The sequence below is a fragment of the Aedes albopictus genome, chromosome 3 (genome assembly GCF_035046485.1).
Source record: "Aedes albopictus strain Foshan chromosome 3, AalbF5, whole genome shotgun sequence".
Classification (NCBI taxonomy): Eukaryota; Metazoa; Arthropoda; class Insecta; order Diptera; family Culicidae; genus Aedes; species Aedes albopictus.
In genome coordinates this window covers 327,290,630-327,867,345 of record NC_085138.1, presented here as the reverse complement: position 1 = coordinate 327,867,345, position 576,716 = coordinate 327,290,630, and the positions used below count along the sequence as shown (strand labels likewise).

General features: G+C 40.8%; 8 protein-coding genes and 1 long non-coding RNA gene across 13 annotated transcripts; 5 read left to right on the top strand and 4 right to left on the bottom strand.

Annotated features, from left to right (window-relative positions):
- Nucleotides 1-18,374: 18,374 nt before the first annotated feature.
- Nucleotides 18,375-24,587, bottom strand: LOC134290832 (uncharacterized). The gene has a single exon (XM_062858041.1). The coding sequence runs from the start codon at nt 24,585-24,587 to the stop codon at nt 18,375-18,377; it is 6,213 nt and encodes a 2,070-aa protein (XP_062714025.1).
- A 2,071-nt stretch (nt 24,588-26,658) lies between these two features.
- LOC134291541 (uncharacterized) lies at nt 26,659-28,380 on the top strand. The gene is made up of 3 exons (XR_009999156.1): nt 26,659-27,307; nt 27,370-27,436; nt 27,500-28,380. It is a non-coding gene; the product is annotated as an uncharacterized LOC134291541 (long non-coding RNA).
- A 65,741-nt stretch (nt 28,381-94,121) lies between these two features.
- LOC109623345 (protein CBFA2T2) lies at nt 94,122-502,419 on the top strand. 3 transcript variants are annotated; one of them, XR_003895409.2, is made up of 10 exons: nt 94,122-94,947; nt 329,622-329,700; nt 456,714-457,180; nt 468,417-468,563; nt 487,850-488,016; nt 488,109-488,283; nt 497,759-498,154; nt 498,213-498,380; nt 498,445-498,569; nt 500,777-500,914. XR_003895409.2 is itself a non-coding variant. In XM_029865293.2 (10 exons), the coding sequence occupies exons 2-10, from the start codon at nt 329,622-329,624 to the stop codon at nt 500,918-500,920; spliced, it is 1,851 nt and encodes a 616-aa protein (XP_029721153.2). In that variant the 5' UTR covers nt 94,122-94,947; the 3' UTR covers nt 500,921-502,419. The 3 variants fall into 3 exon arrangements, 2 of the variants coding, with proteins under 2 accessions (XP_029721153.2, XP_029721151.2); XM_029865293.2 differs by having other exon boundaries at nt 498,462-498,569; nt 500,777-502,419; XM_029865291.2 differs by having other exon boundaries at nt 498,213-498,392; nt 498,462-498,569; nt 500,777-502,419.
- Nucleotides 116,708-119,152, top strand: LOC134284224 (uncharacterized). The gene is made up of 2 exons (XM_062842880.1): nt 116,708-118,366; nt 118,446-119,152. Exon 1 carries the CDS (start codon nt 117,378-117,380, stop codon nt 118,341-118,343), a length of 966 nt encoding a protein of 321 aa, XP_062698864.1. The 5' UTR covers nt 116,708-117,377; the 3' UTR covers nt 118,344-118,366; nt 118,446-119,152.
- On the bottom strand, nt 145,288-151,254 carry LOC115260537 (uncharacterized). The gene is made up of 2 exons (XM_062858039.1): nt 149,299-151,254; nt 145,288-145,686 (listed from the first exon to the last, which is right to left on the bottom strand). Exons 1-2 carry the CDS (start codon nt 151,252-151,254, stop codon nt 145,288-145,290), a joined length of 2,355 nt encoding a protein of 784 aa, XP_062714023.1.
- LOC109397738 (uncharacterized) lies at nt 151,382-154,546 on the bottom strand. The gene has a single exon (XM_062858038.1). It carries the CDS (start codon nt 154,544-154,546, stop codon nt 151,382-151,384), a length of 3,165 nt encoding a protein of 1,054 aa, XP_062714022.1.
- Nucleotides 308,854-316,220, top strand: LOC115271091 (uncharacterized). Of its 2 annotated transcripts, XR_009995705.1 has the most exons (7): nt 308,854-309,113; nt 309,169-309,235; nt 309,290-309,356; nt 309,412-315,845; nt 315,901-315,967; nt 316,022-316,088; nt 316,144-316,220. XR_009995705.1 is itself a non-coding variant. In XM_062842877.1 (4 exons), exon 4 carries the CDS (start codon nt 309,521-309,523, stop codon nt 315,740-315,742), a length of 6,222 nt encoding a protein of 2,073 aa, XP_062698861.1. In that variant the 5' UTR covers nt 308,854-309,113; nt 309,169-309,235; nt 309,290-309,356; nt 309,412-309,520; the 3' UTR covers nt 315,743-316,135. The 2 variants fall into 2 exon arrangements, 1 of the variants encoding a protein (XP_062698861.1); XM_062842877.1 differs by lacking the exon at nt 316,144-316,220 and having other exon boundaries at nt 309,412-316,135.
- A 12,187-nt stretch (nt 502,420-514,606) lies between the features above and the next one.
- On the top strand, nt 514,607-515,758 carry LOC109623344 (6-phosphogluconolactonase). Its single transcript, XM_020077886.3, has 2 exons — nt 514,607-514,916; nt 514,971-515,758. The coding sequence occupies exons 1-2, from the start codon at nt 514,793-514,795 to the stop codon at nt 515,600-515,602; spliced, it is 756 nt and encodes a 251-aa protein (XP_019933445.3). The 5' UTR covers nt 514,607-514,792; the 3' UTR covers nt 515,603-515,758.
- LOC109426939 (sodium-dependent nutrient amino acid transporter 1) lies at nt 515,687-571,124 on the bottom strand. 2 transcript variants are annotated; one of them, XM_029865294.2, is made up of 8 exons: nt 570,598-571,124; nt 526,722-526,916; nt 526,356-526,665; nt 525,996-526,245; nt 517,168-517,283; nt 516,203-517,105; nt 516,049-516,143; nt 515,687-515,988 (listed from the first exon to the last, which is right to left on the bottom strand). In XM_029865294.2, the coding sequence occupies exons 2-8, from the start codon at nt 526,863-526,865 to the stop codon at nt 515,896-515,898; spliced, it is 1,911 nt and encodes a 636-aa protein (XP_029721154.2). In that variant the 5' UTR covers nt 526,866-526,916; nt 570,598-571,124; the 3' UTR covers nt 515,687-515,895. The 2 variants fall into 2 exon arrangements, with proteins under 2 accessions (XP_029721154.2, XP_029721155.2); XM_029865295.2 differs by lacking the exon at nt 525,996-526,245 and adding an exon at nt 525,616-525,853 and having other exon boundaries at nt 570,598-571,119.
- Nucleotides 571,125-576,716: the final 5,592 nt, after the last annotated feature.

The window sequence follows — 576,716 nt, the reverse complement described above, 5'->3', positions numbered from 1 at the left end:
GTTGCTCATCCAGATTCTCAATGATTCCACCAGGAATTCCTCTTTGAATTTATCCCAGATTTCCTTTGAGATTATCTTATAAAATTCTTGATGGGATTCATACCACCATCCTCTATGGATTTATCCAGAAATTACCCCACACATTTTTTTTTTCAGGGAAAAATCTCAGGAACTCACTAGAGATTCTTCCAAAAATTTTCTTCGTGTTCAAACTGGAACTTCTGTTCAGAATCCTTTGATAATTTCTGCTGAAATTGCTCCTCAAACACTTCTGGGATTCTTCAAGCAATTTAGGTTGGAAAACTTCCAGGCATTCCTGGAGTATTCTAAGAGCAATAACTGCAGAAATACCATCTGGAAATGCTTTATCAACAAGAATGCTTGAAGAAATCTTGGTAGGAGTTTCTGAAGGAGGAGTTTCTGAAACTCAGCAAAAATGTCTGGGAGTATTCCAAGAGAAATTTCAAGAGGAATCCTTGAAGAACCCCCTAAAGGAAGCAAAGTAATTTCTTGAGGAATCCTTGGAGAAATCCCTGTTGGAATTCCAGCAGAATTTTCTACAAGAATACCATCAAGTAAGGAATTCCAAGAGGATTTCTCGAAAGATTTTTCCAACAATTCCTCTAGGAATTCTTCTAGGGGTGCCTACTGAGATTCCTCCGAAAACCCTTTAAGGACTTCCTTTTTCAATACGACCAGTAATGCCAGATGGTTTTTTTTTTAAATCTGTATCACTTTTTCCAAAAATCTGTATCTATATCTATATCTATCTATCTATCTATCTATCTATCTATCTATCTATCTATATCTATATCTTTATATCTATATATCTATATCTATATCTATATCTATCTATATATCTATCTATCTACAGGGGATAGACAAAATGATCGGGACAGACAAAATTTTCACTTCGCGAAAAAAATTCAAATAGCTGTAACTTTTCAAAAGGTACATCAAATAATCTCAAATTTTTACTGTAAGATGATCAACTAATTGTGTATCAGTGGTCCAATTTTGGAAAAGATCGAGCTATTCTGCACGAAGTTATAATGATTCTAGAAAAAGGTGTATTTATCCGATAGCCAACTTTGAGCTGTTATATCTCCGGATTCAATGAACCGAATGCAATGAAATTTTGACCAATTATGACTTATATAATGAGCTACAGAAAACCTTTAACTGAACATAAAATTCTCAACGTGGAAGAAAATTATAACGATTAGATTATTTTTTTAATAAAACACCAAATTATTCAAAATTTCAACATTGTTTCAAAATTCAAGATGCTTATTATAGTTCATTTAAATTCCCTCAAATTGAGTTGAATATAAATATGTTTTGAAGGAAAGTCACAACATAGCTGGCAATAAATTTAAAAAGTAATGGGATGCATATTAAAAATAGACCAATTTACTAAAAAATCATAAAATAAACTAAATCGCTATAACTTTTTTGCTTGTTGAAATTTCCGAATTGAGTCAAATGTTTTTCAGAGCTCATTATATAAGTCGTAAATGGTCAAAATTTCATTATATTTGGTTCATTGAATCCGGAGATATAACAGCTCAAAGTTGGCTATCGGAAAATTATACCTTTTTCTAGAAGCTTTATAACTTCATGCAGAATAGTTCGATCTTTTCCAAAATTGGACCACCAATGCACAACTAGTTGATCATTTTACACTGAAAATTTGAGAATATTTTATGCACTTTTCGAAAAGTTAAAGCTATTTGAAAATTTTTTGAAAAGTGATAATTTTGCCTGTCCCGATCATTTTGCCTATCCCCTGTATATATATAAAAATGAGTTTGTAGTCCCTTTGAGGCAACAAAACTCACGAACGGCCGAACCGATCAGCATAACCCTTGCACGTTTCGATTCGTATTCATGGTGGCTGTGTTTATATGTATAAAAAGTTACGAAAATCATTTAAAAAAGTATAAAAATTGTGAAAATACTGTTTTTTTTATGAGCCGGGAAGAAATTCACCGTGATCGAAATGAAATCAATCTAGAGTGCGTTGCTGCGATGACCTCAACAATTGTCAAACCACCACAGCTTGGCAAGACGAAGTTTGCCAGGACAGCTAGTTTCATATAAAATCTGGATTAGACATCTGTATCCCATACAAAAAAAAATAATCTCATAAATCTGTATTTCATATAAAACGTAATCTGTACTGATGCTTAATAATCTGTATAGTACAGATCAATATGTATAATTTGGGATCCCTGCCGGGACACTATTTTTATGATCAAGTCTTCAGGCTGCGAGATCCCATCTTGGATGGAGAATTAGGGACTTTTATGGTGAAGTGTCCCTGAGATGTCCAAAAAATGTCTACGTAGTTTAGTTTTTGTTTCTGCAGTGTTGTAAACGAGGTTGTTACTGAAATACTTTCACATTTTTTAGGGCCTGGATTACATGCTGGTCTGCGGTTGTATTATTAGGATTTTCCGGAAACTGATGTGAGGAGACCGTTTACGGTTGAACTAGCAGACGAATAGTCAAATTCTCGGAAACAAGCCCATCGGAACTAAGCTCTCATAATTTACGATGCACGTCACAATGCACGTCCGGTGATGGATTTGAGTTCCATCATATTGGTCAATCCGTTTCTCGGTTACCATCAGATTGCTGCTGCAGTCGCAGCCACAGAGATAGAGAGAGAGACAGAAGACCGGTCAAGCCTCGAGATCTGCCCGAATGTGTGATAAGCATCATTGATGGAACATAAAAACACATGTTTTATCACAATGACAGATGTTTGAATAAATCTGTTTTGCCTGTGCTGCAGAGGCCGAGTCTGCAGGATTTCATGATAGCGGGTGGGTGGTGGCGGGCGGCGAAGCTGTGTGCTCTTTTGCAATATTTCAGCACGATGGAACACATCGGTTACTGTTTGTTGCAGTTGGAATCATCTTCCTGCTGCTAAACGAACTGGTTATAGGCCAGGCATGCCTGACGGGGGATCGACATTAGATAGTGATAGCAGTAGTTCAGACTGCAGAAACCCGTAGCATGTACTTTCGGAGCTCGGCAAATGAAACGATAGCGCGTAGCGGGTTGTCATATTGGCATCAGTTTTATTACAAATTAATCTCGACATGATAACAGCATCCGATGTGGCATTTTATGTCATTCTGATGTTGGGTTTGCTGAGCACTTTCGATATCGCGTGCTGTGCAGCAGAACTGGGGTGTTTCCTGGAAGAATCTGCATTATTCGGCATTTGATAAACAAAAAAAACTACTACTTACTCACTATTTTGAAATCTGTGCTCCAATAATCAGATCAGAATGTCCACCGACTTCATTTATTTATTTTTATTGAGGCTGCATCGCCGAGAGTCTTTGGAACTGGCTCTATTACTACATCCTGTCGGACATGACTGTCTTTTGCTTTTGATTTATAATGCCATTAACTATGGAGCTCAGCGTTGGCTCCGTTCATGCTTTTTGTCCCGGCTAAATGAGTGATTCACTTCCTTCTTAGGAACTGAATAACGCAGACGGGCCACGGCTTTGGCTCCTCGTATTTTCGCTCGCTCTATCGTGGCTTTGGCCCTTTCTTCGCTCCTCTCATTTTTCAGGTATAATTTGTGATGTAGTTTTCCATGGGTGCATAGCACATACAAATTATTCTCGCCAGCGGCGATGTAAGCACTTTATTAAAACACGGACACCGTCTTCAGCCAGATGCTGTACAGACTGAACGAAACTTAACACTACTTAACGGATAAAATACATATTACGAACACCAGTCGATAAGGGGAAGAAACATTTCTTGCGAAAAGTTTCGTCACTCGGAGCAGGAATCCAACCCTCACCCCACGGTGTGATGACGTTTCATGGCGGTCTATTAACCTTCTTCGCTATCAGCTTCAGGAACATCTGCAGCATTGGTCTTCAGCTCTTTATCGAAGGAATTTTTCACCACTTCAAACACTTCAAACACTTCACTATCATAAGATACATGATTATAGAAATACATTGAGATTGTATTATAAATAAAGTATTTGGCTGTTCCCAACTGTTCCTTAGAACCACCCCAGCGCAATCCTCTCATGGGCAATTGCATCTCATTTTCCAACATCAGCCACACAATCTGGCTCTCGACTCCTGGCAGGCAAGCAAGCGGACAGGCACCGAGCTGGTACATTTCAAATGTTTGACTTTCGGGCGAGAATATCTATAACGCCCGTCGGAACATATTTCAACAAATATATCCGGTTGTTCTATGGTAGCGAGCCATGCTGCCCAACCGGATGACTGCTCTGGGTGCGATAATAATCATTTTGGAAAATGTTGCTAAAACTGTTTGTCTAAGCCGTCCGGCATGTGAGGATGTGCATGTTTGCACAAATCGTTGAACCGATCCGCATTTGAATATTATGTCCATTTGTATATGCAACCGAATACCGAAAACTGCAGGCAAATATTGTTTCTCGGTGCAGAAATGCGGGGGAAGGCTTACGTGGGAGCTCCGAATGATGACAGTTTTGACCGAAAGGTAGCATTTTTGTGTAAATCAAATTTTCTAAATTTCGACAACCAGTCCAGGCACAGGCTCCCGTCCGTCAATCAATCTTTGCGCGTTGCGAAGGATGCTGAATATATTATTTTATTTTCAGGCTGAAAAAACTAGATATGTACTAACAGACGTCCGGCTGGGTTGATTTTGTAATCGGATGTAATATAGAAAAACCGGAAACTACACGGTAGGCTTTTACGACATGCCACTGGCAGCCAGCTCTTTCCCAGTAAAGTAATGTAAAAATGTGTCAGAAGCAAGCTCCATCCATTTTGGGAAAATTTAATTTTCCGTCCATCAAGTGGTACGCCAGAAGAATCATCGAGTCAAATAGGCAACCGGGAAAGCTTCATCAGGAACATAATCGTTGATCCGAAAATTTGGGTTATCGAATACACTGATGTCTTTGAAGAATGTGGCTGATGATGTCGAGGGAAAAGCTTTAAATATTTATCTGTTGCGTTGTGAGAGAGGGAATTCAAAAAGCGAATATGAATAATAATGTATCACGCAAAACAAGAAAAGCTACCAAAAATTGCGATATGCCTTTTCTACCAATTTATGTATTAAAAACGTACAGAAAATGTGATAAATCATAATCCATTCGTTGTATTAAGATGCGCTACACGGTTCCATAGCTTCCATACCACTACACACAAACACCTCCATTCAAACCCGAGAAGTTGAACCGGGTTGCGTCTAAAAATAACTTTCGCTTCGCTGCTGAGCTTCGCGTCCTATGAGCCTCTGCACGAATTTGCCCTGTCCTGCTCACTCCCACAGAAAATTTGAAAACAGCGCGCACAGTAAAAGTCAAATTTGACTTTTACTGTGCGCGCTGTTTTCAAGTTTTCTGTGGGAGTGAGCAGTAGGCCAGATTCGTGCAGAGGCTCATTGTCTACATGGAATTTTCCACTTGCAAACAGCAACCTGCTGGATGCGGGCTTTTCAGTGCACAATGGGTCTAGAGTCGTATTTACGAAGACAAAAATGTTTCTGCCAAGTTCTGTCATTTCTTTTTTTTCCATTATTGTGAAATGATTACGGTCAATCAAGTGTGGCTTATCCAAAAATCTGCTGATTAGTTATTCTCTATGCAATATCAGAATGTTTTACAAAGTCATAGCAAATTTACAAAAATAAAACATTCGATTGATTTGATTGATTTGTCTTTATTAAAGAGACTTTCATCCCTTGGATAAAGCATTCGAATCATTAGAACTTTTCGAAAAGTTTTCAATAAATTGCAACTTTTTTGCCTTTGGTCATATTTTAGTCGAGTCCAACGATACATGAAGACCAATACATTAGTCACAAACTTTCAAAATGTAATTTAATTCGGTTCGCTTAGTCCTAAGGTACAGTAATTTGATAAACGGAAGTCAAAAACTAGGGCTCTAATTTCGTGTAAAGTTGAATAATCAATCAAGCCCAAATTTGCACCAATTAAATCAAACTCGTTGAGGAACAAGTAATCAAAATTTGAATAGTTTTGGTGGACTTTATAAAAGGATACAATTTGCTAAAAATGTTTTAGGCAATTTTTAAAACTTAGCATGCTTTTGTATATACCACTAGGCGGTGCTAGAGGTCAAGCAAATTTTAAATTTAATATGTCTCAGAATTCTGGTCACTTACAAAGTTGGTGTCTTTGACAATGTTGTTTGGTAGGTCAAGGGCTTACAGTAAATGGTCCACTTGTTTCGAAATTTTGCCACAAGGAAGCACAAGTTACACATTTGCAAAATTATGGAAATGAATGTTTTTTTTCGTAAAGCAATCAAAAAGCTGTAATTTCGTTTTCTTTGAACATATTTAAGTCAAGTCAAAGGTTTTTCAAAGAGCTATATATTAGTCATAAATGTGCAAAATTTCATTTCATTTGGTAATCCAGAGATATGGCAGTTTAACGAAGAACACTCAAATATGAAACATTTTACTAGAGTCGCTCGAACTTCATGTAAAATTATCCAATCGAGCTCAAATTTGTACCATTTATAGCTAATTAGTTGTGCAACTAGCAGATAAAATTTGAGAATATTCCCTACACATTATAGAAAGTTACGAATTGCTGAATATATTCGAGATAATAAGTAAAAGATACTATGGCACGGTAAAGGCTGGGTATGCTGCGCAATTCAGATCCCATTGTGATCCACTAGCCTCTGCCCAGCAACTCCTATCCCTACCTCCACGCGGTACCGGCCGAAAACTATGAGCAACCTTAGGGAAGATCGGGTAACCAACCCCGGTGGGAACTTTGGTCGTAGGCTGACAGGGAAGGGGGGAGGTTTGCTTCGGCAAACCTGAGCGTCTGTTCTCCAGGAGGAGCGGCTCACAACAGCGTCTGATCCCCATGTTAGGGGCGGCTGATCTACGTCCGAGTGCCAGGGAAGGACTCTAAGCTCAACTGTGCACTATGGTCCTCCGGAAAGTAGGGGGTTGGTGTCAGGACCTACGAGCCAGCCGTAAAAAACCATTGTAACGGAAAATCAGCAACAGAATAATACGAACCGAGACCAACGGCAACGACCCCAGCGAACAAAAAGGACTTGCGATTGGAAACTCGGTACGTGGAACTGCCGATCTCTCAACTTCATTGGGAGCACCCGCATACTCGCCGATCTACTGAAGGACCGCGGGTTCGGCATCGTAGCGCTGCAGGAGGTGTGTTGGACAGGATCCATGGTGCGAACGTTTAGAGGTAATCATACCATCTACCAGAGCTGCGGCAACACACGCGAGCTGGGAACAGCTTTCATCGTGATGGGTGATATGCAGAGGCGCGTGATCGGTTGGTGGCCGATCGATGAAAGAATGTGCAGGTTGAGGATCAAGGGCCGATTCTTCAACTTCAGCATAATAAACGTGCACAGCCCACACTCCGGAAGTACTGATGATGACAAGGACGCATTTTACGCGCAGCTCGAACGCGAGTACGATCGCTGCCCAAGCCACGACGTCAAGATCATCATAGGTGATTTGAACGCTCAGGTAGGCCAGGAGGAGGAATTCAGACCGACGATTGGTAAGTTCAGCGCCCACCAGCAGGCGAACGAAAACGGCCTACGACTCATTGATTTCGCCGCCTCCAAAAATATGGCCATACGTAGCACCTTTTTCCAACACAGCCTCCCTTATCGTTACACCTGGAGATCACCACAGCAGACGGAATCTCAAATCGACCACGTTCTGATTGACGGACGGCACTTTAAAAAAAAGACACGGACACGTTCAATGCTTCCAGTGAGCTTTTCGCTCTTTAAAGGAAGCACGACACTAGACAACGGACTAGCATGCAACGCCCAGTGGCACAGCCGAAAACTTCTCCTGACAGCTGCGGCGGGAATCGAACCCGCGCTCCTCAGCACGATGCGACTAAGAGCTTGGTGACCCTAGCCGCACGACCACGGAGCCGCACTTCTCCGACATTATCGACGTCAGGACCTATCGTGGCGCCAACATCGACTCCGACCACTATCTGGTGATGGTCAAACTGCGCCCAAAACTCTCCGTCATCAACAATGTACGGTACCGGAGACCGCCACGGTACAACCTAGAGCGACTGAAGCAACCAGATGTCGCCTCAGCATACGCGCAGAATCTCGAAGCCGCGTTGCCAGACGAGGGCGAGCTCGATGAGGCCCCTCTAGAGGACTGCTGGAGTACAGTGAAAGCAGCCATCAACGACGCAGCCGAGAGCACCATCGGGTACGTGGAACGGAATCGACGGAACGAATGGTTCGACGAAGAGTGCAGAACAGTTTTGGAGGAGAAGAACGCAGCGAGGGCGGTAATGCTGCAGCAAGGGACTCGACAGAACGTGGAACGTTACAAACAGAAGCGGAAACAGCAGACCCGCCTCTTTCGGGAGAAAAAGCGCCGCCTGGAAGAAGCGGAGTGTGAAGAAATTGAACTGCTGTGCCGTTCCCAAGAAACACGGAAGTTCTATCAGAAGCTCAACGCATTCCGCAACGGCTTCGTGCCGCGAGCCGAAATATGCAGGGATAAAGACGGAGGCCTCTTGACGGACGGACGTGAGGTGGTCGAAAGGTGGAAGCAGCACTTCGATCAGCACCTGAACGGCGTGGAGAACGTAGGCACGGGAGCCCACGGCAACGGAAGAAACGACGACGCCAGTGCAGCGGAGGACGGAAATGAACCAACTCCCACGCTGAGGGAAGTTAAGGATGCCATTCACCAGCTCAAAACCAACAAAGCAGCTGGTAAGGATGGTATCGCAGCTGAACTCATCAAGATGGGCCCAGAAAAGTTGGCCACCTGTCTGCATCGGCTAATAGTCAGGATCTGGGAAACCGAACAGCTACCGGAGGAGTGGAAGGAAGGGGTAATCTGCCCCATTCACAAGAAAGGCGACCATTTGGAATGTGAGAACTTCAGGGCGATCACAATTTTGAATGCTGCCTACAAAGTGCTATCCCAGATCATCTTCCGTCGTCTGTCACCTAAAACTAATGAGTTCGTGGGAAGTTATCAAGCCGGCTTCATCGACGGCCGGTCGACAACGGACCAGATCTTTACCGTACGGCAAATCCTCCAGAAATGCCGTGAATACCAGGTCCCAACGCATCACCTGTTCATCGACTTCAAAGCGGCATACGACAGTATCGACCGCGCAGAGCTATGGAGAATCATGGACGAAAACGGCTTTCCTGGGAAGCTGACTAGACTGATTAAAGCAACGATGGACGGTGTGCAAAACTGCGTAAGGGTTTCGGGTGAACTATCCAGCTCATTCGAATCTCGCCGGGGACTGCGACAAGGTGACGGACTCTCATGTCTACTCTTCAACATCGCTCTGGAAGGTGTGATGCGACGAGCCGGGCTCAACAGCCGGGGAACGATTTTCACAAAATCCGGTCAATTTGTGTGCTTTGCGGACGACATGGACATTATAGCTAGAACATTTGGAACGGTGGCAGAACTGTACACCCGCCTGAAACGCGAAGCAGCAAAGGTCGGACTGGTGGTGAATGCCTCAAAAACAAAGTACATGCTGGTAGGCGGAACCGAACACGACCGGATCCGTCTGGGTAGTAATGTTACAATAGACGCACACTTAAAACAGATTCGCGGGCTCGGCAAAATCGCGCACAGCCGTCTGCTCAGCAAAATCTTTATCTGGTATCTCAGCAAAAAGTGACGATTGTTAGCTGATTCTCAGCAAAACGATTGCCGACTATCAGCAATGAACTGTCAAAATTGCTGAGATCCCGGCAAAATGATTGTTTGCTGATTGCTCGGCTGTGCGAATCTCGGCAAAAGTTTGAAAAAATGCTGATATCCCGGCAATCTGAATTAAGTGTGCGGGGATACTTTCGAGGTGGTGGAGGAATTCGTCTACCTCGGATCCTTACTGACGGCTGACAACAACGTGAGCCGTGAAATTCGGAGGCGCATCATCAGCGGAAGTCGGGCCTACTACGGGCTCCAGAAGAAACTGCGGTCGAAAAAGATTCACCCACGCACCAAATGCACCATGTACAAAACGCTAATAAGACCGGTGATCCTCTACGGGCACGAGACATGGACCATGCTCGAGGAGGACCTACAAGCACTCGGAGTTTTCGAGCGATGCGTGCTAAGAACGATCTTCGGCGGTGTGCAGGAGAACGGTGTGTGGCGGAGAAGGATGAACCACGAGCTCGCTGCACTTTACGGCGAACCCAGCATCCAGAATGTGGCCAAAGCCGGAAGGATACGGTGGGCAGGGCATGTTGCAAGTATGCCGGACAACAACCCTGCAAAGCTGGTGTTTGCAACTGATCCGGTTGGCACAAGAAGGCGTGGAGCGCAGAGAGCACGATGGGTGGACCAGGTGGAGCGTGACTTGGCGAGCATTGGGCGCGACCGAGGATGGAGAGCGGCAGCCACGAACCGAGTATTGTGGCGTACTATTGTTGATTATGTCTTGTCTTAATGATGTTGAACAAATAAATGTATGTATGTAAGTAAAAGATACATGCTTCTCCTAATTTGCAACTAGCGCCGTCTACTGGCAGAATCCTGAACCAATCAGCTAATCAACTGAAACGCCTTAATAAACCAAACAACATTGCCGAAGAAACCAACTTTCTAAGTAATCAGAGTTATGAGATATATGGAATATAATAATTAATTTATCGTCAGCGCTACCTAGTGGTGGAATTTTAAATCAAACGGCCAATCACCAGTAAAACCTTGGCTGGCCTAACAACTTTGCCAAGTATACCGAATATTTAAGTAATCATGGTGCTAAGATGTACGGTGTGGAAATTTCGCCAGTGCTACGTCTTGCTGTCTGTGATATCTGTCATACCAGAGACAAACAGACGTAACACTGATGAAATCCTCTCCTCTTCTTGGCGTAACGTCCTCACTGGGACAAAGCCTGCTTCTCAGCTTAGTGTTCTATGAGCACTTCCACAGTTATTAACTGAGAGCTTCCTCTGCCAATGACCATTTTGCATGTGTATATCGTGTGGCAGGCACGAAGATACTCTATGCCCAAGGAAGTCAAGGAAATTTCCTTTACGAAAACATCCTGGACCGACCGGGAATCGAACCCGTCACCCTCAGCATGGTCATGCTGAATACCCGTGCGTTTACCGCCTCGGCTATATGGGCCCTCAACACTGATGAAATGTTTATACCAAATATCTCATCATCCTGATTACTTAGAGAGTTGGTGTCTTCGGCAATATTATTTGGCTGGTCAAGAACTAACAAATGATGAGCTGTTTGATTCAAAATTCCACCACAAGGCAGCGCTAGTGAGCAAACAAATATTATATTCCATATATCTCAGGACTCAGACCACTTAGAAAGTTGATGTCTTCGGCGATGTTGTAAGGTTGGTAACGGCCGCTCAGTTGATTAGCTGATTGGTTCAAGGTTCTGTCAGTAGGCGGCGCTAGTTACGAATTAATTGAAGCATGCAACTTTAATTTATTATTTCAAATATATTCAGCATGCTGTAACTTTTTCAATAATGCACCAAATATTCTCAAATTTTTCCTGCCAGTTGCACAACTAGTAAGCTATAAACGGTACACATTTGGGCTCGATTGGATAACTTTACATAAAATTGGAGCAACTCTAATAAAGTAGTTCATATTTGAGTGTTCTTCGTTTAATTGCTATATCTCTGGATCAAGGGGACCGAATGAAATGCGACATTGCACAATTATGACTAATACATAGCTCTTTGAAAAACCTTTGACTTGATTTATACACGTTCAAAGAAAACAAACTTACAGCTTGTTGATTACTTCACGAAAAAATATCAATCATTTGAATGATTTTGCAAATGTGTAACTAGCGCCGCCTAGTGGACCATTCACTGTAAGCCCTTGACTCACTTAACAACGTTGTCGAAGACACCAACTTTCTAAGTGGTGAGAGTCCTGAGATATACGAAATTTAAAATTTGCCGTTTATTGGTGGAATTTCTAATTAAACGATCCATCACCATCCATCATGGCATCGCAAATAAAATTATTAGAAAGCAGATTTTTGAATCAGTTTAACCAGACGAACCACCCTAACATAACAATAATAGGGAATAGGGTCAACAATTGAAAATAAACTTTCTAAAATACAATATGTGTCTAAAAACTTAAAGCTGAAGCTTAAACAGTTTTGTCTTCGCAAATACGGCTCTGGACCCATTGTGCAGTGTGGCGGCTGTATCACTTCCATCACCAAGCCACGTTTGTGTTGATCATGATGGCTTTCAGCCTCTTGTCTATTTATGTGCAGTTATAGCCGTGCTGGTTAGAGCGCAGGATACCGTGTATCACCATGATAGTGTCTCGGTTCAATTCCCGCCGCCGCCCGTATTTCTTTTTAAACATGTATTGGTATTTGATGCCGCCGCTGCTGCCACGATCAGTCTAAAAATAGAACAAATAATGAGAAACCAGTGCGACAGAGCACACGCATACATGCGAAATTTTCCTTTTCCAGGTTCTAGGAAGCCAATACAATTTTTGGTATACTGCCACCTACCAATTTTTGTATTTGCAAGGCCCTAATACAATATTTGTATATGTTTCATACCCAAATGTATTAGAATCTGCCAATCTCAGGTTGCGTGTAGCAGTCAAATAATCAGTGATGGGAATACTTGCCATTGAACGAAAGCGGGAGCCACAATGGTGAAACTTCTAGAGGATTTTTTGAAGGTACATTCAAAGTTTATTGAAAAAAAAAACAAAAGAAACCCCAAATGGACTTTTGAAAGGCATTACATTCTGGAAAAAAAAATCCCAATAGACACCACTAATAATTATTTTAGAAACTTTTGAAGGAATTTCTATAGCATTTCGTGGAAAATTGTTTATAAGGAAATCTCAAAAGAACTTCTAGAGGAATTTTCGAAGTAACTCCTGATGGAGTACCTAAAGGAACTTCTGGAGGAATTTCTGAAGAAACACATGTAAGAATTCCCAAAGAAACACCTGAAAGAATTCCCGAAGGAACTACTAGACGAATTCCCGAAGAAACATTTGGAGAAATTTTCAAAGGAACTCCTTTGAAAATTTCTCCAAATCCCTGAAGGAGTCTCGAAGGAACTCTGGATGAATTCCCGAAGGATCTCGTAGTGGAATATTCGAAACAACTTCTGGAGGACTTCTCGAAAAAGCTTGTGGAGGAATTCTTGAAAATACACTTAAAACTTCCAAATAAACTTCCAAATATCGAGAAAAAAAATCAACGGATATCCTGAGTTTACCTCAGGTAGATTTTATCAAAGAAAAGAATTGTCCAAGGGATCCCTGCAACAATTCCCGAAAAACCACCCGAAGAAATTCCTCTAGAAATACCTTAAGAAAACCCCAAAGGAAATCCTAGAGCAATTGTCAAAGAAACACCATCACATATTTTCTGGATGATTTCCTTAAGGAACTCCTGGAAGGGAGGGAATTTCCGAAGGAATCCCCAAAGGAAAGCCTTGTAACGGATATCTTGCAGCTAGTTCAGTCGATCGCGTGAATATCCCCAATATGGATAAGCACGTTTACGAAGGGCTGAGTAACCACGTGGATGATCGGTTGATTGATTGATTGATTTGTCTTTATTTAAGAGACTTTCAGCCCTTGGCTGGTTCGTCTCTTGTCCCTTGGATGATCGGCATTCTCTAGACCCGACAACGTATCTAGAGTTGTACCGAAAGAGTGTGGGATTAAAACGAGTACTATAATTTGTGCCCTCAATAGGGATTGAGATACGCAGGTTTTTATTTGTATTTATGATAAACTGGTCAATAAAGAATTAAATATGGATTTTTATCGTTACAGCCTGAAGGTTTTTCTGGAGTAATTCTTGAAGGTGCACTTGAAGGAATTCAATGAAAAAAAATCAAAAATAATTCTAAGGGAGCTTCAAGAAGCTTTCCCCAAGTATGTTCTGAAAGAATTTACCAATGGGCTCTTTGTATAATAGTGTCTTTGTATGTATTGCAAAGGCAGTCAGGAGGTGTTTAGAGCAAAGAGATGTTATAGGGAGTTTCAGGGGTCCCAAGGGGTGGTACCCCACTAGGCGATCTCAGGAAGTTTTTTCTGGAGTCCGAAGGGGTTTTCGAAAGCATTGCAGAGAGTTTCTGAGGATTTTCGACGGGTTTTGAAGGCGTTACAAGTACATTTTTGGGGGTTTCCGAAGGTCTCACATGCGTTACATGTGGTCCGAGTGGGTCTTAAGGGGGTTTCAGAGGCCTTATTAGAGCGTTTGGGCTGGTTTCAAAGGCATTGCGGAGACGTTTCTGGGGGTTTTGGAGGGTCTCAGGTGCGTTATATGGGGTCCGAGGGGATTCGAGAGGGATTTTGGAGGCATTTCAGGGAGTTTCAGATCATTTTTGGCGGGATTCAGAGGCGTTTATACCTTACCGATCAGGCCTCTGCTGTATCTCCAGCTCCGCACTCTGCGTTGGGTCCGGAGATCGTCCTCCACTTGGTCAACCCACCTAGCTCGCAGTTTATCCGGGAATCCGTATTCGTGCAAAATCTGCCATAGCTGTTCACGATCGATTGTATCACACGCCGATTTGAAATCGATGAACAAGTGATGTGTGGGCACGTTGTATTCGCGGCATTTCTGCAATACCTGGCGGATGGCGAACATCTGGTCCGTTGTAGCGCGTTCACCCATGAATCCAGCTTGATATTGCCCCACGAACTCTTTTGCAATCGGCATGAAATTTGAGAGAGTATCTTGTAGGCAGCGTTCAGTAGTGTGATCGTGCGGTAGTTCCCGTAATCCAACTTGTCCCTCTTTTTGTAGATGGGATACACGATACCTTCCATCCATTCCTCCGGTAATACTTCCTCCTCCCAAATCTTGGTAATGACCCATTGTAGTGCTCTCACCAGTGTTTCTCCACCGTATTTTAGAAGCTCGCTTGGTAGTTGATCTGCTCCAACGGCTTTGTTGTTTTTCGACCGGCCAACCTCCTTCTCAATCTCTTGGAGGTCAGGGGCCGGAAGTCTTTCGTCCTGTGCACATACTCCTAGATCTGTTACCACGCCACCTTCGGTACTTGTAACGTCGCCATTCAGGTGATCATCGTAATGCTGCCGCCACCTCTCAACCACCTCACGCTGGCTCGTGAGAATATTCACGTGATTATCTCGGCACATGTCGGCTTGTGACACAAAGCCTCTGCGCGAATGGTTCAGCTTCTCGTAGAACTTTCGTGTGTTCCTAGCGCGGTACAACTCTTCCATCGCCTTACGGAGATTTTTCAAGAGTTGCGGAGCATTTCAGGTGCGTTACATGGGGTCCGAGGGGATTTAAGGGTGATTTGGGAGGCATTTCATGGAGTTTTAGAGCATTTCCGGCGGGATTCAAAGGCGTTACGGAAGCGTTACAGAGGAGTTTTCGGGGATTTCGGAGCGCCTCAGGTGCGTTGCATGGGGTCCGAGATGGTTTCAGGGGGATCTTGGAGGCATTTCAGGAAGTTTCAGAGGTTTTCAGAGACCCCACCCAAGCAGTGTATTAGCACGGAAGGCGAATAATAGTGCCTAATGGTTACTTGGGCGTCACAATATGTTTTGAAGTGACCCTGAAATGCCCATTGATTTAAAGGTGTTTTTGAAACCTCCTGATACGAATGTGACCTGAAATGCCTCAAAACGCCTTTGAAACCTCCGTAATCCTATAAAAATGCCCTTGAAATCATCAAAATCAATTGGAAATGCCTCTTAAACCCCTTTTGGACGCCTTTGAAAAGCTCTCTAATCCCTATGAATCACACCTGAAAACCCATTGATACGCGCATGAAATGCTATCATACGCCCCTACATCCTCTAGGAACGCCCTTAAACTGTTCCTGAAACACCCCGAAACACTCTGAAATGACTCTGAAAAACCTCAAACTTCTAGCTACGCCTTTTAAAAGCTCCTGAGATCCCCTGAATTGCCCTTGGAACATCTCTGAAACTTCCTTAATACTATTCAAATGCCCCTGAATTCCCTGTAATTCCATTAAAACGCTTACAAAACCTGACAGAACTCCCTTGAAATGCACCTCAAATCCCCTAAAACAACTCCCTGAAACGGCCCCGAAGCCCCTTGAAAGCCTCTTTTTGGGGCTCTGGGAACTTCCTGAAAACCGCCTTAGCCCCCTCAAATTCTCAGGAGCGAGAGCTTTTCTCACGAGCTAGATTCCCTCATTAATATGCACCAAAGATCGTTTTAGTGAAAAAATCAATTTTGTTTCTTTGTTTATTGTTCAGCTACACTGTTAAAACGGTTTGTTCGTTTTATGCCACAAAAACAGGTATGGAAATCGTGCTTTACTTCTCTCCTATGGAAAGTGCGATAAGTCTGATGACCTTGCTTGCAGTTAGGGTACCTAATAGTAAGCTTAGCTGAACGATTAAAGTTAGATAAACTTATCGACTAAGTAATGTAAAAAATCGTTATTATATTCGACAGCCACTATGGGGTAACTTGCAACAGTTGAAATCAATAAAACTTTCTATAAATTTATTTTCATTTTACGATATATTGGATAGAGATAGTCGAAATGAATCTTTTATTACTTAATTACATACGTGACGTCCTCATTTTCAAATATCAATTCAATTTAACAATTTTTCGCACGTGCATTGTTAAATACTTCCATATTTTGAAACTTCATTCATGTTTTATTTTGATGAAAGTTTAATTCAGTTTATGAACGTTTTAAAACAATCACCAACATCTATTGTGAACCTAGACGGAGTAAATTATTTCAATAGAATGCCCAAATTTGCCCAACTTTGTAAATAGTTGAATGGGTGCTTAAATTATGTTATTTTAGCTGAAGTAGCCAAACACCACTTCATACTGAAAATTACCTTAAGATGACTCACTTTGCCTTTCCAACAAATTACACAAAGCATTGTTGACACTTTGTAACTAGTACTGAGTCATGAGATCCATAAATATTTTATATTTGAGGGACGTAACACCTGCTGTGAAATAATATACTCTCGCTTATAATAGATATCAACCCTTTAATGAAAAATCATATTCCAATTGATTAGGGTACATCTTTTCAATGCATTTTTCATGCATTACGTCAAAATCTTATAATATGACCAAGAACTAGAATGTTAGTGCAGTTTAATGGTAGCTTACTTAGCTTGATGTCATGTGTTGCAAGTTACCCCACAGATGGGGTAACTTGCAACAAGCATGTATTTCACACCTCCTGTTTAGGTGGCAACGTATGTTGGTAAATGAAGTTCTGCATAGTATTCTACTCGTGGTAATTAGTGTACACGATGCTTTACTGTATGTTTGAAACGTTTAGATTTTCAGTAATATTGCTTCAAAGTCGAAAAGTGTTGCAAGTTACCCCATTTGACGGTATTACATTATTTGCTCAATTTTAAGGGTACCGTCGTTGGGGGTGAGAATGGGTCAAAAAAGGATACTCAAAGATTGTTTGTTACATAACAAATACAATTGAAGTCGGAATAACTTTTAATTTGGTATATATACTCGTCTATGTGGCAATGATAGTTTAGCAAGAAAGTATTAAATTATATGAATTGTTTACTAACCTACAAATGTTTTAAAATTGACACAATCTCACCCCTTAGAGGGGTGAGAATGGGTCAAAGTATTCAAAGTCGCCTATCTAAGAATATATGTAAATTTGATTGATCATATATAGTAAATCTACTTAAAATACAATGAAACCATGACGACTAAATCTTAGGTAATTTGAAAAGCTGATTAATCCACCTACAAGGGGCGTAACAACCGAAAAAATGGTTGAAGTTTGACAAAACAAGATTTGTATGTTGTATTGCCATTTTTAGACACCATAATGATCCTTTTTTAAAGTTTCAACGTCCATGAGAGGAGGGGGATTAAAATGAGGGCGGGGCGCATTGAAAGATTGATTAAAAAATACATTATATTTTAGTATACTGCATAAGAAATGTTTAACCAAACCCTCCGTTACAAACTCTTATGGAAATAAATAATTATTGACCTCTATATTGCCAAAGCAAACTACTCGATCTCAAGATAGAGGGTCTGTTGGAACGTTTCGGATGGATTTTGGAGTTCTCTGTAGCACGCTATGTTTGTGGTTATGCGAGCTCAAAGCTGTTGTATTGAAATTCATTTTAGTTTTAACATAAATACAATAATGTTTTCAGACTTACATTTGGTCTCCTCGTTTTAATTCGGTGTTAATACTGCAGGATGACGGTTTCTGACTAAAATACTGATTGAATTACAATTCACTGGATATTTCTAACTATGACTCTGCCTTCTTGTCTAGTTTGCAAGGATGGTTTGAGGAAAAATTGATCGGAAGTTGCGTCAGCTGCTGTTTGTCAGTGTTTGACAGCTGATCTGATTGTAAGTGTCGGTGACAAGTTACAGGGCTGCGCGCTATTAGGGGACAGTGGCGTAGGGTTGCCCCCAACATCCCCCGACCCGTAATGCAGGTCCATCACTTCCGGTGGCACTGCGTTACCGCTACCTCCATCATCCGCTGCCTTGACGTCCAGGATAGCAACCTTCGTAACAGGCCGCCGCAGCACTCCTCCACTGGTTTTCACTAAAACTTGTCTGCACCGTCCGTCTCGTCCTGTAATAGCGGAAAGAATCCGCCCACGCAGCCATCCGTTCCGAACCGATGGATCAACGACGACAGCTAGATCTCCGACTTTCGGCTCCTTGGCCTCTCCGTACCATTTAGTACGTCCAGCGATAGTCGGAAGGTACTCCCGCACCCAACGATGCCAGAATTGATTCACCAGGTTCGTCGTCAATCGCCAGTTCGTCCTTAAGGACTCTGGATGATCTGGAATAGCCATCGGAGGTTGAGAAACTCCCTGCGAACTTAGCAGCAAAAAGTGGTTTGGAGTAAGGGCTGCCTGAGATTCTGACTCCAGCGGTACGAACGTCAGTGGTCTGGAATTGACTATTCCTTCCGCTTCGATCATCAACGTGAGAAGAGTCTCGTCATCGGGATTTCTGGTGGTCGAGAGGCTGGAAAAGGCTATTTTGATTGACCTGACAAGCCTCTCCCATGATCCACCCATGTGCGGGGCTGACGGCGGGTTGAACACCCACTTGGTAACTACGTTGGTGAAGACGGCTGACAGTTCCTGATTCATCTCTCTGATCTGCTGCTGTAACTCGTGGCTGGCACCCAGGAAATTGGTACCGTTATCGCTTCTGATTTCTAGGGGCGCGCCTCGTCGCACGACGAACCGCCGAATCGCCATCTTACAAGCCTCGGTGGACAGGGAATGCACCACTTCCAGGTGAACGGCCCGGATGGTGAGGCACGTAAAAAGCGCCACCCACCGTTTGACCAAGGAGCGTCCGATCCTGACCTGAATGGGGCCGAAGTAGTCCAGCCCAACGTAGCTGAAAGGGCGGGTGTACGGACTAAGGCGGGCCTTCGGTAGTGGGGCCTCACGCGGACACAACGGTTTGGCCTTGGAGATCTTACACTGCATACAAGTCTTCGTCAGATTCCGCACCAGTGCACGCAGGCAGGGAACATGGAAGCGCTGTCGTACTTCATTGATGACCGTCTCATTGTTTGCGTGCAAGTAGAGCCGATGGTACCACTCGACGACCAGCTTGGTCAGGCGGTGTCCTTTCGGAAGAATTATTGGGTATTTGGTGTCAAACGGTACGAAAATCGCTCCAACGATTCGGGTGTCCATTCGGACTACGTCACACTCGTCGATGAACGGAGACAACTTGTAGATCCGGCTGGTTCGGTTCAGTTTCGGCTTCTGTCCTTCCTTCGCTTTCTGTAGCTCAACCATCTCTTCAGGGTACGCGTCTTGCTGCGCTAGCCGCCACAGTGCGTTTTCAGCTTTGTTGAGTTCCTCGTTGGTGATATGCGAGCTCTGTAACGGCAGCTTCGTCGCCTTCCGCCGGCAGTTGTCTGCGAAGCGATAGATGTAGGCAACAGTCCGTTTTAGCCTTTCGAATTTAGAGAAGCGGCTCCATTCGACGACTTCGTAATGCTCCACCGTAAGGTGAACGTTGCACGGCCTGATCTCGACGGTTGTTGCTTCGGGTTCAGTCTGACGTGGCCACAGCTCCTCAGACTTCCACAGGAAATCCGGTCCTCTAAACCAACGGCTGTCGGTTTTCAGATTCGGTCCACTGGCCCACTTCGTGCCATCGTCTGCAACATTGGCCTTCGATGGAACGTATCGCCACTCTACGGCATTGGACTTGGAGAGAATCTCTCCTATTCTGCAGGCAACAAACTGTCGGTAGCGGCGGTGGTCGGAATGGATCCAGGCGAGCACGGTCTTCGAGTCGGTCCAAAACACTCGCTGCGATATCGGCAGGCTATGACTGTTGCAAAGAGTTTTCATAAGCCTGCAGCCTATCAATGCGGCCTGGAGTTCCAACCTCGGAATCGAGAGAGCTTTTATCGGTGCAACTTTCGCTTTTCCTCCGACGAGTGCGCAATGATACTTTCCTTGAATAGTGGCCCTAAAATAGGCGGCGCACGCATAGGCAGTCTCACTGCCATCGACGAAAACGTGGAGCTGCAGATCTTCAATGTCGGACGCTGTCACGCCCGGGAAATAGGCGCGTGGTATTCGCACCTCTTCCAGCTCCTTGAACTTAGCGGTCCATGAACGCCATCGCAGCAGGATCTGCTCATCCACCGCGTCGTCCCATCCAGCTTTCGTACGCCAGATATCCTGGATAATAACGCGACCATGGATGAGGAAGTGGGAAAGAAGCCCCAGCGGATCGAACTGGCTCATCACGCACCGCAGGATGCTTCGCTTGGTCGGAATGACTGTCTCCACGTCGATTTCGCTGGAGAACACGAGTACGTCCTCAATTGCCTTCCACTGCATGCCCAGTACACGTTCTATCTGAGAGTTTTCGCTGACGATCTTCATTGAAGCGGCCTCGGTTTCCCCGACCCGTCTGAGAACTGTCGACGAGTTCGAGAGCCAGTTGCGAATGGTGAATCCGCCACGCCGATGTACTAATTTGACCTCTTCTACAACCTGACACGCTTCTTCCTCGCTGTCGAAGCTCTGCAGATAATCGTCAACGTAATGTCGGCGCACAATCGCCTGCACTGCTCTCGGGTATTCCTCTGCGTGTTCGATTGCGTTAACGTTTTTCACGTATTGCGCCGAGCATGGGGAGCTGGTGGAGCCGAATGTCGCTACGTCGATTACGAATGTCTTTGGAGAATTCCCGGGATCACCGGGCCAGAGAAAAAGCTGACTGTATCGGTCTTCTAGGCGGATCTTCAGTTGATGGAACATTTCCATAATATCTCCCACCACTGCTACTTTCCGTTCCCGAAATCCGCAGAGAACATCCGGCAATGGTTGAACCAGATCTGGTCCTTTCAGCAACATGCTGTTCAGGGAAACACCATCCACCGTTGCCGCTGCGTCCCACACGATCCGAATCTTGTTTGGCTTCTTCGGGTTCCGCACTATTCCGACAGGAAGGTACCACAACCGTCTTGGGTCGGCCGTCGCCAGCTCCTCCTCCGTCGCCTCGTGGATGTAGCCCTTCTGCTGATACTGCGCTATCTGACGCTGGACGTTCTCGAATAAGGTTGGATCGGCAATGAACCGCTTTTCCAAGCAGCGTAATCGTCGTGCAGCCATGGCGTAGTTATCGGGAAACTCTACGTGTTCGTAGCGCCACAGAAGCCCGGTCTCGAATCCGCCTTCGACTCGCCTCGTTGTTTTCTCCAGTAGAGTCCTTGCCCGCTTGTCTTCGTCTGATTCAGGACTTCGATCCATCGAAACGCCTACATTCTCCACCGTGAAGTACTGCTTCACTAGCTCGTGCAGACTGTTATCAGAATCGCAGCCACAAATGTGCAGATTGCAACTCGCGAAATTTGTCCCGTTTGGCATTGATCCGTAGATAGCCCATCCGAGGCGGGTCTTCGCCGCGATCGGTTCTCCTACGCGACCTTCTCGTATTTGTTGAGTGGCTGTGAGGTGCGTGTTCTTCGCTCCAATGAGTATTCCTGGAGCCGTAGATTCGAAGTCCGTGACCGGCAGCTTTCGTAGGTGTTCGAACCGGTCGGCGAGCTCGTTGTATCGCAGCGTCTGTACCGGCAATGCCAAGGATTCTACGGTTCTGACATCCTTCAGCGGATACCGTTTGCCTCCTCCTATTCCGGAAATCTCTACTTCCACTTGGCGCGAACCTTCCTCTTCTCGGCTGATATTGCTCGTCCAGGTTAGGCAAAGACGCATTTCCGTTCCTTCAGCCTGCAAAGCGTCCGCTATGCCCTTCTCCAGAAGCGTGACGGACGACCCTTCATCGATAAAAGCTAGTGTTTCGATGCTCTTGCCCTTGCTGAACAGTCGAACCGGCAACATGCGGAACAGCGTGGAGCTCTGGGTGTGATGAGCGTTTACGCCTTCGGTAGGGATGCTGCGTGGCACCGTCTCGCTCCCTTGTGGTGTCGGCTTGGCCGGGGTCGACGGACTTGCCGAGTAACTGTGTAGAAGCGGATGATGGCGCATTTGACAGCCCTGCACGTCACATCGGGCTGCGGATCGACATGGCTTTCTACCATGCTTCCCGAGGCAGATCCGGCACAGGAAATGGTCTCGAACAGTTTTCCAACGGTCGTCAGGATCCATCTTCTTGAAGACTTTACACTCCTTCACTCGATGATCCGGATCTCCACAGACCAGACAGGTGATCGACGATACTGCCTTCGTAGACTCCACTGTTGGCTTCACGGACATCGCTGCACCGGGTGGTGTAGCGTGAGCGTTGACGAAACCTTTCTGCTTTTCTTCCCTTTTCGGTTTTGATCCTCTCGGGTCCAGGGTGAGTGTGACTTCAGCGGCCGCAGACACCAGATTGGCCATGTATCGGCTGAATACACGAAGGTCAGCCACCGCAAACTGCCGCTTGAATGTTACCCACTCTAACTTGAGATTCGCTGGAAGCTTATCCACGAGCTCCTGGAGTAGAACCGGGTTCGAAAAATGTAGCACTTGTCCCGCTGCCTCCAGATGCTCGCAGAAGTTCTGCACTGCCATCCCAAAGGCCACTACAGTACACAAATTATCGGCTTTCGGTACCGGAACCTCTCGTACCTTCTGAAGCAGTGCGTAGATTATTTGCTCCGGGCGCCCGTACAGCAACTGCAAAGTCTGCATCACTTGTGGCACCGATGTAGGCAGCAGCAAACGGCTGCGAACTGCCTCCAAGGCCCCACCTTTCAGGCACCGCTGGAGCCGGCCGAGATTCTCCACGTTGCTGTAACCACACGCTTCCGTGGAGGTGTTGAAAGCACTGAAGAACATAGGCCACTCTTCCGAATTGCCACTAAACACTGGAAGCTCTTTCGGCATAACGTGTCGCGCCGCGAGTTGACGAGATGTCGGTGCTGAATTATCGATATTCGCGACAGGAATCACTTGGGCACCAAATGGTGCTTGCGAAATATGTGGGTGCGGTTGAGGAAGGCTTGTTGGGAGGGGGAAGGGAGCGTAGGACGTGTGTGCATTTATTGTGCTCATTTGGGGATAAATTGGCCCTACGCTACAATTTGCATACTGCGAATAAGCTACCTGACCTACTGGAGCAAAATTGCTTAAGCTACTTGTTACCTGGTATGGTTGGCTTACGTGCCCGGATTGTCCCGGATAGCTGACAAACTGACCAACTGAGCTGATCGATGGTGGCAGACACTGGGTGGAGCTGGTGAGACCCGTCACTGGATTGATCCAATTTGCTGTGGTGATCGGCGTCGATGATCCCGGACGGTTTGCTCCTCCTCCAGGCTGGAATTCGTGCGTAAAGCTTGTAGTTTGTCCCATCGGATGCACGCTTGCAGGTAGGTGGCTTTGTTGCAGGTTCACTTGTGTTGAGATCGCAGTAGAAATCGGCTGGGAAACTGGACCTAATTCGCCCCCGAAGAGCGATGCGACGGCCGGTAATGATGAAGTGGCTTGCGGGGTGGATTTCATCCCTCCAGTGGCGGAATGTTGCAGTCTTGTTCCGGACATCGTAGTCGCAACCGTCTCTGTACTCGCCGGTGCCAAAACTAGCTGGTTCTGGCGGACAGCAACCTGGTCCAATCGATTCATCCAGTCTCCAAGACCGCCGATGTTTCCTTCACCGCTGGTTGATTCACTCCTTGCATTCACGATATCGTACCGCGCCTTCCACACCTCCTTTTCCAACTGCAATTTTCGTTGTTCGAGCTGCGCCGCCTGCTGTAGTTCGATCTCCCTAAGCAGGACGGCTTTTCGCTCCTCCAGCAGTTTGAGGTTAAGTCGTGCGAGTCCCCCAATAGCTTCTGTTCCCCGAGAGGAATCGTCGGTCTGTCGGTGCCCGCTGCTGACCTGAGCACTGCAGTCTCCATCGGAGCCGCCGAAAGTGGTTTTCGCGGCACATTCCTGGCACTTCCAGTGGTCCTCTTTCTTGCCGTCGTCGAAGCCCACACATCCAAAGTGGAACCACTTACCGCAGCCTTCGCACTGGACCATGTCGTCGATATTGTTGGCCAGATCGCACAGCTGGCAGTCGAAGCGGTCGGTCTCCGGCATCCTGAATCCCCGTTCCGACGTGGTTCGCAACAAATCTTTGAGTTTTATGTTGGAACGTTTCGGATGGATTTTGGAGTTCTCTGTAGCACGCTATGTTTGTGGTTATGCGAGCTCAAAGCTGTTGTATTGAAATTCATTTTAGTTTTAACATAAATACAATAATGTTTTCAGACTTACATTTGGTCTCCTCGTTTTAATTCGGTGTTAATACTGCAGGATGACGGTTTCTGACTAAAATACTGATTGAATTACAATTCACTGGATATTTCTAACTATGACTCTGCCTTCTTGTCTAGTTTGCAAGGATGGTTTGAGGAAAAATTGATCGGAAGTTGCGTCAGCTGCTGTTTGTCAGTGTTTGACAGCTGATCTGATTGTAAGTGTCGGTGACAAGTTACAGGGCTGCGCGCTATTAGGGGACAGTGGCGTAGGGTTGCCCCCAACAGGGTCGTTCAAATATTATGTTTCACAACATTTTATATTTTAAGACCCTCTCCCGCAATAACATTCAAACGTTTTTTTTAAATTTTGTATGAGCCCTAGCACAACGCTAGATCTCTCCTTCCTCATTTAGTATTTTTTATGTATTCTATGAATGATCCCTATATGAGAGTCTTAAGGGAAATGAAGTTAAATGCTTAAGGGACTGTCCATAAACCACGTGGTTATTTTTTTGGGTCTTTTCAACCACCCCCCCGCGTGGTCATTAGTCCATACAAAATTTTTTATTTGTCCATACAAAATGGTCATTGGCCGAAACTCCTCCCTCCTCATGACCACGTGGATTATGGACAGCCCCTAATAAGTAATCTCTTAGAGATGGTCGGGTTTCAGATTTTACAGACCCGAACCCGACCCGTACCCGAACAATTTTCAATTTCAAAACCCGGACCCGACCCGAACCCGAGAATGTTTTGTTCCGTCAAACCCGGACCCGACCCGAACCCGAGAATGTTTCGATGATCAAACCCGAACCCGACCCGAACCCGAGAAAATATTTGTCAATAAACCCGACCAAAACCCGAGTTCAAAAGTAATTGTGAAATGTATCGGTTATAACAAATAAAGCACATTTTCAAATACTGATTTATTTACACTGGTACCAAACCCGACTTCAACCCGACGTTATTCAAACCCGGACCCGACCCGTACCCGAAAATTTTTAAATTGTTTAAACCCGGACCCGACCCGAACCCGAGTTTTTAAAAATTTCCAAGCCCGAACCCGACCCGTACCCGTCGGGTTCGGGTTCGGGTCGGGTTTCGGGTTTGAAAACCCGAAACCCGACCATCTCTAAATCTCATATGCCGTAATTCAACGTTTGTTCGCTTTTCTACATTGTGCTATGTTACCGGTTTGATAGCCCCGGTATTTCTTGGATCCCACTATAGTTTCACGATATTTACTTAAAATTCCAAAAATGAGGAGAGAAGAAGAAGGCTATTCAGCCTATTTTGTGAGCTTAAGATACTGCAGTGGACTAAAGTTCAGCTGATGATTAGAGAAGCTGTCCAAACGCATGGGTTTATTGTCATAAATGATTTTAGGCACTAAACGTACGAAAACACTCACTTCACACTTTTTCGACTTATTTTCGAAAAAAAACCTCGCTTTTATGAAGATACAGTAAACATGGTGCCACTCTAACTTCAAATGGGGTCTGGATAACAAATTGAATTTTTAGTTATAATTATGTGCACTCGATTTTTGCTTGACCCAATCTCACCCCCATTCTTGATAATTAGACAAAGAGTCGATAATAATGAATTTTTAAATAAAAATTGAATTGACTACCAGCTTTTTTTGTTGCATCAACCAGGTAATACCTATAGCTAACCACTTACAAGAAAATTTATGGTAAGGTACTTGTGTGAAACATTGCGGAGGAGAAATTTTTCCAGAGTGATTTACTAGTAATTCCATCATATAAGTTTAGCCACAAATTTGACAAAAACTATTATTGTTAAAAATCTTATTCTGCACCATGACGTGTAAAAATATCTTCTCCTTTGAATAATATAAAGTTTTCAATATAAATTAACGATAGTTTATGAGATTGTAACAGTCATGAAATCGAACGTTTACTTTGTATACCTCATATCACCGTCCAAATTGAATTTCTAAATGAATTTTTAGTACAAAAGCTCACAAGTGCTCGGATAACCGAGTGAACTCGAGTGAACGAGCAAAATCTTATAATATTTGCAAAGGAGATTGTAGGCGTGAAGACTCCACCAGAAACAACTACCTGCAATAGCGTAACTTTACTAAGCGCCGGTGTATTAGAGATCGCGTGATAACGATGATAAAGAAATGACACATCAAAAACGAGACAGACAATCAGATGTAGGTTTGAGGTTTCATTGGAGGAAAGAGGACAGATCCTGGGGATGAAACCCAAAGCGATTAACTTCCGCCAAAGATCGCGTAGGTATTAGTTACTTATAAGGCCAAATGGGCCCATCTTATTCTCCTCGCTTGAACAACTCGGTCACTTCTAAAGTTCGCTCAGAACCATCCAGACGTAGTCTACCAGGCGTTTTTAAGTAGTGAAGCCAAAGAAAAGGCAAAAGGCAAGTTTTAGCGTGACCGGCTTAGAGCTGTAGTGAGAGCGACTGACTGGTGATTAACTAGAGATTACCTAGTGCAGTTAGGAGAAACAAGATTATCGAGAGTGTTACAAGGTGAATTCTGAGGTGTTCAGAACACCTTGAACGTAGGTAAATCGATGGTTCTGTGTATAGTCAAGATGGTACTAAACCTTAGATTAATCTTTGCATAGATACTGTGACATCCCGAAACCATAGCAGACAAGATCTTGGATTTCCGAAGATCGACACAGAGAAAAGGTAAAGATTTGTTATGTCAGTAGAAAACGGTGTGTTTTAATATGGTGTGTGTGGGTGTCTCAGCCACACCACGTGGCTTTTTTGTGTCTTCGTTGGTTTTTTCCGTGCTAGATAACCTGCGGGCCCTCTCCACGTGCCATGGAGGGACGATTAGATCCAGAGGTCGTTTCAAGCTGGTTTGGATCGTCTACGAAGTGCGCGGAGGCAAAAGTTTAGGGGATTCGCAACGTGGATGATCAGAAGAACATCTCCCCCTTCCGATTCGGCAGAGGCCGTAGGTCGATCGAGCAACGATCGCGGAAGATCCCCCGTGCACCCGGACATAAGCCTCGTGAACTGAATCTACAGCGCGTATCCGAAAGGAAGATCCGTAGACCCATCGTGGAGACCACGTGCGCTTCACCCACGCGACACGTGTGAACAATCCAAGGCGTCGAGAAAACCGGGGTCTAGCGAAGACCCTCAAGCTAGGAGCGCAGCATCGAGAAGAGCACAGGAGCATCATCATCGGCCGCAACGGAAAACAGGTACCTGTAGTGATAAGCCACGAACAAACACACCGAACGATATAGGGATAGCTAGGTTTAGGTAGATTGTGAGTACCAATAAACGTGATACTAAATTGATCCCTAGCGTCGATTGCGAAATATTAGTGGTGGTTCGTTTTATTTTGAGCGAGGAGAGTTTTGATTAGATTTTTTAATTATTGCGTTCGTACTGAGGTTTGAGAGTTAAGGTCGGTATTTCGTTGGCGAGAGCTAAGTGTGAGTAGATTGAGGACTCGGGAAATCGAATCGGGAATCCGGTAAATTGAGAACCTGCCCTGAGTGTCTCTCTCGGGTTTGTCGGGCTCAGACACACAGTATTGGCATCCTTGTAGTCTGCAAGGTTGGCGCTTAAGCTGGTACTGGAATTGATGTTCAGTTAAAAACACCCTCACTTTACAAGATATTTCAAATTTTATGTTTCTCCGTTTTGACCCAATCTCACCCCCCAGACCCATTGTCACCCCCATCGACGGTAGTGTCATTTTTTGTGGATGATTTTGTTCGATTAACGCTCCAAGTGAAGCCTTTATCTCAACAAAAAAAAAATCCGGGTGGAACCTTTGGTGAAATCCCTGGAAAAATCCCTGGATGAATCAAGAGACATTCTTAGAGGTAAGCTAAGATGCCTACAGAAATTATTGCTGGAATACCTCATGCAGTTACATATAGCGGAGATACCTACAAAACATCCTCCAGAAATTTTTCCTCCAGAAATTTTTCTTAGAACTAACCTTGTAATTCCTGCTGAAAGTCCACTTGAAGTTCCTTCAGGAATTCTTCCTGGGATTTTTCTATGAATGTTGCTGGGATTTATCCAGAAATTACAAGACGGATTTGTACAGGAATATTGGAGAAATTTCTGGAGCAATCTCAGCAAGATTTCCTAGAGAAATCGCATGTGGCATTTGTGGAGGATTTCCAAGATTCTTTCAAACATTTCTCCATGAATTCTTCTTGATATTTCTCAGCGGATTTCTCGAAGAGTTCCTTTTAAAATTGCTCTAGTAATGTCCACTGTTCAAGATTTTTCAAAAAAGGTTCATCCACAAATTCCTCAAGCGGTTTCCTCAAGAATCCCTGCTAGTTTTCCTCCAGCAATTATGTGGTTCATCCAGAAATGTTCTCAAGGATTCGTTCAGAAATTTCTCTATAATTTTTTCATAATCTTGATGAGATTAATCCCGCCATGCTCTTCTCTATGGATTCATCAAGAAATTCACCCATACATATTGTTTTAGAGAGGAATCCCATAAATCGCTAGAGATTCTTCCAGGAAATTCTTTCATGTACTCTTACTGAAACTTCTCTTAATATTCTTATTGCTGAAATTGCTCCTGAAATGTTACTGCGATTCCTCAAGCAATTTAGGTTGGAAATCTTCCAGGTATTCCTGGAGTACTCCTAAGAGCAATAACTGCGAAAAAAAATATCTGGAAATGCAGAAATATCAGCGAAAATGTTTATACAGAAATTCAGAAATATCAGCTAAAATGTTTATAGAAATCCTGAAGGGGAGTGTTCCGAGAGCAATTCCAAGAGGAACTCTTGAAGAACCCCCCTCTTCTTCTTCTTCTTCTTCTTCTTTATGGCTCGACGTTTGCATTAGAACTTGGCCTGCCTCTTTTCAACTTAGTGTACTTAGAGCACTTCCACAGTTATTAATTGAAGGGTTTTTTGCCTGCCATTGCATGAATTTGTACATTGTGTGCTGAGGGAGTCGAGAAAATTTTCCCGACCGGAACGGGAATTGAACCCACTGTCTCCGAATTGGCGATCCATAGCCTTAACCACTAGGCTAACTGGAGACCCTAAAGGAAGCAAAGCAATTTCTGGAGGAATCCTTGTAACTCGCCGGAACAATCCGTTCCCAGCAATCTTAGCAAACTACAGTAGAATCACTTGGCAGGATACGGGACCTCGCGATGCAGGCGATTTGCTTCGCCAAAGCTCCACTCCACAATGAGGTAACATCAAACTGCCAACGTCGTCATGATGCTTGTTATGTCACCGACGCTTGCTAGGGGAAGGACACCGAAGGGGAATGCCACTAATCATTGTTCACACCTCACAGTAGCGACCGTGGCTCGTTGGACTGTCTCGGTGTTCCTCACAGAACGCTGTTGTGAGATACTGTTAGACGAAAACTTCTACTCAATCGCTTTGAAGGGACGAAGGCAAGGTCCCCGAGCAGGAGAAAATAGCTGAAGAATATCAAACTCAGTTATGGAAAACCGAATACCTACAACCTGAATGAGGTATTAAGAAGCCCTGCATAAGAGGTAAAATACCTAAAATAATAACTGGTCTACATTCTGTGCATAACACGTGAATAATAACCTCAGGTATGACAATACCTAAATAATAATAGGCGATTTTGCCATACAAATAGCATTTTTTCCATAATTGAATAATACCTCAACCCGAGCAGGAGAAAATAGCTGAAGAATAACTAACTCAGGTATGGAAAACCGAATACCTACAACCTGAATGAGGTATTCAGAAGCCCTGCATAAGAGGTAAAATACCTAAAATAATAACTGGTGTGTATTCTGTGCATAACGCGTGAATAATGATATCAGGTATGACAATACCTAAATAATAATCGGCGATATTTCCATACAAATAGCGATTTTTCCATAATTCAATAATACCTCAAGCAGTCCTCAACACCAAACCAATAACTCGTTGAGGTATTGTATCAATACCTACAAAATACCAAAATAAGTTATTTTCAAAACCTGGACAACCGTCCAATACCTTGTCTTGGTATGATACCTGACTTTGGTATGCTCTAGTTATGTGGCAGTTATTCATTCCTGCTCCCCAAGTAACACACTTGTCACCGAAAAGTCACGGCGGCGCAGGTTTTTGTTGCGCAGAAGTCACCGTGACTTACTTCTAACAAATAAACACTTACTTGCTAGAAGGAAGTCACAGTGACTTTTGCGCAACATAAACCTGCGCCGCCGTGACTCTTCGGTGACAAGTGTGTTACTTGGGTCGGGAAGCAGTCCTGAACACCAAACTAATAACTCGTTATGGTATTTTATCAATACCTATAAAATACCAAAATAAGTTATTTACAATACCTGGGTAACCGACTAATACCTGGTTTTGGTATGATACCTGACTTTGGTATGCTGCAGTTATGTGTCAGTTATTCATTCCTGCTCGGGTCGTCATTCGCCGTACAGGTTTGACATACATACGTTCCGAAATAGATATGGAATTGTTAACCCCTGCACACGAAAAGTCAACATACTGATCGCAGCGATCGCACTGGACGAGATTGCCAGTTCAATCCGGGCTAATACACAAGCTGCAGTGTCGCGACGTCTCATTCTTTGCAGAATGTTGCGGCTGGATCGACTAAGGCAACAAGAAAAACGCTGATCAGAGAAAAGAATTGTCAGACAAAAAAGCACAAAACAAGCAACATAAAAGGCGTGGCGTTTGCACCATATTTTGATGCGACACCGTAACAATCATCGAACAGCTTTGAAGACATTATTTCAATCAAGCAAACCGTTTTTGAGTTATTATTTTTTGAAGAAGATAATTAGTAGGGTAGCGAAACACTTGGGCAGCGGCCGGTATTTTTGGCACTCTTCGCTATAACTCAGTCAATTCCAAACCAATTGACTTGAAATTTTGTGCACGGCTAGTTACTATACGTATCTCATCGCATTCCAAAAAATATGTCAATTGGATCAGAATTGGCTATATAGTAGAAAAGTGCCCAAAATAGAATCCCTGTCGAGATGGTTTCACTTCCCTACTTATAAAACTTTTAAAAAGTTAGGTGAAAAATATTGCTAGACAAATAACATGAAGAGCATTGTCAGATAAAAGCTTATTGATCAAATTTTCATTTGAATTAAAAAAGTTTGTTGTTTGTTTGTTTATTTATTTAATCTTTACCGCCTGAGGCGGCCTTCGATTTTAGATAAACTTAAAACTTACATTATTTATCTGCCAATTGCTCCTTCTTTTGATATTCGTCCATTTATTTGCACTTGTTCACATGCTTCTTTTTTATATTAGTCACTATTTCCTTCTGCTTCATACACAGTTCGTTGTTTTCTTTGTCCTTACTTTTTTGGAACTCGTTATACTTTCTTTCAACATTTCCTTTTTTCTTTCTTCTTTCTTCGCTATTTGATCTTCCGTTTCAAATCTTCTTCCTTCTTTCCTCCTCCTACTTCTTTCCTCCTTCACCTTTTTTCCTCCTTCCTACTTCTCCTCCTCCTTTCCTTCTTTCTCCTTCTTCTTCTTTCCTTCTTCCTGTTTTTCCGCTTTTACTATCTCGATGGTTTCCGTTGTTAACTTCTCATTCTTGTCTCTTCTGAATTCGTCCTGTATGCTTTTGATCAGCGAGACGTGTAGGTACCGATTAGGAAGAGGCGAGGAACTTGACGACCTCCTCCGCATAGCCACCCTCATGTCGCAAAAATCGTATACCAGCGAGACGTGTACCAATAAGGGCGTAGCGACGGCCATGACATCTACGCCCGCAAGGCCACCCTCGTAGTGTTGGTTGATCATTTTTTGGTTTCCGTATAGCCTCTTTCTTCTTTTTTAATCACTGTTCCCTAATTGCTTCCAGATAACTTCACATTTCGCTGCATTGATAACTGCTTCTTTCTCGTTGGACTAAAAAATGAAACAGATTATGAAGAAGCAAGAAAAGAAGAAGGAGACTAACACATTGTTAAAGAAGAAGTGATAAAGAAGATTCATGAAAGAAGAATGAAGAAAGAAGATGAGAATTAAAAAAGGTCGCGTCTAAATGCTTGATTCGTGCATTGAGCTAGAAATGCTCATAAGCCTATCGGGAATCTCTTCATGCCTCGGTTTAGTTGGAACATCGACTCCACATGTCTCCACGAAAAACTCCACACATCAGCACGGAACATAACCACTGGCAGCCAAAACGGATCGCGATTAAACGCACTTGCTCCTTACCCAGAGTGGTGTCATGACTTCTGATAAATTAAAGGGATACCCCATCCTGCAGCCATTACCAGTAGGTACAGTGGGTTTGGGTGGAAGGAGAGAGAATGTTGCAAGGGGAACTCGCGAAATGGCTTTGATCCACGCGATGACAATATCTTGGAAACGCCTCGCCGCCACTACACTACTGGCTGGGAAGGTGATGGGAGCAGCCACATTTGTGCGAACATGGCAAAGGGTTCTATTAGAGCTGGATGCACCCTGGTCGAACTGTCGTCGACCGCTTTGTATTCGCGCTCGTCCTGAAGGGACTCGCGAGGATGACGCAAACATATCGTCGTCCATTCGGTTTCCCCCCTTGGGGATGCGCACCACCTTTCGGCACTGTGTCCTAAATCACGACTTGTGAGCCCACTTGTGGCGACCGAACCAAGGCAAGGCGTGTGTTGGCATACAGACAAACGCACACATACACCCGGAGCAACAGTAGTGGCCCAGCGCGGTGTTTGTCAGTGAGATGGGAATATAACATGTGTTCAGAATTATACATTTAATATGAATAAACGACGACGTGGTTAGTGTGGAAAATGTATAATTATCGGAATAAATTAACGAGCAAATATGTTGATTTTCGCACAGATTTGCTTTGTGTTGCTCCAGCGGATAATGTGGATAGTGGATGTACGTGTGGGATCTATGGTAACGCAAATAACCCCCAAAGTTGCTGTTGTAGGCTTTCCGATGGAGATTAAACGGTTGACGTTGGACAGTTTAGACAGCAGCGGCGGGAAATGATGGCTACTAAAGATACATGGACCATGTGCTATCTCGACGGGGTTAAGATAATCTTACCAAATAAAGCAAAACATTTACGCATGGCAGTTGCTTTATTTATTTTTATTGGATTTTTAATTGTTCAAATAAAGCACTCATGCTCTTTTAGTTTGCATAGACCTTAGAACCACTTTCATGCGATAAGCTTGAACCAAATTCTAATGAAAGTAATGTAAGAATGTTTGAAGAAAACTATGATTGAACGACCATTTTTGGGATTTTTTCTGGGATTTCAGTCCGATTGTAAGAACAAAAACAACATTATGTTCTGTCATTCCAACGTTTCGATCTGTGGCAGTTTTTTTTTTCAAGGATTCGACTTATAGATTTATTTTTTGTTATTTAGATTCTTCAATCTTTCAACCATCATTTGATTTTATTGAAATCATTGGCATTAGAATTAGCATACTTGGGAACAATAATTTTTGCAAGATTTTCAAATATCCCGAACATAGATGAAATGAGTACATTCCTTCAAAAAATACACTTGTGGTTTCTCCAATATTTTGATCTGCTATCTTTAACATTTTTTGCTGGAATTTCTACCAGGAATTTAGTCAGAATATTCTACTAGAGATTATTCAAAAATTAATCTAGAGATTCATATGAACTTTTTTTCAAAAATCCTTTAGAAGTTATTTTAAGGATTTCTTCAATAATTCGTCCATAAATTATTGCAGACATTGATTATTTCAGATTTTTTTCCATAGACTCCCACAGAAACTCTTTCTGAAATATGTTTAGAAATCACTTGGGGATTCATTCTGGTATTTTTGCTGGAAAGCTCTAGAGATTATTATAAAAATTCATTCATTGATTCCTCCAAGAATTCTTTTAGAAAATTTTCCAGAAATTCATCTATAAAATCATCTAGGAATTGTTTATAGATTCCCTTACAAATTCCTCTTGGAATTGCTTCCGAGATTCCTCCTGGAATTTCTTCAGGTTTTTGTTCCTGACATTCCTCCAGAAATTCCTTCATCAATTGCTACAGGGATTGATCCAGGATTTCACCCACGAACTCATCTCATCATTATTTAAGATTTTTTCAAGAATTCCTTCTTGAAAAAATCTTAAATCTGCTGGGATTTCTTCAGGAATTCCTCCTGGGATTTCATCCGTAATTATTCCTCACGTTCCTCCTGGAATTCTTCTCTCACGGATTCCTCCAAAAATTCTTGCAGAGATTCCTCCAAGAATTTCTCCAGGGATTGCTACGGGAATTCCTCCAGGCATTACTCCAAGAAATTTTCCAGGGATTCCTCCTGAAATTGCTTTAGTGATTCTTCATAGAACTCCTTCAGGAAGTCCTCCAGGAATTCCTCAATGAATACCTCCAAGTTTTCTTCCAGGTAATCTTCAAGGCATTCCTCCAGAACTTCCTCCATGATTTTTTCAAGGAATTTCTCCAAGCATTCTTTTAGGGGTTCTTCCTGGCATTCCTTAGGGCATTTCTCCAGAACTTCCTCTTGGGATTCCTTCTATTCCTTCAGCGATTCCTCTCAGGGTTCCTCCAGGGTTTTCTCTTGAGATTCTTTCTTGGATGACTCCAAGAATTTCTAACGGGTGGCCACTAAATAACGGGAATGCTTTGAATGTGCTCTTAAAAATATATGATCTTTAAAAATGGCAATCTGAATTTAACTATCATAAAGGTTTAACAATGTACGTCCATGGAAAATATAAAATTTAAGAAAGTTGAACGTAGTAATTTGTACAGTATTTTTTTGCAGTGATGTTGGAGCAACTGCTTTGTACGACTTTTCAGAGTTTACTTTCACGCATTTTCTGCGTCTGTGAAATCGTTGGTCAAAATAAATGGTTTCTCAGCTACCTTTAGCATCTACACACTCAAACAGTAATAAGAAAAAATGGGGATACTGACTTGTTTTTTTTTTTGCTTTGGTTGTAGCCTTTTCCCGTAAATGACATTTATAGAAATTTCAAAAAAAATTATTTTTCTGTTTCACCAAAACGTGTCGATGTAATTTGTGCACTGCGGTTCATTGTTGAACTTTTTTTGTGCTATTTTTTTTATAACGAACCATTTACATGTTGTTCAATGTGTAAATGTGATTTGATGTAAATATTTGTTATTTAACAAGGCATTCTATTGATTTATCCAGCCCATGTCACAAAAGAAGATTTTATTACCGTCGATGGGGGTGACAATGGGTCTGGGGGGTGAGATTGGGTCAAAACGGAGAAACATAAAGTTTGAAATAGCTCATCAACTATGGCTAAAAAAGTGGGCTGTCAATGAACTTTTTATATAAAAATTCAATATTTTCGACCCTATGTCTAAATATTAAAAATGGGGGTGAGATTGGGTCAAGCAAGTTATCGAGTGCGCATATCCTTAACTAAAAATTCAATTTGTTATCCATTCCCCATTTGATGTTAGAGTGGTGCCATGTTTACCGTATCTTCAAAAAAGTGCGTTTTTTTTCGAAAATATGTCGCAGAAGTGTCTAGCGAGTGTGTTCATACGTTTAGTGCCTAAAATCATTTATAACAATACACATGGACATGGACAACTCCTCTAATCATCATCTAACGTTTAGTGTATTGCAATATCGTAAGCTCTCAAAACATACTTAAAAACGTTCTTCTTCTTCACTCATTTTTGAAATTTTTAGGAAATATCCTGAAACTACCAGATAGTAGTGGGATTTAGGAAATACAGGGACTATAAAACCGGTGACATAGTACAATGTCGGAAAGTGAATGAACGTCGAATTTTGGTTTGGTGCCTCTCTCATTGTAATCCCCCCCCCCTCCTCTCATGGAGGTTGAAACTTTAAATGAGGATGATTATGGTGGCTAAAAATGGCGATACGTTATTCTATCAAATTTCAACAATTTTTTCGGTTATATTAGCCCTTTTAGGTGGATTAATCATCTTTTAAAATTACAAAAGTTTTTTTAGTCATGATTATATTGTTTTTTAAGTAGGCTTACTATATATGATCAATAAAACTAACTTATATTCATAGATAGGCGATTTCGAATACCCCCCTCTAAGGGGTGAGATTGGGTCAATTTTCAAACATTTGTAGTTTAGTAAGCAATTCATATAATGTAATACTTTCTTGCTAAACTATCAATACCACATAGAAGAGTATACATACCAAATAAAAAGTTATTCCGACTTCAACTGCATTTGCTATTTAACAAACAATCTTTAAGTATCCCATTTTAACCCATTCTCACCCCCAACGACGATATGTGAAATGATATCATGCTTATTGGTTTTGCTAGTTTTCCTCTATTTCCTTCAGGATCTGTTTCTTGGGATGCCGAAATGTGGAATTCATTCAAAACCGGGCGGGTTCTAGTTTTATAATGGTTTACTATTAACTTTTTTTACGGTTGTTTTGAGCAATCAGTAGAGCCGTCCAAGGCGTTTTGGTAGTGCTTCCTGTTTCAATGTCGTTTTCTGCAGAACAGAATAAGTTGACACAAAATAAAAAATACGCTGACTTTGTGGATAGATAGACGATGGTTTTGTCTTAAAAATGTTTACTCTATGGACGCTTCTATTGTTTTTAATCAGCTGCTAAAAGCATTCCCGTTATTTAGTAGCCACCCGTTACAGGGATATCTCCTATATTTGCTCTAGTGATTCTTCAAGGAATGCTTCCAAAGAGTTCTCCAGGAATTCCTCCAGGTTTTCCTCCAAGGAATTCTTCCAGGGATTTTTTCAAAACTTCCTCCAGGCATTCTTCATAGAATTCTTCCAAGCATAAACTGTATTCATCAACCGTTGGAAAGTGGCTGGAGCGTTTTTCAAACCAAATGGCATTTTCACATATTCATAATGTCCATATTGGGTAGAAAACGCAGTTTTAGCCGAATCCTGTGGATCTATTTTTATTTGGTGGAATCCACTGGTTAGATCAAGGTGTGAAAAATATCTAGCTTTCCCCAATTGATAAAAAATATCTGTTATTAAAGGTAGTGGATATGCATCAGTAACAGTAACATCATTGAGCTTCCGAAAATCAACAACTACGCGCCATGTTTTCTGGCCATCTGTAGAAGATTTCTTTGGAACCACCAGCAAAGGAGAATTCCATGGGGAATTACTTTCTTTGATATGTAGTACCATTTTGGAGCATTCTATCAATTTACTTGTTGACAATATACTTCTGAAATTGGGTAATCTGTATTGTCGGGTACAGATAGGGGTTTCTCTATTCACAGTTATTTTGTGTGTTGTTGCATCTGTACTGTCAAGAATATCTCTATCCAAAAAAAAAATAAGTTTTTATATGTTTCGATTACATCAATAATCGATAATTTTTCCTCGCAATTCAAATGTTCAAGATCAATGCAGGATAATATTTTTTGCAATCTAGAATATTTTGCAGCTTCCAACGACAGGACATCAAAATTATCTAATTGTTCCCACTGAAGATCATTTAAATCAATTTCCACCTCTTCGTGTGTTGCATTAATAATAGGAACTTAAGCAATATAATTTACTGGTCTGATTAAACAACCACCTACATAAATTGGTTTACCATAGAATTTTTTGGGGAAACATATCAAATCATTATTGGAATATACAAATACCTCTTTTACCAACTCTGTACGTGGAGGTATTTTTACAACATTTTTTGCTTTCATAGCATTAATATATTTGCAGTTACCAGTTTGGAAAATGTTGAAGCAGTTATCCCTATAATCAATAGTACAAGGATAACACAGCGTACCAAAAATTAACTTTTGGTCTGTCTCAAGAGCAAACTTATGTGTCTCTGACAGATTTTGGGCCGCTTAATCCGAATCCGGGCTCAGATTTGCTCCAGCACGTCACGATTTTGACCTATACCTCAATTAATAGGCCAAAATATGTGTTTTTGGGCTTTTTTTGACTGCCGACCATTAAGCATGGACATATTTTTTTAGGCAATCGAAAGGTAAATTGGTCAAATAACATCTAAATTAACGATTGATTCAAAATATTTCGTTTCACCAAATCGAATTTGATAGTTTTAAGTGATTTATGTCAGGTACGATATTTCCCATACAAGTCACCCTCTAAAAGTTGCATGTAAGTTTACGTACTAACATAAAATGCTTAAATCTATCAAATTTGATTTGGAAAAACGAAATATATTGAATCAATCGTTAATTTAGATATTATTTGACCAATTTACCTTTGATTGCTTTAAAAATAAAATCTGCCAGAGACACATAAGTTTGCTCTTAAGACAAAAAAATATTTCGCTGTGTAATTATTGAAGGAATCACATCCAAGAATACCATTACAAGGAAGGCAGCCAATTAAACGTCCCATAATAAATTTAAAAGTTTCTATAGATAATTCGAAAATTGCCAATAAATAAATAGGGGTGGAAGCAATAATAAACCACAAAAGTTCCATAAATAATTCAAAAAGTGCATAAATAAATAAAAAGTTTCCATAAATAATTGATTTTTGAGCAATAAAAAATGTAAGAATTTCCACAAATAAATCAACAGTTGCAATAAAAAACTATGTTTTTTCCACCAAAAAAATTCGAACACACTGCATCATAGAACTTTGATATAAAAGCCAAATAGACGGGAAGAACTATGGGTGCAATTTAACAGGCAATCGCTTGCTGTCCGAACTCGCTAACGCTCGTCGGACTTAAAAAAGGCATAACATCTCTGTTCGCATTATACCGGGCAAATTCTTGGATCTGTGGATTGCCTAGAACCGAATTGACGCAGATACGGCGCATCGGATTTCGGAAACTTCGGCGGCCTTCTGCCGCCTTAGTTCCTCAATCCTGTATGCGGCTTCGCCGCATGGCTCACCCTATACTTTTAGCTACAACTGCATTCAAGTTAATTGCCCGTTATTTCGTATTTATTGCTAAATTTTATATAGCTTTTTTGATGTTTCAATTGGGAATTTTTGAATTTATTATGGAAAAATCAAATTTATTTATGGAAAATTTTAACTTTCTTGGTGGAAGAAATGAAGTTATTTATTGCAATTATTGATTTATTTGTGGAAATTCCGACATTTTTTATTGCTCAAAAATCAATTATTTATGGGAACTTTTGATTTATTTATGCACTTTTTGAATTGTTTATGGAACTTTTGTAGTTTTTTATTGCTCCCACCCCTACTTTTTTATTGGTAGTTACTGATTTTGTTATGGAAAATGATCACTTTTTTATGAGTCGTTTATGTTTTAGTCTTACAAGGAATAGGGAAGTCTTTTCCTACAACGTTTATACCAAATTCTCGGACAAAATTCTTGAAATCTAAAGTGATGTTAGATTTCCCAAGGGTTCCAACGAATTCTGAAGTGACGCCTGGTATTTCAATACAATCTTGACGAATACGTCTTTTCATAAAATCGCTGAGCTTAATTTCACTAACTTCAGCTCCAGGTTCCTATAAAAAAGATAACGGTTCTTGTGTTTGGTATATTTTGAGAAAAACGATGGCTCTATTTGTATTGGTAACGTGAGTAAAGCGAATTGTTAAATTTGTAGTGCTCTCATTAATTGTATTGCTTCCCGGTCTGGTTGCTTTATTTTTGGGCCTTGCCGATTTTTTGATTCAAGTACATTCATACGAGACCTTGTTTAAAATAACAATCTTGTTGTGAATGTCCGTTTCTAGCGCAAAAATTACATTTTACTGGTCTTGCTCTGAAGTTATTAACAGGTTTTGTTTTCATTTCACGTTTTATTTGATTTTTATTTTGATGGTCACCTAGTCGTTGATAATTTCTCTTTCCAGTACGATCAACAAAATTCCCAAAGGACTCTAAGGACTGTTCATTTTATAAAGAGGACACCTTATTTGTGTGATATCTTTTTTATTTTTCAATAAAATCATTATCGGTTTTTTGCATAAATTTCCATAGCTGTTCTACAGTATAGTAAAAATATAACATTATACAAATTGTCCTTAGCTATGGAACAGGAGCGATTTTCGTTAAAACTCAATAAAACCCCATTTCTCAAAATTCTACACAACTTTCCACATACATAACTTTAAAATTTTCAAGAACTTTTCAATGTGTTGGGATCTCATACTATTCTTCTAAAGGTAGAGTGTAATAGTTGGTCAGTAATAATGCACCAAGCATTATACAGCTTGATATAGTGAGTTGCCTTGTTATCAATGAAAATGATAAAAAATACTTATTTAAGTCCAGTGATGCAATAACACTACGGAATCAGTTCAAAATTTGTCCAGTATAGAAGAGAATCGCATTCTCAATGATACCGAAGAAAAATATGCGTTAAAGTACATTCTTCATCATAAATTTAATACTTAAAGATGGCCATAATGAAAAATTGCATACTTTTTGCTCCATGAATGCAAGTTTTTGATTCTAGAGATGCTTATTAATATTTATTTTCAGCAAGGTCTGACCCTATGTGATTATATACCTTATTTGAAAATAACTACATGTCAATTTTTATTTTCGACATCATTGTTAAGTTGTATTTGCAATAGAGTACATTGTAATTTAGAAGAACCTTCAAAGAACGAAGCGGTTTTATCTCCGGTAACTGCCATGAAGCACAGTAACCAAGCCAACAATGCTATCAAGAAGCGGTTTTCTGCATTTGAAATTGCATTATTAGTACTTTCGACTAGATCCATTGAAAACATTCAAAATTTAATATTTTTATACATTTTTGTTTAACAAATAAATTTTATTCTGAAAATCGAGTCCAACTTGTAACTTTAATATCTCAACAACCATTTTTCCGAATAGGTTTATATTTTGCCAGAATATGTATCACTCAAACTGCTGCAGCATGGCAAACACTTTTATTCAATTAAAAACGATACACCGATGTTTTACAGAAATTTTGTGTTTATCTTTAGTTTTTGGGAATTGAAAAATTGATCTCTCGAAACACTTTGCCACATTTCTATGAAGTTTAATAATTTTAACCCAATTTATTTATGGTTATTATCTACTAATATAATGTACTGAACAACTAACCAAGGCTGCTCAAATTTGAACTACGCGTTTTCTTTTTATAGCCTTGCAAAGTTGTCCTCTTTATAAAATGAACAGTCCTTAAGCTCAACTGTGCACTATGGTCCTCCGGAAAGTAGGGGGTTGGTGTCAGGCCCTACGAGCCAGCCGTAAAAAACCATTGTAACGGAAAATCAGCAACAGAATAATACGAACCGAGACCAACGGCAACGACCCCAGCGAACAAAAAGGACTTGCGATTGGAAACTCGGTACGTGGAACTGCCGATCTCTCAACTTCATTTGGAGCACCCGAATACTCGCCGATCTACTGAAGGACCGCGGGTTCGGCATCGTAGCGCTGCAGGAGGTGTGTTGGACAGGATCCATGGTGCGAACGTTTAGAGGTAATCATACCATCTACCAGAGCTGCGGCAACACACGCGAGCTGGGAACAGCTTTCATTGTAATGGGTGATATGCAGAGGCGCGTGATCGGCTGGTGGCCGATCGAAGCAAGAATGTGCAGGTTGAGGATCAAGGGCCGATTCTTTAACTTCAGCATAATAAACGTGCACAGCCCACACTCCGGAAGTACTGATGATGACAAGGACGCATTTTACGCGCAGCTCGAACGCAAGTACGACCGCTGCCCAAGCCACGATGTCAAGATCATTATAGGAGATTTGAACGCTCAGGTAGGCCAGGAGGAGGAATTCAGACCGACGATTGGTAAGTTTAGCGCCCACCAGCAAACGAACGAAAACGGCCTACGACTCATTGATTTCGCCGCCTCCAAAAATATGGCCATACGTAGCACCTTTTTCCAACACAGCCTCCCTTATCGTTACACCTGGAGAACACCACAGCAGACGGAATCTCAAATCGACCACGTTCTGATTGACGGACGGCACTTCTCCGACATTATCGACGTCAGGACCTATCGTGGCGCCAACATCGACTCCGACCACTATCTGGTGATGGTCAAACTGCGCCCAAAACTCTCCGTCATCAACAATGTACGGTACCGGCGACCGCCACGGTACAACCTAGAGCGACTGAAGCAACCGGATGTCGCCTCAGCATACGCGCAGAATATCGAAGCCGCGTTGCCAGACGAGGGCGAGCTCGATGAGGCCCCTCTAGAGGACTGCTGGAGTACAGTGAAAGCAGCCATCAACGACGCAGCCGAGAGCACCATCGGGTACGTGGAACGGAATCGACGGAACGAATGGTTCGACGAAGAGTGCAGAACGGTTTTGGAGGAGAAGAACGCAGCGAGGGCGGTAATGCTGCAGCAAGGGACTCGACAGAACGTGGAACGTTACAAACAGAAGCGGAAACAGCAGACCCGCCTCTTTCGGGAGAAAAAGCGCCGCCTGGAAGAAGCGGAGTGTGAAGAAATGGAACTGCTGTGCCGTTCCCAAGAAACACGTGAGTTCTATCAGAAGCTCAACGCATCCCGCAACGGCTTCGTGCCGCGAGCCGAAATATGCAGGGATAAAGACGGAGGCCTCTTGACGGACGGACGTGAGGTGATCGAAAGGTGGAAGCAGCACTTCGATCAGCACCTGAACGGCGTGGAGAACGTAGGCACGGGAGCCCACGGCAACGGAAGGAACGACGACGCCAGTGCAGCGGAGGACGGAAATGAACCAACTCCCACGCTGAGGAAAGTTAAGGATGCCATTCATCAGCTCAAAGCCAACAAAGCAGCTGGTAAGGATGGTATCGCAGCTGAACTCATTAAGATGGGCCCAGAAAAGTTGGCCACCTGTCTGCATCGGCTGATAGTCAGGATCTGGGAAACTGAACAGCTACCGGAGGAGTGGAAGGAAGAGGTAATCTGCCCCATTCACAAGAAGGGCGACCATTTGGAATGTGAGAACTTCAGGGCGATCACTATTTTGAATGCTGCCTACAAAGTGCTATCCCAGATCATCTTCCGTCGTCTGTCACCTAAAACAAATGAGTTCGTGGGAAGTTATCAAGCCGGCTTCATCGACGGCCGGTCGACAACGGACCAGATCTTTACCGTACGGCAAATCCTCCAGAAATGCCGTGAATACCAGGTCCCAACGCACCACCTGTTCATCGACTTCAAAGCGGCATACGATAGTATCGACCGAGCAGAGCTATGGAGAATCATGGACAAAAACGGCTTTCCTGGGAAGCTGACTAAACTGATTAAAGCAACGATGGACGGTGTGCAAAACTGCGTAAGGGTTTCGGGTGAACTATCCAGTTCATTCGTATCTCGCCGGGGACTGCGACAAGGTGACGGACTCTCATGTCTACTCTTCAACATCGCGCTGGAAGGTGTGATGCGACGAGCCGGGCTTAACAGCCGGGGAACGATTTTCACAAAATCCGGTCAATTTGTGTGCTTTGCGGACGACGTGGACATTATCGCTAGAACATTTGGAACGGTGGCAGAACTATACACCCGCCTGAAACGCGAAGCAGCAAAGGTCGGACTGGTGGTGAATGCCTCAAAAACAAAGTACATGCTAGTAGGCGGAACCGAACACGACCGGATCCGTCTGGGTAGTAATATTACGATAGACGGGGATACTTTCGAGGTGGTGGAGGAATTCGTCTACCTCGGATCCTTACTGACGGCTGACAACAACGTGAGCCGTGAAATTCGGAGGCGCATCATCAGCGGAAGTCCGGCCTACTACGGGCTCCAGAAGAAACTGCGGTCGAAAAAGATTCACCCACGCACCAAATGCACCATGTACAAAACGCTAATAAGACCGGTGATCCTCTACGGGCACGAGACATGAACCATGCTCGAGGAGGACCTACAAGCACTCGGAGTTTTCGAGCGACGCGTGCTAAGAACGATCTTCGGCGGTGTGCAGGAGAACGGTGTGTGGCAGAGAAGGATGAACCACGAGCTCGCTGCACTTTACGGCGAACCCAGCATCCAGAAGGTGGCCAAAGCTGGAAGGACACGGTGGGCAGGGCATGTTGCAAGAATGCCGGACAACAACCCTGCAAAGCTGGTGTTTGCAACTGATCCGGTTGGCACAAGAAGGCGTGGAGCGCAGAGAGCACGATGGGCGGACCAGGTGGAGCGTGACTTGGCGAGCATTGGGCGCAACCGAGGATGGAGAGCGGCAGCCACAAACCGAGTATTGTGGCGTACTATTGTTGATTATGTCTTGTCTTAATGATGTTGAACAAATAAATGTATGTATGTTGAATAATTTTGACTAAAATTTCTATTTCCGGCATTTCCTTTATTTTTTCCCCGATAATTATTATTATATGCATTTGATATTCCTCTAGGGATTCCTCAAGGCATTTCTTCAGAAATCGCTCCAGGAATTACTCTAGGGATTCCTCCAGGGATTCTTCTAGGGGTTCCTCCAGGAATTTTTCCCAGCATTCCTCAGGGCATTCCTTCAGAAGTTCTTCCGAGAATTTTTCCAAGAGTTTATTCTCTAGGGACCCCTTTTTCAATTCCTTCAGTTATTCCTCTATTGATTCTTTCATGGATTCCACAAGACTTCTTTTAGGCATTCCTACAGCTGTTACCCCGAGAATTCCTCCGACATTCCTCCAGGATTTTACCCAAGCATTCCTCCAAAACTACTGCAGGCACTCCTCCAGGAATTCCTCCATTATTTTTTTTACAGGAATTTATCTAGGAGTTTCTTCACCAGAGATTTCTCTAGGGATTCCTCCAGGAATTCCTCCAGGAATTTTTGCTAGTAATCACTACGTGAATTTCTCCTCTCGGGATTCGTCTAGGTCTACGAATTTACCCTGGGATTCGTCCAGAAACTCCTCTAGGCATTTTCCCAGAAGTTCCTTCTAGCCACTGAATCAAAATTCAACAATAGCTCAACAATAATGGCAATGTCACAACTTCAATTCGCTGCAACAATCCACCAAATGCGACATAAGTTTGTCTCAACTTGAACAGAATAGGATAAAGAGTGTACATCTCGAGTTTAGCGATTGTTATGCCTCGCATTGCATTGAGCGGTAACTTTGAGTCGACAAGCTGCAGCAACGCTGTTGAAGATCTACTGTCAAACAATTTCGGTTTTTGGTTAGTAATAATTGATTATTCGCGAGTTGAAAATTACCCAACAAATTCAGCTTCCGTTTAGTCCGCAACAGAAATTTTCGAGATCATGTCATTATCTGTTACCAGTTGGGATAAAGAGTAATAGCCACGCATTCTTTTTTGCTTGTTTTGTATCTCTTTAATCTGAGAAATCTCTTCTCTGCTTCTGACATTTTTCCAGAAAATCGTTCAGGCATTCTTACAGGAATATTACCAGGAATCGATCCGGGAAATTCTCCAGGGATTGCTCTAGGAATTCGTCTTGTGAAATCTCCAGAAATTCTTATCCGGATCCCTTCAAAAGTTCATTCAACGATTCATTCAGAAAATTCAGAAATTCGTCCATCATCTTCTCCAGGGATGCACTCAAAAATTCTCCAAGGATAATCTATCTCAGAATAGTTAGGAGAATATTACCAGTGATTGTTTTTTTTTAATTCTTCTGGGTAATTTTACAGGGATGCATGCAGGAGCTAGGAATTTCTCCACGAAGTCATCCAGAATTCTTATACAGTTTTCTCCAAGATATCCTTTGGGAGTTCATCCGAGGATTTGTCCTGGAATCCGTTCATGAATTTCTTCAATAATATCTCCTGCATCTTCGCAAAGAAATTTCTTCAGAAGTCCATCCTGCGATTCTTTCAGAAATATATCCTGAGATTCTTTTTTTTTTTCCTTCAAGATAAGATCCTTTAACAAGATATCCAATCAATGGATTTCTTCAGGAACTCCTCTACAGACTCCTTATGGGGTTTTCCAGGGATGTTTTGAGGGTGTTCCTTTGGAAATTCCATTTTTTTTTCAAGGGATTTTTTCAGAAATTCCTCCGGGAATGCCTTGAGGGTTTCCTCCAATAATGGTTGTTTTAGGACTTATCATAAGTTTCCACCAAGAACCTCACCAGGAATTGTCTTCCCAAATTTGTGTTGGGATTTCTCCAGAAATTTCAAGATGCACAGTGGAACACATCATACATCAAAATTGAACAAAATTATTTTGATTATTTTGAACGAAACCCAAATTAGTAATGAAATCATAGTTTTCAATGAATTTTGTAGCAATAAATACACCTAGCAGCGATAAACTACCAATCTAACCGACTTCATCAAGATTTTTTTTAAATAATACAACCATTCCATAGAAAATCAACTTACTGTGTCTCCGAACATGGCGGTTTTGTATTTAATCGAAAATAATTAGACTCGTATTTTTTTTTATTTCGTCATTAGGGTGACCAGTTCTATGATTGTAAAAATCAAAATTTTTCAAAACAAAAATTTTTTAAAAAAACACAGCCTTTGAACAAGTACACCAATTTTAAACCTCCTTTTTCTCTTGAAAGCTGTTGAATTCTAGTTTCCAGCAAAAATACGTTGAGAAGGCCAAATAGTGTTTCTAGGCAAATATTATCATTTAATATAATTATCACGTTGGTTTGCAAAGTGATGAAACTTTTGAAACCGGAAACATCCTGAAGGTTTTCTTTCTGCATTTGAAAGAGGAAAAACAGTTTTATCATACACTTGAAAAAAGATTTCCCGGAAACAGCCGGAAAACCAACTTATTTCATTTTGAATGTACGGTAAAGAATTCCATCTAAAACTTAACTTAATTTTATTAGGTTTCAAAAAAACAGAATAGGGGAATTCACTTAACACGTTAGGGACTGTTCATTAACCACGTAGACCAAAATTTGACCATCTCAGAACCCCCCTCCCCCCCTCGTAAACTTTTGTCCATACAAAAATTTTGAAATTTGTGTGCAGCGTAGACTTTGGCCAGACCTTCCCTCCCCCCAAAAAGTCTACGTGGTTTATGAACGGCCCCCTTAACTAATTAAGGTGATTAAACGTCGTGATCACCAAGGTAATCTTTGATTATTTCATTCGCAAAATCATGAAACATTTCAAATAAGCAGAAAGTCATGGCTTACGCAGCAATTTAATCTGTTTAGTGAGTACCCCTAATAACAACATTAACCTTCTTTAACAAACTGCATCGTTGAATTGATTGAAAAACAATTTTATTCACTTTGTACGGTTAAAACTTGCACGCGCTCTGAGTTGTATCAAAGAAAACGTTAAAAACTCAGCTTCACTAAACCTCTTCTGATAAACGTAAACAAAACATTTGGACACTGCTTAGCTGTCAAACGATTACATGAAAACTACACTTGGTTAAACACAACGATAAACCCAATTGATTCATTTTGAGTTTTTCAACTTATAATCAGGTTTCGATATGATTTACTCCAATGTGAGACGTTGCCAAACAAATTTTCATAGATTCCTTCGGGAATCTCTCCAGAACTTTCTTCAGAAGTTTTTTACTCGGGAATTCTTAGAAAAATTGCTTCAGGGATTCTTTCAGGACTTTTTCTAGGAGATTTGTCTGAAATTCATCCAGGAAAGACTCTTTCGGACTTTCCCCAGGTTTTCTTTCCGGAGTTTTTCAAAGCATTGAACCAGGAATTCCTCCAGAACTTTTGAATATACTCTAGCGATTGTTCCAAGATTTCCTTCAGGTAAATTCAAGGAATCTCAAAGGATTCCATTTGCAGTATAATGACAGCACAGCACTGAACGATTACATGCATTATCAGGAATAATTCAGTTCATAATTAGTAAAGACTTTTACTGTCTACTCTAGAGCAATAAAAGTAAATGTGCTGTTCTACTTGAGCTCATTCATAATTGAGGGATTATATTTATCACACCAATATAAATATCATCATATCAATCATATGACCTTATCAAAGTGGTGTGCAGTTCTTTAGCATTTAGGGTAATTCGCCAATTGTTGAACGGTTAGTACTGGCATTTTGGTTTTCGTTCGTTTTACTGTGCATAATTCCACTTTAGTTGAAAAATATCCAGTGAACGTCTAGATCTACTCATCCCTTATACTGCCCATTGAATTTGTTTTCCTTTAAATTCCATTTTCTAAGAGAAAATAGAACATTTGTATGGGAAGTCTGTAACCCAAATGTTGAACGCTTCCTTAAGCTAGCTCATCCTAATGTTGGACGGTTCTCGCCAATTGTTGAACGGTTGAAGCTTTGTTCGTAATTGATGACGTATAAACCGACATCAACCTATCATTCATTTGTTTTTATTTTGACCTCCAAACCCAACATAGACCCAACAGTTAAGCGATGTGAGTTCAACAGTGGTCTAACATTTGATAACATTTGACCCGACTTTGACCCGAAATCCGATATTTTCTCACTCTGGCGGATTTTTTCCGGGTTTTTCGTGTTTTGTGCCCAGCTAGTCCGAGCTAGTGACAATTCATTTAAATGACAAGGAATCACTCATTTGAAGAGAGCTCTAGTGGACTGAAATCGTTTTAAACATGACTAGATGCAAAAATGGCTGAAAAGATTTGATTAGAAGCGAAAACGACATAAGGAAAGTATGCCTTTAAAAGCCCCTGAAACACTTCTGGAAACGCATGGGATCCACTCAACCCCCTAAAACACTCGTGGAACTACCCTGAAATCCCTTGAAAACCCGTGGGTTGCTCCTGAACCTCTTGGAACGCCTTGAAATACTCCTGGGACCCCCTTAATACTCTGAATTCCTCTTGAACAACTCTGGAATGCCCTTGAAACCCATTGAAAACCACTGGAATCTTTCTGAAGCCCACTGGAACACCCTTAGAACATCCCTGGAACGCCCTTGAAACCCCATGAAATGCACGGTTAGGTAAAGTAAAAAAAAAAGTTCTAGAAGTCATGCTAACATCGTAGGTTATGCCAGTGTTCAACAATTGAATCATGGATGCATAATGATAGTTTGATAAGGCAAATATTTTTTCAAATTAAATTACAAAAAAAAAAATGTGATTTTAAACAATGTTAAACTGTTAAGGACATCCTTCCAGTTCTTGTAACTATGGTGTGCCTTTGATATTTGTGGTTGATTTGCCCACAAAGCTTATTTCGTAACAGCAATTTCTTAACATTATTCTTAAGAATTGTGTAGTTTTCGTGTCATCAGCGGTACTAAATTTTCAATCATTTTTTTGACATAAAATATGTATAATTTTGGCATTATCGTGACCCACATGTATATGCATCTACATCATATGTTTACGTTGGATGAAAATTACTTAAGAAAGATTTATAATAAAATATTCAGAAACTGTTCAACATTTGGGTAGTGTTCAACAATTAGCGAATTACCCTAAGTGTTCCTCAAGAACTGTAGTGCTGCTATATTTGTGTAGGAGATTTTAGGCTAGTTCATCTCGGGAACCACGTTTCACTTCCCTTCCAAAGGAAGAACTCACAATTTGTGAGTTTTTTCGGGAGTGGGATTCGATCCCAGGTCCTTGGCGTGATAATCAGGTGCTTTAACCATCACACCAGGTCCGCTCCACTTGTGTTGGAGATATCATTTTCATAATTCAAATATTTCATTCGTACGATCATATTGTACCAACAAACAATTTCAGTCTCAGATGTTAACACCTGGATTTCCCACGCTTTCTTTCTTATTGAAGAATTGCGCCAAACTCATATGCAAGTTGAACACTCACTCTCTGAATTTTGTCTCTCGTTATATACTACCTTCCGTATGACAATATACAGTCGGACTTCTTTACACCCGGTGTTACCTATTTTACTCTCAATTCTTTTCCATTAATTCAACTGATTTTTAGATGACAATTAGCTCATCCTGGACTCCAGTCATACGCAAAATATCAGTTTAATTGCACGTAAAACAAACGTGAATTTGCGATGGGCGGTAAAGTGGGTGGCACCGTTTATGAGGAGTTCTAACTTGCCGTCATAAACCATCCACATTTTTTATATGTGTATTCTGAACTTCTTTGCTACACTCACTCTCACAACATAGAATCCATATTCGTATCCACACTCAAAGTTCATCTTGTCCTCGTCCATGCTTCGAGAGCAGGCGAATCACCCATATCGGATGATTATGAAAAACATAGATATGTAGTGTAGTGCTTGCATGCTCCTATGCTCTCTCACGCGCTCTCCGATCGGCGCGGCGCAGATGAGCCACAACATGAATTTATAAAAATGCACATGTCTTTCCTCCTTCTTCTATCTCTAATTCATCGCAGCTGTTTCCGAATGTTTTCCGTTCCTCCGTTGCCTGGTCCCATGTCCCCTAATTATCCCACCGGACTGCTGCTGCTGATGCTGCTGTGACCGGTCGCACCGCATTTTCGTCATTCTGTACGGTTGACTGTTGTTGTTGTTTTATATTGTGTGTTGTTTGATTGGGAGGGATGATGCTGAATGATGATGATGGTTTGCGCTTAGCTAGGAATATTGGAATATGGAAGGGATCAGCAAAATAAAATTGTTTGTGTCACTGCTGTTCGTCCAGATCATTAGAGATCATCTAATCAGAAGAAAAATTTGAGAATTCTCCGGAGAAGCAGGGGGATGTATCTCCCGATCTATCAACTTCATCGGGAGCACCCGCATACTCGCTGATCTACTAAACGACCGATGATTTGGTATCGTAGCCCTTTAGGAAGTTTGATAAGCAGGATCCCTGGTATTAGGGGTATTAATCATACCATCCACTAGATCTACAGCAACACATGCGAGCTAGGAAAAGCTTCGTGTAATTCTTTACAGAATTTCGGTAAAGCCCCAGTAACAAACGCAGTTGAGATTTAGGTTAAAAATACCGAAAGCAACTATTATTATTATTATTATTATTATTATTTATCTTTATTCAAGAGATTTTCAGCCGGCGGCTGGTTCATCTCTGAAAAGCAACTAACTGAAACAAATAAATGTAGAACTGTTTAATCAATGTTGTTCTTGAATGCAACAATTTGAGCAATACGCATGGAAGAATTTGTTTAAAATGCTACTACTTTCAGTATCCACTAAACTCCCACAATTCACTTACACCCAAGCTAGAACCGCCCATGGTCGTCATTGTGAATGAACCATCAGTCGGAGGACCGTTCGATGACGGCGGCGACTGATGATGACGGAGCGCGATGGCAGCGGATGGTGGTGGTTTTCCGAAGCCGCGCCGCGCGCGGTTACCGATGAGAGGCAAGAGCGAAATGTGTTTTGTGTACAACTCTCCTCGGTACCGCCGTCCTTGCCAACCAGCCGCCACCCTTCCATCCAGTTCCACACCATCCCACCGCCGCATCACCGACCATCATTCAGAAGGCAACGCAACGAGGGAACACTCTCTCCTCATACCCACCAGAAAGCAGTCAGCGAACGAGGCGCAGAGGCAAGTGTTGCTGCCGCTCTGACGCTGCTGTTACCGCTGCTGCTGCTGCTGCTGCTGGGTGCCCTCTATGGGTTTGCGCTTTTCCGACTTCTGCTTCATGTCGCATTTCGCTTCGATATTTAATACGAACAGATGTAACGCAGATGTTACTTTTGCTAAAAATATTTTAATAAAACTGATCGGGGAGCAACTGTTTGTGTGCGATGGCTGGCCGACTGCTGCTGCTGATGTTTCTGCTATTGCTGTTCGCCGACTGCATTGACGAAAGTTTTTTTGTTTATTTTTTTTTTCGGGGGGAATTTGAATGTACCACCTATTACGGAAAGTACACAGACGTCTGTTGGAGATAGATTCAAGTGTAATTTGTTTGTTGGGTAACAATTTTACCATCACGGACGGCTGCTGGGAGGAACGATTAGTTTGGGGTATTGTTAAACGTTGATCAACAACGGAAATGTGCATGAAATACGAGCAACTGCTGATATCACAATCGGACTGAAAAGCCAAGAAATACTCCAAAGAATACGAGCACATATTCAAGAAGAGACGTACTTGAATTCAAAACTCTAGTTACTCTTTGAATTGACTTATTTAGTCAGTTTCGTTATTATGAAACAACAAATTGTCTATTCCTAGAAGAGTAATCGTGTTAACTAGGATGTGGGGCCATTTGAGTAGATGCTACTATTTTGGACCCAGGCACCCATTGATTTCCATCCTCGCATTTTCCCTCCATCGCCAGACCTGTGTCCTGCCCCCTTCATTGAGTTTCTTGCTGATGTTGTGCCACCATGAGCCTTTGGGCCTGCCTCTGCTACGGTGTTCTGCGAGGCCCAGTCTATCAGGTATCAGAAGGCCGGCTCCAGAAGCACGTTATCCTCCATTTGGGAGAGTTGTGCCATCGCCATACATATAAGCCTATTTCATCATTTACCTGAGGGAGAATGGGACAAGGGATGGGATTTAGGAAAGGGAAAGGTGATGAAATAGGAAGGGGTGCCCTAGAAGAGGGAATGAACGCATAAGCGCAACGAGAACTCATAGCCCATACAACAACGGATTTAATCATTGCCCTCAAAAGGACACTGTAAAACGCACAAGCGTAAAAAGAGCCTATAGCTCATTGGAGGTAGCTTGTGACGTCATGCGACTTTCAATAATAAATTGAAAGGCACGTCATCGAAAGCATCTTCAATATTCAAGAAATCACCCAAGCAAAAACTACGTTTGAGCGAGTGCTTTCTTGAAAACGTATACAACTTTGTTTAAAAAGCTACTGTGGACATCCCAAATTGGGAGGCATGTGAGTTCACATGAATAGGCGTGTTAGTCAGACGAACATCACAGATGTGATAATCAACAATGCGTTTCATGCATTTAAGAAAGAATGAGGTAACCAGATAAATCTGGAACTCATTCCTTCTTTATACAACGCACGCACCCTTTCGGGATAAAACTATGGAGTAATTTCACGCCATGAAAATACCCAATAGAAAACTACAAGAGTTCAAAACATGTTTTAAATACTCAAATGCTTCTGGACTCTCAAATCGACCACGCTCTGATTGACGGACGGCCCTTCTCCGACATTATCGACGTCAGGATCTATCGTGGCGCCAACATCGACTCCGACCACTATTTGGTGATGGTCAAACTGCGCCCAAAACTCTCCGTCATTAACAATGTACGGTACCGACGACCGCCACGGTACAACCTAGAGCGACTGAAACAACCGGATCTCGCCTCAGCATACGCGCAGAATCTCGAGGCCGCGTTGCCAGACGAGGGCGAGCTCGATGAGGCCCCTCTAGAAGGACTGCTGGAGCACAGTGAAAGCAGCCATCAACGACGCAGCCGAGAGCACCATCGGGTACGTGGAACGGAATCGACGGAACGAATGGTTCGACGAAGAGTGCAAAACGGTTTTGGAGGAGAAGAACGCAGCGAGGGCGGAAATGCTGCAGCAAGGGACTCGACAGAACGTGGAATGTTACAAACAGCAGACCCGCTTCTATCGGGAGAAAAAGCGCCGCCTGGAAGAAGCGGAGTGTGAAGAAATGGAACTGCTGTGCCGTTCCCTAGAAACACGGAAGTTCTATCAGAAGCTCAACGCATCCCGCAACGGCTTCGTGCCGCGAGCCGAAATATGCAGGGATAAAGACGGAGGCCTCTTGACGGACGGACGTGAGGTGATCGAAAGGTGGAAGCAGCACTTCGACGAGCACCTGAACGGCGTGGAGAACGTAGGCACGGGAGCCCACGGCAACGGAAGAAACGACGACGCCAGTGCAGCGGAGGACGGAAATGAACCAACTCCCACGCTGAGGGAAGTTAAGGATGCCATTCACCAGCTCAAAACCAACAAAGCAGCTGGTAAGGATGGTATTACAGCTGAACTCATCAAGATGGGCCCAGAAAAGTTGGCCACCTGTCTGCATCGGCTCATAGTCAGGATCTGGGAAACCGAACAGCTACCGGAGGAGTGGAAGGAAGGGGTAATCTGCCCCATTCACAAGAAAGGCGACCATTTGGAATGTGAGAACTTCAGGGCGATCACTATTTTGAATGCTGCCTACAAAGTGCTATCCCAGATCATCTTCCGTCGTCTGTCACCTAAAGCAAATGAGTTCGTGGGAAGTTATCAAGCCGGCTTCATCGACGGCCGGTCGACAACGGACCAGATCTTTACCGTACGGCAAATCCTCCAGAAATGCCGTGAATACCAGGTCCCAACGCAACACCTGTTCATCGACTTCAAAGCGGCATACGACAGTATCGACCGCGCAGAGCTATGGAGAATCATGGACGAAAACGGCTTTCCTGGGAAGCTGACTAGACTGATTAAAGCAACGATGGACGGTGTGCAAAACTGCGTAAGGGTTTCGGGTGAACTATCCAGTTCATTCGTATCTCGCCGGGGACTGCGACAAGGTGACGGACTCTCATGTCTACTCTTCAACATCGCTCTGGAAGGTGTGATGCGACGAGCCGGGCTCAACAGCCGGGGAACGATTTTCACAAAATTCGGTCATTTTGTGTGCTTTGCGGACGACATGGACATTATCGCTAGAACATTTGGAACGGTGGTAGAACTGTACACCCGCCTGAAACGCGAAGCAGCAAAGGTCGGACTGGTGGTGAATGCCTCAAAAACAAAGTACATGCTGGTAGGCGGAACCGAACACGACCGGATCCGTCTGGGTAGTAATGTTACGATAGACGGGGATACTTTCGAGGTGGTGGAGGAATTCGTCTACCTCGGATCCTTACTGACGGCTGACAACAACGTGAGCCGTGAAATTCGGAGGCGCATCATCAGCGGAAGTCGGGCCTACTACGGGCTCCAGAAGAAACTGCGGTCGAAAAAGATTCACCCACGCACCAAATGCACCATGTACAAAACGCTAATAAGACCGGTGATCCTCTACGGGCACGAGACATGGACCATGCTCGAGGAGGACCTACAAGCACTCGGAGTTTTCGAGCGACGCGTGCTAAGAACGATCTTCGGCGGTGTGCAGGAGAACGGCGTGTGGCGGAGAAGGATGAACCACGAGCTCGCTGCACTTTACGGCGAACCCAGCATCCAGAAGGTGGCCAAAGCCGGAAGGTTACGGTGGGCAGGGCATGTTGCAAGAATGCCGGACAACAACCCTGCAAAGCTGGTGTTTGCAACGGATCCGGTTGGCACAAGAAGGCGTGGAGCGCAGAGAGCACGATGGGCGGACCAGGTGGAACGTGACTTGGCGAGCATTGGGCGCGACCGAGGATGGAGAGCGGCAGCGACGAACCGTGTATTATGGAGAAATATTGTTGATTCAGTTTTATCTTGAATTTGATGTAATACTAAATAAATGAATGAATAACAGCTCTCCATTTTCGTCCAAAATCCATGGATTTACATGTAAATCCATTTTTCAGGAAAATATGCTAACTGAAAACATTTGTTAAATATATTAACCAAAAATGATAAGCAACTTTCTGGAAGTTTTTTGATGAGAATATAGAAAATTCCGTCATCACCCGGAGCTTTCATATTCTTAAACTTCTTTATAATAGATCTCACTTCGTCCAAATCAGTGCTCAATGAATTGTCGAAAATATTCTCATGATTGAGAATGTTTTCGAATTCGCGGGCAACCTGATGTTCTATTGGACTAGTGAGACCTATACTGAAATTATGCGCACTTTTAAACTGTTTGGCAAGTTGTTGTGCTTTTCCAGAATTAGTTAATAATATTTTGTTATCGTCTTTCAGCGCAGGTATAGGCTTCTGAGGCTTTTTCAAAATTTTTGTCAATTTCCAAAACGGCTTAGAGCCGGGGTTTAATTGAGAAACTTTATTTGCAAAATTTTTGTTTCTCAATTCGGTGAAACGTTTTTTTTAATTTCCTTCTGATGATCCTGCCAGATTACTTTCAAAGCAGGATCTCGAGTTCGTTGGAATTGTCTTCTTCTCACGTTTTTAAGACGGATCAGAAGTTTCAGATCGTCGTCAATAATAACTGAGTCGAATTTGACTTCACACTTTGGTATTGATGCGCTTCTAGCTTCGGCTATAGTACTAGTCAAAGTTTCGAGGGCATTGTCAATATCAAGATGTGTTTCCAATGAAACATTAACATCTAAATGGCTATCGATGTATGTTTTATATGTATCCCAGTCAGCTTTGTGATAATTGAAAGTAAAGCTGATGGGATTAAAAATCGCTTCATGGGAAATTTGGAATGTTACAGGAAGATGGTCAGAATCAAAGTCAGCATGAGTAATCAATTGGCTACAATGCTGACTTGAGTCAGGTAAGACCAAATCAATTGTTGAGGGATTTCTAGCATAAGAAAAACAAGTGAGACTATCGGGATATTGAATAGCAAAATATCCTGAAGAGCACTCATCAAATAAAATCCTGCCGTTTGAATTGGACTAAAGATTATTCCACGAACGGTGTTTCGCATTAAAATCACCAATTATGAAAAATTTGGTCCTGTTGCGAGTTAATTTTCGCAAATCAGATTTAAGAAAATCTATTTGCTGGCCAGTGCATTGAAAAGGCAAGTAGGCCGCAATGAAAGTATGTTTTTGCAATTTTTCATCGTAATAGGCTATTTTACCTCACGCAAATCTGACAGGAAATGCCCTACTTTCCCACACCAAATTAACAGTGCTGTAATTTGCGTTGCGTAATGAACCATTACAGCACTGTTTTCAGTTTTGGTCAACTTCTTGATGCTTTCTGGACGCAGTTATGAAAAATTGTGATAACTGCACAGTATAACCTGTTATGTTCAGATTTTCTTAAACATGGCTATGAACATCAGTGTGCAGTTTGATGAAAAAGTTTTGTTAAAAACTATCCTCAAGGGTAATTTATGAAATTGCAAAAAACGTTGTACGCAACTCGGTGCAGAACTCGATTTTTTCAGCACTCGTCGTAATTATCCAACTCGGCAAGCCTCGTTGGATAAATTTACGACTCGTGCTGTAAAAATCGTCATTCTGCACCTTGTTGCGTAAACTACTATTTTGCAATTTCTCATCGTAATAGGCTGGTTTACCTCACGCATATCTGACAGGAACACGCCTATTTTCCCACACCAAATTAACAGTGCTGTAATGGTTCATTACAGCACTGATTTGCGTTGCGTAATGAACCATTACAGCACTGTTTTCAGTTTTGATCAACTTCTTGATGCTTTCTGGATGCAGTTTTGAAAAATTGTGATAACTACACAGTATAACCTGCTATGATCAGATTTTCTTAAACATGTCTATGAGCATCAGTATGCAGTTTGATGAAAAAGTTTTGTTTGAAACTTCCCTCAAGCGGTAGTTTATGAACTTGCAAAAAACGTTGTACGCAACTCGGTGCAGAACTCGATTTTCACAGCACTCGTCGTAATTATCCAACTCGGCAAGCCTCGTTGGATAAATGTACGACTGTGCTGTAAAAATCGTCATTCTGCACCTTGTTGCGTAAACTACTATTACCTAAGTTTGTTTGAACAGAAACACCCAAAGTTTCAAAAACTTTGGTTTCAAATGATGAAAAAATTTGGTGCTTGATACGCCTGTCAATGATGATAGCAACTCCACCACATGCTTCTAGACGATCATTTCTATAAATAAAATAGTTAGGGTTTCGTTTAAATAAGTTTCAGTAATAACTGCAATATGCACATTATTGACTGTTAGAAAATGGAATAGCTCATCCTCTTTGCCATTTAGAGAACGAGCATTCCAATTTAATATGTTAAAAATTTATTTGGATCCATTATCAAACCGTTATCCAATTACTTGTAAATTTAACAATTTATTTGTAAATTTAACTCCAACTTGGACTGCTTCAGCCATAGTTTGAGTTTTGAACATTGCATCAATCATTTGTTGCAATTGTTCAGATAAGAAGTCAAAATCGGAAGTAGACATGCCTGAATCACGTGCAGTTTCCGAATTTGATGTTTGGTGGTAGGAATTATTTGAATTTTGCTTACCCGCAGCCACATGGGCATAGGTAGCTCGATTCGTTTGAACAAAATTAGAAATATTACTCACTCCACTGCTGGAGTGTAGATTATTCGCTCGAAGGTTTGTTTGGTGGTTAACTACCTCCGGCGAATAGGTACGAGCGGTATGAAAATTATTCAACCGATCGTTGATGGAAGAATTTGTGTTGTTAGAAATTCTACCTGCAGAGTTCCGGGTACGACTAGCGTTCCCATTCATCTGCCGGGCACGTGATTCAACAACTTTTTTGCGGATAGGGCAATCCCAAAAGTTTGACTTATGGTTGCCACCGCAATTCGTACATTTAAACTTTCTGGTATCTTTCCTTACCGGACAATCGTCCTTGGCGTGAGAAGAACCTCCACAAATTATGCATTTAGCATCCATGTGGCAATGTTTCGTTCCGTGCCCCCAACCTTGGCACTGGCGGCACTGAGTTGGGTTCTGGAAATTTCCACCAGGCTTACGAAAATGTTCCCATGTCACATGGACAAGAAACATTTTCTTCGCCTTTTCCAATTATTTCAAGTTATTTAGATCACTTTTATTGAAGTAAACTAAATAAAATTCTTGAGAGATACCCTGCCGAGGATTTTCAGAGCGGGTTCGCTTTTTCATTTTTATTACTTGGACTGGAGCGAATCCAAGTAATAAGTTGAGTTCAGTTTTGATCTCATCAAGTGATTTGTCATCACTAGAGAGACCTTTTAATACGACTTTGAACAGGCGTGCAGACCTGTCGTCGTATGTAAAAAAATATGCTTCTTCTCAGTAAGGTACTTGAGAAGAAGATCCCGATCTTTCAGAGTTTCCAGCAGTACGCGGCAGTCTCCTTTCCTGGCAATTTGGAAGGAAACCTTGATTCCCCTTATGGAGTTCAAGATCTCCTGCCTAAAACCAGCAAATTTACAGACGCTGACCACGATTGGTACCCGTTGTTTTTTAGCAGAAATTGAAGTACCTGGGCTAGAGGCATGTTCAATTTGCTGTTCCGAAAAATTGTTCAGTGTTTCATAGGGATTACTCATTTCAAAGAAATTTTCATCCGAAATTGTTTTAGTAGAAGGAAGCGGAGAAGCTGAAAGTTCTCCTTTCCTTCTAACTTTTGAAACCGACTTTTTTGGAAGGAAGCGGTGAATTCAAGGATTCACCCTTCCTTTTGTTCGATGATGCAACCATGATTTAATTAGAAGCGACCTTCCAGGAGGTTTTTTCCCTAATCGGTGTCCAAGTAGACCTGTGCGCCGACTATATTTTGCTCGGCGGCGGCGTGAGAGTCATTTTTGGCCGGCGGCGGCGGCGCCATCGGCGTCACGCCGGTAGCAGCTTTCGGCGGCGGCGGCGGCGGCATGAATCGGCGTGACCAAAATTTGACCATATTTTCAACATTGGCAAAACAAACAAGTTGTCATTACGCCCTAGAGTTTGTAGTCTGGGCTTTTTCATGACCGTTGATGACATAAACGATGTCATTACGTTAGAATGAATAACTTTTCTACTTCCGTTCGGGTCCGTCACGGCCATCAGTGATTAGACCTATTGAGTATTTTTACCTATTCGTTTATTCGGAAGGCTCGGGTGCCAAATCCCACGAAACAGAACTAGTTGAATAACAGCTTCTTAAGAGTGCTTAAGAGTGGTTTGTTATTGTTTACATTTTTCAAATTTTTAACTGCCTTAATACTGTACTAGATTGGGGAGCCGAAGTACTCGCGGCTGTTTCGAGGTTAGGGATAACAAATATTTATAATTGGAAAGGAATATTGAGACATTACCGGAATCCTTCGTATAATGAATGTTGCAAATGTAGGGCAATAAAATACTGATTTCGCTATAGTTCTTTGTTTTTCTCTCTCAGAATTTTCAAAAGCTATCAGACTTGATAATAAGGTCAAACTATTTTCACTAAGGAATCTCCGAATGATTTCAGGGAGGAATCTCATAAGGAATCCTAGGAGGAACCTGAATAAAACTCCTGAAGGAATCCATGCAGAAAGTTCTGAACTAATCTCTGCCGGAGCTGGTGTAGGAGAAACTTCTGCAGGAATCTCTGGCGGTTCAAGAATCTCTTTTAGAGATCCCTGCAGAAAATTTTGAAGACATCCCTGATTGAAGCTTTTGAGCAATTTCAGAAGGAAATCCAGAACGAATCATCGGAAGCAATTCCAGGAGGATTCCCCAAATAAATTCAAGCAGGAATCTCAAGGGAATTTCTAAAGAAATTCGAGAAGGAATCCCCATAGGATTTCTGGCAGGAAACAACGAAAAATATCGAGAAGGAATTCTAGGAGAAATCCATGAGAGAATACTAGGAGGCATTGCCGAAAGAATTCCATGAGCAATCCTTGAAGGAATTCCAGGAGAAATACCATAATGTATTCCAGCAGGAAACGCCGAGGAAATTCTAGAAAGAATCCCCGGAGGAATTCTAAGAGGAATCTCCGAAATTACTCTAGGAGGAATCCCCGAAGGAATTCCAAGATAAATTTCCGGAGAGATTCTAAGAATCACCGAGAAATTCCAGGAAGAAACCCTGCAATTCTAGGAGGTCTCCCGAAGGAATCCCAGGAGGAATCTCCGAAGAAATTTGAAGAGAAATCACCAAAGGAATTTCATGAGGAAATCCCAAGGAATTCCAGGGGTAATCTCCGACAAAATGTCAGGAGGAATCTCCGAATGAATTTTTAGAGAAATCCTCGAAGGAAGTCTAGAGGAGGAATCTCCGAAGAAATTCAAAAAGGAACCCTCGAATTAACTCAAGGAAGTATCTTCGAATACCAGGAGAAATTTCCGAAGAAATTCCGGGAGAAATCACCGAAGAAATTCAAGAAGGAAATCCCGAAGGAATTCCAGGATGAATCCTGGAGTAATTCCATGTGGAATTTTTGAAAAAAAAAATCAGGAAGAATCACCGAAGGAAAACTAAGAGGAATAACCTAAGGAATTCCAGGAGGAATCCACGACGGAATATCAAGAGGAGTCCCCGAAAAAATCCCAGTAGGATTTGATGAAGGAAGTCCAGGAGGAATCCCCAAAGAAATTCCAGATTTTTTTAAGGAATTCGCGGAAATCTTCAATGTATTTCTAGGAGGAACCATCGAAAAATATCCAGAAGGAATCCTCGTAGGGATTCCATGAGAAACCCCTGAAATAATTCTTGGAAGAGTTCCCGCAGGAATTACAAGAGGAAAACCCGAAAGAACTCCAGAAGAAATCTCCGAAGAAATTCTAAGAGATATTCCTGTAGAAATTTCAGGAGGAATCCCCGATGGAGTATCAGAAGGACTCCCCGAAGAAATTTCAAAAGGAATCCTCGGAGGAAGTTCAGGAGGGATCCCCGAAAGAATTCCAGGAGAAATCTCTGAAAGAACTCTAGAAGAAATCCCCGAAAATATTAAAGGAGGAATCTTCGAATTAATTCCAGAAGGAATTTCTAAATGAATTCCCGAGGTCCAGGAGAAATCCCTGAAGGAAGTCCAGCAGGAATACCCCACGGAATTCCTGGAAGAATTTCTGAAATTCCCGAAGGAATATCAGGAGAAATCCCTGCAGGAATCCCAGGGGGAACCCCCGAAAAAATTCTGCGAGGAATCTCCGAAGGATTTCCAAGCGGAATACTCTAAGGATTTTCAAGAGGAATCCTAACAGTCCAGGAAAAATCTCCGAAGGAATTCCAGGAGAAATTCCTGAAGGAACTTAAAGATAAATCCCCGAACGAATCCCAAGAAAAATCCCCTGAGCAACTCTAGGAGAATTTATTGAAGCAATTCCAGAAGGAAACCCCAAAGGAATTTCGGAAAGACTCCTGAAGGAACTCCATGAGGAATCCATGAAACAAATAGAGGAGGAATCTCCGAAGAAATTCTAAGATTAATCATCAAAGAAATTTCAGGAGGAAACCCCGAAGAAATTTCAGAAGAAACCCACGTTAGAATATCAGGAGAAAGCCTCGAAACAATTTTAGAAGGAACCCATGAAGGATGTTCAGGAGGAATACTCGAACGAAGGAATTCCAGTAGATATTCCAGAATGAAATCAAGGAGGAGTCCCCGAAGGACTTCCAAGAGGAATCACCAATGAAATTCGACGGAATATTACAAGGAATCCCGAAAGAATTTCAGGAGGAATTCTCGAACGAAGTCCAAGAGGAAACCTCGAAAGAAAATCTAGGAAAAATCTCAAGAGGAATTCCAAGAGCAATCCCCGAAAGAATTCCAGGAAAAAGCCAGGAGGAATCCTCGAAGGAAGTCCATTGGAACCTTTGAAGGAAGTCTAGGAGGAATTACCGAAGAAATTACCGAAGGAATACCGGTAGGAATATTCAAAGGATTTCCAGGCGGAGTCCTCAGCGGATCTTTCCGGGTAGGGGGAAGGATTTGCAGGAGGTATTCTCTAAAGAACTCCTGGAGGAATTCCAGAAGGAAATCCTTGAGGAATTCTTGTAGACACTCCATGAAAGATCCCCCAAGAATATCCTGGAGATATAATGATTATAATCCTAAGAGAATTATTGAAGGAATTCCTACAAGATTCCCTGAAGGAACTCCTGTAGGAATTCCTGAATGAGCTTCTGGAGAAATCTCTGATAACACTCCTGGAGGCATCAATGAGTATCGACAATCTGAAAGAACCCCAGGAGCGATCCCTGGAAGAACTTCTGGAGGAATTCCTAAGGGAACTTCTCGAGCAACCCCCTAAGGATATCCTAAAGGAATCTTGGAAGGAACTCTTACATAGGAATTCCTGAATAAACTTCCCTTAATCCCTTAATTCTCCTGTAGGTATCCTTGGATCTTCGTATAAGATTCTCTGAAGGAACTTCTGTAAAGTTTGCTGAAGGATCTTGTTTAGGAATCCCTGAAGAAATCAAGGAGGAATCTCAGAAGAAACATCTGCAAGAATCCTCTTATGAACTCCTGGAAAGATTCTTCTTGAAGAATCTTCTCATGGGATTCTTGATGGATTTCCAGGTGGCATTTATAAATCCTCCTGAAAGAATCTTTAAAGGGACTTCTGGAAGGATACCTGAACGAACTCCCTTCGAAATAGTCTACCAGGGAACTTCTGAAGGAATTCCTAATGAACACATGGAGGCATCCCAGAATCCTGCTGAAGATTTCAGGGAGATCTCTGAGCGTACTCCTGGAAAGATCACCGAAGAAACTTCTGGAGCAATCCTTGAAAGAATCTCTGAAAATTGTTCTTGATGCATCCCGAGGTAATTCCAAGAGAAATCCTCGAAGAAATTTCAGGAGGGATTCTTGAACAAATTCCTGGAGGAATCTCTGAGGACACCCCTGGATTAATTCCTAAAGAAATTCCTGAATTAGTTCCTAAAACACTCCTGTAGGAATTCCTGAAGGAACTTCTGTAGGAATTTACGAAGGAACTCTGAGATTAATCTCTGAAAGACCTCCTATGAGAATCCCTGAAGGATCTCTGATGTTTCTCTAGGGTGCATCCCTGAATTCTCCTGAAAAAATATTTGAGAGATATTCCTGAGAGATCTTCTGAAGAAAAAAATCAGTACTGTTGAATTACTTTAGGTAGTAAAACTTCCTGCAGCAGAGAGAGCTTACGTCCGCACAGCACAAGAGTACGATGCGAACTGAGTTTTCTTACTTTTTTTTCTTATATGATTGCTTCGGGCATTTATCCCGGGGTTTCGTTGGTAATTTCTCCAGAATTTCGTCAAGGTTTCTCCAGGGGTTCCTCCCTGGATTGCTTCAGAAATTCGTCTCAGGATTTCTTTTTTGGGTTCTATAGGATTGTATTAAGATTTTCTTCGAGAAATTTTTCCGGAATTACGTTAGCACATTCATCTAGTATTCCTGCATTGATTACTTTCGGGATTCTCACGGTATTCTTTCAGAGAATGCTTCCAGGAATCTTTCCGGGATTCTTTCACGGACTATTCCCGAGACTTCATCAATGATCCATCTTGGGTTTTCTCCCGGGATTCCTTCAGGTTTTTTTTTCCAGGGTTCCCTAATTGATTCATCCCTGGATTGTTTTATTGAATTCTCCCAAGTTTCCTCTGAAGATCCGTACTATAAATCACTCAAGGATTCTTTCAAGGATTTTCCTTAAAAGATTCCTCCCAGAATATCTTTTGAGATTCCTTCATTGATTTCTCCTAAAATATCTGTTGCTTTTTTTCAGGCATACTTTAGGGATTACATTGGAGGCTCCTTCCGAGATTCCTTCAAGGATTCCTTCCAAGATTTCTTCGGAGATTCTTGCAGGGATTCTTACATGGATTTTTTATATTACCTTTCTTGAGGGATTTCTTGTGGGAGTCCTTCAGGGAGTTCTTTCATTATTTTTACATATCTCTTCAAGGGTTTTTTTTTCAGGAATTCGTGTAGGAAGGATTTCTTTTGAGATTCTTTCAAGGATTACTTTATTTTCGGATTTCTTACGGAAATTCGACCGCAATTTCTCCAGGGATTTCTTGCGGGCTCAGTTCATGGATTACTTCCGGAATTTATTCATGAACTCTTCCAAGGATTCTTTCACTGATTTTTCTCAGCCTTCCTTTCCTTAGGGATTCTTTCTTTAGCTAACTAAGCCAGGATTTTTCCGGATTTCCTTTAAGGATTTCTTACCATCATCGTCAACAAGACCAAATCGTTGGATGTAAACACGGTCAACCCTTCCAGCTTTACGGTAGCTAAGCAATAAGTGGAGAATGTTGAAAGCTTCCATTATCTTGGTAGCTAAATGGCGGCCGATGGCGGCACCAAGATCGACATAGGTGTACGGATCAAGAAGGCGAGAGCTACTTTTGCGAGTTTAAGAAACTTATGGAAAAAACAATCAGATTAGTCGACGCACCAAAATCCGAATTTTCAACTCGAACGTGGAATCTGTGCTGCTATACGCCAGTGAAACCTGGTGTGCATCAGTGGAGAACACTCAACGGCTGCAGGTCTTCATCAATAGATGCCTGCGGTATATAATTCGTGCATGGTGGCCTATCACTATTGGGTCTCCAACGTGGAACTCCATCATCGATGTCATTAAAAGCCGATAGCGACAAAAATCGGGAGCGAAAGTGGAGGTGGGTCGGCCACACTCTACGCTGGGGCGGAAACGAAATCTGCAAGCATGCGTTAGATTGGAACCCAGAGGCTCATGGTGGCGCAGCCTCAACAACTAAATCAAGCAAGTCGACAGAAATTTGACCTGGCCGCAGGTCAAGGCGATGGCTGGCAATCGCCCAGGATGAAAATCGTTCAATTCGGCCTTTTGCACCACCGTGGGTGCCCAGGAGTGACAGTAAGGAAAGTAGTATACCTTTCGGCATCATTTCATGTATTCATTCCAATTTTTAGTTAGACGGATTTTTTGGAACTTTACGAATTTCGTTCAGGGATTTCTCTCGAAGTTTTTACAGAGAATCCTTGTGTGATTTTTTTTTATATTTTGGATTTCTCCAGCAATGATTTCGGGATACCTTCACGGATTCTTCTCTGGATTATTTCCTGAGTCTTTCCGGATTGATAATCCGGATTCACTCCGGGATTCTACTAGGTATTGCTCCATAATCCTCACAGACACTCCTCCTGAGATTCCTTTAGGGATTACACCAGCATTCTTACGAGGATTGCTCCCGGGATTCTTTTAGGGATATCTGCTGGGATTCCTACTGGACATTTTCAGGGATTTCCGGAATCTCTGAGGGATTTTTATTGATTGCGGGAGGGGGTGTTACTGTATTGGTGGAAGATGAAATGTACCATGTATCAAATATGAAAAAAAAAAATGTTAAAAGAAGCAGGAAAACCGCAACCAGAACTCAGACACTCTTAAGGACAGACTTATTAGAATCCCAAAATGGTCGCTACAATGGCTGACTTTGGCATCTACTCACGATTTCGAGGGCACAAATCTAGCGTACCTGATCTTCTTATTTTAAGCTCATTACAAGTGCGCAAGAACGGAATAATAAAATGCTTTGTTGTGTTAAGCTTGTTTCTTGAGATTTGTGCGTTTGAAGTTTTGATACACTATTGAAGGGGGATGTCAAGGCGTTTGTCCTTAACATGGCCTTACTGAATAAAAAATAAATTTGATCAAATTAGAGAAGAAGCGTAAGAGAAAAACAAGAGAAATTTTGGAGGAATATCCTTTTGTATTATGCCGTAATGTAACCAGATAGTCCATGCAACGATGGTAAAAAAGTTCTGATGACCTTCAGAACATTATCAAGTGTTGAGGGCACAGAACATGTAACAATTCAGCGGAATAGAATTGAAGCCAAATCGTGTACACTCCTTTTTCACAAACCCATCTCTCTTTCAGCTTAGATGCCAATCCACAGCACCACTCGCGTTTGTGCCCACTAACTACAAATGAGAGCGAATTGTTTTTATCGAGCCGAGACTTACTCTCGCACTCCACATACCCAACCACCAAGCAGTTTGTTTGCTGGTGTCTAATTCAGTACGCGTCGAGTTGGGGACCTATGTTGAAGAATATTTTTTTAACTACGCCATTTGTTTAGTGAAAACATGTTTATTTTATTGGAACGGTTGACGGTTGATTTCTCGTAGCGAGCCCGTTTTCTGAAACTGGCTACACTTATCCTTTCGATGTTAGGTTCCCACGTCATAAACGTTAAGCAGGAAACCAATTCCACAGTGACGAGGAGGGGCTTGTTCGTTTCGTAGACCAGAGTATAGCAGCATTTGAACCGATGCCGGCCAACGAACTTCGTTCAGTTGTAACAATTCAAGCATTGTTGACCTAAGGCTCTCTATCCACCGTGCGGAGCTTCCTGTCCAGGAGCATTTCATATCTAGTCGCTGGATGTCGGAACAGACGCTGTTTGAGCCACACTTCCTTTGTAGACAGACGCTCGGGACGTACCTCCTCAATCTAGGAGGTGAAGTCAGAATGACAACAGTGCTTGGGCACCATCGACGGACCCGTGGAAGCATGAGGTAGGCACTTGTGAGGTCCAGAGCAATGTTGAACATTTCTTTCAGGTTGTTTTACTGCCAATTAATTATCGGACGACTTTTCAAAATAATTGCATACAAATTTGTAGATTTTCATTGTTCTCAAATCTAAACATTCGATTTTCCAATTTCCAAGCTACTTTTTCGCATAGCGAGAGCTAGGGCTCCAAGAACAAACAAACTGCTGTGTTTCTTTGAAATTTTCCGATAAGAACGATGAAGCAAACCATAAATGCTCAAAATCACAATCTCCCATCAGCCACGGCATGACAGTACAGCACAGTGATGTGCCACATTTTTTTCCCCATTCTTTGTTTTCTCCACTTAGTAGAGGATCCCACCAAATGTGACTCGAAACTTCTGACGTATCATAATAAATATATACAAACATGCAGGCAAGCAACATGACAGTATTCACATTAGACTGGTACATGTGAAATCTTAGAAAATGTCATAGGGAGTTTTACTACTGGGCAACATCTATTTTCATCTACTGTATCACGATCTACCTGGTCCAACCATCTTGCCAACTGTGCTCCTCGCCATTTTTTTTACCTACCGGATTACTAGCGAACACCAACTTTTCGGAATTGTTGTCCGGAATTCCTGCAACCTGTACTGTCCACTGTATCCTAACGGTTTTGACCACCTTCTAGATGCTGGTTTCGCCGTAGAGTGAAGCGAGCTCGTCAATTCACAAATTGACTGTATTTTGTTATAATTGTACTCCGCCTATTTGCTTATCACACCCTCATTATTTCCACTTTTTGCATCAGCCTATTGGAAAACCATACCGTAATTGGGTGGGGGTGTGCTTGGGAAAAAATGTTGCCGAAGCAGCAGGTCCTTTTCAGCCCGGCTACGACAACGACGACGACGACGACGACAACGGAAACGACGGTGGCGGCCGCCAAGCGTGTGTGAACGATTATGACAAGTGAGTGGAGGTGGTGGATGAAGCAGACAGGCTGGATCACAATCCCACGGCATCGGCTGTGGACTGTGGGTGTTATGACGACGTCCGTAGATAACTGTGGCGGACGCATGCCTTGCCATACCGGAGGGTGGACCAAGAGGGAAGTGGAATCAGATCAGCCAGTGGGAAACCGCACAACTTTTTGGATATGTTAAATCCACAAACGTTCGCTTATTGAAATGAGTTCTAGGGTGGTGGCGACTAGGGCCAAATAATCCGTGGAATGGGGTGAATTGTGTCTGGCGGAGGGTCGATAGCACCGCTGGATGTGGTGGCATTTTTTTCTCATAAGGATTGTCATCTGCCAGCTGGTGCACCGGATCGCGTCATCTGGCATTGGATTCCGCTACAGTAACTCGAAATTAAATTTTCCTATTTTTACGATCTTTAATTCTACCGCAGAATAAAAAACAAGTCCTGGACAAAAACTTCATCCAATCATTTTCCGAGCAAGTTTTTCCCTTAAAGGCATCAAATTCACTGCGGTCCGGTGCGGTGTCCGGTCCCTTCCCCCTTTTGGGTGAAAGTTTGGGACGCTGGACGCCGGCCGGATCAGCTGCACAAATAAATCATCGCCACGATAAATTATTCACACCGTTTACCGATTACCACCAATTTCAACCCCATTTGTATTAGCCTTTAAAACAATTTTCGCCATAATCCCTTCGCCCGTTCGCAACTGGTGCACTTTTTCACACAACTGCGACTCCGTGTACGATTGTATGTAGCTGTAGGTACGTCGTCGTTCATACAGCTACAGCGACAAGGATGGTAGGGGGTGGAAGCAATGCTAGACGGCGGCACAGTGCTGCCGAGGGCAAGGATATGCTCGAATGGAAGTGAGTCTGAGCGAGGAGAGAAGGGTTCTCGACGACGACAGTTACAAACACATAATAATCCCTCACTGCTGTTCGCAGTGAAGCGTTGGAAACCAAAGTTGGAATGCTGTACTTAGAAGCCTATCGATGGTCCTGGGAATTCGATTTTACTTATTAACGTGAAAAGATTATACCATTTACAAAGTCATTGCATATATATTGTCATGACCACTAGTTTTGGTTATTCATCTCGTGCGGCTAGTATCATCAAGACCAAGTTTTTAGTCGCATCGTGCTGAGGATCGCGGGTTCGATTCCCGCTACAGCTATGAAGGAAAAGTTTTCGGCTGTTGCACTGGGTCCACTGTGCGTTGCATGCAAGTCCGTTGTCTAATGTCGTGCTTCCTTCAAAGAGCGAAAAATCTCACTGGAAGGCTGGAAGCATTGAACGTATCCGAGCTTTTTTTTATCTGCCGGGAATAGACTGCTGAGGTACGTGATAATATTGCAAAGAAAAAAATAACTGCTAGCATAGCTGCGTAAAGATTTTGGAAAAAAAAAAATTCTATTTCTTTTGAATTGGTTTTATCGAAAACTATCGCAGGTCAATGTTTTTTCCTGCGTTTTAACATTACGCTAGAATAGGTTAAAACATTCTGAAGAGGGGGTAATCCGTACTACGGAACGAATGGTTCGAAGAAGAGTGCAGAACGGTTTTAGAGGAGAAGAACGCAGCGCGGGCGGTAATGCTGCAGCAAGGGATCCGACAGGCCGACTGAACGTAGAACGTTACAAACAGAAGCGGAAACAGCAGACCCGCATGCGCGTAGCTATAGCGAATTTGGCCCCTCAGCTCAAATGTCATGCACGCTGGCTGTAGTGCATAACAAGCAAGCACGACATTGGAGCTAAGGGGCCAAATTTGGTGTAGTTACGCGCATGCAGACCCGCCTTTTTAGAGAGAAGAAGCGCCACCTGGAAGAAGCGGAATGCGAAGCAATGGAACTGCTGTGCCGTACCCAAGAAACATGAAAGTTCTACCAGTAGCTCAACGTATCCAGCAACGGCTTCGTGCTGCGAGCCGAAATGTGCAGGGATAAAGACGGAGTCCTCTTGACGGACGGACGTGAGGTGATCGAAAGGTGGAAGCAGCACTTCAATCAGCACCTGAATGGCGTGGAGAACGTAGGCACGGGAGACCACGGCAACGGAGGAAACGACGACACCAGTGTAGCGGAGGACGGAAATGTACCAACTCCCACGCTTAGGGAAGTTAAAAATGTCATTCATCAGCTCAAAGCTAACACAGCAGCTGGTAAGGATGGTATCGCTGCTGAACTCATCAAGATGGGCCCAGAAAAGTTGGCCACCTGTCTGCACCGGCTGATAGTCAGGGTCTGGGAAACCGAACAGCTACCGGAGAAATGGAATGGAAAGATGGGATAATTTGCCCTATTCAGAAGAAACGCTACCATTTGGAATGTGAGAACATCAGAGGGATCACCAGTTTGAATGCTGCCTACAAAGAGCTATTCCAGATCATGTTCCATCGTCTGTCACCTAAAACGAATGAGTTCGTGGGAAGTTTCCATGCCGGCTTCATTGACGGCCAGTCGACAACGGACCAGATCTTCATCGTACGGCAAATCCTCCAGAAATGCCGTGAATACCAAGAATTGCCGTGTTGCAAGAATGCCGGATGACAACCCTGCAAAGTTCGTGTTCGCTACTGATCCGGTTTGCACGAGAAGGCGTGGAGCGCGAGAGCACGACAGCCGCCCATTTGGTCGGAGCGTGACTTTGCGAGCATTATTGGTCGTCATCGAGTATTGTTGTGTACTATTGTTGGTTTTGTCCTATCTTATGGACAAACGTCTTGAAATCCCGCTTCAACATTGCATCAAAACTTCAGACGCACAAGTCTCAAGAAGCAAACTTCAAACAAGAATGTATTTTATTATTCTGTTCTTATTCACTTTTAATTAGCTTAAAATAAAATGCTCAGGTGCGCTGGTTTTGTTTACAAAGACATTTGTGCCCTCGAAATCGTGAGTAGATACCAAAGTCGGCCATTGTGGCGGCCATTTTGGGATTCTAACAAGTCTTTCCTTAAATGTGAAGTTGAGCAAATAAATGTTATGTAATATAGGGGTGTGTCAGGGGTGTTCCAGAAAGTTTCAGGGTATCATACGGGCCTTCAAGGGGCGTTCGAGGGGAGTCCACGGGGCTTAAGGTGGTTTCATGGGTTTTCTATAGGGTTTCATGGCGACTTAGAGGGCTTCAGAGGCGTTCAAGATTTTTTTCATGGGGTTTCAAGAGCTGTCCAGGGATCTTCAAAGAGTTTCCACAGCGTTCCATTGGGGTTTCATGAGGTTTCAGGGAGTTTTTGGAGGCGTCGCATGCGCTTCAGAGGTTTCAGAAGCGTTCCAGGGTGTAACAGAAGTGTTCCAGGGGTTTCAGAGGACATTCCATGGGATTTCTTGGGCGTTCTATGAGGTTTTACAAAATTCTAGAGTCGTTGCAGAGGTGTTCCATGGAGTTTAAGTGGAGCCTTAGGGGCGTTCTATGATGTTCCTAAGAGTTCCAAGGATGCTTCAGGGGATTTCAGAGTGTGTTACGGATTACGGATATAAATATTTGTTACATTATTGCGGCGCTCATAATAAATCCACATTTGGCGGCGGCGATATGCCCGCGAGGAGATTCCCGCGATACAGACGCAATGTCAAAATCGAACAGATACTGTCACCTACCCAGCAGCATCGCAGCAGCCTTCAGGCCGTTCATATCAAAACAAAAGTTAACACAATGGCAACTCAGGTGGCCAGAAATCGTAATAATATTTATCGCGACATTGATTCACTTATATGCATACACATCACCTCGTCAGCTTTGTGTTTAATAATCGGGATGTTATTTAGTGATGCTGTAGGGGGATACGGCTTCATCTTTCCCATTTCCACATTGCGTCTGTATCGCGTGCATCTCCTCGCGGCCATATCGCCGCAGCCTCATGTGGATTTGATATAAGCGCCGCATGTAGAATTTCTGACCATCAGGTCGCTCATAGTGGTGCGGTCATATTTTTGCAGCTTGATGGAAAAGAAGAAGACTAACGCGTTTCGCGGATTTATCTTGCAAGGCACAATAATAAGACAGATTAATTGTTCAATGTGTTACAAGTTTTATATTCGTGCATTCTTTGCGTTATGTTCTATTTTAACTTGCAAATATTTTAATGCACATTTGTAGGATTCTGGCAAAATATAGGCTCATGCAATGTAATCCTGTTTTGATTGCTAACTTCCAGACCATTTTGGGCAGCGGTCAAGTTCTAGAGATGTAAACCTTTCCTGACAAGGACTTCAAGTTACAGAGTTATAAAACCCGAATCGGGGTGCCCGATTAGGATTTGTTTTCCTAGACAAAATCAATCTATAAATGCAGCAACAGATACTGTAAACTATAAGGCGAGTTGCCATACAAAGCACAATTCCAGGATGACTGATGCAGCTAGAACAATTATGAAACCTCGTAATCCTTTGTGATCGGAAGATCCCAAGTAACCAGTAAGCATTTAAAATAGCATTCCAGCAGCATTATAGTTGCCCTTATGACAAGGCATTTAATGCTAATTGGCCGTATATACGCCTATAGTGCTATCCAACAGCAAATTTTGGCAAAATAACGGGCTGTCTGAGTGCAACACCTTCAGGAACGTCCTATCAAAATGTCAAAGAAGCGTAACGCCTCGTCGCGAAACAAAACAAAAATAGATTTACGCCTGCTTCCTCCACACTCCAGCTGATTTAGGTGGTACTTTTTTTTTTGCTTGTTTTGGTGTTATCGGGATTTGAACTTATGATCCGGTGATTATTCAATCATGCTTTCTCTTCAGGCTGCTGCTCCACGCTCCAGGAGACGCTACGGTTGGTCCGATGATGTGCGCTAATTTTATTGCCAATATAAAGAATGGTCGGAAAACAGATTCAGTTCCGACACCCAAAACATGTGTTCAAAAAACATTTTCCTCTTCCATCAATAACATATGATTCCGTCTTTCGATAATCTTTATCTTATGATCCGCCGAAAATACACCTATTAGGTACACATTTTTCGACAGCTTTAGGTGTGGCAATGTTCCCAATTCAAACCAGCTGCAGCAATGTTTACTTCGGAGCTTTTGGATCAATAAGAGAAAAACGGATAAGTAAATAAATCAGATGTTGTTCGCAACCATTGCGAAGAGTTAGCATTTCTACATAAATCATAGATTTCGACACATTAAATAGACGTAATTATCTGCCTCTTTCCATGCACTAATAGCTTATCAAGTTTAATCAATGAATCATCACAGTAGACTGTCGCCCTGTATAAACGAACCAAAAGAGAATACGCAACCTAACAACTGATAAGGTTAGGACCCTACTGCACCACGCAGTCGTAGGCTGATCACGTGATTCAGAAAGAAAGCATGATAAGGTGTCGATGTGTGATTCCTTTAGGTTTAGAATTAGTATATAAGCACTACTTGAACCAACGAAATACATGATCTTTTGTCAGTCGAAATAGTGCGTTTCACTGTGAAAGAACTCATCCTCGAGAAGTGACTCCTCTACCAAGGTGGATTTCAATCCTCTAAGAAAGCCAGGACTTCTAATGCAAGTAACCAGCTCTTAGGTTTTGAATTTTCATCTCAGAAGTTTCACTTCACCTCTTCGACAATATTTTATCTGAGCCACTTCAGTAACCTTACGCTCTCAAACCATTAGAGCAATCGGCCTGAAGTTTCGCAAGGATACAATATTTCGAAAGGTTCGAGATTATTCCGCCAAACTGCAAACGTAGCAGTGTGTCCGTCTCAATCAGCCGATTGAGACGATTTCATCGGCCATTCATCAAGGCCACTCATCGAGGCCACCTTCAGCCGAAGGTTCCGCCAGTTTCCACCAATGGTCAAGTATCGACCATTTTTTGGTCCTTCGAGCCGGATATCTGATCCACAACCGTGTGAGCGGAGACACCCATCCGCTAAAGGTTGCTGCTAGCCACAGGGGTTAGTCCAGTCCAACCACATTCCAGGAGGAATACAAGGATTCCTCTGCACAGCTACATCTATAGTTAGGACATAAATCCACAATTGTAGGTGGATGATCGGTCCACTCCGTTCCCAGACCGTTGCTTCCGGAAACAAGTTGGTGACAATCAGCCGATTGTACCATCAAACCTCTAAACCGTGATAACACCCAAGAAAGGAAAGCATCGTCGTAAAGAAGTACATTATCAGTGAAAGGAAATCAAAGAAATTTCGTGGTAATCTCTGTGTCCAGCTACAAAGCTGTAGCAAATGAACAATATTAGGGAAAGACGTGTCCCCAGAAAACAGTAAAAGTGACCCATTACAAAGTGCAAGAACTATAACCTAACGATCGGAACAAACTTTCTACATTAAGTACATTAAAATCTGAAGTAAAAAAAGTGTTTTACCAATGCCGATTGAACATACTCCAGTGAAAGAAGTAAATACCGCACAGAAGATGTCGGATATGAAAACCTCAGTTCATCTACGTGGCCAAGTCAAGGCCAAAATAACGCGCATTCGTAAAGCGATTGAGGAGGCTAACGCGACAAATGCTCAATATGACTCCGCGCAATTGAAAATGTTTTCCCACAATCTGGAAAATCATTACAAAGAGTTCTTGAACATCCATCATCATGTGGTGGCAGTGTGCCCTCCCGAGAGAATTGATGAGCAAGATCAAGTATACCTGGTGTTCGAAACACAATTCAATGAAACCTATGTGTTGCTGGAACGAGCAATACAGGCAAGCCGTGACCGTTCCGTGGTCCAACCGCAAGTGCAAACCAACGAAAGCCCTCGCATCATTGTTCAGCAGCAGCCATTAAAGGCTCCAATTCCAACTTTCGATGGCAAACCAGAAAATTGGCCTCGCTTTAAAACCATGTTTTCGGATGTGATGCAATCCTCCACCGACTCAGATTGCATCAAGCTGTACCATCTCGAACGCTCTCTAGTAGGAGCAGCTGCTGGCATTATAGACGCACGCACTCTCAATAACAACAATTACGCCCACGCTTGGGAAATTCTCGAAGACCGTTTCGAGAACAAACGGGTAATCGTTGATATCCATATCCAAGGTTTATTAAGTCTCCGTCGTCTGAACCGGGAAAATCAAAAAGAGCTACGAGAACTCATCGATGAAGTGACTCGGCACGTCGATGGGTTAGCACTTATCGACAACGAGTTGGATGGAGTCGGAGAGAGATTTGTAGTTAATCTTGTGTCTGGAGCATTAGATAAGGATACCAGGAAAGAATGGGAAGCATCCATCCCGCATAAGGAAATTCCATCCTACGAAGACACCATTGAATTTCTAAAGAAACGGTGTGCCATCCTCGAACGCTGTGAAGGTTCATCGAAAATTCCATCAATCATGAAGCCATATATCCCTGTAAAGAATGCTGCCAACCAAATGAAGAACGCACAAGCCAAATCATGTGCTATTACCAGAAGTTCCGAGACAATTTGTGATATATGTTCTGGTATGCATTCCAATTTCAAATGTGAGGTTTTCCGTGCCATGTCCATTCCTCAACGCCAAGCAAAGGTTCGAGAGCTGCGAATGTGCTACAATTGTCTACAAAAAGGTCATCCAGTCAGTTCCTGTAGTTCATCCAGAACCTGCCAGAAATGCCAAGGTCAACATAACACACTTTTACATGTTGAGAAAACATCCTTTGTGAATACGAAACCTGTGCCATTCAAACAAGAGCTTGGACAAATCCCAAAAGTTCCTGAAGAAAAACCTATTACAACATCTTGTTCAATAAATAAGGCTCCTCTTGATAATAGCCTTTTGATGACGGTTGTTGTTAATATTCTGGATAGTAATGGCAAATTTCATCCATGCCGAGCATTTTTGGATTGTGGATCGCAGGCTCACTTGATATCGGCAAGACTTCTGCAAATGCTAAAGCTTCCACACATTCCTGCCAAGGTTGAGATTATTGGGGCCAATGGAAAAAAGACAACTCTCAACAATATGGCCAAAACTGAAATACGTTCCATACATTCCGATTATCATGCACAAATAGAGTGCCTCGTTACAGATCGGATCACAGGTGTGATGCCATCTCGAAAAATCAACACGCAATTCTGGTCAATTCCTCCCGGATTACCACTTGCAGATCCAACGTTCCACATTCCAGGGGAAATAGATCTCTTGATAGGAATCAAGCTATTTTTCCAACTACTGATGCCAAATCAGCTGAAGATTTCCAACGATCTTCCTATACTTCAAGAAACTCGTCTAGGATGGGTTGTCGCTGGAGCTATGGACGACGAAAACGTGGATTTAATCTACAACCGACAACAGTGCCATGCTGTCATTCTTGAACCACTGAATAAAACCATGGAAAAGTTTTGGTTTCTGGAATCCGTCGGATCATCTCCATTGCTATCTAACGAAGAGCAGCAATGCGAATCCAAATACTGTTCAACAACTACTCGTGATATCAACGGTCGCTACATCGTCCAGCTACCTTTGAAGGACACAGCATCTAACCTAAAGAGCAATCGATCCCTTGCTCTCCGTCGATTTTTTATGCTAGAACAGAGACTTAAGAAAAAATACGAGATGAAGGAGTTATACGGCAAATTTATTGATGAATACAAACAACTTGGTCATTGCCAGCGAGTGAATGAGCTTGACGACACTCCAGGAAAGATAACTTATTATCTACCACATCACGCAGTCCTCAAACCATCAAGTTCCACAACAAAGCTTAGAGTTGTGTTTGATGCCTCAGCGAAATCCTCGGGTGTTTCCCTCAACGAGACATTGATGATTGGTCCAACAGTCCAAGATGACCTCTTTTCAATTCTTTTAAGATTTCGTAGGCATCGCTATGCCTTTACTGCAGACATTTCCAAAATGTATCGCCAAATCCGCATCGACCCAAGCCAGACATCCTTGCAACGAATTTTCTGGCGAAAAGAACCAACCGATCCGCTGGAAGTTCTAGAAATGACAACCGTCACCTACGGGACATCCAGTGCACCATTTCTAGCCACGCGAACTTTGAAGCAATTGGCCATCGATGAAACAAAACGCTATCCCGTAGCGGCGAAAATTGTGGAAGAGGATTTCTACGTTGATGATGTCCTTTCTGGTGCCGATACCGTCGAAGATGCTATTCAATCCCGATTGGAGCTGACCCATCTTTTGCATTCCGGAGGTTTTCCCATACACAAATGGTGTGCTAACGACGAAGCCATCATTGAAACAGTTCCAGAAGGGGAAAGAGAAAAATTTCTTACCTTTGAAGATGCTGATATAAACGAATCCATAAAAACGCTAGGATTACTATGGGATCCAAAAAAGGACATTTTCCTCTTTGTTCCTGATTGTTTTTCATCAAACCAAGAACCTCCGACCAAACGTCGTGTTCTTTCCGAAATTGCAAGGCTTTTCGATCCCCTTGGTTTGGTGTCTCCCGTAATAGTGAACGCCAAGGCTATAATGCAGCAGGTATGGTTAAGCAAGTTAGATTGGGACGATATACTTGAAGGTGATTTACTTACGGAATGGCAAATATTTCGTGATTCACTTCATCAAATCCAACAAATCAGAATTCCAAGATATATGGCACTACATGCAGCTATTCATTACGAAATTCATGGGTTCGCCGACGCGTCCAACCTGGCATACGGTGCGTGTATTTATATTCGTGCAGTATCAAATCAAATCGTGAAAACTACGTTGATATGCAGTAAATCCAAAATAGCGCCAATAAATGGTCTAACCATGCCAAGAATGGAGCTCTGTGCTGCGCTATTGCTATCTCGATTAGCCTCAAAGGTTGTTCCTGCCCTCAAGATGAATTTCAACCAAATCACATATTATTCTGATAGCCAAATCTTCCTTGGGTGGCTAAGAAAGTCTCCCATTCAACTAGAATTATTCGTTCGCAACCGTATCATGGAGATTAACAATCAGACACAAAACGCCCAATGGAGGTATGTACGAACAGATGATAATCCAGCTGATGTGGTATCCCGCGGCCAACTACCACAACAGCTTGCCGTGAACTATTTGTGGTGGAATGGACCATCATTCCTCCGCAACCATGTGATCCAGAATGAAGAACCTGAACCTATTCCAGATTGCGAGTTACCAGAATGGAAGCCCACTGTGATTGTTACGCCTGTCGTTCGACTCGAGACTCTTCCATTTATGACCAAATTTAGTTCCTTCCGACGACTCCAAAGAATTGTCGGATATATTTTGCGATTTATAAGGAACACTAAATTGCCTAGGTCCCTAAGAAATATTTCAAAATTTCTCACCATTCCTGAGATGAGACAATCATTGGAAGTCATCGTCAGATATATCCAACAAACCGAACTATTTGAAGATATCCATTCCCTGAAATCTGGTCAACCTACTCGTCGACTTGCAAACCTTTGTCCCATCATAGATAACGATCTTCTGCGTGTTGGAGGTCGGTTGCAAAATTCACGATTATCATACAATGCTAAACACCAACTAATTCTTCCAAACAAAAATCCTATAACGGAGTCCCTTGTGAGAGCATTACATGAGGAGAATTTACACGTTGGTCCGTCCGGCTTAATATCCCTCATTAGACAACGGTTTTGGCTCCTCAACGCCAGAAACACAGTACGTAAGGTAACGAGATCCTGTATTATTTGTTTCCGATCCAACCCAAAACTGCTTCAACCACCAATGGGTAACTTGCCCGAAGCCAGAGTGGTTCCTTCCGCTCCATTTTCCAGAACAGGAGTTGATTTTGCAGGGCCGATTTTTATTCGTCGAGGAGGAAGAAAATCAGTACCGGTCAAGGCCTATATCTCGCTATTCATCTGTTTGTCTACAAAGGCAATACATTTCGAAGTCGTATCGGATCTGACTGCAGCAGCATTCATAGCAGCACTCCATCGATTTGTGGCCCGACGCGGTCTTGTCGAAGAAATACATTCAGACAATGGAACTAATTTCGCCGGTGCTAGAACTGAACTACACGATTTATATCTGTTGTTTCAAAAGGATCAAATGCAAGGAAAGTTGAATGATTTCTGTCAACCACGGGAGATAATATGGAGATTCATTCCACCTCGCGCTCCAAACTTTGGTGGACTATGGGAAGCCGGAGTGAAGAGCACAAAAACACACTTGAAGAAAATATTACGCAATGCTTCCCTAACATTCGAAGAATACTACACTGTGTTGACCCAGATTGAGGCTATCCTCAATTCACGCCCTCTCTTTTCCCACTCCACTGATCCTACTGAACTCGAGGTGATTACACCAGCTCATTTCCTCATAGGTCGTCAATTAACTGCTATTCCTGAACCTACCTTGGAAGATGTCCCAGAAAATCGGTTGACCCGTTGGCAACATCTACAGAAATTACGGGACCACTTTTGGAAACGCTGGTCAAATGAATATTTGAACACATTGCAAACTCGTCAAAAATGGACCAAACATTCAAAAAACATTACTCCAGGAGTTGTAGTTTTGTTAAAGGAAGAAAATACGCCGCCCCAGTCGTGGAAATTAGGCAAAATTGTGACAGTGTATCCAGGTGCTGACTGCACTATTCGTGTTGCTGATGTCCAGACTGCCGCTGGTCTGTATCGCCGACCAGTATCCAAGTTGGCCCCACTTCCCTTTGAGTCTAATGTCCCACAATCCAATAACGCTTTAGATTTAAGCGCGGGGGGTGAATGTTCGCAACCATTGCGAAGAGTTAGCATTTCTACATAAATCATAGATTTCGACACATTAAATAGACGTAATTATCTGCCTCTTTCCATGCACTAATAGCTTATCAAGTTTAATCAATGAATCATCACAGTAGACTGTCGCCCTGTATAAACGAACCAAAAGAGAATACGCAACCTAACAACTGATAAGGTTAGGACCCTACTGCACCACGCAGTCGTAGGCTGATCACGTGATTCAGAAAGAAAGCATGATAAGGTGTCGATGTGTGATTCCTTTAGGTTTAGAATTAGTATATAAGCACTACTTGAACCAACGAAATACATGATCTTTTGTCAGTCGAAATAGTGCGTTTCACTGTGAAAGAACTCATCCTCGAGAAGTGACTCCTCTACCAAGGTGGATTTCAATCCTCTAAGAAAGCCAGGACTTCTAATGCAAGTAACCAGCTCTTAGGTTTTGAATTTTCATCTCAGAAGTTTCACTTCACCTCTTCGACAATATTTTATCTGAGCCACTTCAGTAACCTTACGCTCTCAAACCATTAGAGCAATCGGCCTGAAGTTTCGCAAGGATACAATATTTCGAAAGGTTCGAGATTATTCCGCCAAACTGCAAACGTAGCAGTGTGTCCGTCTCAATCAGCCGATTGAGACGATTTCATCGGCCATTCATCAAGGCCACTCATCGAGGCCACCTTCAGCCGAAGGTTCCGCCAGTTTCCACCAATGGTCAAGTATCGACCAGATGTTCAAATTTGTCAACAGAGGCATAGAAGGCGAATCCGCAGGTAGTAGCGCAGGACGCCAAGCCAAGGCGTAGGAGGGCAGGTGCCAAGCGCGAGAAAGGCGACGCTATCGTCATCAAGACGGAACAGTCCAAGTACTCGGACGTCTTGAAGATAATGCGAAGCGACGCCAAGCTTGAGGGTCTTGGAGCCGACGTACGCAGTATTAGACGTACTCGTACGGGCGAGATGATCCTGGAGCTGAAGCGCCAGAAGGAGCACAAGGGCGCCGCCTATAAGAGGCTGGCAGAAGAGGTCCTTGGTGAGGGTGTGCAGGTGAGGGCTCTGACACATGAGGCGACTCTGAAGGTCAAAGACATCGATGAGATCACCGAAGTGGAAGAGCTCGTCACGGCACTGCGGCAACAGTGCGATGTGCAGGTGGCCGCCGCAGCCGTTAAGCTACGGAAAGGGCCAGCAGGGACACAGATAGCTTTGGTTCAGCTACCTGTGGCGGACGTCAAAAAGTCCGTTAAAGTAGGGAGCATAAAGGTGGGTTGGTGTGTATGTCACCTGACATTCCACGAGCCACCAGAGGTTTGCTTCAGGTGTCTGGAACCAGGACACAAGTCGTGGGACTGCAAAGGCCCCGACAGGCGCAAACTGTGCAGGCGATGCGGCGCTGAAGGTCATAAGGCCCAAAGCTGCACGAGTCCGCCCATCTGCATGATCTGTACCGGGAAATCCTCGAACAACAGACATCCGATGGGTGGTCCAAGGTGCCCGGCCTTCAAGAAAGCCGCAGTGAACAACAAATCACAGTGCAGGTAACGCAGCTGAACCTGAACCACTGTGATGCGGCTCAGCAACTGCTTTGTCAGGCAGTTTCTGAGTGGGAGACGGATATCGCCATCATATCGGACCCATACCGAGTACCCGCCGGCAACGGCAACTGGGTCGCGGATGGGACCAGAAAAATGGCGGCGATATGGACGACGGGTAAATACCCCGTTCAGGAGTTGGTGTCTACTACCTATGAGGGCTTCGTGGTCGCCAAAGTAAACGGGGTCTTCTTCTGTAGCTGTTATGCGCCTCCGCGGTGGCCGATCGAGCAGTTCACGCAAATGCTGGACCGCTTAACGACCGTGCTAACAGGACCAAGGCCGGTGGTAATAGCGGGCGACTTTAATGCCTGGGCCGTGGAATGGGGAAGCCGTTTCACGAACCAGCGGGGTCAGATCCTGCTAGAAACACTGGCCATCTTAGATGTCGGCTTGGCTAATGTCGGTACCAAGAGTACCTTTAGTCGAAACGGAGCGGAGTCAATTATTGACGTGACCCTTTGTAGTCCTGGCCTAACAAGTAGTTCGAACTGGAGAGTAGATGATGGCTACACTCACAGCGACCACCTGGCGGTTCGCTACAGTATCGACTACAATAACAGCAGACAGCGGATAGAAGAAGAGGCGGCTAGGCCAAGGCCAAGCCCTCGCAGGTGGAAGACATCATACTTCGACGAAGGGGTATTTAGGGAGGCGCTCCGCCGTGAGCGAAACTTAATCGGTTTAGACGGCGACGAGCTGGTATCGGTGCTCTCACGTGCGTGTGATGCGACCATGCCTAGGCGAGTCCACCCTAGAAATGGGAGGCCACCGGCTTACTGGTGGACCGACGCGATTGCGGACCTGCGCCGCGCCTGCCTACGGGCTAGGCGGCGGATGCAGCGAGCACGATCAGAGGAAGAGCGAAACGAACGGCGGGTGGTGTTCGCCGCTGCAAAAGCCGCGCTTAAGACCGAGATAAGAGCAAGCAAAAAGGCCTGCTTTGAGGGTCTCTGTCAGAGTGCCAATACGAACCCGTGGGGTGACGCCTACAGGATTGTTATGGCCAAGACGAGAGGTGTGATGGCTCCTACAGAGCAATCTCCAGAGATGTTGGAGGGGATCATTGGAGGACTTTTTCCGCGTCATGATCCTAGTCCTTGGCCTCCTTTCGTAGGACAGCCGGGGACTGGGGCTGGCGATGAGGAGAGGGTCACCGATGTGGAACTTGCGGGGATAGCTAAGTCCCTTAGCGTAGGTAAGGCCCCAGGTCCGGACGGAGTTCCGAACCTGGCCTTAAAAGTAGCTATTGCAGAGGCTCCCGAGATGTTCAGGTCTGCTATGCAGAAATGCCTGGACGAGGGAGTTTTCCCAGAAGCTTGGAAGAGGCAGAGCCTGGTACTATTGCCAAAGGCGGGGAAACCACCCGGAGACCCGTCGGCATATAGACCAATATGCTTGATTGACACGGCGGGGAAGGTGCTCGAAAAGATCATCCTCAATAGAATGTTGCGGTTCACCGAGGGCGAAAATGGTCTTTCGAGTAACCAGTACGGCTTCCGGAAGGGGAGGTCCACCGTAGACGCTATCTTGTCGGTTACAAAAACCGCCGAGAAAGCACTCGAGCCTAAGAGGAGGGGAATTCGCTTTTGCGCGGTAGTGACTCTGGATGTAAGGAATGCGTTTAATAGCGCCAGCTGGTCTGCTATTGCCGATGCGTTCTTGCGTCTGGGGATACCGGAGTACCTGTACAAGATTCTCGGAAGTTACTTTCAGAATCGTGTACTAGTCTACGACACGGAGGTGGGTCGGAAGTGCTTTCACATAACCTCAGGAGTCCCGCAAGGTTCCATCCTGGGTCCGGTGTTATGGAATGTCATGTACGACGAGGTGTTGAGGTTAGAGTATCCAGTGGGAGTGGTGATTGTCGGATTTGCCGACGACATTACGCTCGAAGTCTACGGTGAAACGATCGAGGAGGTAAAGTTGACTACCAACCACTTGATCAAAGTTGTGGAGGCGTGGATGCGGTTCAGGAAACTGGAGCTGGCTCACCACAAGACAGAGGTGACGGTTGTTAACAACCTGAAGTCGGAGCAGCAGACGGAGATCAGTGTAGGAGACTGTACTATCCTGTCAAAGCGCTCCGTCAAACACTTGGGCGTGATGATCGACGATAAGCTTACCTTCGGTAGCCACGTCGATTATGCCTGTAAAAGAGCCTCCACAGCTATTGCGGCACTGTCCCGGATGATGTCCAATAGCTCTGCGGTGTACGCCAGTAAGCGCAAGCTTCTGGCTAGTGTTGCTACATCCATACTTAGGTATGGCGGCCCGGCGTGGGGCACCGCGCTAAGTACTAAATGCTTTCGACGGAAGCTGGAAAGTACTTACAGGATTATGTGCCTGAGGGTTGCGAGCGCGTACCGTACCGTGTCACACGACGCTCTCTGCGTCATTACTGGTATGGTGCCTATCAGCATTCTTATCAGTGAGGACAAGGAGTGCTTCGAAATGCGCGGCACAAGAGGCATACGCAGGACTGTCAGGATGGCCTCTATGGTCAAATGGCAGCGCGCGTGGGACAGTTCCACCAAAGGAAGGTGGACCTATAGGTTGATACCGAGGGTAGATAGTTGGATTAATAGGCGCCATGGGGAAGTCACATTCCACCTGACACAGGTCCTTACAGGTCATGGTTGCTTCCGACAGTATCTACACCGTTTCGGGCATGCGGATTCTCCAGAATGCCCAGTGTGCAATGGTTTAGAGGAAACGGCGGAACACGTTTTGTTCGTGTGCCCGCGTTTTCGCACAATGCGTGACCGCATGCTTGCTACATGCGGGGAGGACACAACTCCGGACAACTTGGTCCAGAGGATGGGTAGGGATGAGTTTGGTTGGAACGTCGTTTCAACGGCTATTACCCACATCGTCTGGGAGCTACAGAGGAGGTGGCGCGTGGACTCGGAGAATGGCTAGTCCAGATGCAGTACAAGAGGTGGTCCAGGGGTTCGGAGTCGGCTTCGTTGGTCATACCGGTGCCCTGCGGTCGAGATCGACCCTTACAACGATTAAGTGGCCGCGGAGAGGAAGTCCCGGTAGCGGTGCTGTCGTGGCGTCGGTCTACTGGGTTGGATCCGAGCCCGCGGTTGGAAAGGGGTCCCCGGCAAGGGTCGGGGTAGGTGAGATCCTGCTGTCTGCAACCTACGGGTGCATCTGATAGGGCCTGAAGGGTAGTGATACCCTTCCTTACGGGCAGGTCAGATCGGGTTGCACGTGGGCATCAGTTCTTGATGTCCGCTCAGCAGTAGGGCGCGGGCGGGGTTGACCCTGCCCGCCTTCCGAGGACAAAGGGAGTGGCGAGGACCACTCGGGAAACTGGCTAAGCGCCAGCATGCTACCGTGATGGACTCTCCAAAGCGAGTCATCGATGTTCGTTGCTGCAGGCTACGCAGCTAACCTTGTGGGTGCGATGTGCACTAGCCCCTCTCTGAAGCAATACCTCCTTGGTGGTTCCGGAGAGACGTAGGGTTTGGCGACCATAGGAATGGTTTAGTGGGTACGAGGAGAGAGTAGTCCTGGATTTTACTTTTGTTGTAGAAGACGGCCTGTCAGACCTACACTACCCTAACCTTCTGTTAGGGTGTCTGTTGAGCAGATTATCCCCCTATGGTTTAGAAGGAAAAAAAAAAGGCATAGATTCTGTAAGAGAGAGGCAGCATCAGCTATCAAATGCATAACATATCTTCCATACTCTTTGCTCTTAGCATATGTAGAGCAGTTGTAAATCATTCTGATTGCTTCCTCGCGAAAACACCTCAAGCAGTTGAAATGCCAATTAACAGCTGAAAGCTTTTGAATAGCACAGCTTATGCTGATTCAAGGCAGCTATGCATTCGAACTGCTTATGTAGGGCAGCAAGCAGTTCAAATGCTTAATACGGTCTGCTATACGGCTTATTCAAATGCTTAGTGGTTACCTGGGATGCTATCCATCTGGATAGCAGGGCACATTTATGTTTTGTGTTGTGCTGTGTTAATTGGTAATGTCTCTTATTTGTGAATTTGTAAGGGTCTATGTGTCGTGATCTGTTGATACTTTGCAATAATTATTTTTTTTCAAATGTTTGTAACAAATGCTTTAGGGGTGTTCCATGGCGTTTCAAGAACGTTCTAGTGGGTTTCAAGGGGTTTAAGGGTCGTTCCAAAGAGCTTCATGATTATTACAAAGTGGTCAAGGGGTCTCCAGTTAGCCTAGTGGTTAACGTTGAACCATTCGTCATTGAAACCATCGTCATCATTAAGCATTTGAAAGCAGTCTTTTCGTTCAAATCATACATTTTTGCAACGAAAATGGATTCACTGTGTTCCACATGAGGAATAGAATACAGTGAATTCATTTTCCTAGTCGTTGTTTTGATTTACAGCGAAAAAACTGCTTTTCTATTTCCGAAAAATGATGACGGATGCTTGAGCCTCAAGGCTATGGATCGCCAATCCGGAGACGGCGGGTTCGATTCCCGTTCCTGTCGAGAAAATTTCTTTCGACTCCCTGGGCATAGTGTATCATTGTACTTGCCACACAATGTACAAATTCATGCAATGGCAGGTAAAGAAAGCCCTTAAATTAATAACTGTGGAAGTACTCAAAGAACACTAAGTTGAAGCGAGGCAGGCCAATTCCCAGTGGGGACGTCGAGCCATTTAGAAGAAGAAGAAGACAAAGTGGTCTTGGGGGAGTTCCATGGGGTTCAAAGGACGTTCTTGGGTGTTCCAGCAGGTTTCATGAACGTTCCAAAGGTTTTAAGCGGTTTCAGGAGTGTTCATGGGGATTTTACACGTGTTTCAGAGGATTTCAGGAAACCTTGAGCGTTTCAAGACGTTCCAATGACTTTCCATTGTGTTTCAGGGACGTTCTATCGGGGTTTCACGAGGTTTCAAGAGTTTTGAGAGCGTTTCAAGGGTTTAAAGGGATTTCAGGAGCGTTCCAGGGGTTTTCAAGGGGTTTCCAAAATCTTTCAGGAGTCCCAGGGTCGGTCCAAAGGGTTTCGAGGTGTTCCAGCAGTATGCAGAGTGTTTCAGGAGCGTTCCACAGCAGGGAGTGTAGAATTAGCATAAGTTAAAATACACATAAATACAAACAAAAAAAAAAAAGCAGGGATGAAAATGTCATTTCGACATATCTAAATTCAACCACCAACAGCTCATTTTAGAAGCTGAGAATATGGTATATGAAAAAACTTGTGCGGCTAGACCCGTTCTACAAGCAAGTCACGCAAAAGCCGGTCTCTTTTAAATATCAAAGATATACACGAAGTGACCTGAGTAATTCTTATTTCAACAGATAGGCGGCGCTAGTGAGTATGTAAGATTTCTATCTCAGATAATTAAGGATCCTGAATAATTAGAAAAATGGTGTCTTTGACAACGTTGTTTGGTAGGTCATAGATTTACTGATTAAAATACGTATGGTTTGGAGCTTCACATCTAGGTGGTGCTAGTGAGCATTCGAATTATATTGCTAAATAGCTGTCCCGGCAAACTTTGTCTTGCCCAGTTTGACAACTGTTGGAGTTATTGCAGCACCGCACTCTAGATTGGTTTTATTTCGATCGTGTTGAATTTCTTCCCAGCTGGTAAAAAATCAGTAATTTCACAATTTTCCTACTTTCCTAGATGGTTTTTGTAACTTTTTATACATATAAACACAGCCACCATGAATACGAATCGAGCCGTGCAAGGGTCATGCTGATCGGTTCATCCATTCATGAGTTTTGTTGCCTCAAAGGGACTTCAAACTCATTTTTATATAGATATAGATATAGATATAGATATAGATATAGATATAGATATAGATATATCGCAGGATTCTGATTACTTAGAAAATTTGTGTCTTCGGAAAAGTTGTTTGGTTGGTCAAAAACATTTAGATGATTGGCCGTTTCATTCGGAATTTCACAACTATGTGGCTCTAGTGAGAACGTAAATTTTATATGTCCAACGTCATAGGATCCTGATTATTTTGGAAAATTGTGTATCTAGCAAAGTTGTTTGGTAGGTCAAAGACTAAATGGTGGAGAGCCGTATGAATTGGACCTCCACATCGAGGGGATGATTAAAATTTTACAACTCATATATCTCAGTGTCCTAATTACTTAGAAATATGGTGTCTTCGACAAAGTTGTTTAGTAGGTCAAAGACATACTGATATAGAGACATATGGTTTGGAACTCCATATATAGATGGCGCTAGTGAGCTTTAAAATTTTATAACTAATGTGTCTCAGGATCCTGATTACTTGGAAAAATGTTGTCTTCGGCATAGTTATGTGGTAGATGATGGGCTTACAGTTTATGTGCTGTTTCATGCAAGATAACACTATAAAAAATACAACTTGCGAATGGATGAAATTGCACAGAATGTTTTCAACAAGCTGTGTTAATTTTTTATTTCTTTCGATCATATTTCAATCAAATTAAATATATTTCAAAGACTACTACATTAGTTGCAAATGTGTAAAATTTTATGTTATGGTTCGTTTAGTCCTTATGCTTTATTATTTTATATAACGACAGACAAATATTGAATTTTTAGTAGAAGTGTTTGCCCTTTATTTAAAGTTCACCTTCAAACCCAAATTCAAAATTAGAAAACTTTCGGAACAAGAAATCAGAAGCGCAAATCCAACAGTCATTCATTGAAAGCTCTGGATTGACCAACCAACCTTGCCAAAGATTCCATCTTCCCGAGTAATTAGGACTCGGAGATATATAATATATAAAATTTGCATACTCACTGCGACCATTCAACTGAAAGCACTTGAGCTACTAAACAGCTTTGCCGGAGGTACCATCTCTAAGTAACCAGGTCCCTGAGATTTATTATGGACATGCTCACTAGCGCTGCCTTGTGTTGAAATTTCAAATCAAACGACCAATCATCTAAATGCCTTTGACCTACCAAACAACTTTGTCGAAGACACCAGCTTTCTAAGCAATCAGGATCCTAAGATACTTAAGATGCTCACTAGCGCCACCTGGTTGCGGAATTTCGTACTAAATGAACATCTGTAAGCTCTTCAACTACTAAACAACTTCACCGACGATGATACCATATTTCTAAGTATAAAGTATTCTGAGATACATTTGATATAAAATTCAGCGCCACCTAGTGATATAATTTTAAATCAAACGAGTGATCATCTGTTAGTTCTTGATTTACCAAACAACTTTGCCGAAGACAGCATCTTTCTAAGTCATCAGGATCCTGAGATACAAAAGATATAAAATTTACAGTGCCACCTAGTGGTGGAATTTCAAATCAAACGGCCAATCATCTGTAAGTTCATGACCTACCAAACAACTTTGCCTAAGACACCATCTCTCTAAATAATCAGGATCCTGAGACACGTAAGATATAAAATTTAAAACCGCCACGTAGTTGTGGAATTCAAATTAAATGTCCAATCATCTATAAGCCCTTGATCAACTAAATAACTTTGCCGCAAACAGCATCTTTGTAAGTCATCAAGATCCTGAGATATTGGATATAAAACTTACATGTACACTAGCGCTGCCTAGTAAACGCATTGCGAATCAATTTTATCAGTACCAAGTAGCTCATGACATTTACAACAACTTTGCGAAGACAGTTTTGCTCTAAACAATCAGGTCAGGATCCTATGATATTGCAGAACGCGAGTTCTGAAAGGTTAAGGTGAAGATATGACGAAGCCAGACCTAGAATTTTCAAGAGCACAAATCTGAAGAACCGAATGTCGGTTTGCGCTGAAAAGTTGATCGATTGGTCACCATCAGCGGGTAACCAATCGATCAACTTTTCAGCGCAAATTGACATTCGGTTCTTCAGATTTGAGCTCTTGAAAATTCCAGGTGTGGCTTCGTCATATATTCACCTTAAAGGGGTTTCAGAGGGTCTTAGTGACGTCCATGGGGTTTCAGGGACGGTCTCGGCTGTTCCAGCGGCACTCCAATGGTTTCAGAACCGTTCCAGGGGCTAAGGGGTTTTAGAAGAGTTTTAGTATTTTCAAGAGGTTTCAGGGGTATTCCAGGGAGTTTCAGAGTTGTTCCTCCAGGGGGTGTTCAGGGGGTCTCGGGGCGTTCTAGCAATGTTTCAGGGAGGGGATTCCAGTGGGTTCTAGGGACGTTTCACAGGGACGTTCTAGGGTGTTCCGACGGGTTTTAGAGGGTTTCAGGATCGCTCCACATTTGTTTAACCCTGTTGTAACCCCCTGAAAATCCTTTGAACACATCTGAAACATCCCTGAAGCTCCCTTGGAAGCCCTAAGTAGCACTTGGGACCCTGGAGAACCACTCTGAAACCTTTCTGGAACTCCTATGATACTTGAAAATTAAAATTTGATAAATTTGTAATAGATAATTTAAAATTTCGACTACCAAAGTGAACCGTTCATTAATAATAGGAAACTGGCCAACATTAGGATGAGCCAGCTTATAGATGCGTTCAATATTTGGATTCCAGACATCCGATACAAATGTTATATTTTCCCTTAGAAAATGTAATTTGAGGAATTTGAATTTAATGAAAAGTATGAGCGATGACTTGGGATCTTCAGATAGCCTAGTGGTTAAGGCTATGGATTTGCCAATTCGGAGACGGCGCGTTCGATTCCGATTCCGGTTGGAAATGTTTTTTTCGACTCCCTGGGCATAGAGTATCATTGTACTTACAACACAATGTACAACTTCATGCAATGGCAGGCCCTTCAATTAATAACTGTGAAGGTGCTCCAAGAGCACTAAGTTGAAGAGAGGCAGGCCAAGTTCCAATGCAAACGTCGAGCCATAAAGAAGAAGAAGAAGAATAAGAGTGATGACTCGATGTTCGAAGGGGATGCATTTTTTACCAGAGGAATTCCACGGAGTCATGTCAGTCGATCCTGAGCGACCATTTCAAAAATATCTGAAACTTTGCACAGTTTTTCAATTTCATATAAATCGCCATTTTTCGATATTAAAGCTTCATATTCACTCACGACTAACTTTTCAAAAGGGTGTATGCGAAAATGGTTCAAAAATATTCTAAAAGCTGTACAGCAAAAACGGATTGTTCGATTGTTATGAATTTTTCAGCAAAGTTAGATAACTAAATTATGATTCCTCAGAAAATATACACTGTAACAAAATTCTTTTTTTACTTTAAAAAAATATGATCTTTGTCACAAAAACTCAAATATCTCAAAACCCTATCTTTTTACCAACGTCATTTTTTAGGGGAAATGGCCCATTATATCAGCTATCTACCATAAAATTTTGGTGATGGTAAACTGATAAATAAAAATGTTATGACATTTCAAACATTTCTCAATTTTTACATTTAGTAACAAAAAAAATTTTTTCTGTGTAAATTATTTCGAGAATTATATTTTGATGCTGATTTTATTGTAAAGGCTACCGCCTGAATTAAACAAGTTGTTTTCATTATATTTGAGTTGATTATTCATAATTACTTTAGTATCTATTTGAAACTTAGACGCGATCCAGTGTTGTGATCAAAAATATTGAGAGTGTCATACTTTTTATTGTACGTGACTGGTGAAAAAATCCCTTGATAGTGTTGAAAAACTGTTGATTATAAGAAAAATGGAATTAAACTTTTTTTAAGACAAAAGCTGTATAAAAAAAGTTTTATATACGCGTAAACGTCTAGTTTATCTGCAAAAAAAATACCTCTTAGAGAACAGACTTTATGATCGGAAGAATGCGAGTAACATCAACAACAAATGCATGAGAGGTACATACCACAGACAAACAGACGAAACGCCTAGAACAATTTTAGTGAAAATCCATCGCCCAGTTCACACTACCACCACCTGGTGGAAATGTTTCACGAAACACTGCGTTGTGCAATATCGTCATCAGAAGGCGCTAGTGTGAAACGTCAAACGCAAAGAAAAACGATGGGCGCTCTTCTGGTTATGAAAGCTACAACCAAGATTCAAAATGATCGTTAAAGGCGTGGTCAATGAAAATTTCGTCAGTGTTACGTATGTTTGTCTGTATACATACCATGACAATGCTCACGAAAAAGCAAAAAAATACTACCGCTATGGATATTAAAAATTGTATAGTGAATTTTTTCTTCAGCCACCCACCAACACCAAACTAGTCAGTTAAAACTAATAAGTGATTTTGTTTATTATAATCTAACGAACAACATGAACAATCGCTTTCTCAAAGGTCTTCAACTCAACGCTCTCTTGTAGACCGTTTGATGAAAAAAAAATGTTCAAAAGAGTTACGAAATCTCACCGAAAGCACCATAGATAAACCCAAATGTCCACGCATTTGCACGTCCAGCCGTCTAGAATTTGACAAACGAGCCATCTGTATATCATCGGTAAAGCAGGGCGCAGGAAGTTCAAAAACGACAACAACTGAGAAATTGCCAGAAGTGCTACGTGCAGAGAGTCATGCCACCGTACCATCAGCGACATCTGTTTAAACAATTTAATTACGCCCCTTTTCAAAAATGCTTTGAAATATTCTTCAACATCTATACCCATTTCAATATTTTTAACGTTGCAAAACATGATTTCAACATTCATCTTGAAGAAGAGGGAAAACACTTGTCCTCAAATGTAACAGCAAATTAATGAATAAACGACCAATGCGCGGAGAGCGTGATAAAATCGGAACATTACTGTGCATAGTATATTATATGTATACTAGCTGTACCCGGCAAACTTTGTCTTGCCTACTGCGTTTTTTTGACGTTTCAAGTTTCTATCCAAGACCAAGTCCCCCCGGTCACAAAGTATGGATGTTCAATTTTCAAAAACTCTCATTTTTTCCATGCTTTTCACCTCATAAACCTTCCTTGGGTGAAAACTAACAGAACAAAACTAAGACGATCAAAATCGGACCTTCCGTTTGCAAGCTATGCGCGGTCCCACGTATGCCACTGCATTTTTATATATATATAGATATAGATAGATATAATATATAATAAAAACAACTTGTTTTACTCACGCAAGGCCATTAACAATAAAATCAGCATCAAACTGCGATTTCCGGTCGAAATAATTTACACTAAAAAAAATTATTACTAAATGTGAAAATTGTGAAATGTTTGAATTGTCATAACTTTTTTGTTAATAAGTTTATCATCACCAAATTTTTATGGTAGATTGCTAATACAATGGACCGTTTTCCCTAAAAAATTCAAGTTGGTAAAAAGATAGGGTTTTGAGATATTTGAGTTTTTGTGACAAAAATGATATTTTTTAATGTTAAAAAAGATTTTTTTTCACAGTGTATATTTTCTTAGGAATCACCATATAGTTGTCTAACTTTGTTGAACAATAAAATCAGCATCAAATCGCGATTTCCGGCCGAAATAATTTACACAGAAAATTTATTTTTTTACTAAATGTAAAAATTGTGAAATTTTTGAAATGTTATAACTTTTTTGTTTTTTAGTTTACCATCACCAAATTTTTATGGTAGATTGCTAATACAATGGACCGTTTTCCCTAAAAAATTCAAGTTGGTAAAAAGATAGGGTTTTGAGATATTTGAGTTTTTGTGACAAAAATGATATTTTTCAATGTTAAAAAAGATTTTTTTTCACAGTGTATATTTTCTTAGAAATCACCATTTAGTTATCTAACTTTGCTGAAAAATTCATAACAATCGAACAATCCGTTTTTGCTGTGCATATTTTTGAATATTTTTGAACCATTTTCACATACACCCTTTTGAAAAGTTAGTCGTGGCTCTAAATAAAAATTTGATATCGAAAAATGGCGATTTAGATGGAACTGAAAAACTGTGCAAAGTTTCAGTTCAATAGAAAATCATGAATTAAAAATTTCCTTAATTTTGATGCTGTTGCTTGGAATCGCTCACCACTAAAAATGATCATCAGCTCACAGAGTCAAAAAATGCTGTAACCTAGTGTAATCTAATATTATTGATATTGATCTATAAGGATCAATTGTTTTGATCAAGGATTTTGACAATACGTACTCTTAGAGAACAACCACTAGCATCGTTATGCTGCATACACTACTTTCCCCACATCTCGAACAATACACACAACAAACAACCAATCATATTTTCCCATTCAAACAAGCTGCCCAATCTTCTCCACCTAGCGCCGATAAAACATTCTACAATAAGATTGTTTTCCTAATTCCTTCCGATCAATGAAAGTTTCCGTTCGGTCGGTTGTTCTGCGAGGTGCCACCTGTGCGACAATCCCACGCTGCTGCTGCTATCCCTTTGCAATTTTTCGCATTCGCATATCCCGCACAGTCAGTCCATGTGCGCCGCCTTCTCTCTATGTACCGGAATCGAATGAACCGTGGCAACTGTGGCAACTCACTCTCAACCGCGCGGAGAGACTGAGTACCATTTCTGCGCGTGGAGTGAACCTCCCTCGGAAGCATGTGTGAGCGAGTGCATGGCATCGAGCGAGACCAGACGACCAGACCAGCAGAGCTCGACGGACAACAAAACAAAACGCTGCCTGATTGCAACCGATCTTGGCATTCCAATCGCGTTCGTTGTCCGTGCCGGTTCAGCTTCTCTGGGGTTCTCTCCCGATTTCCGCCTGATAACAGCATTTAGGGTTCCATCCTCAGTATCATCATCAGTATACATAGGAAGAAGAGTGAGGTGTTCCTGGTGGCAGCTGTTGTTTTGTGTGGCTCACTGGTGCGCTGCTGGAGTGTTTGCTGGTTTGCTGGCAGATGATGATGATGTTGGGAAGAAGCTGCTCTTTGGAGTGATGGTGGTTTGATTTGGAAGTGCCAGCACATGTGTGTAATGTAATACCCGCGCTCTTCCTCTGTGTCTGTTCTTGCGGGTGGACCCTGGTCAGCAGCATCAGCAGGCAAGCAGATTACATTCGGTCAAGTGTGGGCCGTTTCTTTTCGAAGGCCGGGTTCTGGAAAATAGTGGTTTTTGAAATAGCAACTGTTGGTTAGGTGATTCATTGTGGTGAATGAAGATAGCAGCATAGAGTGTTGTGATACGAAGTTTGCCAGGTGCATTGATCGGAAGAGATCAAAGTGAGATTAGGAGAATTCTGAAGTGAATTGATACGCAGAGATGGTGTGGTACTGATTGTGGCAAGTGTTGCCCATTAAAAAGTAGTAAAAACGGTTTGTGACAGTTTTTTAACGACTTCGACCCAGTGCGGATTAGCTCTCTGTGTTGGTGGGTGTGCTCGCTCGTGAAGCTTCCAAAGATCATCATAAAAGCGTTCGGCTGATTGAAGGCGTCTAAATCCGTATCTTCATCGTTGACTGGATATAAATAAACTCGAAAGGTAAGCCCCATACGCGACTTGCATTCGGGGAATGTGTACGCATTTGTTATGGTCCATTTTGACCGAGAGGGGAGTAAATATCTCCGATTCGGCTCAGTCTGTGGATTAAACGAAAACACACATTAGTGGCAGAAATCCCGGGAGCAATAGGTGTAATAAATCAAACCTCTGAAATTGCTTCTGGCAGTAGTCGAGCGTGGCCGGGTGCCACCTCGTCAACGACCAGCTTTACCACCGCCGCGCGCCGTGCCGAATTGTACATATTCATACACACTGTGATTGCGCGCTCCTGGCTGGTAGTTAGCTGCCAGGGTTAGTGTGCACTGTGCACTACCCGACAAACTAAACTAAACTGTGGGATGCGCGAGGTGGGGTAGAACAGCAGGAGAATAGCACTATCTCTTTACTAAGAAGGAGCAGCATGCAAGATGGACCAACCAGTGGTCTTAGCCAGTCGTCAAGACAAGTTCAAAGAAAAAAAAAAAAAAAAAGGAGCAGCACGATAATAATTTGCCATGAACACATCAATTCCCATGCTGCTCTCCGATGATTGCTCCGAAGCACGCAACCCAAAATAAACATCGTGAGAAGCAAAGCTTGCCGGTAGGATGTTTGTTCTGGTTTGTAAGTCCTAGAATGCAGAAGAACAGTGGTTCTCACTCTCTTTTTGAATTCAGATAATGTTTGTTCAACCAATATTTGAAAATTGATCGAAAAGTCGATTCGCCCAACCATAATCATAATTCTACCGTTTCTTCATGAAAATTACTTTTTGAGAGTGCTTTTAAAAATCTAGAAGAGTCAATCTTACCGCAAAACATAAATTTCCTCGCTGATTTCCTACATTAACAGTAAAAATACTACTTTAAGTGTGTTGAGCTATTTCCCCGATCTCACGATTTGTCCAAACATCATCATTTATCCTTAACATTTTCCACCTGAAAAAAAAATCCCTTCCTCTAAATGTGTTTGTTTTGAAAATATTGCTCCGTTATTTAATGAAAATCTGTTTTGCAATAAAAAATCTTGATACATAAATTATGTCACGCAAAAATCCACCCCCCCCTCCCCCTATGTCAACACTTTTTCAGGGTGTCTACTACCTGGAAACCGGGAATCCTCAGGGAATTTTATTTAACAGGGAAAAACCTAGAATACTCAGGGAATATCTTGAGTAGTCAGGGAAATTTTACTCCGATAAAAAAAAAAAAAAACACTGGGTCGTATGAATAAAAACCTGATAGTAAAAGACTATAAGAATTTCTGTCGGGATAAATCGTGGATTTTTTTTATCTGCATTAATGAGATTTTTAGCCCTAGGCTAGTTCATCTCGGGACCCACGCTTTACTTCCCTTCCGAAGGAAGAACCCACATTTTGTGAGTTTGTCGGGAGTGGGATTCGATCCCAGGTCCTCGGCGTGACAGTCAAGTGTTCTAACCATCACACCAGGTCCGCTCCACATCGTGGATTTTCTTTCGGGATTCCTCATAGAGATTTAACGCGATTCCTTCCGGTGTTCCTCTTGGGACTTCACCAGAAGATCTTCCCAGAATTTCTTTCAGAGTTGCTAAAGGAGTTATTCCTGAGAATACTACTAAAGTTCCTCCAAGGGTTTCTGAAGCAGTTTCCACGAATTTTCTGCAAGAGTTCCTCAAGAGATTTCTTTCATTTTTTCTCCTGTGATATCTGTGATATGAAACAATTATTTGTGGGCTTTCTTCGAGATGTCCTTCCTGGTCACCTTACAGGAATTTCATCTGAGATTTCTCTCGGAATATCTCATGAATCTTCTCACAGAAGATTTCTTGCGATGCTGGTCATGAGATGTCTCCCAGAGTTTTTCTGAATTTACCCTGGGCTTCCTTCTAAGATTTTTTCCAGAGTGCCTTCTGGAATTTCCACAGGAGTTATTGCTGATATTTCTCATTGAATGCTTCTTTTGAATTTTTTCAGAGCCTGGCTGTTTCTTCTAGTTGTACCGGATTTCTTGCAGTGATCCACCTGAGATTTTTTACAGATATTCTCTGCGTTATTCCCCGGAATCTTTGCCAGAAATTGTCCCGAGATTTTGGATACTCCTTTAGGGATTTCTCCCAAAGTTAATGAATGGATTCTTCTACGGGTTTTCCTCAGAATGTCTCTTGAGATAACTTACGAAATACCTTTTAACCTTCCGTAACTCGCGCAGTTAACTACCTGCTTCAGCACCACGCTAATGCTGAGTACAAAAAGCGAGATTTTTTCAACGTGTTGTACAAAATACAACAGCGCGATCGTTCGAGGGTTAAGAATTTCCTGGGGAAATATTCGAGAGAATTAAAATAAAATTTTGACAGGAACTTCAGGAAAAACCTGAGAAAAAAAATGAGACATCTCGAAAATAGTTCTAGGTAATAGTAATCCCGAGAAAGACATTCCAGGAGGAATTCTGAAAACCTCATGGAATCCCGAAAGCAGCTACGGACGAAATTCCGCGATGAAAACAAGAAAAATATCGGTAAACTATCGGTAAAAATCCCGACATAAACTATTGGACAGCTATCCCGAAAAACCATTAACCCTTCAGGACGCACGCCGTTGTAAAAAGTACAACACTCCCAAAAAAAACTTTCTCCTCGTATGCAGCGCGATTGCATATCCAACAGGCGCGCGTCCTGAAAGGTTAAGAAAGACACGGACACTGTCTTCAGCCCGCGGCTGTGCCGATAGAACGAAACTTAAGACGGAGTGGTTACGGATAAGAAGCTATTCTCGCGAAAAAATTTCATTGTTCGGAGCGGGAATCGAACCCTCACCCATATAACCGTATGGCTACAAGGCTCGATCAATGACATTCTTGAAGAATCTTTGAATAGTTTTGGATGGATCTTCAGGAGGAATCCAGTGAGAATCTCTGGAAGTATATAGGAAAACCTTTGCAAAAATATCGGGACGTACTCATATCTCGTGAAAGAATCCTGCGGAAATCCAGGAAGAAACACTGGAAGAAATTCCAGGAACCACGCTCAGAAATCTTGAAAGAATGTTTGAAGAGTACGGGAACTTACGTATTTTCGGCAGTTTTGTTCTCTTCGTCATGGAGGGTGTTATGAAACCTGAACTCAGAGTTGGCAACAAATCCTTCCTAAACATGCTGAATATGATCAAGTTTCAGGCAATTTGGCCAACATAAACCCCTCATGACGAGGAGATCAAATCTGCCGATGATACCCTAAGTCCCCTTTTATAGTTTTTAGAAAATTTGATCTTGTACCGACTTTTCGAACCCTCTAAGCAGAATACCCTCTTCGAATGAGTGTAATCAGTTTCGTACCTTTTAATTCCGCCCTATGTTGCTTATTCTTTGACAGATACGCGTATTTGGACTACCACTTGTAATCTTCCTCAGTGTCAGTTATGCACTATCCGGAGTGGATAACTGACACTAAGGAAGATTACAAGTGGTAGTCGAAATACGCATATCTGGCAAAGGATAAGCAACATAGGGCGGAATTAAAAGGTACGAAACTGATTACACTCATTCGAAGAAAATTTGAGTTATTTTTGAATTTTAAACTTTTGAAATTTCATCTGGAAAAACCTGGAAAACACAGGGAATTTTACTTTGAGTTATGAGTAGACACCCTGTTTTTGTATGGGACCTCATTATTTATTGTATGGGTCGTCACGTTCTCCCTCCCCCCTAAAAGCGTTACGTAATTTGTGCATGACCCCAAACGCAAAAAAAAATTGAGAAGTTCGCTGAATCGACTTAAAAAATCTCACGATGTTCTTGTAGACATTGATGTTCATTTTTATGATTTATGAAAATTCGAAGCATTTGTTTGTGGAGCCTCGTAGCCGTGCGGTTAGGGTCACCAAGCTTCTAATCGCACCATGCTATGGGGTGAGGGTTCGATTCCCGCTCCGGGCGATGAAACTTTTCGTGAGAATAGTTTCTTCTCCGTATCCACTGGTGCATGCTCCGTGTGTCCCTTGTCTAATGTTTAGTTTCATTCAGTCTGTACAGCCTCTGGCTGAAGACGGTGTCCGCGTCTTTTAATAAAATAAAATATATAACATATTTAAAAATATAGTACACCTCGTCCTCTTTTTACGTCTACCATTAGCTGCGCAAAAAAAAACATCTAAAACCAAGACAATTGATTGATTGATTTACAGTATCGGACAATAAAAATGCACCAAAGCCGTTTTCCCATACAAAATAGTCAACTTTAGATTGCCATATCTTAGTCATTGCTCAACCGATTGTTTTCACTTTTCTATCACGAACTACAAAACACTTCAATATTCGAAAACTATTGAAAAAGTTCTACTACTATTGATACAAAAGTTACAGATAGGTTGAATTTTGACAATAAATATGCACCAGGACATAAAATTTTATAGAAAAAAATTGTTACGTCATATCATTATGGTGTCCTCGACAAATATATTTCTTGTGTGACAACGATTAACTTCACTGAAAAGACCAACATGATTTGACTTCTGCATTTTTTGCTATAAGACTTTTTGTCTTGGTGCATTTTTATTGTCAAAATACAATCGTCTGTAACTATTGCGTCATTTTTAATCGTCGAACTTTTTCAATAGTTTTTAAAAATTGAAATGTTTTGTAGTTCGTCACAGAAAAATGAAAACAATCGGTTGAGAATTAACTGAGATATGGCAATCTAAAGTTGACTATTTTGTATTGGAAAACGACTTTGGTGCATTTTTATTGTCCGATACTGTATATTTTCTATAGAGACTTTCAGCCCTTGGCTGGTTCGTCTCTCGCCAAACAAGATAGTAAATTTTGAAACATCTTCACAATTGGTAGAACAAAATTATTAAAAAAGACACGGACAACGTCTTCAGCTTTCGGCTGTACAGACTTTTTTTTTTTTTTAAACTTAACATTAGACAACGGACAACGGAGCATGCACCAGTGGAAACGGGGAAGAAACTATTCTCACGAAAAGTTTCACCGCCCCAAGCGAAAATCGAACCCTCACCCCATAGCATGGTGCGATTATAAGCTTGATGACCCTAACCGCACGGCTACGAGGCTCCACAAAATGTTATGTTTGTTCATATTTTTTTTGATAGGATCTTTTCTCGCTCAGCTAACAGTAGACGTAAAACGTGTCTTGAAACAAAGAATTTGAGAAATCAATTTTGTTTTATTTTTCAGAACGTTCGAGAAGAACAACTTCAAAAAAAAATGTTATCGGAGATAGCAGATGTAGATTTTCTTCTATATGTGCAAATGAGATGTGTGAAAAAAACGCCATTTGTATAGAAAAGTTACTTATGACACTTCTGAGAGAAACATAAGTTCCACAAGGAACACATTTTTGAGACTTGGTTATACTGTTGATAACTATTTAAAATATATTTCTTCCAGTTTTCAAGAACTGCGTCCGATTCCTCTCCTTGATGTTCAAAATTCCTTCGTCTTGACAAATCCGCATCGAAATAACGACTCGATTATGGATACTTTTCCGGACGAGCTTTTAGTTTTAAGTTTATATTATACCGATTTTTCGAAAAGATAAAAAGGTTTTGCGCCTTTTTGAGAAAGATATCGTAGATGAGGAAATCACTAAAAGGGGCTTTTCCCTAATTCAAAATTTTTAGTTAAAAATAAATAACAATAACAATAACTATTGGACATTTAACGACCCTGTCTTGTGACTTTAATCGAACTTGTGTGCGGAATTCAACTGAGCCATTGAATTCGGTTCGAGTCTAAATGGGTGAAAAAGGGGCAATATTTTTCAAAAAATTATTTTACCATCCTATTGGGAATAGCTTGCTTACGTAGTATACTGTTCGGAATAAATATGACGCCTAACGCAAAAGAAGGTTGAAATAAAATTTACAGTAGGTCGTTTTATTTAAACAGTTTTTAATGCCCTGGAACAACAATATTCTAAACTTTTGCCAGGAGTCAACTTCAATTCCTCCAGAACTTTTTTGTTAATTATAAAAACAGGTTTTCTACAGAAACTGTTGCAAAAATGTATGTTACTTGATCATTTTAAACCCTGTCCACGTTGATTTCGGACCCTAATTTGTTGGTATTATAAACAACTCAGTTGTAAAACATGAAAATATCGTCGATGATGATTGTGAAGTATTTGTTTTGAGAAACATTAAAGAACGAAAAACATGGTCTGTGGAAACTGTGAGAGTAATCTTGTGAATATGGAAAATAGCACTGTAGCGAAGGAGGCAGGAGGGAAACTTTCACCGAGCTGTTGGCATCACTATCATGATGTTCGTTTGTGCAGCTTTAAGGCTCAATTGATAATGGCAAATGTTCCAGAACTAAAAAAGCACTTTTTTCCCAAAATGATTCACAAATCGAAGAAAATGAGAATGTGCGGTTGTGTATTAAGATAATTACGACAAGGTTGAATTCTCACTTGCTCTTCTTTCAATTAACAATTTCGCTCCAGGAATGTATCGAATCAAGTTCAACTTGCTTAAAAACCTTCCTGACGTTGCCAAAAGGCGCTTGTTGAACTTGTTTAATCACTTGCTGGAGAACAATATTGTTCCGGATTATTGGAGACAAGTGAGGGTGATAGCTGTTCAAAAACCCGGGAAACCCGCATCGGATCATAATTCGTACCGTCCAATCGCGATGTTGTCTTGCCTACGAAAGTTGTTGGAGAAGATGATTCTCTTTCGACTGGATAAATGGGTTGAATCGAATGGCATGGTGTCAGATACACCATTTGGTTTCCGCAGAGGCAAAGGAACGAACGAATGTCTTGCGTTACTTTCTTCAGAAATTCAACTTGGCTTTGCGCAAAAGCAGCAAATGGGCTCAGTGTTTTTGGATATCAAGGGGGCTCGATGTTCTTTCCGGCAAACTCCACGAAAGTGGCCTTTCACCAATTTTGAACAACTTTTTTGGCTCTCAAGCTGGGTCGAATTCTCTTCGGAGAAAACTGAGATGGTTGTCTTTTCTAAAAACATAAATCGCCTAAGTTTCCGCTCGTTTTGAAGGGTAAGACAATCACTCATAGCATGTCTTTACAATATCTCGGCGTCTGGTTCGACTCCAAATGCACCTGGGGGAAGCACATTGTGTATCTGATACAGAAGTGCCAAAAGCGAATCAACTTTATGCGAACTACTACAGGAACATGGTGGGGAGCGTATCCGGAAGATCTGATCAGGCTGTACCGAACAACCTTTCTGTCGGTTTTAGAATACGGTAGTTTTTGTTTTCAATCCACGGCGAAAACACACATGCTGAAGCTTCAACGGATTCAATACCGTTGCCTTCGGATCGCGTTAGGTTGCATGTAGAGTAAGTGTACCAGTTATGGCTATAGTGGTTCCCTATTTGGCCATACTGGAAAATTAGAAAGTTTTCAAGCTTTGATCTATTATGAAAGTTTTAATAGCAAGCATTCAAATGTATCTTGCCATCAAAACTCTAGAAATGATGCAAAATATGCAATTATCTCAAATAACCACTATGGCCAAATAGGGAACCACTATGGCGATAACTGGTACACTCAGCCTACTCGACTCACACAATGAGTTTGAAGGTACTTGTTGGAGTACAGCCTCTGACAGAGCGCTTTGCAGAGTTGTACTGGTACATGACGCTGGAGGTAAGCCCATCCCCGGTTAAGGCCAATCGTGACAACTTCTCAGACTTCGACTGCTCATCTGTGGATTTTTATCTCTCTATGATGGATGAGATCACCGGTATACCAGAATCTTTTCGTTCCGTAGGTATTCCACAAATTTTTGCAAGTAAGTCCGGACATTTTAACGGGGACAGACAGTTCTTCGCAGATTGTTCAAAAAACGATTATTAGGCTGGACTCGGTGTCTACAACGAATTTCATAGCGCCACCTTCATGCTTCAAAAGCCCTGTTCTGTATACGTATGTATCTGAGCTAGCGGCTATATACTACACCTTAGAGTACATTAGCACTTTCCACCTGAGCACTATTTCATTTTTACCGACAGTCTCAAGTTCTCTGGAGGCTGTTCGGTCAATAAAACTGATGAAGCACTCAGCGTACTTCCTGAATGGTATACGCCAAGTCTTGTGTGACTTGTCCAAATGCTCATACACCATCACCATAGCTTGAGATCCTTTACATTGCTCGATTCCGGGCAATGAGAAAGCGGACTCTCTGGCTAAACTGGGCGCTAGCGAAGGCGATATTTACGAGCGTCAAATCGCCTTCAACGACTTTTTTTGCATTGGCCCGTCAGGAGACCTTGATTAGCTGGCAACACAAATGGAGAGTGGAGAGATGGGTCGATGGTTGCACTCCATCTTTCCATAGGTGTTGAAGAAGCCATGGTTAAAAGGGCTGGATTTAAGCCGAGATTTCATTCGTGTGATGTGTCGGCTGATGTCCAACCACTATTTGTTAAACGCACATCTCTTCCGTATTGGGCTCTCAGAAAGCAATCTCTGTATCTGCGGCAAGGCTTACAAGACATCGAACATGTCGTGTGGGGATGCGATGAGCATCGTGAGGTCAGATCTGAGCTGCATGAAATTCACCGGGTCCAAGGAAAACAACAGACACCCGTTAGATAAGTGTTAGAGGGCCTTGATTTCGAGTACATGAATCTCATATATCAGTTTTTAAAACGTGTTGATGTTAGAGTTTGATGTTGTACGTTCCATGTTTTCGTTGTCCGCCATTTGGGTTTGCTGTCATCCCTGTCTGTCGCCACCGCTCCCGTTTGTCTTCTTCTTGTCGTTGTCTACCGATAAAGCCCTTTCTTTTTGTTCCGTTTCAGATCCGGACATTTTGTCCCATCAATGTTTGGGGTGATACACAAATTATGTCACGCAAAAATCGACCTTTTTCAACCCCCCCTCCCCCCTATGTCACACTTTTTGTATGGGACCTCAATATTTTTTGTCGTCACGTTCTGAAAACCCCCCCTCCCCTCTAAAAGCGTGACATAATTTGTGTACGACCCCTTTTTAGTATTAGTTAGCAAATAATATAGTTTGAGACCACTAAATCCCTTCTTCTCATTTTTTTTATCACTAACCTCGAAACAGCCGCGAGTACTTCGGCTTCCCAAACTAAAAGTAAATATTGTAAAATGTAAAACTTTTTGAATACACACCTACGGTCAAATCATAATTTTTGACCATCATATATAGTGTCACGTAGAAGGTGTTCCGGGAAATGAATGGAAATAGATGTCGACTAGACGGAAACAGAATTCAAGGGACAACTATTCAATCAAACGTCTTGACATCCAGCTTCAACAATGCATCAAAACTTCAAATGCACAAATCTCAAGAAGCATGCTTCACACAACAAAGTATTTTATTATTCTGTTCTTGCTCACTTGTAATAAGCTTAGAATAAGAAGATCAGGTGCGCTGGCTTTGTTTACGAAGAGATTTGTGCCCTCGAAATCGTGAGTAGGTTCCAAAGTCGGCCATTGTGGCGGCCATTTTGGGATTCTAACAAGTCTGTCCTTGAAGTAAATAGTAGTTCTTTCACAATCCTTTTTTACATGATATGGAAGCTAATTTATAAATTAGTAATTGATAACAAATTGGCCATGAGGAAGCGTTAGGCGAGGTGCAGGAATGAAATCGATTATTATTGGTGGGTGCTTACACAGACGGCAATTAGAGTTAACCCCTATCCTACATAATGAGCCATTGCACTACACCGATTGAGAACCACTCTCGGAAAGGAAAAAGATTCTCTTTCGTAGCCATAAGCGCCTGCGAGCAACGACTACGAACTGTGGCGTTCTGTTGCACGTGTTCCGTGCTACACGAGGTCGTGATTTTCTAATCTTTTATTCAACAAAGTTCGTCTTCGATTGGTTGGTTTCCTGTCTATGCCCGGCGCTGGCTGGCACACACAGGCAATCCTTCCATCCACCTATTGCGCGAAGTTCCCATCAGCTGCATTAATTTTGCGGAAGGATCTTCGTCCTATCCATCTCCCTCAGTGGCATTTCTCTTCCACATACCGACCAAGTGCTGCGTAAGCGTAACGTTGAGCACATAGTGGCTGAGGTGCGATGCAAAGAGAAAAGAGATCGGATAAGCGTCGAAGCACACTCTGTGGAAACTATATGCAAAACGCATGAACCGTACATAGTAGATGAGTTGCGATGAGTGCGGAGATGCGATGGAGCTGCTTCGACGCATGTGAACGCAAGAGAACGCAAGAGAATGCTTGTCGGGTATGGATTTTATGATTGCGCTCGTTGTGTATGTAAAGCAATGCGGATTTAATGGGTTGGGAATGTTAGTAGGTAATATAAAATGCGTTAATAAGTTGTTGTTTGTAAACATAACTCAATGCTTTTTCACATGACTTGCATTTTGATGGACCAGACGTAATAAAAATTTATCATCCTGTCTATCGATCGCCATGTAAAATAACATATTTAATTCCATATAAAATAGTATTCCATCAAATAGTTTAAGTTTTTACACAATAATTTTGTTATTATACGTGTATAAGAAAACATTTTATTTTCTCTATTCGGGATTTAAATCAAGTGATCAATGTTTGATATGGTCGTTTGTTCAGTGCATGTTATTCATGTGCAAGTTAGAAAGTTTAAGGTTTTATGGTATTCAACTTATTTGCTAAAAGGATTCTGATTGAATGGTTCTTCTTTTTTCTTTGTCAGGCAAAACTAGATCGCTTAACGAAAAGAATGTGACATCGATTTCGATTGATACTCTTTTACCTATAATATATGATGAATATTGTGTACTTATTAGAGACATCTTTTCTCGTAGATATCGCCGAAAATTTTGTAATAAAAAAACCTATACCCTTGAATAATACATACCGTAAACTGTGGTGAAGTTGATCTGTGGGGTGAACCTGATCACTCAATTACCCGCGGATATCGTTTTTCCCGGATACAACTATTATATTTTAAGGTGAATATATAACAAAGCCACACTTCGAATTTTCAAAACCACAAATGTGCAGAACCGAGGGTTGGTTTGCACTGAAAAGTTGATCGATTAGTCACCACCAGCGGGCCACCAATCGATCTACTTTTCAGCGCTGTCCGTCTCTTGGTTCCTCAGATTTGTGCTCTTAAAAATTCGAGGTGTGGCTTCGATATATATTCACCTTAAGCATTCGCAATACAATGACGTAACATTAAAAAGGAATGGTAACTTCTTTGAAAGTCAATATCCGTGGGTATTTGTTTACGGTACTTGCCGAATTTTTGTTTCTTTTTGCCGAGGTCAGCACAATCAAGTAATGTTTTAATGCCGAATATCAGTATAACACCCTGGCCAAGATCACAGGGTTCGACGGTATTAAAGTGAAGGATGTTAATTGTAATCCTTGTAATGAAAATATCACCTTTAACACTTTAATGCGCCTCCAACGGTTCATTGCGAACCGGCTGCTACAGATGGAGTATGGCTGATTTATCAGAAATGCTCGATACACAGGAGGGACCTGCTGGGGCCTAGTAGTTTCTATACCCAGAAAACAGTTCCGGTCGATTGAGTCTGGGAAGGTTTCGAGAGTCGTTGTGAATCATAATGCAAATTTTTGTGTTTTGTGACGAGTCTCGGAATATTTTTTGAATCAGCAGACTTTGAACTGTTTCCTGGGCTTCCCTCTATTCGGTTAATTTTAACAAATACACTATACAAATACAAATTTAATCCAAATATATAATATTTAGTAGTATCTCGCGTATTCAATTTGATAATGCATAGGTCTCAACATTTGATGTGCTTTCGTGATTCAATTTTCTTTATAATTTTCAATATCAATTAAAAATAACTAAGAAACTAATAGTGGGAAGTGCAGCATTTAACAGTGCTTGCTTATAGATTCGAAGCTAACGTGTGATCAAGACGAAATCGACAAAAACTGACTACTTCGACTTTGACTAACGTAGACTATTTATGACAAATTAGATATCTTTACATTTTTCGACTGAGTGTATGAAAGGTTTTCTTTAATATGGACTTATTTGGACCGATGCTGATAGTGCTAGGGATGTGGACGAAATACAACTTTCAAAGATAATAAAAACAAAACTAAAATGAGGATCAACGAAAATGGACATAACAAACACATCGACTATCTAACAGATCATAGGCACACCAAAGATTCCTGATTTATAGGGCACAGCATAAATATAAACTATAACATTCTTTAAACCTTCACATGACAAAAAAAACAAATACAAAATCGACCATATGACAAAACCGAAACTTTCACACCTTCTACCGTAACCTTCTGAGTCAGTACGCAACAGTGTCTTACTGGACTACATGTTCCGTGCACGGCTGGTGAACTGCTTCTGAAGGATTACGTTCTCTACCCTATCCAAAGGCCTAGTGAACTGTCGTTGTCCGCGCAAACGCGAGACGCTTGTGCACACAGTGATGGAAGAGGTTTCTACGTCCGTCGGCGTGCCGCAAGGAACCTTTGCAAAAAAAATGCCGAAAATCAGTGTAACAGTCTCATATTGATTTAAATTGAAATCAACAATCAGATAGCCCAGTCCGAAAAGTAAAAATATGTGTATACATAAAGACATCGGTCACGCGAATATAATTACATTTTATACATTCTTTTCTCAAATAAATAATTCAATAATCTCAATCTTGTACAGTTACACCAGATATTTTTTTTTGAACTGGTCGGTTTTTGCTATTGCAACAGGATCAAAACTGATAAAGTTATAGCAAAAAAAAAACGGCCCGTGCAAAACAAAAAGAGGATGCATTTTATCTTTCCGCTCTTATAGATGAAACGATCATTTCACTACCCACATCCAAAGAAGCGCTTCAACATACAAGCGACTTCATCGATCAAATCACGCGAGTCGTTGATGCGCACGAAATAGGCGAAAAAGGATGTGAAAACAACATGCGCACCCTCATTGAAAACCTCATGCACTATGGCCTATCAAACATCCCTCTTCTCATCTCATAACTTATCGCATCCGATCGCATTTCACCTTACCCACTATGGTCACAGCCTAAGGCATTGCTACCTACCTGTGTCGGTCGTATGTGTTTTTCCTCATAGCAGCATCAGCTCAGCGGCTTGGCCGTTCGCTCTTACACCGGCAAATGATCGAGTTGAAAAACCATTTATTTACACCTGTCTCACGGAATCAGTCTAAATTTATGAGATCATATGTTGACGACGACAGGGAAACAGCAGCAGCAGCTTGTGAGTTGGAACCTGGGAGAGTAATATGTATGCTGCTTCTGGCTGCTGCTGACTGCGTTGTCGTCGTCGTCGTCATCGTCGTCGTCATTGGGTGTGTTTTCTTCCCGGTTTTTGTTTGAAGATTATGTGCCATACCTTCGTGTCGTCCGCATAGCATCGAGTTATGGACCCCAGTCAAGGACCGGTGCGGTGGTGGTGATGCGGTGTGATGTTGTGCCGACGGGACAACCATGCGACTACGATGACGATGATGATGATGATGATGGCCCTTTCGTCGTCCGGTAGGAAGGTTGCAGTCTAACGATGAGTGGGAAGGAGAAACGGATGGAACGTCAAATGTCTGCTTCAGCTGTTTTCTTGCACAAGTGTGGTTCCTACGTGCTGTCGTAAATACAGATTGCACGAAACAGAGAACAGCGTGGAATGACGATTAGGGAGTGAGAGAGGAAAAATAGTGGGATAAACGCTGATGAATGAGGGGTTGTTAATCGTTCGATGTGTTTGGCAAATGAATGATTCGTTTAAGAACCATAAGCCGGTTTTGAAAAGTGAAGATTTTTTTTTTAACATTCCGTGTTTATCAGAACTGGACTCCTGGCTTTTGTTTTGTTAATTTTTTTTCGGTATATTGCGCGATACTGATTTTAATCGTCTTTCAAAATTGCATTATTACTATTACCCTGTCGAACATACCTTTCCGTGTTTTGCCAGAAGCCAGAAAATTTTTCACGGATTCCTGTCAGAAAATCTTCCAGGATTCTTTCACAAAGTTCTTCAGGGATTATTTTAGAAAATCATCCATTGATCGCTTAAGGAGCTCCTCTTTCGATTTCTTCAGTAATTGCCCCAGAGTTTCCTTCTGAATTTCCTTTAGAGGATCCTCCAGAAATGCATCCAAGATTATCTCTGGAGGAAACCTCCCTTGGATTTTCCCAGACATTATTCGATATTATTTTTTTTTAGAAAATCCTTCCTTGAGGTTCGCCTTTAGAAATTCTTCAGAGATTCTAGCAAAGTTTTCTTAAGGAATTCCTTCAGGGATTCGCACCCGTTTTTCTTCAAGAACGCTTCCTCAGGTTTCTTCAGGAATTTCTCCAAAGTTTCAATGTTTCCGCAGAAACATCTCCAAAAATTCTTACAGAGATTCGTTCAGGAATTTCTCTGTATATACATTCATATATTTCTCCAGAACGACCTCGATAATCGACTCCTAGTATACGCTCACGGATTTTCTTTCCGAAAGTCATTTAATTTTTTTTACGGCAAGATTTCCTAGGGTTTTTTTATAAACTTTTCAAAAGAATTTTCTGGAAATTCTTGCAGAAATAATATTCATAAACGGATTTTTTCGAAAGGTCTTCCAGGAATAACACAAAAATTACTGCAGAAATTCATCCAGGAATCCCAGATGGAATTTCCAAAGGAAGTCATAAAGAATTTTCTGACGGAATTCTTAAAATACTTCTTGAGATTTCTTGAAGAAAATTAAAAAAAATCTGTGGGAATCCTGCACAAAATTCACAAAATTACTTTAATCAATTTCTGAAGTAATATGTACAGTGTATCAAACAATTGTCCGTACAGCAATTTTTTGGTGAAAATAATTTTTCATTCAAATGTTCATAACTTTTTTATACGTCAATCAAAAACGCTGAAATTTTGGCCAATCATAAACCAAATATTGAAGCTCTATTGGTAAAATTTTGAGTGAGATCGAATAAGTTTTCTGAAAGTTATAGAACTTTTAGTAAAACTTAGATTTTTGAACACATTTTAAAACATTAAAACTCGATGAAACTTTTTCTTTTTTTTGTGTTATACCTAAGGCTTTCCATATGCAGCTTCGTTTGAGGTTTTATATTCACTATATAAAATATGAAAAAATCTGTATATGTTCAGAGTATTATTTGGAAATTTATCATATTTTGACCAATAAAAGTGCCAAGTGTTTTCAACTTTTTTAAACTCACTTGATGTAATATTTTTATACAGGACCTACTAAACTACATATGAAGAGTAGGTCCTATGCATTTTTCGTTCAGTTAATGCACTTTTATTGGTGGAAAACGTTTGGCAGATTTTATGTGCAAATTATGGTATTTTTTCAAATATCATAAGCACATTTTTCATATTTTTTGTAGTGAATATGAAACCTGAAACGTAGCTGCATGTCAAAGCCTTAGGGAGCATCCATTTAGTACGTCACGCTAAAATTGGGAATTTTCTACCCCCTCCCCCCTTCGTACGGGTTTTTCTCATACTTAATACACTGCTTATCACACTTTCGCCAACCCCCCTCCCCCCTCTAAGCGTGACGTACTTTATGGATGCCCCCTTAGGTACAAGCGGTAATACAAAAAAATGGAAAAGTTTCATCGAGTACATATTGAGGTTTTAAAAATGTGTTCAAAAATCTAATAAGTTTTACTAAAAGTTCTATTACTTTCAGAAAACTTATTCGATCTTGCTCAAAATTTCACCAATGAAGCATTAATATATGATTTATGATTGGTCGAAATTTCAGCGTTTTTGATTGACGTATAAAAAAGTTATAAACATTTGGATGAAAAACTGTTTTGACCAAAGATTTGCTGTACGGACAATTGTTTGATACACTTTAGAAGAATCCGTGGAGGAGTCTTTGAAAGAATATCTGATCTTCAGATACCTCAGCCGGAATTACTTGAAAATTTTCATGAAGAACTTCTGGATTAACTGTGGAAGCAATTTTAAGAAAAATCCGTGGTAGAATTTCCGGAGAAATTCGTAGGGAAATTCATGGAGTAAATTCTGAAGGATTTTTAGAGGAGTTTCTTAAAATAATTCCTTGAATGGATTTTTCAATAACACCTTGGAGAAATTTCTAAATATTACTTTGAGAAAAAAAACCTACAAGAATTCATGCAGACAACTATTGGAGCAATTCTTGAAGAAATCCGTGAAAGATGTTCTGAAATAATCCCTAGAAGAACTCTTTGAGCCATTTGAGAAATGCTTAGAAGAATTTCGAGTACTATTTCTGAAAAATTTAGCTGACAAAAAGCCCTAGAGTATTTTCTGAAGTAATATCTGGAAGAGTTTTCAAAGGAAACCTCCCAAGTAACAATGAATGCTGAACAGTGAGAGTTTTAGCTGAATCATAGCTGGTTAATGATGTCAATGGCTGAACACAAATACAGCTGAATATTGGTTCTGAAGTATGGCTTGTTCAACCTTTTTAAGCAGCAAGCTGAATTTCGAGTTGAATAGAATCATCTGTGTAACCAGCTTTAAAGCATACACGAACCCAACATGCATAATTAATCAGCTGTTGTTAAACCTTTAATCAAATAATTTTTGACAGCTGACCAAAGCATGTTTTCGTGAAGTTCACATCGCTTCTTCAGCCTCAATACAGACTTAGTTCAACTTATGTTCTCGACTATTCAGACACAACAAGTAATGATCTTGTTCTCGAGGATATGTATACAATTGTGTGTGGTTTATGTGCTAAAGTGTGAGACTATTAATCAAGAGGTCCGAGTTCAATTCCCAGTTATCGCACAGATTAATTTATAAATCCCTAAACATCTCTTCTGGAAATAGAAGCAGCGCATGGTAAAAATAAGCTCAAGAAAGTCTTTTCAATTTTATTATTACACAAATAATAAGATTAATTGATTACTGATTAAGCGCATACTAATCCTTAAAATAGCTTTTCAATGAGCCTCAAATCAGCTAACGGTTGAATAAAATCACCAAAATTAGATGTTAAGCAGCTGAATAAAGGATTATACCTCATGTGTTAAGCTTTTGTTCAAATGAAGGCTGATTTAAAATAAATAAAGAAACGTTTGTACAGCATCAAATTGTTACCTGGGCTTGCAGAAATTTTTGATGGAGTAGATTTTTTTGAAGGAACCTCTGAGTTGAAACTTGAAATAAATGGAGGATTCTCAGCAGGTATTCCTATAAGAATTTGTTGAAAAATTCCAAGGGAACAACGAGCAATTTTGAAGGAATTCCTAACATAATCTCTGGAGAAACTCCTGAAGAATCACCGGAAAATAATCCGACAGAATCTATGGAGAAAGGTCTGTAAAAACCTTTAATTTAAGACCTTAAGAGGGGTATTTATGAACCAATCCCTTGAGCAATTTGAGTGTTTTCTAGTAAAAGTTGAGGAGAAATGCTCATGAAGGGATATTTGGAGCAATAACAAAGAAACTCCCAAATATAGGTACGAATTCCAACAATAACTTTTGGAAGATAATCATCGGAGATAATCATCTCCTGCAACATTTCCGCAACGGGATCCACATTCAATGAGTTACACTTTACTCTGAAGCCGCCCAAGTACTCAAAACAATTATTAAACGCAGACGAGTGCACTTCGTCATCACAAAGATTAGTAAACTCGTTCAAAATCGACTTTCCGGCAGAAAATCTTCACAGCAATCACTGTTAACAGCAACTTCACGCAATAAAGTATCTGATTTAGATGGAAGAAGTGGACGAAAGCGGTCGTTTCGTCGTTAATTTAGGTAATACACAATTTTGTTTACCCCTGTAGTGCCGGGAATGGGGTCAAAACCCAACCGGGATTTCTCTATTTTTTTTTCCTGGAAATATGTACTAGCTTTCTCTCACGAATCCTCTAGGCAGGGACTCCTACAAGAAAGTCTTCCATAGTTACTCCAGGGTTTCCACTTGGTATTCCACCAGGGATTTTTCTGGATTTACGCTTTCCAAGACTCCTTTAGGGGCTCTGCCTGGAGCTCTTTTCCATTTTTCCTAGGATCCCTCAAAGGGCACTTTTTTAGAATTCCTCCTAGAATTACTTTGAGGCTATCAATATTTAAAATTATTTCAGAGTTTGAAATTCAAAATAATTTAAATATTGTTTTAACGACTTACAAAGGGAAGCATTATGCAATTTTGACTCAAAAACTCTCTTTCTGACGGTAGGTAAATTCACTGAGTTTTCAAAAACTCAATTTTATATGTAGAATTTCGTAAACAATCCTTCACGCTTTCATATAAAAATTCAATGTTTTATATTCCACACGGCTTCTCCCATCACGATCATACTCCTAAGATTTCAATATGCGATAATTGTTTGAGATTTGATGAATTTTACGCGGCACTATTAACCCTAAAAGGGATACCTGGGGTCCATTGGAACCCAGGCGCCTTTCAGAGCTCGTCTTTGATGGAACACACTCAGCGAGGTGACGAAACTGAGGCCATGAAGGTATCACTTTTAGGGTTTAAGTTACTCCAAAATGAAACATATTTAAAATTATGTGATCTCGTACTTGTACTTGTTTCAAAAATAAGAAACTATTTAATGAAAATAATGTTACATTAAAAATGTTAAGGAAACTTGCTGAAAAGCTATCAAAATTACCCTGTTTTACGGTACTTTGAAAGCCGTTATGCTTCAAAATTCATTGTTTTTTCCTGCAATTGTCTTCCAATGTTCTTCATAATTAGAAAAGCGTAGAACTAAAAACGTTTCATGCAAAAAGATTAGAACCTTTGCCACCGCCTTTTGGCAAACTAATGTTTTCCTTCCACAGTCATAGGTTCCTCCTCTACATCTTCCAAAAGCAACGGAATCAAATTGGGCCTTCTACCGCACAATTCCGGTTCGCTATCTCCGCATACGAAAACAGTGCAAGTGAAACCTCTCATACCCAAACTATACAACACAGCCAGAGCCCAGAACTTGGTCTGCTGCGGCGCGGCGGAAACGAGAAAAGCCTGCGTGCTCTCGTACCGAAATCTACATCTGCGGCTTTCCCTTGCGATGCGAAGCCGCTCGAAGCAGTTTTCCGGAAACACTGCAGGTGGCATCCAAACTGCCCACTTCTCCTCCTACACGGTATCCACGGTATCGTTTTCCTTACGGCTGGGGAAGCTTGCAAAGGCAAACGACAGTACCTACCTCCTAGTAGTGCATCGTTTACGACGACGACGACGACGGCGGTGGTGGATCAAAAACAAAGAGATTTTTGAAAATGCGTTGCACGTCTAGTGCAGCAAATTCGGTTCGTTGTTCGGCCAGTAGTCGATGAAAGGAGAAAAATGTCACCAACGACCAAACGGACTGGTTGGGTGGTCAAAGCAAACAACATGAGGCAATTGCAGATGATACCTACTGGATGGGGGTCTCCTTTTTTCCGGAAAAAGAGTACCCGTCGTCGTAGAAGGTTTATCAGTAATCACATTCAACGGTGCGTTCTTTTCCGAAAACCAAGCTCATCATTCCCCCTGCTGGCTGGAGGTCGGTCGTGCCCTTTGCAGTCCTGTCCAATAGAGTCTCGGAAGGGAAATAGCTAGATGAATTTGCTGATAGGTATTTGGGTTTCTTTCTCACGCTCGAAAGTTCATCATCGTAGCCTTCTCGTCTCTTGTATTCTGATGAGGGTACCTACGTATGGTGCTACTGCTGCTGATGATGACTACCTACATACGACGAAGAAATGAAACAACCTCAACCAGTATGGGGGCTCGGTGCTGATGGTATGATTCAAATATACACTGCCCATCAAATGTTTCGAACACCCAAGCTGACATTACGTCGTATACTTCAACCCTTAGGAGCCGGAGGGGTCATATAGGCCCCCAGCATTGAAACGTTCACACATTCAATAAAACAGAATACTGTCTTCGACAAAGTTGTTTATATTGAGTTCTCTGTTGAGGAAAAATTGAAATATTTATATATGATACTTTAATGGCAACCTAGAACATCCTGAACACCATGAAGTTTGAAGAAACGAAATAATTGACATACCAGCTGTTCTAAAAGCTGAGATTGGGTATGGGTTACGTTCATTTGTATTCATTATTCCTTTGACAAGAACATCATAAGGTGTTGTATATTCTGAGATATTCTAGGTGTTCCGCACTGTCCTGTAGTAAAGTCCTTCAAATCTACAAGAACAATTTTACGTGTTTTCACCACAAATAATAGCATTGAATAATCTACTGGGATCCGTGAAGCTTTTGAAATCTGGCCGGCCGATCAGGCTAAGGCCGGGGTGACCTCTGCTGTACATAGTAGCCGCCTTCATTCCACTCGGTCCATGGCTGTTTGTCTCCAGTTCCGCACTCTGCGTAGGGTCCGCAGATCGTCCTCCACATCTACAATGCCATTTTTTGACAGAATTGAAATCTACAACGCCATTTTTAGACACAATAAGGATTTTCCAGGTCAGCCAAAGTACCTTGGGAATCAGAACTTCAGGTCTACACTCGTAACAGCAGCCATATCTATTATACTGAGCAACGTTGGATAACACCGTTCAACACTAAATTTTGTTATGGGATGAGAAAAAAAATAACAGGGGTTTGGGACCCTAGAAGTGTCATAGTGAAAGAATTTTTGAAAAATATTGGACCGGGCCTTCACAGTTCAAAACCGAAGTTTGTATGGAGAACTTGGGGTGTTCAATTGATATGTGCATTAGAACGCGCTGTGCATATATTTAGGCGTTGGACAATAACGAAACTAACCCAAATACCGAAAACGCCTAAAAATATGCACGGCACGTTACAATGCGCAAATCAATTGAACACCCCAAGTTCTCCATACAAACTTCGGTTTTAAACTGTGAAGGTCCGGTCCAATATTTTTCAAAAACTCTTTCACTATGACACTTCTAGGGTCCCAAACCCCTGCTATTTTTTTCTCATCCCATAACACCAACTTTTGTAAAATTTTGACGAGCAGTGTAATCAGCCGCGGTTACTGGGCCAATCTAAAGATTACTTGATATTATTATAAACCTTTGGGATATTCAGGGTCGTCCAAACTGTCCTATAATGAAGTCCTTTAAATCTACAAGAATAACTTTGTGCGTTTTCGCTATAAATAATAACATTACATAATCTGCTGGGATCCACAAAGCTCTTGAAATCTCAAATGTCATTAAGAGACGCCATAGGGATATCTCTGGTCAGCCAAACTACCTTGGAGTTTCAGAACTTGATGGCGCCTTTCTCTTGCCTTCTTGGATATTCTGGGCGCCATTTTTGGACTCCAGACTTCTTTTCCATACCAAATATACCTATATTGCATGGTTTTAGAGCCTAAAGCTCCATTAAATAACCACCATCTTGAATTTGAAGTCGCTATCTTGTATTTTAGACTACCATCTTGAACTACGGACCGGACATACTCTACATATTAAATAAATCCATATCACATGATTTTAGGGCGTAAACCTCCATTAAATAGTCGCCATCTTGGGTTTAAGACCACCATTTTGCATATTCTGGTCATCTTTTTTCGACTCCGGACATCATTCCCATACTAAATATACTCATATTGCATGGTGTTAGGGGCGAAAATTTCAATAAACAGCAGCCATCTTGAATTTGGATTCGCCAGAACATCTTCTCTATATAAAATATACCCATATTTCATGCTTTAAGGGCCCAAATTCCATTAAACAACCACCATTTTGAATTTGGAGTCGCCATCTTGGATTTTAAGCCGCCATCTTGGATACTCTGATCGCCATTTTTGGACTCTAGACATCTTCCCCATACCAAATATACGTATATTGCATGGTTTTAGAGCCCAAGCACGGACAGAAATATCGTCTGATTGATATAACTTTTTTGATAGTTCGCCCAAACATTGATGATATTCTTGGCATAATTATTTCAAATGGTTGTTTCACAACGATTTGATGACTATAGTAAGCATAAGTTTTGTTTGAATCAACAATTTTGAATACCAACCATAATACAATTAAACCAAGCATATATGTCATTACTTTGGATGCTATATACTCAGCCACAAGGATTCATCATGGCGGCGTCAATTGAAAGTATCGACAACGATGTTCTCCAAGGTTGTGCTAATTGTGTAAACGTTTCTCTAATATGGAATTTTAGTGCAATATGTATATTTTATTATGTGAATTAGGAAACGCCAGCATTGTAGAAACGGTAGGTGAGATGGTGAGATAAAGTTAAAGTTAATCGTTTACATCGAATTTTAATTTTTCATTCCCAAAATGAATTCAAGTTTTGCCCCAATTTGTTTTCAAATACCTATCGGATCCAAGCACAACTAGAAGAAAACTTACTTTCATCAAACAGTTGACATTCAGGCTTCATACACATCAGTCGAGTGTGAGCCTAGTGAAAGCATTTTCATTTTTAAAGCTGATCGGATTCGTCCGAAAAGCTTAAAACAGATTGTTTCGTGAATACGACGAGTATCTGCCTGCCGATATGTCCGGGTTTCGCAAAAACTCCTTCGTAATTGACCTTAGCGTCATGCCAGTCAGACCGAAGCTGAGCGTAGTGCAGGATTTTGTGTTCTCCAAAATGACGCTTGACATGAATCTGGTCAAAAATCTGCAAACAAGCATCTCCAAATCACAGGTCATAATAGAAGTGGACTCCGCAGCATCGGCGGAACAAATCATAGCCCAGCACAACCTAAAACACTCGCTCGAACACGACAACCAGATGTACCCAATTCCTGTTCACTCAGTCGATAACGCTATTGAGGTTAAGGTGTATGATCTTCCCCCTCATATGCCCAACAATCTCATAGCGTCGCACTTCTCGCATTTCGGGAAGATCATTTCTGTTAGAAATGATGTATGGAAGGACTACTTTCCGGGAGTCCCAAATGGAGTGAGGATAATTCGCATGGAGGTACTAAAACCGATTCCGTCATACGTTCCCGTGGCCGGTGAGCTGTCGTACGTCCTGTACAGCAATCAGACAAAAACATGCAGGCATTGCGCTCAAAAGATCCATATCGGAAAATCCTGTTCGGCTGCCCGGAAAGAAGCTACCACAAATGCTGATGAGTTTCCAACCTTAGCGCAAATTGTCAGCGGTGTCGCTGACGATTCTGCAAACGAGAGCGAACATGTTGTTGAACTGATGGATGACAGCGAATCTTGTGATGGATCAATAATCAGCGAGGAAATAATCGAAGAAACGCCCATGATGGAGGTCCAGAAAGAAAAACGAAAACCCAAATCGAAATCAGAAGCTGCCGGAAACTCCACCCCTGAGCAAGCAATTTCTCCTAAGCCCTCAACGTCAAAGAAAACCGCTGATACCGAATCAGAATTCGACCCGCAGGGAGGTCGAAAACGTCCACTTTCCCCCAAACTATCTGAACCCGAAAATCATCAACCACCACGCAGTTCCAAAACGCAACGTCAACTTTCCAAGTAATGTTCATCAAACTTTTCTCTATGGTAAGCATATACAACAGTGTATGCCCTGCCGAAGCAATGTCCGATACTGCCCGCCTAATGATTGTGCCACCTTTATTAGGAAAAATCGCCCAAAACTTCTATCAGCCGTACATCCAATTGATTCTCCAAACGAACACCATTCCAACGCTGGAGCAACGCTTTCCTCCAAAGGTAAAAGCATTTAGTATATGTTTAGCCGAAGCCTCGCTCGATACTGCCACCCTGAAACAGATGTCATTCTCAACAGAATTCAAACCACCAAAAAGGACATTACGTTACCGGGGACAACTCATCGCAATCGCACTTCCTTCCAAGCCATCCGAAGTCATCGCTGGAGCCCAATCTGCTTGCGAAGGTAAAAAGCATAGTATATGCCTAGTCGAAGCGCCCACCGATACTGCCGTATCTGTCAAGAAATTTTCACCACCCACAGGCCCACTGTGCTCATCACCAACATCATCGTGCACAATCAGTATCATCCAACGTCATCTCCTGAACGTCATCATAACTACGCTTTCTTTGGTATCGTCAATTGGTACACTTCGGTGGATCACTATGAATAGACACAACGATATTTTTGTTTTTGTCAAGACTCAGGTGAGCGTATCGTTAAACAAACAATCGGGTATTGTGGGCTCGGCACGTCAGTGTGACATACACTGTCATCCAGCTTATTGCAAGAACTCAGAGACAGAGAACGCGAGTAGGATATTTGCTCTGTTTCGACCAGGCGAGCTAAGGTATAGTGCAAATTAGTGTCCCTGATGGCAAACATGGATTTGATAAGCTATAATTTAGCGACCATTAACATAAACAACATATCAAATCAAACTAAGATAGACGCATTGAGCTCATTTCTTCGGTTGAACGACATAGACATAGCTTTTCTTCAGGAAGTTGAAAATGATTCAATTCAACTTGCTGGATACGAACTGATTTGTAACATAGATTCGCGTCAGATAGGCGTTGCTTTTGCGGTTAAACCCAATGTCGAGTACAGTGCGGTGCAAAAATCTCTGGATGGTAGGCTGATCACATTAAAACTAAAGAACAATGTCACTCTGTGCAACATCTACGCACCTACAGGTGCTCAAAGTACAACTGCTCGAGAAGATTTTTTCAACACGTCTTGCGCGTATTACTTGAGGAGTTGCAATGGCCCCATTATTATGGGTGGCGATTTTAACTCCATAGTAAATCCAAAAGACGCAACAGGTGCTACACCTCGAAGCAACATGACATCCAGGCTTATGACTTCACTGGATTTGGTCGACGTGTGGCGGTGTTTGAGGAGAAATGATACCGACTTCACTTTCTTGCGTGCTGGATCGTGCTCACGATTAGACAGATTTCTACTTTCAAGAGGCTCAACTGATTGGTTGCGCACAATTAATCACTCAGTTAACTGTTTTAGTGACCATAAGGCTGTTATCATGAGAATGGTGCTCCCGAAAACAGGTCCTCTTATCGGGCGTGGTTTTTGGCGCTTGAACACACATGTTTTGGATGATGAGGAAACAATACGACTAGTTCAGAATAGGTGGCAATATCTAGTTAGGCAACGACCAAACTATCGCTCTTGGTGTTCTTGGTGGCTAGATTATGCCAAACCCAAAATTGCTTCTTTCCTTCGTTGGAGAACATCCTTACAATTCCAGGACTCGCGAAATACAATGAACTTGTTATATGCCGAGCTTTCACGGGCTTACCAATTGTACGTAAATGACTCTGCGCAACTTTCTCGAATCAACCGTATCAAAAGTATAATGCTTTTGAAACAAAGGGAATCTACTAGAAATTGGCAAAACACCAACGAATCTTTCATTCAAGGAGAACCAACATCTCTTTTTCATCTATCTGAGAAGCAATACAAACGTTCGAGAACACTGATTCGTGAGTTGGAGATTGATGGAAACGTAACCAATGACGGGAGTGAAATCGAACAAAATATAGTCTCGTTTTTTGAAAATCTTTTTCAAGATGTTGACCAAAATGCAGCAACAAACGATTTCCTACCATCGCGTCGAATCCCTGACAACAACAGTTTTAACGACAAGCTTATGGATCCAATCACATCGGACGAAATCTACCTCTGTATCAAGAATAGCTGTCCAAGGAAATCACCAGGAGAAGACGGGCTACCCAGGGAATTCTACACGAAGTGTTGGAACACAATACACCGCGAATTCACTCTGGTTTTGAACGAGTTCATACAGTCCCCTAACGTGAACCAAAAATTCATGAATGGCGTTGTAGTTCTGGTAAAAAAGAAAGGGTGTTGTAAAACTGTGCATGGTTATCGTCCGATCACCCTATTGAATTTCGATTTCAAAACTTTCACCAGGGTCCTAAAACACAGAATGACACCACTGATGGAGTTAGTACTGTCAAAACATCAAAAATGCTCAAATGCACAGAATAATATCTTTCAGGCTACACTGAAAATTTTAGACAAAATTGCTTCCTTAAAACACCACCGACAATCATCTATGCTGGTGTCTTTTGACCTTGATCATGCGTTTGATAGAGTCAAGCACAGCTTTTTACTAGAGACTATGCAACACATGAACTTCAACGCACAAGCAGTAGAACTACTTCGAAATATAATGGAAAACTCTTTCTCCAGAGTACTCATAAATGGCAAGTTAACTCGACCCTTTCGAATATGTAGGTCGGTGAGACAAGGAGACCATACTTAAGGGGTCTTGTTCGTGTTATACATGCAGCCATTAATTGACAAGATTGTTGCTGCCGGTTGTGCCGGGGGCGCACTCAACGTGTATGCGGATCACATTAGTATCTTTGTTCCTGATTATCGGACGCTTCAGCAGGTTGTGAGAATCATACATGATTTCCGGAATGTTTCAGGGGCAATTCTCAATCTTCAGAAAACGTTGGCTCTTAAAATTGGTGAAATGCCATCACAGGATTCGATGCAGTGGCTAAACTTCGTAAGCTCGATTAAAATATTAGGAATATACTTCACTGAAAAAGTGAAAGACACTATGGAGAAAACCTGGACAAATGTTATCAAAAACTTGAAATGGCGTCTTTGGATGGGGAGAGCGCGGTCGTTAAATCTGCTTCAAAAAATCACATTGATAAACACCTTTGTATCATCAAAACTATGGTACACAGCCTCTACACTTCCATTGCCGAAAAAGTTCGAAACCCAAATTCTTAAAGAATACCGAAACTTCCTTTGGATCGGTGGGAAAAACCACATTCGCTTGGAAACACTCTTTCTCCCGAGGATTCGAGGCGGTTTGAACCTACACTCTCCAGGATTGAAATCGGTGTCATTACTCGTGAATAGAACTCTTCTAAACTTGCATAACCTTCCTTTCTTGAGGAGTTTTTTGAACACGGACGATGTTCTCCGAATTCCTGCTGCCTTGCCCCAGGTCAAGGCCTTTGCGTTAGAAGTAGCTACACTATCTCAAAGGACTCTACTGCAACACAGCTCTTCCAACATCTACAGCGAACTAATATCAGAAGAGAGCGATCCGCCGTTGCTGCATGCTAATCGTCGTTGGAACCTCGTCTTCAAAAATGTCCTGGATCGCCGGATATCGTCTGCTCATCGTTCTGTTTGGAATGCAGCTATTCATGGGAAGATAACAACGAACGAGTTACTTTTCAAGCAAAATCGCCGAATTTCTCCAAACTGCCACCATTGCCCGGGAATTGTGGACACAGTTGAGCATAAACTCTTCGAATGTCGAATATCCAACCCTATATGGATCTTCGTAAAAACACAAATATCCCATATCATGCCATCACTTCGTTGTAAAAGTCCTGTTTATTTCTTGTTTCCTGAACTACGAGGTGTACCATCCAGAGAAGCGCTAGAAGTAAGGATTATTTTTGCCAAATTCTTAAATTTCGTGTGCAATACCCCTGAAGCAAATATTAATGTAAATAATTTTAGGTTTGAATTATTATAATTGTAGATATAAGGTTGTACTTCAATAAAGACAAGTTTGAACAAAAAAAATCTCAAGAAATGGCTTGCTTCATCCTCTGAGGAGCATATTTCGATAAGAAAAAGTGAGAAAAGTGGTCTTTGCAACGGTGAAAGGGCCTTTTTGGCGAAGTCATTCTTTCAACAAGATTCTCTTATTTTCCTGCTACCTGTTGTTGAAGTGAGCGTAAGCTTTCATTAAATAGACTTGTTAGAACATATTTCACACACATACTACTATTATGGAAGCGTTTATGCAAAAATTTGAAGATTTTCATCATTTTTTGAATGAAACAACAGCGATTTTCTATGTATGCTTGAAGCACCTTAAATCAATCATTCGGTATAGTTAGTTCAAGCCTCAAGTTAAGGGTCAAGTTAAACATAAACATGCTTGAATCTACCATGACAATAAGTGAACTGTCAAATCATCAACCATAAATATTGTTGATGTAAGTATATTATGATTGAATCAACCATACTTATTGTTCTAAAGAGATCATCAATTCTGCTTAATTAAAGCTTCCATTATTCTTCGACCTATTCTATTATGCGCAATACAATCTCGAAATAGGATTATATAAAAGTCTGTGCACAAATATGCTTGTTTGGGACCGCAATATGATTGACTTGACTTTATTTTTTTCTTCGTGAGGGTCTGTTCCAATGGGAGAATTAAAATTATATTTCACTTAAACTTGACAGTGCAATAATTATTGCCTTAGGAGAACTGTCATGTTTAGGTGTCGAACTGTCAAAGTTAAGTAATAATTAGTTTTAATTCGCCAATTGGAACAGACCCTCAACACAATTAAACAGTCGCCATCTTGAATTTTGAGCCGCCATATAGGATTTCAGGTCACCATCTTATATATTTTGTTCGCTATTTTTTGGACTGTAGGCTGTAGACCAAATATATCCATTTTGAATAGTTTTAGAGCCAAAACTTCATTAAACAGTCGCCATCTTGAATTTGGAGCCGCCATATTGGATTTTAGGCCGCCCTCTTAGATATTCTGGTCACCATTTTTGGGCTCCAGACATCTTCTCCATCCCACACATACCTATATTGCATTGTTAGGGTCTGGAACACTATTAAACAGCCGGCATATTGGATTTTAAACCGCCTCCTCTCTCCTCTTCTTGGCTTAACGTCCTCACTGGGACAAAGCCTGCTTCTCAGCTTAGTGTTCTATGAGCACTTCCACAGTTATTAACTGAGAGCTTCCTATGCCAATGACCATTTTGCATGTGTATATCGTGTGGCAGGCACGAAGATACTCTATGCCCAAGGAAGTCAAGGAAATTTCCTTTACGAAAAGTTCCTGGACCGACCGGGAATCGAACCCGTCACCCTCCGCATGGTCATGCTGAATACCCGTGCGTTTACCGCCTCGGCTATAGGGGCTCTATTTTAAACCACCATCTAGGATATTTGGGTCGTCATTTTTGGACTTCAGACATCTTTCCCGTACCAAATAAACCCATATTGCATGGGTTTAGAGCATAAAACACCAGTAAACAACCACCATATTGAATTTGGAGCCGCCATCTTGGATATTCTGGTCATCATTTTAAGACTCCAGACATCTACCCCATACCAAATATACCCCATATTGCATGGCTACAAAAATCGCCGCAGTTTGATGTGTCGCATGATGGGGCTTGGTTCAGTTTTATATGCGGCTAGTAATACCGGTGCTGGTCCGATTCACTGAAATGGCTATAACGCCTTGACCGATCCGGACTATTTTCAATAGCAAACAATGCGGTAAAATTCGAGGTAAAATTCCGGTTCGATTCGAGCTTTAATTTGAAAATTCGAGTGAAAAGTGAGTGAACTTATTTTGCTCACAGACATACATACATACTCACATACATACACACATACAGACATCATCTCAAATCGTCGAACTGAGTTGATTGGTATATGTGACTTGACCATCCGAGTCTTCTATCGAAAATTCGTTTTTTTTAGTAAACATATTTCTTTGGTGTACGAGAAAGACGAAAATCATTGCAAAATCATTGCAAAATCATTGCATGATCAACCGCGGTTACTGGGCCAATTTGAAGTCTACTATATATTATTGTGAACCTTTGGAACATTAACGATCGTCCAAACAATCCTGAAGTTTAGCTCTTGACAGTTAGAGTACTTATTCTCACAATTAACTGTAACATTACGCATCACACTGTAATTTGTAATCCCCCTGACATTAGGGTGGGGCTTATTTCAAAAAATCTCTCCGATATATGATTTCCCAAGTGGAAAGTGATCTACTAGTCGAAATAAGTGAGCTGTACAAAAATGGGCGATTTCGGTTGATATTTAGGGGTGGCGCATAGGGTTCAAGTGAAATTTTTGCTAGAACAAACTTTCAAAGAACATTTCAAATTTAATTTTCAAACTTAATTTTTCTAGACTAAATCGGTGATTCTAGAACCCATTTGGACCAAATTTTTGCTCAAAATTGCGATATCTCCACTGGTTTCCGTGATATTTGAGAAAAATGTCATATTTTGGTATCCAACTCGAAAAATACTGAAAACCGACATTTTTTTCAAATATCTCAGAAACTAGCAGAGATATTGCAATTGTGAGCACAAATTTGGCCTAAATGGGTTCTAGAATCACCGATTTAGTCTAGAAAAATTAAGTTTGAAAATTAAATTTGAAATGTTTTTTGAAAGTTTGTTATAGCTAAAATTTCACTTGAACCCTTTGCGCCACCCCTAAATATCATCCGACATCGCTCATTTTTATACAGCTCACTTATTTCGACTAATAGATCACTTTCCACTTGGGAAATTATATATCGGAGAGATTAGCCCCACCCTACCCTACCCTAGATTCTTTTGAGATATTCCAGATCAACCAAACTATTCCGGAGATCATTGCTTCAGGTCTACACTTGTGATACTAGCTTTTTCCACTAAGGTAAGCTGTGTTACGTATTCAACTATATTTACCAAAGAATTTTTTTTTCTGTATTAACGAGATTATTATAACCCTAGGCTAGTTCATCTCGGGACCAACGCTTTACTTCCCTACCGAAGGAAGAACTCACACTTTGCGGGTTTGTCGGGAGTGGAATTCGATCCCAGGTCCTCGGCGTGATGGTCAAGTGTTCTAACCATCACACCAGGTCCGCTCCCATTTACCAAAGTAATTCGAGGAACTATAATCATTGTTATATATTTTTGGGATATTATGCGTTATTCTTACTGTTATGAATTTTAGTTGACAAAAACAACCACTGCAACATGAGGTGATTTCGTTTTCAATTGCAACGCTACACAACCAAATAGGATCCACTTACCTCTTAACTCTCAAGGGTCACTCCATGATAGTTTAATCTGATAGCTGATCCATGATAGCTGATTTTATACTGTCTATTGATCTTCCAGAAGACTTACTGATCATGACAGATTACAAATCGTAGCTTTGTTCGATGAACGAAGTTACTGTTCCATCCGTAGACTTTAGGATCTAAACTCAAGAACAGTTTGGATGACCTAGGATGTCCCAACTGATCTGATACTGTCTATTGAACTTTCAGAACGCTTACTGGACATGATAGAATACTAATCGTAGCTTTGATTAATGAAAAAATTTACCGTTCCACCTGTAGACTTTAGGATTTAAACTCAAGAACAGCTTGGGTGACCTAGGATATCCTGACTGATCTGATACTGTCTATTGAATCTTCCGAAGGCTTTCTGGACATGATAGAATACAATTCGTAGCTTTGTATAATGAAAGAATTTTCCTCGAAGAAACTGCAAAGCATGAACTTGAAACTCGAATAAGAGATATGTGCTCGTTAGCTCAGTGAAACGTGGTGTGTATCAGTGGATAACACTCAACGACTGGATGAGCCCATATAGCTGAAGCAATAAACGCGCCTATTGTCAACCAGGGAATGAAATTATCGATCACGATCGCGATAGTTGAAAACTCTCCCACACGCATTATCGGCGAAAAAAGACGTGCGATAAATTCAGACCCGGGTTTCTCCCGAGAATGTGTTTTCGCTCGTTCCGCAGCGCCGAAAATCGATTATCATCAGCAATGAAAAGTTGACTGGTTTGCTTTCTTCTCTTTGTTCGCCTTTCCGTAGTCCCGTCGTTACCGGCTGTAGCTTTTATGTATAAAATTCCTATCCTCTTTCGAGCAGCTTGTGTGGTCGAGTGGTTATGGTGCGCGCTCATACACATTTTTGTGGAGGGTCTAGGTTCGAATCCCGTTAGTGGCAAATTTTTGTTATTTGCCTTCTGATAATTATCGCGATAACTTTGCAGGCGATAAAGTTGGATAGCGAAAATGAAAAGAGCGATTTCCAGTTTTCGGGTATCTTTGATCGGGGACAAACAGCAACGACCGATAAACATTTCTCACAGGAAAAGTAAAAACAGAAAAAATCGGTTGCTCGAAAAACGCCGTTTTTCGTCTCAATTTGCTGATAATTTCATTCCCTGTTGTCAACGCATACTGAGGGTGACTTGTTCTATTCCCAGTCGGCTTACTCATTTTTTTGAGGAAATTTTCCTTATTCTTTGAGTCTAGAGCAGACATGAGCAAAACACCAAACCGTGCCGCACCAGTGGCGTGTTTGCCCGTAAACACACCACCGTGTGTGTTCATATCACCACCTTCGTTCAGATTCTACTGATGAACACGCAGTGCGACTGGCGAAACACTCGTGTCGGTGTTATAACTCGAGCCACAGTTTCGGCTCCGTGTTTCAGTTTTGGTTGGGCACGAAGGCCGAGTGTTTCCGATTGTATGAAACACCAAAGCAGTGAGCTCGGCCACAGTGCGTGGTAGCTTGGCTGCATCAGAGCCACTGAGTCAGAAGGGACGAGAAAGACACAAAAGGAGCCGCCAAGTACTTCACTCTCGTCATCGACCAACAGCATTTGCAACTGGTGCTGGACAATGAACGGTACCGAGCGCTTGAACTCGCACGAGTGTTTTGCATAATCGGAAACACTCGGGCTCCGTGTTACCCGAAGCGTCAAACACCGTGCCCAGTGCCTGAGCACCGCCGCCGACACCGGTGTTGAGCCAGACACGGTGCGTGTTCGTTCTGAAACACGGAGAGCTAGGTGGTGGCTTGGCACCCACGGTGGTGTGTTTGAGCATCGACTCCTCGTGCAGTGCAGTGTTTGGACATGTCTGGTCTAGAGTATCTTTTTTTTATCTGTATTAACGAGATTTTTAGCCCTAGGCTAGCTCATCTCGGGGCCCACGCTTTACTTCTCTTCCGAATGAAGAACCCATATTTAGTGAGTTTGTCGGGAGGGGATTTGATCCCAGGTCCTCGGCGTGATAGTCAAGTGTGCTAACCATCACACCAGGTCCGCTCCACATAGTAAAATTCTTATGAAGGTGGTTTTTTAAACCCCTGATTTCTTTATGTTCAAACCTTTCGGGCGAAAACTGCTACAACAAATGTACATAAATAAATGCTCTTTGGCCAACAACTGATTTTTACTAACTATCAACAACATTTCAATCGGTAGTGTATGCACGTTTACCATTACCGCACCATCTAACAGTAGTGGGTCGGACGCAAGAGATATGCGCCGGTAGATGAAGGCCAAACCCGGTCGCCTTCGCAACGACGGTATATCATTCTTTGATTTACTCCCGCATTTTGCAGTAGGTACAAAACGACGACCACGATGACGAGACGATGCACCACCGTTGACGAAGTTTGATGCTCTCAAAACGACGTCGTCGTCGTCGTCATAGACGTTTGCTGTTGTTTTTGAGTTGGCCTGGCTGGGATCCTACACCCAGCCAGGCTGCTCACATATGGGGCCCACTTTCGCCAAAAGAGATAGGGAGGAAACACGTTTTCCCGCCCCAGAGACCGAAAGAGCAAACGGTAACTGCACAGCCAGCACACACGACGACGACGATGGATGCGATATTATTTCATGGCAAGAAAAACACATGTGTTGGCAGCATGCAGTTTTTCGGGTTGTTGGCGGGTGGTTTTTCGGTGTTTGCTTTATCTATCCACCCGCCCGGCCGCCTCTTGGTTCGGTTCCGAAACTGCGTGCGTCTTCTCTTTGGCTTTGGATGCGTCGTCGTCGTCGTCAGGTTTCAGCAGGAGCAAGGATGTGCCTGCTTGCTTGCCTGCCTGCTGCATGCCTGCATACGATTTCTGCATAATGCATTTTTCCGAGATCTTTCCACTCGGTTGTGCAAACAGGTTTTTGTGATTGCACATTTTGGAACTCTGGAAGGAAATTTGGCCCGGGCAGTTTGTGCGTCTTTGCGGTTGAAAGGTTTTAGTTTGGGATGCAGAGCCATTTGGATGCGTTTGTGGCTTTGGAGGGCAAACCATTCTCGCAAGAAGTTTTTATTTCTATTAAAACTGTTTAAAACGGATTAAAGCATAAGTAATCCTTAATAGAAAAAAAAAATAATACGAACTATTGAATTCTTTCCGCCTAGGGATGCAATAAGTCAATATATATAGTCAATGAGAAATTTGCATCATCAATAACGTTCAAACACGAAGCAACGCTCCTGTTTCTCAAATGCATTGGATATTGTTTGCCATTCAATCCACATTAGAATCTCCAGAAGCGTTTAATACGTTTCTGGAAAAATCAGAAAGTTTCAGAGGCTTTACTAGGACACTTTAGGAGGCATTTCGGTAGGTCTCTGGTGCGTGCGAGAGTCCGAGGCGGTTTCAGACCCAAGCAACATATATATAAGTTACGCAAGTTTGGCTTGTACAGAAGTTTATTTGACGTTATTTTGGCATTATGTTTGAATTAAGTCTAATAAACTTCTATACAACCAAAACTTGCGCTGTCGTAACTTTTATATAACATGTGTGTTGATTGGGGAGGGTTTTCGGAGGAATTTCAGGAAGTTCCAAATAACATAGTGATGACCAACTGGACTTGTAGTAGTTTATACAACCGTCATAAAACCTAATACCTTTTATTTTGGTGTTATAATGGTTCTAAAAGCCTTTTCTAGCCTATTTGACTAAACAAATACTTGGAAGGTGGCTTTGAGGGGGCTTCATGGTGCCTAAAAATTTCAATAATATACGTTAGCTCACAGCTTTAAGGTGATTTTAAACGCCTCAACTTCAGAGGCGTTTCATAGCGTTTTAGGCGGTTTCAGAAGGGATTCAAGACGTTTCAGACTAATAACGCTTGTAAATCGATCGACCTATACACAAGGGCGTTCTTAGAGATCCTCAAGCAAACAATGAACTCACCACTCGACAGCACATTGATGCATGAGGCAGACAAGTATTAAAGCTATGCATGTAGATTCGGTGGTATATACTGAAGAAAGCTTTTGGAGAAACTTGAACAGTCCCAACCCACTGTACACTCCTAGAACTCCCCGTAACTTCATACCCTACTTATTTCGCGTACACCAACCTTCTCCATGATCTTAAGAACTCCAACTGTTATGATCACAATTCCATCTAGGTTATGTTATCTGAACGAAGGTACCTGAGTCAATTTGTCTAAATTGATTCTACATAAATGGAGGTTCCAGTGTATCAGCTTTATCTTGACGTAGATGCTCCAAAACGGACAATCTTTGACCTCCAAGAATTCTTAACTTGAAATGGCTTCCAATTCTCAAAAGCAAATTCATTTCCAAACTTCAGAAACCCAAAGAAAAATCTACGGACGTACCCTCGGAAACTTCTGGAAGAATCTACGGTATAATTGCAATAAGAATCCTTAAAAAAATCTCCTGGAAGAATTCCAATGGAAATCACTGAAGTCGGGATCCTGGATGAATCCGAGAAAAAAAATATGTATAGAAAATATTCCCTGAGAAACTTCAGTAGCAACCTCAGGAAACAACTCTTGGAGAAATCCTTAGAAGAACTTCTGAGGAAATGTTCTTTAGAAGAAATTTATCCACAGACTTCAACCCGAGGAAGACTTCGACGACAAATTTCTGTTGGGGCTTTAGGAGGAACTCTGGATAAATCCTGGGAAAACTTCAAATGGAATCCATGGTTGAACTCTCAAAGAAGCCCGCGAAGAATTCCAGTAGCAATCCTTAAAACTACTTCAGAAGTCAATAAAACAGGGGTTTAAGGAAAGTTCTGAGCCCAGAAAGAATCCTTGGAGAAACGGTATGAAAATTTACTTGAGGAAAGCTTGAAGGAAATCCTGGAAGTACTCTAGAAGGAATCCGATAAGAAACTCTGGGAGGCATCTGATGTTGAATTCTTCTAGGCATCCGTGAAGTATTCTAATAGGAATCTTTAAAGCAACCTCGAAGAAAATCTTCAGAAGAAGTTAAGACAGACGGAATAGTTGATAAAACCCCAGAAAGAATACTTGGAGGGACTTCAGGAAGAACCTCTGCATGAATCATAGGAGGAATATCCTAGAAAAGCTTCCTAGAGGATCTCTTTAGGAACGTCGCGATAAGTTCTTGGTCAGCTTATCCACATCTGCACACTAACACCCTTGAAAACCCTCCTTAAATTCTCTGGAACATCTCTGAGAGTCCCTGAAACCCCCTAAGACCCCGCGCAATATCCCTGAAACTCCTATGGAACCCCTCGAAACGCCCCTGTGGCCTCTTGAAACCCGCAACAGTTGTGGAAACTCCATGTATCCTCTAGAAAACCCCTGAAGACCCCGTAACGCCCTTAAAAATGCCACCCGAGATCCCCTGAAACGACCATGAAAATCCACAGAAACTGTTTTGAAAACCTCTAAAATGCCTCGACAACTCACTGAACCGCCTCTGGAATCCCATAAAGGCTCCTGAAACGCTACTGGGGGTTGGGTCTCCCCTCGAGACTGCTCAAAACTTTGGAGCCGGTGGAGTCAATATGACCCCGGCGATGAAACCGAGCATAAAAAACATATTCGAGGCCAGAGAGGTTGCGGCAGCAGTGGCGAAATGATCCAGCTCTAAAGGGTTAAAACGCCCATGTAACTCCTTGAAATGTTCATAAGACTATGTCCATCTCTCGTTTGTTGAATGAAGATCACTGCGTTCACATTTTAGAACTATTGTGATTTACCCTTTTGCTGTGAGATACGCAAGTTATATCAGTAACACATTTGTCACTGAGATACCTTAGTATCGACTGAACTCAAGATCTGATCCTGAGTTACAGTATATGATTCCTCCATTCTGGCGAGACTAGCTTTATAAAGCCAACCACGTCCTTGGGGGATAAGATCCACATGTCAGCAGGCCCTAAGAAGGGCTTGCTGAGAACTTAGAACCTACGTTGGGTGAGTGCACTGCAATATCAGAGAATGTTTTCTGATGTTTCTTTCTCCTCGTCACAAGCGACAATTTGAGGTTTGGTTTGCTCCGATTTTTTGTAAATGGCCTCTGCAGAGGCAGTGTCCAGTTATTAGACCGGTGTCGATGTTGAGATTCCTCTTGTTGAGAGCTAATAGTTGTTGGGTTTTCTTGGGGTTTATCGTCATAAGACTAACTGAAACCCCGCTGAGGCCCCTGAAATGTCTCTGAGACACCTCTAGAAACCCTTTAAAGATGGCGCCTAAAAACTCTGGAAACCTCTAAGACCACCTGTCTCCAAAACTCCATGAGGCTTCCTGGAACGTATCTTACACACTAAAACGCCAGTGAAAACCCCATGAAATACCTTAAAACTAAACACAGATCGAAAAACCCAAATTAATCCACCTAGTGGTGATAGTGCCTTTCTCGTTGAATATGTTCTCACGATCTTTCCGCCGACGTAAGCCAAAGTGTTCTGAATCCTGATACTTTATAAGAAAAGCAAGCATTTTATCAAAGCCATCATTGAATTGACTCAAAAATTATTGATGGGACATAGTCCGACGTTATGTTCAACGTATGAGCAGAGCTGAAATATATCAGCATTTTCGGTTGACTTCTTGAGCACCTTCACTAACACTGGAGGCCAAACAATATCAAGACGATACTTACAAGCTAAGATATAACTTTTTACACAATCACAGATCACTTTGCGGTTTTTTCAGCAGGGGATTTTTTTACCGACCAGATTTGGGCCGAAGGGTCTCCGATTTCAATGAAAATTTCACCAGTGCTAGAGATCGCGTATATATGATCATATATAGAATTCAAAAAAAAATCATAGTGAACTATTTTCCGGGAAACACTAAATAAAATTTCACGATTTTTCAAAATTTTGAAATACGCCCCAAACTTCCAAAAATGATATCTCAAAAACTATGCATCGTAAAACAAACTTTTTTTAATGAAATCGGCGCCTAATTATCTCAGCAATCCAATAAAATACACTGTGAAAAAAATTCTTAACCATAGAGAGAAAACGTCTAAAAATACTGATAAAAGTACCGTCTGTATCATAGATTATTTTTAACAAAAATTTTCTAAGCGCAAAAACTAATGTTCTTCCTTTTGTTTTTTGACGCCTAAACGGAATCTCTTACCGTTTAAGAGATTTCGCCGAAAACCAACGGCCAGTCGCTATATTTTATATCCGAAAGCCGTTTGGCCGAATGCCGTTTGGCTGAATTATTATAAAAAGGATTTGGAGGCGTGGGCAAACTCTGGATAACATTCTAGCTGCCAATATGATCATCAGAAATATTTCCTTCTTATTTAATCATATGTAATTCTTTCAAGTTTTACCATCAAGGGATTAGCTGACGTTGAAACTGGGATTTTTTGTCAGAGATTTTTCTTTCTTTGAATCAATGGCTGTTCTTTCGAGTTATACTGATATAGGAAACAGTGGCAAGATCACTTAGGTTCATCAGAATCACCGCGTTCGGCCAAATGGCATTCGACCAAATGGCGTTCAGCCAAATGACCTGCAACCATCTATAACAGCGGCCGTTCACTTGTTGCAACATATTTGCAGGCACACTTAAGGCTATATTTTATTATCATATCATAGGTTACAATATTCATGTAAAATTTGACAAAAAATGCAAGCATGTGGAATTTCCTATACAAACTTCAGCCACATTACAGTGCGCGAGGGCGCAACCAATTGCATTAAAATTTTATCAAGTAATTTTAGACACAAAAGGGAATTGGAAAACCTTTGTTAGGGGTTGATGCGATTAATTTTAAATTTTACCAAACCTGCAACGTTGACTCATCCTACTGTATATTGACACCTCAGGAATCTGAAATTGTGTGATTTGGTGAGATCTCTTCACGGCTAGCTAGACGGTGGTAGTGACCAAACGTTAAACAGGAGCAAAAACGCGGCGTGCGCCGTGAGCGTTCATTTTACGTACCATACTAGCCTATTTTTTAGCTAACCGTTCCTCAGGTTATTAAAAAAGCCGTGGTTTGATGTGTCACATGGTACATTTGATCACTTTCGGTGGGGTACCCCGAACTGGTTCCGGAGCACTACCGGGTCTTCCAAATAAAGTCTGAGACTATATTTCATTACTAATGTTCATTAGGTTACCTAAACACCACGATTTGATGTATCGCCTGCATGGGAATGCATGGACACCCAGAGCCAGTTCCGGGATTGTACCGATTTTTCCTGATGTGGTCTTAGACTAGCTCCATGCAAAGTGTTAATAAGTTCTCCTAAAAAATCGCGAATTGATGTACCGCATGCATAAGTGTGGTTCATTTTTGCAATTCGCCAGTTCCGGCGAGATACTCGAAACTTGTTCCGGAATACTACCGGTAGTCTTAAATATGGTCTGAGACTATTTTCTTGCGCTGACCGTTCTTCGCGTTAATATGCTGCGTGCATACGTTTGGTTCCATTCTACATTTGACCACTTCCGGTGAGTCACCTGGAACCGGTTTCGGCACACTATTGGTTTTCCAAAGTATGAACTATGATTTTTTCTTGTTAACCGTTCATCAGGTTACCTAAAAAGTAATTTAATGTGTCACATTCATGGGTTGGTTCTCCTTTACGTTTGACCATTTTCAATGTAACATCCGTAATCGGTTGCGGTAGTTGCTATGAACACTACCGGTAGTCCTAAATATGATCGGAAACTATCTTTTGCTAAATCAAGATACCTAAAAAGCCGCGATTTGATGTATCGCATGCATGGGTTTGGTTCACTTTTATATTTGCTTACTTTCGGCGGGGCATCCGGAATAGATTCCGGAACAGTACCGGTAGTTTCTGATGTTGTCTGATCCTATTTTCTTACTAACCGATCATCAGGTTATCGAGAAAAAAAAACAGATTTGATGTGTCGCTTTCACGGCCATTACTGGCAGGACACCCGGAACCGGTTCCGGATTACTACAGGTTCAGATATGTTTTGAGAATATTTTCCTGCTTACTGTTCATAAGGTTATCGAAAAAGCCGCGCTTTGATATGTCGCATGCATGGGTTTAGTTCACTTTTATATTTAGCTACTTCTGGCGGGATACCTGGAACCGGTTCCAGATCACTACCGGTTTAAATATGTTATGAGAATATTTTCCTGGTTACTGTTCATCAGGATATCAAAAAGCCACCATTTGATATATCGCATGCATGGGTTTGGTTAAATTTTATACTTGGTCACCTCCAGCGGGACATCTGGAACCGGTTCTGGAACACTAACCGTTCCGATATGATCTGAGATCTGTTTTCCTGCTTACTGTTAATCAGGTTATCAAAAAAACCGCGGTTTGATATGTTGCAAGCATAGGTTAGTTCATTTTTATGTTTGGCCACTTCCAGCGGAACACCCGGAACCGGTTCCGGGATATTACCGGTTCAGATATGGTCTGAGACCATTTTCATGGTTACCATTCATCAAGTTATCGAAAATGCCGTAGTTTGATGTGTCGCATGGATGGGTTTGTAGCGTTTTCATATCTGGCCCCTTCCTGGGGTACCGGTCCGGAACACCTAAATGGCCATAACTCGGGAACCGCTGGACCGATCGGAACCATTTTCAATAGGAAACAATGGGACCAGATTCCGCGTCGAATGAACCGTTGGTCATTGAAATCGGTTGAGGTTTACTGCCAAAAAGTGATGTGAGTTTATTTGTACACACACATACACACACACATACATACACACACACATACATCACCTCAATTCGTCGAGCTGAGTCGATTGGTATATAACACTTGACCCTTCCGGGGGCTCTATCAAATTTTGGTTTTTGGAGTGAACATATAGCCTTTCGGTACACCTTGGTGTACGAGAAAGGCAAAAAGAATGTAAAACTGTATGACATATGATGCACATGATTGGAGCGTGGGATATCACAGAAGTTTATATGACATATCATGTAAATGTTAAAAAATATCATGTAAACTTACATTATATGTCATGTAAATCAGCATGACTCTGAGTGTTTACATGACATATAACGCAAATTTACATGCTATATCATGTAAACCAGTAACAGTAAGTTTACATGACGAAAATGAAGTTTACATGACGTGTAAATCTCATTATTTTTATCTGTGTTCTTAAGGCCGCCAGAAACGCCCCTAAATCTTCTGAGACATCCTGAAACGCCTGTTAGTTGCTTTAAATTTCCTCTGACAATACCTGGAACCCTTTAATACTACACAGAAAAAAATATTCATGTAAAATTCAGCGAAAAATCATGCACATGAAGGGAATGCTAGAGTTAGTGCATATTTACATGAGATATCATGTAAAATTACGTTACGTTCGTGTTAATTCCGCTAATAGTCGCGTAACCGGTTGGTGTTCAGTTCATGATGGTTTACGCGATGGTTGGCGGAAATTTACACGATGGTAATGTAATTTTACATTATATCTCATGTAAAAGTGCACTAACTCTAGCATTCCCTTTATGTGCATGATTTCTCGCTGAATTTTAATTGCATATTTTTTCTGTGTACTAAAACTCTCACTAAACCCACTGAAACCTCCAGAATGACCCTTAAACCCTCTGAAAGCTCACGAAAACCCTCCGGAATTCTTGACACCCTTGGAGATCATTGATTTTCCCCGAAACTCCTTAGAATCCCCGAAATCCATTTGAAGGGTTGTCCATGTTGAAATTCAACGATTTGGTCTTGTTGACGTTGATGGTAAGACCTGCCGCGGAGGAGCGATCGACAAGATCATCGAGCTTGCTCTGCATATCAGAGCGACAACCAAGCGTATCAATTCAAATCTGCTGTAGAGAACTCTGTTAAACGATGAACAAATACCGATGTGCAATTACATAATTGAAGCGGATAAAACTTATCTCCTGCGAATATAGTGTATGCTGCCGAGTGATGGACAAGAACGAAGCTGGAGAATTGCAGCCGCGCCTTGGACTTGTTGATAATAGTAAACTGTTTTTTATATTTAGCTCGTAGAAGTGTCGTTTGCTAAGCCCATTCCTTTTCCAAATCGAAGTCTGCCCTCTATCGATAGCATAATATACTGTTATCGATTCCAAGGTCGAACGCTCAGTATATTGCTGTGTGCATTCAAAATGCAAATATCAAATGCGGGAGCACCAAATGCGGTAAGATTTTCTAACAAGTAACCCGATGTCAGTTTGAGCTTTCGAATCCTACGTTGGCGGTGATATTGGCTATGGTTGCTACGTTGCCTTTGGTAACATGTGTTACCGCATTTGAAGCGCATTTGGGCACCGTTTGCATCTTGAATGCACACAGCAATACTTTATATCGGAACCAAACTGCCGAACACCCCTTGGTCTGGGGATGCACGTTGGTGAAACATGGCCCAGACGATTAATCATCACCCATATTTCGCACACGTGTGCGACTGGAAACCACGCTGCTGCTGCTGCTGCGTCTGCTAGTGTACTGCTGATGCTGCTGTTGCCATTGCCACCGTTACCGCCAACGCCATCGCCGGGATGGGATTGTGGCAATATATTAATAGCTATTTGGCCGCGCCGGCCGGTTGGTTGCTGTAACATCCGCGGGGGAGAAAGAGCACAGTTCTCGCACATTTTGCCTGTTGTGGTCGATCAGCCTCATTATGTTCAGCAGATGCAGTTCGGTTTTCGGTCAGCCTGCCGCTACGATCCCGTCCATCCCCCTGCTTCGATTGAAGCCATCATCATCATCATCGATGAAGGTTCTAGGCTCACGATGCTGGGCAAAAGGTCTTTGCGATGGTGATACCGATCGAGTTTTAATTTTTCCGTATGTACTTATCCCACTATAATGGGCACCCTGATGTCGATTCAAGACATCCTCAATTTTGGCATTCCTTGATGTCCAATTTTATCATTCCGGGAGAAAATTTTAATTTATTTAGTTTTGACATATCAATAAAGTTTTACTATTTTAGGGTTTTTGAGAGCTTTAAAATGACAAAATATGAGCCCACGTTATAAGCTACTCCCACCCATTCGAGGGTCCCATGCGTGTGCGGTTTGGTTTGGACGATTCCGGAAACGGTTACTAATCGTTTCCACGGACCGCACCACGTGCGCGCACCACTGATGATGCTGTCCGGTTCCGGAATGATGGTAGTTTATTATGCCCGGCGTGCCACTATGGGGGAGTGAGAAATGGTGCGGTTGTTGCTGTTGATGGAAATATACGCGAACACGACCCTTGATGCCCAGATCCACCCGCGCGACGACGACCTCTCACAACCAACCAGCAGAAACTCAGTTTCTTCTTCGCAAGAGAGTGACCTTATGCCCGTCTTGTAGATGTTGCCGCAGCCAGCATTATTCTCTCAATTTGGGTCGCACACACATTGGAGTACCCAACTGTGTGTTATCAATCGGTTCGGTTCGTATAGCTGCTGCTGTTTGTAGACGGATCGAAGAAAAAGCGAAACCCGTAGAAAGTTGACGCAGCGAGAGTGCACTTTGTAGCGCCGTTGATTGCGACGAAAATCAGCTGGCGTTCGAATCGATGGAGAACACATGGTGGTTTGAAATGCGTTTGGGAAACGAGTCGTTTAATGCAATGCTGGTTCGGGTTGCATTTTGAAACCAGCAGATCACGAGTGTGGGTACTTGTGGTGTGTAGTATGACATCTGAAACAATTCAGTGATCAAAATTTAAACTGGTTTGCGTCATGTTTTACGTTGAAAAACTTCGAAAGGAAGACCCTACATTAATCCATCTTTCGGTGGTGATATATTCCTCGCGAAGCGTGATGTCAGCTTACAGTTAAAGCTAACGATAACAATCTAAGGCTCTGTGATGGATAAATACGATTATACTTGTAATATTGTATCTGATCAGCTGTAGGTTAGACCCTTTCTATGTCATCATTTGAGTTATCTTAGAATTAAATCTTTACAATATTCATTATATATATTTTATAATAAGATGCGACTTATCATGTGTTAGCATATAAAGACTGGACTCGAAAAAAATGAGACACACAAAATAATGTATAACTTTTGATTACGTTCACAAAAATAGCTGATTTTTGAGCACCCATTTTAAAAATTGTTGAAACTATAACTTTGTTATTAGCATATCAGAACGTCTGAAAATTTGATAGTAAGTTCTCCAAGTAAGGCATAATAAGTGATGATAATTTCATCTTAATCGGTTGAGTACTTTTTTATAACAATTCAAACAAAAAAACGGGGTTTGTCAAATTTTGGGCACTTTCATATTTTAAAATCAGTGTGCACTATTTTGACTGTATAATTGGCAACACTGTCCCGATTTTTATGAAACATTGACAGTGTAAAATTGTTGGGTTAAAATGTTTTCAGTGAAAATTTCAGCCATTTTGGTTGAACATTTTAAAAGTTAGAGCAGTTTGAATGTCACTGTACCAAAAACCACATCTGCTGATTGCGACATAGTGCTACATATATGGCTATAACTTTTAAACGGTTAGATCAAATTGAATGAAATTATGACACAATACTTCTACATACATACTATATGTACAAAAAAATTCCATTGAAATCGGTTCAGTATTTTTGACTCTACAGTTTTAGGTAAAAATGTGGTATTTTTTAAAGTGTTTGTTCGCCCCAGGTTTGACTCTACAGTTTTAGGTAAAAAAGTGGTATTTTTTAAAGTGTTTGTTCGCCCAAGGTTCTCAAATGGTGAATCTCTTGTTTCGACGATATCTCCGCCAACACTTAACCGATTTTGATGAAATTTTTATGGTATTAGCTACACATAATGTACTATTCCTGGTCAAAAAATCAGTGATTTTTGTGCACGCAATCAAAAGTTATACATTATTCATTGTGTCTCATTTTTTTTCGAGTCCAGTCCTTAGTACAGTGATGATAAAATCAAGGCTGATTACTCAAGGTTGCAAAATTTCAGTGCCTCCTACACTGGTATGTCCTTGCCTCTGAAGAGTGTCCTTTGGAAAACTCTTCAATAATTTCCTCAGAAACTATTCCAAAAAACACCTTAAAAAATATCCAGAAATTTCATCCGAAGTACTTGCAAAAGCTATTCCTTGGAGTTATTTCCAAAGTTCCTCAAAAAGTTTCTTCATTTTTTTTAGGTTACTTAAGAAACTGTTCCAGGCATTGTACTCCAGGAATCCTTCTAGATTTTTTTTAAGAACTTCTCCTATGAATCTCCACAGGTATCTTCTGGAGTTCTCTCAGGAATTCTTTCAGAAAATCCCTGAGAGATTCCTTCAGAATTTCAAAAAAAAAAACTGTTTTTTTTTGGCCAATTTATGGAAACTGCCTTAAAAAAACTCTGGAGAAATGTTTGAAATTTCAAAAAGAACTCAACTTAAAAGAATATCTCAAAGAGTTCCTGGAGCAACTCTTGGAGGAATTTCTGCAAAATTTTTAAAGAGGAATTTTATAAAAATAAACCCATGGAAGAACGATTGAAAGAGTTCTTGAAAATATGTCAGAAGCAATCCTTGAAGAAATTTCAGAAAAAAACATGGAGGAAAATAATCCATGTAGGAGTTTTTGAAGAAATCTTAAGTATAATTTCTGTAAAATCCCTGAAAGTATTTTTGAAAGAATCTCAGGGAAATTCCTGAAGGAATTTCTGGAGAAATTTCTGAAGACATTTCTGGAGGAATACAAGGGTAAACTTCTTGGGAAACGCTTGGTGGAGCTCCAAGAGAATTCATTGAGAAACCGCAGAAAAAAAAAACCCTCAATATAGAACTAGGAAGATTTTCTTATAATAAGTGGAAAAATTCGATCAACATTTTGCGACATGTCCATTGGAATTGCTGTAGAAATTCTTGCAAAATATTTTTGAAAAAAAGAAATCTGAATCAGTTGAAAAAAAGTTCCAAAGGTATCCTTGGAAGAAAAGCTGGAGGAATATCTGGGGAAATTTACGGAGTGATATAACTCAAACTGCTGCATCTCTGTATAAATTTCTGGAAGAATTTCTGCTAGAAACACGGAAGGTAACGATACGCAACTCATTGGAGAAGTTGTTGCTGGATTTTCTGGTTGAACCTCTGGAGAAATTGCTGGAGACATTCCTGTGGATATTTCTAGAGGAATTCGCGGAGAAATCTCTAGAAGAGTGCGTGAAGAAATACATGCATGAATACCTAAAGGGACCACTGGAATATTTCCCTCAAATAAATAAATAAAATCGCTGACTGAGAGAATTTCAGAAAAAAACTTTAAATGAACTTCTGAATGTGGATATGAACTTCTCCTTCCTTCAGAAGGAGTTTTCAAAGGACATTCTAGGAAAATTTCTCAACTAATCCCAGGCAAACTTCTTAAACGAATTCTTAGTGGTGTTTCTGATGAAATTCTTAAAAGCACATTTAACCCTCGAGCAGTCGCGTCTTCGACTACCTGCAACGGCACTACGTTCACACTGTGTATCACAAACGTGCATTTTTCATGGTGCGTGTACTCAGTACACGACGCGACTGCTCCCGTAGAAATTTGCTTAATACTCCCTGGAATATTTTTTGCAAGGATTTATTAACAATTTTCTGGAGTTATTTCTGAAGATATCCACTGTGTAGCTTTGGAAGAAATTCATTGAAGATTTTCCGGAGAAAACGCTGTAGAATTCTGTAAACTAATCTCTGAAGTTTTTTTTAGAAAACTGTGGCGAAATTTTTGTATGGATCCCTGGAAGATTATCTTAAGGAATCCTTGAAAGAATATGTGAAGAAAATTTTGGAAGATGCTCAAAAGAAATCCATTACGATTTTTTGAAGGAATTCAGAACTTTTGAATTTTCTAAGGAAACTGCTGAAAAAAATTTCTGAAAGAATCTAAGGAGATATTTCTGAAAAAAAAATCCATGGAGCGATTTCTGAGGAAACTCATTGAACTCTGAGGAATATCTGTAAAAATGATGAGTGATTTTATGAAAGAATCACTAGAGAACTATCTGAAGGAATCCGTGGAATATTCCTATAGCAGATTTATTTAGAGGAATCAATGAAATGGATTTTTAAAAACATTCTTAGTTTCGTGATAAATTGTTTAATAAATCAGAAAATAATTTTTAAAGTTATTCTCAGTTATTCTATAAAGTTATTCTATAAAGAAATCTCAAAAGGACTTCCTGGAAGAAATTCTTCAAGATTTCGTGGTAGACTTTTTATGGAATCACCGGAGGAATTTCTGAAGAAATCCTTAAAGACTTTTTCTCTGTGCGATTATTAAAAATAAATCCGTGAATGGTGTTCTTAACGTATCCTTCGTGAAATTTCTGACGGAATCTATCGAAAAGTTCTCAAAGGAATTCCTCTACGATTGTTGCTGCCAACACTGTCCAATTTGGCATCGGTGATGACATGAATCTGCCAACAGCCAAACGATGCCATGCAGAAAAGAGAAGTATGAAATAGGAAGTCGTTGTCATGGCCTGAGAGCCAAAATACGTGGAAGTGGAAGGAATACCAAAAGTTATTCGTTATTAAACGTAAAGCTTATATTAATTATTCTATATCTACAAAGGAACTTGAATCTACAGTTGTAACTTATAATTAGAAACATTCCTACACGATCAAACTTGTGTAGGCTTGACGGCAGCCTCATGGAAACTGCAGCAGCGCAGTGGCAGAACCCTCGAAGACAAAGGTTACGATGTCTACCCAGACGGAGGCCTTCGCTTTTGCAGAAAGCTCAAGAGGTGTGGTGGATCCGACTGCCTTTGATAAGCACTCGCAGAAGCGGGTGAGGCAGCCGTCAGGTGAGGAGCTACCAGGCAGTTCCCGCATGGCTAGGAGATTATTAATCCCGAAAGCCGGCAGTAATATCGGTGAGTCGGACCCCCGTTTTTCCTGGACGTCCGGCTGGGCTTGAAAAGAGAACAGGGTGTTGCGACCATTATGGTTAGGCCCTCAGCAATCACAAAGTACGGCGGATCATGGGGAGGACCTCCCTTGGACCATAGTGAGCGGAAGAGGAAGAAAGAGAAGCCGCTAGATGTGTAGGAGCGTAGGGACACCAAACCTAGAGGGCGCTGTAGGGTAGGTGCCAAGCGCGAGAAGTCCAAGTACTCGGACATCTTGAAGCCGATGCGGAGTCAAACATGTGGATCTGGGAGCCGGGTGATTCTCGAGCTCAAGCGGGTGAAGATCTTCGAGCTTAAGCGCGGCAAGGAGCGGAAGGGCGCCGGCTACAAAAATCTGGCGGAAAAGGTTCTTGCCGAGGGTGTCGAGGTGAGGGCTCTCACGGTGGAGGCGACTCTGAAGATGAAGACCTTGATATGATCACTGATGCGAAGGAGCTCGTCACGATATTACGGAAGGGCCCGGCAGGATTACAGGTAGCCTTAAGGTACATACAGCTACATGTGGCGGAAAACAAGTCCGTTAAAGAGGCACCGGAAGTTTGATTCAGATGCCTGGAACCAGGACACAAGTAATGGGACTATAAAGGCCCTAGCAGGTGCAAGCAGTGCAGGCGATGTGGCGGCGAAGGCCATACGGTACAAGCTACACGAGTCCACCCACGTGATTGATTTGTTCCGGGAAATTCGCGAACAACAAACACCCAACGGGAGATCCAAGGTGCCCGGTCTTCTGAAGAGCCGTAGCTGACAAATCACAGTGCAGGTAAAGCAGCCTAACCTTAATCACTGTGAAGCAGCTCAGCAACTGCTTTATCAGGCAGTTTATAAGTGGGGGACAGATATCGCCATCATATCGGACCTATACAGGACCGTGGAATGAGTAAGCTGTTTAACGAACCAGCGGGTCAGATCCTGCGAGAGATACTGGCAAGAGATGTTTGTCTGGCTGATGTTGGTACCAAAAGTGCCTTCAGCCGGGCCGGGGCAGAATGAATCATTGTTGTTACTTTTGTGTAATTCTTGCCTGAAAAGTAGTTCGAGCTGGAGGCTAAATGATGCCTGCAGTAATGTCGGGAGTGGGATTCGATCCCAGGTCCTCGGCGTGATAATCAAGTGTTCTAACCATCACACCAGGTCCGCTCCACAATGCCTGCACTTTTTCCGATCACTAAGCGGCTCATAACGGGTAGTACTACGCAGGCAGCGGGCTAGTGAAGGGGTGACCAGGCCAAGGCCGTACTCTCGTGAGTGGAAGACATCGATCGTTCTTCAATGGCGAAGTATTCAGGGAGTCGTAAAATTTCGCCGTGAGCGAAATTTACTCTGTCCAAGTGATGACCGGGTATACCCGGTAGGGGGCTGTCCATTAATTACGTAAGGGAATTTTAGCGATTTTCTGACACCCCCTCCCCCCCTTGTAAGATTTTTTGTATGAGAACCCAAAAATTTTTGTATGGCGCGTAAGATTTCTCAAACCCCCCCTCCCTCCATAAACCCTTACGTAATTAATGGACAGCCCCTAGGGTTGTCGCGTGCATGGATGCCATTATGTCTACATAGAGATGTCCACCGTAGGAATGGGAGACCACCGGCGTACTGGTTGACTCGAGCTATTGTAAACTTGTGTCGCGCCTGTCTACAGGCTAGGCGGCGAATGTAGCGTACTGTTGAGGGCGCTCAAGGCCGAGATGAGGGCTAGCATAAAAACATGCTACGAAGGCTTCTGCCTTTAAGAACCCGTGAGGTAATGCCTGCAAAATCGAGAAATCTCCAGAGATGCTTCGAGACAATCTAAGGGTCTTCCCGCGTCATGATCTGAGTCTTCGGCCTCCTTTCGTAGTACCGCTGGGAACTGGGGCTGATTGTGAGAAGAGGGTCACCGATGAAGAACTTGCGGAGATTGCAAAATCCTTTCGCGAGTTCCCAAGTCCGGGCGGAGCTCCGAACTTGACCTTGAAAGAACCCATGGTAGAGGCTCCTGATATGTTCAAATCAGCTATGCAGAAATGTATGAACGATAGAGCCCAGAAGTTTGGAGCCTCCCACTCAGGTGTCAGATGAGTAGATTATTCCCCTATTACAAAGTGAAGAAAGAAATATCATACAGGGATATAAACGTGTTGAATCGACCTGAATTATTGAAATAATAAAATTGTTGGTAAACAAGCTTTCTTCAATTAAAGAGTGAGTGAGTTAAATAAGTCCCCTGTTCCAAGTGACTCTACCGTCAGTAGGATAGTGCGGGCTGACCAACTGGAGTAGCAGTAGAAGGCATCAGCTTGACGCACGCCCCGTAAAAGATGATGGCTGATGGATGTGAGCACAACAACAGGAGCAATCCGGCACCGCATGCCCGCAGCAGCTGAGCTCAAATCGTCCTGCTTGGTTGGTAGAAAATGGGTGGTGGGAGATGCTACCACCATCTTTCTGGTAACAACTTCAGTGGAGCAGACTAGAACAACACACTACCTACTATTACGACTGTGTGTGCTCTTCTTTTGGGTTCGTTTTTCCGATCCATACTACGTTCTATCGCAGCTTGCTTTTTCGCTTTCTACAAGGCTTTTTTCGGAGCCGTGCAAAGAAGGATAACAAAATGAAAACATATTATTATTGTTACACAATACAAACAATACAATACGCATTATGGTATTTAATAGGTTTATCCATTTTTTGAATCTTCAATAGGAAAGTGTCAATTAGAAAGTATGCTGTGTGCACTGGCGTAGTCTAGAGCCATGAACCTTTGACAGTTGCTAAGAACCTCCGCATATCATTCCGATCCATGCTTTCCTGCAGTTCAGTAATCATACTCGCTTCGTGCTGAGGTGAATTCGTTGCATTTCTGCTCTCACCACCCTGCGCCACTCTTTGTTGAGCCGGCTATTGGCTACTAGTTCGTATTCCCCAGTTATAGTATCTAGCCCTGTTCGGGACACGAATTCTGTTAGAGCTGCTCCGAAGAAAAGCCGACATTCGTTCAGTTCGGGTAACGGGTGTTGCTGACTGTCGTCGTCGTCGTCGTCGTCGTCGTCGTCATCGTCATCGAACAACCGAACGTCCCGAGCTCGACCAAGGAAGGAGCAAAAGACATCGTCGTCACCGGCGTCGGTCGTATCGGAGACGAGGACGACGGATGGGTAGGTAGCTCGAAGCAGGAGAATCAGCAGCACAGATGCATTGTATGTTCCGGACACCTGTGACCACTAAAAAATTGTTAATGGAATTGGAGATTTTTGTTTTCCTTCCCGGGAGAGTCCAGTCTCTACATAGCAGCCAGCGATGTGCAGTGCCAGTAGTGGCGGGGGAGGAAGTGATTCTAAATGGGGACCGCGTGTGAGTGCTGTGCTGGAAGTTTCGGAACCAGGATGGGGTAAGCGATTGTTGGAAATTGAGTTGCCTCCTTCAAACGGCTGCCGCTGTCACGCTCAGCACTGCAAAGATGAGCGGGGGAGAGACGTCATTTTACGGCTCCTTTTGTACGGGAGGTGATGCTGTAGTAGAGATGATCTGGGCAATGTGCGCCTGAATATTTTCTGAATGCAAGTTTTCTGAATCCCGGCAAAAATGTAATTTTGTAAATTAATTCAGAAGTTCATGCGAGTGATGAACAGTGATGAATAATTTTCATCATTTAGATCTGAAGGGATTTTAGAGGACTAAGGCGCAATCCATACCACTCCCCCATTTAGTACGTTGGCCTCCCCAGCCAGCCAGCAGCCAGAACATCCCAACCAGCCGGAGGGGCATTATCGGCACAAAACTTCTGCGTCGTCGTCGAGTGTGAGTGAGTAGTAGCAGCAGCAAGCAGGTTGCTCAACCACCCGAATGCCCGCCCGCCCGACGAGCGGTACCTACAAGAAACGAGTGTTCCTGACAGGTGCACAAGCCTTATGGCTCCCCATCAGATTGCTGTGTTTTAGTTCGCTTTCTGGGCTGCTGGCAATGAAAGATAGTTATTAGAACTTTTAAGACCTGGGTTCACATTTGCTGGTACGGTACACGTTCCCGGCGGTTCCTCTCCACTACTGTGTCGGGGGAAGATTGGAGGGCTTCCGCTGCAGAAGTGGTTCGGTTCTCTAGGGAAGGTAGGCAACGACCGCCGAACGAACTTGTACATCGAAATCGCTGTTATGATGCGGTACACGTTGCTGCTGTTGGGTAAAATGTACCTGCTGGATTCAGATGTCAGTGCTGATAAATTTGTGATGAGATGAATATATCCTCAAACTATTGCACATAAGGCGTTGTCCACGTGGAACTCCGAAACGATTTAATTTTCACTTGAGTACAAACGGTACTCTGAACGATGAAAAGTGTTGAATTGTGAAAAGTTCAGAGACATACGCTTTGCTCTGGCAGCCCAACTAACATTATTGCTGTACAACAGGTGGATGCACCGCTCATAAGCTTGATTTTGGAAATTTTAATTGAATAAACTGTTAGCTATCATTGTTAGTTGGGAGCGATTTGATTCTGCTGTGATTACTTACCTCAAGCAGAAGAAATGTACTTACGACAAAAAATCTTCACGTTGATGAAATTTATGAAAATTGGATACATTTCATCGAACTGGAAATATAAGGAGAATGGAATTTGGTTATTTGGAAAAATCTTTTTTAGGGGTCGCAGTACATATCGACCACTTTTGGTGAGTACCGGTATTTGGGTTCTGAAGCTCACAGTACCGGTAGTACCGGTAAAATACCGGTACTATGAATTTTTCACTAAAATGAAGAGATATATTTTGTACAATAAAATCTACCATTTACCAGACATTTGTGAATTCAGGTTTTCAGGAATATCATAAAATCAGACTCTGGAGTTCAAAATTGAACAAAATATATAGACATATAAAAATATAGATATAAATTAGTTGTACGAAACAGTTTTAGAGCTATTGTTCAGCTTCTGAGAAGTAGAGGCCAGTCTAAAAAAAACAGGAACAAACTTATATGTAGCAAAATTAAATAGATAGCTGCTAGTTGAAGACAGAAGAATATGAACTGATTTTTTTCTTTGAGGTCTTCAAAAACTGAAGAAAAATAAGAAACCCTAATCTAACCAATTTTATTCAAAGCTAGTAAATCCATTTCCAACATTCAACGTTTTATAAATTAATCATTGCTATGATATCCTGGATTTGCAGAAAGGTTTCATATATGAAACGTTTATTTGCCATATTAGTACTTGGCTTTAAATGTTTTTGATTATTTCCATTATCTACTAATGACCGGATTTCAACACAGATTTTCCAGTATCGAAAGTACCGGTACCAAGGCTCTATCAGTACCGGTATTTCGGTATCAAAAATTGGTCGGTAATACCGGGATTTTCGGTACCGGTACTACATCCCTAATCTTTTAAAATTTTCCTTGATTTAATGTATTGCTTTTTTTCAAACGAAGCTCACTCTTATGAAACGTAGCCTGTAGAAATCATTCTTCTTACTTATTTCTATATAATGCAGGCCATTCAGGCGGGAAAGGGATCATTATGTTTTTTTCGTTTAAGAGAACGAGCAATGGCGCTTAAGCCTAGGCTTTCGAGTCAGAACATAAGGAGCAAATACCTATGTCCCATCTCCGAAAGAGGAGCTCCAACGGAGTGGCATTGACTTTCTTAGCAACGTCACTCCCAAAGCTTTTGCTTCACATTTGGAACACATACAATAAGGAGTGGCTGACGAGATGTCACCGTTTCTTAGTTTTGTTCAATTGTATTCAAGTAGGCCTTCAGAAGGCCGGCTCCAGAGGCACGTTATCCTCCATTTGGGACATTTGTGCCATTTTTTTTGAAGTCGCCCTAAATCGATCATAAATTGGTGCAAGTTTATTACACTCACTCACTACACTTATTCCGGAGATATTCCGGATAGTACTGGGGTCAGGGGGTTGGGGGGTGTTCTGTTTTGCCGAATGGCTAAAAGTGATTATTCCGTGTGTTATTGTGTTTGAGAGCCCCCGCGGAGCCTGTTCTAGGTGTTCCAGAGTGGCCATATCAGTTGATACATTCTTCAGTCATTTTTTACTGCCCCATTCTCTCGAAATTATGATGATTTATACGTCGCACGACATGTTTAGGTTGAAACCCAGAAGTGTCCCCAACGAGGCCCCGTGGAACCTGTCACGGGGATTTGGATGGGTCAACTTATTCAAATCTGGTTATCGCATTTGTGTTTCACTGTTCGCAACAGAAATTTCGCTGAAAATTGATGGTTCAAACACAATAACACACGAAATAATCACTTTTAGCCTTATCGGGCACCCCAGTACAATCCGGAATATCCCCGGAATGGTTCCGGATATTGCATGGACACTTGAGTGTAATAAACTAGCACCAACTTATGATTGATTGAGGGCGATTTCAAAAAAATCGGATGAAAATTGACGAAATACCAGCATTTCGAAAGTGATGGTGCCCGGAGTACGACGAACGGCGTGTTAAACTCGGAAAAAAACCCGGCGGACGTTTCCCCAATCCGATTCGGAACGAGATTGAAAAAACACGTGTATACGGCTCAACGAACTCAATATAACTAACTTTATTAGTATAAAAGAATAGGAAATGTGTAGTTTAACAATACTCGTGTGTGTCAGAGAGTGAGTGGTTAAGGAGAAATTGAACTAATTGGTGCTCATCTGGCTAGATGGGGATCGTCCATGAATTCCACGCCTACATAAGCCGCCCACCAAATTGCGATCAGCAATTTCAGGTTCACGTCTTCCTGGTACGAACTCGTCCGCATCAAGAGGAATGATTCGAATCTTCCGGATATCTCGCCGAGTAACGCCTGAAGAAGTCATGATCGACAGTACTCGAACTAGTCCATCCTTTCCTGGGAATGTTTCCAGGACTCGTCCCAATGGCCATTGCTTCCCTTTATAGCCTGGATCCAACAGTAGCACAAAGTCGCCAACAGAAACGTTCGGTGAAGACTGCTGCCACTTGGTCAGTCGCTGAAGGGTTCGAACGTATTCGGTTTGCCATCTTGTCCTGAAGTTTTGCGAAAGCCTTTGAATGAACTGCCAACGAGACATCGAGTTGATTTGTCGCTCCAGCAGATTCACCTCCGGAACAGTACAGAGCGGCCTCCCAATTAGAAAATGGGCAGGTGTGAGAGGCTGATGATCGCTTGGGTCGGAAGGAATAGGAGTAATCGGCCTCGAATTCATCGTGGCCGCTACTTGAGCTAGAAATGTTGACAATTCTTCAAAAGTGAGCGTTTGGTTCTTCGTGAGGTTTCCAAGGATCTGTTTAGCAACTTTGATTGCGGATTCCCACAAGCCGCCGTGATGAGGCGATCTTGCCGGAATAAAACTCCACTCTACTCCTTTGTCCGTCAGAAAATCGGTGACGGTGTTGTTATGGGCAGACGAATTGATCAACGTGTAGACACTGCGGAGTTGCTGTGCCGCAGATCGGAAATTTGACGCATTGTCGGAAAACATTTTAGCAGGCAGCCCATACCTGCTAGAGAAGCGAGTGAATGCTGCCAGAAAAGCCTCTGTGCTCAGGTCCGAAACCGCTTCCAAATGAGCCGCTTTCGTTGAGAAGCAAATGAACAGCGCTATGTATCCCTTGCTTGCAATCACTCCACGCGCTCGACGTCCGACGATGCTGATAGGCCCTGCGTAATCCACACCTGTAATAGTGAATGGAGGATGCGGCTGGACTCGTTCAGGAGGCAATTGTCCCATCTTTTGTGAAACAGGAGCTGGTTTGGCCTTTGCGCAGCTAACACACTGGCGGAAGATCTTTCTGGCTGTGCTGGCCCCACGGATTATCCAAAATCGCCTTCTGGACGCTGCTAGCAGTGCCTGTGGACCGCAATGGTGATGTGTGACGTGATAGTGCTGCAGTACCAAGGAAGTGAATATCGATTGCCGCGGCAATACTATTGGATGCATACTGTCATAGCTAAGGCTCGAGTTCTGAAGTCTGCCGCCCACCCTGATCAAACCATGTTCATCTAGCACCGGGTTGAGCTGATGGAGCGAGCTATGTCGAGATACTTCCGCTTTCTGTTCCAGGCGCGCTAGCTCGCTTTCGAAGTAAAGGTGCTGCACATGCTTCACGTAAATCCTCATTGCACGGTCGATTTCATACGGCAGCAAACGTGAAGTTTCCCTGGAATCGGTAAAACGAAACCGAAGAACACGAGCGGTGACTCGAAGCAACATTTGCAGATCCGGATAAAATCTGGCCATCAAGCTGTCGAGCAGATGATTCTCGTAAACTGCGACGAGAGAAACGGCAGTTGTCTTCTGTTCTCGATCGATTTGCTGCACCTGTTGTTGAGTAAGAGACGATCCGTTGGATTGCGGGGGTGGATGGTGACCAGTATTTGGGCTCCAGGTAGGCCCATTCCACCAGAGAGAGTTGTCTCGGAGTTTCTCAGGAAGCGCCCCACGTGATATCAGATCAGCGGGGTTTTGATGAGTGTCCACGTGGTCCCAATTGATGGCTGGAAGATGGGTGGTAATTTCGGCCACACGATTGGCGACGAAGGTTTTCCACCTGGATGCGCCACCGTTGAGCCACGCTAGAACGACTTGCGAGTCGGTCCAAGCATGCACTTCGAAGATTGGTTCATTGATGGCAGCCTTGACGTTGGAGATGAGACGGGCCAGCAACACAGAAGCGCAAAGCTCCAAGCGAGGAAGCGTGGTGCGATTGTTTCCGATGGGTGCAATTTTGGATTTGGAGCAAAGCAGCCGAGACGAAATATTCCCGGCATCGTCGACGGTCCGGACGTACACGCAGGCGCCCATTGCCCTCTCGGAAGCGTCACTCTAGCCGTGCAGGTAAGTTCGTTGAGGCTTGCACACGCCAATCACTCGTCGGGGTACCTGAAAATGATTGAGAACCGACAGATGCTGCACTAAAGAAAGCCAATGGTTAGGGATTTGCATCCCAGTCCACCCTCAGCTCCCACAATTTTTGCATCACCAACTTCGCCATGACTATGGTGGGCGCCAGCAGTCCTAAGGGATCGTAGAGGCTGGCGATTTGGGACAGTATGACGCGTTTTGTGGGCTGAAAGATCTGGGGTTGATGGTACACGAACTTGAACTCGTCGCTGCACGGCTGCCAGTGGATTCCGAGGGTTTTGATCGTAGTGGAGTCGTCCAGTTCGATTGCTGCTTTCACTTCGATGTCCTCTTCCGGTACACTGGCCAAAGCCGCTGTGCTGTTGGAAGCCCATTTGCGCAAATGGAAACCGCCTGATGCGAAGATTTCCGACAGTTGGGTTCTGAGTTCCTTGGCCTCCTCTACAGTATCTGCACCGGTGATGACGTCATCGATGTATGTCCCCTTGATTGCCTTCTCAACGGTCGTGGGGAAACAATCTTGATGCGACAATAGCAGTTGTTGTACGCACTTGGTGGCGAGGTACGATGCACTTCTGGTGCCGTAGGTGACCGTGTTAAGCCGATATTCTTCAACGGGTTCAGTAGTCGACCACCGCCATAGTATTCGCTGATAGTCCCGATCGTCTTCGGAGAGCTGGATCATACGATACATCTGCTGAATATCGCCTGTTATCACGACAGCAGGGAAGCGAAAACGCAGCAAGATGTTTATCAGCGAGTCTTGCAGAATTGGTCCCAACATCAGGATGTCATTTAGAGATTTACCGTTACTGGTTTTGCTGGATCCATCGAAAACCACCCTACATTTAGTTGTAGAGCTTGACTCTTTCACGACACAGTGGTGTGGAAGAAAGATGCAGCCTTTGGAGCTAGGAGAAGAAGCAAGTGACATATGGCCCAAGTCGGTATACTCACGTAGAAATCCATGATACTGCTCCTTCAGTAGTGGGTTTTTCTCCAATTTACGCTCGATGTGACACAGACGCTTGGCGGCAATTTCACGCGATTCTCCCAGGCTAGAAGGATGTTCGCGGAACGGCAAGCGAACAGTAAACCGACCAACACTATCACGAGTTGTATGAACTACAAAATGCTCTTCACAATTCTTTTCTTCTTCACTCAACTGCGGCGAACGGTTCACGTACTCCTCCAACTGCCAGAACTGTTGTAGCTGGTTGGAAAGTGTGTCGTTGCCGACCGCCAAGAAGCAGGAACTAGATTGAGGAGCGGACGGTTGAGAGGCTTCCTTGTACGCCCCCGAGAACACCCAGCCAAGCTTAGTGTTTTGCAGAACTGGGAGACTGCTATCGGTGCTGAGATTGATGGTACCAGGCTCGAGTAGCTGGAAGAATAACTTGTTTCCCAGCAGCATACTAATTTTCCCTGGATGATTGAACTGGGGATCAGCCAGGTGAATTGAATCGGGAATCGGCCAATCTGTCACATCAACACACTTTAATGGCAATTCCGATGTAATTTTGTCCAAAATCACGCACGGTACAACGTCACGATACGCGGAACAACGCGACGAAAAGGGAACGAGCACTCCTTTGCTTGCATAGCCACTTGAACCAGCGATACCACCAAATTCGAAATCGATGTCAGCCATTGGTAACCCTAACGCAGCACACAAGTCTTTGGTGATGTAACTCGCATGAGACGCACAATCAAGCACCGCGCGGCATGTGCGTGGTCTGCCGTATTGGTCCAGCACGTTGATAGTAACGGTCAAGAGGAGAACGTTCGTGTCGATTATATTCGTCGCGAGAGCAGAGATCAGCGACTGACAGGGCGGTGAGCGGCTGGGCGCAGCCGTTGTCGACGTCGTGTCGGTGGGGCACGAGCTCGTGGGCACTTGCACTGTGTGTGGAACGAAAGCATCATGCAGCAGTGTGTGGTGAGATTGACGACACTTTCTGCAATTACCGGATTGGCATGGTTCATTCCAATGTTGCTTGAGGCAATTGAAGCATAGCTTTTGCTTCCGAGCGAAATCCAAGCGTTCAGTAGCACTGGAGTGGTTGTATCTGCCACACTGGTACAACTGGTGAGGCGATTTTGAGCAGTACGAACAGTTTACCTTAGAAGTCTGTTCGGTGAGTGACACCAGAGTAGAGACTGGTCTAGGGTGTGACTTTGCAGCAAATTTAGCGGTTGTCGTGGGACGTTGGCGACTCTGCTTCATGGCACTCAATGCAGAACTCTGAGCGTCGACGAACTTGAGAAACCGCTCGAGAGTGATTTCTCCATCCTGCAACTCAGCTCTCTTCTGACACCATAATTGTTTCGTCTCGGGGTCCAATTTCTCCACCAGAATGTAGAGGAGCCAAATATCCCGATCCTCTCTGCCCATGGCCTTGAGCGCTCGAACAACTTCATCGGACACATCGTGGAGCGAGCGTAAGCCACTTTCACTAGGCAAGGTCATCGCAGGCTGGCTCAGAAAACGCTGGATGTGTTGAGCAGCAATGTTGAGCGGCTTGTTGTACCTCTCCTTCAATTTCGCAAGCGCTGGTGCGTAATTGGCATCTTCGATCTTCAGATGAGATACGAGAGACGCTGCCTCGCCGGCCAGGTTGGTTTTTAAGAAATACAACCGCTGGCTATCCTGCAGCGAGGGGTTGCTATGAACGGCACTTTCAAAGAGGTCATAGAACGAGGGCCAGTCTAGAATATTCCCGCTGAAAACGGGAAGGTTCATGCGGGGTAGCTTGAGGTCAGGATGGGGCAGCGTGGTTGAAGCTGCAGCTGTAGGAGTAGAACCAATACTCGTAGAAGCAGCGGATGTGTTGAAATGAGTGGACATCATACGGAAAAAATCAGCTTGCTGTTCGGCTAATTGTTTAATGGCATCGCCGCCATCTTGCGTTGTGGCTTCACGGCGAGTAGAACAAAAGTCTAACCTTTTCAATTGTTTGCGCAAGCTGTTTTTCAGGGCCACGATGCTTCGATCGAAGGTTTCGAACTGCGACAGGATTTCGTCTTCCTCTTCATCTTCACAAAGCTCCAGCATCTGCTTGTGAACGATGAGGTAAGCTGCCCAGATCTGGTCTACGCTGTCCAGTTCGGTGAGGAGCTCCACGTCCTCCACAGCCTCACTACGCTCACCACGTGTTAGGTCTGTTACATCCTCGACAACGCGTTTCAGTCGAGCCTCGAGGGTTTTTCTTTCACGGATTAACTTTTTCATGGCGATCGCGAACACTTTGACGGACGCGACGGTTAGACTCCGGTTCACAACGACGGCGCGGGAGTGGGGAAAGTATGGTTAGACGCACACTTGACCAATTGTCCCGGATCCGGTTCGAAGGAGCACTATGGTGCCCGGAGTACGACGAACGGCGTGTTAAACTCGGAAAAAAACCCGGCGGACGTTTCCCCAATCCGATTCGGAACGAGATTGAAAAAACGCGTGTATACGGCTCAACGAACTCAATATAACTAACTTTATTAGTATAAAAGAATAGGAAATGTGTAGTTTAACAATACTCGTGTGTGTCAGAGAGTGAGTGGTTAAGGAGAAATTGAACTAATTGGTGCTCATCTGGCTAGATGGGGATCGTCCATGAATTCCACGCCTACAAGTGAGTAGTCGGGGGTCGGGACGTGAAGGTTAATCAATACCTTCAGTCTCGGATTCTTCCAAGTCCAATTTTAGTTTTTTCTCCAAGAGGTTCTTCTGGGAATGCTTCGGGAATTAATTTTGGTAGTCTTCCATGAATTCCTTCTGGGAATCCCTCATAAGAAGTTCGATATTGTAATTCTTCAAGATTTCTCCATGGGGATCCTCCAAAAAATATTTTGACGGAGTTGCTTCTGGGAGTCCTGCTGCAATTTCGTCTGTGAATCTTACAGAATTTCTTTTTGAAAATCTTCTAGAGAATTCCTTCTGATGTTCTGTCTGGAAATTTTCCAGGAGTTTTTTTTTATTGGGATTCCTCCAAAATTTCTATCTGAAATCCCCAGAATCCTTCCGAAGGAAATACGATACACTCTTAGAAAAAATCATGTAAATTTAAGTTCACTTGGATGCACATAAAAGGAGCGGCCCGTTTGACACAAATTTACGTCTTATATCACAAATAAAATCGAGCTAGCAATCGCTAGAGCCGAAGCGAGAGATAAAACATATGTAAATAAAATAATGAACTGGATTCGAACTCTGGTCCGCCGATTGAGAAGCACGGACTACACCTCTCGGCTATATCACCGAGTTGTAAGACAAACGATAAATGTAAAACTGTTTCTATCTATCTGATCAGCTAGGTTTGTTGACATCTTGTGCAACCAACTCTAACTTGCATGATGGATGTAGATATGAATCACATTTGCCATTCAGTCATGAAATGTTTACGTATGTTGATGGTTTACGTCACGTGTAAATTCCTAATTTTTTAAGAGTGTAGGAATGCTCCAGGAGTTTCTCGTGAAAATCCTCCAAGATTTTCTCATGGGAAAAGAAAAGCTCTGGAAATTTCCCAGGAGTTTCTCGTTGAAATCTTCCAAGAGTTCCTTGTAGGAATCCTCCAAGTTTCTTCTGGGAATTTTCCAAAAGTTCTAGGAGAAATTTATTGATCAAATTTCTGAATTTTTCTCCACATCCAATTCTCGGAGGAATCTCAGAGACTAAACTCCTCTTGGAATCTCTTAAAACACTTCTGAAGGAATTCTTAAACAATCTTGAACCATTTGTTCGGACCCTTTACGTAGCGAATTTCGGACACCAATCAATCTTCCGTAGAGAGTTCTCCTGACGTTGTTTTATAACACTTTAGGCGTTCTTCTCAGTTTAAGAAATACGGTACATGCCTTGGGCTGAAAGTCTCGATAATGAAGACATAAAAAAACACGGTACACAACTTGGGGTTTGAGGAAAACTAACGACCGATCGTTTTGATGGTTGGCGGTGGCGAATAGAGGCTGCAAAATAGTGATCTATCCAATACAAAGTAATTGTCTATCTACATCGACATACAATTATAGCAAGAGAGAAAATCTCTTTCCTAGAAAAAATATCGTTTGGTAAGCTAAGGATTCTCATGCGCAATTTAACTAATTGAGAAGTACAGGGGATACCACGGGGGTGCTATGGTGATCTGATTTTGTTGCCGCTTATCATGCGCAACAAGAGCTCACTAATACCAACATTTACTCAATACAGCAGCGGGAGAAAATAAGGAAAAACGCACTTTGGCGAACAATGTTTGCGAAAAGAGGTGTAGTGTGTCTTTTCACAAACAATCTCTGTAGGAAACTTTACCTAAACATTAACACTCTCAAATTGAAAATTATCAAATATGCCGCTTTTTTATGATCAACACTTTTATGCGATATAATGTGATAGAAGCGTTTTGCACCAATATCCCTCGTAAAAAGGTAAACATTCAAATTTCATCGGTGAATATTTTGGCTGGAGCATAAATTTATACTCCACGTAAGGAGGCACAATTCAACCTGTCAAACTCCATAGTGATAAAATATGTTGCCGTTCCCTTGGGGGATACTCAAAATAACAGGGACAGGTAAAATTTTCACTTTTCAAAAAATGTTCGACTAGCTGTATCTTTTTGAAAAGGGCATCAAATATTCTCAAATTTTTACTGTTAGTTCATCAACTAGTTCTACACGAAGTAAGAAAGATTTTAGAAAAAAGGTATAATTATGCGATAGCCAACTTTGAGCTGTTATATCGCCGGATTAAACAAGCCGAATGCAATGAAATTTTGATCATTTATGACTAATATAATGAGCTAGTTGAACATTTTTTTAAAAGTGAAAATTTTGCCTGTCCCAGTTATTTTGAGTATCACCAGTATAGTCCTCAACATGCCACCTACATTCTAATCGGAATTTACTAATTCAAAAGCTAAATCTTAGAATCTAATCTAACAAAATCAATGTTACGCTGCTTCAGACTGGATGCGTCTCATCCTTCTTCAAAGTGCTTTCGAATGGTAGCATACATACTCACTCATGATGCTGACCGCTTGTAGATAGATCCGCTAGGCATCCGTACCTTCACCACCCTAACCACTCCGTCCGGGCCTGAATGGACTTTAATAATGTGGGCAAGGGGCCACACGATGGCTGGATTCCCGTCTCTTTAGGAGTACACGCAAAACAAAAAAAGCTACCAAAAATTGAGATATGCCTTTTCTACCAATTTATGTATTAAAAACGTACAGAAAATGTGATAAATCATAATCCATTCGTTGTATTAAGATGCGCTACACGGTTCCATAGCTTCCATACCACTACACCGTTAAAGTAGGGAGCATAAAGGTGGGTTGGTGTGTATGTCACCTGACATTCCACGAGCCACCAGAGGTTTGCTTCAGGTGTCTGGAACCAGGACACAAGTCGTGGGACTGCAAAGGCCCCGACAGGCGCAAACTGTGCAGGCGATGCGGCGCTGAAGGTCATAAGGCCCAAAGCTGCACGAGTCCGCCCATCTGCATGATCTGTACCGGGAAATCCTCGAACAACAGACATCCGATGGGTGGTCCAAGGTGCCCGGCCTTCAAGAAAGCCGCAGTGAACAACAAATCACAGTGCAGGTAACGCAGCTGAACCTAAACCACTGTGATGCGGCTCAGCAACTGCTTTGTCAGGCAGTTTCTGAGTGGGAGACGGATATCGCCATCATATCGGACCCATACCGAGTACCCGCCGGCAACGGCAACTGGGTCGCGGATGGGACCAGAAAAATGGCGGCGATATGGACGACGGGTAAATACCCCGTTCAGGAGTTGGTGTCTACTACCTATGAGGGCTTCGTGGTCGCCAAAGTAAACGGGGTCTTCTTCTGTAGCTGTTATGCGCCTCCGCGGTGGCCGATCGAGCAGTTCACGCAAATGCTGGACCGCTTAACGACCGTGCTAACAGGGCGAAGGCCGGTGGTAATAGCGGGCGACTTTAATGCCTGGGCCGTGGAATGGGGAAGCCGTTTCACGAACCAGCGGGGTCAGATCCTGCTAGAAACACTGGCCATCTTAGATGTCGACTTGGCTAATGTCGGTACCAAGAGTACCTTTAGTCGAAACGGAGCGGAGTCAATTATTGACGTGACCTTTTGTAGTCCTGGCCTAACAAGTAGTTCGAACTGGAGAGTAGATGATGGCTACACTCACAGCGACCACCTGGCGGTTCGCTACAGTATCGACTACAATAACAGCAGACAGCGGATAGAAGAAGAGGCGGCTAGGCCAAGGCCAAGCCCTCGCAGGTGGAAGACATCATACTTCGACGAAGGGGTATTTAGGGAGGCGCTCCGCCGTGAGCGAAACTTAATCGGTTTAGACGGCGACGAGCTGGTAGCGGTGCTCTCACGTGCGTGTGATGCGACCATGCCTAGGCGAGTCCACCCTAGAAATGGGAGGCCACCGGCTTACTGGTGGACCGACGCGATTGCGGACCTGCGCCGCGCCTGCCTACGGGCTAGGCGGCGGATGCAGCGAGCACGATCAGAGGAAGAGCGAAACGAACGGCGGGTGGTGTTCGCCGCTGCAAAAGCCGCGCTTAAGACCGAGATAAGAGCAAGCAAAAAGGCCTGCTTTGAGGGTCTCTGTCAGAGTGCCAATACGAACCCGTGGGGTGACGCCTACAGGATCGTTATGGCCAAGACGAGAGGTGTGATGGCTCCTACAGAGCAATCTCCAGAGATGTTGGAGGGGATCATTGGAGGACTTTTTCCGCGTCATGATCCTAGTCCTTGGCCTCCTTTCGTAGGACAGCCGGGGACTGGGGCTGGCGATGAGGAGAGGGTCACCGATGTGGAACTTGCGGGGATAGCTAAGTCCCTTAGCGTAGGTAAGGCCCCAGGTCCGGACGGAGTTCCGAACCTGGCCTTAAAAGTAGCTATTGCAGAGGCTCCCGAGATGTTCAGGTCTGCTATGCAGAAATGCCTGGACGAGGGAGTTTTCCCAGAAGCTTGGAAGAGGCAGAGCCTGGTACTATTGCCAAAGGCGGGGAAACCACCCGGAGACCCGTCGGCATATAGACCAATATGCTTGATTGACACGGCGGGGAAGGTGCTCGAAAAGATCATCCTCAATAGAATGTTGCGGTTCACCGAGGGCGAAAATGGTCTTTCGAGTAACCAGTACGGCTTCCGGAAGGGGAGGTCCACCGTAGACGCTATCTTGTCGGTTACAAAAACCGCCGAGAAAGCACTCGAGCCTAAGAGGAGGGGAATTCGCTTTTGCGCGGTAGTGACTCTGGATGTAAGGAATGCGTTTAATAGCGCCAGCTGGTCTGCTATTGCCGATGCGCTCTTGCGTCTGGGGATACCGGAGTACCTGTACAAGATTCTCGGAAGTTACTTTCAGAATCGTGTACTAGTTTACGACACGGAGGTGGGTCGGAAGTGCTTTCACATAACCTCAGGAGTCCCGCAAGGTTCCATCCTGGGTCCGGTGTTATGGAATGTCATGTACGACGAGGTGTTGAGGTTAGAGTATCCAGTGGGAGTGGTGATTGTCGGATTTGCCGACGACATTACGCTCGAAGTCTACGGTGAAACGATCGAGGAGGTAAAGTTGACTACCAACCACTCGATCAAAGTTGTGGAGGCGTGGATGCGGTCCAGGAAACTGGAGCTGGCTCACCACAAGACAGAGGTGACGGTTGTTAACAACCTGAAGTCGGAGCAGCAGACGGAGATCAGTGTAGGAGACTGTACTATCCTGTCAAAGCGCTCCGTCAAACACTTGGGCGTGATGATCGACGATAAGCTTACCTTCGGTAGCCACGTCGATTATGCCTGTAAAAGAGCCTCCACAGCTATTGCGGCACTGTCCCGGATGATGTCCAATAGCTCTGCGGTGTACGCCAGTAAGCGCAAGCTTCTGGCTAGTGTTGCTACATCCATACTTAGGTATGGCGGCCCGGCGTGGGGCACCGCGCTAAGTACTAAATGCTACCGACGGAAGCTGGAAAGTACTTACAGGCTTATGTGCCTGAGGGTTGCGAGCGCGTACCGTACCGTGTCACACGACGCTCTCTGCGTCATTACTGGTATGGTGCCTATCAGCATTCTTATCAGTGAGGACATGGAGTGCTTCGAAATGCGCGGCACAAGAGGCATACGCAGGACTGTCAGGATGGCCTCTATGGTCAAATGGCAGCGCGCGTGGGACAGTTCCACCAAAGGAAGGTGGACCTATAGGTTGATACCGAGGGTAGATAGTTGGATTAATAGGCGCCATGGGGAAGTCACATTCCACCTGACACAGGTCCTTACAGGTCATGGTTGCTTCCGACAGTATCTACACCGTTTCGGGCATGCGGATTCTCCCGAATGCCCAGTGTGCAATGGTTTAGAGGAAACGGCGGAACACGTTTTGTTCGTGTGCCCGCGTTTTCGCACAATGCGTGACCGCATGCTTGCCACATGCGGGGAGGACACAACTCCGGACAACTTGGTCCAGAGGATGTGTAGGGATGAGTTTGGCTGGAACGCCGTTTCAACGGCTATTACCCACATCGTCTGGGAGCTACAGAGGAGGTGGCGCGTGGACTCGGAGAATGGCTAGTCCAGATGCAGTACAAGAGGTGGTCCAGGGGTTCGGAGTCGGCTTCGTAGGTCATACCGGTGCCCTGCGGTCGAGATCGACCCTTACAACGATTAAGTGGCCGCGGAGAGGAAGTCCCGGTAGCGGTGCTGTCGTGGCGTCGGTCTACTGGGTTGGATCCTAGCCCGCGGTTGGAAAGGGGTCCCCGGCAAGGGTCGGGGTAGGTGAGATCCTGCTGTCTGCAACCTACGGGTGCATCTGATAGGGCCTGAAGGGTAGTGATACCCTTCCTTACGGGCAGGTCAGATCGGGTTGCACGTGGGCATCAGTTCTTGATGTCCGCTCAGCAGTAGGGCGCGGGCGGGGTTGACCCTGCCCGCCTTCCGAGGACAAAGGGAGTGGCGAGGACCACTCGGGAAACTGGCTAAGCGCCAGCATGCTACCGTGATGGACTCTCCAAAGCGAGTCATCGATGTTCGTTGCTGCAGGCTACGCAGCTAACCTTGTGGGTGCGATGTGCACTAGCCCCTCTCTGAAGCAATACCTTCTTGGTGGTTCCGGAGAGACGTAGGGTTTGGCGACCATAGGAATGGTTTAGTGGGTACGAGGAGAGAGTAGTCCTGGATTTTACTTTTGTTGTAGAAGACGGCCTGTCAGACCTACACTACCCTAACCTTCTGTTAGGGTGTCTGTTGAGCAGATTATCCCCCTATGGTTTAGAAGGAAAAAAAAAAAAAAAAAAATACCACTACACACAAGCACCTCCATTGAAACCCGAGAAGTTGAACCGGGTTGCGTCTAAAAATAACTTTCGCTTCGCTGCTGAGCTTCGCGTCCTATTGTCTACATGGAATTTTCCACTTGCAAACAGCAACCTGCTGGATGCGGGCTTTTCAGTGCACAATGGGTCTAGAGTCGTATTTACGAAGACAAAAATGTTTCTGCCAGGTTTTGTCATTTCTTTTTTTTTTCATTATTGTGAAATGATTACGGTCAATCAAGTGTGGCTTATCCAAAAATCTGCTGATTAATTATTCTCTATACAATATCAGAATGTTTTACAAAGTTATAGCAAATTTTCAAAAATAAAACATTCGATTGATTTGATTGATTTGTCTTTATTCAAGAGACTTTCAGCCCTTGGATAAAACATTCGAATCATTAGAACTTTTCGAAAAGTTTTCAATAAATTGCAACTTTTTTGCCTTTGGTCATATTTTAGTCGAGTCCAACGATACATGAAGACCAATACATTAGTCACAAACTTTCAAAATTTAATTTAATTCGGTTCGCTTAGTCCTAAGGTACAGTAATTTGATAAACGAAAGTCAAAAACTAGTTCTTCGTTTAATTGCTATATCTCTGGATCAAGTGAACCGAATGAAATGCGACACTGCACAATTATGACTAATACATAGCTCTTTGAAAAACCTTTGACTTGACTTAGACACGTTCAAAGAAAACAAACTTACAGCTTGTTGATTACTTCACGAAAAAATATCAATCATTTGAATGATTTTGCAAATGTGTAACTAGCGCCGCCTAGTGGACCATTAACTGTAAGCCCTTGACTCACTTAACAACGTTGTCGAAGACACCAACTTTCTAAGTGGTGAGAGTCCTGAGATATATGAAATTTAGAATTTGCCGTTTATTGGTGGAATTTCTAATTAAACGATCCATCACCATCCATCATCGCAAATAAAATTATTAGAAAGCAGATTTTTGAATCAGTTTAACCAGACGAACCACCCTAACATAACAATAATAGGGAATAGGGTCAACAATTGGAAATAAACTTTCTAAAACACAATATGTGTCTAAAAACTTAAGGCTGACGCATAAACAGTTTTGTCTTCGCAAATACGGCTCTGGACCCATTGTGCAGTGTGGCGGCTGTATCACTTCCATCACCAAGCCACGTTTGTGTTGATCATGATGGCTTTCAGCCTCTTGTCTATTCATGTGCAGTTATAGCCGTGCTGGTTAGAGCGCAGGATACTGTGTATCAGCATGATAGTGTCTCGGTTCGATTCCCGCCGCCGCCCGTATTTCTTTTTAAACATGTATTGGTATTTGATGCCGCCGCTGCTGCCATGATCAGTCTAAAAATAGAACAAATAATGAGAAACCAGTGCGACAGAGCACACGCACACATGCGAAATTTTCCTTTTCCAGATTCTAGGAAGCCAATACAATTTTTGGTATACAGGCCGGACTCGATTATCCGGAGTCGGGTTCACATACTTCTCAATCATATATCTGGGTAACGGAACGCTCTATAAATCTGAAATTTTGACAGTTTGTCAAGCCAACTTTGATAAGTGATCAGTCAAAATTTCAGCTTCTTACAGCATTCCGTTTGTGAGATTTTATTATGGGAAGCGCCAGAACCCGACTCCGGATAATCGAGTCCGACCTGTACTGCCACCTACCAATTTCTGTATTTGCAAGGCCCTAATACAATATTTGTATATGTTTCATACCCAATTGTATTAGAATCTGCCAATCTCAGGTTGCGTGTACCATTTGGCCTGCCTAAAGTACAGTTGCTTCTGGAAATCTTTGGTTCTGGTTGTGAAGTTGCGAGATGTATTCCCGTCTCCACCGTGCCCCATGAATGTTGTTGAATGATCTGCTGTAGTCCTTGGTAGTGTTGTAGCAGATCCGGAGGGATCTCACTGTAGTCCGGATTGGGGAGGACCGACAATAAGGAGCCAGTCAAAAAATGCCCTGGTGTGAGCACATCTAATTCATCTAGGTCAGGGGTTCCCAACCTTTTTGAAGTGGCAACCCCCTTTAAGAGTTATCAAAACATCTGCGGCCCACTGCAAATTTTTAGAAAAAAAGTATGAATTTAATTTACGAAACCGAGTTTTTGGGTACAGTGACGTAACCAGAAATTTACTGTGGGAGAGATTTTCGACGATCAATGATACGTTTTTTTTATTCGACACTCAAATTTCGTATACAATGATGTCATGTACATTCAATTTGTGTTGTAGCTGAAAAATAGCGGCGCAGCCTAAATTTTTTTCCTCTGAAGGCGTTTTATACTGTAAATTTCTTCCTCAAATTGTGGTTTTTTTGGGGGTGGGTATGCAAAATTAAAAATTGGTATTATTTTCACAAAATAGAATAATTTTTTTTTTGGGTCTCAAGTTAGCCTAGTGGTTAAGGCTATGGATTGCCAATCCGGAGACGGCGGGTTCGATTCCCGTTCCGGTCGGGAAAATTTTCTCGATTCCCTGGGCATAGTGTATCATTGTGCTTGCCTCACAAGGTACAAAATTCATGCAACGGCAGGCAAAGAAAGCCCTCCAAGTGGAAGTGCTTCAAAGAACACTAAGTTGGAGAGAGGCAGGCCAAGTTCCAGTGAGAACGTAGAGCCAGACGGAAGGAAGAAGAAGAATAAAATTTTAACAATTATTTTGGTAACATCGCGGCCCCCCTGGACTGGCTTCACGGCCCCCCAGGGGGCCGCGGACCACCGGTTGGGAACCCGTGATCTAGGTCCTCCGACAGGGGAGTTAGTGGCTGCGAATTCCGCTGCTTCAATCTGAGGGAGGATGGTTGTCATGTCCTCGAATGACAATTTACGGTGTCCCCAGAAGGTGTTTCTTGAGGGATTGCCCTTACACAAAAAGCTTAAAGGAATCGAAACAAATAAAATGTTTTAAGATTTTTTTTAGATTCTCATAAGCATTTTTAAAATTTTACTTTCCATTATTTAAACTTTTGTTTTTCTTTTCTATTTTCAGGTATGCATTACGATGAACGTGTCAGCTTATCAGAAAATCATCATCTGGTTTGAATCTTTTCACTACGCTTGGATCAAATTCAAATTGTAAGAATCACAGGACATCGTCAATCACTGTAAAGTGCAGAATATCATATCGGAAATGAAGATGAATTTGATTTTCATCACCTGAATAAGATACCAAAAGCTGAAGTTTCATGCATCTGTCACTTCTCAGAACTCACGAGCTTTTGTTTTGGCCGGGGGCATATTTTCTTTTATTTAGCCTTGCGAGTGTCACTGCGGCTGTATACCTTGCGGGTGTACCACAGCCGCCAGACTATAATAAAAGATAAGCGCGACAATAGCAAAACGGTGAGTCGATAAGGAGAGCGTCCAATATAGCTCTGGTCCTCACAAGTTCCTACCTCATGCTTCCACGGGTCAAGCGATGACAAAGACCGCCAGCTAAGAGTTGTGTGCTTAGCTGGTAGTGCAGCCTGGGCACTGTTGTCCTTTTGACTTCAGCTAGATTGAGGAGGTACGATCTGAGTGTCTGTTCACCAAGGAGGTGCGGCTCAAACAGCGTCTGTTCTGGCATCCAGTAGCTGAGTAAGAAACGCTGCACCACGCCCAGCTAGATCCAAGGTGGTAGCCCCATCAGCGTGGTCGTCCCAGTGTTGGTTGGGACGTTAAACAGAACTGGCACGACGGCCCTCCGTTGAGACAGGAGTGTTGGCGTAGGCCCAATAAGCCACCCGTAAAAATCCCCATTGCGAATAACATAGGAGAAAATACGACACGATACAATCGGCAAAGACCCACGCGACGAAATAAGGACTACGATTGGAAACTTGGAACATGGAATTGCAAGTCACTAGGTTTCGCAGGATGTGACAGGATAATCTACGACGAACTACATCCCCGCAACTTCGACATCGTGGCGTTGCAGGAACTTTGTTGGACTGGACAGAAAGTGTGGAAAAGCGGGCATCGAGCGGCTACCTTCTACCAAAGCTGTGGCACCACCAATGAACTGGGGACAGGATTCATAGTGTTGGGCAAGATGCGACAACGTGTGATCGGGTGGCAGCCGATCAATGCAAGGATGTGCAGTGCATGTTGAGAGTTAAGGGCCGTTTCTTCAACTACAGCATCATTAACGTCCACTGCCCACACGAAGGGAGACCCGATGACGAGAAAGAAGCGTTCTACGCGCAGTTAGAGCAAACATACGATGGTTGCTCGCCGCGTGACGTGAAAATCGTTGTCGGCGACATGAATGCGCAGGTAGGAAGGGAGGAAATGTACAGACCGGTAATCGGGCGAAACAGCCTGCACGCCGTTTCGAATGATAACGGCCAGCGATGCGTAAACTTTGCAGCCTCCCGTGGTATGGTAGTCCGAAGCACCTTCTTCCCCCGCAAAGATATCCACAAAGCCACCTGGAGATCACCCGACCATCAAACAGAAAACCAAATCGACCACGTTCTAATCGACGGTAAATTCTTCTCAGATATACTGCCGTGAATCGCAAGTCAGTCCCATATGCATTTTGGGCAAAAATGAGTTAATGGCCGTTTCCGAGCTTTCTTCGGATGATCTTTCAGCTGCGTGAAAAAAAATATATAGTTTGTTCAGTAAAATTGAAAAACAACATCAAGTCAGATTGTCCCATAATGAAATGTAATCGCAAGTCAGTCCCATTACGAACTTGTGCACCCTCCAGTACAAAACTTAACACTATTTTAGCCAGTTTTATATTTTTCGCTGTTACGTTTCCACGTTTGAAACAATATGTGAAAGTTTCATGATGATCGCAGAAGTTTTCAATTTATGGCGATTTTTTAGAGTTTCGCATAGAAATCGAATTTGAAAACTTCAGAGGCCATTTTCTCAATGCCTACTTTTTACATATGGGACTGACTTGCGATTCACGGCAGTATAATCAACGTCCGCACATACCGCAGTGCGAATATAGATTCGGATCACTACTTAGTCGCTGTATGCATGCGCTCAAAACTTTCGACAGTTATCACCACGCGTCGAAGTCGAACGCCGCGGCTCAACATCGAGCAACTTCGTAACGTAGAAGTGGCTCAAGACTACGCGCAGCAGTTAGCAGTGGCCCTACCAACGGAAGAGCAGCTTGGCGCAGCTACACTTGAAGATGGCTGGAGGGACATCCGATCCGCCATAGGTAGTACCTCGGCTACAGCACTAGGCTTCGCGACTCCGAATCACAGAAACGACTGGTACGACGGCGAATGTGAACAGTTGAAAATCGAGAAGAATGCAGCATGGGCGAGAATGCTGCAACACCGTACGAGAGCGAATGAGGCACGTTACAAACAGGCGCGGAACAGGCAGAACTCAGTCTTCCGGATGAAGAAGCGCCAGCAGGAAGAACGAAATCACGAAGCGATGGAAGAGCTGTACCGCGCTAAGGACACACGAAAGTTCTACGAGAAGCTGAATCGCTCGCGCCGAGGCTTTGTGCCACAAGCCGACATGTGCCGAGATAATCATGGGAATATTCTCACGAGCGAGCGTGAGGTGGTCAAGAGGTGGCGGCAGCATTACGATGAGCACCTCAATGGCGACGTTGCAAGTACCGAAGGTGGCGTGGTAACAGATCTAGGAGTATGTGCACATGACGAAAGACTTCCGGCCCCTGACCTTCAAGAGATTCAGGAGGAGGTTGGCCGGTTGAAAAACAACAAAGCCGCTGGAGCAGATCAACTACCAAGCGAGCTTCTAAAATACGGTGGAGAAGCACTGGTGAGAGCACTACACTGGGTCATTACCAAGATTTGGGAGGGGGAAGTATTACCGGAGGAATGGATGGAAGGTATCGTGTGTCCCATCTACAAAAAGGGCGACAAGTTGGATTGCGGGAACTACCGTGCGATCACACTACTGAGCGCTGCCTACAAGATACTCTCTCAAATTTTATGCCGCCGTCTATCACCGATTGCAAGAGAGTTCGTGGGGCAATATCAGGCTGGATTTATGGGTGAACGCGCTACAACGGACCAGATGTTCGCCATCCGCCAGGTGTTGCAGAAATGCCGCGAATACAACGTGCCCACACATCACTTGTTCATCGATTTCAAATCGGCGTATGATACAATCGATCGAGAACAGCTATGGCAGATTATGCACGAATACGGATTCCCGGATAAACTGATACGGTTGATCAAGGCGACGATGGATCGAGTGATGTGCGTAGTTCGAGTATCAGGGACACTCTCGAGTCCCTTCGAATCTCACAGAAGGTTACGGCAAGGTGATGGTCTTTCGTGCTTGCTGTTCAACATTGCTTTGGAGGGTGTAATAAGAAGAGCGGGGATAAACACGAGAGGGACGATTTTCACGAAGTCCGTTCAGCTGCTTGGTTTCGCCGATGATATTGATATTATTGCTCGTAAATTTGAGACGATGGCGGAAACGTACATCCGACTAAAGAGTGAAGCCAGGCGAATCGGATTAGTCATTAATGTGTCGAAGACAAAGTACATGATGGCAAAGGGCTCCAGGAGGAATCACCGCGTCCGCCACCCCGAATTCACATCGACGGTGATGAAATCGAGGCGGTTGAAGAATTCGTGTACTTGGGCTCACTGGTGACCGCCGACAACGACACCAGCAGAGAAATTCAGAGGCACATAGTGGCAGGAAATCATTCTTACTTTGGACTCCGCAGAACTCTACGATCGAATAAAGTTCACCGTAACACGAAGTTAACCATCTACAAAACGCTGATTAGACCGGTCGTCCTCTATGGGCACGAAACATGAACCCTACGTGCAGAGGACCAACGCGCCCTTGGAGTTTTCGAACGGAAGGTGTTGCGTACCATCTACGGCGGAGTGCAGATGGAAGACGGGACTTGGAGAAGGCGAATGAACCACGAACTGCATCAGCTGCTGAGAGAACCAACCATCGTCCATACCGCGAAAATCGGGAGGCTACGGCGGGCGGGTCACGTCATCAGGATGTCGGATAGCAACCCGACTAAAATGGTTCTCGAGAGTCATCCGACCGGTACAAGAAGACGTGGAGCGCAGCGAGCTAGGTGGGTCGACCAAGTGGAGGATGATCTGCGGACCCTACGCAGAGTGCGGAACTGGAGACAAACATCCATGGACCGAGTGGAATGGAGGCGGCTACTATGTACAGCAGAGGCCACCCCGGCCTTAGCCTGACCGGTAAGGTAAGTAAGCGACAATAGCATTCAAATGAAGGAACCTTTGGTCAGCAATGAGCATTCTAGTATGTTCCTTGTATACCAGCCAGTAATTTAAGAGTTAGTACATGCATGGATCCCTAACCCAATTTGATTTCCTTTCTCCAGTTGGGTTCGCTCTACACCTGCAAGGCTGATGATAGTGTGATATTTGTGATGAACGGCGAGAGTGACTCAGTGAGATGAGTGTGATTACTGTCAATACCCATATACGTTAGTGACCCGATTTTGTCAGCCCCTTTTCATAACACATTATTTGATCTCCTCGGATGCCTGAACAGTTTTTTTAAACTTTTTATCCCTCTATGTTTTGCATTTTAGCTGAAGTTTGATGATAAACATGAATTAATTGATTAAAAATTGACCGTAAACTAACGCGAGTGAAAAGTTTGTCGCGAAATGGGGCTGACAAAACGGGTCCTTATTGTAATACTACTGCAATCTGATGACGCTGTTATGATTAGTAACTGTCGCACTTATACCAGCAGCAGCCGGAGGCAGATAATCGGCATATTCTGATTTTTCTTGAGAGGCATATTATTGCTGCTGAAGTTGAAACTCGGGTTCGCTCGATAGGGTGCGTTAACCAACTCCGCGAACGTGGGGTGAGGTGGGCGATGGATTTAGGTTGTCTTTCTACTTCACAGAATCGTTACCTGTTCTGTGGCGGAGTTGGTGACCGCGCCCTGTCTAGCGAACTTTGAAAAAAAAAAAATCCGAAAAACTACAACATTCGTGTTGGAAGCAAATAGTTATTTCACTATGTCATTCTTGCAGAGCTCCGACAGGTTCGTGTGAAAAAAAAAAACAATTGTGAAAATCAGCTTAGAAAGCAGAAAAAACGAAAAAAAATGAAATTCCATTTTGCGGGACAACATTGAGCAGGAAGATAATTTAGAATAAGTTATCAAGAACTTACTTAGAATAAATAAAACATGCAGAATGTGATGTATTTCTTTATTCGAGCCAAGTGCGCGAAACAGCGTAATACGCATCTGTCATAGGATGCAAACACATAGCTGGAATCAAATGGAACAGAGTTCAGATCAATTTTCTTATACTAACCGGTATTCCACTAACACACCTAGGTTTATCAGGGATCTCCAGCCAATCCGGAGACAGCAGGTTCGATTTCAGTTCGGGTCGGGAACTTTTCTCGGCTTTCCAGGGCATGGTTTATCATTTTACTTGCCTCACAATATTGTATATTCATACAATGGCAGGCAAAGGAAGCCCTTCAATTAATAACTGTGGAAGTTCTCAAAGAAGACTAAATTGAAGAGAGGCAAGTTCCAGTGGGAACGTAGTGCCACAAAAAAAAAAGAAGCCCAGGTTTAACATCGGAGTTCTCTTTTTTTTTTCGAAAATGTGAACCGATATTTGTTGAAGCCATCACATTAATCAACAATCAATGAAAATTTACTACATAATATGATGCACCGGTTATTCAAAACATGTGTGATCAATCCACTTGAACTTCTTGCCCTGTCAGCTCAAGATGACCTAAGTTTGGATTTCACCGCCAGTCAGTGTTTACAGTCATCATCAGCGCCAATCGGTCCGTTCGTACATCCAATTGAACCAAACAGAGCATCTGCTTAGCCACAAATTTTGGCTCTTCGGTCAAATCATTCAATTATCGGGCCTCGAATTTAGACACATTGATCGACCGACCGACGGGCAATTCGCAGCTACTGACCACGATGCCGCATCAATCACCGCTCTCTGTTTTCTTACCATCAATTTCGTGGTGGTGGCCGGTCATTCAGCACTTGCCAAGCTGCTGACCAATTGTCCCCATATGGTCGATTCCAAGCACCAGCAACGCACCTAATCATGTAAATGCTCATCATCGTGCTCTTGTAAATCTCGACACGAGAATGAGGTCGGCATGCGTTTGGGAGATATTTTTTTTTCCATTCGCACCACGTCGTCGAAGTGCACCAGGTGGACAACGGAACGAGCCTACAGAAGTGCCAATACCACATAACATAACCCGGTAGCTCTCGGCACATGAATGGGTCGAAAACAGAAACCACTGGCAATGAATGAATGCCATCGATAGGGAAGGGGTTTACTTAGAACTAGAAAATTGAATTTTGTTTCTCAGCAGCGCATGTGGTGCACACATCAGGTGTTGTGCGTGAAATTGTTGTTGCTCGTTGGAATTTGAAATAATTATGAATCGGATTAACCAAACGTAAAATCTACGATTGATAGTTTGGAAGTGACATTAAAGAATGATAAATGATTTCTCACTTCGTTAACAGTAGTTTCCAGAATTCCGCCATCTGGACGGCTCAGAAAGAGCAGTTCAGCCAACGCAACCAACGACACGGAACATCGAACCAATATTTGTTCGCAATTGATTGGATTTTGATTTATTTAGGCACATTCAAAGCATACAAACCGTAGACACACATTTGCGAACGTCTGACAGTGGTAACCAGACCGTTATAGTCGGCCTGTGAGCAGCCAGTGTGGTTCCATTGAAGTAGCTAGGGATGGGAATTGCCAATTTGTTGTTTGCAAATTTATCTGAGCCTAGTAAAAATGTTTATCGACGACTCCAGTAAGTTTCCATAAATAATCACCATTTTAATTGAGAGATGTAAATGGGCTGAAATTTACATCAAAAATGATGAAAATTGAAAAATGTCATGACATTTTTTCACAAAATTCTGTGACATTTCCCATCTTTCGACGTAGTTAAGATTGTTTCATAAAGGTGGCAAGCTCAAGTTGTTTTGGAAACCAAATAGCAATTTATAGTCAATACAGCAAATATTGAACAGAGGATTCGAAAGGTTGGGTACGCGTAATACCCCAAGTAACAATTTAAATTCCATTTAGATTTGTTTATTTTTATGGAAGCTTTATCGTAGCATGACCAATTCATGGAACATTTGTGATTGTTTTTATCAAGAGAAAACAATCTTCGTTCGTTTGCGGTTTTTAGGTTTTCTTCAAGTTAATTTTGAAAATTGCGCATAAAACGACTGGATCTACTAGAGTATTTCATCTTATCATCAGTTTTAAGTCGTATTTGAAGTTATTTTCAACACATAACACCAAAATATTTTAATAGAAGTTTATGCTTCGTTTATTGAAGTGCATTTCATCTGAGTTATCCTTCTTTAAAAACTGCTTGAAACCTTCTATTCTTGAGCTAGAGCCACTACTCTGGAACAAGAACTAAGCGAAATCATAAAAAAATGAACTATCTTATCAACCCAAACGATAAATTATGCAACAAATTGGTAGTTAAACTGCGTTCTCATGCACATGTAAACATTTAATCTTTTTGCTCACTGATAATTTATCCATTTTGATGCTCAAAAGTAATCATATCGACGAATTGATTATTTTATAGCCAATCAAAAATGCGAGTAGCTTGCTGCTGTCGCCCTACCTTTAGCTAGTTACTCATACAGGCCACAGCTATACGAACCGAAAATGATATGGGTACTTACTGTGATTCTTCTTATGTTCATGCTAAATAAAGTAATTTTAGTAAGTTGCACTTCATTATTGCAAAAACACACGAAAATATCATCGAATTGGCACATCTTGACGCGAAATGTACGAAGACAATTTTCTAGCTCCAAAAACGTAAACAAACAACTGTCAAAAGCTGTTACTCTTGAATAAAGCGCACAAGTTTCATTTAAGACGAACAAATCTGCCTTAAGATCACTACTAGAAAAAACAATCTTCAATAAATGCTGTAGCTTTCATGCAAGCCAACTTAGTTCCATCATTGCTTTGAAGTGGGTTGGATTAAAGGTAATAACAATTGATGGCGGCTGCACGAGTTTTGTTCGCCAGGAACGGCAGCCATGTCTAGAAGGAATTGAAAAAGTGGCGTAGCACTTTGTTTTTATATGAAATTTTTGTCCTCGTATATTAATGAATGATATTATTCTTGAGGCGCTGTGTTATTTTCGTATGTTTTAGATGGCATATTAACGAAGTAGTGGGTATGGCACGGAAAATTTTGATTCCTTGTCACCAACGATCTCTCAGGCAATTTAAATGCTTTAGCCATTTCAATTTGATGGAAATTAATTCGCAGTTCAATTAACATTTTATCCATGAAAAAAAAACTTGTTCGCATCTGCATAATGCTAACAGATTTCATTTATTGTGCACTACTAGCACTTTTGGGAAAGACAGCTAAAAGATCAACATGCCTCAAGCTATTCTTGTTAAAGTTTTATGAAGTTCTTATAATCAATCATCAGTGCAAGTACATAAATACAACTAGTTTCAAAGCAGTCTTCAAAAGCAGCCTTGGAGATCTCCTGAAGAGTGGGCCAGATTCGTCTTATAGATATTTTATGCCTATTTTATCTCGGATTTGCAGAACAAAGAGCTTTATTGCTAAGTTTTATTATTCTATCTTAGAAATTACTTCAGGATTGTCACAAAAGTATAATTGTTACTTGGGACAGAACCTATTGCAATGTTGGTAATTCTCACTCACAAAGAGTCATACACACTTCCTGGTACCTCAGTTCATGCTGAGCATGCTTTCAAAAAACCGTGTTTGAGGGACGTTTACATTATTATGTAGTTGTGGAGCGGACCTGGTGTGATGGTTATAATACTTGACTCTCACGCCGAGGACCTGGGATCGAATCCCACTCCCGACAAACTCGCAAAATGTGAGTTCTTCCTTCGGAAGCGAAGTAAAGTGTGGGTCCCGAGATTAACTATCCTAGGGATAAAAATCTCGTTAATACAGATAAAAAAAATATATGTAGTTTTATCTAAAATTCCGCCGAATAAAAGTGAAGGTCGCACACGCATACCTAAGTCGTGAAAGAGCTGTGAAGGCGACTCACCGCGGCATGAGTGTACTTCATACTCACCTCAGCACGCTCAGCTCTCTTACGACACGATATTGGTATGCGTGTTCGATCTTCAATTTATTTGACAAAATTTTAGATAAAACTACAATATAAATGTCCTTCACACGTCGTTTTTTGATAGCATGCTTCTGAACTGAGATAGATCCAAGCAGGACAGCTAAGTATCCGTCTCAGTGCTTATTTTTCAGCCAATATTAAATGACTACGGCGGTCGTTTTCAGTTCCTCGTTTTAAGTCCGCGAGCTCCATTCGTGAGCGACCCGTCCAAATATCATACCCAATCATCCACATACTGCTCGTGCTGACTGAAGACTCTCAAGACATGCAATTCATTTTAAGCTATGGCTTGTGAGAGTGAGAACCCCGGGGTGAAAATATGTACTCCCATATACAGAAAATTTAACGCTGTCAGATCCCACTTTCAGAACGCTGTGTGCGAGCATGAGTATCTTATTAATTTCTCTCCAATGTTGGTAGCAAGTGAGTATACACGGTGTGTTGTGTAGAACAACTTTATAATAAAAAAATAAGTAAGTCTGAAATTTTGCCCAATGATACTTTGGGCCATTCCCTTCAATTTGCTGGGTCGGTGGAAATCATCCATCGTGGGGTCTACAACAAAAATTTTTTTTGAAGGTTTTTTATGCAAAAACTGTTAAAAGCGCATATTGTAAATTTTTGCATCTCCTACAAATAGTCACAACTTTTTTGTCTTTGAAGATAGAACCATAAAAATTTCAGGCGTTTTGAAGTAGTATGCGTAGATGACTGTGTGAAAATTTCATTGAAATATGTTGAATGGTTTTCAAATAATACCAAAACTATCAAACGCATTCTAAAATACTAAGCTTAGTAGCAAAAGTCCAACGAAATATCTATATATTTTGTATATAATAATACAATAAAAATATTTAATTCTAAGCATTTTGAGTCATTATGATGGCAGTACTGTGAAAACTTGTTTTTCGAATGATGAACAGATACATGTTCAAATACATGAAAAGAAAACACACACACACTGCCATTATGTAGCTTTTCAAAAAGTATTAATTATTTATTTCAAGAACGTGGTTTTGCGTATACATGTTCACAAGTACAAGTATGCCTGTATTACGAATCGTATAATAAACTCAATTATTATGATTGCTGAGCATGTCGGCCTTCCCCGAAAAAATATTTAAATGTTTATTGGTAAGCCAAGAACAGCACTCGAGGATTGGGAAACATCTCTGTTTTGAGGAAAAAGTACAGAAACTAAATTATTTTGAAACTAATGTTTACAAGCCTAAAATTAGTCTTACAATAAGTCAAACAATAAAAACAAGTTAACTCTGTTAAAGACCTCATAATAGCATTGAAGTTGTGGGTATGAGTCTACATTAAAACACTCTCTTGATTGAAGAACACAATAAAGAGAACTGAATTCAAAACAGAATTCAGTTGGGTAATATTTGATCAAGGGCAACTTTACGATACTAAACATAGTTTCCGGATTATTCCACGATATTTGACATAGCTGTTAGACCTAAACTTAAGTTTGTCTTTGAATTTAATAGCAATATGTTGCTTATTGCTTATGCCACCATTTATTAACAAATAACTGATAATAAGTACGGAAAGAATAGTTGAAAGAACGGAGTACTTATTGAAAATGTTTCTACATTAAGCATGAAAATTGGCTGTTCAGCATAAAGCCTGGGAAAAACAATTTGATAACAATGACTTAAATATTCTTATCGATTTGTATATGATGTTTATAAAATATTTTCTGTGTAATTTAAAACTTCCAAGCATGAGGAAGAGTGATTGATCATTGTTATGGCGTTGTTTACTAGTAGAATATTTTCTACATAAAACTATGTTTCGAAAAAATAACAAACATTTTTTTTAATCTAAATTATTGGGCCACGCTTCTCTAAAGCCTTTCGCTTGCAATTTGATATTTAGATAAGACCTGATTCATTAAAAAATGGAAAAAATAAACAAGTATACGCAAAACCACGTTCTTGAAATAAATAATTAATACTTTAGTGAAAAGCTACATAATGGCAGTGTGGATGTTTTCCTTTCATGTATTTGACTATGTATCTGTTCATCATTCGAAAAACAAGTTTTCACAGTATTGCCATCATAATGGCTCAAGGTGGTTAGAATTAAATATTTTTCTTGTATTATTATATAAAAAATATATAGATATTTTGTTGGACTTTTGCTACTATGCTTAGTATTTTAGAATGCGTTTGAAAGTTTTGGTATTATTTGAAAACCATCCAACATATATCAATGAAATTTTCACACAGTCATCTACGCATACTACTTCGAAACGCCTGAAATTTTTATGGTTCTATCTTTAAAGACAAAAAAGTTGTGACTATTTGTAGGAGATACAAAAATTCACAATATGCGCTATTAACAGTTTTTGCATAAAAAACCTTAAAAAAAAATGTTTGTTCTAGACCCCCCGATGGATGATTTCCACCGACCCAGCAAATTGAAGGGAATGGCCCAAAGTATCATTGGGCAAAATTTCAGACTTACTTATTTTTTTGTTTTAAAGTTGCTCTATAAACACACCGTGTATAATCTTTGCATGTGAGTATTCCCAACACTGCCCCATTGTGATCATTAACCAATAACTTTAAGGTTGAAAGATTCGTTACTGACATAATCGTTATCAGCTTTGAAAGCAGTTTTCTCGTTCAAAACTTTGTTCACTTCAAAAATGACACATTTCACGCACTTCTACACCGCGGTTTTTGAACTTCATGGAACGATATTTCCGGGCTCTTGCTGTCGATTTTGATTCTTTTTGCGCCAAAATGAAGATATTGACTTATATTCTTTGAATAATACCTGAAATTTGAAAACTGCTTCTAGAAAGTAGCAAATTTCTTGGCGTGCGGTCAAAATTCGTCATTTTTTGCGATGGTGTCCCGTTACGCTGTATTTCTTGATTTCTTTCGAATAACAAAGGTCCAACTCCCAATCAGAAAGCATTAAATGAATCTTCTATTCAAATCGGATCGTTTGATATGCTGGTTAGCATGTATTCAGCAATATAACAATTTTTGGAAGCAAATATTTGATTTTCGCGCAAAACGTAACGCGTGGAATGTGTCAAATGTGTTCACTGTACTCCATTCTCCACTCGCAATACAGCGAATACATTTTCACAGAGGAAATTTAAGTTTTGAACGAGAAAACTGCTTTTTAATTTTCAATGATAACGGTTATGTCAATCACGAATCCTTCAATCTTAATACCTTCCTCCCCGTATTCCTACTCGGCTTGTGTACAAACTTCGAGTAACCAAATCCGGTAGGAACTTTGTTGGTATGTTGACAGAGAAGGGGGGGGGATTATCAAATTCCGAGTGCCAGTGAAATGCCTAACGGAAAGACTCGAGTCAAGTAAGAGACACCGAAGATGATCTTATAATAGAGGTCGAAATATGTACATATCTGTCAAAGCAAGTGTTCGTAACTGATCTGGTTAGCACAAAAAAGGCATGAAGCGCAGAGAGCAAGATAGGCGGATCTTCATGGGTTGCCTTGTGAATTCTTTCTAAAATTCCACGAAGAATGATTCCAGCATTTAACTCAAGAATTTAGCTGAACATTTTCTCGGCCTTTTCTACAGGAGCTTTCTAAACGATTTCTCCAGAAATCTCCGGAGATTCGTCCAAAACTTACTCAAGAAATTCCATTATCGAATCACTCACTATTTTTGTCAGAGATTTGTTTAATAATTCCTTCAACATTTTTTTCAGATTTTTCAAAACTCTATACAAGATTCTTTTTTGGAAATTCCATATGGTTTTTTTATTTCCACATTTTTTTCTGAAGAACTTACTTTTCCCTAAGTTCCCACACAAAAACTTTCAAACAATTATCTAGAAACTTTTCAATATTTTTCTGGAAAATTTCGACTTGCAGTCTAACAATTTGCGTTTGTTAATTACTGATCATCGCCGACGTTTCGGTCCAGCTATTGGGCCATCTTCAGGGCTCGATACACAAATCAACAACAGCCGGACCGAGTCGTCGACGATTATCAGTGACTAATCAAAGCAAATTGTTATACTGCAAGCCGAAATTTTCCAGAAAAATCAACAACCATTCAGTCGAAACCCATAAACTTTTTAAGAGTTCAATCATGATTTTTTTCTGGAATCTCAGAATCTTTCACGTAGGATTCCTCCAGGAATTCTTTCAAAGATTCCTCCAGGAATTTCCTAAGGAATTTGCTGGAGAATTTTTCTACGAATTCCCTCAAAAACTCCCCTGGGAACTTCTACAGGTATTGCTCCGGGCACTCCCTAAAATGCTTCTTTAAGAATTACATCATGAATTTACTCATAAATTCCTTCCGGTCATTGAGTCATTTTCGCAAGTATTTTTCAGGAATTTCTTCAGATATTCTTCCCAGAACTTCTTCAGGGATTGCTTCCCTTAATTTATGCCACTCCATTGTAAGTACTCAAACCCGATCATTGCTGCCCGATGAGAAGCGACGAGTCAGTCGTAGTGGAGAGGTTCGTACGGTAGGATGTGTGTTGTCATCGACGTAATGGGTGATATCTTGTCAGTGATTGCTCCAGAGTTGCACACGTATAGGATTGTTGCAAGGATTCCTCTATGCATTTTCTTCGGTGTTTCATTCGGATATCATCAAGGAATTTTCTTCGGAATTCCTCCAGGATTTTTTTTCGTTAAGCTGGCAAAACTTCCATCAAGAATTGCTCAAAAATTTCGTACAAAGCTTTTGCAGGAATTCAGTAAGAATTTCGTCCAGAAATTCCGTAGAAAGATCTTGTAAGAATTCCTTCCGAAATTTGTCCGTGAATTTTTTCCACTATGCTAGTAGGACTTTCTTCCAGAGTTTAGCGTTAGCGTTAGCGTAGTTACGGTTTACTTCGCAGATTGGATATTAACAACATTCATGTACCTTTTACCAGGACTCTCTTCCAGAGTTTGTCCAGAAACTCCGTCCAGGGCTGGTTCAAGAATTCCTTCCGGAATTACTCCAGGAACTCTGTCCAGAGTTCCTTCAGAAATGCCATCAGGAGTTTCTGCAAGAGTTCCGCCTAGAGATTCTTCAGAAATTCTACCCAGAGCTCCTCCAGGAATTTCACCCGGAATCCTTCCAGGATTTTTTTCCAGAGTATGTACTTCCAAAACTTTCTTCTGAGGTTCGTCAGGAATAATGCATAGAATTCCTTTAGGAATTCCGTCCGGAGTTCCTTCAGGGATTTCTTCATGTGCTGTCTAAACTGCCATCCAGAGTTCCTTCAGGAATTCTGTCCAGAGTTCCTCTAAGAATTCTTTCCGAAGGGCCACTAGGAGTTCAATCCGGAGTTTCTCCCGGAACTATCCCGAGATTTCAGGTGTTTTTTCAGAAATTTTCATCGGAGTTCCTCCAGTATTTTTTTCGAGAAGCTTGCAAAATTTCCTTACATAATTTCGTGCGAAGTTCCTACATAAATTCAGTACGGAATTCGTCCAGAAATTCCGTCCAAAGATCTTTTAGGAATTGCTTCCAAAATTTATCAGTTAATTTCTTACAGGCTTCCATTTCAGAGTATGTCAAGGAATTCCGTCCGGAGCTGCTTCAAGAATTCCATCTGGAGTTCCTCCAGGAATTATGTGCAGAGTTCCTGCAGAAATGCCATCTGGAGTTCCTCCAAGAGTTCCGCCTAGGGTTTCTTAAGAAATTCTACCCGGAATCCCTCCAGGATTTTTTCCGAAGTGCTTCCAAAACTTCCTTCCTGAGGTTCTTTAGGAATAATGTATAAAATTCCTTTAGAAATTCCGTCCGCAGTTCTTTTAGGAATTTCTTCATGTGTTATACAAACTTCCTTCCAGAGTTCCTTAATGAATTCTTTCAGAAATTTTCATACAGATTTTTTTTCCGAAAAGCTTGCAACACTTCCTTCCAGAATTTCGTGCGAAGTTCCTACAGGAATTCAGTACGGAGTTCGTCCAGGAATTCCGGCCAAAGATCGTGTAGGAATTCCTTTCGGAATTCATCAGTGAATTTCTTCCAGAGTTTGTCCAGGAATTCCGTCCGGAGCTCCTTCAAGAATTCCGCCTGGAGCTTCTCATGAATTCTGTCCAGAATTCCTTCAGGAATACCATATTGAGTTCCTCCAGGAGTTCCGCCTGGAGTTTCTTTAGAAATTCTTCCCGGAGTTCCTCCGGGAATATTGCCTGGAATTACTCCAGGAATTTGTTCCGAAGTGCTTTCAAAATTCCCTTCCTGGCGTGTTTTAGGTATAATGTTCAGAGTTACTTCAAAAATTCCTTCCGGAGTTCCTTCTGGAATTCCGTCTGCATTTCCTCCAGGAATTTAGTTTCGAGTTCCTCCAGGAATTTGTTCCGGAGTGCTTCTAAAATCTTCCTTCCAGAGCTTCTTCGGGAATTTCGTCCGGAGTTCCTTAAGAAAATCCATCCGGAGTTCTTTTAAGAATTCCATCCGGAGTTCCTTTGGAAAATCCGTCCGGAGTTTCTTCACGAATCTCTCCGGAGCTCTTCCAGGAATTATGTCCGAAGTTCCTCTAGAAATTGCGTCCGGAGTTTCCCTAGAAATTGCGTTCGGAGTGCCACTCTAACGAAAACTCCTGGAGGAACTCCAGATGGAAGTCTCCGGCGACTACACAAAGAAGTCCTGGAGGATACAGACCGGGAAAATCCTGCAAGTATTTTGGAAGACACTTTTGGAGAAAGCCTGAAAGGAATCCTCGGAAAAATAGTTTGAAGGAAGTCCAAAGAATTACCGCAGGAATTTCTCGGAGGAACCTCAGATAAATTTCCGGAGAAATTCTGGAAATTGTGAAATAACCCTCGGAGAGATTTTTTGATGAATCTTCACAGAAATTCCTGATAGAATTTCTGGATGATTCCTTGCAGGAGCGATTTAAGCAATCTTCGGATGAATCTATGCAAAAACATTTCAGGAGCTTTTCTGTCGGATTGATACCTGAAAGAATTTCTTGAAGTAACCTACACAGATCGAAAAAAGAGTGTAAAATTCTGTGACATATGATGCACATGATTAGAGCGTGGGAGTTCACAGAAGTTTACATGACATATCATGTAAAAGTCATGATTGTGCGATATTTGCCAGAAAACCATTCGCCAGAATGCCATTGGCCAGAAAGACATTTGCCAGAAAATACCATTTCCCAGAAAACCGTTTGCCAGAAAGAACCATTTCCCAGAAAACCATTTGCCAGAATGTACCATTCCCCAGAAAGTACCATTTCCCAGAAATTTTCCATAGTTCTCAATCCAGAAGTGTTCCCAATCTAATGATAATTTAAAAAATTCTTATTGAAACATAAATCGTGTTTATTATTTGTTTGGGATCGATTAGCCCACAATAACGATTGTAAAAATGTAGAATTTAATTTTTGTTCAAATTTATTATATGCGAAAGGTTAATAAATTACTGGAACTGATGTAAAGAGCAAACAAGAAATGATTTTAGAGTAACTTTTAAAGAAAAGCCTATAGTTTGAAGAAGGGCAAATCACTGTGAAACAAAAAAATGATGTGAACTTAAACCTTTCAAACTTCACTTAAATCATCGATGTTATTCAAATATTTCATTGCGCACAGCAGCTTATTTTTTCAATTAGAACATTTCCGCAAATTTGTCTTGTGGACAAGTTGATCATGATGTGGATCCAATTGATCAAATATTATTTTGACGGAATTTGATCAATACTCATTAAAGATTTTCCTTTCTTCAACACATAGGATGTTCTTCCCAGCTTTTACTGATATGAAATTTTTGGTTTTACTTATATTTTTCAAAGATTCCCTGCATTCAATTGAAAGTAATTTTTCAAGCTTATTTTTGACAATAACAATAACAAGATCTCTTTAAATCATAAGTTTTGTGCCAAACAGCAAAATAACCCGGAATTGTTGATCACACACTTAAATCAACCGAATACCATAAACAAAAACCTATTGGAAACAACGAGTAAAATACACAGAAATAATAACTCAAGTGACGGTTTTACCTATACCATTTGCCTAACTGTCACTGCCCGAAAGCCATTACCATTAGGACGAATATCATTTGATCAAATGCTATAAAAAGTTTAATCTTGAGGAAATTAATTCTAATAATTCCAGCAGAGTTTTTTCCTTCTTTTAATCATCTGTTGTTCTTTCTGGATGAACTTCTTAGTTTATTTGCGCCATTTCTAACAATTATATTTCCTTATCACGGTAATTGTAACATGCGAGCTTGGCTAATGGCGCTTCGGTTACTGTTGTAGAATCTTAATATCAATGGTGTTAGGGCATTCGACTGAAGGCCGTTGGGTCGAATGTCATTTGGTCAAAAAGTGCCGAATGGCCATATTTTTTTTTCGTTTTCCCCTTTTAAGCTGTTAAAATAACTGTTGAAGTTGGAGCTACTGTATTTTCACCATGAATCTTTCCTTTTTTAAATATAGGAACAATATACGGGTTTAAGATCTGTTATTTTTTTTCAATAATTAAACTATTAGTCCCGCAATACCAATATTGCTTTATGGTTCTAACATAATCAACAATTTATGCCAAAAACTAGTCTTACAATGAAACTAGAAAGAACAGCCTGTGTTTAGAAGAAGGAAAAATTCACTATTTGACTAGTTCAATAGTAACCACGGTGCTGAAGCCTTGTTACATGCAGATATACGGTGTATTTATATATTTATAACAATCATTACTTTACATGAACATTTAAGGTTGATTTAAAGTGGAAACGGCAATTATGCGACTGAACTAAGATTATACCAGTGTAATATTAATTTGATTCTATAATTGACCATATCCACTTCAAATCAACCTTAAAGTTGCTTGTAAAGTAATGATTGCTCTAAATACATCGTATATCTGCACGCAAAAAGGCCATGGTTACTTGGGGAGAGAATAGTTTAGTTGTAGAAAAATAGTTTTTGCTTCGAAGCCGTTGATGTTCAACTAGTGAATTTTGCCTTCTTTTAAACATAGGCTGTTCTTCTTAGTTAGTAAGACTAGATTTTGACATTAATTGTTGATTGCGGTAAAACAATACGGAATTAATATTGAAGAAGTATCAGCTAGTTATTGGAAAACCGAACAAATTTAAGAAACCGTCCCGATTTCTGTTCCATAATCACTGAATAGCGATTCGTGATCACCATTCTATCCATTGACCAATCGGCCTAATGTACTTCGGTCAGCTGTATTTTCACCATACCAGATGTTTGTAGACCTATGCACTTCTATATCTAGTCTATTTTACGGAACGACAACAGTGTTGATATTGATATTCACACTCACGGGCTTGGACGCGACCTCCTATCAAATTTTCATTCATGAAATGAGTGATCAGCTGATCCAAAACGACTCGTAAAATGGCTCATAGCCTAGTTACATCGAAGTCTCGCGCTTAGTATTATACAGGCGTATCTGTAATGATCGATTTCTCTTTGCTTAATAACTATCGGTGAATCATTTCCAGTTGTTTTCGTTGTTCTAGCCCTAGTCGTCCTTTATCGAAACAAACCAAGAGATCATCCTAGCAGTGAACATATCAAATTATGTATTGTAAAAGATTGAAACTGACGACACTTTTTATGTTAATGGACTGAAATTAATTCTTAGAAAATGGAGAAAATTTCTATTTGCCCGAAAGTACCATTTGCCAGAATGTACCAATCCCCAGAATTTAATATTTAATATTAAATTCTGGGGATTGGTACATTCTGGCAAATGGTACTTTCGGGCAAATAGTATTCTGGCAAATGGTACATTCTGGCAAATGGTTTTCTGGCGTTTGTCATTCTGGCGAATGGTTTTCTGGCGAACGGTTTTCTGGCAAATATCGCACAATCAAAAGTCATAAAATATCGTGTAAACTTCCATTATATGTCATGTAATTCAACATGACTCTGAGTATTTACAGAACAAATAACACAAATTTACATGATATGTCATGTAAACCATCATAACATTAAGTTTACATGACTAAAATTAAGTTTACATTACGTGTAAATATCATTATTTTTATCTGTGTAATGAAAATCCTGAAGAAACTCCTTTTTCAACTTCTGGTTAAACTACTGAAATAAGTATGGAAAAATTGACAATGCAATCCCTGAAAATCAAATGATCAATTCCAGGAATCTGCTTGAAGTTTAAAAAATCGAGTCTAACACTAGATTTGAATTTAACACTCCGTGATTCTTACATCCATAAGAATGTCTATGTGGTACCGATGTCCATTAAGGTGAAGATATGACGAAGCCACTCCACAAATTTTCAAAAGCACAAATCTGAAGAACCGGATGTTGGCTTGAGCTGAAAAGTTGATCGATTGGTTGCCCGATGGTGGTGACCAATCGATCAAGTTTTCAGCGCAATCTGACAACCGGTTCTTTAGATTTGTGCACTTGAAAATTTTATGTGAGGCTTCGTCATATCTTCACCAATGCTGAAAATTTCATTTCGTCATATCAACATTCAACCACCTACAGCTCGTTTTAGAAGCTGAACCTGAGAACATGGTATATAAAAAACTTGTACGGCTAGACCAGTTCTGCAAGAAAGTCACGGAAAAACCGCTATTTTTCGAATATTTTAGGTAAATGTCACTGACTTCCTTTGAATGATAATCACCGTGAATATCATTGGCATTTTTCGAAGAAAGTCCGTATCATTTACCTTCAATATTCTAAAAATAGAGATTTTTCCGTGACTTTCTTGCAGAACTGATCTAGCCGCAAATGTTTTCCATATACCATATTCTCATATGATCTTCATCTTAAGTTATTGGAAAATTCTTCACCACAGAGCAGTAAGTTTTCTATCTAATTTCCGTCTATCGCCTCATGGTCAATTTGATATCAATTACTAATTTATAAAATAACTTCTATACCATGTGAGAGATGTTTTAAAAGAACTAACATTTCTTTAAAATAATAAGATTGGATGATTCTCCTTCGAATTCCGTTTCCGTCTAGTTCACGTCTATTTTGAGCACAACCTAAATTTAATTCCCGGCACACCATGTGACACTATGGTACAAAGGATGGTCAAAAAATATGATTGGACCGTAGGTGTTCATTTGAAAAGTCGGTCAAATTCTTCGCAATCCAGATCAAATCATGCGTTCAAAGTACAATTGAGCAGAAAGTTTTGAATTGAGATGGATGTAGCTTTACAATAACGCCATCACAGCGCAGCAAAGAAATCTCTCTCTGTGGTTATGACACACGATGCTTCGCATGCATAGAAAATCCACGCACACATTTGCTTGCATCCTCCCCAGGACGAAGACAACTTGTTTGTTTACATTTTACCAACGGAAAAAAAGGATTTATTTAATTATTTGCTGTATTTGCTGCACTCGGCAGCAGTGAAACCCAACTTTGAAGTGCCACTGAGCTTGTGTGGGTTGTGAATTGGAAGTTGGTTCAACAAGTGAATCTGTCGAAATGGAAATTGAACGATGATGAAGAACAATTTGACTGCTTTGGTTGCCTTCGTCGTACGCAAAACGAGAAAAAATGTCAACTCTTAGTGAAGTGAAATTGAAACGTGAAATTTAGGGTAATTATTTGATTTCCAGTGCTAAAGAGGCTGGATATCGATAGTGTACATCTTTTTGTTTCCATCTGATGAGGCATTGGCAAAGGTAATTCAGAATATCTGTAATGACTGGCTATTTTCCGTCTGATGTGACGGAAATTAGCGCATGTAAAGAAGTAAACAATGGTTGCTGAAGCATAGGAAAACGTTGATCGGAATGATATGCGGAGGTCTTCGTCAAGTAGTCCTGGCACATTAAACTTTCTTGACTACGCCAATGGTCACCGTACTAAATGAAAGCATCAAATCGTGACTTCGTTGGTGCTGTGATTGATCTTCATACGTTGGGTCGGCTTATTTTTCAAATCCGTCCACAGAAGAAAAAACTGTCATAGAACGTTGCTACGTGCTTGAAGCGTGTACAAAGAGGACCGTTATGGCGTTATGGGAACATCCAGCAGGGGTGGCACGATGAGCAAGTGTCCACCTGGGCCATCGCTCCACCGCTAAAAACCTCAACGATAATCGCCGCTCTCGCTCGGTGAGTAATCGAGTATAATAGCGATTTTATTTATTCATGAAAATCGGGTACACACAAGTATTCTGTTTTTCCAAGGGACAGCTGATGCCGGCGTACGCGCGTCCACAGTGTGGTGACATCGCAAATGGCTATGATGTTCTGGGGACCAACGATACCCAGTTAGACGCTGAACACAGCTGTTGTGGTGTGGACATATTTTTCAAAAAAAAAAAAGTACCCATCATAGGAAAAATATTGCGGAGTGGTAAACCCAGGCCCCTGGCATCAATGAAATTTATCGTAGCCAACATCTAACTGCCTTATACTCATATTCGTGCAAATTGAAACAAGCGTGTTATCAACAAACGCAGCTTTTGTTTGATGTTGTGAGCCACACACGAAATCACATTCACAATGCGTGTTTGTTGGGTTGCTTTATTCAACTAATCGCATACTCCTCTTACCGTACATTAATATTAAAGCGAGTTTGAAGTGATTTGTGATCATAAGCGGTGGAAAAAATGATTCCAAAAACTGATCAACAAACCAAAATAAACGTTAAACAAAAAATTGTTGATGTTTTCGCATTTGACAGTGGGCGCTATTTATTAGCGCCCAGGACATCCTGTCTACCATGATTCCAATGCATTGATATAGGCCGTGTCAGGGGCCTGGGTAAACCTTACTCCTGAACGGTTGCCAAACAAAATTGAAACCGCGCCGTTGTTGTTGTTGTTGTCGCCGTGAATGACCCAAACGCGTGACGACGACGACGACGACCGGTTGGCACCGATTAATTTGATTTATTGACGATCCGCAAATCCCACCGATAAAGGGAGCACTGCGACAGGGCACTCGTGAATTTACCGGGTCGTCGGAAATTGGGCTGGAATTGTATGAGAAAAATGGGACCAGATGGGTTCTGGGCTCATTTGAAAGGCCGTTCTTAACCATTAATGCTCTTCAATATTCTTCTGTGGTATCTCTTTCGCTAAAGATAGGCCACGTTGAAGTAAATTTCAATTACTTTTTACGGTCCAGGATCATGGGATGATTTCTGGACTTTTCTTAAGTAAAAATACCCAAAAGGTGACGATTCATACTAGAAAGACGGATAACATTTTTCATACGACATTTTTGGCTGAAGACGTAGCTGAACTATCATCGTTTTGATAATGCAAAATGGTATACGCATACTATGCTCAAAGTCCTTTAGCCCAGGAACCTTGCTTTGATAAGGGACTTTCTATCCAGATAACCAAACCATGTGAAGGCATTTTTTTTTTCATAAAAATAGAATGGTAAACGCACGTGTGATACCTCGAGAATGTGTGCTTGTCAATAAAGCAATCACCACTACAATCGTTTCTACACTAATAAAAGCTAATTGTAAAACGTACATTTCCTGTACTGTCGCAATAAAAGTATTGTTTGTGTGTTATTTAGATTGATTTGTAGTGTAAAACATTGGCATTGTATCATAAGTGTTTTTAATGTAACATGTGTTCTGAAATCAAAAGATTCGCACATCAGATCCTTCTTTACAGTACATACAACGTTATCCTTCATTTTGTAGGAGACGACAAGCGTGAGAAATTCTCCCACTCCGAAGCAAGTGGAAACCCCCCTTCCTCTTGGTAGCCAACAGAGCAGCATCAGATCCAAGAAAAGATTGGAGCATCTTCATCCTTCCTTCGTCTCGGTACAAAAGCAATAAAATAATAATAATATTCCACCCGCGCGCCACGTGCCGGTTTAGGAGGGCTGTTGGTAGTAGCCTACAACTCCCCCTGTTTAGTCGAATACCGCACCGGTGCGGTGCTGGCGGAGGCTGAGGTTGCGAAAGGATAATAAACCTAATCAATAATGTTTTGTTGTTTTCTCTGACGATGACAACCGGAGGGCGGACGGGGTAACTCCGAAGGGGGCGGTTCCCTAGTGAACCGAAGCAACAACAACAACAACAACTGAGACAGCAACGATGGATTCTGTAGAAGAATAATAAAATGTTAAGGCTCGATAAACGTTTCTTAAACCATGGTTGCCTTTGGAAGAGCGTTTATCTAACCTAATGCGGAGAACAGACGTTGGGTATAAATGTATGTACGGTGCCAATGGGATGCTCCATTAGATGTTCAAACATTTTCGTTCCGAGCGAGATTATGTGCTGTGAATGTTATCAGTGAAAACAACGTGATACATACGATAAAAGTGCAGTTGATTTTACATTTTCAGCGTGTATGGAAGATGGAGCAGCAAGTGATTTTAACTTAAAGAAGTTGAAGTTGATTAACTTTTGACGATAATTTATGTTTCATTGAAATATTAAACGGAATGTTTGCCAGTTGACTATCTTTCGAAATGCACTTTTCGGCAACTATTTTCAAATTTCTGATATATCATGGCACTTTCCTCTCCTCTTCTTGGCGTAACGTCCTCACTGGGACAAAGCCTGCTTCTCAGCTTAGTGTTCTATGAGCACTTCCACAGTTATTAACTGAGAGCTTCCTCTGCCAATGACCATTTTGCATGTGTATATCGTGTGGCAGGCACGAAGATACTCTATGCCCAAGGAAGTCAAGGAAATTTTCTTAACGAAAAGATCCTGGACCGACCGGGAATCGAACCCGTCACCCTCAGCATGGTCATGCTGAATACCCGTGCGTTTACCGCCTCGGCTATATGGGCCCTTTGGCCCCTTACATGGCACTTTGTTTAACGTAAATGACTGCATGAAAAAAAGTAGAATAACTATCAAAACTATCTGTCTTCAACAGTGTATGGTACTGACGCTGCACCACTTGAACGTCAAAATCAACAAGTGATTCAGTGAGTTTGTTTGCTTCGCGAACATTGTGGTAAGGTGTTATCCAAGATCCTCTCAGAATTTAAAAATACATTGTAGGTTTCGTTACAAATCCTTCATTGAACTGGTCCATATCTCGATTCAAATCACATTTTAACAACACATTTTGTTGCACATGATCCAGCTGACCAGCCCGAAGCAGTCCGGTAGCGTGTTGATCCATTTTTCTGGGACAAGCCATGAGACGTACAAGAAGCCTTTCCATTTTCCATTTTATCCCCACACCAGGACGGGGCCAATCGGTTTTGCCGGTCGGTTCGGTTCGAGCTTGTTCCAGTCTGGCACTTGTACTCACATGTTAAAATGTTTGCCTACACATGTTCAAATATGTCTCCTCGGCTCCACCCCCACCGCCCGCGCCCTTGTTCCAGGGAGAATCGCCAGGCAGGACACATGTGTGTGCATTCTCGTACATCTTTCTCTATGCTCTTTCTCCCGACGACACAACACGAGCCGGTAGGTACCAAATGTATCTTCCCAGCTTTTATTTATGTTTTATTAAATCAAAGGCTTATTATTTTCTGGAAATTGTTTCTTTGTTTCTGTTTCGTTCTTTCGTACCCACAACCACCACAGTTTCCCAGGCTTCACTCGTTGCTGTAAATCGGAAACAAGTGGGACATTCTCTCACCACACTGACACTGGCTGGTCCGGGCGCATTGTTGTTCGGTCGCTTCTTTTTTCATCGTCCCAGATCGGTATCATCGTCGTTGTTGTCGTCGTCATTGCAATCAACATCATCATCAACAAAAACATCCTTCCAGGCTCGTTGATTGGTGGCACCCAACCAGGAGGGCAGCCATGCAGGGACGAGATTTATATCGGTGTGTAGGGGATGGCAAGGTGAAATTCTTCAATCAAGAAAGGCTCAGTTCTGCAAATGTAAGAAAAGCGTTTTACCTCTGCATCTCCACATAGGTCACAGGAAGAAAATTGCGTTTTTTGGGAATGTTCAACCTTATTTTTCTAAACCATATAGGGTTAAAATCTGCTCAACTGACACCCTAACAGGAAGGTTGGGGTAGTGTAGGATTGAGGCCGTCTTCTACAACAAAAGTAAAAGCCAGGACTACTTTCTCCTCGACCCACTAAACACATTCCTATGGTCGCCAAACCCTTCATCTCTCCGAAACCACCAAGAAGGCATTGCTTCAGAGAGGGGCTAGTGCACATCGCACCCTCAGGGTTAGCTGCGTAGACTGCAGCAACGAACATCGATGACTCGCTTTGGAGAGTCCATCACGGTAGCATGCTGGCGCGTAGCCAGTTTCCCGAGTGGTCCTTACCACTCCCTTTGTCCTCGGAAGGCGGGCAGGGTCAACCCCGCCCGCGCCCAACTGCTTAGCAGACATCAAGAACTGATGCCCAGGTGCAACCCGATCTGACCTGCCCGCAAAGGAAAGGTATCACCACCCTTCAGGCCTTATCAGATGCACCAGACTCTTAAGGTTGCAGACAGCAGGGTCTCCACCTGCCCCGACCCTTGCCGGGGACCCCTTTCCAACCACGGGCTCGGATCCAACCCAGTAGACCGACGCCACGACAGCACCGCTACCGGGAGTTCCTCTCCGCGGCCACTTAATCGCTGTAAGGGTCGATCTCGAAGGCAGGGCACCGGTATGACCTACGAAGCCGACTCCGAACCCCTGGACCACCTCTTGTACCGCATCTGAACTAGCCATTCTCCGAGTTCACGCGCCACCTCCTCTGTAGCTCCCAGACGATATGGGTGATAGCCGTTGAAACGGCGTTCCAGTCAAACTCATCCCTACACATCCTCTGGACCAAGTTGTCCGGGTTTGTGTCCTCCCCGCATGTGGCAAGCATGCGGTCACGCATTGTGCGAAAACGTGGGCACACGAACAAAACGTGTTCCGCCGTTTCCTCTAAACCATTGCACACTGGGCAATCGGGAAAATCCGCATGCCCGAAACGGTGTAGATACTGTCGGAAGCAACCATGGCCTGAAAGGACCTGTGTCAGGTGGAATGTAACTTCCCCATGGCGCCTATTGTTCCAACTTTCTACCCTCGGTATCAACTTATGGGTCCACCTTCCTTTGGTGGAACTGTCCCACGCGCACTGCCATTTGACCATAGAGGCCATCCTGGCAGTCCTGCGTATGCCTCTTGTGCCGCGCATTTCGAAGCACTCCATGTCCTCACTGATAAGGATGCCGATAAGCACCATACCAGTGATGACGCAGAGAGCGTCGTGTGAAATGGTACGGTACGCGCTCGCAACCCTCAGGCACATAAGCCTGTAAGTACTTTCCAGCTTCCGTCGGTAGCATTCAGTACTTAGCGCGGTGCCCCACGCCGGGCCGCCATACCTAAGTATGGACGTAGCAACACTAGCTAGAAGCTTGCGCTTACTGGCGTACACCGCTGAGCTATTGGACATCATCCGGGACAGTGCCGCAATAGCTGTGGAGGCTCTTTTACAGGCATAATCGACGTGGCTACCGAAGGTAAGCTTATCGTCGATCATCACGCCCAAGTGTTTGACAGAGCGCTTTGACAGGATAGTGTACTCTCCTACACTGATCTCCGTCTGCTGCGCCGACTGCATGTTGTTAACAACCGTCACCTCTGTCTTGTGGTGAGCCAGCTCCAGTTTTCTGGACCGCATCCACGCTTCCACAACCTTAATCGAGTGGTTGGTAGTCAACTTTACCTCCTCGATCGTTTCGTAGACTTCGAGCGTAATATCGTCGGCAAATCCGACAATCACCACTCCCACTGGGTACTCTAACCTCAACACCTAGTCGTACATGACATTCCATAACACCGGACCCAGGATGGAACCTTGCGGGACTCCTGAGGCTATGTGAAAGCACTTCCGATCCACCTCCGTGTCGTAAACTAGTACTCGATTTTGAAAGTAACTTTCGAGAATCTTGTACATGGCCTAGACGCAAGAGCACATTGGCAATAGCAGACCAGCTGGCGCTATTAAACGCATTCCTTACATTCAGAATCAATACCGCACAAACACGAATCCCCCTCCTCTTAGGCTCGAGTGCTTTTTCGGCGGTTTTTGTAACCGACAAGATAGCGTCTATGGTGGACCTCCCCTTCCGGAAGCCGTACTGGTTACTCGAAAGACCATTTTCGCCCTCGGTGAACCTCAACATTCTATTGAGGATGATCTTTTCGAGCACCTTCCCCGTCGTGTCTATCAAGCATATTTGTCTATATGCCGACGGGTCTCCGGGTGGTTTTCCCGCCTTTGGCAATAGTACCAGGCTCTGCCTCTTCCAAGCTTCTGGGAAAACTCCCTCGTCCAGGCATTTCTGCATAGCAGAACTGAACATCTCGAGACCCTCTGCAATAGCTACATTTAAGGCCAGCTACGGAACTCCATCCGGATCTGGGGCCTTACCTACACTAAGGGACTTTGCTATCTCCGCAAGTTCCAAATCGATGACCGCCTCATCGCCAGCCTCAGTCCCCGGCTGTCCTACGAAAGGAGGCCAAGAACTAGGATCATGACGCGGAAAAAGCCCCTCGATAATCCCCTCCAACATCTCTGGAGATTTCTCTGTAGGAGTCATTACACCTCTCGTCTTGGCTATAACGATCCTGTAGGCGTCACCCCACGGATATGCATTGGCACTCTGACAAAGACCCTCAAAGCAGGCCTTCTTGCTTGCTCTTATCTCGATCTTCAGAGCGGCTTTTGCCGCGGCGAACACCACCCGCCGTTCATTTCGCTCTTCCTCTGATCGTGCTCGTTGCATCCGCTGCCTAGCCCGTCACCGTCTGAACCAAGTAAGTTTCGCTTACGGCGGAGCGCCTCCCTAAATACCCCTTCGTCGAAGTATGATGTCTTTCACCTGCGAGAGCTTGGCATTGGCCTAGCCGCCTCTTCTTCTACTCGCTGCCTGCTGTTGTTGTAGTCGATACTGCAGCGAACCGCCAGGTGGTCGCTGTGAGTGTAGTTATCGTCAACTCTCCAGTTCTAACTACTTGTTAAGCCAGGACTACAAAAGGTTACGTCAATAATTGACTCCACTCCGTTTCGACTATAGGTACACTTGGTACCGACATTAGCCAAGTCGACATCCAAGATGGCCAGTGTTTCTAGCAGGATCTGACCCCGCTGGTTCGTGAAACGGCTTCCCCATTCCACGGCCCAGGCATTAAAGTCAAGGCCGGGCACCTTGGACCACCCGTTGGATGTCTGTAGTTCGCGGATTTCGCGGTACAGATCATACAGATGGGTGGACCCGTGCAGCTTTGGGCCTTATGAACTTCAGTGCCGCATCTCCTACACAGTTTGCGCCTGTCAGAGCCTTTGCAGTCCCACGACTTGTGTCTTGGTTCCAGACACCTAATGCAAATCTCAGGTGGCTCGTGGAATGTCAGGTGACATACGCACCAGCCCACCTTTATACTATCTACTTTATCGGACTTTTTAACGTCCGCCACAGGTAGCTGAACCAAAGCCATATGTGTCCCTGCTGGCTCCTTCCGTAGCCTAACGGCTGTGGCGGCAACCTGCACATCGCACTGTTGCCGCAGCTCTTCTACTTCGGTGATCTCGTCAATGTCTTTGACCTTCAGAGTCGCCTTATGTGTGAGAGCCCTGACCTCTACACCCTCACCAATGACCTCTTCTCCAACCTCTTGTAGGCGGCGCCCTTGTGATCCTTCTCGCGGTTCAGTTCCAGGATCATTTCACTCGTACGAGTACGTCTATTACTGCGTACGTCGGCTCCCAGACCCTCAAAATTGGCGTCGCTTCTCATCGCCTTCAAGACGTCCGAGTACTTGGACTGTTCCGTCTTGATGACGAGCGCATCGCCTTTCTCACCCTTGGCACGTACCCTCCTGCGCATTGGCTTGGCGTCCTTCACTACTACCGGCGGAATCGTCTTCCTCTTCTTCCGCTCAACCTTAGTCCAAGGAGGGTCCTCCCCTTGGTTCGCCCTACTCTGCGGTTGCTGAGGGCCCACCAACGGTCGCAACACCTTGTTCCCATCGTTCCGAGACGGGCCAACCTTTTCAGGCCCACCCTGGTTGGGATCCGACTTTCCGGCATTGTTGCCGACCTTCGGGGTAATTATGCGCCTGGCTTTGCGGGCTCCGCCAGACAGCTCGTCACCTGATGGCTGCCTCGCCCGCTTCTGCGAGTGCTTTTCCGGAATGCGCAGACTGCGACGAGACCGCGGAACATGTGTTCTTTGAATGTCCATGCTACGTGGAGCAAAGCAGAAGATATGCGGTAGAGATATCACCCGGGACAACATTGTTGAACGGGTGTGTACGGCGGCGAACAAGTGGGACTCCGTTACTTCCGCGGGCTCCCGAGTCGTACTTGAGAAGATGGCGGACCGACCAATAGCAAGTTGAGTTGTCCCCACCACTGCCCATCCAAGAACTTGAACCCAACGCGTAGTCAAAGCCAAAACCCAAGCTTCCAGGGGAGAGAGGACAACTTAAGGCGGTAGCTGGTGGAACGCTAACCAAAAGAGTGTGTTCATGTACACCACCCCCCCCCCCCCCCCCCCTTCCGAAGGTGGGTTTGCGGATATCATAGCATGCAAAGTAAGCTCTCCATACCGATGACCCGTTTAGCCCCAACTCCCCCTCCGAACCCAGAACAGAGCAGTAGTAGCTCTTTATGTTGCGGTGGCATGCGACTGCACACACATGTGTGTACGTGTGTCACTGTAGTCGCCGGCCGGCGCATACAATTTACAGTGGAGCAGGTTGGAAAGGAAGCAACCACACGCACCCTTACCACCAGCAATTTCCCGCCGCCGCCCGCCCGAGGCCTGTGTGAACCGGCGCAGCCTGTCAATAAATTGTCAATTTGGCCCCCCATTAAAGTTTAATAATATTGTGTGCGCGGCCACAACAACCTTTCCGGCCCCGCCGATGATGAAAAGATTGTTTTCCTTTTCAAATTGTGCCATTTAGCGTGTCTGCCGGTGGCGTTCGGTGGCGGTGGTAGAGTTTGTTCGGTAGGGGACGAGCACCATTTTCCAAGCCTGCAGGGCATTGTTTACTTCAAGTTTTGTATGGAATTGGTTCTGCTGATTACGGAGAGTGACAGGAAGGAAATTATCGGTGGGTTCTTCATAGGAATTACTCGATCGAAGGTTGTTCTGATATAATGAGTAAGTGCATTATTTATCTGTTGATGGGATGAGATACATTAGTAGTAGTAAGGTAAGATACAACTTCTTGTTTAATCTCAATCTGTTCTATTAGGAGTTCACTAGGTCTACTAAGATAACTACCCTGGAAGACATGCGACATTCAAAATGAGTAGTCTGCCGCAAACTGACACTGTACCCTAGATTGATTTAGTTGGAAATGCTTGTAAGCAGAATAATAGCTGTCATCGGTTACATTGTAGTTCAATCATTCTGAATTTGACAGATATCGATTATTCTGTATCAGGTTGCGACAGACAGGAGTTGGTTTTTGTTGATGAGGAACGAATAAAATGTTCTTCGAACAAAGTAGTTCAAATAGTATTAAAATCGTCCCGTTCTATTTGGTTATCACATCCTTTGTGGAACCCTATATAGCTACGATTCCCGGTCGGTCCACGAAATGGAAATGTTTTTGACTTCCTTGGGCATAGAATATCTTCGTGCCTATCACACGATTTACACATGTATTAAAAGCTAATGGTAGGCTGGAAAGTACTTATTGGCTAATTTGCCTGAGGGTTGCGAATGTGTACCGTACCGTGTCACACGATGAGCTCTGCGTCATCACTGGTATAGTGCCTAGCGGTATTCTTATCGGGGAAGACATAGAGTGCTTCGAATTTCGCGGCACAAGAGACGCAGGACTGCCAGGTTAGCATCAATGCTTAAATGGAAGCGCGCGTGGGATAGTTCCACCAAATGAAGTTAGACCCACAGGTTGATCCCGAGGGTAGATAGCTGGGTTAAGGACAGACTTGTTAGAATCCCAAAATGGCCCCCACAATGGCCAACTTTGGCACCTACTCACGATTTCGAGGGCACAAATCTCATCGTTAACAAAACTAGTAAACCTGATCTTCTTAGATTTGTGTGTCTGAAGTTCTAATGCACTGTTGAAGCGGGACAGGAGTCATGGGAAGGAACCATTCCACATGACTCAGGTGCGTTCGGGCGGTGCTTGCTTCCGACAGTATCTACACCGTTTCAGTCATGCGGGTTCTTCCGAATGCCCGGTTTGTGCTGGTGTAGATGCAACGGCGGAACACGTTTTGTTCGTGTGCCCGCGTTTTTGCACAATGCGTAACTGCATGCTTGCCACATGCGACGATGACACAACTCCGGACAATCTTGTCCAGAGGATGTGTAGGGATGAGTTTAGCTGGAATGCCGTTTCATCGGATATTACCCAAATCGTCTTGGATCTGTAGAGGAGATGGCGCGTAGACTCGAAGAATGGCTAGTTCATACACTATACAAGAGGGGTCTTTGAGCTGCTACATGTATTCGAAAGTTAATCTGCAACTTAAGCAAGATGCTGTTCCAAAGTTTGTGAAGCCAAGGAAAATTCCGAATTCGTTCCAGCTTAAAGCTGAAGAAGAACTGAAAAAACCGGTATAATTTCGAATGCTGGGAATGTTGATTGAAGAACGCCTTTGGTTCCGGTATTGAAGAAGGATAATTCGATCCGGTTGTGTGCTGATTACCGTATAACAGTGACTCCGTTTCTGGAAGATAAACGCTACCCTATGCCTGTGGCCGAAGACATTTTTGCCAAACTCAACGGAGGAAAGTTCTTTCCGGAACTCGAAATCAGCATACAATCAAGTTTTGCTAGGCGAAGAATTGAAGAAGATGTTGGCTTGCAGTACGCATAAAGGAATCTACCATGTGAACAGATTGTCGTTTGGGTCGAAGTCTGCTTGTGCTATCCTGGAGAAGCTGTTGCAAGATTGCCCTGGATGTGCTAACTTACTGGATGATGTGCTGGTGACCGGGGTAACTATCGAGGACCACCTTAACAACCTGTCGAAAGTATTAGAGAAGCTTTGGGTTGCTGGATTCCGGCTCAACAAAGAGAAGTATGAATTTTTCAAGCAACGACTTCACTTTTTGAGACACATCGTGGATCGAGACGGTCTGCACAAGGATCCGGAGAAAGTTCGAGCGATTATGGATGTGGTGAGACCAGCAAACGTGAAACTACTTCGAGAATTTCGTGAAATTGTTACGTACTACTCGAAGTTCATTCCGAACGTAATAGCTACACTTAGCCCATTGCATCGGATGTTGAAGAAGGATGTGAACTATGAATGGACTTCCGACTGTGGGCTGCGTTCCAGGATATCAAGCTGAAGATTTGCTCGGACAACTTGTTGATTCCATACAATTCTGATTGGCCGGAAGTATTACTTACGGATGCTTCTGGCAAACGCATTGGTGCTGCGCTGTTTGAAGTGTGTCCAGATGGAAAACAGAGGCAAGTGGCTTTTATTTCAAGACGACTGAAAACCACGAAAAGGGATTTTCTCCGCTGGATATGGAAGCTTTGGCTATGTATTATGTTGGTTGGAGACTGAGCGGATATCTACTTGGACGCAATTTCACAATCAGGACAGATCATCAACCATTAGTACCGTAATCCGGGTAACATTGATGAAAATTTTCGATCTTTCTTGAATAATTCTCTTGTTAAAGCAATCGTTACATGTTTTATGTTTTTAAAACAAGTACTGGTCTTCTGAGTATGTGTTGAGCTACTCGAAAAAGTATTGTGAAACTTTGAAACATTTTGAAATAAGTTTTTTAATCTAATTTTTGATTTTGTTGATTTGGGGTAACATTGATCACCTAGGTGATCAATATTCGTTTGTGTTGAAAATTCCCTTACTTATTAAAATTGGGGTCTCTGATTTCAAATATGTTGACCAAATTCTTACAAGCTATTTACTTTTTGAATTATTTAAGGATTAAAATCATCTAAACCGCGAATAACGCCTAAAGGTAGGCAATTTCTTTAGGAATTGATAGCCTACTTTGAATAAATCGTATATTTTACTGAAAAAGAGCACTTTCATAAAGGTTTCGTTTATTAAATCCAACTCTAGGATATTTAATTGAAGTTATACAGTTATTTAAAAAAAAAGACAATAACACCGTCTTCGACCTTGCGGCCTCTACAGACTGAACATTACAAACATACGACAACGGACAACACATATAACACCCAGTGGCCCAGTGGAGAATTTTCCGTTCGACGAAAAGTTTTCCCCGACTGGAGCGGGAATCGAACCCACACTCCGAGGCTTACGAGACACCTAAACGACTGCCGCCGCTAACCGCTCGGCCACGAAGCCCACAATTTTTTCAAGCATATCTTATATTGTATCTAGTATTCATACCAAGCTTGAATGTTTGAGAATGTATCTCATTGCGTTACGAAACACAGTTAAGGAAAAATCGGTTTATTTCAAGGTTAATGAAATTCAATTTTCATAAATTCCATGACGTTTAACAGCTAAATAATAGTAGATTACGAAATACTATTCGGGAGCAGAAACTGATTCAACTAAAAATGTTTGTGTAAACATTTCATGAGGTCGGTCAAGCCGATCAATGTTAATACCCCGCTGATCAATGATTCCCCGTTTTACGGTATCACTTTTTGGACGAAAAGGTATTCCGGATATGGTGTTCGTCAAGCTGCAGAGCTGGGCCGTGTTCCTGGCCAATTATGATTACGAGATCAAATATATCAAAGGAGTCAGCAACAAGGTGGCCGATTTTCTATCATGATCTCCGGTATTGTGCTGTGAAGGCGACGATATCAACTGTGAATTTCTGTCTGGAAGTTTCCGCCGATTGCTGTTACTCACCGAGAAGCCGGTTGCGTGCGACACGTGTTGTTCGTCCGGTAGCTGCGATGCGAAAGAGGGCGGTCGTCGGTCACGAGGTCTGCGATGTTCCCGCAGTTCATAGAATTTGAAACGAGATCATTGGTAGAACGGAAGCAGGCAAGGAAGAAACTCGACGAGGTCCTGCCCTGAGTCGTGTTGTGAACTACGTCAAGACTGGATGGCCAATCAATGTACAAGACCCAGAGTTGAAGAAATTCTTCGTCCGCAGAACAGAGCTAATCGTGGAAGAGGAAGTACTGGTGTGGGGTTGCCGTATCGTGGCACCTGCGAAACTTCGGACATTTCTGCTTCAAGAATTGCACTCAACGCATATGGGGATCGTCAAGATGAAGTCGTTGGCAAGGAATTATTTCTGGTGGCCTAGCATCGACAAGTATACTGAAGATATGGGTAAGCAATGAGAACAATGTATCCAGTTCCGGCCGGAATCGGGGAATGTTCGCGGCCATTCGAGTGAGTTCACATATATAATCTGTTTTTGAAGAATAAGAACTTTTTGATCATAACTGATAGCTACTCCAAATGGGTTCTTATAGTCTTATGCAAAGTGATACTTACCTTACCGGTCAGACTTAGGGCAGAGGGGCCTCTGCTGTATATAGTAGCCGTCTCCATTCTTCTCGGTCTATGGCTTTGTGCCTCCAGTTCCGCACTCTGCGTAGGGCTCGCAGATCGTCCTCCACCTGATCGACCCATCTAGCTCGCACCACGTCTTCTTGTACCGGTCGCATGACTCTCGAGAACCATTTTAGTCGGGTTGCTATCCGACATCCTGATGACGTGACCCGCCTACCGTAGCCTCCCGATTCTCTCAGCAGCTGATGCAGCTCGTGGTTCATTCGCCTTCTTCAAGTCCCGTCACTCCGCCGTACATGGTACGCAACATCTTCCGTTCGAAAACTCCAAGGGCGTGTTGGAGTCCAAAGTAAGCACGATTTCCTGCCACAATGCGCCTCTGAATTTCTCTGTTGGTGTCGTTGACGGCGGTCACCAGTGAGCCTAAGTACACGAATTCTTCAACCGCCTCGATTTCATCACCGTCGATATAAATTCGGGGTGGCGGGCGCGGTGATTCCTCCCTGGAGCCCTTTGCCATCATGTACTTTGTCTTCGACACATTAATGACTAATCCGATTCGCCTGGCTTCACTCTTTAGTCGGATGTACGTTTCCGCCATCGTCTCAAATTTACGAGCAATAATATCGATATCATCAGCGAAACCAAGCAGCTGAACGGACTTCGTGAAAATCGTTCCACTCGTGTTTATACAAAGGGGTCCTTAACCGGAGGCAGGAGTCGATTGACGCAACTCTCCGGCGGCAGCAGGCAGGATTCCATGCCGGACGATCCTGTGTGGACCATATTGTCTATATCATCTAAGAGCAAATCAATAAATTCCTAGACTCTCTCTACTTGGTGTTCATTGATTACAAAAAAGCTTTTGACCGTCTCAATCATGAAAATATGTGAGGAGCCCTTAGGCACAAGGGTGTCCCTGAGAAAATTATCGGCCTCATTGAAGCACAATACAGGGCATTTTCGTGCCGAGTACAACGGTGTCTTGTTCGATCCCATCCGGGTCGTTGCTGGAGTGAGGCAAGGATGTACCCGAGCAGAAAAGAATAGCAACTGAATAACATATCAAGGTATTCATCTCGAATACTATCATACCTCGATATGCCTTTCGTTAGGTGGACATAAGAGGCAAAATAACAAAAACGAATACCATAATTTTGTTCAAATACCTCCAATTGATATTGTGATGTTCTCATAACATTTTGTAGAATAATATAATAATAACAATTTTTGCTATTAGAGCACAGGTTGTTCTTTGCATGATATTTGTAAGCTATTCCCTTCTGCTCGGGTATCCTATCACCGCTACTGTTCCTCATCTTAATCGACGAGATCCTGGTAGGTGCGATTGATCATGAACCAAATCCTGGATAGCTGTGGTAGCTCATTACCATGGAGCACCTAAATGACTTCGAACTGGCTGATGACGTTGTTTTATTAGCTCAATGGCGCTCTAATATGCAGAGTAAGTTCGATGATCTTGCCGATCGCTCCTCTGCGGCAGGTCTCACCATCAACGGTAACAAGACCAAATCGTTGGATGTAAACACGGTCAATCCTTCCAGCTTTGCGGTAGCTGGGCAAGCAGTGGAGAATGTTGAAAGCTTGGTGTTGGGTCGGCCACACTCTACGCAGGGGTGGGAACGAAATCTGCAAACAAGCGTTAGATTGTAACCCAGCAGGACATCGCAGCAGAAGCAGACCCAGAAGCTCATGACGGCGTAGCTTCAATAAGGAAATAAAGGAAATCGACAGAGATTTTACCTAGCCACAGGTCAATTCGGCCCTCTGCATCACCATGGGTGCTCAGGACAGTAATTTCAACAACCTCTTATAGGGTAGGCTCTATCGAGCTTCCTAGAGCTTAATCACGGGTGTTGAAAACCGGCAATCTTCCAACACTGATTGTAGTGGAGTGAATTCCGAGCGCTCCCCTGAAAGTATCCGTCATCGCGACAATGGAAATAAGTCAACACCTGAGCTACAATAACGTAAAGCGAATCATTGTTGAAGTTCTGCACTGCATTGCCGTATAATTTGCCAAAGTAGGCCGTAAAAATCATTAAATCTGCTCTTGCACGTAGCTCCACTCCGGCGGTTTGGATAAAACAAGAGTTCGTTGATTGAGCTGCACGGTAAGCTTCATCTTAGCCTGATTATATGTCGATCCTTTCACCGATATTTACTGCAGCGATCCACTTGCATTCATAGGCTGTGAAGTTTGCGCCTATCTTCAGCAGCTGAAATTTGCCGACGAAGCCGGACGGAGAAAACGTGCTAAGTGCAGTGAAGACACGTATAGTTGAACCGTGAGTTTATTCCTTACTAAAATTTGATAACCTAAATTAAAAAACTAACTCTTTAAAACCTATCTATATTTGAAGATCCTAGTTTAGATTTAGCTAAAAGTTATATACATGAATTTGTTCCTAAACATACATGCATTTGATAGGTTAAGGTGAAATCAACCTGAATTGTTGGAAATCGAGGTTTTGAATCACTGAATGTAAGTTTGTCATTCTATAGAACTTTGAATTGGAACCAAACTAATGTTACCTTAAATAAATTACAGCTTTGAGCTGCGTCTGTAAAGAACTGCTAAAGGAAGTGTTTTGCCTGCCCTGAAACTCTCCGATCCACAACAACGGGTTTATTAGAGCTGTTTGGATTACTAAGCTTTAGAGTGAGTTTGACCGGTTTGATTGAAACAAAAGCTTTAAGGTTATAAGAAATCTAAATGTCAACACCTATGTAGTTGATTTGCCTAGTTTTTTTGCGGGAGTTTCTTCTTCCATTGATTCATTTTAAGATCAAATGCCTCCACTTCTAAATTCTGGTGTTATATTTAGTTATTCTTTTCGAACGATTGCAATATCTTGCAGACAAAGTTCTAGAAAGTAATTATAGATTTTTTGCAGCTTACCCCAGTGATGCCTAGGATAGAAGAACAATATTCTAATGGTCACATTAGACATGACAAATATTTGGCCAAACAAGCCCCACACATGTCCAACACAACGTGAATCATGGCAACCTTGGATGAAAGTCGGACTACAATGGCAAATATTTGTCATTATGACAAACAGTCTAATGGCACCTTAAGGCACAAGGCTTCGCAATCGCATAAGCCAATCATGTCTTACCCAGCAATGCGTTTCCGCTTCTCCGTTACAAATATTTCCTAAAAAGCAGCGAGCAGCATTCACCGTGGAGCCACTGGAAGTTGGGTAACAAGTGTTTAACATTAGTTCGAGTTTTTATTTATTTTAGCAAACCCCGGCAGCAGAAATCGACTCCTCATCGTTGCCTCCAATTTCTGCTCAAAGAGGTATTTGTGAGTTTCATTCCTTCAGCAGCAACAGCCGGTGTCCGCCGATGACGACAACGCTGCTATACCGGACCGCCACCCGGCGACAGCATATCAAACCGTGAGAAAAGCTTCTGTATTGAAATCCGTTCAGTGTGGCACATTTGGAACTTCCGTTTTCCTCGCTGCTTCCGTTCTTGCTTTTTTTTTCTGTTTATTCAAATTGAACCAATTTCCAACGGCTGACAGGCAGGCAGCTAACCAGCGCCAGCGGCGCGCACCAAGTGTGCCTCAAGACAGTTGCAATTTATGTCTGCTGCTTAGGCACGCGATGCGGCTCGGCGCGTCGAGGTCGTGTTGGGCTGTTGTACAATTTATTGGAATTGATAAGTTTTAATTTAAAATTTCAATTAACTCGACTCGGGGTCTCGGAGTGACAAAAAGGGCCATGCGAAAGGGTGGGGCGGAAAATCGAGGCTTTTTCTTCGATGAATGGAGAAGTGTGATTTGGAGGGACGACTGGGATTGTATTGGAAACGAAAGAAATTGTAGGTGTATAAACTTGTTGGCTGACACCGGGTTCGTTTTGATGGTAAAATATGGGTAATTGTTAGTTGCGGACTTTTGATCAGCTGGTTCGTTTGTGAATTTTACAACAGGCACCCACCACAGTTGCTGTTATCCTGCGCTTTTCCAAACTTAGAAAATATCTTGTGCCGAGTCCCTATTGTACTGTCCCTGTTTGCGATACACACATATCAAAGTGTCTCCTATGACGCATGGTACCATTCCTCCTATACGGTGTGTTGTGTAGAACAACTTTATAATAAAAAAATAAGTAAGTCTGAAATTTTGCCCAATGATAATTTGGGCCATTCCCTTCAATTTGCTGGATCGGTGGAAAACATCCATCGGGGGGTCCAGAACAAACATTTTTTTTAAGGTTTTTCATGCAAAAACTGTTAAAATCGCATGTTGTAAATTCTTGCATCTCCTACAAATAGTCACAACTTTTTTGTCTTTGAAGATAGAACCATAAAATTTTCAGGCGTTTCGAAGTAGTATGCATAGATGACTGTGTGAAAATTTCATTGAAATATGTTTAATGGTTTCCAAATAAAAGCAACACTATCAAACGCATTCTAAAACACTAAGCTAAGTAGCAAAAGTCCAACAATCTATATTTTTTATATAAAACATACAAGAAAGATATATAATTCTTAGCACCTTGAGTCATTATGATGGCGATAGTGTGGAAACTTGTTTTTAAATGATGAACAGATACATAGTTAAATACATGAAAGGAAAACACACACACTGCCATTATGTAGCTTTTCACTAAAGTATTAATAATTTATTTCGAGAACGTGGTTTTGCGTATACATGTTCAATTTTTTCCATTTTTTTAAATGATTAATGTCTTATCTAAGTTTCAAATGGCAAGCGAAAGGCTTTAGGGGAGCGTGGCGCAATAATTTGGATTACAAAAAAAAATTGTTATTTTTTCGAAAGATTAAGTTTTATGTTGAAAATATTCTACTAGTAAACGACGCTCTAACAATGATCAATCACTCTTCCTCATGCTTGGAGGTTTCAAATTGCACAGACAATATTTTTTGAGACATCATATGCAAATCGATAAGACTATTTAAATCATTGTTATCAAATGGTTTATCCTAGGTTTTAGGCTAATTTTTATGCTTAATGTAGAAACATTTTCTATAAGTACTCCGTTCTTTCAACTATTCTTTCAGTACTTATTATCAGTTATTTTTTAATAAATGGTGGCATTAGCAATAAGCACCATATTGCTATTAAATTCAAAGACAAACTTAAGTTTAGGTCCAACAGCTATGTCAAATATCGTGGAATATTTTGGAAACTATTTTTAGTACCGTAAAGTTGCCCTTTGATCGAATATTGCCCAACTTAATTCTGTTTTGAATTCAGTTCTCGTTATTGTGTCCTTTAAGACAGTGGTTCAATGTAGACTCATACCCACAACTTCAATGTCGTTATGAGGTCTTTAACAGAGTTGTTTTTGTTGTTTTCATTCTTTGATTAAGGTGAAATACTATTTAATTTTGAGCTTGTAAACATTAATTCCAAAATAATTTAGTTTCTGTACTTTTTCCTCGAAACAGAGATGTTTCCCAATCCTCGAGTGCTTTTCTTGGCTTACCAAACAACATTCAAATATTTTTTTAGGGAAGGCCGACATGCTCAGCAATCATGATATTTTTTTTTTATTATAAGATTCGTAATAGAGGCATATTTGTACTTGTATACGCAAAACCACGTTCTTGAAATAAATTATGAATACTTTAGTGAAAGCTACATAATGGCGGTGTGTGTGTGTTTTCCTTCAATGTATTTGACTATGTATCTGTTCATCATTTGAAAAACAAGTTTTCACAGTACCGCCATTATAATGACTAAAGGTGCTTAGAATTAAATATTTTTCATGTACTATTATATAAAAAATATAGATATTTTGTTGGACTTTTGCTACTTAGCTTAGTATTTTAGAATGCGTTTGATAGTTTTGCTTTGAAAATCATTGAACATATTTCAATGAAATTTCCACACAGTCATCTACGCATACTACTTCGAAACGCCTGAAAATTTTATGGTTCTACCTTCAAAGACAAAAAAGTTGTGACTAATTGTAGGAGATACAATAATTTACAATATGCACTTTAAACAGTTTTTGCATGAAAAAACTTCAAAAAAAAATTTGTTCTGGACCCCCCGATGGATGTTTTCCACCGACCCAGCAAATTGAAGGGAATGGCCCAAATTATCATTGGGAAAAATTTCAGACATACTTAATTTTTTGTTTTAAAGTTGCTCTATAAACACACCGTGACTAACAAACTCTCCATTATGTTGTCTTTGTGGAAAGTGGTGTCATCGTGGTTTCTTCAGAAAATCTTCAAGCCAGTTTTAAAGGAAATCTGCGAATTCGGAAATCTCCGGAAGCAGGAATTCTTTCATTATTTCCTAAAAAAAAATCTTTATTTTATTTAGAATTTTCTCCAAAGTTTTGTAGAGATTGCCCAGAACTTTTAGGAACTTTTGTATAAACGCTTCCTGGACTCCTTTCGATATTGCTCCACGAATTTCTTTAGAAAATTCTCCAAGAATTTCTTTCGGATAGTCTTCCTAGGATTTCTTTTGATTGTTATTAAGAAAATCTTCCATGCATTATTGTTTCTCAATTTCCTCTAATTTTTTTTTTCGGAATTTTCGTTAGATGATCCTGCAGCAATTTCAACAAAACTTCTTTTGGAAAAGCTTCCATGGGTTTTTGTTATAAATATCCTCCATAGGTATTTTCAAGAATCCGTTTGATTATTCTCTCAGCGAACCTTGCACGGATTCCTTTAGAAATTCATTCAGCGATTATTTAAGAAAACTAAAGATTCCTCCAGAAATTTTTTGAAAGCTTTTTAGCAAATGTTCCACAGAAATCCTTACAAAGATTTTTTCCAGAAATTCTTTCAGGACTTTTTCCTTAATTTCCATTTCTTAATTCTCAAAAATACCTGATGAGATTCCTCTATAAATTTGTCCAAGGATTCCAAGTCCAAGGGAATCTTATGGGGATTTCTCCCAAACCTAATCTATGGATTCCATCAGAATATAATCCAGGACTTCGGTCTTAGAATCTACTAAGGTATAGAAACTCCTTCGATTATATTTTTTTCAGACATTCTTAAAATTATTCTTGATTCAGCTACTTCTTCTCCAGGACTTTTTTAGGTAGATTTCCCATTGATGACCAATTTGCTTTCAAGAGGTTTTGAGAACTTGCATAAAACTGCGATGATTTTATTTAGGATTTCCTAGTTCTTATAGGCTGCTCGAAGCAACCTTTCTTCAAAATGTTACTTAGATTCTATGAGTTCCTTCTGAAAATTCAGAGGGAATTAGTTTAGTTATTTTTCTAAGGATTCGTTTATAGAACTTATCGGAAATTTCTCCAGGGATTTCTTTAGGGATTCGATTAGAAATTCTTTTAGAAATATCTTAATAAATTCATCCAATAGTTAATACAATTTTCCAGATACATATTACTTCAGGTGTTTCTTCGAGGATTCCACCAGAGATTGCTGCAGGGGTTCATATAGAGGTTCCTTCAGTAACTCTAATAATTTCTCCACGAATTCATTAAGAAACTTGTTTAAAGATATTAGAATAGATTTAAAAATATCTCTTTTTTCTAGGGTTCCATGTAGACGAAAACTCCAGGTATACTAGTTTCTTTTCTCATAAATTCGTCCTCAGATTTCTCTAAGACTACTTTCAAAAAAAAATCCAAGAAATTTATTGAAGGATTTCTCCTGGAATTTTCCTATGCATCCATAATTTTTTTTCTAGGAATTCCACCAAAGATTTCATGTGAAGATTCTCCACGATGTTCTTAAGAATTAACACCTGAGATTCCTTCAAGAATTTCCCTGGGATTTTTTTTTGATTCCTTCATAAATTTAATCAAAACTAGGGTAATTTTCCAATTGTTGCACAGCTAAAAACTGTTGCACAATGCATGTTGCATGTTGCACACCTCATAGTGCAACAATCGGCGAATTTTTAGCCATGCAACAATTGGAAAATTACCCTACGTCCTAAGATTTCTACAGCGATTTGGGGCTGTCCATAAACCACGTGGTCATTTTTTTGGGACTTCTCAACCCCCCCCCCCCCCGCGTGGTCATTTGTCCATACAAAATTTTTTTTTCGTCCATACAAAATGCTCATAGGCCGAACCCCCCCCCCCCCCCTCATGACCACGTGGTTTATGGACAGCCCCTTTCACTGAAAGTTTCTTCACTACCAAAAATCTGTGCACCTAAATGTGGAGTTTCGCTGGAGTGCACATTTTCAAATAAGAGGTACAAGCAAACAGTACAGGCGAAAGTCCACTTTCCTGATCATGGAGATCCTCAGGCTTTTTTTTTATAAATTCTTGCTGGGATTTCTTTTAGGGAAACATTTTTGTCTTCAGAAACAGAACAACAGAGATTTCTTAAGGTGAATATATGACGAAGCCACACCTCGACTTTTCAAGAGCACTAATGTGAGGAACCAAATGTACAACGAGTTTTTCAGAAATTCTTCTCAATTTTTTTTTCACAAATCCAGGCAGTGCATCGAAAATTGTTCCCAGGGCTTCTCCAAGAATTCTTTCAAGAATTCCCTCAGTGATTTCTGCACAAATTCCGACAAGCATTGTTTTCGAAAATTTCCATCAGAAATATCTCCCCGGATGTCTTAAGAGGTCCCTGCATAATTTGTTTAGAGGGGCTATCCGAAGTTTTTCCAGAAATTGCACAAACATAATAGAAGAAACAATAAAAAAAGTTTTTTAAGGAATCACTGAAGGAATTTCCAAGAAATTCCTAGAAGATTGTCTCAAGAAATCCCTAAAAAAACTCTCGAGATACAAATCTATAGATACAATTTGGCCAAATCTATAGAGACAATTATGAATGAATCTCCTAAGAATGACTACAGAAATCGCAGACAAAGGTCTTGGTGAAATTAAGTTAAGAGCTTACAGTTTGATGATGCAAAATTTCATCTCTAGGCGGCGCTAGTTGCAAATTTAGTTACAAATAGGTTATAAATAGGTTACACCCCGAGCAGAAGAGAATAACAACAGCATAACAAAATGCGTTATTTTGGCAAAATAACTGCATAATGGAATTAGTAATTTTCATGTTATTAACATAACATATTGAGCTATAAACTTGTCTGTCATAAGCGGCAAAATAACAAGTCACATAACAAAAATTTGTTCCTGAAAAATCAATTTAATAACATGTTTTGTTAGTGGCAATAACAACTTAATAACAGTGAATTTGGGAAATATTTCAACAACAAATTTTGATATTAAAGAGTTATTGATAACATTCCGAAAGCAAAATTAGGGTAAAAACTAACTTTTTACTCATTTTTTGGGTAATTATTTTAAGTGTGTTATTCTATTTTTAGAAAATTATAGGTCACATAAAAAAAATTCGAATTCATTATAAAACTTACAAACATGGACGGAATTTGAACCTCCAATCCTGCTATCGTAAATTTTCAGTCGCCTTTACCAATGATGCTATCACAGCCCTTGCAGTGAGGGACGATAGAAGCTTTACTGGTTCCACGTATTGCCAGTTTCCCTATTCCCCCATTTCATGTTTGCCAGTCGCAGGACAAAAATAGACAGAGATTTGAATGCAAGATCAAACAATGAACCTCTCTCTCTTACCAACAGCGCTATCGCGGTGCGCAGACATGTGCACTGTAACACTAATAACAGTGGTGGCGTTCGCATGGCCCGTCGTCGGCTGTTTCGGAACAAAGAGAACGACGAAAAAGTTGCTAGTCGACTATTTATGATTGAGCTTCGTCATGGGGTGCATTTTGGCGGTGACAAAGATTCTTTCCAGACGGAGATGATTTTTTTATTTTTTGTTTTTTTCGCGTTGTGAGAACGGCGATTATACACGTACCCACGTGAGCGAAGGTAAAAGGTAATTATATCATATGCCGATATGATTACTTCTGCAGATGCTGTTTAGTTTTATTCTGTTTTAGATTATTTTTAGTAATGAAAAAAGATATTTATGACATAATGTCAAACAATATATGATCGAATAATAATAGATCGAAAGAAAAAAGTTATAATAGACAAATGCAATCATCAATTGAGCAGAATTGTCTGTATAGTTGACATTTTTATTGATAAGAATTATTTAGTAGGTACCATACTTGCTATCTCCACTCTCACTAACATTCATTACTTCGTAATACATAGTCTGTTCGGTACTTTTTGACGTTATAATTAGAGGTTAGAATAGCAGTACTGTTAAAATGACATATAAATTCAACTAAGTTTACTCAATTTTAAGATAAAAAAAAACTCATTTGCAGATGTATCACTTTTTGAAGCTAAAATTTTACTTAACCTATAAGAATTGAGAATCGTAGAAAAGTGATAGGAATTTGGCACCGTAACGGGACTGGGATATTGGAAGAAGGAAATTAATACAAAGATAAACATATCAATAGCTATGATGCTATATTTACCCAAAACTCAAATTATAGCAATGAATGAAATAAAAAATACGGAAGAGTGTGATGAAATTTCTAGAAGTTGCAATGCCTTTATTTTTTACTTCATAATATGAAACAGCAGACAATAAAATAAAGAAGGTAAACTATGTAATGGTTATATCTGCGATAAATTTTCTCCGATTTTGACAATATTGATCTCATTTGATCCAGATTTATTTTTTCCATCAAAAACAAATCCGACTGAACCGATCTGGTCATCGTGAGTTAAGAAAAAACCCGAATTGCCATACACGTGGAATTTTCCATAGACCAGCTGCAATTGGCTTCTTTAGTGGTGTTGAGATAATTCCATATTCACAATCTACATGCTAAACTGAGCCGAAATCCAAATTTTCATAAACTTTGGTGCCCGGGAACCTATTTAAAAATCAATTTAAAGTTTGTATGGGAGCGATTTGTCGAATCACCCCTCGTCGCATTTCGTACTGGGCGGAGCTGTCAAGCAGTTGCCCAGCTGTCAAAAGGTGATTTCAAAAAATCTTTTTGTAATTGAATTTAGGTATCAAAATAAAGTTTTAAAAATCTGAAAAAAATCATACTGGCTTAAAAAAAGGTGATCTTTCGAATAAAATCAAAAAATCAATATATTATTCTTAATTTAAAAACCCAATTGGTGATTGGTACAAATTAAGTACCTTACCAAGAAAAAAAATGTTAAATTTAAATTTATACGTTCAATATGTAGTCCGTCCAAAGTCTTACACCGTACATCAAACCGTTTTTAATTAGATTTTGTTTTAGATTGTATAGGCATTTTGAAATCTTCTCCTGTGTGGTAGGGATAGGATTTTTCAAAACACCATCGTTCTTCTACTTCTTCATGCACCATACCAATAGCATATCTGCCCAGCCTAGGCCCAAAGCATTGACTTCAAAGTAATCATTACGAAGCATAAATGTCAATTTCTTGATTTTGCTTTGGCTGACCAAGCCAAGGTTGACCGTAGCATTTTCATAATTCAAATCTCAATTTGTTCATCGAGCACATGTTCTGTTGTGCTGCACGTGGATGTCAAAGCGTTTTCAACAGTGTAATTACGAAGCATGTTTCACGAGAGACCATATCTTTTCAATACGCTAACTCCAACAACGCCGATATTAGAATAGAGGAGCTTAGAAGCAAAGGGATGTAAGTTACAAAAACCCACTTTCAAGTAAATGAGCTTTGAAGTTTTTCACCAGTTTTTCATCCCATTCAAAATGTATGGAGTTTCAATATCAACCCAATTTTCTCTGATTTACTGTAATTTTTCTAATCATCATAAAAATAATCTTTAAAAAGTTCCTGTGAGCTTGAAATCTGAAGATTTTTTGATATGTTCAGCTCAAACTCGACAAAACGGTCACTTACACCTCTTTGCATCTGGGCCCCTCAATAGCATAAGGATATGTTCCAGAAAATTTGGACTTTTGGGAATACCGCGTAACCCAATCGTTCTATTCGCATAACCAATCAATAAAAAAAAAACAAGCAATGAAAAAAACGAATACTTAATCAAATTTCTCATTTTTTGTAATATAGCTAAAAATTAAAATTATTTCATATTCTGATATAATTATGTTATTTTTGCAACTGATTATTTTGTTCAGTTGCAAAAATAACAAAGTTATAACAGAGTTTATTCTGATTTATTTGTAACAAAACTAGTTACAAAAGATTATAATATATTTTGTTATAATTTAGTTTGAAAAAGTTTGAAACAGTCCATGTCATAACAAAATGATAACATAATTTGTTAGTTATATCACATTAAGATATAATTATGATATATTCTTGTTATGTTCATCTAGTCGGGTATGGCCTCCACTTTAGCAGCTGTCTGTATTAGCTTCGTTCAAACAAGTTCACTCCATAAGTTTGACATTTTTATCATTGAAATTCACATGTCAAAGGCGGAATCTGGAACGTCCCTTTGAAAACCTTAAAAACCTTCAATATCGTCTGCTATGTTCTCGTTTAAATGTATGCAGGGTACTGCGCAACTTGGGCAGTGGCTGGTATTTTGGGTACTTTTCAGCTACAACTCAGTCAATTTCAGAAATTTAGCAAAACCTCGCGCCGCCCAACAGGGACTTTGTTTTGTACACTTGTAACCTTGCGCACTTTTCAAAAAATCGTTCAACAGTTTTTCTGGTGCATTATGCAAACTTTTTCCCACGGAATACTAGCTAGTGATATGGGGCATGCACTTTGTCTCAGTTTGGATGTAATGATAAATGGAAGAGGAAGACAAATTTATGAGTGAATATGCAGTTGCTTTCCCTCAAATGCTGGAAATAACGTTGTAGAATGACGTAGGTTTTGTTTTAAAATTTGTTTTAGTTTAGATAGCAATACCATAAAGTATTTGTGCACTCTCAATAATACAATAATAACCAAATTTGTTCCACAACAGAATGTAATATTGAAATGATATTTAAGGGCTGCATACCAATTGCTTGGTCATAACAAAATAAGATTGTCCAACAAAACATGTTATGGAAACGTAATGCCTTGATAATTCAATAATAACAAAACAAGATATAAAAACAGGTTTTGTGATTTCGTAGTTATTAATTTGATATTCCCTTCTGCTCGGGACATGATTAGAATGTTGAAAAGTGTATTCAATAAACTGAAACTTTTTTTTTCAACTAATTTGAGTCAAGTCAAATGGTAAGCAGAGACCAATTTATTAGTCATTCATTTTCAAAATTTCATTAAATTTAGTTAACTTAACCCTAAGATATAGTAGTATACTGAACTGCAGTGAAATTAGAAGAATTTTTCTAGAAACACTTCAACTTCACGTAGAGTTGACCAATCAAACCCAAATTTGTATCAATTATCAACTAGCTGGAGATCTTGCAGTCAAAATTTGGTGCACTTAATAAGAAGTAATAGCTTGTTTAAAATTTTCTGGCTGATAATTAAAATTTCTATGTTTTTGTAAATTTGCTGCTAGAGCCACCTAATGACAGAAACTCGAACCAAATAACCTTGATCTTCTTAACAGCTCTGCCGAAGATACCATATTTATAAATAATCATGATCCTGAGATTTGTAAAATTTAAAATTTGTTTTCACTCTAGCTTCGCCTAGTGGTAGAATTTCCAATCTATTACGACTAGAGCGCTGCTCTCATTCTTGCTCAAACAGTATGGCACACCATCGAGTATGTTTTACGATGCCATCCGCACGGCCACAAGTTTGCCATGTCACGGTGTGTCTGGTAGAACAAAATTAATTTAAAAAAATCGGTATCGCTAAAACACCCACCAAACGAAAGTTGAAGGTCCCCTCTTTCATTAGAGACTAAAAGGAGAAAATTCTATCGGCGGGTCTAGAACAATTTTTTTTTTCAAATATTACTATCTTTGAGACATGTGTTTTTTTCTCTTTTCAACCTTGAGTGTAGCCAAATGGGCTTGTATGAGGTCGCTCATTAGTAACGTGTCCTTTTAAAAGAGTAAACGTCTCAAATCAAAAATTAAAAATTTCCCTTACAAAATATTGCTTAGACATAAAGTGCAAAAAAAATATTTAAGGCAGTTGAAATAGAATTTCAGCTGTATTTGGGCGTATGTACAAATAAACTTCGCCTTTTATACATGTGGAAGTAGTTATTGCGGCTGCAATTTTCTTATTTTTTATTGACAGTGTCTCATGATTTGACAGTTTTACGATCGAAGTAGGTCAAGTAATGTCAACAAAAATAGAGCATACATCAAAGTAGCTCGGATAACGGGGCACAACATGTGGAAGGTAATCCATTTCGGAAAACTGAAAGTTTTTTGATGATGCAATTTAAATCGTTCAAAAGCATGAATAAAACGATCTAGAACTCCACACCGATTTTATCAACGTGAAGGTCTGTCTTATATCCTTGAATGCCGTGGCTCGGATAGAATTATCACATGCCAGTATTTGTTCAATTTGTGCACCTTTATGGTACCAAAGACTTAAACATTTTTAGTTAATTTAGACTATTGCAGTTAGGTATAGCTCCTTATTTTTAAAGAAAAAACTACGACAAGAACCCCCTAAGTGCCGAGGAAAGCCAAACCAAAGAGTATGTTTTGTGTTTGAAGTAGTGTTTTTCCGCTACAATTATCATCGAAAGCAGTTAATATTCACTGTTTTAGATTTGTTTAGTAAAATTGTCTAATAACGAGTAATTAGTCATAAAAAAATATTAGTAACCGTATACCTTTGTTAACAGGTAACCTTACTCAACTGACAAAAATAGAATAATTAGTGCTACATGTCTAACGGTTGCACAATATATATGTATTAAGAACAATGTGGTATTCTGTCGGTTATCAATAGTTTGATCTTCTGCTGGCATCATGGCATTATAGACGAGTTAGCAAGTTTTCATTCACTTCTTCAGCTTTATGGACATATACACATGTTTTACATTAAAGTACATAAGTCTGAGCACATACATATTAATCAGAACGGATTGAAAATGTCTCAATTTGTTCTTGTTTCTACTTGCGGGTTGTTGATATTATGACAACTTTTTTCTGAAAGATATCAGAGATAGAAGTTAGTACTACCCCACAAAAAAGTTCAAACTTGCTCATTTATGTCATTCAATGGTGGCGAATATACCTATTAGATTTTCTCTCTATGAGCTTACATATTATTTACAACCTTCTACATGGAGCTGCGGCCTATGAACTGTTTGTGAAATACAGGGGATACTCAAAATAACTAGGACAGGTAAAATTTTCACATTTCGAAAATTGTTCAACTCGCTGTAACTTTTTGAAAAGGGCATCAAATATTCTCAAATTTTTACTGTAAGTTCATCAACTAGTTGTGTATCAGTGGACAAAATTTGGTAAAGATCGGGCCATTCTTCACGAAGTTATGAAGATTATAGAAAAAGGTATAATTATCCGATAGCCAACTTTGAGCTGTTGTATCTCCGGATTCAATGAACCGAATGCAATGAAATTTTGATCATTTATGACTTATATAATGAACTTTGAAAAACAGTTTACCTAATTTGAAATTATTAATAAGAAAAAAAGTTATGGCGATTTCATTTGTTCTATGTTTTTTTAGTAAATTTATCTGTTTTTCATGTGCATCCCATTACATTTTCAATTTAATGCCGGCTATTTCGTTACTTTCCTTTAAAATATAAATATATTCAAGTCAATTAGAGGGAATTTTAATTAACTATTATTGCTATCTCGAATTTTGAAACGATGATGAAGTTCTGAAATAATTGGTGTTATATTAGAAAAATAATCCAATCGCAATAATTTTCTTTCGTGTAAAGAATTTCAAGTTTTGTCAAAGGTTTTTAATAGTTCATTATATAAGTCATAAATGATCAAAATTTCATTGCATTCGGTTCATTGAATCCGGAGATATAACAGCTCAAAGTTGACTATAGGATAATTATACCTTTTTCTAGAACCTTTATAACTTCGTGTAGAATGGCTCGATCTTTTCCAAATTTTGTCCACTGATACACAACTAGTTGATGAACTTACAGTAAAAATTTGAGAATATTTGATGCCCTTTTCGAAAAGTTACAGTGAGTTGAACATTTTTCGAAAAGTGAAAATTTTACCTGTCCCAGTTATTTTGAGTATCCCCTGTATGTAGTGCTGCAAGAACTAAATGAGCATGCAGTATTTTCGTGCAAGTCACACGCTATACACATGCAAAATAGTAATTGGCAAAAGAAGTTTTTAGTGAAAAACTGTGAAAGTGCTTGTAGGAGATAAAATAAGAAAATTTCAAACAAATCGAACAGTTTCATTTATTCTTATTATATCTCCTACAGTGCTCATAGAACAAGCTAAGAAGCAGGCTTTGTCCCTGTAGGGACGTTACGCCAAGAAGAAGAAGAAGACGAAATAAAATATCTGTCTTGAGTACCAGACGCGCATTGAAATTGAGAAGCTGTTTGAGGAGAATATATGACGAAGTCGCACCCAGAAATTTTAAGAGCACAAATCTGAAGAACCAAATGACGGTATGTGCTGTAAAGTTGGTCGATTGATGACCTGCTGGTGCCAGTCAAGACCCTAAAGACGTATACGCATTAGACCGGCCCAAATACAAAAATGTTTAAAAATTCCACGGGGCACCCTCTAGAATCGTGCTTTTGGATAAGAAGAACAATCTGTGAAAGATTCAGCTCAATCGGTTGAAAACTGAGCTGGCGCAAATTAGTTGAAGGTTTGTATGGGATTCTCAGTCCAAATATATGGGAAATTGGATGTGCTCCAGTCTCTCATACAGCACGCCGGTTTGGCGAGTTCGATTTGACCCAGATTTGAAAGAATAGCAGTTGATACCCTAATGAACAACTTTGTGGAAGACCATATCATGATAAAACTTAATTTAGTTGCGGTTTTAGCCAAAGAAACCAGGATGAGGACATCTTCCCCCGTTTACTCTCGGTTGTTATATGCGGCACGTGTTGGTCGACCGTAGCTTGCGCGCTACATCATAGGTAGCTGTGTAATTCTTCATTGTTTCGATATCCGCCCACATGCGTGAGCAATTGAAATGAAGGACAACATAGCCGCCTATGATGTAGTGAGCAAGTTTCGAACGGCAAACACGTGCTGCATGTAACAGCCGAGAGTAAACGGGTGAAGATGTCCTAATCCTGATTTCGTTGGCTAAAACCGCAACTAAATTAAGTTTTATCATGATATGGTCTTCTACAATGTTGTTCATTAGGGTATCAACTGCTATTCTTTCAATTCTGAGTTAAATCGAACTCGCCAAACCGGCGTGCTGTATGAGAGACTGGAGGGCATCCAATTTCCCATATATTTGGACTGAGAATCCCATACAAACCTTCAACTCATTTGCGCCAGCTCAGTTTTCAACCGATTGAGCTGAATCTTTCACAGATTGTTCTTCTTATCCAAAGGCACGATTCTAGAGGGTGCCCCGTGAATTTTGAAAACTTTTTTTTCGCTTCATACAAATGTGGGCCGGTCTAATACGCATCTGTCATAGGTTGCAAACACATTATTGGAATCTTGATTGGAATTCAAAGGAACAGCATATAAGTCGATTTTATTCTCACTATTCTAGTACTTTCACCACACTGTCCATAAACACAAAACTGTGATCTGCTGGATTTCCCATTCACATGGGACTATTGTGCTTTTATTGGTAGAATAATAAATATAATATTAAAAATATATCGTCATTCTTGCAATGGAAAAACAGTGTTTGTCATAAATGTGTTCTTCGAAAAAAATTAAAAAATATCAATTTTTTTCAAAAAAAAAAATTGTTCTAGACCCGCCGATAGAACTTTCTCATTTAAGCCTCAAATGAAAGGGGAGACCCTTAGCTTTCGTTTGGTGGGTGTCTTAGCGATACCGATTTTTTTAAATTAATGTTGTCCATCAGACACACCGTGATGTAAGTATAACAAACATATATCCACACATAAACTGTACTCATTGTCACTATGATGTACAGCGTGAGCCACGACGCAAAAAGTAACTTTGTTCAACAAAGTGGGTAAACCTGAAAGTTATGGCAATGAATCCTGAGATAAATGAGATATTCAATTTGTATGCCCGGTATCGCCATCTACATGTGGAGTTTCGAATTATACGGTCGATTAACAGTGAGCCGTTGATCTACCCAACAACTTTGTCGAAGACTCCATCTTTCTTTGAGCTCAGAATCCTGAAATATATGATATATACAATTTGCATGCTAACCAATGCCATCTACGTATGGTGAATTTAGAAATTTAACGGCCCATGGTCAGTAAGTAATTGACCTATGCAACAACTTTTCCGAAGACTCCATCTTTTTAGGTGATCAGAATCCCGCGATATATGAGATATATGAAATATGCGTGCTCAGTAACGCCGCCTATACGTGGAGTTCCAAATCAAACGCTACATCACCTGTAAGTCCTTGACGTACCCAACAACTATGCCGGAGATATCATCTTTCTAGGTGCTCAAGATCCTGATATATGAAAAATAAAATTTGCTCGATTAGTTGCGGCATCTATGTGTGAAATTTTCAAATAAACGGTCTATAATTAGCAAACACTTGATCCTATAAACTACTTTGCCAAAGACACCAAATTTCTATGTGGTGATGATTTTGATATAAATGTGATCATATACCTAATACTTACATGCTCACTAGCGCCACCTATGTGTGAAGTTCAGAATCAAACAGACCAGCATCTGTCAGTCCTTGAGCAACTCAACAACTTTGCCGAAGATACCATCATTCTAGGTGATCAGGATCCTGAGATATATATTTATAAAATTTGCATGCTCAGTAGCGCCATCTATGTGTGAAACTTTCAAACAAACGGTCCATCATTAGTAAACACTTAACCTAATAAACATCTTTGCTGAAGACACCAATATTCTATGTGGTCAGGATCTTGATATACAGGGTGTTAGGCTCCTGAGTGTAAACTTTTTAAAGGGCGATAGAGGACCATAAATGGTGAAAAAAATAGTTCTACGCATATGGTAAAATCTCAACCGTTACGTAGTTATTGAACTCCCCATGTTTTTGACTCTTATTGCCTTAACTGGCTAAAACTTTAAAATAATCAAACTTATCGCAATTTGTTTACCCTTATTCCCCCCGTTTCCGGAGCCCGAGCGGTAAGCCGCACCCCGCTCCAAACAAGCGATGGAACAGACCCCTGCGACCAACCCGACCGACAAGACGAGGCACGAAAGGAGCCGCAGGCCCCTGGACCCCGGACCCGAAAATTTAAAACGAAAAAAAAGAAGAAGAAGAAAAATGAAATGTAGAAATTGACAGCCATTGACAGATATGGTATATTGTATTTTCCCGGGTTAGCCCTTCTGGTTTACCTCTTGTTTAGGATAGAGACGAACCAGCCAAGGGCTGAAAGTCTCTTTAATAAAGACAAATCAATCAATTACCCTTATTCGAAAGATTATTGAGTTTTCTATCAAATGGCATCTTTTAACCGATTGGATCAGTTAAATAACTAAGTTTTCTAGAGCAAATAGCTCAAAAGTAGTGTGTTTTAGTTTGATTTTGTCAATTATCTATGAAAAATGCCATTTGATAGAAAATTCAATATTCTTTCGAATAAGTATAAAAAAACTGCGATAAGTTTGACCATTTTCAAGTTATAGCCAGTTAAGGCAATAAGAGTAAAAAACGTGGGGAGTTCAATAACTACGTAACGGTTGAGATTTGACCATATGCGTAGAACATTTTTTTTCACCATTTATGGTCCTCTATCACCCTTTAAAAAGTTTGCACTCATGAACCTAATACCCTGTATACAGCGGATAGACAAAATGATCGGGATAGGCAAAATGTTGAGTTCTCAAAAAATATTCAAATAGCTGTAACTTTTCGAAAAGTGCATCAAATATTCTCAAATTTTTACTGGAAGTAGATCAAATAGTTGTGTATCAGTGGACAACATTTGAAAAAGATCGGGCTTTTCTGCACGAAGTTATAAAGATTCTAGAAAAAGGTATCTTTATCCGATAGCCAACTTTGAGCTGTTATATCTCCGGATTCAATGAATCGAATGCAATGAAATTTTGATCATGTACGACTTATATAATGAGCTCTGAAAAACGTTTGACTCAACTTGAAATTATTCACAGAGAAAAAGTTATAGCGATTTTATTTATTTTATGATTTTTTAGTAAATTGGTCCATTTTTAATATGCATCCCATTACTTTTTCAATGAATTGCCGGCTATGTTGTTACTTTCTTTCAAAACATATATATATATATATATATATATATATATATATATATATATATATATATATATATATATATATATATATATATATATATATATATATATATATATATATATATATATATATATATATATATATATATATATATATATATATATATATATATATATATATATATATATTCAAGACAATTAGAGGGAATATAAATGAACTAGAATTAGCATCTTGAATTTTGAAACGATGTTGAAATTTAAGAAAATTTCGTTATAATTTTCTTCCGTGTTAAGAATTTTAAGCTAAGTCAAAAGTTTTTTAAAGCTCATTATATAAGTCATATATGGTCAAAATTTCATTGCATTCACTTCATTCAATCCGGAGATATAACAGCTCAAAGTTGGCTATCGGATAAATATACCTTTTTCTAGAATCTTTATAACTTCGTGCAGAACAGCCCGATATTTTCCAAATCTTGTCCACTGATACACAACTAGTTGATCCACTTTCAGTAAAAATTTGAGAATATTTGATGCACTTTTCGAAAAGTTACAGCTATTTGAATATTTTTTGAGAAGGGAAAATTTTGCTTGTCCCGATGATTTTGTCTATCCCCTGTATGTGCTCAAATACTGAATACTTACATGCTCACTAGCGCCACCTATATATGAAATTCCAAATTAAACGGTCGTCCAGCATCTGTAAGTCCTTGATCTACCCAACAACTTTACTGAATACACCGATATTCTAATAAATCAGGATCATGCGATACAGAAGAACGAATTTGGGGTCCAAATGGACCCCAGGTTTCCGAAATGGACCATCATTTAAGGTTTCCTGTAGAGGGTTAAGGAATTTCAGGAGGAATTTCGGACGAAATTTCTGAGGAAATCCGAGGACCAGTTTCAAGATTAATCTTTAGAAAAATTTCTTGAGAAATTCCCGAAGAAGTGCTGAGAAAAAATCCTGGGGGAAATCCTCAAAGAATCTCTGGAGCAGCCCTTGGAGAAATTTTCAAAGAAACTCATGAATAGGGATGCATTTTGAAGAAATACTAAGAGAAACCTTTAGAGGAGTTATTGCATTTTAGGAAATCCTCCGAGAACCTTCTTTGGATAAACATTCCAGAAAATGTTCGATAAATCTTCAAAGAATGCCCAAAACAATTTCTGGCGGTGTCTCTAAATGTAACCCTGGAGAATTTTTTAGAATTTTTTAGAAGAATTCTTGCATAATTGATTCTTGAAACGTGCTACTTACAAAAAAAAAAAAAAATTCCCGAAATAATTCTTAATTAGGCGTGATAGTGAAGTCATTTCCTTGGGGACGTACTAGTACATATGTGGGGCGTCAAAATTTGGATACATCGAGTAACCAGCTCTGACTTTACCATGACACCCCTGGATACTCAGAGGTAAACACGGTCTTCAAATAAGAAAGATAACTGACTAAACATTTCTTCACTTTTTTCAAACTGACTACAAGATCTAGACTGACTGGACAACCTTGTCGTACCGTACTACCTATTCCCAAACATTCGCAATAATCCAGCACGTGTTCTATAGACGATTGCACTATCATTGGTTGAAGCTGGAGTCAGAATTGCTGCCGTCTCGATCTGTGCGCAGGTGGCATGCATCTTGCCATTTTTCCTCGGTGGAAATTTCGGCGGAAAATGTTTTCCAACTACGGTTAGCTCGGCGGAGGAAGTGAGTTCTCCTCGCCTCCCCGACCGGCCGGCAGCTGTCGTCAGAATTTAGATTGAAAAGAAAATATTTGGACCCGCTCGCTGATGTATTACCACAGTTGGGAAAACAAATTTATGTCGGAGCAAAAGCGCTCTGCGAGTGACCTCGCAAAAATGATCAAATTGCTTTCGTTTTCCCCCCGCCCTGCTCTGCTGCCTGGCTAATGGCTTAGTGGCACCGCCGCGCCGGAGGAACCAAGTTGGACAAAGAAAGCCAAACGATCGAACACACCTGTTCAAAGTTCCTACAATTAGGTTTCCAAGCATGTTCGCTAGCCAGCTGAGCGTACAACAGCTGCCGCCGCCGCCGAGGAATGGATGGAAGGCGTTAGAGAGGGAACGCTATGTGTATCATCTCCTCCAGCTACAATGGGAATGGAAATATGAACAACTATCGAATGCTCACTTGGGTAAATACTTTGCTCAAGCTGTATCAGCTACTTCTTGCGGCATTATTGGTAAGCTTTGTTATTGCGTGGTAGAAACAAGTGTGCCCTGCCAGGTGATGAGTCATTGCGCCATTATTGCTACAACAACCCGATGGAACAGTTCCAAATTGCACATCGACCACATCGTTTTGTTCTGAACCCGGGTCGCGGGTTTCAAATACCGAGCTTCGAAATCCCATTCGAGTACCCACAAAGTAAATGAAACTTTTAATTTATCACCATCACCCATATTTACGACGGATACAGCCTTTCGGCTTTTCGCCCCTCCAACAAGCCAAATGGTCCCAACAACCTTCCGTGTCACATTTTCCATAAACATTGTCGTACCGCTACGTGAATCTGACCTCTGAAAAATCAATCTGTGTTCTACAAAAAATGATAAATTTTGGATCGTCCATAAACGGGACGGATGGCGGTCGATGCAACATTTTTCAATCAGAACAACCAGCAAAGTCGTATAATGGCGATGGGAAGCTTCTCGCTAACACTCTGGCCACCCAAAAAGACCGTTTAATATTTTGTTGTTATTCTTTATGACGGTTGTCGTCATATTGAGCATTATGTTGGACGTCTCTTGGCGGAGGATCGTCGTGTCGTCATGTATGGGGCTGCAACGACTTCTAAAATTGGCGAATGTCCCCAGCACATAGGCCCGCACCGGTTCGGGGTGATAGATGGCCTCTCCGTTTTAACCCGCATGATGTGAGCGTCGTTTCGACATCTGTGCTGTCCATTCTAAGATTAAGGCTTATTTGGAACATTATGATGGTTTAAAATTGTTGCGATACTCTGCATGGATGAAAACTATCTTAATTAGAGGTCAAAGTCAAGCGTACAAATTGTCCGACCAAACTCTAGTTATCAGTGAAGAGAATTGTCAGACAAAAGTGGCACAAAACAAGCAACAAAGAAGGCGCGACGATTACTCTTTATCCCTACTGGTGACAGATAATGACATGATCTCGATTTTTTTTTGTTGCAGACAAAACGGAAGCTGAATTTGTTGCGTACTTTTCAACTCGTGAATAATCAATTATTACTAACCCAAAGTCAAAACTGGTTGATGATAGATCTTCAGCAGAGTTGCAGTGTTTACCGACTCGAAGTTACCGTTCGAAAATCGCAATGCAAGGCTTAAAAATCCCCAAACTCGTGGTGTACGATGTTTATCCTATTATTTTCAAGTTGGGACAAACTTATGTCGCATTGGGTGGATTGTCTCAACAAATACAGGTTGCGACATTGTCACTATTGTTGCGCGATGGCTGAATTTTGATTCACTGCTAGTTATACATATTATTGCCCACATGACAGGGAAACTACTTTAAATATAACATATGTATGTAGAGGTGGTATCGGTCTTAAGTAGCAACACAGGTCATATTTACACTCCTTCCCTTTCCCGATGACCGTAAGGACGTGGCCGGCGCCGTTATTGTCTTTAAAATGTTGAACTCTCGAATTGTGCACATTGAGAATGGTTTGCTAGTCCCAAACTTTCACATTAATTGGTTCTCTGTGCAACTGTGATTGTTCCGGTCAATCACGGAAGAGCAACTACGATGTGTACGGTTATTTTTACTTTGCTTGCTAGTATCACTGACATATAAACAATTATTTTTGCACTGAACGATTCCTTTTTATGCATATCATCGTTCAGTGCTGATACTATTGTATACTAGCTACGGTATAAAATGATTTCAAAAAATTCAGAAATTCATTTGTTTTTTTTTTTTAGCCTTTCTCGTACACTAAGTGTACTGGAAAGGCTATACGTTCACTCCAAAAATGACTTTGATAGAAGGCCCGGAGGGTCAAGTCACATTTATCAATCAACTCAGCTCGACGAATTGAGGTGATGTCTGTGTGTGTCTGTTTTTTGCCTTTCTCGTTTACCTAAGTGAACTGAATGGCTATATGTTCACTCAAAAAACGAATTTTGTGAAACCTTAAGATGGTTGACGAAAATTCCACGATGTTGGCCCAAAATTCAAGATGGCAGCCTAATATTCAAGATGGCGGCTCCAAATTCCAAGATGGCGGCTGTGTAATAGAATTTTAGGCTCTAAAACTATGCAATATGGGTGTATTTGGCGGTCTAAAACCCAAGATGGCGGGTTCAAATTCAAGATGGTGGCTGTTTAATGGAGTTTTAGGCCCTAAAATCATGTAATATGGGTTTATTTGGTATGATGACGATGTCTGGAGTCCAGAAATGGAGTCCAAGATGGTGGCCTGGAATCCAAGATGGCGACTTTAAATTCAGTATAGTAGCTGTTTAGAGTTTTAGACCCTAAAATCATGCAATATGGGTATATTTAATATGGGGAAGATGTCTGGAGTCCTAAAATGACGACCCAAAATATCCAAGATGACGGCTCCAAATTCAAGATGGCTATTTGATGGACTTTTAGGCTCTAAATCCATGCAATATGGGTATATTTTGTATGTGGAAGATGTCCTCCTCTCCTCTTCTTGGCGTAACGTCCTCACTGGGACAAAGCCTGCTTCTCAGCTTAGTGTTCTATGAGCACTTCCACAGTTATTAACTGAGAGCTTCCTCTGCCAATGACCATTTTGCATGTGTATATCGTGTGGCAGGCACGAAGATACTCTATGCCCAAGGAAGTCAAGGAAATTTCCTTTACGAAAAGATCCTGGACCGACCGGGAATCGAACCCGTCACCGTCAGCATGGTCATGCTGAATACCCGTGCGTTTACCGCCTCGGCTATATGGGCCCCATGTGGAAGATGTCTGGAGTCCAAAAATGGCGACCAGAATATTCAAGATTGCGGACTTAAACCCAAAGTGGCGGCTCAAGTTTCAATATAGTGACTTTTCTTGAAGGGTTTGGGGCTCAAACATCAAAAGCCAGATAAACGAGTAATTGTAGAATTAGCCTAGGTTAAAATAAACAGAATAAAAATTAAAAAAAAAACGGCGGTCCACGAACAAGTGCTAATTTTTCCAGGTTTAATTTTTTGTATTTTATGATTTGCATGAAACCTTGCATACAAGTTTTTGGGGAAGAAAAACGCCGTTTTGCATACTTGGTTCGCCATTTTGAATCTAGCCTTGCTTATGAGAAAGGCCTATGAAAAATGCACATGATATCTTCAAAAAATTGTATCTCGAAAACGATTTGTCCGATCGGTTTGGTGTCTCCGGCGAAGTTTTAGACAATTGTTGGTGCTATATGGAAAAAATATGCACGGTAAAAAAAAGTTTGGTTTTTCTGTTTTGAACTAAAATATAGTTTTTCCCTTAAAAGTTACATGTCAATAATTTTTTAACTATCCTTAGTATATAGATGACTGAAAATGCTATCGAGTGCATAGTGGGTTGTCCTGGAGAAAAATAGGTAACAATTTATTTTTTTTAATTACGATTTTCAAAAAAGCTATTAAGAAAAGCCAAAATTGCAAGCAACCGAAGTACTTGGTAACATTTTTCTAAGATGCACCGTTTAGAAGATATTACTGATTTAATATTGATTTTTTTGATAACTTAATAAGTTTTGACCCTTTTCGAATGTACTCCGTGTTTCTCCAGTTTCAAAGGTTTTTTTTTTGAAAGATTGGAAAATTTTGAGTTAAAATGACACTGACAGCTTAAAGATTCGAGTGAAATTCTCTGCCTTAAAAGTATTTTGAAAAACAAGTTATAAAATCCCTCTATCAGGAACAATGATTTCTTCCAGTGATTTTTGGTGTATTGTGTTGGAAATGTGCATTAAACTCTTGCATATCGCCTAGCAGCTTTAATCCATTTAAACTGGATGTGTTAAAACTGTGCATATTTTCTCTCTATTGCCGAACATCGCCACAGACATCAACCCGATGAGACAACCCGATTTCGAGATACACCTTTTTGAGAACTGGAAATGCAAGCTCCTCAATTAGCAAGATAAAAGAGCGAATTAAGCTTATTTTTCAGGGATGGTGATTGTGCGCAATAAAAAATAACATTATTTGTTGAATATCATCAGTTTATTTTTATTCCTGTATTTTTATCAAATTATTGTTTACACAACTTTCTTAACAATATCGAATATTTTGGCATCATTGTCAGGATAGTTTGAATAAAGCTTTGCCTTTATTGTATTTTCTGATAGAGGAAGAAGTGAGTGGAATTTTTGAGTTCCTTGAATTGTTTTTGCATTATTATAATGATAATTTAACTGCAAAGACATATTTTCGTATTCTTCTGTAGTAGCATAACAAAATGACAACTTTGTAAGTTCTTCTTCTTTTCGTTTGTTTGCCCAATCAAACAACTCTCTTGCAGTCTTTATCGGGTAGTCGCGTTCTTTGGCTAAACTTGCCTATTTTTCTGAAATTTATTCAAAATCGTCTTCAAATTGTCGAATACGAACATTTCAATGGGATTTTTAAAGAGGATTCTCTTAATAAACAGTTTCTAGTTGTTTTTTTTTTCTTAAAGTTAGCAAATTATTTCAATCAAGAGTTCGTCTACTGTTTCCCATGATTATTTTTTACTAATTACTTAAAAAATTCTATTAGCAAAAAAATATCTGATTCCAAGGATTTCTTCCGAATTTTCTACAGGCATTCCTCTAGATTATTTTAAATAAATTTTTTCAGTGGTTTCTTCAGAAAGTTTTTTCAGAAATTTCTTTGGAAAAAAAAATTCAGATGTACCTTTAACAAAAAAAAAAAAAACACCAGAGATTTGTTCAGGAATTGCTCCAAGTATTCCTGCGAATTTCTTCAGGGTGTCATCCAGAAAATCCTGCAGGAATTCCTTCAGAGATTTCTGTAGGAGTTCATACAAAGATTCCTCCATGTGTTTTCCCAGATTTTTTTTCCGGCGTTTCCTCTAAGGATAAATTTAATAATTTCTTCATGACTATTTGAAATATTTTATCAAATATTTTTTCAATGAATTTCTACGGACATTTCTTTAGAAAATATCATAACATTTTTTTGTTGATCTTTGCAGACAGTTACACTGCTCGAAAAAATTTTACAATATTTGGTGTTACGTTATGAGAAAAAAAAATAACAGGGGTTTGGAACCCTAGAAGTGTCAGTGAAAGAATTTTTTGAAAAATATTGGACCAGGCTTTCACTGTTTATGACCGAAGTGGAGAACTTGGGGTGTTCAATTGATATGCGCATTAGAACGTGCCGTGCATATATTTAGGCGCATATGCACAGCACGTTCTATTGCGCATATCAATTGAACACCCCAAGTTCTCCATACAAACTTCGGTCATAAACTGTGAAAGCCCAAAATTTAGTGTTGAACAGTGTTATCTAAGGACTGTTCATTAAAGAAAGTGGACATCTGTTTACCAATAGTTTAGAGTTAAAACTAAACAAAAAATTGTGAATTTTTGCTCAGTGTGTAAAAACATTGTTCACTTCGGCAATATACTCAAAGAAAACGGAAAAAGTAAGAAATTTCGAGCGATAGGTCGTATTAGCTTTGCGACTAGCAGATTAATTCTGCACAAATGGTGTTCCAAAAAGTTGTCGTTTCGAGAATTGGCTTACTAATACACTTCCGGGACCGCAATTTTTTAACGCTAAGCAGGGGACAGTTGTGCCGGATTATGTAGGGTACATCAGAACTGAAAAAATTGGGAAAAAGTTTTAGTGTGGCATGCCAATTGTTCATGTGGCTTAAAGAGTTCTTCGTATTTCACAACGGGAACAATCAACGGTGAAAATAACAGAAAGGAATGCATCAAAAAACGACTTCTACTTATCTACCGAAAACATACGGATCCTCTTTTGTTTTAGGTGGATCTGGCATCCGCTTATTACGCTTCTTCTACACTAGAGATGCTCAATACGGAAAAAGTCGATTTTGTCGAAAAATGACAAAATCCACAAAACTTCTCTGAACAGCGTCCTGTGGAAAGATACTGGACAATAATTTAGCGGCATCTTAAGAAAGATGCAAGAGAAGCAAGCTCTGTTGATTGGTTCAAAAAAATTTGGCCTGCGGCACAACGAAAAGTTACGGAGAAAGTTGTGCAGAATCTAATGGGAGGTGTCAAGAGGAAAGTCCGAGCGTTCTTCCGAAAAGCGAAGAAAATGTTCAAACTCACGTGAATTTGGCCACATGTATGTTGATTGTCATTTATAAAAAATAAACTTATGAATTTGTTCGAAAATACATATTTTCTATTGAAAAACAGGTGTCCACTTTCTTTAATGAACAGTCCTTATGTGTTCACCCAGATACTCCACAGGTTTTTGTTTCCAGAAATTCGTCAAAATATCTTTAGGGATAATATCAGAAAAGCCTCCAATAATGTTCTCCGGGAAGTTCCTAAGAAATGAATTGAAAAAAAAATTGAAAATGAATTTATTAATCTATTTTTCCCAAAATAATTCCTACGTATCCCATATATTAACGTTCAGCGTTTCTTATGAAGTTTTTTGAATCTTATGTGGGCACCTCCTGAGATGTCTACTGAATTTCATTTGAGGAGATATGTCAGCAAGTTCTTCCGTGGAGTTTTCCAGATATTGTTCTACAAATTTCCGAATTCTACAGGGTTTTTTTCAGAAATTCTTTCTAGGGTTTGTATAGTTTTTTTTGAGAGATTCCTCCAGTGATTCCTGCAAAAAATCCTACAATGATTTCTTTTGCGGACCCATAAGATGTTACTCCTGGTATGTGTTTACAAATTCCTGCAGAATTTGTTTAGATATCCATCCACGTGTTTTTTCAGAAGCACTCTCAGAAATTGCACTAACATTACTGAAGAATACCATAAGAAACTTCTAGAAAATTCGTGCAGGAATGCCTTAAGAAATACCTTAAAATCTCCCATAGATATTCTTCTGCCTACTTCCCAACTATAAGAAGTTATTATTATTATTATTATTTTTCTTCATTATCGAGATTTTCAGCCCACGGCTGGTTCATCTCGTAACTATGAGAAGTTCTATGAGCACCTCCACGGTCATTAATTGAAGGCTTCCTCTGTCAATGACCATTTTGCATGTGTATTTTGTCTGGCAGGCACGAAGATACACCATGCCCAAAGAAGTCAAGACAATTTCCATTACGAAAAATTCCTGGACCGACCAGGAATTGAACCCATCACCCTCAGCATGTGGCAATGTGGGCGCTTCCAGAGATATCTTTGGAAACTCCTAGAAGAAATTCTTAAAAAATCTTGTGCAATTACAGGACGCAACTTTCAGAAGCAATTTATGAAGTCATCTCTTGAGCAATGTTTGGTAAAATGCCTGATAATACCTAGGAGAACATCTGACGAAGCACCTTAAGGTATCCCCTTCATCCTTAAAAAAAATCACGAGAGACTTCTGAAGGAGTTCTGATATTGATTCCAAGGAAAAAGATGGTTGAAAAATTTCTGCAGGCATTCCTGAAAAAATCCTTAGATAAATTTCTGTAGGAATTTCCTAGAAATGTCTGCGCAAATCGCAGACAAAAGTACTGGTTGAATTCTTGAAGAAGACCCGCAATAAGTTTCTGTGGGATCTTTGGGATTTATTTAACATCCTTGGTAGAACTGCTGGAGATAAATCTGAAGGAATTCTGATAAAATATTTTACATTTCTGAAGGGATATGTATATCCCGTAAAAAAATCCCAGATGAGTTTTTAGGAGAACCATTGAAGATTTTTTAAGGGAATAATTGAAATAATAACTGGAAGAACGGAATAACTCGAATACTTGAAATATCTTTGAAAAATACTAAGTTATAGATTTCGGAGTATTCTCTGTAGGAATTTTTGGAAAAAAAAGTTCTGAAAGAACTCATAAAGGAAGGTCTAATTAAATCTAAAGCAATGCTTGGAGGATTACACGAAGGAGCTAATGGAGAAACCCTGAGAGGAACTTCCCGAAAAAAATCTTTAGAATTTTCATGATGAATTTTCAAATAATTACTGATTAAAAATCCCGGATAAATAGAGTTATACCTTAAAGAATCTCTGGAGACATTCCAGCAATATTTTTGAAAGAAATTCGGAACAATTTCCAAATTTAAAAGGATAACCATAGAGGAATGTTTGAATGAATCTCCAATTCTTAGTGATCACTTCTTTTCTGGAATTGCAACTTTTGAAAAAACGTTCGGAGGAATTCCTGAAGAAATTCCGGCAATAATTACTAGAACAATTCCATTACATTACAAATATATGAAGGAATACAATCATGAAACTTTTAAATAATCTTAAGAGGAATTTTGGAAGGAATTTCTGAGGGAACCCATGAACCAGTATCAAGACGAAACTTTTATGAAATTTCTTATGAAACTCCTAAAGCGGTAGCGAGGAAAATTCTTGGGGGAATCTCTAGAAAATATCTGGAGGAATCCCTACATGGACAGCGATCCATTTTGAAGGGATACTAAGAAGAATCTTTATCGAGGAATTCTTGATAGAATCATTCCTAGAATTCATTCTTTCTGTAAACGTTTCAAAAAAATGTTGCTAAATCCTGGTAGGATCCCCAAAAGAAATTCTTGCCGTTTTTCTGGAGGTAATCCTTTCTTGAAATTTGAAATGACAAAGGCAAAGAAAAACCATATTTTTTGCCTGAAAAAGACGGTATCGAATCATCGGACAAAAGTTAATAGTTTGTTTCACTAAAACAAGGATTCAAAGCCGTTGCTGTTACGAAATCGGGTTTACTGGCAAACCGACCACAAATATCAGAGTCACACCATAGTAACAAGAACTGGAAGGATGTCCTTTACACGTAAACATTGTATCCATGATCCAATTGTTGAACACTGGCATAACCTAAACTTTTAGCATTACTGCTAGATTTTTTTCACTGCACCTAATCGTGCATTTCAAGGAGTTTCAAAGGAGTTCCAGGGATGTTCCAGGGGGTTCCATAAAGCTTCAGGAACATTTAAGGGGTTTCAAAGGTGTTTCAGGGGTCTTTTGAAGGGATTCAGAAGGTAAAGGGGATCCCGGTGGTGTTTCAGGGCGTTCCAGAGGGTTTAAAGAGCGATCCAGTTGTTTTAAAGGGGTTTCAGGGGCGTTCCAGGGGTTTCCAAAAGTGTTCCAGAAGTTTCAAGGGGGTTTCAGGAGCATCCTAGAGGTTTTCTAGTGGTTTCAGGAACGACTTCATGGGGTTTCAGGGCCGTCTCAGGCTGTATCAAGGGCGTTTCATGGGGTATCATAGAGTCCCAGAAGCATTCCAGAGGTAATCTGTGCGGTTTCAGGGGCGTTCCACAGGGCATCATGGGGTTTTAGGGTGGTTAGATGCGTTCCAGGGAGTTTCAGCAGCAATCCAGAAGTTTCAAGGGGTTTCATGGGCGCTAAATGGTGCTTCAGGGGGGCTCGTAGCCGTTTTAGGAGATTTCAGGAGCATTCCAGGTGTGTTCCAGGAAGTTCTAGTGGGTTTGATGGGCGTTCCATGGGGTTTCAGGGGTTTTCAGTGGCATTTGAGGGGTCTTACAAGGGGTGTAAATGGCTTCAGGAGCGTTTCACGGGGTTAAAAAGGTTTAAGTGGCGTTCCATGGCTGCTCGAGGCCTCAGAGGGGTTCAGGGTCGTTCCTGAGAGTTTCGAGGCGTTTCAAGGGAGTTCCATGATGTTTCAGAGGCGTTCTTAGAGAATTCCCAGGGATTTCAGGACCGACCCAAGAGTGTTCTCGGAGGTTTTATGTGGTTTCGGATGCGTTCCAGAGGATGTATCCCTGATATCACCTGAAACCCTCAAACAGCTTCAATCCCTAGAAGTGTAGAATAAGCTTTAAATTAAAATGGACATGGAAGTCCCCCTAGATCCCCCTGAATTTTTTGGAACAGTGTCAGAAAGACAGAAAAAAAAAGACAATTCCTACAATGACAATCTCTGGGGGCATCCATAAAGTACGTCACGCTTAGAGGGGAGAGGGGGGTTCTGAAAAGTGTGACAAGCAATGTGTTAAGTATAGGACAAACCCGTACGAAGGGGGGAGGGGGGGTTAAAAATTCCCATTTTTAGCGTGACGTACTAAATGGATGCCCCCTCTCCGGATATACCGGGAAACAGTGTCCCCAGGGAAGTCTGGTACCTCTAGAAAATCGATCAATTTATGTTTGGATTCGAAGCCTAGCTTGCGACATATTAAACTTCTAAACAAGACTGATACATGTTTCAAGAGGTTTTGGATACACTGGCCACTTCTCCGGATGTTCCGTGATGTCTCCAGAAAAGTTTTGACCAGTGCTGAAACCTAGCCGCATTTGAAGAACTTGTATATTTGAAGTTTTTCTGGAAGTACTATGGATGGGGTCATTCAAATATGACGTCCATCGTTTAGGGGAAGGGGATCTGAGAAAGTGTGACACTTCATGTATTAGGTATACCAAAAACAGAGACACAGAAAATGATGAAAGTCATATTTGGATCATTCCTATGCTGGAACTGCTACCATATTACGCCGTATGTATTTAACATTGAAGTGTTCCCCACCATAACCTCGATAACCATACAGACCGGAATCTGGAACCCATCAATTCCCTAATTGAGTGCTCTTTCCCGCTGAACGCTAAAATTCCTCGTGCCAAGTCGTAGGTAAGCAAAGCAAAAGGCGCTCACACCAAGCAAATGACGCGATCCAGCAGTGGCAATCTCCGCATTCTCATTAGTACTGTCGCGGCTCGGTGGCGAACCAGTTGGTTCCTATCTCCACGCCTGAGATGGACTTAGTGACAAACACGCCTTACCGGTCCGTGAATCGTGATCCGAGCCGTATGGTGGCTGCTGCGGTGATGACTCCACGACCTTCGCCTGTTTGGATTTGTTTGACTAAGCAGGATGTCGGGAGGAAGAAAGCTTTCCATGGTCGGTCAGTAGTAAGAAGTGAATCCCGGGTAGTATGAAATTACGAAAGAAGATCTTTTTGCGTTGAATGTGGAACACGTAAATATGTACAAATTGAACAGTTGAAGAATAACATCAAACGATCTCACCAATGTTATATCAAGTGTATCGATATCGACTTCACTTTCTATTTGCCTTGTTTTAACAAAAAAAAAATTAAAAAAAATCAAGCGCATTATTTTTTGTTATTTTCAAAATAATTTTTTTTGTCAACTTTTTGGGTTAAAATAGTAAAAAAGGATTATATACTTAACATTTTTTACTAAATTACTCGAAAACTTGAAAAAAATCCAGCCAAATAGAATGTGCCCATGATACATTTCTAATATTTCTCAAAACTTACATACTAACTTCAGATGTTGTGCTTAAAAGTTGTTTCATTGCAAATTTCTATCCAGGATGGGAAATGTCCTGCTTTCAAAACATTAGATGATCCCATGACTACGAAGAGAGTACTTAAACTCCCAAGGGTGACAGCAACAGATCATTAACGGAATGTTTCTCTTCAATCTATTTTCAGGTATGTTCATTCGCCGGTTGTCGCGTCATTCCCAACAAGGAACGGGAGTTTCGTAGGTATCTATGTATCTACCAAACGGCTGAACTGATGCGGAGGTGGTTTGTTTTGATTCTGTCGGCGCGCGGAGGAGCAAGCATATAGGTGAGAAAAAACATGCGTCCAGTCAGTAGCGAGCGATTGCTTCTGGCTAAGAGCATTTCTTTTTCGGAGCCCTAGCTTGCTTGGTGGATCATGCTGGGTTGTAAATAGATGGACCCGATGGATAACGGTGATGGATTTTGCGCAGAGACGCGGCACGTTTACTTTCAGGGAAGTGATTTTTTTCTTCTGACCTCTACCTCTGCTCTTACCTACACACACCTCTGTATAGACAACCGGGCTGATACAAAACATATGGAAGCATTACTCACTGGCAGCACCCGTTGGGTGCGTCTTTGCAACGTACAAGGTGGTCAATCAATTAGAACAGGCTCCCACTAGTTTACTATGGACCATGTGACAAAGTTTTGGAATCAAAATGATTATTTCGTATTAAATTACTGTACTAGATTTTGGCTCAATTTAAGTACATACATACATACAAGGATGACCCACACATATATGAAAAACAAAAATTTGGAAAAATACCAGGTCTTTCCTCTGGATTCGACTGTTTTGGGCTCTCAAAAGCTTCGTTCAAAATTTTAAGTTTTCGATTTTTGCCGCTGTAGTTGGCGCTGTAGGCGTTTAATGATCAAACCTTTTGGTATTCTTGTAGATGACTATATACCAAACAACTTTGTTGAAGACCGCAAAGTTTCGCCGCACTTTACCTAGGGTAAAACTTTATAACCATGCATCAAATCACTTTACGGTATTCGACGAAGTTGTTTGGCATATAGTCAACTTCAATAATACCAAAGGGTTTAACTGTTAAACGCTTAAAGTGCCACTAAGCGGCGAAAATCGAAAACTTAAGATTGCTGTATACATTTGACCGCACATTCCTATACAAACTTCAAGCTTGTTGAGCGCCCCCTTAGGCTTCACCGATTTTGCTCAAATTTTCAACGTAGTTTAGTCCTAAACAACTGATTCAGGAGGTAAGACTTGATTTTTTTTCGAAACTTTTTTTTTTTCTGTGACGGCCACCCTACACAGAAAAAAATATGTAATTAAAATTCAGCGAGAAATCATGCACATAAAGGGAATGCTAGAGTTAGTACATATTTACATAAGATATCATGTAAAATTACGTTACAATCCTGTAAATTTCCGCTAATAGTCACGTAACCGGTTGGAGTCCATAATGGTTTACGCGATGCTTGGCGGAAATTTACACGATGGTAATGTAATTTTACATTATATTTCATGCAAAAGTGCACTAACTCTAGCATTCCCTTTATGTGCATGATTTCTCGCTGAATTTCAATTACATATTTTTTTATGTGTATATACATTTATTTGCACATTTAAGACAAGACATAATCAACAATATACGCCACAATACTCAGTTTGTGGCTGCCGCTCTCAATACTCGGTCGCGCCCAATGTTCGCTAGGTCACGCTCCACCTGGTCCGCCCATCGTGCTCTCTGCGCTTCACGCTTTCTTGTGCCAACCAGATCAGTAGCGAACACCAGCTTTGCATGATTGTTATCCGGCATTTTTGCAACATGTCCTGCACACCGTATCCTTCCGGCTTTGGCCACCTTCTGGATGCTGGGTTCGACGTAAAGTGCAGTGATTTCGTGATTCATCCTTCTCCGCCACACACCGTTCTATTGCACTCTGCCAAACTTCGTCATTAGCACGCGTCGCTTGAAAACTCCGAGTGCATGCAGGTCCATGTCTCGTGTCCGTAGAGGACCACTGGTCTTATCAGTGTTTTGTACATGGCGCATTTGGTGCGTGGGTGAATCTTGTTAGACCGCAGCTTCTTCTGGAGCCCGTAGTAGGCCAGACTTTTTCACTTTTAGTCCTTGAGATGGAAGGTGATAGTTCTACTGCACGTCCAACGACCCATTTCAAGTATGACAGGGCTTCCACGTACAGCATGCGGCAGGAAAAAATGCGAAAGTGTTTTTCAACTTCAAACCTCATTTTCCTCCATTTGATGTTAACTAATCTATGTTTCAACGTTCCATGATCTCTAACAAGCTAATTTTCTGAAAAGTTATTTTAAAAAAATCCCTTCTTGGGCACAAATCTTTACAAACGGCACCTGAAGCTGAAGACCATCAAAATTTTCAAACCACTGAAAAGCACACAGGTCGCTAAATTTCATACCTGATAAAACAAAACTTTTAATTATCTCTACATTATTATCATAAATATGTATTTATTTTATCTGGTATGTGAAACTACATGGCTCTGGACTAATATTGCCTGGTTTTTCATCGAATTGAATCTATTTTTTTTACTATTATAGCCATTTTGTCTAATGACCATTGGGCGCGCAGTTTTTTGATACCAACTTTTTAGGCTTACATTATCACATGTTAAAAATCAAATATGTTAATTTTTATTTTGTAGTGCTAGAATATAGACGTTGACTGATACACTGTCATTAAAAAAATAGTCATATATATCCTATATTCAGTGTGTAATAGCGTCTTGAACTTTTCGCATTTTTTCCTGCCGCACCCTGTACATCTTGAGGTCGTTTTCTGAAACCGTAAGCCCCGCATTGATGCATCCGGATATCAATTGGATATCTGAAATGCATTAACACTTCCCGAATAAAAAATTGCATTTTTGTTTCTGGCGCGTATTTGGTATGGTAAATATCCCATGTATGAATAAAATGACGTTTTTTAATTAGAAAGATCTCACCAAGTTCTTCATAGTCTGCCGTGATGTAGTTTTATTCTTATTTCTCCAGCGGTGCAGCAATGACCGAAATAGGATTGATTTCATTGCCACGTACACTTAAAACGACGTGGAGCGATCAGCCGAGTCAGCGATTACTGGCATCACACCGAAACTCCCGAATGATACTACGCTTTCACTTTCACACGCGGATTGGGTGGCGTAATACCGGCCAAACCACCAGCGAAATCGTCGATTAAAATTCGTTTTGAGAACGCGCAAAAAATGACAAGCGGTTTAGTCAATGAAAAGGAATTCCTACACAAAAACGATGTAAAGACTGTATTCGATGAAATTTGTACACAGAAAATATTGTGTAACTTTTGATTGCTTTCGCGAAAATAGCAATTTTTACCATAAATAGTATATTATGTGTAGCTAATACCCTAAAGTTTTCACCAAAATCGGTTTAGTATTGGCGCAGATATTGTCCATCACGGTGTCTTTTTTGTATAACTTTATAAAAAAAATTCGGCATGTCTCAAAATTGGACAGAAGCAAGTTTGGACTTTCCCCTTTCATTTGCGACTATCACCAAAATAAACTGTCGGGGGGTCTAGAAACTTTTTTTTTTGAAGTTTTTTTTTTTCATTCAAATTAACGTTAATTTAGCCAAGAAACATAAAAAAATGCAGTGTGAATTTCTTAATTTAATTAGGATGTTATATTAGCTATTATAATGACTAAGCTTTCTTAAGGTTGTAGTAGAACGAAGCCACGACGAAATTTCACGAGCACATACCTAGCGAACCGAATGGTCAGTCACGCTGAAAAGTTGGTCAATTAGTTTATAAGTGTTACCTTATGATGAATTAGACATTTTTTGATATTATGTTTCCAGTTCAAAACCGAATTAGCGACATTTTTTCTTTGACTTCCGCTGCTTTTGCCTTGCGTTAAACACAATGTCGGAAGTGGGGCGCTGAATAGAGCACCAGGTGTACAATACAGCGCCCCACTTCCGACATTGTGTTTAACGCAAGGCAAAAGCAGCGGAAGTCAAAGAAAAAATGTCGCTAATTCGGTTTTGAACTGAAAACATAATAATTGATTTTTGAAAATTTTGAACTGGGACTTTGGAACGTCAAAAACGCAGTAGGCTGGATAGAGTTTACCAGGGATAGCTAGCATAATTGTTGTTGTTTCGTTGGTTCATATAAACAATCGTCCTATAAATCTGTTGGAAAGCAATTTCTTCGAATCTAACCTGTAATCGCGCTGCGTAAAGATGACGCCTCCTAGAACTCACGAGGAAAATCGAAGCAAAGTTTGTGTCTTGTGTCTCACGAAATCAAATTTAAGACAAATATCCGAAAAAACAGTGCTCTTGGTAAAAAATCGGTTTCTGCCGGATATTGACGTAAGAAGCGGGTATTGCCCGAAGCAAATTTGCTGTCGTTGCTCATTTGCTATAAATGAAAATCAAAACGTGGAAGTCCACAAGTACAAAAACTTTCAGCGTGTATCTACAAGGAGTGGAATGTTGTGTAAATGTGACGTGTGTGTGGCTGCTCGTGTGACCTTGACTCAGTTCGGCAGCTATCAGATCAACAACTTTAAGAAACGTGAGAGGCCTTCGGTGTCAGAGAATTCAAAAAAGGTACGAACAGCAAAACTTTATACGATTTGTTATTCCGAACTTTCCAAGGGCAAAAGGCATTCGTGTACCCGAGTTGAGAGGCAGCAAAACCTCCTGAAAATGGTAACAGGCGACCGCTCACGGTCCGGCGATTCAGTCGTAGCTGCGTATTTGAAGGAGAACCGTTATTCAGATGGATCTATTGCATTAGCAAACATAAGAGGACGGCCGTCGCACTGGGTCACGGGTTCTGCAGTTTCACGCAGTACGAAAGTTTTATCCATGGATGATATGTTTCTGATCAAAAACATATGCGATTTGAGTACCAGAAAAACCTTGCGACTAAGTAGTGCCCTCCGGGGTATGGATATCGAGGTTTCCTCGAATTTACCCCAGCAAATAACAAACGCGAACCAGATGCTTAAAGAGTTTTTCTCCATTACTCGCATTTCTTTCGATTTGGAGAAAGAAAAGAAGAATCCGCAAGCATGTGCGTCAACGAAACCGGCAGTTTATTGTAACGATGTCAAGGCGTTAAGGTGAATATATAACGAAGCCAAACTACGAATTTTCAAAAGCACAAATCTGAAGAACCGAGGGTTACTTTGCGCTGAAAATTTGATCGATTGGTCACCACCAGCGGGTCACCAATCGATCAACTTTTCAGCGCAATCCGTCTTTTGACGTCTTTTCTCAGATTTGTGCTCTTGAAAATTTGAGGTATGGCTTGGTTATATATTCACCTTAATACAGTTTATTCTGACGGTGCGATCGTTGTCTCTTGCAGGCGTATTCTTCAAGATAGGAGCGGATGGTGGTGGAGGATCATTCAAAATCACGTTGTCTATCGTCGAAAAAAAATCAAAGAAATGAAAAAGGAGGAAAGGACACAGGAGTCAAGAAATTGTTACTGCTCGCTGTTGTACCAGGCATAACGGAAAAATACACTAATATTGCGAAAGTTTGGTCAACACTACTCAAATTGAACGAATTGGAGGCAGTAGTGGCAGGGGACCTTAAAATTGTCAATCTTTTGCTGGGACTCATGGGACACAGCTCTTCCCATCCTTGTCCATATTGCTGCATAAGTAAATCGAAGTTATCCCAAGAGTGCATGATTCCAAGAACGCTTGGGTTAATCAGAACCAATTACAAAAAATGGGAAGATGATGGTGCCGACGACAAACGAGCAAAGAATTTTTACAATTGTGTTCAATACCCTTTGCTATGTGGGTCACCCGATCAAACAGCAGTGATGCTGTGTCCACCTCCCGTGCTCCATATCGTTCTTGGGATAATAAATGCAGTCTATAAGGCTGTTGAGACTGCCGATCCAGCAACTGCTGAGCAGTGGGTAAAAGTCAGTTCTTGTCAACGACACAGCAAATATGGATTCGCTGGCAGACATTGTCACAAACTACTGGACAAAAGAACCATGTTGGAATATGATGGGCCGCTCGGTATGTTTCGATCTGTAAGAATGTATTAAAACTTCTCATACTATAACTGTAACTAATTATATATTTTGTATAGGTACTCGACAGTTTCGCTGCCGTTTTCAAGGCTTGCCTTCAAGAAAAACTTGAAGTTGGCTACCAAGACTCACTTGAAGAATTTACAGCACACTGGATCGAGGCGAAACTTCCGAACAGTTCCAAGTTCCACATCCTGCGATTCCATGTTCCAGAATTTTGTAATTCCGTTGGATCAGGATTAAGACGATATGGCGAACAAGCTAGTGAGACCGTCCATTTTGATTTTGGTCTAACTTGGGACAAGTTGAAAGTTCCAGAGTCATCAGAGCACTACGACGATCACTTGCTTCGTTCAGTTGTTTTGTATAACAGTAACCATTTGTAAAGATATACACAATTAATTCTTTAACATATTCGTTTGAATTCTAATAGCAATAAATATTTATGCGTTATATCATACCTTTTATCTTAGTATCGCTACTCTTCTTTATGTACCAAATCTGTAATTCGTTTTGAAAAAGAATAGTGAGCGTTGATACATGTTTAAAGGATTTTTTATAAGAAACAAGACTTTCCAAGACTACGAAGCGTAATGATGCTTGTTAAAAAAGGTATTGACATTAAACCGATTGAATATTATAATTGGCATGTTATAATGAATATTGCGTCATTTATTCGTTCGGATATGGCTTAATAACTTTTTCCACAAACTTCTTATGGTATTTCAGAGGGCTAATTTATAGCGTAATTTTATATGAGAATTCATCAGCGTTTTGATTTGAGGGTATACTGAGTGTCCTCCAGCAGCTTTTCTAGAAAAAAGTCCCACAGAGAATTCTATGTTAACTTTGATCGGCGAAAATACTGTTTCTCAAATCAAGCTGATTTTTAGCACAGTTGAGATGGGACCTAAATGAAATTTAAAAAGTAGGTTGCGCAGGTAGTGAGACTTAACATTTTTCATATGATTGTGTCCTCGCTAATGTGCATCATATGACACATTCCGTCAAATTTTGACTACACGCCAAAAAATTTGCTACTTTCTGTAGGAAGTTTTCAAAGTTTCGAATATTATTAGAAGGATATAAGTAAATATCTTCATTTTAGTGCAAAAGGAATCAAAATAGATAGCAGGAGCCCGGAAATATCGCTCGATGAAGTTCAAAAACCGCGGTGTGGAAGTGCGTGAAATGTGTCATATACAGAAAATTTTTGAAAAAAAAATACTCCAGATCTCCCGACAGTTTATTTCAGTATTAATCGTAAATGAAAGGAGGAAGTCTCAGTTTAATTGTGTCAAATTTTCAGACATGCCGAATTTTTTGTTTTGAATTTGTTCTACGCAACACACCGTGCCATATCATAAAATGATATTTTAGAAAATTTGGGCACCCATTTCAAAAAATGCTCAAGCTATAACTTTTTTGTTACCTCGTACTCGCGTTCGAGCTGCTCGTAAAATGCATCCTTGTCATCATCAGTGCTTCCGAAGTGTCAGATGTGCACGTTTATTATGCTGAAGTTGAAGAATCGGCCCTTGATCCTCAAACTACATATTATTTAGTCGTTCGGCCACAAACCGATCACGCGCCTCTGCATATCACCTTTCACGATGTAAGCTGTTGCCAGCTCGCGTGTGTTGCCGTAGCTCTGGTAGATGGTATGATTACCTCTAAACGTTCGCACCATGGATCCTGTCCAACACACCTCCTGCAGCGCTACGATGCCAAACCCGCGGTCCTTCAGTAGATCGGCGAGTATGCGGGTGCTCCCAACCCAATGAAGTTGAGAGATCGGCAGTTCCACGTACCGAGTTTCCAATCGCATGTCCGTTTTGTTTGCTTGGGTCGTTGCCGTTGATCTCGGTTCATATTATTCTGTTGCTGATTTTCCGTTACGATGGTTTTCTTTTACGGTTGGCCGGACACTTTCCGTAGGACCATAGTGCACAGTTGAGCTTAGAGTCCTTCCCTGGCACTAGGACGTTGGCCAGCCGCCTCTAACAAGGGGATCAGACGCTGTTGTGAGCCGCTCCTCCTGGAGAACAGACGCTCAAGTTTGCAGATTTATTCTAATTAATTAATGTATCTAATGGAAAAACTTCTGATCAATTTCGACCTGGAGATTAATTTGACCTTGGTTTTCTCCAAAAATGCCACGAATACCAAGTCCCAACACACCACCTGTTCATCGACTTCGAGGTGCTCTGGCCAAAGTCTACGTTCCTTCCAAATTTTGAAAAGTATACAAAGGGGGAGGGGGTATGTCTGAGTTCTGATACAGTCTATACAAAAGATAATAGGGTCTTGTACTATTTGGGCAGGTGTACCTATTTTGGGCACTTGCCACTATAACTAAGTCATTTTCAAACCGATTGATTTGAAATTTTGTACAGAGTTGGACACGTACAGTATCTAACTCTATACAAAAATTCAAATCAATCGGTTTGAAATTGACTTAGTTATAGCGGCAAGTGCCCAAAATAGGTACACCTGCCCAAATGGTACAAGACCCTGTTTCATACGAACATGTTTAAAGATTTACATTCTTATAGATAAACGTCGCAAGTTTCTAAATTCTCACCCACAGTTCGCACGACCACAAGCCGGATTGATGGATGGTCACTCAGCTGACTCAGTCTGTCGCTGGTGGAGGCCATGGGTCAAATGTTTGGGGTCGACTACTTCAACGACGTAGTCGACCAAATTCCAACCCCCAAACACATGTGTTTTTTTCGGTAGGTACAATGCGGATAGTGCACAGCAAGCAAAAGTCGAGGAAATTGAAATGATTTATCACCGACGGTTTTTACGCTGCCCGCGCTGTTTGGTTGGCAGAGGTAAACAACAGGCACGCGATCGACTGCCCTACCGAGATGTGAAATGGGTGAAATTATTCAGAGATTGTGGAAGAGAGAGTGGAAATTTGGCAGACGCACCCGTCAGTCAGAATCGGCCAGTCAGTCAGTCGTTTGGCGTCGAATTCCTGGGACCAGCAGATTGTACGTCTGGTCCTGGATGGTCAGGAAATGCGTCTGGTTAACGTTTTGTTGGGGCGCACGATACGGTTCTCCAGTGCTTATTCTATGCAAGTTTCTGAAACCGTTGGAGCCGCAAGGCGTTATTTATGCACTGCCAAAAGGAGATTTTAATCGACACCGTTCCGATTGGTGTGTCTGGTCTGTGCCGAAACTTTGACAGGTCAATTTTTTCCAGAGCAAAGGAATTTATCTGGCGCTGCTGTTGGTGCAATTGTGTAAACAAAGATCTTGTAGTAATTCTATGGTGTTTGCAGGATCTGGTGCCGCACCTGTGCTAATAGCTTGTAGCAATATGCTTACCGAGGGTATTTGAAATATAAAGGAAGCGTATCAATAAGTGTGACGTGAAGAATTGTTCGGTAAATGAAGTCTTTTACAGGTTTATGACATTCGAGTGAAAATGAGGGGAATGTATGTGAACGTTAATAACGTAATTTTTTTTTGGAATGAACTTTCTTTGTAGAACTCGCAAATTTTGGGAAACAGGGCTCCTGAAAAATTAAGAAAAACGTAGACAAACAGCAGTTCACTAAAAGTGGCAACCAAAACACACAATCCAGACCACGTGCCATAACGTGAAGTGTTTCCAATCTCCAGCCATCCTCCTCTTGAGATCGCACGAGATCCGTTCCTATCAATGGACAAAAACCAGAACAGCTGATGAAAAAGCTAGCTGTTGCCGCCACTACCTACTGCCTTCTGTTTTAACTCGCTCCCTTCGGACCTCTCTCCTAGGTCGGAAATCCATGTTCGCATTCGGGGTGCGATTTAATTGATTTTAAATTGGTTGTTTCTGGATTCCTGCAGTCTTCACTTGTAGAGGTATACACTTAGACCAAGTAGTAGCAAGTGCTACCGTTTGCCGCGCCGCCGCCATGTGGAATCGGACATACGCCGACTACCTACCCAGATAGCTAGACCGAGTCTATCGACGTTTTCCAGTTTTCCGGTTCTGCAAATTCCCCATACCCCCCGGGGAGAAGAGTGACTTAATTGTTGTTTACTCAAGTGATAGTGTTACTCAACACATTACCCACCACTACCCTTCGGGAAGCAAACTCTGCGGTATGGATGGACTGGAATTGCACATATAGGGAGAAAAAAAACAGAGAGTAAATATTGGCAATTGCCTTCCGAACAACTGCTTTTACTAGTTCTCTTTGGAGAGCTAGTGGAGGGGTTTGTTCAACGCCAACAGCATCCATATTAGCAACGCACTTTATCATTCTTCGGCAACGATGACGCCTATAGCGTACATACTTCAGGGGAGGACAGAACAAGGCGAGTAGATGAAAATCTCCTTTATCTGAAATTGTAAATCCCGATGTTTTTCGCCTTGAAATTTGAAAGGTTTGAGGTCTGATATCTATCGCTTTTGTTTTTTTTGTACATGGGATTTTACGTTGAATCCTTGGCTCGCACAATTATTTTATATTAAATTTGATTGTATTCGGAGCATTTAGAAGATGTTTAAGGAACTGTTTGAGGGTTTCCGAAAAAATCCTTTAGCGTAGCATACACGTTTATAAAACAGGTGATCATTTACGTTCATGTGTCGGACCTGTAAGCACCCTGAGTCCACTACTAGGGCACTGTGTGAGCGATTCCAATTGGAAGCTGCACAGTGTACATACACTTTGTACAGCGCCTAAATGTATTCTATTCTAATTGTACTACTTCGAACTGGTTGCCGTTGCGCTGCTTTCACTTTCTACCTTGTCCATGGTAGAATGATGATCACGAGGATGTTGATGTGTGGCTGTTGGTTGTTCCTGTTTCCAGTCCGATTGGGGGTCCATTATGGGTTGCCGATCGCCGATGTCCAAGTATCCGGGTTCATATGAGCCATGGGCTCAGAAGAGGGTCAGTGTCAGCTGCTCTCAGGGGGAAAGAGCAACTGACGAAAGTGCCGGGGCTGGGATCGAATCCATGCCCATCTGCTTATGAAGCAAACGTGTAGCCACTACGCCAAGGGCACCGGCTCACCCTGAGTTTTCGAGCGACGTGTGCTAAGGACGATCTTTGGCGGTGTGCAGGACAACGGTGTGCGGTGGCGAAGGATGAACCACGAGCTCCACAAAGTGGCCAAAGCCGGAATGAAACAGTGGACAGGGCAAGTTGCAGGAATGCCGGACAAGAAGCCGGCAAAGTTGATGTTCGCTGCTAGGCTAGGGTCTATATAGCCGATGCGGTATGCAACGGGTATTCAGCAAGACCTTGCTAAGGGTTACGGTTTGGTTTCCTGGTCAGGACGGAACTTTTCGGAAATATCCGTGACTTACTTGGAGATAGAATATCTTCGTGCATGTCACATGGCATACCCATGGTCATTGGCAGAGGAAGCTCCAAATTTATAATTGTGGAAGTGCGTATAGAGCACTAGGCTGGAAAGCAGGCTTTGTACGGCTCGTTATGCTAAGAAGACGAGAGGACCCTCTTTAAATCTCATGCAAGTTCCTATACACTTTCATGAAACGCAATTAATTCTTCTGAAACCCCCTAAAAACCGACTGGAGCCCTCTAAGTGCCCTTGAAATGGTTTGAGAATTCCCAAACAGACCATGTATCTCTCCCTGCAATGCTCTAAAACACCCTTATGGTATCGTACATAGATCGAGTAGGCCTTAAGATATGCGAAGAAAAGCAATCAGTTTAAAACAAGGTACCTCCTTGAATTCTGCTCTTAAACTCGTCCAGAACTCCATGAATCCCATTGAAAACCTGTTAAACCCCTATGATACCCGGCTTGAGCTATCCTTTCCCCCCAAGAAAAGATCTGAAACTAATTCAAACCATCTGAAACCTTCCTGAAACGCTCTAAATCCTCATAAAACGCCTTAACTTGACATTCCTCAGTAACGCCCTGAAAATTCCCCGAATCTTGCCTGGAAGCTCATGAAACTATACGAAGCTCCTCTGAAACCCCTGAAATCTCTGAAAGCCACTGAAATACCTTTATAGCATCTGATATCTTGGAAACTACTCGAAGAGGCCGAAAATTTCTTTAAAACTTTCTGAAACCTTTAGTAACATTTATTTATTTATTTATTATTGTTATGATCAATAGGCTCAATTTGGCCCCAATGATCTGGTTACTTTAAACGAAACAACAAGACAGTTTTCATACAATTAACTAAGCGTACAGAAGATCAACTCATCACAACATATTTAAATCATAACACACAATATACAAAAACACACGTTCGTGGTACTCTTCTATGGATTCTTCATGGTTCCCAGTAACTGGATTCACGATGTTCGAATTCTCTGAATAGTAATCCTGATGGCCAAGTTGACTCCTTAACGGCCTGGTCCTTGTATTGCCAATCGACTCCAACCTTAAACGAAACGTAGCGCAGATTTTCGATATTGCTCCAACGTGGCACTAATCTGACAACTTCGGGTTGATCGTTCAGTCGTAGAGAGTGTGATACCATTTCACGTATTGGATCTGGGGAAACATGCTTTGCCACTCTGGTGAAAAACAGCCAAAACTTGCGGGATCCAGTTGATGTAGTTTCAGCATTTGAACCCATCCGCAGCTGAGAAGAATCGTTGAAATGCTGTGATACAGTTCTTTTGCGGCTAAAGTTTGTTTGAGGTGTAGACTTGGGTGTAGATGGGATGGCAGGATTATTATTAGCGCTTTGACTGTTTAACGATTGTTGCAGTTCAACGAAGCATTGCTTCATTGTCACAAACTCGGTCTGAAGTTGGTGCACGGTGTGTTCAATTTCGTGTTTTTTATCATCTCGTTCCACACAGTTCGATTCATCATTTCTTTTTGCCGATCGTTGCTTACGAAATGAAAACAGGCAAGCGTCGCACAACCACACAACGTTATTGAATTCGAAGCAAACTCGCAGCTGATACGGGTTCATATCCATGCAGCTCATGTGGTACTGCTTACTGCAGTCATCACAAATAAGGCGCTCATCCAATCCGCCGATAGGGAGAGAGCATTTATCACAGCCAAATCGGTTTGCCATTGTATAGCAGAGCGGCAGCAAAAAATACACCACAGAATAGCAATGATGGATAAATCGTTGATTGGCGCAACTTGCACTTTATTTTCAGCTTCTAGGAGTAGTACGACAATTCTTATTTGGCGTATTTATTGTCTTCAGGTGTAGTTCAACATCCGCCTTCAACTGGGCACACGCGACGGAATAACTAATGCTCAATTAATTACTATTTAACGTGAAAAAACGGAGCAGCGAAAACACAACACACAGTGAGACAAGCCACACAATTACCTTTTCTTAAGACCTTTTTGAAACCCCTTGAAGTGCCTTCAAATCCCTCGGAACCATCCCGTCCCTGAAACCCATAGGATCATCCTGCAACGCTCTGAAATTCTTTGAGATCCTCTGAAATTCCTTGAAATCTCTCTGAGACCCCCTACACCCTTCTAAACTCCCTCCCAATATACCCACTCTCAAATCCCGTCTAGGTACCCCTGATGCTCCTATGGTGTTAAGCGAGACGCATCACGATGACGCAGTGTAAGTTTAGCGAGCCTGTCTGGGTCATATTAATCTCAACATCCTACTAGGGTTAAACCCTTCTGAAACCTCGCATGGCTCTACTTCAAAATCCTCTCGCCTCCTTTTTAATTTAAATTTCCCAGATATTAATAAATTTATTTAAGTGATGAATTCTTGACTGACATGTGTAAAGGGCGTGAAAACCGTTGCAAATCTCAGATTCTCCCGTCTTTCCAAGGCGTATTTATATTTTTTGATGCAAATTTTCCTTCTTAACAAATAGAGGGAAGTCAGCTCCATCTAATTGATAACTGAGATTACACCTAGTAGGGACGGGCGAATACGGTTTCTATTCACCCACAGAAGTATACTGGTAAGCATAGAAGCTCCACGTAAGCCTCATGGAACTCCCTGAAGTCTCCTGTAGACTACGAGACCACGGAAACCCCCGCATACTCCCTGAAATTCTTTGAAATGACTTGGAACGCTTTGGTAACCCTCTGAAGTTTTCAAGAAAGCCCTTGAAGCTCTCTGAAACCCTCCCTGAAATCCCTGAAATGAGAGAAATTTTCTGAAGTCCTCTGGAACCTCCGAAAACCTCCTGATACCTCTCGAAACATCTTGAAACGTCTCAAAAATCTCTCTAGAGAATCTTGTAAACTTCTCTCAATTTTTACCGAATCCCCCGGACCTTACACCTCTTGAAATCCACTGAATCACCTTGAAATCCATTGAAACGACTTTGCAAATCCGTTGAGATCACTGTAGCTCCAATAACAGACACGAAATCCCCCTTTCACTCCTGAACGAATTGAGACTCGAAAAAGCCATGAAAATCCTTGAAAGCTCTTAGAAGGCCACAACAAACCAATGCTCCCACTTTCCCAAATGGAACTTCGCACACTTACCTTGAACACTGCTGAAGCCTCTTAAAACTGTAAAAATCTACTACAAGGCTTTTTGTTTTCTTTCGGACTCGACGTTCCAACTGGAACTTGGCCTGCCTCTTTTCAGGATAGTGTTCTTTGAGCACTTCCACAGTTAGTTATTGATGGGCTTTCTTTGTCTGCCATTGCATGAATTTGTACATTTAGAGGGAAGTACAATGCTGCACACTATACCCAGGGAGCCTGGATTGGCGATCCTGAGCCTTATCCACTAGGCTAACTGGAGACCAATGAAACGCTTTTAAACGCTTCGACGCTTCTTTGAAATCTCCTTGAGATCATGAATACAACAACCAACCCCTTCCCCCCAAACATTGTAACTTCTTGAATCGCCTAGAAGCGTTTGTAACTACACAAAAAGTTTCTTTAAACTCTACGAGCCCAAGAAACCCCCTAAAACCTTTCTGAAACCACTTAAACCCTCTCGAAACGCTTTGAAATTCCTCAGAAAATCGACTGAGTACTCCATAGATTTTTCTACCGAAGTCCCTTAAAACCCACCTTACTTGATACTTGATGGGCTACAACTCTTAGCGATGAGTCTACGCCGAATGAAGCATGCGCCTCCACTGGTCTCGGTCCTGGGCCAATCGCTTCCAGTCACCCTGAATTTCTAGAGCCCTTAGGTCACTCCTCAACTGCAAAAAGCCAACGTGTGCGAGGCCTTCCACGACGCCGACAGCCCCTTTCTGGTTCTCTGCTGAATATGGTTGTAGCTTGTCGTTCCTCCGGCTTACGAGCTACGTGCCCAGCCCGCCGCAGCCTGCCGTGTTTTTTTCGCTTCACTATATTCATCTCTTTATATACTTGGTACCATTCGCGGTTCATGCGACGCCGCCAGATCCTGTCCTCCAGTTTACCGCCGAGTATTGTTCGCAGCACTTTACGTTCGAAGACTCCAAAAGCTCTCCGATCAGCTTCTCTAAACGTCTACGATTCCTGCCCGCATAAAGCGACCGCAAGAATCAGAGTCTAGTACAGCGCGAGTTTTGTCTTCGTTTGCAGCGTACGGGACTTCAGCTGGTTTCGCAGACTGAAAAAGGCCCGATTCGCAGCTGGAATCCGTCTTTTCACCACGTGGGTAACATCATGGAAACCCACCAATTTACCGAAAATCCTTGAAACTCGTTTGTCCTCTCCCTGAAGCCCCAGAAACGGCTGAAACCCTCTGGGAATGAAATATTTTGAAATGCTTTTAAGGACAAACGTCTTGAAATCCTGCTTCAAGAGTGCATGAGAACTTCAGGCGCACAAATCTCACGAAGCAAGCTTCAAACAACAATGTATTTCATCATTCTGTTCTTGCTCACTTGTAATTAACTTAAAATAAAAAACTCAGGTACACTGGTTTTGTTAACGAAGAGATTTGTGCCCTCGAAATCGTGAGTAGGGGCCAAAGTCGGTCATTGTGGCGGCCATTTTAGGATTCTAACAAGTCTGTCCTGAAGGCGTTCCGGAGTTATGACCATTTCAGTAGGTACTACTGGTCGAATACAACACTGAATCAAGCCCCATCATGCGACACATCAAACTACGCTGATTTTTGTTACCTTTAGCATGGTTGACAAATTTTGTGCAGAAATCAACACAGGAGACCTGAAAATCCACGATGTCAGCCCAAAATTTAAGATGGCAGCCACATATTCAATATGTCGGCTCCAAATTCAAGATGGTGGTTGTTTTATATACAGGCTCTAAAACCATGCAATATGGGTATATTTTGTATGAGGAAGATTTCAGGAGTCCAAAAATAGTGACCGAAATATCCACGATGACGGTGTAATATCCAAGATGGTGGCTCCAAATTCCAGATTCAAGATGGCAGTCATTCAGTGGTGTTTTAGATTCTAAAGTCATGCACTATGGGTATATTTGGTGTGGGAAAGATGTAAAATGGTGACCAGAATATACAAGATGGCGGTCTAAAATCCAAGATAGGCATATCTGGTATGGGTAAGAAGTCTGGAGTACAAAAAAGAGAAGTTAAATGCTTCAGGGAGTTTTTGAGATAAGTGGGAGAAATCTGCCTAACGAAGGAGGCCGCAAGGGAACGTATCGAGGTTTTAGGAATAAAGAGGAGTACTTGCACGAAGACCAAAAGAGGACCAAAAGGACCAAAACATTGTCTCTTGGTAGCAAAATTGTGTCTCAAGAGAATTGAAGGAAGGAAGATAAGGTACCAAAAGGGGTCTGAGGAAAGTTTTGAGAATAGGTGATGGGATATAGAGGGTCGTAGGAAGTTTTGAAGGAAGGACAACGGGAAGTCACAGCCTGGAGAAAGGTTATCTTCTTCTTCTTCTTGTTTATGGCTCTACGTCCCAACTGGGAGTTGGCCTGCCTCGCTTCAACTTAGTGTTCTTTGAGCGCTTCCACAGTTATTAATTGAAGGGCTTTCTTTGTCTGCCATTGCATGAAATTGTATATTGTGGGGGCAAGTACAATGATACACTATGCCCAGGGAGTCGAGAAAATTTTCCCAACCGGAATGGGAACCGAACCCGCCGTCTCAAAATTGGCGATTCATAGCCTTAACCACTAGGCTAACTGGAGACCCCAAAAAAGGTTATCTAAGAGAGTTTCAATTTGGAGGCAATATGGGCTCACCAGGAAGTTAAAGGCATTCAGTTAGTTTCAAAGTGAGAGGGTAAAAGTGGATGTCAGGGAGCTCGCTTTTTAATACCCTTTTTTCTCCATGCCGCGTTTTGTCCCCAACTTATTCCTTTTTGGTCCTCCATTAAAATAATCGTCTTCTGCGGACACCAGATTTGCGATGTTGTTGTTCGGCATTCTTACAACATGCCCTGACCGTCGTATCCTGCTAGCTTTTGCCAACATCTGGATGCTAGGTACTCCGTAGAGTGCAGCGGACTCGTGATTCATCCTTTGCCGCCATACACCGTTCTCCTGCACACCGTCAAAGATGATTCTGAATTCCCGCCGCTCGGAAACTTTGAGTGCTTGCATGTACTCCTCGAGCATAGTCAAGGTCTCGTGTTCGTAGAGAACTACCGATATTGTTAACGTCTTGTTCATGGTACATTTGGTACGAGGGTGAACTTTCTTCGACCGCAGGTTGTAGAGCCCATAGAAGGCCCGACTACCACTGATGATGCGCCTTCGTATTTCACAGCTGTTGTCCGCGGTTATTAACCTTCCTTTGCACCACGTTGGCAGCAGCTCGCTGACGTAGTGTGCGGTTTGGGTAAAAAAAATTGACCCAGATGCCGAAGGAAGGTTACGTATCCAAAGTAGACGAAATTTTCCATCACCTCGAATGTGTCCTCGTCTATCGTTAAATTGCTGCCTACGTTTGCCCTGCCGTTCCCGGTTTCGCCTGCCAGCTTCGTTTCTAGCGCGTTCACCATCAGTCCTATCTTTTTTGCTTCACGTTTCAGGTGGGTGTACGGTACAGTTCTGCCACAGTTCGAAATGTTCTAGCACTAATATCCATGTCATCTATAAAACAGACAAATTGATCGGATTTCGTGAAGATCGTACCCTGGCTGTTGAGCCCGGCTCGTCGCATAACACCTTCAACTGCGATGATGAATACAGTAAGGAACCGATTTTGTCAGCCCCATTTTGCGACAAACTTTTGGCTCTCGTTATCCTACGGTAAAATTTTAACCAATTCATTAATGTTTATCACAAACTACAGCTAAGAAGCAGAACACACAAGAATAAAAAGTTTGGAAAACTGTTTAGGTTTTTGAGGAGAGCAAAAAATGTATTCCGAAAAGGGGCTGACAAAATCGGGTCACTTATGTAGTAGGCAGGAGAGTCCATGACCTTGTCGTAGTTCCCGATGAGATTCGAACGAAACCTTTACGTAGTTCTTACACCATGCCGCATTTCTTGTGTCATTTACCCGGGGTAAGCAGGCGGCCATCTTTGCGGGGTGCGTTGCGTTTCTTGTAGAACTTTCATGCTTCTTTTGAACAGCACTTTCATTTGTTCACACTCTTCGTTTTCCAGGCGGCACTTTTTCTCACGGAAGAGGTGGGTTTTCTGTTTCCGCGTTTTTCTATACCGTTTCACGTTCTGCCGAGTCCTATGCTACAACATTACCGCCTTCGCTATTGTTGATTAAAAATCGATTTGTCATAAACACCGACACAGTTTGTCAAACAAATACTTAATCAGTGCATTCTAATCCACTTCCCCCTACAGATTAGCCTGGTATTGGTCCAGTAAAAAGGGGGTTTGTTGCGTGATCCAATTGCCGTCCGATCCGAAGGTTCTGGACTTTCTCAACTGTTGAACTCAATTAAAATGTTTAGTAAACTTTTTTTTCGGGAAGATCCGGGTGCTAAACCACAGCTACCATTATGGGAATCGATGAGAGCGCCTATTCTAGTATACCGCAGCTGCAGGGACCGAGCAACACTCGACAATTTCACCGTTCCCGTCGATCGGTTTGAGCTGGGTTGGGGTCTTCTGGAATGTGTTTTTGTTCGTTTTTTTTCTGTTTGAGAAAGACAAGAATTGTTCAATGCAAAATGTAGGATTAATTCACTACCGGTGGAGATTGCTGAAAAGAATGGGGACTGGGGTGTACTCTCAATGGCGAAATGAGAATCACACTGGACTGGATGAACTGGGTTAAAGGAATATCTCCGCAGCTACACTCGTGACCAACCACAGCCAGATTGTCCCCACCGACCGAGACACCGTGTGGATTCCGCCAGCTGACGGATAGATAAGGTTTGCTTTCGTTTTCACATGTGTGTGCCATCATCGCTTAAATGTGTTTGCTTAGGATGAAAATAATCGGAGATTGGAGAAGGAGGATATAGAATGAACACAATTTTCTCTGTTGTCATTGTGTCTGAGATGAGGTTGGTTGTTGGGTGGGGGAGAGAAATGTATTTTGCAACATATGTTCGGAGGGGGTTCAGTGTCCGAATGATACATTGTAAGGCACGCACGTGGCTGCAGATGTGCGGCACTTGTGAGCCATTACGTTCGTGTAATCTTTGATTGGTTGTAATAATTCTGATGGTGTTTTTATTTTTAACTATTTCTGTATACTAGTATTTATGGAATAATACAACATCTTTTCTTTGCGTTGATAATAGCAGAATAGCAGAATAATACAACATCTTTTCTTCATTCCAGGTAAATAACACAAACACGTAGGATCATTTCATCAACGGCTGTATGCTAAGGATCAGGTACTTTTCAAATCTACAACAAACTAGTAAAAATGGATACATAATACAAAAAGTGCACAAGTTAAATTATCTCACAATAATCTTCAATAGTCCCTAAAGGTGAAATACAACGTACTACCCGCATCGATGTACATAGCTGCAATCAAAGAAACTCATACCCGCAGAACGGCTCATCAACCACCATCCTTTCCTGTAGTGTTTCAAACATGCATCAGCCATCGGCATCGATATAGCAAACGGACTAACACTGCTGGCAGGCGAGCGGACAGGCATCGCCACCAGAAGTCCAGCATGTCAATGTCCGAAACAGGCAATAGGTCACGAGCACGACAACGACGTCCATCGAAAGTGCCGGCGTTTGCCGGAGAGCGCGAAGTGTGGTAGCATTTTTTGCTAGCATCTCAATGCACTCCCACCCGTATCCCCCTAAAGGCGCCGCACCGAGGAGAAGAGTTCTGCTCTCTGATGTCTGGCAACGAAACGCAACGCAGCAGCAGTAATGTTCAGACCAGATAATGGTGGTGTTGACGATGAATGCTGGTAGGTGGGTGGGTGTCCTAGACGCCAGATCAGACCAGTAGACGCGGACGGCGGTGGCGGGTGGCGGCCTGTCCAAAACAAAAGAACTCAAAAACACTCGCTCAAGTGCTGCTGCTGTTGGTGATGATGGTGCTCTGCTGTTGCTTGGCTGCAGCATGGCGATGGCATCAAGCGCGCATCGGAATGCCATACGCAGCAGTCCGCCGGAACTCGGAAACAGACGCACGCGTTGCGGTTGAAATGATTGGGGTACGAAGGATCAAATCCTTCGTGAGTGGAACCTCATGAATTTGATAACTTTTTTTTAAATATTCGAAGAATAATACTCAGTCATGCTCTGCGACTGCGTTTTCTTTCTTTACAAATTTTCATTCAATTTTATGATATTTGTTATCAATTCACTGTTTCATAATATTCAGTTTTCTGCTTGTCACATGTCCATTTTTAGAATTAATTATTTAACTACTTTCAAACTTAATCTTGTTGGTTTCGTTTTTTACTTGTGGCTATGCCACACTACAGCCTGTAGAATCCAGGTACAGTTCATTATGACATAATGGTTTAATCCATCGTTAGTTTTTATCTACCCCAAAAATAACCTTAAAACCACCCCCGAAATTGCCCCGGCAATCAACTCGCCCCGACACTTCGCGCTCAAAACATTCCTAGCCCATGTTTATGTATGCAAGAGAGGTAAGAGCATATAATTTCCGTCATCAGCAACAGTCACGAGGACGACGACGACGACAGTCATCTATATCCAACGTCGACCACACCAGGCTGACTTGAACAGCAGCAGTACTGCCAGTAGTAGTGGAAGCAACAGCATGGCAATCAGTGGCAGCGGCACTCATCTGACGCCGACGACGCGACGGATGGAAACAACATGCTTTTTCATCTCTTGTCAGTGCAGTAGTGGTGTATGATACTGCTCTTGAGGGAAAATTTTTGCAGACATTTTGAAGAATTTTAAAATTTCCTTTACGGATTTTCCAGGAATCCCTTCAGAGATTTCTCGAGCATTTTTTTTTCCTTGAAATTACTTGCAGATTTTCTCCATAAGCATCTTATGATTTTTTCCAAAGAACAAATGAGGTATTTGAAGGTGTTTCTTTAGGTATTATCCTTGTATTATCGCAGGTATTCATCCAGGAATTTCTCACTAAAGACCGGTCCAGAAAGTATGGACGCAGTAAGAAAATATGGGCATTTCAAAACTATTGATGACTAGTTCTTTTTGAAAGCTACATCCTGTTGGTCAACCTATTTTCTAAACATTTGTATAGCGGTTTTTGCGATTCCTACAGTTTGTTTCAAAATACATGAACTTTCAGCGGAACATCATCGAAAAAATGTGCACAAACGATGTCCAGAGTTTGAAAGGTCACTTAGGAAATGAACAAAATATGGTGGAAGTAAGTGAGAAAATCTTGCAAGCAGTAATCAGCAACCACGGTGGGGATAACACGTTTAAGCATAGGTAGAAATTGGGTAAAAAATAAATATCCTGCCAACCCTCGTTTGGATAAACAAATAATGAAGATGTTTGAGCACATCAAAAAACCTCCTAGCTTACACAAAGCGGGTTATGACCAAAAAAGTTACCATTTCAAATTCCAATGCTCATCGTGGCAAAGAACGTTTGAATTGTCGATCCTATAGTGAGCAGAAATAGCCTAAACGAAGCCCGAAACAAGAACCATTAATTAGGCCCAGACAACTGAAGACTAGGTGCGTCCATACTTTCTGGGGCAGTCTTTAGATAACTTCGAAAATTCCTCGAAAACATTAATGAATATCTTCTATTAGTTTCCCAAGGTATCTTCAGGATTTTTTGTAGGATTTTCTTGAGACAATCCTCCAGGGAATCCTTCAGTAAATTTGTGCAATTTCTGGAAGAACTTCTGGAAATTCCCTGAAAGAATATCCGACAAATTCAACAGGGATTCTCTAAGACAATTCAGGTTTTACTTATGATGAAACCACAAGAGCAATTTCTAAAAAAAATCCTTGTAGGAATTTATGCAAAAATCACTCTCGGAATTTCTCAAAAAAATCTCGGAGGAACCCTGGGAAGAATTTCCAAAGCAATCAAAGGATTTGTATATAAATTTTTAGCAGAATTTCTGAAAAATTCCTTGGAAAAACTGGTTTCCAATTTCCTAGAAAATATGGACCACCCTAATTTTAATATACTTTGGAAAGAGGGCCTTATTATTAAAAACAACTTTGTAGAAGATCATATTTGTCTCAAAAGTCATTTGAAGGCGCTGAATGCATCTTTCCTCGTAAATCTGGTTTGTGGACCACTGTGCAATGCAATAGAAATTCTATAAATAAATTATTAAATAATCTTTGAAAGAATTTCTAAAGAAGTCCCTGTTGATTCTGAAGAAATTCTTGGAGAGATTTCAGGTGTTTTCAATGAACCACTAGAAGATTTTCTAATGTAACTCCTGGTGAAGTTTCAGATGAAACCCATAGAAATCTACCTGAAATAATTATTGGAGAAAGAGCCCAGGAGAAATTACTTGAAGACTTCCTAGAAGAATTTCTGGAAAAAATTGCCGTAGGGAATCAATGCAGATTGCAGGCACGTGTACAGAATTGTGAAAAAGAAGGGGTTTCGCGAATTTAACTCCCACAATCTCTGCCTAGTGAACGGGATTGAATCCATGGGGTAATTTTCGATGAAATCCCTAGAAGGTTCCCTTAAACTTGTAATTCTTGGACTAATTTATGGAAGCATTTCATAAGGAATTTTCGAGGGATTCTTCAGGGAAATTTTCAAAATAATCCTTGGAAGTGTTTCTGAAGGTACCATTGTAAGTATTTCTGAAGGAGTTGGTAGACATTTTTCTAAAAAATCCTTGGAGAAATTTGTGGAAGAACCTTTATATTTCTTAAAAAATATATTTGTTTAAGTTATTTTTATCTTGTTTATTTATTTATCGCTTAATGCATTTCTGAAAGAATGCGTAGATGATTTTTTGAAATAAATCTCGTACAGATTTAAAAAATAACCTATAGAGGATTTTAAGGTCTGAGGTCACGCTTCTCACGAGAGAGAGGATTTCTGGCTTTTTGGCGTATTATGCGTAATTTCTCGAATATGAGACCGAATACCATAATTTCCTCATGTGCAATTATTCTGTAGATATCCTAGAATATTCTGTGAAAATTTCACGATTCTAGGATATTCCAAATTTGAATACCGTGGTCAAGAGCGAAAAAATCTACAAACAAAAAGTAGATGCTTATGCATTTCTCTTGCTTATTTTTCACATAAAAAGGTAATGTATCCTCAAAAGGCCATGTGCAAATATTGTTGTATGTTCATAGATGCTGTAAACGTAAAAAAAGTACATGTTACCGCATGAAATTTCGTAAACCGTGCTGTTTAGTAAAAACGGTTTTATAAAAAAACCACTCAAATTTGAGAGGAACCAATCTCCAATTACTGTGGCTCTCCGCATCGCTGGGCTCTGGGTTTACGACTGCGGTGCGTTTAGTAATTCACCTCTAAAGTGCTCGAACCCAAATAAATCAAATAAACATTTTATTTTATTTAATTTGTAACAAATGGCAGTGAAATACTGTTTCAATTCTTCTGTTTTATTGCTGTTTTGTTAATAAATAAAAGAAAAAATAATCAATAGTAGAAACAGACAGAGCGTACAAGATCAACGAATAGGAACACAATCATCTTTGAATAATTTATGAACCTGTTAGATTTTCTTATAAAACTTGTGTATTTCAGGGAAACAAGTATCGCTTTACAATGCATGAGTACTCTGCTTTGAAATATTGATATATTTTTTTTTTCTTTTTCTGGAAGTATTGTTCCCACTGGGACAAAGTATGCTTCTCAGCATGTTGTTATGTGGACCAATGCGCGTGTACTTATTCTCGTTTGAGTTTTGAGCGGTGCCATGCTGCATAAGTGGCCATGGAAAAAAGTTCATTTTCTGTGAATATGGTACTGCTCCAACGTCTAATTAGTGAAAACGTGCATAAGTCCAAGAACTCATCCATAGTAATAAACTTTGACATTTCTCTGCCAATGATCAAGCTGCTCTTGTATATCGTGTGGTAGACACGAACATACACGGAGCACACGAATGTAGAGAACATTTCCATAACGAACATTTTATGACTCGAACTCGGGCTCGAAGGGGGACCGAACCACCATTCTAGACCACCTAGACTTTTAGAAGGACTAGGAATTCCTTGCCCATATCTGGGTCCGCTAAGGTTATTTGAGGAATTTCCCAAGAGTCTGGGAATAATTCTTGACTTTTAGAAATGCCAACTACAGTCGCTTACGCCAACCGCAATTTCTCAGCGGTCTTGCATCCAATCCACCTGATTTTTTTAGTGCAGTTATTGCTTACTATTGACTCATCACAAACAAAATATAAACTAAATTGGTTATAAAACAGCCTGCAAAACGCGGTGGGCGTAAAGTTGGCAGCGTCTAATATGATATCTGATTGTATTTGTTTTCTATAGCTAGGTCCGCTAAGGTAGTTCGAGAATTTTTGAAGAATCTATGCAAAATTCTAGACTTCGAGAAATACCAGGAACTCCAAGTCCACATCTGGGTTCGCTAAGGTTTTTTCAGGATTTTCTAAGTGTCTAGGAGTAATTCTTTATTTCTAAAAATATCAGGCAGTTCGAGGGTTTTCAAGGAATTTAAGCAAAACTGTTGATTCTTAGAAATACTAGAATTTCCTTGTCCCCATCTGGGTAAGCGGAAGCTATTTGAGTCCCGAGAAAATTCCTTATTTTTTTTAAATACTAGAAATTGCTTGCCCACATATGGGTCCGCTAAAGTGGTTCGAGGATTTTTGAAGAATCTATGTTAAATTCTTGATTTTAAGAAATACATACTAGAAATTCCTTATCCACATCTGGATTCCCAAATGTAGTTCGAAGATGTTTAAAGAATCTTTGTAAAATTCTTGGCTAAGAAGTACAAGGAACTCCTTGTCCACATCTGGGTCCGCTAAAGTAATTCAAGAATTTTTTGAAGAATCTATGTAGAATCTTTTTGGACTTTTAGAAACACTAGGAATTCCTTGTCCTCATCTGGGTGAGCCAAAGTTATTTGAGGATTTTCGAAGCTTGTAGTGAAAAATTCTTATGTCCTCGGGGAAATCCTGGAGGAACTCCTAAAAAAAATATTTTTGAAACTTCAAGAGAAATTCCTGGAAGAACTCGTAAAGAAATTCCTGAACATACTCCTAGAGGAATTTCCGGAGGAACTCTTGAGTAATTTTCGACTTCTCGAATTCTCCTAATAGAATACCCAAACGAACTTCTGAAGGATTTTCCGTAGAATCTAAGAAATCCCATTGAACCTCCTAGAGCAATTTTCGGTGGAACTTCTAGAGGAATTCTCGGAGGAACTCCTGGAGAATTATTGGAGGAACTCATAAAGGAACTTCCAGAGGAACTTCCACAAGAATTCCCGGAGGAACTGCTCGAGGAATTCCCAGAGGAACTCCTAGAAAGAAATCCCATTGCAACCCGTAGAGTGATTTCCGGAGAAACTACGGCGATTCCCAGAGGAACTCCTGAAGAATTATTGGAGAAACTCCGAAAGGATTTCTCGGAGAAACTTCTAATGACATTCCCGAAGAAATTCCTAGAAAAAAAAAAGAATTCCTGGAGGCACTCCAAGAGAAACTTAGTAGAATTTCTGGAGGAAATTTTAGATGAATTTTTGGAGCAACTCCAAAAGGAATTCCGGGAGAAACTTGAAAAGGAATTTTGAGAGGAACTCATAGAATAATTCTAGACCAACATGTGAAAAGGGCGAAACAACCATTGCACGACTCAGCTTCTTCCGTCCCTCCAAGGCGTATTTCAATGTATTTATTCAATCTTATCCCGTTATCAGATAGAGGACAATCTGCTTTACCTGTTACTGGTAAGAGATACCATAAATATTTGGAAATACGCCTAGGAGAAACGGGAGAAGTAGAAATTCGCAATGGCTATTACGCCCTTTTCACAAGTTAGTATAGAAATCTTGGAGAAACTTCCAGAGAGTTTGCTAAAGAAACCCCTTGAATAATTCAATAAGAAACCCCTACAGAAATTTCCGGAGGAACTCATAGTAAAATTCCCGGAAGAATTCCTAGAGAGTTTCCCGGATAAATTCCTAGAAGAATAACTGGAAATAATCCTTTTAGTACTCCTAGAGGAATTTCCGGAGAAACTCGTCGAGGAATTCCCGGAGAAACTCCTCAAGGAAATCCCGGAGGAACTCCTAGCGAAATTCCTGGGGGTAGCCCTAAATGTATTTCTAGAGGAATTCCTAGAGGCATTTCTAGCGGAGAAACTCCTGGAGAAATTTCCGGAGGAACACCCCTCCTAGAAGAACTTCTGGAAGAACTCTAAGAGGAATTTCCGGAGGAACCTTGGGAGGAACTCCTTCAGGAATTCTCAAAGACACTTTTAATAGAATACCCAAAGGGACTCCTAGAGGATTTTCCGAAGGTCTGAGAAATCCCATTGAAACTCCTAGAGTAATTCCCGGAGGAACTGGAGAATTCTTGGAGGAACTTTCAAAAAGAATTTTCGGATGAACGTCTAGAAGAAATCTCGGAGGAACTCCTCCAGGAATTCTCGGAGGAACTGCTAGAGAATTTCCTGGAAGAACTCCTATAGGAATTCCCAGGAGAACTCCTCTCATTTCCTGGAAGAACTCGTATAGGAAATCCCGGGAGAACTCCTCTAGGAATTTCTGCAGGAACTCCTAGAAAAATGCCATTGAAACTTATAGAGGAAATCGCGGAGAACCACCTAGAGAAATTCCCGGGAGAACTTCCCGAAGATGATTCCGGAAGAACACCTAGAAAGAAATCTCTTTGGAACTCGTAGAGCTATTTGCGGAGGAACTCATAGAGGAATTTCCTGGAGGAACTCATAGAGGAATTTCCTGGAGGAACTCCTTGAGAAAGTACCAGAAGACAGCCTAGAGGAATTCCCGGAGGAACTCCTAGAAGAATTCCTGGAGGAACTCCAAGAGAAACTTATAGCGAAATTCGTGGAGTTACTCCTAGAGGACTTCCCGAGGGAACTCTTGGAGGAATTTTTGGAAGAAGTCCAAGAAGAATTTCGGGAGGAACTCATAGAATAATTCTTGAAAGAACTTCTTGAAAAAAAATCTGAAGAAACTACTTGAGGAATCCATCGAGGAACTAATATAGGAATTCCCAGTGGAACTCCTAGCAAAATTCCCAGAGGAACTACCAAACATACTCCCGTAAGAAATCCTAGAGGAACTCTTGGACTTACACTTGGAAAGACTTCTAGAAAAAAAATCCTCTTAGAACTTCTTGAGGCATTCCCGGAGTGCCGCCTACTTAGACGAATTCGTGGATGAACATCTCGAGGAATTCCTATAGAAATTCTTTGGGGTACTCTTAGAGGAATTTCTTGAGAAACTCCTGGAAGAATTTCTGGAGGCACTTCTAGAAAAAATACCGCTAAAACTATTAGAAGAATTCCCGTAGGAACATCTAGAAGAACTCCTAGAGAAATTCCTGCAAGAATTCCTGGAAGAATTCCTTCTTGAACCTTCTAGAGGAATTCCTGGAGGAACTCCTAGAGGTATGCCCGTAGGTTCTCCTGGAGGATTTTTCGAAGGAACTTCTAGAGGAATTCCCGGAGAAACTCCTAAAGAAATTTGCGGAGGAACTCCCCGAGGAATTTCCGGAGGAACTCGTAGAAAAATATCGCATAGAAAAATTCCCTATGAAAATTCCAGAAGTATCCCCGGAGGGTTGCCTAGAGGAGTTCTGTGAGAAACTTCTAGAGGAAATACAAAAGGATTTTTTGGAGAAACTCCTTGAGGCATTTCCAGAGAAACTTCACAAGGAATTCCCAGAGGACCTCCTAGAGGAATTCCTGCAGGACTGCTAAAGGTCTACGAATTGATTGACAACTATAAATAAAATAAATAAATAAATAAATAAATGAATAAATAAATGAATAAATAAATAAATAAATAAATAAATAAATTAAAAAATAAATAAATAAATAAATGAATAAATAAATAAATGAATAAATAAATAAATAAATAAATAAATAAATAAATAAATAAATAAATAAATTAGTTAATAAATAAATTATTAAACTAATAAATAAATAAATAAATAAATAACTAAATAACTAAATAACTAAATAACTAAATAACTAAATAACTAAATAACTAAATAACTAAATAACTAAATAACTAAATAACTAAATAACTAAATAACTAAATAACTAAATAACTAAATAACTAAATAACTAAATAACTAAATAACTAAATACCTAAATAACTAAATAACTAAATAACTAAATAACTAAATAACTAAATAACTAAATAACTAAATAACTAAATAACTAAATAACTAAATAACTAAATAACTAAATAACTAAATAACTAAATAACTAAATAACTAAATAACTAAATAACTAAATAACTAAATAACTAAATAACTAAATAACTAAATAGCTAAATAACTAAATAACTAAATAACTAAATAACTAAATAACTAAATAACTAAATAACTAAATAACTAAAAAACTAAATAACTAAATAACTAAATAACTAAATAACTAAATAACAAAATAACTAAATAACTAAATAACTAAATAACTAAATAACTAAATAACTAAATAACTAAATAACTAAATAACTAAATAACTAAATAACTAAATAACTAAATAACTAAATAACTAAATAACTAAATAACTAAATAACTAAATAACTGAATAACTAAATAACTAAATAACTAAATAACTAAATAACTAAATAACTAAATAACTAAATAACTAAATAACTAAATAACTAAATAACTAAATAACTAAATAACTAAATAACTAAATAACTAAATAACTAAATAACTAAATAACTAAATAACTAAATAACTAAATAACTAAATAACTAAATAACTAAATAACTAAATAACTAAATAAGTAAATAACTAAATAACTAAATAACTAAATAACTAAATAAGTAAATAACTAAATAACTAAATAAGTAAATAACTAAATAACTAAATAACTAAATAACTAAATAACTAAATAACTAAATAACTAAATAACTAAATAACTAAATAACTAAATAACTAAATAACTAAATAACTAAATAACTAAATAACTAAATAACTAAATAACTAAATAACTAAATAACTAAATAACTAAATAACTAAATAACTAAATAACTAAATAACTAAATAACTAAATAACTAAATAACTAAATAACTAAATAACTAAATAACTAAATAACTAAATAACTAAATAACTAAATAACTAAATAACTAAATAACTAAATAACTAAATAACTAAATAACTAAATAACTAGATAACTAAATAACTAAATAACTTAATAACTAAATAACTAAATAACTAAATAACTAAATAACTAAATAACTAAATAACTAAATAACTAAATAACTAAATAACTAAATAACTAAATAACTAAATAACTAAATAACTAAATAACTAAATAACTAAATAACTAAATAACTAAATAACTAAATAACTAAATAACTAAATAACTAAATAACTAAATAACTAAATAACTAAATAACTAAATAACTAAATAACTAAATAACTAAATAACTAAATAACTAAATAACTAAATAACTAAATAACTAAATAACTAAATAACTAAATAACTAAATAACTAAATAACTAAATAACTAAATAACTAAATAACTAAATAACTAAATAACTAAATAACTAAATAACTAAATAACTAAATAACTAAATAACTAAATAACTAAATAACGTAATAACTAAATAACTAAAAAACTAAATAACTAAAAAACTAAAAAACTAAATAACTAAATAACTAAATAACTAAATAACTAAATAACTAAATAACTAAATAACAAAATAACAAAATAACAAAATAACAAAATAACAAAATAACAAAATAACAAAATAACAAAATAACAAAATAACAAAATAACTAAATAACTAAATAACTAAATAACTAAATAACTAAATAACTAAATAACTAAATAACTAAATAACTAAATAACTAAATAACTAAATAACTAAATAACTAAATAACTAAATAACTAAATAACTAAATAACTAAATAACTAAATAACTAAATAACTAAATAACTAAATAACTAAAAAACTAAATAACTTAATAACTAAATAACTAAATAACTAAATAACTAAATAACTAAATAACTAAATAACTAAATAACTAAATAACTAAATAACTAAATAACTAAATAACTAAATAACTAAATAACAAAATAACAAAATAACAAAATAACAAAATAACAAAATAACTAAATAACTAAATAACTAAATAACTAAATAACTAAATAACTAAATAACTAAATAACTAAATAACTAAATAACTAAATAACTAAATAACTAAATAACTAAATAACTAAATAACTAAATAACTAAATAACTAAATAACTAAATAACTAAATAACTAAATAACTAAATAACTAAATAACTAAATAACTAAATAACTAAATAACTAAATAACTAAATAACTAAATAACTAAATAACTAAATAACTAAATAACTAAATAACTAAATAACTAAATAACTAAATAACTAAATAACTAAATAACTAAATAACTAAATAACTAAATAACTAAATAACTAAATAACTAAATAACTAAATAACTAAATAACTAAATAACTAAATAACTAAATAACTAAATAACTAAATAACTAAATAACTAAATAACTAAATAACTAAATAACTAAATAACTAAATAACTAAATAACTAAATAACTAAATAACTAAATAACTAAATAACTAAATAACTAAATAACTAAATAACTAAATAACTAAATAACTAAATAACTAAATAACTAAATAACTAAATAACTAAATAACTAAATAACTAAATAACTAAATAACTAAATAACTAAATAACTAAATAACTAAATAACTAAATAACTAAATAACTAAATAACTAAATAACTAAATAACTAAATAACTAAATAACTAAATAACTAAATAACTAAATAACTAAATAACTAAATAACTAAATAACTAAATAACTAAATAACTAAATAACTAAATAACTAAATAACTAAATAACTAAATAACTAAATAACTAAATAACTAAATAACTAAATAACTAAATAACTAAATAACTAAATAACTAAATAACTAAATAACTAAATAACTAAATAACTAAATAACTAAATAACTAAATAACTAAATAACTAAATAACTAAATAACTAAATAACTAAATAACTAAATAACTAAATAACTAAATAACTAAATAACTAAATAACTAAATAACTAAATAACTAAAAAACTAAATAACTAAATAACTAAATTACTAAATAACCAAATAACCAAATAACTAAATAACTAAATAACTAAATAACTAAATAACTAAATAACTAAATAACTAAATAACTAAATAACTTAATAACTAAATAACTAAATAACTAAATAACTAAATAAGAAAAAAATAAGTATATAAGTAAATAAGTGAATAAATAAATAATTACCTGTAGGTACTCCTAGAGGTATTCCTGGAGGTTCTCCAAGAGGATTTTTCAGAGGAAATCCTAGAGAAATTCCCGGAGACAGTACAAGAGAAGTTCCTGGGGGACACTACTAGAGAAACTCCTAGAGGAATTTCTGGAGAAACTCCAAGAGGATTTTCTGGACAAACTCCTAGAGAAGTTCCAGCGGCTACCCTTAGTGCAATTCTCGGAGAAACTCCTCAAGAAATTTCCGGAGGAACTCCTTGAGGAATCTTCGGAGGAACTCCTACAGGAATGTCAGGAGGAACTCCTCGAGAAATTCCCGGAGGAATCCTAGATAAAATTTCATTGAAACTCCTAGAAGAATTCACTGAGGAACTCCTAGAAGAATTTCTAGAGAAATTCCTGGAAGTTCTCATAGAGGGATTTCCGGAGGAACATATTTAGGAATTCTCGAAGGAACTCCTAATAGAATACCAGAAGGAACTTCTAGAGGATTTTCCGAAGAATTTAAGAAGCAATTCCTTCTAGAGGAAATCTCGGCACAACTCCTGGAGGAATTCCCGCAGGAATTCCTAGTGAAATTTCTGAAAGAGCTCATAGAGAAATTCCCGGAAGAACTCCTCTAAGAATACTTGGAGGAACTCCTAGAAAAAAAATCCCATTGGAACTCCTAAAGGAATTGCCAGAGCACCGCCTAGAGAAATTCCAGGGGGGAACTCTTCGAGGAATTTCCGGAAGAACTCCTAGGAAGCAATCCCATTGGAACTGGTAAAGCAATTTCCGGAGGAACTCCTAGAGGAAATCTTGAAGGAACTCATAAAAGGAATTCCAGGAAGAACTTCCAGAGAAATTCCTGGAGGAACTCCTAGAGGAATTCCCGGGATAATTCTTCTATGAATTCCTGGAAGAACTCCTAGAAAAAAAAATCCCATTGAAACTCCTAGAGAATTTCCCGGGGCCCACCTAGCGAAATTTCCGGGGAACTCCCCGAGGAATTCACGGAGGAACTTCTAGAAAGAAACCCATTGGAACTCGTAGGAAGTTTTGGAGGAACTCCAAGGAGAATTTCGTTAGGAACTCATATAATAAACACTAGTTGGAAGAACTTCTTGAAAACCCGGTGAAGAAACTCCTTGAGAAATTCAACGAGGAACTTTTATAGAAATTCCCGGTGGGACTCCTAGCGAAATTCCCAGAGAAACTCCCAGAGAAGTTCCCGGAGGAACTCCTAGAGGAACTCTCGGAAGAACTCCTAGAAGAATTCCCGGAGAGACTTCTAGAAACAAAAACCCTCTTGAAATACTTAGAGGAATTCCCGGAGGACCGCCTAGAGGAATTCGCGGAGAACTCCTAGGGGAATTTCCGGAAAAACTTCTAGAGAAATTCCTGGCGGTGCTTCTAGAGAAATTCCCGGAGAAATTCCAAGAGGAATTTTCGGAGGAACTCCCAGAGAAATTTTTAGGGGTACTCTTAGAGAATCACCTTGAGGAATCCTTGGAGAAATTTCCGGAGGAACTCCTTGAGGAATTCTAGGAGGAACTCCTAAAAGAATTTCCGGAAGAATTCCTACAAAAAAATCAATTAGAACTCGTAGAAGAATTCCCGTAGGAACTTCTAGAGAAACTCCTAGAAAAAACTCCTGGAGGAATTCCTAGAGGAATTCCCAGGGGAACTGTTAGAGGAATTTTTAGAGAAACTTCTGGAGGAATTCCCGGAGGAACTCCTAGAGGAACTCTCAGAGAGATCCTTGAGGATTTTTTGGAGGAACTTATTGAGGAATTTCCGGAGGAATTTCTCAAGGAATAACCGGAGGACCTTTCAGAGAAATTCCTGCAGGAGTTTCTGGATAAATTCCCGCAGGAACTCCTGAAGAATTCTTGAAGAAACTTCTAAAAGAATCCCAGGAGGAACTCCTAGAGGAATTCATAGAGGACAACGTAGAGGAATTCCCGGAGGGATTCCTAAAGGAATTCCCGGGGGACTCCTAGAGAAATTTCTGGAGGTACTCCTAGAATTTCTGGAGGACCTCCTAGAAGAATTCCCGGAGAGACTTCTAGAAATAAAAACCCTCCTGGAACACCTAGAGGAATTCCCGCAGGACCGCCTAGAGGAATTCGCAGAAAAACCACTCGAGGAATTCCCGGAGCAACTCCCAGGGGAATTTCTGCAGGAACTCCCAGAGAAATTCCTAGGAATACTCCTAGAGGTAATCCGGAGGAATTTCTGGAGGAATTCCTAGAGGAATTCTCAGGGGAACTGTTAGAGGAATTTTTAGAGAAACTTCTGGAGGAATTCCCGGAGAAACTCCTGGAGAACATCCTGGCGGAACTCGCAGAAAAATAAAATTGAATCTTCTAGAGAAATTCCCGGAGGAACTCCTAGAGGAACTCTCAGAGAGATCCTTGAGGATTTTTTGGAGGAACTTCTTGAGGAATTTCCGGAGGAATTTCTCAAGGAATAACCTTTCAGAGAAATTCCTGCAGGAGTTTCTGGATAAATTCCCGGAGGGACTCCTGAAGAATTCTTGAAGAAACTTCTAAAAGAATCCCAGGAGGAACTCCTAGAGGAATTCATAGAGGACAACCTAGAGGAATTCCCGGAGGGACTCCTAAAGGAATTCCCGGGGGACTCCTAGAGAAATTTCTGAAGGTTCTCCTAGAGGAATTCCCGCAGGACCGCCTAGAGGAATTCGCGGATAAAGCACTCGAGGAATTCCCGGAGCAACTCCCAGGGGTATTTCTGCAGGAACTCCCAGAGAAATTCCTAGGAATACTCCTAGAGGAAATCCGGAGGAATTTCTGGAGAAATTTGCGGAGGAACCTCTTGAGGAATTATCGGAGAACTCCTATAGGAATTTTCGAAAGAACTAAATGAATTCCTGGAGGAACTCCAAGGAAAAAATCCCATTGGAAATCCTACGAGAATTCCCGTAGTAACTACTAGAGGAACTCCTAAAGAAATTCCTGAAGGAATTCTAAGAGGAATTCCCGGGGGAACTGCTAGAGGAATTTGTAGAAAAACTTCTGGAAGAATTCTGAGGGGAACTCCTGGAGGACATCATAGAGGAACACCTAGAAAAAAATCCTTTGAAACTTCTAGAGAAATTTCCGGAGGGACTACTAAAGAAATTCCTGAAGGCACCTTTAGAGAAATACCCGGGGGTTCTTCTGGAGGATTTTTTGGAGGAACTTGTAGAAAAAAAAATCCCACAGGAAAATTCCCAATAAAACTACTCCCAGAGGATCCTCAAAGGACCGCCTAGAGAGATCCCCGGAGGAACTTCTAGAAGAACTCCTAGAGGAGATCCTAGAGGATTTTTTGGAGGAACTTCTCAAGGAATTCCTGGAGGACTCCCTAGAGGAATTCCTGCAGGTACTTCTAGAGAAATTCCCGGAGGAACTCCTGACGAATTCTTGAAGAAACTTCTAAAAGAATTCCCGGAAGAACTCTTGGAGGACAGCCTAGAGGAACTCTTAGAAAGCCTCCTAGTAAACTTCTAAAGAAACTCCAGGGGTAACGTTTGAAGGATTTTTTATTTCCAGAATCCCTAGATTCTTTCCATATCCATTAGCTATCTTCACGATCGTCTTCAAGAGGATCTTCGTAAATTCGATTTATTTACGAGGACAAACTCCTTCACTTTCATAACATCGTGTTTGAGACAATCACCGGTGGAACTGAGCCGTTCCAAATTTTTGGAACTGTTATAAATTTGTACCAAAAAAAAAATGGATCACTGCTGAGTGAAAACGACCTGAGCGGACCCAGATGTGGACAAGAAATTCCTACTATGTCTGAAACTCAAAAATTTCACATAGATTCTTCGGAAATCCTCGAGCTACCTTAGCGGACCTAGATGTGGACAAGGAATTCCAAGTATTTAAAAAAATCAAGGATTTTCCCTAGACTTTTTGATTGTCCTCAAATAAACCTTAGCCGACCCAGATGTGGGCGAGGAATTTCTAGTATTTCTAAAAATCAAACATTATTCCTTGACTTATCATAAACTTTTGAACCACCTAAAATAACTAAGAAATTTTCACAAATGTTTCAAACATTTTCATAGAAAACTCAAATATTCTTCAGATGTTACAAATATTCCTAAGAATCAAAAAATATTCACCGATCCTTCCAGAATCGCCGGGTATGGCATATAAGATTATTAAGAAATTTGGAGCCTTCCTAAGAATTGGCACTTACAGACGACTATAGAGCTTTCGAGCAGTTTTTATTTTCTCAATGTACTTCGATGAAATATGTTATTGAATTTTAATTTAAAAAAATGTTAAATTTGTTTGTGTTTTGTTTAAGTAATAAGAGGATTTAGTTCACTTTCTCTTAATTTTTTATTAAGTTCTTCATGCAAATTCATGCAATAAATGCAGTGTAATGAATGCAAATCAATGCATTGCTGCTAATCATCGATGGAGTATTCGAGCAACTTGCTCGAACAGCACGAAATCATTTTCATAACAACTACATAATTCAGCAGCTACCAAACGCACCCAACCTGCCAGGACGGCATTTGTTGATACCGTTCTCTATTGTTCTCTCATTCGCGTGCATCCACTGGGTTTAGCCGGGAGCGTCATTTTTTTCTCTTCTGCTGCGTTGGTATATATGAGAGAAAAAATAAAATTGAGATCGGTGTGGATCACCGTTTTCATGGTTGCCAATGGTACGGCTTCTATCATTAGATAACAGGGGTTTGATGTGCCTCAACATTTATGATTCCATGAAGTGAAATCATATAGTTTCGACATAAATGTTATCACAATAAAATGCTTGATGAAACAATAGTGGATTTTTTTCAGACGTCAAGCATTACAAGTATAAACATTGCTTATTATGTATAATTAGCCATGCATTTTATTGCCAGTATGTAAGTATATCAATGCATATAACATCTTATACATATTCTGATTCAACTTCTTCGGAGCATCCCAACTTGGACTCACAGGCTTCCCAGATTAGTGTTTCATGAGCAATTGCACAACAAATAACTGAAAGCTTTCCTTTTCTCCTTGGCTAACAACGATATTTTATGTAAGAAGTTTATGTACTGATCGATCTCAGACACTTTTAGTATATTCTTGATGAATATCCGCACTTTTACTGAGTCGGTTATGTTGACATCTTTCATTATTATATTTGTTCCAATTATTTCCTTTCTCAGTGCAAATCTTGAACTACATATTCCCATGCCAAAACAAACATGTTAACTGAGAACAAAATGAAAATCTCTGGCGATATTGTACCATACACTCATTCCAAACCTCAACATGGTTTTGATGAATACTCGTGCTTTTACCGATTTAGTTAGGTTGCATCTTTCAATAGTATATTTATTCTAATAATATTCTTTCTCATTTGATTCTTCATGAGTATAAAGAATCTAAAAATGGAAAAACATTCAAATGTTTAGAATATTACACAAAACTAACCATAAACTCACTTCAAAATAATTCTGGCCACCCTGCCAACCTCGAACGGGCGCGACCAATTGCCTCTCCGAGAGAGCTAAAACGTGCTTTTACAACGGCAACACGTGGTAATTTCAAATTTTTAACGGACGAGCTTGACCTCAGACCTTAAGGAAACCCATGGAAACTTTTCTGAATGATTTTTTTTTTAATTTTTTTTTACAGGAACCTTTAATGAAAATTTCGAAAGAAAATCTAGAGGAAATTTAGAAGCGATTCATGGACGATGTTCTGAAGAACTTTCAAAGGTAATCCGTGGAAAATTTTTGAAAAAAGGATTTTTGGATAAATTTCTAAAGTAATATTATAAAGGATTTTAAATTAATCTCTAGAGCACTTTGGAGCAAATTTGAAAGGAAATTAAGAACTTTCTAAAAAAAATCAAAGAATAAATTCCTAAAGGATTTCTAAAAAAAAAACTCCGAATGCATTTATTAGCAGATTTTTTTAAAAGTTCCCTAGAAGTTTTTTCTGAAGGTATCGATGGAGGAATTTCTGAAGATATGAGGAACTAAAGAAATCGTCGGAGAAAACTCTCGCATGAAACTTTGATATGTTTTTTTAAAGAGCACGTAAAGGAAGTTTAGGAAAATTTTGTGGGATTATTCTTGGAATAATAAAAACTCTAAAGAAATCCCCAATGCGCAAAGACATGAAAGACCATAAAGGAGATTTTCTTATATTTTGGAAAGCGTAATATAAATATTCAATATCATAGTAATTTTGCATAAATGAAGGCGCGAAAACTTCGAAATGACCATGTAGGCGATTCAGATATATTTAGGATGCGAAAGAGTATTTAGCACTTTCATAAATAAAACTTTTTTTGGAATTTGTTGGAATTTGTAAGGGCGTTAAAAATCTAAAATCACTTAGGAGGTTTTCCTATAGGATGTCCTATGTCCGATGTGCAAAGAGTCATCGGATCTCAAGATGTTTCTTCAGTATCTAACAAAGATTAGTTTAGATATTTCACTAGCTTTTCCTCCGAAGTTTTCCAGAACACTATGTTAGGAAACCTAGCATGAATTTCTTCAGAAATCCTTTAGTAATTTCTTCAGAAACTCATTAATTTCACTCACAAATTCTTCATGAATTCTTCTAGGGATTTCTTTAGAAAATTAATAGTTCCTTTAAAATTTTCCTATTTTTTCTAATTTACGAATTCATTTATAAAACCTTCGTTGGATTGCTTCCAAAATAATTCCATTAATTCCTATAGAAAATCTCCCACGGATTCCTTTCAAAAAGTCTTCAAATTTTTATTCAGATTCTCATTCCTGGATTGCTTCAGAAATTTTTCTAGAATTTCCTCTGTAGCATCCTCAAGAAATTTCTAGAAAAACATCCGTGGGTTTCCTCAGAAAGTTCTCCATATATTCTTACGAGATTTCTTAAAAGAAGTCAACGACGGATTTTTTTTCGGAAATGATTTCAACGATTTCTTCAGAAAATCCGGATTTTGTCAGAATTTTTTAGTGATTTATATTGAAACCTTCCACAGACTTCCGTTGAAATTTGTGCAAAGTTTTCTTCAAAAAATCTTCCAGAGATTCCTTAAAATGTTTCTCCAGGACTTCCATTAGATATTTCCTCCAGAATCTCTCGAAAAATGTCTCCAAGAATAATTTTGATTTGATTCCTATAATTTTCGGCCTTGTATTATTCTAGGGATTCGTTTCAAAAATCCTCAGATTTTTTTACAGGGACCCTTCAGAAATTCTTTCAAAGTTTTTTTTTTTCATAAATTATACCAGTGGTATCTTCAGCAAGCTTTACAGACGTTTGATCTCGGGATTCCATTTGAAATTCCCGCAGGAATATGTCCAAGAAATTTCTTCAGGGATCCATGCAGAAAATTATGCAGCAATTCCTCCAGGAATTCCGATGTTTCTCCATGTATTATTGATGATTGCATGAATTTTTAGACTCTAGTGCAGTTTTGTTTCAGTGAGATACAATTTGTGAGTGTGCAATTTTAGTGGGCGTGTGCATCAAAATATTTGACATTTTACCAACACAAGTGAGACGACGACATTCAGCGGAATGGGATCGGGTACGGTCTGACTGCATCCGGGTGAACCAAGGTGTAAAACGAGAGGCAACGGCTAATTCTCCCTGGGTATATGTGCTGGAAATTTATTCTTGACCGGGCTGTGTGATGCAGGATGCAGCGAATAAAGCGTCATTTTTGTTTTGTACCAACCATCTGATTCCTCCTGAATCTACGAGCTTTCTTGAAGAACTAAAATTACTGTTTCTACTTGAAGTATCCTTTCACTTTTCTACTCACTGAATCAATCTTCACCATCCATCCCTCCTCCAACTTTCCCTCGACTGATTCCGGCTCTTGGAACCCCCTGATTCAAATAGTTGGTTCCGAGGCTGGTCCACTAAAACTTTGCAGGCCCCTAATTCACTAAATTAAACTCAAAGAGCTTCACGGCCCCACGTTCCGAATTGTTTTGCATTTTTTTGCAGGATCTACTGTCTTTTTTGAATACTATGCCAATACGACGATAATCAAAACAATTGATCTCATCATACGTTGAGTGAAAAAATCCTAACAATGAGAAGAAAAAGTTGTTGTTGGGGTAACCGTGAGGAAACTCAGGTGTTCAGTAAAGTGTGTAAAAAATCACTGTGCAAAAATTATTTGCACAAAAGTCTAATAAATTTTGAGAAACTCAATAGCTCAGAAGTTTCTCTGCCGTTTCCGTAAAGGCGAAACTGTATGCATTTCCTCACTTTTGGTTTTGATTTTTTATTAGATACCGAATCAATATTTTCAAAATCGGTTTCCATACACATTAAGAGCAAGGATCAAAGTTTTTTCAGAATTGTTTTCCTGGTGGAAAATGTGAAACAATTTTTTTTTATATCTCAAGAGTTTTTCAAAGGATCTTTGCTAAATAAGTGTTTTTTTTTTCAAGTATTTCTACAGGAATTTCTCAAAAATAAATAAAAAACGTCTATAGATTGTTAAAGGATTACTTTCAGTAAATTCTCTGAGACTTTTCATTCAAAAAATCCAGAAATACTTCTTCAATTCCCACATTAACTTATCTAAGAATTCCACCAAGGGTTAGCATATGAGTTTATCCGGGTACTTCTTCAGGAAGTTCTTCAGAAATTCCTTGGTATTTCTTCAATCATTCCTAGATGTTTAAAGAAGAATACATCCTGAGATTCCCGCAAGGGTTTTACTGGAGATTCCCGCCGAAATTTCTTCAGGGATTTTTTTTCCAGAATTTGCTCAAAACATCTATAAAAATCTTACGGAGAATCCATCGAAAATTCTTCCAAGGGCTCCTTCAAGAATTCTTTAAAGAATTATTTCTCCAGGGATTTTTCCGAAAATTCATTCCTAAGAAATACCTGTAGGATTTTCTGAAAGAATCCATTGAAACTCCTGGTGATGTCTAGAATTATTATTTGAATATTTTCTGGTAAACTTTAGAAATAGTTCCAAGGAATAATTGCTTGAGAAAATTTCTGAAGGGATTTCTGGAGAAATTTACGTAGTAACCTTTTTAAAATTGTCTGCAGAAATCCGTGCAAAATTTTAAGACAAAAGCACTTTTGCATTTTTTTTTAAGAAATCTCTCAGCAAATTCATGAGGGTTCCTTTTAGGATTTTCTAGGGAATGTCTGAACAAAATGCTTATACAAATTTTGAAGATATTGATACACAAAAATCGCTGGAGAAGAGAAATTTTTATGGGAAATTCTGCAGAAACAGATAAAAATATCATGGAGAAATTCTTCACATATCCACCTTAGAAATTTTCTGAAAAAAAAAGTTTTTTTAAAAGAATATCTGAAAGATCTGGAGAACCATCTTCAGGTAACCATAGAAGTTTATCTGGAAATATTCCTTGACATATGTCAAGGAATATATTGTGGTGTAATTTCTGTAGAAATTGCTGAGAGAGTCTTTGAAGAAATTTGGAAAAAATCTTATAATCCTATGGGAAAAAATTCTGAAAGAATCTTAAAAGAAAGGTCTGAACAAATCCTTAACATTCCCTGGAGAAAAACCAGAAGGATCTTCTGAGGTTTCTCCCAGAGTAATTTCTAGAAGTATTTCTTGAGAATTGTCTAGGGAAATTAAAAAAATAGCAGAGAGAACCCCTGAATAGGAGCAATACTTGAAGGAACCTCTGGAGAAATAAGAAACGAAAATTTATAGAAAAGATCTTGGAAAATTTCTGAAAAGAAAACTCTAGAGGAATTTTTCTTTTGAATAAAATAAAAAAAAAACTCATGAAAAAAAGTATGTTAATATTCGTGGAAGAATTTTGATAAAAACTAATTGTAGAAATACATGAAGGAATACATGCACGAACTTCTGTAGCAATCCTTGAAGAACATTTATAAAGATTCCCTGCAGAAATTCTAGAAGGAATTCAAACTAAAAAAGCCCCGTTTTCTTGTGTACACACATGTGCTGTCGAAAATACTGGGCTGTTCGGGCTCGTTTGGAAGTTATCCATCAATGTTAACTTCTTTTCCCGATCAGCCTAGATAGCTGTGTAGTGTCGGTAGCGGTTGTCTCAATTGGCTAAGAATAACACTACGGACCGCCTGATCCAGTGGTAAGAGTCCACTAAACAGGTTACCCCTTATCCATGGTGTTATGCGGCTTTGTGCTTACCGTGCCAAGGAATGAATGACTAGGAGGGTCTAATAAAAACCTAACCATAAACGGAGCCTGTGGAGAATTAGGGCGTCCTCCACAGTATTACGCCCTTACTGTACTAACCGGAGCAATAGTGCAGTGGACCTTGCGTTTCTCCGAGATAATCAGTTGCCCTTCTTAAGTCTCAAATTTGAGGCTAAACAAGGGCGGGATTATTCAAATGTTGTAAATTAGCTTACATTACCACCTGTATGGGTTCGCTTAATGCGTTTTCGCCATTGGCGTTTTTCAATTGACACCGATTTGGTTTGTTGTTGATGTTTCCTTTTTGTGCTGTGATTGTGAAGAGTGTAGTTTGGGTAGTGGCTACGGCTAGGAAACCTCAGATCAATTTTCAGCGTAAGAAGCGTTCGAAAAGTTCATTTTCGTAGGTTAACTTCTGTATAGGTTACCTTGTGAATCCAGTTTGCTTGTTTCATTATAAATGGAGTGTCGTGCATCGAGCATGCTATATCTTAGAATAACGTTAAGTATGTTTCAACATTTCCTTATGGATGCCTTCAAGCAAGCTCTTGTATTCAGCATCTTTTCGCTGGTATTTGGCAGTATTGCTACGATGATTACATCATCTGAAGTAGCTCAAACATTAATTTGAGATGCTTCAGTTTGATGGATTACTTAGGTAGTCCAGTTACTTAACATAGAATTGCACCTGACCCAACTCTGCATGAGCAGAATTTGTCATGAGTTGACTGATTGGCATGTGTCAGATGAGGAGTCTCCATTTGACCTTCTTTGCACTTTTAAGTGTTCCTTCGCAAAATTTGCGTATTCAGGCGATCCTGCTCAACAAACTAGGGAACCTGTACTAATTGGTTGCGACCACATTTTATGGATAACTCGCTTCCATAGCTACTCCAAGAGAGTTTCATTGTGGTTTTGTACCTACAATGTCCTCCATTGTGGTATACCATAACTATTGCTTTGAAAGAAGCTTGTCCTCTGCGGTCTGTGCGGACCGTAAGAAATATTCCTGAATGGAACTCTGATCTGTTGTTCAAAATATCTTCGGATAAACCATTCTTTTGTATAGTTACGAATCTCTAGCTTCCGCTTGAGAATTGAAGCTATATAATCGACTTTGTGGGCCCTAAAAAGCTCTGCTTACTTCAAATCTCCAGGTGCAAATGGGAGTTTGTCCTATTTTTCTCCAAAGGGATTTGAGTATTTCAAACATGTTTTGAGCTCTTGTGGTTTGCTATTGGGTATTTTCATGGCGTGAAATTACTTTATAGTTTTATCCCGAAAGGGTGCGTGCGTTGTATAAAGAAAGAATGAGTTCCAGATTCATCTGGTTACCTCGTTCTTTCTGAAATGCTTGAAACGCATTGTCGATTATCACATCTGTGATGTTCGTCTGGCTGACATGCCTTTTCATGTGAACTCACATGCTTCCCAATTTGGGATGTCCACAGTGACTCTTTTACACAAAGTTGTATACCTTTTCAAGAAAGTACTCGCTCAAACGTAGTTTTTGCTTGGGTGATTTCTTGAATATTTAGGATGCTTTCGATGACGTGCCTTTCAATGTCATATTGAAAGTGGCATGGCGTCACAAGCTACCTCCAATGAGCTATAGGCTCTCTTTACGCATATGCGTTTTATAGTGTCCTTTTCATGGCACTGATAAAACCCGTTGTGGTATGGGCTATGAGCTCTCATTGCGCTTATGCGTTCATTCCCTCTTCTAGGGCACCCCTTCCTATTTCATCACCTTTCCCTTTCCTAATCCCATTCCATCCCTTGTCCCATTCCCTCAGGTAAATGATGAAATAGGCTTATATGTATGGCGATGGCACAAATGTCCCAAATGGAGGATAACGTGCCTCTGGAGCCGGCCTTCTGATACCTGGAGAAAAACCAGAAGGATCTTCTGAGGTTTCTCCCAGAGTAATTTCTAGAAGTATTTCTTGAGAATTGTCTAGGGAAATTAAAAAAATAGCAGAGAGAACCCCTGAATAGGAGCAATACTTGAAGGAACCTCTGGAGAAATAAGAAACGAAAATTTATAGAAAAGATCTTGGAAAATTTCTGAAAAGAAAACTCTAGAGGAATTTTTCTTTTGAAGAAAATAAAAAAAAACTCATGAAAAAAAGTATGTTAATATTCGTGGAAGAATTTTGATAAAAACTAATTGTAGAAATACATGAAGGAATACATGCACGAACTTCTGTAGCAATCCTTGAAGAACATTTATAAAGATTCCCTGCAGAAATTCTAGAAGGAATTCAAACTAAAAAAGCCCCGTTTTCTTGTGTACACACATGTGCTGTCGAAAATACAGACACCCCTTAGAAAAAGCCCTAGTTACACCAATGCCGTTGGATCGTGCTTTAGGGAAAAGCTTCTGCTTGCCATCCTGTATGTAGCAAGCCAGTAAGTAGCAGCAGTGAGAAAAATCATGTTCCTCTACCCACCACCACCCATCGCCACCGCCTCACCATCATCCATTCCCATGAATGGTTGCACACGGCGCACGGGTGCGGCGGCGGCTGCTGTTGATGTTGCACTTGCCACGGCCGACTTGCGGCAGCAGTGGGCAGGAGCAAGTCGAGGCTCATTCCAGGCTTCGCGTCGTTACCATTGATTGAAATACTTATGCTGTTGACACTTTGCTCTCGCTCGCTCTCCATGTGCCACTGCGAGTGTATGTCTTTGATATGCTTTTTTTCGACGTGATGTAGACACACAGAGCCCGTGGGGTTGATTGATTCTTAATTGGGGCCGATCTGTGTTGGAGAGAACTATGGTTTGTGCTTGACAGAATTGATTGTGGAACTTCGAAAGCCTTGTCGTTACAGCAGGGATGCCATATATGTATACAGATTTATCTGTACTATACAGATTTTTGAGCATCTATACAGATTTTGTTTGATATGAAATAGAGATTTCTTAGCTCGAGGGGCTATTTTAATTTTGTATTGCATACAGATTTTTCACTCAAATTTTGTATGGGATACAGATTTTTGAAAAGAGTGATACAGATTTTTCAAAATGAATGATGAGCTCGATTGTAACTGTCCACTCGCATGAGGCCATTTTGATATTCAAACGGAATATGTTTTCCGTTAGCGCACTGTAAAACGAGTTTCAATATCATCATTTTTTTTCGCAATAAAGAATCTAATCTCCTTCATTGGTTTCATCATCACAGCTCGTGCAGACCAACCGGCGCGCTTTCCGAAAGCGTGTCGGGGACATTTCATTTTCCCACACATAATCTCTGGTCCTGCTCTCAGGATTCGGAATAATTTGCCACCGCAGGTTGTCACACAAAATGTCTTCTTTTGCTGCTTCACCCTCTACACCGTACATTTTTTTTGCCTTTTCGACGAACAACTAAACAGATATACCTTTATCAACGGGGGCAATGCATACCTCTTCTATATCTACCTTCATATCCCACAGTTGTGCCATATCTTATCTTCAAACATACAACAAAATAAAAACAAATGTCATATGCCACCGAGAGAATAACGAAAAGGAAAGGAACACGCGTGGACCCCGGTATGTCATATGTACCGTGAATCTGAGTGACTCTGATCTAATTATAGACGCCGTGTTAACGCTATTATCTGAATTTAAAGTTTATGAATTAGAACATAACTGTCAAATTAGAAAAAAAAAGAATACAGCAGAACATAAATTTGATTAAAAATATCCATAACTCTGAGTAACTCTACAAACATAATTCAAGAAATTCACATAACTTCTCTGAGAAATGAATATTTTGGCAATTCAAGAAGAAAGAGAAAACAAGAAGCAGAAAAAATAAATAGAAAAAGAAAAACATTACACTCGGGAATCGCGCCACCTGGGCGGTGGCTTCTATTTTCGTCTGTTTCCCGCTATAACTCAAATATACTATATCAACTATAAGTCAAATTTGAACCAATTGACACAATTTTTGGAATGCAGTGAGATAGGTATGATATCTACCCGTGTACAACATTTCAAGTCAATTGGTTCAACATTGACTGAGTTATAGTGACAAACAGACGAATATAGAAGCCATCGCCCAAGTGGCGCGATACCCTCCATAAATAATATATTGGTATCAGATTAAGTATATGCATGAAATAAATAGTATGAAACGAGCTCACCAAAGATGCTGTTCAGGTAAGGTTCAGCAGTGGTGTCATCGAGGTTACTCCGAGTTATTCACCGAGTGATCAGCTCTTGAGATAGTTAAGCTTTTGGACGCAGTGGCTGAATTTCCCCGATAGGGGAGGAAAAAAAGGAATTGTTTCCGCCCTACTGGCTACTGGATTAAAAAACGAATATTTCTCCTCCTTAAAATAATAAAACCGCTTTCATTTTTTTTTGCGTTCTCATATTGGAGTTTTATTTTATGTGACCTCACATGTGCAAAGAAACTTTGTATTATTGGGACAGCGTCCAGGGATTATTCCTGAAATCCAAATAAAAGAAATATTACAGTGATTCTTCCACAAGCTTGTGATTTCTTTAGAAATTTATTCAAGGATTTTCCTATAAATTCCTCTATGGACTCTCTTATGAATCCATCTACATGAATCTTTATTCAGCAATTTTCTCCAGGTTTTTTTTTTTGGTTTCTCACTTGCATTAATTCAGTAATTTTATGAATTTTGCTAGAAACTCCTTCGGAAATATTTTCCTAGCGATTACTTGATGAAATCATAGATTCGTTTAGAATTTCTTCACAATATTACCCCAAAAGCTAATTTAATACGGAAGCAGTCGCGTCATGTACTGAGAACACGCTTGTTGTACACAGCGTGAGCAGGAGGATTAAGAACTCTTATGAAACTTTTATTTTTTTTTTCCGAAATTGCTCCGATTTTTAGGAATTTTTTCTGGAATTCTATTCAAGAAGTCTTCCACGGTTTCTTAGTGAAAGTTTTTTTTTAGAACATCTTCTTTGAATTGCTTCAAAATTCCCTTAGAACTTCGTTCAGATCTTCCAGAAATTTATATAAAAGTTCATCTTGAAAAACTTCTACGGAATTTCTCATAGATTCATAGCTTTTTTCAGAATTTCGTTCGAGAAGTTTTTTTTTCGAAAATGATCCGTGGATTCATTCGCAAATGTTTGCAGCGATTCCTTCACAAAATCAAAAGCTTTTTGTGCAGCTCCTGGTTCTGGTCTTCGGCTGTGTCACTGGACGTTGCATGCTAGTCCGTTGTCTAGTATCGTGCTTCCTTCAAAGAGCAAAAATGCCCACTGGAAACATGAAACATGTCCGTGTCTTTTCTTTTTAAAGTTCTGAATTCCTCCAGAAATTTTATTTAAAAAATCTTCCACAATTCTCTCAAAGTTCCCTTCAGAAACTCTTTCAGGGATTAGAAATTTCACTGGAGTTTCGCTCAGATTTTTAATGACATTCCTCTATGAGTTTGCCCAAAGATTTCAATAAAAAATCTTCTATGAATTTCTTCCAAAATTATTCCATGGATTCCTTTAGAAATTTCTCCGCTTAATTTGGTCTTAAATCTTTCAAGATTTTTTTTCAGAATTTCCTCCATCGGTTTGTTTACAAATGCTTCCAGTAGTTCTTCTGAAAAATTCTCCAGGAGTTTCTTCAGATATTTCCAGAATAATTTCTCCGAAAAATTCTTCAAATATTCTTTTTGGTAAATTTAAATGGCTCCACCCCATTTGGCATAATGCCGTTTGGCATAATGCCATTTGGCATAAAGGCCATTTGGCATAATGGCCATTTGGCATAATGCCGTTTGGCATAATACTAAGAACAGCCTTCTTGGTTAGAATGTGCATAATCCTTGTTATGCCAAATGGCCATTATGCCAAATGGGGTAGAGCCAATTTTAATGGATCACTTCTGAAACACCACCAGGGATTATTTCAGAAATTCTTCTAGTAATTCGTTTTGAAAATCATTGGGGAATTACTCACGCGATTCCTTCAGGGTTTTCTACGGGGATTGCTTTAAAAATTATTTAAATTTTTCATTCATAATTCATCCAATGATTTCTATAGAAATTCTTTCAAAGATTCCTTAAGAAATTTGAAGAAGTATTTCTTGGAGAAGTCTACCAGTGTTCAGGAATCGCTCTCTTGATTCCATTGAAAATTTCCGAAGGAATATGTTCATCAGTTTTTTCGGGGATTCATCCAGCAAATCTTGCAAGAATTATTTCAGAGACTCTTCTTCTGGAAAAACATGAAGAATCGGGAACTTAAGAGAATTTTACAGGGAAAAATCTGGAATTCTCAGAGAATATCGTGAATTCTCAGGGAAATTTTGAACCGATAAAAAATAAATCATTGGATCGTAGCGAATTTTATTACTTGTAGATCTACTTTAAGAAATAGAGTCCTCAGAATTTACTACATCGTGAGTATCAATAAAAAAAAGTTTTCGATGTCTAATGTTAGTATCCATCTAGAAAATCGGCCAGTATCGGTTAGTATTCATCTAGAAAAATCCAGAAATCCCGTCAGGGTTTTTTCAGGACTTTTTAGGAAATACCTCTTGAAATTTCTCTCAGGGGTTTTTTTTTACATGATACTTTCCGTAATTTTTCACGATCTTTGTCTTGGTATTCCTTTTCAAATTCCTTCTGAAGATTCTTCCGTATTCCTACCCGATTTTTTCAAGATGCGAAAATTTCTTTCCGGGATTCTTACTCTATTACCAGGGTTCGGGAATTCCAATCGATTTCTTCTGGAATATTTATGGCAATCCAGATTTTTTCTAGAAGTTTTTCCAGTATCACTCCCAGAGTTCCCGTGGATTTCTTCCAGGATTCATCCCCACAAGAGTTTTTCTCCAGATGTACCGCAGACTTTGTCGCGGAATTTCTGTGAGAGTTTCTCTCGGGATTTCTCTTGAAGGAGTTATTCCTAGGATTTCTACTTAAGCGCGTCCAAGGGTTTTGAGGAGTTTTTCACTAATTTTCTACAGGAGCTCCATCCGGGATTTCTTCTCATGTGATTTCTTTAAAAAAAATCCGATAGTTTTCTTCTCGAACTTCTTTTTGGATTACAACAGAAAATTCAGCTGGTTTTCACGGGATTTCTTTTGAGATTTCTCTCGGAGTTTCTCCCGGGACTTCTCTCAGAAGATACCTTTCGGTGTTGATCCTGAGATGTCTCTCAGAGTTTTTCGGCATTTATCCTGGACTATCTCCTAAGATTTTTTGTGACGTCTTCTGGGATTTCTGCAGGAGCTGTTGGTATTTCTCATGGAGTTCCTGTAGTGATTTCCTACCAGAAATTATCCCAAGATTCTGGACGCTCCTTTTTAGGATTTCCTTGAAAATCACTCAAGGAGTTCTTGCAGGATTTTTCATATATTTTTTTCTCAAGGCGTCTCCTGGCATAACATGCGAGATTTTTCGTAAGAAATTCCTGGAGAAACATCTGATGGAATCCCGGTCAAATTTTGCAAAAATCTTCGCAAAGATCAATTTAAGAAATCTCGAGAGGAACTTTGAAAGAAATTCTGAGAGAGACTGGGATATCTCGGAAAAAGTTCTTGGATTAATCCCAGAAGGAAATATTAAAGAAATTTAAGGAGGAGCACTGAAACCTCTAAAAGTAATCCCGGCAGAAACTACGTGTGAATCTGTCTCTGGACGACAACCCCAATCCCGAGATAAACTGTTAGAAGTTAACCCAAAACCACTAAGAGACATTCTCGAAAGAAATTCAGAAAAAAAATTGAAAAGATCTCCGGGAGGAATCCAGCGAGAAATTCTGGAAGAAAATCCAGGAGGTACATACTCTAGCAAAGACCCAGTGAAAAGCCTGAAATCGTGAAAAATCCCAGGAGGAGCTATTAATAGAAGCAAATACGTAAAATCCTCTGGATATACTTCGAAAAACTGGACAAAGTCAGAAAAGAAAAACTTTTTTATAATTTCAAGGAAAAACTCTGCAAGAAACTGGAAATTAGAATTTCCAAATCCTTTACGTACAAAAGGCTGAATTACGAAAGGCAGAAATAACAAAAGGCTGCATAAGGCTGAAATAGTGATTCGACTAGTTTTCAAACGCACCAGCCTAAAGGCTAACATCAACACTAACAACTCAGATAAATAGATCACTCCAATTGGGAATAATTACATGACACATTCTACCGTGACGTTACAACGTTTTGACGCCTTTTTGGCCAGATTTTTCACTATAGCTCGTAAACTTGACCGTAAACCCTCATATATTTTTGCATATTTGGATTCCTTGTAAAATTTCCAATAAGTATGATCGGTTGAACAATTAGTTTTCATCGGAAAAGTAAGTTAAAAATGTGAATGAGTAGCGTGACGTTACAACGTTGTAACGTCACGCTACTAATTCCCATTTTAAACATACTTTTCCAATGAAAACTGTTATATAACTGTTCAACAGATCATACTTATTGGACATTTTACTAGGAATCCGAATATGCAAAAATATTTGAGGGCTTACGATCAAATTTACGAATTATAGTGAAAAATCTGACAAAAAAGGCGTCAAAACGTTGTAACGTCACGGTAGAATGTGTCACATACATTCAATGATTTTACGATATATTTGAAAATTTGCTTGTTGGTCGATTACCCAGCCATGGCACTCGCATTGGTTTTGCTTGAGCTTGACGATTACAGTCCCTACAGTCCCTAGTTCATGGTTGGCCAAACTAAGCCAACTAAGCCAGGGGAACATGCTTCAGTTACTATGTTCTGAATTGGAAAGTTTTACGACTGGCCATAATGCTATGGATTATTGAACGCCTACATTACTAAGACAGTATTTTTCAAAATAATAGCATATATTTTGAAGAAGGGGAAATCTCTGATGATATTATTTTAGTAGCCATAATGACAACAATCTCCAAAACAACATGACTCGAAAGAATAGCTCGCGTTTAAAGAAGGATAAATTTTCTTGACTCCTTTTGGCATTGAGTATTTTTGTGCCTGTTACACGATATGCCAAAGTTGAGAAGCAGGCTCGATCTCAGCTCGGGCGTTACTCCAAGAAAAGGAAGTAGTGCTATAATTTATATACGCATTTTCGTATTTTCAGCCTTTCCAATTTTTAGCCTTTTGTAATTTCAACCTTATGTTACATATTCTTGATTTCAGCCTTTCGTATTCAGCCTTTTGTGCATTTAGCCTTTTGAAATTCAGCCTTATGTTACAATCCCATTTTAACATAGGCTTATATAGAAGTGTTTCCAGGAATTCCTACCTAGTGCCAAATGTTCACAGAATGCTCCTGGAATACTTCCAGAAAACCATCCAAGAAATTTCCAAGGAATTTTCCCCATAGTTTCACAATACACTTCTTTTGAATTCCACCAAAGGTTCAGCAAGGAATTTCCCTCAAAGGGAGGGGGTTTATTTTTTTTATAAATTTCTCTTGAAATTACTTGAAAAATCATTCAGAGATTCTTTTGGAAATTCTTCCAAGTATTCTTCTAATGTTTTTTTAAAAAACTCCTTCGGGTATTCCTGCAGAAACTTATCATAAGAAATTTCTCCTGCGTTCATTCAGATGTTAGATGTTCATCCAATATTTTTTTCAGAAGTTTACCTGGTAATTGCACAAAATTCCTTGGAATATTTTCAAAGAAATTTCTGAAGGAAAAAAATCTTTAAGAAGAAAATCAAGGAAACTTTCTGGAGGGATTTCGGGATACAAAATCCTGAAGCATTTCCTGACGTTATCTTTAAAGGAGTTCTCGGGTTGATGCCTGGGAGAATACCAGAAAAAACTTCTTGAGATTCCTCTAAAATAAAAGAAAAATTAAGTGAAAAGCTTTTGGCACAGCTAATGAAGTAATTTCAAGGAAAAGTTGCTTGAGAAATTCCTGTAGGAATTACAGGAGAGGAAAATGTCTGTAGAAGTAATTCCAAGGAAAGTTGCTTAAAATGTTCCTGAAGGGATTCCTGGTGAAATCCGCTGAGGAAAATGACTGTAGAAATAACAGCCAAAGATATTGGTTGCATTTTTGGAGAAATATACTAATATATTTCTGAGTGAACACTAATGGATTTTTACATGGAATTCTTTAAAGATCTCCTAGTATACTTTGTAGGAATTCTTCAATTTCTGAAGGTATAAGTACACACAAATCCCTGAAGTACTGGAAACATTTCTGGAGAACATTCTGTAAAAATAATATAAGAATCCTTGAGGAACTCTTTAGAGCATCACTGAACAAATTTCTGAAAAAATAAAAGTCTTTTTGAAGGAACCCAAAAAAGAATACCTGGTAGAACTGGAGAACTCTCTGCAGATATTCTTGAAGAATATTTTGGAAAATTCCTTGATAAATGATAAAGAATAGATTCTGGAATAGTTTCTGCAGGAATGGCTGAGATAATATTTGGAGAAATTTCGAAAGCCTTTAAAAAAATATAAAAGAATCTCTGAAGAAATGTCTCAATGTAGAAGAATTGCTTGATAAATGGCTGAGAGAATTTCTGAGCACCCGAGCACCGGAGAAATTTCAACAATAATTCCTGAAAGAGTAAGGCAAAAAATTTCCCTGGCATAATTTATAACCAGGCGCAATATTGAAGTAATTTTCATCAATATAGGGGGCGCAGATATTTTTGAAACCTTGAGAAACTTGCTCAGATTTTAACATGACAGCATTGGTTCTGGTTCAGGTATGCAAGTTTGAACGATGTTACCTCGTTCTACAATATCCCGGTAATTGCCTGAGTTGTCTCCTCAGTCCAAGGCATACGTATTTCCATGTGACCCGGCTGCACGGACGAGAAAAAAAACTCATATTTAAAAACATAAATACATTTACCTATACGATTCCATCCGATGCAGTCCAACCTTACTGCTGTGATACCTACATACACACACCCGTGGTTGCCTCTCAGCGAAAAGCAGAAATAACACCCAGTTCTCCAGAAGAACGGTGCTGCTGGCCAAACGCGGCGAAAAAAGCAGCATCCCGCAGACGAAGGAAAACATGGAAAAATTGAAATTATAAAAACATGTCACAAACAGTCGTAACATTTGGTTTTTAATCTAATTCGAGTGCGCGCTTCTTGCGTCGTCGCCGTCGTTGTCGTTGTCGTCGACTGATGATGCCTTTTTTCCACCCATTGGGTTCAGGAGATTTGACTGTTGCTGAAGCTGCTGTCGCAGAATGCAGAGGAGGTTTTTTTCCTGCTCATCTCTTTCGATGACAGTGCTTCACCAGCAGCCCCAGTCGGGAGTTTTCCGCAGAACAGCAACATCATGGTTCGTCGTCGTCGCCGGTTACGTCCTTTGACCGATGGCCGTCGGGCTTCAATGGAATAAGTGATGGTTTGGGAGTGCATGTGACCACATGCTGGATTCTGGGGATGACGTGGAATGTCGTTGTTGTTTTGACGTTGAACTGAAAAGAGTGAATTGGTTTAATTTACCCATTCTTAGCAAAAATGACACTATCGTTACAATCAACAGTTTCTTCTGCATAGCGTAGCATCCGAATTTGCTCATTTCCTCATTGAGTTACCTGCTAATTTTTAGCATCTCTACAAAAAAAACAAATGGTTTGTTTTTGAGTCCATGACGAAGTTCCCAAATGTGACCGAAACGTCGGACAAGACAAAATAGTAGAGTTTGAATTTTGTCAAAGCTGAAAAGCCTTTCGCACGTTAGTTTTTCCTCATAACCAACAGAATTCTTGCATTCGTAGTCGGCTTGCATTCGCTATCGAGAAACAGGTGGCAAACGTAATCGATGCGAAAGAGTTTTGCTGTCCACCTACAATACTTGTTAGCGGTCCATTTGTCCTATTGCTGCCAGTCTCTCGCATCTGAAATATGCGAGACCTATTCCGCACGGCATCGCCGCCACCTGTACGCAGCTGGAGGAAAACTGAAGGAAACTCGACGGCTCGGGAAAAAGTTCCGACCATTTCGATCCATTAATATTACGAGCCACATCGGCTCGTCGTCGTCACCGCCGCGTTCCTCCACCATCATAGAAGACGACCAATCCAAGCATCTCAGAGGAAGCTGCTGCTGCTGCTGCTGCCATAGAGCCAACTCCTCGGAGTGCGGACGCATATGTTCTATCTGTCAAAAACTTATGAAGAACGATATTTTAATATAGGTTATGTTCGGGCTCCGGCTGCTGCCGCCGATGTTGAACGACAAATCGCGCCCACTCGCACACAAGCTGCCGATGTAAGAGGTACCTACTCCCTGCATACACAGCTGCTAGAGGTGTTAGGAGAGTTTTTCCGCAATTGGTTTTGCACAGCCAGCAGCAGCAGCAGCAAGGCCAATTGTGCTCCGCGTCAGCCGAGGTGGCACATCAGGTATTGTAGGCAAGTCCCATTTCCTACATTGACTGGATTATTGTAGATTGGGTACCACTTTGAAATTAGTTTCAAGGATCAATGTTCAAAATAAGTCAACAGTTTAAAAAAAAAAAGTTTTTGAAACAAACAATATCTAAAATTTGACCCTAATATACGCTTCATTTTTTTCTTCTAAACTATGGGGGGATAATTTGCTCAACAGACACCAGGACAGAAAGTTCAGGTAATGTGGGGTTAACGACCGTCTTCAACAAAACAAAAACAAAAAAATAAGTGAAAGGCAGGACTCCTCTTTCCTCGATCCACTAAACAACATTCCCATGGTCATCAAACCTTTCGTCTATCTGGTACCGCAAAGAAGGCATTGCTTCAGAGAGGGACTATTGTGCATCGCATCCTCAAGGTTAGCTGCCTGCGTGATCAGCAGCAACGAACATCGATGACTCGCTTTGGGGAGTCCACCAAGGTAACATGTTGGCGTTTAGCCAGCATCCCGAGTGGTCCTTACCACTCCTTTTGTCATCGGAAGGCAGGCAGGATCGACACCATGCCTGCTTCCAACTGCACAGCAAGTACATATCAAGAACGGATACCGCGTACACAGCGATTTTACCTTCCCGTAAGTAATGCCCTGCCCGTAAGTAAGGACGTGTCGACATGGGGCCTCCACCTGACTCAACCTTGCCGAGAAAGTCTTTCCAACAACGGGCTCGGATCCAACACGGTAGACCGATGCCACAGCAACACTTTCGACCGCAGGGCTCAGGTATTAGATTACCTTACGTAGCGAACTCGGAACCCTTGGACCACCTCTTGTACCGCATCAGAACCAGCCATTTTCCGAGTCCACGCGCCACCTCCTCTGTAGCTTCAAGCCGATGTGGTTTATAACCGTTGAGACGGCATTCCAGCAAAACTTATTCCTACACATCCTCTGGACAAGATTGTCCGGAGTTGTGTCCTCCCCGAATGTGGAAAGCATGCGGTCATGCATTGTGCACACGAACAAAACCTGTTCCGCCGTTTCCTCTAAACCAGCACAAACAGGGCATTCGGGAGAACTCGCATCCCCGAAACCGTGCAGATACTGTCGGAAGGAATCATGGCCTGAAAGGACCTGTGTCAGTTGGAATGTTACTTCCCCATGGTGCCTATCAATCCAACTATCTAGCCTCGGAATCAATCTATGGATCCACCTTCCTTTGGTGGAACTGTCGCACGCACACTGCCATTTGACCATGAAGGTCATCCTGGCGATCCTACGTATGCCTCTTGTGCTGCACATTTCGAAGTAATCCATGTTCTCGCTGACAAGGATGCCGATAGGCACAATTACCAGTGATGACGCAGAGCGCGTCGTGTGATACGATACGGTACGCGCTCGCAATCCTCAGGCACATCAGCCTATAAGTACTTTCCAGCTTACCACGGTAGATTTCAGTACTTAGCGCAGTGCCCCACGTCGCTCCACAATACCTTAGTATGGACGTAGCAACACTAACCAGAAGCTTGCGCTTACTGACGTATAACGCAGAGCCATTGGACATCATCCAGGACAGTGCCGCAATAGCTGTGGAGGCTCTTTTACGGGCATAATCAACGTGGCTACCGAAGGTAAGCCTATCGTCGATCATCACGCCCAAGTGTTTGACGGAGCGTTTTGACAGGATAGTGCACTCACCTACACTGATCTCCACCTGCTGCTCCGACTTCCGGTTGTTCACAACCGTTACCTCAGTCTTGTGGTGAATCAGCTCCAGTTTCCTGGACCGCATCCACGCGTCCACAACCTTGATCGAATGGTCGGTAGTCAACTTCACCTCCTCGATCGTTTCACCGTAGACTTCGAGCGTAATGTCGTCAGCAAATCCGACAATGTCCACTCCCACTGGGTACTCTAACCTCAACACCTCGTCGTACATGACATTCCATAACACCGGACCCAGGATGGAACCTTGCGGGACTCCTGAGGTTATGTGAAAGCACTTCCGACCCACCTCCGTGTCGTAAACTAGTACTCGATTCTGAAAGTAACTTTCGAGAATCTTGTACAGGTACTCCGGTATCCCCAGACGCAAGAGCGCATCGGCAATAGCAGACCAGCTGGCGCTATTGAACGCATTCCTTACATCCAGAGTCACTACCGCACATAAACGAATTCCGCTCCTCTGAGGCTCGAGTGCTTTCTCGGCGGTTTTTGTAACCAACAAGATAGCGTCTACGGTAGACCTCCCCTTCTGGAAGCCGTACTGGTTACTCGAAAGACCATTTTCGCCCTCGGTGAACCTCGACATTCTATTGAGGATGATCTTCTGGAGCACCTTCCCCGCCGTGTCTATCAAGCAGATAGGTCTACATGCCGACGGGTCTCCGGGTGGTTTCCCCGCCTTTGGCAATAGTACCAGGCTCTGCCTCTTCCAAGTTTCTGGGAAAACTTACTCGTCCAGGCATTTCTGCATACCAGACCTGAACATCTCTGCAAGCCTCTGAAAGCGTCTGCAATAGCTACTTTTATCGCCAGCTTCGGACCTCCGCACCGATCTGGGGCCTTACCTACGCTATGGGACTTTGCTATCCCCGCAGGTTCACATCGGTGGCCCTCTCCTCATCGCCAACCCCAGCCCCCGGCTGTCCTACGAAAGGGGGCCAAGGACTAGGATCATGTCGAGGAAAAAGCCCCTAGATGATCCCCTCCAACATCTCTGGAGATTGTGCTGTAGGAGCCATTACACCTCTCGTCTTGGCCATCACGATCCTGTAGGCATCACGGATTCGCATTGACTTGTTGTGACTGGCCGAATAATTAACACAACAGCTAATTGATTTAGCACTTAACAATTTATTTATTACTCAACGTTAACAAATTAGTTTGTATGGAAAACTGAGCACATGCTCTCGCGCGCGGGGAAGCAAGAATGAAACGTCAAAATAGCGCGGAGCAAGGTGTATGTGTTTTGAGGTATGAACAAGGTATGGTAGGTTTGTAAGGTAGTAATAATAGCAAAGGTATAACAACTCTCCCTCTTTTTGAAAAAATGGATCAATAGGATTACAAATTCAGCTTTTGGGGAGGTTTAATCACTCGATTTGAACGCCTGAGGGGCTGTGCAGATACTACATTACCAAATCGCGGCGTCCTTGTTGCCGAAGGTTCCGGCTCTGGTTCAGGAACAGCCTCAGTTGACGTAGTAGGTTGAGCGTGCACCACCGGTCGTTCACCAGTAGTTGCCTCTTCAGCCGGTTCAGTAGCGGTTGCCACCGAAGCAGGAACTGGAATCGTAGATGGTGTTCGTTCAGTGTATACCTCATCCCTAGGGGGATTCACCAAACCTTCACGCATGTTCGCGCCAACTCCAGCAATATGGTCGATGTGGCGCTCCCAGACTCTTCCGTCGTCCAGGCGCACGGAATAGCGAAGCTTGCCGACCTTCTCGACGATCCTTCCGAATTTCCATTTGTCACGCGAGAGGAAGTCTCGCACTCGCACTCGATCTCCGTCCTGGAACACTCGTACGGTCAAGTTTTCAGTAGGTTTCGGTTCGTTTTTCGGCAGCATCAAATCCAGTCTTGAGCGGATCTGACGACCGAACATCAGCATTGACGGCGATTGGCCCGTTGACGGATGCAGCATCTTCCTGTAGGTCAGCAGTATGTTTGATAACTCCAGGTTGAACTCAGACTTCGGACACTTCAGAGCTTTCAGCTTTTGTTTAAAGGTTTGCACGTAGCGCTCTGCTTGCCCGTTCGTCGATGGGTGATACGGTGCTCCCATTTTGTGTACCACACCGTTCATCCGCAGGAACTGTTGGAAAGTTTCCGAGGTAAATTGAACACCATGGCAAATATCTCCCGGCACATGTTCACCGTACTCTCCGCCGTGATTGATTTGCACACCTTTATCTCCGGCCACTTGCTGTACGCGTCGACCAGAATAAAGAAGTACGTGTCTTGAAACGGGCCCGCAAAATCCACGTGGACCCGTTGAAACGGCATCGTCGGCGTCTCCCAGCAGTGCAGTCTAGTTTTAGCAGGTTCCGGCCTGACCGATTGACACTCGGCGCAGTTGGAAACCATGTCCTCAATGTCGTGGTCCATTCCTACCCACCAGCAGTATCCTCGAGCTAATGACTTCGTCCGGGTTGTTCCGAAATAGGTAGAGTGCATCTCGTCCAGCACTTTCCTCCTCAGTGCCGGCGGTACGTAGACGCGTATTCCTCTTAGAAGGCAACCTTTCTGGAGTGAAAACTCGGTTTGTTCCACCCCGAAGCGATCTTTGGGATCCACTGGCTGGCCGTGCTTAATTCCTTGGATGAGATTCCGCACCGACCGGTCCTCGGCCGTGGCCTGAGCCAGCTCCGCAGCAGTCAACGTCAACGTCTCGATCTAGTTAAGCTCGATGACGTCGACCTCTTCAATCACATTCTCCGGATCTGCTTGAGAAAGAGGGATCCGGGACATTGCATCCGCGTTAGCGTGGTCGGCAGACTTCCTAAAACGGATCTCGTAGTCGAACGACTGTAAGTAGGTTGCGTAATGTTGCATTCGAAGAGCTGACATCACCGGCAATCCCTTGTGCTCTCCGAATATCTTGGATGTCGCTTGGTTGTCGGTGATCAGCATGAACTTCCGGCCGTACAGGAACTGGAAAAATTTCTTGACGCCGAAAATGATCGCGTATGCTTCCTTATCTACTTGCATGTAGTTTTGCTGAACTCGGTTGAGCGTCTGGGAAGCGAACTGTATCGGACGTTCCGTTCCGTCCGGCATCAGGTGACTCAGCACCGCACCTACGCCATAGGGTGACGCGTCTGTAGCAAGGATCAACGGCAAATCGGGCGAGTAGTGAGCAAGGCATTTCTCGGACTGCATCTGGTTCTTCACGCTTCTGAACGATTCCTCGCACTGCTTTGTCCACTTGAACGGCACGTCGTTCTTGAGGAGGTTGTTCAAAGGGTAAAGTACCGTACTGAGGTTTTCGAAGAACCTTCCATAATAGTTTATCAGTCCAACGAACGACCGGACTTCATCCTTGTTCTTGGGCTGAGGCATTTCCTGGATCGCAGCAACCTTCTTCCGTATCTTGTGGATACCATCTTTATCGATGAGATAGCCACAGTACTCAATCTGATCCACAAAAAACTCGCATTTGTCCTTATTCACCCGAATGCCATGCTGGTCTAGCCGCCGCAGAACTTCTTCCAAACGTCGGAGGTGTGTTGCATCATCAGGGCCCGTGACTTTGATATCGTCCAGAAATACGCTGACTCCTTCGATTCCCTGAAGAATCACTTCCATCTGGCGTTGCCAGATCGCTGGCGCCGAAGCGACGCCGTACATCAGTCGATTTGGACGATACAAGCCACGGTGAGTACTCAGGGTGAGTATCTCTCTATCCTCCGGGGCGACTTCCAGTTGCAGATAGGCCTGAACGAGGTCGATTTTGGAGAACTTCTTCCCTCCAGCCAACGACGCAAAAAGTTCATCCACGGTTGGTAGCGGATGTCTGTCCACAACCAGGTTTGGATTGACCGTTTGTTTATAGTCCCCGCAAATCCGCACACGGCCTTGGGACTTTTTCACCGGGACGATTGGAGTGGCCCAGTTGCTTTGGTTCACCTTCGTCAGCACTCCTTCCGCTTCGAGCTTGTCCAATTCGTCCTCCACCGTCTTCTGCAAGTTGAAGGGAATCTTCCTCGCCTTCAGGAACACCGGCCTGGCATTGTTCTTCAACGGTAGGCTGGCCTGGACACTGCAAATTTTCCCGATGGAGTCGTCGAACACTTTCGGGAATCTTCCCAAAACCTCCTTCAGCGCAGCAGCACGGGTTGAAGTAGCATTTGTAATCTCGTTGACCGCATCCGGATTCTGGAGTACACTGTTCCAATCGACCGGAATAGCATTTAGCCACTCGCGCCCGAGAAGTGGATGTTTGTCGGAGTCCACGACGTATAACGGTAACGTAACCTGTCCACTTCCGTATTCGACACTCGCATCGATTATCCCCAGTACGTCGATACTGGTACCGCAATAGCTCACAAGGTTTGTGGTGCAACCACGCATCCGCGATTCGGAAAAGTATCTGTCCCGGCACTTCGCACTCACGATACTAACCGGCGATCCAGTGTCCACTTCGAACCGAATATTCTTTCCGTTCACTCGCATGTCCAACCAGAATCGCGCACTACCGAGTTTAGTGTCCACGGTACACACTTCCCGCACTTGTGTACTTTCGCAATCGTCACCGTGACCGGATTGGTGCAAATAGTTCGCTTGCGCCGCATTCGTTTTGTTCCCGGCACGGCTCGCGTCCGACCTCCCGGAGGCGGATCTCTTCATACACACTTTCGCAAGATGTCCTTTCAGTTTGCAGAACGAACACACGGTATCTTTGTGCCTGCACGTATTTGCAAAGTGCGTCTTTTCCCCACAGCGAAAACAAGAAGAATCGCTTGCACTTTGTCCCACTTTAGTAAAAGACTTTCCCCCAGCGTTTATTTTGTTATGCTTCTCTTTTTTACCTTTCAATCCAGTCGATCGGTGCACGGCGTTTACCTCCTGCTTGCCGAGGTTCCCCTCGATTTCCGCACCTCCTTTCCGGGAAAGCTCCATACTCACGGCTATGTCCCGGGCATCTTGGAGTGACAGCTGCCTCCTCTCTAGCAGCCGGCTTCGGATGTCATTCCGTTTGATACCGAAGACCAACTGGTTCCGAAGGGCCGTTTCGAGGTATGCGCCAAAGTTACAGGTGACGGCGATGCGCCGCAATGCCACCAAATACTCGTCGACTGTCTCATCGGGCGAAGCCGCATTCGAATCGCCTTGCCGGCGGCACTTGAAACGGAAATTTTCACTAATTTCCAACGGCTGGGGGTTGAAGAATCCTTCCAGGGCATCGACGATCTCGGCATACGTCTTCTGTCGGGGAGTGTCTGGCGCAATCTTGTCGCAGGCGATGTCGTACGTTTCCGATCCCATATGATGCAGAAGCAGGTTTTTCTGTATCGCCGGGTCGACAACTCCGTAGATGGCAAAAGCATTTTCCAGCCGCTCCACCCACCGCATCCACTTCAACTTCTTCTTGTCGAAGGGATCAATGGCAAAGTTTGGTGGCGGAGCTCCAGCAGCAGCGACAGCCGCCGGCCCGATTGCACCGGCAATTCCTCCTCCTACAGCAGCACTTCGACCAGGATTTTCCGCATTCGCCATCCTCGTCGCCAGAACTGTTGTGACTGGCCGAATAATTAACACAACAGCTAATTGATTTAGCACTTAACTATTTATTTATTACTCAACGTTAACAAATTAGTTTGTATGGAAAACTGAGCACATGCTCTCGCGCGCGAGGAAGCAAGAATGAAACGTCAAAATAGCGCGGAGCAAGGTGTATGTGTTTTGAGGTATGAACAAGGTATGGTAGGTATGTAAGGTAGTAATAATAGCAAAGGTATAACATGACTCTTTGACAGAGACCCTCAAAGCAAGCCTTTTGCTCGCCCTTATGTCGGTCTTCAGTGGGGCTTTCGCAACGGCGAACACCTCCCGCCGTACGTCTGATCTGCACTCGTCGGCTTCCAGACCCACGAGCTTGGCTTCGCTTCGCGTCGGCTTTAAGACGTCCGAGTACTTCGACTGTTCGGTCTTGATGACGACAAGCGCGACGCCTTTCTCACGCTTGTCACATACTCTTTTACGCCTCGGTCATGGTCCCTTAAATTCCTCAACCTGTGGCTTTATATTCTTCTTCTTCCGCTCGACCTTTGTCCAAGAGGGTCCTCCGCATGGTTCGCTCTACTCTGTGGTTGCTGAAGGTGTTGGAATATAGTAGTGCCAGCCCCCTGGTACGATGAACAGTATGACAGCAGCATCAGTTAATGATTGTGATGATTGTTTTTGTAAGTCCTAGAGTGTATACGTTGATGAGAGATGACAAAGCTTATAGCCGATGTGTGTATTGTTTTGTAAATAGTCCGTACTAGTTCGTTAACGAATAAACATGTTATGAATAATCGGCGGTTTAGTTTTTCTTCGCTGTATCACGAATCTCGCGACGGTGGGAGTTTTCCGGTCTAGGAGTTTGTGTTGCCCACCGTGTTCGCTGCGCCAACAGAAGGCCTACCAACGGTCGCAGCCCCTTGTTCCCATCCTTCCTGGATGGGCCAGCTTTTTCAGGCCCACCCACCCCAGCTTTACGGAACTGCGGTCCGACTTGCCGGCATTACTGCCGACCTTTGGGGTTAGTATCCTTCTAGCCTTGCAGGCAACGCCAGGCAGCTCCTCACCTGACGGCAATTTCACCCGGTTCTGCGAGTGCTTATCACGAGCAGTCGCATCCACAACACCTTTTGGACTACCGGCCAAAGCAAAGGCCTCCGCCTGGGTATGCTTGTTGAATTTTTCTTTCATAGGTTCCGCCGCTTCTGCAGTCTTCACGAGTCTCACGTGATCCTGCTGGGGTAGTCCTGTAGTCCAATTCTTAGCCGTGCGATTCGTCTGGCTTCGGAACTATAATCCCTGCTGTCCCAACGACTTTTCTTCTGTTTTTGCCACTCTTCACGCCTCTCTGTGGAACCAGATACCGGTCACTAGTATTAGAATTTTAATAGCATTATTCTCGTTACCAGTTCTCGTCGAACCAGCTGTTGACATTATCAAATCCGTAGGTATCTTCTTTTCTCGCGTTTGCCTTTTGATGGTACTGTGTATCAACCTCTTTGGTTGACAAGCGTTGATATCGGATAATAATCCGACCTTTGTCCAAACAATGATGACCGCAAAATATCACAACCCGCTGATTATTATTGTTGGTGACAGCTAAATCAAGGCTTCATGTTCCAATTATTGCAGGTCGGAAGAAACTATCTCTCCTGATCCGCGGTACATCTCCGAAAACTCCTCGTAGGCCTTAAGGGTGCTTTCATCTAGCCCATTCGTTTATAAGTTTGTAGGTGAAGAATTTTTCTTTCATTCTCAACACACTGATTCGGTTTCTTATTGGAATCCACCCAATAGCTTACTTTGCATGGATGTGGAACGGACCTGGTGTTGTTTGGGCTCGGCCATGAGCCCAATGATTTGTAAACGGAACGATGGACTGGGAGAACCGGTATTGGGACCAATTCTGGAAAAGGGGAAACAAAATACACTTCTACTACTAGTCAACGGTTCTGGGTCATTTGAACGAACGCCATTTGGCAGAAAGGGTCATTTGATCGAATGCCATTTGGCCGAATGCTGTTTGACCGAAAAATGAATGATGAACTTAAGTGACCATGTCACTGTTCCCAGCCTCAGTATAACTTGAAAGAACAGCCTGTGAGTCAAAGAAGGATACATCTTTGATAAAATATAGGCAGGTTCAACGCCAACTTATCCCTGAATATCAAAACTAGAAAGAATACCAATGATTAAAAGAAGGAAATATTTCTGATGATCATATTGGCAGTTAGACTACTTTTGAATTCGTTTGATTACGATTCGGCCAAACGGCATTAGACCAAATGGCCGGACACCCTAGTCAACTAATTGTTTATTCTAATGGTTTCTGATTAATGTTCGGTGACTACGGTCTTGTTTGCTTCGTGTCCAAATTGGTAATGACTTCATTTGATTGCGCGGATTCCTAATGTACGCCACGGAGGCCATCTGTCGAGTGTTACTAACAACACCCAAACCAAGGGTCGAAACGTCGGATGAAATAGTATCACCCCGCTTATAATTTATCCGGACCGAAAAGCCAACCATAGAGGGATAACTCTGCCAATCCGTCGGTCGTTTCCACAATCAACTAACAACATGGTCCACTGCACGAATTTTTGCTGGGCTGCTTACTCTCACAGGAAATTTGACGTTTGAGCGGTGCCGACACCTCTTAAACGTCAAATTTCGTGTGGGAGTAAGCAGGCCAGTATAAATTCGTGCAGTGGACCATTGTTGATCCGGGTTGTCGTTATTTCACAGGTAACTGCGATGTGACGAACTTCTTCAGGAATCGCTGAGCGCGAACAGGTGTGATGGTTACAGCATGTGACTATCACGCCGAGGACCTAGGATCGAATCCCACCCCCGGTATACTCACAAAATATAAGTTCTTCCTTCGGAAGGGAAGTGAAACGTGGGTCCCGAAATGAACTAGCCTAGGGCTAAAAATCTCGTTAATACAGATAGAAAAAAAAACTTCGCATGGTTCCCGATCACTATGAAGCCAAATATACGTTCAGGCATCGTCGCTTGTGCTAGATCTTCTTCTTCTTCTGCTCCTGCTAGAGAGTACATCTTTCCTCTTCTTCTTTTTCTTCTTCTTCTTCTTCTTCTTCTTTGCGTAACGTTTCCACTTGAAAAAAAAAACACCTGCTTCTCGGCTTAGTGTTCTATGAGCACTTCCACAGTTTTGAACTAAGAGTGTCCTCTGCTAATGACTATTTTGCATGTGTAGTGTATGTCGTGTGGCAAACACGAAGATACTCTATGCCCAAGGAAGTCAAGGAAATTTCCTCTACGAAAACTTCCAGGGCCGACCGAGAAATCGAACCGGTCACCCTCCAGCATAGTCATGCTGAATAACCATGCCTTTGCAGCTATGACTAGATGTGGTTCTTGGATGAAGGACACATCCACGAAAATATTCTACAATTCACGAGATAGTACCCTACACAAACTAGTTGAATTAAGAGTTCTCACGTTCTGAAATCTGACTTCCTAAACATTGTCCTGTATGCGCTGTATGATGTGTATGAGTTATTTTCTATTCTAACGCAGAGTGAGTAATTCACAAAATTTCTCATCTAGATGAAATTCCGATCCACCCTACTGTTTGCACATTCTCCCCGGTTCCCATGCTCTTTAATGGAAGCGAACAACTCGAATGAAGGTAGCAGGTGACACGTGGCAATTTGGATTACCGAAAAAATCTAAAACCGACTAAAGTGTATGTGGCGCAAACAGGAAAGTTGTGCTTTGGGGTTGTTTAAACTGGAACCTCGCACGTCTAGTTAGCGGAGCAGGAAAAGAAGCCAAGCTGAAAAACACGAGAACTTGGAGCGGCAGGCAGCTTCAAGCGAGCCAAGGAGAAAAAAAAAACATGTCGTAAATCTTGGTTTGAGACTTTCCAGCGTACCTTCGGTGAGAACGCGGGAACCAAAACCAGATGATGCACAAGTTTGCGGTAAATTTAATTTTACATTTGTTTGAAAGGTGCTGCAGCGGGATGCATTTAAGAGTTTTCAACATTTACCGGCTTCCGAAACCACGATTAGGGGCCAGAATAATCCATCTTTCGTTCAAATAACACACTCAAAATCCATTCATTCAATTTCATAAGATTAGCACTCTGCTCGCATCTGGTTTGTAATCCATCTCATCTCAATGACAACCCTTGGTGCAACCACAATGACAAATGCTTCCACCCCCGTATTGGAGAGGGTGCATCACTCGGATCACGGTTGGTCAGCGCAGACAAACGACTATTTAGAGAAGATTTACGTCTCAAAGACCGGCTCTAACTAAAAGCGTAGATCCCTTTACTTTCCCACATACACACAGACAAAATCCTGCTGCATCGCCCAGAGGGCACTGCCAAACTCTGTACCGACGAAATAGGGAGCCTCCAGTAGGTGGTACCGAGTTACATCACCATCATTTCGGTCGGTTCCGTTCCGAAAGGGAAACTAAGACCTTGTGTGCAAAATTGGCATTCGGCAGGATGTTGCTCCGGTTGGGAACTTGTATGCACACACGAGGCACTCCAGATCCAGAAGCCTCAGCATCAGCAGGACGATTTTAGCTGCCACAGTATGACACCATCATCTCCCGAGCAATGACGACGACAGTAGCAGCAGTAGGTACTACTACGTTTAGATAGGTATTCTTTTCCGTCTGTATGTCGTTGGATAAGCCAGCTAGAGGATATACCAAAGCTCTTCGTTTGTTGCTGCTTTACCACATTAACCGCAAATGTTGGATCCATTCAAGAGAGATGCGCTCTGCCAGTGGCACTGTGTGGCCGATGTTTCCTGTGTTGGATTCCTGCTTTGGATTGGGTTGAAACCCGATTCCAGAAGTTTGGAACTATTTGGAACATGTGCCGGATGGACGGGAGACATAAACCGGTGCCGGTGCACAACCGTTTGGGTGGAATGGAGCTTGATGGCATGGATGGATGTTGGAGATTTTGATTATTTTTTGTGGTATTATCAACAGTTGCGGGCTTGGTTTGAGAGACATCGTTAACTTAAATAAACCAAATGTAACATTTCATCAATAAATTCTAGTTGTTTTGAGTGAAGTTTTACAATATTATAGTAAATTGATTATCTGAAATTGATCCAAAGGTTTCTTAAAAAAATTTCCATGGATTCGTTAAAATTTTTTTGCAGGGCATTCTTCAGATATTACATTAACCAATCAGAATTTCTTCCTTAAGAAAGTACTCCGTGGATTGCTTTTACAACTCTGCCAGTAATTAGCTCAGGAATTCTGTCTTCTATTCTTCAGAAACATTTTCCAGTGATTTCTTGAAATCCGCTACAGAAATCTTCCGGAGATTTCTTCATGAATTCTCCTAGGGATTCTAATGGAAGTTCCCGCTGAAATGTCTCCAGGAATTTCTTTATTATTATTATTATTATTATTATTATTATTATTATTATTATTATTATTATTATTATTATTATTATTATTATTATTATTATTATTATTATTATTATTATTATTTTTCTTTATTATCGACATTTTCAGCCCTCGGCTGATTCATCTCGTAGGAATTTCTTTAGGCATTCTTCCAGAGATTTTTCCAAATATCTGAGTGATTCCAGCAGAAATTCCTCCTGAAATACTTGGGGGCCGTTCATAAACCACGTAGACTTTTTGGGGGGAAGGGGGGTTCTGGCCAAAGTCTATGCTCCATACAAATTTCAAAATTTTTGTATGGACAAAAGTCTACGAGGGGTGGGGGGGGGGGGTCTGAGATTGCCGAATTTTGGTCTACGTGGTTTATGAACAACCCCTTGCAGAAATTTATGTAGAGATTCTCTCAGGAATTCTGCCTGACCTTACCGATCAGGCTAAGGTCTGGGTGGCCTCTGCTGTACATACATAGTAGCCGTCTCCATTCCACTCGGTCCATGGCTGTTTGTCTCCAGTTCCGCACTCTGCGTGGGGTCCGCAGATCGTCCTCCACTTGGTCGACCTACCTAGCTCGCTGCGCTCCACGTCTTCTAGTATCGGTCGGATGACTCTTGAGAACCATTTTAGTCGGGTTTGCTATCATACATCCTGATGATGTGACCCGCCCGTAGCCTTCCGATTTTCGAGGTATGGACGATGGTTGGTTCTCTCAGCAGCTGATGCAGCTCGTGGTTCATTCGCCTTCTCCAAGTCCCGTCTTCCATCTGCACTCCGCTGTAGATGGTACGCAACACCTTCCGTTCGAAAACTCCAAGAGCGCGTTGGTCCTCTGCACCTAGGGTCAATGTTTCGTGCCCATACAGGACGACCGGTCAGCGTTTTGTAGATAGTTAACTTCGTGTTTCGGCGAACTTTATTCTATCGTAGAGTTCTGCGGAGTCCAAAGTAAGAACGATTTCCTGCCACAATGCGTCTCTGAATTTCTCTGCTGGTGTCGTTGTCGGCGGTCACCAGTGAGCCCAAGACACGAATTCTTCAACCGCCTCGATTTCATCACCGTCGATATAAATTCGGAGTGGCGAGCGCGGTGATTCCTCCCTAAAACCCTTTGCCATCATGTACTTTGTCTTCGACACATCAATGACTAATCCGATTCGCCTGGCTTCACTCTTTAGTCGGATGTACGTTACCGCCGTCGTCTCAAATTTACGAGCAATAATATCAATATCATCAGCGAAACCAAGCAGCTGAACGGACTTCGTTAAAATCGTTCCACTCGTGTTTATCCCCGCTCTCCTAATTACACCCTCTAAAGCAATGTTGAACAATGAACAGCAAGCACGAAAGACCATCACCTTGCCGTATCCCTCTGCGAGATTCGAAGGGACTCGAGAGTGCCTCTGATACACGAACTACGCACATCACTCGATCCTTCGTCGCCATGATCAATCGTATCAGTTTATCCGGGAATCCATATTCGTGCATAATCTGCCATAGCTGTTCTCGATTGATTGTATCAAACGCCGATTTGAAATCGATGAACAAGTGCCACACGTTGTATTCGCGGCATTTCTGCAACACCTGGCGGATGGCGAATATTTGGTCCGTTGTAGCGCGTTCACCCATGAATCCAGCCTGATATTGCCCCACGAACTCTCTTGCAATCGGTGATAGACGGCGGCATAAAATTTGGGAGAGTATCTTGTAGGCAGCGCTCAGTAGTGTGATCGCGCGGTAGTTCCCGCAATCCAACTTGTCGCCCTTTTTGTAGATGGGATACACGATACCTCGCTAGGCAGTTGATCTGCTCCAGCGGCTTTGTTGTTTTTAAACCGGCCAACCTCCTCCTCAATCTCTTGGAGGTCAGGGGCCGGAAGTCTTTCGTCCTGTACACATACTCCTAGATCTGTTACCACGCCACCTTCGGTACTTGCAACGTCGCCATTGAGATGCTCATCGTAATGCTGCCGCCACCTCTCGACCACCTCACGCTCGCTCATGAGAATATTCCCGTGATTATCTCGGCACATGTCGGCTTGTGGCACAAAGCCTCTGCGGGAGCGGTTCAGCTTCTCGTAGAACTTTCGTGTGTCCTTAGCGCGGTACAGCTCTTCCATCGCTTCGCGATCTCGTTCTTCCTGCTGGCGCTTCTTCATACGGAAGACTGAGTTCCGCGCCAGTCTGTAACTTGCTCTCGTACGATGTTGTAGCATTTTCGCCCATGCTGCATTCTTCTCGTTTTTCAACTGTTCACATTCGCCGTCATACCAGTCGTTTCTGTGATTCGCGAAGCCTAGTGCTGTACCCGAGGTACTACCTATGGCGGATCGGATGTCCCTCCAGCCGTCTTCAAGTGTAGCTGCGCCAAGCTGCTCTTCCGTTGGTAGGGCCACTGCTAACTGCTGCGCGTAGTCTTGAGCCACTTCTACGTTACGCAGCTGCTCGATGTTGAGTCGCGGCGTTCGACTTCGACGCGTGGTGATAACTGTCGAAAGTTTTGAGCGCATGCATACAGCGACTAAGTAGTGATCCGAATCTATATTCGCACTGCGGTATGTGCGGACGTTGATTATATCTGAGAAGAATTTACCGTCGATTAGAACGTGGTCGATTTGGTTTTCTGTTTGATGGTCGGGTGATCTCCAGGTGGCTTTGTGGATATCTTTGCGGGGGAAGAAGGTGCTTCGGACTACCATACCACGGGAGGCTGCAAAAATTACGCATCGCTGGCCGTTATCATTCGATACGGCATGCAGGCTGTTACGCTCGATCACCGATCTGTATATTTCCTCCCTTCCTACCTGCGCGTTCATGTCGCCTACAACGATTTTCACGTCACGCGGCGAGCAACCATCGTATGTTTGCTCTAACTGCGCGTAGAACGATTCTTTCTCGTTGTCGGGTCTACCTTCGTGTCGGCAGTGGACGTTGATGATGCTGTAGTTGAAGAAACGGACCTTAACTCTTAACATGCACATTCTTGCGTTGATCGGCTGCCACCCGATCACACGTTGTCGCATCTTGCCCAACACTATAAATCCTGTACCCAGTTCATTGGTGGTGCCACAGCTTTGGCAGCAGGTAGCCGCTCGATGCCCGCTTTTCCACACTTTCTGTCCAGTCCAACAAAGTTCCTGCAACGCCAAGATGTCGAAGTTGCGGATGTAGTTCGTAGTAAATTATCCTGTCACATCCTGCGAAACCTTGTGACTTGCAATTCCATGTTCCAAGTTTCCAATCGTTGTAGTCCTTATTTTGTCGCGTGGGTCTTTGCCGATTGTATCGATTTTACGGTTGGCTTATTGGGCCTAAGCCAACAGTCCTGTCTCGCCGGAGGGCTATCGTGCCAGTTCTGTTTCACGTCCCAACCAACACTGGGACGACCACCTTGGATCTAGCTGGGCGTGGTGCAGCGTTTCTTACTCAGCCGCTGGATGCCAGAACAGACGCTGTTTGAGCCGCACTTCCTTGGTGAACAGACGCTCGGGTCGTACCTCCTCAATCTAGCTGAAGTCAGAAGGACAACAGTGCCCAGGCTGCACTACCAGCTAAGCACACAACTCTTAGCTGGCGGTCTTTGTCATCGCTTGATCCGTGAAAGCATGAGGTAGGAACTTGTGAGGACCAGAGCTATGTTGGACGCTCTCCTTTTCGACTCACAGTTTTGCAGCTAAAATGCCTAAACTATTGCCAAATAAATTCTGAGTGCGATTCGAAAAACTAAATATCGAAGACCAGGCTTCCGGCAAAGATTGAATTAAGAGAAGATTGGCCACCGAATACAGGCTTATACATCAAACGAGCGAACACCCTGCTCATTCTTATCATTCCCAAAATGAATTCTCAAAAATTAAGAAAACATTCTTATGCACCCTCCCTTAATTATGGGACCCAAACCACCCCATATCAACCCTTCATCCCCAGCAACAGCAGCAGCGGCAGCAGCAGAACTCAAGTGTCAGCCGGTCGGTCGTCATCGTCATCGCCATCATCGCCGCGCCGGTGTGCGTTCTGGTGCTCTGCCATGAAATGGGAACCGCCTGTGAGTGGCATATCGAAACAGACCGGCATCAGCATCAGCAGTGGCAGCAGAAACAACATCAGCAGGCTGTTGTGCCCCACTACAGTAGATGGGAAGAAGGCGCGAGTGCGGAAAAGCTCACCCATCAGAAGTGTGTTGTGTTGGCTGGATTGGTGGGTGGGTGGTTGGGCGAGAGCAAACTGTTTAGGGAACACCAACAGCAGGCAGGCAGGCTGCCGTCGCGCGTCGTCGTCCTCATCATTGAGGGGAAGGGGAATAAGGTGATGTGGGTGGGTGTAGGATGTTTTTGTTTGTTGTGCTACTGCTGCTGCTGCTGCTACTGGCATGGCATGGCACTACGGCGGCGTGGTTTGGCAGTCGGTGCTTGCTCTGGCTGGAAAGTGGGAACATTCTGCTTGGATTTGATTTTGACGGTTTTCCGTTTTGCTCTTGTGTTTCTTGCAGCTGTGAACTTTTTTCTGGGCGCATTTTGTTTTGCCGGTTGGGGTGACAGGGTTGTGCGATATGAAGATATGGTATGTTTTGAATTGAACCAAAGAGGAAATACTTAAGCACAATTTTGTATTTTAATTTATCATCTTGACATAAGTCATGATAGCGTTAAGTAATTTGTGAATGATGCCTCAATTGGGCCTTAAGATGGTATAGTAGATAAGGCTTTGGTTTCCAACTTGAAAACGGCTGGCAAGTAGAAAGCTATAATAGCCTAGTATTATAATCTTCACAAGGATTTCTCTAGAATTCCATCAGGGAGTTCCAACAAACATTTTTGCTGTACAAAAGTGGAACAAACCACTCTTAAGCAAAGTTTACCTTAAAAAACTGTAATTCAGCTAGTTCTGTTTCTTGGGATATTTCCAGAACTTTTTTATGATTCCTCTTGAAATGCCTTTCTGGGTATCTCAAAAGTTTCTTTACTTTTCAGAACATTTTTCTTAGTATATTCCAGATTTCAGCCATTCTATCCGGAATCCCTCCGTGAGAATCTTGCAGGATTCCTGAATTCCGGCCAATATTTTCTTAAGTTTCTCAAAAGAATATTTAAGGATTTCTTTCATAGGTGTAGTCCCTCGTGAGATTTCCTTCAGAGTTCCTTCGGCATTTTCTCTAAGAATTCATCGTGAGCTTTCTGAGCAGGCATGAGAATAAGACTTTTTTCCAAGCTTTTTTTCTGTTTACCGTTCATCGATACTGGCAGTAAAATAAAATCAAAACAATGGCAGCACCAATACCATCAGACGCCGCGTCGACGGCAGTCAAGCAGATGCTTGATGGTTTTGGCTTCCCCACGAAAATATTTATGAGCAGTCATGCTGAGGCGGGTGATTGCGAAAAATGTCAAATATGTTCAACTGCTAATAACTCACTTGTTTTAATAAATAATTTAAATCGATTTGCACAAATTACTAGAGCACACTCCTAGCTTTGTGATGCATGTAAAGAAGTTTGTCTAGAAGCGGTTTGAAACGCAGAAAAATGCGAAAATGGGAGATACAGAAATTTTTGTCGTCGTTGTGCTCGAGTACTGGCGCTCTCGCGCTTGGAAACCGTTGCGAGGAAGAAGGCTGCAGGAAAAAAATGTTACGACATTTATTTTTCGAACAGTTTGAGTTTGGCTGGGCCTATGATGTTCGTCTGGAAAAATGTCATATGTACAGTCGGTAACCGTTTTTTTTTTTCAATACATTTCTCATCCCTGTTTCTGAGAGTTTATCCCGGGATATTTCACAGGTGTTGTCGCGTGATTTCTACAAGAGTTTCTTCTAGGTTCTTCTTACATTTTTTCCGCAATTATTTTCGTTGTTCCTCCTGGGATTTTTTCAAAAGTCCTTACTGGGATTTCTCCCAATCTTTCTACCGGAATTATTCCTGAGATTTCCGCCAAAGTTCCTCCCAGGATTTTCAGAAGTTTTTCGTGGATTTTCCGATGAGTCTCGAAATCGCTACCGGAGGTGCTCGCAAAATTGGAATCCTCACGGGACATCTCCCAGAGCTCCTTCTGCACTGTCTTTAAGAAATTATCGCAAGTCTTCGTATAGAGTTTCTTCTGGGTTATTTCTTGAAGAATCTAATCTCGCGGAATTTCTCTCTCTAGAAGTCCCACTTGAGATTTCCTTCTCCCGGAATTGATCTTGGAAAGTTATTCTGAGTGTTGCTCAGAGTTTCCCAGAATTTTTCTTGTCATTTTCCAAGATTCTTCCGGGGTTCATTCAGAGCTCCATTTGGAATTTCTACAGTAGTTCTTGTTAATATGATGGATGAGTATGACTGGAATATATTGAATCCGGAATGCTGGATTTCTCAGTCTTGGGTAAATAATAATGGCTAGTTTTGCTTTTCACGACGTTTCGCCTTTTTTTAAGACCATTTTCAATGAGTTATCAAGATACGGTTGACAGCTTACCTTGAAAAAGCCTTAATAAAAAAGCCGAAACGTCGGGATGAGCAAAACTAGCCATTTTGATTTACCCAAGAATGAGGAAGCCAGCGTTTTTGTTAATATTTCTCATGAAGTTCTTCCCACGATTCTTTTTTTTTTCAGTCGTAGTTGTTATCCAGTATGGGGTTTTACGACTGGGAACTTGATGGAAAGGGGGATGGCTTTCTCAGTATTTGAATCAAGAACGATTTTTATCTACATTCCTAGTTGTTATCAAGACTTCTTTCTGTGATCGTCTTGAGGTTTCTGGGATTACACCCAGTTTTTACCCTTAAATCTCCACCTAAAACTGAAACCTCGTTTAATGCTATGGATGATGTACTGTGTATAAATTGAAACAGTGGTGAATAAGAAAAAAATGTGCATTAAATTTAGTACTTTAAATACGCTAACTTAGTTTTCGAAAAAAAAATTCCCCCCTGGGCACCAAGGGGGTTTACCGGGATTTCATACGAGCCTAAAATAAAGGGGTGTTAGGAATGTTTTCGGGGCTCCAGGAAAGAAGGCTTAAATTAAAATTTCAGTGTGTTTTAGGTACGCTTAAGGAAAATTCTCGGGAGATTTCAGGGGTTTATTTGTAATATTAGTTTGAAGCCCTTACAGAGGCGTTTTTAGATTTTAAGTGGCGTTTTAGAGTGATTCAGGAACCACCGGAGCCGTACCAGAATCACCCTTATACGCTAAAACTTCCCTGAAACCCTCTAAATCATCCTAAATCAACCCGCAATCCCTGGAAACCCCCTGAAATGCCCCTGAATCCACCTTAAACACTCTGAAATAGGGATGTAGTACCGGTACCGAAAATCCCGGTATTACCGACCAATTTATGGTACCGAAATACCGGTATTGATTGAACCTTGGTGCCGATACTTTCGGTACACGCTAAGAAAATGTTACTCTAAAATGAGTAAGATTCACACAAAACTGAGCTAAACTGGAACAGCTCAAAAATTGAGTAAATTGCATTTCCAGCGATAGCGCTGGCCCAAGTGCAAAAATCCAACTGGTTTAAGCCGTATAATATTCTTCGCATCATCAAGAATATTATACGGCTTAACCCTTTCGGGACGACTTTTTTCTACACATATTTCGGGAACGAATTTATGTTTTTCCAATGGTATACATTATAATACTTAGGGAAACACTGATATATTATGTTAAATATTTTTTTCGGGATGTTCTAGGTCATCCAAACTGTCCTGGAGTTGTAATACTGGGAGATTCAAATAAATACATGAATTTACAACGTTGCTCCTAGCAGAACATGTTTGATAAGACTCATTTAGTCAAGGAAACTATTTTTTACCGATTCAAAAGTACTTCAGATATCAACGACACTCCAAATTGTCCCGAAATAAGATTACATGATCTACCAGATCAACGAACGTTTCAAAGATGTTATATCGTATCAAAACATATCCAAGTAGACCCTTTCAGTCAAAATACCAACTTTTGCTACTGCGTCAACGAGTTACAGGTATTCTAGATCCTCCAAAAAGTACGTTAATTTGGATCATTCAATCTACCAAATCAACCAAGACTTTAATTTTGTCTTTTTGTTATGAAATAGGTTGACATTGGGTATTGTCGGCAGGTTTGTTCTCTTCGTCAGGGGGGTTTTTGTCAGCTAAATTGACCGAAACTTGGCCATATGATTCAGCTTAGTTGGGAAGGATTTGAGACCAACTTTGAGTTCACTAGGTTTTAAAAAACCCCCCAAGAGGAAGAGAACAAAACGGCCGAGAATAGGTAATTTCCCCTATATCCAAGTAGATCCTCTAACTATTACCTTCAGTTACTTCATCAATGCATTACTTATATATCAGGTCATCTAAGATGTACGTGAATTTTTATTCATTCAACCAAGGCTACCCCTTGACAAGATCTCCTATTCCTAAAGCATAATATTTATTTTTTTATTCTATTCTATTTACACCGAATAGTTTTCCCAGTAAACATAGAACAATTACATTTATGGGCTTCTGCCCGAATTTATGCTGAACTGTTCACTCTCACAGACAAATTGGCGGAGCAGCATGTCGTGGTTACCATGAGAATATTTTCAAAGTCCTTGAAAATCTTCGTGGTCTTGGAACTTTTTGATGGCTTTCGTGGATTGCAGCTTGATTGAATTCGAAATGTGTGATTCACCCGCCTGTAAATGTGCGCTAATAAGTGGGATTCGAGTGAAAATGAGAATTATGAGATTCCAATGAAACTCTAGCTGGAGCGTTCCGAAGGGAAAGTTGATTAACATTTTGAAAGGCATTCCGCTAGGAGATTCCTCTAAGAGTTCCGAAAAACTTCAAGGAATTTTCTCTGAGATTCCTCCAGGAGTTCCTTCTGATATTCCTCAAGAAGTTCCTAAATACATTTCTTTGGACATTTTTTCTATACATAATTCCACTTTTTGGAACATTTTCAGATTTTTTTCTTTTGAGGTTCTCAGAAACAATTCCCAGATAGAACTATTGGCTAGATATTTGTAGGGAAATCAGAAAGAACCCCTAGAGGAACTCCTACTAAGTAGATTTATTAAAAAAAAATCTTGAATTGTGTAATAAATCCCACAAGGATTACGAACATCTAGAAAAATTTCAGAATGATCTTCTGGAGGAATTCCATAAGAATCTGCAGAAAGTGGAAAAAAGAGTAATTTCTGAAATGAGTTAATGTAAGAATCCTGAAAGGAGTTCCAGGAGGAGCAGTTGCAAAAGTTCCTGAAGAAATCCCGCAAGATTTTTTTTTATTGAATTCCAGAAAGATTACCCGGATGAATCGCTGAATAAATTCCATGAGAAATTTCAGATGGACCTCCCGGAGGAATCTCTTATAGAGTTTTTGGAGTGTTGCGTACACCGAATGTGTGCCGCCGCACCGGTACAAACATACACCACATTGATCGCAGACCTGCCGACTGAACATCTTGTCCGACAACGTGAAGGTGGCAGCGACTCTGACACACAGTTTGACAGCGGCATTTTGACGTCCCCGCAGGAAAGAAAAACGTGCAAGTCATTGGGTTAACTAGTGCAGAACGATTTCAATGTGAAAACCTCTTTAAATTTATTATTCTATTGTACTCTAAATATCCAACGTGAAATTTCTTTAGATTAAGAAACGTTATCAGGTAGATCTTAATTCATTAGATTGTGGAAGGATTTCTAATACTATTGTTGAACTAGGTGTGCTACAAAGTCAGATGCGAGATTCGTGAGCAGTACGTTTACGCGTTAAGATCTCGTTGCTTAGGTAATTCGGCAAATTTCGTGAATTCTCAGTATAGTTAAACTGTTTTTCATTTAGGACACTGAAAACCTTGATAAATCGTGTGTATCAGTATCCGGGTATAGAACACGAACGCCGCAGAAACGTAAGTGTTAGTCGCACTATTTGTAACCTTAAAACTAAATAAACTATTTCCCCAGGAAATTTTTAACCGTTCGGAGAAATAAAACGCGTTAAAGTTACGGATTTGCGTTTTAATCTGTTGCATACGCAACATTTTAAAAATTTCGTTTACCGGATCGATCCACGATGCCAAGGAAGAACCGTCGTCGCAACCAAGTGCCGGAGGACAGCATCCAGCAGACGTGCCTGCTCTGCAATCTTCCGGACGACAGCGAAATGGTCTGCTGCGATAAATGCAAGCAGTGGTTTCACTTCAACTGCGTCGGAGTCAACGAAGATGTGGCTAACCGCTCATGGAGCTGCCCGGATTGCGCCGAAGCTAGAGATCCGGCTCTACAGCTGCCACTGTCATCGACCCCGCCAGCAGTAGTTACAGGTGAGCTGCAATCGTTTCGACCACCTCAATCGCCCTTTGCGTCCCCGCGAGTGCCAATTGCCCCCCCAACAAGAGTTTCGCCAGTGCCCTCTCCTCGAACACCAACCCCGCGCCCTCGTGTTTCTGGAGTGCAAATGAATCCCCCACCGACACCGCTTCCGCGTACCCCTCGACCGCAAAACCAACTGCCACCAGTGGCAGAGATTCCAGAAGTGCAAATCGTCGATCCGGAAGTGGCAGATGAAGTGCATCTTGTGAATAGACTGCCAGTGGACCTACGAATTCAGTTTTTGGAGCAGCAGGAAGCAATCGAGCAACGATATCTGCGTCGTAGATTCCAGTTGTTGTTGGAGACTCCAGTCAACGTGAATGCACCGAGCGGGCATGAAGAAAACGTTCCGGTAGATCGAAACATCGGATTTCCACCTGTGTTCCACTCCTCACCAGTGTGTCACAATCAGTTGCCTCCACGTTCCACTTTCCAGAACAGAATTGTTTCACCTTTCGTTCCAATATCGCAACCTCAGCGTCCGAATTATGACCAACCGAGTGTGTCAGGGGTTCCCACATCGCAAGTCGACCGGCAAGTGAATTTTTCGGCTTTTCGCTCGCACCCAACCGATCCAACCGTACACCGTCCCATCGCTTCGACGCTCATTCCACCTCAGACTGACAATCATCCTAGTGCGCCTGCAATCTCGCATCCCGGTGACAATCATCGAACGCGCAATTCTGCTTTCGCTCCGCTTATGGGTAGTTTGCGTCCACCCGCTCAGGATTTCTTTCCGTCGGCTTTTCACGATGATCCTACAGTGGTGGGAGGAACGGCGCTGCTCAACAAAAGCCAAATCGCCGCTCGTCATGCAGTCCCAAAGGAGTTACCTATCTTTACCGGCGAACCAGAGGAGTGGCCCCTATTTTTCGCTTCGTTCGAGAATACGACGCACCTCTGCGGATTCACAGCTGAGGAGAACATGGTCCGACTACAAAAATGCCTTAAAGGGAAGGCGTTAGAAGCGGTAAAATGCCAACTGTTGCACCCTAGCAACTTAGATCAAGTTATCGCTACTCTGAAGATGCTTTTCGGTCGGCCAGAAATTATCGTTCATTCGCTGCTGCAGAAGATCAACAGTCTACCTGCTCCCAAAGCAGATCGTCTTGGAACACTCGTGGACTTCGCTTTGGCCGTTCGCAACATGGTGGCCACAGTCAAGGCTTGTGAACTGGAAGAGCACCTATGCAACCTCACACTTCTGCACAGTTTGACAGAGCGACTTCCTCCAATGATTCGTCTGAATTGGGCGACCCATCGACAGTCTCTTCAGTCAGTAACATTAGCCGAGTTCAGCGACTGGTTGTACAAGCTAGCAGAAGCAGCTAGCACAGTGACGATGCCTCAGTTCGCTGGTGCTATCGATAACAAATCGCGCCGTGGCAGGAAGGATGATGGTTTTTTGAACGCACATGCTGAAGCAACTCCGAAAGTGAAGCAACTAGATACGAACCGTGCTTGTCTTATCTGCCAGGGAAGTTGTGCCGCAGTAGAAAAGTGTGGGCGTTTTCTGTCGTTTGGCCTTTCCGCTCGTTGGGATGAACTTCGGGAACACAAGTTGTGTCGCAGCTGTTTGGGCAACCATCGTGGTCCGTGCAAGTCCGCAAAGCCGTGCGGGAAAAGCGGTTGTCAGTACAAGCACCACCGGCTGCTGCACAACGACGCCAAAGACAAACCGGAAACATCATCGTCTGGTTCCCGCGGTCAAGCCAAAGGGCTACAACAAGCCGTTGCTCCGGTGTCACGGGACGTCGAATCCTGCAACACACATCGAGGAGGAAGCAAATATGCTCTATTCCAGTACATTCCGATTGTGCTGTACAACAATGGGATCGAGCTGCGTACCCATGCATTCCTGGACAGTGGATCGTCTCTAACGTTGATGGAGGAAAGTTTGGCGAAGCAGTTGGACCTGAACGGTGAGAAGAGCCCCCTGTGCCTGCGGTGGACAGCTGATACCTGCCGATATGAAAAAGACGCCACAATCGTTTCCCTCAACATCTCCGGCACATACGATGGTAGCAGTCTACATACTTTACGGGAAGTCTACACGGTAAAGGAGTTGAAGCTGCCGACACAATCGCTACCTACTGCAGAACTGGCAGACAAGTATTCGCATCTAAAGGGTTTGCCAATTGAACCCTACTCCAATGTTCAGCCGAAGTTATTGATCGGCGTGAGCAACGCAAGGGTGATGCATATTTTGGATGATCGCGAGGGGAAGCTGGATGAACCTGTTGCAGTGAAGACGCGTCTTGGCTGGACGGTCTACGGCACGTATGCGTCGGTGAAAGATTCGATTCCACGACTCCCGCACAGCTTCCACATTTGTTCACATTTCCACGGAACGGATGACAGCCTGCACGAAGCAGTAAAAAATTACTTCGCTCTCGATAGTCTGGGAATCAGCGCTCCACAAAATCAGCTTCTCTCCAAGGAAGATGAGCGGGCTCTAGCGATGCTGCGCGAAGTCACGACTTTTCAAGACGGGAGATACCAGGCAGGCCTACTGTGGAAATACGACGACGTGCGACTACCCAACAATCGATCCATGGCATTGAGACGTCATCGTTGTCTGACCAAGAGGATGGAACGCGAGCCGCAGTTAGCCAAAACTCTGCGAGCGAAGATGCAGGACTATGAGCAGAAGGGATACATCCGTAAGTTGACACCTGAGGAGAGTCGTGCCACTGGAGATCGCACATGGTACTTGCCGATTTTTCCGGTATTCAACCCTAACAAACCGGGGAAGATCAGGATTGTCTTTGATGCAGCTGCGTCCCTCGGTGATGTTTCCCTCAATTCCGTACTGATGAAAGGACCGGACCAACTAAACGCTTTGCCGCCAGTGCTATACAAGTTTCGAGAGCGGTTGATCGGACTCGGTGGCGATGTTGCCGAAATGTTTCATCAGATAAGAATGCGACCGTCAGACGAACACAGTCAGCGGATCTTGTGGTGTGATTCTGAGGACCTAACTGAGCCATGCGATTACGTGATGCAGGTTGTAACTTTTGGCGCTACCTGTTCACCCAGTACAGCGCTGTATGTGCTGAATGAAAATGCGTCACGATTCGAGGAAAAGTACCCCGTCGCAGTTGATGCTATCTGCCGTCGTCACTACGTCGACGATATGTTGACCAGCGTTGATACAGAGGAAGAAGCGATCCAGTTAGCGAAGGAAGTTCGATACATCCATCACGAAGGTGGATTCCATATGCGGAACTGGGTGTCGAATTCGTCAGCTGTACTTGAGGCCCTCGGAGAGAACCCTAAGTCCGAAAAGTCGATGGAAATGAATACGGAGCTCGCCATGGAAAAGGTTCTCGGTATGTGGTGGAGCACAACGTCGGATGTCTTCAGTTACAAACTCTGTACAGACCGCAACCGAGAGCTTCTGTCCGGTGCCAAGCACCCCACCAAGCGTGATGTACTGCGTACACTGATGGCTATCTACGATCCCTTAGGACTCATCGCGCATTACCTGATGTATTTGAAGGTATTGCTACAAGAGATCTGGAGAGCGAAGACCGGGTGGGACGATCCGATCGAAGAAAAGCATCTGGAGAAATGGTTGACCTGGTTACGCATTCTTCCCGAGCTGGAGTCCGTCAAGATACCTCGTTGTTATTTCCGACACGTGGCAGGAATCGACAATGCTACTGTGGAGCTCCATACTTTCGTCGATGCCAGTGAAAGTGGCTTCGCGGCCGTGTCTTATTTCCGCTTCGAAGTGGATGGCTACGTCGAATGTGCCCTAATCGGAAGTAAAACAAGAGTGGCACCTCTCAAGTTCGTCTCCATCCCACGACTGGAGCTGCAAGCAGCTGTTATTGGTACGCGTTTGGCACAAAGCGTTGCAGAGGGTCATTCTATCAAAATTGATCGTCGCTGTTTCTGGACGGACGCTCGAGACGTCATGTGTTGGTTACAGTCTGATCACCGACGTTATTCGCAGTTCGTGGCCTTTCGTGTTGGCGAAATACTGGAGGCAACGGACATCACCGAGTGGAGATGGCTTGGCACGAAACACAACGTTGCAGATGATGGTACAAAATGGAAGTGCAGACCAGATCTCAAGCCAACAAGCCGTTGGTTTACAGGTCCATCGTTTCTATGGAATCCAAAAAGCGAATGGCCGTCTTCAACTCTGAATTCCGACGAGACTACGAACGAACTCCGTGCGAGCTTTCTGTACCACATGGAAGGCACAGTACGAACCATTCTGCAGGCAGAAAATTACTCGTCCTGGCAACGTTTGCTACGGGTGACAGCTTTCGTTCATCGTTTCATTGGGAACATCAAACGCAAACAGAAGAAGGAGTCAATGATCCTCGGACCGCTCACACAAGACGAACTTTCCGCAGCGGAATCATTCCAGTTTCGACAAGCCCAGGCAGACGTGTACGGCGAGCAGTTAGCAGCAATTTCATCAAAAAAACGACTGAAGAAGACAGATAGCCTATTCAAGCTGAACCCGTTTCTCGATGATCGCGGAGTGATGCGCATCCACAGTCGATTGGGAGAGTGTGACTTTGTGGACGAAAGTGAACGAAATCCTATCGTACTTCCTCGTGATCATCCCACTACCCGTCTCATCGTCGCCAATGTGCATCAACGTTATCAGCATCAGTGCCATGAAACCTGCGTAAACGAAGTTCGGCGAGAGTTCTACATCCCACGAGTACGCAGAGTTTGTGAACAGGTTCGTCGGAGCTGTCAGCAATGTAAGATCAGCAGTGCGAGACCGGAACCACCAGCGATGGGATCCCTTCCCAAAGCACGAGTAGCAGCCTTTGTACGTCCGTTTTCCTACGTCGGCGTAGACTTCTTTGGACCCTTTCTCGTCCTCATTGGTCGTCGACACGAGAAACGTTGGGGTGTGATTGTTACTTGCCTGTCAACCCGGGCGATACATCTCGAGTTAGCCGCTTCGCTGAACACAAGTTCCTGCATTATGGCGCTACGGAACTGCTTCGCTCGTCGTGGGACTCCTGTAGAGATTAGAAGTGATCGTGGAACAAATTTCGTCGGCGCAGATAAGGAACTTACGGCTGCGGTGACGGCGCTAGATCAGAACAAGCTGATGACCGAATTCAACAGTCCGACAACATCGTGGGTTTTCAATCCTCCAGCGTCCCCACATATGGGTGGCTGCTGGGAACGTCTCATCCGGTCAGTAAAGAAAGTTCTAGCCATCATCAAACCTCAGCGGGTGCCTACAGAGGAGGTGTTACGAAGCTATTTAATTCAGGTTGAGCACATCGTCAACAGTCGTCCTTTGACACACGTTCCCGTAGATGACTGTTCGTCACCGGCATTGACTCCCAACCATTTTTTGCTGGGATCGTCGAACGGATCCAAACCGCTCGTACCGTATACGGATTGTCCAACTGCGCTTCAACTATCCTGGAAATCTTCGGAGGCACTGGCGAATCGTTTCTGGCAACGATGGGTCACAGAGTACTTGCCTACAATCACTCGTCGAACTAAGTGGTTCTACCCAGTGAAGCCTATTGCGGTAGGTGACGTTGTCGTAGTAGCGGATCCTGATCTGGCACGGAATCACTGGCCCAAAGGACGGGTTGTATCGGTGAAGACTTCAGCGGATGGGCAAGTTCGTTCGGCTGTTGTACAGACTGCTTCCGGATTCTACGATAGACCTGCGACCAAGTTAGCTGTATTGGACATCGGTGCAAACGGAAGTGAGCCGGACCAGAGTCCAACTACTGGGGGGGACTGTTGCGTACACCGAATGTGTGCCGCCGCACCGGTACAAACATACACCACATTGATCGCAGACCTGCCGACTGAACATCTTGTCCGACAACGTGAAGGTGGCAGCGACTCTGACACACAGTTTGACAGCGGCATTTTGACGTCCCCGCAGGAAAGAAAAACGTGCAAGTCATTGGGTTAACTAGTGCAGAACGATTTCAATGTGAAAACCTCTTTAAATTTATTATTCTATTGTACTCTAAATATCCAACGTGAAATTTCTTTAGATTAAGAAACGTTATCAGGTAGATCTTAATTCATTAGATTGTGGAAGGATTTCTAATACTATTGTTGAACTAGGTGTGCTACAAAGTCAGATGCGAGATTCGTGAGCAGTACGTTTACGCGTTAAGATCTCGTTGCTTAGGTAATTCGGCAAATTTCGTGAATTCTCAGTATAGTTAAACTGTTTTTCATTTAGGACACTGAAAACCTTGATAAATCGTGTGTATCAGTATCCGGGTATAGAACACGAACGCCGCAGAAACGTAAGTGTTAGTCGCACTATTTGTAACCTTAAAACTAAATAAACTATTTCCCCAGGAAATTTTTAACCGTTCGGAGAAATAAAACGCGTTAAAGTTACGGATTTGCGTTTTAATCTGTTGCATACGCAACATGGAGGAATCCAGAAGGAACTCCGGAAAGGATTCCTGAAAGAACCTTGAAAATAATTGGATGAAATTTCAACTGGAAATCCTTGGCATATTGATTATGTTTGCTCTACAGTCTTATACAAACATTTAATAATTGTCTCGCTCCAAACTAGGACCAAAACGTCGATGTGAAAAAAAAAATAGTTTTCCTAGTATAGGACTGACTGCCGAGCCAATACAATCAATGCTCTTGGCCCATATAGCCGAGGCGGTAAACGCACGGGTATTCAGCATGACCATGCTGAGGGTGACGGGTTCGATTCCCGGTCGGTCCAGGATCTTTTCGTAAAGGAAATTTCCTTGACTTCCTTGGGCATAGAGTATCTTCGTGCCTGCCACACGATATACACATGCAAAATGGTCATTGGCAGAGGAAGCTCTCAGTTAATAACTGTGGAAGTGCTCATTGAACACTAAGCTGAGAAGCAGGCTTTGTCCCAGTGAGGACGTTACGCCAAGAAGAGGAGAGGAGAGAGGCTCTTGGAATCTGTGAATAAATTCTCGAAGGTATATCGGAAAGACCTTCTGAACTAATTCCGGAAGAAATCGTGGTTGAAATTCCTGTAGGAATTCCAGAAAGACCACTTGGTGTAATCTCAGAAAAAAAACCCCGAGGTCTCCCGAAAGGTTTTGTAAGAAGACCCGATTTAGGCTCTTCTAGAGGAATGCTATTAAGACGTCCTGGAGGCATCCCGGTAGATGTTCCCGGAGTAATCAAGAATTCCTTCAGAAAGGAATTTCTAGAGGAATTCCAGAAGGTATACCTGAGAGGAAAAATTTCTAAAGGAATCTTCCTTGAACTTCTAAAGACATCTCAGAAGAAACTCCTGGAAGAATCTCGGAATGAATTCCTTGAAGAATCTTGGGAAGAACTTATGGAATAATCTTGGAAAGACTATCTGGAGGTTTCGAGGAACCCTGGAAGAATCTCGGAGGGATTAAAAAATCCGGGAAGGAATCTATGGAAGTATCCCGTAAGGAGTTTCAGGAGGAATATTGGAAAGAACTCCTGGAAGAATCCCAGATGAAACTGCTGAAGTAATCCTGAATAAATCCCATAAATATCTCGAGTTATTCCGTAATCACAATCTAAATTCCTATGAGATTCTGTGACATTTTCGAAACAATTTCAAAAAGGTTTCCGGAATTATTTTGAAAAAATCTTTCAGGGGTTACTCCAAGAATCCCTTTCAGAATTTCTCAACATTTTTTTTATTAAACCTAACCAGCACTTTCTTATGATCCCCACCGGAATGCTTCTTGCCATAATAACCGAATTCTCAAGTAGACTGAGCCGCAATCGTATCAGGCTTTGATCCTACGATTCCAAAGGGATTGATAACTGCAATCCCTTTGGAAGTCCTCCTCAAAATTCGTGTTTTCCCCAGAATCTCACCAGCAAGTAATAAATTAGCAATTATTTCACACGGATGAACCACACATTTCGAAATCATTCACTCTTTCAATGAAAGCCTACGAAATTTTATATGTATACTGAATATATATAATCATAGCTGATCATGGGAAGAGATTAGCTTATCTGAAATATTTATCGAGCACTTGACACTAAAGAAGTTTTTAAGTCACAGACGAAATAGGCCTGTCTGTCCACAGTAGTAGAATTAAAAGGAATTTGCTCGTCCTTTCTAGTTTTTCTTTAAGTAGTTATTAATTTTTATTTTTTTATTTTGCAAGAGTAAAGTATTAGTAAAGTGTTTTTAAATTTAACTATAGTTTCAAGTAGGTATCAATTTTTGATTTGTTTTTCAAACAGGATTTTAATTTTTCAACGTTGACGATACTGAAGGAACTTCAAGCCTTGATTAAGGACTGTTTAATTTATATAACGGACAACATTACAAGGCTATAAAAAGAAGGAGTTCAAATTTAACCACCCTTGCTTTGTTGTTCAGTACGTCATCTTTCGTTATAATAATTATAACTTTATAGAAAATCGGCCAGCTGTTGAACGAGATGAACTTTTCGATTGCCGAAAATCGAAATAGGGTATTGGTTCCCTTACTAAGCATGTGGCTCCCATTTTCATCCTACTAAAAACAAAGGATTAAAGCGCTGTTTGTTTTGTTTCTTATTTTTGTATTTTTTGTTAAGAGTGAGCACGCATGAAACCAAAAAGAACGGAATCAATCGGTGGGATGAATATGGGAGCGTGAGATTATTTATGGCACTCGTACTCTATATACAAAACTACTGTTCATATATTGTACATCGTTTTTGATATTAAAAAGTATGTGCCATGCTACAGCAGCCAAAGTAACAATTATTCTGGCAAAATTTAAACTCAATTAACATAAGTTGTTTAGATATGAAAGTCTCAAGTGAGACTCGATTTCTTGAATAATAGTCAATTGTAAAGCAAAAAGGCATGAAAATATTAAATAAACATTTTTATACATCCAGTCAATAGTATAAACGAACTGCATCGTTAAATGCAGAAAACCGCTTCTAGGTATTATTACTGGATTGATTGCTGTACTTCATAACAGGCCAAGGAATCGAAACAGTTCGTTATTGGTAGGTTCTTCCGAATAACAATGCAACCTTTTGCAAATTTTACATAACAATGATGTCGGAAATTTACATCCAGTTATTTTCAAAAAAGGTGTTGAATATAAATGATAACAAGATTCTCTAGAGTCGAAAACTTTCATCAATGGAGCAAAAAGCATGCAATTTTTTTTACTATGATCATCTTTATGAATTATTTTTTTGATAAAAAAGCATTCATTCCAGTGTTGTCGTTGCACTACAGATTCGGCTCAAATTTGTCCAGCGTAGAAGTATATTGCTTTCAGAGTGATACAGAAGAAACATGTACTTTTAACATGTTTCTTCTGTATCACTCTGAAAGCAATATACTTCTACGCTGGACAAATTTGAGCCGAATCCGTAGTGCAATGACAACACTGGAATCAAATAACTATATTTTCTCAATTATTATGAAAATAAGTCAACTCACTAAATCAAGCTGTTTGATGCTTGGTTCTTCCTTCAGTAAAATAGTATTTGTTTCCAATACATTAAAACATTCATGAAAATGTGCGAATGTGCGTGCTAAGTGTGTGGAACTGACGCGAGCGAAACTGTTCCAGCCATGCTTGAAAAGGATATTGACAGTACCGGCCATGACTTCAACAGGTGTGATTTTGATCAATTGAAATCAGCTTTCAGGGACGCTGATTGGAGCTTTCTCACGCAGTGCGGAACGATTGATGCATTATCTACCGCATTTTACGACAGGATATTCGAGATTTTCAACGAACACGTGCCACGCAAACGACGACGTTCGCTTCATTCAGCTTTCAACAAACCTTGGTGGACTGCTGAGTTGCGGCATTTTCGTAACTTACTGAGGAATGCTCATAACTCTTCTGCAATCTACCTACAATGGTTACATATCAGGGATTCAAGCCAGCGTCAAGCAGGATCATAATCGTTTCTGGGATTTCGTGAAATCACTGAAATTCTCGGCTCGCGTCCCTTGCAACATTACCTACAGCGAAAACCGGGCTAGTTGTAATGGTGAAGCCGCTAACCTGTTCGCTGAATTCTTCGAGAATGTTTTCTGCAAATCGTCTCCCGTACCTCGCCAAGACTGTTTTTCGCATATCCCTTCGTACAATATCAACTTTCCAGTTATCCAGTTTTCTCCGAATGATGTTTTTTCTTCTTCTGAACCATAGGGGGATAAATCTGCTCAACAGACACCCGAACAGGAAGGTCCGGATAGTGTGAGGTTAAGGCCGTCTTCTACAACACTAGTAAAAGCCAGGACTGCTCTCCCCTCGACCCACTAAAACACATTCCTATGGTCGCCAAACCCTACGTCTCTCCGGAACAACCAAGAAGGTGCTTCAGAGAGGGGCTAGTGCATATCGCACCCACAAGGTTAGCTGCCGTAGCCTAGCAGCAACGAACATCGATGACTCGCTCTGGAGAGTCCATCACGGTAGCATGCTGGCGTTTAGCCAGTTGCCCGAGTGGTCCTCGCCACTCCCTTTGTCCTCGGAAGGCGGGCAGGGTAAACCCCACCCGCGCCCAACTGCTTAGCAGACATCAAGAACTGATGCCCACGTGCAACCCGATCTGACCTGCCCGCAAAGGAAGGGTATCACTACCTTTCAGGCCCTATCAGATGCACCCGAAGGTTGCTGACAGCAGGGTCTCCACCTGCCCCGACCCTTGCCGGGGACCCCTTTCCAACCGCGGGCTCGGATCCAACCCAGTAGACCGACGCCACGACAGCACCGCTACCGGGACTTCCTCTCCGCGGCCACTTAATCGCTGTAAGGGTCGATCTCGACCGCAGGGCACCGGTATGACCTACGAAGCCGACTTCGAACCCCTGGACCACCTCCGGAAGATGTGCTTAATGTTATGTGTACCCTTGACTCCAAGAAAGGATCCGGAACGGGCGGCATACCACCACTGCTTCTAAAAAAGTGCGCAGCTGAACTCGTAATCCCTATAACACTTCTCTTCAATCGATCGCTTAGTGAAAGGACATTCCCTTCCGTTTGGAAAATTGCAACCATCGTTCCCATTCACAAATCAGAAAATGTGAACCAAGTTGAAAATTATCGTGGTGTATCCATTCTGTGTTGCTTGAGCAAAGTTTTTGAAAAGCTGATGCATAATGTTCTCTACACTGTTGCCGCGCCTTTAATCTCGCCGCTCAACGTCAACTAACCTGATGTGCTACGTTCCTTCACTGATTAACGAAATGGAAGCTGGAAAACAAGTGGACGCAGTGTACGTCGACTTTGCAAAAGCATTCGATACGGTGCCTCATATTTTGATAATCGAAAAACTCAAACGCATCGGCTATCCTGACTGGCTTTCGGAATGGGTCTTCTCGTATCTCACCGGTCGTTCGGCCCACGTAGTTGTCAACTCTGCAAGGTCCCGTCAACTTAACATTACATCCGGAGTTCCTCAAGGCAGCGTGTTGGGTCCACTGTTATTTAACACATTTATGACCGAGTTGTGCTTACTCCTTTCAACGACCTAAAATTCTATCGCGTTATATGTTCGCCGGTCGATTGCGACGCTTTGCAAGAGGACATCAATGCCTTATTAGTCTGGTGTAGCGACAATGGTATGCGTATTAATTACGCAAAATGTAAAGTCATATCCTTCACTCGCGCAAACAATCCCGTTCGTAACCAGTACAGTATAGAATCTACAAACCTGGAGCGTGTTACCTTTATATGTGATCTGGAGTTACTCTTGATGCTATGTTACGGTTCAATGAGCACGTGCGAATTACTACCGCTAAAGCCTTCTCAGTGCTAGGGCTAATCTGGCGTCATGCCTTTGAGTTCACTGACATCTACGCCTTGAAAACACTCTATTGCAGTTTAGTGCGAAGCATCATCGAGTATGCTGCCCCTGTCTGGTCTCCTTATTACGCCGCACCGACACTATCCATTGAACGCGTGCAGAAAAAAATCATTCGTTTTGCGCTACGTTTACTCCCTTGGAATGACCCAAACAATCTCCCTGACTACTCAGATCGTTGTAAATTGATTAGCTTGGAACTGCTGTCGGTTAGGCGTGTAGAGTTGCAACGTCTTCTTGTCTTTGACATTCTAACCGGTATCATTGATTGTCCTACTATTCTAGAACAAATTCCTTTTTACGTTCCTCCGCGGCAACTTCTACATGTCTCCATGTTCGTTGTCCCTTTCCACCACTCTAATTATGGTTATAATAATCCGATTGTTTCTTGTATTCGCGCATTCAATGTTGTTTCTGAAGAATTCGACTTCGATATGTCCAAAACTGTTTTTAAAAATCGAATAAGAAGAATTGTTTAGTTATAAATAATTGTAAATTAGTATTAAGTGGTTCAGTCCGTACGATTTTTTTTCGAAGACGGTGAATGGTGCTGCGTTGAACCTTATTCGTGCATTGAGATCATTTTAATCCAGTCATTCACGCTGCCCGTACACTACGCTAGCGAGGTGTGCATTACCTAATGCATAAATAGGATTAAACTCACTAAATGATTGTACATATCTGTGATATAAAATAAAGGAACTACCCCTGACTTGGTTGACCTGAAGATGATAATGAATGACTTGGAATATCTGACTCACATCAAAATCAAAACTATGAATGGTCGATCTTGCTTTGTAGAACCAGTAAGGCTATATCTCGCTTGCCGAGGAAATCTATAAACTTGTATGTACTATAAACTAGCTGTTGCGGTAGATCGTATGACCTGATTTCTACGGTGGTTCGTAGAACACATAACTTCTAAATTTCAAATAAAAAATCCATAAGTTCCTGCGTATATATTCACTGAACAAGAGTGGATAATAGTTATTTATGTAACGAGTTGCAAAATGATGATTTTTACAGCACGAATTGTACATTTATCATAGCGTCCGTTCCGTCCAGGTTTGCGTTTTTTTTTGACAGTTTTCCCATGGGAAATGTGTCAAACTACTGTCACGCACACGCAACGACACGTGCAAGACATAAAAATTTGGATCAAGCATAACCGTGCTGTAACCGTCACAGATTGTCAAGCTCTAGCCGTGGAAACTGCGGTCAGACTGAGGTTGTCAATCAAACAATTTCATTACGGTTCATAATGCAGCCGAAATGAGTTGCATTATGAGCCATAATGCAATTGTTTGGTATCGTGCGGAAAAGTAGGTCGTTATCTCACCAAAATGGCAAGTATAAAATAGAATATTATAGTGCCGAGTTGCAAAAATAATATAGTAAAACGAAATGTGAGTGCTTCGATGTTTTGATCTTAAGGACCATTAGAACTTAAATTACGGATAAGACTAAAAGACCTAGAATGTCTTACACACATCAACATTAATCAAGAATGATTCATCTTGCTTTGAAGAAACAAGTAAGTATTGCCTCACTTGTCATGGACATATATGTACATAAGTATATAGAACCTAGAACATCTAAATTGCTAAAAAATATCTACAATGCAATGTGGACTCTAGAAACATAATTCGATACGTTATATTGCTGAAGGAAATGTGAGTGCTTTTTCTGACTTATTGAGATGACCTGAAGTTTCAGAAGAGATAGAATACAGATATCAAAGTCACAAACGATCCATCTTTCTTTGCAGGAGAAGTTTGGACACGTCTTGTTAACGTAGGACATACAGAAAACTTGCATGACCAGATTTCTAGGATAAATTGGAAACCTATAAAATGCAAAACAAGCTGTAGTACTGTGTATAAAATCACTAAACTAAAGTGTCATTTGACATGAAGTTCCGGATAATAGTTAGGTCAATATCTTTTACAAATCAATATTAATCATAAATCATTCATCTTGTACTGCAGAAGATGCAAAGGTATATTTCGTTAGCTGGAATCACGTACAGAGCTCTGGTTGTTGTGGTAGATCATATGGCCCCATCTCCAAGATGATTTGGAGAACCTAGATCATCAAGATTACAAAAAAAATACCTGTAATGCTGCGCATGGGCTCATTGAGCATAAATGGATACGTGGTACTGGTGAAGTAAATGTGAATGCTTCGGTTGATCTTATAGATCACTTGACCGGAAGTTTCGGATGCCATAAATGAACCTAGTATGTCTTACACGCATCAACATTATTCATGAATGTTTCATCTTGATTTGTAGAACCTGATTGGGTATGTCTCGTTAGCCGGAGGCATATACAATGTTCTGGTTGTTGAGGTAGATCATGCGACCTGATCTCCAGGATGATTTGGAGAACTTTAAATATTTAATTTGTTGGAAATTAAATTGGTTGTACTGCGTAAAGCTTCACAGAACCTATCTTGATGAATAGAATATCCAAAGATACTACCGATACCTTGGTTGATCTGATAGACCATTTTGGCTGAAGTTTCGGATGATTTGGAGAACATAGAACATCTCATATCCACGTGACTACAATATTCATGATGGACGCAGGCTTATAGAACACGGTTGGATATATGTAGGAGTAAACAATGGTTGAAATGCTCGATGCTCATTAGATTCGAGAGCATTCTCTTAGAACTGAAAATCACCAGATGTTCTGGATCCCTGGGATGTTCTGGAGTAACTAAATATGATCCATAACATTTTTCCCTAATTGTTCTCATCTGGCGGTACAACTTTGCCAAAGAAACCATACAGCTATCTATTGTCCTCGATTTTATACAGCTCATCATATAAGGTGGGCTAATATGACCCATCCGTCCCGAAAGGGTTAAACTGATGAGATTTTCGCACTTGGGCCAGCGCTATCGCTGGAAAAAAAATTTACTCAATTTTGAGTTGTCCCACTTTAGCTCGAAAATGAGTGAATTTTCTGACCGTGTACTAGGAAATCTCTTCCGGAGTGCTGAAATCCGGTCATTAGAATAGCTAATATGCAATGGAAATAAACACAAACATTAAAATCCAAGGACCGATATATTATAAGATGATATCGCAGGATATCATAGCAATAATTGGTTCTAGGAACGTTGAATTTTTGAAATGGATTTACTTTAAAAAAAATATTTCTGGGCTTCTTGTTTGTTTTTTATCAGTTTTCAGATTCCCATGATACCATAATCACCATGTTTTCACCTAGCAGCTATCTTTCTGATTTTGGTACATGTAATGTTGTACCTGTTTTATTTAGACTGACCCTGCTACTGCCTGTGAAACTGCGCAGAAGCTAAACAATAGTTCCAAAAAACAGTTTCATACAACTTTCTATATTTTTTTCTATATGTTTATTTTTTTTTTCTAACTGGAATTTTTTGACTAGATTTTATGACATCTGCGACCCCTACGGGTCGATTCAAATATGACGTCCATCATTTTTCCGGATTTTTAGACCCCCCCTCCCCCCACTGTCACGCTTTTTTGTATACCTTATACATGGCGTGTCACACTTTCTCAGGCCCCCCTCCCCCCTAAATGATGGACGTCATATTTGAACGACCCCTACTCTGAAACGCCCCTGAGACCCTTGAAACCCTCAGAAACCCCCTGATATTCCGTGAAATACCCTGACCTGAGCCATCAAATACTCACCTGAAATCCCTTGGAGCTCCCTAAAACGTCCCTGAGCCCCCCTGAAATCCCCCTGAGCCCTCTGATGTACCCTGATTTGGCTTTGAGACTCCTTAAGCCCCTGAAATACTCTGTAACTTCCTGAAGTCCCATATAATACCACTGTTATACCATGAAAAACCCCTCCGAATTCTCCTGCGAGTCCCTTGAATATTCCTGAGGCTGAGCCTGAAACCCTTGAGACGCCCCTGAGAAACATTGACATTCCCTGAAATGCTTCTGAATACTTCTGTATCACCGTTGAGATCTCCTTTTGAACACAAAGTTGACTACTTTTTACCTTTCTCGTACACCGAAGTATACTGAAAGGCTATATGTTCACTCGAAAAACTAATTTTCGATAGAAGGCTCTGAGGGTCAAGTCACATATATCAATCAACTCAGTTCGACGGATTGAGATGATGTCTGTATGTGTGTATGTATGTGTGTCTGTGCACACACATACTTTTAGGGCATTTCCCATTGGCCGATTTTCGAATTATAGCTCGAATCGAACTAAAATTATACCGCATTGTTTGCTAGGCGTTCCAGACCTATAACCATTTCAGTGACCTGGACAAGCACCGGTATAACTGGCCGTATACAACACTGAACCAAGCTCCATCATGCGACACATCAAACTGTGGCGATTTTTACCTTTAGGATGGTTGGCGAATGTTGTACAGAAACCAACACTGGAGACCTGAAATTCCACGATGTAGGCCCAAAATTCAAGATGGCAGCCTAGATGGCAGCCGAATATTCAAGATGGCGGCTCCAAATTCAAGAAGGTGGCTATTTAATGGTGTTTTAGGGTCTATAACCATGCAATACGAGTATATGCGGAATATGTCTGAACTCCTAAAATGGCGACCAGAATGTACAAGAACGCATGGCGGTCTAAAATCCAAGATGGCGGCTTAACATTCAATTCCAACTCCATTCCAAAGGAGTTTTAGGCGCTTAAACCAAGCATTATGGGTATATTTGGCAAGGTTGCGACCATTCATTTGCAAAGATTTACATTCATTTGCTATTATCTCAGTTCAGAAGCATGTTATCGAAAAACAATGTATGGATGAATTTAACCTTGTAATTTTATCTGAAAGTTTGCCGAATAACATTGGGGTCGCACACGCATACCAAAGTCGTGAGCGAGCTGTGAAGGCAACTCTCCACAGCGTGAATGTAATTTACATTCACCACGTGGAGAGTTGCCTTCACAGGTCGCTCACGACTTTGGTATGCGTGTGCGACCCCAATTCGGCAAACTTTCAGATAAAATTACAAGGTTAAATTCATCCACACATTGTTTTTTGATAGCATGCTTCTGAACTGAGATAATAGCAAATGAATGTGAATCTTTGCAAATGAATGGTCGCAACCTTGATATTTGGTATGAGAAAAATGTCCGGAGTTCAAAAATAGCGACCAGAATATCCAAGATGAGGGCTTAAAATTCAAGATGCTGGCTGTTTAATGGAGTTTTAGTCTCTAAAATCATTCATTATGGGCATATCTGTTATAGGAAAGAAGTCTGGAGATAAAAAAAAATGATGACCAGAATTTCCAAGATGCCTTTAAGTCAACATGGCGCTAAAATCAAGATTGCGGCTTTTTTTCAAGAGTTTGAGGATCAAATATTGAGAGCCAGAAAAACGATATGATTTCTGGTGCAATGAAATGGATATCTGTTAAACGTATGAAAGTGCGATATTCATCAACATGTCACTTGAGTTTTGTTGAAATGGGTTTTCAAAGACACGAGAAAGGCGCCATCACCGATAGGTGGATTAATTAGGGTTTTTTGTCATATGATCCAATATTTTATCAGAAGCTTGAGGAATTTGTAAACGACAGTGTTGAGATTTATTTCACTTTGTGGGCAAACTATGTTTAGCTTTTCTCCTACACTAAAGTGTACTGAAAGCCGAATGTTCACAGAAAAACGAATTTCCCATAGAAGGCTCGGAAAGTCGAGTCACTTATACCAATAAACCAAGGGAAGATTACGATCGGTCCCCCGTAACAAAGCCTTTTGGGTGAAGGCCAGTTGTGTAGTCAGAAAGGGCTCAAAGTGTGTACACTCCCGTGCAAAAGTTTGGGGTCACCCCCTCGAAAACATGGAAATGTTTTTTGGTCATATCTCAGTCATCTTCCATTTAATCCACTCGTTCCTAGACTCTTTCGAAAGATAAAGGGTTAGATTTGATTCGTAGGTACTTTTCACAAATTTCATATAAAATTTTCAGTATGAAAAGTTTACCTAAACTTACACGTTTTTCCTAAATCTGTACGAAAAATTGTTTTCCATGTAATTCAAAATTGGGTCAACCAAATTTCAAAATTAAAGTTGCATTAGAACCCTATTTCTATCCTCTTTGAGAGCCATTCATTAGATTTTAGCGGAAAAATTCATAACATATTTTAAATTATCGAGTTAGGTTTACAAGTCACCGTGCAAAAGTTTGGGGTCACCCCTAAGTATGCTGCATCGTGCAAAAGTTTGGGGTCACCTTCCAAATGAAGTCTGAGTCGGATTTTTATTCAAATCGTCATTGTTTTTGGTGCAACTCCAATTCCTTCTTTGATATTTGAATGACAAGACACAAAAATGGTTATGAAATGTTCATAAACTAAGTTCTAGACTAATTTAAGGTAGAGAATGGGGTATAAAATCCATACTAAATCAGCTAAGTTCGTTATATTGAGTGCGAAAGAGGATGGAAGTGAAATTAAAATGACTAATTCGTGAATTTTACCCTATATAACTGTAAGTGTTATAACCACGAACATACCATTACCCCAAAATCCATAAGTTTCAGGAATGTTACATATTTAATTTTAAATTGCATTTTTATCAAAAAATTATCCCTTTGCTTTGCACCAAAACCCAAAATCTCGAATGTAATAGTACATTCCGAGAAATGGCATTCGTTGTTATGGATTTTGGGTTAATGGTATATTTGTGGTTTTAACACATACAGTTATATAGGGTAGAGTTCACGAATTAGTCATTTTAATCTCACTTCTATCCTCTTCCGCACTTTATATAACGAACTTAGCTGATTTAGTATGTATTTTATACCCCATTCTCTACCTTAACTTTGTTATATGAACAATTCATAAACATTTCTGTGTCTTGCCATTCAAATATCAAAGATGGAATTGGAGTTGCACCAAAAACAATGACGATTTGAATAAAAATCCGACTCAGACTTCATTTGAAAGGTGACCCCAAACTTTTGCACGGTGACTTGTAAACCTAACTCGATCATTTAAATTGTGTTATGAATTTTTCCTATAAATTCTAATGAATGGCTCTCAAAGAGGATAGAAAAAGGGTTCTAATGCAACTTTAATTTTGAAATTTGGTCGATCCAATTTTGAATTACACGGAAAACAATTTTTCGTACAGATTTAGGAAAAACATGTAAGTTTAGGTAAACTTTTCATACTAAAAATTTCATATGAAATTTGTGAAAAGTACCTACGAATCAAATCTAACTCTTTATCTTTCGAAAGAGTATAAGAAAGAGTGGATTAAATGAAAGATAACTGAGATATGACCGAAAAACATTTCCATGTTTTTGAGGGGGTGACCCCAAACTTTTGCACGGGAGTGTATGTGTGTATGTAAGTCAGTGTATAGAAAAGGTCACTCACTTTTAAGCACTTACTACTTGATTTAACAGTGTATATGCTATAAACTGTTAAATCAAGTAGGAAGTGCACGAAATGAATGTTATCTAGTAAGAAAAAAAAACGAGAAAATAGTAATTCTGAACATTCCCAAAATACCGCCCAACCCTATTTGGACAGGGGTGTAGGTGCAAACACTTTTTCGACTGTTTGCATGCGGCCCGAGACGGCTCGGCTGGGACGCGACAGGGAGCTGTTTGTGTTAGTAGGCAAGCGTGCGATATCGCAGCATGGCGGCGGTGTGGTGCTGGCCGAACGTGTCGCTGACAGGTTTTCTAATTGCAAAAAGGGGTTGAATGTCAATTTAATCGGTTTGGGTTGCGGCGGCATTGCTTGCGATATATATTTTTTTGCTCTATACCTACATTCCCGTCGACATGGTTGTTGTTTATGCGATGCCCCGATGATGGTTGGAGATGGGATACAGGACAGGACGACACACCGTGGGATCGTCGTCATCAGCAATGGTGGTGCAGCTGAAGAATTAATCAATTTTTATAATTTCGCCCTGTGCGAACCGTGTTTTTTTTTCTTTTTCGTGTGGCACTTGATGGTAATTGGTGTTTTGTTTTCCGGTCATGTTTTTCTATTTCCAGATGGCGCTAGACGCGAAAGCAATCAAGGAGGAAATACCTGACAAAGACACATACGACACCAGCAGTCGCAAGGTGAAAGGTAAGAAGATTTACGATTATTTGCTACTTTAGGTGGGGACATCGTCTGATGCTTTTATGAAAGGTATTGCGTTGAAGGTGTTATTACTTGTCCAATTAAAGATGATGACGTCAAGTTAAACATGTGGCATTTCATTTTTCAACAACTGCACTGGCTCGTCACTTTTTCCATGATGGATTGACTTACATTGTAGCATTTTCTATCTATTCACCTTACTCGTTAAAAGGACCAAAGGAACGTCGAAGTTTGTATTTTTCCACTACAATATTAAACATAGATTGCCCCAATAGTTGTAACATCCAGTCTACAATCTAGATATGCAATCCACACGGCAGCCAGTCGCAGTCGATTAGGTATACCATCGTGGAATGAGACCATTTCCACGGCGGCAAACAGCTGTTGATTTCACGCGAGAAAAAGTCGATCCAATGGCATATGGTCTTCGGCCGTCGTCACGAATCCAGTCGTGGTTGTGATGACGATGGTGCGGTGGTATCATTTGATGGGAAGATGGGAGATGGTGGGTGGTTCTCGCGCGTTTATTGACATAACGAGAAAATAAATTTAGCATTCATCAACCACCTTCTGATTCGATTTATAACTGCTATTAGTCTGGGGAGGTGGTTATGAATGGCAGGGTGGGAAAGTATTTTAGTTGGGAAAGGTGGATGAAAATGGTACATATACAGTAGATATACTCATGTGGGGGCTAGAACAGTTATTCTTAATCTTTTCAAATTGCTGTTTTATTACAAAGAAACTATTACTATACATTGAGTCTTAAGGAAATTATCTAATTTTTTTTGATTAGTACATCTCAGCATTCGAACATAGTCTTCATTTCAGTTTCATAAATTATATTAGAACAAACATTGAGAAAGTCCAACTAAACCTACATGTGTCTGTGGCCAGAATCGGAATTCGACGTGAAAGTGAGTGTTGGTGTAGGAGGTACCTAAAACAAACCCAATGAAAGTGAACCGATAGATTCAAAAAGTGAGTCAACGATCAAACTCAACACTGAATGGATGACGTGCGACTATGTACAACATTTTTAGACTCGCGACTGAACAAAGTGGATATCTATCGTTTGAAAAACCACAGTACATGTAGCGTGAGATATAGACGGCATATTGGTTTCAGAAGGGGTTTGGTGGGGTTCTCGGGGGATTCAGAAGGCTTTCAAGAAACGTTTAGGGGATTTTCAGAAGTATTTCAAGTAGTATCAGGGATATATCCTTCGAACGCCCTTGAAACCCCATGAAAATGTCGAAAACACCTCTGGAACGTAACTGAAACTCCCTAAAACCCCCTGGAAACCCCTGATGATCCTATAACAACACTGGGACTTTTCTGAAGCCCTAAAACACCTGGAATGGTCCTTAAACCTCCTGAAACCCTTTAGAACATCCCTGGAACGCGTCTCAAACCCCTTGAAACCCCATGCATCGCCCAATAAGACCACCCCTCCCCCCACAGAAATACCCCTAGACTCCCCTAGGTACCCTCGCAACGCACTGAAACTACCTGAAGTCCCATGGATCGCTTCAGAAACCCTTTGAAAACCTCTGGAACGCTCCTGAAAATCATTGGAACATCCTGAAATCTCATGGAACACCCTGAAACTCCTGAGTCCTCCTGGAATACCCCTGGAACGCACCTGAAACGCCTCTTAAACGCCCTGAATCTGCTTGGAAAGCCCCATGAGACCCCCTGAAACCAAATGAAATCTCATGTAATGCCCCCGAAACCCTTTGAAAAGCTTCGAGGGCACTCATGAAATCCCTGAAATGCTACCTTAATTCCCTGAAACCCCATGAAATTTCCGTGAAATCTGAAACCTCTGAAATGACCATAAGGCGCCCTTAAACACTCCTGGAATAACAATTGAACCTCCTGAAACCCCCTGAAACATCTCATGAACGCCTTTAAGACACTCTGGAACCCCATGGAACACCCCTGTTTCCGGTTAGGGTTTGAGAAAACACAACGAAATCTATCGAAAATGTCAGTATGCACCAAAACATACAAGCAACGACTTGGAGAATACCGAAACGTCGCCGTGCACTTCGTCATGTACATTACGCAAAAATGATCCATTTGATCCGAGAAACGACAATCCTGCAAACATAAATCGCTAGCATCAGAATACCCGAATACGCCTTCAATGCCAATGGTGCCCATTTTATTAATTAATGATAACATGGATTTCGAAACAAATAATTGCTGAGTTAATGTTTGATGCATATGAGGAAAGGTTCACCCATCTTCCATAATGACAATCAGAAATTTTATCAAAGATTTCAATACTTACATGAGAATAAATATTAACATTGGAAATAAAAGATTTTATTGATTCCATGCAGAGTTTTGTGAAAAAAAAATCTACAGAATTTTTCTATGTATATCAGTTCATTAGGCTTCTAAACAATTTGATTAATAAGCCCTCAAAAGTTCCACAGCTTATAAATTTTCTTAACCTTCCAGGACGCGCGCCATCAAGCAACCGAAACTGCACCGCGCTCGCGCTGTATACAAAAAGCGAGGTTTTTTGGTAATGTTTTACTTATCTTAATATCTTATTTATTTCATTTCACACGTTGGAAAATATTCTTGTATCCGATATGCTTTCAGAACACAAGCTAAAAATGTGTTTGTAAGTTTTTTTTACTTAACCCTTCAGCACGCGCGCGGTTGTAAAAAGTACAACACTACCAAAAAACCTCGCTCGTCGTATATAGCGTGAGCGCGGCGCAGTTTCGGTTGCTTGATAGCGCGCATCCTGAAAAGTTAAATTTATTTTAAAAATCATGGATTTATTCAGCAATTCTACTGGAAATTATTCCAAAAAATGTTCGAGAATGTTTGCCTGCAATTCAATGTGAAACTGAAAGCATTTTCTCATTGTTTGGCTTTTGATTTTTTATTCATTGACGGAGCAATGTTTTCAAAATCGGTTTTCGTACACATTTAGAGAATAGAACAATATATTCTGATTTTTTCCCTAAGTAAAATGTTTTATTTTTTGCAAAAACCATTTTTCTCAAAATTTTCTCAAAAAATGTTTTTTTGCAAAACTGGGAAACATTTTCCATCAGGAATAAAAATCAGAAGTTACCTTGATGTATCCTCTACATGTGTATGGAAACCGATTTTGAAAATATTACTCCATCAGAAAATAAAAATAAACAAAAAATGAGGAAATGCTTCCAGATTTGCCTTACATGTAAATGTTGCCAAAAGTTGTCTTCAGAATTCCTCTAATGTTTTCCAGAAAATTGGGCCAGACTCTTCAAGGAAATCCTCTAGAAAAATTCTCAGACAGTTCTACAAAAAGTTGTTTAGGTAAATTTTATGAAGAAACTCTTGAATTTGCCAAAACAAAAAACTTGAAAAAACTTCAAGAAATTACTCATAAACTCTTCAGACATTTCTTTACGCGTTTATTTCTAAACCAGAAATTATTTCGATAAATTCGTTTTCTTTTGGACTTCTCTCCCTTTTTTTTGTGTTGAAGTTGTCTGAAAAAAATTCGAATTCCTGTGTAAATTTTCACAATAGGGGCTGTCCATAAACCACGTGGTCATGTGGGGGGGGGGGGGTTCGGCCAATGACCATTTTGTATGGACAAATAAAAAAAATTGTATGGACTAATGATCACGCGGGGGGGGTTGAGAATTCCCAAAAAAATGACCACGTGGTTTATGGACAGCCCCAAAGTTTCCATCCAAATCCCCAAAAATAAAGTCAAACATTATCTCGAAAGTAAATACACGATATTTCATATAAGCTTTTCGAAAACTCTCAAAGAGTTCCAAAGTGTTTTGTTTTTGGCATTAAAAGTCTTCGATTAACACTGCAAGGAATTTCAAAGATGTAGTAAAATATTTCCTTCGTTAACTTTTCAAAATTGATCACAGGGATTTTGCAATAATGACAATACATATCTGCAAATTTTACAACAATATTTTTTAAAGAGATCGCTATTGTTTTTGATTTCTTCTTGTTCAGTGTTTTTAAATATGACTTTTAAATAAATAATCAATTAATTTGCTCTACAAAAAAAAAACAAGAAAAAAAACTCCAAAACCTAACTGGACTTGAAACCCATGTATGAAATTAATTCCGGAAATCCCATAAATTTTTAAGGTTTTCTCAGATGAATTAAGGTGAAACGGGACGCCGTGTTATTATTCCTATCTTGCCTCTCTTTCTAACAATTTGCATCGCGATTTTAAAGATGGTAATCTCGAGTTCTATCGCACTGAAGATGCTGAAAAACAATCAGCATATGCACTGTAAGTGAGCATACACAATGATAGGTTTTTGTTGCAAAATATGCAGTAGAATCTGAGACTACCATCTAAGTAACAACAGAGCAATGGCGGATGTTTCCCCGATTCCATGTTTTTCCAATTAGCAGATACCCTCCCAGCTCAACCACAGCTTGCCCTCCAAGAGTCACGACAATCCTGTTGTCACCTTTCTACCTTTGTTAATTTTGAAAATATATGGAAACTGTGAAGCTCTGTGGAAATTCGTCGTGGTGTCTGTGGCATCTTGAGAAAATTTTGTAGGGTTAAACATCCTGTAAGAAATACTTTTCTTTTGAGGAAGTGTGTCTTTAACACACACATTCACTACGGTTTTCACTTAACGTACGATACTTCAAAATAAAGAATAATAGATTGCGGCACCAAGTGCCCCCCTTTTTTGTGTTTATACGTTCTCACGTTTAACGAAAAATATATAAAAAAAATAAACAAAATGGAATGAACAACGTTTTAACCCTTCGTTTCGAGTAGCAAGAAAACGGGAGCAACCGGCTGAAGAGATGAAACAGTCTTTCTAAATGTTGAATTGCAGACATTTTCTAATATGTTTTGATGGTTTGTTTCATGGATCCCTAGACATGATTGAGAGGTGTTGCTTTTGAATTATTTCTCTGTTATGGACCTTTCTGGTATTGATAAAATATTTTTTTAATTTTTTTAAATCAAATCCTCCAAAAATCATTTATATACTATTAATTACTTGATTTTTTGATTTTCAATAATGAATAGTACTTGTTTTTTTTTAAGGCAGACAATTAAACGTTCCATAATAAATACAAAATTTCCCATAAATAATTCGAAAAGTCCCAGTGAAGAAATAGGGGTGTAAGCAGTAATAAATAACAAAAGTTCCATAAACAAATAAGAAAATGCATAAATAAATCAAAAGTTTCCATAAATAAATCCGATTTTTCTGTAATAAATTAGGAAATGCACAATAAAAAAATATCGAAAAAGCAATAAAAATGCAAAAGAAAATGACTGAAAATTACCCATGAAAAACAAATGCAGGAAAGTATGAGGCAGTGAAATGCTGAATCGTACTTATATGACTGAAACGACTGAAAAGCCTGCGTAACTATGATTGCAATTTACCGAGCAATTGCTTGCTGTCCGAACTCGCTATCGCTCGTCGCACCTAAAAAAGGGATAACATCTATGTTTGCATTATACCGGACAAATTCTTGGATCTGTGGTTTGCCTAGAACCGAAACGATGCAGTTATGGTTCACGCCGAATGGTCTATGTACTTTTTTGGCTCAAAATGCATTTACGTTTATTGCTCGTTTTTTGACATTTATTGATTATTTTTTTTTGTTTATTGCACTTTTTTGAATTATTTATTGCTTTTTCGATATTTTTTTGTTGTGAATTTCCTAATTTATTATGGAAAAATCGGATTCATTTATGTAAAGTTCGAAGTTATTTGGTGGGAAAAATAGCTTTTTTTATTGCAACAGTTGATTTATTCATTGCATTTTTGACGTTTTAATTGCTCATAAATCAATTATTTATGGAAACTTTTGATTTATTTATGCATTTTTTTATTTGTTTATGGAACTTTTGTTATTTATTACTGATTACACCCCTGTTTCTTCATTGGGACTTTTAGAGTTATTTAAAGGGAATGACCACTTTCTTATGTGTCGTTAATTTTTTAGCCTTTTTTTAACAATCTGATGAATTAGCAAGCTTTGTTATCCTAGAGAGCAACTGATGATTCACTCTGACCAAATGGCTGGATGAAGTTGGGCTTCCGACGAAACTGATAGTCTTAAAGAATTTCTGCTGAAATCATTGAGAAATTTGTAGCAGTTCCTGGAAGAATTCTAAGTGGAAATATTCAAGCGTTTTCTGATCACATTGATTTGGTTTGTCTTTGGAATTTTGGTAGAAGCTCAAGGGTTTTACCGAAAGAATTACAATTTCGTTTTTGCTCAACTCTTCGAAGAGCTTTCTTCGGATTATATGAACAGGTTTAGAAGTGTGCATCGACAAATTTAAGCGAGATTCTCTGCAAGTATTGCAGGGGCTTCCTTGCAATTGTGTGACTATAAACTATGAAGGCAACTTTTGGCAAACGCTTTTTCTAGAACAATTGAAAGGCAAATTTTTGGAAGAATTTCTGACAGAGTTCATAAAGCTCTTCCCCCTAGAATGAATGCTGGAATTATGTATTTGGAATTTGTTTGGGGAGTAACCTAGAAATTTTACTGAAATTTTTGGAAAATATAAAATAGGCATGGTAAATACCTTGACCAAGTTCTATGTAGAAATCCCTGGAGGAAATGTAAATTCTGGAAGAGATGCAATTTTCTTACTCTGTTTAATCAGAATGAATGTTTTTCAAGTATATCTGTATGTGGAATTGAATTAAAATTGCGATGGAATTTGTTTTATGAAATATTACAAATAGGGTGACAATGGGTATTATCGGCAGGTTTGTTCTCTTCGTCATGGGAGGTTTTTGGCAGCCAAATTGCCTGAAACTTGGCCATATAATTCAGCTTAGTTGGGAAGGATTTGAGACCAACTCTGAGTTCAATAGGTCTAAAAAAACCCACAAAGACGAAGAGAACAAAACGGCCGAGAATAGGTAATTTCCCCTATATTTGAATGAGGTTTGCTAAAAATATTTACTCTACATGAATTTCTTGAAAGCCTAGAATATCACCATAAACATTTCTGAGAAAATGTTCTTTCCCGAGTAGAGGGAAAGAGCTCAATAATAGCATATTTTGATATGGAGATCAATAAGTGATATGGGTTTGATTGACATAAGAGATGAAAGATCTAAAAATAAAATCGAAAAAATACTCCTGGAACATCATCATCAAATCATATTTAAATTTTGTAAGATCTAACCAATAGCAGCGAGCTATTCGTATGATCTTGAAATATCAAATTTTGATATTGCTCAGATGTTCCAAGAACATTTTCCAGATATTATTTTCAGGTCTTTTATCTCTTATATCAATCAAACCAATAACATGTTTTGATCGTCAGTATTTTACCTCTACCCGGGTTTACACGACATTATAAAACCTCAAAAGTGCCGAAAGTTTTACGAATAATTTCGCTCTAATCCAAATAGAGTCATTTTTTTATTAAACTAGAGCTAATCAAGCCAAGTATAAATGCTTCGATATCCATGTTAGCGTGGGACACAAAAAAGGCATTTTACTCCTGTACACTTTTTGAGTTCTATTTTGGTCCCATATCAGCTGTACAAAATTCCAGCTCGATCGGGAAAACTGTATTTTAGCGCCAGTCGTTTTAAGTTTCCATACGATTTACTATGGGGAAAATCACTTTTTCAAAGAAAAATCTCCACATGTTGCCCCTTAACCCCTAAAAATAAATCGATGAATGATTTCTGTTAGGAATTTTACGAGCAACCATCCCTCCGAAGACCACAAAGCGATCTAAGACATGTGGAAAAAGTTATTGACTGAAAACCAAATAGCATAGCAACACCGTTTAACACGCAAGGATTAACAATAAATAATAAAATCTCGTAATTTTATCGATCGGGTAAGGCTTAATAACTTTTTTCGCGAACGTTGCATTGCTTTGTGGTCTTCGGAGGTCTGATTCCTCGTGATATTTTCTACAGAAATCATTCGTCGATTTATTTTTAGGGATCAAGGGGTAACCCCATACGATTTTTCTTTGATGAAGTAAATGTATGAAAAACTAAGAATGGCAGGCGCTAAAATATACTTTTTCCGATCGATCTGAATTTTTTCACGGTTGATATGGGACTAAAATGGAACTCAAAAAGTATACGGAAGTTGGAGTTTTTTTTTCAATTTTTCATATTTTCTCATATAAACCGTGTCCCAGGCTATGTACATAATAGAAACACGTGTTTGATGAACAATTTGTGATTCAAATTGCATAAATAAATGCACGTGCTCTGGTGGAAATTGAACCCAAGACTCCCAATCTGCTAGACGGGCGCTTCTTTCCCCCAAAACTATCTAAGTCTACTGAAGGCGTAGAACTGATCCTGATTGCACTATCGTGCATGATTTGTATCTTTTCAAAACCCAAGTCTCCTTGATATGGACTTGGGTTTTTAATGAATAAATGCATTTTAACTCTCAAGAAAGTGCAAAAGGACAGGACAAGTAATGGTCAAGTTCACAGATGATAAGCAAAGAAATAAGTGTAATGCCGATAAGACTTTCATTGTAAATCAATTGGAGCTGACATTTCCTCCGTACCAGATCTTTTGTCAAAATTGCTTGCAAAAATAGGAGGAATTAAACCTGACCTTCAACATTGTCGAATCTTCTATTTCAGCAAAAATTGGGATCATTTTTACTGTTACGGTTTGTCTGCATCCAGTGACCGAATGTTCGAAAATAACTTTCAATTCCTCGGCTCGGCATCACCTGTCACACCGTTATCTACATTCGTCATCATCCGGCAATTCATATGATTCTGACAGAACGCAACAAACTTTACCCAACAGTGCTCTCCCCCGTCAGAAGCACTCTTCTGACAAACGCACTGACTGCGGTCGATATTAACCGGCGTTATCCTGTCGACAAAAATACTTCATTAAAAACCAATTGCTTCCCATCAACCGCACCCCTTACAACTCCGAACCATCCATCGCCAGTTGAAGTTTGAATTTTATCTTTCCAGGACCATCCACCCCCTCGCCACGACTCGCATCCAGCGCAATGGCGATCCATCCATCTGGAGTGCTTTTGGGTTCATTCTCGCAACAACTTTCTTCGGCCTGTAGTTGAAGGTCCGCATTTTCCATTCATTGAAAACGATGAGCGCCCACCCAAAAAGGTTCCCATCTTTGCACTTTGATCGGGAATGTTTTGCTTCCTTCGTAAACCGAAGCGTGGTATACCTAAGCCCCCGTCGAAGAAAGAAGGGATGGAAAAGACCTACTTTCACTTTCGAAGGTCCGCCTCCTCCCTTGCAAGGAAAATTGCCCACCCACCCATCAGCCCCGTATTGTGGTGCTGCCTGCAACCTTGAAGAAGCTGCTACCGCCGCCGACGACGCCGCCAGTTGCTAAAACACGATGGGAAAATTCATCGATAACATCGATGCGGCCATAAAAATCCTCTGTCGTATTTCATCCGTTTTGGCAAGTCGAGGAGAGTGGAGGATGATGCAAGTGGGAAAAAGGCGTTCTTTTACGCTTGAATGATCACGCATACTGTGCCGGTTTCGGTGGAGGTGGAAGTGGTGTAGTAGCACGTGCAAATCTTCCCTTCCGATTTCATCTTGCGATACGCGCGGTGATGGAAAAAAATAATGCTGGAGGAGGTCCTGCTGACAACACAGACAGCGTGGGAGGTTTGTTGTGCGTTACATACCGTTTGAGTAAATGGACCAACACCTGCGAATCGGCACTGGTGGATATGTTCAGCACGATTACTCCGGTAGGGAAATGTGGTTCAGAATACCAGTGTTGTTTCCTTTGCAGTGATGTATATTTCCACTTGATTACGATTCATCAAGAATTACACGAATCGACCTAATCAGATCCGTCGGAAAACCATGTTCTACCATTATGTGCTAAAACTTGTTTTATTTCATACGCCACTTTGTACTAGTCGATAGTGGTTGCACGAGCCGTAACGCTTACCAAGATAATACCACGTCGATCAACATTGTATACTTGTCCAGAAAGGAATGCTCTTTATCGTGATAATTGTGGAAATGCAGAGGTGATCTCGGTCTCTAGTAACAATTTATGTCACTTTCATATCCCTTCTCTTTGTCTATTGATCATAAGGATGTGGCGATCGTCGTTATTAAATCGAAAATTGCATTCGTGGTAGTTTATTTAGGAAATTAAGGGACTACCAGACTCCATAATATGTATGGTTGCTCTATTCTCGTTGATTTCGGTGTGGCAACTACGAGGTATACGGTCATCCATGCGTATGCTCACGTTCATAACAATAGTAAATTGATATAAATGATTTGGAATACAATAATGTTGCAGCGTACTAACAACAACGATGGAAAATCTAAGTGTTGTTAAACCGTATCCATTCAAAATGCATTGGTTTATCGAATTACTCGATCCGACAGTAGCCGCCTATTCCAGTAGAATGACATTATAATCCTATTCCAGAAAAGACGGCTACACTCGATTGCACTCACTGACACCCACACATCATGGCGCATGGTGGTATCATTCTGACAATCGATAGTTATTTGTGAATATCGAAGCAATTGAAGCTCCACCAACCGGCAGAAACCCGGCAAGTGCCGCTTGCAATCAGAGTCTGATGGCTATGTGAATAGACAGACGACTACAAGGATGATGCTCCGAACGATGAGACATGATGTTCGAAATCCCAAAAACCCATAATGGCACATTGGGTGTGATGTATCTGTGTGTGCGATGAGCTCAGCGCAGTTGTACATTTTCACACGGGGCCGAGTACTCCTTCCGTGGGGCTCCACAACTTTCAATCTATCTGTCTCACCCATTTCTCACCATCTATCTAGGTACATATTGAACCAGATCTAAATCCGTGTGAAATGTGAAAATATAGCCGCAGTAGCAGCAGCCGCAGCAGCAGCAGCATTCCATAATAGCTAAAGTGTCATGTTCAGCAATCGTTTTAATACACTTGTCTACCGCTTGCTCCAACCTCAATCGAGAATTGGCGATTGCCTGTGGGTTGGCAACGACGACGACACCGTAGTGGACGGGGATGCTGCTGCTGTTGGCGCAATCACAACATCCTTCTCACCATTATCTCTCCACGGGGAATCCGAGTCCTTCACGAGGTGTGCCAACATGGGTAATGGTAGTTAGTGAGTTCAGGATGAGTATTGTGGTTCTACAATAAATGATGGAAGATATTTTACACTTAATAAACCTTCGATTTTGTACGAATGAACTATGTACATATGTGAATCAACACTTCACCTAACACTTCTAACAAGTACTGCTTCCCGTGTCAACTGTAAAGATGTAGAGAGTTACTCGATCTCCACTTGCAACGGCTGTCGAAAGTTACACGAAAAGAACATGAAAACAATCAAGTGTTCATGAAAGTAATTTTCCATAACAATTTTGGGAAATTTGAAAACTACACACGGCGTAGTACAAAAATATTATTTAATAAAAACCAGTATCGCTAGGTCACCCAATAAAATCTAAGGGTCTATTCTTTCATTTGGTGCTGAGCGAAATTTTCTATCGGGGATTATTTTTCCTTATAAATTTTGGGTGGCAAATACTAAAAAATGGGAGTTTTTCGGAAATTTGTTCTAAAAGTCACAAAAAAGTAGTAATTTTTCTAGACCCTCCAAAAGAGGAGGAGCGGCCATAGCTTCCATTTGGTGGGTGACTTAGCGATACTGTTTTTTTGATAATATATTTTGTCACGACACGTGCACACAGTCTTCCCATAATTTCGTATGATTCAGGAAATATATATGTTTCGTTCTAATACGGCATTCAACATGACAACCCTTACCCTTTGTTCTATTGCATGACGATGATTCTCCAGACATTGTGAAAAAAAAAACAAACCCTTGAAAAATAACCCAGTTTTTATTTCTGGAAATTCCATCCCATTTTTGTTTTAATTTCTTCGAATATTCCCCGAGATGAACCAGCCGAGGGCTGAAAATCTCGATAATAAAGAAAAATAATAATAATAATCTTCAAATATTCCTTAGAAAAAAAGATTTGGTAATTCCTTCGGGAATTTTCTCCGTAATTTCTATATCTCGCTAGTTTTACGGCTCTTTCAGTCTATATTAAGCAAAAAAAAAAAAGGAATTTGCTCGTCCTTTCTAGTTTTTCTTTAAAAGAGTTATTCATTTTTTATTTTCTTTTGCAAAAGTGAAGTATTAGTGAAGTGTTTTTAAATTAAACTAGAGTCTGAAGTATATTAAGCAGCTAAAACGCCTTTTGCATCCGTCCTACGTTTCGGTGTGTATTTCATCTTCTTAATTTTATGTTTCTCATAAACAGATTTGTTTTGAGATCATCGATACCCAATTGAATCTTAACCTCTACCCAGTCCAGCATCACCGACTGAAGGCTAGAATGAACGAGCGACGTCATCGAGGTCAATCAGAAGATGCAGATCAGGAACAGCTGGAACATACCTACCGATCGTTGACATACATACCGAGGATGTCGAACAAAATCGGCAAACTGCTGAAAAAGGACAACATAAACATAACATTAACCACACAATTAAACGCCTACATCATTACAGTCAAACACAAACTTTTCAGCAACATCAAAGATCCAACACTACCTGGGCAACAGACAATCATAATTTATAATATTCCACGCAAAAACTGTACATCATGCTATATTGGAATGACAACAAACAAGGTAAACACATGAATCAGCGGACACAAAACACACCATAACATACGCCGCCAATCAACAAACACGGATAGCACCGATCCACAAATGATCCTCCTCAGCCAGAAAACTGCGCTCTTAGAACATAGCATTCAGTAAAACCATCGATTCGACCTAGAAAACGTCAATATATTAGACAAACACGATGAGCAATACAAATTACCACTATAAGAAATGCGCCACATTGTATACAACGAGCACAGTATTAACAGACGAACAGACACCGAAAAACTGAGTGCGATATATGCAAGCATTCTCAATGCAATGAAAAATAGACCAACATCAAACAGAACACATAGGCAAAATAGATAACACACGCGCATATACAAACAATAAGAACGCAATAGGCATCAAAATTGACAAACCAAACACACCAATATATTCACCTCAGTTAGATACGGTTAGCTGCAATACGCGGGCGATAGAGAAGCTTAGCTTTTATCCATCATAGGTGCGGGCAAAAGCAACAAGTGCAATGCCTTTATACCAAAAATAATCGATACAGTGAACGCAAAAGGTATTCGAACATATGCAGTAAGTAGAAGATAAAAGTAAATATTCAGTTCAAAAATTAATGTTCAACATCAGCCGTAGAGGGATGCAATCAACAAAAATTATAGACAGCAATATGTCGGACCTGAGAGAGAGGAGACAGCTGGCTTCGAATGCTTGCTACTCAATGTCAAGGAGGACCTGTCACAAACTGTCACCGCGAACCGAGCTGAAAATCGCACATTGATGGTGTGAAGTGGCCAAATATCCACAAGATCTTATTAAAATTTCACTCTGTTTGTTGTAATTAAAAAAGATAAAATATCAATGATCAGTTTTCCTCGTCCAGCGCAACGAATCCAATTATTTTCCATGGTCTCTCGCAACGAACTCAATATGCAATTCAGTTTCGACCAATAACATATTGTCAAACCATTGTGCGGCGCATAAAGTTGTAAAAAGAAGTAAGTAGAAGACATGTAAACATCGTGGCTGTCAGTGAAATGTCTCCTCTCTCTCAGTGTCGGACAAGACTTACACACAACAACAACAACAAAACGCAGCCTCTGTAAGTCACATAAAACACTAATCAACATTTAAAACAAAACTTCTTATAAGAAACATAAAATTGTAGAATTCCCAAAAGAAGGTAAAATACACACTGAAACGTAGGACAGTAGATGCAAAAGGCGTTTTAGCTGCTTAATATAGACTGAAAGAGCCGTAAAAATAGGAAAATACTCGTCAATTACAGTCGTTAGCAGTCGGTATTTTTATGGAAACTGATTTGCCAATTCCTTCGGCCATTCTTTAATGAATTCCTTTGCAATTTACTAAGAAATATCTATGAGATTACCCTCTTCGATAATGCATTCATTTTTATTCAATAACTTTGTATCAGATTTTTTAAGATAACTCTTTTGGTATTCTTTCGACATTAATATTAAAAAAATCGGTAATACATTTATAAACTACACGTAGAAATCTTTCGGAAATTCCTTAGACAATTCTGTTGTGAATTCCTTCTGTGGAAAAATCTGTTTTTTTATTTCCTGGCAATTACTTTGGAAATCTCTCAGGCTCTTCCAAAAGTTTCTTGACAATTACTTTGAATACATGTTCAGCAATTTCTTCGGAAACTGCATTGCTCAAGCTTTTGAAGTTTGATTTAGCAACTTATTGGGGAATATCTTTGCAGTCTCCTGCATTATTTCTATTGAAGTCCAGCTTTGTTTCTTTTTAAGTTAGCAATTGTTTTGGCAATACACTTGAGAATTATTTTAAAAATTTCCTCGGAAATTGTATTTTTTTAGTATTTTTTTCTTTCTGATTATTAATTCGTAAATTCCTTCGATTATTTATTGGGATATCTCTACGGTCACAGTCTACAGTGAATTCTTTCTGTAATCCCTATGTGAGTTCTATAGACACTCTTTTTTTTTAATTCTTCAGCATTTTTTTCGGAAATTGCTTCGGCAATTCCTCTTAGAATAGGTCTAACAGCTTCAGGAATTTCTTCGGCAATTTCTTTAAAACTTCTTGAGAAATCCCTTTAAACATTCTTTCGGTAGCTCTGTTGGGAATTTATTCAGCAGTTAATCGATTATTTCTTCCAATAATTTCTTAGACCTCTCTCTCTCTCTTCTTGGCGTAACGTCCTCATTGGGACAAAGCCTGCTTCTCAGCTTAGTGTTCTATGAGCACTTCCACAGTTATTAACTGAGAGCTTCCTCTGCCAATGACCTTTTTGCATGCGTATATCGTGTGGCAGGCACGAAGATACTCTATGCCCAAGGAAGTCAAGGAAATTTCCTTTACGAAAAGATCCTGGACCGACCGGGAATCGAACCCGTCACCCTCAGCATGGTCATGCTGAATACCCGTGCGTTTACCGCCTCGGCTATATGGGCCCTTTCTTAGACCTATTAATGAGAAATCCATTAGAAAATCCTTCAGCTATTCTTTTGGAAATGTCTGCGAATCCATTTCGAACTCTTTTGGGATTATTTCTACGGTTTCTTTGTGATTTGTTTTGGGCAACTCCTTTTTGAACTCCTGTGTAAATTTATGTAGATTTTCCTACGACAACTCCTTCGTGAATTTCTTCAGTAAGTTCTATGAGAATTTTTGCGACAGTTTTTTGTGATTTTTCGGCATTTTTTTGGAAACTTGACATTTTTTTTTAATTCTTTCGGTCATTCTTTCGAAAATTCCTTTAGTAAACGTAATCGCAAATGTTTTTGAAAATTTTATTCTACAGTTTTTTTTTTAATTTGCTCTGACAATGTCTTTGTCGGCGATTCATTTTCAAACACCTTTGGAAATTTGTTAGGTGATTTTTTCGAAAGTTTCCGCCATTGTTCAGCAAATCTTTCATTTCCTTGGGCCCAATTTGGGGTTTTAAATTTTGAAAAATGTATTGATTTTTTGATTTTATACGAAAAAGCACCTTTTTCTGAACCACTATGATTTTTTTCAGATTTTTAGAACATCATTTTGGTACCTCAAATTAATTTCAAAGAGATTTTTTGAAATCACCATTTGACAGCTGGGCAACTGACTGACAGCTCCGCCCAGTACAAAATGCGACGTGGGGCAGCGCTTGAAAATTGAAGCGTTTTACCTCAGACGAATCAAAATTTGCTCTTCTTTGACCGGCGCTTTTCAACCCAAAGCGGTAGCAATGTGCCTTCATTGGCTAACATGCTTCAGAAGCAAGTGGGAGCGGGAGCAATAAAAAATATGAGTGAGAGTGAGGAACGACGATTCAGCGGCGTGCGGCTCTCTGAATCTCTCTCTTCGCCGGTGAATACGGCAATGAATATACTTGATTTTTATCTCGTTATTACAGTGCAAATGGCATAAACTCTAATTAAATCGATTATAATAGTCACGTCCATCATTCTCTTATGGACAAATTTATTGTTTTTACAAGTTTTGAGCAAAAAAAATCCAATTACGCATCTTCAGCCTCACCACAGCAAGTGAGAAATAATCGTCACCAGTCAATATGCTTCACCAGCCAACCGACCGATGAGGAATAGTGGTCGCGGTTGGTTCGGTTTCTCTTTGCTCCCTGTGCGTGTTCGTTCGTAGTGATGGTTGGCGCTGATGAATGATCGTACCATTCATATTCACTCAATTTCAAGCACTGACGTGGGGTGATTCGACAAATCGCTCCCATACAAACTTCAAACTGATTTTTAAATAGGTTCCCCGGCACCAAAATTCATGAAAATTTGGATTTCGGCTCAGTTTGGCATGCAGATTCTGAATATCGAATTATCTCAACACCGTTAAAGTAGCCAATTATCTAAGAATTCCTTTGATGATTTCCTCCACAATTTCTTTAGCAGTTCCTTTGAGGATTTCTTCTTAAATTAATTTTGTGATTTCCTTCGGCGACTCTTTAATGAACTATTTCAGTTATCCATTTAAATGTGTCTAGGTCATCTCATTTGAGAACTTCATCAATAATCACATAAATAGCGAATGTCTCTGACAATGTCTTTGGGATTTTTTGGTAATTTATTTGTAAATTCCTTCGGAAACTCCTCCGACAATCTTTTCTTTAGTTCCTATGACAATTCTTCTGACAACTTCTTTGTGAACTTGTTGATAATGACTCTGAAAACTTCTTGCGGTAACTCCTTAGTTAACCGCTTCTGTAATTTTGAAAACTGAGTTCCTTTCCGAAACACTTTTGGCATTTTTTTCTCAACTTGGCTTTTTCTTTTGGAATTCATGCGAAAACTCCTGTGTGAACTCCTTCATTTTACCTTTGCAAATTCCTTTAGCAGTTCCTTAAAAGTTCAAAATTCTCTAATTTTAAAAACAATTTCCCAGTATTGAACTATTATTGTGCTGCTGTACACCAGTGAAACTGGATGTATACTAGTGGAGAACACTCAACGGCTGCAGGTTTTGAAATTGGTAGTAAATATTATAAATAGAAATTGGGAGATGCAATATGTGTAGAATTTTGAGGTATCATTCAATATGAAAAACATAGTAAAACCCACAAGTTATTCACATATTTGCTATGGTAGGGTTAACCTTTTTTCCAAGTCACATATGTCGTTTTCGTTTTTGATTCAGTTCCAACCTGGGTTGGAACTGGATGAGATCACAGTTTCAACCCCAACCCGACTTCGGTTTCGTTTGTACTAAAGTTTGTTTGAGTTTGTTTGACGTTTTGTTTGTTTACACATTTTCCGCCAATCCAGTTCCAACCCAGGTTCAAAAACGAATTCGACAATACAGTGGTTCTGTGCAATTTTAATACAATTATCAATGCTTATGCATACTTTAACCGAGTACTATGTTTAAAAAACATACAGTAGTACAAGTCAGTGTGTCTATTTGCCCAGGTGAATGAATCGAGCTTGTTAACCCGATTCGTACCATTTGCACCGAATCCACACAAAAGTTGATCGTTTTGCCCTCTTGGAAACCAGCTAAAAGGCTACCTATCTAGCGCGCCAACAACGACCCGATTGCAGTGAGTGGATCCCAACTACATGACACGCAATGTATGGGAAAAAATATATTCAACACTCTCCCGTTGATAGTCGCACCTTCGCCACTATCCAAGAGTGATTCCACACCAACTACCACGGCTCCGCTGGTGCTGATTGGCTCCGGTTTCGAATGTTTTCGTGGGTGTGAACGAAAAACAGTTCCCCCCTTGTGACTGGCATTCGAGGTCTTGACGCAAAAAGGACTCCCCCACTCCCTAGGACTAGGACTAGATGCTTCTGCTTTGGACGTTGCTATCACGTATCACAACATCAGAACCAGAAAAAGGCGCCTCCATCGTCGTTGTTGTCGGACGAACTGCTGCAGATACCGGAAGCACAATCAGCTTCAGACTACTACTGGATTCGGCTCGCTCCACGGGGGTTGCATATTCAAACGTGTTCCGGTGACACACATGCCACAAACTATACCGAGCGACGACGATGCGCTGCTGCTGAGTAGAACACTCCCAAATGCTGAAGCTGGTTCGAGCGATAGTGAAGCTTGGGCTTGGGCTTGGGCGCAATGCAATCCAACCGAAGAAAGGGCAAAGAGATAAATATCGAATCACGCGTTGCCGGTGGTGTCGCAGCCGTTGCTGGCTGTCGTTTTCCAGGTACCTTGCTGGTGGGAAAATCAGCTGTCAGGCACATGCATCTCGGTTTGGGTGCGCCCTATCGTTGCCGATGGGATTAAATATTGCTGCGTTTGCATGTATGGGCAGGGAGAAATTTTGGCCTCAATTACCTTTGGTTGGATTGCAAGTGATTAAACTGACAGTACGATGACGGGTGATTGCGTTTGGCTGTTTGTCAATGCATTTGATGTATCAGCAGTATTCCTGGAAACTAAAATATGTATCAACGACTGTCCACAAATGCATCGCACATTGGATCATTGCCCTTCTGTACGGAGACATAGGGTAACGAACCACTTGGGCAGCGGCCGGTATTTTGGGCACTCTTCGCTATAACTCAGTCAATTCCAAACCAATCGACTTGAAATTTTGTAAACGACTAGATACTATACGTCTCTCATCGCGTTCAAAAAATTGTATTAATTGGTTCAGAATTGGCTGAGTTATAGCAGAAAAGTGCCTAAAATAGGACCCCTGCCGAGATGGTTCCACTTCATTAATGGTTCAGTGCTTGGCATATTGTAACTAATGAACACTGGGTTGCCACATTCGCAAGGTTTTGATTTGGCGGTTCGATGTTCCGAAATTCACTACACTCCTTCCAATCAAAACGACTTGGGCTCTAATGAAAACAGAAAATTCTAAATGCTTATTGGACAAAATTTCAAACGCAACGAGCTAAATGCTACAAAACGAGTGTTGCATGGCGTTGTGTAAAAGCTCAAGAAAGGCGTCAAAGGAAAGGAAGACGCATTTTGATACAACACATCCAATTGACTGAACTTGATATGTTGTACCTTTGTATTTTGATAAGCCAATAATACCATATAACAGAGGTTCCCAAACTGGTATTTCCTAAACGGTATTAGGAAATCAATTTAACAGCTGAATATTTCGATAATTATTCTTCTAATCCTTGGTTCATCCTACTTTTCCATCTAAATTGCCGAATCATCATCTCTCTGGCAGTTATCGCATTCTCCTTCCTTCAGATTGTTTACGGCGTTTGACAGCGCAACCTTCCCGAAACCGGGAGACCGTTCCTGATTGGAACGATTTAAGCTACGTTTAGCCCGGTGCGTTACGCTCTCGGTAACACCATTGTTGAACTCCGTACAAATATCATGAACAATACTGAAGGTTACAAGAATCAGCGCAATTTGATGTGTCGCATGATGAAGTTTGGTTCAGTTTTATATAATCATGGCCAGTTCCACCGGTGTTGATCCGGATCACTAGAATGGTCATAACTTCGGAACACCTTGACCGATCCAAACCACTTTCAACAGCAAATAATGCGGTAAAGTTACACCTCGATTCGTGCCAACATCCGTAAAATCGGTCAATGGGAAGTGCCTTAAAAATAAGTGTACTTTTTTGTGCACAGACATACACACATACAGACATCATCTCAATTCGTCGAACTCTGTTGATTGGTATAAGCGTCTTGACCTTCCGAGTCTTTTATCGAGAATTCGTTTTTTAATGAAAATATAGCCTTTCATTACAATTCGGTGCACGAGAAAGCTAAATGCCTTTTACTGTTAGTTTTACCATTTCTGCCTTTGAATAATACCTACACTAAAATCCCAATGACGCTACTTTATTTGCGCCAAACCTAAACTCCGTGAGATCATCTAAAATAACCTTGAGATATCCTTTGGACACCAGATACCCCCTGAAACGTCCATGGCACCTCGGGAAATCTCCCTAAAACCCCTGAAACACTCCTGAGGCCTTCTGGGACCCCGCGAGACCCCCTGAAACAACCCTGAAGCCTCCTAAAATGCCCCTAAGATTCTCTACAACGTTATTGAGATGCCTGAATATCCTCTATGAACTCTGAGACCCCTTTGGATCCCCTGAAGTACCCCGCCTCCGATGTCTCAAGGCATCTCTTGTGACTGTCTGAAACTTTTCTGAGACCACCTGAAACACCCTTGAGACGCTCTGAAATGACCCTTACATTCGGTTCTTGATAAATTTATGTGGGCCGTGACACCAAATTAGAAATCACTGAGCTATATTAGTAGGTGCGCCTTGAAGCGTAGAATTCGAAAAAAATGCACTTCATCCTCTCACTTTTAATTCTTGAGAAATTTGTTGGGCCCGATCGTAACTGTAACTATTGATTACAATTAAGTTACTCAAAACTTGTCACAGTTTCAAAACAATGAGATTTCATTCATCACAAATTGAAACTCGTTTTTTTTGTGGTCCAAATCTGGAACACCAAAAATGGAATTATTTTTTTCACAGTAGTAAATACCGGTGTTTATTATAAATGTTATGTTACGCATGTCTGGTCGACAATTTTTGAAAGTTGAAGAACTTGTCCTCTACAATAAATCGAATTTATGAAGATACCGGAGGTACCTGAAGAAAGCTGATTATTATCGAAAAAAAAAAAACTTTTTGGAGACTAATAAGAAAAATGAGCAGTTTTGTGTCGCAGGTTAGCGATCACGAGATTTAACATAATTCTTGTGGCCTCATAAAATAAACGTTTGGAGAGTCTCCAGAAGAGAAGAAATCTCTCCAGCAGCACTTAATGATTTTCTCTAGCAGTATCGCTGGGAACTCCTCCAAGAGTACCTCCGGATAATCCTCTTGAAGCTCCTCTGATTTTGGCTCCGCAAAGCATTAAACGCGACTGAGCCCCAAATAAATGGACTAGATAAGCTCCTCCGTGAAGTCCTTATAAAAATTTATCCCGGAATTCTGGGTGTTTCATCTGAAAATTCCTCTGAAAGTTCCCCCGAGTAATTCCTATAAGGGGTTCACTAGGAATTCCTTTATAAGTTCCCCCTGGAGTTTCCCTAGGAGCTCCTTTGCGACTTTTTTAAAAACCTTCTTCGGTAAGTTCTTTTGAAGTTCATCCGGAAATTCTGAGAGATTTTCTCTCTAGTTCTCTAGGAGTTCCCCCGAGAATTTAACTAGGATCTTCACTGGGGGCGTCCGGTCATTTGGTCGGATGCCCTTTATCCGAATGTCGTTGGGTCGAACATCATTTTACCGAATGATATCTGGCCGTTTACCGTTTGGCCGAATCCACGAGTTGTGCAAGTATTCGTGCTATGATATGCTATGCTATTCAATATTGTGTAATGCAACTATTCCATATTATTGGTGGTTAGTGTATTATAGCATATGGAGCAATGCGAACCGGTGCGGTGGTGGTGGAAATCAATTAGGTAAAAATACAAAGATAAAGAAACAAATTGATTTCCAGTACGAGCCAATTAAACATCATCAATCCAGGTTAACCAGAAACACAAAAAACTGTATCTCCCAAATATCTGCTCCATTTCTCAGTGAACAATAGAAATCCCTCACGGAATCCAGCATCCACGGCCGATAGTTATATTTTGGAACGTGCCGTCGGTACAATCCGGCTTCTTAGCACTATCGCACGTTTTGCACCCATATTGCTCCCTCCGCCAAAGCGCGCGAGAGAGTGGCGCTGCAACCAGAGACGGTCGGAAAAATCCAATTGACCAAACCTGAAGCACCCAGCCGCCCGAAGGGGTCACCACCAAACCGCGCTGCTGCCATGTCATTGCTCATGGCTTTCTCCGCTCTCCACACGTGGTGGGGAAGAAGGATCATCACAATTGAAATTGGTGTTGTTCTGCTGGCAGCCATACAGTCTGGAAGAGGAACTGGGGGTCGAATTTTTTTGATTTGGGGAAACCCCCAATCAGAAACATTTGTTTGGAAAGGTTGTTTGGAAAGATTGAAATCAAATGCTCAGCAAACATTCTCAAGCGTAATTTTGAATGTGTGATTTGATTAGTTTCTTAGAACAGTCTAAAAGTTAGAGTTATTCTTCTCAACGGACCTCAAAACTAAATGGGCTCCAAGCTTGTGTGTATCTTCTATGAATTATTGTCTTCTAATATTATCTTCTAGTATAGCTTCTCTTCTGAACTTCTTTCAAAGTCAAAGTCCCAAAATCAAGGTACCATTTAGTTTGGGGCCAACCAGGATAACTAGTTTTCTTCGCGGGAAGCATTCTACCCCGTAGTCCCCTTACATGAAGTATGTGTATCCATTTTCCTCCAATAACCCATTCGTCGTCCATGGTAGTCAGAGACGACCCGGAGGAGCAGGATGGTCGAATGGACGATGTGGAGGAGATGCTGGGATCGAGTTTGGGGCCACCACTGACTGGCTGGGAGCAGCAATGTGGGTGCTGCTGAATTTGCTATCTCGGTCGCTGCAGCTGCTGGTGGGTAAATAATGAAATTGTACTATCCCTGCGGGGTTGTCCACATCCATCGTTCATCGCTGGCTGTGCATTGGTTGGAGTTGGCCATCGTCGTCGTTGTCGTCGGTTGTCCCCGACTGATGGTACCACCACAAGCTTCTCAGTGTTCCTTCTTGTGCCTTTGCTCTCGGACTGGGTGTAAGCGAAAGTGAAGAAGAGAATGGAACCGGAAATGTGTTGATTTAGCACTCAGTGTGTAGTGCTTTTCGTTCGATGGTGGTTTGAAGCGGGCACCTTCCGGGCTCAGACACGGTGCTGTTCCGAGTGTGGGTGTTTGTGTATGTTTGTGAAGGTGCACGAGTTCCGGTAACCACGTTCAACAATGGGTGCATCAAAGGATGGTTTTGCGGTCGGTATAAATCTTCGCAGTAATGCTTGTCCAAATGAGATGCTTCGATAATTTGTTGCGGTGGTTTAATGAATTGATACTAATCATTTATATCAGCAAGATCACAAGGTAAAATTGTTTTTAGCTATGTTAAATGAAATGAAAATCTAATGTTACAAAATTATTCAACCAGCTGTTCGAAACGATAATATGGATTGCATGTTTAAAAATGAAACGCAATTCAGACCTCTTATAAGGTCGTTCAACTTCTTTCCATGCAACTCCGATCCCTACCTCTGCGTGACACCGGTCGGGATACGAGCATCCTTAGAGAAGATCGGGTAACCAACCCCGGTGAGAACTATCATGGAAGACTTGAACGCTCAGGTTGGTCAAGAGGTGAAATTAACACCGAAAATTGGAAAGTTCAGCGTCCACCAGCTGACGAACGAGAACGGCCTACAATTGATTGATTTTCCCGTCTCTCAAAACATGGCCATACTTAGCACCTTCTTCCAGCACCTGAAAAACACTTCCAGAAGAATATCTTTAGAACTTTTTAGAGAAATTTCCAAATATATGGTCGAGAAAGTCACTGAAATCCTGAAGGAGCCTTTGCAGAAGTTCAAGCAATTAATTCTGAAGTTTTTTTTTGGAAAAAAAATCTGAATTATAATAAATATAAGAATATAATAAATATGGTTAGAACACTTGACTATCACGCCGAGGACCTGGGATCGAATCCCACTCCCGACATACTCGCAAAATGCGAGTTCTTTCTTCGGAAGGGAAGTAAAGCGTGGGTCCCGAGATGAACTAGCCTAGGGCTAAAAATCTCGTTAATACAGATAAAAAAAAATATATATAATAAATTATGATAAATAGAAGAATGAATAAATGAAAAACCTAGAGAAACTTATGAAAGTATCTCTCAATCTATGTTAACATTTTTTTTTTTGAAATTGCATCTTTTGAAAAAAAAAAACGCTGGGAGGAATTCCTAGAAATTAAAAAAAAAATCGGAGAAATCCTAAGGCAAATCTCCTGGGAAAAAAATCTGATAAAATTTCTGCATGAAATCCCTCAGAAATGCTTGAAGAAATACATGATACAATACAAGCATGGTTTTATATAGTAATCCTTGAATGGGTTTTCTCTACAACCGCTTAATGAAACCCACGAGAAATTTCGGTAGAAACAACTGAGAAACTCCGTGGATCAGTAATCGAAATCCGGCGCAAAGTTTCTTTGAAGAGAAGAAATTTTCTTTCATTGCTCACCAGCAAGAAATTTTCTCTTTAAAGAAAATTGCGCCGGAATTCGCCTACAGGTTCAACCTTAATCTTCTGAGAATGTTCTTGAAAAACTCCTGGAGAAGCGCCAAGGAAAATCCCTGAGGGAATTCCTCGAGTATCCCTGAAGAAATTTTCAAATAAGTCCATGGGGAAATCCATGACATGCATATTGAAGGGATACCAAGAGGAATCTTTAGAGGAATTCTAGCTTAAACCATTCTAAGAAACCCTGTGTCCATCTTTGTTCTGTAAACACTTTACCAAATATTTGATATATCCTCAAAGAATCCTCGAAGCAATTTCTGGCAATGTCCCTTAAGGTAATTCTGGAAAATTTTCTAAAAAAAATAAAAGGATTCTTGCAAACTCGTAAAAAGAATTATACTACATAAATACTACACTTGAAAGTTTTCCTGTAATAATGATTAAGTTGAAGATATGCCACAGCTTAAATTTCCAAGAGCACGAATCTGAAGAACCAATTAGTCACCACCAGCAAACAATCAACATTGCAGCGCAAATTGGTTAGTCAGATTTGTGCTCTTGAAAATATAAACTCCCGTTCAAAAGTTTGGGGTCACCCCCTCAAAAACATGTCATTTTTTTAGGCCCATATCTCCGCCAATTTGGGTCCGATTTCAAAACCCTAGGTTTCATTCAAAAGATAATAAGTCAAAGAAACTTTGAACATGATTTAAAAGAAACTTTTTCAAAAAATGTTGTGTGTAAACTTAACCCAAAGTTGCCAAATTTTCTAAAAAATGAATATAAACTTACGGCAGTGTCGCTGGAAGTTGGGTCGACCAAATTTTAAGATGAGAGCGGTAATATGACCCATTTTCTATTAGCTTTCAACTGCTTTTTTCAGAACTTAGCTAAAAAATCTAGAAAAAAAGTTATTAAGTAAATTAATCCATGATGTCATCGACCAAAAGTTTGGGGTCACCCCTCAATATGATGCATCGGCCAAAAGTTTGGGGTCACTTTCGTAAAACATGGAAAAGTGATTTGGTGATATCTTCGTCATCTATAGTTCAATTTTAATTATTTTTGGCTCATTTCAAAGATAATTAACTAAATTTACGTTTGATGCCTTCAACTTAACGTATTTAACGATTTATATACAAAAATGTTATGTAAAGTTAGCACATTTTACCACGCTTCAAAAAAAATGAGGCAACTTTACGTTAAGTTTTAGTATGTTAATTTCAACAAATATGTGTGGTTCAATGTCTATGCAGTAAGTATCATTCATTTTGTTCCAAATAAGCCAAGAAGAATTAAAATTGAATGAAAGATGACAAAGATATCAACAAATCACTTTTCCATGGTTTACGATAGTGACCCCAAACTTTTGGCCGATGACATCAAGGATTAATTTACTTAATAACTTTTTTTCTAGATTTTTTAGCTAGGTTCTGTAAAAAGCAGTTGAAAGCTAATAGAAAATGGGTCATATTACCGCTCTCATCTTAAAATTTGGTCGACCCAACTTCCAGCGACACTGCCGTAGGTTTATATTCATTTTTTAGAAAATTTGGCAACTTTGGGTTAAGTTTACATACAAAATTTTTTGAGAGTGAGTTTTTGGAGGCAAAGTGTACAGGCCGCGTTTTCATTCGGATCATCCACGTGCACGTCGTCGTCGTCGTCTATTTGCCTGCTCATCTTCGTACGGGGCGATTTAGTGAGTTTTTGATGGCAAAGTGTACAGGCCGCGTTTTCATTCGGATCGTCCGTCGTCGTCGTCTATTTGACTGTGCTCATCTTCGTGATTTTGGAGGCAAAGTGAAGAGGCCATTTTTTTCATTTGGGCCTGCCGCGTCGTCGTCGTCGTCGTCGCACATTTGGCTGCTTCTTCGTACGGGGCGGTTTAGAGTGATTTTTGAGGCTAAGTGAAAAAGCCGCTTTTTTTATTCGGACCGGCTGCGTCGTCGTCGTCGCCAATTTGAATGTCCACATTGTCGTACCCGTGTGTAGTTGTAGCAGTTCAGTGTGATTTCGGAGAAGAGGCCAGTTAGTGGAAGATGCTGTAGCACATACGCACTGGACACTTCGAAGGATGTTTATTGGTGAGCTCTTTCCATTTTATCATAATAATAATAATTAATTCAGTATTCAGTATTTATTCAGTTTAACGTTAGCCTATAGTTATAAACTTTTCATTAGGTCAAGGAAACATACATTATAGATTAATACAAATTGTTTGAGTAGCAAGTGGCGAAATTAGTTTACATTTTCTTTTACATTTTAGTTTAAATTTTCTCTTAATTAATGCTAAATTCTCTTAATTAATGCTATAGGATTTATACAATTCTGCTCTGGTTTTTGTGTATTTATCTAACAAATATTGAAAAGTTCGTCACGTCATGTGTCGGCGTTAGTACCCAATGCACAATCAGTTGATAATAAATATGTTTCTTTCATTTTTTGCATTTACACAAAAATTTGAAAGGTTTGTCATCTTCGGTGTCGACATTTGTAATATTTTAGTCAAAATGAATAAATGTTTTGACTCAATAGTAAAGGTTGCATGAGAGTCCGTCTTGGTTCGTCGTTGCATCGCGTCGTCGTTCTGTGTGCGTGCTCATCTTCGTACGAGGCGGTTTAGTGTGTTTTTGGAGGCAAAGGAAGTGCCGCTTTTTTCGTTCGGATCGGCCGCGTTGTCGTCGACAATTTGAATGTACACATCGTCGTACCCGTGTGTTGTTGTAGCAGTTCAGTGTAATTTCGAGGCCAGTTAGTGGAAGATGCTGCAGCTCTGGTTTTTGTGTATTTATCTAACAAATATTGAAAAGTTCGTCACGCCATGTGTCGGCGCTAGTTCCAAATGCACATTTAGTTGATAATAAATAATTTCCTTTAATTTTTTGCATGAACACAAAAATTTGAATGGTTCGTCATCTTCGGTGTCGACATTTGTAATATTTTAGTCCAAATGAATAAATGTTTTGACTCAAATAAAGGTTGCATGAATTTCTGGAAAAAGAGAGGGTCGGTAAAAGATAGACGGCAAACCATGCGGTAAGATCTTTCTGATTTATTTATCACGTGTTATTTGGTTAATACTTGTGAATTGATCGCGTTCAGCATTGTCTCGCGCGGAAACGCAAACTACAGATGCGTCGGTGTTTAGCATTGTGTTCTCCTTAGTTGCGAATGAATAACTTATGTAGGGTGAGTTTTGAGGCACAAAAGATCGCGTTCGTCGTCCAAAGTTTAGAAGGGTATTTCTTCGCGAGCGCATTATTAATCGCGATTCAAAACATTACACTCGTTTACCACGACAAAATCCTCAACACATCTCCATTTCCCCTGTCCAAACTCCTAGTGATTTCTCGTAGTAACGCAGAGAATTCCTCGGTTATTGGCCTAAGCGAGTATCACGTCATCACTTCCTTCCCTATCCTCAATTGACCTGCATTCGGACGCGGCCGGCGCTGGTATTGCTTATTGAAAAGTATTGGGATTCCAGCATTTACACAATGAAGAGAAAGCTAATCCCAAGCATCATCTGTTGGTTCTTTGTGTAAATGCAGTTGTCCTTGCAATAACAGAGGAGCAACCGCGGGCGGTCAATCATGCTCATGCTCATGCTCAGTTTACATACAAAATTTTTTGAAAAAGTTACTTTTAAACCATGTTCAAAGTTACTTATTATCTTTTGAATGAAACCTAGGGTTTTGAAATCGGACCCAAATTGGCGGAGATATGGGCCTAAAAAAATGACATGTTTTTGAGGGGGTGACCCCAAACTTTTGAACGGGAGTGTAGAGTGTGGCTTCGTCATATCTTCATCTTAATTTGGCGCAATAGAAAAGTCATTTCCGTGGGGTCGTACCAGTATAGAGGGCGCTGCAATGTGGAAACTTTGAGTTACCACCCAGGTAAGCATATAGAGTGGGTCATCGTTTATATGGAAAAATGAAAAACTCAATGGTATCCCATCAGATCAAAGCTTTTTTGATCCCATTTCAGGACCCAAATAAGTGTGCAAAGTTTGGGCAGGATCGGTTATGTCTACGTTTTGCGCATCGCGTTTGAAGTTTGTATGGAGTTTTACATGGGAAAACACACTTTTTTGCATTTCTCTCATAAGAAGCTCGAAGTTTTCTAAAACCATGTAACAGATAAAAGGAAAACATAGCCTAGGGTGTCCTGAAGAACTTTGTCAAAGACCGCGAAGTGATCTGATGCTTGTGAAAAAAGTTATAGAGTTGGCATTGCTTGGCGAAACAGCATGATTTTGTTGCTATTGTTATTCCTTTACATGTTAAAACATAAACACATGCATGCGGTTCGTTGGTTATAACTATTTTCACAAGCATCGGATCGCTTTGCGGTCTTCAGCAAAGTTTTTCAGAACATCCTAGGCTATCATTTTACAGTATCGGTTAAACAGTTTCAGACAAACTTTTTCAACTTATGACAAAAATGCAAAAAAGTAAGTTTTCCCATACAAAATCCCATACAAATTTCAATTGTAATGCGCAAAGTGTAGACGCAACCGATCGTGCTCAAATTTTGCACAGATACTCAGGACCCGAAACGGAACCAAAAAAGCTTTGATCTGAGAAAACGGTTCTGATGACCCACGCTAGAAGCAATAAACACTTAAAATGGCATTAATATTTACTAGGTTTAATCACCGCATGACTTTATCATAATTAATTTTAATTGGCTTTTTTCGGTGATATAAATACTACTCGAAGTAAGAGGGAGTAAGGAAAGTAATGAAAGAATACGGTGGATAGATACGCAAAAGCGAGTAATAAGAGAAATTGAACAGAAATTGAAATTAACAGAGGGCCATTGTTTGAGCAACACAATCACAACGACGATCTTCTTGCCATGCTTTCTCGAGTTGAACGGCCAGGTAATAGTAGTTAGATGTATACTACTAACCCTAGACAGGCAAAAAGATCGTGGTTTTGATCTGTTAAATGTTTCTCGGCGGTATTTTCGGTTCTATAGATCGGTGGTACTTGTTCAGAGATTCATGTCGAGTGAACGTTACTTATTGGATTTTTTCGCGTTTTCATCTCGCATGCTCCTATTGTACCCTAATGATATTTGATGCGAACCGAAGTTTTATTAGTTTTTGCCAATTGGATTCTATATTTACTAGGTTTAATCACCGCATGACTTTATCATAATTAATTTTAATTGGCTTTTTCGGTGATATGAATACTACTCGAAGTAAGAGGGCCTGTCTAGGGATAGTAGTATACATCTAACTATTATTACCTGACCGTTCAACTCGAGAACGCATGGTAAGAAGATCGTCGTTGTGATTGTGTTACTCAAACAATGGCCCTCTGTTAATTTCAATTTCTGTTCAATTTCTCTCATCGCTCGCTTGCGTACCTATGCACCGTATTCTTTCATACTTTCCTTACTCCCTCTTACTTCGTCGAGTAGTATTCATATCACCGAAAAAAGCCAATTAAAATTAATTATGAAAAAATAGCATTAATTCGGCACTATAAGCGCCTTTACAGCAGGTCATTTGATGCTTATCTGCCGTATATGCGCCACAAGTGCTAATGGAATGCAGGTTTTTGCCCGATATACGGCTGATTAAATGCTTATCCATCCTATCCCCCAGATTGTCAAAAATACAAACAAATTTTCCCCCCTGCACATTTTACGGCTTCCCTTCTCTACTATTTTTTCTCACTCTCCCTTGGAACTTTTGCTGCTCGGGGCATTGGTGAAACTGCCGTTGTTGATTTTTTTTTTGCTGATTTCGACCAAATTGGGATTCGATCCCTCGATCCTTGGGTTGATGATGCTGCTGAACCGCGCTACAGGGTAAGCTATAGATGATTAAATAATGTGCGTTGTATTTTTGATCTATTTAAGGCTAACACCGGCAGTTTCTTCGTAATGTTATGGGCTCGGCAGGTGCTGATAATGAAATCGAAATCGAATCGACCATAGGAAACCAGCAATGGAATTTATTGCTATAGCATGTACATGCGAATGATAGTGGCTTCTACAGCCATGATACGTTAATTAGAAATGGAAATGTTTTGAGGTCTAAGCATCACTCCTCTCTCTAAGCAGTGTTATAGCAATAAAGTAGCAGTTATGATGCCTGCTTACCAAAACTTACCGTTCATTTAAAATGCTACGCAACTGCTGTCAACTTTTAAGTAGCATTCGAATTGCTAATATAGGGCAGTTTAGCAGTCGTACTGCTATGATACGGCAGTAAGCAGGTCGAATGCAGATATGAAACATAAATATAGCTTATTCAAATGCTTGTTGATTACCTGGGCAGCTCCGATTTTACCATTACAGCAGTAGAAGAAGAATGAGCCACGAGCTATGAGAACCGTGCTATGGCAAAGAACAGTTCAATTTTAATTTTAATGTAACGCTAAATATATGAAAATGATCAACCAATTTCTTAGACCAGGAAAAATTTGTGACTTGGTTATCAGTTTTCTGTAAAACACCCTTCAAAAGAAAAAGTTTAAATGATGATATTGTAACCACGGAGACTTATGGGGCTGCTCCGCAGCCACAGTGGCTCCCAATTACTCCCGGTTTCAAACTCAGTAGCATGAGACCCCTCGAGCTGGGTCTCAGGGCCGGCATGCTACTCGGTAATCGGAGGGGCTTCGCGGACAACGTATGAAAAACCAAGGAACTTTCACATTTTTAAACAATTTATTAAGGTTCCTAGTGTGGCGTGTGGGTGTGGGTGAACATTTCTTGTTGAGTGTAACCGAAATTGTGTTAATGCCTATTTACTCACTGCTGCAGCTTCCCGCATCGCTTTGGCCCACACGGCTGCTCCTGCACTACCGTGTGGCCGGAATACGCCGCCGGGGCAGCTTGGGATCGGTGGATAGCGGGTTTGTCGGGCCGATGCTTGGCCGACGGGAACCAGCGGGCGTTGCTGGATGGTGTTGGGCGATCAGGCGTCATCCTTCTTTGGCGTAATCGGCACGGCCCAGGACGATACCGGAACGACCGTGCCGAGAAGGGTCCCTCCTTGGCAATTAGGGCCAACGGCCTGAGGGAATCGTCCTGAACGGACGATGGCGAACCCTTAGCTATTAGGCTCGGAAGCCATCTTGACTTCCGAGCCGCCGTGTGTTGACCGTTTTATAAACGGATACGAGGTCCTGAACGGAGGCGGTGGCAATTCCCTACAACGGGAGGGGGGTGTTCAAAAAGCACTTCCTACCGCACTTTCACTACTGGTCTTAACACACGGACGCCTGGTTATTTTCTGACCAATCTTCAACTTTATGAAGATGGCTGCGCCCATGAGCACTCATAATCTTTCCCATTTACGATTACCATTTAGCATCTGCCATATTGGCACCTTTTATGCGAGCTCTCAATCTCCCTTTAGCAACATTGTCTTGTTGACAGCGGTACGGTTTCTCGCTATAGGGTGGGGCCTACTGTATTATATATTAAAAACGTGAATTTTCCACAAAACAAACACTCATACAATTGAAAATCTAAACATTGGAACCAACCGGTTACAATATGCAGCAGTATATTCTGTAGCAGTATAAGTAGCTCTAAGTTCGAACAGGGGTGATCAAGAGAGCCTATATGACCATTCTGATTAATAGCCATGTGGCCTAGTTTCCCTCCGGCGTAATGACTTTCAACCGATTTTTTTTTGTATATTTTCACACGATTTTTCTCCAGTGTACCTCTGTGCTCAATTTTTGTTCCATCATAAAAGCGTCTACGTATCAGTGTTCTCGTTAGGCTTGTTTGGTTATCCCTCAAGGCACCACAAGTGTGGTGTGACATGCGAAAACGAAATATAGAAACCGTCGAATTGCTTCAGTGAAAAACATACAACCGACCCAAAGCTCACCGATAAGAATAATAAATAACCGATTGAATCGGCTGAACTTTTTTCCAATTCTAATGAACCTGGAATCGCATAGTATAGCCTAGCATGCAAACTACCATGTGCATATACCGATTTGGCGAAGTTGCATCTAACAATCTGCTAGGAACGGTGAGCTCACCGTTGCGTTGTTGTTTGCATGGAAATATTTGTGCCCGGAGCACACGCGAGTTATTTGATATCAAACGAAGCAACATAACCGGTGGCAATTGGAGCTAAAACCTATCAATTTTTCTTAATTGAATTCATCTCGATGTTAGTCAACACGTTGAATCTATTGAACCGTTTGCCAAAAAAAATGGAAAGTGGCCGATACAGCTCTAACCTATGTTTAGTGGTGGCTTCTGCTTTGCTTATTCAATATTCTGCCGCCACTCGCATAACAGTCCCATCTTTGCTGGGTTTCCTATTCATATGGGACTGTTTAGCGAGTGTGGGCAGTATTCAGTTGACCTGATCTAATAATCACATCTCAACAATTAAAATCTTCAAAATATTTTAAACGGAAAAATATTACTAACATAATCGAGTAAACATAGTTGAGTTTAACATTATCGCGGATTATAAGCTTCCTTTTTTGGATCGTCAAGTTAAGGTCGATGAGAAATGAATTTTCTTCACTAATCAAACTACGATGGTGCCTAAAATTTGTCCGGTACATTTTCCACCGCCACGTGTTTCCTGCACTGATATGCAAATGAGCTGAGCTGAGTGTTTATCATCTACTGCGTAGGATAATTTTGTGAACTAAATTCAGTGCTTAACTTGCCCTCAAGCTCCAAAATTTGAGCCAACCGTGGATACTGCAGCAGCAGCAGCATCCAGCTCTCCCTCACTTACTTTTCCCAAATCGTTCGCTGTGTTTATCAGCACAGAGCACACCGAACCCAACGTGCTTCCCTCCACCTACCATCGCCATCGTCGTCGTCATCATCGTCGTAGCCATCGGAATTAATCGTGAGCACGTTCCAACTTTTATTTCCCATCTTCTCGTACCAGATCCCGGATACCGGACTCACTACTAGCGCTGGCTGTTCCCACCCACCCTTATCCACCGCAAAAATTGCGACCTTTTTCTCGACTACTACCGCACCGCCCGTATCACTGCCGACACTTCCGAAGAATCAACCGGGATATAAACGAATCCTTCTCAAACCCCTCCTCGCTTTGGAACCGGTGGCAATTTGCAAACATTTGCTGATTCATGAACTTTCCCACCGCCGACGACGCCATCTTTCTCCCGGATATCAGTGGGAAACCAAACAGTCGGATGCTCGGTGCTCACATCATCCTTGGCGGCGCGCGGTAGGTACCTTTTCCAACGCGCCAAACAGATCTGCAATAAAGGAAGAAAAAATCCTTCTCCTCAATTTGGTTCAACAATCCACCGTCCGCCCGCCGTTTGCAGGCAGGTTGAGCAAAGATTGCAAACACATGAAGAAACGCATGCGGCACTCGGGTCGTACCTACGTACTGGTGGATCTTCCGTCGTTGAGTCAAGCTCTGCGAGATGGTACGGCAGAAGGAAGAAAGACGACGATGATGTGTAGTTACAAACTCATTCCCTTACCTTCATATTTCAGACTTTATCACTGCGATGCCACACACGACCGGCAAGCGGCGAAAGTCTTTGGGCGCGCGCGATCCCGAGGAAAACCACGAATCAGGACAATTTTTGCACTTGCTCTTTTTTGCCACATGGTGGCAGCAGCGGTTTTGGCGAACCCTCTGGATGACGTAGAGCAGCCACTGCCGCTTGGTAGAATAGATAGCTGGGGTCGCTGACGATGGTAGTCCAGGTTATGAGGACATAGCAGTTGTACTAACTCCAACAGCAAATATTTTGAGGGTGGATAGAAAGCACGATCAGCATTTTTTTTTGTTTGTTGCTTATTTTAGCTGCCGTTCAGTACACTTGTCAATCAAATTTTGTTCTTGATGGTATACAAATATCAACACGTACATATACAGGTAACCGAATGTGGTAAAAATATCAAAGATTACGCCAAAAACAAAAAGTTTGGTAGTGATATTTCGTGAGATTAGTTTCCGGTAGTAGGGTTTTGGACTATTATGGAATGGGCCTATTTTGGGCACTTGCTGCTATGACTCAGTCAATTTTGAATCAATTGATTGTTGGCAAACGGCGAGATAACGTACACCAGGCCAAGTTGATGCAGTTGGGGTAAACTGAAACAGCCTGTAAACATGATGTTATTTAATCACGATAAACAATTTAAATGTCATAACACACCGTTTTCGAATCCAACAAACTTTTGGTAAAGGATAAATTTTAAATTTATTAGAAACCCTTTTCAAAACTGCGTTTTATTTTGCCCCACCCCAACTTGTCCCGGTGTATCTTGCATACTGCATACATAGCAAAATCGATTTTTGGAACAAAACTTTTTCGATTCCTTTTAGCGTCTAAAACAACTGTGCAAAATTTGGGAGCGATTGGTTGCTATCCCGTATTCCGCATAGCGATTGAAATTTGCATGGAGATTAGTATGGGAAACCGTGCTTTTTTCTATTTTTCTCATAAATTGATTTTTTTTGTCCATAACAATCTAACAAATGACGTTGAAGTATAGCCTAAAATACGCCGAAAAACTTTGCCGACAACCGCAAAGTGATCTAACACTTGTGAAGAAAGTTATAACGTACAGATTGCTCGGTGGTGCTAAACATTTAACATGTAAAGGAATAACATCAATAATAAAATCTCAATTTTTGGCGTAAGTTACCAAGCAAATAATTTTTTTTCACAAGCGTCGGATAACTTTGCGGTCTTCGGTAAAGTTTTTCGGCATATCCTAGGCTGTACTTTAACGTCATTAGTTACATGGTATTAGACAAAAGAATTCAGTTATTTTGGACTTTGGATTGAAAAAGGGTTGTTCCGGGTTGATGCGATCAAATTTAAACTTTCTCCATACAACGTTGACCCACTCTAGTATTTGGGCATGTACAAATATTCAAGTCAATTGGTTTTAAAATGACTGAGAAACTTCCACAGCACAGTGTATATAACGCCTATAAGTTATGCAACCAAAGCGAACTGTGCCGCTTCCCCACACAATCTATCACCTAACGAACACTATGAATAATCCCCTATTCATGGATCGCATCACCGACCCAACGGTGACTCCCAGATCTCCCATCCTTTCCGTCTAACAAATACCTCAGACCGTGCTGGTTGTGGGGATGCAGAGGTGCTCTCGGTCTTTAGTAGCAACGACCAGTACACTCTTACATTCCTTTCCCTTCCCAGCTGACTATAAGGACTTGGCCGGCGCCGCTATTGATAAAAAATGCATCGGCTGCTACAATTGCACTTTGAGAATAAGTGGAATGTCACAGTCCCTTATTCAGTTGGAACTCAGTGCAATGGGTGCCAGTTCAGATCAATCGCGGAGGAGCAACATAAATATATAGTCAGAATTGTTCGATCGATGACCCTGAAAGTGCCCAAAATAGCTCTCCCTGCCCAAACGATCCCTGACTCTACATAGTTCAGCGTGAAAAGTAAATATTGAATGTGAGCGTGACAAATATGAGAGCACTGTTTTGTTAAGAATGCAATGTTCGAAGTAGAAATAAAAAAAACGAAGCTGCTGATATCATACCTCCCGAGAATCATTTAAGGATTCATCCTAGGATTTTTTCCTGGAATTCCTCCCGGTATTCCACCCAATAGTCTTCTTGTATTTTTTTCAAGTGTTTTCCTTAGGATTCTGCAAGAATTCCTCCTCAGGATTCTTTCAGTCATTCTTCCCAAGATAGTCCCTAGAATTCCTTCCTTGATTAGTCCCGGGATTTCTTTAAAAATGTTTTTTCGGTGTTTCCGTCAAGGACTCCTCCAGGGAATCTATAAAAGATTTCTCGCGAGATGCCATCAGAATTCGTCCTGGGATTTCTTCATTGATTTCTCCCGGAATTCTTTCTTAAGATTCCATTATCGTTTTCACCCGGGTTTTCTTCATTCTTTCATGATTTTTTTTTTTCTGGAATTCCTGAAATTCCTGGAAAGTTTCTCCCTAGAATATTTTAGGGGGTTTTCCAAGACTTTCTGTAGAGATATTTTCCTGTATTCCAACAGGGATTCCTTAAATAATTCCTCTCCTCTGGGACTCGTTCCAAGTTCTTTCACATATAATTTTCAAGATTCCAAGAGGGATCCTTCTGGGTTTTCTCCCGCAAATTCTTTCAGAGATTTATTATGATCTCTTCCGGAATTCTCTCAGGAACTCTTGCCCGCATTCATCCATCGATATCTCACAGGATTTCTTCATTGATTTTCACGGATTTCCTTTTGAGATTCCTCTAATCAGGGAACTTATCAGGGATTAAGGAGTTTTCAAGGACTCCCGTGATTTCTTCTGACATGCCATCATTGATTTTTCCGAAATGTCTTCCAATAATTATTAAGGAATTTTTTTGTGAATTCATCATGGATCCTGTCAGGGGTTCATTCAGAAAATTCCCTCGTGGTTGCTTCATTCCAGAATTCATTTAGGGATTTATCCCTAAATTATCTGGTATTAGCTGGTATTATTTTACCGATTTTTAACGAAAACTCGCTGGAATAGTTGTTGATACTGCCAGCAGCAGGTCCTTTCAGCAGTCTTTCGGATACACGTCTCATTCTGGCAGTGGCATCCCAAATCAGCCTAACTTTTACGGTTTCCGTGGATTATGCACTCGGCTCTGCAGAGTATAGCTATGTTTCAGTTATGTGATGTGCATATCGTTTTTCAGCGTACTCCGCTATTTGTTACTTGTGACTCGACCACAACTTTACATTCAATCTAAATTCTGCCATCGTATGCGTCATCAAATAATGCGAGGAAACAAAAATGTTAGGCATACGTGGTTGCAGATCAGGTGGTGACGTAACTTTTCTATCAAGAAAACGATATTTTGCCACTGTCCTCTCTAGAGCCACCATTCATCGAACCGTCATGGGAAAACCTTCTGGCAGACACGAGAGGGAATGTTATATCGAAGATTACCTGTATCACCTGTCCATAACAGAGAAAGCGGCTCGCTGGGCCCTTATACATCTAAAATTGGCTTACATTGGCCTTATGCCATGCATGGTTGACGTAGAACCATCATCTAGAACGACATACAGTTCTACACTCATTCTGTTTCCAAGCAGCGAGACGATATCGCAGTTAAGCGAAGGAATTTGATGAGTGGTAATGCTGATGAGGAACACTTCTGATGCTGGAAAGCGCATGTGACATTCAACTCAACTGTTTGGAGCGACACAGCCATGTTCGATGAGGAATTTACGCAAAATTCTTTGTGACACAGAATCTCCCAGTGTTTGTCCAAATTCAGTTATTTAAACTCTAAAAAGTCTGAAATGCGATATACTATTTTGCTACATTTCATGCGTGGTTTAGCTGCTATGATTGGCGATCGTCTCTTACGTTGAACTAGGTTCACTGGTTCCAGAAGGCTTCGGAGTTTGTTGGTGGACAAATACTATCTTCTTCGATGTCTTTTTTTTTTTAGTTTTCCCATCTTCCTGCATAGTTATACCAGCACAATCATGAGATCGTTGAACACTGACAAGTCTGTGGTATAGGCGTATTTTTTTATATATAAAAATGGTTCGTGGACCATTGAATGTGGCAAACTGATATACATATTTAAGTATTAAAACAAATATGGAGCTGTCCATAAACCAGTGATCGCGCTGTTGTATTTTTGTACGACACATTTACAAAATCTAGCTTTTTTATCAGCATTAGCGTGGAGCTGGCGGTAGAGGCCAACTGTGCGGGTGCCGGAAGATTAAATGAACATATACAGGTTAAATTTGGATAACTTTTTTTACAATCCTTCATAGCTGTTGTTATTGAGAGAAACTTGGATTTTTAAAACAAAGCAAAACCAGAAATTTAATGGGAAGTGATTTGTCTCTGCTCGAAAAGTTTCTATAGATAATTCAAATATTTCCCAGTCCTTTTTTCTAAACCAAACTGCACTTAGATGACACATCTGGAAACCGTCCCATACAGATATAAATTCAAAATCTCTCAATCCGCATATCTCTGCGATCCATCACCTAACAACCAACTGGTTTCCAAACCAAATGTTATCACCGCGCGTTTTTGTACCACCATTGGAACCGGCGGGCCTCCGCGCCGAGCCGGTGTCCTGTACCATTCGCCAAAAGAGATATAGAAAACATCACTCTTCCAAAATAACCGCACCACGCATATGCACACATATGGGGCCCTTGTTTTTGCACAAATTATATAAAATAGAAAAATAAATATTTTAACCCGGCTGGCCGTTCGTCGCTCGTCGTTCCCACCGCGATGGGACTGTTTACGCAAAACAAGGAGTAGGCTATTCCAAATTGCAGTTGCTCGGTTGTTTGGGAAATCAACGGCACGGAAATGTGGGACCCATCAAAATAATCCTTGCTCGCACGCATTCACGCACGCACTCGCCCGTCCATTATCCCCGCGATCCTGAACAGTGGTCGAAAGTCGTACAACGGTGGTACAAACTGTGCATGTTGCGTAACTCACCGGAACAATCCGTTCACAGCAATCTTAGGAAACTACAGTAGAGTCACTTGGCATGATGACCTCGCGATGCAGGCGACTTGCTCCGCCAAAGCTCCACACTTCAATAAGGTAGCATCACACGCACCTCGTTATGATGCGTGCTAGGGGAAGGATAACCAAGGAGAATGTCACTTATCTTTGTTCACACACCACACAAACGATAGTTTCGAAATTTTAAAACCGTTCCACATTGTTTTAGTTCACGTCATTCGCACTACTTGACCAATGGAATGATCTTAAGGTAAGCATGACTAGATTCAGAAGATGCTTAGCTGGGAGTAAGTAGTTCAACGCAAAAAGAAGAAAAAAATAAGACAGATAGAGATAATTCTTGCAAGGAAAAAGCTACCAACGTAAGAAGTAAACAGTGGCTTTGTGTTCTATAAGTATGTAGTGCCAAGAGGCAGACGAATTCTTAATCAATCTATCCGCCATTAGCGCTCTTCTCAGCGTGCAAAATGGATTTTAAAATACATTTCTCCATAACCAAACCGGCAGCTCCTATGCACACTAGTGCCACATGGCGAAGAAGTTTAGAACTTTGTTGTTCAACTAGTTTCTGCAATTTAAATACAATAATTATGCATTTTAGCTTTAGTTGTTACTATAATTTTTTTTTTGACCTTCATCCAGCATCGACTACTGTGCGGTGAGCTTCCGAAATTCATTAGTTTTACTCAGTAATATATCTTCACATTGCTAAACTTTTTTCCTCTATTTGATCATTTCAAGCTTTATCCCTAGTTGTTGGAAGCCCAAAATTATCGGCAGAAGCGATTTTTTCAACGCCACCATCAACAATGGAGAAGATGGGGACGGATGAAAGAGGGAATCTCGGGGTGCAGACAGACAACGAGTGTGCGTGTGTTTATGTGTTCAAATTCGGTTGAATGCTTTCGAATCGCGATGGAATTCGGCGCGTAGGTAACGCCACGCAACGCAACGCAACGGCCACGCAGCAATTGAATGTGCGGACCCGCAGCAAATGCAACCCCATAGCCAAAACTCCCAGGGCTGCGCTGCTGCCCAATGTGGCGCGAACGTACACAAACAACAAACACTACCCAAACACACATTTAAATAATTTTCAAATTACCCCTAGCAAAAAACAAGGGGTGAAGGAGGAATTCGGGTGGATGGGAAAGGGCCTACTGACCACATACCGGGGCAGCGCAGGATACAGGCTCTACGAGAATCTGGGAAACGCAAGGTGTTGGCGAGAGGCCGCGTAAAATTGAAATTTAAATGGTTCAGTTGGTGGGAAAATTGAAATGCTATGAAAATATTTTCGGAGTGCGACTTCTTTTTTACGTCTGCTTGGGTTATTCTGCGATGGAGTTGGAATAGCGGAAATTGGCTGGGTGTGGGTTTCTTGTAAAGATTTATTGGAACGTTCAAATAGACAATAAATTCGTACACATACAAATAAGTTCGATAAAGGGACGTTTCAAAAACGAGCTCATTTCTATCCTGTTTTTTAACTTAGTATTCTCTGATCACTTCTAAAGCTATCAACTCTGAATTTTCTTTGTCAGTGATCCTTTTGATATTTTTATTTTAAATTTTATAAACATTTTGCATCGAAGCGCATTTATTTTCGTGCTTCTTATCGATTGCCTTTGTCTGTAATTTGTACATGAATTCCTGTTAATTGCTCTTTGAGAATCATTCAGAAAATTCTTTTCTCTTCATTCGTAATTTCATCGAAGATGCCTTCAAAAACTTTTCCCCAAATTCTTTTATAAATTCTTTCTGGTTGCGGGGCCCGTGGCGTAGTGGCCACATGTTTGCTTCATAAACAGATGGTCATGGGTTCGAACCCAGCCCCGACAATTTCGTCAGTTGCTCTTTCCCCCCTGAGAGCAGCTGACACTGACCCTCTTCTGAGCCCATGACTCAAGTGAACCCGGATATTTGGACATCGGCGAACGGCAACTCATAATGGACCCCCAATCGGACTGGAAAAAAGGAACAACCAACAGCCAACATAGCAGCATCCTCGTGCTCATCATTCTATCATGATAGGGTAAAAGTGGAAGCAGCGCAACAGCAACCAGTTCGATGTAGTATAATTGAAATAGAATACATTTAGGCGCTGTACAAATTGTAAGTACAGTTTCCAATTGGAATCGCTCACGCAGTGCCCTAGAGGACAAAAGAGCTGTAAATTAGGTTAAGTGACTGAAGAATTAAAAAAAAAATGTTTCTGGATTTTTTTCTCGATATTACTTCTTAAGTTCGTCCAGAAGTTTCACATAGCATTCTATAAGGACTTCCCCCAAAGGTATCTCAAGGATTTCTTCAAGAAATCCTCCAAATTTTCAAGAAGTTCCTCTGGCAACCTTCGAAGGTATATTTAGGAGTTTTTCCAGAAATACCTTCAGAAAATTGGGCAAAGATTCCTTTAGAAATCTATTTGAGGGTTTCTTCACATTTTTTTTCTGAAATTTCTACTAGAGTTTCTGAAGAAAACCCTGAACAACTCGACGAAGCAGTCCCCGTAGATATTTGTGACAGAATCGCACGAGAAATTAAAAAAAGTCCTTGCAGGATTTTTTCCAAAGATCTCTGAAAGATTTTTTGAGAAATTTAACAAAAAATCTCAGAAAAATCATGGAAGAACTATTAATGAAATTCCTTGCTTAAAATTTCGAAGGAATCCGTGGAGAAAAATTTGAATGATAACTGGATCACTGACCCGAGGAAGACTGCAAGTGGTAATCGAAATACGCGTATCTGTCGAAGGATAAGCAGTAAAGGTCAGAATTGAAAGGTGAAAAACTGATCACACTCATTCGAAGAAATTGAAAGAATTTCTGAATTCTAAAGAAAGAAAGAATTTCTGATTTCTAAAGAAATCTCTTGTCCAATTTCTTAAAAAAATCTCTGGAAAAATCCTAGAGGAACTCCCTGAGAAAACCTTAATGGAATTTGTTGAAAAAAATCTGGAGAAATTCTTGAATAAAGTTACTGGAAAATTTTCTGAAGGTACTAATGGAGTGAACGTATTTTTGGAAGGAATATCTAGAGAAACAATTAGAAATGTCTGCAAAGGTTCCTGGACAAACCACTGAAAAATGTCAAGTCTTCCTGTAGAAATTTCTTGGACTATTTTTGGATAAATTTATGAATTAATTCCTTGAAGAGTTCGTGGAAGAAATCCTGAAGAAAATTCAGGGTGAATACATGAAGCAAGGCGAAACTCCTGAAAGAATCTCTGCATGAATTTCTGCTGGTATCTTTGGAGAAATTCCTGCTGGAATCACTCGAGTTTATTTAAAAAAAAAACTCTGGAAGAATATCTGAAGAAATTCCTGAAGATATTCCGCGGGAACTTCCATTAGACGTTCACAAGACGCGACTTGAGATTAGACATAACAATTATCATTCTCACAATAGATTACAAACGATTGTAAAAACGATAAGTGTTATGTCTTGTCTCGCGTCGCGTCTTGTGAATGTCAGTTAGTTCTTACGTTTGCACAAACCATCAAAATGAGGGTTCACTTCCATCAGAATTCCTACAACTGGAGCGATTTATGATATTCAATTTACGATGATATTATACAACTGCACGCTAGACAACTACATGATTTTATTGATAAAAAATAACATTTGAGTAGGGCACAAAAAATATATCAGAAAAAAAAAACAAGTTTGGTTTAAGTTAACGGTATTTCTCAAATAAAGCCCACAATTGCTGATAACACCACAAAATATAGACAAAATCTCAAACAACCATTCCATCAAGCTCCATTACTCCCAAACGGTTTATGTCTCCCGATCGGAGCTGGTTGGTTACTTATGGTTTCCAAATATCAGCGCTCCCTATACTGGTACGCGACCAAGGAAATAACTTCACTATTGCACCCAATTAGTAATTATCTTTGGAGAAAACTCCTCCATGCATTATTATTTATCGTAAGTATCATGAAAGGGATATTCTTGCTGGAATTCTTTTTATGAATTCAGCAAAAATTCTTCCTAAAATTTCTAGAAAATTCTCCAGGATTCTTTCTGGATTCATACAGAAAAGAAAATCTGGAATGTTGACAGAAAGAAGATTATTAACACAAGAATTGCACAAAAGATTCCTCGTAATTCTCTTCAGAATGCGTCTCTGTCCATGGATTGCTTTGAAAGTGTCTCCATGGATTCCTTCAGAGATTCTTTCAATAATTCCATCAGGTATTTTCCTTGCGACTTCTTCAGGAGTTTCTCAAGAAATTTCTCGGAAGATTCATTTGGACGGGTTTCTTCAAAAATTCCTTTCAAAATTCCTCTTGGGCTTCCTTAAAAAGATTCCAAAGGATTTTTTTTTCAAGAATTGCCGCATATGTTCATGTTTGTTCATTCCTCCAAGTTCGCATTGGAAGAAATTTCTCAAACAATGTTGTTAGAATTTTTTTCAGGTGCTTTTCCAAAGATTCGGGTTCAAGAATTCATAAATTTGTCCAGAAACTTTTTGAGAAAATATTGCTTGAATTTCTCCAGAGGTTTTTTCAGATAATGCTCCATCTATTCAAGGATTTTCTCTAGCATTTATTTGTAAATTCCTCTAGAAAATTCTCAAAGGATTCCTCTGGAAGTTCTTCCAGAGGTTTCTCCAATAGTTTCTTCTGGTTGCCCGACTTGAAGTTTCTAACAAAAATGTAACATCCTTCTAACTAATCCTGATATTTATAACTTGTTGTGTTATACTTCTGTTAGAAACATTTGGTGTATATAAATATTATGACACAATTATATCACATTATGTTATAAAATCTGATTATAACTCATTGTAATATACTTAAGTTGTGATTCTTTGGCATTGAGATAGCATTGTTACACAGTTGTATCAAATTATGATAGAAACTAGTTATTTTGAAACTAAGATTTATATCACGTTTTGTTATAATTTAGATCTGTTCATAACACAATAAGTTATTTTCTTGATTACAACAGAGTACTTTCTGTTACAATTTTAGTTATTTTAACATCATCCTGCAACTAGTTTATAACATAATAAGATATTGAAACATTTTATAACATCATAACACAATATGTTACAAACTTGATATAATTTTCTAGTCGGGTGTCCTTCAGGCTTTGTTTCCTTCCTTCCTTCGGGAATTCGTTCAGATTTTTTCCAAAGATTCTCTTAACAATTCTTGCACAAAATACTCCTTAACATTTTCTAGGAATTTTTCAATATTTTTTCTTTCAATACCAGCAGAGGGATCTGCAGAAACAGGTATTATTTGAGGGGGTTAGAAGCAAAAGGGTGTAAGTGACAAAACCCCACTTTCGAGTAAATAAGTTTTTCACCAATTTTTCATCCCTTACAAAATGTAGGGAGTTTCAAAACCGACCCAATTTTCCACGATTTATTGTATTTTTCCAATCATCGTAAAATTAATCTTAAAAAAGTTCCTGAAAGCTTAAAATCTGAAGAATTTTTTGATATGCTCATCTCAAAAATCGACAAAATGGTCACTTACACCCCTTTGATTGTGGGCCCCTCATTTCATATATTTTATTTTTTTTTATTTTCTTGAGCGGTTTTCCAAAGAATTCCTTCAGATTTTTTTTTTGATTCTGCAGAATTTCTTTCAGGCATTTCTTCAGGTAGTAATTTGAGGAGTTTTGTGTACAAATCACTTTAGAAATTACATAACATTTTTTTTTTGAAAATTTCTTCAGAGAAATCTTCAGGAGTTCTTCCAAGGATTCCTTCGGAAATTCCATTACGGGTTTTTCCCTGGAATCCCTCCATTAATTTCTCAAGATTTTTTTCCTTTGAAAAACTTGAAGAGTTCCTTCTGAAGTTTCTTATGTTTTTTTTTTTCTAAGAATGATTGGGGTATCTTAATGAGTTTCTTCAGGCATTTTCTTAGGAATACCTAGGCATCAATCAAGGAATTGCACCAGAGATAATTTCTTAAAATGTTTGGCCAGGAATCCCAACGAAAATTTTCAAGAATTTCTTCTAAGCATTTCACCGATTTCTAAGAATTTCAAAGATATCACCGGGAGTTTTTACGGCGTTTTTGAGGCAATCTGCCAGGGATTTCTTAGAAATACGTGCAGGAATTCATTTGAAAACTCTTCATTAATTTTTGTGAAATTTCTGGAAGAACTGCTGAAAAATCACTGTAGGAATATCGGAAAAAATCTGCAGGGACCTCTAGAGACATCCCAGGATATGCTTCTAATGGAACCGCAGGAGCAATTTCTAAAAAAAAACTTGTAGGAATTTCTGCAGGAATCGCTGAAGGAAACTTAAAAAAAATAAAAAAAATAAAAAAAGGAAAAAAACTAAAAAAAAAACTAAAAACAATGAAAAAAAAAATAAAAGAAAATTAAAAGAAATCTTGGAGAAACCCAGGGAAGAACTTTGTGCAAACATTTTTAAAATAATGTCTGAAATAATCCTTAGAAGAAAACTTGAAGAAATCCCTTGTTGATATTCCTGAAAAAATCCCTAATATTTTGTAGAAGAATGTTAAGATAAACATATCACCCCAAAAAAATTGAAAAGGCAGGCTCACTGAATATATTTCTGAAGAAATCCTCAGTAGAGTCCCTTTCGAATGAATCTCTGGAGAAATATCTGAAGAAATCTTAAGGAAATGCTTGAGGGAGTCCCAAGGGTCCCAAGGGTGAGGGTTCGATTCCCGCTTCGGGCGTTGAAACTTTTCGTGAGAATAGTTTCTTCCCCGTTTCCACTGGTGCATGCTCCGTTGTTCGTTGTCTAATGTTAAGTTTAATAAAACAGTCTGTACAGCCGAAAGCTGAAGACGTTGTCCGTGTCTTTTTTTTATAAAAGTAATATGTATGAACTTCTTTGAAAAATATCTGGAGAAACTTCTCGGGAAACCCTTGGTATAGTTCCTAGTAAAAAGTATTGGGAAACTTATAAGAAAATTCGAAGAGAAATCCTCTTATAAAACTCTGAAATGATTTTCTCCTAGTATACCTGGAGCTATCTACGGACGAGTTTCTAAAAAACACATGAAGAAACGCATAGATAAGCGTCTGCAAAGATTCCTAGAAAAAAAACTCTCCTGAACGAGTTTCCGTAGCAATTCTCAAGATACAGGGGATAGACAAAAGGATCGGGACAGGCAAAATTTTCACTTTTCAAAAAATGTTTAACTAGCTGTAACTTTTCGAAAAGTGCATCAAAAATTCCCAAATTTTACTGCAAGTTCATCATCTAGTTGTGTATCAGTGGTCCAAATTTGGGAAAGATCGGGCCGTGGAGAATGGATTCTTGGAAAAGGTAAAATTATCGGATAGCCAACTTTGAGCTGTTATATCCCCGGATTCAATGAACCGAATGCAATTAAATGTTGACCATTTATGACACATAATAAACTATGAACAACCGTTGACGCAACTTAACAATTTTTACACGGAAGATAATTATAACGACTGGATTATTTTTCTAATAAAACACCAAATTATCCAGAACTCCAACATCGTTTCAAAATTCAAGATGCAAATTATAGTTCATTAATTTCCCTCTAATTGACTTATATATAAATGTGTTTTGAAAGAAAGTAACAACATAGCCGCCAATAAATTGAAAAAGTAATGGAACACATATTAAAAATAGACCAATTTGCTAAAAAATCGTGGAAAAAATAAAATCGCTATAACTTTTTCTCTTGTTAAAAATTTCAAGTTTATCCAAATGTTTTCCAGACTTCATTATGTAAGTCATGAATGGTCAAAATTTCATTGCAATTGGTTCATTAAATCCGGAGATATAGCAGCTCAAAATTGGCTATCGGATAATTTTACCTTTTTCAAGAATCTTCATGACTTCATGGGAAATGGGCCGATCTTTCCCTAATTTGGACCACTGATACCCAAGTAGTTGATCAACTTACAGTAAAAATTCGAGAATATTTGATGTTTTTTTCGAAAAGTTACAGCTAGTTGAACATTTTTTAAAGAGTGAAAATTTTGCCTGACCCGATCAATTTGTCTATCCCCTGTATAGGTTTGAAAAAATTTCTTTAAAAAATCCATGCATATCAGGACGATTTTCTGAAGGAATAGGCCTATCTAGACAACTTTTTGATGAAATCAATAGAAAAGTTTATGAAAGAATCTTTGAATGAATTTTTAAGAATATTTCCAATGATTTTTCTAGGAATTCCAAGAAAAAATTCTAAATTGTGGAGTGTTAAAAGCAATCCATAAAAATCTACCTAAAGAATTCTTGGAGAAATTTCTGGAGAAACTTATGAGACAATATCTGAAGGAATCCCTGGAGAAATTTCTTCAATAATTCCTGGAAGAATTTCTGAGAAAAAAAGGCGGAGGGGTAGATTAAGACCGAATTCCTGGAGTTGTTTTGGAAGAAGCCCATAGAGGGCTTTCTTCGACTTGGAATCCTTCAACAAATTTATGAAGGAATCTTTTTAAGAATTTTGGAAGTATTCTCCAGAGGAATGTTTAAATATGTATTTTTGCAATATTTGCAAATTTTGAGCAGGACTTTGTGGGGTTACCGTTGAATAAGATTCTGAGATCTCGGGACGAATTTCTGAAAGAATCTTCGAAATATTTTTTTTTTAATTTGGAAGAATTTCTGAAGTAACTTGCATTTTCTACATATAAAAGGCAAGAAAAAAGACATTTTCTTATATTTGTAAGCGGAAATATATATGGAGGCAAAAATAAACTATATTCACTTCACGTGAGAGCGCAGAAGGATTAGGCAAATAATATAGGTAATTTTATTATATTCAGGAGGACGTATGTATGTAACCGTTCGGATCCAAATTTAATCTTGATGGCTCCACCACAAGTCCTATATCCATTCCCTTCCCGAATACATCCCTTAAAAGATATATACATTGGAGCAGATGGCACTCACTCGTTGATGGCCTGCCGGAGATTGAGTCTGTTCCACTTCCTTTCGTACCGGACAGAATGACAAACGAAACTTGAGTAGTTTGAGCTTGGGTAAAAAACTACCCAGTTTCGCGTATGAAATCTCACAAACAGATGGCCCTGGTGTAGATTTGGACATTAGGGTAAGAGTTCCGCATTAAAAGATGAATTTGACTATAGTAAGTTGTAACAAAAGAGTTACTCTTATAAAAGCCCCGGCTTTGACACAAAATGTCCTCTTAAAAACCACTTCTTGAAAGGAGTAGAGTGCGCGCGTGGCTAATTCTAATAAGTTGAAGTAAAAGATAGTCTACCGTTTTTTGGTGAAAGTTTAATTAATTTTGTATTGTTTAATTTCTAAATGTTTAGGGTGGTTTTATCACACAAAAATCGATTAAAAAGTGTTAGTAATTGTTAAAACTATTTCCATTAAAACTACGGTTAGTGTGATTAGTATTTGTGCTAGTAAAACCTTATAACTAATGTGTTAAATTTATAGTTAATCGTTTACATGCCACCAGAAAATACACCAATAGTAGAACCTGAATAAGTGTTAAACATAGGAAAAGGTAATTATATAAGAAACCGTTAAGCGAGGAAGTTGAGGTTAGGTTTGGGACGTCACGTGTACTAACCAACGGTGAATAGGTCCCCGAAGGACCTTTTTCTTGTGTACTTTTCTTCAAGTGCTCTAGATGTGATAGGCGTCATCGGCAAGAGTAGGGCCATTCGACGTGCTACATGGCCGGCTGATCGGATAGGCCGATTGGATCAGTCGAAGGGCATCATCCATTGCCATTGTATTGATCTTCTGAGCAGTTCGTGGACCGGGAGTGAATCAACGCAACCCCCCCCCCCCTCTATCCAGAACAAGCCCGACCAGAATTAACCGTGGATAAACCCATCCAATGGAAAGCCAACCACCGGGTACGAATCCCTCGGCGATCCGACGGTGGAACCCGAAGCTAAGCCCGAAACCCAACGCTACCCTTCAACGACCAAGCATCACCATTATTGCTACCATCGCTACCAAGGATCTGGATCCGGATCACCTGCATGCATGCTGTACAGATAAGTACCCATTATGTGACGTTCCCACAATAAACCCTGTGTAAACTAGAAAGCTTCAGTGGTAGCGAGTTGAGTTATTTAGGAAGAGCAATCCCTAATTATTGGATTTTCACCATTTTTCTTAGTATCGTTTCTCCCGGGTTCAGAAAGGAACCGTCCATGCCTCGCCTTTCAAGAGATTAGGTTGTGTTTAGTGTGTAGTCCCTAATGCTAAATTCAGTCACCCTAACTCCGACACTAGACATCTGTGGCCGAGAGTTCCCTTCCGTCTGTGTTCCTATTTAAAGTTGAGTTTCATTCATGTTTGTATGTACGTATGGGGAAGATAAGCCATTCACCGACCCTGTTGATTCCCATCCGGTGAGCTACTGAGTTTCACGTAATAAAAGTTTACTAGTGTGAAAACGGTGATTATTCTTATAAATTGGGGAAGCACAACATTTGGAAAAAATGTCACATGTAGGAAACTTTTTTAGGTTTATGAGTCTGCCAATAATTTCGTTAAAAAGTCACATGATCAATCACTATAGATAATATAAGAGGCTCTTCCGCCCTTTCTAAATTAAAGCTCTCCTTGTTCTTATTCCATTAGGAATAGGAGCGCAAAGAGAAATTTTAATATCAGGTTACTTATATTTGCGAGGGTGCTCATACTGGGAGTTGAAAATAAAACTTTTTTTACCTCAAGAACTGTAATTTGTAGTGCTTTAGAGTAACCTCGATGACATCACTACTAAACCGAAAGAGATATGAGATTCTGAAAACAGGAGTGTTCTTGGTGCGGGCTTGGAGTCAGCTTGGCTTTTTTATTTCACACAACCGTTACCTGTTCTGTGATTTAGTTGGTTAAAGTGCCGGTCTATCCAATATGGAGTCGTAGGTTTGAATCCCACCAGAACGAGATTTTTTTTCGCAATTTCATCTCTCAATTTACCAACTAATCAACATTCTGTGTCTTCTAATTTTCAAGATGTTCGCAGTACGTGAAATAAATAAGAAAAAAAAATTGTTCTATGACGTGTTTACCCCACATAATTAATAACCATAAAACTTAGTTGAAATAAGGGGCTGTCCATGAACCACGTGGTCATGAGGGGGGGGGGGGGGTGTGGGCGATGACCATTTTGTATGGACAAATAAAAATTTTTGTATGGACTAATGACCACGCGGGGGGGGGGGGGGGGTTGAAAATTCCCAAAAAAATGACCACGTGGTTTATGGACAGCCCCTAAGATTATTCCTAATTTTAATTATGTTCTATCCCCTTAATTTCATTTCAGGTATGTTACCAGTAAGATACTTTATTACAGTCGTACAACATGTTGACAAGTGACTATGCAGTGCTGTTTTATCGGGTAAATGGTTAACATTGAATATCATTTAGTAATTGAATACTAAATTCTTACTAAGACTCACATATCTTCCATATTCTTGGTGTTATATTGTTTGTTTACTTGAAATGATACAACAGAAACAAACATAATTGAAACAATTCTCCCCAACTATCACTTACACAAACCTCAAATGGTAAGGCTTCTGCCCAACAACGTGCCGCCGGAATATCCTCTCTTTAGCAGAACAGCTGGAATCAAACACATCCACTCTGTTAAAAGCATCGCAAGAGTAAAAAAAAAGCGTCCCGGAAAACTGGGCAATGAGAAGGGAAAACTTTTGCTAGGTATATGGTAATCACTGAGGCATATTATTAGTTTTTATGCCACACAGTTCCAAAAACGAAACAAACTGCTGGCCGCAGCCAGCAGCAGCTCCCCCTGCGCTGCTCTAAACAAAATAAACCGGCCGGCATAGAGTCCTTGGTTGGCCACTTTTCGGTTCCCGCTCCCATTTCAGTGTAGCACTAGACTGTACCGACCGACATGGCATGCGAGGATGCGAGCGAGAGGTGAATGTGTGTCTCATCCAAACAAACCGGAGCAGGTCGGACAGACCCACCCCGGTCTGGTCTGGCCAATTGGAAACGATTGTGTGTTTGAGCTTTCGTTCGAGTGTGTGTGTGTATGTATGTGTGTACAAATAGTGTGCCACTCATGCACGGTGGATGATTTTTAGGAGTCGAAATAATTTCCAAGCTGCCGCCCAAAATTATCGAGTTGAATAAATTATGAAGCAACAGCAGCAGTGGTGGTGGTGGTGGGGCTCCGCTGCAATCGGGTGGGCAGGATTTTTCCTCTGATTTGATTTGAGTTGGAAATTATCTACTAATGAGTGGGGTAGTGCCAGAGGTCCCACTCCTGCTTTCTAATTAGTTTTGTTGTTTCATAATTGGTAACTATAATTGGGAGCCTATCTGATTTGGTGTTTTTATTTCTGGCTGATATTTTTAGTGACTAGAAATAGAATTGATGTGATGCACCGAAGCTTCAATCGACAGACGAACGGTACAATGAACATAAATGTGACTCTTCCATCATAATAAAAATTATTCGTCAGTTTTTTTTTGTATGAAGGCAAATAGATGGTAAAATCGAATTACAATTCTACGTTATCCGAAATTAGGTTGAGGTGAATTAAAACACCTGACTATCACACCGAGGATCTGGGTTCGAACCCCACTCCCGACAAAACTCACAAAATGTGAATTCTTCCTTCGGAAGGGAAATAAAAGCGTGGTGTTTTGAAGAATACAGGATTCTCAAAATTATCATCCATCCGTCACTAAAAATGGTAGTGAAATGCTAGGGAAAAAGTCCTGGGGAATCATTGCGGGCTCCAGGACAAATATAATTGGAAGATTTTTTGGGAATCTCTAAAAAGTCCATAAGAAACCCGGGGGAATTTCTAACTTGCTGAAGAAACTCCTGAAGGAATTTAAATTCAATATTGTCCTTAGAGAATTTTCCCAGAAATCTCATAATAAATCCTCTAAAGTATCCTACTAAAACTCATGCTCATTTAAAAATTCTTCTAAAAATTACTGTTTTTAAAACTATTCAGAAATTCTTAAAGAGACTCGTCTTAGTTTCATTCACATTTTCCATGATTTTTACATGGATATTTCCAATCCCCTTTCAAATTTCTTCAGTAGGGTGGCCCACACTTATATGAAAAACAAAAATTTCGAAAAATGCCAAGTCTTACCTCCTAAATCAGTTGTTTTGGACTCCCAAAATTTGAGCAAAATCGGTTAAGCCTAAGGGGGCGCTCAAAACGCGTAAAGTTTGTATGGGAAAACTTGGCCAAATGTATGCAGAAATTTTAAGTTTTCGAATTTGGCCGCTAGGTGGCGCTGTAAGCATTCAATAAATAAACCCTTTGGTATTTTTGTAGGTGACTATATGCCAAAGAACTTTATCGAAGACCGCGAAGTGATCCGACGGCTGTGAAAAAAGTTATACCCTGGGCAAAGTGAGGCAAAGTAAAGAGATTTCATTATTGATATTATTCCTTTACATGTATTGGAAAAACAACAATAAAGTTTATCCTCATTTTACCTAGGGTATAACTTTTTCCTCAGACGTTGGATCACTTTGTGGTCTTCGACAAAGTTGTTTGGCATATAGTCACCTACAATAATACCAAAGGGGTTGATTATTGAACGCTTACAGCGCCACCTAGCGGCAAAATTCGAAAACTTAAAATTTCTACATACATACAAGTTTTCCCATACAAACTTCAAGCGTTTTGAGCGCCCCTTTAGACTCAACCGATTTTGCTGAAATTTTGAACGTAGCTTCTGGGAGTCCAAAACAACTGATTGAGGAGGTAAGACTTGGCATTTTTCGAAATTTTTGTTTTTCATATAAGTGTGGGCCACCTTATTCTTCAGATTTTTGTTCACTAGAATTGTTTGTATTAATCCAGTAGTCATGTTTTTCTTGGGTCTTGGTCTGTGAACCTGACAGATACAGTCAGGTTTTTTTACGCGGGGGATACGTACCGCGTAAAAATGAAACTCAGTTCAAATTTCGAAAAACCGCGTAAAAAAAGTCTCACCATTTCTCAACGAATCAAGCAATAATACTGATTTTTTTTTTTTGTATGGAGTTTTCATTAACGCGGCCGCGTAAATCAAAACCGCGTAAAAAAAGACCTGACTGTATTTCTGCAAAAAACGCTCTTTTGTAAAACGAAATATTTTGCATGAGTTGTTAATTTAGAGAAACGTTATGTTTTCCGGCCATGGCAGTTTTTCAGAGCAGCAAGGCCGGAAAACATAACGTTTCTCTAGCTACAATATCCAGTCGTTAAGCAATCCTTCCGTTGTTAATTTAGATGTCCATTGACCAATTTACCCTTTGATTGCTTTAAAAAAAATATTTCCATGCTTAATGGCTTGCAATCAAAAGAGCCCAAAATCGCATATTTTGCCCTATAAAGGTATAGCTCAAAATTGTGACATGCTGGAGCAAATCTAAGCCCGGATTCGAATTTAGCGGCCCAAAATCTGTCGGAGACACATAAGTTGAGACAGATCAACACATAATTTTTGTTACGCTGTGATATCAACCAAAATGTACAAGTTTGATTGCCCAGGAAAGAAAAAAAAAATACAACAATGCTCAAACTAACTTTCAACTTATGTTCTTTTTTATTCAGACATAGCAAGTGATGCTATCATTTTCGAGGGTATTTTTTTTCCTTCTAAACCATAGGGGGATAAATCTGCTCAACAGACACCCTAACAGGAAGGTTAGGGTAGTGTGGGGTTAAGGCCGTCTTCTACAACAAAAGTAAAATCCAGGACTACTCTCTCCTCGACCCACTAAAACACATTCCTATGGTCGCCAAACCCTACGTCTCTCTGGAACCACCAAGAAGGTATTGCTTCAGAGAGGGGCTAGTGCATATCGCACCCACAAGGTTAGCTGCGTAGCCTAGCAGCAACGAACATCGATGACTCGCTCTGGAGATTCCATCACGGTAGCATGCTGGCGCTTAGCCAGTTTTCCGAGTGGTCCTCGCCACTCCCATTGTCCTCGAAGGCGGCCAGGGTCAACCCCGCCCGCGCCCAACTGTTTAGCAGACATCAAGAACTGATGCCCACGTGCAACCCGATCTGACCTGCCCGCAAAGGAAGGGTATCACTACCATTCAGGCCCTATCAGATGCACCCGAAGGTTGCAAACAGCAGGGTCTCACCTACCCCGACCCTTGCCGGGGACCCCTTTCCAACCGCGGGCTCGGATCCAACCCAGTAGACCGACGCCACGACAGCCTCTACCGGGACTTCCTCTCCGCGGCCACTTAATCGCTGTAAGGGTCAATCTCGACCGCAGGGCACCAGTATGACCTACGAAGCCGACTTCGAACCCCTGGACCACCTCTTGCACTGCATCTGGACTAGCCATTCTCCGAGTCCACGCGCCACCTCCTTTGTAGCTCCCAGACGATATGGGTGATAGCCGTTGAAACGGCATTCCAGCTAACTTCATCCCTACACATCCTCTGGACCAAGTTGTCCGGAGTTGTGTCCTCCCCGCATGTGGCAAGCATGCGGTCACGCATTGTGCGAAAACGTGGGCACACGAACAAAACGTGTTCCGCCGTTTCCTCTAAATCATTTGCACACTGGGCATTCGGGAGAATCCGCATGCCCGAAACGGTGTAGATACTGTCAGAAGCAACCATGACCTGTAAGGACCTGTGTCAGGTGGAATGTAACTTCCCCATGGCGCCTATTAATCCAACTATCTACCCTCGGTATCAACCTATGGGTCCACCTTCCTTTGGTGGAACTGTCCCACGCGCGCTGCCATTTGACCATAGAGGCCATCCTGGCAGTCCTGCGTATGCCTCTTGTGCCGCGCATTTCGAAGCACTCCATGTCCTCACTGATAAGAATGCTGATAGGCACCCTACCAGTAATGACGCAGAGAGCGTCGTGTGACACGGTACGGTACGCGCTCGCAACCCTCAGACACACAAGCCTGTAAGTACTTTCCAGCTTCGGTCGGTAGCATTCAGTACTTAGCGCGGTACCCCACGCCGGGCCGCCATACCTAAGTATGGACGTAGCAAAACTAGCCAGAAGCTTGCGCTTACTGGCGTACACCGCTGAGCTATTGGACATCATCCGGGACAGTGCCGCAATAGCTGTGGAGGCTCTTTTACAGGCATAATCGACGTGGCTACCGAAGGTAAGCTTATCATCGATCATCACGCCCAATTGCTTGACAGAGCGCTTTGACAGGATAGTGCATTCTCCTACACTGATCTCCGTCTGCTGCGCCGACTGCATGTTGTTAACAATTGTCACCTCTGTCTTGTGGTGAGCCAGCTCCAGTTTCCTGGACCGCATCCACGCCTCCACAACCTTGATCGAGTGGTTGGTAGTCAACTTTACCTCCTCGATCGTTTCACCGTAGACTTCGAGCGTAATATCGTCGGCAAATCCGACAATCACCACTCCCACTGGGTACTCTAACCTCAACACCTCGTCGTACATGACATTCCATAACACCGGACCCAGGATGGAACCTTGCGGGATTCCTGAGGTTATGTGAAAGCACTTCCGACCCACCTATGTGTCGTAAACTAGTACGCGATTCTGAAAGTAGCTTCCGAGAATCTTGTACAAGTACTCCGGTATTCCCAAACGCAAGAGCGCATCGGCAATAGCAGCCCAACTGGCGCTATTAAATGCATTCCTTACATCCAGAGTCACTACCCCGCAGAAGCGAATTTCCCTCCTCTTAGGCTCGAGTGCTTTCTCGGTGGTTTTTGTAACCGACAAGATAGCGTCTACGGTGGACCTCCCCTTCCGGAAGCCATACTGGTTGCTCGAAAGACCATTTACGCCCTCAGTGAACCTCAACATTCTATTGAGGATGATCTTTTCGAGCACCTTCCCCGCCGTGTCAATCATGCATATTGGTCTATATGCCGACGGGTCTCCGGGTGGTTTCCCCGCCTTTGGCAATAGTACCTGGCTCTGCCTCTTCCAAGCTTCTGGGAAAACTCCCTCGTCCAGGCATTTCTGCATAGCAGACCTGAACATTTCGGGAGCCTCTGCAATAGCTACTTTTAAGGCCAGGTTCGGAACTCCGTCCGGACCTGGGGCCTTACCTACGCTAAGGGACTTAGCTATCCCCGCAAGTTCCACATCGGTGACCCTCTCCTCATCGCCAGCCCCAGTTCCCGGCTGTCCTACGAAAGGAGGCCAAGGACTAGGATCATGACGCGGAAAAAGTCCTCCAATGATCCCCTCCAACATCTCTGGAGATTGCTCTGTAGGAGCCATCACACCTCTCGTCTTGGCCATAACGACCCTGTAGGCGTCACCCCACGAGTTCGTATTGGCACTCTGACAGAGACCCTCAAAGCAGGCCTTTTTGCTTGCTCTTATCTCGGTCATCAGCACAGCTTTTGCAGCGGCTAACACCACCCACCGTTCGTTTCGCTCTTCCTCTGATCGTGCTCGCTGCATCCGCCGTCTAGCCCGGATGTCCTTCTCATCATCTTCAAGTGTAGCTGCGCCAATGTGCTCTTCCGTTGGTAGGGCCACTGCTAACTGCTGCGCGTAGTCTGGAGCACTTCTACGTTCCGCAGCCACTCAATATTGACTTCGACGGGTGGTAATAACCGTCTGAAGTTTTGAGCGCCGAATAATTTGGCTGCTCGTGTTTTCGCTCGCTTTATCGTTGCTTTGGCTATCCTTTGATCCTTTATCCTTTTCCAGGTTTCATTTGTGATCCACTGCTTTATTTCTGGCTGCTGACCCAAATTATTCTCGCCGGTATGAATGAAGGCATTCTGGGTGGCTCTCCAATCTCCATTGATCTTCTACGCTTCAACCTTCGAAATATCCGGAGTATCCGCAAAAAGCTCTCCATTTTCGCTCAATTCTCTAAGACCATGGCATCCCATAACGTGCTTATAGTCCGAGTTACAGGTACAAAGTGTCCCGTGAGGATCTTGGTGTAATCTTTTGGAATCTTATCCACGACAACATTCAGTTGGCTGTAAAAGCTCTCTTTGTCTTAAATGTTGGCAGCAGCAAAATTCGAAAGCGTGTTCATCTGAAATTGAAAAAAATGTCCCACATAAAACTATGTTTATGGCCAGATCTATGTTGGTCAGTGCGTTTTTCGGCTTGCCTACCGCAGCCTGTCTGTATCTGTCTTATCTATTGTAATGGTTAGCATCCTCCTACCCATCATCAGCACAGCATTAGGCTCCTTGACTATAAGGACTATAGTCCTTATAGTTTGCCAAATTTCATCTTGCGTAAATTGGACAGAAAACCACACACATTTTTCGTGTTTCCTCTCAGATTTTGGTGGGGTCGCCCATCAGTTGAAGTCAATGTGGAGGAGAGCTGTTGTCAGGAAGGCGATGAATCGATTTTATTGTTTTCATTTTGCACATGAGGTCGGGCCAATATTTACACTAAAAGTGAACATTTTTCAACTGGTTTGGCTCCCTCTCAGTCAGGGCTGTTGTTGTTGGTCTGTTCAATGTTTCTTCGATTTATTCTGGCTGGTTGTATCGGAACTTTTGTGAGGGAGGTGGGGTAAGGATGCGCGCAAATTATGACTACAATTGGGCTAAAATAATAATAATAACTAATCATGAGTTCTACTCTCTCAAGGACCATGTGAGATTTCCATTCATTGCCTAGAGCTGCCAGCCGCTATATTTTTACTTCGTGCCTAAATGATAGATGAGAGAACTTTTTCGTAATCCTGCTATCGTTTGACTATACTATTTTTATAGATTTGGCTAATTTTCTCGTATCAACGCATATCGCACCCATCTCCCCCTATTGAATTTGCTGCTCGGTTGTTGGTGTCTGGTTTGATGCATGCTCAAACACTTGAGGTGTGTGGTGGTGGTAGCTTCAGCCTGCCTGCCAGGATTGGCGAAGCTGCCGAGCAGAAGCAGGGGAAGTTTGGTAAATGTGGTTGATCTGTTTTCCAGATACCAAAGGCAAGGGCTAGGTGCTGGATGATGGGGCAGGGTAGACCAGCCAGTCAGTGGAATATTTACTTCTCCGGTCGGCCTGAACATGTGTGCTCGAAAAAGGGAAATGTTGTTTAACAAGCCTCGAGTGGTGAGTTCATGATAACGCAATCCAAACGCGGGGGGATGTCAATTTTCGAAAAGTGGGCGAGATGCTGATGCTCCCGAAGCAGGAGTTTGGGTCGGAGTGAAATTGAACAGATATTATGGGTATTTCTAATTCCAATTTGGTGGACTAACGAGTTTTGTGGTTTTAATTCTAATGAATCGGAATTTCAATTTATTGTTGTTGATTGAACCCCAACGTACTCGATCCAAGCACAATGCATTAAGTTTGGTTAATCCTCCTCGACCTTCTTTTCCAAATTTCCGTAACTGTCGGGTTTTGATGGCATCATTTAATACACACCAGGTTTCACTTGCCTACAGCAGGACAAATTGTCGAGATTAGTGCGTCAGCTAATCAGATTGGGACTTCCCTAGAAAGGAAACCACCCTAAATAGGTGAATTCCTCAAAGTTTTAAAAACTTACTACCTAACGGAAGCTTGACCTGTCACGTGCATTCAATTTATGCATTCATTTTCTCCGTGCCCCCGTGCTACAATCCGCATCATCGTCGTCGGTTCACATTTTCTTTATCATCAAAACAAAACAAAACCAAAATTCTTGCCCGGAGTTTACGGCAGCAGCATGTTTCCTCTCCCCGACCGACCGGAAATGCCGGGAACACTGCAAAACAGATCGCGCAGGTGGCCCTAACTTTCTCCCGGGAGGCGAGCAGCAGCTGAACGCTTCGTCCGTCAGTTGCAGACGCATCCCAGCACCGCACCACGACCACCACATCCACCAAACGGGAAAAACAATCCACCGGAAATGAGGAAAATTTGCCGACGTCTTTGCTCCCTTGTTGTAAGACTGTTCTGAAGGTTCTAAAGAAAACCGCATCCCGGTTTTCCTATCCAGCAAAAAAAATAGGTACACCTCTTTGTTTCTCATCCTATGCTTTTTGTTGTTGAAGATGACGATGAAAGCAAGGGAAACCTTGAAGAAAGGTATACCTACGGTGTTTGCTTGCAGGTGGGCTGGTAGGGCATGAATTTAAAACTTTTGACTCCAACTGCCGCTCTGTTGTTGGGGGTTGGAGAGAGGAGGAATCGCCTAGGACCAACAACAACACACACAAAGGCAAGAAAGTGCTGCATAAATTGCCCACCTGTGGAGGATGGGATGTTGCTCGTGGTCTTGTTTCAGGCGTGATCTATGCAGATTTTACTATTGGCATTGGCAAGGAGGATAAAGGGCTTTTGAAATTTGTGGTAGTTCTACTTTTCTAGATTTTCTGTACTAAATCGATATCATTGGAAGAAATTGCCAAACAGATTACTCCAGACATCCCTCCGATGATTGCTTCCGAAATTTATTCCAGATTTTTTCCGGAAATTTTTGTTAGATTTCTTCCGAGTAACTGTTTGTACGAGTTTTTTTTTCTGAGGATTCCTTTCAGACTTTTTCGAGAATTTCTTCTGGAATATTTTTTATAAAGATCGTCGAGGAATTCCTTCTGAAGTTCCTCCTGGAATTATTAACGGAATCCCTGGAAAGTTTCTTCGGACGGAATTCATGGAGGTACTCCGGACGGAATTCCTGGAGGAACTCCGGACGGAATTCCTGGAGGAACTCCGGACGGAATTCCTGGAGGAACTCCGGACGGAATTCCTGGAGGAACTCCGGACGGAATTCCTGGAGGAACTCCGGACGGAATTCCTGGAGGAACTCCGGACGGAATTCCTGGAGGAACTCCGGACGGAATTCCTGGAGGAACTCCGGACGGAATTCCTGGAGGAACTCCGGACGGAATTCCTAGAGGAACTCCGGACGGAATTCCTGGAGGAACTCCGGACGGAATTCCTGGAGGAACTCCGGACGGAACTCCTGGAGGAACTCCGGACGGAACTCCTGGAGGAACTCCGGACGGAATTCCTGGAGGAACTCCGGACGGAATTCCTGGAGGAACTCCGGACGGAATTCCTGGAGGAACTCCGGACGGAATTCCTGGAGGAACTCCGGACGGAATTCCTGGAGGAACTCCGGACGGAATTCCTGGAGGAACTCCGGACGGAATTCCTGGAGGAACTCCGGACGGAATTCCTGGAGGAACTCCGGACGGAATTCCTGGAGGAACTCCGGACGGAATTCCTGGAGGAACTCCGGACGGAATTCCTGGAGGAACTCCGGACGGAATTCCTGGAGGAACTCCGGACGGAATTCCTGGAGGAACTCCGGACGGAATTCCTGGAGGAACTCCGGACGGAATTCCTGGAGGAACTCCGGACGGAATTCCTGGAGGAACTCCGGACGGAATTCCTGGAGGAACTCCGGACGGAATTCCTGGAGGAACTCCGGACGGAATTCCTGGAGGAACTCCGGACGGAATTCCTGGAGGAACTCCGGACGGAATTCCTGGAGGAACTCCGGACGGAATTCCTGGAGGAACTCCGGACGGAATTCCTGGAGGAACTCCGGACGGAATTCCTAGAGGAACTCCGGACGGAATACCTAGAGGAACTCCGGACGGAATTCCTGGAGGAACTCCGGACGATATTCCTGGAGGAACTTGGGACGGAATTCCTGGAGGACCTCCAGATGGAATTCCTGGAGGAGCTCCGGACGGAATACCTGGAGGAACTCCGGACGGATTTCGTCGTCTTCTACGGACTTTTTGATGCTTCAACGCATTATGGATAGATTTGCTGGAAGGACGTCCGCAAAGTTTTTCGATGCCGGCTTTGGCATCTTGACGCCCGAGAACCCTGTAACTCCTTGTCCATGTCCACCATCTGTTGCTCGAACGACTTCCGGTTCGCTTTCATTCGCTGGATTTGATCTCTCTTTTTCTGGAGCATCTTCTCCTGCCAAGTACTTTTTCTTCTTCCTCGACGCTTATTTGCAACTCCATCACACAACGACCGCTGCAGCGGCGTTAATAGATCCGTTTTTTGAGTCGATTTTTTCCACTGTGCGATGTATGTCCTGCTACTTCTTCCGCAGCTGCATTTCGGCTTCCAGCTCTTCCAGCAGCCACTTTTGACGGTCTTCTAGCGCTTTGACCCTGGCTTCATCCACAGTCCTGAGCCGCTGTTATGAGAATTGCCTCCTTCTATCTGAAATTATTCGGAGTGTTTCAGTATAAATTTCTTCCAGGAATTCATTCAAAAGTTTTTACCAGAAATTCCTTCATAATTTTGTACAAAAAATCCTTCAGGAGTCCATCCAATAATTTCTTCAATATTTCTTCCAGAAGTTACTTATGACATGGATTCCACCAGATTTTTTTCCAGGATGTCCTACAGAAGTTCTTCCAGGAATTTGTATAGAAAGCTCTCCTGGAATTTTCTAAGAATTCCTCATTGGATTGCTTTCGGGATTCCTCATGGGGTTTCTTTAGATATTTTCCCAAGAATTCCTCCAGGGATTCCATCAGGACTTTTTTCGAGGAATCACTCGGGAAACAACTTCAGGAATAATTTGAAAAATTCCTCTAGCGATTTTTCCAAGAACTCTTCATGGGGTTACTACTGGAATTCCATTTGGAATTCTTTCAGGAATTCCTCAAGGAATTCTTAAGAAATTCCCTTAGGAATACCTCTTGGTATTGCTTCCGGGATTCATCCTGGGGTTTCTTCAGGAATTCCTTCAGGGATTCATTCAGGAACTGATACAGGGATTCCTCTAGGAATTCCCCAGGAACTCTTCTTAGAATTTCTTAAGGAATTCCTCCAGGGATACCTCCTAGGTTTCCTACAGAGATTCCTACTGAGAAATTCAAAACTTCCTCCAGAGATTCTTGCAGGGGTTCATCCAGGAAGTCCTCTAAGAATTCTTCTTAACAACCCTCCAGGAATTTTGCTAGAGAATTCTTTAGGCATTCCTCCAAGATTTCCTGCAGGAATTTCTCCAAGGGTTCCATCAGGAATTTCTTCAGAGATTCCTCCAGGAATTCATCTAGAGATTCTTCCAGGGCTCCAGGGCCTCCCCCAGGAATATTTTCAGAGACTCCTCCAGGAATTACTCTTGGGATTTATCTAGGGATTCCTTCAAGTATTTCTGCTGGGATTTCTTTAGGGATTGTTCCAGGAATTCCTCCAGCAATTTTTCCTGGTATTCTAACAGGAACTCCTCCAGCGATTCCCCCAGAAATTCATCCAAGAGTTTTTATTACAGGGATTCCTTTAGTGATCCCTCCAAGGATTCTTCTCAGAGTTTTTCCAGGAAATCCATCTGGCATTCTTCCAGGCATTTCTTCAGGTATTACTCCATGAATCCCTCCAGACACTCCTCCAGGAATTCCTTCCAGAAATTGCTTCAAGTAATCCTTCAGGAGTTCGTCCAGAAATACCGCCTGGAATTTATCCAGGATTTCCTTCAAGCATGCCACCAGGCATTCCTCCAGGCTCCAGGAATTCCTTCAGAAAAATTCAAGAAATCCTCCAGATATTCATTCAAGGACTCCTCCAGTTCTCTAGAGATTCCTTCAAGAAAATTCAAGAAATCCTCCAGATATTCCTTTAGAAATTTCTTCACGGATGCCATCAGAGATTCCTTAAAGAATTTTACCATAGAGTCCAACAGAAATTGCTCCAGGGTTTTGTCCAGATATTTCTCCAGGGATTCTTCCAAGCAATCCTTCAGGACTTCTTCCAGGATTACCTCCAAAAAATTTTCCAGGAATTCCTCCAGAAAATCATTCAGCAATTCCTCCAAGAAATCTTTCAGAAATTCTTTCAGGAACGCCTCCAGGAATTCCTCTAGCGATCTCTCTTAGGATTCCTCTAGGAGTTCCTCCAGGCATTTCTTCAGGCATTCCTCCAGGAATTCCTTCAGATATTCCTCTGGTAATTTCGCCAGGCATTTCTTCAGAAATTCCGCAGAGACTCTTCCATGCATTGTGTCAGGAATTTCCCCAGGGATGTTCCCAGGAATTGTTCAAGGAATTTCTCCAGGGGTCTCTGCAATATTCTTTCAAAGATTCATTCAGGAATTGATTCAGGGATTTCTCTAGGTTTTTTTTACTATAATTCCTCCAGGAATTCCTGAAGGAATACCACTAGAAATTCCTTCAGGAATTCTTCCAGGTATATTTTCAGAAATTTCTCCCGGGATTCCTCCCAAAATTTCTCTAAGGATTCCTCCAGGAATTCAATAAGAGATTCCTCCTGGAAATCTTTCAGAGATTGACCCAAGAAATCATCCAGATATTTCTCCTGAGATTCCTTTGATTAAGAAGCTCCTTCCGGGATTTCCCCCGAGATTTCTCCAGGAATTTCTCCAGGAGCACCTCCAGAGATTTCTCCTGTGGTTCCTCCAGAAATTCCTGCAGGGATTCTTTGGCCAGATGTTTCCCTCCATGCATTCCTTCAGGAATTCGTTCAAGAACACCTCCATGTTTCCTCCAGGGATTTTTCCAGTAACTCTTCCAGTCATTTTTCCATGAATTTTTCCAGGAACTGTTCTGAAAATTCCTCTTGGGGTCTCTTCACAAATTTATTCAGGGATTCGTTCAGGAATTTTAAAAATCCTTCCATAATAACCCAAGAGGTTCTTCAGGGATGACTCCAGGAATACCTGAAGACTTTTTTTTAATTACTTCAAGGATTTCCAGAAAGAAATCCTTCAAAAATTCGTTCTTCAATTCTTTCAGGAATATATCCTGAGATTTTTTTTCCCAGAAAGTTATCCTTGGATTTCTTCAGTAACTACTCCAAAGATTCTTCTAGGAGTTTTGTTTTTCATAAATGTATTCAGAGTGTTCTTTTAGGAAGTCTCTAGGGGATTCTTCCAAAAAATTGTCAAAGGATTCTTTAAAAAAATCCCCTGAAATGCTTCAAGGGTTTCTTCCAACGATTGTTTAGGACTTATCCGAGGATTCCTTACAGTATTTCATTAGGGATCTTCTTCTGAAACTTGTGTAGGGATTTCCCCAGAAATTTCTCTTTCGGGAATTCTTCCAGCAGTTTCTGTTAGAGTTTACTCAGGGATTCCATTAGATATTCTTACAATAATTCCACCCGGGATCTTTCAGACATTTCTCCAGGGAAGACTCTTTTGAAATTCTTCCAGGGATACCTCCAGGATTTTTTTTATTTAATGCGCCGAGAATTCCTCAAGGAATTCCTTCTGAAATTCCTCTAGACATTTCTTTTTGAATATATTCCAGCGATTTGTCCAGGAGTTCCTGCACGTGAGTTCGAAAATGTTCCAAGAATGCCATTATTTGAGAGCTCTTTGGAATTACCGCTAAGAAATTCTTCATGGTCATGAAGTATAACCATCAATTTCCAGCAGTTATATTCTAAACCGCTCGATTTAAGTATTCGTAGCATTTTCAACCCGATCTTACATTTATAAGTAAATTTAAAAGTTCTTCAGAAGCATGAAATCGCCATTACATCTTCAAAAACTTTGTATAAATTGAATGATTTTTGTTTACTTCTAGAATATATGAGAGAATACCTAAAACCTTGCCTAAAACCGATTCTGTGGTGTTCATGAAGCCGGACTAGTTAAGTATATTAGAAACTTGGAAACTCATCTGAAATTCCTTAGACTAAAAGTTCACTGCTTCCTCCTGAAAAGAATATGAAGAAATATAGGTTTCTGCCGAGATTTCTTTAGTCAATCTTGAATTTTCTAGATATTCGTGCCTCAGTTTCAGATGGGATTCCTTCAAAAAATATTCCCGAGTTTCTTCAGAGATTCCTTTAACCTTCCTAACTCACACCAACAGCACCGCGCTGGTGCTGTGTAGAGCCTTGTATCGACGTGTTGTACCAAGTACAACAGCGCGACTACGGGAGGATTAATAATTCCTTCCGGGATTTCTTCTATGATTCTTACAGGGATTCCTGATGAGCTTTCATCCGAGCTTCCTGCCATGATTCCTCTAAGGATTCCATCAGGTATTCTCTGCGGGATTCCTTCAGGAATAGAGTCATCGCAGATTTAGAGAATCTTGAAAGGATTCTTTCAGAAGTTCAAGCCGGCATTTCTCCAGCCATTCCAGATGGAATTACTTCACAGATTCCTCCTGGTATTCTTTCAAAGAGTTCTATTATATGTATGAGAATTGTAGTGTTATTCTTTCAGATCTATGTGCCAGGATTCCTGTTAGTATTCCTTGAAAGTTTTTTCTGAGTATTTTTTTCGGAATTTCTCTCGGAACTTCTCCCAAGATTTCTCCAGTAATTTCTCCCGGGATTTCTTCTGTGATTCTTTTAGTCGAGTCTCCAGCTGAGAATTCTCTCAGAATTTTACCAGGTATGACTCCCAGAACTCCAATAGGAAATCCTCCCGGGATTCTATTATGGATTTCTGCCGGGATCGCTTTAGAAAATCTTGAACTGACAAATGTTCTAGTCAGAATTTCTTCTGAGACTACTGCTGAAACTTCTCCAAAAATCCCTCCCGTGATTTTTTAGATGATTCCTTAAGAAGTTTCTGCTAGGATTGCTTCAGGGATTCCTCCTTATAATCCTTCAAAGATTTCTTCAGGGAATCCTGCGGGAGTCTTTCAGATATTCATGCCAGAATTATTGCTGTGGCCCCTTTAAAGATTCTTCGGTTTTTTTTTTGACATTCCTCAAGGGGTTCCTCTTATGATTTCATCCAGGATTTTTTTAATCATTCTTCCAGGCCCGAGCTTCCAGTCGAAATTTCTTTGAGGATGCCATGAGGGATTTCTTTAGGGATTTCTTTTGTGACTTTCAGGGATTTCTCCCAGGATTTCTACAGGAGAACTTCCTCCAGCGTAAGTTGCAGCTAATGAGAGTGTGAGAATAAGAGAAAAATAGAGAAACTAAATGTAGATGCATTGTTTATATACGGATCAGAATACAACGATAGTATGAAAGTTGTGCTGAAACAGAGCTTGAAAAAAAATCGGATGTTGAGGATCCACATTGATTTTTTTTTTAACTACGCCATATACTTTCATATTTTTTTGTGAAATCATGTTTATATTATTGGAACTTGACTGTTGACTGGGGTGAGAGGCAACCATGCTTACCACTACACCACCAACGCTGACAAACAGATTCTGCTAGTATGGGCTAGTATGGGAAGCAGACACCATTCATTCTCTAGTAGACTTGCTTTCATATAAATATTGGACAGTTGTGTAGACTTTGATAAGAGTTCCCCTCAAAAATCATATCAGATGGGCAATGCATTGCTACATAAATAGCTGACAAGTAGGCCCGTTACACTAGCAATATAGCTCTATAGGGTCATAAGAATTAGAAGAATCAGCTACAGGCAAAGCTAGCATGAATCTTGCCTGCCGCGCTAAACAGATGCTTCTCTTAGGAAATCTGCTAAACGGATTGCTGTTTTGCTTACGTTCAACACACAATTCACACACCCACCCCTTCAACTACACCCACCTCAATCGATTGAGCTTACACGTTCGTTGGAGGAAAAAGTTTCCCACAGCTACCTACCGCCACCCGTGATGCTTGCCATTTCCAGAATCGGAAGATTTTCACCTTTTTCCCACCAAGCTTTTGCGATTGTAAAGCGATTGCTGCAGTTCCGCTTTAGTTTTCCCGATTATAAACCAGCATCCCACCACCACCACTGCCATCAGGGAACAGTAGTAGTGGCGCTACTGAAGGTGCGGTGTTCGGTCTCCTGTGGTGCGACTGCGGCACCAAAGAAGGCAGTCCTCCTCCTAGGTATAAGAAGGGATGAATGAGGTGTCGTCGGCATCGGTCGGCACTGGGAGTTTGTTCTCCCGAATAATGTTTGCTCGTGACATTTTTCCGCAGGAAGTGCGGTGCTAAGATGTCCCAAGATTTTCCTTTTGTTGTTTACTTGCCAAACACACTCACCGCCCGGTTACGGGTTGACTAGGGTAAGTACTGTGGGTCTTAGTGTATGGCTTGGTTTCGAGGAAAGTTTCGTGGGAATCGGGAGTTGTGGGAAGATTTTTGCGTAATTTTTGTTTTTTGGTAAGGGTATGTTTACTTGGACTTATTCTAGTCCAAATTTTAGCTTACATTCAATCAGTAATCCCCAATGGCACGTTTGTTTCAATGAATTGTCATATCACCAGCATGATGACCTTCACATACTTCCCATTCAGTTCCAAAACCTGTACCAGCCAGCAGGATATTAAAAACACGCTCCATCGACTGCCAGCCAGCACGCGGATAGACGAGTTCTGGTTCTAACTGCCCACAGACACCAAAAGCGCCAGACACTTTCCAGAGCAGCCAGAGAGCCTGCAACCGAAAGCGGTAATAGAAAACAGAAATGTTCCATAATGAAAAATCTGCTGCCATGCTGCTGCTGCTACTTCAACTCCCACTACTGTCCCACATCAGTCTGGCCTGCCGTGGTGGTATCGTGTTATGAGTGGTGGTATATCCTGTTGGAGCCTGGTGAACGCACTCTCAAGAACATGGAAGGACACTCGCAAAGAATGTCTGGTGATTATCACGAAGAAGAGACTTTCAAAACCAGCTGCAGCACCAGCACCCAGCTCTGGTTGTGGGGAGAATCGAATCGAATGACATCGACGACGACGACGACGACGACGGTGGCAGACTGGTTCCTTGAACTGAAGCCACTACTGGGCCTAAGCCACCTTTGAACCATTCTATGAAGCGTTAACGTTTCTTACTTACACAGCAGCAGCATCTGGTTGGTCAGGGCTCGCCAGCCAACCGGCGACCACCGACGGGAGTTTGAATTATGTAAGCGTTGCTCTGACTCGACCGATTCACTTCTGCTTATAACTGCTGGTTTGGTCCGGCTATCGTGGCGGTTCTGTTGGCTGGAGCATAGAACAGAAGGCCACTCGGCAAGCCCAGGAACCGGCCAGGAGTGGAGAGGTCCCTCCAGCTACGATTCACACGCCTACCCACTCCCGCACATGCTGGGCTCTGCCGGTGACGTTGAACCATACAATACCAATTTATAATGATTTGTGAATAATATTTTTCGTATTACGACTGTTGGGGAGAGACGACCAATCCAGTCCCCAGCTCTGTCCGGCTGAAGACAGCAGAACAGTACAAAAAAGTAGGTTCCCACCGTGCCGGATATTAGCACAGCTGTGGCCAGCTGGCGCTCTGGTACTGCTGCACAGCTAGCAACCAGCCAGCGGAGCAAAATCTGGACCAATTGTTATCGGTCAGCTGGGGTGGCTGGACGGACGGGAGGGAAACTGTGCGAGCTGAGAGCACCGTTCGGTACGGGATGAAAACAGGATGAAAAACTTCTAACACACCTACCTTACACCTGCTCTCGTCGGAAGGACAAGAGTTTTAATGGCTCTTTCTTTTCGCAATGCTGCCGTTGCTAGCGCAGTCCACAAGAAGTGACCGACCATGGTGGTGTTTGATGATGGCGGTCATGTCACAGCCAAGTGTGAGAAATTCTTTGAAAACAAAATGTTATTCGGGCTTTTTCAAAGCTTAGTGTTCAAGGCATAAATGATAAGTCGAATGGAAATTGAATGCCTGAAATGAGGAAAATGTGGCATGCATACAATTTATAAAAACATTTGAAATAAATGTCACAACAATTACATATAACTTTAGTAAAGCTGGAAATGGGTATATCTTTTATTCTTAATCACTTAACCTAATTTACAGCTCTATTGTCCACTGGGGCACTACGTGAGCAATTTCAATTGACAGCTGCACATACATTTTGTACAGCGCCTAGATTCTATTCTACTTTATCGAACTGGTTGCTTTTCTGCTGCTTTCATTTTTGCCTTTCTCGTACACTAAGTGTACTGGAAAGGCTATATATTCACTTCAAAAATGACTTTTTGATAGAAGGCCCGGAGGGTCAAGTCATATATACCAATCAACTCAGCTCGACGAATTGAGGTGATGTCTGTGTGTATGTATGTGTGTATGTGTGTGTGTGTGTATGTGTGTATGTGTGTGGACAAAAAACTCACATCACTTTTTGGCAGTAAACCTCAACCGATTTTAATGACCGACGATTCATTCGACGCGTAATCTGGTCCTATTGTTTCCTATTGAAAATGGTTTGGATCGGTCCAGCCGTTCCGGAGTTATGGCCCTTTAGGTGTTCCGGACCGGTACCCCTGGAAGGGGCCAGACATGAAAATGTAACAAACCCATGCATGCGACCCATTAAAACACGGCATTTTCGGCTATCTGATGAACGGAAAGCAGGAAAATAGGCCATATCTGAACCAGTTATGTTCCGGAACCGGTTCCGGAAGTCATGCCGGAAGTGGCCAAATATAAAAGTGAAACAAACTCATGCATGTGACATATCAAACAGCGGCATTTTCGTTAACCTGATGAACGGTTAGTAGGAAAACAGTTTTAGACCATATCTGAACCGGAAGTCTTCCGGAACCGTTTCCGGATGTCCCGACGGAAGTGGCCAAATATAAAAGTGAACCAAACCCATGCATACAACACATCAGAGTGCAGCTTTTTTGATAACATAGTGAAAGGTTAGCAAGAAACTAGTCTCTGACCTAGTCTCTGACCATAGCTGAACCGGTAGTGTTCCGGAACCGGTTCCGGATGTCCAACCGGAAGTGGCCAAATATAAGGATGAAACAAACTCATGCATGCGACACATCAAACAGCAGAATTTTCGGTAACCTGATGAACGGTTAGCAAGAAAATTCTAGATTGAGTTTAAATAAGGGCGAAAGTAACATGAGAGAATTCTCTTCATCGACTCTCTCTTCTGCAAATTAAAGTGACAAGATGCAAATTCAATCGAACTTTTTTACACATAGACGCTAGATTGCATCGCAACCTAGCGATTTATGACCAAAAAGTTCAACCATACTTGCATCTTGTCACTTTAATTTGAAGAAGAGAGAGTCGATGAAGAGAACTCTCTCATGTTACTTTCGCCCTTATTTAAACTCAATCTAGAATTGTTTCAGACAAAATTTGGGACAACAGGGCCCATAGAAGGGGTAAAATTGGGCCAATTTCAATTTGGGTATATTATTGTCAAAATTAAAATTGAAGCATTTGTACTTTAAATAATCCTAAACAACATGAAACTGAACGTGTCTACTGAATTCAACATTGATGTAGAGCTAAAATATTGTTGTAACGACCTACAAAGGGATGGACTATGCAGTTTTGGCCCAATGACACCCCCACTGACGGTAAGATTTAAAATGAAGAAATGGTCACAGTATTCATATATGCAAGAGAATAAAATCGTGGCCGAGGCAATCTCATCAAATCACACCATTTTAAATTCATGTGGTGCACAGTGGTCCAGATTTGAAATACCTGACAAAAATTGCCAAATCATAGTAGTCTGCTAGTTTTAGCCTAAATGAATAAGGTTTCAGTATTTTTAAGATCTCAATTTCATTTTTATGGCATTTTTATTATTTTTCGATATCTTCGAATGAAGTCCGAACAAAATAACTGTTTTTCATACAATTTGACTATATACATATAACCATGGTGCTAACGTTTTGGCAGCTCTTCGCACTCGTTTAAACTCGTTTATGTTCATTATCAAAAATACGATATTTTCCATCAACAGCTACTCAGTATCGTAACAAAATACAACATCAATATTTTCAAATTCTTTAAAAGCTATTCAATGATCATGACATTATAGACGAGTGCTCGATATACTGTAACCCATGAGATACATGTTCAAAAATTGTTGCATCAACACTGAATAAAGTTTTTCCAATCTCCTTTTGCGTCTCAAATTACTGTGCACAATTTACAATTTGGGTACGGCTGGTTGATCCCTCGCTCATCTCATTGCAATTTAATATTGAATAGAAAATTTCCATTTCTGCATTTTTTTTTCATAAGGTCAAATTTTACATGAATTGCATTGAGCGTATAAGTATTCTCAGGATCGGCAAACGTCGACGGAAAGATCATGAGTACATATTCGACGAGAAAGGCACTACCACCACTAGGTGGATTAATCTGGGTTTTTCTACTTTATACCTAGTAGAATGATGAGCACGAGGATGATGATGGACGGCCGTTGTTCCTTTCCAGTCCGATTGAGGGTCCATTATGAGTAGCAGTTCGCCGATGTCCAGGTATCCGGGTTCGTTTGAGCCATGGGGCTCAGAAGAGGGTCAGTGTCAGTTGCTCTCGGGGGAAGAGCAACCGACGAAAAATTGCAAGTGCTGCCGGGGCTGGGAATCAAACCCATGACCATCCGCATATGAAGCGAACGTGTGACCAACTACGCCACGGGCCCCGGGCCCCTGTAGTTAGAAGTTCTTTGAATAGGTGGCACTGGAGTGATAGCAAAATATTGTAGCTAATATACCGACTCAGTAAAGAGAAACAATGATGACGTTATTAGAATCTTCAACAAAACCGTGCATAAGAGCTATGAGCCGAAAAGCTTTTCAGTTAAGCCTTTCCACTTAGCACACTAGATTTTTTTAACGAGTATTTTAATTTAAATGCTTATTCTACACTTAGCACACTAGATGGTTCTGGTGTAATATACCTATATCACGGATTTCTTGTTCTAACCCAGACAAGGAGTCCTAGGATTCGCATGTGGATGCATGCAGTACATCGTACAAAGTATTGCTTTGTCCCGTTTGACCCCAGGTGAAAAATAGAAGTTCAAAAAATCGCCAACAGTCCATTTCTTAACAGAATTTAACCAAATTTTAAACACAAACTCGCACAACACTATAGTTTTGGAAATATACGGGATTAACGTTTTCGTCGACTTCTGGACGGAGTAAGGCCGGTGGGTCACTGGGTCAAGTCGGGCAAAAAAGAGGCCAAGTATGATATGCACCCCCATAACTTTCTTCTGAACGAAGTTTTTCAATGGGAGTTTGCACATTCCGTTGCCTAATGATGATGTTGCTACAGGTTCAAATGTGAGAATTGTCGAGAGGTTTCTTTTGAGTTCTTGAGATATTCAACATTTCTAAACCATCCAAGTCTACATTTGCGTTTGTTGCTTACAAAATCAATTAAACAGGAGATATTATTCCCTTATTGCTGCTTATTGACACCATAGGTCATCGGATTCATCTTTAGAACATGTGTTGCCCGTGCAGAACTGTTAAAATTTCCTGAATATCTCGATGTATTGTCCAGATCCGTCCTTACAAAACATGAACACTCGAAACAATCACCAAGGATTATTTTTAATTATTTTTATCGCTCTTATTTGCACCAATACTTGAAAATCTGAATAATGTTTGTTATATCAACGAACTGCAGACATTTTGGACGATCTGATGGAAGTCATGCCTTGACTACAGATAACCGTAGGTGGACTACAATTAGAGCTGTTGGCATGCGGAAAACAAGGGTTAGCTCCATAAACCAATACTACATCGAACAAGAGTAAGTACCCGGGATTGCCTGGTTGAAGTCAGGTCTTGAGTTCATAGAGCTGGAGATAAACTGTAATTACATGTTTTATCTATGTGGAACCTCTGTGCACTACATAAACTTATATTCTATCATGTGTCAAGGGAAAGGTCTCTCATAACTATTCCAAGGAAAATTGGATGACCTAAGCGAAGTCATGCCTTGACTTTTTTTTTTTGCTTAACCGTTTATTAAAGGCTCATGCGCCATTAGGCATAACGGAGCCAAATTCATTTGGATTTTTTTTTACAAATTCGTTTGTGTCTTATTTACTAGGATAGCTTTGGGGAACCGTAAAACTCGCGATTTGGTCGATGTTAGAGGAAACAATAATATTTAAGGAAGGGATGGGATAATGGGGCTTTTCGTTGACTCTATGCAGCATAGTGTGACGTAGTTGCTGCTGGTCAAGCGTAGAGTGAACAAACAACCTGTAACTATAGAAACAAACGATTTTCGAAGGGACACGAGGTGGACAAGTGGAATAACAAGACAAGGGTATCAAACGAAGACATCAGCTTGTTTCAAGAAGTCGTACACAAGCTTCATGTACTCAAAATCAATTTTACCTAACACATCTCTAATGTCTTCCATTTCTGGTTTCCCTCGGGCCCTGAGGGATGCACATAAATCGGATCTGGCAATACCGTAATCGGGTCATTCTCACACAACATGGTTGATATCTTGATACCCTGCACCACAGCTACAGTGATTGCTATCTGTGAGCCCTATTCGATAGAAGTGCGAGCCCAGAGAGTAGTGATTGGACATAAGTCGACACATTATCTTGATAAAATCTCGACCCACGTCCAACCTCGTGAACCACGCCGTCTTCGATACCTGTGGGAGAATTGAATGTAACCACCTGCCAAATTCTCCTGCATCCCATTTTTGCTGCCAACTGACCAAGGCAAGCTGACGAGCAATCGGAAAAAATCATTGAAGGCGATATGGTTATAAATATCGCCTTCCATAGCGCCCACCTTGGCGAGCGAGTTCGCTTTCTCATCATCGAGCAATGCGAAGGGATCCAGGCCAAGGTGATATTGTATGTTTGATTCGATAGAGCACTCAAAAAAGATCGTATTTCGCTTAGAAAATACGTGGAGTGCTTTACCGGCCTCATTGAGCGAATAGCCTCAATGGAACTAAGCCTATCCGTAAAAATGAAATATTGATCAGAGGGACGAGAGGCGATTCGCTCTAATGCGTAGTGTATAGCCGCTAATTCTGCGACATATACTGAGCAAGGACTTTGAAGTTTGTATAGGCGGCGCTATGAAGCTCATTAAATACACCAAATCCAGTGGAATCATTTGTTTTTGACCCTTCTTACCTAGAAAAATCTCATCGAATTCCAAAAGATAACCCAGGGGTGATACACAAATTATGTCACGCAAAAAACGACCATTTTCAAATCCAGCCCACCCCCCCCGCCTATGTCACACATTTTGTACGAGACTTCGAAAATTTTTGTATGGGTGGTCACGTTATTCAAAACCCCCCTCCCCCCTAGAAGCGTGACGTAATTTGTGAATGGCCCCCAAGCAGTACGAGAACATAGGGGCTGTCCATTAATTACGTAAGGGAATTTTCGCGATTTTCTGACACCCCCTCCCCCCCTTGTAAGATTTTTTGTATGAGAACCCAAAAATTTTTGTATGGCGCGTAGGATTTCTCAGACCCCCCCTCCCCCCAAAAACCCTTACGTAATTAATGGACAGCCCCATAGAGGAATTCCAGAAGGAACTTCTTGAGGAATCCTAAGTTCTGGGGAAGTTCCAAGTGATTGCATAGACAAATTCCTTAAGATTTCCTCAAAGTATCCCAGGGCCCCTATTGCCACAGATGTAAGGGCGTGGGTATTCAGCATAATCATACTGAAGGTGACGGATCCAATTCCCAGTCGGTCCATGAACTTTTCGTACAGGAAATTCCCTTGGCTATCTTGGGCATAGAGTACATATCTTCATGCATGCCACACGTTATACGCAAATCTGACGGAAGCTAACGATAACCGCTAACGATCCGCATCTGGTGGTAGCAGGAATGAGAACCCTACAAAAAGAGTGGCTCCGCCAAAGAGTGCCATGGCGCAGCTTAGGCAAAGTGCACTTTTTCACTTTTTCGTATCGAATTCCGCATCGTAGAGAAACAAACGAGCACTTTTTGAAAAGAATCTTTCAGATGCGCTTAGATCCGGTAGGAACTTACGAACAATATATGTGATTAATTTGAGGAGCTCTTGCTATGACTCCAGTGGGAAATCTTCCGGATATTTTGCACAGGGAAAAAATTCTACTCAGTGGCTGAGTTGGTCTTACTCAGAAATCCAAAAATCCTTTGTTTTCTTACTCAGTTTCCGTTAAAAGTGGGACAACCCATTGCCAATGGGTTGTCCCACTTTTAGCCGAAACTGAGTAAGAATACAAAGGATTTTTCGATTTCTGAGTAAGGCCAACTCAGTCATTGAGTAGAAATTTTTCTCGGTGTGTTAGCTGGCAAATCCGGTATCTGTCGGCGTGGGCATCAAGAATGGTGATAATGGAAGCCATTGCAAATGGAAAATAGCAACTTCTAGAGCAAAAAATGAGTAAAATTTGACGACAAAAAATTGACTTTTTTATGTCAACAAACGATTTTCTCCTTATCTCAACAAGCGCCTCTACGATTTGGGGTCATCCGAATTTGCCTATATACATGCTAAATGATGCAGGGATCTCCAGTTAGGGGCTGTCCATAAACCACGTGGTCATATTTTTGGGACTTTTCAACCCCTCCCCCCCCACCGCGTGGTCATTTGTCCATACAAAATTTTTAACTTGTCCATACAAAATGATCATTGGCCGAACTCCCATCCACCCCCCCCCCCACATGGCCACGTGGTTTATGGACAGCCCCTTAGCCTAGTGGTTAAGGCGGACTAGGCGGTTAGGTTGGATCGCCAATCCGGAGACGTCGGCTTCGATTCCGTTCCGTTTGGGAGATTATTTTTGACTGGGCATAGTGTATGATGGCAGACTAAGAAAGCCCTTCAATTAATAACTGTGGAAATGCTCAAAGAGCACTAAGTTGAAAAGAGCCATAAAGAAAAAGAAGTACAAAATCATTTGCAGAGGAAGCTCTCAGTTAATAACAGTGGATGTGCTCATAGAATACTAAGCTGAGGAGCAGGCTTTGTCTCAGTTGGGACATTACGCCAAGTAGAAGAATAATTACACAAGATGTTTCCAAACTAATCTTTGAAGGAATACCTAGACAAATCTCAAACGATACTCGTAGAGGAATGCCATCCGGAAGGAATGAAGCATATCCTTTTTTGTTAGAATATCGAAATCAAGTTTCGGGAGATAGATCATTCAAAGAAGTGTGTCATTCTGCGGGTGCTGGAACCAGTCTTGTGCATTATCACCATCATAACACAAAAAAGCCGCAACATCAACATTGCCCTTCTTCCTCCATCAACGCTACAGCCGACCGCGTCTATGTTGCTAACGAACACATTCGAGACGAACGCATTGACACGGTGGCTGGCGCCGCAACGCTCTTTCTCTGCACAACTCCTAAGCAGCCGAACGCTTGTTTACCGTCGTTTCGACGCAGAGCTATGTCACTCACTGCTGGGTGACTATCATCTGAAAGGGCCAGGATGAAGGTCAATTTGTTTAGTACACACTAAGATTCAGATGTTCCAGCTCAGTAATTTTTTCACTGAGTTCAGTATTTTTTCCATCTTTTTACTGAGTTTTCAACAGCAGATTTATTTCGGTACACTCGGTAATCGTATTTACCGTTCACCAGTAACGATATTTACCGTGCTTCAGTAACTTTTGACAGTTTGTGAGCTGAGCTCGGTAACTCATTTACAGAATATCCGCAAAATAAATAACCGAGCGTACCGAGTTAAATCTGCTGTTGAGAACTCAGTAAAAAGATGGGGAAAATACCGAGCTGATCTTAGTGTGTAGTATTGCATGGCGTAGCAAACACAAACATAGCACGCCCTATGAATAGAATGCAAGGCGTAGAACAAAAACTCGCACACGATGAAGGTTCGAAAACAAGAGGCGATCGCTGCTGCTGGATGTGGTTGACTCTGCATTGAACGAGGGTTGGCTTGAGTGGCTTTTGCGTGAATCGATTCACAGCGTAACAAAAATTAACTATTTGTCTGTCTCAAGAGCAAACTTATGTGTCTCCGAAGGATTTTGGGCCGCTGAATCCGAATCCGGGCTCAGATTTGCTCCAACACGTCACACTTTTGAGCTATACCTCAATTTTTAGGGCAAAATATGCGATATGCAGCCAAAAGCAAGCCATTAAGCAAGGAAATATTTTTTTTAAGCAATCAAAAGGTTAATTGGTCAATTAACATCTAAATCAACGACTCATGCAAAATATTTCGTTTTACCAAATCGAATTTGATAGTTTTAAGCGATTTATGTTAGGTACGATATTTCCCATACAAGTCACCCTCCAAAAGTTGTATGCAAGTTTTCATACTAACATAAAATGCTTAAATCTATCAAATTTGATTAGGTAAAACAAAATATTTTGCATGAGTCGTTAATTTAGATGTTAATTGACCAATTAACCTTTTGATTGCTTAAAAAAAATATTTCCTTGCTTAATGGCTTGCAGTCAAAAAAGCCCAAAATCGCATATTTTGCCCTATAAATTGAGGTATAGCTCAAAATTGTGACGTGTTGGAGCAAATCTGAGCCCGGATTCGGATTCAGCGGCCCTTCGGAGACACATAAGTTTGCTCTTGAGACAAAAACATGTTGCGCTGTGTTATGTTTTGATAGACTGCGTTTGTCGTATGAAGTGATGGTTAAAGCGAGTGTCGTTCGACATTGACCATCCTGAAACTGCACAACCCTGGCTGGAACCATAATATGCATCATTCTTGCGTTCAAAACAATACACAGATTTATGAATTTAAGTTTCTTGAATTCCCACAAAAATGTGATAACAAATGCGGAGTCACATCAACGTCAGTCAAAACACTGTATAATGTAAATTGTGCAACCAAGATGTGCTATTAGGTGTCAAAGAAGTAATAAATTTTATAATAAATTGCCTTATTTAACTTTATGAATGTTTTTAATATCAAAAGTTGCATTTCATATTGAAATGTTGCAAAATATTTTGTCAAAGAAAATTATTCCGTTTTTGTCACTATTCCGTTTTTATCAACTGAAAATCGCGAACCGTGTTGACAAAAACGGAACATACCTGTATTGAATTTTACAACTTTTTAAAATATAAAATTACCTAAAATTCATATGTTTTGCGTTTTGTTCAACCAATTTTAAATCTTTTTCCGTAAATTAAGAGCTGAATATATGTGATACCATTCGATCATCTGAATGCTGGTTTTGCGTCACATTGATGAAATTCAAGATATTAGCGAGTTTTAGGGATGATCTCCTTAACCCTCTAATACCCAACCCCGCCTTTAGACGGGGTATAGTTTGAGCATTTTTGTAATTTTTGTTTCGTGGAAAATCAAAATTTTTATATTTTTGGCTGATATTTAGGACTGTTTTGTATATCTCAAAATGGGTTTTGGTGTATTTTAAAGCGTATTTACATTTTTTAAAAATCATAGAAAAAATGATGTTTTAGTCACTTCTTAAAAGTCATTGTTTATTTTGTACTGAATCGTTACAATTAACATATTTTAAATTTTTCCCAAATCATTCTATCCTAGTTTAATAGTTTAAGGGAATTGAATACACTCAAATTTTTTTTTCCTTAAAATTACACGGAAAATAAAATTTCCAATGATAAAAATTTAAAATAAAAGTATTTCAACAATAATCATAAAATCTCAAAAAGTTTTCATCTCAAAAAATCCGTACCCCAAATAGGCTTCCAGGAAAAATATAAAACTGTAAGGATGTTCAAAAATAAAAATTTGAAAAATCAAAAACTGAAATTCACGAAATCGAGAATAAAAAAGAATCATCTTCCAAAACCTGTTTTAATCGATTTTAGATGACGAAAAATGATATTTAGATCAAAATCAAAAATTTGGGTATTAGAGGGTTAAATTTTAGCAAAATTTCCAAAACTATATGAGGAAAGGTATTTTTTTTTTCAATAAGAAAAAAAAGAATAAATTGTTTTATTTTCTCATTGTTTATTTGACATATCATATGTAGGCGAGTAACAGTAAAAAAAAATCAGCTAAATTTGAGCATTGACTATGGAGAATGAGATGTTTGAAGTGAGCGACTTTGCTTAAAAATAGAACAAAAATCGATTTCAAATCATCAACCTTGTATGGAAAGTCGAAAAAAATTCCGCTCTACTGTAATTTTTTTCCTTCACGTTTTCGAACTCAGGGCATGATTCTACACCAAAAATGATCATCAGCTTACCGAGTTCAAAATGCTGTAAGCTAGTGTATTCATCGCCCTTCGCATATTTCATCGCTGTTCAGCAACATTGGCTTCAACATTGGCCAGCATCGCCAAAACAGCTACACTTACACAAGGAATCAATGGGATATCTGCCGGCGCCGGGGACTAGTAGGCATCTTCGGTGTGTGAGTGTTGGTGATCTTCTATTTTTAGCCGACAATGGCGCCTGCCACGTCAGGTTGCAGGTCAATGTGGGGGAAGGGGAAGGAAGTGATGATTGCAGTCGTTTCCCGAGCAGAAGAGAATAACAACAGCATAACAAAATGCGTTATTTTGGCAAAATAACTGCATAATGGAATTAGTAATTTTCATGTTATTAACATAACATATTGAGTTATAAACTTGTCTGTCATAAGCGGCAAAATAACAAGTCACATAACAAAAATTTGTTCCTGAAAAATCAATTTAATAACATGTTTTGTTAGTGGCAATAACAACTTAATAACAGTGAATTTGGGAAATATTTCAATAACAAATTTTGATATTAAAGAGTTATTGATAACATTCCGAAAGCAAAATTAGGGTAAAAACTAACTTTTTTTACTCATTTTTGGGTAATGATTTTAAGTGTGTTATTCTATTTTTAGAAAATAATAGGTCACATAAAAAAAAAATTTCGATTTCATTATAAAACTTACAAACATGGACGGGATTTGAACCTCCAATCCTGCTATCGTAAATTTTCAGTCGCCTTTACCAATGAGGCTATCACAGCACTTGCAGTGAGGGACGATAGAAGCTTTACTGGTTCTACGTATTGCCAGTTTCCCCATTCCCCCTTTTCATGTTTGCCAGTCGCAGGACAAAAATAGACAGAGATTTGAATGCGAGATCAAACAATGAACCTCTCTCTCTTACCAACAGCGCTATCGCGGTGCGCAGACATGCGCACTGAAACACTAATAACAGTGGTGGCATGGCCCGTCGTCGGCTATTTCCAAGGAGTAAAGAGAACGATGAAAACGTTCTAGGTAGTCGACTATTTATGATTGAGCTTCGTCATGGGGTGTATTTTGGCGGCGACAAAGATTCTTTCCGGACGGAGATGATTTTTATTTTATTTTTTGTTTTGTTCGCGTTGTGAGAACGGCGATTATACACGTACCTACGTGAGCGAAGGTAAAAGGTAATTATATCATATGCCGATATGATTACTTCTGCAGATGCTGTTTAGTTTTATTCTGTTTAGGATTATTTTTAGTAATGAAAAAAGATATTTATGACATAATGTCAAACAATATATGATCGAATAATAATAGATCGAAAGGAAAAAGTTATAATAGACAAATGCAATCACCAATTGAGCAGAATTGTCTGTATAGTTGACATTTTTATTGATTAGAATTATTTAGTAAGTACCATATTTGCTATCTCCACTCTCACTAACATTCATTACTTCGTAATACATAGTCTCTTCGATACTTTTTGACGTTATAATTAGAGGTTAGAATAGCAGTACTGTTAAAATGACATATAAATTCAACTAAGTTTACTCAATTTTGAGATAAAAAAAAACTCATTTGCAGATGTATCATTTTTTTAAGCTAAAATTTTACTTAACCTATAAGAATTGGGAATCGTAGAAAAGTGATAGGAATTTGGCACCGTAACGGGACTGGGATATTGAAAGAAGAAATTAATACAAAGATAAACATATCAATAGCTATGATGCTATATTTACCCAAAACTCAAATTATAGCAATGAATAAAATAAAAAATACGGAAGAGTCTGATGAAATTTCTAGATATTGCAATGCCTTTATTTTTTACTTCATAATATGAAACAGCAGACAATAAAATAAAGCAGGTAAACTATGTAATGGTTATATCTGCGATAAATTTCCTCCGATTTTGACAATATTGATCTCATTTGATCCAGATTTATTTTTTCCATCAAAAACAAATCCGACTGAACCGATCTGCTCATCGTGAGTTAAGAAAAAACCTGAATTCAGTAACAAATTTTGAAAACGACGTATAATCAATGGTGTAGCATTGATTATACGTCGTTTTCAAAATTTGTTACTGAATTGCCATACACGTGGAATTTTCCATAAACCAGCTGCAATTGGCTTCTTTAGTGGTGTTGAGATAATTCCATATTCACAATCTACATGCCAAACTGAGCCGAAATCCAAATTTTCATGAACTTTGGTACCCGGGAACCTATTTAAAAATCGATTTAAAGTTTGTATGGGAGCGATTTGTCGAATCACCCCTCGTCGCATTTCGTACTGGGCGGAGCTGTCAAGCAGTTGCCCAGCTGTCAAAAGGTGATTTCAAAAAATCTTTTTGTAATTGAATTTAGGTATCAAAATAAAGTTTTAAAAATCTGAAAAAAATCATACTGGCTTATAAAAAGGTGATCTTTCGAAAAAAATCAATATATTCTCAATTTAAAAACCCAATTGGTGATTGGTACAAATTAAGTACCTTACCAAGAAAAAAATGTTAAATTTAAATTTATACGTCCAATATGTAGTCCGTCCAAAGTCTTACACCGTACATGAAACCGTTTTTAATTAGATTTTGTTTTAGATTTTTTAGAGGCATTTTAAAATCTTCTCCTGTGTGATAGGGATAGGATTTTTCAAAACACCATCGTTCTTCTTCTGCTATGTTCTCGTTTAGATGTATGCAGGGTACTGCGCCACTTGGGCAGTGGCTGGTATTTTGGGTACTTTTCAGCTACAACTCAGTCAATTTCAGAAATTTAGCAAAACCTCGCGCCGCCCAGCAGGGACTTTGTTTTGTACACATTGCAGTACCTCCATGTCACGTAATATACCACACCTCTTATCAAATGTGATACCGTAAGCGTACCATACTTTGCGCACCTAGGGCCTAACTTTGCGCACTTTTCAAAAAATCGTTAAACAGTTTTTCTGGTGCATTATGCAAACTTTTTCCCACGAAATACTAGTTAGTGATATGGGGTATGCACTTTGTCTCAGTTTGGATGTAATGATAAATGGAAGAGGAAGACAAATTGATGAGTGAATATGCAGTTGCTTTCCCTCAAATGCTGTAAATAACGTTGTAGAATGACGTAGGTTTTGTTTCAAAATTTGTTTTAGTTTAGATAGCAATACCATAAAGTATTTGTGCACTCTCAATAATGCAATAATAACCAAACTTGTTCCACAACAGAATGTAATATTGAAATGTTATTTAAGGGCTGCATACCAATTGCTTGGTCATAACAAAATAAGATTGTCCAACAAAACATGTTATGGAAACGTAATGCCTTGATAATTCAATAATAACAAAACAAGATATAAAAACAGGTTTTGTGATTTCGTAGTTATTAATTTGATATTCCCCTCTGCTCGGGTTGTATCCACAGCAGATCAAATATGCCTCTGCGTCAGCAGATGTTGATAACAATTCCTGCCACTGGTGTGGTATTCCCGTATAGTTTGTGACTTTTTCTGGACATAATACTACCGATATACTGGGACCATTTTAGCAGGAGCACCTATTTTGGGCACTTGCTGGCTATATCTCAGCCAACTTTAAATCAATTTACATGAATTTTTGTGCATGGCTAGATACTGTGCGTATTTCACCATACATACCTCCTCTCCTCCTCTTCTTGGCGTAACGTCCTCACTGGGACAAAGCCTGCTTCTCAGCTTAGTGTTCTATGAGCACTTCCACAGTTATTAACTGAGAGCTTCCTCTGCCAATGACCATTTTGCATGTGTATATCGTGTGGCAGGCACGAAGATACTCTATGCCCAAGGATGTCAAGGAAATTTCCTTCACGAAAAGATCCTGGACCGACCGGGAATCGAACCCGTCACCCTCAGCATGGTCATGCTGAATACCCGTGCGTTTACCGCCTCGGCTATATGGGCCCTACCATACATACCTATACCAAAAATTAAGTCAATTGGTTAAAAATTGTCTGAGTCTGAACCCATGGGTTCAGCGTACGCAGCGTTAGCTTCGTCAGTTCGATGGTAACTGTACGGCTCTACCCCATTTGGCATAACGCCATGTGGCATAATGCCGTTTGGCATAATGCCATTTGGCATAAAAGCCATTTGGCATAACGGCCATTTGGCATAATGGTCATTCGGCATAACAAATATTATGCACATTCTTATCAAGAAAGCTGTTCTTTGTGTTATGCCAAACGGCATTATGCCAAATAGCCATTATGCCTAATGGCCTTTATGCCAAATGGCATTATGCCAAACGGCGTTATACCAAATGGCATTATGCCAAATGGGGTAGAGCCAACTGTACTGAAGGTCGGAGCAATAAATCGATCACTGTTTGAACGTACAATCAATCATAAGGGTTTTAGTTTTGCTGGAATGCGAAGTTGTGTGCTAACTTGGGAGAACTCAACTTATGCACTCTGACTCTACAGTAGTAAGTAAGATTCGAGCTCGGTTATCAACTGAGCCGGACTCTAGTAACCGATCGGTGCGATATCCAGTGTTTTTCAGATATGTGAGATTATAATCTCGACACTCTGTGCACGGCTGCGCGGGAGGTGATAGACGCTGTTCAAAGACTACCTAGGAACAAGCGCTTCGACGAGAAGTTCCAGAGGGTAACAGACGATGAGAATATTGCCAGAAGCCTGATGCTGGTGATGCGGACCCGTCAGAGCAGGGAGCGAAATGGATAAGCAAGAGTAGTTGAAAAAAGCATCCACTGCAAAAAGAAATCAGGGGGAAATGTAATTGCTCAGGCGAGAGCAATTATGAGATTATGCAACAAGAGATTAGGAGGGATTATGAAACAGAATGGTATGCGGAGATTTAACGAAACTGCCAAAGGCGTGAGGAGAAAACAGCGCCTTCTCTTGTCATGTGCAACAACCGTGATGGAAACTTGTTGACAGAAAAAATAGTAATGATCACCAGCTGAAGATAGCATTTCGAGTTATTGTTGGACGATGGACATGGAAGAGCGACAGACAGAATTCGAATCGACGACGACAGACAGGCTATTTCCAACGTTAACAAGACCAAGACAGGCATTAGAGGACTGAAGAACAACGTGGCTGCTGGGAAAGACGAACTCCCGGTCGAGGTCGAAGTTTCCCGGAAGTGAGCAGCTGTATCAACACTAATACAATATTATATTGAAGATAAGGGAAGAGAAAGATCTGCCTGTTAGTTTTTTGGTTGATCTTAGTTACCTTCTATACAAGAAAAGACATTGCACAATGGTCCGAGGACCAACATTAAGTGGAAAAAATTAATAACTCAAAAACCATCCAAGATAGAGTCTTCATGTCTTCTAGACATTTGCTCGTGAGTCCAAGCCGCGTTATATGCAAAAGTGTCCTAAACGCCAAATCTTAAAATACTTCATATTTCAGCACCTAACTTTTTTATTTCAAAAGATATCGAAATAAAATGTTCTGCAAAGTTGAAGAAGGTAAAAACCCCAACAACTTTCTTGAAGAGCAGTTTTTTCTATCTCTTCAATCTGAGGAGATATAACTTATTGAAGAAATAAAAAGTCCGAAATCGGTTTTTTTGTCATATGTCAAAAACTATCATTTTTTCAAGCCTACTATGTTCAGAGCAATTGTACATATTGCCAAAATACACATTTCGTCAGAAGACATCAAAGCTGTACGATGTTTCTATCAAAAGATATAAGTATTTTTGTACTTTTTTAAGCCAATTTTTCTAGCGTAACATTTGAAAAAGGCGCAAGTGAATCTTTAATTTTCTCCCACCACCGGATCTAGTATGACAAAAACTGCATTTTAACAAATTTTGGAGAGGGTGTTTTTTTTGTTTTGCGTTTTAAATGTGATTTGACTATGACCGTATTTTAGGCATCAAATTCACGAAAAATGACATCCATAATGTCCGAGTTCAACATCTACTCGTGTTTCAAGATCACTTATCTTAAACATTCGAGTAGCGATGAACCCAATGTTGTCTTTTTTGTATTGTTTTGTTCCTTTGTGTAAGTGAGCAAAAATATAAAACAAATTCCCTATAGTTTTTCGATTTCTTAATTCATCAGATATATGCATCTGGTGATCGTATGCAAATTTTAAATTGAATTGTGGACCGTCCAGTTTTATATGTTTGACATATATTATAAAAGGCCTTTGATCCTAGGATAGGATGCGACACGTAGTCAGTCAATTTGAGACCAATTTGCTGTCAAACGAAGACCAGTCGCTGATTGGTCGAAATTGATATCCGTTTGCTGCGATCATATCGCTTTGTTGTTGGCTTGGCCGTGTTGCTAGTTTGTAGGTTTAGCATTTGATACCAATATTTAAAATCATTGTATTTTTTTATTCAAGCTTTGCAATGGTTTTAACCGGTGTCAAGCCATGGGAGTCACATTAGGTTGATTTGCTTTTGAATGCTGACATATTTGAGGCGATAAAGCTTGAATAAAAAATACAATGATTTTAAATATTGGTATCAAATGCTAAACCTACAAACTAGCAACACGGCCAAGCCAACAACAAAGCGATATGATCGCAGCAAACGGATATCAATTTCGACCAATCAGCGACTGGTCTCCGTTTGACAGCAAATTGGTCTCAAATTGACTGACTACGTGTCGCATCCTATCCTAGGATCAAAGGCCTTTCATAATATATGTCAAACATATAAAACTGGACGGTCCACAATTCAATTTAAAATTTGCATACGATCACCAGATGCATATATCTGATGAATTAAGAAATCGAAAAACTATAGGGAATTTGTCTTATATTTTTGCTCACTTACACAAAGGAACAAAACAAAACAAAAAAAGACAACATTGGGTTCATCGCTACTCGAATGTTTAAGATAAGTGATTTTGAAACACGAGTAGATGTTGAACTCGGACATTATGGATGTCATTTTTCGTGAATTTGATGCCTAAAATACGGTCATAGTCAAATCACATTTAAAACGCAAAACAAAAAACACCCTCTCCAAAATTTGTTAAAATGCAGTTTTTGTCATACTAGATCCGGTGGTGGGAGAAAATTAAAGATTCACTTGCGCCTTTTTCAAATGTTACGCTAGAAAAATTGGCTTAAAAAAGTACAAAAATACTTATATCTTTTGATAGAAACATCGTACAGCTTTGATGTCTTCTGACGAAATGTGTATTTTGGCAATATGTACAATTGCTCTGAACATAGTAGGCTTGAAAAAATGATAGTTTTTGACATATGACAAAAAAACCGATTTCGGACTTTTTATTTCTTCAATAAGTTATATCTCCTCAGATTGAAGAGATAGAAAAAACTGCTCTTCAAGAAAGTTGTCGGGGTTTTTACCTTCTTCAACTTTGCAGAACATTTTATTTCGATATCTTTTGAAATAAAAAAGTTAGGTGCTGAAATATGAAGTATTTTAAGATTTGGCGTTTAGGACACTTTTGCATATAACGCGGCTTGGACTCACGAGCAAATGTCTAGAAGACATGAAGACTCTATCTTGGATGGTTTTTGAGTTATTATTTTTTTCCACTTAATGTTGGTCCTCGGACCATTGTGCATTGACTAGAGCCTGCGAATCACAGTGGAATAACACTCCTCAATTCAGATTTTTACAAACTTTTGACTGGAACTCTGTTTTAAAGGATGAGGATGTTGAATGAGGAGTTCTTCGTCAACGAATATCAAGTGGGTTTGCGTGAGGGTCGATCAACGACGGATAAGATGTTCATCCTGTGGCAGATTCTGGATACATTTTGGAAGTGCAATTAACGACCCATCCTCTGGTTATTAATTTAAAGGCGGTGCACTATTCAGTGAAGATAAACAAATCATGACAGACCGTGTTAGATGGTATCCCGGCGAACCTGATCAGACTAATTCGTGCGACGCTGGACGGATCAAATCAAGCGTACGGGTTGCGGATGAAATTACATCATTATTGTTCGTACATTCCATAACAAAGGCTGTTCTTTTTGTTTTATAATGTTAAATACATAGTAAATTCAATAGAAGGCACTCCCAATAACCCCTGTATTGTGTCCATCGTATGAAAGTTTAACCTTTGCGATTAATGAACCAGATCGGAAATTTTCAGTACTGAATTATGCATAGTTTAATGCATATATCGTTGTTACTGACGACGTTCTTCGGAACATCTTACCACTCATCAGCACTTAATTCCATGGTCGCACCTCGCGATGACGACCCATTGAAGCCGTTTATTTCTCCCGCTCAAAGAGCCAACCCTAGCGTAATAGCTACCGATTAGTAAATTAAATATTAAAAATCCACAGCTTGCGTCACTAATGTATGTGCAGCATGAATGATTGACGACCGCAACTTTCCCATGTCTGTGGCCTCTATTGGTTTTCTTGCTCAATCAACCAAGTTGCAGGTTTGTCTGTCCGTACGTCTGTATGTGTTATGTGTTTGTATGTGCTCACCATGTTTGCAGCGGCTTATGAAAAGTAGAAATGATAAATTTACATTAACACCTGTTCTTGAAACCACAACGTAAACCGTCTGTGCGGCTTGAGGAAAGCGTTTCCTTTCTTAGACGACTCCAGGGTTGTACTCAGGCCCGTCAATATTATCCGATGTTCAAGTAAATGGCGTGGTGTCGCCTTTTCCTTCTTCCCCTAGACCAAGCAACTAACAAACATATCATTTCCACTCAGGCAGCAGTTTCCGACCGCTGCTGTTCCTGAGGCGAAGACAAATCGAGACGGCGCGCCGTGTGGAATTGGAAAGCGGCTTTTATAGTTTAGAGCAATTATTATCGCTTACCTAACCCAATTGCCGCCACCATCGCATCGTTTTGTGTGTTGTGTTGTCGTCACCGTTCGTCGCCATGCCTAGCTAGCCCTACTGTAAACGATGTGAACGAGGACGACAAGTGCTGACATTTTAGATCTGGAATAGATTGTTGAGCCAAGTTACCTATGCTACAGCAGCAGGTTGACAACAACGGAACGGAAGGACCAGACCAAGGGCAGCGATATACGTAAGAAGGCCTTCAGGTTTATATTTAGACAAGCTGGGCCACAAAGAACCCTACCTCCGTCCGGTGGGAAGACGTGGGATTGGGGCTCTTTATAATTAGAACAGGCTGGACCTGGATGGAGGTCTGTCAGAGACACATGCCTTTCGGCTTGCCGGTTTGGTTTCGCAACCAGCGCCATGGTTGGAGGCTCGACTTTGATTGTTTAGGTGGGTGTGTGGAGGCTATTGCCGTTACACGTTGCAGATCTTTTCATCGGTTGTGAGTGCGCAACGCCAGAAAGCGCAAGCTTCTTACTAGTGTCGCTACGCCCGTTTTAAAGTATGGCGGTCCATCTTGGGGCACGCTGCTAAGTTCCAAAAGCTACCATGGTAAGCTGGAAAGTACTTATAGGCTAATGTACCTGAGGGTTGTGAACGCGTACCGTACCGTGTCACACGTTGCGCTCTGCGTCATCACTGGTATGGTGCCTATCGGCATCCTTAGAAGGGATGACATAGAGTGCTTCGAAATGCGCGGCACAAGAGGCATACGCAGGACTGCCATGGTGGCCTCCATGGTCAAATGATAGCGAGCATGGGACAGTTCCACCAAAGTAAGGAGGACCCACAGGTTGGTCCCGAGGGTAGATAGTTGGGTTAACAGGCGCCATGGGGAAGTAACATTTTACCTGATCCGGGTCCTTTCGGGCCATGGTTGCTTCCGGCAGTATCTACATCGTTTCGGTCATGTAGGTTCTCCCGAATGTACAGTTTATGCTGGCTTAGAGGAAACGGCGCGCCACATACGCGAAGGACACACATCAGGACAATTTTGTTCAGAGGATGAGTAGGGGTAAGTTTTGCTAGAATGCCGTTTCAACGGCTGTTATCCACATCGTCTTGGAGCTACAGATGAGGTGGCACTTGGACTCGGAGAATGGATAATTCAGACTACATACAAGAGGTAGTTCAGCGGTTCTGAGTCGGCTACGTTGGTCATACCGGTGTCCTACAGTTGAAATCGACACTTTCAGCGATTCAGAGCTCAGGACAAAAGATTTCCAACCCCCAACCTTCGAATGATTGAGGAGGAGATTGGCCCGTTGAAAAAGAAAAGGAGTTCGTAAGGCAATATCAGGCTGGACTCATGGATGAACTTGTAAGCGCGTTCATCCATGATTCCAGCCTGATATTGCCTTACGAACTCTCTTGCAAACGGTGATAGACGGCGGCATAAAATTCGAGAGAGTATCTTGTAGGCGGCGCTCAGTAGTGTGATCGCGTGATAGTTCCCACAATCCAACTTGTCGCCCTTTTTGTAGAAGGACCACATTATCGCCATCTGTCAGGTGTTGCAGAAATGCCGTGAATACAACGTGTCCACACATCACTTGTTCATCGATTTTAAATCTGCGTATGATACAATCGATGGAGACCAGCTATGACAGTTCATGCACGAATATGGATTCCCGGAGAAACTGATACGATTGATCAAGGCGACGAAGGATCGAGTGATGTGCGTATTTCGAGTGTCAGGGTCACTCTCGGGTCCCTTCGAATCTCGCAGAGGGTTACAGCAAGATAATGGTCTTTCGTGCTTACTGTTCAACATTGCTCTAGAGGGTGTAATAAGGAGAGCAAGGATAAACACGAGTGGAACGATTTTAACGAAGCCCGTTCAGCTGCTTGGTTTCGCTGATGATATAGATATGTATTAGAGCTTGCAAATTTGAGACTATTGCGGAAACGTACATCCATACATCGCCTAAGGATCTTGAAGCGGAAACGATTGAAGAATTCTTCTCCGTAAAACGCTTGCTTCGAACTTGGCAATCATTCTGGTACCATTGCTTTGCATGACTACGTTTAAATTCTCGTCGCCAAAAACTGTTGTGTAGTTGGAGTAAAACTCAACTGGATAATTTGGTGTTTGGTAAGTAATTCATCATGCAGATTTCGTAAAAATCATTTAAGTTTCGTTTTGCGACATTTTTCCTGGTGTTAGCTATAAACTGCGTTATTTACAACCAGAAACTCATTGCGAGCGAATCATTCATTCGCCGAATAACCCATACACAGTTCCGCATTGCCGCATTCATCCATCCTGATTGAGTTCCAGTTGCTGGCAGGTCCCTGATGGGTCCTCCATTGTATTGAGCGGAAAATCTATTTAGAAAATATATTAAAATTTAATTGGAAAACCCCGAGAGTGGCACCCATTTACCCACGAAAGACCTGTCTGCCATTCATCTATCGCCGCACCGCACCGCAGCTACCCCCACCATGGGTCCTCATTGCATGGCATCGCTTCGGAATCGGTCGGTTCGGTGGTGCTCCCCGGCTGTTGGATGGCCGTCCTTTTCTGATGATGATGGTGGTGGAGTAAAACGTCACCCACCACCGCACCGCGCGGCCACCCGGCTCGCCGAAGGTTTTTGTAGTAAATTTATTCAGCGCAAAGTTTTTGGTTATGACAGTTTTATAATTAGTTACATATACTGATTGGATATGGGAAAAAGTGCCACAGCTGCTGTTGCTGCCAGGACAAAGCTCCGTGTGTCTCCGTGGATGGCGGCAAATAGCAGCCTCAGCCACATACTGTGAGCCGGGGAGAGAGAGTGTGTTTTTGTGCTCGACAGCACCTGGGTCCCAACCAAAACGGTTCTCTATGGATGTGACTAAATATGTTTGTTTATATGTACCTACGAAATGGATGGAGGTTGGAGCAGCGTGGAAGCGATTTTCCATCAGCAGTTTTTCCTTTGCCACACATGATCAAGAGCTTTCGCGAATAGCAGCTGCTGCCCAGGATGAATGAACAGTAGAGATGTGTGCTAAGGCGTTGTAGCGTATGGGTTCCAGTAAAAGTGAACCTCTTATTATAATCAATAGTATCATAACAGAAAATTATTATTTACTTGTAGCAAAGTGTAAACTATCAGCAAGGGCTAAACTTCAGTAAAAATCCCGGCAATAAAAAAAACTATTTTTATTCTTCTTGGTGTTAGGTTTCCACTAGAACAGAGTCTGCTGTTGTATTTACACTTCTACGGTTATTATACCTCGAGGTCTTGAGATCTACATCCCATTCAAGGTTGTCCATAGGAGTTTCTAGAGAGATATCTTCTGAAACTACTTCTGAAAGTTCTCAAGAAAATCCTCCAGAAATTTTTCCAGAAATTCCAGGAGGTTTTTTTAAATTATTTCCAGAACTCTTCCAGGAGTTTCTCATGAAATTTGTTTAGGAATTCCTACAGACATATATCAGGAAATTCCTTCAGGATTATTTCAAGGATTCGTCCAAAGATTACTTCAGAAATTGCTTCAGCGATTTTTGTCCTAGGAATCCTTCCAGAAATATGGCAAGACTTTCTGCTAGGGATCTCCAGAGATATCTTCTGTAGTTCTTTCATGGATTCCTTCGGAAAATCCTTAAGGTATTTCTTTGGAAATTAAAAACAAAATGTTTCAGTATTTGTTTGCAATTGCAAAGAACTGTTGAAACAATCTCTGAAGGAATCTTTGATGGAATCTGAGAAAATATTTCTGATGAAATCGCGATTACTTTAAAAAATAACATTTATGGAAATGGAATCCGTGAAGAGATTTCTCAATGAATTCCTAGAGGGTCTCCTGGATGAATTTCCGCAGGATTTTCAAATGTGAATTTTATGAAAAAAAAAAAATGCACTGAATCCCTTGCTAAAATTCCTGAAGAAATCCTTAGGATATTGAGAGAGCGCCTGGAGATATTCCTAAAGAAATCCCTGAAAAAATGAGAAAGAATCTATGGAGGAATTACTAAAAGAATCCCTGAAGAATCTTTTGAAGAAATCTCCATTCTTACAGGGGATGGCCAAAATGTTTGGGATAGGCAACTTTTTTTCTCCCACAAAAAAATTCAACATGCTGTAACTTTTCATAGAGTGCATCAAAAAATCTCAAATTTTGTCTGTTTGTCAACCTATTATATGTGCATCATTGGTACAAATTAGGGCTCGATTGATTAATATCTCGCGAAGTTATAACCGTTCGGGTAAAACACTATTTTTTAGACAACTTATTTTTGAACTGTCATATCTCGGAAACCAGTGAACCGAATTGAATGAATTTTTAAACGTTTATCAACAATATATTGATACTTAATATGACGTTATAAAATGTAACATTTTCTCACGGCGAATTAAGTTATACCGGGTTGAAATTTTTACCCATATACCTCTATATAAGTCAAATTCACAATACCTCACAAAAATTATCAAATGTGTTCTTCCTTCAATCTAAATAGTCTCTAATATATCTGATTAGAGATAATTTGAGAACAGAAGTGGAAAATCTTTGGATATCAACACAATTTATTGACATTGATGTGAAAAAATGTCAATCCATGATAACTTTTTTCAACGTTTAAAAAGTACCTATGTTTGAATAGTTTGTGAAGCATTTACATATTGTTAGTGTACGTTCAAAATTTCATTCAATTCGGTTAACTGGTTTCCGAGATATGACAGCTCAAAAATGAGTTGTCTGAAAAATAGTGTTTTACCCGAACGGTTCTAACTTTGCGAAACATTGATCAATCGAGCCCAAATTTGTACCAACGATGCACATATAATAGGTTGACAATCAGTCAAAATTTGAGATTTATTGATGCTTACTATGAAAAGTTTCAGCATGTTGAACTTTTTTGTGAGAGAAAAAAAAGTTGCCTATCCCAAACATTTTGGCCATCCCCTGTATTTCAGTAAAAAACCTTGAAGGTATTTTTGAAAGATTACCAGGGTCATTACCGAAGAAATCTCGGAGGAAACTTCTTGGGAAGCGTTTGGTGGAACACCAACAGAATTTATTGAACAACTATTAAATAACTCCTGGAGAAGTCCTTCAACCAGGAGGGTTTTCTTTGAAAAATATCTGGAGGGTTCAAACGATCTCTTGAGGAATATGCAATGGGGTAGAAATTTCTAGGGAATATTCCTGCAGAAAATTCTAAATCCGTGGAAAACAAAAATCCAATCCTCGGAGGAATTTCTGGAAATATAGGCAAAGGAATACTGCTAGAACTCCTGGAAGAATTTTTGTATAAATTTCTGCCAGAATCTCAAGAGCGATTTCTGCTAGGGTCATTGAATGTAATAATGCAAGAATCCCTGGAGGAGTTCTTGCTGGATTTCTGGATAAATCCAGAAAATTCCCGATAAAATCTTTGAAAAAAATTTTGAACGCGGAGATGATCTGGCCTAGGGCTGAAAATCTCAATAATAAAGAAATATAAATCTTTTTAATCCCTGGAAAAAAATTGAAGATACTCTGAACAAACTTCTGATTTCTTCAGAAGGGTTTTCTAAACGACATCCTAGAAGAATTTCTTAAGTAAGGTCAGGGGAAATTTCGTGTCTTTTGAAAAAAAAAATAATTTCATGGAGTAATTACTAAAATATCGACAGTGAAATTTTGTATGGAATCCATAGAAGATTTTCCAAAGGTATTTCTGGATGAATTTGTGAAAGTAAATCTGGAAGATAATCTGATTGATTGATTTGTCTTTATTAAAGAGACTTTCAGCCCTTGGCTGGTTCGTCTCTCAATGGAAGATAACCTTAAGATGTCTCAAAACAAAGATTTTTTAAGATTTCTCGAAAATTTTTATTAATGATTTCATTACTCCATTTCTAAAGATATCCAGAGGAATCTCTGGATAAATTTGTGAAGGAAACTTTGGAAGATAATCTAAAGAAATCGTTTTTGAAATGTCTGAAGGAATTCATTTTTTTTATTTTCCAAAAGAAATTGCTGGAAGAGTTTTATGAAAAAATCTCAGGAGACATTTCTGAAAAAATCCATTGAAGAATTTCTAAGAAAAGTCTTGCAACTGTTGAGGCATTTATGTGGCCATGCATGAATGATTTAACAAAAGAATCCTAGAAGAACCTTCTTAAGAAATCCGTGGAAGATTTTTTGGAAGCATAGCAATTTATGGTGCAATTTTTATCAGTTCGTGTTTAGACTTCGAGCGAGTCGGTCGATAGTGTCTCTAGCGAAGTGCTCTAAAACTGCTGTGTAGCTGAGGCTACTGATAACCAAAACCCCCTTTTGTTCAGTTGAACAATAGGCGATATATTCATATAAATCGGAAAAAAACGGAAAGAGAAGCAATATGGAGGAAGCTCGTGCAAATTCCATGCGAGTTTACTTCGGACCTGGAAAGAAGGAACCAACCGATCATGAAATTTTCCATTTCATGAAGGTTAAGATGAGCTTGAGTCCGGCACATCTGCTCTCGATGTACAAGGATCCTAGGGAGAACTGTTTGTTCATTAAGTTCAAGACAGAGGAACATCTCAAGGCCGCTCTGCTGCGTCTCCCATCTGCTATGGATTTCGATTACAGCAAGTACGAGTCGACAAGGGTAACGTTTTCTGCTGCGTCTACCGTGTTCAGGTATGTCCGGATTTTCAATCTCCCTCCGGAGATTGACGACAGAGAAATTTCATCGGTGCTGTCCAAGTATGGTGTTATACAAAGGATGGTCAGGGAAAAGTATGGAGCAGAAACGAGATTTCCCATATGGACGTCAGTGCGAGGTGTTCATATGGAAATCAAAAGCGACATTCCAGCGACACTGCACGTGCGAAACTTCCAAGCACGTGTATTCTACGAAGGATTGCAAAACAAGTGCTTCCTATGTGGCAGCACAGAACACCGTAAAGTGAACTGTCCTAAGCGTGTGAACATCAACCAGAGGCTCGATGTGACCAACTCAGCATCGGAATCCACGTGTGCGCCTACATCTAGTTCGGGGGGAACATCAATGAGTGCGATGGTCGACGCTCCAGTACCAACGTTCAGCGAAATCACCTCTGGACGATGGCAGGGCCGGCCGATGAAGACAAAAGTTCCAGAAAACAATGGAGGTATGGTCGTTTTGAATAAGCTTCTATCGTCGAATGATGGAGAGCCTTCAGGTAAAACGAGTAGCATGGTGAGTGCTACTGAAGCGAGTGGTATACCGAAATCGGACATTGTATGTATTGATGGCGTGGGTAGTTGCTCAACGAGCGACCGGTGTGTTGAGTCGGGAGCGATAGCTGAACACACTGAAGTAGCTAGTAGTGGTGGTAAAGTATCAGATGAGTCCGTCGACCACTCTGCGGTAGAGATGAGCGATAGGGACTTAGGTGGTGAGTTTCAGATGGTAGGGAAGAACAAGAAACGCGGACGTGCGTTGTGCAAGAAAGATAGCAGGTCAGCATCCGAAACGTCACCAGACTCGGATAAAGGGGAAGTACAGACAATTGCAAGGCAGCCTTTTGGCATTGCAATGAGCCAAGGAATCCTAACAAGGGGTAGATCTAAGAAAATTATTATTGAGGGTAGTGAAAAACGGGAGAATAGCGTTTAAAGTAAAAAAGTCACAGAGTTTTTTTTTATTTGTTGTGTAACCTCTCAGGCTTCAAAAGAAGCCTGTTAGTTTTTTCGAATTGTTCAATTTATTGACGAACCTCTCAGACCTCGAAAGGGGTCTGTTAGTTTTTTGGGATAGATTACTATCAATTTTATATATTTTTTCTTAGTTTTTTTTTTCTTGTTGAACCTCTCAGGCTTCGAAAGGAGTCTGTTAGTTTTTTGAGATAGATCACTATCTATGCTAGATACAATTCCAAAATGAATCATGTTTTGAAGATAGCTACAATTAATTTAAACAGTACAAAAACAACGATTAATCAAAATTTATTAAGAGATTTTATCTGGAACCGAGACATAGATTTAGTATTCCTACAGGAGCTTTGCTACGAAAACTTCTCTTTTCTCCCATCTCATTTTGCTGTAGTCAATATTAATGAACACGGTATGGGTACTGGTATCCTTCTGCGGAAATTGTTCGAATTTGATAACATTATTCTTGATCCAAATGGAAGAATATCATCAATCGTGATTAACAGAATCAACTACATAAACATATACGCTTACTCTGGCGCAAACAGAAAAAAAGAACGAGATGAGCTTTTCATTAACAATTTGGCTGTCCATTTGAGCAAATCTGGAGTATCTTATTCGGTTCTTGGTGGGGACTTCAATTGTGTCCTCGAACGGTCGGACTGTTCGGGAGTTTTTAACGACTCAGCTGGTCTCAGACGCTTGGTGGAATCCTTTCAATGGAAAGACGTTACGAAAGAATTGAAGAAAAATCAATTTACATTTTTTAGATCTGGATCAGCATCTCGGTTAGATCGTTTTTATGGTCCTACTGAATTTGTCGCATCAGTTCTTGATGCGGAAACATTATCAGTTCCATTTTCTGATCATTGCGCGGTTATATTGAAAGTTAAGGTGGACTCAAACAATCTCCCTACAAAAGGTAGGGGTTATTGGAAAATAAACTCTGCAATTTTGAACGACAACAGTGTTTTAGATAATTTTGCCGGTAAATATAATTCTTGGAAAGCCTTTTCGTCGTATTGCGCTAGTAGAGATAATTGGTGGAATTGTGTATTCAAAAATAAAACGAAACAATTTTTTAAATCCGAGAACTGGTCAAGAAATCAACAGGTAAGCAAGGAAAAATCATATTTTTATTCAGTTTTAAACGATTTACACAACAGACGATGTCGTGGAGAAGATGTTATTAAGGATATGAAAATTGTCAAGTCAAGGTTAATGGAGATAGAAAACGAAAGTATGAAATATTTTTGCAGTACAGTTCCAGACTACTCAATGGCTCAAAAGGAAAACATAAGCATTTTCCAAGTTTCTTCCCAAATACAGAGATACTCTAAAGCAGGAAATATAAGGCTTGTGGATAGGAATGTGATCACAGGTGATGTAGTTAGATTAAAACAGATTATTTTTGATTATTTTTCAACGCAGTTCGAAACAGAAAACATTGTCAATACACCCCTTAACTTAGAAGATGACCCCTTAAACCATGTTAGGAAAAGTTTAACAGCTGAGCAGCAAAGGCTTTTGATTCGACCCATAACAGAAGAGGAAATATTCAATACACTAAAATCATGTAAGAAAAAGAAAAGTCCAGGACCAGACGGGTTGAACTATGAATTTTATATAAAAAATTTCGAAATCGTTAAAGAAGAATTGATTAAAATATTCAATGATTATCTTGTTGGAGCTGAACGCCCTCCCAGAGAGTTTTCAGCCGGTGTAATCACTCTTATTCACAAAAGAGGCAGTAAACATCATTTAGAAAACTACAGGCCTATTAGTCTTTTGAATTGTGACTATAAATTGTTTACCAAGATCATAGCTAATCGCATATCACCCTTCTTGGAGGATTTATTAAGTGCAGGTCAGACAGCGTGCTTACCACAGAAATCATGTACAGACAATCTTAAAGATATTCGTAGGATTCTGCTTCGCTCAAATGACACATTAAGGTTTAAAGGTGCCTTGGTTAGCGTAGATTTACAGAAAGCTTTTGACAAAGTTGATCATAATTATCTTTGGAAAGTGTTGAGAAAATTTAATTTACCGGAAATGTTGATCGAGTGTATTCAAAATTTGTACAGAAATGCATATTCAAAAATTCAATTTAATGGGTTTTTTTTTTTTTTTATCTAGTTCATTTATTTGGGGCTCAATCGCGTATAACGCTTTACGGAGCCGAAGATCTTTCTTTGTACTTAATAGTATACACTATACATAGTAATAACTTTTTAATGATATCTGTTAGTAATGGGTGGAAGCCAGGGTACTCGTGGCAGCTCGAGGTTAGAAGGTCACATTTTGAGGGATGGACAGGGTAAGGATTGGGCCAAAGGTTTCACTGCTGCTCATCCGGGGGTAAATCGCATCTTGCTAGCGAATTCGGTGCCTTGTGGTGTTGGTTCCAACTTGTTGTGGGACTTGGTCTTCCGGATGGCCAGGAGTAGCTTGGTAACACAAAGAGGACAAAACAGAGAAAAAAAAAACTGGAGAAGAAAACACAAGCGAATTAAACTTTTATACCAGCAGAGCGAAGAAAGTCGAAAATACATCCCATATATGTGACATCGCGGGTCCCCAACACATCTCTCACAAGAACAAAGGGTTGTCTACCTCGGGCCTCAAGGGTATCCAAAAGTAGTGCTCTGGAGGCGTCATTATCCGGGCATTGCCAAACTACGTGGTCGATGTCATCATAACCGGAACCGCACTTAGTACAAACATTGCTCAACGCGAGGTTAATCCTGTGTAAATGCGCGTCTAGCGAGTAATGGTTGGACATAAGTCTTGACATCACGCGAATGAAATTGCGACTTACATCCAGACCATACCACCACACTCGCAAAGAAACATTAGGAATAATGGAATGTAACCACCGTCCCAGCTGGCCATCTCGCCAATCATTTTGCCAACTTTGAAGAGAACTCTGGCGAACAAAATGGAAAAATTCATCATGTGAAATTCTTCTATCATAGATCTCACCTTCCTGTGCGCCCACCTTTGCGAGAGAGTCCGCCTTCTCATTGCCATAAATTGAGCAATGTGAGGGGACCCATACAAAGGTAATCTTGTAGGATCTTTCGACCAGTGCACCCATCTGCTCCCTTATTTTTGTAAGAAAGTAAGATGGATGTTTTACAGGTTTCATCGACCGGAGTGCCTCAATCGAACTAAGGCTATCCGAGAAGATGAAGAAATGGTCTACGGGCATGTTGGAAATCATCCCCAAAGCGAAATTGATTGCTGCCAGCTCAGCAACATAAACCGAACAAGGTTCCTGAAGTTTGCGGAAGGCGGTGAAATTTTCATTGAAGACACCGAAACCAGTGGATCCATTTATGCGAGACCCATCAGTGAAGAATCTCTTACAGGAATTGACATTTTGGTACTTTTCGTTAAAAATGCGAGGAATAGATAGACATCGAAGTTGATCTGGTATTCCATGAATAGCTTGTTTCATGGACAGATCGTATTTAACAGAGGAACTGTCATTAGTGAAGTGTACACGAGGAGGATTATAACTTGGTAGGCTTATGTCAGATGACATGTAGAACAGATAGATTCTCATGAATTTTGATTGAGTGTTCAGACTGAGCATTTCTTCGAAGTTTTCAATGACAAGTGTGTTGCTCACTCCACACTTGATAAGTAACCTTAGCGAGAGCTCCCAGAATCGGTTCTGGAGAGGTTTCACCCCTGCCAGGACCTCTAGGCTCGCATTATGCGTTGAGTGCATACAACCGAGAGCAATACGCAAACAACGGTATTGAATTCGTTCCAACTTTATTAGGTGGCAGTTTGCTGCTGAGTGGAAGCAGAAAGAGCCATACTCGAGAACAGAGAGAATAGTCGTTTTGTAAAGTTTTATGAGGTCTTCCGGGTGAGCACCCCACCATGTTCCGGTAATTGTGCGTAGAAAATTGATCCTTTGTTGACATTTTTGCACCAAATACTTGATTTGGGTACCCCAAGTGCCTTTTGAATCAAACCAGACCCCAAGGTATTTCGAAGTCAAAGACTGGTCGATTTCTATTCCCAAAAGATTGAGTTTCAGTTGGGCTGGGTTCCGCTTTCTAGAAAACACAACCAATTGAGTTTTTTGCGGAGCAAACTCGATCCCCAAATCTCTTGCCCAGATTGACAGATTATTTAGAGAATTTTGCAATGGTCTTTGCAACATTTCTGCATGTGGGCCTTTTAGAGAAACCACAGCATCATCTGCAAGTTGTCTTAGCGTGCATTGTCCTTCCAAGCAACTATCGATGTCTTTCACGTAAAAATTATAAAGCAAGGGACTTAAACATGAGCCTTGGGGTAGGCCCATGTAACTAATTCTGGAAGTTGTCAGTTGTCCGAGATTGAAGCTCATATGTTTTTCTGACAACAAATTATACAAGAAATTATTTAAAATTCCTGGAAGTCCACTATTGTGCAGTTTTTCTGACAATATTCCTATGGAAACTGAATCAAAGGCGCCCTTAATATCCAAGAAAACTGAAGCCAGTTGCTCCTTTTCCGCAAAGGCCAGTTGAATATCTGTTGAAAGCAACGCTAGACAATCGTTTGTTCCTTTGCCCTTGCGAAACCCGAACTGTGTATTTGAAAGCAAATCATTCGATTCAACCCAATGGTCGAGTCGTGATAGGATCATTTTTTCTAACAATTTCCTTAAACATGATAACATAGCAATTGGGCGGTATGAATTATGATCAGACGCTGGTTTACCAGGCTTTTGAATAGCTATAACTTTGACCTGTCTCCATTCTGGCGGAACAATGTTATTCTCCATCAATGAGTTGAACAGGTCCAGTAATCGTCTTTTCGCGATATCTGGGAGATTTTTGAGAAGATTGAACTTGATCATATCGCGTCCCGGAGCGGAATTGTTTGATGAAAGAAGAGCCATAGAAAATTCCAGCATAGTGAATGGTCTGTCGAGAGAACCGTCTCCTGAGGATGTTTCCCAAGAAATCGGTTGTGCTGGGACTGAGTCTGGGCAGACCTTTTTCGCGAAGCTAAATATCCAACGGTTGGAGTATTCGTCACTCTCATTAGAAGAAGAGCGGTTTCGCATGTTGCGAGCCACTCTCCAAAGCGTTGTCATTGAAGTTTCTCTAGAGAGGCCCTCAATGAAGTGTCGCCAATAACTACGCTTCTTCGCTTTCAGCAGGTTCTTCAGCTGTCTTTCGAGCTTAGCATACTCTTGAAAAAGATCTGAAGTACCATGCCTACGAAAAGCTTTGAAAGCATCAGATTTTTTAAGATACAACTGGGTGCAATCATCATCCCAGCCTAGTGTGGCGGGTCTTCTTTTGAAAGTTGCACTTGGAACTCGTCGTTTTTGTGATTCTAATGCACTCTTGTATATCAGTTCTGATAGGAATCGATATTCATCCAAAGGTGGGAGGGGGTTGAATGATTCGATGCCAAAAGATACCGCTTCTGCATATTTTTGCCAATCGATATTCCTTGTGAGGTCAAAAGGAACCTGAATTGGTTGGTCTGACCTTTCACTATTATGCTTTATGGTGGTTATAATGGGCAAGTGATCACTACCATGAGGATCCTCGATTACCTTCCACAAGCAATCGAATGATAGTGAACTTGACCCCAGTGATAGGTCGAGACGACTTTCTTTGCCGTCAGATGCAATACGTGTCACTTCACCTGTATTTAAAATGTTCAAATTGAAATCGTCGCACAAATCATAGAAAATGGCCGCTCTATTATCGTCACATGGTTCGCCCCACCCTGTACCATGTGCGTTCATATCACCCAGAATTAAAACTGGATGTGATAGTGCAGCAACCGCATTCCAAAGATGACGGCGGTTAATTGAAATTCTTGGAGGAATGTAAACGGAAGCTACGCAAAGTTCTTTACCCTTTACGTTTATTTGGCAAGCGACGATTTCTACGCCAGGATGAGTCGCGATTGGAATTCTATAAAATGAGTAAGTCTTTTTGATCCCCAAAAGAACCCCTCCATAATGGTCATCTCGATCCTGGCGTATAATGTTAAAATCGTGGAAGTTGAGTTCATCTTCAGAAGAAAGCCATGTTTCACAAAGGGCAAATATATCACAGTCAGAGTTGTGAATCAAAAACTTAAACAGGTCTAATTTAGGTTTTAGACTATGACAGTTCCACTGTAGCACAGTGATCATATCTTGTACCTCACTTGATGAATTATCCATCGAAAGATATGATCGCAGCAAGGAGGGGCCATGATTGTGTCAGATTCCGAAGATATTCTTCTACTGTAGGTATAAACATATCAATAATGCCTCTAAATGTTTCTGGAAGGCTGAGGGCATTATATAAGCGATCCACGAGAACCCTAAAAGTAAACAGTCCTCGCTTGGGTCTAGGAGGCTTGCTTGAAGTGCGAGGAACTTTGGTAGCTTTTTTCTTGCTACCTTGTCGAATATTTGTCTTTGAAGTGTATTTAACAGGCGGAGACGGGGATGACAGATTCTTGCTACAACATGGATCTGAAGCTAAAGGAACCTGATTATTCGGAGTTTTTAAATTTACCCCGCCTCCTTTGACATTAGGCAAACTTTTGAGGGAAGACTTCAAAAAGACCTTTCGGCGCAATCCCGGGGAAGATGATGACTTCCTTTTTCCAGGTGCGTGTACCTCCGAAAAGGATCCACCCTCATCAGTTTCGCCATCGTCCTGATCATCGGAAGACAACTCCTGATAGGGATTTTCAACTGGGACAGCTGATTCAGACACGGAATCTGGTGTTTTAAAAGATTTCACCATCTCCGCATATGTCTGTTTGGAGCGCTTTATGATAGAGCGACTCTCATTTCGAATGCGTCTTTTGTAAGCCGGGCAAACTTGCAAGTCGTGTGGATCTCCGCCACAGTAGCTACATTTTTCCGCTTCCTGTGTGCAAGAGTCCTCCAAATGAGCTTGGTTGCATTTGCCACAACGGGGCTTGTTGTCGCAAAAGCTATCACTGTGACCAAACTGCTTGCATTTGGTACAATTAAAAACCTTCGGCCTAAAAAGATGCACTGGGTAAAAACCACCATCGATTACAACAAATTCCGGGAGGACGGAACCTGGAAAAGTCACTCGAAAAAACGCTGAAGGCGAGTACACCTTTTTATTTCCTTCCATGGAAGCCTTAGATAAGCGTTTACAGTCTAGGATAGCCACATCAGGAATTGACCTATTTTTGAATCGACCAAAGCCGGTCTTGATGTCCTCACATGTCAGCATTTCGTCGAGGATCTTCCCCTCCACCTCCACTTCTCGTGCTGGCACATAGACCACGTATTCAACAGTAAACGCTTCGTGTTGAGCAATTTCATTTGCTGCTTTGTAGCTAGGTGCGGTAACACGCAGCTTGGATGCTTTCACTTGGTGAACAACGGTCCCAGGATACTTACGCGTCAGCTCTCGAGAAATCGAAAGCATATTCAATGGTTTGCATTTGCGCCGGAAATAGACAACCCAAGGCCCAGGCGAAGATGGCTGATAAAACCGCGTACGAGCAATGATATCATTGGGAGGCGTTTCGCCTCCATTGGATTCATCCATGCACAGGAGAAGAATTAATACAAAATTGGTTTATATTTTAACACACTCTGTGTGGAACGTTAGCTAATAAGAAGAAAAAAAAAAACCGGCAAAAAAAAATTCACAAGAAAAAATATATATATAAAGAGAAAAAAATGTTACAATTGCTCACTCTGGCCTCAGCCCACTGTTGAGCCTCAGCCCACTGTAGAGCCTCAGCCTACTGTTATTGCAAAGTGGACAAACAACTAACACGTGATGACGTGATGAGCGGAGGAATGGGACAACACAAAACGAGATCGAATATCGATTATACTTATCGAGTGTATAGATAGCTGTTTGTTGGTGATGCCTCGGATGCACAGACAAAACGCTGCTGCTGCTTTTGTATCACCCGTCACACTCGTCACCGCCGCCGCCGCGCGCCGCCGTTGATGTCGGGCCCGCTATTGATGGCGTGGGTAATTAAATTTCTGTTGCACAGTGCACTATTCCAATGCCTGCTTCCTTCCCGCGATCGCGGATCGCCCAAGACAATCGTCTTCGTCCTCGGTAGGATAAATAACTCGCGATATAAAAAACCACTAGGTGGGCAAAAAAACTCCACCGGCTACAAAGCGATTGACTGCGATTCAGACACGGTACACACGACCGGCTGCTTCAAACGATCGGTAAGGAATGATAATGGGTTTTTAACTAACGACATTAAAATTAATTGCTCAGTCAGGCAAGGATGCCCGCTAAGCATGTTATTATTTGTATTATACGTTGAACCACTTCTTTGTAAAATTAACAATAGCATTTCAGGTGTCCTTATCTACGATAAGTTCATCAAAACAATTGCTTATGCAGATGACATAAATATTTTTATCAAAAACGATGAAGAGTTCGATTTGCTTATACAAATTTTACACTCCTTCGAATCGTTTGGGAAAATTAAAGTAAATGTTGATAAATCCGCGTACATGAGATTTAACAGATGCGTTTTAGGCCCACAACAGATTCCAGAGGTAAATTGCCTTAAAATATTAGGAGTTCAGTTTTCATCTAAAGTAGCCAGCGTTATCAATAATAATTATGATAGGATAATACAAAATGTGAAGCGAATATTGCAGGTACACAGTATTCGAAACCTAAATTTATGGGAAAAAAGTTGGTTTATCAATGCCTTTGTGTTGTCTAAATTTTGGTACTTAGCGCAGGTGTTTCCGCCCACAAAAAGGCACATTGCAGAAATTAAGTCCTGTATCGGAAAATTTTTCTGGTCAGGTTTTATATTTAAAACCAACAGAGAACAACTTTACTTAGACTATGACCAGGGTGGACTACGGCTAGTAGATCCAGAATTAAAAACAAGAGCTCTGTTTATTAAAAATGCATTAGACTGGGGAATTCCCAATTCATCCGAAGAATACATAATTAAAAACTTGAAAACACAAAATTTACCACTCGCGTTTAAAGAATTGATCGTTGAAACAAAAAAGATAAAAGAAATGTCTGATATAAGTACTACAGCTTCAATTTACAGATACTACATTTCACAGAAAAACATTATTCCAGCAGTAAGATTTGATTACCCTACCATTCAATGGTTCATTGTTTGGAAAAACCTTAACTATAATTTCATTTGCTCTGAAGACAAATCTACATGCTTTGCATTTTGGAATAATATAATATCCAACAAGGAGAAACTCGTGGCATACAATATTGGAAGGATTGATAATAGCGTCTGTGACCAGTGTTCTCTTTCTGATAGTAATCAACATAGATTAGAACTATGCGCTTCAGCTCAGATTATCTCAAACTGGACAAAAACCATCATATTAAAACAGTATAAAATTAAATTGAGTAACCTAGAAGATATTCTACATTACGAGATAGACGATTCTAAAGAAAATGAAAAAGCGGCTTTATGGTTAGCAGTTCGGACAATTTCTTTCAATTTAAAACGGTATCCATTACCAAGTTTGTATGTATTTAAAAAAGAAATCCGTGAAATGAGGTGGGAAAATAGAAGTTTTTTCAACCATTGTTTTGGTAGTTACCTTAATATTTGCTAAGAAGTAGGCTAAACATTTGAACTGTAATTGTAAAAATGTAAAACTGGTTTTGTTTTGTTAATAAATATAAAAAAAAAAAAAAAAAAAAAAAAAAAAAAAAAAAAAAAAAAAAAAAAAAAAAAACTGTCATATCTCGGAAACCAGTGAACCGAATTGAATGAATTTTTAAACGTTTATCAACAATATATTGATACTTAATATGACGTTATAAAATGTAACATTTTCTCACGGCGAATTAAGTTATACCGGGTTGAAATTTTTACCCATATACCTCTATATAAGTCAAATTCACAATACCTCACAAAAATTATCAAATGTGTTCTTCCTTCAATCTAAATAGTCTCTAATATATCTGATTAGAGATAATTTGAGAACAGAAGTGGAAAATCTTTGGATATCAACACAATTTATTGACATTGATGTGAAAAAATGTCAATCCATGATAACTTTTTTCAACGTTTAAAAAGTACCTATGTTTGAATAGTTTGTGAAGCATTTACATATTGTTAGTGTACGTTCAAAATTTCATTCAATTCGGTTAACTGGTTTCCGAGATATGACAGCTCAAAAATGAGTTGTCTGAAAAATAGTGTTTTACCCGAACGGTTCTAACTTTGCGAAACATTGATCAATCGAGCCCAAATTTGTACCAACGATGCACATATAATAGGTTGACAATCAGTCAAAATTTGAGATTTATTGATGCTTACTATGAAAAGTTTCAGCATGTTGAACTTTTTTGTGAGAGAAAAAAAAGTTGCCTATCCCAAACATTTTGGCCATCCCCTGTATTTCAGTAAAAAACCTTGAAGGTATTTTTGAAAGATTACCAGGGTCATTACCGAAGAAATCTCGGAGGAAACTTCTTGGGAAGCGTTTGGTGGAACACCAACAGAATTTATTGAACAACTATTAAATAACTCCTGGAGAAGTCCTTCAACCAGGAGGGTTTTCTTTGAAAAATATCTGGAGGGTTCAAACGATCTCTTGAGGAATATGCAATGGGGTAGAAATTTCTAGGGAATATTCCTGCAGAAAATTCTAAATCCGTGGAAAACAAAAATCCAATCCTCGGAGGAATTTCTGGAAATATAGGCAAAGGAATACTGCTAGAACTCCTGGAAGAATTTTTGTATAAATTTCTGCCAGAATCTCAAGAGCGATTTCTGCTAGGGTCATTGAATGTAATAATGCAAGAATCCCTGGAGGAGTTCTTGCTGGATTTCTGGATAAATCCAGAAAATTCCCGATAAAATCTTTGAAAAAAATTTTGAACGCGGAGATGATCTGGCCTAGGGCTGAAAATCTCAATAATAAAGAAATATAAATCTTTTTAATCCCTGGAAAAAAATTGAAGATACTCTGAACAAACTTCTGATTTCTTCAGAAGGGTTTTCTAAACGACATCCTAGAAGAATTTCTTAAGTAAGGTCAGGGGAAATTTCGTGTCTTTTGAAAAAAAAAAATAATTTCATGGAGTAATTACTAAAATATCGACAGTGAAATTTTGTATGGAATCCATAGAAGATTTTCCAAAGGTATTTCTGGATGAATTTGTGAAAGTAAATCTGGAAGATAATCTGATTGATTGATTTGTCTTTATTAAAGAGACTTTCAGCCCTTGGCTGGTTCGTCTCTCAATGGAAGATAACCTTAAGATGTCTCAAAACAAAGATTTTTTAAGATTTCTCGAACATTTTTATTAATGATTTCATTACTCCATTTCTAAAGATATCCAGAGGAATCTCTGGATAAATTTGTGAAGGAAACTTTGGAAGATAATCTAAAGAAATCGTTTTTGAAATGTCTGAAGGAATTCATTTTTTTTATTTTCCAAAAGAAATTGCTGGAAGAGTTTTATGAAAAAATCTCAGGAGACATTTCTGAAAAAATCCATTGAAGAATTTCTAAGAAAAGTCTTGCAACTGTTGAGCCATTTATGTGGCCATGCATGAATGATTTAACAAAAGAATCCTAGAAGAACCTTCTTAAGAAATCCGTGGAAGATTTTTTGGAAGCATAGCAATTTATGGTGCAATTTTTGTAAGAAATCCATGGAAATATTAACTATGAAGTTCTTAATCTTTTAGTGTTTTGATTCTGGATGAAACTGTAAGAGACTTCAGAGAAATTCATGAAAAAAATTTGGATTTTCTATAGAAATTTTTGGAATAGTTCATAAAGAAATTCAAAGAAAAACTTCGGAAACAGAAAGCTTTGAATATTTCATGGATGACTTTCCAAAGGAATCACTGGAAAAATTTATGAGAAAATCCCTGGAAAATTTCTTAAAAAAAATCTAATGGAGATTTTTTTGGAGAAATCATTTGAGAAATTTCATATGTAATCTCTTGAAGAATTTCTGAGTCAATTCCTAAAGGATTTGACATTCATGAAGAAATGTCTTTCATAGAGACATTGTTTGGAGGAAACCTAATGAATTTTTCGAATGATTCCATGATAGATTTATTTAAGAAGCACGTAAATGAATTCCTGGGGCAATGCTTAACTCGTTAATGCCCAAGGTGTCTCACAATTTAAATCTTTAAATAAATTTGTTATCAAAGATCAAAGTAAAAAAAATCTGAAATCTATGGTGTAGTTCCAAAAAAATTCTTCAATGTAAGTCCTCAATATCTGAAAATTTTTCCAAGTTCTATTTCAGCACAACTTTCACACTATCATTATATTCTGACCCTTATGGATACAATACAGGTCTAAACAAGTGAGAAAGGAAGATTTTTATTACCGTATGGGTTTGGACCGAAGGGTTTCAGATTTTCATGAAACTTTTTCCACAGGCAGGGCTCATGGATGTATGAACAAAAAAATCAGAGTCGCCTGTTTTTCCGGAAAACTCAGGTGGAAATGCACTTTTTTTTTTTGTTCCTGACTACATGATATAGGCTGAAATGACTATATACTATAGGCTTACATTTCAGAAATTTTTTCATTAAAAAACTGTGCATACTTTTTCCTTCATTTCTAATTTTCTCAAGTGTGGAAAATTTTGTTGCAAACTTTCTCTAGTCCATATTTTTTTTGGTTTTTGAGAAAATTTGCTTTCATTTTCTAAAAAAAACTTTGTATCCACGATGCTTCGTTCTTGAATTATAATTTTTCAAAGTATGTAGTGTCAGGGGAAAACAAACAATTTTCGTCTGAGTTTTCCTGGAAAATATGTGACTCTGAATTTTTCTCAATTTTTTTTGGTTCATATATCCAGGAGCCCTGGCTGTGGAAAAAGTTTCATGAAAATCTGAGACCCTTCGGCCCAATTTGTACGATAATAAAAAAAATCCCCAATTAGGTGATAACCACTGAAATAGAATGGAAAAATTACTGTTGAAATCCCGAGAGAAATCAGCATAAGCATAGATGACCGCACAATTCGTAGTTGCTACTCCGTGATTGACCGGAGCAATCGAAATTTCACAAAAAATCAATGAACGGGGTTTGGGACTCGCTCATTGTTGTAGAAATCTCGAAAAGAATTCCCGAAAAACTCCCGAGAAGTAGGCAGGGATCCCGTTACGTATGCCTTACAGAATTCTCTGAATATATTTCGACAGAACTTTTTGAAAAAAAAAAACACAGGATTGCCTGAAAATACCATTGGCAGAAATCTATTTTCTTTTATATTACTTTTCGGGATGTAGCCCTTAAGGAATCACAGGAGAAATCCCGGAAGGAATCTTTAAAGGGCCATCTTGGATTATGGTCCGCCATCTTGGATTTTAAAGAGGCGTCGAATATCGATTTTTGACTTCTACTCATCAAGCCCGATGGATAGATACCTATATTGCATGGTGGTGTCAAAGCTCAAACTACCATTCAGTGGTCACTATATTGGATTTAAGAATGGCGTCAGATATATATTTTTGAGTTCTAATCTTCAAGCCCGATCGATAAATACCCATATTGCATAGTATCCGAAGCAGTATTGCCGTTAAATTGCATATATTCTGGAGTTTTGTCCACCATCTCGGAACCTAAGCCGCCATCTTGAATTCCAATACTCCTACAATAACCTCCGAAATCGATGCCTAATTGCCTCTCAACGAAGACTACTTTATCAAGAAGACATGCAACTCTGTTTTTTCCCATACTAACGGCAAGCGTCACCGACGGTACCGCCACCTGGTGAGCTAAGGTGAACGGCTTTTCGGGCCCGTATGAAGTTGATCACCAATATTAACTTCTTTTCCCGATCAGCCTAGATAGCTGTGTAGTGTCGGTAGCGGTTCAACTGGCTAAGAATAGCACTACGGACCGCCTGTTCCAGTGGTAGGAATCCACTAATCAGGTGACCCCTAATTCATGGTGTTATGCGGCTTTATGCTTACCGTGCCTAGGAATGAATGGTTAGGGGGTCTTATAAAAACCTAATCGCAAACGGAGCCTATGGAGTACCAGGGCACCCTCCACAGTATTTGCCCTTACTGTGCTAACCGGAGCAATAGCGCGGTGGACCTTGTGTTTCTCCGAGACAATCAGATGCCCTTCTTCAATCTCATACTTGAGGCTGAATAAGGACGGGATTATGAAGATGTTATTAATTAGTTTAAATTTTCACCTATATGGTTTCGCATTATGCGTTTTACACAGTGTATTCTGTGCATCCCCGCCTTTGGCGCACTCAAATCGATACCGATCTGGCTTTATTGTTGCTGTTCTTTTTTGTGCTGTGATTGTTAAGAGTTTAATCTTGCCTAGTTTGAGTAGTGGCTACGGTTAGGATAGCTCAGATCAATCTTCAGCACAAAAGAACAGCAACGATCAATCTTTGTAGACTTATGCAAAATGGTACAGCCCAAGTGGCGTTAGTCCAAGAACCTTACTTTCGTAAAGGGAATTCCTATCTAGGAAACCTTGTGAATCCGGTGTTGGCTACTTTCAGTAAAAATGAAATGGCAAACTCACGTGTCATGCCTCGAGCATGTGTGCTTGTCAACAACGCAATCGTTGCTACACTCATCTCTGAACCAGTGCTGGAAATTTCATTTCGTCATATCTAAATTCAACCACCTACAGCTCATTTTAGAAGCTAAACCTGAAAATATGATATATGAAAAACTTGTGCGGCTAGACCAGTTCTACAAGAAAGTCACGGAAAAACCGCTATTTTTCGAATATTTAAGGTAAATGTCACGGACTACCTGTGAAAAATGCCAAATGATATTCACCGTGAATATCATTTGGCATTTTTCGAAGGTAGTCCGTGACATTTACCTTAAGTATTCGAAAAATAGCGGGTTTTCCGTGACTTTCTTGCAGAACTGGTCTAGCCGCACAAGTTTTTCATATACCATATTCTCAGGTTCAGCTTCTAAAATAAGCTGTAAGTGATTGAATTTTTAGTTCAGAGTAACTACCAGAGATGTATGTGCTATCACAATCGATTATCTGTTGGAAACCTCAACAGGAAATACGTTTATTGTTCGGTTTATTTACCGCATGATGAACCATCCCCTACGGATGCTTTCAAGCAAGTCATTGCATACTGCACTTCAAAAGGCCTTCCGCTAATTGTTGGTAGTGATGCTAATACTCACCATATAATCTGGGGCAGCTCAGACATCAATTTGAGAGGCTCCAGTTTGATGGAACACTTAAGTAGTACAGATCTTGGATTACTTAACATAGGCAACCGTCCAACCTTCATGGTATCTGGTAGAGAGGAAGTGTTAGACATAACGCTTTGCTCTAGCAGAATTAGTCATGAGCTGACCAATTGGCATGTGTCAGATGAAGAATCTTTATCTGACCATCGCTACATCTTGTTTGAACATGTGAATGTTACTTCGCAAACTTTGCGTTTCAGGAATCCCCGGTCTACCAACTGGGATCTCTTTACCGATTTGGTTGCAGCCAAATTTCATGGATACTCACCATCAATTGACACTCCAAGTGATTTAGATGATGCCGTTGATACTACAACGGCCTTCATCATTGAAGCTTTTGAAGAAGCCTGCCCTCTGCGGTCTGTGAAGACCACAAGAGGAACCCCTTGGTGGAACTCCGATCTGGCAAAACTCAGGAAACAATGTAGAAAGAGTTGGAACAGACGACGTTCGGCTGGATCGGAGGCTTTCAGGTCGGCTCGCAAAGACTACCAGAAAGCTCTTCGGTCTGCTGAACGATCCGGCTGGAAAAACCTTTGTACAAATGTTTCCAGCCTGAGTGAAGCCAGTCGATTGAACAAAATCCTTGCAAAATCTAAGGATTTTCAAGTGAACGAACTTCGTTTGCCAAATGGTGATTTCACTTCCTCTGATGAGGAAGTTTTGGAATGTTTATTCAGTACACACTTCCCCGGATGTGTGGATATTACATCTTCGGATGAACCTGATGTCTTTTCTTGTAGTTATGATTCTATAGCTTCGGCTCGGAGTATCATAACTTTAGAATCGATTGAATGGGCACTTAATAGCTTTGCTCCTTTCAAATCTCCTGGGGCAGATGGGATTTATCCTATTTTGCTTCAGAAGGGATTTGATCATTTCAAACATGTTTTGCAGTTTTGCTACAGGGTATATTCCCAAATCCTGGCGGGATATTACTGTGAAGTTTATTCCGAAAGTGGGTCGCGTGTCGTATGAAGAAGCAAAGAGCTTCAGACCTATCAGTTTGACCTCTTTTCTTCTGAAATGCTTAGAACGCATAGTCGATCATCACATCCGTGATGTTCATCTGGCCAATGTGCCTCTTCATGTGAACCAACATGCTTACCATTCTGGAAAGTCCACTGTGACTCTTTTACACAAAGTTGTTTACGATATCGAGAAGGCATTCGCTCAAAAGCAATCCTGCTTGGGTGTTTTCTTAGATATCGAGGGTGCCTTTGACAACGTGCCTTTCGATGCCATATTGGAAGCCGCACGGGGTCATGGTATATCTCCAATGATTTCCAATTGGATTCACCAAATGCTCAAAAACCGACATCTCTTCTCGACATTGCGTCAAGCGGCGATTAGGAAATTGAGTGTTTGTGGATGCCCCCAAGGGGGAGTCTTATCACCACTTTTGTGGAATCTCGTAGCAGATACGCTATTGAGGCAACTCAATAATAGCGGTTTTCCTACTTATGGTTTTGCCGACGACTACCTAACTTTGTTAGTCGGTATGTGCATCAGCACCCTTTTCGACCTGATGCAAAACGCTCTTCAGGTAGTTGAGGGTTGGTGTCGCCAATATGGCCTTTCGATAAATCCGAGTAAAACATCTATTGTTCTTTTCACGGAAAAGCGAAACCGTAATGGTGTTCGACCTTTACATCTCTTTGATTCTGAAATCAATGTGACTGAACAGGTAAAGTACGTTGGAGTCATTCTTGATTCCTGGCTTTCCTGGACACCTCATGTTGAGTTCAGAATCAAGAAAGCTTGTATGGCCTTCGGGCAATGCCGGCGAACCTTTGGTACAACTTGGGGTCTTAAGCCCAAGTATATCAAATGGATTTACACAACTGTTGTTCGTCCAATATTGGCTTATGGATGTCTTGTGTGGTGGCAAAAGGGTGAAGTGAGAACGGTCCAAACAAAATTAGGCCGTACTGTCACCGAAAAGAGCCAATCCACATAAATTAGTAAAATTAGGCCATCTCCAAAGGATGTGCTTAATGGCGATGTCTGGAGCGTTCTCTTCAACACCTACGGCAGCGCTCGAAGTTCTCTTTGACGTTGCCCCACTACACATTCATCTCAAACAAGAAGCACTTTCTTGCACTTACCGTCTATGAGTACTCGGTTTACTAGAGGAAACTCCTGTGAACCGCAGTTCAACACACACCTCGTTGTTTCCACTTTTGGTGAATTGGGACAAAGTTGTCCTTGCTCCAAGTGATCTAACAATTGCTTGTAATTTTCTATATAGGACATTTTCCACGAAATTCCCTTCCCGGGAAGAGTGGACATCTGGTTATCTGGAGAGAAGTATTTCAGACGGCATAGTATGTTACACTGATGGCTCCCTTTTCGAAGGTCGAGCAGGTGCTGGTGTTTATTCTCGTGAGCTAAGGCTGTATCAGTCTTATTCACTTGGTAGACACTGCACCGTTTTTCAGGCCGAAATCTTTGCTCTTATGTGTGGAGTGCAATCAGCACTTCAGCAGCACGTAATGGGCAAAGTAATATACTTCTGTTCAGATAGCCAGGCTGCTATTAAAGCACTTGCTTCGGCCAACTCCAGGTCCAAGATAGTTATCGCTTGTCGAACTCAAATCGAGGAGCTGAATTCAGCAAACGCTGTTCACCTTGTATGGGTAACTGGCCATTCTTCCATCGCTGGAAATGAATTGGCTGATGAGTTAGCTCGCACTGGTGCATCACATGACTTCATTGGCCCTGAGCCAGCTATTCCGGTATCCAAGTGTTGGGTGAAGCTTCAGATTGACACTTGGGCTGCCACTCAGCACAAACAATACTGGAATAGTTTGGAGTCATGTCGTCAAACAAAATTGTATTGTACTGAGCCATCTCTAGGGGTGGCAAAGTATCTAACAAAGCAGAATTGCAGCATGCTGGTCAAAGCATTGACTGGCCACTGCCGACTCAGTTATCACATGGCGAATATTCAGCAAGCTGATTCATTTGCCTGTGATAGTTGTGAATCCGATTATGGAACTTCGTATCATTTAATATGTAACTGTCCAGTTTTTGCGCAATTGCGTTTCCGAGTACTCGGGAAACACTTATTAATTGAAACTGACTTCAGAAACCTGAATCTTCAGGACGTTCTGATGTTCTTGATCCGCTGTGGTAGAGAGCTATAGGCTCTCTTTACGTTTTATGCGTTATAACAGTGTCCTTCTTAGGGCGCTGTTTGAACCCATTGTGGTACGCTTATGCGTTATTACACACCAAATTTTTTGAAATGCTTCCAGCACAAAAAAAAAATCAGCAAAATAAATTGCTGAAATTCAGCAAAATTTTTGCTGAGTATCAGCACAACGTTGCTGATTAACTGTTAAAATTGCTGGATGGTTCAGAAAGTTGAAAAATAATTGCTGATACTCAGTAAATTCGTATTGCTGAATGAAATCAGCACAAAAAAAATCAGCAAAAATTGCTGAATACCAGTAAACAAAATTTGCTGTGTACAGTGTCCTTTTCAGGACGCTATGTGAACCCATTGTGGTACGCTTTTGCGAGTTTGACAATCCTATTCCCTTACCTGTCCTTTCCCATGTCCTATCCTTTTTCCTTCCCTTCTCCGTCAGGTAAATGATGAATAGGCTCGTGTTCATGGCGATGGCACAAATTTCCCGAATGGAGGAGAACGTGCCTCTAGAGCCGACCTACTGATACCTGATAAGGTGGTACCTTTGTGTAAAAGTATAAGAATGTATTGGTGTGAGTATGAAAATATACACACACTATCATGAATAGTGCCACCTTCATCCGGGGTGGCGCTGCTAGCAGTGACTCCCGATTTTCAGCAGTGCTGCAAGTCTTCTTGATAATGTGGTCTTCGCTCTCAATAGAGTTTTACGACATGCACTAACTAATAAGTATACGGGTAATGCCACAAAAGATCTAAACACTGGTCGCAGTGGCTCACCCGAACAGAAAAAAAACCTCCGCAACCTAAGAACTTTCTTGAGCATAAGTCGTAGATTCGATGACTGCATGACTGCATAACTTCTGTGCTTAAATCTCCCTAAATCTTACTTAAGAGCTGTAATCCGAAATGTGTTTTCTGAAACCTAATGTGGGTTTGGGCCTCCTTAAGGCTCAATTGAGAATGGCAAATGTTCCAGAACTAAAAAAGCACTTTTTCTCAAAATGATCCACAAATCTAAGAAAATAAGAATGTCCGATTGTTTATTAAGTAAATTATGAAAATCGGACACGGTGGTTTTGTTCGCTTTTTCGTTATTCTGGAGAAAAGTGCTTTTTCAGTTATGAATAATATGCGATTCTCATTTGAGCCTTAAGGCGCCGTCCACAAATTACGTAACGCTCTAGGGGGAGGGGGGGAGTACGACCGAGCGTTACGGTCCATACAAAATTTTTAGGATTTTCATACAAAAAAGCGTTACGGAGGGGGGAGGGGGGGGGGTCTAAAAATGGCGATTTTAGCGTTACGTAATAAATGGATGCTGCCTAACCCCTCTAACGACCGAATAACACATCTGAATCTCGTTAAAAATCATTTGAAGCTGTCTGAAATGCATTCGAAATCGCCCTAAAACCCCCTCGGACCCCATGTAATGCACCTGAGACCCTTCAACACCCCCCCCTCCCCCCCCCCCCCCGGTGCAACGCCTCTGATACCACCGCCCTCCTGAAACTCCCATGAAATCCCTCTGAAACCCCGCGTGACTCCCTTTAAATCTCATGGTCACTCGTCCTTCTTAAACTTCTTTGCAATCTTTAAATCCATTTTGGTAATGAATCCATTTAGGTAAAATCTCTATTTAGGCAATCCCGACTCGTTTAAATGGAGGTTTTGGTGTATGCCAAATTTAGTTGAAATTGGTTGAGGCATTCCTGGGAAATGAATTTCTTTCCGATTGGAAATTAAGCTCATAGATCGTGACAATATGTAATCTTTGCAGCCTCGTTTACGCCACTGTGAACAATGGATGTGAAAAAGAAATTCTCAGAAGACAGTATTCACAAATTTTGCCTAATTCTGGAGATATTCACATCAAAAGGACTGTCCTATATATTGGACGCTGGGCGTTTGGGGCATCTTCGTGATTATCGGGTAGGACTCCTCAAAAGGCCCAGTCTGTTGAACAGGACACGCTATAATGTCTTGTATGCCGAATTTCAAAGTGGAATCTCTCAGCAATTGGTACACTCTAGCATGTGCCCTTTCTTATAGATTAGGCATACGATGAATGGCCTCATTGGTTTTGAAATTGAAAAAGAAAGTGCAGAATCCTCAATCCAAACGGCACAAACCCTATCTTAACTTAGCATTTTTTTTTGTTTTTTATTTGCTACAAAACACATTTTTGTTGAGCCAATTTAGAACATTTCCTGTGAAGATTCGTCAAATCTCGACCCATCGCTTAGTAGAATATTTAACAAGTTTCAAAATCATTGTCAATCGATGAGGCATCCATTAGTCGGATGCATCCAACACTAAACCGTCCTACAACCTCCTTCCTTGCAATAGATCCTAGCAGTGAAAGGCACTAGCTCGGATAAAATCGAAAATGTTTCGCTCGTGTTGCTATTCCAACACCACCGACCGACCAACCAACCAACGAAGAAGCATCAGGACTGACTGAATACTGGCTGTTGTTGCTTTACGGCCACCGACCGCCGCCGCCGCCACCACAAAGCACCGCAGCGCGCTAACTACACAAAGTGTCGTGTAGATACCTTGCCTCGTTGTTCGATGCTGCCACTACTGCTGCTGTTGCTGCTGCTGGGTATGTGACTATTATACGATAAGCACAATTTGCGGAAATGTCGCAGCTGCGGCATTCGCTTATTCGATCATAAATTTCGTATGTTTGGAGGAAGGATAATATTGCTCTTCGTTCGTGGGGTCGGTCGGACGGGCGCTTTCTTCCCACATTCGAGCGAGTGCTTAGAGCATCATCTGGCCGGCCTTTCCGGGAGAGCTCAAGACGTCCATCTTCTTCCACTTCTGGCTATTGGCGATGAGTTGGCACATAGGTACACTCTAACACGAACCGATTGTAGCTGCTACTGCCGCCCCCCATGTAACAAGCACCAGTTTTCAGATTCAATCGTAATCTATTGTGACAGGAAATATGTTCGTGAAGGATAAGCTTCAAAAACATCAACAATTTGTTCGGGACAAGTCTTGATTGGCGTTTGTTTGCTCTACATATACGAACGTGTACACACACGGAATAAGGACGATGACGACGACGACGACGACCATACAGATGCTGACGACACACTCGCAAGCAAACAATTCCCCTTCAAACTGGGTCCAACCCAATCCTCAGAGTCTGACTGACCTCTCAAGATGGACAAACATGCGAATGCGAGAAGGATTATCGAACGGGGGGACAGGACACGAACTGCATTTCCGAGAAGGATTTATTTCTGCAGACATACACATACAATACCAACTGAAGCGCAAAAGCAAACTCCCCAAGAATGGTAGATATGTACTGCACCGAAACTTGGCAGTGATAAATCATATCTTTTCTCTGGACATTTATGGGCATTTTGAAAGTATTTAGGTTTAAGTTTTTGAAAGTAGGCAGAATTTCCCGAAAATTTAGGAGTTAATCCATACTAGCATTTTTTTTCTTGTAAACCAACAAGGAATTTTATCAAACATGTTTCTCTTCGAGCTCACTCAGAACCAACCTAGTGCATCAGAAAATTTAAAAAATAACGGTAACTATTGCAACGGCGGGTATTCATATGGGAGAGCAAATGGAGGTCTTAGGAGCGTTTCAGGGGTCCCAAGTTGTTTCAGCGAGAAACCAGGAGATTCCAAGGGAGTTTCGGAGGTCTGAGAGAGTTTCGGAGGATTTTCGACGAATTTTGGAGCCGTTACAGGTATGTTTTCGGTGGGTTTCCAAGGGTCTCATGTGCGTTACATGGGGTCGCAGTTGACTTAAGAGGGTTTTAAAGGGATTACTGAAAGCCTCTGAATATTTTAGGCTGGTTTCAGAGGCGTTGCGGATGCGTTTTTGGTGGTTGCGAAGGGTCTCAGGTGCGTTACATGGTGTCCGATGGAATTTTAAGGGGATTCCGGAGGTATTTCAGGAATTCTCAGAGCATTTGAGGTGGACTTCAGAGGAGTTACGAAGTGCCTCAGGTGCGTTATAATTTCCTTTAAACCCTCTTATACTATCCTGATCTAAAATGCCTGGAAACGCCCCTGAAGCCTCCGTAATCCCATTGAAACGCCCTTGAAACCATCTTAATCAATATGAATAGCCTCTAAAACTGTCCAAAGGAACCCTAAATAGGCTCCAGGAATCCTCTAAGGCGCCGTCCACAAATTACGTAACGCTCTAGGGGGAGGGGGAAGGTTGTATGGCCAAGCGTTACGGCCCATACAAAAAAAATCGGGATTTCATACAATAAAGCGTTACGGAAGGGGGAGGGTGGGTTTGAAAAATGTCGATTTTAGCGTTACGAATAAATGGATGCTGCCTAAAACGCATTTAAAAAAAACTTTAAACGCCCTTGAAATGCTATTGAACGCCCCTAAAACCTCTAGGAACGCCATTAAAATGCCCATCCCCCTGAAACTCTCTGAAATGACTCTGGAATGCCTTTAAACGACCCTTAAAACCCTTGTAACGCACTTTAAAGGCTCCAGAGATCCCCTGAATTGCCCTTAAAGCCCTTTGAAATCCCCTTGAAACCCCCTTGATACTATAGAAATTCCCCTGAATCTCCCATAATCCCATTAAAACACCAACATATCCTGACAGAACACCCTAAAAAGGCTCTGAAATCCCCTGAAATAACCCCCTAAAACACCCCTGAAGCCCCTGGAACCCCCTTCTGGGATTTTTCTGGACATCCCCTTACTGCCGTCGGACGCATAAATGTCACAAGTTACACACGCTTTCTCGTGTTTTTCTTTTGTAACACATGACATTTATGCGTCCGAGGACGGCTTAGGCCCACTTCGAATGGCTGGGAGCAAGACCTGTTCTCGCGAATTTGATTCCCACATTGAAGCCCAAACTTAATAAATGCATAAATTTCCCTCTTTTTAAGCCTTTCTTAATATATACAGGGGGTGGCCAAAATGTTTGGGATAGGCAACTTTTTTTCTCTCACAAAAAAGTTCAACATGGTGTAACTTTCCATAGAGTGCATCAAATATTCTCAAATTAAGACCGTTTGTCAACCTATTACATGTACATCAGTGGTACAAATTTGAGCTCGATTGGTTAATCTTTCGCGAAGTTATAACCGTTCTGGTTAAAAACTATTTTTAAGACTATCAATTTTTGAACTCTCATATCTCGGAGATCAGTGAACCGAATTGAATGAAATTTTGAGCGATTATCAACAATATAATAATGCTAGAAAATACATCAAAACATAGGTACTTTTTAAACGTTGATAAAAGTTATGATGGTTTGAAATTTTCACCCATATAGAGGAAAATTAGTCAAATTTACAATACTGCTTACAAATTACTAAACATGTCTCCCTTTAATCCTAATAGGCTCTTATATATCTTATTATAGATATCATATGAACAGAAGTAGAAAATCTTTGGATATCAAAAATAAAATTTAACGGCATTAATGTAAAAAAGATACATTTTTTTCGAAAAAGATTCAAAATTGTCAATCTATTATAATTTTTTTCAACGTTTAAAAAGTACCTATGTTTTGATGAATTTTCAAGCATTATTATAATGTTGATAATCGCTCAAAATTTTATTCAATTCGGTTCACTGGTCTCCGAGATATGAGAGTTCAAAATCTGATAGTCTTAAAAATAGTGTTTTACCAGAACGGTTATAACTTTGCGAAAAATTAACCAATCATGCTCAAATTTGTACCACTGATGCACATATAATAGGTTGACAAACGGTCAAAATTTGAGAATATTTGATGCACTCTATAAGAAGTTACAGCATGTTGAACTTTTTTAAGAAAGAAAAAAAGTTGCCTATCCCAAACATTATGGCCATCCCCTGTATATGCACAATGCACCAATGCTCATGCTCATCCTCATTCACATTTTTAATTTAAGCACACTCAGCCAATGAGGTTCCAGTGTATTATACCTAGATTTTCACATATATAGAATATACTTGAGTGATCTCAGAAAGATGTCCTAAGGCAATTTGAGAAAAAAAAATTGCATAAATTCCAGAAGATAAATCTGGAATAATGCCAGAAGGACTTTCTGAAAAAAAAAAAACAGAAAAGAACTGCTGAAACTATACCAGATGAAAGTTCAGGAAACATCCCAGATTGAAATGATTATTTTGAGTAAAACCAGAAAAAAAAACTGCAGATATTCTGTGAGGATTTCCTGAACAAATCTCCAGGTGAATACCAGAAACTACTGAAAAAGTTTAAGAAGGATCTTCTCTTCAGAAAAAAAATATGAAGTTAACAATGTCGCAAGCGTTGTTCTTCTACTTTCTGGATCCACGTTCCCACTCTCTTTAACTTATTGTTCCTTGACCTTTTACCGTATTTTAATTTATAATTTCAAGAAATTCGTGCATAAAATGTGTTTCATTTCCTCAGAATCGCATATGAAGTTATCTTTCATTCCGTTAATTTTGTGCTGATTTGGTTTTTACAAAGACTGTCGAATTTAATAGTTTTTTACCACATTATTTCCTGGTATGTACTTGTTAACAGTTTTAAGAGAATTAAATGAATTCAGAATACATGTTTTATACGAAAAAAACATTTAGGTTCCTCGTGTGAAATTCATGCAATCAAAGATTTTTAAGTAGTGGGTTATCTCTCTTGCATTTTTCATACTATCCATCGGCGAACGGATTCATTCGAAGCAAGGATCGGTATATTCGCCTCACTCCATTCATATTCACTCCTCTTTGCTGAAGCGAATCGAGAAAGATGCAGCAAGTGGATCGTCGCGATCAAACACGCAACCCCATCACCAATGGGAAGCGATGAGCCAGCTGCTTGACATGAATATTCGTTGTCATTCGTCGCAGTTTGGATCGCAAGTGAATGAATGAATGGTGAATGGTGAAGAATGCTGGTGAGCGATCGAAGCGGCTATTATCATAAGTAAGGACTGTTCAATTTATAAAACGGACAACTTTATAAGGCTATAAAAAGATGACGCGTAGTTCAAATTTAACCACCCTTGAATCGTTGTTCAGTACATCATCTGTCATTACAATGATCATTTTGGCATCGAATAAAAATAGTTTTATTTTATAGAAAATCGGCCAGGTGTTCAATAAGGCGAATATTTTGATTGCTGAAAATTGAAAATATATATAAAATTACTGTTCACATATGGTATATCGTTTTTTGTACCAGAAAAGTATGTGCCATGCGGCAGCAGCATGATTAATAAACATTCTGGCAAAATTTAAACTCAATCGGAAAATTAAGTGTTGAGATATTAAAGTCTCAAGCAAGATTCGATTTTTTCAATAAAATTCAATTGTAAAGCAAAAAGGGCATGAAAATATTAAATAATCATTTTTTTTATGCATCTTGTCGAAAGTGGGAATAATGTGGATTTAAATGCAGAAAACTGCTTCTTAATAGCATTGCTGGTTTGGTTACTGTGCGCTATTGCAGACACAGTAATCAAAACGGTTTCGTTCTTTGAAGGTTCTTCCAAATAGCCATGCAACCTAATGCAAATTTTGCATAACAATAATGTTGGAAATGAAAACTTTGCATCCGATTATTATTAAATAAGGTGTACAATAACATAGGACCAACTTTGCTGAAAAATAAAAATAACAAGATTCGCTAGAGTCGAATATCTGCATCAATGGAGAAAAGGGTTTGACATTTTTCAATATGGCCATCTTTATGGATTAAATTTTTTATGAAAGACGCAATTATAATTAAATTTTTCTTCTGTATTATTCAGAGAGCAATATTCTACTACTCTGGACAATTTTTTAGCCGAATCCGTGATGTTATTGCAGCACAGGACTTAAATGAACATTTTTTCATAATTTCTATGAAAATAAGGCAACTCATCATATCAAGCCGGAGACTGCTTGGTGCATTATTACTGACAAACTATTAAGCTTTACCTTTAATAGAATAGTATAAGATTCCAATACATTAAAAACTTCTTGAAAATGTGCATATTAAGTATGTGGAAAGTTATGTCGAATTTTGAGAAATGGGTTTTTATTGATGTTTTACGAAAACCGCTTCAGTTACACAATAAAAAACATTTTGCTTAATGTTGTATTTTTCCTACATTTGAGAATAGCTAGGGTAGTGGAGGTATTTTGGACCGGGCAGGTATTTTGGCCCACCTAGGGAGTTTTATGATATTTATCACATAATCTCTACTAAATCTTGGTAATTTTTTATTGGAACACGAAAAGTATTCAATTATGTTATGACCTTTATTTTGGATGTCAGTTAAATATGCTGTTCAGTATCAAAAATAGAGAAAATGTTTTCACTTCCAATGAAACGCACGAAAAAGCACCAAAAACAAAGAAGGTGACAAATTTGTAGTCGGCTTCGAAGAGGTATTAAATTTTACAAATAAATATTTATTTCATGTGAATGTAGTTAGGGCCTTGTAAGAACTCAAAATAAACTGTTCTTAACCTCGGTGGAGCGATAATATTCACTAAAATGGTGGTTTGAGGTATGGCCAAAATATGTTCAACATAATCAGATGTGGACATATTTTGGACCACCTGTCAGATCCGAGGTCAGATCCATCTCTCCAGTTCCTTCTTAAGGGACAAAATATTCATGCCAATGTAATGTACTCTAAAACATATAAATAGAATAAGTTGGGACCCCCCGTGATCTGGGTTGTTATACGTTTATTTTACAATGAAATTGTTGTGGGTTCGATTTGTTCTAACAACTTTTCGCCAAGTTAAAAATTTCGATTCGGTTTGTGTCCTAACAACTTGTCGACAAGTTGAAATTTTCAGGTGTTTAGTCATCCAGTGTAGAAAATTTGTCCTTCTCGGCAATCAGTTGATGACTGCGACAATGTGTTATCTAATGTATGTTTGACAAATTACGTATCATTCAAATTACTTTATTTTTGATGGCCTTTCCACTCATTAAAATATGTGTGGAACGTCTTTATACTTAGCAAAATCACTAGACTTCCACACTTCCTATTAAGCGTTACGTAATTTATACATGGTGACTGACGTCATGCAATAATTATTAAATACACGTTTCGTGTCACATTTTTTTTATAAAACATCATACTACAATGCGTAAAAACTGGCAATTGCAACAAAATTTCATTTTTTTTACCGTTACGTAATTTTTAAACGTTCCCTGCCTCAAAAAATGAATAGAAAAGATGTAAACTTCACGTAGTTTTAATTATTTTTAAATTTTTGCTGAGGTGGCTTTGATTTTATGAATCAATTGAAGTTTAATTAGGTGGGCCAAAATGTGTGCACTTGGTGGTCCAAAATAAAATCAGGTGGTCCAAAATAGAAGCCCGAGATCCTTCAGGAGTTTTGATATTTCTTGTATTTACTACACCAATTTCGAGTTCTGTTTGGCCTTTTTCGACAGAAAACTTGTTGCTCTACGTAATGCCTACTGAAATTATCCATATTTTGAAGTGGGAACCTTCTTTATTCGCTGAATTGTTCATCCACTTCCTAAAGGGGTCCAAAATACCTCCCTTACCCTATAGAAAGTTATGCAAAAAACTGATAATGATTTTATTGAAAAATAAAAAAGATATCGCAAAGGCAAGTTGTCCGTTTTATAAATTGAACAGTCCTTAGAAGAGAATTTCTGCATGTAATGCATACATTTTTACTTTATTGTTTGCTGAAATGCTAGATTAACAAAGAAAATAATTCGAAAACATCAAAAATTCGTCTGCACAATATCAATCGCATCACTCACGAATCGCATTCGCTTGCAATGCGAATGTGGACGAATGAGTTATTTCCAAGTGTGGCTTCCCACCATTCGTCGGAGTTTTCTGTCGTCGCTGATAAGCATAGGGGAAAGTGGGGCAATATGCCATTTTTCAAACTTTCATCGTTTTCAATGATATATAGCCTGAATTGTTAGGCTTTCAAAGTGGTAACAGCAACTAGACAATATTTGCTCGATGCTTCAGCAAAAATATTCACTAAATTATTGCATTTTCATCGATTTTTAGCGATTTCAAAAACTGGTTCGTAAAACGGAAGTGGTGCAAAAAGGCCACCTGACATGGGGTAAGATGCCACTTCATGAAAACATTCAAAAATTACGTCCATTAATTTTCTGGCATTTTCGACTCACTTTCATTCCTCTGTCGCGTTTTTTTCGTATACTCAATACATGGAGTGTCACCCCTTTCCCCGCCAAACGATGGTCGTCATATTTGAATGACCCCTAACATGGATAGCGTAGACATCAACAACCATGTGCCTCCATGGACGCCTCAATCTCATTGGAAACACTTGGCTGGTAATAAAATCACCCAAAAACCTTTATTGCAAGCACGAAAAACCGGAAGTTGCCAATTTTCATTGGGAAATCAAAAGATTTTCCGTGGGTTTGGCGGCCTAGCTTCTATAAGAATGATTAATGCAAACATATCTTGACACCATTCACTTACAGCAATGAACACGTCCCATTCAGGAATGATTTTATGAGCTGGGCCATTTTACCCCATCTTGGCATTTTGGGCTCTGTTCCCCTACACACGAACTAAAGCGACAACCGTTCGCTGCTGACTGTCTTCGAATGTGGAAGAAGATGAAAAGTGGAAATCAGGAACACTGATTCAAAGACAGCGTCACTTGCGGCGGCAAATCGAACCATTTGAACAATAAATAATCGAAGTAGCTATGATTTTCTGCTGCGTCGTAGACGTTGTTTTATTTTGAGAGAGTCGTAGTTCGACGTAGTTCGCACTCAAACCAAACGTGTCGAAGATCAGTTTTCATGAAAAAGACCATAAAACTTGATTCAGCATTACAAACTTCCGAATTGAAATTGCATTTGTGCATCCCACACATTTGGGCTTGGTGCTCCAGAACCATGAAATTGACGTCTCAAGCTCGATCAAAGTTTTCATTGTTTTCGTTTTCTTTTTCAATCGTAGTCACCTGCCGGTTTGCGGCAGTGAATTAGTTAGACCGCGAGTCAACCGTGGCGCTGCTATCGGTAAAATGCGTTCGCCAACTTTGCGCCAGAGTGGGTCATATTCTTAATTTAATATATTTGATGCAATCATCTTTTATAAATTTTACAACTAGTTTTACGAGGAGTTTCCTGAAAATTTTCTCTAGGGGATTTTCTTTCCAGAAACTCTACATGGCAATCTTCTGCACCATCACCATCCTCTTAATCCAAAAAATATACCTCAAATTTCTAACAAAAACATTCGCGACAAACGCATTATACGAACTTTCACCACGTTCTTTCTTTGAAAATCTCTGTTGAAGCAACTCAACGTTAACGTCGCTCCGACGCAGAGATTCCAACACTCGCTGTTTAACGACCATCATCAAATTTGCTCCAATGGTGATCAATTTGCACTTATACTATTGTGCTTCTTGGCACGGCACTACAAACACAAATAGCACACCACGTGAATATGAATTTAGATTAGGCGTAGAGCAAAAACTAATGCAGTCAGAGCTTCGTGTTTCATCGTGTGTTTCAAGAAGAAGAGACGATAGCTGTTTTTGAATGTTGTTGATACAGCTTACAACGACGCTTAGCTTGAGTTCCTTTGGCGTGACTAGATTTTGCATTGACGAACGGCAAAAGTTTGAAGTTACAATCATTGGGCATGAACCATCCTTGAATTGCACAACTCTGCTACATGATATGTGGCTGATTTACATGTACGGAGTCTAGTAGACGCATAGAAGGATTTTTGACAGAGCTCTTCAAAAACTTTCCCATTTTATTATGACAACATGTTGAAACTTATTTGGTCTCTGGTACAGTTTAACTTTATAAGAAATTTATGCATCTCAAAATAATTTTTCTGGAGAATTCCACGTAGTAAGAAAAGAATCGAACAAAATACAATTAAGTAAAAAAGAAAATCGTTTTAAGTACTGTTCCTTTGAATTCCACTAAGAATTTGCATCCTTTGGCAGATACGTATTTCGACCTCAACTGTAGGGTCGTCTTCAGTGTCTTGTACTTGAGTCAAGTCAAGTACAAGACACTGAAGACGACCTTACAGTTGAGGTCGGAATACGTATCTGTCAAAGGATGCAAATTCTTAATGGAATTCAAAGGAACAGTAGCTACTTAACACAATTTTCTTTTTTACTTACAGATATTCCCCTTACAAGCCCAGGTTAATCATCATGAAAATTTAATTGGCTTCTTTACCGGTGTTGAGATAATTCCATATTCTGAATCTGCATACGAAACTGAGCCGAAATCCAAATTTTCATGAATTTTGGTGCCCGGGAACCTATTTAAAAATCAATTTTAAGTTTGTAAGGGAGCGATTTGTCGAATCATCCCTCGTCGCATTTTGTACTGGGTGGAGCTGTCAAACAGTTACCCAGCTGTCAAAAGGTGATTTCAAAAAATCTCTTTGAAATTTATTTTAGGTACCAAAATAAAGTTCTAAAAATCTTGATTTTTTTCAGATTTTTAGAACTTTATTTTGGTGCTAGCTCAGAAAAAGATGCTCTTTCGTATAAAATTATAAATTTAAAAACCAAATTGTTTCAAAACCATCTTCAAAGAAACTGAAGGCGATATACATGAAAAAGGTAGATAATCAATAATAATTTCTTGTGTTTTTATGTCTCATAGTTTATAAGATTTTTTGACGGGAAAACTTTCCGACTTCCAACATACATACTCACAAATTATGAGTTCTTCCTTCGGAATGGAAGTACAGCGTGCAACCCGAGATGAACTAGCCAGGGGCCAAATATCTCATTAATAAAGAACTTTCTATGATATTTCTTAAGAAATTTGTAATCTGATGTGAATTTGAAAAATTTTCAAGGACATTCGTGGACATAAATATTTCAAAAAATTTTAGCAGCAATTTCTAGAAATATTGCACAGGAATTCTACCAGTTATACCAAGGCTCAGAGAGAATATATGGAGGAAATACTGAAAATTATCACTGGAGAATCGCCTAAACTATCCTCTCGAAGAAGAGGAGAAATCTAACAGCGAAGAATCCTTCGCTGTTAGAGTTCTGAAAGAAAACCCCATGGAAATCACTGGTAGAATTGCTATAGTGACCTCTGGGAAAGTTCCAGGATATTCGTTTTTTAAGATCCTCTCCCAACCTTCCTTGTAGTACAAATATATAAGTGTGCGCTGAATCAGAGGTCCTCCATAAATCAACATTTCCTCCTGCTGTCCTTAGTTACGGAAAAGATGGAAATGAAAATGAATCTGATTGTTGCTAGTATCCTATCTGAGAAACAGTTTTTTTTTTATTTTGAGTATTTACCTGATTAGTTACTACAATTATGTCTAACGTTGTTTTCCAAGCCACCCGTCTAATCTACTTTGTTTGCTCTGTTATTTCTACGTGGATTTTACGGCTAATATACTCAATACACCCCTTTTTCATTTGAACTGCCATTGTTGTCTTTCATCTTCATTTTCCATGGATTATGTCGGTTCCGTCACCACCAGCAGAGCGCATACATATCAAAGCAATTGCACATCCCATGGATACGAATTTCTCCCAAGGTAATGGAGCTCTGTATACAGCTCTAAAGTGAGTTTGATTGAAATTTCAATTAATTCCCCGTTTGCTCGTCTTCTGAGTTCCGCGTGCGAGTGTGCCCTTTTCAGCGCACCCATTCCGCTCCCGATTGCAGCAGCTCGTGTAGGAACCATTCCAAGTACCAACTATACTAGTACACACAATGCTTGTCACTTGTCACTAGCATTAACTCATTATTTCCCGTCCCGTGCATTACTCGGTCGCAATCGATGTATCTTCTCACCGTGTCTCGTTTCTCTTTCTCCCCCGTGTATAGGTAAGGAGCAGTGTCGAACGCCAGACTCACCGGAAGGAGCGCGAGTGGTGGCGCCACGGTCGCCGATTTCGCCTCAGGTGTCACAGCATCACAGCAGCCTGGTGCCCCAGCCGAGATCTGGCGGTGCTGGCAATGGCGGCACTGGGTCATCATCACAAGTCGCAAGCCGCAACGGGAGCTCATCGCCGCCGGGCGAGGCTCGAGTGCTGAACGGTAGCGGTGGAAGTGCCGGGGGCGGCGGCGGTGGTGGCGGAGGCGGAGGAGGTGGAGGCAGTTTGGGATCGATTACGCCTCCGCCTGTCATCACTTCCGCTTCGGCAGTGGCAGCAGCAGCCGCCGCAGCGGCACAGCAGGACACAACCAAGCTGCTCAAGATACGGCGCTTTCTTGGCGCACTGGTTCAGTTCGGACAGGATACCAACGTGGACATTGGGGACCGGGTACGGTCCCTGGTGCTGTCATTGGCGGTGAGTTGTTATTTTTTAGGAGTGTTGTTTCGAATATCAAGATATAAATTTTATTAGTCATATCTTTTAAAACCTGCTACATTCAGCGAAATAAAAATATATACAATAATATTATTTCTAATTCTGTTTGGTCGATGTTAAGTCAGAGAGGACCATGTGTTTTTTCCTAATTTCGAGACAAACGGCTTCAAAGTTTACAACTCTGTATTATTTGAGGTTTTCAACATATTTTCGTGAAATTTTCCGGATCTACGTAATTCTTCTTTTCATTATTTATTTATTATATTATTGTACAATTGACATTTCATATTACGGGGCTTACACACACGGAGGGGTAGCCTAAAGGGGTTAATTAAACTGATGACCGGACTTAAGCTGTTGGAGTAGCCAGACTTTTGTCATGAGATAGCAACTTTATGTTGACTGCCGAAGGAATTCAGCGATTTTAACACACCCTGCTACAACAAACCATAAGGTAAAGAATTCCCTTCTGGAAAAATTCTGCAGCCATAGGTAAACCTTGCGCTGGTGGTGAGTACACTTCAATCATCATCATCATCATCATCATCAAATTTTCGTGAAATTTTCTTATAAAACTTTATAACTATTCGTCAGAGTATCATTCTGTACTGAATGTGAAAAAACGTGAAATTAAACTTAAACCGAGCGATTGCTAAGTAATTGATTGGTCCACTCTGACTGAAAGTTTTTGGGAAAATTACAACCAATGACATTACGCATTCACGTTTTTATATATTTGATCGACAATTAACAAAGGTGCACCATGTTGTATAAGTGAACTAAGAATTTGAAATTTTCATTTAACTTCAGTGCAGATTACATTTCGACCAGGAATTTAGAGGAAACGAGATTCTTCCAATATTTTTGATTGGTTCGGAATACCTGTCTGAACACTTTTTATACTTAAAATATCACACATTTTTGTCGAAGACGACAAATTCGTACTTAGAGCCATTTTTGAGCATGAGCATGAGCATGATTGACCGCCCGCGGTTGTTCCTCTGTTATTGCAAGGACAACTGCATTTACACAAAGAACCAACAGATGGCGCTTGGGATTAGCTTTCTCTTCATTGTGTAAATGCTGCAATCCCAATACTTTTCAATAAGCAATACCAGCGCCGGCCGCGTCCGAATGCAGGTCAATTGAGGATAGGGAAGGAAATGATGACGTGATTTTCGCTTAGGCCAATAACCGAGGAATTCTCTGCGTTACTACGAGAAATCACTAGGAGTTTGGACAGGGGGAATGGAGATGTGTTGAGGATTTCGACGTGGTAAACGAATGTAATGTTTTGATTCGTGATTAATAAAGCGCTTGCGAAGAAATACCCTTCTAAACCTTGGACGACGAACGCGATCTATTGTGCCTCAAAACTCACCCTACATAAGTTATTCATTCGCAACTAAGGAGAACACAATGCTAAACACCGACGCATCTGTAGTTTGCGTTTCCGCGCGAGACAATGCTGAACGCGATCGATTCACAAGTATTAACAAAATAACACGGGATAAATAAATCAGAAAGATCTTACCGCATGGTTCGCCGTCTATCTTTTACCGACCCTCTCTTTTTTCCAGAAATTCATGCAACGTTTATTTGAGTCAAAACATTTATTCATTTGGGCTAAAATATTACAAATATCGACACCGAAGATGACGAACCATTCAAATTTTTGTGTACATACATGCAAAAAATGAAAGAAAAATATTTATTACCAACTAAATGTGCATTTGGAACTAGCGCCGACACATGACGTGATGAACTTTTCAATATTTGTTAGATAAATACACAAAACCCAGTGCAGAATTTTATACATCCTATAGAATTAATTATTGTGATAAAATGGAACGAGCTCACCAATAAACATCCTTCGAAGTATCCAGTGCGAATGTGCTGCAGCATCTTCCACAAATTGGCCTCGAAATCACACTGAACCGCTACAACAACACACGGGTACGACGATGTGCACATTCAAATTATCGACGACGACGCGGCCGATCCGAATGAAAAAAGCGGCACTTCCACTTTGCCTCCAAAAACACACTTAACCGCCCCGTACGAAGACGAGCACGCACGCAGGACGACGACGCGATGCAACGACGAACCAAGACAGATTGAAATGTCATCCGCTGCTGACATCACACGACCGACTCGCACGAAAACTAGTTTTTTCCTCTAAAAGCACACACACAGAACGACGACGCGATGCAACGACGAACCAAGCCAGACTGAAATGTCATCCGCTGCTGACATCACACGACCGACTCGCACGAAAACTAGTTTTTTTTTCCTCCAAAAGCACGCGCACAGGACGACGACGCATGCAACGACGAACCAAGACTGACTCAATTCGTACTTAGAGCCATTTTTGTATGAAAAACTCCATATTTGTGAAATTAATTTAAACGCTTTAAACTAAAAACACCGTTTTCGTTTTCCCATCATTGAAAGATAAAAATAAAATCTTTCGAACAAGACTAAAATATTTGGAATTAGCTTGCGCCATTCTGAGATATTGAGCCTGAGATATTAAAAAAAAAAAAGCCATTTTTAGAATAAATGCATGAATTACTTTTTAAATTGACGATAAAAAAATGCTCGGAACAACGTTTTTAAAAAAAAAAAAAGTTTAAACTGTTATCGAAAGAACCCTATTTTTTCATAATTAATATCTCTGACACACTCTGAAAGATAGCAATATGATTTCTTCGGCAAAGTTAGTCAGAATTAAGTGTTTTTCAACTTTGTAGAACATTCTGTTACTCTACATGGTAACAATGAAAAGTTAACATTTTGATCTTGAGAACCATTTGGACCACCCTAATTTCACTTTATTAAAAAAAATGTTCAAAAATATGAAGAAGCTTTGCCGAAGACTGTGTATAGCTCAAACTAATAATATATGCTTATTATTTTTCTCCACTTAAATTCTAAAATTACATCGGCAAGTCCTCAGAATTTTGTAAACATCTTCAGCAATTTTATGTGTATTCCCTTTGTAATTCTTTATGATTTCATTGCATTTGTAGTTATTGTGTTCTAAAATTGCTTCGGTATTTGGTCAATAATTTGTCACATTTTTTGGAAATTTATTAGGATTTTCTGTGAATTATTCTGCCTATTTCATCGATAATTTCTTCAGCGATCTCTTTGAGAATTACTTCGGTGCTCAAAACTTTTTTGAGGCTTCCAACATTTTATTGTTCTTCGAAAATTCGAAGAAGCGTTTTCGGAAATTCCTTTGGCCATTAATTTGGGAATTTCTCGAACAATTATTTTTGGAATGATTTTCATAATTTCTTCGGTATATTCTTCGGGGATTGTTTCGGTAGTTTATGAATTTCTTCGACCATTCCTTTGCGAATTCTCCGACAATTTCTTTGGAAAATCGGAAATTTTCTATTGGGCTGGCACAAAGAATTTACAACGGAATCACGATTTCCTAAAAACAGCCGAGAAATTCAGAGAAATGGAAGGGAAAATCCGTAGAAAATTCCGAAAATCTTCCTGAGAAATTCCCAAAGGATAAATTTAAAACAAAATTATCTAAGAAAAAAAGAGTTGCCAAAGGAATTCCTCTGAGAATTGCCAAAGAAATTCCTGAAGAAATTGTGGAAGCTTTGCAAAGAAATTGGTAAAAACCCATCCCAAGATAAATTGCCGAAATATATTGCAAAGAGGTTGCGAAGGAATTTTCATAAAAAATGCCGCAAGGAATCCTCAAAGAATATGCAAAAAAAAATGGGAAGCGTGATCATTTAGCGCTGCTTGAGGAATTCGCTAAGAAATTTTCCTAAGATCGTACCAGAGAAATTCTTGAAGGATTTGTTGGCGAAAATATCAAAAGAATTTTAGAAGGAATTTGAGAAGGAAATTCCGAAAGGAATTGCCAAGCAAATTCTGAAGGAATGTCCAAGTCTAAGAAATTTTCCGAAGAAATTTCCAAAGGAATTACCGAAGAAGTTCCCAAAGTAATAATCGAAGGGATCTTGAAAAGATTTGCCTGAGGAATTTCCAGAGGGAATGCTGATGAAATTTCCAAAGAAATTTTCGAAACAAGTTTGAATATGTTCCGGAAGATTCTGCTGCAGAAGTTCCTTAAGAAATTTTGAAGAAAGGAATACCTAATATGGATAATCAAGGAAACTCTAAATAAAAATCTGACGAAAATTCCGAAAAAAAATAAATAATTGCCAAAGATATTTGCAAATTAGCAAGGCTGTTCCCAGATACTACTTAATAAATTGGCGAAGGAACTCCCGAAAAAAAATCGGAAGATTTGTCGATGAAATTTGAAAACAAATGTACATTAACTCCTAAAGAAATTGCCGAAAGAGTTTCCAAAGTTATTGCCGATAAAATTTCCGAATGTTGTGCCGAAAAGTGTTGAGTAACAAATTCTGAACATTTACCAAATATGTTGAAGAAGGTGTAAAGAAATTACCTAAGGAATTTATTAATTCCAAACAAACTACTGAGAGATTTCCAAAATGAAACTAAACTGACAAACAAACTGAAATCTAAATTCCTAACTTCCTATTTCTAAATTGAAAAGATGTTTTTCAATGAAATGTGTTCTAAATTTTATATATCTGTATCTGTGGTGGCACTGTCCCCGATGATATAAAAAAATGGACACCGAAACCTACATTTAGGTAGGATCAATTTAGGTAAAGTCTATTTAGGTCCCTCCTTTGAGGTAACGTTACCTAAATGGAATTTGATTGCGTTCAGAACAGTTGGAGTACTCAGTTGGAGTACAGATAAAGTTGGTTTACGGGGGAAAAGCAGAATTAAGATTTAAAGGATGAGGTTTACGGAGCGTTTAAGGTTTAAAAGTTTAAGAGTATCGGAGAACTCCCTGGCTATCTAATCTACATGCGTAATCAAAGATCTTTTGGAGCATTTTGAATGAAATTTATGCTTAAGCCTCATGTTACTATGTGTGGTCAAGTGATGAGTTCATTGTCAGTTTGAGGAGCTCCAAGAACTTCCTTGAGTATAGGTCATCGGATCTACTAACGTATTTGGTTGTCTCTTAGAGATTAAAAGTTAAATGAAATGAAATGAAACCGCTCTGACGATCACTGAGATGCCATTTACGCATTAAAATACCGTGAAACGCTTTGAAACACGTTGAACACATCAAAAACTCTTTTTTTTTTTTTTTTTTTTACCCCCACACCAAAAAGCTCGGTTGAGCCCCCTGGTAATGGTTGCATCTAGTATTTTTACAATGAAAAACAAAAATAAAACAAAGACAAATGGCAACAAGAGTAATTTAACAATTTGCGTGGTGTGGTGGAAATATCTGAATCCAGTGGAAATAAACTTTCCTTTTAAGGATTCATTAATACAGGTAAATTAAGACAAAGAAAAAACAAATGGTATGCTAATCTAAATATATCTAATTTGAGTGATTGAAAAAATAAAATAAAATATGTGCAAAAATAGAGAAGACAGTTTATTATGTGCTATAGCAAAAATTCACTTATTCTATCTTTGTAGTATTGCTTTAAATTGGTTTTGAATGTCGTACGATTTCTAACTTGTTTTAACTGTTCCGGAAGTCTGTTATACTTGAGAGGACCAAAATAAGACAGTTTTGTTTGCCCAAAACTTGTTGCAGCTCGGGATTGCATTAAGTTATTAGCTTGTCTTGTATTATAACCATGATTTACCGTAGGTAATACCAAATTGTAATGACGGTCTTGATTGTTTAACATGTCATACACGAATAGTGTTGATTGCATTTCACAGAGGCACCGAATAGGTAAAACGCTATGCATGGAGTCTGAATAGAGATGAAGCGTTGGAAATAATGGAGGAAGCTTAAATATAATTTTAAGACATCGATTCTGTAGAACCTGAAGTTTATTCAACTTTGACCGGCAAGCATGACCCCAAGCAATTACCAAGTATTGAAGAAGAGAATGTATACAGGCGTAGTAGAACTTTAAAAGAACTTGACGCGGCACAAACGAACGAACTCGGTATACCATGCCACACATAGAAGCAACCTTTTTTTCTAAGCTTTTAATATGATTCTCCCAAGATAGTGTTGAGTCCAAAAGTAAACCTAAATATTTCATCGAAGATACCTTTTCAATTGTATTTGAACCAACATTTGGGTTAATATGGTTGCCAAGATTTTTTCTAGGACTGTGGAATAACATATATTTAGTTTTGGAAAGATTTATTGAAAGTAAATTGTCGTTGCAAAACTTTATCAAGATATGCAAGTCTTGTTCTAAACCACGAATTACGGAATTTACATCAATGTGCGGATAAAAAATTGCGGTATCGTCGGCAAACAATCTCGGAATGCCAATAAATGGTAGGTTTCCAATATCATTAATATATGTTAAAAATAACAAGGGCCCTATGTTACTTCCCTGTGGGACACCGATGTTAATCATTTGTGGTGAGCTCTTTTCGCCATCAATAACTACATATTGTTGCCGATCAATCAGATAACTCCTAATAATATCATTTGCTACACCTCTTATACCATAATATTCTAACTTCTTTAACAGGATATTATGGTCCAACGTATCGAATGCCTTCTTCAAATCAATGAAAAGTCCTCCCACAATACATTTTTTGTCAATATTTTCAATCAAAAAATCAACGAGCTCAACTATGGCAGTTGAGGTGCTGCAGCCTTTCCGGAACCCGTACTGATATTTATATAAAACATCATACTTGTCGTAAAATTCTAGTATTCTTTTAACCAATAACTTTTCAAATACCTTATTAAATACAGAAAGTGTAGAAATCGGGCGATAATTACAAGGGTTGTTCGATTCGCCGGATTTAAAAATCGGTACTACCTTTGACATCTTCAAGCAATCCGGATAAATTCCTGAACATAAAATTTGATTAAACATATGCGAGAGAATACTGGAAAACTGTTGAATGTTATCTTTTAGAACGCTTGTCGGAAACCCATCAGGACCGTTGCTTTTCTTGGAATTAATTCCATTTATTATTAGATAAACTTCATTATAAGTTGCCGGCCGGAGAAAAACTGAATGGTTCAGCTGCCTCATATATCTGAAAGTATTAGATTCGCTGTTTTTCGGTATCGTTGCTGCAAGATTGGAACTAATAGTAGCAAAATAGTTGTTAAAAACTTCGCAAATTTCTCTGGTGTTAGTTGTTTTGACACCATTATTATCTAATTCAATGTGGCTTTTGCGTTTTGAGCGCCCCATAATTTCATTAATGTTTTTCCATAGCTTTGAAGTGTTGTTAGTATCAAGCAATTGTTTGTAGTAATTTGATTTGCAAGCTTTTTTTGAAACCTCAACTTTTTTTGTTATGTGTTTCAACATATCCTGAGAATACTGATCATTCGGGTTGAATTTGCATTTCTTCAAATATTTATTTTTCAGTTTTATAAGCTGCCATAGATCAAAGGTTAGCCAAGGACAATGCTTAGATTTTTCTTTGACGGTTTCAGTTTTTTTCATTGTACAACTGGACTGCAGTTCATTATAGGTATTTACAATATTCAACAAAGAGTTATTAATATCATTGGAGCATTCAAAATTTTCTAAGAAATCACTAAACAACGCTTTCAGTTGTCTTTTATTTATAAGATTTTTAGTTAGCACAATTCGTTCTTTTGCCGTGTGTAATTTGAAAGTAGTGATAACAATCAGATGGTCACTTAGGTTTGTGTAGATTGTGTCATTACGAACACAAGAAAGATCATTTATTTTGCTGATAACATGATCAAGAATATTGCTACTCACTGGACGCGTGATAAACGAATTTGAACATGCAAAATTATAAGACTCTAAAAGACTATTGTAGCGACGCACAACATTATTGTTGGTTAGATTTATAGGTATGTTCATGTCTCCAACTATGAAACAAGGCTTGTTGCGACAGGATGATAAAAGATTTTCTAAAATATCTTGAAATCTACAATAATCGAAGGAAGGGGGTCTATAAATACCAATCACATCATGTGATAATCCTCCAGATTTCAGTTCGACGTGTATTAAGTGAAATCCATCCAACTCTTCATTTTTTTTAATAGTGTATTGATTGGTATCTTTAATGTACATAGCTAGGCCTCCAGAAGAACTTTCACGACTTGAAAAAACAGCATTATATTTCGGAATTGAATACATAGAGCAGTTAGAGGATTTCAACCATGTTTCTCCTAAAACAATAACGTCAATTGACACAACACTCGTATCCAAGAATAAAGCAACATTATCAAATTTTTGTAATTCATTCATTCCCCTAATATTCCACTGAGCGATGTTTAAAGATTTCGTACTCGGAACACAATATTGTGTGTTGAAATCTTCAACACTATCATGCTGAAAATTTATCGTAGTAGCCATTGATAACATTGAATTTACAGAAAAAATAAACACAAGCTTAAACGGTTGATTAAATAGATGTCTTAGCAAATGTTGCAGTTCGCAGAGTATCTTTGATGTTCATCAAATCATGTCTAGATCTAATTGCAGACGGTTTTGCACTGTCGTCTTTCCTAATCCACACAGTTCCTCCCTTACCAGACCAGACATACTTAATATCCATTGACTTTTGGCATTCTCTCACTTGTCTAAGCAAATCTAACGACAAAGGAGTTAATTGATCTCTGAGTATCACAGTAGTTGGTTGCCCATTTCTAATAAAATGTGGATCAATAGTGGAGGATAGTAATTTTCCATAGTCTTTCTTCTTCTTGCAAACAAGACCTTTAGATTCAGAGTTCCTAAATGTAATCCTAATGGGAATCAGTGGATGTGTTTCTTTTCTAGTTTCATATATCCTTGTAACTGAGTGAATTAAATTGGTACTGTTTTTTACCCAGATATGATTCATTACTTTCGCAACAATGTTCTGAACATTTTCGCCTGATGAATAAGGAAGTCCTAGAAGAACGGCAGTGTCGTCATTATCCCGTTTATTTTTCCTATCTACATCAATTTCGAGTTTGTTAACCGATCCTTCTAACGCACTTAACGAACCCTTTAATTCATCAATTTGCTGCTTCAAAATCTTATTCTCAACTTTCATAGCGTTAAACTCATTCACAATCGACTCAAACCTATTAGAAAGAAACTCTTGTGAAGCCTCTATTGCATCTTTCAGTTGCTTCATCTCAGATCTGACACCGTGCATTTCAATGTTTACCGCAGATGATATAGAGCTTTTCACTTCTGCAATCAACGGAGCAACTATTGACGATTTAGTGTTCTGTATTTCTATTATGCGTTGGTAGATGTTAGAGCAATGCGGTGTACAAAAAAACATTTTTTTCTTTTATTCGCAATACAGCGCTTCCAAGAATGTTGCGACATTTATAGTGAGCTTCCGAGAAACAGTACATACAGGTTAAAATTTTATTTTGATCCTTCTCATGTTTGTTACATATTTCACAGCGCATTGGTTCTTTAGACATCGTACAACCAATTTCAAATCAACACTCAACAAAGATAGTAGACTTTTAAGGGAACCGTTATAGTTACGCGTGAGACTGGGAGTGCACGTGTGTGAAGCACGTTGTGCTTGCCACACAATGTACAAATTCATGCAATGGCAGGCAAAGAAAGCCCTTCAATTAATAACTGTGGAAGTGCTCTAAGAACACTATGTTGAAGAGAGGCAGACCAAGTTCCAATGCGAACGTCGAGCCATAATGAAGAAGAATAAGTGTGTGAAGCCGTAAAGAAGAATACCAACAACAGCAAATACACCCAACTCTTTTGGACGCGCACTCCCACTCTCACTTTGACGCGGCACTATGGCAGCGCAATAAAACATACGTGAAAGTCACCTGAGAGCCTCTGAAGCCCCCTAAAACCCCCGTGAAACTTCCTGAAACGCCTTGAAATGCTTTGAAGCGCTTTGAATCGCTTTGAAACGTCTCTGAAATCCCTATGAAATCTACGAGAAATTCACCTGCGAGCTTCTGAAGCCCCCTAAAACCCCTGTGAATCCTCCTGAAATGCCCTGAAGCGCCCTGAAACGCATTGAAATGCCTTGGAACGCTTCGAAACGCCTCTAAAACCCTATGAAATCTCTGTGAAATTCACCTGCGAGCCTCTAAAGCCCTCTTAAGGTCCCTAAACCTCCTGAAACGCCTCGCATTCAAACGCCTTGAAACGCCTTGAAACGCTTTGAAACGCTTTAACTAAAACCTAAGTGAAATTCACCGGAGAGCCTCTAAAGCCCCCTAAAACACCTGTGAAACCACCTGAAACTCATTGAAACGCCTTAAAACGCTTTGAAACGCATCTAAAACCCTCATAAAACCTCCGTGAAATTCACTTGCGAACCCTTGAAACTCGTTCAAATTCATCGGAAACCTTCTGAAATGCCATGAAACGCATTAAAACGCTCTGAAACGCCCATAAAACCTCCGTAAAATTCACCCGCGCCTCTGAAGCCCCTCTTGAACCACCTAAAACAGCGTAAAACGCATTGAAACGCCATGGAACGCCTTGAAACGCTTTGAAACGCCTCCAAACCACTATTAAACCTCCGTCAAATTCACCTGCGACCCTCTGAAGGCATCCTTAAAGCTCCTGAAAGGCTATGAAATGCCCTGAAACGCATTGAAACACTTTGAAACGCTTTGAAACTTTCCCGCTATGAAACCTCCGTGATATTTACCTGAGAGTTTCTTAAGCCCCACAAAACCTCTCTGAAACTTCCTGAAACGCCTTGAAACACTTCTGAAACACAAATGAAATCCATGTTAAATACATTTAAAAATCTCTGAAGCCCCCTAAAAGCCCTCTGAAACCTCTTGAAACGCCCTGAAACGCCTGAAAACGCCTCTGACAATACAGGGAACAAATATATTAAAATCAAATATCCAGGGAAGGAATCCCTGGAGAAACTCTTGAACGAGTTCTTCTAAAAAACCTCGGAAAAATCTCGCATCGAATTCAGGGAGAAAAACCAGGAGCAACCTTTGAAGTTGTTCTGGGAGAAAATTATGAAGCCTTTTTCCAAAGGAAAGCCTGGAGAAATCTTTAGACGAATCTTTGAATCCCTGGAGAAATTACCAATAAAAAACCTTAAGACTTTTCTCTTGGAATTTCATGGAATATTAACGGTATTATTTTCAATTCGCTTAGTGCACCAGTTGTACATAATAGACGCGGTTTAATTATTTACAGATTATACCCTAAAGCTAAAATTTTCTAATTCTCACTACTAATTTCTTTTCCAGAGCGGTGGTCTAACGGTAGAAGAGTTCCAAATCGCCGTCCAGGAGGCGACCAACTTCCCCCTCCGCTCCAACGTGGTCCCATTCCTCAAGTCACATGTTCCGGTGCTACAACGGGAAATCACCATCCTCTCCAGAGCCAGCAAGCAGGTGAGTCAATTTTGCGTGGTTGATTGGAGGCAAAGAAACACAATTGTTCTTTGAGGCGGTGGTGGTGGTGGTGGTGACGAACAACAAACAAACAATGAAGAAGCGTGGCACAATGGTTTAATTTCCCGTTTTCACGCTCTTAATTAATAGCTCGTAGGGTTGAGGAAATAGAGCAATGGTGTCTTCGGCAAAGTTGACGGGAATGACCAGCGCCATCTTTTGACAGTTAGAGTTTTCGGATCAATCCCCCTAAAAGTGAGATACAAAATTATTTTTTTTAAATTGTTGAGATAGAGGGTTGACGTCTTCGGCAAAGTTGTAGCATTTTTGATTCCAAACAACTTTCCTGAAGACGTCAATGTTGTAACTTCCACACTTATGGAGATAGAGGCCTGTGTTTGAAAGTTGACCCCAAAAACACGTTTTTTAAATAAAACACACATTTGTTGAATTTTTAGACCCATACAATGTTCTGCAAAGTTGTATATATCAAAAAAATACGCAACTTTGCCAAAGACACCAAAGCTATAAGGATTAAATGAGACGAGTTATAGATAAATTTATGATTTTTTTCATCCATTTTTAGGGATAAATATCTTTCTTAGGGGCAAAAAGGTGCAGCTGAGGTTACCGTTATCAGAAAGTACATCTAAAGAGCTTTCAAATACGGGTTAGTTTGTCCGTCCACGATCGTCTGCTGAGGAGATATGACCATAATAAAAAATGTCATTACTACGATTTAATTGCATTCTAGATTGCATTCAAATCTACTTTGACAGAAAAATTCATGGCTACTATGATCAAATAATATGAATCCTTCTCTACGCTTATTTGCGCAACAGTCCTGATTGTTTTAAATACCAAATTTATTCTAAAAAACTGCCTTTTTATAAGATTTCCTCTATTTAGTACAAATCCCATTCATTGAATAAAATATTAGGATATATCGGGGTTTCATACGCTCTCACAGAGCCAAACAACTCACGAGTTCTTCTGGAAAACTATTTAAAATTTTATATGAAGAAAGTCAACACAATGAACTTTAACTAAGATTAGACGAAAGTGGGTTTAACTTATATTTCATCATAGTAGCCATGAATTTTTCTGTCAAAGTAAATTTGATTGCAATTAAATCGTTTTAATTACATTTTTATTATAGTCATATCTCCTCAATAGACGATCGTGTACGGATAAACTAACCCGTATTTGAAAGCTCTTTAGATGTACTTTCTGATAACGATAACCTCAGCTGCACCTTTTTGCCCCTAAGAAAGATATTTATCCCTAAAAATGGATGAAAAAAATCATAAATTTATCTATAACTCGTCTCATTTAATCCTTATAGCTTTGGTGTCTTTGGCAAAGTTGCGTATTTAATTGATATATACAACTTTGCAGAACATTGTATGGGTCTAAAAATTCAACAAATGTGTGTTTTATTTAAAAAACGTGTTTTTGGGGTCAACTTTCAAACACAGGCCTCTATCTCCATAAGTGTGAAAGTTACAACATTGACGTCTTCAGGAAAGTTGTTTGGAATCAAAAATGCTACAACTTTGCCGAAGACGTCAACCCTCTATCTCAACAATTTAAAAAAATTAATTTTGTATCTCACTTTTAGGGGGATTGATCCGAAAACTCTAACTGTCAAAAGATGGCGCTGGTCATTCCCGTCAACTTTGCCGAAGACACCATTGCTCTATTTCCTCAACCCTACGAGCTATTAATTAAGAGCGTGAAAATGGGAAAATAAACCATTGTGCGTGGTAGCAGTCCCTCCCGGTTTGACCCAAATAAGACCACACCGGCGACCGTCATCGTCATCCGACCGCTTCAGTTCAGTTCAGTTTTCATCCTTGCAAGGAGCTCCTTCAATATTTAGTTGGTCGGTTCGGTACTTATCCTATTCATGCTCGCTCGCCTCGGTTGAATGAGACGGGTTTCGAGTCCGGTCCGGCGTTCTATAAGGAACCTGGGAACGGAAGCAAATGACACAAACAAGAATCGTCCTGCCGCTCTGACGTCGTCATCGTTGTTGGGTCGGGTCTAGAGGTATCTGCATCCCGATTTGGACGATATATGCGGTTATTTTCATATATCATTCGCGATCAAATGCAATCCATCACCTGTGGTATGAAAACTTATCAAACATTAAAAATTTGCTTCAGTTATCCAATAATTGTTTACAACAACACATTCGTTATTGTTGATAACAAATTTTGAATGAGAATGAGATTATGACATACATTCCAAAGATATAGAAGTACCAGAACCTTCAGAATTTCAAATTTTGAATCAACCTAAAATAAGTGGATATTATAACAGTTTTTATTTTAATAAAATGATTTTGTAGTTGAAAATAATTGATTTTTTATGTGCTACATTAAAAAACTAACAAAGTATTTATTTCACTTACCGTAACAAAAATAGCGCCTAATTCATAACCAGTGTTTTTATCCTCGTTGTCGGGTTACTTCTTCTGACGATGTTAGTTGTTGGTTCCACTTTGCCCGGCAGAGAGCGAGCAGAGTGTATTTTTGAGTACTTTTACGCACAAGAATACCGTGGGAATAAACCTGATGCTGCTCTGTTGTTGCTTGAGGAATTTTAAGTTGTTGGTTGAACATTTTTTCTGCGTTTTTTGTTCGGTTTCGAGGCTTCCCAGAGAAAGAGCTTTGCCGAGTATAAACAGTAGAACAAGCAAAAACAAATATCGCAGAGAAGGACAAAGCCGAAGGTGGTGTGCTATTATTTCTGTGAGGTATTGCTTCGTACGTTGTTGGCGGGGGCGATCGGAGGATTGTTGTCCTTTGTGGTTTTAATGAACGAAAGAAGGATTTTTTTTGAATTGAAATACATGTTTCACTAGATTACAGGGAATAAAGGATAGGCGTTACGTTCTAGTTTTCGGTAACATTAGCCACGTTCATGACTCTTCCAGCCATCTGGAGATGTGTCGAGTTTTTTGGTATGTTTGGGAACCTCACTTGCGACATGCCACATGGAAGTAAGTTTCAGTGAGAACGTAGATCCAGAAAGAAGAAGAGCATGGCTTGCGATATTGTAAACTTCATGATTTTTTTCTGGAAATCCTTCTTGAATTCCTTCAGCTGTTTCAGGTATTCCTCCAGAATTCCTTTTGGAATTTGGCCAGTAATATCTCCAGAGTATTCTTCTGCTATTTCTCTAACTAAGGTAAAAGCTCCCTTAGTGGAGGTAGTACCAATAGTGGTGGTAGTGCACTATTTCGAACAAAAAGCTTGCAAATGACATTTTTAATAGATGCATCATAACTAATTAATAACATTCATTCAGTTTTTGTGTTCAGGATTTGCCGAAAAACCTATTTTAAACAATTATTATCCTTAATTTTTTTGTCCCTTTGCACCTATAGTGGTGGTAGTGTTCCTATTATGGTGGGTCCCATGAGAATTCAATGGGATGCGCCACTATAGGAACCAATGTTAAATTTTACCTCCATAATAGGAAACAATTTACTACGGCAAAATCATATGTACATGAAAGCCACGGGTATAAGCTCTCTGTTAAGTGATAAAAAGTTTGTATTTGCACTGAATTTCATTGAAAAATTCGATTATTCGTCAACAATGATTTTAATCTTAATTTGAACCATCGTAATCATAATTTGAACTAATTTTAATCTTAATTTGAACTACTGGCGGCAGCAGCTCGAGCATCTCCCACAACAGCCAATTTCGTGCTGAACAATAGAAAAACACATACATCTGCTAATTCCCATAACTATTTTTCATTAGGCAGTGGAATTTCAACTAAGAATGTTCTAAAACCTTCAGGAACTTGGAAACTAAATTTGGAATTTTTCATCCCCCAGGAGTAAATAAAACAACCACTAGCGCAGTCTGTAGGCCAACACTGTAAGCTCGCCCCCGTTTACTAGTTCAAATTTAGATTACAAATGGTTCAACTTAAGATAACATTCTCCAAGTAAGAATTACTTAAATTTGATAATTTTATGACAAATAATGTGGAATATTATTCGATTTTACGATTCTACGATAAATAAACATTTATTTGACGTATTCACATATTGCGTATGATACAATGCATGAGCTGTACGAGTACACCGAAAATGTGCTTTCTCTGGGGGGAAATGGGTGAAATCACATTGATTTTTCAATTGCCTGTTTTCCATGACAAAAACGCTTTTTTCAATGCTTTTAAAGTCCATGTTATCAGATTAAATTACGGAAAGCTGTTTAACATCTTTTTCATGACAATATTTGCCTAAAAAGTACGTCGTTTTAATGAATTTCGAAATGGTTCAAATTAAGATTAGAATTTGACTAGTTCAAAGTTTGATTTCTTACCCTACGTATAGTTGGTGCAAGTGATTTATTCGCAAAAACTGAAATAAACAATGGTTTTTACATTTTTCCTAGCAAATCTAAGTGAAAAACTACCGTTTAACGTTTTCAGAATTTTTGTTTTGTGGTATTATCAATTTTATTCAATTATTATTCTACAAGGAGCTACTAATAGCACAACTGTTGGTGCATTTACCCTAATGCTTTAAAGCTCCTTTTGAGATTTTCCTGGATTTTTTATGGTATTCTTCCAGCAGCTCTTTTCTGAGATTTTTTTCAGAAACTTCTTCTAGGATCCTTCCAGATTTACCTTCTGGGATTCCTGCCTATGTTTCTTCTCAGATTCTTAAATTTGATCCTTCTGAGATCACTCAAGGATTTTTTTCAGGGATTTTTCCTAGAGATAATTCTGAAATCCTTCCTGAATTCCATATTTGTTTTCTTCCTCGTGCTTCTTCTGCAATTCTACCTGAAAGTTCTAATGAAGTTTCTCAGGGAGTCATTTTTTCAATTCCATCTCAGCATACCTCTGTAATTCCTGTTGGAATTCCTTCTGGGAAGTTCTTTTCAACAATTCCTTCTTGGATTCTTCAGAACATTTCTTCGGAGATTTATACATAAATTTATCGTGACATTATTCTACGAGCTCTTTAATAGATTTTTTTCTGGAAGATCATTTTGGGGTTTCTCCTAGAAATCTCTTTGTAATTCCTCAAATGGTTTCTAAAGTTCCTTCTGGAGGTTTTCTCAGGAATTTCTTGTGGAATTCCTTCAGATTTTACTTTTATATGATTTTCCAGAACGTTCTTCTGAGACTTTCCTAGAAGTTTTTTTTTTAGGATTTCATTTGAGCTTTCAACCAGTATTCTCTATGGAGTTCGTAGTAGAATACTTTTTATTTTCCCTGGAATTCTTTCAGATATTTTTTCTTGGAATTCAGTTTTCTTTTCATAAATCTGATATTTTTTCAGATATTGCTTATGGAACACCTCCAAGTTTTTCTTCTCTGCTTCCTCAAGATAGTTCTTTTGGGATTCGTGTGGACTATTTTGGGTTTTTCCTAGACAATTCTCTAGTATTCCTCTGCATGGTGTTATTGGTATGAATCTGGTAGTTGAAATTAATAGAAATACCGTAACAATGATTTTTTCAGAACGCCTTTTAAGGTTTCTTTCTGAAACTTCTTTAGAAATATCTCTTGGAATAGATCCTAGAATTTCTCATAGTATTCCTTCCGTATTTTTTTCATGCCATTTTTTGATATATTTTTTTATTTTCTTCCGGAGATTCTTTCCTGGATTCTTCCCTGAGCATCTTCCGAGATCCCTGAATTCCTACTGATTTCTGCTGAAGTTTTTAACGGGGATCCCCCAGAGTTTTTCCTAGGGGTTTTTTTTTGGTATTGTTCCCAGAGTTCACAAGTTTCAGCTGGAATATTTCCTAAAGGTTCTTGCAGGATTTTTAAAAGTTTCATTTGAGATTTCTCTCGGAGATTCTTTCGGTAATTCTCTCAGAAGATTCCTTTCAGCGTTAGTTCTGGGTATTTCAGAGTTTTTGTAAATTTATCCTGGACTTTTCTAAGTTATTTTTTGAGTGCCTTTGGGGATTTCTGCACTATTGCTGATGTTTCTCATGGACTTCTTGACGTGAAATCTTTCAAAGGTCTTTTGAAAAACTCGAGATGTAATTGGCATTACAGTAATGTTCCGATTTTATCACGCCCTCCGCCCATCAGTCCTTTATTTTTCATAAATTTACTGTTACATTTGAGAACAAGTGTTTCCCCTCTTCTTGAAGATGAATATTGAAGGCGTGTTTTGCAACGTTAAAAATATTGATAATGCGTATAGATTTTTGAAAAATATTCCAAAGAATTTTTGAAAAGGGGCGTGATAAAATCGGAACAATACTGTATTGGCCAACATTCGAACAATTCTTTCCTGGATTATTCCTTGAGCATCTTCCGAGATCCCTGAATTCCTACTGATTTCTGCTGAAGTTTTTCACGGGGATCCTACAGAGTTTATCCCAGGGTTTTTTTTTGGTAATGCTCTCAGAGTTCACAAGTTTCAGCTGGAATATTTCCTAAAGGTTCATGCAGGATTTTTAAAAGTTTCATCTGAGATTTCTCTCGGAGATTCTCCCGTTAATTCTCTCGGAAGATTCCTTTCAGCGTTAGTTCTGGGTATCTCAGAGTTTTTGTAAATTTATCCTGGACTTTTCTAAGTTATTTTTTGAGTGCCTTTTGGGATTTCTCCACTATTGCTGATGTTTCTCATGGACTTCTTGACGTGAAATCTTTCAAAGGTCTCTTGGAAAACTCGAGAGGTAATTTTGAAGAAATCCTGAGAAAATCTGGGGCATCCCGAAAAAAAAAAACTGTAAGTAATCCCGGCAGTAAATAAACATTAAAGTTTTTCAAGGAGGAACCCTCTAAATGAAATCCTGGGAGGAACTGCGGGCAAAATTTCGCGAGGATATCCAAGAAAAACATTGGAAAACTTTCAAGAAGAAATCCCTGGAAGAACTTCTGCAAGAACCTCGCGAGAATCTTAAAAGAAACTGTTGGACAACTATCCCGAAAAACCACTTGGAGAAATTTCTGAAGGAGCTTTGGATATGTTTTGGGATGATCCTCAGCAGGAATTAAAAGAATTCTGGGAAAAATCTAGATATAGATCCATACTCGATCTTTGTTTTATTTTCGAAGTTGTAAAGCAAAAACGATACTTGGAAGAATGCAGGTGGGAACTTGCGCATTTTACAATAATACAATTTTTTGAGAATATTTCTTTATTGTTTTTGAAAACTTTATGGATTTAATTAATATTTAAGATTATTTTTAACTATTTTATTATATTTATATTTAATTTTAAACATATATGTTCTAAATTCCTAAAACAACTCTTGAAATTTTATTAGTATTTTTATGAGTAGACATCCTGGTCTTGAGTTTTATCAGGTATTCCTATGTCCTGTGAAAATTGAATTAAAAGAATGTTTTTCAGATACCTAATTTGGGCTTGGGATTTCATAGCTTTTTGTCCAGGTTAAATTATCCTGCCGTATGTGTAATTAGATGGCAGGATATATTTCCCTGGACAAATAGTGTGTCGCAAAATTGTTTGTTCAACAAATTTTAAAGGGTCTCCAAGAACTACAACGAGTCAAGCTTAACTAGTAAAACTTTTGAAGCAGTATTAACAAATCTTATAGTTTACCCGTTACTCCAGGTATCAGGTATCAGAAGGCCGGCTCCAGAGGCACGTTATCCTCCATTTGGGACATTTGTGCCATCGCCATACATATGAGCCTATTTCATCATTTACCTGAGGGAGAATGGGACAAGGGATGGGAGTTGGGAAAGGAAAAGGTGATGAAATAGGAAGGGGTTCCCTAGAAGAGGGAATGAACGCATAAGCGCAACGAGAGCTCATAGCTCATACCACAACGGGGTTAATCAGTGCCCTGAAAAGGACACTGTAAAACGCATAAGCGTAAAAAGAGCCTATAGCTCATTGGAGGTAGCTTGCGACGTCATGCGACTTTCAATATGACATAGAAAGGCACGCCATCAAAAGCATCCTCAATATTCAAGAAATCACCCAAGCAAAAACTACGTTTGAGCGAGTGCTTTCTTGAAAACGTATACAACTTTATGTAAAAGAGTCACTGTGGACATCCCAAATTGGGAGACATGTGAGTTCACATGAACAGGCATGTTAGCAAGACGAACATCACAGATGTGATAATCGACAGAGCGTTTCGAGCGTTTCAGAAAGAACGACGTAGCCAGATAAATCTGGAACTTATTCCTTCTTTATACAACGCACGCACCCTTTCGGGATAAAACTACAGAGTAATTTCATACCATGAAAATACCCAATAGAAAACTACAAGAGTTCAAAACATGTTTGAAAAACTCAAATCCCTCTGGAGAAAAATAGGATGAAGCCCCATTTGTTCCAGGAGATTTGAAGTAAGCAGAGCTTTTTAGTGCTCACTAAATCGATTCTATAGCTACAATCCTCGGGGTAGAAGCTAAAGATTCGTAGCTATACAAAAGACTGGTTTATCCGAAGATATTTAGAACTTGAACAGGTCCGAGTTCCATTCAGGAATACCTCTTGCGGTCCACACAGACTGCAGAGGACAAGCTTCTTTCAAAGCAGTAGCTATGGTATACCACAATGAAGGGCGTTGTAATAACAAAACCATAATGAAACTCTCTTGGAGTAGCAATGGAAGCGAGTTATCCATAAAATGTGATCGCAACCAATTATTACAGGTTTCCTAGCTTGTTGAGCAGGGACGCCTGAATACGCAAAGTTTGCGAAGGAACACTCCAAAGTGCGAAAAGGTCAAATGGAGAGTCCTCATCTGGCGCATGCCAATCAGTCAACTCATGACAAATTCTGCTCATGCAGAGTTGGGTTAGGTGCAATTCTATGTTAAGTTAACCATGAACTGTACTACCTAAGTATTCCATCAAACTGAAGCATCTCAAATCAATGTCTGAGCTACTTCAGATGCCAAATATCAGCGAAAAGATGCTGAAAACAAGAGCTTGCTTGAAGGCATCCATAAGGAAAGGTTGAAACATACATACATTCATCTATAATGAAAAAAGCAAAGCTGGGTTCACAAGGTAACCTAAACAGAAGTTACCCTACGAAAATTAACTTTTTTATGTAGATCCACTTGGGCTACATACGCTTTTTACGCTGAAAATTGATCTGAGGTTTCCTTGCCGTAGCCACTACCCAAACTAGACAGGATTACACTCTTCACAATCACAGCACAAAAAGGAAACATCAACGACGAACCAAATCGTGGTCAATTGAAAAACGCCAATGGCGAAAACGCATTACGCGAACCCATATAGGCAGTAATGTAAGCTAATTAACAACATTTGAATAACCCCGCCCTTATTTAGCCTCAAATTTGAGACTTAAGAAGGGCAACTGATTATCTCGGAGAAACGCAAGGTCCCCCGTTACTCCGATAACCCATTCTGAATCTCTCCTTGAAACTCCCCTGAACTCGCCATAATACCCTCTGAGACTCCTCAGCGTCCTCAGCTGAAACCTCCTGAAACTTTCTTCAGACCGCCTGAAACGTTTTTTTTTTAAATCCTCTGAGTCCCTCCCAAAACCTTGATAAAACCATCATATACCCCCCAGGAAACATCAAGTTATCTGAAAATCTCCTAAAACTCCAAAAACTCTCCTGCAATGCTTGAACTTTGGAGATCACTACTAAGTTTTCGACATTGGCATCAACACTCTGTTAGAGCAGTGGTGTCATCGAGGTTACTCCAAGTTACTCACTGAGTAATCAGCTATTGAAAAAAAAAAAAACTTAAAAAATCTATCAAAAGACTCATGCCTAAACATTTCCAGAGATTTCTAGAGTTCCTTACAGGATTTAATTTAGATATTTCTTAAGCTATTTCTCAGAAATTTCTCAAAAGGTTATTTGAAGTGTTGTAGAAATTGTTTGAGAAATTCATCCATGGTTTTTTTTAATCATTTAATGATTCCCTGAGAGAGAGGAGACAGCTGGCTTCGATTGCGTGCTACTTAATGTCAAGGAGGACCTGTCACAAACTGTCACCGCAAACCGAGCTGAAAATCGCACATTGATGGTGTGGAGTGGCCAAATATCCGGAAGATCATGTTTAAATTTCACTCCTTTTGTCGTAATTAAAAAAGATAAAATTATGATTGCCAGTATTCCTCAACCAGCGCTTCGAATGCATTTACAGGGGATGGCCAAAATGTTTGAGATAGGCAACTTTTTTTTCTCTCACAAAAAAGTTCAACAAGCTATAACTTTGCATAGAGCGCATCAAAAAATCTCAAATTTTGACTGTTTGTCGACCTATTATGTGTGCATCATTGGTTCAAATTTGGGCTCGATTGATTAATATTTCGCAAAGTTAGAACCGTTCGGGTAAAACACTATTTTTCAGACAACTCTTTTTTGAGGTGTCATATCTCGGAAACCTGTGAACCGAATTGAATGAAATTTTGAACGTACACTAACAATATGTAAATGCTTCACAAACTATTAAAACATAGGTAATTTTTAAACGTTGAAAAAAGTTATCATAGATTGACACTTTTTGGATTTTTCTCGAAAAAATGTATTTTTTTTTTTACATCAATGTCAATAAATTTTAGTGTTGATATCCAAAGATTTTCCACTTCTGTTCTCAAGTTATCTCCAATCAGATATATTAGAGCTTCAATTCGGTTCACTGGTTTCCGAGATATGACAGTTCAAAAGTTAGTTGTCTAAATAAAGGTGTTTTACCCGAACGGTTTTAACTTCGCGAAAAATTTATCAATCGAGCCCAAATTTGTACCAAAGATGCACATATAATAGGTTGACAAACAGTCAAAATTTGAGATTTTTTGATGCACTCTATGAAAAGTTACAGCATGTTGATTTTTTTTGTGGGAGAAAAAAAGTTGCCTATCCCAAACATTTTGGCCATCCCCTGTATTTTTCATGCTCTGTCGCAGTGAACTCAATATGCAAATCATTTTTGACCAATAATATTTTTTCCAAACCATTGTGCAGCATACAAAATTGTAAAAATAAATTAGAAGAAGAAATGTAAACATCGTGGTTGTCAGTGAGCTGTCTCCTCTCTCTCAGATGATTCCTACAGAAAATCTTTGAGAGATTCCTGCAGAAGAGCTGCAAACAATCCATGGATATTTTCACACATGGTTTCCTGCAAAAAAATCCTTCAGATTTTTTTTTTCAAAGAATAAAAGAAAACGCTAGGAAGCCACAGAAAATATCTATTATCCCTCAAACACTCAAAGTTTCCATTAGAATTTCTTTAAAGTTTTCAAAAGATTATCCCAGTAATTTATTAAAGAACTTCTTATAAGACCTTCCTAGAATTCCGTCCGGAATTGTTCCATAGATTGCTTCAGACAATCTTTAAAAACAATCTTTCAGGACAAGTTTCAAGAAGTCTTATACGGATGTCTTCCGTAGTTCCGAAAATTTGTGTTGGACATCTGCCATGGGTTTCTGAAGAGATTTTTCAAGAATTTTATTCAGAATGACCTCCAGAAGGCACTAGAACATTTCGATAAAAAACTTCCATGGGCTTCCTCAGAAATTCCTCCATAAATTCTTTCAAAGTTTCGTACGAGAATTCTTTCAGGAAATCATTTTCGGATATCTACGGAAATGCTTTGAGCGATTTCTTCAGAAAGTCTTAAATTCAGAATTCCTCCAGAAATTTCTTAACGGATTTTTGTAGAAAATTTTCCACAAACTCTTTCCAGAGGAGTTCATCCGTTTTTTTTTTTCGAAAATTCTTCCAGAGCTTCCTTAAGATATTTTCCTGTACTTAATTTCAGAAATTCTTCTTGAGATACTTTCAGAAATTTGTTCAAGGATTCCATCAATGGATTTTTTCAAAAGTTTTCTTCAGAAATCCCCCTGAGAATTTCTGCAGAAATTTATCCAGGAACATTTTATGTAGATTTTTATGAGTTCCTCCCGAAACTCGCCATCGATTACTTCAGAAATTCTTCCAGGGATTCGTTTACAAAATCCTTTGAACATTTCTGCGGGGATTCTTTCATAAATTTATACAGGGATTACATCAGAAATTCTTTCATAAATTTTGTTTTTTTTTGTCCAAAATTCTTAATCAAGACCACCAATAATTGCTTTAAGAATTCCGTTGATGATTTCCGCCATTCAGGAATTTCTACAGGGAATTCCTCCTGAGATTTTTTCAACATATTCTCTCGATATTTCTCCATGTATTTCACGACAAATTTGTCGGGCATTTTCTTTATATCCTCTAAGAGTTTCTCCGCGGGTTATTTGAGAAGTTTATCCAGAAATGTCTCAAAAAAAATCTACATGTATTCCTTTAGGAATTCCTCAAGCGTTTTTTTTTTCAAGTACTACAAAATTCCTTCAAAAATATATCCTCAAACATTAAGAAATGCTTCCAGCGATTCCTTCAAATAAAAAGTTCAGAATTCCTTCAGAAATTTCTTCTCAGGTTTCTTATGAAAATACGCCATATACTCCTTTAGGAAATTTATCTAAAGGATATCTTCAGAAATTTTCTTATAAATTATTTAATAAACTTTTCTGGGAATTCCGCCCAAAGTTTTTCCGATGAATTCCTGCAGGTAGTTTTTCCCAGGATTTTTGGATTTTCCTCTAGAGATTCACTCAAAAGTACTTCTATGTGAAAACTATTACTATTACTATTACACTAGTTTACAAAATAAAATGAAAGTCGTGAACTTCTGTCAACGACCAAAATTTTTGAAGCACAATTTAGCACTGATTTCGAAACCGTGCTTCAAAAATTTTTAAGTAGAGCAGTTTTTGAGTTTTAGCTCAATATCGAGTTTTACAACTTTTAAAAATATGGAATTTACTAAAATTCAAATATCTTGCGTTTTGTTCAACCAATTTCAAATCTTTTTCCATAAATTAAAAGCTGAATACAATACCATTTGATCATCAGAATGCAGGTTTTGCGTCAGATTGATGAAATTCAAGATATTGGCGAATTTTAGGGACGATCTCCTTAAAATTTAGCCAAATTTCCAAAAATATATGAAGAAATGTATTTTTTTCAATAAGAAAAAAACAATCTAAAAATTCTTTCTCAACGTTTATTTGACATATCATATGTAGGCAAGCTACAGTAAAAAATTCAGTTCAATCGGAGCATTGATTACGAAGAATAAGATGTGTGAAGTGAGCGACGATGCTTAAAAATAGAACAAAAATCGATTTCAAATCATCAACCTTGTATGGAAAGTCGAAAAAATTTCCGCTCTACTGTAATTTTTTTCCTTCGCGTTTTCGAACTCAGGGCATGATTCTACACCAAAAATGATCATCAGCTTACCGAGTTCAAAAATGCTGTAAACTAGTGTTATTTGAGGAGTTTATCCAGAAATGTTTACTATAAATTTCCACATAAAATTTTTCTTCAGAATTCTTAAGAAAATATAGCACACTCTTTTGGTAAATTTATTAAAAGGATTTCTTCAGAAATTATCTTAAAGATTACTTATGAGCTTTTCTAGGAATTCTGCCCAAAGTATTTCCGAGGGATTCCTTCAGGTTAACTCGTTTTTTTCAGGTTTTTTTTAAGATATTCCTCTAGAGATTCATACAAAAGTACTTTTTGTGATTTCTACAAAACAATTACGGGAAATTTCATCAAAAATTGCTACAGGGATTCTTTCAGAAGCTCCCGCTAGAATTTCTTCCAATATTCTGTCAGGGATATTTTTCAAAAATCAACGATCAACGATCAAATCTGACTATACATGTCAATGGTTGCTCCTCCGTGATTGATCTGAGCTGGTTCCAATTGCACTGAGATCCAAATGAATAAGGGCTGGGACACACCACTTATTCTCAAAGCTCATACATTTTGGATGAATAACGGCGCCGGCCACGTCCTTATAGTCAGTTGGGAAGAGAAAGGAATGTTAGAGTGTGCTGGTTTTTGCTACTGAAGACCGAGATCACCTCTGCATCCCCACAACCAGCACGGACTGGGGTATTTGTTAGACGGAAAGGATGGGAGATCTGGGAGTCACCGTTGGGTCGGTGATGCGATCCATGGATAGGGGGTTATTTATAGTGTTCATGATAGATTGTGTGGTGAATAAGGTGAATAAGGTCAAGCGGCACAGCACGCTTTGGTTGCATAACTTGTAGGCGTTTTTTATATACACTGTGCTATGAGTGGAAGTTGGAAGGGAGGAACACGACTGTTTTTCAATTCGTTTCTGGTTCTAGCGATGGCTATGAACATATGAATATACATGAGTTGTATATGTAGAGAAGAGAGAACGAGAGAAAGTGGATAAAGAGATACAAAGTAGGATGAAAGGGACGGGCCAGGGATTGAAACCATGACCTTCTGCATACGAATCAGAAGCGGTAGCCACTAGACCACCAAGCCCGTCAGTCAGGGGTATTTTTCAAAAATATCTTCAAAAACTTTCAGAGTTTATGGGATTTCTTTAGGAATTTCACTGCGGAATTTCTCCAACAGTTCTTTCGTGGAGTATTACAGTAATTTATAAAGAATTTATCAAATCCTACAGGGATTCTTTCAGGATCTCTTCTGTAGGTTCATTCAAGTATTCCATGAGAAATTCCCTTTGAGATTGCTGCAGACTTTCCTACACGATTTTTGTTTGGAGATTGCTTCTATGGCTCCGTCAGATGCAGATGAGTGGTGCGAACCTAAAGTGCTGAACCGCAACTGAAGTAAACTGAAACTGATAGTCGTCGAACCACTGGACGAGTCCATCGACTACACCAGCGGGTGGAATAATATAATCAACGACCTCAAGCAAGGTCTGGTGAAAGTTCGCAAGCCGATGGCTCTGGTCAAGAAGGAGCATGATCTTCTGGCGCATGGGACCATGCAGCTCGCCAGAGTCGTAAGGGAGAGGGCAAACTGTCCTACGGGTCGAGTTGCAAGGCCAAAGTCTGTCGGAGAGGCGTGGCCTGCTAGGGGCAAGAAGCGCCCGGTAGGGGACGGTGAGCCGTCGAGGACGTCGGCGACGGCCAGCGCTAGTAACCAGGCACTTAAGCCAGTTACAAAGTGCCCAAGCGGTCAATCTCCAGAAGATCAGGATGCAGCCGGACCAAGAACTCTTGGATCACATTAGGAGCAAAGAAGGCGTAGGGAAAATCGACTCTCGTCGCTGGGTGAGGAATGCAGCTGGCGCTTCAGGAAGATATGATGCTGAAGATGGAAGCGATGAAAAATACACCTCCTACAAGGCACTAGCTCAAAAGGTCTTGAGCGATAAGGTGTGTAAGTGAAAGTCCTGACATCGGAGGTGACTGTCCTGGACGAGATTAACGATGCCGAGCTTGAAGTGATTCCTCGTGCGAAAAGTCCCGGTAGACACACAGATCGCCACGGTTGTGCTCTCAGTAAGGGAGGATACTAAGATGGCTGCAGTTGGAAAGATCGGAAGTTGGTCGGTCAGTGTGTCTGCTCATCATTTAGTACTTCAAGTGCTTTGCGCCAGGTCATAAACCTGGGCGCTTTAAAGCCCGTATAGGACCAAACTCTGTACCTGATATAAACGGCGAACAACGTAAAAACAGGTGGGCCTAAATACCCAAGCATATGTGGACAAATCAGCCGGCAATGGCACCCATATCGCATTCCCCTCGACAACGAGAACTGAGTGGCGGATAAGTTTAGCTAGCAGCGATCTGTATAACTATGTAGGGTAGGTAATCATGAATTGAACCAAATTGCGGCTTTCTGAAGCAGCGGCACTTTTGATCGATTTTTTCATCCACATGGAAATAATTTACTACGGTAAGGTCTCACGTATATGAAAGCCACGGGTATTAGCTTTCCGTAAAGTGGCAAAAAGTTAACATTTGCGCCAAATTTCATTGAGAAATTCAATTATTTGTCAATAGTGATTCTAATCTTAATTTGAACCATCGTAATCATAATTTGAACCAATTTTAATCTAGATTTGAACTAGTAGCGGCAGCAGCTCGAGCGATTCCCGCAACAGCCAATTTCATGCTAAACAACTAAAAATCACATGGATCTGCTAATTCTCATAACTCTTTTTCATTAGGCAGTGGAATTTCAGCTCAGAATGTTCGGAATCCTTCAGGAATTCGAAAACTAAATTTGGAATTTTCCATCGTCCAAGAGTAAACAAAGCAACCACTAGCGCAGTCTGCAGGCCAACACTGGAAGCTCGCCCCCATTCACTAGTTCAAATCTAGATTTCAAATGGTTCAATTCAAGATAAGATTCTCCAAGTAAGAATTACTTAAATTTGATATTTTTATGACAAATAATGCGGAATATTATACGGTTGGTCGATTCTACGATAAATAAGCTTTCATTTGACGTTTTCACTTATTGCGTGTGATACAATGCATGAGCTGTACGAGTGCACCGAAAATGTGCTTTCTCTGGGGGGAAATGGGTGGAATCTCAGTGATTTTTCAATTGCCTGTTTTTCATGACAAAAACGCATTTTTCAATGCTTTTAAAGTCCATGTTATCAGGTTATATTACGGAAAGTTGTTTACCATCTTTTTCGGGACAATATTTGCCTAAAAAATACATCGTTTTAATGAATTTCGAAATGGTTCAAATTAAGATTACAATTTGAATAGTTCAAAGTTTGATTTCTTACCCTACTGGTCGGTTTCCACTTCAGAAGATAATTTTCATGCCAAACAAGCAATAGCGAAGGTTAACGAGCGGGATAAATACTATGCCTCCCAGGTGACCGATGAACCAGTTTTCGTCCTCTCTAGATTCGCTTTTAAGCGCACCAATGTGATTGAGCCCCATGGTCATCTAGGAGAGACTTCAACGCCTGGGCGGTCGAATGGGGTAGCCGTCTAACCAATACAAGAGGCTGAGTTCTACTTGGATCTATGGCCAGGAATATGGGGATTTACGAACGTGTAGGCGACAAAAATACCTACAGTAAGAATGGTGCACTATCCATCATCGATGTGACCTTTTGGAGTCCGGGTCTGATCTGTAACTGGAACTGAAGGATCAACGATGACGATTGAGTATAGGGTTGAATACGGAGGAAGACGGGTGTAGCTGGGAGTCGTCGATAGCCATGGTGCTTAGAGAGGCAGCGATCGACATGCCGGCATTTGTGCAGCGAAAGGTTCGTATATTTTGCTCTCGTATTCAATTATCATGAAAATGATTTACAATAGTTTCTCCGAAGCAGAGGTCCTCTAAATAGTTTTCTCCTTTCGTTCTATCGACGCAAAAACAAAGTGGCAGTAGTTGTTGTACAAACTGCGCAACAGCCATAATTTCACAGTCTTTACGGCGAAGGAAAGGCTATAGCGTAGTTTCGCTCCGAAGCCGTGTCTTCCGTCATCACCATTCAGGAAGCAGTTCCGAACCGTCCATAAAACCTGCACGTGTTAGCTGCCCCCGTTCAGCGTAGCAACTAGCAGCACACGTGCGACAGAGGAAAGCTTAAACGATGATGGAAATTCGGCGAAACCCCTTTCTTGCGACTACTGTTCACAAATGCTTTCAGCAGCAAGACCAAATCAGTTCGGAACCGTCGTCGTCGTCGTCCTAGTAGAGAAGAACTAAATGTACAGATGTGTTCTACGGACCTTTTCTGCACCCGCACCGTAGCAGCCATGATGGCGCTCCGTTTCCCACATATTTCAAATGCTCAAAAACTTCAAACTGCGAGCAACTGAAGCGAGCGGGTTCGGGGAAGACCCGGTGGAGCCCGTAGTTTGGACCTGCTTTGACGAACCGGATGCTGATGGCGTTGAAATACGAATGATGAACTGTTTCGTTCTTGTTTTCTGCAGCAGCCGGTGGCGAGATGTTGCACACGCGGTGAACGACAAGAAAACGGATCCAAACATCGCCGTTTCACTGTTTGGTGCGGTGCGGGCTATACTTCGGATCTGGAAGTTTTGTTCACCAGCCACACACCGTTTTGGACTGCCACGCCGCAGGTTGGCCAAATGCACAAGAAATAAAAAGCAATTGGGTATGGTGATTTTTCTTTACCCCGGCTTAGTCCAGTCCACTACCTACTGCCGGATGGGAATCGTTTTCCCCAATCGTCTGCGTCGTCGTCGACGTCGTCTCAGTGATCGTCGAGTGCGATTTTTGGAACGAGAGACACGGTGTTCCCTAGAACGATGCTTAAGAGAATAAATCGAATCGTAACAACTGACAGATCCTTCATCTCGTCTTAGTGCCTATGTGCACTTCCCTATTGATTTACTGAGAGCTAATTAATACCTTCGCAGCAAGTTCTGTCAAAGTTCAAAATTTGTGAGATAATTTTATGTAGCGGGAATAGCCCAGACTCATTCTGGTCAAAAGCATTTATTCTTGGGGTACTTTGCTGGACACTTTCTTACATGCGTACAGTATTAAGCCGTGTATCAAAAATTCAAGCCAATTGTATTAAATCAAATTCACTTGAAATGAGCGAAATTGTACGAAATTCACTGAGTTATTGCTGACTGCACCCCAAATTGGACTGACACAATAGTGTGAACATAGCTTCAAAGTGTGATTGCAGCGCAGGACCACGTCGGATCGTGTCGAGGTCCTCGGTGCAATTATTCCTTGTAAATAGAGATAAAAGAGCACCAAAGACATCGAGACGATCCGAAGCAAATGTGCACTTTTATCACACTTTTTAGGCGTATCAGAAAAAGTGTGATAGTCCAATTTGGGATGAAGTCTGCAATATAGAGGAAAATGTTCAAAATATGACCCCCTGCCTAGTGGTCTCACAGTCACACTATACCTGCATCTACCTGAAGCTCAACTTACGAGCATGGGGATGAGCTTTAGCTAACGGTGAAGTATGCGTATTGGATCACTTGTGGGTCCTGTTTTGAGGCCACTGAATTTCATACCGATTCTTAACATGAACTTTTTTGGATATCCACAATTTTGGGACCACCGTGCTTGTCGCAAGTCTGCTGCTCACTTGGAATGGGACTGCATGTGCTGTTTTTAAGTGCCGTTTTCTGTTCCAACCAACCAACCGACCAACCAACGACCGTGAGCAACCAACCAGCGGACCAAGCTTTTGTTTCAACATTTGTGCATAGGGGCCATTTTTGTGACTCCCCCTTCTCTTCCACCGCCCCACAAAGCAGACTCCTCCTGAGTCCTGCGAAACGGATCGGATTAGCTTTGACAGCACTTCATCATTATTGTGTGTACCAGCTGGTGGCTGTTTATAGTTTTTCCCAGCTCAGCTAGGCGGAGAGTCCGACCGATTCGCCGTCGTCCTCGGACTGGGACGACGGATAGTGCGTTCCTTCCAAATGATTGGATTCGAAATGTTGATTCGAGGCTATACAACAATGCTCTTCTCCTCTCCCTTCCAGACTCCCTCGCAGTACGTCCGCTCCAATGAAACCAGCGTGATGGAGTACGTTCAGAATCTCGCCGACACAGCCGATATCTTCCTCTCGCACGAAGGATACAGCTCATCGACGCCGATCCCGACGCCCAGTGTCAACGGACTAGGACTGAAACGGCGGGCATCCGATAAGTAAGCTCCTTTCGTGTGAATGCCGCCTCCGTAAGCCTTTCGGCGAGTGACCAATCTCCATTTGTTCTCTTTCTTCCCATGTCCCGAAACAGCTTATACGATACTCACCCATCGGGAGCGCCGGAATGGGCCGATTACGTACTGCCTCCGAGCAAACGTCCCCACCCGTCGCTACTGTTGACGCCCGGAACGCCACAACTCTACACGGCGCATCCGGCACTGTTCGAGTACCAGAACGGAGGACTTCACCCACATTCCGAGGGCTTGGTAAGTAAATGAAAATTATACTTGGAATTCAAGGCATGGGCATCTGGTAGCCAAAACACGAGTCTTCAATGCGAATATTGGCAATTTAGCACCCCCTTTTGCCTTTCTCGTACACCAAGGTGTACCGAAAGGCTATATGTTCACTCCAAAAACGAAAATTTGATAGAGCCTCCGGGGGGGTCAAGTGTTATTATACCAATCGACTCAGCTCGACGAGTTGAGATGATGTCTGTGTGTATGTATGTGGGTGTGTGTTTGTGTTCAAAAAGATCATCTCATTTTTAGATAGAAAATATGAACCGATTTCAGCGACCGATGGTTCACTCGACGGGGTATATTGTCCCATTGTTTCCTATTGAAAATGGTCCAGATCGGCCCAGCCGTTCCGGAGTAATGGCCATTTAGGTGTTCCGGACCGGTACCCCAGGAAGGGGCCAGATATGAAAATGCAACAAACCCATGCATGTGACCCATAAAACCACGGCATTTTCGATTTTCTGAGGAACGGGAAGTAGGAAAATAGTCTCAGACTATATCTGAATCGGTAGTGTTCCGGAACCGGTTCCGGGTGTCCCGCCGGAAGTAGCCAAATAAGAATGTGAACATAACCCATACATGTGACACGTCAAATAGCGGCTTTTTTGATCACCAGTTGAAACAAAGAACAAAATTTTGATAAAAATTTAAGCGATCTTGTCAAATTACACAGTTATAGATTCCTGAAGCGTCATTATACAGTTGGATGGATCAAAGTTGTATGGAAAAAAGTGTTATAGTACCAATCTCCTTTTGCGTCTAAAATTACTGCGAACAATTTTGATGCAACTGGTTGAGCTCTTGCGCTCTGTAACACGTTTGAAATTTGAATGGGTTTAATTATATAAAATTTCGCTTGCTGGCACTTTTTTGCCTTTCTCGTACACCAAAATGTACTGAATGGCTATATGTTCACTCAAAAAACGAATTTTCGATAGAAGGCTCGGAGGGTCAAGTCACATATACCAATCAACTCAGTTCGACGAATTGAGTTGATGTGTGTATGTGTGTATGTATGTCTGTGTACAAAAAAAAGTCACTCACTTTTAAGGCACTTCCTATCGACCGATTTTACAGATTTTAGCTCGAATCGAACCGGAAATTTACCGCATTGTTTGCTACTGAAAATGGTTAAGATCGGTCAAGGCGTTCCGGAGTTATGGCCATTTTAGTGATCCGGACCAGCACCGGTGGAACTGGTCATATACATTGTGGTGCATAATTAATCGGACAAACGCCGATTTTAATACAAAATGGCCAAGTTTGAGATGGTGTAACTATAGTTTGCTTTGGTGGATTGAGCTCAATTTTTGACACGGAACTACGAATATGCTGAATTTTGTGTATACAAAGTATAAAATGTTTTCGTTCACAGGTCTGGGCGTGGCAAGGCGTTGAAAATATTGCAAAAGTGATCGGACAGCGGTACCCCTTTGATTTACACGCGTGCCGCTGTCCGATCACTTTTGCAATATTTTCAACGCCTTGCCACGCCCAGACCTGTAAACGAAAACATTTTATACTTTGTATACACAAAATTCAGCATATTCGCAGTTGCGTGTCAAAAATTGGGCTCAATCCACCAAAGCAAACTATAGTTACAGCATCTCAAACTTGATCATTTTGTATGAAAATCGGCGTTTGTCCGATCAATTATGCACCACAGTGTATAAAACTGAACCAAGCCCCATCATGCGACACATCAAGCTGCGCCGATTTTTGTAACCTTTAGCATAGTTGATGAACTTTGTGCGGAAATTAATACTGGAGACCAGAAAACCCCCAATATCGGCCCAATATTCAAGATGGCGACCAGAATATCCAAGATGGCGATCTAAAAACCAAGATGGCGGTTGAAAATTTTGGTTCTAAAACCATGCAATATGGGTATATTTGGTATGAGAAAGATGCCCGGAACTAAAAAATGGCCCACACAATATTCAACATGGCGGCTATTTAAGGCGAAACTGGAAGCATTTCCTCACTTTTCGGTTTTTGATTTTTTATTAAATAACGCAGCAATATTTTCAAAATCGGTTTTCGTGCACATGTTGAGTATGGATCAAGGTATCTTCTGAATTTTTTTTGTAGTGGAAAATGTTTTTCGTTTTTGCAGAAACCATTTTTGAACGAAATTTCACAAAAAAATGGTTTTTGCAAAAATGGAAAACATTTTCCACCTCAAAAAAAATCAGAAGATGCCTTGATCCATACTCTACATGTGCACGAAAACCGATTTTGAAAATATTGCATCGTTAGTTAATGTAAAATCAAAAACTAAAAAAATGAGAAAATGCTTCCAGTTTCACCTTAATGGAGTTTTAGGCTCCAAAACCATGCAATATGGGTATATTTTAACGGGCCCATATAGCCGAGGCGATAAACGCACGGATATTCAGCATGACCATGCTAAGGGTGACGGGTTCGATTCCCGGTCGGTCCAGGATCTTTTCGTAAAGGAAATTTCCTTGACTTCCTTGGGCATAGAGTATCTTCGTGCCTGCCACACGATATTCGCATGCAAAATGGTCATTGGCAGAGGAAGCTCTCAGTTAATAACTGTGGAAGTGCTCATAGAACACTAAGCTGAGAAGCAGGCTTTGTCCACGGACGTTACGCCAAGAAGAGAGAGAGAGATGGGTATATTTTGTATAGAGAAGATGTCCGGAGTCCCAAAATGGCTGCCAGAATATTCAAGATGGCGGAATAAAATCCAAGATGGTGGCTCCAAATTCAAGATGGTGGCTCTTTAATGGAGTTTCAGGTCCCAAACCATGCAATATGAGTATATTTGGTATGGAGAAGATGTCCGGAGTCCAAACGTGGCGACCAGAATATCCAAGATGGCGGTCTTAAATCCAAGATGGCGGATCAAAATTCAAGATGACGGCGTTCAAAGGAGTTTTAGGCCCTAAACCATGCAATGTGGGTTTATTTGGTATGGAAAAGATTTCCGGAGTCCAACATAGCGGTCAGAATATCCAAGACGGCGGTCTGAAATCCAAGATGGCGGCTCCAAATTCAAGATAGCGGCTATTTAATATAGTTTATAAAAAAAGACATGGATAACGTCTTCAGCTTTCGGCTGTACAGACTGTTTTAAACTTAACATGAGACAACGGACAACAGAGCATACACCAGTGGAAAAGGGGGAAGAAACTATTCTCAGGAAAAGTTTCATCGCCCGAAGCGGGAATCGAACCCACACCCCATAGCATGGTACGATTATAAGCTTGCTGACCCTAACCGCACGGCTACGAGGCTCCACAATGACCCTAAAACCATGTAATATGAGTATATTTGGTATGGGGAAGATGTACGGAGTCCAAACATGGCGACCAGAATATCCACGATGGCGGTCTAAAATGCAATATGGCGGCTATTTAATGTAGTTTTAGGCACTAAAACAATGCAATTAGGGTATGTTTGGTACACTGCCCATGTTCGCATAGTCGACGTAACCACCATTGTCAAAGTCAGCATACACTGCCTAATATTAAACGAATTCATGTATTTGTGACCAACTTTATTCAAAAGAGCACAGAATCTAACTCGTAGGTAGATGTCAACGTGGAAAAAATGTCAACTTCGATTTATTTCATTGTTAAAATTGCAAAAGTGTGCTGGAAAGTACAGTGGCGCTTACGTCAACTATGCGAATATGGGCAGTACAGGGAAGATGTCTGGACTCCAAAAATTACGACCAGTATATCCAAGATGGCAGCTGTTCAATGGAGTTTTAGGCCCTAAAATCATGCGATATGGTATATTTGGTATGGGGAAGATGTCCGGAGCCGAAAAATGGCGACCGGAATATCCAAGATGGTGGTCTAAAATCCAAGATTTTGGCTCAAAATCCAAGATAGCGGCTTTTTCTTAAGATTTTGAGGCTCAAACATCAAAAACCATATAATCGATATGATTTCTGGTGCCATAAAATGGATTATTGTTAAACATATGAAAGTGCTATACAGTTTCTTACCGATTTTGGCAACACCCGTTTTTGTCTACTCCCGATTTTGACAACACCCGTTTTTGGCAACATTTTCTTACCGATTTTGACAACACCCGTTTTTGGCAACATTTTTTTACCAGCGGCAATTATTTACCGATTTTGGTAACACAAATTTTTGACAAAATTTTTTTATCGCAAAATCATCTTAAATACATGTTTTTAGCTTCACCTCTATTGGAAAATATATAAATTCATTAAGCTTTCAAAAACGACAGTTTTTTTTAATCATGGCGTAATTTATGAACGTCACTTAAGGGGAGCGTTTTATAACTTGTGAATAGTCCATATTGATAATATAATTTAAAAATAAAGCATAAAGTTGTAAAACCCCATTTTTTTTACCGATTTTAGCAACACCCCATTTTATCAACATAAAATTCACCTCGTGTTGCCAAAATCGGTAAGAAACTGTATTCATCAACATGTCACTTGAGTTTTGTTGAAATGGGTTTTCGAAGGCACGAGAAAGGCGTCAGCACCGCTAGGTGGATTAACTAGGTTTTTTTTTATCAAATTGAACATTAATCTTATAACCAATGATAATAAAATATACACACTTAGAAGAAAATCATGTAAATTTCCGTCACTCTGGATGCACATATGCAAGCAGCACATATGACGTAAATTTAAACGCACAAGTAACGTAATTTTCTGTCACATTCAATTGAATATTAAGTCATGTGTAACGTAATGATGCACGATTCACAAACTGTTTACGTCACATTGAACTCAATTTTACAAGATTGACGTATTATTAAGTCAGAATACCTATAAATTTCCGTAATGAAATTGTTTACGTTCTGTGCAATAAATTTACGTTACGAGTAATTTTGGTTTTTTCGTAGTGTGTAGGCTAAAGTGTGCAGAAAAAAAATTGCCGAAATGTCTTGATAATGATCGGCATCCAGTGCTAGTGAAGGTGGTCAAGCAGTCAACTGAGAGGTTTGATATTTTCAGCTCTGCCTACGGGACATGCATTTAGTACGTTACGCTAAAAATGGGAGTTTTCAGTCTCCCCTCCCCTCTTCGTACGGGTTTTCCTATACTTACACATTGCTTGTAACACTTTTCTGAACCCCCCCCCCCTCCCCCTCTAAGCGTGACATACTTTATGGATGCCCCTTTATACGTTTAACGTAACGTCGGAATACTAGCCATCAATAAGTTTCCAAATTTGATTATGGCTTTGATAAAGTTCTTGCTTATCTGAAAAAGTCTGACAAAATTGGATTTTCTCTTAAGTCAAGAGGGGTCCTCCCTTGGAAATTTTGGTCGGAATTCAACATTTTGAGGAAGGGCACAAATCAATAAACCAATTTTTTTTTTCAATTTTAAGGTGAAATTAGTTTGCTTAATTTTGTATGGGATTTTTTCATCAAATACATTTATTGTTTATCAACTCCACCCCCTCCCCCTTTGTCGAGTCAACGAGCACTGTGACAAAAGAAGAAAATGAGATTTATTCCGTTCTAGAGTATTCTCAGGATTCAGGAACACTTCGGCTTATGGCGACGAAAAAATCTTGAGTACATATTCGACGAGAAAGGCACTATCACCACCAGGTGGATTAATCTGGGTTTTTATACTTGATAACATGCACGTAGAGAAATAAATTGTAAACACCATTAAATTCTAGTTAAATTTTACCGATTTTTCAGTTTGCTATAGCGACAAACTGATTTTTAATTTAAACTGAACTGTTCCATTATTTGATAATACAAATATTTTCTTTTGTCAAAATTGTTGACAATTTGTTCGACCAAACTGAGATTTGTTAATTTCAAGATAAAATAATAAATTGTTTTAAACGACAGCACTTTTGCCGCTAACAAAGTCGGAAAGTGATTATGTTAGTGACGGCAGCTTGGACGGTAGCTCACAGCTCGGAAATCTATTTTTAGAACTCGGCAAGTGGATTTAAAGTAGAACGAACAAAACAAAAGAAAAAAGGCGAAACCGAACAACGTTTTGTGGATGCTGTCTTGAATAGCTGCGCGTTATCTATCACGGCCAAAACTACTTCTTGTATATGTTTGTGGTCCCCATTTTGTAGAAACAAATAATGTTTATAACGTTATATGGAATGATAGTAATTGATTGTTTTTATCGATAAACTCTGAGTAAGAACAAATAAATGTAACTTTGGAGTAGGTAAATTCTCAGTTTGAAAATCAACCAAGCGTTTTATTGTTTTAAACAAGCGTCACTTTTGTTCGTCCGCAAAGTATACAAATTGACCGGATTTTTTGAAAATCGTTCCCCGGCTGTTGAGCCCGGCTCGTCGCATCACACCTTGCAGAGCGATGTTGAAGAGTAGGCATGAGAGTCCATCACATTGTCGCAGTCCCCGACGAGATTCGAATGCCCTGGATAGTTCACCCGAAACACTTACGCAGTTTTGCACAGCGTCCATCGTTGCTTTAACCAGCCTAGTCAGGTTCCCAGGAAAGCCGTTTTCATCCATGATTCTCCATAGCTCTGCACGGTCGATACTGTCGTACGCAGCTTTGAAGTCGATAAACAAGTGATGCGTTGGGACCTGGTATTCACGGCATTTCTGGAGGATTTGCCGTACGGTGAAGATCTGGTCCGTTGCCGACCGGCGTCGATGAAAGCGGCTTTATAACTTCCCAAGAACTCATTCGTTTTTGGTGACAGACGGCGGAAGATGATCTGGGATAGCACTTTGTAGGCAGCATTCAAAATAGTGATCGCTCTGAATTTCTCACATTTCGAATGGTCGCCTTTCTTGTGAATGGGGCAGATCCCCAGATCCTGACTATCAACCGGTGCAGACAGGTTTCCAACTTTTCAGGGCCCATCTTGATGAGTTTGGCTGCGATACCATCCTTACCAGCTTTTTTGGTTTTGAGCTGATGAATGGCATCCTTAACTTCCCTCAGCGTTGAAATTGGTTCATTTCCATCCTTCGCTGCACTGGTGTCGTCGTTTCCTCCGTTGCCGTGGTCTCCCGCGTCTACGTTCTTCACGCTATTCAGGTGTTGATTGAAGTGCTGCTTCCACCTTTCGATCACCTCACGTCCGTCCGTCAAGAGGCCTCCGTCTTTATCCCTGCACATTTCGACTCGCGACACGAAGCCGTTGCGGGATGCGTTGAGCTTCTGATAGAACTTCCGTGTTTCTTGGGAACGGCACAGCAGTTCCATTTCTTCACACTCCGCTTCTTCCAAGCGGCGCTTTTTCTCCCGAAAGAGGCGGGTCTACTGTTTTCGCTTTTGTTTGTAACGTTTCACGTTCTGTCGAGTCCCTTGCTGCAGCATTACCGCCCTCGCTGCGTCATTCACCTCCAAAACCGTTGCACACTCTTCGTCGAACCATTCGTTCCGTCAATTCCGTTCCACGTACCCAATGGTGCTCTAGGCTGCGTCGTTCATGGCTGCTTTCACTGTACTCCAGCAGTCCTCTAGAGGGGCCTCATCGAGCTCGCCCTCGTCTGGCAACGTGGCCTCGAGATTCTGCGCGTATGCTGAGGCGACATCCGGTTGTTTCAGTCGCTCTAGGTTGTACCGTAGCAGTCGCCGGTACCGTACATTGTTGATGACGGAGAGTTTTGGGCGCAGTTTGACCATCACCAGATAGTGGTCGGAGTCGATGTTGGCGCCACGATAGGTCCTGACGTCGATAATGTCGGAGAAGTGCCGTCCGCCAATCAGAACGTGGTCGATTTGAGATTCCGTCTGCTGTGGTGATCTCCAGGTGTAACGATAAGGGAGGATGTGTTGGAAAAAAGTGCTACGCATGGCCATATTTTTGGAGGCGGCGAAATCAATGAGTCGTAGGCCGTTTTCGTTCGTCTGCTGGTGGGCGCTGAACTTACCAATCGTCGGTCTGAATTCCTCCTCCTGGCCTACCTGAGCGTTCAAATCTCCTATGATGGTCTTCACGCCGTGGCTTGGGCAGCGATCGTACTCGCGTTCGAGCTGCCCGTAAAATGCGTCCTTGTCATCATTGAGTGTAGAATTAGCAACCAGTTAAAATACACATAAATAAAAACCAAAAAAAAAAAAACCTTGTCATCATCAGTACTTCCGGAGTGTGAGCTGTGCACGTTTATTATGCTGAAGTTGAAGAATCGGCCCTTGAACCTCAACCTACACATTCTTTCGTCGATCGGCCACCAACCGATCACGCGCCTCTGCATATCATCCATCACGATGAAAGCTGTTCCCAGCTCGCGTGTGTTGCCGCAGCTCTGGTAGATGGTATGATTACCTCTAAACGTTCGCACCATGGATCCTGTCCAACACACCTCCTGCAGCGCTACGATGCCGAACCCGTGGTCCTTTAATAGATTGGCGAGTATGCGGGTGCTCCCAATGAAGTTGCGAGATCGGCAGTTCCACGTACCGATTTCAAATCGCAAGTCCTTTTTGTTCGCTGGGGTCGTTGCCGGTGGTCTTGGTTCGTATTATTCTGTTGCTGATTTTCCGTTACAATGTTTTTTTACGGCTGGCTCGTAGGGCCTGACACCAACCCCCTACTTTCCGGAGGACCATAGTGTTCAGTTGAGCTTAGAGTCCTTCCCTGGCACTCGGACGTAGATCAGCCGCCCCTAACATGGGAATCAGACGCTGTTGTGAGCCGCTCCTCCTGGAGCACAGACGCTCAGGTTTGCCGAAGCAACCCCCCCCCTTCCCTGTCAGCCTACGACCAAAGTTCCCACCGGGGTTGGTTACCCGATCTTCCCTAAGGTTGCTCATAGTTTCCGGCCGGTACCACGAGGAGGTAGGGATAGGAGTTGCTGGGCAGTGGCTAGAGGATCACAATGAGATCTGAATTGCGCAGCATACCCAGCCTTTACCGTGCCAAGATGTTCAGGTCTCCTATGCAAAAATGCCTGGACGAGGGAGTTTTCCAGAAGTTTGGAAGAGGCAGAGCCTGGTACTATTGGCAAAGGCGGGGAAACCACCCGGAGACTCGTCGGCATATTGGCCAATATGCTTGATCGACACGGCGGAAAAGGGCTCGAAAATACCATTCTCAACAGACTGTTGAGGCACACCGAGGATATAAATGGTCTTTCCAGTAACCAGTCCGGCTTCAGGAAAGGAAGGTCGAGCGTAGACGGGGTTTCAAAGACCGCCGAGATAGCGCTTCAGCGTAAGAGAAGGGGGATTCTGCAGTAGTGACTCTGGTTGTAAGGAACGCGTTCAATGGTGTCAGTTAATTGCCGATACGCTCTTGCTTCTGAGGATACCTGTGTATCTGTAAAAGATTCTCGAAAGTTACTTCTAGAACCGAGTACTAGTTTACTTGTCCCGCAAGATTCCATCCTGGGTCCGGTCTTATGGAATGTCATGTACGACGAGGTGTTCCAACCAGTCAAACTACTAAAATATATCAAGTCCACCCCCGCAAATAGTTTCGCGTTAACCAAGTTTTGTCTAATCCTTTTTTTTTCAGCATGCCTTACACCGGGACGAGCGCGACCTGCGGATACCGTCCAGCGAGAGTCACCGACCGTCCAGAATCCCTCCAGGTGGCGGCAGTGGCGGCGGAGGCACCAGTGGATCTAATATCGCAGGCAACAGCAGTGTTATTGGGGCTGCACCGACCAGCTCCGGTAGCGTATCCGGAGGAGGTGGCGGCGAGGAGGAATGGAAAAACATTCACACCATGCTGACGTGCATATCGGCAATGGTGGAGAAAACCAAACGAGCTATTTCGATCCTACAGCAGCGGGGTATCGAGACGCATCAGGCCCGCGACCATCAGGATAACTCGATGGCCGATATGAAGCGGCAGACGGAGGAGAAGATCGCCGAGTTTCGGCGGAGTGCTGAAGAGTCGGTCAATCAGGTATGCTTGGATGGGGGATGTGAGCCAAGGAATGTTTATCTAATAGTGCGTATTTCAGGTCAAACGACAAGCGGTGATCGAGATTCAGCGGGCGGTGGCGGCAGCCGAGGCGCGGACCATCGAAATGTTCGCCCAGGAGCGGCTGAAAATGGAGAAGATGTTCGCCGAGATTCACCGGAGCAGCACGGATCCGGATGCGGACGGCCCAAACGGTGGCAGCCAGAACGTTAGTACTCTTGTAATATCCTCCGCCTTGGGTATAATACAGAGCGTAGCTCTCTAAATCTCAGTTGTTATCTGCTTACAGGCGTGCTGGAATTGTGGTCGAAAAGCTAACGAGACGTGTTCGGGATGCAACCTAGCCCGGTATTGTGGATCTTTCTGTCAGCACAAAGACTGGGATCAGCACCATCAGGTAATTGCGGTGTGGTGGGACATGTTAGCCAAAATCACGTACATTTTGTGAGTTTTTGCTTCGATGATACCAATAGATAGAGTTTGAATTTTGCTTGCCAGCACACGGGCATAGGAAGCTCGCTTCTTTTTAAGAAAGTTTGAGCTGCTACTTATTCTATTGCTGGAGGGATGATTGTTTTAGATAGGTATTGTAAGAAATCCTACCTAAAGGGTCACGGGAACGATTAACGTCCCTATTCATCTGCCGAGCATGTGATTCCACAACTTTTCTACGGATAGGATAATCCCAAAAATTTGACTTTTGATTACCTCCGTAATCTGACAAGTCTAGTCTCTTTACTCCCTTTCAACACTGTCCATGTGGTAACTCAGTGCTTCCCCCTGGTGCGCCGTGAACATTTTGCTGGTGCACCGCAGAGTTTTGAGTCAAAACAATATAATTGAATATCAGAACGTATTTTCTATTTGGTGGATCTTCGAAGTGTTGCTGCACGGCATTTTTCCAAAAATTATACCAAACTTCGAATATTCTTGAAATTCTGGAATCCTCTTAAAACATATTGATTTTTATCAAATTTTTAAATTCTCGGAGTTTTAAGAAATTCTTGGTTGAGAAAAAAATATTAGATTTCCTATACTCCAGTTCAGTTTTCGATTCTATCGACAGCTTGTAACTGAAAGTAAATATTTTAAAGATCCTATTACAGTTCTTTCCTTATTCCATACATTTCCATATAGTTCTTTATGTTGTATTCTGCTTTTCGGGACATTTTTTACTAACGTCACTATCATAGAATACTTCTGCAAATTTTTGATTATGTGCAAGTAGATCACATCTCAAAAATGATTTTATTCTTTGTCATATAGGGTGACAAAGGGTATTATCGGTAGGTTTGTTCTCTTCGTCATGGGGGGTTTTCGTGGGCCGAATTGCCTGAAATTTGGGCATATAATTCAGCTTGGTCTGGAAGGATTTGAGGCCAACTTTGAGATCAACAGGTTTCAAAAAACACTCCATGACGAAGAGAACAAAACTGCCGAAAATACGTAAGTTCCCCTATCTTGTATTTAATAGAAAATTATAAAAAAAGTAAGTTACTTTTGATTGACATTCAGAAATTTTTTACAAAGTTTTTGCACAAAAGGCACTTTTTTTCAATTGTAGGACGAAATAGTCATCCAGAACTTATGTGAAAGATAGACCTTCAAGCTTTTCTCAAGACATAATGATCAAACGCATGGAAATGAAAGATCCATCATCAGCCTACATTATATTTTTGTACTTAAGTTTGCTGAAATTTACAACACTACATTCTTAACAAACCGTTTTTGAAAATTTTGTAATTTCAACAAAAATCTAAGGTTTTTATAAAATTCTGTGTGTACGCGGAATTAATAAGATATTGCAACAGTTTTACTATTTTTGTTTAATTATAAGGCATCAGCTGCTCGCATTTTCTGCCGAAATTTTTGATATATTGGTTTACTGCCCATAACGGTATATTTGTAACATTTGCATATTTTGCTGATATTGAGTTAATATTGGGGATCATCATCAAATCACAAGTGCTTTCGACCACATGAATATAAAAATTAAATTTGTTCTAGGATTTATGAAAAAAAAAATGCCAAGTCATTTTGTCTCATTGACCAATGTGACCGCATAACAGTCACACTAGGAAAATAGACTGGCTTTGAAGCGTGACATCAATCATACTGAGGTCCGATTTATTTTTTAACAATTCCCCCAGCATACAGGAAGTGCTGTAGAAAATTTTATTGCTATACGACGGATGACAAATATATGGAAAATTTTGAAAACTTCGATTTATTCTTATACTATCTAAAGTTGCAACTTTGGGTTCAATTTTCTCCAATGCCTACTTTTGTTGAATGTTACTGTTATGCGGTTATGGGCAGTTTTCCTTGTTCAATAAATAAATATGGCATTTGAAAGCTAACAAATATTTATGAAATTTTAAAGCATTTTTTATTGAAAATACGTTTTGACGCTAGAAATGCAGTTTTAATTGGATTATGAGAAAACATGGTACTGAAAGTTCTTCACAATTTTGCATTTAAATGTTTGAGCTGAAAATTGTTCGAAAATAATGAAAATTTCAAATGGCGCCGCGATAGCAAAAAGTTTGGGAACCTCTGTGGTAACTTATTTGGATGAATTTAGAAGAATTCATTTTTTGACAGGTCTGCGGAACATCCCGAGCGGAGAACGCCTTCCAGAAGCATGCAGCCAGCGCTCGAGCTGCTCTATCGTCACGTTCCACCACACCCCAGCAGTCCCAGAGCAGTAACAGTACAGCCAACGGGACAGCGGCCGTTGCAAAATGACGGACTAAACCACTGAAGCCCAAGAAGAAGTATCTATGCTAGTCAAATTAAAACAAACCCCACACGTTCATGAGGCGGAGCAGCAGCAGAAGCAGCGATAAGAGCTAACCATTTCTTATTTCACTGAACGGATCAACGCATCCATCGTAAGTCAGGCTACTATCTCTACTTTTTATGCAATAAGACTAGTGACAGTGCGTAGCCCGTAAGATAGCTGGTTTCGGTTCCTTCAATTAATACTAGCCAAACACATTGACTATGACCTGCATTTTAGAAACTTAGTTGACAAATATCCAAATGAAAAGTGCAATATATGATTATGATACTAGGGGGAAACAAGAGAAATGGGAGAATTCAATTAATTCAATTAGAGAATACGTAGATGTGGTATTGAAATAGCAGAGCAAACACTCATTTAAGATTGTTAGGTCGTTTACTCCAGAAGTATCGATAAAAAGTCCAATAGTAGGTTTTCTTTTTCTTGATGGAGTTACATGAAATCACCAGCATATCCGAATGGACGCACGTGCTTGAAAGCGTTCTGCGCAGAATCCACCTTTATTCTCTTTTGAGTTGGTATTAGTTAAAAGCACGTGCTTTTCTGTTTACCAAATAGATATTCATTGATTCACCAGTTAGCAGAAGAAATACAACCATAGCTACGTTCGCAGTCAATAGTAATAGTCAGCCAATAAAACGGTAATTTACATAGCAACAAGTTCCCTTCAATATTATCAATAGCAGTGTAGGATGATTTTTAAACTACAAACCAACCCAGATAGCGAGGCTAGTAAACCATAGACACAAGTACTCCAAAGATTGACACACGTTCATTAGATTCTTAGTTCTGTAGATGCACCACGCAATGATTACCATTCGTTCATATCTTCAGTGTGGAAAACCTTATCGATAGCACAGTTACAACTTTTACCAGTAAACGTTGTTAATTATTTATTTATTGAATAATCTTAGTTTGTACAGTTAGAACAAACCGTGTGAGGGGAAACCTTCATATACTCTCGATTTTACGTAAGAGTGATTAGATCACAGCAACTTGTCAGTCATAAATCTCAAACGAGGAATTCTGTAGATCAGTAACGAAAAAATAAAAATTGATTCACATTAAAAAAAAAGTATTCAAAACAAACGATGCATTTTAGCTGTGAATCTCACTAGTTGAGCGAAAAGTTTTTTCAAAACAAATAGCATTTCCATAGTGGCCACCCATCTGAGCAGATTCCACTGTGTAAATACATGATACCCTCATCCCCTCCGTCGAGTTGCATTGACCCCCAGGAAGCACACCGAAAAGTAAAATCACATTCACGTTCAATCTCATACACGATGCAGCAGTGCAAAGCAAATTACATCTAGATATATGAATTTTGACATATTACACTAAACTCAGAAAAGAATCGAAAAATGGAAACCTTCAAACCCGAAGAACGGCAAATAAAGTCTCGTTTATTTCTAAAAATACATGAAAGTTCCATTGATTAGTGAAAGAAATTCCATTTACTTCTTTATTAAAAACGGAAAAGAACGGAAAATGTCGGTGTTTAAATCGTCTGTCTGAATGGATAGGATAAAGAAGGGTACTCATACCCTACTCAAAAAAAAAAAACTCATTACGTGGAACTGCCAATCTCTCAACTTCATTGGAAGCAGCCGCATACTCGCGGGCGACCTACTAGAGGACCGTGGGATCAGCATCATAGCGCTGAGGTGTGTTGGACAGGATCCGTGTTGCTTAATGAAACCCAGCAAAACAATCTGGTGGAATCTACCAGAAATTTCTGAATAACTCCCAGCAGCATTCCTGGAACACTACCAGTGAAAATTCCGAAAGGAATTTTTCCACCTCTACTTGGATTTACAAGAGTAGAGGTGGTTCCCGGAAGACGAAGAGGTGGTTTCATTGGAGGTTTTTCTCAAAACAGCGTAGAAATGCAAAGCCACGGTGAAGAACCGAGCAGTCCAGGAGGTGAACAAGATCGTTGAGAAGAAACCCAATTTCGTACCGAAATCGTTCAAGAATACTGGATCTGCTGCATGCTACGTCTGCGGTAAAGCCATGATTTTCGAAACTGTCAGTTCCAAAGTTTTGTATGTAAGGTCTGCAAAGAAAATGGACATATCGCCGTTGTATGTCCAAGGAAGACGAAGCAGAATCTCGGACGAAAGGTTAAAACCGTGAAGCATTTGGAGATCAACAACATGGCGTACAGTGACTCCTACCCGGGTAGACGTGAATATCATCATATCTTAAAACGATCAAGTTTTGATGTCATATCTTAATTTGATATTGATGAGATATTCAAAAAGTTGCCAAATATCTTCTCAATATCTCATCGTGATATGATTTCAAAATTAGTACTTAATTTGATCTTTGGAAAGCCTAGTGCAACCCGCTGTATAAATATCGAAATTTCCCAACATTTCGCATAATAGTTATTTATGTAACAAGTTGCAAAAAGATGATTTTTTCAGCACGAGTCGTACATTTATCCAACGAGGCTTGCCGAGTTGGATAAATACGAAGAGTGCTGAAAAAATCGAGTTTTGCAACGAGTTCCATACAAAATTTTATGCAATGATGTTTTCATAATGCAACCCATTTGAGTTGCATAATGTTCATAATGCAACTCAAATGAGTTGCATTATGAACATTATACAACTATTTTTCATTATGCAACTCATTTCAGTTGCATAATGAACCAGTTCGGAAAAATTGGCCATTGTGATACCAAAATGAGTTATATAAAATGTAAATTATGATACTGAATTGCATAAAAACTATTTTAAGTTTTCAACTTTCATTATACGTCCCCAAATAACGTAACGCTTCAGGAGATAGGGGTTCAACAAATTCCGTAACGCTCCAGGGGAATAGGGAATACAGCCTAGCGTTACGACCCATACAAAAAAGTTGGAGTTATCATACAAAAGCACATTATGGATTCGTTTTTAAAGTTTGGATCACTAGCTTTGTTAACAATTCAGAGAAAGAGCATAAAATGTGAAATCATCTAGAGAAAAGTGCTTAGTTTAGTTTAGGAAAATATGCAATTCCTAATTGAGCCTTAATTCATTTTTATTTTCCATATCATCACGTCAGTTTGCAAATTTTGCGTGGAAACTGTATTAATATTCTGCAATAGAACATTTATCATTGAGAAATCTGAAAAATACTGCTCAAGATCAAAATTAGCTCTTCACATTTCCATCTGCAACATCCAGAAATCGAAAGATCTGAAAATTACTGCTCAAGATCAAAATCAGTTCTTTGACACATTCATCTATAACATCCGAAAATTGTAAGATCTGAAAACTACTATTCAAGATCATAATTAGTTCTTTCACACACTCATCTACAACATGGCGGGACCAAACCAACACAACTACCATGACTCTCAAACACCTTGGAAACGTAGAACTTGATGCTCTTATTACCTCCTATTTTCAGATATGAGTCGTAGTGCAGTGGTAATGTCACTGTTCATAAATCACAAGGTCATAAGTTCGATTCTGGTCGCGGCCACTTTTCTTTTTTTTTACTCTAATCCATCTGTCAGATCATTTTATGATATTGGTTAGATGTGCTACAGCCCAGATCTCCCCAGATATTAGTCTGATCTTATAACATCAAAATGAGATATTATGTTCTTCTCCATATTCATTTTTGATCTTATTTTTGATCTTTTATCTCTTATGTCAAACAAACCAACAGCTAATTATGATCTTGAGTACTTCACTGAGGAATATCAAATGATGATATTGTTATGATTTTTACTTCTACTCGGGTATTGCGTGAGTATCAGCGTGAATGGAAGGGGTAGGTATGAAGTTTGAGGTGGACACTGGATCACCAACTACCGTTATCTTGGAGGAATTTTATCATACCCAGTTTGAAGAATTTCTCCTATGCCAGTTCAAAGGAAAGCTGGTATTCTTTTCTGGCGGCTAAGCTACACCAACGTCGTCTGTTCCAACTCTTTCTACATTGTTTCCTGAGTTTCGCCAGATCAGAGTTCCACCAAGGGGTTCCTCTTGTGATCTTCACAGACCGTAGAGGGCATGTTTCTTCAAAAGCTTCCATGATGAAGGTCGTTGTAGTATCAACGGCATCATCTAAATCACTTGGAGTGTCAATGGATGGTGAGTATCCATGAAATTTGGTTGCAACCAAATCAGTAAAAAGATCCCGTTGACCGAGGATTCCTGAAACGCAATGTTTGCGAAGTAACATTTAAATGTTCAAAAAAGATATAGCGATGGTCAGATAAAGATTCTTCATCTGACACATGCCAATTGGTCAGCTCGTGACCAGGGAATGAAATTATCAGCAAATTGAGACGAAAAACGGCGTTTTTCGAGCAACCGATTTTTTCTGTTTTTACTTTTCCTGTGAGAAATGTTTATCGGTCGTTGCTGTTTGTCCCCGATCAAAGATACCCGAAAACTGGAAATCGCTCTTTTCATTTTCGCTATCCAACTTTATCGCCTGCAAAGTTATCGCGATAATTATCAGAAGGCAAATAACAAAAATTTGCCACTAACGGGATTCGAACCTAGACCCTCCACAAAAATGTGTATGAGCGCGCACCATAACCACTCGACCACACAAGCTGCTCGAAAGAGGATAGGAATTTTATACATAAAAGCTACAGCCGGTAACGACGGGACTACGGAAAGGCGAACAAAGAGAAGAAAGCAAACCAGTCAACTTTTCATTGCTGATGATAATCGATTTTCGGCGCTGCGGAACGAGCGAAAACACATTCTCGGGAGAAACCCGGGTCTGAATTTATCGCACGTCTTTTTTCGCCGATAATGCGTGTGGGAGAGTTTTCAACTATCGCGATCGTGATCGATAATTTCATTCCCTGCTCGTGACTAATTCTGCTAGAGCAAAGCGTTATATCTAACACTTCCTCTCTAGCAGATACCATGAAGGTTGGGCGGTTGCCTATGTTAAGTAATGCAAGATCTGTACTACTTAAGTACTCCATCAAACTGGAGCCTCTCAAGTTAATGTCTGAGCTACCCCAGATGATATGGTGAGCATTAGCATCACTGCCAACAATTAGCGGAAGGCCTTTTGAAGTACAGTATGCGATGACTTGTTTGAAAGCATCTGTAGGGGATGGTAATAGAGGTAATAAACTATAGAGGGAGAATGTCGCTGGCGTCGCCGCCGAAACATCTCTTGCTGGCGAAGATAGGGAGGTATATACAGGGGATAGACAAAATTATCGGGACAGGTAAAACTTTCATTTTTCAAAAAATGTTCAATTAGCTGTAACTTTTCGAAAAGTGCATCAAATATTCTCAAATTTTTACTGCAAGTTCTTCAACTAGTTGTGTATCAGTGGACAAAATTTGGAAAAGATCGGACAATTCTTCACGAAGTCATAAAGATTTTTGAAAAAGGTAAAATTATCCGATAGCCAACTTTGAGCTGTTATATCTCCGGATTCAATGAACCGAATGGAATGAAATTTTGACCATTTATGACTTATATAATGAGCTATGAAAAACCATTGAGTTAACTTAATATTTTTAACACGGAAGAAAATTATAACGATTAGATTATTTTTCTAATAAAACACCAAATTATCCAAAACATCAACATCGTTTCAAATTTCAAGATGCAAATTATAGTTCATTTAGTTTCCCTCTAATTGACTTATATATAAATGCGTTTTCAAGGAAAGTAACAACATAGCCGCCAATAAGTTGAAAAAGTAATGGGATGCATATTAAAAATAGACCAATTTACTAAAAAATCGTGAAAAAAAATAAAATCGCTATAACTTTTTCGCTTGTTAAAAATTTCAAGTTAAGTCAAATGTTTTCCAGAGTTCATTATATAAGTCATGAATTGTTAAAATTTCATTGCAATCGGTTCATTGAATCCGGAGATATAACAGCTCAAAGTTGGCTATCGGATAATTTTATCTTTTTCAAAAATCTTTATAACTTCATGAAGAGTTGTCCGATCTTTTTCAAATTTTGTCCACTGATACACAACTAGTTGAAGAACTTACAGTAAAAAATTGAGAATATTTGATGCACTTTTCGAAAAGTTACAGCTAGTTGAACATTTTTTGGAAAGTGATAATTTTGCCTGTCCCGATCATTTTGTCTATCCCCTGTAAGTGTCAAAGCGAAAAAGTATGCAGTTTGACAGATAGATACCCGAGATGTTTTCGAACGAGAACAAAGGGAACAGCAGCGACATTCGTCCTCTATAGTTTATTAACTCTATTGGGATGGTTCATCATGCGGTAAATAAACCGAACAATAGACGCAGCGCTTGCAAATTGAAGCGTTTTACCTCAGACGAATCAAAATTTCAGTAACAAATTTTGAAAACGACGTATAATCAATGGTGTAGCATTGATTATACGTCGTTTTCAAAATTTGTTACTGATTTGTTCTTCGTTGACCGGCGCTTTTCAACCCAAAGCGGTAGCAATATGCCTTCATTGGCTAACATGCTTTAGAAGCAAGTGGGAGCGGGAGCAATAAAAAATATGAGGGAGAGTGAGGGACGACGATTCAGCGCCGTGCGGCTCTATGAATCTCTCTCTTCGCCGGTGTATACGGCAATGAATATACTTGATTTTTATCTCGTTATTACAGTGCAAATGACATAAACTCGAATTAAATCGATTAAAATAGTCACGTCCATCATTTTCATATCGATAAATTGATTATTTTTACAAGTTTTGAGCAAAAACTAAATCCACTGAATCATTTACGCATCTTCAGCCTCGCCGCAACAAGCGAGAAATAATGGTTACTACCAGTCAGTATGCTTCACCAGCCAACCGACCGATGAGGAATAGTGGTCGCTTTTGGTTCGGTTTCTCTTTGCTCCCTGTGCGCGTTCGTTCGTAGTGATGGTTGGTGCTGATGACTGATCGTACCATTCATATTCACTCAAATTCAAGCACTGAATAGACGTATTTTTTGTTGCGGTTTCCATCAGATACATCAATTGGGTTGTTTAATGAATAAAATAAAGCTATTTTCTATAGCCTAAGCGAAAAAGCTCATTTTTCTGAGTATTACGTCAATTTATTGGATTCCAATACCTTTGTTTTGAAGGTCAAATTAACAAAACAGTTTTAACTTTCGTGGATAAAATCGCCCCCTTAATGCTAGAACTAGGTAACTCGTTTTGGAAAGCACGGGTAAAAATGGCTGGTAACACTTATCCTGCTAAAACAAACACTTTGTTGGTCTTAAATGAAGGATCATTATGTGTTTTTGTAGTTTCAATCGACAAACTTTTTTTTATTGTGGTGAACGTTCAGATGTACACAAATTGCTCGCGATTTCGCAAAACCAGTTACCTAGTTCTAGCATTAAGGGGACGAAATGACAGTTCAATCGCTAAAATGACAGTTCGACCCGAACTTTTCCCATTTCCCCATACAAACTTTAAATGCATTTTAAAAATAGTTCCTGGACTCCAAAAATTATGAAATTTTGGATTTAGACTAATTTTGGGGCGGAGAATCCGATAATGAAATAATCCGGGTACCCCTAAAGAACCCAATTGTGATAGCATATACATTAGAGTGGGTCATCCGTTATATGGGAAAATGAAAAATTTAATGAAATCTCAACAGATCAAAGCTTTTTAGGTCTCACTTCAGGACCCAAATAACTGTGCAAAATTTGGGCACGATCGGTTATGTCTACGTTTTGCGCATCGCGTTTGAAGTTTGTATGGGATTTTACATAGAAAAACATACTTTTTTGCATTTCTCTTATAGCTCGAATTATTCTAAAACCATGTAACCCAGGGCTGCCCAACCTTTTTCGCATGTTTCAGACATTGTCCATCGGTACGTTCGCAAAACAAGTCAAACATGGAATATTTTGGCTTCAAATGAAAGCTGAGTGTTATATCTAACTCATCCAGGCGGAAAAACTAGAATTTGTTGACAATGTTTAGCTACCGGTGTAGTTGAGCACAAAAATCAGTCCGGCCCGCGGGCCGGATGAGTTTTTCGACCGAATTGCCACAGTAGCTAAGTGGATAAGTTAAATTTGAATTTCAACACATGTATCCATAAGCCCTAACACCAGGCTTCCATTTGATGCTAAAAGATCTAATATCTGACCATTTTTACAATCGCATGGGCCAAAAATGTATGAAACACGTGAAAAAGGTTGGGCAGCCCTGATGTCATGGGCGAAACTACGATTTTTTGTCACACGCAGAAAAATAAATTGTAAACATAATTGAATTCTAGTTCAAATCAACCGATTTTTCAGTTTACTATAGCGACAAATTGATTTCTAGTTTAAACTGAACTGTTGCATTGTTTGATAATACAAATGTTTTCATTTGACGAAATTTTTCACAGTTTGTTAGAACAAACACAGATTTGGTAGTTTCAACATAAAATAACAGATTGTTTTAAACGGCTGCACTTTTGTGACTAACAAAGCCGGAATGTGATTGTGTTGGTGACGGCAGCTCCTGCGGCAGCTCGGAAATCTATTTTTAGACCGTCGGTGAGCGGATGGAGAGGAGAACGACTAAAAAAAGACAAAAAAGGCGAAGCCGATCAGCTTTTTGTGGATGCTGTCGTGAGTACCAGCGCGTTATCCATCACGACCAAAGCTGCACTTGGAAGTTGGCGTGATGGATTTGCTGCACCTTCTTCGTTGTGGCGATGTTGGGGTAAGCATTTTATATGTGTGTGAGTGCTTTCGGACCATGTTTATGGTTTTTATTTTGTTGAAACAAATGAAATTTTTGACATTATATGAAATGATGGTAATCGGTTGTTTTTATCGATAAACTCTAAATGAAAACAATTAAATATAACTTTGGAATAAGTAAATTCTCAGTTTGAAAATCAACCATGCGTTTTATTGTTTTAAACAAGCGCCATTTTTCTGCGTGCAGGGGGTGCACTACATAGAAATATTCATGAGTTCACCCATTCATCATTCATCGCCCCATATCTCATAGCAATGCATTCAAATTCTAGGGGGTGCCTGGCAACCGCGGCACCTCCGGTAGTTTCGCCTATGTCTGATGTAACCCATAATTTTAAAACATAGCCTAAGGTGTCTTGAAAAACTTTGCCAAAGACCGCGAAGTGATCTGGTGCTTATGAAAAAAAATTATAGCGTTGGCATTGCTTGCCCAAACAGCATGATTTTGTTGCTATTGTTATTCCTTTACATGTTAAAACTTAAACAGATGCATGTAGTTTGTTGAACATAACTTTTTCTAAAAGCTTCGGATCGCTTCGCGGTCTTCGACAAAGTTTTTCAGCACATCCTAGGCATTAACACTATCGTTAAAAAGTTTCAGACCAACCTTTTGAACTTATGGTCAAAAATACAAAAGAGTGTATTTTCCCATACAAAATTCCATACAAATTTCAATTGCAATGCGCAAAATGTAGACGCAACCGATAGATAGAAATTTTCGCAACCGATCGTAGATAGAAATTTTCCTTACGAAAGTAAGGTTCTTGTACCAAAACCACTTGGGCTGTACCATTTTGCATAAGTCTGCAAAGATGGATCGATGCGGTTCTTTTATGCTGAAGATTGATCTGAGCTATCCTAACCGTAGCCACTACCCAAACTAGGTAAGATTAAACTCTTCGCAACAACAGCACAACAAAGAACAACAACAATAAAACCAAATCGGTATCGATTGGAAAACGCCAAAGGCGAGGATACATAGAATACACTGTGTAAATCGCATAATGCGAAACCATATAGGTGAAAATTTAAACTAATTAACAACATCTTCATAATCCCGCCCTTATTTAGCCTCAAGTGAGACTAAAGAAGGGCAGCTGATTGTCTCGGAGAAACACAACGTCCACTGCACCATTGCTCCGGTTAGCGCCGTAGGGGCTACATACTGTGGAGGGCGCCCTGGTACTCCACAGGCTCCGTTAGCGGTTAGGTTTTTATTAGACCCCCCTAGCCATTCATTCCTAGGCACGGTAAGCATAAAGCCGCATCACACCATGAATTAGGGGTCACCTGTTGGTGGATTCTTACCACCGGAACAGGCGGTCCGTAGTGTTATTCTTAGCCAGTTGAGACAATCGCTACCGACACTACACAGCTATGTAGGCTGATCGAGAAAAGAAGTTAATATTGATGATCAACTTCATACGGACTCCAACAGCCGGCATATTCTGATTTATTGACCGTGTTCTATTAAAAACTTGATGATTTTATGGCTATATCGGTCTTTTTCTACTAGTGCGCTTGATAGCGAATCTACCATACACGAGAACTGGTCAATCGGCCACCAGGGAGGGACATAACCACTGCAGTAGTACGCCCCATTGGTATTCGCTATTGCGAAGCCTTCGTGCGACGTGGAAATGATTTCCTGAACTGGAAAATGACCAGTTTTACAGATCGCCGTCAGCTTAGCCTACCCACTACCCAGTTTCCGTTATCGGGAGCGATGCGGTGTGGGTCCGATAATAGGGCGATTTCTGTACATACTAGACTCCGTGACTGACTGTGCCGCTGCACAGTGGTTCAGGTTTATTATGCATTATCATCGGTTAGTTCAAACTCCTCGCGTGCCTGGACATTTAGGCCCTCCCGTCGTGTGACCCTTGTTCGCCGTGCAAATCAAGTATTTTGGTGCCGAGTTGCACTCTCAGGTAATTTGGTCCTCCACTTCATACTTTCTGCAGAGCCTGCTCCTATAGGGGTCTCCAATCGCCCACGTCTTATGTCCTTGCTCAAAGCACTTGAGCACACCACTGGCGTCCCCTATGGTAAAGTAGGTGTCGTATCATTACACCTTTTCTTATCCTCGTAACGGAAACGATTACGCAGTGGAAGTTTTCATGTCTTTTCTAATTTAACCTCCGCTTGAATAGGAGTTCTTTCCCAAACAGTAAGCAAGTAATTGGAATAAGAGTACTAAAGTTTTCAATATTTGCTAATTGCTCCGTTACCATACTGTAGTGTCCACTCGAGGGTTAAAGCAACGATCGTACATGAGAGTGAGTGTTACAAATGAGAGTAGAGAGAAAAGAGAAACTTACACCAAATTGTAAATAGAACGTAATCAATAAAGCAGTACTGTTTAGACTATCGACTTGACGAGATGTATATGTAAGAAGAAAGAACTTGACCCGTCGATCCCGTTTTCCCAATTGTTACAGTGGCGTACGAGGATAGAAACTTGCCATCAAAATGATGGCCTGGCCACCAAGTCCTCGTTTTTTTTTGTTCGTTTGAGAAGTGTGCTTTATTTAGTTTGTGCAGTATTTTGTTCGTGAGCAACGGTTTTGTTTTTTTACCTATGGCAAAAATTTGAACAGAGATTTTTAGGCAGCCAAAGTTTTAATTTTGTGAAAGTTGCGCGTGTATCTTTTGTGTTTTTTTAGTGAAAGTATTTTGTGTTATTTTATCCGCGTATTTTTGTGCTACCCATTTGTTTTACACTGTTCTATACGGGTAAACCGTATTTTGCACGATGGCATCCTTTTGTGGTTGTTTTTTTTTTCTCGCTATATTTTGTGATGATGCTCAGGTGGTTGATTTTAAAAAACAATTTTTTTCCCTGGCAGCATTTTTGTTTCGATTTGAGTGTTTAGTTAAACACCACATGTTTTATTGCATATTTTAATAATGCCATATTGCTTTTGAGCTCGGCCATTTTGAATCGCAAATGATTCTTTATTTTTTGTCCAGTAATGGATTTTGCCTTCAATGCTCTTTATATGCGCCATTTGCTCATGGTGAGGTGAGCATGAGTAAACCGTGCTCAAAGCACAAACACGACGACGACGACGACGATGACAACGTTCGACCAAATGCGATGATTATCTTCGGGTGCTTCAAGATCTCGCGAAGCTTTGAGTGGTGCGAGCGCTGGGACTCAAGATCGGAAGGAGCGTTAACTGATCAGCAGCGGAGTGCATATGCAGCAGGGGAAGATTCAAATATTACGTCCATCAATTTTTGGGATTTCTAGACCCCCCTCCCCCCTCTGTCACGCATTTTCCCTATACCTAATACACGTAGTGTCACACTTTTGTAGAACCCCCCCCCTCCCCCAAATGTTGGACGTAATTTTTGAACGTTCCCTTGCCTGAGTGTTAGTGCAAAAATGTATTGTGTTTTGATTTTATGTTTAGTTATTTTGTGTTTAAAAAAAAATGCATTGCTCGAGTGCTTCTCACCGATTCTACTTTTATTTTGTATACACAACGAGCATATTTTGCGAAACAGCAAGTTTTTGCTTCTCCTCGTCCTAAAAAAAAAGAGGCACATACTGAAAAATTAGTTGTAGAAAGTGGTATATTGTACCCTATATGTGGAGAGAATGTACAATGTAAAGATGTGAAACGAAACTGCAGAAGAAAAGAGGATTGGATTTATAACAAGCATGGAATGATATACAGTTTTGAGTCTGAGCTACAAACGATATTATTTAGTTCTTTTCTACCAATGAAACAATTATGAAATACGATTCCAGTACTATTGTATATGTAGATGCAAATAATGTTTATTGACATTTCCGATTAATCATTTCGTACTGAAAGTTCGAACGAATTCATAATTAAGTAAAATGCATAATTATGAAAATTAGTGTTAATATTAAACAAACTTTATTAACAAACTTAAGGGGAAAGGACTGTAGTGTCCACTCGAGGGTTAAAGCAACGATCGTACATGAGAGTGAGTGTTACAAATGAGAGTAGAGAGAAAAGAGAAACTTACACCAAATTGTAAATAGAACATAATCAATAAAGCAGTACTGTTTAGACTATCGACTTGACGAGATGTATATGTAAGAAGTAAGAACTTGACCCGTCGATCCCGTTTTCCCAATTGTTACACATACAACAAAGTTCAACATAATTTCGTTAATTTATCCGTTAGGTATGTGTCCGACAATCTTTTTGGTTTTTTTACACCGGTCACATAATGGGCAGATTTTTTTCAAAATTCATTAATTAATATCGTGGTAGAGATAGGGTAAAAGCTCCCTTAGTGGAGGTAGTACCAATAGTGGTGTTAGTGCCAATTTGGCACTATTTCGAACAAAAAGCTTGCAAATGACATTTTTAATAGATGCATCATAACTAATTAATAACATTAATTTAGTTTTGTGTTCAGGATTTGCCGAAAAACCTATTTAAAACAATTATTTTCCTTAAATTTTTGGCTCCTTTGCACTTATAGTGGTGGTAGTGTTCCTATAGTGGTGGGTCCCATAAGAATTCAATGGGATGCGCCACTATAGGAACCGAAGTTAAATTTTACCTCCATAATAGGAACCGTGTACCTATAGTTGGTGCAAGTGATTTAATTGCAAAAACCGAAATAAACAATGGTTTTTAAATTTTTCCTAGCAAATTTAAGTGAAAAACTAACGATTAACGTTTTCAGACTTTTTATTTTGTGGTATTATCAATTTTATTCAAATATTTTTCTACAAGGAGCTACTAATAGCACCACTATTGATAACATTTACCCTATGTCTTGTAATAATCAACTTAAAAATTCCGTGTATTATTTGCTTGCAAGTTTGAACGCAATATTGAACGAAATATTGCTTTCAATATTTTTTTCCACCATCAGCAACCTTATTTTTATTAGCCTTGTATCGTGACAAGCAACGCCATCGATTTGAATGTTTGAAGCGATCAAAACATCACTGACGCAGAGTGCATAAATATCGGAAAAGACTGACATCATTCCTTACTCAGAGTCCGTTCCACGGTCATTCGTGTTTTTGTTATAATTTCTTCGTTAGCCGCCAGTTTGACCTCTCGTTGCGTAGCTGCAAGTGTAATTTACTTCTGTTCCCTCAGAACTCTTCCGAATCGTTGGAAAATGTCTGCCAGTTTGGATTTCTACCGGGTCGGCGACGCAATCTGCGATGAAATTCTCGGTCTGTTGGAAATGACTGCTAATGAAACGCTCAAGAAGCAGGACGTCTTTCGGGTTGGAGTTTCAGGTGAGTGCGTTCGATGTTTCTTATGATTGATATTTTAACCGGACGTTGTTTTAGGGGGCTCGATTGCGAATGTGCTATCGGAGGGTATGCATGACTTGCGTTCGGATTTCAGCAAATGGCAGATATTCCTCTGTGACGAACGGATTGTTCCGGAAGATGACAAGGAATCGACGTACGGTGTCTACAAGCGAGATCTGCTCGATTGTCATCCGGGTTTTCCCAAATCGGTTTTCTATCCGGTTAACTGCAGTCTAGAACCGGTTGAGGCTGCTGCAGATTATGATAAAACCATCCGGAAGGCCTTCGGCTTAGAAAACTCCAAGGAGATCCCATCCTTTGATTTGTTGATTTTGGGAATTGGTCCCGATGGGCACACGGCTTCACTGTTCCCCGGACATCCGCTGTTGGAGGAAAAAGAAAAGCTGATTGCACCGATCGAGAATTCCCCGAAACCCCCGCCGAAGCGTGTGACGATGACCTATCCGTTGATCAACAACGCGAAGGTTTGTCTGTTTGGTTCACAGGGCGAGTCGAAGGCGGATATTTTGAAGAAAATCCTGGTGGACAAAGATCAGTCTCTTCCGGTGACCAGAGTAGATCCCAAAAATGGTCGTTTGATTTTCGTGGCTTGCGATGGGGCCGCCAGCAAGATTGAGGGCAATCCGGGTCGTAAGACCAAAGCCTAATATGAAAAAAAAATCGCATTTAACTGTTCTAACAGGATGTGCCTTCACAGTTCAATCCAGTGCACTAAACGTAACTCATAGGGATTTTGTGATAAGAAATTATCTCTTTTATTGTTTTATGTCGTAAAAAGTAAAATAAATTATATTACATTATAATACACGAGTTTTCATATGTATATCACAAATCATATTCAGTAATACTTTTGTAGCACTTGGGAAAATTATCAGCTTTGTTGAGCTGGTTGTTCCATAACTTCTTCGTTGGCAGCACGTTGTGACCTATCATCGGTTCATCAGTCTTCATTGATGAATTTTTTGTACTCTTGGTTCAGGTTAGCATCAATCGGTCCCCAATTTTTCGACGGCCGGAATGCGTTCATCAGTTTCTGTAATGTTGAAGAAATCAAGATTATTTATTGTATAAACAGGTCTAGTTCAAAACTTACTTCTGTCCAGTTCTTGCCATCCTGTTTTAAAATAGCATAAGTCCCCCAAATCGGCAACTGTAGAAGTCCAAATGCAGCAATGGACCATCCGAAATCTGAAATATATAGTTTTGAAGAAGGTCCGAACTCTATACCACTCGATGTTGAAACTCACCATAGGCGATCGTTGGATAGACATAACCTTGATAAGTCAATGGCTCCAACGTTACCAAATTGTAAATCAAGATGGCTGCCATCATCAAGGGAGTGATCCACTTCCAACACAGTCGCCAGTACAAATTTGGACGTACACCCAGCATGAATTCCACATCCTTGCACAGCCTATCCACTCCGTAGATCCAGCCGATAGTGATCAGCTCAGCAATCGCCAGCACCAACGCAATAAATGACGCTCCAAAGTGATCAACCAATGTCAAGATGTACTGACCGCCCGGAGTTACGTAGATGCTTCCCAAACCCACTCCACAAAGTGCGATCACTGTAGCTGCATGCCAATTCTTCACTTTCGGAAACTGATCCCGGATCACAGTCATCACACAAGACGTCATTGCTACATTGCTTCCAATCCCCAGTACAAACAACATCAAGAAGAACAGTACCGAGAACGCTTGCGGCACAACGTCAAATTTCGCTATCGCTTCTGGATAGGAAATGAATGCCAATCCAGCTCCTGATTTCACCACCGATCCAACATCCTTGCTGCCAACGACGTGCGCCAAATGTCCCAGGATCCCAAAAATCGTACATCCGGCCAACAGCGAAGTGAATGTATCGATTGTGGTCACGATCGTAGCATCCCGATGAACATTATGGCGGAATTTATTATACGACGAGTACATGATAATGTTACCGAAGCAGATCGACAACGAGAAGAAACACTGCGTAACGGCTGCGTACCAAACCTTCGGATCCAAGATCTTGTCCCACTGGGGCTTGAGGAAGTACACGATGCCGTCGATGGCGCCGGGCAGTGTGCAGGCACGGACTAGCAGGATACCCATGACTAGGTACGGGAATAGAGCCAAGAAGTAGGATACCTTTCCAGCACTTCGGACACCTGTTGGTGAACATTGAGAACGGTTAGCTGCTATTTTAAACTGTGAAAAGTTGCAGAATTACCTTTGATCAGGATCAGCAGTACGATGGACCATGACAGACATAAAAAGAGCGTCAGTTGCCAATCTGGAAGTCCAATGCCGTCATCAATGCTGTCGATTTCTTTGAGAACGACTCGTCTGTGAAAATAATCATATGTGATTACAATATTGCTACACGTCGGAAATTTTTAAAACATGTAACATTTACTATCAGCTCCAACATTACCATACCACTAAAAATAATACCATCCCATACTAAAGTACAGCAAATCGCTGAAATCTAAACTTCGTTACTAGGCAGTTGGATGTATTTTTAATTCATTGTATTCATTATCAGAAACTACTTCAAATAAAGCTTAGTGATTATAGTTTTACAGAACATATTAAAAATATAGTTGTCTATTTGTAACCGACGTAATTATTCAAAAACTATAACCCACATAAACAGCAATAACAAAAAAAAAGACTACGATTGGAAACTTGGAACCTGGAATTGCAAGTGCATAGCTTGCTTTCGCAGGATGTAACAGGATAATCTACGACGAATTGTCCGCGCAACCTCGACATCGTGGCGCTGCAGGAACTTTGTTGGGCTGCTTAGAATGTGTAGAAAAGCGGGTATCGAGCGGCTATCTTCTACCGAAGATGTGGCACCATCAATGTACTGGGAACTAGAAATGGGAAAACTGGTTCAATTTTGAGAGTGAATCACTTCTGATTCACTCTAAAAAAAGAGTCGACTCTTTTGACTGACACCCAATTATTTTTTTGCACGGGTCGGTTTTTGCCATAACTCAGTCAAATTCGAACCGATTTTCATGAAATTTTATACACATATAGGCCCGGTTGGTACTATCCAGGTCAATTGGTTCAATTGGTTCAAAATTGAATGAGTTATAGCAAAAAAGACCCACGCAAAAAAAAAAAAAAAGAATCGGGTGTAACTCATTTGCGAGATTAGAAGAAAATGATCATTTTCGATGTGTGCCGACTCGTTTTCGTATAGTTCTATATAGTTTTCAAGAAAAGCCGCTTCCATGGTGCGGACAGTATGCACAAATGCCTAAGCAAAGACGTACAAAAATGCAAGATTTGTACACAGACTTAGCACCAAAGAATCGAATCACATTTGCGATATGGTCACACAATATAAGAATGAATGAATGCGCAACGGCAAAGACTGCGATACTCTTCGTTGATTCATCATTTAATGCTCAACCAAGCCTTGTGACTCGTTGGAATTGATATTAACATCAGAGAAACGTAACTCATTTGAAAAGAGTCATGGTCCACTCATTCGGTTTTGCGAATCGATTCTTTAAGGATTCACAGTGTTGGGCAAGCTGAGACAACGTGTGATTGAGTGGCAGCTGGTCAACACAAGGATGTGCATGTTGAGATTAAAAGGCCGTTTCTTTAACTACATATCATGACATTTTTTTATTTACACCACTTCTGGTGTAAATTTCTGTTTGTATGCATCACCAATCCATAATGCTGATTAGATATGGATAGGTGCAGTGAAATTAGCAAATAAGGAAATGGCATTTTTATGACATTTCCCATCCCTGCACGGAAGTTCTACTAGAAGCTGAATAACTAGCGCAGAGGCTACGATGAGCACCATAATCGCGACGTTGCAGGCACCGGAGGTGGCATGGTAACAGATTTATGAATACGTGCGGAGGATGAAAGACTCCCGGCCTCTGATCTCCATGAGATTGAAACAGTGCTGTTATTTCAAATTTTCTCTAGTTTTTCTAGAGTTTTTCTTTAGGATTTCTCCAAAAATTCTCAAAAAATTCTTCTAGGAATTTCTTTAGCAGATTCTGCAAGAATTTCTCTAAACGTTTCTAAAAAAATGCAATTCCAGAAAAAAATGTTTTTTCACAATTTTTTGGAATTTTTTTTCGGAAATTCCTCTAGTGCAGGCCCGTGCACAGAAATAGCGCCAAGGGAGGGGTTTTTCCTAATTTCGGCAAAAGGCGGACGGGCGCCTAGTGTATGTAACACCGATAATGGAAAGGGTTTAACATCCAAGCCCCCCCCCCCCCTCCCTTATGCACGGGAGCAAGGGGTCAGATTCTTCCAGAAACTTTTTCAGAAATTAATGCTTGAATTTCTCTAGAGTTTCGTCAGGTATCATTTGGGAATTTCTCTAAAAAATGTTCAAGTGATTCTTCTAGAAGTTTCTCCAATAACACAGCGTAACAAAAATTAACCTTTTGTCTGTATCAAGAGCAAACTTATGTGTCTCCGAAGGATTTTGGGCCGCTGAATCCGAATCCGGGCTCAGATTTGCTCTAACACGTCACAATTTTGAGCTATACCTCAATTTATAGGGCCAAATATGCGATTTTGGCCTTTTTTGACTGCAAGCCATTAAGCAAGGAAATATTTTTTTAAGCAATCAAAAGGTTAATTGGTCAATTAACATCTAAATTAACGACTCATGCAAAATATTTCATTTTACTCAATCGAATTTGATAGTTTTAAGCGATTTATGTTGGGTACGATATTTCCCATACAAGTCATCCTCCAAAAGTTGCATGCAAGTTTTCATACTAACATAAAATGCTTAAATCTATCAAATTTGATTTGGTAAAACGAAATATTTTGCATGAGTCGTTAATTTAGATGTTAATTGACCAATTTATCCTTTGATTCTTAAAAAAATATATTTCCTTGCTTAATGGCTTGCAGTCAAAAAAGCCCAAAATCGCATATTTTGCCCTATAAATTGAGGTATAGCTCAAAATTGTGACGTGTTGGAGCAAATCTGAGCCCGGATTCGGATTCAGCGGCCCAAAATCCTTCGGAGACACATAGGTTTGCTCTTGAGACAAAAAAATGTTACGCTGTGTAATTGTATACTTTCGGTGATTTTTTCAACGATTCTCTCAAAAAATTCTGCAGAATTACTCGGGAATCTATTCTACGAAATTTCTTGGGATTTTTTTTCTATGAATACTTGCAGAGGGTTCTCCAGTTCTTTTAGGTATTAATTCAAAGAATTCGTCAAAAACTATTGTTTATGTCTTCAGCGGCTCTTCAAAGAATTTCTCGAGGTTCATTCCATTGTTTCTGCAGGATTTCTTTTAGAAATTTGTCTAGGAAGGAATTTTTGTATACAAATCCCTTGATAAATTGTATAAGAAATTCCCTAAGAGGTATCTCCAGGAGTTCTTCCAAGGAATTTTTCATTAAACCCTCCAGAGATCCCTTAAAAATTCATTGAAGGATTTCTTCGAGGATTCCACCATAACCTTTGTTTGAGATTTTTAGAGCTTCCTTCAGAATTTCCTCCATTGTTTTATTTTTAGAAAACCCTCCCAGCGGTTTTATAGCATTTTTTTTTAATTACTTGCATAGTTCCTCCACAGGTTTTTAATATTTTTTCAGAGAATAAGGTGCTATACACAAATAACGTCACGCATTTAGAGGGGAGGGAAAAAATCCTGATTACCAAGAGAAACGCATAGATAAGCGTCCGCATAGAGTCTTGAGATGTGTATTTCTAAAGAATATTCCGTAGAAATTTGTGGGAAATTTTATTCAATAAATTTCTCAACCCTCCACCACACGCATCGTTGAAGGTTAAAAATTTCAAGGATTTTTTTTTGGAGTTATGCTTAGATACAATGCAGGATAAAATTCGGAGATAATACATCGAGAAATATCTGGGGGAAATCCTGAAACAACCTCAGTATAAACTCCTTCAGGATTCTCTGGAAGAATTCCTACCGGAATCACTGAAGGTAATACTGCAAGTAATCTGGAAGAATTTCTGTAGGATTTTCTGGATAAATCCTTGTTGAAATTTCTGGACACATTCATATGGGAAATTTCAATGGAATCCCAGAGTAATTCCTAAGCAAGTCCCCGTTGGAATTTCTGCACAAATAACTGAAGGAATTTCAACAGGAATATTTGGAAAATATTCCGCAGAAGAATTTATTTAACAATCTTTGAGAGAATTTCTAAAGATATTTCTGTAGAAAATTACAAGAGAATACCTGCAGAAATTTCTGATGAGTACTGTTTAAAGGAAGCGCCAGAAGAATTTCTATATAAATTTCTGGTGGAGTTTCAGATGGCGTCGATTGAAATCTACCTAAAGAATTCTTGGAGAAGGAATAACTGAAGGAAGAACTGGAAAAATGTTTAAAAGAGTTCTTGGGAGAATTTCTGAAAAAAAATCCGGAGTAGTTTTTTGGTAAGAAGCCTTAGCACATTTTAAGACCGCATTCCTGGCGTAATTTCCGAAGGTATCTATGGCTTAATTATGTAAAAAAATCCATAGAAGTTTTCCATGGACTTGGAATCCATGATAAAAAATATTAAGTTTAAAGAAATCTTCAAGCTAATTTCTAAGCAAATCCCTGGAAGAATTTCTGAAAGAGTCTTTATATGAGTTTCTTCAACAGTTTGTGGAAGTTTTTTAAAGTAATCCTTGGAGAAATTTCTGGAGCCACGCTGAATGCATTTCTGGAAGAATCTGTGGATGATTTCTTGAAAGAATTTTTGTACGGATTCTTTAAAAAAAATCTATATTAGATTTTTTTAGGAAACCTACAGAAACTTATCTACACAGAAAAAAAATCATGTAAAATTCAGCGAAAAATCATGCACATGAAGGGAATGCTAGAGTTAGTGCATATTTACATGAGATATCATGTAAAATTACGTTACGTTAGTGTAAATTTCCGCTAATAGTCGTGTAACCGGTTGGGGTCCATGATGGTTTACGCGATGGTTGGCGGAAATTTACACGATGGTAATGTAAATTTACATTATATCTCATGTACGATCAAATAAAAATCTCATATCTCATGTAAAAGGGCACTAACTCTAGCATTCTCTTTATGTGCATGATTTCTCGCTGAAATTTAATTACATATTTTTTTCTGTGAGAGGACTTTTTTGAAAAAAAAAAAATATGCGGAGTGTCCTTTAACGACAATTTCTCTGGAAAATCTGGAAGAAATTCTGATGCGATGAAGATGTTCTAAAAAGTTTTCAATAAAATATGTGTAAGAGACTGTTCGAAAGAATTTCCTGGGGATTTTTCCATAGAAGTGCATGTGGAGAGGATCTGGTGTGATGATTAAAGCACGTGACTATCACGCCGAGGACCTGGGATCGAATCCCACTCCCGAAAAACTCGCAAAATGTGAGTTGTTCCTCCGGAAGGGAAGTAAAGCGTGGGTCCCGAGATGAACTAGCCTAGGGCTAAAAATCTCGTTAATACAGATAAAAAAATAGAACTATATGGAGCAATATCGAAAACAATCAGCAGAAAGTAAATCTAGGACACCCTCAAAGGTCAAATTTCGTGTGAGAGTAAGCATGCCAGTAAAAAATCGTGCAGCGATCCATATTGGAAAAATCAAAGACTTGATATTGTCAAAACTGGAAAAGTGGGAGAATATTTCCTTATAACCAGTAGGCCGGAAATTTTCCTAATTTCACTGAGAAGCTATTTGCTTACATGTATGAAAGCACAAAAAGATAGGTAGTCTTTCTTACATTTGCGAGTGCGCTCATACGGGATTTAAGGCGAAACTGGAAGCATTTCCTCACTTTTTCGTTTTTGATTTTTTAATAAATAACGAAGCAATATTTTCAAAATCGGTTTTCGTACACATGTAGAGTATGGATCAAGGTATCTTCTGATTTTTTTTTTTGTCGTGGGAAATGTTTTTCGTTTGTGCAGAAACCATTTTTGAACCAAATTTCACAAAAAAATGGTTTCTGTAAAAACGGAAACATTTTTCACCTCAAACAAATTCAGAAGATACCTTGATCCAAACTCTACATGTGTACGAAAACCGATTTTGAAAATATTGCTTCATTATTTAATAAAAAAAAATCAAAAACATAAAAAAATGAGGAAATGCTTCCAGTTCCGCCTTTTTTAGTTTGATCTCAAGAGTTGATTACTCAAAGAGGAACTTGGAGTAGCCTAGGTGATACCACTGGATTGAAGAGGAGGTCGACCGGATGAAATAACAACAAAACCGCTGGAGTAGATCAACTACTAAGCGAGCATCCAACAAACGGTGAAGAAGCACTGGTGAGAACACTACACTGAGCTATTACCAAGATTAGGGAGGAGGAATGGATGGAAAGTATCGTGTATTCTATTCACAAAAAGGATATGTGGACTGTTGGGTTGCGAGAACTACCGCGCGATCACACTACAGAGCACTGCCTAAAAAGGAGCTATCTCAAATTTTATGCGAGACAATATCAGGCTGGATTCATGGGTGAACGCACTACAACGGACCAGATGTTCGCCATCCGCCAGGTGTCGTAGAAATGCCGTGAATACAATGTGTACTCACGTTTCCTGTTCATCGATTTCAAATCGGCGTATGATACAATCGATCGAGACCAACTATGGCAGATTATGCACGAATACGGTTTCCCGGATAAACTGGTATGATTGATCAAGACGACGATAGATCGAGTGATGTGCGTAGATTGAATACCAGGGAAACTCTTGAGTGCATCCGAATCTCGCAGATGGTTACGGCAAGGTAATGGTATTTTGTGCTTGCTATTTAACATTGATTTAGAGAGTGTAATAAAGAGGGAGGGGATAAACACTAGTGGTACGATTTTCACGATGATATTGATATAGCTCGCAAATTTGAGACGATGACGGAAACGTACATCCGACTGAAAAATGAAGTCAGGTGAATAGCATTAGTCATTAATGTTTTGAAGAAAAAGTGCATGATGGCAAAGGGCTCTAGGGAGGATATAACGTGCTTGCCATCCTGAATCTCTATCTACGGTTGGGCTCACTGGTGACCGCTGCTGACAACGACACCAGCAGAGAAATTCAGAGACGCATCGTGGCAGAAAATTGAGCTTACATTGGACACCGCAGAACTCTACGACCAAAGTTCACCATCACACGAAGCTAACCACCTACAAAACACTGATTGGACCGATAGTCCTCTATGGGCACTCAGCATGGACTCTACGTGGAGAGGACCTACACGCTCTTGGAGTTTTCGAACGGAAGGTGTTGAGTACCATCTACGGCGGAGTGCAGATGGAAGACGGGACTTGGAGAAGGCGAATCAACCACGAGCCGCGTCAGCTGCTAATAGGACCAAGTATCGTCCACACCGTGGAAATCGGGAGGTTACGGTGCGAGAGCCATCCGACCGGTACAATAAGACGTGGTGCGCAGCGAGCTAGGTGGGTCGATCAAGGTGGGTAGTAGAGGACGATTTGCGGACCTTTCGCAGAGTGCAGGACTGGAGACGCACTGCCATGGACCGAATCGAATGGAGAACTCCTACGTACAGCAGAGGACACTCAGATCTTAGTCTGACCGGTAAGGTAGATATAATTTATGACCAAATGAATGAAAGAACTCTTGCAAAAAAAATGAGTGTAGACAGCTTTGTGAAAGCAGCTACCTCTCCCGAAAGCAGACGAGACGTACTCGGAGAAAAACTTCAGTATTCAGGATTCAGCAATGCTTAGAGAGGACTTTCATTTCTTTCACGTGTGCCTTTTTTGCTTTTAACTTCTTCAACACTTCTGCTGGTTTTGGCTAAAACTTGACCTAAGATAACCCGAACGTTCTTGATGCCAGCTTCCAAGAGTCACAGTCGTTCATGCCAATGCAATGGTAATATCGAACTAAATTCAACTGCTGTTTCTATCCACAATGCTTCTTGCTGCTTTGCATCCATTTCGAATGCAAATGCTTTGAATTCAACACACGCGTCCGTTCGAAACCAGAAGCTATTATATGCACTGATTTTTTGTGGGTATTATCCATTCTGTATATGCAGTGGAATATATCTTATCTAAAGCAAACGCTCGATTTTTGGCAACAAATTATTTCACTAGAAGTGCTGCATTTGACCAAAAGGAATGTTTATGTGGCCATCTTTCCTTTTCCAGATAATAATGTTTATATTGCTTTATCTGAAGCATAGTTCAACCTTATTAATCAATTCTGTGGATGTATAGGTTCAGCTAAGCCGTGTATTGAATCATATCATCCCAGTCGTATTTCACAATGTTAAAAGCTTTTTTTTCAAATACATATAGTATTCTAAGGGAGAAAATCATCTTTTTTGCTTTAGATGCACATGCTCAATTTGGCCATTTAACTTTACCACTTTCTGTCTACGATTTCCTTGCAAGGTGTAGTCCACCTTTTTGACTAACTCACTTTTTTATAAACAATCACCTGACCTTATCCGTGCATTTTCCATTTTGTGGATCTTAATATTGGTAGGATGCGTTGACGTCCTGAAACTACTACGGGTTATATGAACTGGGTTCTGAACTCTGTTAGTCTATAAATAGGTTTATGTTAGTATCTCAAAGACAATCATCACTCTCTTTTTGTGCCTGAATTTTTCATCAGGGAGATATTCACTCACAATGTTCTATTATCGGACGCCACAACACTACCACATAACAGCAAACTTACTTGAAGTACAACTCAGAACTACTGATCCTTTTTACTACTCCATCAGTCCCATTACCATCGGATGATCCCAATTGTCTGGCGACTGCATCTACACAATCCGTTCCCCACTCCGGTTCACAGTGAGCCCACGGTAATGGATTCTTGAATGAATCGTACATGTACCGACCGATCAGTGCCATCAACGATGAGTAGTAGGTGATTAATGCCGTTACCGAAAACAGTTGTCCATAGCCGACACCTTTCATGTGGTTTTGTAAAATCATTAGTTTTCTTGTTAGTATTATATAAGATCATACGTGAAAGCCGCTAAGACCGTATTTTTAGTAACTACAAAGATTCCTTCAACTAGAAGCCAATAAGAAGAGACAACCCGAACTTACTTATAGTACAACTCGGCGGAAGAACTCATCTGTACAACGGAGGTCACGTTGGATGCGATCGTACCGTTCGCGGGCCGATGCAGGGCGGCATTCCCCGAAGGGATACAGAAGCCGGCCCAGCTGTCGTCGCAGGTGGCCCACGGAAGGATCTTTTGGAACGACTCAAACAGATACTTCAACGTGGTGGCCATCAGCGACGCGTAGTACGTGGAAACGATCGCTATCGAGAGGACCTGTCCATAGCCGACGCCTTTTAGGGTGTGGATTTTAGAGGGCATTCAATTTGAATTATTTTGGGAATATGGTTGGGAAATGTACAACATTTACAAGGATGGATTTTGAATGAAGTTATGAAATTACCTCTCATAGCAGGAGCGCAATCATATACTTTTACGCTGCCTCGGCTGGAGAATTGTCCAATGATCATCTCCATGTAGTATACTGGCTTACCAACTAGTAGAAGCACTATTATGTAAGGTATGACAAAGGCACCTCCTCCATTTTGTAAAGCTATGAAAGGGAACCGCCACACATTACCCAATCCAACGGACATGGCTATGCAGGACATCAGGAACTCGATTCCCTTCCCCCATTGATCACGTCCTTTAGCTGCTTCGCTGTCTTCATTGTCCAGGGAGGCTGTTGAACTGGTTACCGTCTGTGTTACTACCTGCAATTACGAACAATTAGAACCCACCTTGCCAAGCAACTGTATTGTAAACCAACTGAGTCCCCGCTCCTGGAGTCCCTTCGATCTCCGGAAACATTGCTGTGAACTGCCACATCCTTTTCCATAGGTTTACTCCATCGGAACTGACCCGGAATTGAGGGGCTATCCCCAACAAATCCGTTATTCTCGTGACCTTCCATCGCCAATTTGTCGCGCGCCAAAACGGAGGCCGTAGGTTCCTTTCACCGGTTCTGAAACAAAAGCAAACACGATCAGCAACTCGTAGCAACCGTCAACTGCTTTTTAATTATCCACGCATTCATTCACACACAAACACACCTCTGCGTAAATAGCGCGCCTCTCATTATCCATTACCGGTTGAGCAGGCCGACAATTACCCTAGCCTAGCGCGATCGACTCGTCAAGTTGCTTGGCGGTCTGATAACTCATGGAAGTGGAGTACATTCAGTTGGATCTAGTCGGCTGCCCCAAAGGCTACCGCATTCATTCCTACCGCCGACGGAGTTGATCTAATTTATTCAGATTTATTCTTCGCGTTTGTCAGAAACGCAATCAATATCTGCGGAACAGGACTGGTACCGCTGACATGTGACGTAGTCGTGATCTACAGAACAAAAACTCGCAAGACGTAAAGTGGAAAGATAATTTCGGTCCTACGCATTGAGACTCCTTAAGTAGCAGCGGTGAGGTACGTCGCATCTTACGCCGGTAAAAATGCAACACAACCCGGCAACTGGTAGAGCAAGTTTCACTTTCGCGAGTATACGACCTCAACGTGTAGCAGCAGCAAATAGGCGCGTAGGGTTTGGGGGTACGGTGACTGGTTTTCAGCTAGGCAGTTGAGCCTCTTGTCGTCACAGACCGGCTGAATACGGTTTCAGATGCGTTTTCTTGGCGCGGTTTCCCATACTTTCAATGTCAATGATGATCAACGATCTGCGTGCACAGATTGGGTGTACCGGCTCGGCGTGCGCCGAGTTGTATCTGTATGGCGTGCAATGTGTGAGTTGAACAGCTGGTTTCAAGACAGGAGTTCGTTTGGGTAATGAACTTGAGGGTTGCGGTTTCTTTGTTGCACTTCTCTTGGAGTTGTTCTCTTGAAATCTTATCTCAGATCTTATCTTTATTTAGAAATTCAGACACAGACTAAGTTGCCGGTTTGCCTAACTTCCATGCATTTGTTTTTGCCAATCTTAAGAGTCAGTATATCAGTTTAACGAGGTGCAAATTTTCATTCCTCCCCTAAGAAAGGGCACATTTTGAAGTAAAAGAATATAACAAATACTCCACTTTTAAGTAGTTAAAGGGATGAACGGGCTCGTTTAGAAGTTATCAATAACTTCTTTTCCCATCAGCCTAGATAGCTGTGTAGTGTGGGTAGCGGTTGTCTCAATTGGCTAAGAATAACACTACGGACAACCTGTTCCGGGGGCAAAAGTCCTCTAAACAGGGAACCCCAATCCAAAGTGTCAGGCGACCCGTGCTGATGGATGAAAGGTTGGGGGGTTTAAAATATGCTCGATCTTTAACGGAGCCCGTAATGTGGGTAGATCGCCTTTTTGTGTTGCGTTACGGTTAAAGATCTACCAAACCGAACCCTAGTGACATCCGGTTTGTCAAGTTAGGGTAATATGTTTTGGTAACAAGGATTCATGGTACAAAGTCCATGCTACTGGTGACAGTTTTCAAAATTGCATTTATTCTGCCTTGCTGGTAGTTAAAGAATCGGACTTTGCCCACCCGAGACTACACTTGATGTTAAGAAAACAAACATGCTTCACGTATGTAATAGCGTATTAACCTATCAAGGACTGTTATTTTCTGGTAATTCAAGGACTCACGTGCATTTTTATTGCAGAACACATTCTCTCGGACCCCATGTAACGCACCTGAAACCCTCAGAAACCCCAAATCATCTGAAGCTGTCTGAAATGCCTTCGAAATCCCCCTAAAATCCCCTCGGACCCCAAGTATCGCACCTGAGACCCTTAGAAAACCCCGAAAACGCCCTCGTAACGCATAAGTAACGCCTCAGAAACTCGCCAAAAAACCCTCTGAAGCTACATTTAGGCTACAGCCCCTTCAACTTTCAGGAATTGAAAGACATGTATTGAACAAATGTTGTTTTTTAGTTTTTTTTATTATCTCTTTTGCTTAAATCTACTCTTACTGTCATTTACATATAACAAACTTGGAAAGTGAAATGGTGAATTTTCTTCAAAAATTTGCATTTTTAATACCCGCTTTTAAAAATTTAGCCTACGCCCTTTTTGATCTCTGTCAGCAAATTTCTTCCCGACATGTAGCAATGAAAGTGACGAGAATCGGTCTTGTTCCACGGTGGACCTTAGCCAGGTTTTGATTCTCCTCATAGCCGGAAAACTTGATTATTCTCTGGCAGAACCAACAGCAATAGTGGTAGCAAATTTTAACCCTTTGGATAGACTTGGCATAACCGTTGCATCAACATTCTTGCGAACAAATTCAGCATCCCACTCGGATTCTATTTTATGTATTCTCAGGTAGCTCTTTAATACTGGGTACTTCTACACCCAGTTTAGACACCTAATTCCCAGCTTTATCTTTATAGGTTTCGATGAGCAATCTGTCTCCATCCATATCGAGTACTTGGAAACGGAAACGATCAATGCTCCTAACAAGATCCAAATTGTTGAACCGTTTTTCCATCGCCGTTTTCACTGCGTTGATAGCAACCTTCTTACGCCAATTACCTTTATCTGTCTTTCCATCATCTACTGTTCAACCCACAACGAAATCCTTAGGTACAGTGTTTACGTTTCTTCGATGCCCTTGATGATTCCAGATAAATGTCGTTTTTAGTGGTGATTTTTTTTTTCATTACAAGGCCAAACATGCGCTCATAAAGTGGGAACCTAATAATGAGAAGATAATTGTAGCCAGATTCAGAACACGGGTCCGAAACCTTACCATGACCCAATGTTACGTGCCAACCGATACTGCCGAATTGCAAGACAAAGAGAACTTTTACAGCCAACTGAATGCTGTCATGGACAAGATTCCGAAATGTGATATCAAGATCCTCATGGACGACTTCAATGCGAAGGTTGGTTCCGACAACTCGTACTATGAGCACGTCATGAGATGCCCTGGTCTCGGAGAAATGAGCGAAAACCGACTGGAAAACGCTGCAGTGAAAAGGTCCTTCGTCGAGGAGCTAGAGAACCGTGCTGCGGATATTCCAAAAAGCGGAAGCGTAGAAGATCAATGGAGCACCATCAAGAACGCCTACATCGCCTCCGACGAGAATGATTTGGGTGAGCTACGCACCCGGAGAAAGCAGTGGATCACAGATGTTACCTGGAGGAAGGTAGAGGATCGAAGAAACGCCAAAGCCGTGATAGAGCGAACGAAAATACGAGGAGTTAAAGCCGCAGCCTGTCAGCGCTATTCGGCTCCTGGGAAGGAAGCGAAACGCTCATGTAAACGTGACAAAAGACGATGGACTCCCTAACCGACGAAGGCAAGAAAGCCGCAAACATCGGCGACATCCGTATCCTCTACGATGTTTCACGTCGTCTTAGTGGGACTAAGATGAATGCTGCGATGGCCGTGAAAGACACGTCTGGACAGTTACTGACTGACCCGGCTGACCAATTGAAACGCTGGTTCGAGCACTTTGGGAACTGTTTTCAAGTGTCGGCCACACCAAGCTCCACCAGTGCAGGAAATAGAAACAGCTACTCGTAGCCAGTGTTGGGAATACTCACTAGCAAAAAATTATACTCACTTGCTTCTATCTCAGTCCAGAAGCATGCTATCAAAAATGATGTTTGAAGGGATTTTAGATTGTATGTAGTTTAATCTAAAACGTGCTAAAACTTTGCCGAATAAAGTAAAGGTCGCAGACGCATACCAAAACCGTGAGAGAGCTGTGAGCACAAGGTGAGTATAAATTACACGAATTTTACTCACCTCGTACTCACAGCTCTCTCGCAACTTTGGTATGCGTCTGCGACCTTTGCTTTATTCGGCAAACTTCTAGATTAAACAACAATCTAAAAGCCCTTCTAATTCATTTCTTGATAGCATGCTTCTGGACTGAGGTAGAAGCAAATAAGTATCACTCTTGCAAGTAAGTATTCGCAACACTGTCGTAGCATGAAATCGAACAGCGCCCCAGGGGTCGATCACATATCAGCCGAGATGCTCAAAGCTGACCCCGTAGTATCCACACCTGCTGCGTCAGTTATTCTGCAACATATGAGAAAACGCTACATTTCCGGCCGGCTGGATGCCAAGCGTCTTAGTAAAGGACCCAAAAAGGGTTACCTGACTGTATACGATAATCGACGGGGCATCATGCTGCTGTGTATCGTTCTCAAAGTCCTCTGCAAAGTGATTATTAACCGAATACAGGAGAAGATTGACGCAACTCTCCCTCGGCAGCAAGCAGGATTCCGTGCCGAACGATCGTGTGTGACCATATGGTCACGCTCCGTATCATTCTGCAACAAATCAATGCAGGCGTTCGATTTGATTAGGTCGAATCTACATAGGAATCACAGCAAAATTAGGACCTATTCAAATCGAACGCCTGAATGAATTCCAAGAGTCTTTCTACCTGGTGTTAATTGATTACGAAAAAGCTGTTGACCGTCTCAATCACAGAAACATGTGGGAAGCCCTCAGGCGCAAGGGCCTCCCTGCACGCTAGTTCGGGAATACCCATTAATGGGTACTTTAGTACCCATTTCGAACTAAAGTGGCTTAACCCATTTAATGGGTATTCGGCGTTTACCCATTAATGGGTATTCGACTCGAACTTCAAAAAATGGGTGTATTTGACCCATTGTGTTTTAATAATAAATGGGTAAAAAAGCCCCATTTTCCGATTTTTTTTCGGCCGGGCTAGCTGTAAACGCAATTGCTGATAAAAATATAAAAAAAGAATTACATTTATCATTACATTTGCTCAAGCATTTGCTTTTAAATTTTATTTTCCTAAGCATTGTCAATACATTCTATGCATATACTATCTATAAAATAAATATAAAGTCATTTGAGTCGTACAGCACGGGTCTTCGGAGCCGGTTCGGTCACACTTCAATGCCTGGTTTTGCGATAAATTTTACGATGTTCATCATTTGGCGTTGCTCGGTCCTGAAAATTAATCAACATAAGCTTTAAGAAAAGAAATTCGCTCATTTTTCATTGATTGCAAATGATCAGGAACTTACCTTCCAGCTCCCGGAACGGAACTTTGGCCTTCTTTTGATGTCGACCAGCACCAAATTTCGCCCGAATTTCACCGCATCTGTTGCCTTGATAAACCGACGGACAAGAATCAAGGAGTTGTCGGATTGTCCTGGATTACAAATGTGTTATTTTGCAAATTTCAACCGGTTTCCACAAATCAGGAACAAAAATGTTAAAGACGATTCGAAAAATGGCGGTGTTCGTCGTGATTATACAGGGGTATTATTTACCCATTGTAAGGTTGGTGGGCTCAACTTCAAAATGTGGGAAAAACACCCATTATTTGAAAGTTGAAAAATACCCATTATTTGACAGCTCAATACTGAAGCAAAAAATGGGTACTCAAGACCCATTTAATGGGTATTCCCGAACTAGCGTGTGAGAAAATCATCGGCCTCATTGAAGCACAGTACAGGGCATTTTCGTGCAAAGTACTGCACAATGGTGTTTTGTCCGATCCCATCCGGATCGTTGCTGGAGTGAAGCAAGGATGTATACTATCACCGCTACTGTTCCTCATCGTAATCCCAAATCGTGGGTTGCTGTGGTAGTCCATTAAGTAACGGCGTGAGTGGCGCACCTAAATGGGTTCGAACTACCTCAACGACGGAAGCTCTGATATGCAGAGCAAGCTGGATGATCTTGCCAATCGCTCCGCGGCGGCAGGTCTTACCATCAACGTCAACAAGACCAAATCGATGGTTGTAAACACGGTCAACCCGAGGTCTGCATTTGCGAATTTAGGAAATGTATGGAAAAATAACGAGTCGACGCACCAAAATCCGAATTTTCAACTCGAACGTGAAATCTGTGCTAATATACGCCAGTGAAACCTAGTGTGTATCAGTGGAGAGCAGTCAACGGCTGCAGGTCCTCATCAATAGATGCCTGTGGTATATAATTCGTGCATGGTGGCCTCACAATTGGATCTCCAACGTGGAGCTCCATCGTCGATGTCATCAAAAACCGATAGCAACAGAAATTCGGGAGCGAAAGTGGAGGTGGTTTGCCACACTCTACGCAAGGGCGGAAACGAAATCTGCAAGCAAGTTTTAAATTGGAACCCAGCAGACTTAGAGGCTCATGGCGGGGCAGCCTTAACAACGAAATCAAGCAATTCGACAGAAATTTGTCCTGGCCACAGGTAAAGGCGATGGCAGACAATAGCCCAGGATGGAGATCTTTCAATTCTGCCCACTGCACCAACGTGGGTGCTCAGGACTGAACAAAAATCCTTTCTGTCAGCCCTTTATGTGTACAGACCTGCTGTGTACTAAATTATACTGTGATCATATCAAGGAACAAATGTAATAAAATGGGACATTAACTTCATTGTTGCCTATATTTTTATAAATCTGTACAAATTATCTCTGTCGTTCATAACACAAGAGCAATGTTTTCTTTCCTGTAAAGCCATAGAACAACAATGCAATCACTCGCTGAGCTATGAGATACGCCCACACTTATAATATATCTTTCCTTCGGAAATGAGGTATAGGTACCTTCAGCCTGATTAACGAGAGCTAACTGTACCTCAAGGCCGCAGTAGGTGAGAAATACCTGTGTACAGTGACACTGTCTCCGACCCAGTGATGCCACATACACAGATTTACCTAGAATTACACAGATTTTTTCCCGTTTTCGCCTACAGATATCTGTGATCACAGATCAAAGATTTTTGAAATAAAAAAGATTATCAAGATTTTTGAAACAATGACACAACGACTTTCGTAAAGAAACACTTTTTGTTTCTCACTTTTTGTCAATTAATTTTTATGGTGACGATGAAGACAACATAGTTTTTTTTATCTTTAGCTGACTGGATCTTGTATCGTCGATGTGACATTACAGCGGACTTATTGACTGATCCCCTGATTCGCGCTCTTTTTTGCAAACTGATGTTGTAACGGTCTGTTCAAAATACCAGAAACACCTTAACCACTTTCAAAAATATATAGAAAAGGTAAACATTCCATTAGTTATAAGAAAAGAGCTTGGTGTTTATCAAAAGTTTAAGGGACTCGGTACTTAAATTGAAATAAGTTGAATATTGATTCTTGTATAAATTAAATCTCTTCGTGGGAGTGCCTCAGGCGAGTCTGTGTCATTTGGCATAAAGGCTTTTGGCATAAAACCGTTTGGCATAAGGTCAGAGTGATTTAGTGAATTAAAGTAGCGCAACATGTATCCGCAGGATCTAAACGGAGTTTTAAAACAGCTGGCAAAACATCGGTCTCAGACGGTTAAAATAAGCTTTGAAATCCAGTGAAGCGGTTTGAAATCTTAGAAATCCGTTCCAAAGAGGGCCAAAATTATTGCCACCTGTCGTGGAAACCGGTGGCGAATCGTTGGTGCAAGTGTTTTGTCTTGTAAAGATAAATTTTTACGGTGGAAAGTTGTCACATTATTATGGTGCTGGAGCCCAATGCAGTAGAACTTGATTAAGGGTTCCGCCGTTCGTCGCCTCATCTTTCGCGTCGGCAGATGATGCAAAAAAAGGCTCGGGACAGATCAGATTGTTTTTTTTCGTCGCGTTCACCAGAGTGTTTCAATTCTTCCTTATTCCATTTTAAGTGAGTAAGTGATTTATTCCGTTTTCCGTCGCTCTCTTCGTGAGATGTTTAGAAGTTCTATGCTGTCAATTTTTGTTTTCCTGTCCGGCTTTGCATATGATGAATGCAATCAAAAATGGAACTTGGGCTAATGAAAGGCTAATCGATTGTAAAGCAAGGACTGTTTGAAGAGTTGTTACACTGAAACGTTCCGGAACCTGGCATGTGTGCCGAAGATGGTGTTGTTAGCGTGTGGCTGTAACATTATCATGTGAAGAAAACCAGTTTGGCTGATCAGACAGAATGGGCATCCGTTTCTGTTCCTGGCGAATGACACACTCAAAGTGATGAATCTGGTGAGTTCGTTCTGATTTGTATTGTGTAGTTGTGCAAATCACAATCCCGATTATTGTGCGCATTCCTTTTGAGATATTAGCTATATTATATACATTTTATATGTTTGTGTTTGGGGAAGGGATCACTCTACCTTTTTTCTCGTTTCAGAGGGCGAGTAATGGCGCCTAAGCCTAGGCTTTCGAGCCTGGACATGAGGGTTAAATTCCTATGTCCCATCCCAGGAAAATCATCAATGGAGTGACATTAACTTTCTTAGCAAAGTCACTCCCAACGTATTTACTTCTCATTTACTATGCTGAGCGGTTGGTACGAGATGTCCCCGTTCTATAGCAATATCCACAACAAAACGCTGCACAGTAGGCCTGGCCGCTTCAATTCTTGTACTGCATCTCCGATGTGCTACAAGCATTGATAAGGGCCTGTCCATAAACTACGTAGACTCTTAGGGGGGGACGGGGGGGGTCTGGCCAAAGTCTACGCTCCATACAAATTTCGAAAATTTTGTATGAACAAAAGTCTACGAGGGGGGAGGGGGGGTCTGAGATGGCCGAAAAAAAGTCTACGTAGTTTATGGACAGCGCCTAATGACAAGAAAAATGATAGAAGTAGTCGATTCTATCATTTTCCAGGATTCTTTCAATGAATGGCTGTGTATGTGTAGACTAGACTAGACTAGACTAGACTAAAACCGTTTGGCATAAGGTCACTTGGCATAAAGACGTTTGGCATAACGGTCATTTGGCATAATGTACACTTGGCATAATAAAGGACGCATTTCGATTATACCAAATAACCGTTATGCCAAATGACCTTATGCCAAACGACCTTATGCCAAATGACTTTATGCCAAATGTCCCGCTCCCGCCTCATGAGCATTGTTTTCGAAGTTCTTGTGGATTCTGATGATCTTGAGATGCAAAGCAGTGTATTGGTCTGTTTTTTTTTCCCAAAAAAAATATTTTAGGTAAGGTACACCGGGGCAAGTTGAAACGGGTGGGGCAAGATGAAACGCAAAGTTTTGAAATAGATTTCAGTACAATTTGAAAATTTGTCCTTCGCTAAAAGATTGTTTGTATCAAAAACTATGTGTTAAGGCAATCAAATTGTTTATCATCATTAGAAAACATGATGTTAACCCGCTGTTTCATCTTGCCCCACCCGTTTCAACTTGCCCCGGTGTACCTTACATTTTAGGTGACAATAGTAAACATTATGAACATTTTTTTCCGTTTTTATTTCAAAACAATTCAATTTTGGAGACATACCCATCACAGATTTTTACTAAGATTTTCTGGGACTTCCTACAGATGAAAAAGATTTTTTTTACCAAAATCACAGATGAAAACCGAAAATAATGTGGCAACACTGCTCCGACCGTGATTTACTTACGTGCACCTCTCTCTCTGGTGTGCTTTCCCAAGGCATTGACCGGCTTGCAGCTTATAGGTATAGGTGCTAAAAGATTCATCTGATGCATTTGTATCAACTCAACCTTGGATGCAGTCGTTAACCACAGAAACAACAGTGAGTGGCTGCAATAGACTTCCTAGATTGTAACAAACTCGTAATTCCTGAACTGTCATATCGACATCGGAGGGCGTGAGAATTCTCACCACATCATTGAGTTATATCTCAGCAAGAAGTGCAGAAAGCGGCTATAACTGTACACTTACTCATCACCCAACAGAAGTTCCTGCACAGCTTAAGAGAACTAATGAGGAACCATTAGTAATCTTGTTGCAAATCAGCTCCATCATCGCCAAAGTCATCCATCAACCGGCAGTTTCATGCCGAGTGACAACGATTCATTATCCAATCAAATCCATCCCTTCCGAATCTTTTGATCAGCTCAAGACCTGCGACGTCACGCTTTCCGCGCTTGTAAAGTTTGCCTTGATTTTTCACGATCCAATGTCAAGATCAGTGCACAGCAGCGAGCGCGACCAGCTACCATATATATTTCCACATCATCGCTAGGGGAGGGCGGGGTTTTATGAGTTTTTCTGAGGACGCCACTTGAAAACCAAATTCAAGGTTTTTACAATTTTGCTTTATTACTTTTCTTATAAAGATTCTTCGACGTATTAATTCCTCAACAAATGGTAAAGTGAATGATTATGCCTCAGTGACGCATTTTATACCCATTTCCTTAACTGATCGCCTGCACAAATTCCTTAAGCGCCACCACCTCGTCAACAACCGCTACGCTTCATGCAGCTTACCGGCACACCGGTTTAGTTTGGCCTACAACTGCTCCAACCAAAGCCGGCAGTCATCGAAACACACAAGCATGACTCGATCCAGCGCAGTTCCAACCAGCTGCTGAATCGTACACGAATGGCAATAAACATTCGGCCCATGTTGTAGGCACATGCAATTCAACTAAATTATTAAATTATAATGTTGATACCAGCAGACGTCACTACACGTCGTCGTCGGTCCGTCCAGATCGACGACCTGGTCTTCTACACATCGAGTTGTTAATGAGCTGAACTAGAGCTGAACAAATAGAGCCATGCACTTTGATGAGTACCGAATCCTAGCTGTGTTATCTCGAACGCCCATGATCTTGGAGATGAGTGAACTAATTTCCTAAGAAGTAGAAACAAAACCTTTGATAGAGGTCGAAACCTCAATTATCCAATCATCATCGTTCATTTGAATCCGCACAGGGACAACAACAAGGGGACAAATGCCCATAATTATTAGCTCTGTTTGTTTTTGTTATTGCATAGCGCGCGCATTAACTGACGACGGTTGTCAAATGACACTCATCGGCCCGCTATCAGCAGTACCTAGTGCCTTGATTGTGCACATATGGACGGATGTCGTGTGCACATGTGAAGCACACCTGACAGGTAATTGAATTTAACGTAGCCGTTGAACGAAGACGAGTATCTCGGTTTCGTGGGAAGGGGCTGTCCATAAACCACGTGGTCATGAGGGGAGGGGGGGGGGGTGGTTCGGCCTATGAGCATTTTGTATGGACGAATAAAAAATTTTGTATGGACAAATGACCACGCGGGGGGGGGGGGGGGGGGGTTTGAGAAGTCCCAAAAAAATGACCACGTGGTTTATGGACAGCCCCGAACTGGTAAACTACAAAATAGGTGTCTACTTCCTAGATGGAGGAGGAGTAATCTGATTGTAGTTTTCTGCACGCAACCGAACATTCAGTTTTGTTTGCTATAATTTGGCGATCTTGCATGAGATAAAAAATAAGTTGCCGCTGAACAGGCTAATTTCTGATTCTGGAATCCACATGATGCTCAACTATCTACATTCAGCACGTATCGACGAACGAGTTTTGACTGTGCGGATGTGTTGCCTCGGCTGATCGACCGAACCAACCGAAAAGAGGAGGAATACGTCATTGCGGCACTAAATCTGGAGAAGGACCTGCCTCGTATTCTTTCTGATGCAACTTTAAAGGTTCGGTTGCATTCCCAGTATTGCAGAAGGCAACATCGACGATTGCTGCAACTCAAACCGCTATCAGCCACATTCCCAAGTAACCAAAAGTTCCGCTTCCCATGACAAAATGCACTTTCAACTTCCGCGAAGTTCAGATAAAGTTCCAAATGGAACTTTCTGGCTGATTAAGAGGCTAACGATGTGAACTTCGGTCACAAGTTCCGGCAAGGCTCATTGTTAGCCTCTTAAGCAGCCAGAAAGTTTCATTCGGAACTTTATCTGAACTTCACTAAACTTTAAAGCTGCTTAAGATGCTACTCGGAACTTTGTCGGAACTGTCAAGTTCATAGAAGTTCAGTTCAGTAGCATTGTGTTTCAATGAAGATTCAATTTATTTCTTTTACAGAAAACAACTATTCAAGCATACACGTATAAAAGACAAATATGAATTTATCAAATAAATGAATATTAGGCTTGAGCAAAAAAAAATTGCCGCCCATCGGATTCGAACCGATAGTCGCTGCATGAGAACCCTACGCTCTACCACAGTACTACAATTGCAAATGAATGAACAGCAGGTAAAGTCTGACTTGAATCGATTTTTTGTCGGCAGCTAGTTTTGCACATTTCTACAGTAGTGATGTTAGCTTGACTTTGTCAAGTGTCTTCAGCAGCGCAACGCTAAGACGGCAGGCTATCACGCTGGAGGATCCAGTTCAAATCAACATAGCAGCGACATGTGTGAAAATATAATTATCAGAAGCAATTTCCAGACATGATTTATAAACTCACCAACAGAATTGTGATTCTGAAAACACACTTTTGTTTCTGCATGAATTTTGTCAAAGTTCTGTCAGAAGCTACTTAAAAGGCTATCCAGCGTGCTTATGTGAACTTTCAAGTTCCAAAATTACTTAAAAATGAAGCTGCTCAAAAGGCTAATGAGCAACCTCGAACAAGCTGCTTAGCTTATAAAGTACCCTTTTATCTGAACTTTTGGTTACTTGGGTTCATAATGGCTGATCCACCTGCTCCAAGCATCTCCACTGCAGTTCAACCTTACTTCCACGGACGAGAATCGGTGCGAGATGTTCGCAAAGGCTCCAACGAAGACAACATTGGAGTCATGACCCCCCAGTCAACGACGACTGGTTGATGTATAAGATGTTGAATAAGATGTTAAAGAGATATGCGTACATTTAACATGCGTCCAAATAGAGGCATGTACGCATACGGCCTCCACTTTATCATCTTATGCAACCTCATATGCGATAACTGGTTGTCTGGGCCACTCCGGCCAAACCCTGGTCCAGGATTCACATGGACTACGCATGTCCAGTAGATGGAGTATACTTCCTGGTCGTAGTAGATCTCTACATAAAATGACCCGAAGTGCACGCAATCAAGTCCATCAAAATCAAAGCCGGCATCAAACCACTGAACCAATCATTCGCAACTTTCGATGTTCCAGAGGTTATCGTGTCCGCCAATGGTACTAAAATTTCAAGCCACGAGTTCCAAAACCAAATCAACACCGAGTCCAGAGGTGGGACGAAACAAAACACCATCTACAACAAGAAGCACGGCGCAACTCACAGAATTTTTCCGCACGGTAACCCCGTGTATGTCCAGGCAGTGTTAACCAGCAATCGTGATCAAGAATATTTGAAAGACCAATTACAACGTGTTCCTTGAAGATCGTCAATGATTCATACGGTCGAACGCCAACTATCTGAGAACTCATGTTCCAGAACGCCGTGCCGCTGCAGCAGATCACACCGCTTTATTTCCAACCTTCGATTATTGCCACAGTGGTGTCATCGAGGTTACTCCAAGTTACGCACTAAGTAATCAGCTCGTGAGGTCAAACTAAAATAGCTTGCTGAATATTCGGAGTTCCTCAAGGATCTGTACTGGGGCCATTACTATTTTCTATTTATATAAATGATTTGCCTTTAAGACTTAATGGATGCCAGATTCATTTATTTGCAGACGACGTACAAATATATGTAGATGTTTCTAACTTGTCTAAAGAAAATGCTGCTTCTTTAATAAATGATTGTTTATCTTTAATTGCTTCATGGGCCACCGAAAACTCGTTGATGCTAAATGAACGTAAAACCCAAGCATGTTATTTTACTCGCCAGAATCAAAATCATGCCAGACCTGAGATAGTTTTGAATAACGTTCCGATTATCTTTTCTACTACAGTAGTAAGTTTAGGAGTAACCCTAGAAAGCAGCATGTCATGGGAGAATTTTGTTTCGAAACAATGTGGAAAAATATATTCTGTTCTTCGTACTCTGCGTTATAATGCTGATTTCTTACAACAAGACATAAAGTTGAGTTTGTTTAAAAGTCTAATTTATCCTCATTTTCTATTTTGTGATTTTATTACCATCCAGGCATCCACATTTGCTCTGAACAAACTGAAAAAAGCTCTCAACTGTTGTGTAAGATACGTATATAACTTGAATCGATATGCTAGAGTTTCTCACCTGCACAGTTCATTGATTGGTTGCTCATTTATCAATTTTCCTCAAGCAAGATCCATACTATTATTCTATCCTATTATAAACAAAAAATGTCCCAACTATCTTTTTAGCAAACTCGTTCGCTTAAGAAGTCAAAAGGGGGTTAAATTTTCAATGCCTCTTTCCCGTACTTCACACCATTCAAACTCTTTTCTCATTAGAAGCATTTACAATTGGAATTCTTTGCCAGCTGATCTACAATCCATAGCTTCGTTTGTTCAATTCAAGAAAGCATTTCTAGAGCAACTCAGATAAATATTTAGTCTGTTACATAAATTGTTACACTCATGCAATCGACGCACTTCATGTTACCATATATAGATCTAAAACATAAAAGACTTTTGTCTTAAGTTTATCGGGAAACAAATAAATGAAATGAAATAAATAAATGAAATATCGAAATAGCTGGCTCAGGGCCAATGAAGTCATGTGATGCTCCAGTGCGAGCTAACTCATCAGTCAATTCATTTCCACCAATGAAAGAATGACCAGGCACCCATACAGGGTGAACAGCGTTTGCTGAATGCAGCTCCTCGATTTGAGTTCGACAAGCGATAACTATCTTCGATCTGGAGATGGCCGAAGCAAATGCTTTAATAGCAGCCTGGCTATCTGAACAGAAATACATTACGTGCTGCTGATGTGCTAATTGCTAATCCGCACATAAGAGCAAAGATTTCGGCCTGAAAAACGGTGCAGTGTCTATCAAGTGAATAAGACTGATGCAGCCTTAGCTCACGAGAAAAAACACCAGCACCTGCTCGACCTTCGAGAAGGGAGTCATCAGTGTAACATACGATGCCGTCTGAAATACTTCTCTCCAGATATCCAGATGTCCACTCTTCCCGGGCAGGGAATTTCGTGGAAAATGTCCTATATGGGAAATTACAAGCAATTGTAAGATCACTTGGAGCAAGGACAATTTTGTCCCAATTCACCAAAAGTGGAAACAACGAGGTGTGTGTTGATGTGTGGTTCACAGGAGTTTCCTCTAGTAGACCGAGTACCCGTAGACGTTAAATGCAAGAAAGTGCTTCTAATTTGAAATGAATGTGTAGTGGAGCAACGTCAAAGAGAATCTCGAACGCTGCCGTGGGAGTTGAAGAGAACGCTCCAGACATCGCCTTTAAGCACATCCTTTGGAGATGGCCTAACTTTGACTGGACCGTTCTCATTTCGCCCTTTTGTCACCACACAAGACATCCATAGACCAATCTTGGCCGAACTACAGTTGTGTAGATCCATTTGATATACTTGGGTTTTAGACCCCAAGTTGTACCAAAGGTTCGCCGGCAATGCCCGAAGCTTTCTTGATTCTGAACTCAATGTGAGGTGACCAGGAAAGCTTGGAATCAAGAATGATTCCAACGTACTTTACCTGTTCAGTCACATCGATTTCAGAATCAAAAAGACGCAAAGGTCGAACACCATTACGGTTTCGCTCGTAGAACAATAGATGTTTTACTCGGATTTACCGAAAGACCATATTGGCGACACCAACCCTCTACTACCTGAAGGGCGCTTTGCATCAGGTCGAAAAGGGTGTTGACACACATAACTAGCAATGCTAGGTTGTCGTCGGCAAAACCGTAGGTAGGAAAACCGCTATTATTGAGTTGCATCAATAGCGTATCTGCTACGAGATTCCACAAAAGCGGTGATAAGACTCCCTCTTTGGGGCATCCACAAACACTCAATTCCCTAATCGCCCCTTGACGCAATGTCGAGAAGAGATGTCAGTTTTTGAGCATTTGGAGAATCCAATTGGAAATCATTGGAGATATACCATGACCCCGTGCGGCTTCCAATATGGCATCGAAAGGCACATTGTCAAAGGTACCCTCGATCAGGGATGCCAGATGATTTTTTTTTAAATCTGTATCACTAATTTCAAAAATCTGTATCCCATACCAAATTCGGGAGAAAAATCTGTATCCCATACAAAAAAATTATAGCCCATCTAGCTAAAAAATCTGTATTTCATATAAAACGCTATCTGTACGGATGCTCAAAATTCTGTATAATACAGATAAATCCGTATATATGGCATCCCTGCCCTCGATATCTAAGAAAACACCCAAGCAGGATTGCTTTTGAGCGAATGCCTTTTCGATATCGTAAACAACTTTGTGTAAAAGAGTCACAGTGGACTTTCCAGATTGGTAAGCATGTTGGTTCACATGAAGAGGCACATTGGCCAGATGAACATCACGGATGTAATGATCGACAATGCGTTCTAAGCATTTCAAAAGAAAATAGGACAAACTGATAGGTCTGAAACTCTTTGCTTCTTCATACGACACACGACCCACTTTTGGAATAAACTGTACAGTAATTTGGGAATATACCCTGTAGCAAAACTGCAAACAAGTAGTTGTTTCAAAACATATTTGATATGATCAAATTCCTTCTGAAACAAAATAGGATAAATCCCATTTGCCCCAGGAGGTTTGAAAGGAGTAAAGCTATTAAGTACCCATTCAATAGATTCTTAAGTTATGGTACTCCGAGCCGAAGATAAAGAATCATAACTACAAGAAAAGACATCAGGTTCATCCGAAGATGTAATATCCACACGTCCGGGGAAGTGTGAACTGAATAAACATTCCAAAGCTTCCTCATCAGAGTTCGTTCACTTGAAAATCCTTAGATTTTGCAAGGATTTTGTTCAACCGACTGGTTTCACTCAGACTGGAAACATTTGTACAAAGGTTTTTTCAGCCGGATCGTTCAGCAGACCGAAGAGCTTTCCCAACTAACATTTTAAGCACAGACAAACAGACATGCCACTTAGAAGAAAATGCGATAAAAATTATCGTCACGCAAACATAATCGCCCAATGCTAATTATGCTGTGGTACGCAGATCCGCTGAGTAGATGGCGGTAGTGAGCAAACGTCAAACAGGAGCAAAAACGATGCGAGCGCCATGAGCGAGCGATTTGCGAACTACGGAATGTTTGAATAATCTGTTAAAAAGTGAAACGATGGGAAGTGAGTAGAGTGTTTGTCTGTGTTTTAAGTTTCAGTCATTTGCTTTCTGTTGTGTAACCATCGTATAAAAGCAGTCAACGCTGAATAAAAAGGAAGCTAGTCAAATATAAATCATAAGCTAATACACGACTGCAAAACAAGCACCATACAGCTACCAAACTCGGTTTTCAGAAATCCATCGCTTGTCACTGGGGTTGCCTTTACTCTACTCGATTCCAACTCCGGGTGATTTCCCGGAAGATGTGAAAACTTGAGCAAATCGAATGGGAGTCCCCACTAACAAAACAGCTGCTACTATACAGTCAATTCGTTATACTGACAAATCCCAAAACCAGCAGCGCTTTGAAGGCCGTTATGCGATTTCATTACAGCTAGAAGCTGTAATAAAGAAACTGTTGGCATACCAACACGGCTTGTCAAATGTAAGCATTATTGTCAAAACAAACTTTAAGCGGGATATATAGCTACTACACAAATTCTTTACAGCTATACATCTCTGTGCTGTGAAATTATTTGGGTTGCTTTTATTGCACTTGAATTCAATGCCGGAATAGGGTATATGTACCATTCCTTGGCCTAATTTGCAAGCCGCTTTGACAATTTTGACCATAACTCATAAATTAATAGCACTAGAAATAATATGTCCACCCTATTACACACTCTAGGCAATGCATGTTTCACCAATTGGAAGTAAACTTACGTAAATATTCAAGATTTTACTTAATTAAGTTGAAAAGATTCGATGCGATGGTATGCAACGTTGGTCTATGGTACAAAAATTGGCCTATTAGTGGATACAACGTTGGCCTATTGCTATCCATGCACTAGAACCACTAATTATCTCATTTTTTCAATATTTCTGCTGAAGTATTATCTCTGTTTGTTTACCAATCTTACTTTTAAATTATATTTTCGAAGCTAAATTTTCAAAAAACTATAAATAAATCACTTTAACTAAAGTTCTTTCTTAATTTAGTAACAATAACAACGCAACCCTATTATTGTGTTATATTTTTACAGTCACCGCACACAAAATATTTCTTCCTGTTCGTTCTTTCTGGTTCTTATGCAAGAAATGCTGTTGACGTCTTTTTATCGCTGTTTTTGAAGTCACTTTACTGATGGGCCAAGATTTGGGTACATAGTGAAAAAAATGTCCACAATATTCGGCCCACATTCAATTTGTAAAATAGTTATTATTCGTTGAAAACAAATACACAAATTCAAAGTAGCGTCTTTGACCGTCGCATCAAATGTTCAATTATTGAAAAGTCAATTCGAAATGTTTCAGAATCATGCAATTTATGATCATGTGTATAGACTACCCACTAAGCCGAAGAATCATGGCGTCTACAAAAGCTAAACAAAGTGACATTTTCATTCAATCTTAATGTTCCAAACTGCTAAAATTGAAACGAAATGTTACAGTTGTTTGGCGCATAGCTTTTCCGATATCCAGTTATGCGTGTTTGTTTGAGTTTTTAGTTTACATTGAGATAGGCCGAACGAGGGGACTATGCCAACGAAGCATCCTGATACCCTATTTGCCGGAAGATGTGCAAATCGAGTAAGAGTCCCATCCAATACAACAGCTGCTTTTATACAGTACGTTTTACAATGTTGCCAAATACACACAACAGCAGCGCTTTAAAGAACACTCTTTCAGCTTGAAGCTGTGTGTGACGAAGAACCTGCTGGGGCAACCACACAGCTTGTTTAATGTAAACATTATTGCGTTTGACGGTTCACAAGCTTTTGCAGCACGATGAAGTTGGGTAAGGTTTCTTGTAGCATAATTATGAAGCCTTGTCTGGAGTAAAATAAAACGGGCTATTTTCTGTGCTATTTATATATAGCAGTGTGGCAGCGAGGACATCATCGGGACCAGTGGATACGGAGATCGGGAGTTCGATTCCAAGTAGCGGCAAGTACTTTAATGATTCAATTTTAAAAGCAAGGATTCCAGTTCCACATGTATTGCGTCACGGTATCCATAACCTAATTTGGGGATGCCGTATAACTATTATTTAACAATTGTGAAAAGGCTGAAAAAGCGCCTTCTCAAGATGTTATTCAGTTAGTGGTTACATAGGAGTCGAGAAAAGAGCTATGACTTGGTGGCATAGAAGCTGCTCGCACAGCATGTACAAGTGGATTAAGTTCGCCAGATTCATTGGTATAGGGTTTGCATAGAAGCTTCCGTCCATATATACAACACAGTAACTCAGCATCAAGCCGTATCGAGGACGTTTTGTTGACGTTTACATTCACAATAAATGTTAGTTGGGTTCTGGTAGGCCTTGCGAGCCGACCTGAAAGCCTCCGATCCAGCAGAACGTCGTCTGTTCCAACTCTTTCTACATTGTTTCCTGAGCTTCGCCAGATCAGAATTCCATCAAGGGGTTCCTCTTGTGGCCTTCACAGACCGCAGAGGGCAAGCTTCTTCAAAAGTTTTCATGATGAAGGCCGTTGTAGTATCAACGGCATCATCTAAATCACTTGGATTGTCAATGAATGGTGAGTATCCATGAAATTTGGCTGCAGCCAAATCGTGGGCTTCCTAGCCGTGCGGTTAGCGGCGGCAGTCGTCTAGGCGTATTGTAAGCCTCGGAGTGTGGGTTCGATTCCCGCTCCAGAAAAAACTTTTCGTCAAACGAAAAATTCATCACTGGGCCAGTGGGTGTTCTGTGTTGTCCGTTGTCTAGTGTAAGTAATGTGTTCAGTCTGTGCAGCCTCTGGCTGAAGACGGTGTGAATTGTCTTTTTATAAAGAGATCCCCGTTGGTTGACCGGGGGTTACGCAAAGTTTGCGAAGTAACATTCGCATGTTCAAACAAGATGTAGCGATGGTCAGATAAAGATTCTTCATCTGACACATGCCAATAGGTCAGCTCGCGACTAATTCTGCTAGAGCAAAGCGTTATGTCGAACACTTCCTCTCTAGCAGATACCATGCAGGTTGGGCGGTTGCCTATGTTAAGTAATCCAAGATCTGTACTACTTAAGTATTGCATCAAACTGGAGCCTCTCAAATTGATGTCTGAGCTGCCCCAGATTATATGGTGAGCATTAGCATCACTACCAACAGTTAGCGGAAGGCCTTTTAAAGTACAGTATGCAATGACTTCCTTGAAAGCATCCGTAGGGGATGGTTCATCATGCGGTAAATAAACCGAACAATAAACGTATTTCCTGTTGAGGTTTCCAACAGATACATCGATTGTTGTGATAGCACATACATATCTAGTAGTTTGTTCAGAGATGAGTGTAGCAACGATTGCGTTGTTGCGTCATGCTCGAGGCATGACACGTGAGTTTCTTATTTCATTTTTACTGAAATTAGCAAACACCGGATTCACAAGGTTTCCTAGATAGAAATTCCCCTTACGAAAGTGATGTTCTTGGACTAACGCCACTTGGGCTGTACCATTTTGCATAAGTCTACAAAGATTGATCGTTGCTGTTCTTTTGTGCTGAAGATTGATCTGAGCCATCCTAACCGTAGTCACTACCCAAACTAGGCAAGATTAAACTCTTAACAGCACAAAAAAGAACAGCAACAATAAAGCCAGATCGGTATCGACTTGAGTGCGCCAAAGGCGAGGATGCACAGAATACGCTGTGTAAAACGCATAATGCGAATAGCCATATGAGTGAAAATTTAATCTAATTAATAACATCTTCATAATCCCGCCCTTATTCAGCCTCAAGTATGAGATTGAAGAAGGGCAGCTGATTGTCTCGGAGAAACACAAGGTCCACCACACTTTTGCTCCGGTTAGCGCAGTAAAATTATTATTAGCTTTATTAGGGAGATTTTCAGCCCGAGGCTGGTTCATCTCCGCGCGCGCAGTAAAATACTGTGGAGGGTGCCCTGGTACTCCACAGGCTCCGTTTGCGATTAGGTTTTTATAAGACCCCCCTAACCATTCATTCCTAGGCACGGTAAGCGTAAAGCCGCATAACACCTTGAATTAGGGGTCACCTGATTAGTGAACTCCTACCACTGGAACAAGCGGTCCGTAGTGCTATTCTTAGCCAGTTGAACCAACCGCTACCGACACTACACAGCTATCTAGGCTGATCGGGACACAATGTTAATATTGGTGATCAACTTCATACGGGCCCAAAAAGCCGAATCCCAGGATCTCTTCGATAACGTTGAGGAACAGTAGCGATGGATGATAGTATACATATATCCTTGCTTCACTCAAGCAACGATCCGGATGAGATCAGACAAGTCACCGTTGTGCAGTACTCTGCACGAAAATGCCTTGCTTTGTGCTTCAATGAGGCCGATGATTTTCTCAGGGACACCCTTGCACCTGAGGGCTCTCCACTTGTTTTCGTGATTTAGACGATCAAAAGCTTCTTCGTAATCAATGAACACCAGATAGATAGATTCGTGGAATTTATTGATTTGTTCCAGGATGACGCGAAGCGTGACATATGTTCCACACAGAATCGTATTTGGGCAAATACTACGGGTCAGCTTTGAGCATGAGTATCGTAGTAAGCTGTACGCACGGATGGACGTGTTTTCAATTGGCTGTCACGTTTTTACTCGTCTCCGCTGAAAATTCAATTCGGCCAGTGAAAAGATTCCGCGTGTGATACCATAGAAGATCGGTGATGTACTCTTTTTCTGTGACAGTGATAATGTGCGGTAACTTAATAGTGTCGGTTTATTTGTATATTTGGCGATTTGCTGTGGTGTCGACGTTTTTCTTCGTCCACGTGAACGTCGATTTGGTCGATGAAAAGATTCCACGTGTGATACCGAAGAGGATCAGGGAGATGTACTCTTTTCTGTGATAATGTACGGCGACTTACTGGTGATGGACGTGAACACTTTTAGTATGTCAATTTGTGTTCGGAATTTGGAAGAATCGTCTTCGTTTGAAGATGTGTGTTTCGGATTTCGGATTTCGAAGATGGGTCCGGAAGAAACAATTGAGATCGATTTCAAGCAGATCAATACAGGTGCAACGTTCAGAGTCAGTGGACTACGCGGAACTACGTGAGATCTATCTGATTATACTCTACGTACTTTATATTGTTATATAACTATATTTAAGTTGAAAATTCGCTGTTTTCAACATCCTTTCATCTATTGGAAGCTGCTTCAGTTCTGGGCTCTTTCTAAGTTCATGAAGTTCATGAATAAATGCTTGCAAGGACTTGGCCAGGTGTGTGGAGCTGAGTGGGGGTATGACATTGTAGATAGTAGCGACATCAGCAATGTCAATGGATATATTCAACTTTGCAACTCCATCCAAGATCTGTGCAATATTCATGCTATGCTATGCTATGGTATACTACAGGTCAGCTTTGAGCATCTTGGCTGCTACTCAATTGCGTGCTACGAACGATTTCAGTTGGAACGTCACGACAAAAGGAAAAGCTTAAGAATAAACTGCCTGTGGTGGCCTGAAAATCTCTCAAATAAAACTAACGATAAAACAATACGGTCTATCGCTATCATTGACAATTAAAGCCCCAGTGGACATGAATTGGATGGATTTCATTTGCCTAGCACTTGAAAAAAAAAAACACAACTTCGAAGATATTTTATCATTCCTTCAATTGCAGTGAGACTCTCTGATTGTCTGCATTTTACGACACTGTTTACGCGCCGCAATATCGTCGCAGATAACACTCACTCACCATACACCCCATACACCACATGGAAACGCCGTTGGGTTGGTAAATGAACACAATCCACCAGCAACCACTCGAAGCCGGCCAGCACCAGCTCATTCTCAACACGGTGCAAAAACTTGTTCCACATTTGTCAATAAATGCTCCCCTTGAAAAATGCGCAATGCAAATAGAGCAAGTATCTACCTAGTACATACCTGGGCATTGCGTACTTAGGAAAACAGAGGTTTGCTCTCGCACTGTGTCCTCTTCGAGATGACAATAATGCTGTGTTCTACATTTTGGGTTACCCAATATTGACTAATGAGGCGCGTTTCAACGGCCAGAAGCAACCAACCGCATTTGGCACAAACTTTGATCAACAATTTACACAATGTGTGCCAAAAGGTTCGATCATTGAGAGTTGAACATTAGGTAGTAGAATCGCTCCTTCGGTTTATAATCGTGATCGCGCCTCGCAGTGTGCAAATCTCTGACATTGAACCTACACTTGATGTTAGCGCATCCCTCCATGTATGCTCAATCGTAGGCCAGTGATCAGCACCAAAGCGACAACTTATGTTGGGGAATGTGGGACGAAACGCTCAATCTTGAGTTGTCTGTTCGGTACTTTTCTGACGAAATTAGAGCAGCAGAGTTATTTCGGTAGTTCCGGTAATCGATTTTCCTGAGGTTCAGGCCGTCAAAAACGTGAGTAAAATGAATACAATCCATTATTGCTCTTGTACCGACCCTCTAAGCAGAATACCCTCTTCGAATGAGTGTAATCAGTTTCGTACCTTTTAATTCCGCCCTATGTTGCTTATCCTTTGACAGATACGCGTATTTCGACTACCACTTGTAATCTTCCTCAGTGTCAGTTGTCCACTGAATTGGGTAACAATAGTAGCGGTAGGATTTTGGTATACAAGCGGGGTGAATGCGATGACTTCTTCAGTGGATAACTGACACTGAGGAAGATTACAAGTGGTAGTCGAAATACGCGTACATATCTGTCAAAGGATAAGCAACATAGGGCGGAATTAAAAGGTACGAAACTGATTACACTCATTCCATTATTGCTGTTTATATTTGCCGGACGGTTTTAACCAACCAGCTGCGATGCGGCCATGTTTTTGAAGTCATCATCTGTTTCAGGTCAAACATTTGATTTAGGCGTAGTTTACGAGTGATATATTTTCTTTAACAAAAAAAGTTCTTTACATCCCCAATTGCGGCCTAATTTGAACACGTTTTTATTTATTGTAACATATTTCAGCTAAGAGAATTAGATTGTTTCATAATTCTTCTAGTATTTTCGAAAATTTTCTTTTTTGTTGTGGAAAATATTACGCGCTTTTCAAGTGTTGGTCCAGAAAAGTTTACTGTTTACAAATTTTGCTGTCAAAATGGGGTTCAACGCACAATGGGGGTCAGAGATTTTGGCTCGCTTTTTTACTGTGGGGTAGTATTTGGATGACAAGTGGCTGGTTTTAACTCCAACAGCTCATTTTACATCGATCCCCACTACAGTTTAAGTTCACACGGTGGCGTTTCTTCGCGACATCCACATCGTCAACTTATCCAACGATCTCTCGCACCGCTCGTACGTTAGGGTCTTGAACATGCATACCGTCAGGTACCTAAATATGAGGTTGCGTGCCGACACGATGCGCGCGCGACTCGGTGACAGATCAATCACGAATTAGTGATGCCCGTGCCCATCGCACCACGTGTATCAGGCCCTGACTTAGCGGTGATTAGGATCACTATAAAGTAGAAATCCCTCATTAAGGTTATCTATGCAATGTCTTGCATTATGAAATATTTTTATGTTCGACATCTAGCCAAGAACGAAGGCTGTGGAAACGTCCAATCGAAAACTTTAGACCCTCGAATCGACGTGAACTTTTTCTTAATTTTAAACGCGAACTTACCGAGTTTAAAAACAGAAGTTTCATTGGTAATTAATTACACAGCTGGCGTCGGTAACCTCACAAGATATCATGCTACCAGCCATAATTTGAAACTTAATTGATCATCTGGGGATCACTCTTTACCATGTATCATTATCTTCACTTGGGGAACGTCCATAAATTACGTCACGCAAAAATCGACCATTTTCAACCCCCCCTCCCCCCTATGTCACACTTTTTGTATGGGACCTCTTAAATTTTTGTATGGGTTGTCACACTTTTCTGACCCCCCCTCCCCCCTCAAAGCGTGACGTAATTTATGGACGTTCCCTTGTGGCCCAAGTACCAGCTTCATTCATGTGCTCATCTCTGCTCTTCGGTTTACATACAATTGATTCCCACACTTGAGAGCCACGTATCATGACCTGACCAGCGCCAGCGGTAAGCGTTAGCTGGACGACAGTCATTCGAAATCACGATCTGAAAAACTGCAGTACAAAACCACTCCGACTCGTTAAGCCCCGACATTACATACTTGACGAAAAAACGCTGAGTAAGCACTTGAACATGAACAACCTAAACAGTTCGCTAATTTTCGTCGGGTTTGAACACCATGTCATTAAGTGCCACACAATACTTCTTACCGTTTACAGTGGCTTGCGAAAACTCACAAAAAGTAGCCAAAAAAAACCTTGGGTAACCTTCACCTAATGCACTTTGTATCGGGTCATTTTTTGCCCGTTGTGCAGGATGCAAGCATTTTTTTCTGCTTTATTGGCTACAACAAGTGACGACGACGCGCCATTCATAAAACCAACCAACAAGGTGTGATCGACTCGACACGCACGTCATAATTGCAACTGACGATTTTGCGTGGCGCGTGGCGTAGAATCATAAGTGGGCACAAGCACTTCACCGACCATTCGCAACAGAAGCGTGGAGAAAGGGCGTCTTCAGAGGCAGGTAGTGTCCACGTTTTATAGACGATCACGTATTGTGGTTTCTTGAATGAAGTAATAGTGGATCGGTGGAATGCCGCAACGGAAATGAAGACGATATGTAGTGGAAATAAACTCAATGGAAAGGTTTTATGTGGAACAGTAATTGACTCATCGATGGCCGTAATGATATGAGAATGAAATCATGCTTCATTCTGGAATGGGAATTCCTGTTGCATCGTTTTTGACTATGTAATTTGATTTACTGGAACTACGGGCATTTTCCTTTCAAATTCTATCAGATTTAAATGACTAATGAGTTGGAAGATCTCCAGTAAACTAAACGTTTCAAAAAGATGAATTTTCGATTTTAATACGGCAAGGACCATATAACTGATGTGGTATGCACACGGATATTCAGCAAGAACACGCTGAGGTTGACGGGTTCGATTCCCGGTTGGTCCACCAACTTTCGTAAAAGAAATTTGCTTGAGTTGCTTGGGCATAAAGTATCTCCGAGCCTAGCACGTATTTATTTGCTGGCTCAGAATAGCACTACGGACCACTTGTAATAGGGGTAAAAGTCCACCAAACAGATAATACTAATCCAAGGAGCCAGGTTACCCATGGTTGAGGAGTTTAAAAATGCTTGATCCTTAACGGAGCCCGTAGCGTAGGTAGATCTCCTTTTTATATATCGTTACGGTGAAAGGTCTACTCAACCGCCGTCCGGATCTACAAAAACTATCTACCTAGTGACATCCGATTTAACAAGCTGGAGTATTGTGTTGATAATACGGATTCATAGTACACTCAATTTTTTTTTTCTTGTTAACCCGGGAGCGGTCGCGTCGTGTACTGAGTACACGCACCATGAAAAATGAATGCTTGTGATACACAGCGTGAACGTAGTGCCGTTGCAGGTAGTCGAAAACGCGACTGCTCGAGGGTTAAACTGAAAAATGTTCTAAGCGGCTTCGCGAATCAAAGATGAGTGCGTACCAGCTTCGTTAGCTCAGGCTTCTGTTGTTCACGAGTAGGGTCTGGGACCATTTGGGCACATGCTGATATAACTTAGTCAGTTTTAAACCGATTGACCTGATTTGTGAGACATGATCAGATACGCACAGTATCTAGCCATGTACGAAAATTCAGCAAGTGCCCAAAATAGGTGCTCCTGCCCAAATGGTCCCAGACCCTAGGTTAGGATTGCGTTTGTGTCTGCTCAGCTGCAACCCTCACTATTTTCCATCCCTGCATGGAACACCATCGGAAGACCAACAGCTTTCGCCACTGAAGAGCAAACGGTATTAGTATCCAGTGACAGTCTCAAGATTCCTATGGAAATCTGTCCGGATATCACGATGGGGACGTTTAAGAGAGAACAAACTTTTGTAGCTGAAATTGATGTCAAGGCGCACGATTTGGTGGAAAGAAAGGGGGTATGTCAGATAATGGTAGAACATGGTTTTCAGGCGAAACTGGTTAGATTGATTCGTACAACACAAGTTCACGTGTTGCAGGCGGATGAGATTTCGACGACTCCCGTAACCTCTTGCACCGACTTTTCGAACCCTCTATGCAGAATACCCTCTTCGAATGATTGTAATCGGTTTGTACCTTTTAATTCCGCCCTGTTTTGCTTGTCCTTTGACTACGCGTATTTCAACTACCACTTGTAATCTTCCTCAGCGTCAGTTATTAGAAATAAAAGGTACAGACTAGACCGGCCCACATTAAGGTTTGTATGGGTTTTTCAGTCCAAATATATGGGAAATTGGGTTACCTACAGTCTCTCACTCAGTACGCCGGTTCAACGAGTTCGATTTAGCTCAGAATTGAAAGAATGATAGTTGATACCCCACGGAACAACTTTGTAGAAGACCATATCATGATAAAACTTAATTTAGTTGCGGTTTCAGCTAACGAATGCAGGATGAGGGCATCTTCCCCCGTTTACTCTCGGTTGTTACAAGGGCTGAAAGTATCTCTAATAAAGACAAACCAATCAATCAATCTCGGTTGTTACATGCAGCACGTGTTTGTCGGTCGAAGCTTGCGCGCTACATCATAGGCAGCTATGTAGTTCTTCATTGTTTCGATACCCGCCCACATGTGTGAGCAATTGGGTTGTTTAGTGAATAAAATAATTCTATTTTCTATAGCCTAATCGAAAGAGCTCATTTTTCTGAGTATTACGTGATTTTATTGGATTCCAATACCTCTGTTTTGATGGTTAAATTAACAAAACAGTTTTAATTTTCGTGGATAGAATGACAGTTCAATCGATAAAATGACAGTTCGACCCGAACAAAAAAATTTCCCCATACAAACTTTAAATGCTTTTTATCATTTTTATTTTAACGGTGATTAACACAACCAATTAAACTTTAAATGCATTTTAAAAATAGTTCCCGGACTCCAAAAATTATGAAATTTTGGGTTTTGACTAATTTTTGGGCGGAGAATCCGATTATGAAATAAATCGGATGCCCCTAAAGAATCCAATTGAAATGAAGGACAACATAGCCGCCCATGATGTAGAGCGCAAGTTTCGAACAGCAAACACGTGGTGCATGTAACAACCGAGAGTAAACGGGGGAAGATGTCCTCATCCTGCATTCGTTAGCTAAAACCGCAACTAAATTTAGTTTTATCATGATATGGTCTTCTACAAAGTTGTTCCTTAGGGTATCAACTATTATTTTTTCAATTATGAGCCAAATCAAACTCTTTCAACCAGCGTGCTGAATGAGAGACTGGAGGTCATCCAATTTCCCATATATTTGGACAGAAGATCCCATACAAACCTTCAACTCATTTGCGCCAGCTCAGTTTTAAACCGATTGAGCTGAAAATTTCTCAGATTGCTCTTCTCATCCAAAGGCACGATTCTAGAGGGTGCCCCGTGGAATTTTTCGACATTTTTGTATATGGGCCAGTCTAGTACAGACTGATTACACTTATTCAAAGACTCCCGTAACGTTAAACGGATTAAAGCAAGGTGTTGTGCTTTCGAAGTTGTTGTTCCATATTATTATTGGAGGAGCTATTGAGGACAGACTTGTTAGGATCCCAAAATGGCCGCCACAATGGCCGACTTTGGCACCTACTCACGATTTCGAGGGCACAAATCTCTTCGTAAACAACACCTGCGCACCTGATCTTCATGTTTTAAGCTTATTACAAGTGAGCAAGAACAGAATAATAAAATGCACTGTTGTTTGAAGCTTGCTTCTTGAGATTTGTGCGTCTGAAGTTCTGATGGACTGTTGAAGCGGGATTTTAAGACGTTTGTCCTTAAGAGAGCTTCCTGCAAAGGAACCATCATCAAATGTTCGCACAAGTTGAGACAGCAAGAATTGATCTCATAACACCAGCAAGACGAAGTTCATGTTCGCTGAAAGACAATTCATAGTAATGGCTGGTGCAAGCAAAATGTGACGTTAGGTTGTAAAGAACTTGAAATAGATCAATTATGAGCCGCCATCTTGAATAGTAGACCGCTATCTTAGATATTCTGGTCCCCATTTTTGGAGCCCATATATCTTTCCTATACCAAATATAGCCAAAATTGCATGATTTTTCAGCCCTTAAACTTAATTGAACAGCCGGCATCTTGAATTTTGAGACACCATCTTGGATATTCTGGTCGCCATTTTTTAACACTAGTCTAAAGCACCAGTGAACAGCCGCCATTTTGAATTTGGAGCCACCATCTTGGATTTCAGGCCGCCATCTTCTTCATACCAAACAACCTTATAATGCATGGTTTTAGAGCCTATTCTATTAAACATCTGACAACATCGTCATTTTGGAGACGCCATCTTGAATTTTGGGCCGACATAGTGGAATTTCTGTTCTGCAGTGTTGATTTCCGCACAATATTCCGCACAAACCTTGTTAAAGGTTATAAAAATCACTGCAGTTTGATGTGTCGCATGATGGGGCTTGGTTCAGTTTTATATACGGCCAGTTCTACCGGTGGTGATCCGGATCACTGAAATGACCATAACTCCGGGACGCCTTGACCGATCTGGACCATTTTTTAATAACAAACAATACGGTAAAATTCCTAAAAATCTTTAGCTATAATCCAAAAAATCGGCCAATGGGAAGTACCTTAAAAGTGAGTGATCTTTTTGGTACATAGACATACATACACACACAGACATCATCTCAATTCGTCGAACTGAGTTGATTGGTATATATCACTTCTAGCCTTCTATCGAAAATTCCTTTTTTTTCTCAGTGAACATATAGCCTTCCAGTACACTTTGATGAACGCGTGACAGTGATGGAAAACATTGAGGAATGCAGCTGAGTAGACACAAACGCAAAGCTATCCTACTCGCGAACAAAAGAAGCCAGAATATATTCGCACTTCCTTCACTCGCGAGCTAACGAAGCTGGTCGCACTCGTGATTGATTCGCGAAGCAGCTCTGAACATTTTTCAATTTTGTAAAAAAAAACGAATTTACACAGCCGACAGATTAACTTTTCAGGAACAATAAAGCACAAAACATTACTATCTGATGGATAATTACTTGTTTTGCTATGAAAATCGCACTAAAATGCAATTCCCGCATCTCCACTTGTTCTTCGCGAATAAAAATTCATGAGTGTTTTTGTTTTGCTTTATACTCGTGAAGCAAGCGGGTGCGAATAAACTCACACACGGCTTAATCTCGGCACCGTGAGTAAACCGTTTGTTGCTTTTACACTCGCGAGTTGATTCACGATGAGAGTGTTTCCATCTCTGACGCGCGAGAATGGCAAAAAGATAAAACAAAATGCTGTCGACTTACCACAAAGCATTTAAACAAGCCGTACTTCAGCATTGTATCTACATTCCACCTGATTACTGCTCTAACATAACAGTTCAACTGGTAAACAGTCCTAAATTAGCAACTGAGTTCAGGGATGGGAACACTCACTTGCAAAGAGTTACACTCACTTGATGTTATCTCAGCTCAGAAGCGTGCAATCCAGAAACGATGATGCATGGACGACTTCTGCCTTGTAGGGTATTTGTGCCTATCTTAGTCTCATTAAGGATGTGCAACATGAAAAATCACTCACAGCGCAATGTATACGCTTCAAACTTAATGATACAAACCTTTAACACACGTGCTCACTTCCACTGTTGATCTTACGATGCACTAGAGTGGGATTTATCTTCAATATTTGATTTAATTGCGATCACAAATCGCGAGCCACTCGCACCTATCTTCAGCACACCGTAAAATTTTCATCTCATCGCGGTCCACCGGGTGGCCCCTTTTTCATCTCAACAGTATTTACAGCAAATCCACAACCACTCTCACATTTTCTCATCGTAGAGCATTCTGCACTCACCCACTAACGCACTCCCTTTCCCTAGCAGGTGACAGTTTCATTGTGATTGTTTTCCTCTCTCGCAAAGGAGAAGTCACAACAATGTGCAGCGCGACGAATCGTCTATGCTCGCTCTCCACGTTTTTCACTCGCATACATTCACAGCTGATTGGCAAATCAGTGCTGCCGAACTGGATGATAGTTCGTAAAGCTTGAGCGGTAGCAGCATATTTAGATGAAAACCAAACCAAATATTTTGAAAGAAATGGCGTTGGAAAATGAAATTATTGATCGATTTGCGTAGAAGTTCGATTACCAAGATGTTAAACCAAGAAACGACCATATTCTGATTGAAAAAACATCGTATTTGTAGTGACCAAATCTCATTCAATTAACCACTTGTTTCTTGATGTCTGGCACCGCTGTGATGCTTGCTTTGGTGCTTCGGCAGAGATGTGCGCCGCGGTTAAAACATCATTTTTGGTCGTCGGCGGCGGCGGCGTTAAAAATGAGAATTGGGTTCTTTAGGGGTATCTAGATTATTGCATAATCGGAATCTCCGTCCAAAAATTAGTCGAAATCCAAAATTTCATCATTTTAGGTGCCCGGGAACTATTTTTTAAATTCATTTTAAGTTTGTATGGGGACCTGCATAAATTAAGGGAAAGCTGCTCAGAACCAATATTGTGCATAAGAATATTTAATAATGACGGTAACTAGTGCAACGGCGGCTAAAGGGTGTTTATAAGGATGAGCAAATGGAAGTCACAGGGGAGTTTCAGGGGGTTCCCAGGGGTTTCCACGAGGTACCAGGAGATCTCCTGGGGGTTTTCGGGGTCTGAGGGGGTTTTCGAAAGCATTGCAGAGAGTTTCAGAGGATTTTCGACGGGGTTTGGAGGCGTTACTGCTACGTTTTCGGGGGTTTCCGAGGATCTCACGTGCGTTAAACGGGTGCAAGTGGGTCTTAGATGGATTCGGAGGCGTTAGGCAGGCGTTTGGGTGGGCATTTCGCAAAAATATCGATTTTAGCGTTACGTAATAAATGGATGCTGCCTAAATAATTCTTTAGTTATGGCATGAATTGAATTATTTGGACCTGAATTCTTCAGATATCAAGCTTTCAGGAACATTTTTAAGATTATTTTTACGATGATTGAAAAAAACTTATAATACATCGGAGAAAATTGGGTTGATTTTGAAATTCCTCACATTTTGTATGTATGTAATGAAAAATTGACGAAAAATTTTAAACCTCATTTACTCGAAAGTGGGTTTTTGTCACTTACACCCCTTTACTTCTAACCCCCTCAATTGGCCGGGGTTCTGCTAAACCGAACTAAGCGCCAAAAAGATAATTCCGAGATAATTAAGCTTAAAGTTCAACCACTCACAAATAAACAACAGCGGTGATTATTTGAAACTTTTCCGCACACATGTAACTTATATGCCTTCATTAACAATCAGAAATGAAGAATACATGTAAATTTTTTGGAATTATTGACATAATTGCATTTTATTTCTTGGTACTTTGCACTCAGTTCACTCTGGCTGATCAAAAACATTAGAAAATGGTTTATAGTTCAGTTTGGCTGAATGTGTTTTTATGTTTCAGATAAAACCAGTTGGATAGTGAAAAAAATCTCGATTTTTCATCGTCTTTCAAGTTGAAATCGATATCACTCACAATCCTTTACATGAATCAAAGAGGACGCGTATAGTATGGTAGCACGAAGGTCTCAAAATAGTTTGAAATATGAACGGCGGAAGCCCTCCCAGCTCAGCTTTTCCCACCCATGTTTTTTTTCATAAGCGGTGCGTGTGGAGGCACAGAGCAAGAGTGATTATGTCAAACGATGTCCTTGCGTGCCCTGAGGTCCTGAGATGTGAATGTGGAGCAATTTGTGTGCTTCAAATTTATGCTGGTCGAAGAAAACCATGAAAATGTTCTGCCAAAGTGCACTAAGTACAAAAAAGTTTTCAAAAATATGAAAGAGAATCGAACTTGGATCATCTGAGTGATAACCAAGCGCGTTACCTCTAGGTCATATTACCTTGCTGAAAGTCAGTCGTTAAGTCTGAATCAAGTTCTAAACATTCTTCTCAAGGATGGTTTTCGTGAAAACGCCATTTTTCGATCAGCCAAAGCGAACCAAGTGTTTGATTTTTTTCAAGCTTTATTATTTTATTTAGGCTTGTTGTTCAATGACGGCTCTTGTGTTAAATTACCAGTATGAGGTGCATCGACATAACGCTGGTATTAAAAACCAGTTGGTTTTTGTATTGTTGAGAATAAATTGATTCTAAAATGCTGTGGACTTGGTTCGGTCTGGCTGAATGTGATTTGGAAAAATGGCGATCAGCGCCATCGAAACATTATTGGTTCCTCCAACACCCATATTTCTAATAACGTGTTCATTTCTCTCACATATTGTTTCTATGAGTCGTTTAGATGTTAGAAATCTGACGGCGATGAAGAGTACTTGAAATGTTCATCACCTGGATCAAAATTAAAATATTTCGCTGATTCTATCGAATGGTTTACAGTTCACTCTGGTTGGGTGCAAAATAATGTTTTGTATGTTCTGCCAAACAGAAATTTTGAATTTACTCCACGAAGAGCTGTCAGAATTACTGGATTTTTACATGGAAGCAAGATAATCATTTTCTTCACCCAATGGTTAAGAAAACTCAATTTTTCAAAAAATGGTCTTTGGTTCGGTTTAGCAGAACCCCGACCAATTATAAACGAACGTCGTTATGACGTCACGCGGGGAAAAGCATGGATGCTGTCATTGCATGCTTTATACACCTTGTGTGAAGAATATGATATTTGCTAGGATTTTTATATGATGATATATAAGTGACTAAAAAGTAACTAAAATCTCAACAGGATCATTGAACGAAATATTTTGTTTATTCGGCAATGAATGACATGCATTCATTTTGGGAGCGTTTAAAATTAAATCGATTATTTTCTGAAGATTATTGGGCAAATTCTAAGTTCGGCGGCGTGATGAGTTTTAAGCTGGCGGCGTGCTAGAAAATCAAAACATCCGACGGCGCACATCTCTAGTCCTTGAGACAAAAAGAGATGAATATAGGTACTAGGCCGAAGAAGGGGGCTTTTACCCTAGTTTAGTCTAAAAGTATGCCGAATAGAGTTGAGGTCGTACACGTATACCAAAGTCGTGAGAGGCTGTAAAAGCGACTCTCCACGAGGTGAGTGTAATTTATATTCGCCTCGTGGAGAGTTGACTTCACAGCTCCTTCAGGGAGCATTCATAAACCACGTAGAACGACATCGTTCCTTGATTGCACGCTTCTGAGCTGAGAAAACATCAAGTGAGCGTACCTCTTTGCAAGTGAGTGTGCCCATTCTTGACTGAGCTGCTACTGAAAATGTGACAGCAGATTCGGAGCACTTCAAATGCACGAGCTTTTGAGCCTCCGAACAAAAAAACACTTTCCAGCACATCCGAAATTGCATAAATTACCTCTTTTTAAAGCGCAGAGTGAAAAAAAGAGAAAAGGGAGAGACATGCAAATGGCAGCAAAAGAAGACATGGGAAATACTAAACATATTTTCGTTTAAATTTTCGATAGTCTGAGGGATAAGCATTTACTCAGCCGTATATTAGGCCAAAAACTGCATTTTAGCAGCACTTGGGGCACATATACGGCTGACTTTAATTTAATGTCCTGCAGTAGACGCGAATTTCAAATGTTTATAGGTTCCCTTTTTGTATAGAAAGAGGAAAACTGCTGTGAGTTTCGACTCACTAAAACTTCTTTCTCTCTTTTTCTTACTCTCGTTAGAAAAAAAGACGACACGGACTCCGTCTTCAGCCGTTTAGCTGTACAGACTGAACGAAACTTACCACTAGACAAGGTACACACGGGGCATGCAGCAGTGGATACATACGCTGATGAAACTATTCTCACTAAAAGTTTCATCGCCCGAAGCGGGAATCGAACCCTCACCCCAAAGCAGTGTGCGATTAGAAGCTTGGTGACCCTCAAGGTTGCACACAGGAATGACTTTGAGAAGAGGGGTTGAAGGTAATCGTTCCCCCATCTACCGCCTTAAGTTGTTCTCTCTTCCCTGGAGGCTCGAATTCAGGCTAGTAGGAGAACAAAGTTCAAAATGCCAAGATGGGGTAAAATGGCCCAACTCATAAAATCATTCCTGAATGTGATTTGATCATTACTTTGGATGGTGTCAAGATAGGTTTGTATACGTGGAGCAGAATCGACGGAACAAATGGTTCGATGAAGAGTGTAGAACGGTTTTGGAGGAGAAGAACGCAGCGAGGACATTAATGCTGCTGCAAGGGACCCGATAGAATGTGGAACGTTACAAACGGAAGCGCAAACAGCAGACCTGCCTCTTTCGGAAGAAAACGCGCCGTCTGGAAGAAGCGGAGTGCGAAGAAATGGAACTGCTGTGCCGTTCCCAAAAAACACGGAAGTTCTATCAGAAGCTCAACGCATCCCGCAACGGCTTCGAGCCAGGAGCCGAAATATGCAGGGATAAAGACGGAGGCCTCTTGACGGACGGACGTCAGGTGATCGAAAGGTGGAAGCAGCACTTCGATCAGCACCTGAATGGCGTGGAGAACGTAGACACGGGACACCACGGCAACGGAAGAAACGACGACGCCAGTGCAGCGGAGGACGGAAATGAACCAACTCCCACGCTGAGGGAAGTTAAGGATGTCATTCACCAGCTCAAAACCAACAAAGCAGCTGGAAGGATGGTATCGCAGCTCAACTCATCAAGATGGGCCCAGAAAAGTTGACCACCTGTCTGGATCGGCTGACAGTCAAGATCTAGTAAATCGAACAGCTACTAGAGGAGTAGAAGGAAAGGGTAATCTGCCCCCTTCACAAGAAAGGCGACTATTTGGAATGTGACAATTTCAGGGCGATCACTATTTTGAATGGTGCCTACAAAGTGCTATCCCAGATCATCTTCCGTCGTCTGTCACCTTAAACGAATGAGTTAGTGGGAAGTTGTCAAGCCGGCTTCATCGACGGCCGGCCGACAATGCACAATGGGTCCAGAGCCGTATTTACGAAGACAAAAATGTTTGTGCCTAAACCATAAGTTTTAGATATATGATGTCTTTGGGAAAGTTTCTTCATATTTTTCGACCTTTTTTCTCATCATTGTGAAATTAGCGTGGTCCCTCTAGTTTAGCTGATCCAAACATCTGTTTTTTAATAGCTTTATGTACTCTTACAAAATGTTCTACAAAGTTGTAAAAGAACCTATTTGGAGCAAGTTTTCCGAACAACCATTATTCTACCTCTTATGGTTCCTAACTTATATTTTTTTAAACGAATCATGTTAGGGTGATCCATGAAATCCAGTATTCTTGTACTCACTTCAAATTCATTCGTTTCGCGTAAAAACTTTGTTCCGAGCACTTATAGGACTATCAATGGCGCATATTTTTTCCAAAGAGCTCAGTGTTCTCTCTATCATAGTTAAAAAGATATTGGGTTTTTTCTTCAAAAAATCACTTTTTTCAAAAAGTCATATCTCAAAAAGAAGCAAATGAATTTTCAATCGCTGAATTGCATTTGAAAGTACGTACTCTGTTCTATTGATGGTGAAAAAATTGTGAGCACCTTTTTTGTTTGAAGCTTTTTATTGAATTTTGAAAATACGTTTTTTTACATAGAAAATCAGTTGTAACTCTTAAAATCGATGAGATCCAAACTTGGCGTCTTCGACAATATTGTGAATTTTTGGATGCTCTAAAAGGGCCCAGAACAAAGTATAGCGAAAAAATCAACGCATAAAATTATATTGAATAAAAACAGATTTTCATATGAAAAATAAAACGTTTCAAAAAAATTCAAATCGTTTTTGTTAGATAGATTAGATCTTCACCGTACTGGAAATCCTCCAGAAATGCCGTGTATATCAGGTCTCAACGTATCACCTGTTCATCGACTTCAAAGCGGCATACGACAGTATCGAACGCGCAGAGCTATGGATAATCATAGACGAAAACGGCTTTCCTGGGAAGCTGACTAAACTGATTAAAGCAACGATGGACGGTGTGCAAACCTGCGTAAGGATTTCGGGTGAAGTATCCAGTTCATTTGAATCTCGCCGGGGACTGCGACAAGGTGATGGACTCTAATGCATACTCTGGATACTTCAACATACTTCAACAGAGCGAAGGTGTGATGCGACGAGCCGGGCTGAACATCCGGGGAACGATTTTCACAAAATCCGGTCGATTTGTGTGCTTTGCGGACGACATGGACATAATCGCCAGAACATTTGGAACGGTGGCAGAGCTGTACACCTGCCTGAAACGCGAAGTAGCAAAGGACGGACTGGTTATGAATGTCTCAAAAACAAAGTACATACTGGTAGGCAGAACCGAACACGACCGGATCCGTCTGAATAATAATGTTACGATAGACGGGGATACTTTCGAGGTGGTGGAGGAATTCGTCTACCTCGGATCCTTACTGAAGGCTGACAACAACGTGAGTCTTGAAATTGGGAGGCGCTCCACCAGCGGAAGTCGGGCCTACTATGGGCTTCAGAAGAAACTGCGATCGAAAAAGATTCACCCACGCACCAAATGCACCATGTACAAAATGCTAATAAGACCGGTGGTCCTCTACGGACACGAAACATGGACCATGCTCGAGGAGGGCCTGCAAGCACTCGGAGTTTTCGAGCAACTCTTTCTAAAGACAATCTTTGGCGGTGTGCAGGAGAACGTTGTGTGGCGGAGAAGGATGAACCACGAGTTCGCCGTAAACGGCGAACCCATTTTTTTTTTGTCTGTATTAACGAGATTTGTAACCCTAGGCTAGTTCATCTCGGGACCCACGCTTTACTTCCCTTCCGAAGGAAGAACTCACATTTTGTGTGTATGTCGGGAGTGGGATTCGATCCCAGGTCCTCGGCGTGATAGTCTTGTGTTCTAACCACCACGGCGAACCCAGCCTCCAGAAGGTGGCCAAAGCCGGAAGTATACGGTGGGCAGGGAATGTTGTAAGAATGCCGGACAACAACCCTGCTGGTGTTTGCTACTGATCCGGTTGGCACAAGAAGGCGTGGAGCGCAAAGAGCACGATGGGCGGACCAGGTGGAGCGTGACTTGGTGAGCATTAGGCGCGACCGAGGATGGAGAGCGGCAGCCACAAACCGAGTATTGCGGCGTACTATTGTTGATTGTCTTGCCTTAAATGGTATGTTGAACAAATGATTGTAGGGTATTGTACCATATGGGCAGGTGTACCTATTTTGGGCACTTGCCACTATAGCTAAGTCAATTTGAAACGGATTGATTTGAGTTTTTGTAAAGAGTTAGATACTGTACATGCTTAACTCTATAATACAACAATTGAAATGAATCCGTTTGAAATTGACTTAGTTATAGCGGCAAGTGCCCAAAATAGGTACACCTGCCCAAATGGTACAAGACCCTATGTATCTTAACGAGCAGGAGAAAGAGAAGGATGTTTATAATGTTTATCAAGGAGAAGTAGTGAGGAAAAAGAAAAAGTTGCTCAGCTGCATCTTTCAAGCTACAATAACTAAACCACTAAACTATACATTCTAAATTCCTCAGATTCATTGATCAAGCCGAAAAACATGACCGACAGCATTCCATTATAAAAAACTAATTTGCTTAAAAATGTCAATCATTCGTTTGTTTTGATCCCGCAGTCGCACTGCAAAAAGCAAAGCATAAAAAATCCTCAATCCAATTTAATTGCTTGGCGACATGCAAACACAAAAACAACTTCCACTACACCGGGAAAAACCCGGGCGCAGCCCAAAGTCCTGAAACACATAAAATGTTGCAATAGCTTGTCGTTCTAGCGCTTTGACGGGATCACTCTCACTATCGGGAACAGGTTCAACCCGTTCCGGCATCGAATAAAAAGTGCTCCCTCGTATTCTTCCCGATAGCCACAAGTTTGTTCCAGAATTAAGTGTAAGTCGGTGGTTGGTTCCAGAAAGGTTCAGCTCACGCAACTCCAATCCAGGAAGCGACCACCGGCAAATCATGTTCAATTAGCAGAGCAACAACAGCCAACAAAGAGAATCCTTTCGGGCAATTGACGATTGGCGCCGCCAGCGCCAGGTGTGAAGCCTACTGGACTGGATGGATGCTGAAGTTGTAACAAGACAAGCGGACAAGTGGATTCGTTAGATCATTGTATGAAATTTTTTGCTCTCGGATGCAGGTAGTCTCGGTGCACTAGTTTTCCTTGAATGGTGTGTTGAGAATCTGTTAATATTAAGCGGTCGTTTATTGCATCTGTTAAGGTATGCCGATCACGGTTCACAGAACTCGGTACGAGTAGGTAGGTAATAAAGGGACGCAATATCGTCAAACTGCATGTGTTGTGACCTGAATGGAATAAATTATAACTGATGCTAATGGCAGCGCACAGGTAGATCAACTGGGTATTGATTAATGACACGAGTACCCGCTCGTCGGTTTGAGTTTGATGTCTCAGAAAAACGGATTTATTGTCGGGATATCTGTCATATACGGTACGGAAACAGAACATTAGGTCGTTATGATAAATCAACTAGTACCGGAACAAGAACGGCATTTCCCCAGAAACAGATAAAGCTAACGTTAATCTGAAATTAATCGTCACATTGTTTCCGCCAAGATGGTATGTAAATACCCATTTCGTGATCATTCAAAGAAAATGCATCGTTTCACTGCTCTATGACGCATAACTTTCACACGTGGAGTTCCGCATCCTCATATGACAGCAACCGGTAAAAACAACTTCCTTCAGAAAATCTTCCTGGGATTCCTCCAAAAGCTTTTTTGTTTTGGGATTTCATCTCTAGTTTCTTCTGACAAGGGAAGGTTACGATGGTGTCCCCCGGGGATTTCAACCGGACTATTTTTGTTGCATTCTACATGTGTTAATATGAATAAATCCAAAGCCGTTCGGGTGATGGGCCAGTGGTGTAGTCAGGAGGGGCCCTCAAAGGGAAAAATTAGGCAAAATATAACATTATTGAAAATGCTCAAACGTCATCAAAATGCAAATTTCACAATGTATTGAAGTAGAAACAGGCAGAATATGCATGAATACATGATTTCGTATCAAATTTGATTTACCATAGGCGTTGCCAGGGTAAGAACTAGTTGAAGTTATTTTAATAAAAATGTATCACCTTGTTCATCACCCATCCCACCCTGGCTACGCCTATGGTGAAATAAATTTATTATGAAATCATGTATTCATGCATATTCTACCTGTTTCTACTACAATACATTGTGAAATTTGCATTTTGATGACGTTTGAGCGTTTTCAATAATGTTATATTTTGCCTAATTTGCCCCTTTGAGGGCCCCTCCTGTCTACACCACTGGCCCATCACCCGAAAGGCTTTGGATTTATTCATATTTCCACATGTAGAATGCAACAAAAATAGTCCGGTTGAAATCCCCGGGGGACACCATCGTAACCTTCCCTTGTGAGATTCTAGAAAGAGCCTTTCTGGTATTCTTCCGGGAAACCCTTCTGGGATTTATCCAAGAATTTCTCCTGTAACTCTTTCCTGGATTCCAACAGGAATTTCTTCTGAGATTCCATCTCGGAATTATCCATGGGCTTCCACTGGATTCCCCCAGAATATTCTTTGGGATTTCTTCCGGAGTTGTTTTTTTTTTACTGGGATTACTCTAGGAACTTCTTCTGAAAACCCTGCAGGAGTGCCTTCTGTTAATCTTCCAAGATTTTCTTCTAGGTTTCCACCAGGATTTCTTTCTGAGAATCCTCCAAGATGTTCTTCAAAAATTATCCAGAAATTAGGAAAAACTCTAGAAGTTCCCTCCGGGATCCTTGCTGAAGTTCCTTCTGGAAATCTTCCAAGAATTCTTTCTGAAAATCATGCAGGAGTTCCTTGGCGCCTAGGAGTTCTTTTTGAACTTGCTCTAACTTGCTTATGGGAATCTATCAGGAGTTATTTTTTTTTTAATTCACTCGGAGTATTCTTCTCGGGCATTCTTTAAGGAAATCCCTCTGAAATTTGTCAAGGAATGTCTCCTCAAGTTTATCCTGGAAAATTCCTACAGGAATTTATCCATGGGCTTCTGTTGGATTCCCTTCTGAGTAGTGTTAGGTATCTCTCACAGATTCCTCCAAAAACTCCTTCTGGAAATCTTTAAGAGTTTCTTATAGGAGAAATCCCTCAATAAATTCCTTCTGAAAGCGATTGAGGGAATCTGCCAATGTATTTTCTTGAAAAATTCGCTGCAGAAGTTCCCAACAGTACCTCCAGATGACATTCCTGAATGTTGGTATACCTGCAGGTAATTTTGTACGATTCCACTTGGTTGTCTTAATATATTGAGAACCTTCTATATTTTTAGATAAAGGTTCTCTCAAGAAGTTTCTCTTGAGATTCCTCAAGGTTCATTCCTCAACTGAAACCCATGTTTCTGGAGACATCCTTAGAAGAAATTCCTGAAGCAATCTTCAGATGGAATATCAGGAGGAATCCGTACAAGAAGTGCCTAGAAGAATCTCCACGAGGAAATTCTGGACGAATTCTTATTAAAAATCTTGGAAAATCATCATAAGGTATTCCTGAAGATATCCGTGGATGGAGCTCATGCAGTTATTCCCAGAAAAATATCCTGAAGGATTTCCCACATGGAATTGCTGATGGAAATAGTCCATAGATAGAATTTCTGGATGAACCCTCCAAAGGAGTTTCTGGAGGAATCTCCAAATTGATTCCTTGGAGAAATCCACTGCAGGAATTCCTGATGGAATTTTTAGAGGAACCCTCTAGATGAGAACGAATGATAAACAAATGTTATAGATAGCGGAAGTTGATACGGTTCAAACTACACTCCCGAGGATAAATTGCGAACTGACTCCATCTGACGCCATCACACAAGGTGAGTATCAGTTAACTTCAAGAGAATACAAGAACCACCGCTAATCTGCCTTCCCCCATAAACAGTTCAATAGAAGAAATTAAACCTGGAGCATCATGTTCGGATTCGGAGTGACGTTCCGTTCAGGCTGGGAACAAAGTTAATCACTGTAGGACAACATATCCTTTTTGAAGAGAAAAAATCCGGCCTACCCGAGTAGACGAAAAGAGCTCAATAATAGCATATTTGGATATGGAGATCAAAAAGTGATATGGGTTTGATTGACATAAGAGATAAAAGATCTAAAAATAAAATCAAAAATTTACTCCTGGAACATCATCATCAAATCATATTTAGATTTTGTAAGATCTAACCAATAGCAGCAAGCTATTCGAATGATCTTGAAATATCAAATTTTGATTTTTTTTTCACATTTTTTAGATATTATTTTCAGATTTTTTATCTCTTATATCAATCAAACCAATATCATGTTTTGATCGTCAGTATTTTACCTCTACCCGGGTAGACACAAACTCAGTGGTAATTTTACACATATTATGACTTTTACATGATATGTCATGTAAACTTCTGTGATATCCCACGCTCCAATCATGTGCAACATATGTCACAGAATTTTACACTCTTTTTTCGATCTGTGTAAAACTACGGTTAACGGTACAGATTACACCGGCACTATGATTCTTACTAGGATGTGCTCAATTTTGTAAGAAACTTGAGTTGCGGCTGCTTTTTCAAAAATTTAGTCAATTTGTTTACCCTATTCAATTTGAACTGGTCCAAAAATGGTATCAGCATAGATGAACAGATATTTCTTTATAAAAAAAAACAACCACCAAACTCTAATCAAGCTGTGCTTCACAAAGCGCTCACAAGGTGGCGATATTTAGTAAACATCAGTCAAAACCTACGAGAACGACCTGAACAAATGATTTGCGAACAACAGAGTATTTGAACAAAGATTCTAATGAATTGTTAAAGTATGGAAAGTGAGTAGAAAGAGGCGTCTATTTGTCTGTGGTATAAATTTTACCAGAAAATAGAATGTCAGTGAAGTTTCCTCAACGCAAGAAAACTAACAAGAAACAAAAAAAAAATGGCTCGATTCTTTTTTTTACAGTTAACAGCCTTGGATTTATTACTCTTCTTACCAGCAAAAGGTAGCTCACATAATGTATAACTTCCATCTCCATTATCCGGGTGCACAACACTGTCAGATTTACTTCGCAAATTGCCTCGGCACCCTTCGGCTATATGGAACTATTTCGCAAAATACACCGAGATGCGGGACACTTTTGATTAATAAATCTACACTATTTACGATTTGAGGGGCTAATAAAGCCGAAGCGGTCAATGCAGTGAGGTGCAAGCTGTGCCCCAAAAGGGTTTCATCAATTCATAATATTATTTGGAGTTAAGGGCGGACGGGACGGTCGAGGAAATATCTGCCATTGCTCTGTTGCTACTAAGATGGTAATCTCAGATTCTACTTCATATAATGGAACAAAAATCTATCATTGTGTATGCTCACTTGCAGTGCATATGCTGATTGTTTTTCAGCCTCATCTGTGCGATAGAAATCGAGATTACCATCTTCAAAATCGCGAGGCAAATTGTTAGAAAGAGAGGGAAGATAGGAAAAATAACACAGCGTCCCGATTCACCTTAAAGATTTACCTAATTATTTCCTCTTAATGAATATTCGAGACTCTGTCACTATCGATCGTCACACTGCAAACAGTCACGTAGGGCTTCGTTAGAACGGTTTCGTACCTGTCTACCTGTGTAACTGTTTTATGGTTACCCAGCTGCAACTGACCTGGAAACAAGTTTATGACAGAGTTCCGTGATGGAACAGTAAATTTCCAAACCCATTCTAGCGGTCGGATTGTAAATTCCAATTGCAAGCTATTAAAATGGGATAGCTTACATTCGAATTCGAATGTCACCAGCTAGCAATAATTGTCATCCATTGTATTCAATCAAACAACTCAAACATACTGCAGAAATGATGCACAAATCCCGTTCCACCATTCCCCGTCAACACCATCAGCAACAGGTGATAATGACTTACTTTTGCTGTCACCAATCACCGCACCGCTTTCTGTGCCAATTGCTTTATGGGTGACTGCGCGCCGCCTGACAACGCTCTAATTGCAGCGTTTAACTCTGCCGCAATCACTTTCCCCACGTGGTTCAAACACAATCAGCACGCTTTCCGTTGTCGGTATCACAGTTTATATTCTCATTCTCACTTCAGGAACCAAATTCCAAAACTTCCTTTTCCCGCTTCCAACAAACACAAAATTTGCCGGATGGTCTTCACAAATCCACCCTCTACCGGTAACACCAGGTCATCTACCGTGTAATTTTGGATTCAATTAAATTCGATTACAACTCCAAATCACTGAACCGATCGCAATTTTCAGGATTCAATGTCAAGTTTTTTTTCTCCACCTTCAACACACACGATTAGAACTTTAACGGTCAACCCGGGAAAAGCTGAGTATGTTTAGGATTGTCCGTTCCGATGGATCCGCGCGCGTTCACAGCCACCGTCAGACTGAGGAAAACATCGAATCTAAGCTGGTAGTATATAGGTGTTCAAAGCTGAAAACTGAATGGGCACTACGCGACGACGACGGACGGATACTGAGCTTTGAGTAGCCTTCGCGCACATGGTTGGTCGGCCGGTTCAAACTCGGACGGATAGAACTCTCATGGAGCGCTGTGGCGCAGCGGTTCCTCGCGTGTTTGATTTGTTAGAGGCGCACGCTGGAGTCTAGACCAGCATAGCGATCGCGGCGCTCGCGCTCGCATTAACGTGGGTCGGTAAAACATCGCACAGTGAAGCGCGAAAATGTGATGCGTTAGCATTATGCCGACACCGATATGTCGGCATAAATAAACGTGATCGTTTGATTTGAAAGAAATGAAGAGCAGGGAGCCGGAAGATTTAAAGATTTTTGTCACAATTCTGTTTTTGTACAATCAATTTTGAAATTCTAATTTCGAGATTGACAATGCCTTGGGAAATGCTTCGCGTCATTCTCAGAAATTTTACCAATTCCCCAGAATTCACCGCCTTTTAAGTTGTAGATGCGCGAGAAATGCTTTCAAAACGTTGAAGTGTTAACCCGTTAACGCTCAAGGTAAATTCTCGCGCTCAGTATCACACGGGCGTATCTACAATGATCGATTTCTCTTCATCGATTTTCTCTTCGGCTCATAACTTGGCCTGCAAATAATTTTTGGTAGTTTTTGTTGTTTTAGATGCTAGTCCAAGTCGTCCTTCACCGAAATACACCGAGAGATCATCCGAATATTGGTCGTATTTTCCGGAATAATCCGAAGAGAAATCGATCATTGTATATACGCCTTATGATACTCAACGCGAGAATTTGTTTTCAAAGGTCAAGTTCCGATAATGTAAGCATGATTTGTCGAAAAAAGGAAGTCTATGGTGTAGTTCAAAAAAAAATCTTCATTGTACGTCCTTAATATCTGATATTTTTCTCAAGTTCTATTTCAGCACAACTTCTACGCTATCGATATATGTATTCTGATTCGTATAGATACAATACAGCTCTAAACAAGTGATAGAGATGATAACCACTCAAAAATAATAGAAAAAGCACTTATAAATTGGGGCAGAAATAAACGCCTAAAAGTATGCATGGCCCTTGTATTAGGGTGGCCCAGACTTATATGAAAAACAAAAATTTCGAAAAATGCCAAGTCTTACCTCCTGAATCAGTTGTTTTGGACTCCCAGAAGCTACGTTCAAAATTTGAGCAAAATCGGATGAGTCTAAGGGGGCGCTCAAAACGCTTGAAGTTTGTATGGGAAAACTTGGCCAAATGTATGCAGAAATTTTAAGTTTTCGAATTTTGCCGCTAGGTGGCGCTGTAAGCGTTCAATAATCAAACCCTTTGGTATTATTGTAGGTGACTATATGCCAAACAAATTTGTCGAAGACCGCAAAGTGATCCAACGTCTGTGAAAAAAGTTATACCCTAGGTAAAGTGAGGATAAACTTTATTGTTGTTTTTCCAATACATGTAAGGGAACGTCCATAAATTACGTCACGCAAAAATCGACCATTTTCAACCCACCCTCCCCCCTATGTCACACTTTTTGTATGAGGGCTCAAAAATTTTTGTGTGAATCGTCACGCTTTGTTGACCCCCCCCCCTCCCCCCCAAAATCGTGACGTAATTTATGGACGCTCCCTAAAGGAATAATATCAATAATGAAATCTCATTACTTTGCCTCACTTTGCCTAGGGTATAACTTTTTTCACAGCCGTCGGATCACTTCACGGTCTTCGACAAAGTTGTTTGGTATATAGTCACCTACAATAATACCAAAGGGTTTGATTATTGAACGTTTACAGCGCCACCTAGCGGCAAAATTTGAAAACTAAAAATTTCTGCATACATTTGGCCAAGTTTTCCCATACAAACTTCAAGCGTTTTGAGCGCCCCCTTAGGCTCAACCGATTTTGCTCAAATTTTGAACGTAGCTTCTGGGAGTCCAAAACAACTGATTGAGGAGGTAAGACTTGGCATTTTTCGAAATTTTTGTTTTTCATATAAGTGTGGGCCACCTTAATGTATACTCTACACGGCTTCTCCACTTACATTTGTACTACCGTTAAATGGGGTAACTTGCAACACTTTTCGACTTTGAAGCAATATCATTGAAAATCTAAGCATTTGAAACATACTGTGAAGCATCGTGCACACTAATTATCACGAGTAGAATATTATGCAGGACTTCATTTACTAAAAAATGTTGCCACCTCATCAGGAAGAGCGAAATACATGCTTGTTGCAAGTTAGCCCATCTGTGGGGTAACTTGCAACACATGGCGTGAAGCTAAGTAGGCTACCATTAAACTGCACTAACATTTAAATCTTGGTCATATGTTTTTTACGTAATGCATGAAAAATGCTTTGAAAAGGTGTACACTAACCAACGGCAATAGGATTTTTCAGTATAGGGTTGGTAGTTATTATAAGCGAGAGTATATCTTTTCACAGCAGGTCTTACGTCCGTCAATTATAAAACATATATGGATCTCATGTCTCATTACTAGTTACAAAATGTCAACAAAAAATTTGTTGGAAAGTTAAAGTGAGTACATAATCTTTGGGTAATTTTTAGTTTGAAGTGGTGTTTGGCTTCTTCAGCTAAAATAATATGAATGGATGCTTAAATTCAACTTAATAAATAACATATCCAATTTGGGCATTCCATTGAAAAGATTTACACCATTTAGGCTCAGAATAGATGTTGGTGATTGCTTTAGAACGATTAAAAACTGAATTAAACTTTCATAGAGGTGAAACATCAATACAATTTTAAAATATGGAGGCCCTTAACAATGTTTGAATGTCACGTAGAAAAAAAAATGGTAAAATGAGTCGACATTTGAAAATTAGCACGTTACGTAATTAATCAATGATTTATTTCGATTATTTCTCTCCGAAATATCATGAAAGGACAATAAATTATAGAAAGTTTTGTCAATTTTAACTGTTGCAAGTTACCCCATAGTGGTTGTCGAATATGATTATGATTTTTTTACATTACTTAGTCGATAAGTTTATCAAGCTTTAATCGTTCAGTTGAGCTTACTATAGAATACCCTAACTGCAAGGAAAGTAATCAGACTGATCGCACTTACCATAGGAGAGACGTAAAGCACGATTTCCATACTTGTTTTATGACGTAAAATGAGCAAACCGTTTAAACAGTGTAGCTGAACAATAAGCAAAGATACTAAACTGATTTTTTCACTAAAACGATCTTTGGTACAAATAATATTCATAACCGAAATGGTGGAGCATACTAGCTTTCATTATTATGTGAAACAAGTTCACATTTATTGTATGTCATCGTGTTGCAAGTTACACCGCTGTTGCAAGTAACCCCGTTTGACGGTACTCTATAATGTTTTTACTCAGCGACAATATGTGGGTTTTATGGGTCTACAGTTAGCCTAGTGGTTACGGCTATGGAACGCCAATCCGGAGACGACGGATTCGATTACCGTTCCGGTCGGGAAAATTTTCTCGACTCCCTGGGCATAGTGTATCATTGTACTTGCCTCACAATATACAATTTCATGCAATGGCAGGCAAAGAAAGCCCTTCAATTAATAACTGTGGAAGTGCTCAAAGAACACTAAGTTGAAGCGAGGCAGGCCAAGTGCCAGTGGGGACATAGAGCCATAAAGAAGAAGAAGAAGAAGAAGAAGAAGAAGAAGAAGAAGAAGAATGTGGATTTTATGGTGTGATTCTGGGCACAATCAAAGTTACATCAAAAAGATAAAGTGTACTTGAAAAATGATAAACCACCCAAAAATTCAATATTATTCGATCTATCAATTGCAATTGAGAATTGCATACAAAAGACTGAAATACATAAGGCTGAAATTGCAAAAGACTGAAAAAATAATTCGATTTTTTTCAAACGCCATCAATTCAAAAGAAGATAAACCCAACTTTATGCTATACTTTATTAATGAGCCACATAATTACGATAATGTATCTCAAAACGGAAATCTATACATAACCCACCAACGCTTAAGGTGTTTTATTTTTATTTTCATAGAAAAACTATTATCAGCAGTTCCAGTAAAATAAACATGATTTCACAAAAAAAAACAAGGAAGTCTATGGTTCCGTTCCAAAAATACCTTAAATGTAGATCCTCGATATCTGATATTTTTTTAAGCTCATTTTAAGCACAAATTGTATACCATCGTTGTATTCAGATCTTTTTAAATAAAATGCATCTATTATTAGTGAAAGAGAGAACTACTACTGAAGAAAATAATAAAATGAATGTCAGATGATATCATGGTTTACTACAGATATCTAAGAGCATCAAAAAGCCTATTTCTCCATGTTTCTCTATTTTTCTCTTACTCTCCCACTCAAGCTGTATACCTGATAGGATCCTTAAAGAAGTCACGGACGGAATCCCGGCTGGAAGCTCGGCAGGACCCCCTAAAAGAATAATTGAAGAAATCCCGGGAGGAATGTCAAACAAAACGGGAAGCATCTTTGGATGAACTTCGGCAGACAGGAATCCTGGTACGAATACCTTAAAGAATCCTGCAAGATTCTCAAGAATTACAGAAATCTTTGGAAGAATACAAGTTGGAATCCCTGGCCGCCATCTTAGATATGGTCCTGCAATCCTAGCAGGAATTTCTGAAGGAATCATTTACGAAATTCTAGATGGGATCTGTTCACGCCAAAGCGTGAATATTATGATTTTGACCACCGTTTACCACACGTCTACACCTACAGTGCGGTCAGAGCACACGTCTGCTTCGCAATCAATGTAGCAGCCACTCAACAAACACCCCGGATCGAACGACAGACCTCAACGCAGCTGAAATTATATACAAGCAGCCTGGATGATAGTGCTCATCGCCAACGTAGAAGAACAATAGCCTCAGTGTAGTTATTTGTAGTCTGGGCCGTCCCCACGTTGGTTCGTAACAAACCAGATAGGTATAGTCTTTTGTAGATAGGAGGTAGTTCCACAACTGCATGTATCAAACCTTTCGTTTAAAAGTAGTACGTAGTTGATCGCCGATCGAAATAGATCACACGGTGCAGCCGATCTGCGCTCCGCGCGCAACCTCGAGTCTCACGTTTCCCTGTACTTCGCGAGTGGGAATACTAGGGCAAATATTTGCCACAAGATCGATGTAAATATCTGTGTAAATTAGTTAAATATATTTGTACATACGCAAAACGATATATTCTGTGAATGACTGTCAGTTGTTGGAGGAGAAAAGGCGTTCATCTCATGCATTAAGTGCCAAGACCACTGTCTCTGATCCCATTTGCTATAGAGCGATGGCTCACTATTTCTCCTATGGCCCGAGCTCAAATCGGATCTACTTTCTCGGCGTCAACAGGATCTTTGAAGGAACTCCAGCAGTAATCCTTAAAGAAATGCTGACCAGAACATTTGTAAGAAACTTTTCAAGACTTTGCAAAACAATCCCGGTTGGAATTCCTGGAGGAATCCGGGAGGATTTACTGAAGGAATTACGGGAGGCATATCTGGTAGAATCTCAGCTGATTACTGAAGGAATTCTGTAAATAATACCTGATGGAAGCCTTAGAGGGATCATGACAGGAATGCCGGCTGGAAGCTGAGAAG

Bases quoted from the DNA above. Each gene is read 5' to 3' on its own strand.
- LOC134290832 (XM_062858041.1), bottom strand. From the start codon at position 24,587: ATGCCGGAGACCGACCGCTTCGACTGCCAGCTGTGCGATCTGGCCAAC.
- LOC134284224 (XM_062842880.1), top strand. From the start codon at position 117,378: ATGTCCGGGTTTCGCAAAAACTCCTTCGTAATTGACCTTAGCGTCATG.
- LOC115260537 (XM_062858039.1), bottom strand. From the start codon at position 151,254: ATGGGCGCCTGCGTGTACGTCCGGACCGTCGACGATGCCGGGAATATT. The intron at 145,687-149,298 runs GTACTGTCGATC...ACAATTTTTTAG, and splicing joins GAAAGGATGGACTAGTTCGA to TGGTCACAGGTGTCCGGAAC.
- LOC109397738 (XM_062858038.1), bottom strand. From the start codon at position 154,546: ATGAAAAAGTTAATCCGTGAAAGAAAAACCCTCGAGGCTCGACTGAAA.
- LOC115271091 (XM_062842877.1), top strand. From the start codon at position 309,521: ATGCCAAGGAAGAACCGTCGTCGCAACCAAGTGCCGGAGGACAGCATC.
- LOC109623345 (XM_029865291.2), top strand. From the start codon at position 329,622: ATGGCGCTAGACGCGAAAGCAATCAAGGAGGAAATACCTGACAAAGAC. The intron at 468,564-487,849 runs GTGAGTCAATTT...TCTCCCTTCCAG, and splicing joins TCTCCAGAGCCAGCAAGCAG to ACTCCCTCGCAGTACGTCCG. The intron at 488,017-488,108 runs GTAAGCTCCTTT...GTCCCGAAACAG, and splicing joins AAACGGCGGGCATCCGATAA to CTTATACGATACTCACCCAT.
- LOC109623344 (XM_020077886.3), top strand. From the start codon at position 514,793: ATGTCTGCCAGTTTGGATTTCTACCGGGTCGGCGACGCAATCTGCGAT. The intron at 514,917-514,970 runs GTGAGTGCGTTC...ACGTTGTTTTAG, and splicing joins CTTTCGGGTTGGAGTTTCAG to GGGGCTCGATTGCGAATGTG.
- LOC109426939 (XM_029865294.2), bottom strand. From the start codon at position 526,865: ATGGAAGGTCACGAGAATAACGGATTTGTTGGGGATAGCCCCTCAATT. The intron at 526,246-526,355 runs GTAATTTCATAA...ACACCCTAAAAG, and splicing joins TTGCGCTCCTGCTATGAGAG to GCGTCGGCTATGGACAGGTC. The intron at 516,144-516,202 runs GTGAGTTTCAAC...TATATATTTCAG, and splicing joins CTATCCAACGATCGCCTATG to ATTTCGGATGGTCCATTGCT.